A 576,716-nucleotide genomic window follows, 5' to 3' on the forward strand; every position below is an offset into this window, starting at 1 on the left:
AGGCGTTCAGCATGCGCTGGAGTCTTTTCTGTAGTTTGTCTGTGGTCCCAGTGTAGAAGGTGTTCCCGTTGTCCAGGCGGCTGGTGACGAGGGCCTGGGTGACCGTTTTCCTGGTATCCGTGGGGATCCAGCAAAAGATCTTACGGAGCATGCGGAGGGTGTTGAAGCAGGAGGAAGTGACGGCGTTAACTTGCCTGGCCATCGTGAGGGAGGAGTCGAGGATGAAGCCCAGGTTGCGTGCATGGTCCGTGGGCTTGGGTGGGGGGCCCAGAGCAGGGGGCCACCAGGAGTCGTCCCAGGCGGAGGTGGATGGGCCGAGGATGAGGACTTCCGTCTTGTCTGAGTTCAGTTTCAGGCGCTGAGCTTAAACCAGTCTGTGATGTCTTTCATTCCATCCTGGAAGCTGGCTGTGGTGATGGGTTGAGGGAGCCGTTAGTCTCAAGGAAGGCTGTCAACTGTTTGTTAACGGTTTTCTCGATGACTTTTGTGGGGAAGGGGAGGAGCGAGATGGGGCGGAAGTTCTTGAGGTCTGAGGCGTCTGCGGTGGGTTTCTTCAGGAGGGTGCTGATCTCTGCATGCTTCCAACTCTCCAGGAAGGTGGTGGATGCAAAGGAGTTGTTGATGATGTCCCGAAGTTTGGGTGGGAAGATGGAGTTGGCTTTGTTGAAGATGTGGTGTGGGCAGGGATTGGTTGGGGAGCCCGAGTGGATGGTGTTCATCGTGTGGGGGTTGTCTTCTGTGCTGACCGGGGTCCAGGCACACAGGGTGGTGGTGAAAGGCGACGGTTCGGTGGCAGGGTCCAAGTTCTGAGCGCCGAAGCTGTTGTGTATGTCGACGATCTTGCGGTGAAAGAAGGCGGCGAGAGAGATGCAGAGGTCTTGAGAGGGCATGATGTCGTTGTTGCTGGCGTTGGGGTTGGAGAGCTCTTTCACGATGTTGAAGAGTTCCTTGCTGTTATGGGTGTTGTTGTCCAGTCGTTCTTTGAATGATGACCTATTGGTGGTGCAAATCAGCTGGTGGTGTTTTACGAATGGCGTTCTTGAGGGTTGTCCTGTTCTCCGTTGACTGGTTGTGGCTCCAGGCTTTCTCGAGGTCACGGCAGGATTTCTTGGAGATCGTTGGTGAACCATGCGGCTTTCTTGCTGTTGGGGTTGCTGGGAGGGTTTTTCAGTGGAGCAAGGGCATCGGCGTAGTCGGTGATCCATTGTGTGAAGTTGCGGGCTCCTTCCCTGGGGTCGGTGGTGTTGGTGGGAGGGTTTTTGCCTCAGGGAGGTGGTGAGTCGGACGGTGGTGATCTTGCTCCAGCATCTTCGGGGGGTTAGGCGCGGGCGGTGGTGGTCGGTTGTTTTCCTGAAGTTGAAGTGTACGCACGCTGTGGTCTGTCCAGTGGATGTCGGTGGTGTGGCTGAAGGAGATGTGGTTGCTGGAGGAGAAGACAGGGTTGAGCGTGTGGCCGGCGTAGTGGGTGGGGGTGTTGACCAGTTGCTTGAAACCGAGATTGGCAAGGTTGTCTAGTAGGGTGGTGGTGTTGTTGTCCTTGTTGTTCTCCAGGTGGAAGTTGAGGTCTCCTAGGAGGATGTAGTCGGGGGAGGGGAGGGGAGGGGAGGGGGAGTGGGCTGATGAAGTCTCGATTGCTTTGCTGAATTGTGTGCGCGGTCCCGGGGGTCTGTAGATGAGGGTCCCTCTGAGGGTGGTCATGGGATCGGTGTGGATCTGTGCAAGTGAAGGTGCTCTGCGGCGGCGAGGGTGTCGTCGGTGTTGGTTGTGACGTGGATGGTGTTTCTATGGGCTATGGCGATGCCTCCACCGGTCTGGTTGACGCGGTCCCTCCAGATGATCTTGTAGCCGTCCGGGATGGCTATGGCGATGTCAGGGGCTGAGGTGGCGTTCATCCAGGTTTCCGTGAGGAAGGCGACGTCTAGTGCGGTTTTGTCCAGGAGGTCCCAGAGTTGGATGGCGTGCCTGTGGACGGAGAGGGTGTTGAGCAGGATGCATTTGAGGTGGTTGTTGTTGGCGGCTGTTTTGGCTGGCGTGGTGCAGGAGCGGGTGGAGGTGAAGTTGCAGGTGAAGGGTCCGTGGGTGCGTTTCGGGGTAGCTTGGTAGCAGGCTGGCTGTCGGCCGGTGTTGAGTGCGTGGAGGGCTGCAGCGTCGTAGCTCAGACGGGTTGGCTGGCTCCGGCGAGGACCAGGGGTTCTGGTGCTGGGCATGGTCCCGGCGTGGCTGGGCTCAGATGGGCTTGCCTTTGGCGTGCCTTCGGCACGCAATCGGCGCGCCTGCTGCGCGTGGCCGCTGCGCATACGCACGGCCCCCGCCATTTATGGCCAAGTGGGAGGGAGGAGCAGCTGGGAGGCGGGGGCAAATGGGGAGCGGCAGATAAGGAGGAGGGGGCAGGCCGCAGGGGAGCAGCGGCGGGGAGCGGAGGGGGTGGAAAATGAGCAGGAAAGAGCGAGGAGAGCGAGGGCGACCCTGGAGGGCAGGGGCCCAGGGGGAGGCGGCATGGGGAGAGGCCAAGCAGGCCAAGGAGGAGGCAGCAGGACGAGGGGCCATGCAGGCCCAGGAGGAGGCAGCAGGAAGAGAGGCAGATGCGGCAGCAGCGGCGGATAAGGGCACATGGGGTCCATGCGGTGAGTAAAACGACCGGGAAGGCGGAATGTTCTAATAGCCTTATAGCTATCTGTAGCGGACTATACCGGACATTAAATTCCTGTTGCCTTGTTAAAGCCCTCGATTAGGGTTTTTAATGCTGGAGTAGACCTTTAATGCACGGGTGTAGCCTGCTACAGTGAGCAATAAGGCTTTAGCCAGACCAGTAAAGAGTCAATGACACAGACTGCGTGAGTAATGTAGAGGAGGGTACAAGGGAATGAGTAAGTAGAGTTGATTATTAGGGTAGGTGGAACAAGCAGGAAATGTGGTAGAGATATTATAACTAGTGGAAGTGAGGTGTCTAATGGTAGATAAAGAGGGCAGCAAGCATGATTTTTAATATTTTTTTAATCTATTAAAATTCCAGAGAGAATATATATATTGACTATGATTACTCTGACTAAAGAAGCACACATCATTTAGAAGCCTTTGATTTATTCATGGCTAAAGACAGATTAATAGACTAGAGAAACAACATTTGCTTAACAAGGTTTTCTTTGTGCTAAAGGTGAATCGAAAAGGTAAATTTCTGAACACAGCAGACATTTACAGTTGCTTGCATATTACAATAACAGATGTATTTCGAAGAGAATCTTGAGTGACTGTTATTTCTTTTTTTGATGTGGTCCATGGATATATCACTAGTACCCTCCATTTCCGCATAGGCTATAACAAAAAAGAACAGAGAAAGATGGTTGAATAATGTAGAAAGACAAACATGGGACCATATTTTTCAAGGTGTGGTAAAAATAAGACCTCAGTTTAAAATGTACCTCATTTAAATAACTAATATTATTAAGATTATTATATATTCTTACCTTTTTGAAAAATGTTTTAAATGCATCGTGTCCCAAAGGTCAATATGAACAATAGACTACGTTCAGTAAATTATCTGAACCCTGTGAGATCCTTATGTATTTATTTTATTTTATTTATTTATTGCTATTTTTAAAGCGCGCAAATACCCATACGGGTGTCTCGGCGCTAAAACATCTGCAAACATCTGCAGAAGCAATAATTTAGAAGCTAGGGAACAGCAACCAAAAGGAAATGTATTGCTCAACCTTCAGTCTGTTGCTTCCAATAAAAAGCCAAAACCCTGCATTGTACAATATGGCTGATAGGGATAAAATAAGGAGATAACGTTTATGAGATGCTCCCTGTATGTTTTTGAAGTGAATACCATTTCTGGCAAACTGGCTTTTGTGAATAGAGAATCCTCATCTATTTGCATATTTAAACTGTGATTATGAACTAGTGAGAGTTATTATACTTTGAGAAATTGGCTTCATGATTGTGTAAAACTCTACCATGCTTATCTATGAAAAGTGAGCAAATTAGTCATCTCTTCAACTGTTATCTATAGACAGAATGGGGTCTCGCCCCTTCCTACCTGCTTTGTCAGATATAAAAAAAGCTGCAAAGAAGTTGTGATACTCCACTCAAGTGATAGAGGCATCTTCTGAATTAATTTTCTTCTACGTTTAAATTTTGCTATTTGAACCATCCCCAAAGCATATTATAAAGTGGAACACACCTCTAATCCAAACGAGCACAGAATTAGAGAGAAAAGATGAAATATGCAGACATGTGTTACATGCATTGTAATTAACCTTAGCGCAGGGTGGTTCATTTACTTGCAATGTTGAAATACTCACCATAGGCAGATGATTAGGGGCCAAACTAATAATAAGTCCATATGGACTGTTAAATATATTGAGGCTACTCTCAAAGTTAGTTTAACTTTTTTATTTTAATATTTCTTCAATTCTGCAAAACATTTCATATGTGGCTCTGGAGGAGGAACCTTAAGAAATGAAATTATAGAGGAACTTTAGTTGTTAGGTTTACTGCTGTTATCACACACCAAGGACCTTATTTATCATAGTATTGCATCATTTTTGCACTATGCAACTGCAACTGCAAAAGCAATGCAACCTGTAAGAAGCAATTTATCAAGCGATGCGAGACCACCTTGCATGTCCCTGAGTGATTCGATAAATTCAGAGTAAGGCAGTGCAGTACAAAACACTGCGTTGCATTACTCAGCCCCAGGGAGTTGTTCCATCGGTGGTGTGTGAAAGTTCCCACACACAATCCATGGATTTTGACACAATTCCAGATTTACCATAAGTGGTAGACGTGGGATTTTGCCAAAACTGCTACCCCTCAACAGGTGAGGCATAATGAGGAGAAACATGGAAGTCTCTTGCTAAATCCTTTTGTAGCTGCTGCCTGAGCTTACCTTGCCTCGCCGGACCAGTCCTTGGGGACTGAAACTTTGCCCTTGCTGCCACGCACCTCCCGCAATCAAGCTAGTGCAGACACGAGTGCCGGGGACTACAATTATTAGCTACCCACTGTCCGTGCCTGTCAGAGGCCGGAAGAGGCTGGGCTGGGCCACCCCTCCAACATCGACATCTGAACTCTACGTAAGCTTGTGTTACTGGACTTGGGTAGAAGGGGGTGCTTATGTCTGTTCAAGGGATTGTGTTTGATTACTAAATTGATCACTTCCATTCCTAATTGTTTAGAATCTATTCCTTTTGGGCATTAGTAAGGTCATGCGTAAAGGGAGGGCAGGGCGGGAGTGGTAGGGACCTTCGATGCCTTTCTTACTCGGGCTGAATCCGTGTTAATACACGAGATACAGCTAACCGAACGGAGGCTTTCATTGGACCCTTTATGTTTATCAACAGGGCAATTCCCTGTACTAGAGCGAACTGCTACCCCAATCCCATGTCCCCAACCATCATCAGTGACAGTAGGTAGCCCAATAGCTAGGCTCTTCTAATTTACCCCTTGTGGATAGCTTATACTCTTCACCTTCAGCTACACCTACCAATATGCTTAATAGGCAGCAAAAATCAACACTTGCCCCACGAGGAAATGCTCAAGTAAAGAAAAGGAATAGTGTGCAGTGCCTCCAAAACCAGCCTTCAGGTCTCAAAGCAGGCTAAGAACAAGAGCATGGAATTAAGGAGGGAAGGGATCCCAGCTCCAGCCGCCGAGGCTGACAACATCAAGGCGGGTGCAGCTAGTATAGATCCTACCCCACTGGGGCTCCAACAATTAAACTCCGTTGAGGCTCAATCTTTTTTAAAAGGATGGAAGCTAAGTTGCTAGCCCTGATTTATCCCCTTCTGTCCAGATTAGCTGCAATAGACCAGAGATTAACCAAAATAGAGCAGCATATAACTAAAGTTCCACCCCCTCATTCTGGGAGCAGCCAGCCCGAAGTTATAGGTGCCAGTCAGGCATAAAACACATCTTGGTCACTACAACACGTTGCGGCTTGACCCCTCCATTCCATAGCGATCCCTCCGAAACCCCTGGCATTACTTATACGACCGCTTAACGGTCCATTGACATGAAAGGAAGGGCCAAAGGGCCCGGTGGGGAGACTACAGGGTCAGGGTGGATATATGTTGACAAATGTTTTTCTCCATCTTCCACCCTATACTATAGTACTGGCCAACATCCGAGACTTCAAGCCCGAGAAGAGGAACATTGGTCCTCACTTAAGAATAAGGCCCCTCACTTCTTGAATTCTAGGACTGGGCTTGGGAACCATCTTTTCTTAGAGTTCAAGATGGTTAGAAGGGTCGCTTGGGTTGGTCAATCTGAAAAAGGCCTGGTCGGGGTCTGTGTCGTCTTGAGCTTCGGGTCTCTGAGCATGGTCCGGTGTAGTTTAGAACAGGCAGCCTCTTTTAAGGTATATAACAAGGCTATTAATGTCCTTCCGCTGGGTCACTGCTACCAATTGAGCACAAAATTCAGAGGGGTAACACAGAGGATACCGGCGCATTCGCTAGGCCCCTATAATTTTGCAATCCCGACCTCCAACAGATATGAGGCACTTAGTTCGCTGGAGGAAAACGATTGACTGGGTCCCAAATTTGACTCTGTGGATCCCGCCACCAGGGACACGGAAGACCATGTGTTTAAATTGAATATTTAGAGCCAAGGGGGTCCTCCTTCAGCAATAAACAATGTTTCAGAGGGTGTAAATACTCGGGAAGACAGATTTGGGGAAGATGATAGCTCTACTGAGACGCACCCAAATGAAGTGAGCCTACTGGCGGGTGTAACTGATCCCTGTGTAGTGTCCTGTGACAATTGGTTACACCCATGCATTAAATCCAGCACTAGTTTTAAAAAATTTGCTGTGGTTTCCTCGAATATTGCCGGGCTAAAGAATAAATTACTATCACTAGGCTGGCTATCCTTTATCGAAACCAACGAAGTTCTGGTATTTCAAGAAACATGGTCAGTGGAACCCGAGTTAAGATAATGCTTCTTACATTTTTTTTAATGCTGCTAGTGCTGGCCAAAGGGGGAGACCGATGGGGGGACTAACTATTTGGGTGAGACAGAATGATAGGTACAAAGTCCAGCAGCTGGATACCATTAGTAACAATATTTTATTAATCAAACATAAAATTCCTGATGTTGAGGACCTCTTACTTTTAATGTCTATGCCAGAGGGATTCCTGGAGGGAAAGCCTCTGGCATTGTTTCCCTTCTTGATTCCTATCTCGATCAGTATAAAGGAGGGGGAAACATCCTAGTTGCTGGGGATTTCAAGTGTTCTTTTGAACCACTAGACACCAACAATGTAGACCTTGGCCTTGAGGAGAACCTTCAATGGGATATTCCACAACTAACATTAACCCCCATTAAAAAAAGGACAGAAGCTGCTTTTCAGCTAAAAGTATTATGTCTCGAGCATAGGTTACGGGCTGTAAATGGATGGGCAAAATCTGATAAGCAGGGCTCTCCTACTTATAGCAACAGGTTGCGAAGTAGTCATATAGACGACATACTCAATAAGGAACATTGGTCCTTCCTCTCCTTCCCACTCTGCAACTCTGGGCAATAGCTTGCTTAATCTCCACAACGGCACCAACAGCGCTAGGATGCCTGGCTTCACCTTGGGGGTGCCCAGGAGTGGGCACTTCACAGGGAACGGCCAGGAAGGGTTCCACAGCGGTATGTATACAGCGCCTTGTGACCCCTTCAAGGGTGATTCGTGCGCTATATAAGCACTACATTTACTTTTTTTTCCATGGTTGTTGTGGAAAGGGTGGAATCTTTTCTTCATAATGAGTGGCTTGAGCTTGTTTAATTGCAGCCTTATATTTTCCAATGGCTATCCTATATTCCTGCTTCTTAGCTACAGAGAAATCTTTCCTCCATATCCTCTCTAGACGTTTGCATTTTTGTTTTAGCGCCCGCAGCTCAGGAGAGGAGATTACTTTTTATTTAATATTCTTTATTTAATTATGTAAATTGTGCATTTAATGTTTTTTTATGTCAATTTTCTGGGCAGGTTGTGGGATTATAGGGGTAAAGGGTGATAGTAATTTACTTTTAATGAACTAATAATTTGTTAATTGTAATTTTATATTCATAAATTATTTGATAATTAATGATGTTAATTTTGAAATTAATTTTGTAGGTGTGGGTTGTGGGGCTTAGAGGGGTAAATGGTAGGTGGAAGTAAATTAAGTTTAAGTTTTTTAATGATTAGAGGCCAATTCATAGGTATAAGGCCTCCAGATGGTGGCCGAGGGAGCACCTATGTTGCACCCCTGTTGATCCATGCACCCGGTGGCAAGCAACATGAGGTGCCTGCCAAAGAGTGCAGGGATGAAGTACACCTCAGTTCTTTACAATGACAGCATGCATTCCGATCAGAATGCATGCCCCCATTGTAAAGAATGGGTGTGGTTGCATCCTAATTTCAGGTTTGGGACCTCCAACAAGATGTTGGTCGGTTCAAATTCCAGATCGATGTACGGATGGACGTAGGTCCGTCCGACATTGAAATCGGCCCCTAAGTTGTTAAATACTTTTCATTATTTAATTGACAATTAATAAATGTAATGGTGTCATTTAAAAAAAAAAGTTTTTAGCTGTGGGTTGTGGGTTTTGTAGGGTTACGGGGTGGAAGTAAATACATTTTAAGTAATCAATAATTATTTTTTTAAATTAATAATAAATATTGATTTGATAATTATATTAATTAAAATAATTATCTGTTCAAAGTACATCAATTACTGAAAGTACATGAATTATAGATAATTCATAATTATTATTTAATGAATGATAATTAGTCTGTTGATACATATTTATATTAATAGTGTAAAAATGTTTTTTTTAAGTTACGTTTTAGGTGCAGGTTGTGAGTGTTTGGGGGTTATAAGGTGGGAAGTAACTAAATGCATATAATAAATATTTGTGGGGTAACAAATAATTTCAAAATGAAAATATTTATTGGTATGAAAAGTATTTATGTATTTTATTAAATATAATATTTGAAGGTATTTATGATATGTATTTAACATTGTAATATGTTTTTATTTTAAAAAAATCGAATAATAAATATATTTGTATTTTTAGCAACATATTTATATTTTTCTTAATTTACTTTGTTTTTAAAATAATATTACTTGTTCAAGATATTTTGCTTGATAGTTGTTGGATTTGATACTTGTTTGCCTACTGTTGTACTGACTGGAATGGGAATAGTACATTTTTCCCCTGACTGGCTGAAATGAGTATATTAATATTACCTATTCACAGTCAAACACTTTCACTACTGTTGTATTACTGGAGGGGAAGTGCTCAATAATAACCGGGCAGCAGCAAGAAATGTAAGCAGACAAATTGACAGCTTTGACAAGCACATGCCAAAATGTTGCCTGGTTCTTATTCCGAATAGCATACAGGACATCCCCTATATTGAAGATGTCTTGGTATCAAGACATCTAAATTGTTTACATTTCCCCCCTTTGCTGGCTGCTGCTTCACAGCCTCAAGTGCGCATGAGTCAACAAACGCACAGGCTGAGTGCACGCAAGTCCCCAGGAATCTTGTCAAGGACTGGGGCCTTGCCAGCTTTGAGCTCCTGAATAACTTGCCATATTTTGGCGAGGGTGAATGACACTGTGACATTAGTTAGCTCTTGTGGTAGCCCGGGAGAGTCATCTGCTTGGATATTTAAATCAGAAGACAACATAACTCGTCGGCCACATCTAGGTTGACATATTTAGTATTGTCTGTACTATAGAGGGATTGAAAATGGGTAACCCAGTGCTTAGGTAAGGTTTTAGTTTCAGGTCTAATCATAGTGGTTTTCTGTCACGACTAAGCACATGCCAAAATGTTGCCGGGTTCTTATTCCGAATAGCATATAGGACATCCCCCTATATTGAAGATGTCTTGGCATCTTTAAGGGGCCCTCTATATCTACCCTATCTGCCTGAATTTGGATTGAGGGCCACTTTTAATACTTTCGAACTGAAGGGTTTATGCTTCTCTACACTCTTTATTAAACCAATAATGCTTGTGGGATTATGTCTCAATGTTGTTTTGGTAAAGCAGGTGTTCCTCAGTATCTCAAATCAATCATCATGGAATTTCAAAACATCAAGAATCTGGCCTCTTTTTGATCTAACCAGGTGGGGCCTCGGCACAAGAGCCAAAGTGTTAAAGAAATACGAAAGTGGCAGAAGATGGGTTGATTTTGGTTGGGGTAGGGCCCTGTTAGCCTAGGACAGCAACCCACCCACTTGTTGGGGACTCCAGAAATTCACTACAACACAGTCCCCCTTAAACATTTTTGTGTGGCCCCACCCGCCCATTCCCTTGAACAGTTAAGATAAAATGAACAGGTCAATCAGGGCGTACTGGCAAAAATTAAGCTTGTTATTCAGACAGTGAGCAATCTTATTTCTCATTTCAGCGGTTGTCTCACCAGTCCTCAAAGGTAACACAGGAACATTAGCCAAAACTACCACATAGGGACATGAAGCAGGCGGGAGGTGTAATGTAGAGGGCCTGTCGCTAAAAGGTAGTCCACCAGGCACCGACCCTCAATTGCTGTTCACTGCCGAAGTGTAGCGCCCCTTCTCTTGCCATCCTTGGTGACCTAAAGTCGATCACTGGGACTAGGCCTTCTGATTGGGGAAGGACGGTCACCCAGACCAGAGGTAGAAAGAGTGCTAATGCTACTGGAAACTGCGTTAGTGGAATGGAGCGTAGCATTTTCAGACTTTCGCTGCTCCGAAGTGGCACCCACTCCTATCCCTTTGATGTAAAAATCTTTTGAGTCCACAAGGAGCCTCAAGTTTAGCCCAATAGAGGACAGTTGGGAGATAACCAGTTCCAGTTTACCTTTCAAAATAGCCTAAAATGTAATCTTCAGTGAGATACTTAAATCCCCCACATCATTCAAACCATGTTTGGATGGAATCCAAGCACTAGGTCATAGTCTGTCTGGCTTGGTTTCCCTGTAGCGTCAGCGGACCTCCTCCTATTTTTTATCGCTGGGCTGGAGCTTGGAAATCCACCAGGCGCCCGTATTAGCAGGATTGTGTTTGAAGGGAGTTCGGAGGACAAGTAGGGCCTCAAAGGGCTAGACTGGTCAGCTGACTCTGACAACTCGCTCCTAGTCAGTAGCTTAAAATTCTTTCTGGACAGTAGGGGACCATCCCCCGACAGAGAAAATATGAGCTCATACAGCTCTATCTTTTTTAGAGACTACCACTACCGCCCAGGCCAGAAAATCATTGATAGTAGAGACTTGAGTAAGCACTGGGAAGGTAACAGTTTGGCTGGGGCAGCCTTTCCTATCCCCTTGAATCAAGCAATAACTTGTGGAGTAGCAAAATGTTCCCAAATGTTAGTTTAGTGAATCTAGAACAGCAAATTACCTGCCTTTGCCCGGAGCCCGGAAACAAACCAAGGGGTTGGCCCAGCCCAGCCTCTTCAAGTCGATAACTGGCAGAAGATGAGCCTGCCATTGGTCTGGGCGAGGCCCACGCTGCAGGAAGTAATCTGGGCTTTTGAAGCTGTACTGACTCCTTTTCCTGCCACACACTAGTGCCTTTCGGTGCGCCGGAATCTGCGGCAGATAGCCTCCTTAGTGCTGCATAGGCATTGCGTGCCCTGCCGATAATCGTCAATGCTCATCAAGTGCTGCAGGTTACTCCCCCTCTCAAACACAAGGGCCTTCTGGTGGGCTGGTATCTGGATCAGAGAGACCCTTTAATGCTGCATACGTGCCCTCTAATTCAAAGACCTATATCTGACTCTTGGGAGCTCTTCTACAGCCTAAGGTACTGCAGTCGGCATTATTAAAACTCTAACTGCAGCCTTTCAAAAAAGAGAGGACATGTGAATGCCACATTTGGAGGAGGATCTTTGTGCACTTTCTGTTTATTTACATTGCATGTCTTTGGTGGGTGCAGAATATGAAAACAGTAATTATTAGGGCTAAGTGTGCAACATGAAAAAAATATTCCAAAGCCCATATGTCTAGCTTGTATTTTCAGTTACAAGCCAAACCTACTGACCTTGTCAAGTCCTGTCAGTGCTTGTTTTTAAGTAAGACATATTGCCATTGCCAATGGGTGTTTTATTTAAAGTTATTTTTAAGCACTAATCCTTATTGCATCACTTTATGTCTTGGTTGCACTGCAAAGTGTATTGTTGTTGATATCTAATCAAAAAAATAAAGTAGGACAAACAAAAGGGGTAAAACTGAGACCTATGGCAAGACGAAAACTTGGAGTTTGGTGGATGGAATACTCTGTCACAAATATGACAGATATCCTGTCTTCAGTAATAGAAGTGCATTATATCCTAAGGCACTGTAATACGGCTCATAGGACATCCATTGTGCTTGTAATGGAGTATCTAAGCCACACAACTCTAAATAAGGCATTATCATTTGAAGATGAAGTATAGGAACATCTGCTGCAGGCTCACTCAAACTGTTGGTGGTTTAGAAATGGCTTCCTCCTCCACCATCAACTGATGGATCTGCACTATTTACATCACCACAAACTGATGTAACAAGCTTATCAGTGGTGCTCCTAATGATTACAGAATCTAAACCTCTGTGGCAAAGGGTATACTCTAACCTATTTAAACCTCACATGATATCAAATAATAATCCCTAAAGGAAACAGTAATCACAAAAGATTAATCGTGTAATTTAAACTGTGCCATAAAAACACGATAAATAAAGAGATTACTATTAAAATGTAAAATGTTTCAATGTAATGAAAATCCTAATCATTATAAGGTTGCGCATTTTTTTCCAGACAATTTTAGAAATTAGGAAAGCCTTACCGATTGCCCAGATTATATTTGCAGACAAAAGGAAATACATATAGAGTCAGACGGTAATCATTCCAGGTCACATGTCCTATTGAAAGGAAAAATGTATGTTATTGAAATTGTAACCAAAAGCATGAAAAGGTCTGCATGGATACTTGCATTCAATTACAGAATTGTTCTGAACATGCTATATATTTTTGTGTAAACAAATGTACTATTTTTTTTAATGGCTTCACCTTTGTTCTGTGCTGGTATAGAGATTGTTGTTGTTCAATGTAGACATGAACGAGAAGTTGTTACTTTCATGTCTGCTTTTGTATAATGCTTGTGCGGATGGCTTATGATCAGCAGGTTTGGGTAGGCATCTTTTGAAACACGGGTTGTGTATATATGTTGGAGATGGGTAAGGGGAGTTTGGGGGCAGCCGAGCCCCGTGAGGTCTCCTCCCTGGCAGTCTGGAAGGGGGAGGGGTGGCCGACAACAGCCATTTTTGTAAGGTTTTTGGGCTATGTTGGGAATAGCCCAAATGTGGCCCAACTCATTTTGATAGCCCAAAGGCTATAAGGGGTTATCCCTCCATCTCCCAGCCACCATTTTATGTTTTGGTGACCTGGTGGCTAGGAGTGTAGCAGGGATTAGCTTTTTGTCCCTCCCGCCCCCCCCCCTTTATTTAGGGGTTTATGGTAGGCATGGTTCGGAGAGGTATGTTTTAGGGTCTGGCCATTTTGTTGGGGAAAGGTGCATAGGGTTCTGGTGAAATTCGTATATGCTGTCGCTTGAAACAGGTGCTGTGGGGTTGTTCAAAAGTTGGCCAGATTGGCACAAGTTTTTAGTTAAATGTTGGAAGTTTTGTGGGCAGGGCCAGGGAAAGGTTAGGCAGGTAGGATAAGTTTAGAATAGAGGTTAGGTAGTTACAGTTGCAGAAGGACAGATAGGGTTGTAGGTTTTTATTAGATGGCAGGAGTTTGGAACTGCAATGCTGAGGGATGGGATTGTTATGGAATGTTATGTAATGTTATGTTATCGGCAGAGTGGGGGATTTTATGTGGGGATCATAGGGGTGGGGGTGGGGTAAATGGAGGATCAGTTATTTTATGTATAGTGAGGTTTTAGTTTGTAAGGCAACGGCCTAGGTCGGACATTGTGATATTCACGTGTTTTCAATAAAGCGTGCTTTTTGTCAAGAGGGCATTCCTCAGGAGTTAGCGACCGATAACGGACCTCAATTTTTGAGTAGACAAATGGAGAGTTATTTGAATATGTGTGGAGTTGTTCACAAAAGGATAGCTGTGTTGAATCCTGAAGCAAATGGACGGATTAAGAGATTTAACCGAGTGGTAAGGAAGCTATTCAGTTTCCTGTCGAAGGGGGTTTGGATGCATTGCAGTCCATACTTTTAGCCTATAGGACTTCCCCTAATCCCATTACGTTGGTGAGCCCGTTTGAGTTATTGAGAAGTCAAAACCTGGCACCAAGCTTGTCACGTGGTGGGGAAAGGACAACATTCTGACACAAGGCCATGTTGCTGAACTAGATTTCAAGGACATTCAAATCAAATTGTAAGCTTATAAGGACAAGATGAAAGAAGATGTGCAAAAAAAGGAAGAGTTGGAGGAATGCATGAGGTGCAAGTGGGTGACCTGGTACATCATAAGGAGGGTACTATTTTTATTTATTTATTTAAAAGGTTTTATATATCACGAACATGACCTCACAGGGTATCAGAGAGCTTCACAATTTAGCAATCACTGAAAGGTACGAAAATGTAAAAGTAAATCAGCAAAACAACATACAATCTTAACAGTCTCATAGAACTGGCGACTCTTTGAGAGCATTGGAAGCTATGATTCCATGGCAAAACTTTCTTCATCAATATCGTTTTAACTTCCTTTTGAAAAAGGAAATAGAGGGATTCAGTCTATATCACGAACATGACCAAGGGGGGTGTAAGGGGCTTGCTAACTGGTCTGACCTGGTGCGGATCATTGAGGTATTCTAGAACGCTGTGCGTGTGGATGGTGGTGGGGTATGGAATCGTAGCAGAGTGTCATTATTCAAGGGTAGGCTGTTACCAGCTGACAATCATACCACAAATGTATTTTTAGATGTTCACAGAGATGATCTCTCTAAAGTCCCTTACGCAGGTGAATCTTCGGCTAGCAATAGTAGGGTTCTGTTTAGTGATCGCACCACAAGTGTGAGAGAGCGTACATTTCCTACGAGGTTCAAAGGTTTTGATTTGATGTAAAGGAAAAAAAAAGGAAAGGGGTGTGTTGTATATGAGAGCGGAGTTTGTAATGTTGCTTGTGTGGGTGCTCACATGCGAGAGCTGCGCTTCTTCTGAGGTCGTGTAGGGATTGTTGCTGTTCAATGTAGACATGAGTGAGAGGTTGTTACGCTTGTTTCTGCTTTGGTGTAATGCTTGTGCTGGTGGCTTATGATCCGCGAATCGGGGGAGAGATCTTTTGAAACACGGGCTGTGTATATATGTTGGAGATGGGTAACAGTCAGGCATTTGGGACTTGCAAGTTGTACTGCCTACGTATGGAATTAACCATGTGTACTTTAACCTTACTGTGTGCTCCCGTTTTCACTTGACTGGATTTAGTAAGAGCTGGATCTTTGACCACCAAAACTACTCTGATTCACAAATTAGAGTTAATAAAACACATGACCTAAAGTAAATTGCACCCTTGCCATGCAGTGTTGTTATCAATTATGTCATTACAGATGTTAATGTTATAAATGATGTGATATAACCTGTCATTAGTGATGTAATAAGTGAGATGATAAGCACTGCATGGTGAGTGTGTGAGGTATAGATACTATATCACCCAGGACACTGACTTGTTCCCTCCCTGTGACTGCACAGGCAGGGAGCCAAAATCCACCTCCTTGTGTGCACTCTCGCTGGCTCGGAATACAGGTTTACTCCCTCCTGGTGGGAGGCTAAAGAAAAACAAATATTGCCCACTCCCACCACACACGGGATGGGTGCAGGCATGGGAGCCGACTGGGCAGCGGAGACCTGTGCAGATCCATGGCCCCTAATTCTGTGGGTTGGGATGGAGCACCCACAGGAAATTTAACTAGTTTAGACTACAGGGGATGGGGTCACCTAGGCCTCTTAATGGCTTGGGGGGGGCACAGGTCATGCTATGATGAGGCTCATGGGTGCCCAGGGTCTTGTACTGCTCGGGAAAGGAGGTTGCATGCCCCTTCTCTTTAATATTATGATGCAGCCCCAAAGGATGGGGTTCCTGGGTTCTCATACCAGCTCATTGAGAGTGGCCAAACTAGATAGATAGATTTACATTTGGAAAGCCAAAGTCTTGAGTGAGTCATATTGCCCCCCTCCCTCAATAATTGTAATAAATTACATATTACACTTGTAAAATTACATTGAAGAGATCCTGTGACTAAAGTGAAGTTGTTTCCAAGGCTTAAGTTATTGCTACCTGCAATCTGTAGGCAGTAATTAGTGATCTTTTTGTGTCAGTTTGCTGTACTATGGAAAATAAGTCGAATTTGTTTTTTGCAGTGCAATAAAAACAACTGACTGCACATTTATTAGTGCAGGTTCCCCAAATACCATGTTGCAAATGCTGTATTGATTTATACCACCATCACTTAAATATATACACCTTGGTGCTTTAACTGCATAAAATGCACTGATATAAAACTAATATTTAGCAGATAACTGTGAAACATTTCACAGTTGCCTGTAAAATACATATTTCATCATTATAACAACAGCACTCTGCAGAGCTTTAACATTGTCATGGCTAGTAGGATTATGCGGCATGGGTGACCAAATTATATAGCAGGGATATCTACATTTTGGGATAAAAAATGCAAATTGAAATGTTGCTTCAGTTTGAATTCCCTTAAAAACTGAAGACAAGAGGTGTTTGGCAAAACAAGAACAGTTTGTTTAATTAAACATTAAGGGGGCCATTTGGATAGCTGGCGGATCACCACCACCCGTATGGTGGTGGATATCTGCCCGCTTAAAACCACTGAACACTTAGGATTTCCTCCCACCACATTACCATGGTCGGGGGAACCCCGGTGGAGGGAAAGACTACGCCGGCTAACATGGAGGCGATGTCTGGGAGACACCACATCCATATTAGCAAAAATGTGGGGTTCCGCCTTTCCGTTGCGGCATTGCCCCCATGGAAAGGCAGGTGGTGATTGCCATTTGGGACCCTTAGCGGGCCACCAGGGAATCTGGGGGGAGAGGGGCGCACATTGGGGGTACCTATGGTGCCCCCTGCAGTTCCATGCACAACATGGCAGGCACCGCACGGTGCCTGCCATGTTGTGCATAGAAGTGCATGACATGCCTTCCTGGCATTGCAGCGGGCGGTGCTGAGAGCACCGCACGCCGAATGTCAGGAATGCAGGATGCGTCCGCCAGTGTGTCAGGCACATCCTAAGGTCAGCAACGGGACCCCTGTACCAAAGGCGGGTGGTCCCAATACACGATAGGATGGCGGGCGGCCATCCTAATGACCCTCTAAGTCCGGGAGAACTGTAACAGGCACGGGGTCTAAGGACTGTCTCAATTTACATTTGGTCTATGTCCTTCTTTTATACAAAATGTGAACAGTTGGAAAAGTTTCCGGTATGCCATATAAGGTGAGGAATGTTGGTTTCTGCTTTTGAAGTCATAAATTAATTATCTAATGTTTACCAGAGGTGGGTCTCTACCTCACATGGACACAATATGGCCTGGGGTGAAGGAGTCGAGATGTCCAGCATGGAAGCGATTGATCACTACATGTGCTAGGTCCTGATTAGCTATGTGCTTCTAACTCATGTGTCGTCTGACTTTTACAGTGTTTTTAGGAATGCGTGTACCCCTTCCAGCCATGTGTGCTTTATTGGGGCATTCACCCTTGGCGCTTTGTAATGTTACTGCGTCTATCTGTGGGATTGATCAAGAGTTTCCTGTCTGAGCGTTACCCAGCTACGCATCCTCCCACCTGTGACCTATCAATCAGCAATCCTGGGCCTTTATCTGATGGCCTGCTTGACTACATATTTGCGAGTCAGGGTTGATGTAGAGTTCACAATGGGCAAAGCTGGTAATAAGGACGAGATTTCATTTTCATGGATAAATGGATCCATTTCCAGATTAACAGAACTGCACATTGTCAGTCAGTATTATTTTTATTCATTTGAGGTACATACAACCTCTCCTGTGAAATCTGCAAGTTATGTGGTAAATTATGTGGTTAATGTAGTTAATCCATAAATGCTCCAGCAAACAGGTCGACTAAATTCACCCACCTTTACCATTGTCCACTGCTACTAAAATTGTATTCAAGAAAGGTACACAAAACCTAAACATTCTAAATCCAATCAGTTCTCATTATTAACTGTGTGGTCTGTCCATGGAGAATCTAGTGTGACCTACACAGTGAAAACAGCTTTGGATATTCAGAAACTGTGAGAGCAAATTATTTGCAATTCACCATCTCCAACACCAGGCCACCATCACCAAGCGTCACAGCTCCCCCACTGCATCTGGGGCAAGGTAAAAGAGACCCAGTGGACACAGGCCCTCAGCACCACCCAACCCAGCCCAAAGCATCATCAGACAACAACCAGACCAATCTCTGCACGGACCACAAATTGTGCTGACAGAGTCACCCCGATGAAACCAGCAAAAATCAACAAAACAAGCCAGCTGGTACACTCAAAAGCTCAGAATCACTAAGCGCAATGCTTCCAAAATGTTGGCACACCACAAGGGATCCCTCCAACAGAGCAGCTCACAGGGCAGCCCTCAACAACTGCCATCTGCACATCAAAGAAGCCATGAGAGCAGCACACACAGCCTGCATTGATACAGCAGTCAACCACATGAAAAAACTCAAAGAACCCCATCCAATCCTCCCAAGAACTCTGCAGTACCATCTAGGACTACTTCCTCAGCAAGATTGTCACCATCTACAACTTCGTCCCGCAGGCCATCATTCTCAACCTCAACAGCCTCAACCCACCAGTGCACAATAGCTGAATGACCACCACCCAGACAACCACAACCATCATGTCATCCATCCACTCCTGAGCACCTACCTACCCTGGCCCCCACTGTATCTTCAGCCTCAGAACCAACCACATCAGTGCTGAATTCACCTGCAGCATCAACACCTCCAACTTCACAGCAGCCTTCCCAGACAGATGTAAACACACAGACGTCAGACCCCTCCTAAAGAACCCCTCCACTAATCCCAGAGACATCAAACATTATAGACCAATCTCCCTGCTTCCTAACTAGGCCAAAGTACTCGAGAAAACCAACAGCTCACTGAATACCTGGAACAAAACTACCTACTGGTCATCTGCCAGTCCAGGTTTCGGATCAACCACAGCACCGAAACAGCGCAGATTGCTACCACAGATGACATCAGAACCCGCAAGACTGTGGTCCTGATCCTCGTTGACCTCTCTGCTGCATTTGACACCATCTTCCATCACACCCTCATCAACAGGCTCTACAACATCGGCATACAGCAAAATGCCTTCAAGTGGAATGCCTATTTTTTTACAGGACACACGCAGAGCATCCGGCTGCCTCTCCTCACCTCCAAACCCAAGTAAATGTTATGCGGCATACCCCAAGGATCATCCCTCAGCCCCACTTTGTTCAACACCTACATGACCCCCCTTGCAGATACCATCAGATCCGATGAATTCAACATAATTTCCTTCACAGACAGCACTAAACTTATCCTCTCACTCACCAAAGACCCCTCCAACTTCTGCAACGCCATGACCAACGTAGCCAGCTGGATCAGAGACACTGCCTTAAACTCCACTTCGTCAATATAGAAGTACTGATATTCAGAAACAACACCTCAATTTAGAAACACAGCTGATGGCCAGCAAAACTCGGACCAACACACACCAACCAACCAGGCTCACAATCTAGGCATCATCCTTGATGGCAAATTGACCATGAAATGACCAGTCAACGCAGTCGCCTCCTCCTGCTTCCACATCCTTCCCATGCTCCACAGAATCTTCATCTGGATCTCAGTCAACACAAGAGAGAACGTCACTCAACCCCTTATCACCTGTAACCTTGAGTACTGCAATGCTCTCTATGCCGACATCTCCACCCAGCTCCTCACAAGACCCCAGACAATACAAAATGCCACAGACAGACTTAAACTGGACCTCGCCAAATGGATGCACATCACCCCCCACCTCAGAAGCCACCATTGGCTCCCATTTCAGAAGAGATGCCAGTTCAAGATCCTCACATGCACGTGCCTACAAGGTTTTAAATGATCAAGGACAGTCTTATATCAACTATCGACTGAACTTCTATATACCTGGAAGACACCTGAAATCCCCCTCACTTGCCCGTGCATACACATTGGCAGAGCTGAAGCAGAGACCTCTCCTTCTCCTACATTGTTGCTCAGACCTGGAACAACCTGCCCTCTGAACAGCAGAAAGAAACTCAAGACCTGGCTTTTTGACTGAGATATCACACCCACAGTGCTAATTGATTGACTGATGATTTTCTGTGGATAGTTGAGAGGACCGAAAAGCCAGCCTTTACCAGTGCTTTAAGACAAATGAAATGTGCGTGAGTGATGAGGTATGCAGAGATCAGGGGCACTTTTGCCGGATTGTACTGAGGGAATCCGAGGAGAAGGTCATGCAGGGGGCGGCAAAAAAGACTGTTGCTCCATCCGCCACCAACACTAAGCTAGCCCTAGGTGTGGCGATGAATTTAACCTAGTGTTAGTTGATGGAGCGAGGTGAAGAAACAACATTTTGTATACCCATCGTGAAGTCATTTCCTCATAACTGTAACCTTTATTAATTGTGTGCTTTGGTATACTAATCAACGTAGTATAGAATGCACACATAAATACACATGGGAATATGAATCCGCTTGCATGGAAAACTATAACTGACTAGTTTAGTAATGTTGTCATGGTGTTTACTAATGCAAAGCTTTAATTTAATCAAAATTGGCATAAATGTGCTTTCTGTTTATGTATGTCGTAGCAAAAATATGGATATAGGTGAGTATATCCTGCATATGTGTTGCTTATTTGCTAGGTAACAACCAACAGGGAAAACCTTAGTATGGGGGGAGATAAACAGAAGGGTTATATTTCAAAAATAACATTTATTTTTGTTTGTTTCTATGATAGTTCCCATTCTGGCTCATGAGGCCTACTTAAAAATGGAGGTTTTTGATTACTGTGACAGTTAAAGATACTGCGCATGTGTGGCTAGAGCCGAGGCTGAATGTGAGCTGCCTGTGCCTGAGCGAGAGCGATTCAAGGACAGCTTGCCCTGAAAGTCCAGGTGACTGCCAACACAATGTGAACATCTGAATTTCAAAACGTGGGAAAGGAACCTCATATAAAAAGTTGAGGATGTGACTAGGCTGGACATTCTTTAAACAATGAACTCTTTATTTTGAGCTGATGCTCATCAAATTGTCCAATCAGGACTTGAGTTTGTACTGACAGTTACTTTTGTAGATAGATAAAGTTAGTGAAATAGGGTATAAAAGGACGTGACTTTTCTTAAGAAAAAACTCTCTTTTCGATTTCCTCCTGAGATGCTGTCGGAATGTTGATTTTCCTGAGATGTAAGACTTTAAAAACATTTTCTTATTTCTTTGAATGAGAAATTAGTTTTAGATGAGGTTGTTAGTTAGGGAGCTAGGAGAAAATGAACGTTGGGAACTATTTGTCATTTGCTTATACTTATGTCCTGAAACCTAAATACTAATGTCTATTTCTGAATCCTTGAAATAAATGAATAAAACTGTTTGAGATAAAACTTTTACTCTTTTAAGGTTATTTTTTTAATAAAGAAATAAATAAAGCGAATAAACTGTTAGACATGCTCAACTTTGCTTGTAAAACAAATTAGATAAATGGAGAATTAAGCTGGTCTTGTATTTTCCTTAGCCTAATTTTTACTAGCAGATCCATTGACCATAATGGTGGTGTGTCTAAATAAAATGTCTCATTAATAAAAACCATGGTACAGTTCCTTTAAACTGCAGGTGTATAAAGGATAAATATTTAGTTTGGATTTAGACACTCTGCTATGATCCAGCAGCTCTCCTTTGAATCACACCGATCCATGAAGTAGGATGAAAAGTGTTTGTGAGCAACTCGCAGTGTTATGGGCCCCACTGATGAGTAATGTATGATTTGGTACTTCAGGGAAATGTGATATGGTTTTAGAAAACATTTCTGGAGTAGCGCTGCATCAGATAAACAGGCCTTACAGCAGTGAAAAACATGTCCTCCTTTATATATGAAATGTCCCCTGCCCTATGAGCCTTTAGCACCTACCTTAGGTGTGCCTTATAGGTATTAAAAAGAGAAGGGTTAGGCCTCGCAAAAGGTTTATTTTGCTAGGTTGATATGACAGTTTCATAACTTCACAACAGGCTGCAGTATTAAAGTGCTTTGCTAATGGCTGGCACAATACATACTGCGGTCAACTAGTAGTATTTAGTTTACAGGCCCTGGTACATGTAGTACCATACATGTAAATTAAATGTACCAATTCGGTATCTGCCAATTGGACTAAGATTTGAGTGGCACTGGTTAGGAGTGTTAAAGTGGACAGACTTCTGAAAGCCCTAAAAAAGGGGTTCAGCAAAGTAACGGAGTGAAGGCAAAAACTTTGGAGTGAGCCTTGAGAGAGGGCCAGGCCCAAGATAGCTAAATAAATACTTGATGTTATTATTTGTAGGCTGGTGTAAATGTTCTGATTTGAAGTTGACCACTATGCTGATTAGGTATTTTTAAGTCATGCAAGCAATATTGCAAATTAAATCAGATCAGCATGTTATCATGAATAATTTGTTGCCTCTATTAATATTTCACTTAATAAAACATCTTGGATCATAAAATTTGATTTTTGAGAAGGCTTAGGCAACAGATGAACTCAATTTACAGTTTTAAATTTCTGCATCAGAATCAGCCTGATGTCCCTTTCTCTAACCCAAATTGTATTTAAACTAATAACACTAAAGGGTTAGTTGATTGAATTATCTTTTAGAGCATTCAAATCTTAAATCCAGGCTGAGTCTACTTATGAATTTGAAAATATAATAGGAACCTGCTTACCATCCTCTATGTACCAGGAGCCGATGTAGTCTTCGTTGACATGATTGTCAGGTTGGCCTTTGCCAAATGGCAGCATTGTAATTTTAGATCCGTCGGAATTCATATACTGTCCCTCCTTCATGGAACAAAAAAACTCACAGTGGTAAATCAAAATATTGTAGCTAAAGACGTATAATAGTCAACTGCACAAGTTAACACTAGCTTGTTTGTAAGGTATTCAAGTAAACTCAACAAGTTGAGTAAGTACCTTAGACAGAGAAGTTTCATATATATATATTAGCCTGTTTATGCCATAAATAAGTTTAATATGTTTATTTGCATTGTGTTTCATGATAAGCCTGGTTCTTACGTTCACTATCTGCCTTAACAAAGCCTCTGGGCAAAGACTAAGGGCCTCATTTATTAGAAGTGACGCATCGCTGCGTGAAAGCAGCGATGCGTCACTTCTCAGTGCACCCTCCTTGCGACATGATGGATGCGTCATTTTTACTGTATGACGCATCTTGTTGCAAGGAGTTACAGATTCGTCAGTATTTCTGACGTATCTGCAGGCGCAAAAGTGACGCCTTGCTGGAGTGTGTCACAAAAGTGACGCAACTCCAGCAATGTGTCTGCGTCAGTCTTGCGCCTGCTGTGAAGCAGACGTCATTTTTTGACGCATTTGCACCTTAGAAGTGACGCAGTGAAATCTCATAGATTTTACTGCGTCACTTCTACGGGGCTTACTTATGTGGGAACCCCCCTGCATACATTATACCTGTGGCAGGTATAATGTAGCACAGGGAATTACAAAGTGACGCATCTGCTTAGATGCCTCACTTAGTAAATAGGGTGCATCAGGTGGCATGTTTTATGCCGCTAATGCATCACAAAAAGTGACGCTACGAAAGCCCAAAACTGTCTCAAGGCCTCATAAATAAGGCCCCCTGATTTAAACATTTAATCCTTACAGAAGAGGTTACCAGATTAAGAGGCTAAGAGTCCACTCTGTGTGTTAACGGTCCGAAGACAGAGGAATTATTACCAACGGCCTTATCGCTGCTTCAGCAGCACTTTTTGCCGCTAAAGCGATGATTTTTTTTATTGCCCTATCAGCAAGCTGTCGCTAACAGGCGTTAGCGACAGCTTTCTTGCGATAGAGGCGGTTTTCCTGTCGCCTTGCATGTCAGCGATAATTATTGCAAATGACATGCAAGGTAGGCATTCCCAACTAAAAGCGGCTGAAAACAGTCGCTAACACAACTTCCCCCTATTAGCAACGCAGGCGAAGCGATGAAAAAAGTTGCGCTAAGCGCGATTATTGCTAGAATTTAACACCTGCGGAAAACATGACTTACCTGTTTCTTCAATGGGAGGTGGATTGTCAGGCTAAGTCCACCATGGCGTTAATGCGTAAATATCGCTGGATTGCCAGAGGTATTCACACATTTAGCTGCTATCACTGCATATTTTATGTCATTAGAGATAAACGTTGCTAATAGCGTGTTATCTGCGCGATAATATCTGGCGATCAACAAAAAAAACACGCTAATTGCGTTTTGCGATAATTATCGCAAGTTGTTGCTACTATCACCCTAAGTGCCAGAGAGATGGTGCTTGGTATGGAAAGGAGTCCTGCTAAGTTGAGCTCTGACAGAAATCTACCAGAATATTGAGATGTAAAAATGTGCATGCCAAACTGTCCACTCCAGAATATCATAAAGGTCAGTAGAGGATAACTATACTTAACAATATATATATTAACCTTGACAACATATACTTACTTTACCTTCACAATAATCTGTTAGTCAACACTTTGGCATGTCTGTCCTCAATATGATGACATGCCAGCTTAGAACCTAGGTCAGGTTCCTGAAAACTACTCCTCGATTTGGAGAGGTTCATGATGAGGTTCATGATGAGGTTCATGATGAAGTTCATGATGCCTGAACCAGTTGCAGAGAAGAGCGGTTCTGCCCCACAGAATAAAGGCTGGAACAGTGGAAAGTTTGTGGCTGACATATACCTATTTAATTTATGCAATTCCAGAGGCACTCTGTTAGGAATTATGAATACAACTATGAAAACTATGTCGAGTTTAATATTAAGGAATGATAGTGTATGTTTGAATTATTATGTGAGAGACCAGCACTTCTACAAGCTTTTTTTTATTTTAAAGGCGATTGGTCTGGCTAAAGGTTTTTCAAACTGAGAGAACAAGAAATAAAAAATCCTCACAAAGAGCATGGATTATGGAACACTCTTTTCCATGTAGGTTCCCTGTGGACAATAACCTGCTGATACTGGTGTGATCACAAAGATTTATCCATGGTATTTCTGAACCAAGGCCTTTTTGAGGGCCTGATTGCACATTGCTTGACCTGCTGAATTTGTCCACAACGTTACCCACAGTTATTTTTCGACATAATGTAAAACCGAGTATCTCATCATACAGCTTTTTGGGCAGAAACTCCTGTTACCTGCCAAATAGGTATTAAGAAGGCACTCATATTAGGAACAACAGGGAAATGGGTTACTGTCCTGATTTCTGGGCTACTCACTAAACGTAATGTCATTAAGAGTCTGCTGCCTGGATAGCCAGAGCATTCAGCCACGCAATGCCACCCGTCTCAGGTGGACTTGATTCCACATCACAGTCAGAGAACTACAGGTGAATCATTTGGAATCGCTAATCTCTGCACCCCCTGACATTTTCGCAGTACATAAGATAACATCAGAAAAACATGCATGTGTCTCACATAATGATTCTGCTGCATTCGGGAATGATGAAATAAGCAGACACAGAGGGCACAGAAAGAGGCAGGCTGCACAGAAACGCTACTGATATAGTATGTTTGCATACCTGTGTGTGTCTGTGTGGGTGGGGGTAGTAGGTCAGCAGAGCTTGTTTTCTAAATATTTGTTTTGTGTGTACTTTATTTAGATAATTAAGTCCATTAAAGTGCCGACAAAATTATTTCAAAAGATGTACAGAATTGACACATTAAAATGGGCAAACAGATAAACAATGTCTCTGTGTACATTCCTGGGCTTTTTATTTTTAAAACGGGAGCTAGCAAAGGAAAACAATCTAAGATTCAGTGTAGGTACCAGTTTCAAGTGCAGATGGCTTTCAGCATGACCATATAGATCATTGAACGATAGTCTTCAAAAGATTTTTTACCAGTTCTTCCATTTCGGTCCTAGGTTTCTGGGAATAAAAGGATTGGTGCTAGTGGACCCGAGACTTTACTTTGGTGCAATATTATATTAGGGGCTAGATGTACGACCATTGAATTTTGCGACTCGCATATTGCGAGTCGCAAATTGCGAGTCGCAAAATTCAATGTACAACAGAGTCTCAGACACTGTTTGCGATTCCCAATGGGGTCACAAATTGCATGCCTCATGAATATTAATGAGACTGACGAAATTTGCCACCACATTGGGAATGGCTAGCACTTCTAGGGATGGTGGCCTGCTGGGCTCAGCAGACCACCATGACTGGGTCTGCTTTTTCAATAAAGCAGTTTCTTTTTAAATGCAGCCTGTTTTCCTTAAAGTAAAACGGGATGCATTTTAAAAAGAAAAATTTAACTTTTAAGCTTCTTTTTTTGAGGATTGTCAGTGGTCCCAGGGACCCCTGCCGAATCTTAAAAGATATTTGCACACCCATTCACAAAGGGGAAGCGGTCCCCTGGGGACCCCTTCCTGTTTGTCAATGGTTTAACACCTACTTGAAGTAGGTGGTAAACTGCAAGTTTTTTGCGACTGCTAGTGCGGTCACAAAACACTCATACATGGCATTTGCACTCGTATTAGGAAGGGACACCCTTGGCATGCCCCTTTCTAATAGCGAGCCGCTAACCATATTTGGCAACTCGCTAATGGGTTAGCTACTTGCAAAATAGGGTTAGTACATTGTGGTCGCAAATGGGCAGAATACCCCTTTGTGACCGCATTTACAGTGGCCGTTTCTGTTCATGGGCGTCGGGGCTCTGCCCCTGTTACATTCAGCAATAATACCAATGCTGAATGCTCATTTTTTGTTTTAATTTAAAGAAATCCCCCTTTTTGTAATTTTGTATGTTGTTTAATATGGGTACTGTCTGCCCTACTCACTGACACCAGCGTTGACCCAAAACCATATGGACACCGTCATCATGTGACTCAGTCACTGCCTCTACTGCTTGCTTACCCGGGCCGGCCGAAAGAAGCCCAAGTGTTTTGCCGGGCTGACAATCTCACGGCCCTGAAGACTGTGGGGTCATCAGCTTGGCAAAGACCTAGGTTGAAACCCCAGGCTCCACACCCTGCTGACAATCTCACGGCCCTGAAGACTGTGGGGTCATCAGCTCGGTAAAGACCTAGGTTCAAGCCCCAGGCTCCACCCCCTGATGGCGTGGAGGTGAAGTTAGCCCCGGGCGTTTTAAATACAAGCCCGGGATCACATGCCCTCCATGTCAATCAGGGAGCACAGAGTTTTTCACCCCGCCCTTTCCCAACTCGTACTTGGTGAGACCCCTCCCTTTGACGAGTTGGGAAAGGGTGTGGCAGGCGGGAAGCAGGAATCGAGTCTGCGAAGTCTCTTCTGCACGTCGTGTGAGGCAAACTCAGACAGTCCACCAGCGGTAAGGCTCAGGCCCATTTTTTTTTTTACTTGTATTCTGAGGTGCAAGGCTTTGTCACAGGGATGGATGTCGAGGAGGGATGCAGTCAGGGCAGACACAGTCACTCATTTCCTATAGCGCCAAGCAGAAAATATATTTTATGTTGCGCTATAATTCCTATAGTGCAACATAAAATGTATTGGCGCTTTGCACCAGAGCAGATGAGATGAGGCCAGAGGCTTATATTCAAACACAAAGTTTCAGAGCTCTGCTGCCAGGAACTCTTACCCATTTTTGTAAACAAGGAGAAGCGTTTACTAATAGGGGGAAGGCGGAGTTGCTGGGGGCCGAGCTCAGTTACGTGCTGCGCATACATAACAGCAGCCCCGATTTTGACAGTTACCCGCCTGAAATTGTCTGTTTCAGTACAGCTTCTGTTGGAGAAGGGGTTGGAGCCCAAGTCTGGCATGTGGCATATGCCATGACATATGCCACAGTATGCCACATTTTGTGTCTATGTTGTTTGAGGTATAATTGTGTTATAAACCCCCTTAAGTGCTAGTGGAATATTTTTAAGATATATCTTCCATCTGGATTAAATAAAAAAAAACATAATTTAAAAATCAATTTTCCCCAGATGGGGTTTGAACCCTTGTCAAAAACACTCATAGACCCTGTGAACTGCCCCTGTACCAACTGTTCTGCATAGTTTTTCTCAGCCCAAAGCCTTTGTGTCTTTCAAAAAGGGTGATGTCCCTTTTCTCTTTCCATGCTGGTTTTCTTAGAGCATGCCACAAATGTACACTTGATTTCCGTTATTTATAAACAAAGAGCCCTTCCTTCCTCCCATTCTGGCACTTGGCCCATGCATTTAGTTTTCTTACACAACCATTCCCAAAGTCTCATTCTACAAATTAAGGGATTTATTTCATAGCAAACCTGCCTCCCCTTCCAGGTGCCAGTGCATGTCACAAATCTCTGACATGCACTGGCTTGACTTAAAAGGACACAAATCTCACAGACACTGCTAGGGGTGATTTACAAAAGGTAATCTTTCATTTGTGGAATTTAGAAAATAAATTAGAAAAATAAAAATAAAAAACGATTTTCCCCAGCCGGGGATTGAACCCTGGTCTAAAAACACTGACAGCTGGTGTGAACTGCCAGTGAGCCATCAACTTTACTGGAATTCACCCCAGCCAAAAGCCTAATTGTCATGAACAAATGATGTCAGTCCCTTCTCTATTTCTATGGTGTTTTGTTTAGATGCTGGAAATGCACTATGACTAAGGAGGCCATAGTTCTCCCTGATACTGCTAGCGGGTGAGTTACAAAGCCACAGCTTTCATTTGTGGAATTTAGAAAATAAATAAATAAATAAATAAATAACGATTTTCCCCAGCTGGGGATTGAACCCTGGTCTAAAAAAACTGACAGCTGGTGTGAACAGCCAGTGAGCCATCGACTTTACTCGAATTTTACTCAGCCAAAAGCCTAATTGTCATGAAAAAATGATGTTTCCCTTCTCTATTTCTATGGTGTCTTGTTCAGCTGCTGTAAATGCACTATGACTAAGGAGGCCATAGTTCTCCCAGATACTGCTAGGGGGTGATTTACAAAGCCACAGCTTTCATTTGTGGAATTTAGAAAATAAATAAAAATAAAAATCAAAAAACGATTTTTCCCAGCTGGGGATTTAACCCTGGTCTAAAAGCAATCACAGCTGCTGTGAACTGCCAGCGAGCCATCGGTGTTACTGGAATTTCTATCAGCCAAAGGCCTATTCATCATGTAAAAATTATGGTGGTCCCTCCTCTTGAGTTCAATGCTTTATAAACAAATAACCCTCCTTCTGTTTCACTCTGATACCAGCCCATAAAGATATGCTTCTCACAAACTCTTTCTTTATAAATTCTGCCAAAATTTTACTTGTATGTTTTTTTTTTGGTGTTCAAACTGCTTTACTGAATAAAATAGACAGTACACTGCTTCGTGTGCCTACAACCAGGAGGCTGGCAGCGTGATGAGCAAGCAATATGATGAAGTTATAACAGGTATGACACAGCTGTGGAACCGGCATCCCGGGGGCCCGGTAGCGTAACAGAGCAGCATACAGTGAGTGTCTAACATCCAGTGCAACGAGACATGAGTCTGAGAATGTGGTGCAGCAGAACAAGGTTTTTTTCCCTTTTCTAACAGTTTCCAACTTTAAACAACAATGTGAGGTCTCACGGACACACTCTGGAGTGGAATTCTGGAACAGCAAGGTAGCATTACATATCAAAAAGTCTTTCAATGCTATGCCTTGACACATTAATAATTACGGTGGAGTATAGTCATCTGGAGAAAAAGGGTGAAGTGTGGTGCCATTGTGTAATGACGAGTCTGATGTTAGGGGTGAGTGGATTTTTCAGAGCAGTAGGACGTACAGGACAAACGAGGGTCTGGCAGCAACATCTGCCTATGTAGTGTCAGTGGATAATATGCGAGGGAGGTGCCACGCAGGTATATGGCCGACAGGGCAACGTGTAGGGCAGCGTGGTAGAGCAATAAGTGGGGAGTGGTGTAAGCGTTAGCGGGCAGTGGTCTGTGGGAGTAAGTGCTCTAAATGAAGCTAGTCACTAGTAGTTCCCTCCTCTGGAGGTTCGTCGTCATCCGACTGGGCAAGCAAATAGCCTACCAATGGACTCCATATATCATTGGGTCGGCTAGGGATCGGTAACAGTTCAGCAAAAGTGGTGTGTTGTTCCTGACAATAAGTAATGTCTGCCAACCAATCCTTGAATTTAGGGGCTCTGCCTCTACCCCAGCGATAGGCTACCCGTCGTTTCGCCAAAAGCAGTGCAATATCTACGTAGTTCCTGCAGGATTTAAGAATATGAGGCGTGTGCCCGAGTAGTGCAAGAAGCGGCTCTGCAGTGATGGTTTCCCCAGTAATGGCTGTAAGACCGTCTGTTACCTGCTGCCAGTATAAATGAACAGGGGGGCATTCCCATGCCAGGTATAGAAAACCCGCACGTTCGACGTGGCAGCGCTCACACCTGTCGTTGTCGGCTAGCCGAAATCTGTGTTTTTTTACTGGGGTGTAATACAGTTGGTGCAAGAATTTGTAGTGCATTATTTTGAATCTACTACTGGCTGATATTCAAGCCGTTAAGGCGCAGCAGTATTGCCACTGGTCGTCCGTAAGGTCCGCGGCCAGATCAGCTTTCCAACACGCCTGAGCTCTCGCATCCGGCAATGTGGCGACAGATCGGAGCCGGCGATAAAGGCCAGCAAGTAGGTGAGCCCCGTCCTGTGAGCATAGCAGAAAGTGGAGTGGAAGAAAAATCTCGGGCTCCTCAGGGAACATTGGTAGGATGTCCCTCATCCCCTGGCGGTGGTGTAAGTAGTAAAAAGCATCCATCGGGGTGCGATCCTGGGAGGCGAAGAACGTCTCTGCAGGTTTAAATACTCCGTTCGCAAATAGATCACCCCACGAGGTGATCCATACTCGCTCACAGAGCATTCGGAACCCTCGCTCCTGTAGTAGCGCGAGTGAAGGGTGAAACGTCAACAGCATTCTGGGAGAGTATGGTAGGCAGCAGGACATCCTCTGGGCTATGCGGCGCCATGCATCCAGCGTGCAGGAGACCGAAGTGTTCGGTGTCTGTATTGGTGACTCCGGGCAAACGAGCAGGCCATTAGGTGGAATGGGGTGCACGATCCAGTCCTCTACCGCCAGCTGCGGCATGAAGGGGGTCGGGACTAGCCAGTGATATGCATAATGCGCCTGTGCGCAGAGATAATAATCTTCGAAGTCAGGGACATCGAAGCCGCCGATCTCGTAAGGCTGGATTAGCGTGGACCACTTCAACCGCGGGCTTTTTCCTTCCCAGAACAATCGGCAAAGTGCTGATTTCAAGGTTTTGAAGAAGAACGCACCCGGGTAGTATGGGATGTTGAGAAAGAGATATAAAAACCAGGGCAGAACCACCATTTTGATGAGGGACACCCTGCCCGCCATGGAGAGCGGTAGTGTGATCCAGCGATCTACGATGGCTGTAAGCTTCCTGATTGCCACTCCATAATTGGAGCGGAGAGTTTCATCCCTGTCACGCGAGACTTGTATACCGAGGTATCGGAGATCCGTCCGACACCACTCAAGCGGATAGTCAAGGGGAAAGTCAGGCACTGCATCAGTAAGGGGAAAGAATTGCGACTTGGACCAATTTATGTGTATCCCCGACATCCTGCTGAATACTACAAATTCTCTTAATGAGGGATTAAGGTGGAGGTCAGGGTGTTTGACATAAAGGGTAATGTCATCGGCGTATAGAGAAACGTCGATTTGGCGCTGAAGGCACTGTACCGCTCCCTCTCGATATAGTTGACGTAGTCTACAGGCCAAAGGTTCGACCGCAATTGCAAAAAGGAGGGGAGATGGGGGCACCCCTGACGCGTACCCCTGGTAATGGCGATGGTGTGTGAAAGGCGGCCGTTGATGAGGACCCTGGCGGTGGGTTTTGTATAAAGTAATTGGACCCAGGAAATAAAGAGTTTCGGGAAGCCCATATTCGCTAGGACCGAGAATAGGTAGGGCCATTCGACAGAGTCGAAGGCCTTGGTGGCATCTAGGAAGACGGCAGCGACTGGTAGGTCAGGGTGAATAGTGGGGAGCAGGGAGAACAAGGTGCGTAGGTTATGAGAGGTAGACCGACCCGGAACAAATCCAGCCTGATCAGGCAAAACAATCCTGGTCATAAGGAGGGATAGCCGAGCGGACTAAGGGGGTGAAGTCGGGATATATGGAGAAAGCCACACCTTTATATTGCAAGGTCTGTTGAGTCCGGGCTGCCCGCAGCGCGACATCACGTCGCGATAGTTCAGCAATTTGGCAATGATCGGTCTAGGCGGCAATACGGGCTTGGGAGCAGGCGCCAATGATCGGTGCGCCCTCTCAACTATAAACTGCGACGAGAAGGCTTCTTCCCCTATCGAGCTTTTGAGGAGCTTTTCGATATATATTTCCATCCTGCCCTTGTCTGTGGACTCTGGAATGCCCGTGACGCGTATGTTGTTGCGTCGGCTACGGGTTTCCAAGTCCTCGTTCTTGGCCGCTATAAGTCGGAGCAAGTTGTCCATACGGGCTAATTGTGTGGTATGGGACGAGGTGATATCATCGTTGTCTGAAATCCGCTGTTCCGTGGCCGTAATTCGTTCTTCGTGCAGATCAACCTTATGGACTAGGGCATCCAATCTAGAAGTCACGCCGTTCACCTTCTCCACCACCGTGGCGAACCCCTGTCTCATCTCCTGGAACAGGCGGGGCAGATCAATGTCTTTGGCGGGGGAGGCATTAGTCGATGAAGTAGCGTCACTGAGCCCTGATTCAGAGGGTGCTGACTTTGTACCATTCTTGGCGCCATCAAAGCTGATTTTGGTTTGGCGATTTTCAGGGCGTACCATTTTGGCCACTGATCGTGTCCTCGCCGCCACCCCGTGTATCACCGCACCCGCCTCCTGTAAGCCTGAGGCCACGGAGTGAGTCGTCAACCAGAGGAAGGTAGTCTCAGGAGCAGGTCTCCTAGCGCCAACTCACCCAGCACCGGCAGGGGGCTATGCCAAATGGGGTATGATCCCCCAGCTCCGTTCTGCGCCGCCGAGGCAAAGAAAGAGTCGTGCAGAGGCAAGGCACTGGTGTCCCACGGTGGAGGACGTGGTCCGCAATCGCTCCGTGTGTGGGTAGGCTTATGGTCAGCAGGAAATCGCGCTGTTGCAAATCATCGATCCAGGAATATGGCCGCCACAGGTATCAGAGAGAGCCTCCCAACTTATGTGACGGCCAATTAACCTATCAAAATGCTGTAGCAGCGGGCCTCCGTATGCGCGCCAGCGTCTCGATGTCCGTATTATCACCTGTGTTGCAGGGCGATCGCCAACGTGCAGGAGCAGTATGTGTCTAGGCTCAGGGCCCCTGTAATGCGCTCTGCTATCTGACCCAAACGTTGCCCCCAGCAGCATGCCTATCAGTGGAGTGTGCACAGCCAGTTCAATTATAGAGGCTCCTCACCCGGCATGTGGTGACGGTGGGTGCGATGGCCGTCTGGCACCCCCCGGAGCTTACGGGAGCCACAGCAGCAGCCACAGCGTACCTCCGCAGGCCATTTTGGCTCATGGGCCGCAGAGAGGGAGCGGCAGTGCCCGCCAGCCGCAGCGACCGCGAGCGGGAGAGCAGGCACTCGGGGTCAAGCCGGTGGGGCAGGCAGTTCACAGCTGGCAGTATCCGCTAATCTAAGTGTCCCCGCAGGCCAGGATTAGTCGCATCTCAGGCGCCCACCCGAGAGCACCGATCAGGCCTGCCGCCTCGTGGCAGGCCCCGGCCTTGCGTAGTCTCCTACGCCCGGCCACCTCGAGGAGTATGCTCCGAGGGCTCCACCGGCTAATTTTCTGACGCCGATCACGGCGGTCCCGCTACCTCAAGAGGGCTGAGCTACGGGTCGAGTGCTAGGGACTGTCCACTGCATCGGATGGTAGCTTGTTTCGCGAGTTTACTCGCCTTTGGCAGCAAATAATTTCAGGATAATAAACCAAGGAACGGGAGCTACTTAGCTAGGCAGCCATTCCGTTTGCGCGCCCTCTAGCGCCCCCCTTGTATGTTAAATGCCTAAAGGACAATTGCCTTTCCTGTCCTTCTTTTCACTGTGCCACCAGTCCCCACCTTTTCAGTCTTAATATGTTTTTGTTTTTACTTTTCAAGTCTCTTAACTCCAAAATTGTTCTCTATGCATTGTATACAATATGGTTTCTAAACATTTTCAATTATGTAAGAAAATCTCCCTTATCAACCATCCATTTCTACCAGCTTAGCCATTGAAATTTGCAGTTTTTGTCACTCATCCTGGGAGAACTGCTGACAGAAACAGGATTTTGACAAAGCCACTCCAGAAGCATGGGCCTTGATCTGGGGCTGTGTGGGTCTTAAAGATTACTGTCCAAAACCTTCCAAATCATCAAGTACTTTCTGAGTAATATGTAATGTCCTAAATGTGATCCTATCATACACAGGTTGTAAAACTGAAACTGAAAATGAAATGTACAGGTCAGTGCTTCATTTAACTTTATGGCATGAGGTGGGGCATAAAGCCACTTTCTTTTTGGTTAAAGGAAAACTATTTTTAATTGGGCTTTGACCAAGGAAGGAATCTGAAAATTCAAGGAAGGAATAGAAACACAGGAAATAGTGGGAAAGAGAGCAAGCAAAAATCAAATTGTTGTTCAGTTCAGCTGTATTGTCATGATACATGGTGATGTATAGAAAATCATGAGGAGAGCACTAGTAGCAGTGCATCATTTGTAAAATACTGAGAGCTGGTAACTGCTACTTTTATGAGAAGCCCATGTGACATCCAATTAAAAGTTTGTGCGTCAAATACTAAATCTGATGGTCTTAATACTCATGATACATCTTTATTTCACTGACAGATATATCTGCCCATTTATTTTACTCTTGCCTCTCCTGCGTTTCCCCTTTGTGATTTTCTCATCTTTCTCTATCTCCATCTTTCCCCTTTTTTCCCTCTTTTCCCACTTGAAATGATAGATGTGGAAAAATAAGTGCTGGTCCCCAAAAATAAGTGCTAGTAGCTCACACCGGCAACCACCATATCAATTGAAGCACTAACTGGTAAGAGGCTAGTCTTCCTTGAGGTATCACACAACTATCATGAGGCAATAAATGATTTATGAAAAGCAGCTTGCCAAAACCAAGCGGTCTATAATATACTGCCCATACATATAACTTTATGGAATCTTACATTTTAAGGATGACATACAACAGAAGTTAGGCAGGTTTATTATCTTATGTTGACACACTTTGTACTGCTGTACACGGATTTGCTAATCATTCACATTCATGATAAAGTGTGCAAATAACACACAATATAGGAATGATTGTACACATTGGCAATTTACTAGCATTTGTATTCTACTTCCTATTTGACTCATTAAATCTAGTTTGGCTGATTATTTATACCATGAGTTACAATTCTTGTCAACATATTAATTTAATTGTTTACATGTTTACAAGCTACATTCATATTGGAGTTTGTAATACTAAAGCAGCTCATAAAAATTCACCCAAATCCTGTCATACATTTCACAGATTGTTGTGTTCTTTGTTTAGAGTTGAAATACTATCAATATAAAAAATACATTGAATTTGAGCTGAAATTCACAGGGGACAGGGGTATTAAGAAAGTGTTGGAAATTGGGTATCTAGTATGCAGTGGTTTGCACCTGTCCAAGTACAGACCATCACTCTAGTCAGGGAAGGGGGATTACACTGCTAACATAACCCCTGCCCACCTCCTTGGTAGTTTGGTGCGAGCAGTCAGACTTATATAAGAGGTAATGTGTAATGCATTTGTACATACAAACACAGTTACACAGTGAAAACACTACGTAAGGACACCACACCAGTTGACAAAAATAACCAATATTTATCTGAATAAAGCACCAGAAATCCTGCATATAAAGTAAAGATATTAATTTTAAAAGGTTATAAATTGTTCAGTCCATAGGAATCATGAACTTTAAGCACAAAGTACCTGTCATGGGCTACAATCAATGGCGAAAACAGGCTCAGCTGAGGTGGAGCACAGTAAAAGCAAAGGATTGCATTGCTTCCTTACTACCAGGCAGGGTAATGCCTAAGTTCCTTACTGCCAGGGGATGTTATGTGTTAGTTTCTAACTGCAGTGCAGGGGAGATAATGCATTTGTTCCTCACCGTCAGGGAAGGTGATGTGTCTAATACTTACTGTCAGGGGAGGTCATGTGTCGAATACTTGGCTGTGATAAGGGGAGCTGCGATTGGTCGGTTGGTGGGGGCTAGGCAAGAACTACAGGACAAACTGCGGAGTAGAGAACCGTCTGAAGGAGCTTGAGACCGAGGCAGATATAGACCCTGAGCGCAAAGGCGACTTACAATTGTGTAACATTGAGCACGCAGAACTCCTGGAAACCTTGAGGATTATGGACTATAGGGAATATCTGAGACGCCAGCAGGCGGAGGCGGATAGATCCGGTGCACTGCTGGCTCGTTTGATCCGAGATTCCCCTAAGATCCCAATAATTATGAGTATCCGAGATGAAACAGGCAGGCAGGTAAACACACAACTAGAAATTAACACTGTGTTTAAGACCCACCTAGAGAGACTCTATGCTCCTCCCCCCGCAGATGTTAGGGATGACATACTAGACTTCCTGGGAGAACTGACGATTCCAGCCCTGACCCAAGAGGTTCAGACGGCCCTGGCCAGACCCATAACGCAGCAGGAAATAAAAGTAGCTACACACACACTTAACCGGGGTAAGACTCCGGGTATGGATGGACTGCCTGGGGAGTTTTACCAAACTTACTCTGAAATACTGGCACCCGTCTTGGAGAAAATATACAAAACTGCTTATGAGACCGGCCACCTACCAGTCATGACTATGCAGGCCTTGGTAATTTCAATTCCGAAACCTGGCAGAGACACCCGTGATGTGACCAACTATAGACCCCTCTCCATGCTTTCCACGGAGTATAAAATCCTTAGCAATGCTATCGCCTTACGAATACAAACCCATCTCCCTGGCCTGATTTATACTGACCAATGTGGCTTTCTCCCAGGGAGGAGCACTTCCCAAAACACGAGGCGACTCCACGCCCTCATGTCGACCACCCCGCAAGATCTGTCGCATGCTGGCTGTATAGCCCTGGATCTCCGACAAGCGTTTGATTCCCTGAGGTGGGACTTCATGTTTGAAGCCCTAAAACGCTTCGGCTTCCCGGATGCCCTGATAAAATGGATTTGTTTGCTGTACACAAATCCAACGGCTAGAGCACGCACAGGCAGGCACACCTCGGACAGTTATGACGTCCATAGGGGCACCCGTCAGGGCTGCCCACTGTCGCCATTGCTGTTTTTACTTACACTGGAACCCCTAGCGATTGCATTTCGAGCTAGGGCAGCGGAGGCGGGCATACCAGTTGGAGAAATCCATAATTTGGTCTCCATATATGCCGAATATATATTTGTGTTCCTCCGGAATCTGCAGGTTGATCATTCCCATCTAGCGACCATCTTTGAACGATTTGAGAACATCTCTGGCCTAGCCATAAACCCGGGAAAATCCCTAGGCTTCTTTTTCCGGGAAGGACAGCAGCCTACCCACATACAGTTTGGTACCTATGAGATCCAGGTAGCACCGACCACATTCAAGTACCTTGGCATCAACGTGTACCGGGATCCAGAAGACCAGATCGAGGATAATGTACGGCGGGCAATCAATGGCCTCCGGAGTAGTGTGAACTTCTGGATGTCCCTGCCCCTATCTGTAATGGGCCGGGTGGCGATCTCAAAGATGGTCCTACTTCCCTGGATACTGTACTACTTCGTAAACTTGCCAGTGCTACTCCCACAGCAAATTTTTACCACACTAAATACATTATTAATCACCCTTATATGGGGATCGGGAAGAAGGCGAATAAGCCTCAAGAAACTACAGCTGAACACCCGACAGGGAGGCCTAGGCGTGCCAGACCTACGAAGCTACTATTATGCAAGCCAACTCCAATGGCTAACACGTTGGGGGGCGGGTAAAAACCTACATGAGATTGCTTTTACAGCAGACAAACTGGCACGCGGAGACCTGCACTCCCTTCTACTGCCCGCTGCCAAGATCCCCAGAGACTGCCACCCCCTATTACATGTAGCTTTGAGATGTTGGAAAAAGGCACTGACGTACACAGCAGGGACTACTCCCTACGCAGACAACATCCCCCTCCTGGGACTCCCAACACCACAAGTGAACCTGAAACGACGCAGATTACAACCCTGGACAGATGCTGGGGTGGACAGAGTGGGGGACCTGTTCGGGGACGACACCCTACTGGATCACGCCTCCTTTGCACAATCCACAGGTGCCCTGCCACGAATGTACCTTCTGCACGCCTCGGTGACCCACCATATACAACATACATGGGCTCCACAACACACCAAGCCAGACCAACACGAGCTGATTCATCTCCTCCACTATATGGGGACGGGTGGACACCTAGTAAAGTGGCTATATGTAGACATTAGAGAACATGCAGCTTTGCCCCTCACCACACTTAGGGAGGCTTGGGCTGCGGACACGGGGGAGGCCATAACAGACGGGAAAAGGAAGATCATTCTGGGTCACCATAGGAGGGTGTCCAGAAACGTTAAATTCAAATTCATACAGGCAATAATTTTACATAGGGCATATCTCACCCCCCAGAGGCTCCACAGGATGTTCCCTGCCACCCCCCACAACTGCCCTAGATGTCAGGAGGATGAGGCAAGTATCCTTCACATGTTGTGGACATGCCTGAGGATATGCAATTACTGGGTGACGATCAGGAACATATTGCACACTGTAACAGCCCTGCAGATCCCTGAAGGGGCACTACCCTGCCTCATAGGACACAGGAAGAGATCCAAGACCTGTAAGGCACAACTGTAATTTATAGACTTAGCCCTCTTGTTGGCACTCAGGGTTCTCACTGTGAGCGACCTGACCTGACCTGGTCAGAGCCGGTCGCTCCTCCCGCCATGTGGCCCACCCCGAAGGTCCCGGTATCCGCCACCACTGCCGCTGCCAGTTCGTCCTCTGTGCCCCTGCTAAGTATCGTTCTGCCTGATTAGTCTTGTGCCGTGATTGTATTCTTGTCTCCTGTACTCCTGAGTAGTATTGTGCCTGAATAGTTTTTGCCGTGATTGTTTGCTTGTCTCCTGTACCCCTGAGTATTATTGTGCCGTGATTGTGCCCTGATTGCTTTTCCCGTAATTGTTCGCCTGCCCTCTGCCTCCACCGCCGACCCACCACGCTCCCTGTCGCTGCTCCCCCGCGGCCCCACCCCTGCTCCCTCCAGCATCACCGCTCCCCTCCTTTTGCCACCCCGCTCCCGCCTCCCAGCTGCTCCTCCCTCGCCCCTCCCCTCCCCACTCTTCACTTATGGCAGAGTGCATGCCTACGCGCAACGTTGACTCGCGGAGGGCTCGCCGATTGTGCACCGAAGGCGCGCCAAAGGCAAGCCCGGCTGCGCCCGTCCGCACCTGGCCCGCGCCCTGTGCCAGGACCCCTGGCCCCAACCGATGCAAGGCAACCTGACAGACCTACGCCGCCGCCACCCTCAACGCACTCAATGCCGGCCAAAACCCCGCCTGCTACCTGGCCGCCTCGAAACGCATCCACGGACCCTTCACCTGCAAAACCTGCAAATTCACCTGCCTCCGAACCTGAACCGCACCCGCCAAGCCAAGCACCAGCTGCAACCACCTCAAGTGCATCCTGCTCAACACCCGCTCCGTCCACAGACACGCCGTCGAACTCTGGAACCTGCTCGACACAACATCACCAGACGTCGCCTTCCTGACGGAAACCTGGATGACCGCCTCCTCAGTGCCTGACATCGCCATCGCAATCGCGGACGGGTACAAGATCATCATGAGGGACCGCATCAACCAGACCGGAGGAGGCATCGCCATCGTCCACAACACCATCCGCATCACGACCGACTCCAACGACACCTTCGCCGCCACAGAGTACCTCCACTTCCAGATTCACACCGACCCAAAGACGACCCTCAGAGAAGACATCACGGACTTCATCAGCCCACACGCCCTCCGCTCCGCAGACTACATCCTCCTAGGGGACCTCAACTTCCACCTGGAGTACAACAAGGACCGCAACACCGCCGCCCTGCTGGACAACCTCGCCAACCTCGGACTCAAGCAACTGGTCAACACCCCCACCCACTACGCCCGCCACACGCTTGATCCCGTCTTCTCATTTAGCAAGCACATCACCTTCGGCCACTCCACTGGACTCCACTGGACCGACCACAGCTGAGGCCACTTCAGCTTCAGAAGAACCACAACCCACCACCACCCGTAACAGGTTCCTCACAGGAGTTGGAGCAAGATCACCACCGACCAGCTCACCACCTCCCTCAGCCAGAACCCACCCGCCAGCACAACAGACCCCAACGAAGCAGCCCGCAACTTCACAAAGTGGCTGACCACCTGCGCCGATGACCTCGCACCACTGAAAAACCCTCCCAGCAGACCCAGAAGCAAGAATGCCTCCTGGTTCACCGACGAACTCAAGGACTCCAAGAAGACCTCGGATATCACCGAGTATCGCGGCTACCGACGGATATCACCGAGTATCGCGGCTACCGCCACCCGATTGTGGGCGGTTGCTAATAACCGGCCTCTACCCTCTGAGGCACTTTGGCATTTAGAGGCTAAGGGCCAGATGTAGGTAGGCATTTACCGTTCGGTAACGGCCGAATTCGGCCGTTACCGACCGGTAAATGCAATTTGAGATGTAGGGCCCTGTATTTTACAGAATCGGTAAATTTACCGATCGGTAAATTTACCGATTCTGTAAAATACCGAATCGGTATTTTTTCCGATTCGGTAAAATTGATATGTAGGTGGGACTCTTCTGAGTCCCACAAGCATTACAGAATCGGTATTTTACCATCAAATACTATTTGATGGTAAAATACCGATTCTGGTGTGCATGCACATGTGTGCATGCACACCTGTGCCATATGACAGGCAGACCTGCCCTTAGGGCAGGTATGCCTGCCACATGGCCCCCGAACCTTTTTTGGGGGTGCTAGAGGGTGTCAAAGTGACACCCCCTGCACCCTTGTCAGAATCGGTATTTACCGATTCGGTAAATACCGACCGGTAATGCCCCATTCATGCCTATGGGCTTCAAAGCCCATAGGAATTAATGGGGCATTACCGGTAGGTATTTACCGAATCGGTAAATACAGATATTTACCTATTCGGTAAAAGGAACATCTGGATGTTCCTACATATCCACCCCTCAGATTTACCGATTTTTAATTACCGAATCGGTAAAATTCGGTAATTAAAAATCGTTAAATCTCATTTACCTACATCTGGCCCTAAATCATTTTTAAGGTTTTTCATTGAAATTGTCCTGATGATGGACCCTGTGATTTAGTAGGGGTCCGAAACGGCGTCGACCTTTTAAGCACCAAAACTTTAACGTGATTACTATGTGTTCTAAGGTGCTCAGTTGTGATACTCTGTACAATTGCATTTATGTCAGAGAAACTTGCTTTGCCTTATAAAGCCCTTCTTTGCTTTCTACATCCACCCTTTGTACCCGTTCTGTAAGTGCTGGGCACAGGCTTGTGTTCCACACTGGCTGACTTGTGGAAGGTACTCTGTGTGATTTAACTACATGAAATTTGAGTAAAAACTCTGAAAGACCACTGTCTGGCTGGACATGTCTCTCTAAATATAGATTGACTCTGTCTATATTTTATTTGTTCTCAACTCTCTTGTATGCATGGGACCAATGTTGTTTGAAAAAAAGTATGTTCCCCGAGGTCCCTGCTGACTGAATTGGGGTCCCTTGTTGTTGTAAAATTAATTTTGTGAAGTTAAGGCTTCTCCTAAAACACCTATGCACCAGCTCAACATGTATTTGATGTCTGGCGAGGAAGCTTCGCTAGCGGTTGGAAAAATCTGCATATCTGTATCTGCGTCCAAGCTGTCTTCTAGGTCATCGTGTCTGCCAGATTCCTGCTGCTTAGCCACTTTGCAACCCTCTGTAATTGTGCAGCTAAATAATACAGTTCCAGATGAGGAACCACCAAGCCTCCACTTTCCGGGGATGCATATAGTTTCTGCAGCGCTATCCTGGGCCGGCCTGCATTCCAAATCATGACATGTATCAACCCTCCAATTCTCTAAAGAACCTCATTGGGACATACACCAGAAGATTCTCAAAACAGTACATTAACCTTGGCAGCACTATCAATTTTGTCATGGTGACACGGCCCATCACATTGGGCGGTAAGGCCCTCCAGAACTGCATCTGTGCTCTTAATGAGGAGATGGCGCGAACCAGATTGCCTTTCAGTATATCTGTTGAGACCTGTAAATATATATTCCTAGGTACCTAAACGTGGTTGGATACCAGTCAAGTGCTATTACATTGATGCTTATATCAGTTGCAACTACATCTTTGCAAAAAGAGTAAGCACCTGACTTAGCCCAGTTTACCCTGAGTCCTAATATTGCCTCGAATCTACAGAACAGTGGCAATATCTCTGGCGGCACGGCACGAAGGTCACGTACGTATAATAACAGGGCGTCCGCATATAGGGATACTGTATGTAGACCATTGCTCAAGGGGATGCCCCAGTCTGCTCCCCCCTCACGGAGGAGAGCCGCCAGTGGCTCCATAGCTAAGGAGAAGAGTAACGGGGACAAGGGGCAACCCTGTCTAGTTCCTTGTCTCACCCTGATTTCGTCAGATAAGAGCTTGCCCGTACGAGCCCGAACTGTGGAACGCTGATACAGGTTTAACACTAGACAGCCATATCTGTGCCATTTTTCCATTGCGTACTGTTGGATTCTAAACAGCCTTTGAATATTGATTGAGGTGCTTCTAGTGGACACAAATCCGTTCTAGTCGGCATGGATCAGAGTCGGCACAAATAGGTCAATGCGTTTGACCAGGACTGAGGCGAGTATTTTATAGTCTGTGTTCTACAGGGCCAGTGGACGGTAAGAGCCTAGGAGTTCAGGGTTCCTACCCGGCTTAAAAGAGAGACCAGCGTTGACTCGTGTTGTGTTGGGGTGAGTGTTGAATACTCCAGTGTTGCCTCATTTACTCACAGCAGTTCCGACACTAGAACCTCTGAGTATGCCTTGTAAAATTCAGCCGGTAATCCATCAGGACCCGTTGTCTTTCCATTTGACAGAGAGTAGATACCATCCCTTATGTCTTCTGGTAACAGAGGAGCACCCACTTCCCCTTGCTGGTAGTCTGTTAGCAGCGTTAGTGTGGAGAGGAAGTCCTGTATTTCTGTGACCGTGGCTATTAAATAAGATCTGTATATTGTAGAGTAATGTTCCACAAAAGCAAGATGTATATCGCTTTGGGTATGCATTGTGACAGCCTGCGTATTCTCTATTGCTGTTACTGGCACAATATCCATGTCTTGCTGTATCAGCGACGACAACAATCTACCTGGCTTGTATCTCATATGATTGGTGCGCGCTGAGTGTGCGGCGTAGTTTAGATTATGGAGTCGGTCTAATAATCTAGAGTGTTCCTCCCCCGAGCGTTCCAAATCCCCAGTATCTCCCTCCAGCGCTTCTCCCTCCCCTTGGAGCAGCTCAGTTTCAAGGTGTGTAAGATCTGCCTCCAACTGTCACCGCATGCCCGCCTGGGACCCGAGGCAGGCACCCCTCTTCACAACCTTGAACATGTCACACTCCAACTGAGGCGTCGTGGCCGTCCGGACATTATCGTTAAAACACTGAGTGGCATTTGCAGCTAGTAGGGTACGGAAGGGTATGTCCAATAGGAGATACAGCTGTAGCCGCCATGTTGGGCATTGTCTGACAGGGGCGCGCCCACAACATTTCCAAGACATGCGGGTTGTGGTCAGAGTGCGTCCGACCTAAATAATGAATCGCCGCTATGTAGGGGAGCAGTGCGTCTTAGAGCACATAGCGATCTAACCACACATTCAGGTCATGAGCCCCTGAATAATAATAATATACTCTATCATTGGGATGACGGTGTCTCCAGGCATCCTTCAAATGCCATTCTGTTTCCCAATTCGTCAACGCCTTTATAACATGGTGTGTGTTTGTATCCAGAAGTGTTGGAAAGGACCCGTCCAATGACACGTTAAGGACGCTGTTGTAATCACCCCCTAATGACATGGGTATGTCGAGCCATGGTGCAAGAATGTTTGATATCTTGTCGACAAATGCAGCCTGCTCTCTGTTAGGAGCGTATATCTATGCAAGTACGGTTTGTCGGCCATCCAGCGTGCCACTAGCTATCACATACCTCCCCTCTGTGTCTACTAGCGACTCTGTAATTGTCAATGGAACACCTGCCCTCACCCATATCAGCACACCCCGTGCAAAAGCAGAATACCCTGTGGCAAACAATTGGCTGCGCCAGCGGCGTTGTGAACCTTGTATTTCTATTTTGGTTACGTGGTTCTCTTGCAGTAGGGCGATTTCTATATGATGTTGCTTGAGGTATGAGTAGATCTGATACCTACGTGACGGCGAATGTATACCCCTGACATTCCATGTACCAATCTTAACTGAAGACATTAACCCTCCAACGCATCGGGTAAAAATGTGTACGTGGCAGCCCAACAACCATGTGCATTAAACACAGCTCATCATTACATACTCCACCTAGCTCGCTGATTCGCAGTGTGGGACGCTGTATGAATCTACTCGTAACAGATGACGCCTCCCAAAAAAACGCAGAAAACGATATATGCATGAATAATACTAAAAGGGTGATAATGCTACCAGCAATCGTCCAAACTCCCAATCCTAGATAACAGTCAAAACAATCCTGGGGGTTGCGCTGCAAACTGCTATACTTTAGAGTACAGTCCTCGTGTCTAGCGTCACAGGGGCTCCCCATGCGCAGGCAACATACAATATAGTTGGAGCAAACTGCATATGTCAACTCAGGAACATTCCACATATCTGCAATAAAATATACGTTTGAGTCCTACCGCCTCCCTCGTGTATTTCAGTATTGAACACAGTAGGGAGCAAATACTTTAGAGTCATAACAGCGTACATCCCAGGTGTCCAGCAACAGCATGCCCCCACACATACACTCCAATACCTCAATTCGTAGTCCATACAAATACAGGAGCTTGCAGCGTTTATGCAATCAAGTCCGCCGTCTGCGGGGTGACATCCTGTTGTCCTTTTGAGTCCTGCAAATTCTGTAGGCCATATATCTGTTCGTCATCACTCGACATGTCTCGTTGGCTGGAGTTAGATGTATTTTCGTCCTCGGGGAACCGCTAATCTCTGCCACTGCCTGTATGGTGTCTTGCTGTCCTCTCAGGATCAGCTCCGAGCGTGGACCCACAAGTGGCAAAGGCGGTGTCCCTATTCTCGTAGACTTGTGCTCTCTCTGCTGGTGTCGAAAGGGCCTTTCAGTTTCGGTAGCCTTGCGGTTGCGGCCCGGTCCCGAGGCCCCACATTGGTGAAGGTGTCCAGCCAGTCCTCCGCCTCTGCCGATGTGTTAAAGAAGTGTGTTTTTTTGCTGGCAACCACACACAGCCACGCAGGTAACAACAGAGAATATTTCAGGTTATTTTGTCAAAGACGTTTCTTCACTGCCATGAACGAAAGCCTCTGGAGCTGTACCAGGATGGTATAGTCCAGGAAAAACATTATCTTGGTATTATCAATGTCGATATCCTGGAGCTACCTGGTTTTCTTCAAGATGGAGTCTTGATCTCTGGAGTTAAGGATCCGAAGCAGCCAGGGCCGCGGATTCAATCCCATAGTAGGTGGCCTCGTCGGGACCCGATGGGCATGCTCTATTATGAAGTGTGGTGATAGGGGCCCTTCTGGCAGTACATCTCTTAAAAAAATTCTCCATGTTCAATGCATGCTGTGCCCCTTCCCACCATTCCGGTACACCTACTATGTGGACATTGTTTCGTCGTTCCCTCCCGCTCTGTCTTCCAGGAATTCTACACGGTTTAGCAAGTATTGTACATGTTTATCCGTTTGCGTCACCTGTGGTTTGGTGTCAGCAAGCGTGGATTCCAATGCAGTGGTGCGGTCCGTTAATTTCTGATGGTCTGCGTGTAGATCAGTGAGGTTGATGGCCACCTTGTGTATTTTGTATTCCAGGGAAATGTGGGTTTGATTGATGGTTTCCTCCAGACGGTCCATTGCAGCAAGTACCAAATCCAACTTGCTAGCCTTACTATCCCCCCCACCCCCGAAATCAGGTGCAGGACCTATTCACCTAAATTGCCTTTTCGCTCAGGGAGAACTCAGCACGGCGCCACCAGGTCTCCGTTATCGCTATCGTCCCCGCCTCGTCGAAACCAGCAGACACTCCACGTCTCCCAGCAAAGACGTTCACTACTTCCTCGTATTCTTTCCGCAGCTCCGTCGTCAACCATTTGCTCCCAGCCACTCACGTCTATTCGTGTAGAGGCGCCATTGTGTGCTCCCTGGCTAGAGACCACGCCAGGCTAAGATTGGTGACGCATGCTGGGCGTGCAAACGTGCCCTGGCTGGGCAGCAGTGTGTACGCTTTGACTTTGTAGTGGATGCCAGGACAACGGCAGAGAACTTGTAGTGTAGTTCCTATATTCCCAATAGGCTCTGCGCATTGTAATAATATATACTATAGTTTAGACGTAGGGCTGAGGTCGACTAGGTCTCTATCGAATATATTAAACTTAATTGTGAGTGCTAGTTAGCTCAGAGGTCACTAGAAACGTTCTTGAATTCACAAGAAGGGATTAGTTTCTGACAACCGCATAAACATGACAACTTTGTTTCCCAAGAATAGGAAATCAATCTCTAGAGTTGCGGAAACAATACATAGCTATTTTACTCAGTCAATCGTGCATGCTTCATTTCACCAGAGGTTCTGAGAAAATAGAGAGACAGGAGTTTTCAATAAAAGGTATTTTATTGAACAGTCTTCTTTCTCAAGCATAAGAAATGTACTGCTACAATTGTAATACTGGTTATAAACTAATATCCATAAAGTACAAAGAGTATTATGAAATTATACTGTAAAAGCATGGTATGGTTTGTAAGCCATATAAAATAACATGTAATACATACATTAATAAATAATGACTAAAAGTACTCAACTGGTGCTTCTAATATACGCCGAACCAGTGTACCTAACCTAGGTCTAGTACAAGGGAGGAAGTAAGTGAGGTGTACCTTAAGTTTACTATTCTTTTGCCAAGAATAGATTCTAAGAATTCTCTAAGGGTCTAATCAGCTCCTTGGTTTTAGAATGAAGGGGGTCTTTTATCTCTCTCTCAGGACACGATTTCCCAGCAACCCTCAAGGGTAGCGTGGAAACACTGGAGCTGGATTTCTCTGCAGGAGAAAAGACAGCGTCTCTCAGTGCGTCAGCTGGAGGGTCTGCTTCCTTCGGCACTTGCTACTACAGGGCGTGTCGGGCAAGTAGATAGTCAAACTTCTCCAAACCACTGTGTGTTTGTCTGGGCAAGTGTGGGCATATTTATACCTTGAAGGTGCCGAGTTTGACTTAAAGTTGGACATAATAACATCATCAATGACTCAGTTCTTTGAAAACTCCAGGATTTTTTGTATAAATCTATATTCAAGCAGGGGGAAGTCCATGACTGCTGAAGGCGGGTTTCTCCAAGAAATCGTTGTGGATTCTCGGAACTAGTGGAAGTAGCCTTGCCCAATTTGGACTGCATAGGCTAAATCTAAATATTGGTTACGATTTCTATGCCTATATAAGGATAGGGTGATTTGTACCTAAATATGGGCATGAATCGAGAAAATTACACTAGGGTCCTGAAATACTAAACAACAAACTTACTGCTGCTCCAGGGTGCATCAGACTCGGCTTCAATATTGTGCCTTGGCTCCTGCACGATAACAGCTCCGTACGGTCATCAGCCTCGTAGTCTTCCTGTGGCAGGTGCAACAAGGTCGGATGGGTCCAGGATGGCAACTCGTTGGCTCCCGGGGGGCAACAGCAGGGCATCTCACCGGGGGCGATCGCAGCTGGGGCTCATTACATCAGCATACCCGCCAGTGCCGCCCACACACTCAATATGTTGATGTCCCCTGGTGGGGGCGCGGGGCAATGTCGTGCAGCAGGCAGTTTCTTGGGAGTGGAGCCCTCGCCACCTAGCCATGCCACAGATGCAATGACAGTCGTTATGAGCATGCAGCGCCGCCTCGTAATACCTCTCCGCTTTTACCAAGATGCGTGTGTGGCAGGCTGCTGGTATCACAGAACTCCACAGGCCATGATTAATATCACAGGGACCTCAGCTGCAATGCACTCCTCACCTCAAGGGCATACAGGTATGGCAGGGAGCGGCCAGCCGTGACTCCTGATCCGTCAGCGGGGGCCAACCACTTCAACCACGTTTCCGTGGCCGGAACGTTTAGGCAGTGCCGGCAGCCAGGGGACCGGGTCAGTCGACTGACCCGGTCCCCTGACTGCCGACGGATATCACTGAGTATCGCGGCTACCGCCGCCCGATTGTGGGCGGTCGCTAATAACCGGCCTCTACCCTCTGAGGCACTTTGGCATTTAGAGGCTAAATCATTTTTAAGGCTTTTCATTGAAATTCTCCTGATGATGGACCCTGTGATTTACTAGGAGTCCGAAATGCCGTCGACCTTTTAAGCACCAAAACTATAACGTGATTACTATGTGCTCTAAGGTGCTCAGTTGTGATACTCTGTACAATTGCATTTATGTCAGAGAAACTTGCTTTGCCTTATAAAGCCCTTCTTTGCTTTCTACATCCACCCTTTGTACCCGTTCTGTAAGTGCTGGGCACAGGCTTGTGTTCCACACTGGCTGACTTGTGGAAGGTACTCTGTGTGATTTAACTACATGAAATTTGAGTAAAAACTCTGAAAGACCACTGTCCGGCTGGACATGTCTCTCTAAATATAGATTGACTCTGTCTATATTTTATTTGTTCTCAACTCTCTTGTATGCATGGGACCAATGTTGTTTGAAAAAAAATATGTTCCCCGAGGTCCCTGCTGACTGAATTGGGGTCCCTTGTTGTTGTAAAATTAATTTTGTGAAGATAAGGCTTCTCCTAAAACACCTATGCACCAGCTCAACATGTATTTGATGTCTGGCGAGGAAGCTTCGCTAGCGGTTGGAACAATCTGCATATCTGTATCTGCGTCTAAGCTGTCTTCTAGGTCACCGAGTCTGCCAGATTCCTGCTGCTTAGCCACTTTGCAACCCTCTGTAATTGTGCAGCTAAATAATACAGTTCCAGATGAGGAACCACCAAGCCTCCACTTTCCGGAGATGCATATAGTTTCTGCAGCAATATCCTGGGCCGGCCTGCATTCCAAATCATGACACATATCAACCCTCCAATTCTCTAAAGAACCTCATTGGGACATACACCGGAAGATTCTCAAAACAGTACATTAACCTTGGCAGCACTATCAATTTTGTCATGGTGACACGGCCCATCACATTGAGCGGTAAGGCCCTCCCGAACTGCATCTGTGCTCTTAATGAGGAGATGGCGCGAACCAGATTGCCTTTCAGTATATCTGTTGAGACTTGTAAATATATATTCCTAGGTACCTAAACGTGGTTGGATACCAGTCAAGTGCTATTACATTGATGCTTATATCGGTTGCAACTACATCTTTGCAAAAAGAGTAAGCACCTGACTTAGCCCAGTTTACCCTGAGTCCTAATATTGCCTCGAATCTACAGAACAGTGGCGATATCTCTGGCGGCACGGCACGAAGGTCACGTACGTATAATAACAGGGCGTTCGCATATAGGGATACTGTATGTAGACCATTGCTAAAAGGGATGCCCCAGTCTGCTCCCCCCTCACGGAGGAGAGCTGCCAGTGGCTCCATAGCTAAGGAGAAGAGTAACGGGGACAAGGAGCAACCCTGTCTAGTTCCTTGTCTCACCCTGATTTCGTCAGATAAGAGCTTGCCCGTACGAGCCCGAACTGTGGAACGCTGATACAGCAACTGCACCATTTTTAGATAGTCATAACCCAGCTCAAATTTACATAAGACCGCCGCAAGATAGGGCCAGTGAATCAAAGGCCTTCTCCAGGTTTAACACTAGACAGCCATATCTGTGCCATTTTTCCATTGTAAACTGTTGAATTCTAAACAGCCTTTGAATATTGATTGAGGTGCTTCTAGTGGACACAAATCCGTTCTAGTCGGCATGGACCAGAGTCGGCACAAATGGGTCAACGCGTTTGGCCAGGACTGAGGCGAGTATTTTATAGTCTGTGTTCTACAGGGCCAGTGGACGGTAGGAGCCTAGGAGTTCAGGGTTCCTACCTGGCTTAAAAGAGAGACCAGCGTTGACTCGTGTTGTGTTGGGGTGAGTGTTGAATACTCCAGTGTTGCCTCATTTACTCACAGCAGTTCCGACACTAGAACCTCTGAGTATGCCTTGTAAAATTCAGCCGGTAATCCATCAGGACCCGTTGTCTTTCCATTTGACAGAGAGTAGATACCATCCCTTATGTCTTCTGGTAACAGAGGAGCACCCACTTCCCCTTGCTGGTAGTCTGTTATCAGCGTTAGTGTGGAGAGGAAGTCTTGTATTTCTGTGACCGTGGCTATTAAATAAGATCTGTATATTGTAGAGTAATGTTCCACAAAAGCAAGATGTATATCGCTTTGGGTATGCATTGTGACAGCCTGCGTATTCTCTATTGCTGTTACTGGCACAATATCCATGTCTTGCCGTATCAGCGACGACAACAATCTACCTGGCTTGTATCCCATATGATTGGTGCGCGCTGAGTGTGCGGCGTAGTTGAGATTATGGAGTCGGTCTAATAATTTAGAGTGTTCCTCCCCCGAGTGTACCAAATCCCCAGTATCTCCCTCCAGCGCCTCTCCCTCCCCTTGGAGCAGCTCAGTTTCAAGGTGTGTAAGATCTGCCTCCAACTGTCACCGCATGCCCGCCTTGTCACCGAGGCAGGCACCCCTCATCACAACCTTGAACATGTCACACTCCACCTGAGGCGTCGTGGCCGTCCCGACATTATCGTTAAAACAATGAGTGACATTTGCAGCTAGTAGGGTACGGAAGGGTGTGTCCAATAGGAGATCCGGCTGTAGCCGCCATGTTGGGCATTGTCTGACAGGGGCGCGCCCACAACATTTCCAAGACATGCGGGTTGTGGTCAGAGTGCGTCCGACCTAAATAATGAACCGCCGCTATGTGGGGGAGCAGTGCGTCTTAGAGTACATAGCGATCTAACCACACATTCAGGTCATGAGCCCCTGAATAATAAGAGTGTACTCTATCATTGGGATGACGGTGTCTCCAGGCATCCTTCAAATGCCATTCTGTTTCCCAATTCGTCAACGCCTTCATAACATAGTGTGTGTTTGTATCCAGAAGTGTTGGAAAGGACCCGTCCAATGACACGTTAAGGACGCTGTTGTAATCACCCCCTAATGACATGGGTATGTCGAGCAATGGTGCAAGAATGTGTGATATCTTGTCAACAAATGCAGCCTGCTCTCTGTTAGGAGCATATATCTATGCAAGTACGGTTTGTCGGCCATCCAGCGTGCCCCTAGCTATCACATACCTCCCCTCTGTGTCTTCTAGCGACTCTGTAATTGTCAACGGAACACCTGCCCTCACCCATATCAGCACACCCCGTGCAAAAGCAGAATACCCTGTGGCAAACAATTGGCTGCGCCAGCGGCGTTGTAAACCTTGTATCTCTATTTTGGTTACGTGGTTCTCTTGCAGTAGGGCGATTTCTATATGATGTTGCTTGAGGTATGAGTAGATCTGATACCTACGTGACGGCGAATGTATACCCCTCACATTCCATGTACCAATCTTAACTGAAGACATTAACCCTCCAACGCATCGGGTAAAAATGTGTTCGTGGCAGCCCAACAACCATGTGCATTAAACACAGCTCATCATTACAAACTCCACCTAGTTCGCTGATTCGCAGTGTGGGACGCTGTATGAATCTACTCGTAACAGATGACGCCTCCCAAAAAAACGCAGAAAACGATATATGCATGAATAATACCAAAAGGGTGATAATGCTACCAGCAATCGTTCAAACTCCTAATCCTAGATAACAGTCAAAACAATCCTGGGGGTTGCTCTGCAAACTGCTATACTTTAGAGTACAGTCCTCGTGTCTAGCGTCACAGGGGCTCCGCATGCGCAGGCAACATACAATATAGTTGGAGCAAACTGCATATGTTAACTCAGGAACATTCCACCAATCAGCAATAAAATATACGTTTGAGTCCTACCGCCTGCTTCGTGTATTTCAGTATTGAACACAGTAGGGAGCAAATACTTTAGAGTCATAACAGCGTACATCCCAGGTGTCTACGCATCCAGCAACAGCATGCCCCCACACATACACCCCAATACCTCAATTCGTAGTCCATACAAATACAGGAGCTTGCAGCGTTTATGCAATCAAGTCCGCCGTCTGCGGGGTGACATCCTGTTGTCCTTTTGAGTCCTGCAAATTCTGTAGGCCATATATCTGTTCGTCATCACTCGACATGTCTCGTTGGCTGGAGTTAGATGTATTTTCGTCCTCGGGGAACCGCTAATCTCTGCCACTGCCTGTATGGTGTCTTGCTGTCCTCTCAGGATCAGCTCCGAGCGTGGACCCACAAGTGGCAAAGGCGGTGTCCCTATTCTCGTAGACTTGCGCTCTCTCTGCTGGTGTCGAAAAGGGCCTTTCAGTTTCGGTAGCCTTGCGGTTGCGGCCCGGTCCCGAGGCCCCACATTGGTGAAGGTGTCCAGCAAGTCCTCCGCCTCTGCCGATGTGTTAAAGAAGTGTGTTTTTTTGCTGGCAACCACACACAGCCACGCAGGTAACCACAGAGAATATTTCAGGTTATTTTGTCATAGACGTTTCTTCACTGCCATGAACGCAAGCCTCTGGAGCTGTACCAGGATGGTATAATCCAGGAAAAACATTATCTTGTTATTATCAATGTCGATATCCTGGAGCTTCCTGGTTTTCTTCAAGATGGAGTCTTGATCTCTGGAGTTAAGGATCCAAAGCAGCCAGGGCCGCGGATTCAATCCCATAGTAGGTGGCCTCGTCGGGACCCGATGGGCATGCTCTATTATGAAGTGTGGTGATAGGGACCCTTCTGGCAGTACATCTCTTAAAAAAATTCTCCATGTTCAATGCATGCTGTGCCCCTTCCCACCATTCCGGTACACCTACTATGTGGACATTGTTTCGTCGTTCCCTCCCGCTCTGTCTTCCAGGAATTCTACACGGTTTAGCAAGTCTTGTACATGTTTATCCGTTTGCGTCACCTGTGGTTTGGTGTCAGCAAGCGTGGATTCCAATGCAGTGGTGCGGTCCGTTAATTTCTGATGGTCTTCGTGTAGATCAGTGAGGTTGATAGCCACCTTGTGTATTTTGCATTCCAGGGAAATGTGGGTTTGATTGATGGTTTCCTCCAGACGGTCCATTGCAGCAAGTACCACATCCAACTTGCTTGCCTTACTATGCCCTCCCTCCCCCGAAATCAGGTGCAGGACCTATTCACCTATATTGCCTTTTCGCTCAGGGAGAACTCAGCACGGCGCCACCAGGTCTCCGTTATCGCTATCGTCCCCTCCTCAGCTACGACCGGTCGCAACCAGCAGACACTCCACGTCTCCCAGCAAAGACGTTCACTACTTCCTCGTATTCTTTCCGCAGCTCCGTCGTCAACCATTTTCTCCCAGCCACTCACGTCTATTCGTGTAGAGGCGCCATTGTGTGCTCCCTGGCTAGAGACCACGCCAGGCTAAGATTGGTGACGCATGCTGGGCGTGCAGACGTGCCCTGGCTGGGCAGCAGTGTGTACGCTTTGACTTTGTAGTGGATGCCAGGACAACGGCAGAGAACTTGTAGTGTAGTTCCTATATTCCCAATAGGCTCTGCGCATTGTAATAATATATACTATAGTTTAGACGTAGGACTGAGGTCGACTAGGTCTCTATCGAATATATTAAACTTAATTGTGAGTGCTAGTTAGCTCAGAGGTCACTAGAAACGTTCTTGAAATCACAAGAAGGGATTAGTTTCTGACAACCGGATACACATGACAACTTTGTTTCCCAAGAATAAGAAATCAATCTCTAGAGTTGCGGAAACAATACATAGCTATTTTACTCAGTCAATCGTGCATGCTTCGTTTCACCAGAGGTTCTGAGAAAATAGAGAGACGGGAGTTTTCAATAAAAGGTATTTTATTGAACAGTCTTCTTTCTCAAGCATAAGAAATGTACTGCTACAATCGTAATACTGGTTATAAACTACAATCCATAAAGTACAAAGAGTATTATGGAATAATACTGTAAAAGCATGGTATGGTTTGTAAGCCATATAAAATAACATGTAATACATACATTAATAAATAATGACTAAAAGTACTCAACTGGTGCTTTTAATATACGCCAAACCAGTGTACCTCACCTAGGTCTAGTACAAGGGAAGAAGTAAGTGAGGTGTACCTTAAGTTTACTATTCTTTTGCCAAGAATCTATTCCAAGAATTCTCTCAGGGTCTAATCATCTCCTTGGTTTTAGAATGAAGGAGGTCTTGTATCTCTCTCTCAGGACACCATTTCCCAGCAACCCTCAAGGGTAGCGTGGAAACACTGGAGCTGGATTTCTCTGCAGGAGAAAAGACAGCGTCTCTCAGTGCGTCAGCTGGAGGGTCTGCTTCCTTCGGCACTTGCTACTACAGGGCGTGTCGGGCATGTAGATAGTCAAACTTCTCCAAACCACTGTGTGTTTGTCTGGGAAAGTGTGGGCAAATTTATACCTTGAAGGTGCCGAGTTTGACTTAAGGTTGGACATAATAACATCATCAATGACTCAGTTCTTTGAAAACTCCAGGATTTCTTGTATAAATCAATATTCAAGCAGGGGGAAGTCCAAGACTGCTGAAGGCGGGTATCTCCAAGAAATCGTTGTGGATTCTCGGAACTAGTGGAAGTAGCCTTGCCCAATTTGGACTGCATAGGCTAAATCTAAATATTGGTTATGATTTCTATGCCTATATAAGGATAGGGTGATTTATACCTAAATATGGGCATGAATCGAGAAAATTACACTAGGGTCCTAAAACCCTACACAACAAACTTACTGCTGCTCCAGGGTGCAGCAGACTCGGCTTCAATATTGTGCCTTGGCTCCTGCACGATAACAGCTCCGTACGGTCATCAGCCTCGTAGTCTTCCTGTGGCAGGTGCAACAAGGTCAGATGGGTCCAGGATGGCAACTCGTTGGCTCCAGGGGGGCAACAGCAGGGCATCTCACCTGGGGCGATCGCAGCTGGGACTCACTACATCAGCATACCCGCCAGTGCCGCCCACACACTCAATATGTTGATGTCCCCTGGTGCACGCGCGGGGCAATGTCGTGCAGCAGGCAGTTTCTTGGGAGTGGAGCCATCGCCACCTAGCCATGCCACAGATGCAATGACAGTCGTTATGAGCATGCAGCGCCGCCTCGTAATACCTCTCCGCCTTTACCACGATGCGTGTGTGGCAGGCTGCTGGTATCACAGAACTCCAAAGGCCATCATTAATATCACAGGGACCTCAGCTGCAATGCACTTCTCACCTCAAGGGCATACAGGTATGGCAGGGAGGGGCCAGCCGTGACTCCTGATCCGTCAGCGGGGGCCAACCACTTCAACCACGTTTCCGTGGCCGGAACGTTTAGGCAGTGTCGGCAGCCAGGGGACCGGGTCAGTCAACTGACCCGGTCCCCTGGCTGCCGACGGATATCACCGAGTATCGCGGCTACCGCCGCCCGATTCTGGGCGGTCGCTAATAACCGGCCTCTACCCTCTGAGGCACTTTGGCATTTAGAGGCTAAATCATTTTTAAGGCTTTTCATTGAAATTGTCCTGATGATGGACCCTGTGATTTACTAGGGGTCCGAAACGCCGCCGACCTTTTAGGCACCAAAACTATAACGTGATTACTATGTGTTCTAAGGTGCTCAGTTGTGATACTCTGTACAATTGCATTTATGTCAGAGAAACTTGCTTTGCCTTATAAAGCCCTTCTTTGCTTTCTACATCCACCCTTTGTACCCGTTCTGTAAGTGCTGGGCACAGGCTTGTGTTCCACACTGGCTGACTTGTGGAAGGTACTCTGTGTGATTTAACTACATGAAATTTGAGTAAAAACTCTGAAAGACCAGTGTCGGGCTGGACATGTCTCTCTAAATATAGATTGACTCTGTCTATATTTTATTTGTTCTCAACTCTCTTGTATGCATGGGACCAATGTTGTTTGAAAAAAAGTATGTTCCCCGAGGTCCCTGCTGACTGAATTGGGGTCCCTTGTTGTTGTAAAATTAATTTTGTGAAGTTAAGGCTTCTCCTAAAACACCTATGCACCAGCTCAACATGTATTTGATGTCTGGCGAGGAAGCTTCGCTAGCGGTTGGAACAATCTGCATATTTGTATCTGCGTCCAAGCTGTCTTCTAGGTCACCGTGTCTGCCAGATTCCTGCTGCTTAGCCACTTTGCAACCCTCTGTAATTGTGCAGCTAAATAATACAGTTCCAGATGAGGAACCACCAAGCCTCCACTTTCCGGGGATGCATATAGTTTCTGCAGAGCTATCCTGGGCCGGCCTGCATTCCAAATCATGACACGTATCAACCCTCCAATTCTCTAAAGAACCTCATTGGGACATACACCGGAAGATTCTCAAAACAGTACATTAACCTTGGCAGCACTATCAATTTTGTCATGGTGACACGGCCCATCACATTGAGCGGTAAGGCCCTCCAGAACAGCATCGGTGCTCTTAATGAGGAGATGGCGCGAACCAGATTGCCTTTCAGTATATCTGTTGAGACCTGTAAATATATATTCCTAGGTACCTAAACGTGGTTGGATACCAGTCAAGTGCTATTACATTGATGCTTATATCGGTTGCAACTACATCTTTGCGAAAAGAGTAAGCACCTGACTTAGCCCAGTTTACCCTGAGTCCTAATATTGCCTCGAATCTACAGAACAGTGGCGATATCTCTGGCGGCACGGCACGAAGGTCACGTACGTATAATAACAGGGTGTCCGCATATAGGGATACTGTATGTAGACCATTGCTCAAGGGGATGCCCCAGTCTGCTCCCCCCTCACGGAGGAGAGCTGCCAGTGGCTCCATAGCTAAGGAGAAGAGTAACGGGGACAAGGGGCAACCCTGTCTAGTTCCTTATCTCACCCTGATTTCGTCAGATAAGAGCTTGCCCGTACGAGCCCGAACTGTGGAACCCTGATACAGCAACTGCACCATTTTTCGATAGTCATAACCCAGCTCATATTTACATAAGACCGCCGCAAGATAGGGCCACTCCAGTGAATCAAAGGCCTTCTCCAGGTTTAACACTAGACAGCCATATCTGTGCCATTTTTCCATTGCAAACTGTTGAATTCTAAACAGCCTTTGAATATTGATTGAGGTGCTTCTAGTGGACACAAATCCGTTCTAGTCGGCATGGACCAGAGTCGGCACAAATGGGTCAATGCGTTTGGCCAGGGCTGAGGCGAGTATTTTGTAGTCTGTGTTCTACAGGGCCAGTGGACGGTGGAGCCTAGGAGTTCAGGGTTCCTACCTGGCTTAAAAGAGAGACCAGCGTTGACTCGTGTTGTGTTGGGGTGAGTGTTGAATACTCCAGTGTTGCCTCATTTACTCACAGCAGTTCCGACACTAGAACCTCTGAGTATGCCTTGTAAAATTCAGCCGGTAATCCATCAGGACCCGTTGTCTTTCCATTTGACAGAGAGTAGATACCATCCCTTATGTCTTCTGGTAACAGAGGAGCACCCACTTCCCCTTGCTGGTAGTCTGTTATCAGCGTTAGTGTGGAGAGGAAGTCTTGTATTTCTGTGACCGTGGCTATTAAATAAGATCTGTATATTGTAGAGTAATGTTCCACAAAAGCAAGATGTATATCGCTTTGGGTATGCATTGTGACAGCCTGCGTATTCTCTATTGCTGTTACTGGCACAATATCCATGTCTTGCCGTATCAGCGACGACAACAATCTACCTGGCTCGTATCCCATATGATTGGTGCGCGCTGAGTGTGCGGCGTAGTTGAGATTATGGAGTCGGTCTAATAATCTAGAGTGTTCCTCCCCCGAGTGTACAAAATCCCCAGTATCTCCCTCCAGCGCCTCTCCCTCCCCTTGGAGCAGTTCAGTTTCAAGGTGTGTAAGATCTGCCTCCAACTGTCACCGCATGCCCGCCTTGTCACCGAGGCAGGCACCCCTCATCACAACCTTGAACATGTCACACTCCACCTGAGGCGTCGTGGCCGTCCCGACATTATCGTTAAAACAATGAGTGACATTTGCAGCTAGTAGGGTACGGAAGGGTGTGTCCAATAGGAGATCCGGCTGTAGCCGCCATGTTGGGCATTGTCTGACAGGGGCGCGCCCACAACATTTCCAAGACATGCGGGTTGTGGTCAGAGTGCGTCCGACCTAAATAATGAACCGCCGCTATGTGGGGGAGCAGTGCGTCTTAGAGTACATAGCGATCTAACCACACATTCAGGTCATGAGCCCCTGAATAATAAGAGTGTACTCTATCATTGGGATGACGGTGTCTCCAGGCATCCTTCAAATGCCATTCTGTTTCCCAATTCGTCAACGCCTTCATAACATGGTGTGTGTTTGTATCCAGAAGTGTTGGAAAGGACCCGTCCAATGACACGTTAAGGACGCTGTTGTAATCACCCCCTAATGACATGGGTATGTCGAGCAATGGTGCAAGAATGTGTGATATCTTGTCAACAAATGCAGCCTGCTCTCTGTTAGGAGCATATATCTATGCAAGTACGGTTTGTCGGCCATCCAGCGTGCCCCTAGCTATCACATACCTCCCCTCTGTGTCTACTAGCGACTCTGTAATTGTCAACGGAACACCTGCCCTCACCCATATCAGCACACCCCGTGCAAAAGCAGAATACCCTGTGGCAAACAATTGGCTGCGCCAGCGGCGTTGTAAACCTTGTATCTCTATTTTGGTTACGTGGTTCTCTTGCAGTAGGGCGATTTCTATATGATGTTGCTTGAGGTATGAGTAGATCTGATACCTACGTGACGGCGAATGTATACCCCTCACATTCCATGTACCAATCTTAACTGAAGACATTAACCCTCCAACGCATCGGGTAAAAATGTGTACGTGGCAGACCAACAACCATGTGCATTAAACACAGCTCATCATTACAAACTCCACCTAGCTCGCTGATTCGCAGTGAGGGACGCTGTATGAATCTACTCGTAACAGATGACGCCTCCCAAAAAACACAGAAAACGATATATGCATGAATAATACCAAAAGGGTGATAATGCTACCAGCAATCGTTCAAACTCCTAATCCTAGATAACAGTCAAAACAATCCTGGGGGTTGCGCTGCAAACTGCTATACTTTAGAGTACAGTCCTCGTGTCTAGCGTCACAGGGGCTCCCCATGCGCAGGCAACATACAATATAGTTGGAGCAAACTGCATATGTTAACTCAGGAACATTCCACCAATCAGCAATAAAATATACGTTTGAGTCCTACCGCCTGCTTCGTGTATTTCAGTATTGAACACAGTAGGGAGCAAATACTTTAGAGTCATAACAGCGTACATCCCAGGTGTCTACGCGTCCAGCAACAGCATGCCCCCACACATACACCCCAATACCTCAATTCATAGTCCATACAAATACAGGAGCTTGCAGTGTTTATGCAATCAAGTCCGCCATCTGCGGGGTGACATCCTGTTGTCCTTTAGAGTCCTGCAAATTCTGTAGGCCATATATCTGTTCGTCATCACTCGACATGTCTCGTTGGCTGGAGTTAGATGCATTTTCGTCCTCGAAGAACCGCTGATCTCTGCCACTGCCTGTATGGTGTCTTGCTGTCCTCTCAGGATCAGCTCCGAGCGTGGACCCACAAGTGGCAAAGGCGGTGTCCCTATTCTCGTAGACTTGCGCTCTCTCTGCTGGTGTCGAAAAGGGCCTTTCAGTTTCGGTAGCCTTGCGGTTGCGGCCCGGTCCCGAGGCCCCACATTGGTGAAGGTGTCCAGCAAGTCCTCCGCCTCTGCCGATGTGTTAAAGAAGTGTGTTTTTTTGCTGGCAACCACACACAGCCACGCAGGTAACCACAGAGAATATTTCAGGTTATTTTGTCATAGACGTTTCTTCACTGCCATGAACGCAAGCCTCTGGAGCTGTACCAGGATGGTATAATCCAGGAAAAACATTATCTTGTTATTATCAATGTCGATATCCTGGAGCTTCCTGGTTTTCTTCAAGATGGAGTCTTGATCTCTGGAGTTAAGGATCCAAAGCAGCCAGGGCCGCGGATTCAATCCGTTAGTAGGTGGCCTCGTCGGGACCCGATGGGCATGCTCTATTATGAAGTGTGGTGATAGGGACCCTTCTGGCAGTACATCTCTTAAAAAAATTCTCCATGTTCGATGCATGCTGTGCCCCTTCCCACCATTCCGGTACACCTACTATGTGGACATTGTTTCGTTGTTCCCTCCCGCTCTGTCTTCCAGGAATTCTACACGGTTTAGCAAGTCTTGTACATGTTTATCCGTTTGCGTCACCTGTGGTTTGGTGTCAGCAAGCGTGGATTCCAATGCAGTGGTGCGGTCCGTTAATTTCTGATGGTCTGCGTGTAGATCAGTGAGGTTGATGGCCACCTTGTGTATTTTGCATTCCAGGGAAATGTGGGTTTGATTGATGGTTTCCTCCAGACGGTCCATTGCAGCAAGTACCACATCCAACTTGCTTGCCTTACTATCCCCCTCCTCCCCCGAAATCAGGTGCAGGACCTATTCACCTATATTGCCTTTTTGCTCAGGGAGAACTCAGCACGGCACCACCAGGTCTCCGTTATCGCTATCGTCCCCTCCTCAGCTACGACCGGTCGCAACCAGCAGACACTCCACGTCTCCCAGTAAAGACGTTCACTACTTCCTCGTATTCTTTCCGCAGCTCCGTCGTCAACCATTTTCTCCCAGCCACTCACGTCTATTCGTGTAGAGGCGCCATTGTGTGCTCCCTGGCTAGAGACCACGCCAGGCTAAGATTGGTGACGCATGCTGGGCGTGCAGACGTGCCCTGGCTGGGCAGCAGTGTGTACGCTTTGACTTTGTAGTGGATGCCAGGACAACGGCAGTGAACTTGTAGTGTAGTTCCTATATTCCCAATAGGCTCTGCGCATTGTAATAATATATACTATAGTTTAGACGTAGGACTGAGGTCGACTAGGTCTCTATCGAATATATTAAACTTAATTGTGAGTGCTAGTTAGCTCAGAGGTCACTAGAAACGTTCTTAAAATCACAAGAAGGGATTAGTTTCTGACAACCGGATACACATGACAACTTTGTTTCCCAAGAATAAGAAATCAATCTCTAGAGTTGCGGAAACAATACATAGCTATTTTACTCAGTCAATCGTGCATGCTTCGTTTCACCAGAGGTTCTGAGAAAATAGAGAGACGGGAGTTTTCAATAAAAGGTATTTTATTGAACAGTCTTCTTTCTCAAGCATAAGAAATGTACTGCTACAATCGTAATACTGGTTATAAACTACAATCCATAAAGTACAAAGAGTATTATGAAATAATACTGTAAAAGCATGGTATGGTTTGTAAGCCATATAAAATAACATGTAATACATACATTAATAAATAATGACTAAAAGTACTCAACTGGTGCTTCTAATATACGCCAACCCAGTGTACCTCACCTAGGTCTAGTACAAGGGAAGAAGTAAGTGAGGTGTACCTTAAGTTTGCTATTCTTTTGCCAAGAATCTATTCCAAGAATTCTCTCAGGGTCTAATCATCTCGTTGGTTTTAGAATGAAGGAGGTCTTGTATCTCTCTCTCAGGACACGATTTCCCAGCAACCCTCAAGGGTAGCGTGGAAACACTGGAGCTGGATTTCTCTGCAGGAGAAAAGACAGCGTCTCTCAGTGCGTCAGCTGGAGGGTCTGCTTCCTTCGGCACTTGCTACTACAGGGCGTGTCGGGCAAGTAGATAGTCAAACTTCTCCAAACCACTGTGTGTTTGTCTGGGAAAGTGTGGGCAAATTTATACCTTGAAGGTGCCGAGTTTGACTTAAGGTTTGACATAATAACATCATCAATGACTCAGTTCTTTGAAAACTCCAGGATTTCTTGTATAAATCAATATTCAAGCAGGGGGAAGTCCCTGACTGCTGAAGGCGGGTTTCTCCAAGAAATCGTTGTGGATTCTCGGAACTAGTGGAAGTAGCCTTGCCCAATTTGGACTGCATAGGCTAAATCTAAATATTGGTTATGATTTCTATGCCTATATAAGGATAGGGTGATTTATACCTAAATATGGGCATGAATCGAGAAAATTACACTAGGGTCCTAAAACCCTACACAACAAACTTACTGCTGCTCCAGGGTGCAGCAGACTCGGCTTCAATATTGTGCCTTGGCTCCTGCACGATAACAGCTCAGTACGGTCATCAGCCTCATAGTCTTCCTGTGGCAGGTGCAACAAGGTCAGATGGGTCCAGGATGGCAACTCGTTGGCTCCCGGGGGGCAACAGCAGGGCATCTCACCTGGGGCGATCGCAGCTGGGACTCACTACATCAGCATACCCGCCAGTGCCGCCCACACACTCAATATGTTGACGTCCCCTGGTGCGCGCGCGGGGCAATGTCGTGCAGCAGGCAGTTTCTTGGGAGTGGAGCCCTCGCCACCTAGCCATGCCACAGATGCAATGATAGTCGTTATGAGCATGCAGCGCCGCCTCGTAATACCTCTCCGCCTTTACCACGATGCGTGTGTGGCAGGCTGCTGGTATCACAGAACTCCACAGGCCATCATTAATATCACAGGGACCTCAGCTGCAATGCACTTCTCACCTCAAGGGCATACAGGTATGGCAGGGAGCGGCCAGCCGTGACTCCTGATCCGTCAGCGGGGGCCAACCACTTCAACCACGTTTCCGTGGCCGGAACGTTTAGGCAGTGTCGGCAGCCAGGGGACCGGGTCAGTCGACTGACCCGGTCCCCTGGCTGCCGACGGATATCACCGAGTATCGCGGCTACCGCCGCCCGATTCTGGGCGGTTGCTAATAACCGGCCTCTACCCTCTGAGGCACTTTGGCATTTAGAGGCTAAATCATTTTTAAGGCTTTTCATTGAAATTGTCCTGATGATGGACCCTGTGATTTACTAGGGGTCCGAAACGCCGCCGACCTTTTAGGCACCAAAACTATAACGTGATTACTATGTGTTCTAAGGTGCTCAGTTGTGATACTCTGTACAATTGCATTTATGTCAGAGAAACTTGCTTTGCCTTATAAAGCCCTTCTTTGCTTTCTACATCCACCCTTTGTACCCGTTCTGTAAGTGCTGGGCACAGGCTTGTGTTCCACACTGGCTGACTTGTGGAAGGTACTCTGTGTGATTTAACTACATGAAATTTGAGTAAAAACTCTGAAAGACCACTGTCCGGCTGGACATGTCTCTCTAAATATAGATTGACTCTGTCTATATTTTATTTGTTCTCAACTCTCTTGTATGCATGGGACCAATGTTGTTTGAAAAAAAGTATGTTCCCCGAGGTCCCTGCTGACTGAATTGGGGTCCCTTGTTGTTGTAAAATTAATTTTGTGATTAAGGCTTCTCCTAAAACACCTATGCACCAGCTCAACATGTATTTGATGTCTGGCGAGGAAGCTTCGCTAGCGGTTGGAACAATCTGCATATCTGTATCTGCGTCCAAGCTGTCTTCTAGGTCACCGTGTCTGCCAGATTCCTGCTGCTTAGCCACTTTGCAACCCTCTGTAATTGTGCAGCTAAATAATACAGTTCCAGATGAGGAACCACCAAGCCTCCACTTTCCGGGGATGCATATAGTTTCTGCAGAGCTATCCTGGGCCGGCCTGCATTCCAAATCATGACACGTATCAACCCTCCAATTCTCTAAAGAACCTCATTGGGACATACACCGGAAGATTCTCAAAACAGTACATTAACCTTGGCAGCACTATCAATTTTGTCATGGTGACACGGCCCATCACATTGAGCGGTAAGGCCCTCCAGAACAGCATCGGTGCTCTTAATGAGGAGATGGCGCGAACCAGATTGCCTTTCAGTATATCTGTTGAGACCTGTAAATATATATTCCTAGGTACCTAAACGTGGTTGGATACCAGTCAAGGGCTATTACATTCATGCTTATATCGGTTGCAACTACATCTTTGAGAAAAGAGTAAGCACCTGACTTAGCCCAGTTTACCCTGAGTCCTAATATTTCCTTGAATCTACAGAACAGTGGCGATATCTCTGGCGGCACGGCACGAAGGTCACGTACGTATAATAACAGGGCGTCCGCATATAGGGATACTGTATGTAGACCATTGCTCAAGGGGATGCCCCAGTCTGCTCCCCCCTCACGGAGGAGAGCTGCCAGTGGCTCCATAGCTAAGGAGAAGAGTAACGGGGACAAGGGGCAACCCTGTCTAGTTCCTTATCTCACCCTGATTTCGTCAGATAAGAGCTTGCCCGTACGAGCCCGAACTGTGGAGCGCTGATACAGCAACTGCACCATTTTTCGATAGTCATAACCCAGCTCATATTTACATAAGACCGCCGCAAGATAGGGCCACTCCAGTGAATCAAAGGCCTTCTCCAGGTTTAACACTAGACAGCCATATCTGTGCCATTTTTCCATTGCATACTGTTGGATTCTAAACAGCCTTTGAATATTGATTGAGGTGCTTCTAGTGGACACAAATCCATTCTAGTCGGCATGGACCAGAGTCGGCACAAATGGGTCAATGCGTTTGGCCAGGACTGAGGCGAGTATTTTATAGTCTGTGTTCTACAGGACCAGTGGACGGTAAGAGCCTAGGAGTTCAGGGTTCCCACCCGGCTTAAAAGAGAGACCAGCGTTGACTCGTGTTGTGTTGGGGTGAGTGTTGAATACTCCAGTGTTGCCTCATTTACTCACAGCAGTTCCGACACTAGAACCTCTGAGTATGCCTTGTAAAATTGAGCCGGTAATCCATCAGGACCCGTCGTCTTTCCATTTGACAGAGAGTAGATACCATCCCTTATGTCTTCTGGTAACAGAGGAGCACCCACTTCCCCTTGCTGGTAGTCTGTTAGCAGCGTTAGTGTGGAGAGGAAGTCCTGTATTTCTGTGACCGTGGCTATTAAATAAGATCTGTATATTGTAGAGTAATGTTCCACAAAAGCAAGATGTATATCGCTTTGGGTATGCATTGTGACAGCCTGCGTATTCTCTATTGCTGTTACTGGCACAATATCCATGTCTTGCCGTATCAGCGACGACAACAATCTACCTGGCTTGTATCCCATATGATTGGTGCGTGCTGAGTGTGCGGCGTAGTTTAGATTATGGAGTCGGTCTAATAATCTAGAGTGTTCCTCCCCCGAGCGTTCCAAATCCCCAGTATCTCCCTCCAGCGCCTCTCCCTCCCCTTGGAGCAGCTCAGTTTCAAGGTGTGTAAGATCTGCCTCCAACTGTCACCGCATGCCCGCCTGGGCACCGAGGCAGGCACCCCACATCACAACCTTGAAAATGTCACACTCCACCTGAGGCGTCGTGGCTGTCCCAACATTATCGTTAAAACACTGAGTGACATTTGCAGCTAGTAGGGTACGGAAGGGTGTGTCCAATAGGAGATCCGGCTGTAGCCGCCATGTTGGGCATTGTCTGACAGGGGCGCGCCCACAACATTTCCCAGACATGCGGGTTGTGGTCAGAGTGCGTCCGACCTAAATAATGAACCGCCGCTATGTGGGGGAGCAGCGCGTCTTAGAGCACATAGTGATCTAACCACACATTCAGGTTATGAGCCCCTGAATAATAAGAGTGTACTCTATCATTGGGATGACAGTGTCTCCAGGCATCCTTCAAATGCCATTCTGTTTCCCAATTTGTCAACGCCTTCATAACATGGTGTGTGTTTGTATCCAGAAGTGTTGGAAAGGACCCGTCCAATGACACGTTAAGGACGCTGTTGTAATCACCCCCTAATGACATGGGTATGTCGAGCCATGGCACAAGAATATGTGATATCTTGTCGACAAATGCAGCCTGCTCTCTGTTAGGAGCGTATATCTATGCAAGTACGGTTTGTCGGCCATCCAGCGTGCCCCTAGCTATCACATACCTCCCCTCTGTGTCTACTAGCGACTCTGTAATTGTCAACGGAACACCTGCCCTCACCCATATCAGCACACCCCGTGCAAAAGCAGAATACCCTGTGGCAAACAATTGGCTGCGCCCGTGGCGTTGTAAACCTTGTATCTCTATTTTGGTTACGTGGTTCTCTTGCAGTAGGGCGATTTCTATATGATGTTGCTTGAGGTATGAGTAGATCTGATACCAATGTGACGGCGAATGTATACACCTCACATTCCATGTACCAATCTTAACTGAAGACATTAACCCTCCAATGCATCGGGTAAAAATGTATACGTGGCAGCCCAACAACCATGTGCATTAAACACAGCTCATCATTACATACTCCACCTAGCTCGCTGATTCGCAGTGTGGGACGCTGTATGAATCTACTCGTAACAGATGACGCCTCCCAAAAAAACGCAGAAAACGATATATGCATGAATAATACCAAAAGGGTGATAATGCTACCAGCAATCGTTCAAACTCCCAATCCTAGATAACAGTCAAAACAATCCTGGGGGTTGCGCTTCAAACTGCTATACTTTAGAGTACAGTCCTCGTGTCTAGCGTCACAGGGGCTCCCCATGCGCAGGCAACATACAATATAGTTGGAGCAAACTGCATATGTCAACTCAGGAACATTCCACAGTCCTACCGCCTCCCTCGTGTATTTCAGTATTGAACACAGTAGGGAGCAAATACTTTAGAGTCATAACAGCGTAAATCCCAGGTGTCCAGCAACAGCATGCCCCCACACATACACCCCAATACCTCAATTCGTAGTCCATACAAATACAGGAGCTTGCAGCGTTTATGCAATCAAGTCCGCCGTCTGCGGGGTGACATCCTGTTGTCCTTTTGAGTCCTGCAAATTCTGTAGGCCATATATCTGTTCGTCATCACTCGACATGTCTCGTTGGCTGGAGTTAGATGCATTTTCGTCCTCGGGGAACCGCTAATCTCTGCCACTGTCTGTATGGTGTCTTGCTGTCCGCTCAGGATCAGCTCCGAGTGTGGACCCACAAGTGGCAAAGGCGGTTTATACCTTGAAGGTCCCGAGTTTGACTTAAGGTTGGACATAATAACATCATCAATGACTCAGTTCTTTGAAAACTCCAGGATTTCTTGTATAAATCAATATTCAAGCAGGGGGAAGTCCCTGACTGCTGAAGGCGGGTTTCTCCAAGAAATCGTTGTGGATTCTCGGAACTAGTGGAAGTAGCCTTGCCCAATTTGGACTGCATAGGCTAAATCTAAATATTGGTTATGATTTCTATGCCTATATAAGGATAGGGTGATTTATACCTAAATATGGGCATGAATCGAGAAAATTAGACTAGGGTCCTGAAATCCTAAACAACAAACTTACTGCTGCTCCAGGGTGCAGCAGACTCGGCTTCAATATTGTGCCTTGGCTCCTGCACGATAACAGCTCCGTACGGTCATCAGCCTCGTAGTCTTCCTGTGGCAGGTGCAACAAGGTCGGATGGGTCCAGGATGGCAACTCGTTAGCTCCCAGGGGGTAACAGCAGGGCATCTCACCTGGGGCGATCGCAGCTGGGGCTCACTACATCAGCATACCCGACAGTACCGCCCACACACTCAATATGTTGATGTCCCCTGGTGCGGGCGCGGGGAAATGTCGTGCCGCAGGCAGTTTCTTGGGAGTGGAGCCCTCGCCACCTAGCCATGCCACAGATTCAATGACAGTCGTTATGAGCATGCAGCGCCGCCTCGTAATACCTCTCCGCCTTTACCACGATGCGTGTGTGGCAGGCTGCTGGTATCACAGAACTCCACAGGCCATCATTAATATCACAGGGACCTCAGCTGCAATGCACTCCTCACCTCAAGGGCATACAGGTATGGCAGGGAGCGGCCAGCCGTGACTCCTGATCCGTCAGCGGGGGCCAACCATTTCAACCACGTTTCCGTGGCCGGAACGTTTAGGAAGTGTCCATCACCAGTCTGCCGGCGAGGGGGGGCACTATCCCCGATCACACTGCATGGACAACTGCAGCTCGTGTTGGCCAAGCAGGGTCTGCTCATGTCTCGCCTCTTCGGCCACCCTTTCAGTTGGTCACTGTGTTGTGCAATATCAGAGCCCGGATGTTCTTGGGCAGCACCGCGGGGGCCCCAGCCATTCTCGGGCCACTGGCGTCAAGTAATCAGAAGAGCGTCCTGTAGGGGGGTGAGTGTCCGCAGCACCGCTTCAGTGGTCGAGAACCGCCTACCATAGCTCCACCACAGGGTGAATGGCCACACAAACGAGCCGGCATCTGCCACCGCACACAGCCCTCCTTTCTTGTGGCGCAGCTGAACAGCAGGCAGATCAGGTTTGCAGAAGGAGGGGCGGGCGGGTAGCACGGTGGGGGCCTCATCCAACTCTCACCATCCATTGGCGGGCACCGAGACATCAGCCGCAGTCCAAGCCAGCCGCCGTCTGTTCACTGCAGCTGTGCAATTTCTCGCGGCCTTTAGGGTGGGGCCAGACCCCGGGCTCACGTAGTTCATGTCGGCCTCACCAGGGTCATGCAGTAGGCAGCGTCTCCGGTCGGGAGTTTCACACTAGAGCCTGGGCGATCTCAAATTTACGTTGCTGCATGTGGATAGTGTCCTGCATTTGATCCTCTAGGTTGGTATCCCCAATAATGGCTACTTCCGGAGGTATTAGCCTGTCCAGGGGAGCCTTCCGCAGAGCTCTATCCAAATATGTCTGCCTCCATTTTGGCCGCAGCCACGCCCCCACCACAGTCATTTGTTATACAGTGCGCTGGATTCGGATTTGCGGTGTTCCTTTAGTAGCACAGTAGGCACTGCATCAATTCTTTGGCCACACATCAGTGATACACTGCTTTTTCAACAGGGGTGCTGCTGTGGAAAAACAGCTGTTGAGGGTCGATGTATGGAAATTCTAGTTTCTTAGCAGCCAAACCACCTCCAAATGGCCCAAAACGAGAATTGGCACCCCTTGTCAGCTCCGAACTCCCAGCAGAGGAGCTCAGGGGCTACAAATGAAGTCTTTTATGACCCTTAGACTTCTTAAGAGGAGGCAAGCATGCATAAGCGTTTGGAGAACCTTGGGAAGTAGGATGTAGAAAGAAAATGTCCTTTTAGTCAAGAAGTGTTTTGAAGTTATGGTGTAACAGCTCCAGTTCTTATGCCAGTTTCTACCTTCGAAGTAGGCAAACTTCAACGGAAAGTCTTTGTTGAGCACAGGACCCTACCTTACTCTGACCTGGCTCCAGACACACTACAGGGAATTGGAGACAGCTTTGTATGAGAACATTTACAGTCCTATTCAGGTGTCATTGACATCTCCTTCCACCACTATAGCTCAGGAAGACCTATCAGGCTGGTGATTGGCCATCAACATATGCATATGCAGGGCACACCTCAACTCCCTTTTTTGTGACTGTCTAGAGTGAATGGGCAAACAGTCCCACTGTCACCCTTCCTCAGACGTGGATTCCACCCACAGGAAGAGCCACACAATGTTAAAGCAAGAAAATATCCAGGTTCTAAAAGAGGCATTTTCAAACACACAATTTAAAACCAAGTTCACTAAAAGATGTGTTTTTAACTTGACCCCAAACTCCTAAACATGATCTACTTCCAATGGGAAGTTACACTTGTACGTGGGCAGAAGGCATCTTCAATAGTAACTTCTTTCACATACAGTCCTTGCAATAGTGAAAAAAGAAATAAGCAGTATTCACTATTGCGACAAGTAAAAAACTCAAATACATTTCCTACCTTTCATCTACACTGCACCCTGCTCATTGGGCTTCCTCTGCCCTACCTTAGGGGTATGTTACATGTAGTAAAAGCAAAGGTTTGGCCCTGGCAAGTGGGTAATTGCCAGGTTGACATGGCAGTTCTAAATGGCACACACAGACACTGCAGTGAGAGATCTGAGACATGGCTGAAGGCCTACACAGATTGGTGGCACTATCATTGTTGCAGGCCCACTGGTAGCATTTAATTTACAGGTCCTGGACACACAAAGTGTACTTTACTACAGAGGCCAGGTGTTTGACATCCGAGGCAACATATCCCCGCGGATTTGCTGGATCTTCCCCCCCATAAATAGCACCTTCAAGCCTATATAATCAAAACCCCAGAAAAGCCAAATTTGACCTAAATGTGCATAAACAAGAAAAGAAAAAAGATAAAAGCTAAACAAATAAAAAAAAAATTGCAACATTGTTAAGAACTACTTTCTGCGCAAATGCAACTGCATGGCTTTCCCTAAAGACAGGATAGATGTCCTTAGTGTTTTTAAGAGCATCCTATTACTGCTACCATTATTTATTACCAGAGACTTCCTCTAAGTAATTTTCAGCCATTATCTCCGAAACAAAGCTACGAGTGAACCCTTTATATACAATTTTAATTCTGGCAGGAATCTGAAGTTATACATCGGCTCTCAGCTTTTGAAAAGGAGCAAAGAGCTGCCTGAGCCTCCATCTGCGTTTCACTGTGGCATGCGCAAAGTCCGGTCTAGTGAAAAAAGTTATTCCATCACAGGATCTTGGATTCTTGGGACTTGCCAGATCATAAAGAGCTTGACGGAGGAGAAATTTGACAAAAAACAGTAGCATGGCACGAGGATGTTTCTGCGCTGATGGGGTACGCTTGCCAAGCGAAAGAGGAAATCTGTGCACTCTCTTAACTTCTTTGTCCCAATCCCAGGAATGTAGCTCTTGAAAACCACCTTTAAGGAATGAGATCATGAAGCTTCTGGGGTACTCTTTTTCCACTGCTTCAGGGATCCCTAGGAAGTCGAGATAGTTGCACCGCTGCCTATTTTCCTGCTCCTCCATCTTCCACATGAGATCTTTGACCACACTCTCATGTTCTTCTCTTTGGGTTTTAAGGGTGGCTACATCTTTCTCTAAATGCTCTGTCTTTTCCTCCACAGAAGCCATCCGATCTGCAATTTCAGCGCAGGTTTTGCCAACCCTTCTGACAGCACCTTTTAGTTTCTTGGCGGCCAGGCGTGATCTACGGCTGTCATCCTTGGCTTCCTCCTGGAAGCTTTTGATAGATTGAAGAACAACCTCCAGCGCAGGGTCGCGCTTTGGTCCTCCACTATCTCCATTTAGGCTACCTGTTATAGTTCTATTACCACCTGAGGTGACCATAGAGTCAGATAATACTGTAAGCTGAGTATCAGAATGATCCTACCTCAGATCTGTACCTCTTTCTTTGTCTAGGATATCATGTATCTTTTTTCGGCCATCCTTGTAAGAGCTGCTGTACCATTTGGGACCGTTCTCTCTACTTGACACAGAGATGTTTGTGTCTGACAGCTCTGATTCATCTGTTAATGAATAGTATTTGTCTTTATTCTCCGGTGTTTTTAATGAGTGGATTAGAAGAGAGTTGCTTGCAGCTTGTGGAGTTACTGCGGGTTCTACAATTCCACCAGTGATATTTGCACAATCATTTGAGCTACTTCTTTTACTGCCAGATCTTTCTACTTTGACCTCCAAGCAACCCTCATCTGGCTGTCTCACAGGTGTAGAATCGACCTCCGGGACTTTTTTCTCACCCTGATCTATAGGGAGGGGAGTACCTGGTGGCCCTATTACATATAACGCAGCTGGCAAATTTGAGTCAGTCAGTACTCCTTCAATCTGCCCCAGGTTTTCTGTTGTCAAGTTTGGATCTTCTTCTACAGACTATTGCAAAGTTCCAGCCCCCCCGTTGTACCAAAAGTGCTTGTAATCAGCATTTGAGAATAGCTGGTCCCTCTGTGTGGTTTAGCAGTCTCGATATTTTCGGGCATGCTTTCAAATGTGCTGTTTTTATCCACGCACTCACCCTTCTCCCCTTTCCCTCCCCTTGCTTATCTTCTCACACCCCTTGTTTCCAACCTTTTTTGCCTGGTAGCTGACAGCGCTGTAATGGTATGTGAGGCTGCTTGTGACTGAGCACTGGGCGCAAAAACATTTTTCCCTTTGAAGTTTTTACTCCCCCTGCCAGCCATCCTTACTTGTCTGTGGTGGTTTTAGACAATGCAACAAAGTACCACTGTTTCGATTTCAGTTCTCAGAAGATTGTAGACCTGTCCCAAGCACTGTGTAATCTTTGTGGCTTCACGTTTAGCAGACAACGCGCTGAATGTCCTCTCTGAGCTCCTGCATTCCGATCGCACCGATGGGAGATCACGCAGGTCAGGAGTAATACGAGAATCCCAACCCGTGAAGGCATCCTCGAGGTTTGGAGGAGGTTAGAGCGTGAGTCTCAGCATGAAAACGATGGAAAATGTTACCATCCTTCGTTTATTTTTCAGGTGCATTATATTTGCTTTCCATGATACTGCATAGTTATCTGAGGAGCGTAGAAGGTATTCAAGACTGGTTTAGCAGTGATAGGGGTTTGCAATCAGGTGAGCATCGCTGCGAGGATGTTTCTTGAGCACCATTTTGCCTCCAACTTGTGATATTTCAAGTCCACCCTCAAAACACTGTATGTTTAGTTCCAAATGAGCTGTGCCCAGGTCGTCCTCATCCTGCCATTTTGTGGCCAATCCTAGATCACCTAATCCCTCTAATCTGTGTTTATCTGGGAGGAATAAACAAAATCCAGCTGCCAACAACACCCATTCACATGGCCCAAGAGCAGGCAGCAGGCATCAAATGCTGCAGAAAAATGTGTTTATTCTAAAAGTTAAAGACACAGAGATGACAGACGGAATGCAGAGCGATTCAAACATTCTACCCCATTAAATAGATCTATTGTGCCACCACAGTTTGGACACATCCAAAAGCAAATCAGTCTTCACCCTGTGCTTCATGTGAACAGTCCAACATGAACTGCCAAGGCAGGTCCTCCCTGGAACATGAACAAGCCTCCTGGGACTAGTTTCGTGATTTCACCCCTCATCAGCTAGGCTAGCTTGAAGCCAGTGGCCCAGTGAGCCCAGGACCCATGTCTGGGTATAGCCGGTGCACTTAGGGCAAGGCAAAAGACACACAGATAATGGTGAACTGACGGTAAATTGGCACGGGTAGGAGTCCACGACCTAGAAACCAGTCGGATTTGGGCGGCACGTCCGTGGCCAAAGTGCTCTGCTTTGGTGTAGTCCTGACAACTGCGCAAAGGGAGGCACTCCGTTCTCGGATGTGGGTTGATGCTGTCACATGGCAAGGGCACAGTCTTGAGGCGATCCACAGCGCACTAGGCCCTGTGTGCCTGGACAGCACTGAAGTTGACATCGCGTGCAAGACTGGCAAGGCTATTTGTGTTCCGAAGCCCAGAATGGTTAACAAGGGCAGTTGACAAGCCCGAAGAAGTCACTCTGGAGGCAATCCTTTGTGCCTTGCTTGCAGGGCAGATGTCCGCTGGCATGAGGGCGGCTCCACAAAGCAGGACAACAGTTCCAGTGAATAGTCAGACACAGCAAAGAGGCAATCCTTCCCACTCAGCAGCCTTTAGTGTAGCAGGGTTTCATGCAGGTCCAGTTTTTTTCACACAGATGTGGGTTTTGGGCCCTATTATTATACCCTGGTGCCCAGGTACTAGAAGAGACCAGAAGCTATTGGAGAGGGCTTTGAGGTTTTGGGGCTCCCCTGTCTCACCTGACTTGTCTGCCCTGACAAAGCAAAGTAGTAAAGCCTATTGTGTGGTGGCCGGCTTAGGCTATTCAGATGTGAGTGTGAATCATTACTCCCTCCTCTCAGCCCAAGAAGGCCATCAGATTATTGATGTGGCAGCCCTTCCTGTGTTTGGGAGAGTGTAGGTAGTATGCAAGTATAGGACTGCTACCCTGGGCCAGATGTGTATTGGGGCAGGCAGCAGGTACACAGAGTTTATGGAAGGACAGAGAAATGTCCACTTTCTGAAAGTGTCATTTTTGCCAGTAAGGGTAAAACCCAATACACCAACAGGGAGGATTTCTCATGATGATTCTAACCATACCAAACATGATATATCTACACCTTACTATGCAGGATTTATCACTTTAAGGGATATAAGGGCATTTCTAAGGCTGGACTATAGAGGGGTCCGCCCCACTGCAATGGCAGAGGCCTGATGCAGGATGCAGGTTTGCCAATATCACCATATTTTAGGGTAGAGTTGTAAGGTGCCCAGAGTCCTAAGTCCAACAAAACGGTATAGTCTGAAGTTGGAAGTGGGCAAAAGTTCTTGGGAGACCAGCCAAAGGCTGATAGGTGAAACACATTTCTCAGACACAAAACATGAAAAGTATTATTCTTCCCATTTAAAAATTAGCATTTATTACATGTAATAAGGCAACCCTATGTTATCCTTTACAGGAGGTATGCCTCACAGTAATGAAAATTGATTTTAGGAGTTTTTGACGACAAGGACATGTAAAATGTAAAAGCACATGCCCAAACTATCAATTTTAATGAACCCTTACCTATGTGCTAGCTAGGGTCTAATTTATGGGTTACTTATATACAGTGAAAGTGGAGTTTAGGGTAGACACAGCTTATAAAACTGCAATAAGGCTGCAATGGAAGGCCTGGGACAGGTTTAAGGAGGCTACTTAACTGACTGGCACACTAAGAGCTGCATGGCCTTGTAGCTAGAATGTGTATTTAACATAAAAAATAAAACACAAGAGGCATTTTGCAAAACTAGAACAGTTGTTTTAATTAATCGCATCAACAAGAGAACAGCAGCAGATTTGCGGTCTGAAGCAGTATCAAAGTAAATTGGTGTTGGCTCTTATTTTATACATTTTACAACTTGTTACGAAGCAATTTGTACATTAATTTTTAACAGGAATTGCGGGAATATTCACAGGACTGTATATTTGATCTCCTGATAAGGAGTCTAGCTGGGTCTCAACCTTGCATGCACACAATGCGGGACAATGGGTAACATTACCAGATGTCCGTTACGGTGAGCGCCTGTTTTCTGTGTGCAGTGTAAATATGGTGTTCTGATTGGCTGAGTGTTCCTAAATATATGTGGCATTTATCTTTATGGTTGTTTTGGGAATGTGCATCCCTCTGGCCACACAAATGTTGTTGGGGCCAATCTTCTTGGACCTTTGCAGTGTTGCTACCTTCTGGCAGACTGATCTAGATTGTCCCTGTTCAATCATTTGTCTATGGGCTTCGTGTCACACCACTTGTGATCTGTTTTTCAGTTGCTCCAGACCTTGGTATTTCTGACTCAGGGTTGATGGGTAGGTCATATTGGGTAGATTTGACTACAGCAATGTGACTTTGTTGTGATACGTAAATATATCCTGGCATACATTGGCATTATATTTTTCTTTATTAACAACATCCTAGTAGATGGGGGCGTGGCTGACTGCAAAGCATGGCTGCCGCAATTTGAGCAAGCTCCGCGCCCAGATTTGAAGAATCCTGGATAATCCTGGTGGTATTGGCTTCTGACTGATTCCAACTCTAAATACAAGAGAGCCTCCTTGGACCGGGCTGGCACTTACACAGTGAAATCGCCGCTGCGTGCTGCCGGTCCTGCCTGGACAATGAGGTGGGCTTGGCTTCTGGGTGCGGGCTGCTGAGCCAGAGGCCTGTCTCCGGGATCGAGAAGGACTGCCGGAGGCCAGGATTAGAGCTACTGTGACAACCTGCGCTCCCGCTGTTGCAGTGAACCCCCCCGGAATGAGGAAGAGGGGGCGACCGGGGAGGAGTGGACGGCGCTGAGGACAGGACGGGCCTGCATTCTGCTGATGCCTGCGCAATAGGCTACCCTACTAAGCCTCCTCTCGGAGGACCCCCTGGCTGCCTGGAGAGCGTCTGCAGCCCTGGGCTGTGGTGTGTACTGCCACTGGCAGCCGTGCTGTGGATCCCGTTGCTGGTCTGGGAGGAGCAGTGCTGTGAATATAGCCGCGGGCATCTGCCAAAGAAACTATGCTACCCTGTGCTGCCGGGTGAGTGTGGCGATACCGGCAGATTCTCGCCACGCTTGGGTCCTGCTTCCCTGTCTCCCTTCCGGTCCGGCGGCCCTGTGAACTTTAGCGGCCTGGGATGCGTAGCCGGTGCCTGTCCTTAACGTGTCTCACTGGCATACTCTGCTGAAGCGCGGCAGCCGCACGGTAGACATCGACTGTGGGAGCGATGACTGTGGCCCTTTAGTTCTCCTGATCCAACTGACTAGTGATTGCTGATGGTCTGGTGTGCCCCCCGATTCCCACAATATCTTAGAGAGCACAAGGATCAGCATTGGACGCTCTTGCTGGCGGAAGGTCGCCATGCGCCTGGTCTGGTTTGGGGGGCAGGGCGCATGCAGGTCTGGATATACCGGGCCACCCTAGTGAAGTGGACAACACCCTACCCGGGGCTGGAGGTCCCGCACCTGCATTGGTAAGACCCGCTGATCATGTCCCAGACGCACGCATTGCCTGTCTGCCTCCACCCCCCCCCACACAATGCAGCAGGTACCGCCGTGATCTACTGTAGGGCTGAGTGTGCGGAAGGCTCTGTGCACACTTGTCCTTCCTGAGAGGGGACCTTTTGGGGCCAACTGGGTCGGGGTCGCGTGCCACCCCCCCACCTGAACCTCTCTCTCTCTCTCTTTGGCTGCCGCTCGGGAGGAGACACTGTAAGAATTGGAACTGTTGGTGTGGGCGAGATAGTATATTGTACCTGTGGTTGTACACAAAATAAAAGCACACACAAACCTTTACTCACTGTGTCTTGCTAGGATACTCCCAACGGCAATTGCGACTATATCGTCTAGTGTCTCAAAAATACATTACCTGGTGGCTGTTGAGTCCTCGCCTACCACTAGGCGAGAACTCACCAGCCCCCTGGTAATGTATTTTTGAGACACTAGACGGTATAGTCGCAATCAGGTACAATATACGGAGAATCCAGACGTGCAGGGATCACGCTGACCCATAACCCTGATGAAATTGCCGGTAAATAAAACTAGGCAATGAAACATGTTTTTAATCAGAGTAGGCACACAGCATGGAATAAGATTAGACGAGCCAGTGTAGCCTAGCTCTTTTTAACAGGTGGTGTGACCAGGTCTCAACGTATGAGTTTGGCATACCACATTGGGCCACTTACACATAACACATACAGGTTTTCTTTCTCTGCACTGTTTTGTCCCCTTTATGTGGTCATTTGGCAGATGCTGATGATGAGAACGTGAGGACACAGGCGAGTACCAGCCTGTGTATTCCTCCCTGGGTGTTGCTCCCGTGAGCCTCTGCCAACTTCCCTCCCCCCTTTTTTGAATTATACACTTATTCAGAAAGGCACAGTGAGGTGAGGGCTTAGATACACGTTTGTCATGCACACCATTTTATTCTTGAAATCTGTGACTTTATTGAGCACATGTAGACAGGAGGTTGTAGTATACGCTCTGTTGAATAGGTATAGTATAGAAAGCAGGGATCATTGATTCCATGTTGAATTAGGGCAGGCCATTTGTTGTTTAAGATTAACCTTAAGGACCCTGGTACACATTGTACCACATACTTTTGACTTATAGGTATGTTTTAAGTTCTAATTAAGAGTACACCAATTCCATATATTTTAGAGGTAATTGCACATTCACAGATGCCTGCTTAGCAGAGTCTCCATCAACAGAACAAAATAAAATAGTGCTGGACCGGTTCCTTTCTGCATTGTCATATATTTTTGCTTTCCGCTGCCTTCCTTTGCTCAACATTTCTTTTTTTTGTTTTTCTGACTATTTGCAGTTTTTAAGTTTTAAACAGTGGGAACGTGTTTGTGCTCTCCACTTACAACATTGTAAACTTTCAAACACCATATTGGTACATAAAATTTACTTGTACACCCCTAGTATATGGTTCTATATGTACCTGTACCTTTAAGTTTAATTCTACTGTTCGGTTGCAGCACTCATTGTAGCCCCCAATAAATTATAGCCTTCTTTAAACATGGCTCAGGCTTGGCACTGCAGCCTGTACTGCAATGTTGAAGTAAAATTTCTCCCTAGCAAAATAAACTTGTGCCAGTCCTAAACCTTCCTTTTTAATACTTACATGATGTCACCTAATTTAGGTCCTAAATGCTGATACAGTAGGTGAAGTGCTATTTAAAAAGTATGGCATGTGTGGTCAAGGTTTATATGTCCATCCATTTAAAAAAGCCTAACGTTATATTTCAACGGTGAAAGGCCTATCACTTCCATAGACTACCATTTGATAAACTAAATATAAGTGCTAACTTCAGAATGGTGACTGATTGATATACTGTTTTACTAAATTGAAATGTAATTTACAAACCTGTTTTTAAGTTTCAATTTTGCAATTTTCACGGATAGAAAGTTGGCATTTTCATGCAAAAATTAACTGTGCCTTTTTGCAAGTGTTATGTGTCACATTACTGTGAATGGATCTGCTGTTGTGGTTTGTGTATTTCTTCCAGACCTGAGAACAAAGTGGCCTTTGTATCAAGAGTGTGTCCTTCTAACAGGATGGCTGGTGAGGAATGGATCATGCAATGAATAATTTGAAAAGGGCTCAGTTTGCAACACACACAAATGAACCTGACACAAAGCCTACCAGGCATTCTGCCACCTAGACAGTTTAGGATCAAACCCTAGTTAAGTTTAATAATATACCAGAACCAGTGTTGAGTGTCAGTGTCAGGGAAATGCCCAACAAAAGTGTTGGAACTAGGTATGAAAATATGACATTCATGACATCTCATCAGAAACTTCATGCACCTGTTTGAAGATTCAGAAAAAGGACTGCTCTGCTTTTTGAGGAATAACTACTGCCCCACTGACTGAACTTGGAAGATTGATCTTGCTTGCCTTTAAACCAAGCTACCCAGAATGACTACAAGGGTTTGATAGGTGACCGTGTATTTGACCTACATAAACATAAAATGTTTTCAGAGGCCTTCTTACACCCACCGAGATGACAAACTCCAAATAGACCTCCCTGAGCCCTGTTGCTAGCACCTGCAGGAGTCAGTCAAGATCCTCAAGAGGTTCCTTCCAGGTTCTGGAGCATTTGCTAGCATTAGAGAGGGATCTTCCCTGTCTAAACAAAAGATTTATCAATGTCGTCCGTCTGAACCACCATAAATTGAGAACTGAAATTAATATAGTGAACATGAAGCAAATATATAAGCTTGTGTGGGCAGGCTACAGGGGTGAAGAAATAAACGAGGGACTGCCATTAAAAGGAAAGAGATTCGAAGTGTGAAAGACATCAATAATTTCCGTGCCCTCTGTCTTATAACTTTTTACTGGGGGATCCCCTATTTAATTATAAGTAGTAGCATGAGTGTAATCATTATAACATTTTCCCTTGATTTCTAAATATATTTAAATTAAAATCCACCGCTCTAATTATTGCTGCTCCAAGACACATGGTCTTCCATCTGTCTATATTAATAAAAAAAAAATGTATATAACATTTTGTTGACGCTTCCATACATAGTTAGATTGACAATTATAGTAATAAAATGTGGGAAATGTTCCCTAATATACCACATGTATCCAAAAAGACAGCTTTGAAATCAATTTACCACTATTGTATTGTGTAATAGTAATATGGATAGCTGCAGATATGTAAATAGAAAAAGTAGGTGCTGGGGGACCATGTTTAAATGTCAATGTATCCGGTGAGTCGGTTTTATTGTAGCCATTCAAGGCCTGAGATTTTGTGCTACAAGTTTATTGCAAACATAAAATATACCAGTTTATTTAGAAGGCAATTGTAGTAGGTTGTTGAGAAAATCTCCTTCAATTCAATGCTTTGTAGGAGATTAAGGGATATGATAGTTGGCCAGGTACATCTAATAATTGATATATGTTATTAGTAGTGTTGTTTGAGGTGATCGCCAAAAATGTTTAGGAGACACGGTCAATTTATTATGAAAACCTATGTAAAATAATGTTGAATGTCTATGGTATGGGAAAAGTTTGAGTGTCTTATTGTTCCAATCGATGCAGCAGGGGTCTAACTTAACCCCTTCCATGCTGATGACGAACCCCAGCCGTCATGCACTACGGTGCTCGTGTGCTGATGACGGCTGGGGTTCGTCACGGCCCGCCCCTGTTCTTGTTGTTTACAGCACACCAGGGGAATCACGGCCGCATGCAAGGGGTTAAAGAACTTGGTCTGTGTACAGTATTCATAAGAATGTATGGATATTTTTTTACTGTATTTTTACAGCACATCTCTGCCATAAGTATGACCGTTTGTGATTAATGGCATTTTTTTGGTATTATGTTTGCAATGGCATAATAAAGTTTAATACTGCTTAAATAAGGCATCCAAAAAGTAATAATTGGATAATGGCAGCTTTAAATGCCACATTGTTAGTAATCATGGTATATTTATGTCAATTTCTATCATTATTCTGGCTATTCTTGGAAAAATAATGTCTATGACTGACATGTTGTGAAAGATCTTAGCATTAGGATGGGCATCCATGCATAAAGTAGTCATCTTTACCATTATGGGATAAAAATCTGGCATATGAAAAACTAAACCTGTTCAGGCAAAGCCAAATCTTTCATTGAGAGTCATTGGCATTAAGAGAATCACAAGCGGGCATATAGGGGTTATTCTTGAAAAGAAATGTGAATTAAAAATTGATTTTCATTTTCAGACAAACCATTACTTAATTTGAGTGTGTTTACACATTATAAGATGTTCATATTAAAAGAAAAAAGACATGCATTCTTATTGAAAGGGCTAAAACTATGGGTTGGTGTTTAGCCATCTGTGATCAAGTGGCCAGATTGAAAAATTGGCCATATGGTGCATGAAAATGTGGTTATACACTTACGAGGGTATTGTGAAACTTTTCATAAAAATAAATGGACACAAATTAGTAAGTCCTTCTCTTTACAACAAATACCTTAGAATTTGACATTATTCTGAAAACTGCCAATAATTCATTACATGTCACCTAAATAACATTTCAACTAAAACATCTATCATTACTTAAAAAACTATAAATTAAAATTTGAAATTTAAAAGTGTATGCACATAAACCTGAAAGTATGTAGGGTTTGATTATTCAGCCATAGACTGTAAAACATTGAAATTGTAAGTAACCAGGCATTTTCCAAGCATTTTCCAAGCACAAACACAATAGGCAAACGGATATCCTTGTATGTTTAAATTGGGTGTAACCAGACAACGTGTAACATGTTCACAAATGTAGTTAGCAAGTGTAATACTAAATATAAAAATGATGAAAGACAACAAAAGATAAGCCATACTTAAAATCTGAAATAGTTGTCCATTTAACTGTGTCTTTTAGTAGAACATGAAATAAAAATGTTTGCATGGAAAGACTAAAACGTAGGCAGCTTATCATATTGGAAAATGCTAATTTAAAACATCGATTTTGAATCAAAGTTTTGAAAATATAAAATAAGTGTACACACTTCACACCTGACAATAAATCCATCTTATTAATGTACATTACTGAAAAAGGAAATAACAGAGGACTGTAATTCTTAATTTTCTTATTGCAGATGACAATCAAAATTCTCCAAAAACATGAAGAGTTAAATAGATATGAAGCAGAACTTGTACTGATGAGAGGGTTATTCCTAGACTCCAATGATGATGAAGTAGATGAAGTACAAACATTGAAAAAAGTGAAAATGGGCGCACGGAAATAACTTTTTGAAAGATTGTCTTGTTCATTACATTGAAAAATTTAATTGTATGTTTATGTCAAATGGTGTTTAGTATTACATGTAACTTTACTAAAAGAATTGTTGTGAAAACTATTTATTAACTAAAATATAATAAGAAATAACTGTTTACTGTGGTTGAATTAAATAAAAGCTAAATAAATGGAGATATTTTTAGTAATGAGATAAAAATACAATGAAGATATTCGTTGTCATGCCTATTTTGATTATGCTTCATTTCAACATAGAATATTATCAAACAATTCACACAAAAAAATTGTATTCAGAAACATTAAGAATAGTAATTTTTGGTTAGATGAACATAGAAATCAAACTGACTACCATATAGTGCAATTTTAACATTCGGATTCTACATCAACTACAATTTCATGTTATTACTAATTGAAAATGGTATTAATATAGAATGCCCTTAATTGCTGTGTAGATTTTTTCAAAAGGCTGGAAAATAAACCTAATGTCTGTCAAAATTAAAAAGTACAAAAAATGTAGTGGACTTTATGGAAAGAAACAGTTCAGTTTAAGAAAAAGAACTTGAATTTATCTTCAGGAAATGAACATCTTTTGCATTACATATACCCAAAATCTTACCATATCAGTTATTGCTGGGTGTACTACTCTCTATACGTTAAACCTGCCTCCCAGTTATGATGGGCCTGTGCTCCTCCTTTTAATATGATGAAATTAGTTGATTGTAATTTGGCATATTTAATCTTAGGTCTAAGCCCCTAGTCTTGTGCACAAAGTGTACCTAAGGCCTCCAAGTTAAATGTCACTGTTGGACAGTAGCACCGAGTGTCCCATCCACTAACCTTATGGTGTAAAACAAAGCTTTGAGACTACCTGTAGAAAAGTGCAATAGAAAATATTGTGGCTGGGGAGCCTTACCTTGTAATGTTATATTTATACACCAAAGATGATCCTTGAATTTACAGTAATACTTCTTTTTTTCGGTTCTAGTAAGTAGAGTGGCTAAAATAAATCAGGCTTAACTAGAGGAACATGTAATTAACACAATTTGTAAGAAATCCAACATCAATCTATATAAAGTAAGGGTAATATTATCTAAATGTAGAGACAGAAAATAACAGACTAGCATACCTATAATAAGAGTTATAGATTTTTAAAGCAATGGCAAATCAGTGCTGGAAAATACATAGACAAACTAACATTGAAGTAAATTGCAAAATCCTCTAGTGACAATAGGTCACTTGCAGGTCGAGTCTGCAGCGGCTCCTCAAGCAAAGTGGAACAGAGTCACCCCACTGCTGTTTGAGCAGCGCAAAAAAAAAAAATAGTCATAACTCAATGTTATTATCAGTAATTTTTCAGTGTGAACTCAGAGCTAGGTTAGGGTGGGGCGGGGCTGGGCTATCTGAGCCAGTGGGAGGAGAAAATATGTCTTACATTAGTGCACATGTCAGTTTGGCCTGCCAGCCAGGTGAATAACTGTCCTAGGCTTCCAGGTACTGCCTGAGCAGACAAACAGGAAGCTCAGACTAATCTCGGTACTGCTGTGTTGCTGGTGACAGCAGAGTTGTGATTGGCGTAGGGGAGTGTGGAAGCCTGAGTGTTTCGGTTCCATGAAGCCAAGAAGACAAGAAGAGAAGAGGATGGAGGAGAGGCAATAGCCGTACACAGGTAAGTATTTTTTTCATCCCACAAAACCCCAGTTCTGTAGCAGCCGCCACTGGGTCTAATTCCTTGGAACAAAGTAAAATGTAAGAAGTATCAGGCCCCAGGACTGGGACCAGGCTATAACAGTCAAGTACTTTTTACATAGCCCCAGGTGCATAGTTGTCCTGGCGCTTTCTGGATGCAGAACAGGACACACTGTATTAGCGCTGATTTTACCGCTCAAGCAGAGCGGCAAGAAGGAAAATGCGAAAGCACAACAGGCACACACAGCTGATGTTGGATGTTGGTTGCTCACCATTCTCTGTAGATACAGCGTAAGCTTTGTGCGTTGATTTGCAGATTGGTGACTAACATGTGTCCGCTGCAGTAAACACAATGAAAAGCCTCAGGAACCTCATTGGGTCAGTAACATAGTGGTGTGAAACTTTGGGGCAGGTGAGACTACATATCCCACTATGCACTGGACCACCTTGATTTGGGCAATCCCTCAGAAGGCCCAATAGCAAAGAATTATTTGGATTCAGTGATTGTTTTTAAATGCAGTTTGTAGGGGAGTAGTTTTTCTAATCCAGGGTAGACTGAGGGTGTGTCTGGCTTCACCAGGGGCATCCATTTTGAGGGGTGTTGCGTTCTAGCCAAGGACGGGGGTCTTCCAATAAGTTCCAAGTTTGTTGCCATTTGATTTTGGCTGGTGGGCAGAGTTCTGTTATTGGCAACACAGGTCTCCTCTTGGACCCTTTTAAAAGAAATGTGTACAGATCCAAGATTCTGGTGTCATGGGAGTCCCTGAAATCCTAAATTTAGGGAATGTAGGGATGTGGGAGCTAGGAGCCAATGCGTTGCTAGCCTCTGCAGCAAGTCTGCCCTTGAAGTGACCTCATCTGGTTGTGGAGGCTACCTTTTCTACCCAGAAAACACTATTTCTGCCCACCTAAAGATAAAATAATTTAATTTTAGGGGGACAGAACAGCTTTCCCAAATTAGAGGTATGGCCAGCTTTCCTCTGTGTGAGTGACTCCTGCATAGCTAATTTCCAAGCTTTCCCCATTGCAAGTGCGCCTGGGGCATGGGGAGTGTTCTTTCCTCCCAGCTCCATATCAGAGGAGGGGCATCCTTTGAAGCTCACAGTTCTGATGTGCCAATTCCCTAGGATGCTGGGGATTGGCTACATCAGGCAGGGTAAGCCAAGCACAGTAGATCTATGGGTAAACTGTAAGGTGCAAAATAGGTGCTTGCCACATCACCCAGGGCACAAGAATTGTGTCCGCAGTGAGAAGGCACTTTGTTTGCTACCAAACATTACTTATTCTATTGGCACAAATAATGGAACAGCCAATCTCGATAGTGTCCGGTTGGCAGCCCATGTTATGCTATTGACCGCTAACATATATACTAATTTACAATGGGGAATGCTACTATAGGGACATGTAGGCTTGCCCTTCTTTATTCACACCTTTAATGCAATGAACCCTGACGCCTGGCCTGAGGGCCCTACATTAAGGAGTGTCTGTGAAAAAGTAAAGGCTGTGTAGGTGTCTGTGCCACACATTGTGAGGGCACAGATGAATTTGTGTACTTTGTACTGCTTCTACAATAACAGGCCTGCTGTCTTTAGTTTACATGGGTCACCCAGGGTGGCATAAAATGTGCTGAAGCCCTGGTGACTCCTCTACTACCATTGCCGTGGGTACTCTGGGTACCATATGCTTCAAAGTCATAAGGTGGTAAAATGTTTTCCAATTTTGGATTACCAAGTGGAAGATAGCAGTTGTAGGAGAGAGGACATGCACTGGTGTATAGGCACCAGACTTATGTTCATTTGTCATAGCCATCAGCCCTTAGAGCAATGAGGTTGGGGTGACTATACAGAACGCAACACTTCCCTACACTAGGATTATAGCATGAGTATGGCAGTTTAAATATTACAATTCAAACTATCAAAGTAACCCCTTTTCAATGGTCAGAACTTTCTTTCTAAATATTAACACATCACGCCTATGAAAGGCCATTCTACCCATAAAGAAGAATACAATGTTTTTAAAAGTAGGACATTTCAAAGTATATTGGCAGATTTTCATAAAAAATGCACACAACATAATGCAGCAAGAGAAGTTGTTGTGCTGTGATACAAGAATGGAAAAGAACAGAACAGTGCCACCTTACAAACATATGGCGCATTTCAGCTCTCTAACTACGCAGGTGAAGTTGCACCAAGTCATGCAGACTTGCACCATGATGCAAAGGTGAATATAATATGGGCAGTTATTGTTTTTCTATCGGAAGACATACACCCAGCAGAAAAAAAATACTTAGAGGCAGATTCCTTGTAATATGTGTGCTACAGAATAAAGCACATATTCAAAAAGGAAGTAACAAAGCAACATTAAGCTTTTTCTCACTATTACTGCTCTACCTGGCAGGTGCACGATTGTCACATTAAAACAAGTTCACTACCTTCAATAATTTAGGAATGCATTAAAATACAAGGGTGGGTGTATGGGAATGCTCATGGTCCACCCATTGTAAGGTCAACCCTTCACAGTGTACCCAATGTTATTTTTTTGTGTAAATATACAGAGTCACACAAGGTGAGGCAAATTGAGCCTCAAGTGGCTTTCCAATCCTAAATTGGATTTTGAAGTCTGAACCTAAACTTCTAAATGCTGTCCGCGAGATCATGAGACACTTGGATGAATTCTACTGCTATCTCTGAAAAGTGTGTACAGAAAATGGCTTTGAACTTCCTGCCATAGGAGAACTAAGACCATTCCATCCGAGCCAATCCCACAATATTGCGTCTTGACTGGGCTGAAGAAAAAGGTTTCTTGTGCAAGGAGCTTCTCTGCAGCAGCAAATCTGTTTCAGCTGGTCCTCTGTGAGAAGTTATGCACACCCCATGTTTCCAGACTCATCATCAGATAGAATCTTTAGCCTTGTCAGATTGTGACCTCTGAGAAAAAAAAGACTTATGGATGGTTTTGAGATTAGCACCACCGTGGCAATGCCAAAGGACCACCTGCCAGATACACAATAACTATTAATCTTGCGTGTGGCCGGCTGTAAGGTATGGCAGTGTGGGAGGGGGAGGTGGTGTAGTGTCGTGCTCTCACACCATCAAACTCATAATCAGGCACTAAGTACAAACTTATAAATCTTGAACCGCCTAACAAAATTACTTTCTTGCATGCAAAATTCGAACAGCTCCTACCTGGGCTGTTTCCCTCCAAAACCAAGAGCTTCAGCAGGATGGCGTACTAAAAACAATCAGGCTTCAGGAAAACTTTATCAGGTATGGTCTGCAACCTTAGCACAGACAAGGATCTCCACTTTCATTTCTAAGTCGTGAGGTAAAACCTTCACCCTGACTTAACCTGTTGATATATCTGACTGCATTTTATCTCAGTAAACCTTAAATTACACCTAGGTCCAGGTCCTCCAAGAACAGTGAATTATTCTTGACACACTTTCTTAAAATATAATATCTCAGGTTCCCCTTATTGGTATTTCATTATATTGAAGTAAATCTATTTATTCAATTTTAAATTATTTTCTCAAATTGAAGTTAGATTATTAGTGTGTTGTGTTTTAAATGGGCATATTGCATTCCGAACTCCTCCATCAAAATGAGGCGATCGGAAAGAAATTGAACTGACCCATTATGATGCGGCTCCCCTTCCGAGCCATATCGTAATGTGCCCCTTAGTGTCATGACTATGGTGTTGTTGACCCTCAGACTATATGCTAGTGAATAAAGTGACACATATTACATTGTGGAACTTGACACAAACTTGTGCACCCAAAACATTTTGATAGCAGTGTCACCTAACTGGTGATGCATGTGATAGATGGGTGTGGGTGTCAATAAAGCCACTAAGGAACAGTAGCTAAATTCTGTGTTCAGCAGAACACTACAATAACAAAGATACTAATATGTGATTTATCCTGTTTCATTGGATAACCTACATTTCCAAGTCTACCATAGATGTTGTGAACCTTGTTGCAGTGATTCTCACCCATAGACAGCCATGACAGGAGAGTTTGCAGTGGCTGAGGTGGTGAGCGGCATCGGAGGCCTAGTGGGCAAGATGCTTGTGGAGCCTTCTGGACGGCAGCCAGAGCAGAGAACGACGGGCGCGGCACCGCCACTGTGCTCCGAGGGCGGAAGCGCTGGCCGAGTGCAGAACTGACTCCTGGTCGATGGCCTGGTGTGCGTGTTGTGGCAGCAACGGTGTATATGTGACCGGGAGGTCCCCAGTGGTGACCCGATGATTGTTGTTGATCATCTCCCCTCCACCCAGCTTCTACATTGATTCTAGAGATCAGATCAGGACGCAAGGATGTGGTGTACCGCAGACTAACCGGGGGTCGGAATCAAGTGAATTGCCTGCTGGGGTCCGAACAGCCTGTGGGGGGCCATTGGGACTGCGCCGGGCCCAATTGTAGGGCTGTGGGCCAGCTCACGTTACTCTGCTTACCCGCGGATGTAGCATTGGGGCCTGTAGCATAGGGACTGGCACAGGAGGTGTTGGGATCCACAAGGCATATATATATATATACTCAGTGGAGGGACACTGTGACCCTTTTTATGTACAATAGTGTTACAGCTTGAGCCCTGGTATGTATTGCCCATGACTGCAGGGGAAGAGTGCCATTGGAAGCTCTGGGGAGCGGAGCCGAGCACAGGGCCCTTAGCTGATGTGAGGTCAAAAGAGCCCTGTGCAGCAGTGAACAGCCCTACATGGACATTTGTGGTTCTTGTGGCAGTGGCAAATAGTGGACCTACGGCATGAAGGCCGGCTTGTGATTGCTGGACACCATATATGCTACTGACTTTTACCAAGCAAGGAGCCAGGCCTAGGCTTCATGCGCAATGTGGAATCCAATGCGGGGTGTGAGATATACTGCCCAGGTCGGCTGGAGGCAGTGCTTGAGTTTGCAGGGTGAAACAGAGTAGGGGGGACACAACTATCTGCGGAAGCAGGCGGGTTAGCACTCACTGCGTGGGCTCCAATGTCATGCTTCTAAGACAGGATCTGTGGAATGCGGTGGAGCGCATTACTGAGACCGAGATCAGGGTCCAGAGAGTAGAGGATTTGATCGCTACCTTGCAGAAAAAAGTTGCGTCACGATCACCAGGGTTCTGCCCTCGTGGGTGAAAGCCAGAATGGGAGGAAGGAAGGGCTCTTTGTTTATAAATAACGAAAATCAAGTGTACATTTGTGGCATGCTATAAGTAAAAAAGCATTGAAAGAGAAAAGGGACAGCACCCTTTGTGAAAGACACAAAGGCTTTGGGCTGAGAAATACTATGCAGAACAGTTGGTACAGGGGCGGTTCACAGCCTCCATGAGTGCTTTTAGACCAGGGTTCAATCCCCAGCTGGGGAATATAATTTTTTATTTATTTTTTTAATTTATTTTCTAAATTCCACAAATGAAATATTACCTTTTGTAAATCACCCCTAGCAGTGTCTGTGAGATTTGTGTGCATTTAAGTCAAGCCAGTGCATGTCAGAGATTTGTGACATGCACTGGCACCTGGAAGGGGGGCAGGTTTGCTATGAAATAAATCCCTTAATTTGTGGAATGAGACTTTGGGAATGGTTGTGTAAGAAAACTAAATGCATGGGCCAAGTGCCAGAATGGGAGGAAGGAAGGGCTCTTTGTTTATAAATAACAAAAATCAAGTGTACATTTGTGGCATGCTGTAAGAAAACCAGCATGGAAACAGAAAAGGGACATCACCCTTTCTGAAAGACACAAAGGCTTTGGGCTGAGATAATGTATGCAGAACAGATGGTACAGGGGCAGTTCACAGGGTCTGTGAGTACTTTGTGACAAGGGTTCAAACCCCACCTGGGGAAAGTCTATTTTTATAATGTTTTCCTTTTTTAAAGAATTTATTTATTTTAGCAGAGTGAAAGATAGTCATTTGGAAATCCTCAAATGATAATCATAAAAGACCATGTAAAAATCTTCGGCATATGTCACATCAGCTGTGGCATATGCCACATGACAGAGTGACACCTGTCACATGCCAGGAATGGGTTCCAACCCTTACTGTTCTGTTGTGAAGTCATTCGCAGGCGGGAGACAATCAAAACCAGGACTGTTGGTATGCATACATACCGGAGCTCTCCCCCCAGGAAGTCCGTCTGTTGTACAAGAAAGGGCACATGCAAATGCCACCAGCCGACTCTTACCTTGTCCCACTGGCTATGTGACCACTGTTTTATTGATCAATTGTCATTCTGTGACAGAGTGCCCCTGGCCGGTCTACTTCTTTCTTTGAGTCTGCCTGTCTCGTGTGTCCCTGTGCAAAAGATTCCCGGTTTGAGAAGAGGAGGAGCGTTTAAAAATCGGTGAAAGGCAGAGTTCCTGGAAGCAGAACCCCGATATATACGCATACAAAAAGTCCTGATTTTGCCAGACAATTTTAAACTTCGAGGTCCTCCTCTCAAAATGTGGCACTGAGAGAATGCGCTTTGACATTCCCAGTGGTGAGGGCCTCGTGCTGGGTGCAGAGATGAGAGCAGCCGGCAATGTAATGTACCTGAGTTGTTTGCATAAAAATAGGAGTAGCAGGCACTTTATCATTTCAATGTACTTAAAATTAATACCGTTTAGCCAATTAATTTTCAGTCAGTGCTCTGTCATTTAATGTTTTAGCTCATATCTTACTATGATTGCTTTACCCAGCTACTTGGATGGAGAAATATATTCATAGGTACCCTGGGACACCTATGTCTAGTAGAGTGTACACCGACAGTGCTGGACACTGGCAGATGTAACTCCCCATTGTCCAACCCCCCCACACTACACCAAGCCCAGCCTCACCACTCACAGGCCTCACCAGCCGCCACTGGACCGCAATAAACTGTTGTACATCCGGCCCAAAGTGCTGTGCTCTAAAACGGTAAAATGATGATTCTAATACAGGCCTAACAATAAAAAGTATGCGTTTTGCCATTTATTAAGTACTTTGCTGTTTAAAATGTTCTGCTATCATAACAATGCTAAGGGACTGTGAAATGACAAAACTATCACAGGGACCGTAGACCTCTACTGGTCGCTGTGTTCAGGTTATTCAAATATAGTTTGACCTTTAAAAATTCTACCAGCATGATTAAACTTTGAGAACTGATGATATAAACAAGCAAACCAGGCCACAGAACAATTTCACTCTAAACCTTGCCTACTCTGGGAACAGAAACTAAGCGCATTGATTGTAGTGAACAGTTGCTGGACATTGTATTTCTACTGGTGGCGCAGTAGGATAAGTTGTCACTTTAAAATAATCATCCAGTGATGTTTTGGAAAAAGTCATGAAGAAGATGACAACCTTCCACTAGAGGCCTGGCCGCTTTGTTCACACATGGTCCTTGTTCTGCAAGTAGCAACCACACTAAGGAGGGCTAGGTAACTGGAGAAGTGATTAGTGCGGACAAGTACCTTAATGCTTTGTCCTCTCTACTCAAGTATTTTAAATCGTTGGCTATTACTTCCAGAGGGGCTTCATACAGGAGAAATTCAACAACTGTCTCAATCAACAGTAGCCCTTCATTGATCAGGGGGTGTCAAATAAACCTTCTTCATTCATTGGTTAAATAAGGGCGGATGCAAAGAAGGTGTGACATGTTCTCCTAGGTCGTGCCGCATAAACAACACTTGTCAAGAGATGGTTGGAGCGCTCAGGGTTGCAAGAAATCTAATGATTAAAAACACCCCATGTGTAGCTGGCAAAACCTGGTTGTAAGAGTCACAGAATGGTTGAGTGATGTACTTTTGCATCGCACTTTGGTCATAGTGGTTGATTACCAGGTGAGAATACTTTCTTCTCGTGAAACTCTGATGATACCTCATAAAGGAATCTAGGTGAACCTCCTCATTTAGAACTGCCCCAAACTGCTGATGTGACAGGTGTAGATTCCACAGAGTGGCAGCTCCTTTCAGTTCCAGGGCTTCGGTGAGGGCAATTGACCAAAGATCAAGGGTCTGCGGCCAATTTAAGGACATTACTTCCAGCCAGATTAAATTCTTTGGAGTTCCAGTTTTGGCTGCTCGTGTTCAGTGCATGTACTTCAGGAGGCTGGCTTTCTGGAAAAAGTGTTGGTCATTCGGTTTTAATTGCATCCTGGTTTGAGCTGGTGAGGTGTTGTGTAGCAGTTTAACAAGGATCTAAAGATAGTGCTCTGTGCTTTTTTCAAGAAGGCACCTAATCCTCCTCGGAATGCCTCTGAGCCGCATGTCAATGTAGGAATAAGTTTGACGTTAATTATATTCATCATGGGTTCCAGAGTGGGCTGTTTTGTAGTTTTAAACATTATTTGGAAAGCAAATTGCGAAGATGCAGTTCATGGCCTCAGTGAGTTGAGATATTTAGGTGACCTCCTTTATCATTCAGCCAGCACCCAAGATATGTAAATCTGTTTGAGTTGGCCAAGTGATGATTATTCAGAAACCAGGCACCTAGCTTTTTCCTTTTTCTGCCAAATATTATGATGTTTGTTTTTTCGAAGTTTGTCATCACATTTAAAGTACTGTGCTTGTGTAGTGTGTTGATCGATCTTTGTAGCCCCATCGCCATTTCATGTAAAAGGACTACATGTTCTGCATAGAGGAGTGTAGTTATTGACTGATTTGCTAGTTTTGGTGCATGACTGACAACGGAGTCCAGTGCTGGTACCTGGTCACACACATGCAGATTCAAGAGTGCAAAGGTTGGTATGTACTCTTGTTTGATGCTGGGTTCAGTTTATATTGTAATTCGGATTGAAGTAGTATTCCCTAGTTTTACTCTGGCCCACATATCAGAGTACAACAATTGAACGTCACTTAAAAGTGGTGCTGGTATTGGCCAGGCTGTGAATTTGGGCCAAAGCAACTGGCAGTTTCTGTGATCAAAGGCCATGCTATAATCTATAAAATAGCATTAAAGAAGCTTGCCTTTCCTTATTTGTTTTACATCTAGCATCATGATGGCTGCTAGGTTATCAGATGCTCCGAGAAAGCTCTAAAGCCGGTTTGGTTGAAGGTTATCCAATTCCTAGAATTTGCCCACAGGTCAAGGTCTTCCAAGAGGAGCGAGGCAAAATATTTGGCATCGACATTCAGAAGGATAGGCCTTTTTAGGTCGAACATAGCGGAGCGAGCATGCGCTGCTCTAAGAGATGACCTTTAGGAATTGGTCTCCTCTTTTCCACACACTCGTGCATGTGGTGAGATCCACCTTGAAGGAGCGAGCAGCGGCGAGTGCAGGGTCCATCTGTATGTAATCTGGGACATGTGTGCGTTTGTTTACATTAGCCTGCTCGCGGTCGCTTTGTCGGCTTGACATCCTGGCGCTTTCACTTTCGTTTGCGGCTGCGCGGCCCCGCTTGTTTTATTAGTTGGTATCCACTGCTCCTCTTAACACAATTCACATGGTCATTCTGTATGACATGCAAACTGTCCCTAATGTAAGCCAGATAGCTGCTTCAAAAAAAGCTACTTTTCATCATGCAACATTCTGTATAATTAGCCTTTGTTTCCCATCCACACGAGACGCAGCTTTTAGGGAATGCAGAATTGCGCATAGAAGGTCATTGTGCCATTCGAATGCGGTGACATGCTTTCCTTTGTCATCTTCTACTACCGTCTCTAAACCTTTCCAAGTGTCCGAGTGTACGCAGGTGGCATGTTGCTGGTGTACAGACATTATGCTTTGAAATAAGCACACTGCACCCAAAATTAGGCCCTCTTTGACCACAGGCCATCGGGCATCCTTCAAAGGACTGTTGCTTCGTGTGTGTTCCTCCGCGTCATTCCTCTGAGATATCAATGTCCCTCCTTCCGGTTTCCTGGGTAACTCGGATAAAGCAAGCATGCCGAAGAAGAGCCTTTAGCATTGAAGCATAAAATAATGAGAAAATGATGGATTGTGAGGATTGTAAGCGGGCAGCATCTCATAAATGTATCCTGCATTAGGTTTTCATTTGTCAGCGTTTTTGTTGATCTGAGCAGTTCATAGCAACATCGCAAACTGAACGTGTTATTTGTGTTCCTCCCATCTGTCATTTTGAAAGGACAGCATTCCTTCATCCCTCGTCATACATATTTTATTTTCCTCTATCATTCTTGTCAGACTTATCCCTGCTGTCTCGCGCGGGATCTCAGTTCCAGTTGAGTTTTTATCATGCCCCAGACGCTTTTGGCTGATTTATACACCCCTGTGGCACTTTTATTCCCACCACGTCTCTCCGCCCTCGCGAGGCATGGCTGTGGCCTCTGGCTCCTGAAGTGCACTCAGTACATACTGTTAACATGCTGTTGGGTTTCCGTGCAGTCGCGATGGCGGGCTTGTTTCATGGATGGGGACCTGCTCCGTAAAGATGGCTTTGTTGGACCAGAAGCATGGCCCAAAGATAGAAGCAGCCATAGGTGGAGTGGGCCTTCCCATGGCTGCTTTATATGGTCAGATCTGCTTGTACAGTCGTAATAAAAGACATCGCACTGACGGGATCAATGCGCAGCATTGTTATTAATGTGGTTCTTCACTCAATTGAGAATGAATAAACTCATGCACATCTGACTTCTAACCTGGTGTTTTTCTCTTGCTCACCTGTTCACTGATAAACCTTTAGTTCTCTGATTGCTAACAGTTCCTTAACAGTAGATGTGTATCCCTCCATACCAAAATAATATGCAGCTCACATGCTGCTTAATAACAGTAGTATATTTCACCTGCCTCTCATCAAATATAGTGACAATCGTTGCAGTGCCCCATGACATAGTTGTAATCAGTAACAATAACACAAACTTTAGGCAAGTTCTGCAACTCCTGGTTTTAGATTTACCATATATACCCCCCCACACCGTGCTTAATTTGTCTTTGTTTTCACTTACAAGAATATGATAATCTTCTGCTCCCGGTGACCCACAGGTTTATCCTTGTGGATCTCTAAATTGCTTCTACATCTCAGTCAGTCAAGTCAAATACACTTTATTCGATTTGTTAAAAATCATAAAAGGAATAAAACATTACATACAAAGAATTTAAAATTCATTATCTGAGTTCACTACAATTTTCCAATATCATAAAATACATATAAAATGTAATTCATCAAAAACAGTCTGTGCAATAATGTGCATAGAAAAAAAGTGCTTTATGGTACAGTCATAATCGCATTAAGTGTCTTAATTCTGGATGCCGCCACCAGAAAATTGGCCACACTAAATATAATGTAGGGGCTGCTCAAGGACTGAAGATAGACTAAAGCTGGCCTCACGTGAATAAAGCCAGCTTCCCTTAAAATAGGCAACAGATATGTTTTCCTTATTTCTGCGAAGTGGCTGCAAAACATGATAAAGTGCATGGTATCTTGGGGTGAATAATTATCATAGTTACAAGGTGGGCCCCCCTCTGGTTTTGCCCATGATTGATAATTACCCAAATAGAAATGGATCAGATTGAATCTGAACTTGGTCAGCAAAAATCTGTGTAATGGCCTGGAAACAATCTTAAGGTATGGCTCAATTGCAGGGGAATACAATAACATGTAATGCGATCTAACTGTGAGTTTCAGCAATTCCCATTCCTCCCGTGCCAGTCCGGCACTGTCCATGAAGTGCGTTTTGGTCCAGTTGACATCCTCTCTCCTGATACTGAATGGTGACAAAAAGAGCTCAGGCCATCCCAGCTGGCCAAAAGTCTATCTCAAAAATTCCAGCCAGGGGACTTTTTTAGCATGATCTAATGACAAGACGTCAGACAGGATTGCATGATTCAACGTTAATTCCTCGTTGAGCCATGTCTTCAACCAAAATAATAAAGGGGCCAGACTAAGTCTGTCGGTAACATGGTCCAAACCCACCTCCGCATGGATGGAAAAGGTCGGAGTGGATTGGGGGACAGACAAAAGTGATTGCAAAAAACAGTTTTCTGCCCTCTGGATCAAATCATGATGTGTGTAACCCCACAAGGAGAAACCATACATAGCAATTGAGATACACTTAGAGTTATACATTTTTAGGAGAGACTCCATAGGCCTAGCCCCCAGCCTTTTTACGAACCACTGTAAGGCATAAGAAGATCTAGCCACAGACAAGCTTTTTGCCATAATTTGCGGGCCCCACGAGCCTTTCTCATCAAACAGGACCCCCAAGTAAGGGAAAGTAGCTACCCTGGAGATCACCACACCCTTGCACGAAAAGATTTTAGATTTATTCTTGTTTTTATGGCGACCAACCACCATCGTGTGAGATTTTTTTGCGTTTATTTTCAAATCCAACCTGTCGATAAATATCCCAAAAGCATCCAGCAATCGCTGGAGGGCCACACCAGTGCGAGCTATTAGGACTGCATCGTCCGCCTATAGGAGAGCCGGTATCCTTGCTTCTCCTACACGCGGAACGTCCCCATTCACTGCCTCCAGATGGCTTCCAAGGCCATTTATATAAATTGTAAATAGGAGAGGGGCCAAAATGCAGCCCTGGCGCACTCCTCGCTCAGATCTGAAGCGGCTCGTGCACCTTTCCTCTTTAGTAACTCTAACTGTAGCAAATAGCTCCTGGTGAAGGGATGCCATGAAGTTTACCAATGCCACGTCAATCCCGATTTCCAATAACATGGCCCATAGTTTGGCCCTGTTCACCAGGTCGAAGGCAGAGGAGAGGTCCATAAAGGCCAAAAATAACGACCCCTCCTTGGCTACAGTATATTTCGCAATCAGCAAATGCAAGTTGGAGCTGTTAGAACTGGCTATTTCTGGTTGGCTAAGGCTGACGCCAAAGCTAGGCAGAAACCACCATTCTAGTCAGGGCAAGGGAGTCACACGCCAAGATAACCCCTGCCCTCCCCTTGGTAGCTTGGCACGAGCAGACAGGCCTATCCCGGAGGCAATGTGTAAAGCATTTGCGCACGCACACAACAGCAACAACATCCTAGGTACACCACAAAAGGAACTCCACACAAGGTTATATAAAAATAACTTTTGTATTGTCAAAACACATCAGATAGTATCACACAATATACATTGTGTCAACAGGCACGGGCAATATTCACAAGGGATTATTTACAGGACAGGGCCACATGGGCCACTGTCAGAATCAGCACTTAGTAGAAATAGCACTTCTAGAACATAGAATATAGGATATAAAATCACTGTAGTACAAATTAGCAAGTATAGCACACAACCAGTAACTACTGGTAACAGGTAAGTACCACCTACGCAACCCTAACCACCTTAGGAGAATGTCACGTAGGGAACCAGGACCTCACTAGGACCTCCTGTACTAGAAAGAACAACAACCTAAGTATCACAATACAATTAAGGGTATAAGCAAGAACACATTACACATGATGCATCACAACATTCAGAGGTGTAGGGAAGGAAAACACATGATGCATAAAACATACATTCAGCGGTGTAAGAACAAGGCACATGATGCATCAAAAACACATTCAGAGGTGCAGGGAAGGAAGACACATGATGCATAAACCAACACATTCAGAGGTGTAAGAACAAGGAAGACACATGACGCATAAAAACATTCAGAGGTGCCAGAACACAACTCAATGGCGCAAAAACACATGATGCCTAAAAACATTCAGAGGTGCAGGAAAAACCACACAATTGCGCCAAACTTACATACGCCACCACCTGTGGCAGTCCCTAGGCCAACTGGCCTTGTTGGGGCTAGGATGCCCTGTGTCCAAAAGTCAGGGGCCTAAACGTGGCAGCTGCCCACGAAGTGCTGGGCAGCTGTGAAAAACTGATAGGGCCAACGTGGGAGCCTCACAGGCTCTGAAGAAATAAAATGTCCCCCGGAGCCTCTCAGGGCTCTAAACAAATGCCTGGCCTCTTAAAGCCTCGCTGGGCTCTTTGCACAACAAAATGCCCCCTCTGAGCCTCTGTGGCTCTAAACACAAAATGGCTCCCACCGTTGGAGTCCCCCTCCTGGGGACTCGAAATATCATCGATGCCTCAAAACCTCTCGGGGCTCAAATGAAACCAATCTGCCCCCACGAGCCTCTCTTGGGCTCGAATCACCAAGCATACCCCTGAAGTCCTCGTGGGCTTCACACCAACAATGCGCCCGAAAATCAGGAGAGGCACATGGTAGGAGGGGGCGGGCACCAGCAATGTGCCCTGATGCCCCCTCTAACAGTATTGGCCCCTTCGCTGGAGTCCCCTTGTCTGGGGACTCACTAAGCCACAACTGCTCCCCTCTCCCGAAGCGGCCCGCACTCACCAGTCTGCTTCCTGGAGGCAGCTCTCTTATCTGGCTGCGGGGCTCTCCCTCCGCTCTGGGAGCCTCGCGGTCAGACTTCTCCGGTTGCTCCGGTGCAGAGCGGACCACGCGCTGGGTCAGGTGGAGGCGGGGTGGGCTCTCGTCCTCCCCCTTGATGGTGATGCACCCTCGGTCGTCGGCAGGGCTCTCCCAGGGCACGGGAGCCCCGCAAGAGGGTCCAAGCACTTCCGGGTCGTCCTGTTGTCCCGCCGCAGCTTGCCTGACTTCCGAGTCGCGGCTGCGGCCAATCGCAGCGCGGCCCTGGGGTAGGGAGGCGTGACAGCACCTCCCAATCGCTCTCCGGGCCGACGGCTTCCTCGATCACCAGCGGCGCTTCGGGCAAATGCCGGGTGGGCACCGGCTTGTTAAGAATCAACAATAAATCGAGGTGGGCACTCGATTTGATCAGCGATCAGGGGCAAATGCCGGGTGGGCACCAGCTTTGACAATTACAGCGCCCCCAAGCCCTATGGCAGAGGCAAGCGCCCCTAAGCGCTAGGGGGGCTCAGGAGGACCAAGAGAAAGCGCTCCCCAGCGCTAGTGGATAAATAAAGCGCTTCCAGGCACTATAAAGACAAATAAAGCGCTCCCAAGCGCTAGCAGGCAAAAGAAGGTCTCTGTTAAAAATAAAGTGCTCCCCCAGCGCTACAAGCAAGGTCCAGCAACAAAGTGAAGCAAAGGGGGACCCAGCAAAAGGTCTCCAGAGTCCAGGACATCAGTCCATCAGGTATCCAGGGGCTGGGCAGGGCCCAGGGAGGCAAGCCTTCCCCTGTGCCCAAGCAGCAGCACGCCCCTGGCAGGATTCAAGATGGAAACAAGAACATTTTGTAAGGGGACACAGCCCCTTTTTATACAGAGAAATCCTTTGTCTAGCAGGGTGCAGGCGATGTGAGAACCAGCTAGAACTGGCTATAGGGAATTCCTTTCACTGGCCAGGCTAGGGACATCAGACGCACCCCTGGGGGTGGAGCCAGCATTGTCCGGGGAAAACCCAGCCCCATTCAGGACCCTCAAACCAGACAGTCAATCCACAAGCAGGCCCAGGCTCACTCCTGGAGCCAGGCTCCAGCCAATCACACGCCAGGCACAAATTTCACAAATATGCCAACTTCTAGAAGTGGCACTTCTACTCTAGACACAATTATGCCGCATATATCATTGCGCAGCATTCAATCTCACGATTTCGCACATACCAAACTCAACCCTGCACTCCCCACACATCAGGAACTACCATGGGCATACATATTCCCCATGCATTCCTATGGGAGGGCAGGTCACTCACCACACATGCACAGAGAGCTCACGCACTTTACACTGTACCACAGTGAAAAAGTGCGCAGAGGCCTAAAATCACCAACACCAGGTCACAGAAACAGGCTAGGAAAAAGCAAAACGTTTCCAGGTGAACCTGCCAAAAAGGGCCAGGTCCAACACAACCCCCTTCCAGCCAAAACGCAGGGTAGACCAATCACTCCACTGATGGGCTTCCCTGCTTTGGGTGACAAAACACGGACACGGGCCCGCACGGCAGGGACACCCTCAGGTTTTTCGCCTCTCTGAACCCACATGTATTTCTCTCAACAAGAGCTCTCTGGCACAACTAGGATACCCCACTGGTACTCTCTAGTCATCCACGGCCAGGACCAGGCCCTAGGCCATCCAAATATCACAGGTCCTGACCAATCCACAGAGTGGGGGGTAGTAACCCCTGTCACACAATCGCCATTCTCCACTCTCCCTCGCAGTGTAGCTACAACTACCACTGATCCTTCAACCTAGGGACCATACCCTTAGGCTGACCAGAGGTCACAGGCAAGAATGCCCCACCCTACCTCTACTTCTGGGGTTCCACACCCTCACGGGAAAGCACTCACCAGAACACAATTCTCCTACCAGATCAGGACCTCACTCCATCACTGGTCTACCAACTGGAAACTATTTCACTCTGAGGTACAAAGCACACAGCGCAGTTCCTCTTCAAGCAGGTGGGGGGACACAGCACACAGCAAAGTCCCCTTTCCTCTACCTTAGTGGAAACAACAAACTGCAGGTGAGCCCCAGATCACACAGCAAGGGCAGCCCCCTCAGTCTCTTCAGCTGATCCACTTTGGTAGAGATTCCTCTAGACCTGGAAGCTTCCTAATCTCCCAACCTAGGATCTAAACCCTCAGGTTGCACCTGGGTCAGAAGTACATCGTCCCTCTGCACCCCCTTCCAGAGTTCTGCACCCTCCCACCTTGGAGCGGTACCCCTAGAAGCCAAAACCGGTCAGGACACTGAGTACAGATGCCCTTCCCTCCAGGTCAGGCTGAACCTGAACCTGGCCTCCCCCCTCCTTGGGGAACGACCTCCAGAGGCCCCACAAATGGTCAAGCACTCTAGACGGTCAAATGCCCAGCGAATCAGGACTTCTGCTCCCTCCACTTAGGGGCGGTACTGCCCAATACCAAGACCGCTGGAGTTCTGGTTACAGACACTCCCCGTCCTCTAGACACAGGAAGATCCTCCTCAAATGACCTGTACGTACAGCCTAGGCCCCTGACCTGTCGCTCCCTTAGGAAACCCTCCAGGCCCTGAGATAGGGTTTCGGGCCAACGTGGGACACACCGTCCCACACTCACTCCGCCTCCACTGAGACAGGACGTGAGCCCCTACACCCCTACCATCCTACTGGGACCTAACTGGGCTACACTTGAACCTCTTCACCTACACAGGATCATCAGATACACAAGCCACTACTTTTAGAATCACTCCCTAATGCCTCTGCAAGACATCTAGCACACCACCAGAGGTACACCTCCTATGCAAGCTCCTAAAAAAAAACTCACACCAACTCCTCCAATTTAACAAACCACTCATCCACACACTCCCCTCCCAGACTGGTGAGACAGTTCCTCACTGCATCTGGCTCTCAACCTGTACCCCTCTTACTGAGCACTAGGCACCATACTCTGGGAACTGGGATTGGGACTTCGCGCACTGGACACATTTTAGCTGCCACCACTGGATCCTACCATACTGGGGAATCCAGACACACACACTACACTCAGGCGATAACCACCCTCCTGAGCTAGCCATTCCTCCTCCACACTCCCTCTCTTCCATCTACCCACACAGGGACAGGAACAGGGATTGGGCACTGGACCCAGCAAGGGATTCATGATCTATGGGAACCTCCCCCCTCTACTGGCGTCCCGCCCTGTCATTTTCTCTCATCTGCCACTAAACATAAGCGCAGGAACACCATCTGAAAATGACACTCTCGAGGGAAAACAAAATCAAAAACAATAATCCCAAACATGTGACTATCTAAAAAATGCAGTTTTGTAATGTAGCCAGCTGTCGCTGTGGCACTGCGCAAACACAAGTCCTAATCCTCACCGCTGTCCAACAATGTTAGAACTGGCTATTTCTGGTTGGCTAAGGCTGACGCCAAAGCTAGGCAGAAACCACCATTCTAGTCAGGGCAAGGGAGTCACACGCCAAGATAACCCCTGCTCACCCCTTGGCAGCTTGGCACGAGCAGACAGACCTATCCCGGAGGCAATGTGTAAAGCATTTGCGCACGCACACAACAGCAACAACATCCTAGGCACAACACTAAAGCAACTTCACACAAGGTTATATAAAAATAACTTTTGTATTGTCAAAACACATCAGATAGTATCACACAATATACACTGTGCCAACTGGCACGGGCAATATTCACAAGGGATTATTTACAGGACAAGGCCACATGGGCCACTGTCAGAATCAGCACTTAGTAGAAATAGCACTTCTAGAACATAGAATATAGGATATAAAATCACTGTAGTACAAATTAGCAAGTATAGCACACAACCAGTAACTACTGGTAACAGGTAAGTACCACCTACGCAACCCTAACCACCTTAGGAGAATGTCACGCAGGGAACCAGGACCTCACTAGGACCTCCAGTACTAGAAAGAACAACCACCTAAGTATCACAATACAATAAGGGGTATAAGCAAGAACACATTACACATGATGCATCACAACATTCAGAGGTGTAGGGAAGGAAAACACATGATGCATAAAACATACATTCAGCAGTGTAAGAACAAGGCACATGATGCATCAAAAACACATTCAGAGGTGCAGGGAAGGAAGACACATGATGCATAAACCAACACATTCATAGGTGTAAGAACAAGGAAGTCACATGATGCATAAATCATTCAAAGGTGCCAGAACACAACTCAATAGCGCAAAAACACATGATGCCTAAAAACATTCAGAGGTGCAGGAAAAACCACACAATTGCGCCAAACTTACATAAGCCACCACCTATGGCAGTCCCAAGGCAAACTGGAATTGTTGGGGCTAGGACGCCCTGTGTCCAAAAGTAAGGGGCCTTAACGTGGCAGCTGCCCCCGAAGTGCTGGGCAGCTGTGAAAAATGCTGGGGCCAACGTGGGAGCCTCACAGGCTCTGAAGAAATAAAATGTCCCCCGGAGCCTCTCAGGGCTCTAAACAAATGCCTGACCCCTTTGAGCTTTGCTGGGCTCTTTGCACAACAAAATGCCCCCTCTGAGCCTCTGTGGCTCTAAACACAAAATGGCCCCCACCGTTGGAGTCCCCCTCCTGGGGACTCGAAATCTCATTGATGCCTCTGAACCTCTCGGGGCTCAAATGAAACCAATCTGCCCCCACGAGCCTCTCTTAGGCTCGAATCACCAAGCATACCCCTGAAGCCCTCGTAGGCTTCACACCAACAATGCGCCCGAAAATCAGGAGGGGCACTTGGTAGGAGGGGGCGGGCACCAGCAATGTGCCCGACACCCCCTCTAACAGTATTGGCCCCTTCGTTGGAGTCCCCCCGTCTGGGGACTCACTAAGCCACAACTGCTCCCCTCTGCCGAAGCGGCCCCGCACTCACCGGTCTGCTTCCTGGAGGCAGCTCTCTTCTCTGGCTGCGGGGCTCTCCCTTCGCTCTGGGAGCCTCGCGGTCAGACTTCTCCGGTTGCTCCGGTGCATAGGGGGCCACGCGCTGGGTCAGGTGGAGGCGGGGTGGGCTCTCGTCCTCCCCCTTGATGGTGATGCACCCTCGGCGGGGATCTCCCAGGACACGGGAGCCCTGCGAGAGGGTCCAAGCACTTCCGGGTCGTCTTGTTGTCCCGCAGCAGCTTCACTGACTTCCGGGTCGAGCTGCGGCCAATCGCAGAGCGGCCCTGGGGTAGGGAGGTGGGACAGCGCCTCCCGACCGCTCACCGGGCCGGCGGCTTCCTCGATCACCAGCGGCGCTTCGGGCAAATGCCGGGTGGGCACCGGCTTGTTAAGAATAAACAATAAATCGAGGTGGGCACTCGATTTGATCAGCAATCCGGGGCAAATGCCGGGTGGGCACCGGCTTGGACAATTACAGCGCCCCCAAGCGCTATGGCAGAGGCAAGCGCCCCTAGGCGCTAAGGGGGGTCAGGAGGACCAAGAGAAAGCGCTCCCCACGCTAGTGGATAAATAAAGCGCTTCCAGGTGCTATAAAGACAAATAAAGCGCTCCCCCAGCGCTACAAGCAAGGTCCAGCAGCAAAGTGAAGCAAAGGGGGACCCAGCAAAAGGTCTCCAGAGTCCAGGACATCAGTCCATCAGATATCCAGGGGCTGGGCAGGGCCCAGGGAGGCAAGCCTTCCCCTGGGCCCAAGCAGCAGCATGCCCCTGGCAGGAATCAAGTTTTAAACAAGAACATTTTGTAAGGGGACACAGCCCCTTTTTATACAGACATCAGACGCACCCCAGGGGGTGGAGCCAGCATTGTGTGGGGAAAACCCAGCCCCATTCAGGACCCTCAAACCAGACAGTCAATCCACAAGCAGGCCCAGGCTCACTCCTGGAGCCAGGCTCCAGCCATTCACACGCCAGGCACAAATTACACAAATATGCCAACTTCTAGAAGTGGCACTTCTACTCTAGACACAATCATGCTGCATATATCATTGCGCAGCATTCAATCTCACGAGTTCGCACATATCGACCCTGCACTCCCCACACATCAGGAACTACCATGGGCATACATATTCCCCATTCATTCCTATGGGAGGGCAGGTCACTCGCCACAAATACACAGAGAGTTCACGCACTTTACACTGTACCACATTGAAAAAGTGCGCCGAGGCCTAAAATCACCAACTCCAGGTCACAGTAACAGGCTAGGAAAAAGCAAAAAGTTTCGGGTTGAACCTGCCAAAAAGGGCCAGGTCCTACAGGAGCATTGCTCCAAAGTTCCTCTCCTTGCTCTGAACCCATACTGGATATTTGCTAGCCCCCGCTTCTCTCAATGCTGTCCCTTAGTTTCACCAACAAAACTCTACCTAGTATCTTGACCTTCGAGTCTAGGAGCGAAATGGGTCTGTAACACCCTGGGTCTTCTCGCTGGCCTTTTTTGAAAATGGGCACAATAATTGAAGTAGCCCAGGAAGAGGGAAAATGTTTACCATTGGCAGCAGAGAAAACATTTGTTAGTATCCTAGCCCAAAACTTTGGTAGATGTCTATAGAGATCGGCAGGGACACCGTCCGGCCCAGGAGCCTTGTTCTTTGAGGTCTCCAGAACGGCTCTCTCTACTTCTGTTTGATCAAATAGTAGGGGGGCAGACTCCGTTGCTACAAAAGGAGAGTCTTGGGGATCCAAGTCCGTATCTCCATACACCTCTCTAAAGTGACACAACCATTTTTCGTCAGGTATAACACAGTCCATGACCGTGTTATCTACCTCTGAGAAGAAAGGCTGATTAATTATAGCCCAGAATTGACTACTGTCACGTAAAACGTCAGTAGACAGTAGGTTATCACAGGCAGTCTTCTTTATGTCATTTTTCCGACCCTTAATAATTAGCTTATACTCCTTCCTAACGGAGGCAATGTCAACCTTGTCTCTTGGGGACTGTTTTAGGGCTTGAATAAGCGCTCTATGGGCTTTCGAGCAGTTTGAGTCAAACCATCTATGCTGCTTTTTACCTCCCTTCCCAATTGTAGTCATTAGGTCTTTAGAGATTTGTGTGCATACGGATTCAAAAGCCCCCATGATTTCATGGGTAGAGGCATTTGAATCTTGGCAAACCATCATATTCTCCCTAATTTTAGGAAATAATTCTTCCATAAAGTTCTCTGGGACTACATTTGACCATTTCAGCCTTCTCCCTTGATCCACAGGGCGTAAGGCTGGCCTTGTTTTAGAGAGGCAGAGTTTATGAACCACAAAATCGCCCCATGACACCTTAAGCAGCACGGGATTGTGATCACTGTATACGGAAACAATTGCTCTATAAGAAACAGCCCTATATAAAATGCCTGGGGACAGAAAGATATAATCTATTATTGATCATGGGTCAGAGCCCTTATAGGTAACTGTTCTGCCCCCCCTACCCCCTCAGACTGAGTTGGTTTAAATAAATTAAAATTCACCAACAGCGATTCCAGGGCCCCCCAGACTTAGCATGCTCGAAATGGGGAACCTCCGCGCCACATGGGGCCTCATGCTCTTCAATGCGGCACGAATCGCTGCAGGGATGAATATTAAAATCACCCAATAGGATAAACTCAGGATTAGTGGAATTATTTTGACTCGCAGTAGATAAATAATTTTCCAAGGTAGCAATGTGATCATAACCATTGTCCCTTGTCGAAGAATTATAAAAGTTAATAAAAATTCTTTTACGGGTAGGAGATACCACCCATTCCACAACTAAGAGATTAGGCGAAGCAACTTTGACCAGTTTAAAAGCCCCGTTAAGTTTTAGGGAGAAGAGAAAGATAAGGCCTCCTTTTGCTCTGCCGGCAGAACTGGGGATAGCCGGGATACAAAAGCTAGTGTAGCCGTCCATCCAGTAACTGGGCGAGATATCCCAAGATTTCTGGAATGCTATAATGTCATGGCTGCTAACAAATTTAACCCATACACCATCTGACCTTTTAGCTCTAATCCAGCTATGTTCCAGCTAATGATTTTGCAAGCAGCTGCCCTGTTTGTGATGGGTGCCCTAGCTAAGGGGGATGGCATAGGGACTGATAGTCAATCAATATCCTCAATGTCTGACAGAGGGGAGAAACGGTTACTCAGGGCCAGCCCGCCACCCTCCTCAAGTCTGTGCACTAGTTGAGAGTAGGGTGCAACCTGAGCTGCTGGCTCCCTCCTTAGAGATTCCAAGCGTGGGTTCCTACCTAATCTTTCCCCTCTTGTAGCTGGTCTTGTCCCTTGCCTTATCATAGGTAAATGGTGATCACCTTGATTCTTAAAAGGGGGTGGGTAGGAAAAGCCCAAAGGGACCGGTCTCATTTGGGATGTTTCCAATAATTCCGAGCCATCCCAGAACAATCTCTGGGCCAAATCATGACTGTCGAAGTTTATTATCACACAATCCCCTGTACAGTCTTCACTTGCTTGCCAATCCAGCCCACCCGCCTAGCCATAATGATCCTGTTGGAAATATTTGCCCCGCCACTGCTGGCATCAGCACACCAGGATTTAGCCTTTACTATTAGGTCTGAGGTGGATTCGCGCACTCCCTCTTTGAGTGAGGGAATGCCTGTGAAAATTGCTACTAAAGGGGCAGCTTCTGAAGGTAAATCTATTTTTATTCGACAACCCACCGCCCCTTTGTTAGAAGCTAAGCCGAGTGATTCGGCCGGCCTACCGGTCCTACCGTATTTGGGGCGGTTTGTCTCCGAACTAGTGGGGGCTGTGTGTAGGGCCCCCAGCCTGACATTTGCAACCTCCGCCCCACCGCTTGGTAACACGGTAACAGATGACATAGCGTCCTTTTGGGTACTGTTCCCTGGCATAACTGTACATACTCCTTGATGTTGTGGGGAAACAGTGTGTTCATTAACAAGTCTGTCAATAAGGGCGCATTTTTTTAATAGGCCCGCAAGGCAAGTGTTCATGGTGTCCACAATCTCTTTTGCTATTCCCAATAGCAATGGCTCAATTCTTGCGACGAATAGGGCCTCTAACTGTTCACCCAGCAAATCGTTATCCCTCGGGGTTGCAGCTGCAATGTCCTTCGCTTTTTCCCGATTTTCCCTGTTCTTTTTTGTGGGGTGACCATTCAACTGGGCCTTCATTGGCAGGTATTAAACTTGGGTAGATCCCAGAAGAGGAGCAGTATTAGATTGTGCCACCGGTGTTGGTTTTACAATAGTCACCACGGGCTCCAGTGGGATATGAGCCGCAGGGACAATGTCCTGGAAATCCTGGGAGTTGGAAGTGATTATAGGGGTAGAGGATACCAATCCCAACTCTTGCTCAGCAGTTTCGATTTCCTTAGTAAGGACCCCACAGCTGATGAGAGGTAAGAAATAATGGACTCTGAATGTCTGGGAACCTTTGCCTTCTTCCCGCTCCTCTATATTAGTTGGTTTCTTGCGCTTACCCATGAATCGGCCAATGTCAGAGGGTTGGCCCAGCCCTGCCTCCTCCTGCCCCGGACGGCCACAGACGGCCCGCCCTTTGCCCGGGCGTCTGTCCTTTATGCGCCTCCGGGCGCGGTGTCCGGCTGAAATGGGTGTTGCGGGCAAAGGAGCCTGGGAGCTGTAGTTTTCCCCCACTGGGGCCGCGTGATGGTGCTTGCTGCGGCGGCAGGGGAGACCAGCAGCGTCAGGGCCCCAGGAGCGTCTGGCGAACAAGGTAGGTGTAGCAGGTCCGCAAGTGTGTTCGCCCCTGTGCGGCATTTGTGTCCCCCTTCTACACCAAATTTGACTATGAACTTGATTGCCTCTCCACCCTCCTAGGGACTCGAAGTCACTTAAAGCAAGTTCCCCAACATAGCTTAAACACATGGGAAAAGCTAATAGCTCTGGTTAAACACTTAGATGATCCAAAGGCACGATCTTTTGGCTATGCCAATGCTTGTTTATAGATGGGATGCAAAACCGGGATGGATTTGGTAACCATACATGTTATAAAGAGATTTTCCTGTGATGTGGAACAAAACTCTGCATCCTGTTTCTAGACTGACGCAGGAATACCGTTGGGGTCAGGGGCTCCGTCAGCTCTGCTTTTATGGATCAGTTTACACAAGAAATTTCCGATCCCGTGCGCAGGCGGTTGATGATGATCCAAAACTCTTTTGGGCTTTTGGTATGAGAGGCCAGGTAAAGTTCAATCAGAAGCGAATATTAATAGTTTTCTTTTGCTTGCCAAATTTCTTTGTTGATGTGTGCGTGCATATGCGTGTGTGTGTGTGTGCATGTGTATGGTGTGTGTGTGTGTGGTGTGTGGTGTGTGTGTGGTGTGTGTGTGTTGTGTATGTGTGTGGTGTGTGTGGGGGTTGTGTGTGGTGTGTGTGAGGTTGTATGTGTTTGTGGTGTGTGTGTGGGGTTGGGCGTAGGGTTGTGTGTGGTGTGGGAGTGTGTGTGTGGGTGTGTGTGTGGGTGTGGGTGTGGTGTGTGTGTGTGTGTGTGTGGTTGTGTGTTTGGGGTTGTGTGTGTGGGGTTGTGTGTGTGGCGTTGTGTGTGTATGGTTGTGTGTGGGATTGTGTGGTTGTGTATGTGGGGTTGTGTGGTTGTGTCTGTGGGGTTGTGTGTGTGTGGGGTTGTATGTGTGGAGTTGTGTATGTGGGGTTGTGTGTGTGGGGGGTTGTGTGTATGTGGGGTTGTGTGTGTGGGGTTGTGTGTGTGGTGTTGTGTGTGGGTGGGTGTGGCTGTGTGGGGTTGTGTGTGTGTGTGGGGTTGTGTGTGTGGGGGTTGTGTGTGTTGGGGGGTTGTGTCGTGTTCTATCTAGGACCCCGATCAATATTGTCACCTTATGCCCCTATACGGCTATATTCAATCTATATCCCTATACTGGCATAAACGATCAGAGCCATATTTCAGCCATATTTCAGAAACTCGTCTCTGCAGCTCATTAAAAGAACATGACACAGCAGAAGCCACTATCTTAGATTCCTAGACTACACTCCGAGTTCTTTCAACAGATAAAACCCCCAGCAACCTGGGAAAGCCCCGCTTGCTTTGTTTCTATTAGTAATAGAACTCTAATGAGCACTGTAAGAACGACCAGTTCTTAGTGACATCTTTATTGACGTCTTATGTCAAAAAACGTACGTCAAACAAGGCACCTTTCAGGTATAAATAATACCAACGTTGCCTTAAGCAAACACAGCGGTGGTGGTGAATAGAGGAGCTGAACAGCTGCCCCTTGCAGAGCCCAGCAGATGCGAGAAGCCCACGGACGCTGCCCCTCCTCCTTCTTGACGCGCTGAGAAAGACGCTGTCTTTTCTCCTGCCGATAAAATCCAGCCCCGGCGTTTCCAGCCTACCCTTGCGGGTGACTGGGATATCGAGTCCTGAGAGGAGATACAAGACCTCCAACATTCTATTCCAGAGGTACAGTGTACACTAAACCCTTAGAGAGAATTCTTGAAGCAAACCCTTGGCAAAACCAACTTAACTTAAGCTACTTACTTACTCCCTCCCAAGTATTAGGCCTAGGTCAGGTACACTGGGGTAAGCGTAGTTAGAAGCGCCAGTTGAGTACGTTAGCCAAATGTATATATGAATGTATATATTTTATTCATTTTAACTATCATATGGCTAAGAAACCATATCAATGCTTTTACAGTATTATTTCGCAATCCTCCTTATACTGTACGCACTTTTTATAATAACAAGTCTTGCAATTGTGGCAATTAATTTCTCTTGCATGAGAAAAAAGACTGTTCAATAAATAATACCTTTTATTGAAAACGCCCGTCTCTCTATTCTCTGCATCCTGGTGAAAGTAATTCTTGCACAACTGACTGAGTGAAATAGCTGTCTATTGTTTCACACGACTCTAGAGATTGACTCTTATTCTAAGGAGCAAAGTTGTCATGTTTATGCGGTTGTTGGAAAACTGAATCCCTTCTTGTCTGTGCCTGGGAAGCTGATCACTTCCTATTCAGTCAAGAATGTTTCCAGTGACCTCTGAGCTGGTTGGTACAAACCCAATTAAGTTTAACGTAGTCAGTAGAGACCTGGAAGACCGCACTTCTACGTCTACACTGCTGTTTATGTTATTCCAATGCGCAGGGCCTATAGGGAAAATAGGAACTACACTACATGGCGCCTAACGTTTGGTAAGGCGATAAAACTAACGCAAGACGTTAGAGTAACTCAGTCGTGCTTTTTCACACAGACCCTTTCTCCCGTAAATACTCCAATAGACGTCTAGAGTGGGTAAAAGGTTAAAATCCGCCCGAACTTAGTAGTAAGAGATTCCTATGTAAAGCTCTGGTTTATTCAACGTTAAAGGATACAGTGTTCCAAAATATTGTGCACCTAATCTTTGTCTCCTTGGAGACCTGCTCTGCAAAACTTTCATTTATACAATGTCAGTACTAGACAACGGGACCGCTGAAGCCGCAGTAGATGCGAATCAACGGGACGCCGGTGTTAATGAACTGGGTGCGATAATCATCCCGGTCAACATAAGAAAAACTATAACATTAAATCTTATAGAAAACGGACTGACCACACAAGGTGGCACAGTCGTATTCGTGATAGAGGCAATTGAATATCGGCAGACAGAGGTATTCTCTTCTTGGATGAAATTTCCAGCGGCAAACGCTGCAACACATGAGTTCCACTATTACAAAATAGAGGAACCTCCGGAAGAGTACGCTCCTTTCGAGGAGATTGAAATCCTATTAAAATACCAAGAGCACCTGCTCTGGTTTAAAGGCGCCCTAAAACACAACGATCATATTACCAGGCTCGGTCCACTAGGTAGACCAGGAGCAACGTGGCCGGTTTTAGCCAGCTACACACCACATCCCGACATTGAAAAAATTTCTAAAGAAGAGCTGTTAGTACAGCTAAAAACATTAATTAAAATACATAGACAGTTAGTCCAATATGTAATGCGGAATGCAACAGTCCAAACAGCTGTTAATGTTCCACAGCTGACCCCTCATCAGGGGAACACAAATAAAATTACACCACAGAACATACAATCATGTCTTGGTAAAACACCCATAAAACGGGAACAAATTCCTTTCTGGTTAGTGCAGAAAATTACTCAAATAGAGGCAGTATTTCCGAATACTACCCCTATTGAGAAACACAGAATTCTGACCATCTGCCTTCCAATGGGGGTCGCACCACACGTGGAGGACTTTGACACTTGGGGTACAGTCTTTGCTTCCATTTACACAAAAACACATGGTGTTCCGTCAATGGCGGTAATACCAGATGTGCTAAAACAGATTCAGAATGAATACGGTCCAGAACCTGCTTTAACTCTTGGTATGAAATTACTGAAAGACTTCAAGCAGGTCTCGGCTATATTACTAGCCAATATAAAAGGAGAAGCAGCATCTGTGGCGATCCGCCAGAAGTTGAAGGAAACAGATATAACAGATCAACCAATTGAGCTTGCCAGAAATATAGAAAAATGCTATGAAGAATTAGGTAGAGAAAGCTTGGGTGGGAAACCAGTAAAACCCTAACTACTCAAAAATCCTGAAAAATTATTTATTAAAAATAATTCAGACACTCCTAAAAAGAGCTGGGATGGAAATAAACAATCCACTCCCAAGGAAAAAGTTTTCCAGTCCAGAGGAAGGTCTCCTCGATGGAGGGAAAGAACTCCGACTCGAGAACACCAGTCTCCCCAGAGGGAGCCCTCTGAGAAAAGATATAACCTTAGAAATAGGGATAACTTGAAAAAGCCTGATAGATATCAAAGTATTGATACATGTCCCTCTCGATCTTTTTCGCAGAAATCGGAAAGGAGAGGAGTGTCAGACCCAGGAGAGCACACCAAGTCCAAAGACAAGGAATCTGCTCAAAGTAAAAAGTTACAATTTCCAAGAAAGAAGGTAGCAAGTATTAGAGTAATCGAACATGCCGAGAATGAATCACTGACAGAATTTCGACTTCAAAAATATCGACCTACAAGAATATCGAGTCAACAATATCGAGGGCGAGGGGAGGAGCCAAGATGGCGACCGGAGCGGACGCGTAAGCTCCCGGCTCCGCCGGTCCTTTAGCCCCGCAGTACTATCCTGCTCTATATCCTGCTCAATTCAACGCCTGTTCGGCTGGAGACAGCGCGCTGACATCGCCCATGTTCCTCCGGAGTCTCAGCTCGTCCGGAAGGCGGAGATAGCCTGGTACCCGTCCCGACGCCCTGTCCCCAGCGTACATCGCCACCGGATGCCGGACCTCGACGGAGCAAAGACGACCGGCCTGCCCGCAAGATGCCCACAGCCCGTGAGGAGCTGCCCCTTTCCTGATCGCGGACCGCGGCGCACTGGTTGCTGTTGAGTGTTAAATACCGCGACCACCTCGCGCTCAGTGAGTGGACCGCACTATATGGCCGGCTCCTCTGCTACGAGCCGGGTGAGGGCTGCTTAGACTACGCTACGGGACTTGCTCGGACACTGTGGTTCGCCCGCCCGCCCTGCCGCCCTGTTCTGGCCAGGGGGGTCCCCTCACTGGCGACTTGGGACTACAGCTGGCTGTAATGTGAGACGAGGCAACTGGGGATTTTTGTCTGACCCCCCCAAGATTACGAGATCGGCTTGTGGGCGATATGGCTGTACCCGCCGACTCTCGGAGTGAAGAAGATCGCCCACCCTCGCTCCGTGCCTGCGGCAGCATGGCTGGGCCGGGGACTGACTGGACTATACCCGCTTGTGTCCCGGGCACAGGGGGACCGCAGCCTATCCTGCTCTATGTTGATATCCTGTCTGCCCTCAGCGACTTCAGATCGGTGCTGTTTCATGACTCCCACAGGCTGTGTGAGAAACTCGATGGCATAGCCCTCGACTCGGAGCTGACTCGGAGAGACTATTCCCAGCTACAATTGTACACTTCCCTGTTGGTGCCTGGGGTTGCAACAGTGTTACCAAATGATTCTAGCGGTGGTGAGACCCGGGACGACTTGACTGGCGCCTGCGGACGACGGCCTACCGATTCTGCCTGTGATACATTGTTTACACATTTGGGGACTGCTTCTTTGTTTCCACCACCATCATCGGCAATGGGACTGCTAGCTGAGCGATTTTTGGCCCCCTTGAAGACTCTATCGTCGAAGCTTGCGCTTTTTCCCCTGTTGTGTTTGTGCTATCAGGGAAAATTTGAGATTCTTTTGTTTGGGATCAATACATTGATGGGTATTTTGCGCCGTCCATTTTGTAACCGTGAGTCTCCCCCTTCTTCTTTGCTTACATCTGGTCTCTTTGTTGTGGAGGGGGTTGGCGCTCGACGAGGGGTGTGTCCTGAGGGATATCCGAGATCGGGCCAGGGTTAGGCGGTTTCTTTGTTCTTTTGCTTTCTCCCTTCTCCTATGGTTGTGGCTTCTTGCGGGGGGTGGATACACGGGGTCTCCCAAGATCGGGCCAGGGCTAGGCGACTTCTTTAGTGTTATGTACGTGTTGACGGGCTGGGACCGGGATGGGACTGCTTTTTGATTGATTTATTCGCATGTTTGGAAATGTCTTTCCCCACCTCCAGTTTTGATTGCCACCACTGTCGTGCTGATGATAATTGTGGTTGGGGATGTTTACGGGGCCGGTGGGGGCCGGGAGTATACTAAATTTGCCTCCTCCCACCTCTTCTGAGAGTTGGAGAGTGGGACGGTTTTCTCTCACTCTCTTTATTGTCTTTCCCACTTGGGGGTTCTCTTGGGGCGACAGGCATGCCTATTGGGGGGGGGTGGGCCGTGGCCTTCCGCTGGTATGCAGGGTGGGGGGATGGGATGTGTTGTATGTTTTCTCTTTGTTTCTATGGCCCTCTTTCCTTTTCTTCTTTCTTCTGTTTCTTTTGCTTCTACACCTCTTTGCTTCCTTGGGGTTGGGGTTCAGTGTTGTCAAGGGGTTTATTGCTTCGTAACATTATGCGACATAGCGGTTGGCCCTCGCTCTTTGAGGACGGTGAAATTGCCTTCTGACACATGCCTTCCTCTATTACGCCTCCTTCCGGGTGCTCCTTGAATGATGATAGCTATCCTGGTCAGTTATTAGCTTCTACTCTCTTTGTAGTTTTAGAAATTGTACTCCACAAAATCATAAAATGAAACCTTTTTCTATCCTTGTACTATGGTTCTAGGCTCCATACGATATTATGTGCTCAGAGACTGTTTTAAAGGCGTTCTGTCCGATTGGTTTTATTATATCCTTCTCCTATATGTCATAGCAGCCGGCCCTGAGGGGTTGTAGGCAGACGCTGTGTGCTGTGCTTTTTATCAATAAAGGTTTTCAAAAAAAAAAAAAAAAAAAAAAAACAATATCGAGGGCAAAAATATCGACATCCTATCTACAACATGGGAAGTACAAAAATATCGAGAAAAAAAATATCGATGTTAAAAATATCGATGTTAAATATATCGTTTTTTTTTTTAATATATAAATGTAAAATTAAGTCTATAAGAATAATAAATAAAAGAAACATATTTAAAAGTATCTAATAATATTTAAAAGTAATAAATAATACATATATTAAGAATACATTAATTAAATATATACAGTAAATATGTAATATATATACACTGAACAATAAGTATTAATAATTATTTTACGAATTTATAAATTAATGAAATATATTCTAATTTACTAACACATTTACAAACATAAAAAAGTAACATAAATAAAATGTAAGTAATATAAAAAATAAAATAAATATTTGATATATTAACAATTAATTAAATAAAACGTTGCATAGCGTAAGGGTAAAAATTTCTATTCCTACTCCACAGAGTACAACAGTAGGGAAAACTGACCCTGAACTCAAAAAACACCCCTTTACCCAAGAACTGAAACTGACCCTGAACCCTAAAAATACACCTTTACCCAAAAACTGAAAACTGACCCTGAACCCAAAAAATAACCCTTTACCCAAGAACTGAAAACTGACCCTGAACCCAAAAAATACCCCCTTACCCAAAAACTGAAAACTGACCCTGAACCCTAAAAATACCCAGTTACCCAAGAACTGAAAACTGACCCTGAACCCTAAAAATACCCCTTTACCCAAGAACTGAAAACTGACCCTGAACCCAAAAAATACCCCTTTACCCAAGAACTGAAAACTGACACTGAACCAAAAAATACCCCCTTACCCAAAAACTGAAAACTGACCCTGAACCCTAAAAATACCCCTTTACCCAAGAACTGAAAACTGACCCTGAACCCAAAAAATACCCCTTTACCCACGAACTGAAAACTGACACTGAACCAAAAAAGACCCCCTTAACCATAAACTGAAAACTGACCCTGAACCCTAAAAATACCCCTTTACCCATAAACTGAAAACTGACCCTGAACCCTAAAAATACCCCTTTACCCATAAACTGAAAACTAACCCTGAAACCAAAAAATACCCCTTTACCCAAGAACTGAAAACTGACCCTGAACCAAAAAATACCCCCTTACCCAAAAACTGAAAACTGACCCTAAACACTAAAAAGACTCCTTTACCCAAAATTAATTATTATTATTTAATTAGCAATTAATTAATAATAAACAATGACAAATAAAGTAAATATATTATCACATTAGCTGTAATTATTATAATGTAATAATTAATATTATTTTTTCCCAATTAATTAATTAACAGTAATAAAAAATTATATATCAATAAATAACTCTAATTAATGTAACTTATTAATATTATTTAATTACCAATTAATTAATAATGTAAAATATGTACAAAATAATAATAATTAATTAACTAATTAATATTAATTATTTTCCAATAAATTAAATATAAATTTATAAAAACATATATTAATTAATTAATTATTATTAATATACTCCCCACCCTTTTCCCCTATAAACCCACATCCCGCTACAGAAAATATATATCAATTAATCAATTAATTTTTTTCGCAATTAATCAATATTAATTAGCAATTAATTATAATTAATTAATTAATCCTACTAATCATTAATTAACTTACCATAATTAAATTACTTCCCACCCTATTCCCCTATAAACCCACAACCCACTACAGAACATATATATCAATTAATAAATTAATTAAAATTATTTTCCTATTATTTTCACATAATTACCAATTAATTATAATTTATTAATAAATCCTACTAATTAATAAACAATTTACCATAATTAAATTACTTCCCACCCTATTCCCCTATAAACCCACAACCCGCTCCGGTACAAAAACATAGAATTTACTTATAAAATTATTTATTATTAAATAAAATGTATACACATATAATAGTAATTATTTTAAATAGTTAAATTAAACATATAACACATACATAATAAAAAATTTATACAATAATACAAATATCGATATTAGTGTCATCGAAATTAGTAACATCGATATATATGCTATCGATATTAGTTACTTCGATATTACTTACATCGATATTAAGTATTTCGATATTACTTACCTTGGGTCGATATTCTGTCCTACGATATTCTTGCCTTCGATATTATGCACCTTCGATATTTCAGACTCGATATTATGGTAGGTCGATATTTACAACTCGATATTTTGACTGTGTACCTCGAGAATACTGAGGACACAGCTGAAAAACGGGGAGTGGGCACAGACAATGCTAGACAGTGCAGCAGAAATCAGCATAGCTCGCAAGATCCTGATGAGTCATCTGGAGACAGTGGGCACAAATGAATACATTCAGGTAGAAACTGCAGATACCAGAGTTAGCGAACCTCATAAGATATACGAAATAACACTGCGTATAGAGGGAGATAAAACTAGAAAAATAAGGGGTCTATTTTGGGATAACCTCTCAAAAGGCTATGACATCCTGTTACGGAAAAAGACTGGCCCCCAGAGTTTGTCAGGGAGTGCCCTCGTGGCAAAGAAATGATTATGCCTGCCTTCTCGAATCACTTTCCGATTCTCACTATATATATATATGCAAGGAAATGGGCAGTAGCCCAGGCACCGGCATTATATAAAAATCATGTAGGATGGGATGAGGACTCTCCTCCTCACAAAATCCAGTTAAAAAGTCAACCGGCTGCACAAAGGCAGTACCCAGTTAAGCAAGAAGCTAAAAAACAGGTCAGGGAGATTTTAGATCAACTTGAATACCAGGGGGTGACTGAAACATGCACCTCTCAATTGAACAATCCTTTGTTTCCTGTCTCCAAACCAGACAATTCATATCATCTAGTTTTGGACTACAGACACCTTAACTCATGTTGCAAAACATTTGCAGTACAAAATTTGCATAGTGCTGCACTAATGAATAACATAGTTCGAAAAAAATATACAACGACATTAGACATATCTAATGGGTTCTTTTGTCAAAATATTGCACCAGAAAGCAGGTGCTTGACCGCTTTCTCAATAATGGGGTCACAGAAAAATTTCTGTAGGCTCCCACAGGGATTCAAGAACAGCCCAGGACTATTCTCAGCCAGAGTAACAGAGTTACTACAAATATATGATGATGAGGCATTATCTTACATCGATGACATCTATCTAACAGATGACGACTTGGAAACTCACTTGAAAAGGGTGAACACCATATTATTTGGGTTCGCTGCAGAGGGTTACAAATTCAACTTTAAAAAGTCTCGAATCTGACAGTCTTATTTTTAGGATACAAATTATCAAGTGAAGGAAAAAGCCTAGCGGACAACTTCTTAGAGAAGTGCGCTGTACTCCAAGCACCAAAAACGCTGAAGAACTTACAATCAATTCTAGGCTTCCTGAATTTCGGAAGAACTTACATTCTAAATTATGCGGAGAGGGTTAAACCTCTCTACGAACTAATTAAACCTGATTTTAAACCAATCAACTGGACTCAAAAACACAGAAATTTTGAGATCATTGCAAACAGACATGTTAGCAAAAACAAAATTAGAAACATGTGACATTATAATCGACCTTGTAATCCGAGTCATCCCAGGGAGATGCGGATTCACGTACCTGACCTCTAATGAGGGAGAAATGGTACCAATAGCTTACAAATCTCAATTGTACACACAAGCGGAAAAAACATTCAGTCTCACAGAAAATACTGTGAAAGCAGTACAAACTGCAATAGCGAATGAACGAGAACTAGCAAACGGCAAAAGGATCACTGTTCTAACAGCAGAATCTGCCTTCGAGGCACTATTCAGCCCGGTAAACCTGCCTACAGTGTCACTGGATCCGAAATGGATACAGTGGGAAAATTCTCTTGCTGCGGAAGATGTGAAATACTATTTTGCCCCGCACATGAAAAAACTGAATGATTTAGATTATGAAAAAGAATACCTTCTGCCAATCGAAATTCTGCCTCTCCAACAGTACTCCTGTATAATCTATACAGACAGATTTGTACAACATTACAACGTAGAAAGTAAATCCTACGATGCAGCCTGTGCGATTGTTAAAGGTCGCTGGCTGTGCGGTAAATTCAGACCGAAAATAACAAAAACTGACTCACTGAGAAAATGTTCGGCTCAGCGAGCTGAAATCAGATCTTTAAAGATGGCGCTTGAAAATGCCGAACGTGAATTCCTGACACTAATCGTGTGCGATTCGCATTTTTGCGTCCATTCTTACAATAATGAGTTGCAGAGCTGGGTTCAAAATGATTACAAAGATGACACAGGTGCCACAATCAAGCATAAAATACTTTGGAAACAGGTAGTTCTTTTACAGAAAGAGCTACAAAAGACTCACGTGATACACACTCTGAGTCATCAACGTGATGGCGTTCACGTTGCAGGGAATTCATTGGCTAATACAGCCATAGCGGAAGCAGCTAAACCGGCTTCCGTAGCCACAAAAAAGCGTTCAGAAAAATACATAGATGGGGAAACCATGCTGGCAGTAAAAACGTCCTTAAAAGGCGACTGTGCAGCACTACCCGTGAACTATCCACTCAATTATGCATACGTAATTGATGCGAACTCCGTTCCTTTTGCTCGAATCCCTGGAGTGGGGGATAGGGTAATTCCAAACACGAACCGGAGGAAGTTATTAATAGCAGACGCACACATGGGTGAAGGTCCAAGGCACAAACAGATAAAAGAATCTCTGACTGAATTACAAGCAGTATACTGGTGACCGGGGATGAGCCTGCACCACTATAAATATGTAAAGAACTGTCCCGACTGCGACAGAGATCGCAGCAGCGAATCAAGCGGAGTAATGCCATGGCCTGGTATGTGGGTAGCGTAATGCTGTCTATATGCAATCCAGCATCCTAATAATTGTTTAAGACTACATTCACTTTAAAAATGTGGCCCCAGCGCTCGGCTGACGCCAAAACTGTTATAAAAGATCTGCGAGTCTTTATCGGCACATACGCAATTGCCATGTTCCATTCAGACCAGGGTCCTGCTTTCAGCTCTCGAGCTTATAAGGAGGCCATGGCCAGTATGGGCGTTGGGTTGCGATTCTCTTGTCCATCACACCCTGAGGGGAACAGCGTAGTGGAAAGAAAAAACCGAGACATAAAGCAATCTTTAACCGCGAAGGTATTAGGTTCGGGTGATGGGTGGGTCAAACATTTAATAAGTGTCCAACTTAGTCTAAATAATTTGCCAAGAAATTCTCTAAAAGGATTCAGCCCGTACGAACTATTGTTCGGAACTAGAATGCATGTTCAGGACCTCTATAGTCAGGCTTCAGTGGTAAAAGATAAAAATAAAAACTTTGACATCAAAGATCGTTTGGCTGTTTTACAGGGCTTGAATGAAACAAGAAAATCCTTAAGCAACATAAAAATAAAGCAACAGCCGACTACCACTGAAGACACACCACCTGTCCCAGCAAGACCTGTCTGGATTCCAAAGATTGGGGATCTGGTCAGAGAGAAAATAGCGGTGACGAAGGAATATGGGCCTTCTTACAGAAAAGCAGTACCTGTCTTGGCAAACAACGGAACAAGATCAGTTGTACTACCGCCTCTTGCTGGTAAAAAGGAGAACCGAGTTGTATCAATCGACCTGGTAAAACCACAAGCATGTGGCCTATAATCAACAGTAGGCCCAGTGGACTCCCGAGAAACAACAGAATACCCAAATTTGCAACAATCCAAGAGGTTCAACCTGAAAGACTAATCACATTTGATAAACCTACAGTGCACAGAGAGGGACTATGCAATAATGCCATGGAACTCGTGCCTCTTGAAACACAGATTGAAACAGTTCATCATGAAACACTAGTCTACAATGATGTGGCATCAGAATGTGCTAATGAAAAGCAATTGGAGAAAACAATTCCAACTATTGACAGAACTGCCTCTGGCTACTTCATCAACTTCGATAACTTTTCGGAAGATCAAAACGACCCTGAAGTAACGCCAGAAACAAAGACCTTTAAAGAAAAGGCAACAGAACTCTTTCATCAAATCATAGAAGTATATCTGGATGCACCATTGATTGAGCATTGGATTTTTTCAGGGATACTTATACTCCTACTATGCCTGATTCTAGTTTTAATTTTAGAAAAATTTACTACAGTTCAATGGACACAGCAAGTCAGAACATCAACTTAGTCCTCAAACCACACAAATCATCCCACGTGAAAAAAGAGGACTATCATCAGTAAATGTCACAGCCATTCCAATACCCGGCGGGGTAGTATGGGACAAGACTGATTATGAAGTATATGGCCCGGTCGAGATCGTGAAATATCCTCACCAGTTCAAGGTTTCCTTAAGTGACTTTGTAAAACCAAGTACATTTACTGATGATTGGGATTTTGAAAGTATAAATAATATGATGTCAGATATAGTGCTGTCAGCTGGATTTACAGAACATGAATATTTACAAGGTTCGTCTAATTATGAACAGATTTACTGCTTCTCACATTACGGAGACAATTATTTACATAAATCTGCACAACCTAGAAACGTTTTTAAATATAACCAATGGGAACATTGTGCTACTCCACCTAAAAGTAGTTCAAAAACATTCTATGAGAAATTCCAGTACTTCTCAGGGTTTAATACAAGTGATGCAGAAACGTTTTATTATAAACTGTTGGATAAAACAGGGACAAAAACCATGTTGACAAATACTAAATTGTTATATTCAGAAGCATTTTATGAAAATATGATGACATTTGGTTTTGATTTCTGGAAAAACAACATTGAAACAAAAACCATCTGGGGTACAAAAGATTGGCAGGTACAAGGCCTAGAAGCATTATTTCGAGCCTGCATGATCCCAGAACAAATAATGTTCTTAAATGAAACAATTCACCAAACAACCTGTCTTGGCCTAGCTAAGATTAAAGACCTGAACAAACCGTCTATTCCAAAGCCAATAACAGACAATACAACAACAGATATTGAAATAGACGTATCTAAAATTTTACATCTAAACAGAACACATCCTGATTGGAAAAAGTGGTTAATCTGGCCTACTGACACGAAAAACTGTCAAGATAGATTCCTGAATAAAACACAGGGGTTAAAAATGACCAGACCAGACGCTAGATACTCCCAGAGACAACATCCAGGGATAGTAACAACATACAGTGTAGGGAAGCTGTGCCTTGAATGGCTAGAATCATCCACACTGGCAGAAATTAAGCAACACTTATCTTTACTTAAAGATGGTGCTGATTTCCGCGATTTCATTCTGGGACCACGCAAACAGCGTCAAAAACTTTCATAGCGGCAAGTGTATATGCGGCTTACAACGAGGCTTGGAAAGTAACACAAATTGTAACAGCTGAAAAAATACGAGAAATTGATCGTATTAATTTGGAAAAATCACTTTCTGTTGTGGACAATGGGTTAATGACTCTGTCCTCCAGAATATATTCTCTGGACAGTATTGCATCATCTGCCATCGATATAATAGATAAAGACTTGCTAATGATACAACATGACCAGTTGCAATTGCGTTCTATTGTACAGCTAGGCTGGACGCTGCAAAATCTTTGTCAGGCTATGTGCCATGGCGTTTAATCAACACAACGTCATTGTTTTCCATCTTTAACCTTACTGATAAACAAATCAGCTTGGCACAGAAAGGAGCAGACTATACAATCCTGAGCATTGAAAAACCTGAGAGATTGCCATTGACAATATCAGAAAGACCTGTCATTGAATGGATAATACATGGGATTATCACAATTCCGATAACAACTTTCTGATTAAAAAATTGCCTTGAGTATTTACCGACTGGCCAGTATGAACAATTGGGTAAAGGGTACATTAAGTCAGCATGGAAATTACCATATACACACAGATGCTATAGTGACAGCAACAAAAATTTATTTCTTAGTGGTTAAAATTGCAAACATTCACTAAGCGGTATACTTTTGTGCCAGGGTATTAATTTACACGGGGCCTGTGAAGGAACTTCAAACAACCTTTCATGCCACCAACATGTCACACCTGCAACGCAGATAGAGCCTTTCTTCAAGCAGCTCTCTAACGGGAGTTACATTCTAATAATGGATCACAGCTGTTGTGGCCTGATGCCAGGGAAAGCATATCTCGTAAGCGTAACTTCCATGGTCACTTGCTGTATGCAAGCATTGTTTCCAAATGGCCCTGGAGATTCCGAGACGCCGATTTGGCCTCCTTTGAATGTCTCTTCTATACGAATTGATACTTTAAGCAGAATGAAGTCTGTGCTTTTACAGACAATAGTGCCCATAACGTCATCAAAAGAGACGTATGATCTCCAAGTTGCAAGGACAGCTTCGGAGATACATGACCTTTTATCAACAAATTGCCCCGTGCATTTCACAGAAATGCTTAGCCAAATTTTAAATATGTCGGATGCCGTAGGTATCTCAAACATATTTAATACGATTTTTTCGGGACTGTTAACACCATTCAAAGCAATCCTGGGAATTATTCCAAATTTTGTCCATTCAGTCTTTGGCGGCATACCCCTGATTTTACGACTTGTAGCAGGCATTTTATTTTTGACCCTCCTGCTCCGATACGGCAAGCCAAAACACAGACATAACTCCAGCAAGGATGGAAGAAACGATCCTAGCAGTACGCTACCGGGACCGCATAACTAGAGTCCTTGGATTGGCAAGGCTGAGAGATCTGAACATGACCTGGTTTCTTTCATTCAGACCTATATGGCAGACCTGCATCTTACCTGTGCTTCGATGTATGCTATGCAGAGAAGAATGCGTGTTAGACACCTGTCTTGCATTACCATCAGCAGTACCAATGGATATCAATACTTTGCTAAGTCCTGTAACGGCTCACGCATCGTGTTGTCCCCAGCGGCTACCAATCCTGATGATGGCATTCGTTGAGACTCCTGCGCTACGACTAGGTGGCGGCAGTGAAGCGGTACATAAAAGCAACATCACCCAGGTACGGCCTTCTGTGAGCATTGCTGATCCAGAAATCGGTGATAGCAATCATTCTCACACCTGCCAAGTTACAGCATTATCGAACTTGGTCAAACTGTCACCTGAATATGTATACCTATTCTTTGAAAGCTTGTCTGATATGATGTTCTCCCCTGAACAGAAACAATGAATTTTGAAAAACATTCCGGCGCACAGCGTTCCCATGAACTCTGAATTCGGCCTTCAGTTTTGATCAACAAAAACTACTGAAAAGCGTTGGAACTCTATTCCCCCGTTCACCATGAAATCTTTTTTTTTAAATTGAACATTTTTACAAAATATTTACCTTTTTCCTGGCACAAATGCTTTTTGCTTAAAGTAGAACTATTCATAAAGAACAGAACTTCTATTTTTAGTAGATCTAGAGACATAATAACTTTACCTCAGCCTCTAGACAGCAAATGCATTTATATGTGATGAAATAGTCTTGCCCTTCTTTTCTGTATTAAGAGACATTTCATGTGTTATTTTTTTGCAAAATCGTTCAACTGATTACATATGCTATAATTTTTGAATGATTTCTATGCTTAATAACGTACAGTACCTATACTTTCATGTATTCCATATACGCCATTTCAAATGCAATGTATTTTGGGGTGGGAAGTATTACATGCGCATCTTATTGCTTTAGTTTTAGTAATTTGATGGACATAAATTCGTGGAGTGGGTGTCGTGTTCTATCTAGGACCCTGATCAATATTGTGACCTTATGCCCCTATACGGCTATAATCAATCCATACCCCTATACTGGCATAAACGATCAGAGCCATATTTCAGCCATATTTCAGAAACTCGTCTCTGCAGCTCATTAAAAGTACATGACACAGCAGAAGCCACTATCTTAGATTCCTAGATTACACTCCGAGTTCTTTCAACAGATAAAACCCCCAGCAACCTGGGAAAGCCCCGCTTGCTTTGTTTTTATTAGTAATAGAACTCTAATGAGCACTGTAAGAATGACCAGTTCTTAGTGAAATCTTTATTGACGTTTTATGTCCAAAAACTTACGTCAAACAAGGCACCTTTCAGGAATAAATAATACCAACGTTGCCTTAAGCAAACACAGCGGTGGTGGTGAATAGAGGAGCAGAGCCCAGCAGATGCGAGAAGCCCACGGACGCTGCCCCTCCTCCTTCTTGACGCGCTGAGAAAGACGCTGTCTTTTCTCCTGCTGAGAAAATCCAGCCCCGGCGTTTCCAGCCTACCCTTGCGGGTGACTGGGAGTCCTGAGAGGAGATACAAGACCTCCAACATTCTATTCCAGAGGTACAGTGTTGACTAAACCCTTAGAGAGAATTCTTGAAGCAAACCCTTGGCAAAACCAACTTAACTTAAGCTACTTACTTACTCCCTCCCAAGTATTAGGCTTAGGTCAGGTACACTGGGGTAAGCGTAGTTAAAAGCACCAGTTGAGTACGTTAGCCAAATGTATATATGAATGTATATATTTTATTCATTTTAACTATCATATGGCTAAGAAACCATATCAATGCTTTTACAGTATTATTTCGCAATCCTCCTTCTACTGTAAGCACTTTTTATAATAACAAGTCTTGCAATTGTGGCAATTCATTTCTCTTGCATGAGAAAAAAGACTGTTCAATAAATAATACCTTTTATTGAAAACGCCCGTCTCTCTATTCTCTGCATCCTGGTGAAAGTAATTCTTGCACAACTGACTGAGTGAAATAGCTGTCTATTGTTTCACACGACTCTAGAGATTGACTCTTATTCTAAGGAGCAAAGTTGTCATATTTATGCGGTTGTTGGAAAACTGAATCCCTTCTTGTCTGTGCCTGGGAAGCTGATCACTTCCATTTTCAGTCAAGAAAGTTTCCAGTGACCTCTGAGCTTGTTGGTACAAACCCAATTAAGTTTAACATAGTCAGTAGAGACCTGGAAGACCGCACTTCTGCGTCTACACTGCTGTTTATGTTATTCCAATCTGCAGGGCCTATAGGGAAAATAGGAACTACACTACAGTTGTGTGCGTGGAGTTGTGTGTGGTGTGTGTGTGTGGTTGTGTGGCTGGTTGTGTGTGTTGGGTTGTGTGTGGGGGTGTGGGGGGTTGTGTGTGCATTGTTTTGTGTGTTTTATGTGGTTGTGTGTGGGTTTGGGTGTGTGTATGGGATTGTGTGTGGGTGTGTGGGATTATGTGTGTGGGGTTGTGTGTGTATGGGTGGTTGTGTGTTGTGTGTGTTGGGTTGTGTGTGTCTAGTGGGTTGTGTGTGTGTTTTGTGTGTTTTATGTGGTTGTGTGTGGGGTTGGGTGTGTGTATGGGGTTGTGTGTGGGGGAGTTGTGTGTGTGTGGGGTTGTGTGTGTGGGGTTGTGTATGTGTGGGGGGTTGTGTGTGTCTGTGCGGTTGAGTGTGTGAGTGTGGTTGTGTGTGTGTGGGGGGGGTTGTGTGTATGGGGTTCTGCGGTTGTGTGTGTGGGGGGGGTTGTGTGTGTGGGTGGTTGTGTGTGGTGTGTGTTGGGTTGTGTTTGTTTGTAGTGTGGGTGTGGGGTTGTGTTTGGGGTTGTGTGTGTCATGTGGGTGTGTATGTGGTTGTGTGCGTGTGGGGGGGTTGTGTGTGTGTTGTTTTGTGTGTTTTATGTGGTTGTGTGATGGGTTTGTGTGTATGTATGGGGTTGTGTGTGGGTGTGTGTGTTTGTGTGTGGGGTTGTGTGTGTGTATCTGTGTGTGTGGGGTGGTTGTGTGTGTTTGGTTGTGTGTGTTTGTAGTGGGTTGTGTGTGTGTTTTATGTGGTTGTGTGTGGGGGAGTTGTGTGTGTGTGGGGTTGTTTTTGTGGGGTTGTGTGTGGGGTTGTTTGTGGGGGTTTTGTGAAATAGAATAAGAGTAAAAGCATGAAAGGGGGATTGGGAAAACAATGCAGGGCAAGCAATTGAGAGAGTCATAGGGGCTGATTCACAGAACTAATCTGAGATAAATTCCTAAACTTACTACCGATAGTCATAACGTTAGGATTTTGTCTCAGTTTAGTAGGAGTAAAGTTAGGAGTCCTAACTTTACTATGCCTTCCGTGAATACCAAAAGTAGTAAGTTTAGAATTTTATCTCAGATTAGTTCTGTGATTCAGCCCCATAGTAACTGGGCGTACTTAAGTATCATATATCGCCAATAAATTATTATACTGCTGAAAGTAGTTAATTTTTGGTGGACCTGTGTTCAGTATACTATACATGAATTTCCTACAGTAAAATGTATGGTAAACTTTGTGTCCTTTCAGAGCATTATTTAACCTCTCTGGAAAACCTCACACTTTCAATCTAAAGTGATGACATACGATAAAGGTAAGGTACGGGAGAAGATATTTGGCTCATGTTGCTTTATTTTGTTGCAACCCCTCCTCGGTGTCTTCACCCACCCCCTGTAGCCATTTTCACAAACCCCTTTGCCACCACACATCCCCAGTGTTTTGCATCACTCACTCGAGGTCCGGCGACTCCAAACCAATGGCTAAGCTTGGAGCTTCATCTAGGAGCCACAATTAGTTATGAAGGCTACTTTCTTTTGTTTCAAACCGGCTTTTCTACAGGACCCTGGATCTACGTGACCAGTTGCTTATTGTCAAGCTTGGAGCTCCATCTTGTGGACACACTTTGAATCTGAAAGGCATCTTGTAAATCTGACTTCTGATGCAGGAACATTGATCCACAATACATGTGTGTCTATGATTTTCTTTTATGTACGCTTCTCCAACATCCTTTTTACGCCTTGAGTATGTATAGGCTATCTTGTAAGACTGACTTTTGCTGCAGGTACTTGAACCTACATTATATGAGTGTCTTTAGTTTTAATGCACTTTCTACAATATTGTGCTTCCTCCTTGTGAAAGTGACTTACTGACTGGGTTTAATTTACACTACCCACCTCACTAGGGCCCCTCACGCTTCGTTACGCTGCTCACCTCGCCAGTCTCTGTCTGTGGTAGCACTCCTGTGTCTTGTGCCCTCAACTGGAAACCAACCAAGATCATGCTGATTACAATGCTCCCCCATAAACCTCTCGACACTGCACAGGTCAGATATGGGCCCAACTTCTGGACTACCGATTATCCTATAAATGTCTCAAAAAATGTGAAGAAGAATCTCAAACACAAACTTCTAATACAACACCCTGAAACTCTAATTGCGGATACCTACAACAATGTGGCCAATGGCTACATGAAATCAAATTTTGGATTCTATTCTAAACAGCCATCAAAATGGAGAAACAGCTCCGTCTCCTCCTGCAAGTTACCAAGACCATCAAGATACCTTATGGAACTAAACTGACGGCATCCCCCTCCTCTTCTTTTAAAGGTGAAATGGATATATCCATTTTCAATAAAGGTAACATCCTTATAAAAGCGACCAACCCTCTCCTCTCCTTATTTGACTATCACTTTCTGTCACTTTTGAAACTGCTAGCTCCGCAGGGAGATCTGATTCAGTTGCCTTCTCTCCACGGCCTCCTTCTTCCGCAACCAACTGGACCATGCTAAAAACAGACCTAGGGAGCTCTTTAACATTTTTAAACAACCAACTACATCAGCACCCCCTCCTGCTATAATCGACACAAAAGAACGTTGTGAAAAAATCGCTAGCTTTTTCGCTGACAAAGTCACAAAAATTGAGCAAACCTTCTTGCAAGTCTCCTCTACTCCCTCCATCTTTCCAACCTTCGCCATCCCACCTCCCCAAACAGCTGATCTAGCTCCAGAGCTAGTTTTGGACCAAACAACCACGATAATAGCCAACGCTACATGAATCTCGCCAAATTGATAAACAGCGCCAACTGGTCGGACTTCAAACCCTTGACTAAAAAGGAAGTCGTCAATATAATCATGAAGGTAAAGCCAACAACCCATGCCAATGATCCCCTCCCATCCATGATGGTGAAAAGTCTCAACCACATCATCGCCCCGTTCTGCACTCTCATCATGAACACATCTCTCACCATGGGTTGTGTGACGATTTTGCTCCAACTAGGACAAATCACACCTATCCCCAAAAATACCAGGGCTGATCTCAACGATCTCCACAACCTCAGACCTATCTCCAACTTCCGGTTCCTTGCCCAGACTTTGGAAAAATGTGTCTTATAGCAACTTAATCATCATATACAAAACTTCTCCTTCCTTGACAAAGGCTGTAGTACTGAAACCGCCATGCTGAACCTATCGGATGACATCTACAGAGACTAAGATGAGAGTGACATCTGCCTACTTATTCTACTTGACCTATCAGCAGCATTCGATTCGGTCATTCACTCAGCCCTACGTGGCGTTTCAGTTTGAATGACACTGTACTGAAATGGTTCTCTTACTTCCTTCAACACCGCTCGCAACAAATCAAAATCAACTCTTGCCTGTCTAAACCCACTCGGATCAATGTTTACATGCCTCCAGGCTCAATTCTATCCACCTCCCTTTCAAATCTCTTTATGGAAACAGTCAACTTTACTACAAAATAAAATCATGCAGTGACATTCAACATCTTAATGACACATGGAACAAATTACAATCCTGATTTCACACAAATCACTTAAAGCTGAGACACATCAAGACAGAAGGTATTCTTTTCTTCCCTTAAAGTAACCTCCTTTCAATACACGAATGGCTCATCAACCTAAATGTTTTAAAGTGCTATCTTACTTTATCAAACTCTGCACAATCCCTTGGCTTTGTCCTGGACAACAAAATGTCAATGAAAGAGCACATCAAGAATACAGCAAAAGAAGCACTGTACACACTCAAAAACCTCAAGAAACTTAAACCATTTATTCCTGCAGATGATTTAAAAAATGTGGTGCAATCTCTGGTCCTTTCCAAACTAGACTATGGTAATCCCACTCTCATTGGGATGCCTAAAACTCACCTCGCCCCTGAGATCTGTTCTTAACATGGCAGCCCGACTCATCTCAGACGTTAAACGGTTTGAGCAAATCACTCCTATATTCAAGAGCCTCAACTAACTTCCTATTGAAGGAAGGTATACTTACAAGACTGCATGTATCATCCACAAAGCCCTTCACTCTCATACACCTAACTACTTCAAAAACAAGCTGACGAAAGCAGGAACCACAAGATCATTGAGAAGCTCCAATACTCTTCTGCCCCTACCTCCCATTCTAAAAAAGACAGCAACCAAGTTGCGCTCTTTTTCTGGAAATGCTCCAAGAATATGGAACTTCCTACCATGTGACCTTCGATGCAAGCCTTCCCTTGCTTCAAGAGAAACCTGAAACTCCTACTCCTTTAGCTCCTAGTCTACGAATCTCAGTAAAATATCGCTTTATCAGACCTAGACACTCTGTCTGATGCTCGGTTCACTTTTTCTTTATTGTGCTTCTCTGACTTTTAGTTCCTCTCTAATGCTGTCTCTATAGTTGGTCACTCAACTTGCACCTTTGATGGGAAACATTTGTCTGTTGAACTACTGTCTCATATGTTCATTGCGTGCCTGCATTTACTGTTTCTTATCATGACCTTGTAAAGCATTCTGACACCTACGCGGCTAGCTAGCGCTATATAAAACTTATATAAATAAAACAAATAAATAGGGAAATATCTGTCTTAAGTAAAATACACTTTAGGTCAGATGTACACCATTCTGGTTGCAAATAAAGACCCAGGGCCTCATTTATGAGAAATGACGCATCGCTGCGTGAAAGCAGCGATGCATCACTTCTCAGTGCGCACTCCTTGCGACATTCCTGATGCGTCATATTTAATGTATGACGCATCATGTCGCAAGGAGTTACCGATACGTCAGTATTTCTGATGTATCTGTAAGCGCAAAAGTGACGCATTGCTGGAGTGTGTCACAAAAGTGACGCAACTCCAGCAATGCGTCATTTCACATGGGGCAAGCCCCATGTGAAAGGGCCTGCGTCAGTCTTACGCCTGCTGTGAGGCAAGCGCAAGATTTTGACGCAACGGTGTCCTGAAAGTGACGCAGTGAAATCTCATAGATTTCACTGCGTCACTTCTACGACCCTTCCTTGCGTCAATACGCCCCCCTTGCATACATTATACCTGGCGCAGGTATAATGTGGCGCAGGGGTTTACAAAGTGACACATCTACCTAGATGCGTCACTTTGTAAATATGGCGCAACAAGGTGCATTTTTTTACGCTACTGGCGCGGCACAAAAAGTGACCCACCGGCGGGGTAAAAGTGACGCGCTGCCTCATAAATGAGGCCCCCAATTTGCACCCATTGTTGCGACCAGAAACTTAATTTGCAAACTGGCCTATCTACTATTAAGCAGGATCACAAAATAAGGAACTGGAGTAAGTTGCAGATGGATCTACCTCTTTAACATTTTGTAAGGTGGGTTTCAAATGTCAGCTTCCTGCCATTGGTGATCTGTAAGGGCCAGCAGATCATCAAGCAGCCCAATTGCCATAATGGAAAGATGGATGCTTTAATATGAGAGTCAGTAACTTTTCACTGGCTTGTGACCAGAAATGCAGTTGCACACCATTGATACATATGGTATGGATTCATAATTTGGAAGGGACGTGCACAGTATGCCTCTTTCAAATGGCGAACGGGTATCCATGCACAACCCATTAAAGGAGTTGATAAGACTGAGTCCTAAAATCGATCAAGTATTTAAGAAATACCCTTGTGTTATCCAATTAAATGGATTCAACTGTTTGAGACCGCAACATAGCTTAGTACATCTGGCCTTTTTTCATAACTGCCACTGCAAGAGCGGTCATGCCTTTCTGCATGAGAAATAAGCCCGGGCGGTTAGCTCTGCTCCGCCAGCATGGTTTACGTAGTTTTGCCTACTCTGTGTTCTGTTGTGAACACGGAGTTTAGGCAAATCTACAACTCCATGGCGGTGTGTAGTTATTCGCCCCCTCCACACTCCCACAGTAATTATAAAGTAATTTAAAAGGCACTTAACCTGCAGCGGCAGCTTCCTCCTTGCCATGGACGCTCCCCTTCCTCCTCCTCGCCGTCCTTTTTCACTGATAACCCCTACGTTGTACGTCCTGTGAGTGCGCATGTGGACGTGCAAGACTTACAACTTAGCGTTTATCTAAGAAGAAGGACGGTGGGAACCAGGAAGGAGAGCAGCCATGGCGAGGAGGAGGCAGCCATGGCAGGTAAGTGCCTTTTTTATTACTTTATAATTACTTTGGGAGGGGTAAGGCACGTAGTGGAGCAGAGAGAAGTTCTACTGAGTTGTTTTCCAACTCCGTAGATCTTCCCATAGAGGCCCTCCACCTGCTCCGCCCAAGGTTAATAAGAACCTTGATCAACGAGGTCATTGAACATCGCTTGTATATTTGCATTCTAATGGATGGATACCATACACTCTGGCTAAGGCGAGAGTGAGCTTATAGACAAAGAGACTAAATTACCAATATGGATGAAGTATCAAGCATGACATAGAAAACTATATATGTTAGACATTTGAAATGTGCATAAAGATTGGCACACACCAAACTAATATTCATATCAAGGAGAATGAAAGCCACTCACCTGGAAGCTGTCATGAACTCCTATCCAGTAGGCGCCTTTGTTGAAAGGATCGGCTGGTTTTCCCATCAGAACAAATACAAAATCATTTTCTTCTTGGCTGTGAATGGAGGCCAGGTGAGAATTGTAGGAGAGACAGGTTGCCTTGAAAAGACAAACAAAATGTACATCAGATTAGACACAGGGAATGGCGCCTGATTCTATAATGTAGTGTTATTGTTATAATACAATGATAATTCTTGACTTTCATATTCAGCCAGAAAGACAGATGTGCTGCGTTGAGAGGAGAAGCAGCACCAGATTGATGAAGGTGCTCTCTTCCAAAAGCTCTGATGAACTTGTAGGCAGCCAAGCACCTCATATACACTTTTGCATTATAATGCTCTGTGTGAGATGATGTCTAACATAGATTTTGTACTGCAAGGGTACTCTCACAGTGCAAAATGCTACACTTTGACATACTTTGCATAAGTGCTATATAGTACAGCACAAACAGACATTTTGAAAAGTGTTGAGGTAAAAATTGTTTCTACTACTTTGTATCAAAAACCATGATTGGTTGTGTGGGAATGCTGATGCGGCAGCCATTGGATGCCTTCTTGATGCAAAGTAACGCAAAGTAGTGCAAAGCTTTGCTTCATGTTTCTTAAAGGCAAATTTCCAGGACAAAATAAGTTTTGCACTGAAAAGTAAATACCTCAACACGTTGCCCTCATGTGCTTCACTGTTGGATACTTTGCACTGGTACACAATTACGTATTAAAAGCCATCACAACACCTTTCAGGACAAAGTCTTTGCAGTAAAGATATGGAAGCGGTTAACCACATGTAGACATATCATAATAATACAAGAGGCCTGGGGTTTCTTCTTAAAAATAGGGAGATGGCATGTGAATTAGCAGACAGTCTGGTAAAATACTTCCAATACTTAACACTGATTGTATATGGCTTCCTTGATTTTCAATATCTTACAAATCACAAACAGTGGAGCTTGCAGAGTACAAAATGCACTACCACTGTGTAGCAATACTGATAACTACTGGATTTTGTTGGTAAGAGATTACAAAATGCAAGATTCCTATTCATCTTAAGTCATGTCACTAAAATGCTAGTTCAAGAGGACTGGAATATGCTTTGCAAACCTTACCATGAAGAAAGTGGCAGGGCTTTTTATTAACATTATGTCTCCCAAAAGGCTGACACCAGCATGAGGCTAGGTTGCGCAGATATGTCCTGCCCACACTGAAGTTGGTGTTGGAAAGAATAAACAATCAACAAATAAAGAAAGACTGAAATGTAGGCTATGAATCCTTCTTTCTCCTCAAATGTTCCTCTTTGGAAGAGTGTGTTCTGCACCAGCTTCCAAGATCTAAGCAGTGGGTGTTGTTATCAAACGTGCAGCAGGTGTCTTGCACCGGGGCCCAGCGGTGGCTGTATTTGACTACCCAACTGAGGCACAGTTTCCATTTTCCTTCCTTTAAGTGGGGTTTATGACTCTCTTGCTATGCCTCTGTTCATGGATAGAGACAATCGCTCTATCCATGATGCTGACCCTGGCAATGCACATTTTAGGCTGGAGCACAGTCTTAGCTTAGCAGCGAAGCATGTGAGGCATCGCGTCTTGGTAGGTATCATGCCTGAATACATGGCATCTCAACAAGGAATGCATTCAGCTGCAGTGCAAAGCGCACATCTTGGCCGAGATTGAGAGCTCTTCAGTAGGTCTTCATCAGATGTGAGCACAGAACAGCAGCAGGAAGCCACCTATTGCTATTGGCACACAAATACATTTGTTGTGCTGAGGAGTGTGCGTGTTTGTGGCAGGAAACCCCTAAGATTGCCTGGCTGTGTGACTCTTGCATCCATGAGCAAAGTCAGTCCAGGCAATGAGATACCTGGACACTGTGAGTTGGTTCCACGAAAGGGGGAATTACACCGGAACATACTAGTCGGAGTGATATGAGCATTGGTCCCCACTGTATTCAGTGTGTGTGAGTTCTTACAGCTTTTAAAACAAAACTCCCGCAAGGTATATACTTTGAATGTCCTTATGTATTGTACTTATGTAGGGACATTGCATGAGTGACTATAGGGGTGCTTCTGTGAGCGGTGAATGCAGAGACATCCCCAGCACAGTCTATATGAATTGAGCAATATGAGATATGTGATTGGAGAAGCCTTGTTCTTCCACATGCCTACAGGAACAGTGCCAGCAGGTCAGATGATAGGCCTGTTTATTGAGGCTACTGAGGTACAAGTACTGCTGTAGGTCTGCACGTTTCTAGATGAATGTGTTACTAGTCCCCCAGTGTTTTGGGATTAGGATGTGACATGGAAGAGTACACTAATCCAGTGCTCATGGGTTGTGGGAAGGGTCTCTCATTCTCTTGTGCATTAATGATGAATCTGTTGTGTAATTTGTAATTTGGAGATATTTAGAAAAATGTTTAGATAGGAGGCTGGATAGGGTCCCTGAAAGTGGATACTAGCAGTCAACCGAGAGTGCAATGCTGGGTGCCCCTTTGGGGGGGGGGGATACAGGCAGTGTGAAAAAGCACTGGGGAGGCAGAATAGTATGGGAGATAGAGGTTCATTTGTAGATATTGTGAGCATCATATGTATCTACTCAGCTGCTCCAACAGGAGAGTGCTGCATAGTCAGTGTGGAGGAAGTTCAGAGCTCGGCACTTCTTATTATCCATGTGGGGGAGGGAGGGCTGTAATTCTTTCCTTTTATTCCTTCATTTATTCAGGCTTTGTCCCACAGAAATGTGTGTTGCAAACTGATAATTTGCTCTCTGTGAGTAGGTCCTTTTGTTTTGTAGAGAGCCAAGTTTTGTTAGATCACTATCTGGGAGCCACATTTCCAGAAGTATGGGGTAAGGCAGTGAATGTTACTAGTATCCCCCATGTTTCTGTGACATGAAAACCTATTTAATGGGTTCATTGACTCATTGCGCAAGGCATAGGTAATTTTCAAAAAATTATTTTTTCCTTATCTTTATTAAAATATTTACTTCACCATTGAATTGGGTTTTTAATAACTATAACTATGATTGTATAATTATTTTTGTGGCTGGTCCCTTTCCTAAAATATAGTATTAAGATTTTATTTTGAACTCAGGTTTTCTAAATAGGACAGCTATTCCTGGCATGGTAAAAAAAGGGAAAAATTGTGTTTGGGTGATAGTGACTGTAATTACATATTAGCCTTACATTTCTACATGTTCTACTTTTAAATACCACAAACCCCACCTTGTGGGCACCAAAGCCTACCTATAACCCATTCATATTTAAAAGAGGATTTTTTACCTGTCAAGAGTTTATGTTGACAGGTTGAAATGCAGTTTTTACAGTTTCTACAGTCAGGTTACACTGAAGCCATGTTTGCACTGCCACTGTAGTGGGCAACACAATTGGTGCTGCAGCCCACTAGTGGCATTTAACTTCCAGACCTGGGTACACTGTGTACCATATATTGTGGACTTATATAGTCAAGTTAAATATGCCTAGTGACCACGCAGTAAATGTGGATTTCCTACAAATATTTATAACATAACATTCCATGTGTATCAATAAAACATTCATTCACCGGGAAGCGTATCTTGGTGCTGAACACCAGATGATTATTATTCCCCAGTTCAATTGTACTAATTTTATCAACCTCAGAAAAGGAAAGGTTAACTTGACCTGCCAAGATTTGTACTTATAGCCCTGAGCTCAACTATAAATCTCTGGTGTGGATGCATTAGTCCATGGTGCCACTATGACCTCTTCTATGTGCTGAGTAAATGTTTCATTTTGGACAACCCTTAACGTGTTTATCATGCTCAGTACTCTACATTCCAGCAGTAGATCAACATATATATTGACAGGGAGATCTTTTAATAATAAAATTCCTAATTCTTTTATTTACTAATTCAAGTGGCATCTACAATCTTGGATCTGTAAGTAAAAAAGGAAAGCAAATGTCTCCCTCATCATTCCACTAGTGCTTGCGGATGGGATTACACGTAAGCGTGCAGTAGAAGCGATGCTATCATCAGTAGCGGTTGCATCATTGTATCTTTTATTGTTGCTACTGTACAGCATCAGTATTTTGCTCGCTCCCGGTGCTGTGCGGCATCATAAAAAGGCATTAGCAAAGCCACTAGGCAAGCCCGCCAAACGCAAGCACGTCTGCGCCCGACCGCGCCCGGCAGGGACCAGAAGCCAGAACCCCTGCTTCTCCACTGACCTATGCAACAGAAACACTACGGTCCCTTAATCTGGGTAACTATTTGCTGGAGGAGAGTGTGCAGGCAAGACTGTTAGTCGAAAACCTACTGAGGGCTAACAGTATAGAGACTGATGGGTCTTTGAGGACTCAGGGTCAGACTTATGCCCTTACAGCATTTGGTCTGAAGGTAGCAGTGCTTAATACGTGCTCCTAGCAGTAGCACCTTCTTGAAGTTTTCTCCCTGCTTCAAGATGGAGATATAGACATTTTGGCACTTACGGAAACATGGTTGGGGGATTCATCAGCCCCTGATATTGCTGCAGCCCTTTCAATGGAATTTGATGCTCTGTTGCATAATAGATCAGGGGACTCCGGGGGGGTGGTTGCTTTCCTTTTTAACAATAGCCTTATGGTTACTAAAATAATGGCAGAAAGCTGTGACAAGGTGGATGTTTGGGGGATAAACATTTCCTTGAAGTCCTCCTGCATTGTACTTATGGTAGTTTATCGGCCCCCTAGGACTACCCTGGTTTCAATGAGTGTTTCTTGGAGCTCACTTCTGACTTATGTTCCAGATATAAACGTCTCCTAGTAGTGGGGGATTTTATTTATCACTGGGACAAGGTGCAGAGAGAGCCTGTACTGGGACTATTTGAGACCACTATGCTCTCGATGGACTTGCAGCAACTGGTTAATAGTCCTACTCACGTAAATGGCCACACCTTAGATCTAATATGGTCTTCACAGCCTCAGGCACTGATAACTGATATCAGCCCCTGTGCCTGGTCGGATCATTCATTGTTGAGATGTTGGGTCCCAAGTGATAGTCAACTACCACAGCCCCTGCCTTTGTGGAGGAAGGTCAGAATCTGGAAAAATATTGAGGCAGATCACCTAATAGCCACGCTACACTCAATCCCTTCCTCTGATGTGGGAGAGGATAATCTAGACCATAAAAGTGAAGCTTTATTTACTCACTTACAGCAGGCCATTGATATAGTGGCACCAGAACAAAACGAAAGGGTCAGAGTTAAAGGAAAGGGGGCCCCATGGTTTGATGATACACTAAGGAAAAATGAACAACTTTTTTGACAAGCTGAGAGGCGGTGGAGACACAGTTATGAGCCAGCAGAGTTAAAAACCTATAAAGTCCTTTTTGCTACTAGAAATCGGCTATCCTAGTCAGGAAAGCAGAACACTATGAAGGAAGGATTGCTCAGGCAGGAAACAAACAAAAAGAGATCTTTGGCTTCTTGAAGGAGTTGAGTCAAAAGTTGAGAAGAAGTCCACAATCGCATCCCCAGATTGTGATACCTTTCAGGAGTTCTCCCTTCAGAAAGTCACGGACATCATCTTGGAAATCACGAGAACTCCTATTGACTCCAGTTCTCTTGATCAGACTAGCCCCCCCTGTCCTAGCAGTCAGTTATCTAAATTTCCTAGTCGTGATTCAGCTACTCTGGTAGCACTAGTAAAGCATATTAAATCAGGCTCTCGAGCGGACCCTTGTCCTCCGAGGGTTTTTCAAATGACTCTGCCAGGGTTGGAAAAGCAGGTGTTGGGATTACTCAATGATTGTTTAGATTTGGGTTTTTTACCAATTAATCTAACTAATCTAAAGGAAGCCAGGGTCACCCCCCTGTTAAAAAAGCCTGGTGCGGATACCCTGACCTTAAAAAACTATAGGCCTATCTCGCAGCTCCCCTTTCTAGCAAAAATCCTGGAGCAGTATGTATTGAAAATACTTGCAAGGTATTTGGAAGATCCTCAACTGCTCCATACCAGACAAGCAGGCTTTAGAGCTCATCACAGCACAGAGCTAGTGATGGTGTCCATCCTGGACGAGCTCAGAGTTAGGGCCAATAGTAAACAGCTGAGTGCCCTGATTTTATTAGACCTGTCAGCGGCATTCAATACGGTCAGCCACAACATACTGCTGAACCGTCTTATGAACCTGGGTATAAATGGCCAAGTACCTAATTGGCTTAGGTCTTTTCTGTCAGACCGCACTCAGGGAGTTCAGTTGGGTGAGCAGCTGTTGTATCTGGGCTCCCTAACCTGTGGAGTACCTCAGGGCTCTGCATTATCTCTTCTTTTCAACATCTATCTGCAACCCTTGATGGAGGCCTTGACCTATATGGATTGTCAGGTTGTTAATTATGCCGATGACACTCAACTTCTTGTCCGGCTTAGTAACTCCTGTCAGGCTCAGGAGTCAGAAATCTGCACAGGTTCACTGTAAATTGGATGGCAGCCAATTCTTTGAAAATAAATCCGGATAAAACCAAAGTGCTCATTATCCCAACAAATAATAGCCCATGGTGTGATCTTTTTTGGCCCCTCAGAATTGGGAGTGGTCCCAGTACCAGTCCCGGCGGTAAAAAGCTTGGGGCTGAAAATTGATTTGGAATTGTCTATGTCTTGTCAGGTCTCCTCTGTTGTGGGAATCGGTATGGGTGTACTTAGGCAGTTACGGAAACGTGTTCCCCTCCTATCCATATCCGCACTCCAGTCAATTGTCTACGCCACTGGCATCTCTCGGCTAGACTATGGTAATGCTCTTTAAGGAGGAGGAAGGTCCTTCTCCTACCTGGCCGCCAAGACCTGGAACTCCCTCCCGACCGACCTGCGCCTGACCCAAGACCACCTCTCCTTCAGGAAGAAGCTGAAGACCTGGCTGTTCGAGCAGTAACGGCACCCCCATCCCCCCAGCGCCTTGAGACCCTACGGGTAAGTAGTGCGCTCTACAAATGTCTTTGATTGATTGATTGATTGATTTATCTTGGCCTTCCCCTGAAGCTCCTTAGGAGACTGTACGTTGTACAAAATGATGCGGCTAGGCTCATTCTTTGACTCCCTAGGAGGACACAAGCCACCCCTCTGTTAGATAAATTGCACTGGTTGCCTATCAAACAGCAAGTGCAGTTTAAGGGTCTCTGTATTGCCCACGTAGCAATGTATGGTGAGGCACCAAAATATGTAAAAGATCGCTTGATGAAGTATGTTCCTAGTCGGGTTCTACGGTCATCTGAGGCTGTTAGGCTAGTTCCACCCAGGTATAGCTCTAAATCCAAAGGGGGTAGAGCGTTTTCTGTCCTCCTCCCGCAGGCCTGGAATGATCTGCTGGAGTTCTTGCAAAAGGAACCAGTTTTGCTCATCTTTAGGAACCTCTTAAAGACCTTCCTTTTCAGAGAGGCACTAACAACTGCGTAATCTCTGCATCCGCTGCGGCCAGTTCTTTCAGCTCTAGTGACTTGCTCACTTTCTCTAGAAGTGCTTAGAGTTTGGTTGGTGAATAGCGCTATATAAAAATCATATAACATAACATAACATAACTAGGCCACAAACTTTAGACCCATTGGCTTTGCCATAACTTGTTTCTTGTATATGTCTATTTATTGCTTTCCTGCTGCTCTTTTTTTTAAATTTTAGTAGCCCCTCTGATAGTCCTGCAGGGCCGTCTGATTTCCACTCTTTACATGTGCGGTGTGTTGAATCCACTGTGGCCGCTATTTCTAAGCTGTACAGCCTTCATGTAATGACATTGAGCCCGATTCACAGAATGAACTTAAGACTCAATCCTAAACTTACTACTATTTTGGTATTCACAGAATGCACTCACTACTTTTGGCATTCACAGAATGAACTTACTACTTTTGGTATTCAAAGAAGTTAGGATTTTTGTCTTAAGTTTGTCTCAAGACAAACTTAAGACAGACTTAAGACAGACTTAAGACAGACTTAAGACAAAATCCTAACTTCTGTGAATACCAAAAGTAGTAAGTTCATTCTGTGAATGCCAAAAGTAGTAAGTGCATTCTGTGAATACCAAAATAGTAGTACGTTTAGGATTGAGTCTTAAGATCATTCTGTGAATCAGGCCCAGTGTGATGTTTTGGGATCTACTGTTAAGCCTGTCACCCTTTAGGTGGTCTTCCCCCAAAGTTTTTGGCTTCACACCTCCCATTTTTGCTGAATTTGTTTTTGTTGGCCTTAGGAACTAGAGCACTTTTCCACTGCCAACCAGTTCTAACGTGCTTGTCCTCCGTCCCCTCAACATGATAAAATTAGTTTATAACCAATTGGCACTTTAAATTTACTTATACATCCTTTGTAACGTGGCCTGTGAATTAAAGGCTACTAGTGAGAGTGCAGTGCGTATTGTGCCACCCACTTAAGTAGTTCTTTAAAGCATGTCTCAAGTCTGATACTGCAACCTGTATGGACAGTTTTTACCTGCCAATTCAACCTGGCAAATTAGACATTTGGCCAGGCCTAAATCGTCCTATTTAATGCATATACGTCACCTCTAGGGAAGGCCCTAAACTGTTTTTTCAATACTGCAAGACCTGCTTCTCGCGTAGGATAACGTTTGCTTAATTTATTACATTTCATAAGTGATAAGTTTCAATTGCGATCAGGTAGCGTGGTTGAGTTTGTTATCTTAAGAATTGTAATCCAAAACACTTTTTAATGGTAAAGTCAGACTTCAAGTCTCAAATCAGAAAATGCCACTTTTAGAAAGTTGGCAGTTTCTTGTTCTTAACATTTGGTCCCTGCAGCCTGTATCCTGGATCACATGACTACGTGTTGCTGGCCGCTAGTCTTTGTTTTTTGCTCCCAAGCAGTGAGAGAAAGGAGGAATAGATGTTAGCAGGATTGGTCATTACTGTCAGGATGAGGGGAGGAGCAGTCAACTACCACACTTGCACATCACAAAGGTTCTGCCCAGATTCAACTCTTCAGTAAACATCTGGACCTATAGAAGACTCAGAAGAGGAACTGCTGTGCTACTCTGCTGCAAGCAGGACTGCTACTCTGATGCCGAGTTACTCTGCTGCCCTGCTGCCTGAGTGAGAAGGACTCGAACTGCATCTTGAATACCAAGACCATCAGAGTCACTCCAATGGCTAGTTGGCTGGCATCCTGATCAGAGCCTCAAGGACGGAAAAGGCTCCAACCACCTTGAACCCTGCACCTGGAATCTGCCTGCTGTAAGTCATGCCCTTCAAGTGGTGCCATCCCAGTCCTGGACCCTCTGCCAGCCCAACAGAACAAACACAGCATGATGCATTTCCTCGGAGACCCACATTGGATACAGCTGTGGGACGTATCCCCAAATCAGGATCTCAGCCGCTTCTCGGAAACGCTGCTTCATGACGTATTCTTGGCTTCACATTTTATCCCTGCAGCACCTCAACAATGTCGCTGCAAGTCACCTCCTAAACGCAGGACTGTGCATCCCAGCCCACAGCTCCTTGGAGCTGGTGCTTCACAACATATGCTCAATGCCTTATCTTGCACCAGCTCGCTTCCAGGATTTAAAGTACTTTGTTAACAGGCCTAGCTTGGTCAAGTATGTGGCCCGCACTTCACCGTGGTTGACCTGAACTTGTGACTTTGTCCTGGTCTGGCGTGACCAGAAGACCACGGTTGGTGCTTTGTGCTTTTTGGCACTGTGTTCACTTAAATCATTCAAACTGCATATCTCTGAGACTACTGATTTAATTTTTGTCATAAATTATTTATACATTTTTTCTCAATTTTTCTAAATTGGTGTGGGATTTTTGTTCACTTGATTATTGTTTGAAGTCCTGCATAAACACTTTTTACACATTGCCTCTAAGTTAAGCCTGCCTGGTTGTCTACTTAGCTAATAGACGATTAAGCACCAGATAATTTGGTTTTGCTTAAGGCTTCACCCTGACAAGGATGTTGGTTGCTGTATGAGTAGGTTTTCACGCCACTGAACCAGTAACCCAATTTCCTACAGCGGTTATCTTGCAATTGTATAGTGCATAGTGTATATTTTTGTATTGCTCCAAGTAGGCCAATGCATGCTTCGAAAGGTGGTAGCTATGTTAGAACTTTAAAATAATAATGCATTTTGTGTTATGTTATACAGATTTTTAGAGCGCACTGTCACTGTCAGCGAGACAGATTCTGGTTTGTGAGTTCTGAATGGTCGGCAATCTTTAAGTGAATTTTCGGTTGATCCCTGCATACAGATTGTTCCCGTTTGCTTGTGAGAAGGGCATGTTTGAAAGTTTTCCAGGTGCTGATTGGAAGCCATTTAAAAATTATCCTTAGCATCTTCAGGGCATGGAAGCATTATGCGGTGATGGCATTGACTTAGGTGATCATGTTGAGATTGCTGTTGATGATGATCCTAAGGTTCTTGGTGTGAGTGGTAGGCTTAGGGGTTGGGTGTAGGTCCTAGTTCTGTTGGTTAACAGGCGGATTCCCAAAGTGTAGTGCTTTTCCCAATGATCATGATTTAGGTCTTGTCAGTGTTCCGCTTCAGACTGTTGCTTTCCATCCAGTGGGTGATTTCAGTCTGTGTACTGGGCATCTTGTCCATGAGGGAGAGAATGAGTTGAGTGTCATTGGCATAGGAGAGGACATTGATGTTGTGAGAGAAGATGATACCGGCTAGAGGGATCATGTGTGGTGAAGGGCTCAGTGGGGATCTTTCCGGAACAATACAGATGATGTCACAGGCATCCAAGGTATATGGTGCCAGGTTAACTGACAAGTTCCTTTCAGTTGGGAAGGAGCAGATCCATCAGATTGCATTTAATTTGATTCCGATTTCGGTTCCACATTGCATAAGAATGGGGTGGGAGACTAGGCCAAAAGCTGTGGTGAGGTCCTGGAGGACGAGTGCTGCAATGTCACCTCCTTCCAGAGTCATGTGGATGCCATCTATGGTGGCGATGAGGGTAGTTTCAATGCTGTGGTTGGGTCTGAAAGCAGACTGAGTGGTGTTGAGGAGTTGTTGGTTGTTGAGGTATTTAGTTAAGCGTCTATTAATGATTTTCTGTAAGTCCTTGTCCATTGAGAGATGGCCGCTGACTACTTTTTTTTTTTCAACTATATAATTAAAATCTGTCTTCTATGTGCTTTTGGGAGTTTGTGAGTATGTTTTACTGTGCATGAGTAAATTGGTGAATGAAGCATGAGTCAATCAGTGGATGAATGAATGTATCTTGGCAAGGGAGAGTGACAGGGTGCATGTGATCTTATCCACTGGTTGCTGGTAATTAAAGGTAGAGGATGGCATGCATCCATCGATCTACATGCACACTCACACCCACATGCATTCACAAGTGTGTACACATACACACACCATTTACAAGCACACATGCACACACATATCACCGCACACACTCACAAATCCACATACTTTCGTACATGCACATATGCAGGCACACATCAAACATTAAAATAAAATGAACTTACCAGATGCAGCATAGATCTTGGCCTCGAGCCTTCTGCAGGAGTGGTACTGCAGTCGTCACTTATTGGATGGAGAAATCGGCAGTCCCTATCTGTCATAGAGTGGCAAAGGGTCAGTGAAGCTTGCTAGCCCCGACCCATTTTGTGACAATGTGACAATGAAAGGTGCTCTGCCTTCGGCACTTCAGGGCTTAAAACCCTAAGGTTCCAGGCTATCAGTAATGCTACCCCTGATCATGAGTCCTCCCAGTGCTTTGCCAGGCTGAAAAGGTCACACCTACAGAGCTGTGACATCTTCAGCATGCAAAAATCAGCTCAGGCAACTAGGGGCCTGCGCATTTAGAGCGGCATTAAAGGCTCTCTGCTCTTAAGAATGGACCACTCCTGATCTTATCATTGATTTAGGATGCAATTCCTGTGCTAATTGAAAGCTATTGTTGTTGCCAATGCTTGTTTACCAAAAGTTGTAACTGGAGCAGCATATTTTGGAACCACCCGTTCATGTTCTAATCATGCCATATATATACACACATGGTCTATGTAATTGTGTGTTTTTTATCATTAACGTAAAGTCGTGCACTCATACTGTGGTATTCCATGACTTGATGTCATTTGGAATTAGTTTATGTCACTTAGAATGTTTATCCTTGATTACCGAGTCAGTTGCTCAGAGGTCTTTTTTCTACCTTACTTGATCTGATTATGGTATTCCCATTTCTTGTTGTCTAGGTTGGATTTACTTTAAACTATCTAGATGTCTGCATGCATAATTGGCAAGGTGACCTCATATCGTATCCTGACCATCAAATTATTTTCCTTATCTTCTGAAATGCTAATGCTATTACTGAATTTCTTGTATTCTTCATGCTATTGAGACTGAACTTTGTTATACAAGTTGGTCTGCTGGTGTGTTTTTGTAGCTTTACAATATATTTCTGAGGTTTGTGTATGTTAGTCTGGCTTTGGATTTGTAATAAACCCACATTTAATCTCATCTATCAACTTAGGTTTTCAGTGTGTAGCCAAATGGGTTACCCTGTAAATTGAACTTGCAGATGTTGTCAATTCCTCTTTATTCCTCGGGTGCCTAAAAAGTTTAATTGCAGGGAATTTAGAGATAAGCCCAAAGGTGCTGAAACACTATTGTCTTCATGACAGTAGCTTGGGAACCTGTATAAACATTACACCTACACACACTACATATTGAATTAGTCTCATAAATCTTACCATACTAATGGCAGTGGTGGGCATCACTAACATGCATACTTGGAATGCAGATAGAACATTCATAAATGGTCATCATTATTAATAAAACATATTTATAGCATTGTAATAGGTTACAAGGCATTATATAAAGGACTAGGGGCACGATTCACAGAATGAGCTTAAGACTCAATCCTACACTGACTACTATTTTGGTATTCACAGAATGCACTTACTACTTTTGGTATTCACAGAAGTTAGGATTTTGTCAAGACAGATTTAAGACAAAATCCTAACTTCTGTGAATACCAAAAGTAGTAAGTGCATTCTGTGAATACCAAATTAGTAGTAAGTTTAGGATTGAGTCTTAAGTTCATTATGTGAATTGGGCCCATGGAGATGTGATCAGCATCGATCATTATCCTCAATAGATTGTGGCCCATTTTTACTAAAGGTTGCACCTTTAGGTGATTTAGCACTGCATATGTGGGCCTTTAAATTGGTTAGTAAATTCATCTAGCAAGAATCCATGTAAAACCTTAGTAAATAAGAGCCTTCATATGTATTAGAGCATGCATGGAACTCTTACCTCTGCTTCCAGCCAAGACACTATGTCATTGAATCGCTTGTAGCAAGCATTCTTATACTGCACCCATCCCTGATCACAGGAGCCTTGAACACAGAGACACCTTTCATTGGCATTTATTGTTGAAGTTGGTGTTGCGGTAGTGTTCTGACAGTTACCTACTAATATTCAAAATACAAAGCAGAGAGGGAGGGTCTTACGTTATAGAACCACACTCTTCAACAGTAAAAATTTTAAATCAGTAATGGGAAAATATAAAATACCAACCGAAGCCTCTTCCTTAAATCCACATTATTGTTGCATCATATCCATTTAAAAACACATTAATCAGCAGTCATCCACACGTCATAATATAAATAAGTTACATTTAATTCAATCTGTTAAGATCCGATGGAACGTTCGCTATCTCCCAAGCATTTCTCCTGGCATTACAGAATTGGCCATTTGCTCAACAAAGATTTGATGTATTTTTTTAATAAAGACTTCTCTCTCCACAAACAGCAAACATTGACAAGAACCCTTCATAATTGAACGAGGTTATCATTGAATTTATTGCCAGACAGAATGCAATCCCTATTCTGTCCTTGCTTTAATGCTTGGGTTGAGTTGCATTGTGTTAGCAGCAAGATTATTTCATGTGGTGGAAATGCATCCAACCCAAGTAACAATCCACTTTCTTTCTGACAGGCAAATGGTACATTGATGGTGTGAGATTTAGCAATATGTATCTGCTGTCCCAGTTTGCTCATGTAGGAGACAAATCTGTTTAACAAGACTTGTAAGCTCACCCTTGTCCTGAACATCAGGGGCAGTATTATATAGAGTGCCTCAGGGGCCCAATGGGCATTTGTGCCCACTCTGTGTGCCCACGGGGCACTCTGGTATTACAAAAGGGGCCACAGATGCTTATGCATCCCCTTCTGTACCACAGCATATAAATTGCCAGCGCTATCTGCAGGGGCATTGCCTCATTTGCTTAGGGGCATGCCCTGCCTCCGTGTCTATGCCGTAATACCGACGTGGGTGCTGAGGCAAAAAAGCCTTCAGGAGGCACACTAACAGTGCGCCATCTTAAAGGTGAAGCATTGTCACTCTGCCCCCTGATGACACCCCTCTGGTGGGTGAAGAGGGGTCTCATAGACTCCCCAGACATCTCCTTGCAGGAGGGTGAAACCACTGACTGCACCCACGTGCAAAAGGATCACTAATCCCCTTGGAAGGTGCAGGCAGGTGCCGCCTGCACAGTGAAAACATGGTGAGGTTGTAAAGCAGCCGCTCCGTGTTTCGCGTGAAAGTGCTTCCTCAGGGCAGCACGAGTTAACACCTGCCCTGGGGGCAGCACATTCACCATAATGCAGTAACTTCACTTCATTGCGTTGGGCGCACCTTTTTAAGGTTGCATCTGGTGCAATGAACGAAAATGTGCTGTTTGCATAATATGGGCCCAGGACACAATCATCATATACCAGAGCAGGGAGTCTACTCGAGCCCACCCTGAGAGTGTCTGTCTCGCCCAGATTCAGCGAGGTCTCCATATTATTTAGCTATAAACAAAAAGGAAAAGGGCCAGCACACACCATTTAACCTCGCTTCATTTTGACGGGGTTGGAACATCCCCATAAGTGGCATACCTAATACAGCCTGCTGGAGAAGTGTGGCTCAGGGGTTAGAGGCAACAGACCCGGAAGCTGAGATCAGCCCTAGACCAGGGTTCAATACCCCGCCTCGGCGGGTCTTGGGCCTAAATATTCCACGGACTCGATAATTCTTGCTCCGGTGCCTTCTCGACTCACGGGTTCACATTCTGCGACTCAGGGCAATAGCTTGCTTAATCTCCACAAAGGCCCCTCGTGGCGGGATGCCTGGCTTTCACCTTGTGGATACCCTGCCGGGGTTATCTCACAGGGGAATACCAGGACGGGTTCCCTAAGCAAGCACCGGGAAACCCACTGCGGGTAGCTGTGCGCTATACAAGCTCAAACACATTTACATTTACACACACACATCCTTGTGCATTTGTGCTACAAGTGAACTACAACCTAATTCATTACATTGCCAAGCATTTTGTGCAGGCCGATGGATGGCAAAAGAAAAATCTATATGGCTCAGTGTTGCTCAGCTATGTTACTCTGCTATGGTCCATAGGTCTGGGGTGTGGGATTATTGTGACACAGCCACTCTTCAGGCGAATGAAAACATGTTCAGTGCTTTGTGGGACAAGAATATGCCACACTATGGAGGAAGCTGAAATGCTTTTGGGTGGCACCCTGCACCTCATTTGACAAGGGTGCCCCCTGCTTGTAGCTCCAGATCATTGAATAAATATGTGAGAGCTGCATAGACACTTGGCTTTGCTGCCTGAATCTACAAGGAGAAGAAGGACTGCCCTGCTGGAACCCTGGTCTCTACCCCAAAGGATTGCAGCCTGAAGGACTGCTTCTGCTGATTAAGGAGTTGACTCCCTGAAAGCAACAGATTATCAGAGCTCCCCTGCACCATCTCCATCAAGAAGTCCCCAGCCTGGGGTTTAGTCCAGTGGATTTAAGGATTTGGCCAGATGCATTGTGGGAACTGTAGCACCACACTTCCAAGACCATCTCAGAGTTTCTAGGCCTTTGGATTTGTGTTTTGAACCCTTTGAACCCTCAGGAGGAACTACAGGCAGATGTTCCAGATGTTTGAACCAACTTTTGTAAAAAGCTCTATAAGTGGACCAACCCGACGTGGGGTCAAGCCATGGTACGAATCCAGCTTGATGAAGTGCCTTGCTCACCGTCGAGAGAAAATCATTCTGAAAAGTTTGTAAGTGTGAAGGTAAAATTTTGACCAGGGCCTCCTGCTTAGTATATCCAACCAGGGTTCCATTGCAGTTGGATTCATACTTTGACTTTGTCCCAGTCAAGTGCGACCAGATGTCCCAGGTTGACACTGTATGTTTTTAAGACTTAGAATGTGTTTGATCTTTAAAAATGTATATATCCGGTTCCCTATATTGGATTTTTGTCGTTTGGTTTCATTTTGAAGATAAAAACATTTCCTATATTTATAAATTGGTGTGGGATTTTTATTGTGATGTGGCATACTTATTTACTTTATCTGTTTTTTAAAATTATCTACATACCTGACTCCTGGATTAAGTCTACCTGCTTGCAGCCAGCTACCAAGGGTTGAGCCAGAGGCTAATGTATTAAAATCTTTACTGGACCTTATACTGTATTGGCAGCCTTATTGCTAGTGATACATGCATACTCACCCTTACTTAAATACAACTCCCACTACACTTCATTTCTTTTTCTTTCACAAGTTATATGTTATTCCTAGGAAAAGGTTTTCACTCCCACTCTTGAGGGTCCAAAATGTTAGGTTATGACAGCCCGCTGTGCACCAACTACTGCTGATCATCCCAATACACCTGTTTAATGGTGTATAAATTCATCTCTGCGGCTGCTAGACTGAGAAAAATGGTGGGGAAATAACTGCATATCATACTCTGGTGATAGAAGTGTGTGGGGGCAACCTTGATGGCTTACCAGAGAAACGTAATTAAATTGTACCTTTTTGCATATTGTAGTATTTCCAACATTTTTATAAGCATGTTTTAGTGGAAATTTATTTTAAGTGGTATATTGACACATCTTTGATATTTTAAACATGATACATGGCTTTGTTATGTCTGAAATGAAATGAATGGAATGAAATGAAAAAGGAATTTATAAAGCGCGAATTGCTGCCCAGGGGCGTCCAAGCGCTATTGTAGGCTAGTAGTAACAGAACATTTAGAAGGAATCAGCCAAAAGATTTAACAGGGGGTAGTGAACAGGAAGGTTTTTAATTGTTTCCGGAATGACAGCAGATTGGGATTGGATCGAAGTTGAAGAGGGAGAGAATTCCACAACTTGGCAGCGTTTAGTGCAAACATCCTGCCACCAGCTCTTGCTCTTTTTACTTTGGGTATTGAGGCTAGAAAGGCCTGAGAGGAGCGGAGATTTCTGGTCGGGTGGTAGTGAGCTATTAGATTGCGGCTGATTGCTGGTCCCGTCTGCCAGAAAGCCTGATGAGAGATGCACATTGCCTTAAAGGCAACTCTCTGTCGAACCGGTAGCCAATGCAGCTTGCTAAGTCCGGGTTTGACTGATTGTCTATATGGATTTCTATCAACTGAATAATCATGACTGACTGATGCACCGATGGAATGGAACATTGAAAGGGTCTATGGTAAAAAGATTACAATGACTGACAGTACAGAGGATTGAAGGGTGAAAGAAACTCTTCTAGGATGTGTCGAGCAGCACTCACATAAGCTCATGGGAGATATGATTCAAAGTGGGACGAGGGGTTTTCATTCTTTCAGAATGAGTCTCATGGAGCAGCTGATTTGTAAAATATAGAAAACATTTCTACAGAGCACCTAAGGCTTCCGGAGCACAAGAGGGGCCGGGGGTGGGTGGGGGGGAGGATCTGCGTGAGGTGTTCAGGACAGGATCATGAGTGACAGGTCTCATGACTGGTTTGGTTTAGGAGTGGGCGAAGTTGTGAAATGTTTTCCCTTTTTTTGAACTTTTGAAGCTTTTGAGGGTAGGAGCGATCCGGTTCCGAGTGCTTAGAGAGGCTCCAAGGTCTCTTCACTTCCAGCTGAGACCCTGGAAGGGAACAAGGCAGCAGTAGGCACTACAGAAATCTGTCAGGATTGACAACATTATATTATCTGGTCTTGGTGCCTGCCTCCTCTGTTCATGTCTGAGGCTGGTAGGTCGATTCGGGCAGTGCTTAATTTGAGCCGGTGGTTGCCGGTGTGAGGAGCCAGCATTCATTTTTGAGTACAGGCACTTATTATCCCACATCACATAACTGCCTGAGAGCAAGGAAGATAAAAATACCCAAATCGGAAAGGCAGAAGGAAGAGTAGACAAACAAAAGTTATTAAGGGCGAAAGCAGGAACCTGCAATGGTGGAATGAAGGGGTAGGGAGTGTCTGGTAGTGCATTAAAAAGGGATGAGCTGAATTGAAGACCATGCAGCCTTGATATTCAGTGCACCAATGCTTAATTAGACTGGCTGCGGGCTTCTGGGCAGAGATTTTTTTTTACTAATTAAACAATCAGGCATTAAGCAGTTGAGGGAGTACTTGGCTGTGCAAGCGTAAGAGCAGAACTCCGTACTTTTCATGTGTAATGCCGCCATCTTTCTCCATTACATTCACACTGCATGCGGAAGGACAGTGATTGCCCAGCCTCCCTCCAACGACATGACATGTGCATGCCTGTGATTGGCCAAGATGAGAGCCTAATTTCCAGCCTGACTGCATGAGCAAACATTGCGTCACTAACCGTCTTCTCCTTGAACAGCGTCTGCATGTAGACACAAAATCCTACGCACTCAAATTTAATATAACAAGTAGAATACTACTAAATGTAATTTGAAAAAGAAAAATGTCCAACGTTGATTCCTGGAGTGTGATGTATAGCTCCTTTATTAGATCATCACATCAATGGTAATTTGACCCGTGTCCGTGGACACGGAAGTGTCACTTCCGGGTCCGGGACGCCAGTGCAGGGAGGGTGATTAGACCCCATGAAACAAAATACCACACGTATCCATGTGGTCACTTTCGGAGTAACGCTTACGCTTTATGGCATTGAACTTTTGAAGGCGCGTGGAAATTACTGGCGTCTACCACATTGTGAATAGAAAATATCGGATAGACTTTACCCTATCACCTTCTCATTATATGGTTACCCTGCCGGGTTGGAATCATCACCGGATGTGGGCCCTAATAAATAAGGATCCAGCTATCGAGCCCTGAAGAGTTATAGCATCTGTGATTGTACAGACCTATAACGAAACACGTGTCGGCTGGCTGTAAAATTACCATTGATGTGATGATCTAATAAAAGAGATATACACCACACTCCAGGAATCAACGTTGGACATTTGTCTATTTCAAATTACATTTAGTAGTATTCTATTTGTTATATTAAATTTGAGTGCGCAGGATTTTGTGTTTAAGTCTTAGGTGTGAATCTTTTCACATTTAAATTGAGGGGTTTGTTGGGTCCCCCCTCCCTGCCAGCACCAGTAACTTTGACAACTGTAATATTTACGCTAATACTGTCTGAGCGCCCATACTTCCTGTATACTTAATACCCTCTCTCTGTTGTAAGCGTCTGCATGTAGCTCCACCAATCAAAAGTTAGAAGGGATGAAGAGGTGAGTTAATAAAAATGGGCAGATAAATCCTGGGGCCTGTAAAAAGAGATTAAAGATGTCCCGCATAGATGACTTTCCAGACCCTTTGTTGTAAGATGAATATGTTTGACCACCAACAATCCCACTCTGGAGTTCTTTTCAGTGGTGAGCCAGAACTTGGAATCACTGGTTTGGCAGACGCAGGACTAGCCCTTAATACCTAAACCTAAGCTCCAAGCACAGTATACTCCTGCAACAGATAAGACTGGTCAGTTGTATAATGCGAAATGAAAGGGCCCCCTCGAGAACGTGATGTGTGGCCCCTCAGGTTTTCATACCTCACAGATATAGGTTTTAGGCTGCATGGGGCCCCTCTGAAGGCAGATATGCTCCATCACTGACACCCCACCCCCTCCCACTCCCAATGACACAGTAGAAACACTCCTTCCGGGGCACTAGCAACATCAGACTTCATAGATCACTAGAAGAGACACTCAACCCAAGGGTGGAGAGACACCTTTCCTTTCATCAGCGCCCCACAGTCTAACAGATATTAACTGCTTAAATATTGCTGTACCTGAATGATGCAAATAGTTCATTTAACAAATCACTTGATAGAAAATAAGCTACATTTTAAAAATTGTAACAAACCTCCCACTGCCAACAAACTAAGTAGCAGGATAAATGTCATCATGGTTTCTGAAAAGGAAAAATAAAGGAAAGAAATTAGTTATTTGTTATGGTTTTGCTGTACAGCGCAATAAAAACCTAGGGGCTTATTTACAGGACTCTTGCACCACTTTTGCATTATTTTTGACATAGGAAAAGTGACGTTCTGGTGGTGCAAGGGGCTTGTAAAGAAGCCCCTAGCACTTAAAAGGTAATGTCATGTTCTGAGCTATTAGAAAGGCGCCCAGTTCAAAATTGTTTTGCATTGTAGGGTAGTTTTGGGAAGGACAAGGACAGGAAACTAGAGTGAGGCCTTTTAGAACCCTGTTCACTATCTTTTTGTGCCTCTGATTTTTAATGACCGTGAGAACAGGGGTAGCTGATACAGTGTCATGGATAGCTAAGGGCAAGGCAGGTGTAGTTTGTGCTACCCTTGGCTCCAAATGACAACCATGTTTCTGTGGTGTAAACCTGGGTGCTTAGAGAACAAAAAATATCTTTTAAATGTTGGCACTGCCTCAGCATACGTCTGTGCATGGTCATTTATTACCTCATCAGCAGAATCAGCCCTTAGGGAAGAAAAGGCCTATACGTGTGAGCTATTATATTTGGAGCAGGAAAGGTTCAGTTGGTCTTTTTTGGGCTGAAGAAAATTCTGAGGGGAAAGCTCATTTTAGCCAGCTTCCAGCAAACCGTTCATAAAAGAAACAGCCCCTTTAAGGCTGGGATCAGTGTGAAGAAAACTATAACACATGAGAGGTGTGGAGAGTGACTGCAGGCTAAGCGCTGACCGAAAATATGGATCGAAAGAACAATTGTCAGAGGTGGTTGAAGAGGGGGTATGGTAGCTTGAATGGTAGTAGAAGAGATGTGGTAACTTCAAGTGGTGGTAGAAAAGGTGTGGTAACTTGACGTCGTGATAGAAGAGGAGGTCACTTTGTAGGAGAGTACGATCTGCTTCTTATAGTTACCCCCACTTTTTGCTGATGTTTTACTGTTTTCAACTTAGACTGACTGCGATCCTGCTATCCAGGAGGACCCCAGTCAAGCTGCTTTTACTCTAAATTGATTGCATGTACTTTAGATACACTCCAGTTTGGATACTGGGGTACCCTTATCAGTCCCTAGTATATGGTACACTTTGTACCTAGGGCATAGGTACCCCAGAGGCCTCCCTGGGACTGTAGCATGTATTGTGCCACCCCTGAGAGACCATTCAAACTGCCACCATAGGTTTGCTACTGCAGTCTGCGTAAGGTGGTGCATGCACCCCTTACTTATATTTAGGTTCACTGTATCTATCCTATATTACTGCACATATAAACCTATCAGTCACCCCTATGGCAGGCCTTATCAATCCTGAAGGCAGGGTGCTGGGTTTTATGTAAGAGGGTGGTCCTGCACGAGCAGGGCTCCTTTGCAGCCTTCGGAACCTATTTTCCGGGGTTGTTTGTGATGCTGCCAACCATATATATTTAAGTGCATTATAACCTTGCGGTAAATGCTAACGTTAAAACGGCTGCTTGGAAACATGTTATGTGTCAAACACCTTGGAATCATACCTCCTTGCCAGTAACCGGCAGGGGAGGTATGATTCCACCCTCCTAAAGGGAAATATGCGACACACAGGTACACCTGGCACCAGCATTCTCAATCTCGGCATCACAAAATGCATGCTGCCAGCCACAGACACGAGTCTGCCCTCCTGCTGCTGAGCCAAGCTCGAGTAGGCGAAGGCTTGACAATAGGTTTCCTGTCACAGGGAGGTGTGACCACCTCCCAGACAGGATTTAGTGTAATGGGGCTGGGTGGGTGCACTCTGAGACTGTTTGAAGTCTGCACTAGGGGCATATTTGGTGTCCCTGTGCATAAACCGTGGGAAAATGACATACTCATGTTCTCCCATTTTGTTTTTGTTTTTCTCTGTGGATCCTATGCTGTGATGCGGTGCGATAACAGTACTTGGTTGAGCACACAACCTGGCCTTTGCAGGTGATATCTTTTAATAATTACTTTTCACTAAAAGCAGTAGTCTTGAAATATCTGGTCCTGAGGAATGCATGAAAAATCTTTTTCACCTAATGCAGAAACATGTCGACCACTACTGAGTGCGGATATTATTTCTAAAACCGCATTTGCACTTGTCTTTTAACCTTAGGGACTGGGAGACACTAATAAATCCTTCGTTTTCTACCCAGTTCACCTAATTTTACAATCACTCACTTTTCACCCTTTCCACTTTCCACTGCTTTTTTCAGTCGCCACTAAATCATGTGATACTCTCCTCTCACATATCCATCTCGGCAACGGTAACATCTGACCGGCCGTTTTGTTTTGTCTCCTGGGCAAGGAGATCCCAAATGATGCAAAAGAGGGCAGTACAGTATGGCTTCTGATGGGAATTTTTCCAAATGTGCTTGAGCCCTAACGTGGCCAATTCTATATTTGAAAAACGTGCATGGTGTGCTCCTTTGGGTGTTATTTGTACTGCACTTACATTGTGATTCCAGACGATTAACTCACTCCCTTGACTACTAGGTACCACTGGGTGTTTAGTCCCTGTGCATAGCCCAGTTCAAACCCTTTGCAGGAGCCATTTGCTCCTGCTCTGGTGCGTAACTGGACAAAGGACATGGCTGTAAACACTCCTTTGACCTGACCCTCCCATAGGTGGGTCCCCAGAGTTTGTCCTTTCCTTGGGTATAAAGAAGGAACCCTGACTACAGGACTTTAGATTTTACCTGGACTAAACGCTGCAAGCAGAAACCAAGTACTTTGACGATTAGCACTGTGCTGGATGACTGTAGAATCTCCCTTGGAGTAAAGGAGTTACTCCCCTGCGCTACAGGCACCTTAATGCATCTGAGCGATTTGCATCTAACAGAGCTCCTGAGGACTCCAAAGATTCCTGCAACACAGGAGTTAGGATCCTGAGTATCCCTGAGGTTGATCTGCCCTCTCAGCAATTCTGAGACCAGTATCCCTCGTGGGGACCGTGCAACCCAAACCCCTGTGCACAGTGTACTTTTGCTGCAGTATATGCTTTTTGGCAATCCCTGAGGCTGGTCTTTGAGCTACGTTAGGCCCTTACCCTGAGCAGTAATTGCACTGAAGATTTCTGGCCTACACTCCACGAGTGTTCCGTGGGCTGGTATTTTGTGATTCAGCCCGGTGAACCTTTGCGATCCCTGGTCCGTTGGCCTGTGGGTCTCTGTGAAGGTAACTTTGACTTCTCCTGGGCTTTCCTGGTTGCTCCAGATGTGCCCTGACTCCCCAGAGCTTGAAGAGTCCCCTGGACCTTGCTGGTCCACACCAGGCCAGCTTTCATCTGCCTGCATTGGTTGCATTTGCCAAGGTTTGTTGGTGTTCAATCTGGACAGTGACCCCTCAGCACTCAACATCCTTCATGGGACAGCTCACCTATGGACTTTGGTTGTCTTCAACGTCTCCTGGTCCCCGTGGCTGCAGAGTCACGCTCCCAGTCATCTCACCTGAAGCACCCGATACTCACAAGGGTGTGGGCCTTAGAACCTTCTATATTTCAAAGGGTTTGCTTGAAGTCCTCTCCGAAGTATCCTTAATCTTTAATTTTCCAACCACGACTTTCCCATAGAGTTGTACAGAGCTCGCGCCTGTGTTCTCACACTGCACCGGCCCGTGGGTTCCCTGTGTCACTACTTTGGGTGGTTCCTTGGGGTCCCAGCAATTCAACATGCTCTAGGCACTCTGTCTAGTTAAGTCATGGTTTTTATTCCACTTTCTTAGTATATGGTTTGGTCTCCCCCTGGAGCACACTTGTATTGTGCTATTTACTGTTGTGCTAGTGATTTCATATTGTGTGATTTGTGCTCTAATCTCATAAAGATGTTAGTAGAGAGTGCTTAGTAATAAATACATATACCTTATATATCTCTTGTGTGGTTCTCCTTTCATTTGGTTATTCAGGAGGTTCTAATCTGGTAAAACAAGCTGCTTTACATTCCTTTGAGACTTAGCCTGAAAGCTGCACTCCACAGCTACCACTAGGATAGCTTTCTTTAAAGGTTGTCTTTGACCTAATCATCAATAAGGGTCGTTTGGACTCGTGCAAGGGTCCCACTTTAATTAGTGGGCAGCATATACCAGGTCAACTTCTCACAAGGTAGCTTTGTGATTCCAGTTACACCAGACTTGTAGGTCGAATCTCTTCCCAATCGGAAATCACACTTAAAAAATGGCGAAAAATGACTTTGGGGGGTTTCACTACCAAGACATGTAAAACCTAAAAGTACATGCCCTGCCTTTAAATACATGCATCCTGCCATTTGTGGTTTCCAGGGCCGACCCCTGAGGTGACTTATATGTATAAAAAGGGATGGCTAGGTCCTGGCAAAAGGGTTGTTTTGCCAGGTCGACATATCAGTGTAAAATGCATATACAGGGTCTGCAATGGCAGGCCTAAGTCGTGGTGAAAGGGATACTTACGTGGGTGGCACCATCAGCTGTAGGCCCACTATTAGCATTCAATTTACTGGCCCTGTGTACAACAGGTACCAAATTACTAGAGCCTTATAGGTATATTAAATATGCCAATTGGGGATGAACCAATATTACTACGTTTAGTGGAGCGAGCACAAGCACTTTAACATTGGTTAGCCGTGGTAAAGTGGTCGGAGTCCTAATACCAGCAAAAACAAGATCAGAAAAATGGACGGAGGCAGGGAAAATGTTGGTTGGGGACAAACCCTAAGGGGGTCTGGTCTAACAGAATCTATGCATGATGGGGCACTCAGTGAGTGAGTAATGCCAATGCTACATCTTCTTATAGGGGTCCTTGGAGCATTTACATTCTGTGTACATATACAACGTAGACCGCCCTTCAAAAGGCTGCTAATCCATCCACCACGACTGCATAACCAATAAGGCTATCCAGAAGAATCCCTATATTAAACATAAATACAACATTTCTCTAGAAAATGCCTGTAATAGGCTCACACATCACACACATTAAAGATAAATTCAAGGGAAACAGTATTTGAAACAATCTGTTTAAGAGGTATTCAAGGTCACCAGGGCAAGACTCTCTGCAGAACAGAGCTGGCTCTATCAGGGGACCCCATGAGAGGCTGGTACCCTGGGCCCTTCTTAACATGCCTCTGTCTGGTTTTATATTTTATAAGAAAGTGCATACATTAGCTAAATGCATCACATCGACTTTGCATGAGCTGGGCTGCCAGAACTTGCTTTGCCTAAGTGATGTCCATGAAGCGTGAGGATTGCTAATTCTGTATCTGGGCTACTAGGAGAATGCTTCAGAAGGGAGTTTTAAACCTTAGAACTCAAGTGCAATGTCTTGCCATGTGACACAAACAGAGCTTAATTTGAGCTGGTGGGTGAGGGTGAGTGCACTTATGTTTGGGGATGAGCACTTATTTCATTGCATCAGATTTTTACTGATTTCAAGAAGGAAACACATATTGAAGAAAGGAGGAGATAGAAAAAGACGGACAAAGCATCACAAATGGAGAAAGCAGGAAAGAACAAGAGTGGGATAAATGGGCAGGAAGTGTCCGGACCTGGATTTAAGAGGCCGGAGTTGAGTTAAAGACTACGGGGCATATCAACAAGGCGGCTTTAAAAAATTATTGCTGCTTTTGCAGCTGTTTTTGACCGAAAAGCGGCGATAATTTTACCGCCCTATTAGCAAGGGCACGCTAACGCGTGAATCCATGCTTCTTCACACTTTTCCTCAACGCCCAGATTTGCATCTCTAATAGGATAACGGGAGAAATGTTGCTAAGCGTCATTTCTCCTATTATCAAGCATCACGCAAAGCAGCATAGTGACAGGAGAAGTAGCGATAACCTCTGTTATCGCTACTTTCCTTACGCCTGCTTTGACACTGACTTAGCCATAATATCCTGTAGAAGGTGGATATCATGGCTAAGTATGTGTGGCCGTATCAGCAAGCTATCTTCTAAAGTTGTGTGATTATTGCTGGATTTCCAGTGATAATCACGCAGTTAGGCAGCTTGCGCTCTGAATTTTATCGGTGTGGAGATAAGCGTTGCTGATAGCATGCTATCTCCGCGATAAAATTCAGAGTTGGGTGGCAATAATTATCCTAGCACTAAGTGCGCTTAGCGATAATTATCGCCCACTCTTGATGATATGCCCCTACACAGCTTTGAATTTCGGCGTGCTAACATCTAATTACATCAGCTGCGGTCTTCTGAGCTCAGCTTTGGGCACCGGCAAATGTCATTTACAAATTAAGCACTGGACAAAAAGCAAAGCAAAGTCATGGAAGGGCATTTACTTTCCAGTACAAAAGGTATTTTGCAATTGAAACGTGCCTTTTTCTCAGCACAAACAGCAATTTGCACCTCTTTTCAGCCTAATGGATTTTTTTGGGCAGAACTTGGGTGGATATGACAAGTCCCTGTACCTTTTTACAGAACCTTGTTCTGCAAAGTTAGGCAGCTCAGGTGTTTGTGCCATAAACTAATGCCTTCTTGAAGCAGGAGCTAACCAGGAGAAATGTTGTCATTTTGTGAAATATTCCACACATTGCAGTTGTGCTACACTGCACAGCACTCTCAAAATGTGTGGAATGTTTCAGAATTTGTCTCTGCATAGGATGTTGTACTGGAAGGGTAAGCTGCCTCTACAGATCCTATGCAGGAGATCAAATATACACCTCTGCACCATGATTGAAAGGGTGTGCATGGCACAAGGCCGCCTTTAAAGTCGCCACCACTGGATATAATAGCAGCAGGTAATGTTCTTAATAAAGATGGCTCTGCGCTGCTCCACCCTCGTGCACCACGCATAGCACCAACGTTGGTTACCGTGCTGCATTGTAATAAACAATAACGATTCTTGCCCTCAGTGTTGGTTAGGGCTTAGCTGGTTGGACCTATGGAGATGGTGGGTAGGTTGGGATTTTAATGTTAGGAGCATGAAAAGTGGCCCCCCAAAGACTGAGGATATTACAGTGTATGCACACGCTGAGATATGCATCTAGCACACCATATGATGGATGCTCTGAGTGGAAGGTGGGCTCACATCTAGGAAACAGGGCTTCAGCGTAGAAATCAAGACTCTGCTTGTTCTTTGACAAAAATCTGAAAAAGACTCCTCTAGGCTTGAGCTTGTCTTCGAGTACATTATGATTTTTTAGAATTCAAATAGAAATTCAAGAATAATCCTATAAAGCTATGAGTGTTGCTGATTTCCATCCTAAATTCTAATCTACCACCTTGGAAAAGAGATTGAAATGTATAACTGTGAGAAGTGTAAAACGAGCAGGACTACTTTACTAAGGTATATTTAGGCTCTAAAACCTTTATCTTTCTTATTTGGTGGTATCCTTGTTCTTGTTGTATCATTCTCCAAATACCTAATGTTGTCCTTCAAATAATGGATGATGGTAACTTGTGTTTTCTTATTCTGCTTAATCTCTCATCGGCTTTTGATACCTCAACTGAACATCTCACCCTGAAAGATCTAATGGGATTCATAGGAACTGTAATTCATTGGTTTGTAACCCACCTGGTAAACCAAAAGCTAGTGAAGGTGGACCACGCGCTGCAGCTGACCCTCAAAGGACTTAGGTTATGGCGGGCAGGCTCTTTCAATTAAAATAGCTATTCAGGGCCGGCATCTATGTTGATGAGGCTTCCTAAACCAATCCTGAGTTGATTCAATGGTGATGAGCTTGGAGAGAGTGGTGTACAATGCGCTGTCGTAGAGTCTGACACGCATCCATTTTAAATCATCAACATTATCATCAGTCACTCCTCTTTCCTCACCCCCCATTCCTAACTGCTCATCCATCATTTCTCATCCCTGACTCCTGAAGCATCATTCATCGTGCCACATTCCCCAGCCCTGAGCCCTCACTCATCATTCCTAATGCATCATCCCCCAGCACGGATCTCTCATTCATCATTGCTAAGTCCTTATACCACCTGAGCCCTCGCTCATCTCTCCTCTTCCATCTCTCCTCGTCCCTTCGGTTCACATCTATTTATTTCCAAATAATCCTTTTTGCAATAAATCATTACAGTCTTTTTTGTCTTCCAAAGGAGGCCATTCCTGAAACACTGGTGAACATTTGCTAAGGTTTGCGTAGATACATGACAATTTCAACGTCCCGTTCTTTTCAATGAAGGAGCCTCCTTAATGAAGCACAGTTTAAGGCCTGGACAAAAACACATCCCAAAATGCACCTCGACAAGACACAACAAGCAGTTTTGTGGGACCCTGAGTAGTAAAAGAATGGGTTTTGTGAAATGGTTGTTAGTGCTGAGTCTGTTTACAAGTCATACATGCAGACAGACACACAGCCTGATGCCCCCACTCCCACAAAGATGACAGACTTACCTCACAGAGCTGCCTGTGTAGGGCTGACTTCAGAAGAGCTCAGCAACGTTTTGGCCTTAGAGCTCTCACTGCCCTCTTATATTTGCAGTCCTGGGCACTAACTAGAATGACTTCCTCCTTCTTGACTGTTGTTTTGCATTTCCTGGATTATATAATGCCTTCCATTCTATAGAACGTAAACTGTAACCGTTCAAATTCCCCTTGTCCTTACTTCCTCTTCTGAAGTCTGTAAGCTGTCTCCATGTTGAAGAGAATTTTCAATTAAGGTTTTCCCAAATTGACATTTCCTTGATGTATCTCACGATAAAACTGTTATGTAGGCATTTGCGTATGTAAAAAAAAAAAAACATTGGCTTGTGTGAGAATGGAAGTTAGAGCCACTCTAAGTTAGAGCAAGGTTTTTATAGACAGCCATCATTAAATGTCTTTTCTTTTAGAAGTGACATTTCCTGGCATTTGACTACTGGTATACTGTGCCACTACCCACTGTTTAAAAAGGTCACACTCTTGCCCAAGCCCTGGCACCTGCTTCAGCTAAACACCTTCAAGGTCACTAGTTTCATTTCCTTATGTCAAACAAAACACTTGGCCTGCTGCGGCTAATGCGAAGAAATCTCCCAGCTGTGTTTAACCTCAGAGCCTGGTTTTCCTGTAGTGGGTATTTGAAACGTTTTATAATGTGCCAACATGACCCGTACGGGTATCAGAGTGCTGTACGAAGGAAAGGAAACGAGGGGATGTAAAAAACATGAGTACAACACCAGGGAACTTAAAAAAACAAGCAACAACCTACAAAGGTAACAACCCATCTTGTGGGACACGTAAAGAACCAGGGGCCTCATTTATGAAAATTGACGCATCGCTACGTGAAAACAGCGATGCGTCACTTTTCACTGCGCACTCCTTACGACATTCCTGATGCGTCATATTTAATGTATGACGCATCATGTCGCAAGGACTTACAGATACGTCAGTATTTCTGACGTATCTGTAAGCGCAAAAGTTACGCAACTCCAGCAACGCGTCCTTTCACATGGGGAAAGCCCCATGTGAAAGGGCTTGCGTCAGTCTTATGCCTGCAGTGAGGCAGGCGCAAGACTTTGACGCAACAGCGTCCTAAAAGTGACGCAGTGAAATCTCATAGATTTCACTGCGTCACTATTACGAGGCTTTTTGCGGGGGAACGCCCCCTCTGCATACATTATACCTGACGCAGGTATAATGTGGCGCAGGGGTTTAAAAAGTGACGCATCTACCTAGATGCGTCACTTTTTAAATATGGCGCAACGAGGCGCATATTTTACACCACTGGTGCGTCACAAAAAGTGACGCACCGGCGGCGCAAAACTGGCGCAAGGCCTTCATAAATAAGGCCCCAGGAGAGCAGCAAGTCTAAAAGGCACATGGAAACACAAAAATGAAAACTTATTTGCAGAGGTATAAAATAATGTCAGCGGGAAATAAAAGTTAGTGAAGCTGGCTTCAAGCCTATTGCTGTAAATGGTCATTCGTGATTAACCCTTTGACTTGTTTCTTAAATGAGGAGGTAGAGGGGTTAGATCTGATCTCTGGAGGATGAGCATCCAAATTCTTGAAACAAAACCAAAAAATGTACGATTGTAGGTTCTTTTCTTTTTGAATTTTGGGGTTTCAGCAGTAGGGAGTTAGAGCTCTTAGGCTCCGATTCGAACCTGATAGTTTAATTTTTTTTGCCAGGTGGACGGGGGTATTGTAGTGAATAGCTTTGTGCATCAAGCTTACAATCTTGAAACTGATCCTTGCTTTGAAAAACAATCAGTTTAGTTGAATTAGGTCAGGTGTCATATGGTCATGTTTCCTGGAACCAGTGATGAGTCTGGCCACAAAGTTCAGAGTGGCTATTAGAGGTGCCAAACTAGATTTAGTAACCCAGCCATGGTCACCATTCCATTCTCCATGCGTGATATAACTAGCAATTGGACTGCAGACTGAATGTCATCAGAGGGCAAGAATGGCTTGACTTTCCCTAATATGCTGAGCAGATGATTGGCTCCCCTTGTAGTTGCATTGAAGTGATCTTGCATATTCAGGTATTTGTCCAGAGTTATGCCTAAGGATGTTGCAGGGTCAACAACATGAGGGATGCAGTCGAAGGCTGTAGGTTTTTAGCAAAAGATGATTATGAGTCCACCATTGTTGAATTATTTGTAGCGCACACTTTAGAGTTTTTATTTCATCTGGCGAGGAAATTTTCTAATACAGTTGAGTGTAATCGGCATGCAAATGGTGTTGAATGTTAGAGTGGTTCAGAATTTCAGATAGTGGTTCCATGGAAAAGTTGAAAAGCGTGGGGGAGAGTGTGGAGCCTTGAGGCTCTCCAATAGATACCGGGGTTCTGGTTGCAAGGGAGTGGTTACGTTTGATTCTTTGCATTCTGTTTCGAAGGAAAGAGGCAAACTAATTTAAGACAGGGCCAGATAGCCCCATTCTTTTTAGAAGCAGATCAACCAGGTTTTCATGGTTGATTGTGTCAAACGCTGAAGACAGATCAAGAAGGATCAGTAGACAGGGAACATTCTGGTCAAGAGATCTCAAGGCATCATCAACAATGTGTGTTAAGACAGTTTCAGTACTGTGACCTGCTCTGAAACCTGACTGGTAAAGATCAGGGCGCTGAAACCTTTCAATGTGGTATCAGAGCTGTGTGTGAACTCATTTCTCAAGCAATTTGGCCAATGTCATGATACTGGTAATTGAACGGATATTGTTAGGGTCCGCTAAGTCTGCATGTGGCTTTTTAGGGATGGGAGTAACTTGACCCATCTTGAGGCAATCAGGAATCTTACCTTGCACAAGAGATTCATGGATGATCCTAGACCAGAGTGGAGAATCAGCCGATTTGAGTTTTTTGAAAAACGTGGCCAGTAGCGGGTCGTTGAAGTGATTGAAAGGTTTTAAAGAAGCCATAGATTGGAGGAGCTCTGCATCATCTGGTATTAGAAAGGAATTCCAGGATTCATTGTTTTATGGGAGGTAAACTTTGGGGTAGGAAGTAGGTGCTCTCACTACCATTGGCCAAGATGATGGTGAGATGGGGGTCAGAAGCAGCAGATTAGGTGAAGCAAGTTCAAGTTCAACTTTTCTAGCCTTATCGGTGAAGTGTGCTGAGAAATCCCCCCGATTGGGGAAAGAGATCTTGGGTGCAGAGAGTTGGTTGTTTTTTCATTATTCCAAATAGTGTTTTTGGTCTGGTTTTGGTGCTGTCAAGCTGTGCCCTGAGGTGATCAGTTTTGGCAATATAGATATTCTTGTTATATGTACTTCTAGACATCAACTGTTTGAGGTTTGTGATGGAGGGTGAGTTTCTCCAAAGTCTCTCCTTAAACCTTAGTTTGTGACTTTCCTCATTCAGTGAACCATTAAACCAGGGTTTGGACTGTTTGATCAGCGTCCTTCTGAGTTGCTTCAGTGCTACTGAGTCGAAGATATTTGTCTTGGTGGGAATGTAATGATCCGTAAGATAATCTAGGTTTGTCATGTCAGGGGGTGGTGGATGTAGAATATTTCTAATGGACATTTGTTCTTTGGTGTTACTGTCTCTCAGATTTCGAGACAGCTGTTTAGTTTTGAGCAGGTAACCATGTCTGACCATAACCTTTACTAGGATGGGAAAAGAGATTTGGTAGTGCTCCGACCAGTCGCAGGGTGAAATGCCATACAGTTGTATGATGTTATCTTTAGCTATGATTAGCTCAAGGGTGAAGCCCTTGTTGCGGATGATGAAGAAAGTGGCCCGTTTAGTGTCACACAGGTCACTAATGACCACCTCTCAGCCTTCTGTACCAAAGAAAGAGTTGGTCAGACAGTCGAAAATACAAACCAAAACCAAAGGGGATGATGGACAGAGTGTTGAAAATTGCAAGCACTAACCCCCTGTCAACTGATCTTGGTTTAATCCATCATCATTCTTTAGCTCACTCCGCCACCCCAGTTCAGACATTGCCATATGCAAATCAGTGTAACCCTGTGCCTCATGGGAACAGTCCAGCCCGAACTGCCAAGCCATGTCTTCCCTGGACCGGAAACAAGCATCCTGGGACTGGTTTCTGGCTAATCAGCCGTCATCAGCCAGTCGAAAATACAAACCAATAACTGTTTATTGATCTACACTCAGAGCGTGGCCCGGTCTGCCCAGCTCTAGGAGTGCTGCAGAGAGGACTGAAATCGGCAAGCATGAAGATACATTATGTACGTTTCATAACTGGGCAAGAAAACGCCCAGAATGATATTTTCCGGGCTGGTGCAGCTAAACAGTGAATTACACAAAAAAGGTTTTGCACAGACTGTCTACAATCCAAGGTCGTTCCATCTGGGCATGCCACTAGACAAGTGGGACGGGGCCTCTATCCAGTGAGAAAGGTATGCGCTAATAGGAACAGTGTATTCATTACTGAAACACAACAGAAATGAAGAAAACAAAACTCTAAGGGGAGCATTTCTTGGAATTTAAACAAGATCAGTTTCAAGTAGCTTAAAATGGCGCCAAGAAAATGGCGCAGCAAATGCTAACTTACATAGGGAATATGCAAACATGAACATTTCAATTCTAACAGTGGGTCCCTTGCAAACCTGGGTGAAGTTAAGGTCAGAAAGGAAAGCTTTGAAGGAGCAAAATAAGGGATCATTTGTGTTGTTGCAATGTAGGTTAAAGTCCCCAATGAAGTGGGGTGTTCATCAAAGTATGAGGCAATTGTCTCCATGATTTGCTCGATGAAGAGCAAATAGTCACCTAGTGAATGATAAATTATGTGGAGCAAACAGATTATTTTGCCATTGCATCTGATTTCAATGTCTACGTGTTCACTGGAGGAAATAATAAGGGTTTGAACCTGTCTCAAAGTGAAGATGGATCGATAGATGCAAGCCATGCCATGCCCACCCCAACTTTAACAGGTCTATCAAATCTGAAAATGTCATATTCGGGAGGGACTAAGATGTCCAGAATTGGAGAGTTAGGGCTAGATGTAGGTAGGAAAGATTTACCGATTTTAAATTACCGAATTTTACCGATTCGGTAATTTAAAATCGATAAATCAATGGGTCCGACATGTAGGTATTCCAGATGTGTTGGAATACCGAATCGGATGAATTCGGTATTTACCGATTCGGTAAATACCGAATCGGTAATGCCCATTCATTCCTATGGGCTTTGAAGCCCATAGGAATGAATGGGCATTACCGATTCGGTATTTACCGAATCGGTAAATACCGAAATTCACAAGGGTGCAGGGGGTGTCACTTTGACTCCCTCTGACACCCCCAAAACAGGCACGGGTGCCATGTGGCAGGCAGACCTGCCCTCAGGGCAGGTCTGCCTGTCACATGGCATAGGTGTGCATGCACACATGTGCATGCACACCGGAATCGGTATTTTACCATCAAATTGGATTTGATGGTAAAATACCGATTCGTTAAGGCTCCTGGGACTCTGAAGAGTCCCACCTACATATGGGTGGCTCCTAATCAGTAAATTTACCGTTTTTTTATTTTACCAAATCGGTAAAATTACCGAATCGGTAATTTTACCGATTCGGTAAAATAATGCCCCCTACATGCCAAATCTTGTATACCGGTCGGTAACAGACGAAAATACCGATTTTCGGCCGTTACCGACCGACCTACATCTGGGCCTTGGTGTCTTTAGGTCAGGTTTCAGTTAGGATGAAGAGATCCAATTCTTGTGTGAGGATGAGGTCAGAAATTTCCGCTGCAATCTTCACTGCTGACCTGCAATTGTGCAACATAGATTTGATGTGAGAGTTAGTTGCTAACACTCGTAGGTGAGAGGTAGCGACCAGTAGTAAGTTATTCTTGTTCATAGACCTCTGATTAAAACTTGTCTTTCTAAACGGGTCGGATGATATTATTTGGATGTTGAATGGAGAGTGTGAGGAGACATTGGAAGAGCTGTTGTAAGATAAAAGTAGAGAGAAACTGTCCTCATCAGACAAATGGTGAGTAGGCTTATGGGGTCTGGAGTGGTGGTTCAGAAGAGGCTGTGTTTTCCAATCTAGGCTGAAAGGGTTATTGGAGGAGGAAAACCAACCCCTGCAGTGTTAATCCGTTACTGGAGGTCTGGGTTGATTAGTCTCAAGGGTAGGATATAGTTTCCAACCCGTTTTCATCCTCAAAGAGAAATGTATGAGGGTCTGCAGTCTTTCCTTAACAGTTTGAAGATTCTGCTTGAGGTCAGCCAACTTATCCTCATATAGGGCAGGCTATTACTGTCTCTGGTCATTCTGGGCTAAGATGGCAGATGGGACCCCTCATGGAGAGGGGTGTTGGAAGGCAGGATAGACTCCTTTAAGGTGTGAGCGAAAGCATTGAAGGAGGGGATGGAATCCAGGTTGAGTCTGCCATAATAGCCTCAATGGGGGAGGGATGGCACTGTGGAAGGCAGGTTTAGGGGTGACTAGTTGAAGAGACAGCCCTTGCAGAGGAGTTGTGGGGGGAAAAATAGCTTTATCTTGTGTGAGGAGGAAAGAATTTGGGGAGGAGACGGGATGATGAGGGTTTGAAGAAGAGGTACTAGAGTGTGAGGCTGAGAGCGGTGTAGGCAGGCCTCTCATTTCAAAATTCAGGCACACTTGATATCTACGGGTTAGGTTTGTTGTTATTGCGTTCACCATCAGTGTCAGATGATTTGTCAGACTGAGTCATATGGCATGATCGGGAAGCAGAGTGGGTGGAGACGGAGGAGGACAAAACAGAAGATTGAAACAGAAGACAAAACAATAGCTACCAAATTTCATGGTTTAAACTCATTACCGTTTGAACCACATTATTTATATATTTGGATAAGGATCACAGTATACAGATCATAGTATTAATAGGTGTACAGCTGAATCCGAGACCACTGCCTTCATACAGTGACATAGAGGTTTAGCACTGACACTAACCACCATATTGGGGACCACCATCTCTCTTATTCCCCTAATCCTCCCACAACAACTCTTGCAAACATGTGCCCATCCATCATTCTGACGCTCAGCATTTCAGTCTTGTGTCACAAGGATGCAACATAAAGTACACTGGAATCTACTAGAGCTGTGTGACCAGCTAACTGAGTGATGAAGAGGATTGACTGACTATAAATATAGTTTATTTGATTCAGTTCTCTTGCGATAACAACACATTTTTAGCATTAAAAATTACAATTTTGGTTTTAAGATTATCAGTCTAATACAATTTTAAAAATTATTTAAAAAGTTATACACGTTAATACACACAAATTCATTGGGTGGAGCATTGCAAAGGGTAATCAAATTCTGAACAGAATTTATATTACATTTAATTTTGATCGGTGTTATGTATCTGTTCCTGGCAGCAACAATGGACGGATTTGAACAGGTAAAGAGGACGTGTTCCAGATCTTGCACCCCACCTTTACATAAGTCACAGAGGGTAGACCCTCCTCCTTTTGGCAACCATTTAATTGTGTATAATTCCAGGGGTAGTATCCCAAGTCGTAGTATAATAATACTTCGCCTAACTCCATGATTTAAATAAAAAAAATATATATTGTTGCGTTTTCTTAAAAACGATTGTATCCGCGTACTGTTTGTACATTGAGAGATCAGAGCAATGTTGCTTGTTGAGGGTCATACTTAACCTGGGGGTAAGATGCTTTAGGCATAGTTTCAGTGGGGCTGGTGACCAAGATTTTAACATATCCAAAGTCACAGATGATAATTTGAAAGCTCTGCATAGGTTTTTAAAAAACACATACTTCGGAGAGTCTGGGTCAAGTGTTTCGATTTTTAACAGAGCTCGTAAAGTTCCTTGATCAGCATGGACCAGGTTATATGCCCATCTAATTATATTTGTGATCCCTCTGGCAAAAGAGCTGACTAACGATAGTTCTAGCCGGAGAGCTTGAACCGGCACAGCTTGCGGCATCCTGGTTAGTTTCCGTAGGATTTTCCCTTCTTTGATATTAATTTGTTTCCATTCGTTGATTGGAATATGTTCTATTGCACATGATAGGACGGCAGGGATTTTAGAGCTATAGACCTGTAACAAAGAAGAGAGTTGTCTTTGACGGGTGGAGAAATATAATCTTTGGAGGGCCCCTAGGTGGTCGTCTGCTTTTCGACCCATTTTTTGCAAGTGAGGCAGGTTGTGCAGGGACTGAGTGAAAATTCTCCCGAGATATATATATTCTTTTACAATTTCCAATGGTTTTCCCCCTAGTGTCAAGTTATATTTGACATGATTCCCCTTTCATGTAAATGGTCCTTTTTTTGGTTTGGTGACATTTGGGATTAAATGATTTTCTCCAGTATATTTAGTAAGTGCCAGCAGATTTCTTTGGAGCCCAAATGGGGTCAGGTCTAGAATTACTACATCATCTGCGTACATCAAACAATGGATTTTAAAATTTGCAATCTTAGGTGGAAAGATATTTACCCGATTGAGGTATTCCGGTAGGTCGCTCAGATATAAAGAAAACAACAAGGGAGCTAAAAGGCATCCTTGACGCAGACCGTTTAGAGTTGGTATTGGACAAGTAAGGCCCCTCTCTTTCCCCATTTGGACTTGGCACCATGTCCCAGAGTACAGTGAAGTTATTAGGTGAAGAAGATTTTGAGGGATTCCCAATTGCTGCAGTTTTTTCAAAAGTTTTTCTCGGTCAACCCTATCAAAAGCAGTCGTAAAATCTACGAAGACTGCGTACACTGCCTGCGACTTTCTGATCACATATTTTTCTAGTAGTGTTTGGAGTACTGCGATGTTATCTATCACCGAGTGTTTGGATCTAAACCCGGCTTGGTTAAGTGGAATGGAGCCGGAATAGAAAGCCCACTCTTTTAGATGGTCTAGATTAGCAGCAGCAAAAATCTTCCCGGTTGCGTCCAGAAGAGCAATCTGGCGGTAATTACTTGGGAGCAGCCTGGAGCCTTTCTTGTGTATTGGAATTACAATGCTTCCTTTCCAGGACTTTGGGGTTTTTCCTGTTCTGTATATGTGTTTTTTAAAAGGCATGCTAAAAGCTGACTCCATTCCTTTGGATCGTTTTTTAGGACCATAATTGGAATTTGGTCTGGTCCAATTGCAGCCGATGGTCTTGCCTTTTTTATGTAGTATTCTATTAGAGATGGTAATGGAGCCACAATGTGTAAACTTTTTTCCTGTCCTCTATTAGTTTGCAATGGTAAATTGCAATTGGAGATTTGATTTGTTTTGTATAGGTTGGTTAAGTATATTTCCCATTCTGAGGGTGGTACAGGGTTTGCTTTTAGCTGTTTTTTTGTTCCCGTTTCTAGCGCTATTATGGTCCAATAGGAACGTTTGTCCTTTTGTGTAGCTGCTATCTGTAAATCTATCCATTTTTTATCTTGGATCTTTTGTTTTTCTTTTGTTTTTTTTCTTCTACAAAAGTTTTTTAGCTTGTTAATTTTCAGTTTTCTTGCCTCAGAGAAATGAAGGAATTGTTCCCTGATTAATTTATTTAGTTCCTTTGTCCTGGGTTCAGTATTCCATCTTTTATTACTTTGTTTTTTTGTTGATCGTTGTTTTACGCTTTCCTGTAGCATATGGACCTTGGAGTTTCTTAAGCACTGCTTAAAAGTTTATTATTGGGTCTGTAGAGTGGATTGTTGTTAGTAGATTTAGCTTCTCGGTTAGTTGAATGGTTTTATCAAAGGATCTAGAGTTCCACGTTACCCGACCTTGAGCAGGATTTACCAGTGCCGTACTCTGCAATTCCATTATGTGTACTGGAGAAGTTTGTTTCAATATTAAACTGGTTGTTAGTTGTAGAATTGCATGATCGCTTCCTTTCTCGAACTTTATGTTAAGTTGGTGGGCAGATCCAAAGAGGCCTAAGCTACAGATCATGTAGTCAAGAATTGATGCTTTCAGGCCGCCTTTTCTTGTGTAGGAAGCCGGGATATCTCCTTCGACGTTACCGTTTAGCATTACTCCATTCAATTTTGCGAGTATTGATAGAATGATTTTCCCTATCCGATTTGATTTATTTCCTGAGGGAAATTGTGGTATAGGTATTGCCAGTGCTTCTTCCTTTCCTCCCGATTCCTGTTTTTCCAAAAGATCGTTAGAGATTTGCCCGTTTAAGTCGCCTGTTAGGAATATTAACTGCTAATCCTGTTCTTCTACCACCTTTTCTATGGCCTCTAGAATGTTTAACCCTAGTATGTCCATTTTGGCTCCCGGGGGTATATAGACGTTAAAAATAAGCATTTTGTTTGAGCTTTTGGTCTTATCTGCCCCAATTTTGATCTTTAAACATTGGAAGTTCTTAGAGAATGTGGGTATGATTTCCTGGGCCCAATAGTATTTTTCGGATAGAAGAATTGCTAATTCTCCTTTTGCATGCCCGTGGGTAACTGGGTCAGCTGGAATATCATAAACAAAATAATCAGGATGATCGAAATTTATAGTAGCCCAAGTTTCTTGTAATGCCACTATCCCTGTACGTTCTTGCATGATTGTTGCTAATTTCTCTTGGGTTTTCCCTGCGATGTTCCAGGAATAGATGGATAGACCATTGCTAAAAGGGGCGCTTAATTACATGACCCTGTTTTTTGCAGTTGAGATTCTCTGCAATCCATGCCCATGTGTTATCGTTGAGTAATTTATCCTGCTCTGGAAGAATCTTGGTCCAGCTTCGCCTAATTCCGTTGGTTATTGATACTGAGATGGCTTCTTTATGCAGATTTGTCAAGTTGTTATTGCCTTGTTGGATTGCTACTACTTGGTGGTATCTATTTGATAGACTTTCCGTTGTTTCCCGTTTGTTTCCTTTTTCTGGGGCCATATCGAATCCGCATTTGTGGAGACTCTCTATTTCTTTGAGTATGATTGCAGGGATGATTGATGACCAGAATTCGACTATCGCTGTTGTTGTTTTGGTCTTATCTGGAAAACGTACTAGTTTGATGTCATTGCTTACTATTGCTTGTAATGGTTGTATTCTTTGCAGCAGGTTTATTATTCTGACTCGGTTTAGGGGGTCTTCACCTGAAAGGAAATAGATCAGAGTATTCCAGTCTGCATGTGGATTTTTTCTGCTCTTGAATAGACATCTTCCTAATCGGTATAGCTTGTTGTCGGGTTTTCTTTTGTATGCATGAGTCACTTTCTGAGGATCTAGGAACAAAATGTGGGGTGGTAGGACTTAGGGTTGATAGATTTACCAATTGGGTCTTTGAGGTTTAAGGCTGATCACTTTCATAGTATTATTAGTTACTTTTCTTTCCTTCTTTTCTGAGGTCATTTGAATAGGTGGAGGTGTTCCTGGAAATCTTGTTTTTCGGGCCTTCTGCTTTGTAATCCTTCTGTTTTCTCTTTTCTTTGTCCGCTTCCGGCTATTAATATTTGTTCTCTTCTCAATTGTTTGACGAGGAGAAGAGCCCAGTGACATGTTTATTGAGGTTTCTTTTGTTTTTTGTTTGGTCATGTTTAACACCTTTGATGGGCTTTTTGACTTTAATTTATTGAAGATTGGATAGTATGATATGGTCTGTATTTTTGTATTGGACTCTTTTGAGTCCTTGAAAAGTTTCCTTAATGAGTAGATTTGATTACTTGTATTCTTTTCGCTTTTCCCTTTTTGTTTGCAGTGACCAATTTGAGTGGCCATATCGACCTTTGTCGGTAGATCTACTGTTGGTGGTGGTAGTTGCGTTGCGGCATATTTGCCCTCAAATGGTCTTTCTTCGGGTTCTCCGGGTTGCGGAAATTTTAAATGCTGTTTTCTCCTTTTTTTCTCGACCATATGTTTTAACATTCCTATTTGTGTGTCCAGCATCTGGTCAGAGTTTTCCAAGATGTTCTCTAATTGAGAAAGAACAGATTCCAAAATTCTTTCCAATGTTACTAGGGCTTTGGACACCGGCGTTTTTTCATGGGAAGGATCAATGGATGTTAAGAATAGGAAATCTGGGGTTTGTGAGAAAGAATCTTTTGGGTCAAATTGTTTTAGTAGAGTGCTGTTCTGGATTTTATATGGCTCCTTTTGTTGAGGTATATTAAAAACCAGATCTTTCAGGTTTATGTCGGGGCAAGTGATATCGTATTCCGAGTTTTCCTTCCTCTGTTGTTCTTCTTCTTTTTCAGATGCTGTTGTTACGATTTTGATATCAGCATCTTTTGACTTTTGTTGTTTAATAATTCTTCTTGCCCTCTGCTGTTGGTGACCTCTGGTATTTCTTTGTTTTTTTCTTCTTTTGTTTGATTTCGTGGAGATTGCTCCGGGCCTTGGTTTTTTGTTTTAAAAAATATTTTGTTATTCCAGTCGGTGATGTAGAATTTTGAGGGGAATCATCTTTCCGGCACTCCTTCTTATCGCTTGCTCGGTCCCTAGTCTTTTCATATATATTAAAGCTCCGCAAGTTGCCCCTGCTTGAACAGCACACTGCACCGATGTTAGGTTCATGCCTTTATTCGAGGTATGGAAAGCGTCCTGTCTGCCTTCTAATGTTGTGTGACAGCTGCTCCATCCCTTTATACCGACGCGTTTCGAAGGCAGTTCCTTCTTCTTCAAAGGTAAGGTGACGGCAGTTTCGGTCTCTGTTCCACATTGATTGATGCTGATTCCTCACTCCCTGATGGGCTCCTCCTATGAGCATGGGGCGTTCTTGGAACAGAGGTTTCTGAAAATTTCTGGCTCATAATAGCGGCATATCTTTCGCTTCGATACGAAAGGCTCTCAGATGAGCCTCGGCAAGCAGGGCTCCTCCTAAATCCTTTCTCTGTGCTCCACCGTGAGCGGCTCGGTTGGATACCTGCCAGGTGACCCCCTATCTTCTTGGGGTGGTGCGCGTTCGACGGTAAGGCTCCCGTCATAATTTCAATGCTCCGTAAGTTGCCCCTGCTTGAACAGCACACTGCACAGATTTTAGGTTCATGCCTTTATTCGAGGTATGGAAAGCATCCTGTCTGCCTTCTAATGTCGTGTGACAGCTGCTCCATCCCTTTATACCGACGCGTTTCGAAGGCAGTTCCTTTTTCTTCAAAGGTAAGGTGACAGCAGTTTCGGTCTCTGTTCCACATTGATTGATGCTGATTCCCCGCCCCCTGATGGGCTCCTCCAATGAGCATGGGGCATTCTGGGAACAGAGGTTTCCAAAAATTTCTGGCTCATAATAGCGCATATCTTTTTGTCTGATACGAAAGGCTCTCAGATGAGCCTCGGCAAGCAGGGCTCCTCCTAAATCCTTTCTCTGTGCTCCACTGTGAGCGGCTCGGTTGGATACCTGCCTATCTGCTCAGGGTGGTGCGCGTTCGACTGTAAAGCTCCCGTCATAATATCAAAGCTCCGCAAGTTGCCCCTGCTTAAACAGCACACTGCACAGATTTTAGGTTCATGCCTTTATTCGAGGTATGGAAAGCGTCATGTCTGCCTTCTAATGTCGTGTAACAGCTGCTCCATCCCTTTATACTGACGCGTTTCGAAGGCAGTTCCTTCTTCTTCAAAGGTAAGGTGACGGCAGTTTCGGTCTCCGTTCCACATTGATTGATGCTGATTCCCCGCCCCCTGATGGGCTCCTCCTATGAGCATGGGGCATTCTGGGAACATAGGTTTCCGAAATTTCTGGCTCATAATAGCGGAATATCTTTCTCTCTGATACGAAAGGCTCTCAGATGAGCCTCAGCAAGAAGGGCTCCTCCTAAATCCTTTCTCTGTGCTCCACTGTGAGCGGCTCGGTTGGATACCTGCCTATCTACTCAGGGTGGTGCGCGTTCGACTGTAAAGCTCCCGTCATAATATCAAAGCTCCGCAAGTTGCCCCTGCTTAAACAGCACACTGCACAGATTTTAGGTTCATGCCTTTATTCGAGGTATGGAAAGCGTCATGTCTGCCTTCTAATGTCGTGTAACAGCTGCTCCATCCCTTTATACCGACGCGTTTCGAAGGCAGTTCCTTCTTCTTCAAAGGTAAGGTGACGGCAGTTTCGGTCTCCGTTCCACATTGATTGATGCTGATTCCCCGCCCCCTGATGGGCTCCTCCTATGAGCATGGGGCATTCTGGGAACATAGGTTTCCGAAATTTCTGGCTCATAATAGCGGAATATCTTTCTGTCTGATACGAAAGGCTCTCAGATGAGCCTCAGCAAGAAGGGCTCCTCCTAAATCCTTTCTCTGTGCTCCACCGTGAGCAGCTCGGTTGGATACCTGCCAGGTGCCCCCTATCTTCTTGGGGTGGTGCGTGTTCGACGGAAAGGCTCCCGTCATAATATCAAAGCTCCGCAAGTTGCCCCTGCTTGAACAGCACACTGCGCAGATTTATATATTGTGCGTGTTCTCAATTTTTTGTATACCATACACCATACTGCGAGAGATGGACTTATTATGACTCTCTTGCACAATGCTGGAGATAGATGGCGTTTAGTGTGGGAGCGGATCTTGGTCTGCTTTCAAAGCTCTCACTCCTTTACTTGACCTCTCACAGTCTTAGGCTAACGATCTCTGGATTTACAATATTTCGATCTGTTGGAAAAGAATCGCACTGTCCAAGAATAGAAGGCTGTAGTGACCAGCATGTACCTTGAGTTAGGGCAAGTTGGCTGTTTGTACTGTTATACAGCTTTGAAAAGCGGTCCTGGCTGCTCCAGCCGCAGCGTGCTACTGTGCGGCACCAGCCTCACCAGGCGGAGAGATAGAAGACGACTCCGGCCTCAAAATAGGCTCCCCCAAAGACTCCAGTCGCAGGAGGGTGCTCCGTGGCACCAGCCCAGCCGGGTGGAAAGGGAGAGGGCGGCTCCGGTTGCACCAGAGGCTCCCCAACGGCACTAGCCACGGGAGTCTGTTCCACAGTACCCGCACTGCCGGGCGGAGAGGCAGAGGCGGTTCTGTCCGCACCGGAGGCTACTCAGCGGCTCTAGCTGGACAGGGTGCTCCGCTACACCAGCCCTACCGGGTGTCAAGGTAAAGGCGGCTCTGGCTGCTCCGGCTTCACCACTGAGTGGAAAGGAGGGGGCGGCTCCGGCCGCAGCGAAGGCTCTCCAATGGTTCTAGCCGCGGCAGGCTGTTCCACGGTACCCACCCCACCGGGCGGTAAAGAAGAGTCGGCTGCGGCCGCACCGCAGGCTCCCCAGCGGCTCCAGCCGCTGCAAGGTGCTCGGCAGAGCGAGAGGGTATAGGCGGTTCTGGTAGCACCTCCAGGTGGAGAGGTAGAGGCGGCCGCGGCCACACCGCAAGCTCCCCGGCACCTCCAGTCGCACCATGGTGCTCCACCGGGCGAAAGGGGAGAGGCGGCTCTGGCTGCACCCCCGGGCGGAAAGGTAGGGGGTGGCTCCGGCAGCAGGGAAGGCTCCCTGGCGGCTCCAGCCGCTGCAGGCTGCTCCACGGAAAGATAACTCTGGCCGCGCCAAAGGCTCCCGAGGCTCCAGCCGCAACGGACAGCTCGGCAGCTCCGGCCTCGGTGGCGTGTGCGGCGGAGAGCGGGACACAGAGAGCGGCGGAATGCACACTCTCTGTGTTTTCTCGGCGTTCTCAACCTGCTCGCATCTTTGTGTATAGGTCTCTGTGCATCAAATGTGTCACTCTTGGTGGTTCGGAGCAGGGAGCCTGTAAACCATAGCACGATTGGCCAAAGACCAGATTACGCAACAGAGATTGACTGGAAAGAACACGTTTCTAGACTACTGACCCACAGTAGTAAACATCACAGATAAGCATTGAACATGTTGGGGGTCCAAGAAAAATTGTTTGAAGAATTTAGCACTTCACCAAAGATCTACCTCTGTGCGTTATTAAAGGTCACGAGTTTAAATCGCAACAAGTTACTACAATTTTAAATTTTTTATAAATTTGGTAAAAGGAGTATCACTGAAGAGATAAAAATCTACTTTTTACTTTGTTGCAAAACAAGCCTGATACCTGCTTTAGACAAGTATCTAAGGCCCTAAAACATAAATAGTTACAAATCATGTTCATGAAAATCCAAAAGAATTTTCCAGAATATTTCCTAGAACGCCCCAAAGCCAATCTATCTTTAAAAACTGTACTTGTTACCTCAGGACAGAAATAGCCATTTCACCTCTGCAGGCTCCCTCTAAAGTCATGCAGAACAAGGACACTATGCAGTCCTTAAACGCACGCTCAACTCAGCTTTTGGGCCCTATCACCAGTGAACCATGATTTCCACCACTTCAATAGACCAACGGTACCCAGATCCTCATCAAGGCCCCATTGATGAAATTTACATTTTTTAGTGAACAGGTTTTATGGCTGTTCTATGCGTCCCTGTCACAGCATTAAAATGTGGTTTTTTTGTCTGACCTTCATGAGTAACCATCAAGTCCATACACGTGAACATATACCTCTACAGCTAACTCATAGTCTCTAACCTGTGCCTTTCATGCATGATGGAATTTATCAAAGAACCAGTAGTTGCCCACATTTTGTACTTCCCAACATATTCCTGCTGGGAAAAGGCAATTGAACAGCATGGCTTAGCATGCCTGCTGGTAGTCTTTGGTCCTCATTATGAATAGACCGGTTTTATGTGCTATAATTCTGGCACACAATAAAGACCAACACTGTGATACACATAATTTATTGCGTGTGATAGTTATTCCTTATTCCGAGGGCTGTCCTTGAAATGGGGCACAATATGCCTATTGCAGAGCTTACCATACAAAAATCTGAATTGGCCGGCATTTAACACCCCAATAAAAGTTGGCAAGTTTGAACTGCCAAAATGTATCTTGGAATGTGTTTTTTCATACTCATTATTTATTGGGTGCAATAAATACCTCACAATTGATGAGTCTATTATGTACAGTTATTGAATTTAATATAATATCAGAATTTATCATGCCATTTATAAAGAGGGCCATAGTTCCAGTTTGTGAGGAGTCAACATTCTCTCCTTAAGGGGACAATTTATAGGGTGAAGATTAAATATCCCTCAAAGAGCTCCCTGTCTTTATCTGCTCCAGAGGGTATTCAACTGTTACAACAAAGTTTTTACAACGCACTACCATTACAACGCAGGCATTACCACGCATACCATTACAACGCATTGCGCTGGGGGGCGCTCTAGGATAGGGAATAAGTATAATTTTATATCCAACACCTTCCCTAGTGTCCACGGGGACTGGAGTTGGAATATAAAATTATACTTACCACTATCCAGCACCTCTAAGCGCTATGCGTTGTAACAGTATTCGTTGTAAATACCGCGTTGTAATGGTATGCGTGGTAAAAGTATGCGTTGTAACGTCATACTTCCGCTCCAGAGCACAGTTTCATCATCAATTGCAGATAAATGCCCATTTGCGAACTTGAGAAACCTACCTCACTATTGCTTACACAGCTCAACTTCATCATATTTAGTAAAACACAAGACTACATCACATTGTAGCCATTTTGTTTGAATTTAGAGCCCATCCAACTCTAACACTACAAGGAAAAAAATAATTGCATCACCCAGCAAAACATTGTTAGTTACAGAGAATAATGCTTTCATCTATGCATCTATTACTACCTGAAATCCCATAATTTGTTAAAGACTAGATTCACATCATGGATTGCAGAGTCCACATAAACTCATGCACCATGCCTATCGTCAGGAATCAGCAAGGTATTCACAAATTGAAGACAGCTACAAGAAGACCTTTGAGGAGTTCCTTTAAGACTTGGGTGCACTGACGTTTGGTGGCTGGGTTGCTGTGAGAATAAAGCCAGTGGGACGTCCAACTCATGACAGGCAGAGGAACTATTTACACAACCTGTAAGCTTAAGGAAGCTACCAGGCAACTATCAGTATTGCATTGGTATTCTGCTTGCTGTATTGTTCATTCACAGTTTCACCTCGACCCTATGGTAATGTTCCCTCTGCTGTGGTTACAGCTTATAGCTACCATAGAGCCTCAGTTCATAACCATGCTGTTCCGAGAAATGTAACACCTGAGAGAATGGTCCTACAGAATACCAGAGCATTCAGTATGCCACTCTCTCAATCCCATTCCCCTTGCTCTCTGGTATTTGGTTGTGTCTGGTACGTCTTCCTCTGTATGTGAAGGAGCGAGGTGGTAAACGCAAAATGTTGTGTACCCCTCGTGAAGTTAATGTTCCATAACGTTAACATTTACTAATGATGTGACATGTTTAAATAACCAACCTTAGAGTAATATGCATTCATAAACATGTGGGAAGTACTAATCTTGCTTGCATGGAGTAAAATAAATAATTAATATATGTTGTCATTTTGATGTGAATTAATGCGCAGCTTAATTATAAACAAAATGCAAGTTAAATGTGCTTATTGTAAACTTTTTTCGCTAAAAGGTCGATGGTTAAGTAAGTATAAACCGCATTTATGTGGCTTATTGCTAGGTAACAACTAATCGCGGAAATATTAGAATGGTGGGAGTTAAACAGAAGGGTTTCATTACTATAATTAACATGAATTTGTGTTTGTTTCTATGATAGTTCCAAATGTGGCCCGTGAGGCCTAGTAAGAAAATGGCCGTTCTGAGCCACTGCGAGCGAGTACTGGTCTACGCATGCGCCTCAAAGATGCCTGCCAGCGCGAGTGAGCTGACTGTGCTTGATGGGGAGTTCAAGGCCACCTTGCCCCAGAACCTAGGATGGGTGCCAAGCATGAACGATGTAATGCCCAAAGCCTGGGAAAGCTGATGTATGTTACGAATGCAGAATGCGCCTAGGCCACAAACTGTCTTAAACAAAGAACCTTTATTTTTCTGCTGATTCATTGGGAAAAACAATACTGTAATGATGAGGATGCGCTCATCTACCCCAAATTTGACCAATCAGGTCTCGAATCGGTGATGTTAGTTACTTTTTAGATAGATTAAGTTAGGAATTTAGTGTATAAAAACCCCTGGTTTTGCTTAGAAGGGGTGGCTTTTTCGATTTCCTCTGGAGATGCTGCCGCACTGAAGATCGATTACTTGGAATGTTAGGACTTTAACTTCTGACTGATTATTTTCTTTGCAGGTCTGTTAGGATAAGATGATGGTGTTAGCTAGGGATGTTAGGAGAGAATGAACTTGGAACTATCTGTTCTTTGATAAACTTTTGCTAAACTTCTAAATAAATGTCTATTTCTGAGCTTTTAAAATAAATGATCATTTTTGAAAATAAAGTTAAAGATTCTTATTGAATAAAGAAATAAATAAATGCCTAAATGTCGGACATACTAAAGTTTGCTATGAATAAAGATTAGATAAATGAAGAATATAAAAGTGGGTCTTTGATTCTTCCTACGCCTAATTTTCGTTCTAGCAGATCCATTGCCATTATGGTGGTGTGTCTGAATAAAAGGGTGTTTAAAATAAAACCATGGTAAACTGTGTTATATTGCAGGTGTAAAATAAAATAATTAAATAGGTTTAGACACTCCGCCAAATGTTATAGTGAGACTCCTGAGTTGATGGTCAAATCTCTGAGCTAAATTAAATGAACAGAGTAAGTATGCAGTGCAATGGGCAAATGGCCATTGGTGATTTAGAATTTATTTCTGGAGTCCCGCTGTAGCAGTTATTACTTAGTAGCAGAGTAGTGGTTGCTAAGGAAATTAGCTAGGATTATGTATAAAGCATTATATAGAGTTTAAAATGTAAAGATTTATGAACTAACATCTGTTGAGTTTGTATTACGTTATAAGTAGTTTAGAAAAGCTTCCAAGTGTTGCGGGAAGCTAGTGCCTCTGTCTGCAGGCAGAGGAAGTGTGGCAAATAAAGTCGCACAGTGCATTAGTCTGTTTCAAAGACGTAGTATTGTCACATACTGCAGTGGTATCGTCGTATATCACTGTTTAGGGACATTAGGTGTGAAAGGATAAATGTATAATGAGGACAGTCTATGAAATCTTGGCTTTCAAGTATAGGGTTCATTGCGTATCATGACTAAAACTTATTGCTGAGGAAAGTAGTAGCACTCAATCCGAGCTTGTTAGAAGGGTAAAGGAGTGGCGTCTACTTTATTAACGATAGAGGAATTCTGTGGTGGGTTAGTTGGAAGCGCTGCTTACTGGCGATACAGAGTTGATGTATATATGATTGGTTAAGCACTTAGAAAAACGTATTGTGTTCTAACTGGTGCGTTAGTGTAAACCGCGCTGTGATAGGTTGGTGTACGGAACAGCAAACAGGGAAGTGCATGATCTTTTGTAAGACAGAGAATTATCGGAGAAATGTCTTATTATTATGAAGAAGAAAAGAAGAAACCTTCATGGTTTAAGAAATTAAAGAATGCTTTTTCAAAAGACAAAGAAATTGTGACTAGAGAGGGAAAATTACTTCCTCCACCGAAAATGCCAGCTTCTTATATGTTATCAAAATATGGTTACCATACATGTGTTTGGTTAGAGAACTGGGCAAGGTATACTCAGGATGATGGTGTGTTAGCTTTTCCTGAAGAAGGATCGGCAGTTTTGAGAAATTTGAGAGACAAAATGATGACGCTTGGGCCGAGACCTAGACCGACACAATTTGAGGCTTTAGTTGAATGGGAGGATGAGATGCATGAGCAAGAGAGTGAGAGACTATGCAGACATATTAGACCAAAAGGGAGAGGTCGAAATTTATGGGGTGAAACTCATGAAAGCAGTATGTGCAGATGGAGAGACAGAGATATGTTTGATGGTATGCATCCAGTTAGAGTGGTGGATGAATATGAGGGTCGGAAATGTACAGAAAAGAAAAGGAATACAGAGACTGCGAATCAAATTCCTGGTGACAGTGAATCAGAATAAGTTGTTTTAGAAGAAATATTAAATAGGAGACTGCCACCATATCAGCCAAGTTCTTTATGGACTACTCCGAATGCTCCAGCAATGAATGAAAGTAATGATGAAACCCCAAGACCATATTCGAGTCTAAAAGATGTGCCAGACAGAGTAGAGGTTAGATATGTTCCAAATACACCTGTTGTGGAAGCCAGAATTACAGGTACTCCTGTATCAAGGAATGATTCACACAGAAGTGTGCAAAGTAGTGAAAATAGAAATGATGTGCAACCAAATATCTCTGATTATGAACGTTCTACACATGAATTAATTCAGAATCTTACTAAAAACATGGAAGCAGTAACTGTACCTGTAATAACAGGACCAGTAATACCAGTATTTGAAAATCAGAAAATAAAAGAACCAAGTTTGACAATTCCGTTGCAACAAATTTGCAAAAAGCAAGAGAGAATATTTATCCTGATTTGTCAGAAATAAAGCGAATTGTTAATGTGAATCCACCCGAATTGACTTTTAACCAGAGTTCATTGTACAGATACCCAATGGGTGCAGAATCTGACTCTGCAACCCCAGAGAAAGGTCTAGATAAAATAGATTTAATACAAACTCCTGTAGGACTGTCAGATAGGGAGTTGAGTGACTGGATTAAAACTTTGAAATTAAAAGATAGTGAGCCGAAAATATTGGATGTGGCAAAACTAAAAGTCGATATGGAAGAATGAATAATTGGAACAATTGGTACAGAGAGACTGAAAACGTATCAGGATGATGAACGTATGTTTATGTGTAAAAGCATTACATGGAGAGCTAAATCAGTGAATGATCAATTGGAGAAATTAGCGAATTAATTGGGAGTGGAATTTTCAAAATTCAAATCATTACAGAAATCATACAGAGTGGATTTTGCAGAAAGAGACATTGAAAACATGAATACTGCTGGGAGGTTGTTGCAGATAAAAGAGCTAATTGTATTATTGCGAAGTAGGGGAGATGTAAGTAAATGGAGACATAAGTGGGCAAAGAAGAAGGAAGAAAATAGTGACAAATCTACATTAGCTTTTCCAGTCAGGGAAAAAGAGGCAGTAGCAGCTGAGTTTCCTATGAGAGAGATACCTGGAGGAGGATATGTACATGTTCCTTGGAGCAGACAGGATATATTGTCATTTACTAATGATTTCCCAAGATTGAGAGAGAAACCAGTAGAATTGTATCGTCAAGTAGACAGATTTGTAAAAGTGTCAAAAGTGTTGTGGATTGATCTAGATGGATTGTTTGACATAGTGGTGCCAGCAGATTTATGGTCGAAATGCAAAATAGCTATAGACTGGCCAAGGTAAGAATTTGCCAGAGACAAAGTTATGGGAGCTCCATCACCCGACGTGATGCAAAAATATGAGCAGGTAATAGTATGGCTGAAAAATAAAATACCTCCAAAAGAAACTGATTGGGTAAAAATAGACAGGACCACACAGGAACCAAAAGAATCAGTACATTCATTTTATGAAAGATTGTTGTCAGTCTTTAAACAGTATAGTGGTTATGAGGAATTAAATGAGAAAAATATGAGCCATTTCATATACAGATTTGTGTATGGACTAAGACCAGAGATTGGATATATGATTCGACACAACATGATAGGATGGCAGTCAGGTACTGTGGATGATGTTTTGAGAAAAGCAAAATATTGCAGTGAAGAGATTGATGCAAAACAGAAAAAGCCAAAAGAGAAAGCCATGTGGGCACGAGTAAAGGTAGCGGAACAGCAAGTAGCACAAATGGAAAATGAGAATGCAGGGAATCAAGGAAACTTTAAGGGTAAACCAAAGTTAGAGGGAAACATAGATGAATTAAAGAAGAAGCATCCTTGTTTTAATTGCGGCAAGGAAGAAAGAGCACTGGATGAAAGAGTGTAAATGTCCGCCAAGAGTTAATGCTGAAAATAATTCATTGAATTTGCAGGTGAAGTTTGAGGTAAATCCACAACAGCAACAACAGCAGATAGCAAATCAGCAAAGTCAGATGCCGCAACCGCCACTGCCAAACAGTGTAAACCAGCAGAGATACAGTGCAGAGAAAGGATTCAGCGGAGGTGAACAGGTAAAAAGACTGCAAAAAGTGAAGGCGTGTCCTCAGTATTGGTTACAAGAAGAGGGTGGCAGTGAGTTGGATGAAAGTTTATGACGGTGCCTGAGAGAGGGAGAAGAGTGTGTGCTTGGAGCCACTCTTGAGGTAGATCAGTCTGGTCCATTTGTGAACGGAATGGTGAATGATGTAGAAATAACTTTCCTAGTTGACACTGGTGCTACCCGTTCTACTGTAAGATCAGTGAAAATTCAAAATCTTCCTCTCTCTGGAGAGTCCATCCAAGTTGTAGATGTAGCAAATAGACAGATACAAACCCCTTTGACAGAACCAGTTGAAGTAGAAATTGGAAGTTACAAAGATAGGCATCGATTTGTGGTGTGTGACAGTAGCCCTGTTAATATGCTAGGTAGGGATACACTGTGTAAAATGAACTGTGCCATATATTGCTCACCAGATGGCATAGCATTGCAAACTCCAGATGAAGACAGTTTGTATAAAATGACGATGCTCATAATTGAGGCAGAGCAGAGCAAGTTATTTCCTGTTTTTGCTCGAGAAAAGATTCCTGTTGAATCGAAAGAAGTAGTGAAAGAAGAAGTATGGGATTTTATTGGAAAAGATATAGGATTGATGAAAGGTGTGGATCCTGTAAATGTTACGGTAAAAGAAGTTGCAAGTTACCCAAATATACCTCAGTATAAGATTACTGCAGAAATAATTGAGGGAATCACTTCAGTGATTGACAAAATAATTGAGCAAGAAATTCTTAGAGAAATAGAAAGCAGCCCATGTAATTCACCAATCATGGGATTGAAAAAGCCAAACGGAACATTTAGAACTGTTCAGGACCTTAGAAAGGTTAATAACATTTTTGTCCCATGTTGCCCGATTGTTCCAAATCCAGCAGTGATTTTGTACCTAATTCCTCATGATGCAGAGTGGTATACAGTGAATGACCTATGCAATGCGTTCTTTGCTGTCCCATTACATACAGAAAGTCAGCCAATTTTTGTGTTCCGGTTCCAAAATTGTATTCTAGCATGGTGTAGAATTCCACAAGGGTACACTGAGAGTCCATCGATTTTTAACCAGTTGCTAACGTAATCATTAGAAAGTCTAAGCATGCCTGGAGAGTCTGTATTAGTACAGTACATAGATGATCTTTTGGTTGCATCTAAAAAAAAAGATGCATGTATAAGTGACACAGTAGCATTGTTGAATCATTTGTCAGAGGAAGGACATAAAGTGTCTCCGTCAAAATTGCAGTTTTGTCAGAAAGAAGTACAATATTTAGGCAATAAGATTGCAAAATTATTATTTAGAAATACCCTTCCAAATATCCAAATATCCAAAAAGTATTCAGACACGTCACAATAGAAATAATCAGAATGATACAAGGAATGCAACCGCCCAGAACTCAAAGACAAGTAAGAATGTTCCTAGGAATGGTACGTTATTATAGACAGTGGATTAGTGGATTTTCATTGATTGCAAAACCATTGCAGAGACTGACAAAAGCAGACATCAGAGATCCAATAGTTTTGACCTAAACTGAAATGGAAGCATTTGAACAATTGAAAACAAAACTGTGTGAAGCACCAGCTTTGGGAATGCCTGATTATGAAAAAGAGTTTGAACTGTACTGCAGTGAGCGAGAAGGATGTGCATTGTCAGTATTAATTCAGAGACATGGAAAAATGAGAAAACCAATTGCATATTTCTCAGTTGTTTTGGACCCTGTTGCAAAGGCTTTGCCAGGGTGTCTGAAAGCAGTAGCAGCAACCACTGTAAGCCTGGAGCAGAGTGAAGGATTTGCGATGGGATTTCCTGTGAGGGTGTATGTACCTCATTCAGTGGAGATTCTCCTCACAAGAGCAAAGACACAATACATGACTAACAGCAGAATGACTCATTTTGAAAAGGTAATTTTGGGAGCCGAAAATGTGACTATTGTCAGATGTGTGAATGTTAATCCTTCTACATTGTTACCTTACACTATTGAAGCAGAAGAGAGAGGTGAACTTGATCATAAATGTCTGGATGTTCTTGAGTATTGCACAAAACCCAGGTCGGGCATTAAGGACGAACCATTACCTGAATCAGATTATGTGATGTTTGTAGATGGATCATGTTTGAGAACAGAAAGTGGCATTTTGAGTGCTGCTTATGCCATTTGCACAGTAGCAGAAGTGTTGTAAGCATCTTGTTTGAAAGGAATTCATTCTGCTCAAGTAGCGGAGTTGATTGCTTTGATATGAGCATGTGAAGTGGGAAAAGAGGTGAAAGTAACCATAGTGACTGATAGTCAAGATGGTTATGGAGTTGTTCATAATTAAGAACAGCTTTGGTCTCAAAGAGGTTATTTAACTTCGGTGGGAAAACCCATTCGGAATGCTGAGTTTGTGAAGACACTGAGTGATGTAATTGAGCTTCCTGCAAGAATACCTGTGGTAAAGTGTACAGCACATAAAAAGAATGAGGATTATATTTCCAAAGGAAATAATTATGTGGATGCCATTGCTAAGCATTGTGCGAAAAATCAAATTTCAATTAATCGAGACAAATCAAAAGAACATGTTCTGAGTCCTTTGATGCTAACCACTGTAGATGAGACAGGGCAGGAAGTGAAGCAGATACAGGAGGAGGCAGAATAAGAAGAAAAGGATATTTGGCTAAAGGCAGGATGTAGACAGCGAGAAGAAGATGAAATTTGGGTTTACAAAGATGACCAGAAATGCCCGATAGCATGATTTCAGACATGGCCCGAATGTCCCATGGTCAAGCCCATATTGGAAGAGATGCCATGATTTGTCTTTTCAGACAAACTTGGTATAATCCCAAATTTAGGATGATTGCTGAGAGTTTGTGCCAAAGATGTCTAGTGTGCCAGCAATTCAACCTAAACAGAAGAACTGTTGTGAGTTTGGGAACCATAAGACGGGAGGGTGGTCCATTCACGAGAGTTCCGATGGATTTTGTGGAATTGCCTCTATGCAACAGACTTAGATATGTTCTTATGATAATCGGTTTGTTCTCCCGATTGGTTGAAGCATTCAGTACAAGAAGGAATGATGGAATAACTGATGCTAAATTGTTTTTAAGAGAAATATTACCGCGGTTCGGTTTACCAGTGTCCATTGAATCGGACCGCGGACCACATTTCCAGAATGAGTTGATGCAAATGATCTGTGAAGCTCTGGACATTCGCCAGAAGCTGCATTGTGCCTACAGAACAGAGGCTTCAGGGGTAGTAGAGCAGGTAATTGGAACCATTAAAAATAGAATTGCAAAGATGTGTTTGGCAACAGGACTTAAGTGGCCAGATGCTTTGCCACTTGTTTTGATGACATTAAGAAGTATTCCTGACAGGAAAACTGGATTAAGTCCACATGAAACGTTGATGGGCAGGGTTATGAGACAAGCCTATTTACCTGTTAATAAATTGCTAATCATAAATGATGATATAATATTGGACTACTACAAAAATCTGTCTGATGTGGTAACTTCTGTGCTCCACCAGGTGGGAACTGAGTCAAATTCTAAAGAGAAAAATCCAGCTCATGATCTAGTCCCCGGAGACTGGGTTCGAGTGAAAGTACATCGCAGAAGAAACTGTTTGCTACCTCGGTGGCAGAAGCCACAACAGGTAAACCTGGTCAGTACTACTGCAGTCAATTGTGCTGGATTGAAGAGGTGGGTACATGACAGCCACACCTTCCGTGTGCCTGCACCTGAATACCCAAACGACGGTGAAAGTACATCTGACTCTGATTCTGAAGCTGAATCAGAAGAGAATCCAGATACTGAAGATCAACAGGAACCTTGACATCTGGAAGTTTCAGAAGCCAGTTCTGCGTCTGAAGGTGAAGGTGAAAGGAAGATTGTGGAGATACCAGATTCCGAAGATCAACTTGAAGGTCGAGAATCGGTAAAGACAGACACCAGAAAAGACGCAAAAGCAAGTGAAGATAGAGTCATTGAAGAGGAAAAAGCTGAAGAGAAATCTGAAAACGCTGAAGGCAGGAGTGGAAATCTTGAAACTGTAGAAGAGGAAGTGACTCATGAAAAGGTTGAGATTCCGAGTACCAGTTATGAAGGTGTTCCTAACAGATTAACAGAAAAGAAAGCTGAATCTGATGAAGATAAAGACATTGTGAAAATCATAATCAATGACACAGTAGAAGATACAGAAAGTGAAACTGATGATAGTTCAGATGAAATTGTGTTAATAAAAAGTCCAAGGAAAAGAGCTTGGAGAGTGGAGCATAACACAATAGAGCCAAAGGCCAAGAGAATCCGTAAGGGAGATAATTGGCCTAGAGAAACTGGTGGACTGAGATTTAAGCTTGTAAACAAAGCAAAAGAGACAGAAGACAGAATGAGATGAGGTAGTGCAAAGGCCAAAAAGAGTAAGACTATCAAATCAGAAATACAAATCGCCTGAGTGGACTTATATAGTCCTACCACCTATAGCTGAAGTAAATAGCATTCAGGAAAATGTGTACTGCCCAAAAGAAATTGAGAAAAGTGAGTAAAGAAGTCAATTTAAGAGAAAAATGATTGGTAATCAAAGTATATGATATTAAGTAAAAGTCTGTAGTCTTGTGAGACGAATAATGTAAATATAGAAGAGGTCGGAGTTGACATAAGGTCGAAGAAAACTTGTTAGAGAAATATTTTATAATATAGATTAGAATAGAATTGACAAAAGGTCGAAGAAACACTGTTAGTGAACTGATATTGTATAAACTATAGGTGACATATGGTCGAAGAAACACTGTTAGAGAAAATGCCGACATATAATCATAAAACGAAGTGTTCCATTTTTAAAAAATGGTGTAGATGTTGTTCCATTTGTATGGGATTATTGATATTATTATGGACAATTTTAGCTATTGTTATTCCTTTCCAGGATAATTTTAACGAAATTAAAATCAAATGTGAGTTTGAATAAGCCAAGTGAGAAAGTGGAGGTCCATGAGACTCATGCATATAAATCAGAGTTGCATCAAGATAGATCCATCAGTGACTATTCGCAAAATACATTTTCAAAGCTATTACTTGAATATATCAACACCATGAATTATGATGACTGTTATGTTTGTGTAACATTGCCTGCATCAGTGTCAAAAGGTGTGACATATCATCATTTTCCTCTTACATATGGAGTAACTTGTAGTGTAATTGCAAGTTTGTTTTATCAGCTTGGAAGATTGGAATACCATTATTTCAACACAGATGACATTTTTGCTAAATTAAGGATTGATAATTCATTGAACAAAAAGAGACCTGGAAAAGTTATGGAAGAATATTTTTTGCAAATGGAAGAGTTATCTCATGAGTTTGCTTTAAAACATAATTTGACATGTAAATTAAGATCGGAGGAAATGACTTTTCTAGACATGGTTGAAGAGAGAAGAATTGCTTATAAAAGAAGTGAGAAAGTTAAACATGAAAAATCAAAATATTGGACATTTAATGATGAAAATCTGGATGATAAAAATGTGAATGTAGCTATAAACATAGATACACCAATGTTAGGGAAATTGTGTATAAGAATAGACAATACTGTGTATGACAATTACTTTGTGGGTGCAAGTCAATGTAAGGACAAGTATAGAATTATAGGGGGCTGGGGATTTAATAGAGGAAAAAATCCTGTTTTCCCGGGTGTTTATTTTATTTGTGGGAATAGAGCTTATTATAAGCTACCAGACCATTGGTATGGTACTTGTCATGTGGGTTTGGTCTTTCCTAAAATTTTCCATGTAGATAGAGGTGGTAAACATGAGATAGGCAAAGTTCTTAGTAGAAAGACAGGAGAAAGTGTATTAGAAACAATAGGTGAGGTTTTTTGAGCACTGATACCAGCAGTGGGAATTTCATTCAATGCAAACAGAATCCGAAAATTGTCCATAATAGTTGATCGATTGTCAACAGATACTGCAGGAGGTTTCCTGATGGTTGATACTGAAATGGTTGCCATGAGAGCCATGGTAATGCAAAATCAACTTGCCCTTGATATACTCTTAGCAAAAGAGGGAGGAGTCTGTGGGATATTGAAAGTGCAACATTTTTGTACTTATATTCCAGATAAAAGTCAAAATTTAGAAAGGTATGTTACAAATATTACATAAAGAGATTGAACCACTGGAGGTTGAAGGTGTTCTTGAGAAATTAGGTAGAAGTCTTACAGCAATTAAGCATTGGTTTCAAGAAATAGGTAGTTCTATAGTAGGTAAGATACTATTACCGATAACAATAATAGTAATAGTGATCTTTCTGATAAGACTATGTTGTATATGCAAAAGTAGAAGAGATTTTAGAAAGTCAGTAAAGAAGACAATTCAAGAGAGAAAAGCAAGAGAAAGAGAAAGGAATGAAATGGAGATGGAAGAAGTCAGAGAGAAAATTTTTAAAGAAATAAAGGAGAAGGATACTAGAGTATAGATTACACTAATGTGAAGAACTTGAAACATGTTCTGTTAAATTTTTCCAAATTTTGAGAGAATATTTGGTGATGGGATTACCAGATGAGGGAATTGATGGAGCGAGGTGGTAAACGCGAAGTTTTGTGTACCCCTCGTGAAGTTAATGTTCCATAATGTTAACATTTACTAATGGTGTGACGTGTTTAAATACCCAACCTTAGAGTAATATGCATTCATAAACACGTGGGAAGTACTAATCTTGCTTGCATGGAGTGAAATAAATAATGAATGTATGTTGTCATTGTGATGTGAATTAATGCGCAGCATAATTATAAACAAAATGCAATTTAAATGTGCTTATTGTGAACGTTTTGTGCTAAAAGGTCGATGGTTATGTAAGTATAAACTGCATTTATGTGGCTTATTGTTAGGTAACAACTAATAGGGAAATATTAGAATGGTTGTAGGTAAACAGAAGGGTTTCATTACTTTAATTAACATGAATTTGTGTTTGTTTCTATGATAGTTCCAAATGTGGCCCGTGAGGCCTAGTAAGAAAATGGCCTTTCTGAGCCACTGCGAGCGAGTCTAGGCATGCGCCTCACAGATGCCTGCCAGCGCGAGTGAGCTGACTGTGCTTGATGGGGAGTTCAAGGCCACCTTGCCCCGGAACCTTGGATGAGTGCCAAGCATGAACGATGTAATGCCCAAAGAATGGGAAAGCTGATGTATGTTACAAATGCAGAATGTGCCTAGGCCACGAACTGTCTTAAACAAAGAACCTTTATTTTTCTGCGGATTCATTGGGAAAAACATTGCTGTAATGATGAGGAAGTGCTCATCTACCCCAAATTTGCCCAATCAGGTCTCGAATTGGTGATGTTAGTTACTTTTTAGATAGATTAAGTTAGGGATTTAGTGTATAAAAACCCTTGGTTTTGCTTAGAAGGGGTGGCTTTTTCGATTTCCTCTGGAGATGCTGCCGGACTGAAGATCGATTACTTGGAAAGTAAGGACTTTAACTTCTGACTGATTATTTTCTTTGCAGGTCTGTTAGGCTAGGATGAGGGTGTTAGCTAGGGATGTTAGTAGAGAATGAACTTGGAACTATCTGTTCTTTGATACACTTTTGCTTAACTTCTAAATAAATATCTATTTCTGAGCTTTTAAAATAAATGATCATTTTTGAAAATTGAGTTAAAGATTCTTATTGAATATAGAAATAAATAAATGCCTAAATGTCGGACATACTAAAGTTTGCTTTGAATACAAATTAGATAAATGAAGAATATAAAAGCGGGTCTTTGATTCTTCCTACGCCTAATTTTCGTTCTAGCAGATCCATTGCCATTATGGTGGTGTGTCTGAATAAAATGGTGTTTAAATTGAGACCATGGTAAACTGTGTTATATTGCAGGTGTCAAATAAAATAGTTAAATAGGTTTAGACACTCCGCCAAATGTTATAGTGAGCTAAATTAAATGAACAGAGTAAGTTTGCAGTGCAATGGGCCCCACTGTTGAATGTTATGTGTGTTTCTGAGGTTCTGGAGAAATGGCCATTGGTGATTTAGAATTTATTTCTGGAGTCCCGCTGTAGCATATGCATAGAGTTCCATTCTGGCAGGTGGAGCTGATTGTAATCAGAACTTTAGGGAAACACTCATACATTTTGACACATAAGCATCAAGACTTCCATAACTAAGAGTACAAATGTTATTTAGTTTTCACTATTTACAGCATTTTACAGTATAGATCCAGCAGTAACATGACAACAGTTCTTTCAGGCAGGACAAACGCAGATACCTCCATTGGACCACAGGGCATGATGTTTGTCACAAAATAAGGCAACCAAGTAGCATAGCAAGACTGCATTTCCTTATGTAATCTGAATGAAAGTGTTCTTGTGCTGCCCAAAAAATGTGGGTTAGTTATAGCGTGGGACCTCAGTTCTGTACAGCTGAGGGAGAAAGCCCTGTGAATGGGCTAAACACCAATGCAAGTAATTAACAGTGGTTGAGACACGACTCTCACTGACAGGCTTGTCCCCTGTTCTGAAAGTAGTAAGAATGACATGTCTGCATCAAGAGCATTACTTCATTTGGTTCCTTAAGACCAGTTTTCTGGATAGTCAGCTTGTGATGGAAATATGCACCTCCAAAGCCTACTTCACTCTTCGTGATAATGTTGCATGTTAACCTAGTTTAAAGGAGATGATTTAAATTACATGAGGTCAACTGCATTAAGATACTGCTCACAAAATGTGGTCATAAACGTCAACCTGACTTTTTGTAACCAGTATCTAATTTTCTGATCCAACCTATGTAATAATCGGGTAGTTTGCAAAGTAGAGAACTATAAATGTTGGAAAGTGAGATATTAGTAGTGGCAAATATGCATCTGCCACTGACAATAGGGCCACTGAGCGGGAGTCTAAGGCTCAGATAGGTCTCAAAAAGTTATTCCCATGCTCAACCCTTGGCAGCTTGACTGCGAGCAGGCAGGCTTAACTTCAGAGACATGTATGGAACACATTTTAAAATGCCAATTCAGTAAATAAGACAAAAAACAATAAAAATTCAACACCAATTTATAGAAATAGGAAATATTTCTATCTTTAACATGACACCAAAAATAAAAAAATCTAATGTAGGGAACCGTAGATATTCATTTTTAAATACCTAGCATGGAAGTCAGACCTCCGGAGCTTTCCAGTGAGACAAACCCGAGATTTAGGCCAGCTTTCTCTAGAAGGTTGGCACTTTGACTCTCACCGTTGTTTCCAGTCGTCTTTTTCACATTCAGACTTAGCAACAAGCTTTTCCTCCTGGGGTTCCTTGATGCTCTTTGCCAGGCCGGATTCAGTGAGCGTTTACCGGCTTGGGTTTCCACCACCTCCCGGTCAAACTCTGAAAGTCGGTCCTCCGGAGATTTTCAGTGGGACTCTGAGGGTCACTAGATTAGCTGGCCAGGTTTTGTTGGACCACTTATGGAGCTTTTTTTCAAAGCTCTTCAAACTCTGGAACTTTTTCCTGAAGCTCATTTGAGAGTCCCAAACTGTCCAAAGCTTACTCCAAGAGTCTGGAACCTCTAGGATGGTCCTTGATAGTTTGGGACCTCAATTCCCACAACCCACTTGGACAAAACCCTTACAAATCCACTGGTTGTACTCCAGGCTGGGGGTTCTTGGTGATGATGGTCCAGGTGAGCTCTGTTAACCTGTAGCTTGCAAGAAGTCCACTCTTTAGACCTTTTGAAGCAGGTGTGATCCATAGGGCTGTTGTTCCACATTGTACAGCAGGCACAGTCATTCAGAGTGCAGGGCCTGGGTGGTGCAAATCATGCTTCCATCATGGACCCTTCTTCTGCCTTTAGTTTCAAGCAGCAGATCTGAGAGGCACTGCTGCTCTCACATACGTATTCAGTGTTCTCTGGGGTAAAACAGGAGGGCAGTCCTGTCGCGTGAGGTGCAGGATGACACCTCAGACAATGATCATTACCTCCAAAGTGTGGCTCAATGGTCTACCAGAAAGCACTATTTGTCCAAAATTCAATCTAACTGAAGTCCCAGCAGAGAGGTGAGAGCTAACTAAGCAAACCTCCAGGATGACTAATCTCCATATCCTCCCTTCCCCTGACATCTACACATTCCTTCCTTAGCCTGCCTTATGGCTGGGTTCAAAGAGTAGGGTTGTAAATGAAACTGATTTCACCTGCCTCTCTTCTCCTTCTGTTGAAGATTATTGTTTACAACACCTCCCCCTGGCTCTGACAATTCTCTGTAGTAGAACTCTCTCCTCCCAGAATGGCTCCTTAACCCCAGGGGCTACTTATCACCTATTCAAAGCAGCCAGGCTAATCCCACTTAACTCTGGCCAATCAGGACAGAGCCCTGGAAGGCTAATAGCATGTTGTTGGATTCATCAATACAATTCTAGTAGTTCCTTTAATGATATTTTAGTGATTCTCCTGTCGGGTATTATTAGTTAATAAAGTATTGCCATGTTAACCTTAGTGACTTTGGTTCTGCAATGGGGTAAATGAACTGGGCAATTTCTCCAACACCAGGGCTTATAAAACATATTTTATAAGGACCCTGCCTGTATCTACAGGACCCTTCACCACGGAACACCTAGGGGAGACCTAAGAGGTTCTGAATGTGCAAAATTATTGAAGATCCTCACTCAACAGTGCTCCAAGGACAACATTCGATTTTGGGAAGCACTTTACTACAATGTAGGGAGTGAAAGGTGCAATTTCACTAAACAAAGGTATATAAAACATGTTTTCTAAGGGTCCTCTGTATACATACCGGACCATTCCACCACTGGGACACCTAGGGCAGATGATGGGGGTAACTAATATGCCAAAACATTGTAGTTTATTAATTCTTAAGTGTCCCAAACATCAAAGTAGAATTTGACACAATTTGTATTTTAAAAGCAGTCCAGCAAAACTAGACTACTTTTAAACTGACCTCTGCCCTCAGCAGTACACTCATGCAAGTGCAGAAAGGGCTGCTGGTCTCTAAACTGCCAGACCCTATTACATACTAGGGACTTAAAGGTAGTTTTGATCCCCTTCCCTATTATGTACTAGGGCCATATAGGGGAGGTCATGCCAATCATCAGAGTACCCTAACCCATAGTGTACCCTAGTGTATGTAGGAGTTTCACTGTATTCTAGGTGTATTTTCAGCATAGCCCTGGCCCTGGTCAGGCAGATCCCAGGGACAGTCATAGTCAGTTTCCACCAGTACCAGTCAGCAAGAAATGGGGTGCCAAGGTTTGACTTTGAAACAGTAAGGTATAGTAGAGCGACCTGTGTAAGCTTATTATTTGGGCCGGTCACAAGGTTGCAACATTTTATTATTTACTACAATCAAACAGATGTTGGCCAGCAGGGAACAGGGCTGCTTTTTTTAAGGAAAGTTTTTGATTTTAAAAAAACTTCAGTGAGAGTTAGCAGTAATTCTCTGGACTATTGCTTACACCTTCTCTCCAAAGTTGACACCCTCACTACCATGTTCCTGTTGCTAATCAGTTACCATGCAACTTGGCAGTCAGTAACTGTGCAATGATTTTCTACCTGAATTACAGTTGTAACTATTGATATGTACGGTACAGATTAGTCATTTGAAAGAAACACCCAAAACACTCCACTTACAAACTGAATTGGTAACTGTTTCTGAACCCATTTTATTAGCTGGTAAAACTTTATCTGCTAGTTATGTTGAATAAACTACAACTCGAGCTTAGCTCTGTAAGGTTTGCTTTTACACCCTGAAGCTGAACTCGGACAAGACGGAGGTACTCATCCTCGGACCCACCCCCTCAGCATGGGACGACTCCTGGTGGCAGACGACACAAGGAACAGCACCAACACCCTCTGACCATGCACGCAACCTAGGATTTATCCTTGACTCCTCTCTCTCTATGGCCAAGCAGGTCAGCGCCGTCTCCTCCTCTTGCTACAACACCCTCTGCATGCTCCGCAGGATCTACAAGTGGATCCCGACCGAAACAAGGAGAACAGTGACACAGGCCCTCGTCAGCAGCCACATCCCCCCCACCTGAAAGACTGGCTCCCTGTCAACAAGAGGATCACCTTCAAGCTCCTCACCCACGCACACAAAGCACTCCACAACACCGGACCAGCCTACCTTAACAGCAGACACAGCTTCTACACCCACACGTGCCAGCTCCGCTCCGCCAGCCTCGCCCTCGCCGCTGTCCCCCGCATTCAACGAATGACCTCTGGCAGCAGATCCTTCTCCTACCTCACCACCAAGACCTGGAACACCCTTCCTACCCACATACGGCAGACCCAAGACCTGCTCGCCTTCAGAAGACTCATCAAGACCTGTCTCTTGGAGAAGTAGCAGCACCCCCTCCCCTCAGCGCCTTGAGACCCTCACGGGTAAGTAGCACGCTCTACAAGTATTCTGATTGATTGATTGATTGATTGATTGATTGATTGACACCCACAGATGCCTGAACTTAGTTTAGTACATCAGCACTTGAAAGCAAAAAAAAATAGGTAAATGCAGTCCCACATAAACTAACTCAGTACATAGTTGAGGTCATGTCCATGCTTTCTGGGATTACTATCAGTCCCTTACAAAGGTTTCATGGATGCAGGGGTATTTCAAACTCAATGTTGTGTTTTGCAATATCTCACAAAAGCACTTCAAGATGCTTTACACTAAAAAAAGGTTTTATTGCCACACCCTCATCCTGTTGTTTTGCACATGTACAATAATCCCACAGAAAATTATTAAAATAGCTCTAATGCATGCTGGTGAAAGTGAAAATAAGATGAACATTTCTTCCATAGTGAAATATCATCAGGCAACATAACACCCTAAACCTACTTGTATAGGCTATACTGGGAGAGCATGCAGCAGTTTAACTTGCATCTAGAGTCTCGTAGGAGGATTCAGTGCTCTACATGCCTGTGTACAGCAAGCAGCTATAATTATAAGTAGCCAGGAGTGAGTGTTTAGCTCATCTCATACCGGACTTGACTTGGTTTCAGCTCTCTGCTTAAGACGGGATGCTGCAACAGTACAGCAGTCTGGCAGTCTTTGTCAGGCTATTCTGGCAGTATTCTGTGCAATAATCTGGGGTGAAGGACCTCTATCTCAGCGATCAATCGATTAGCCTTTTAAACCGTTGATCACTGACCTCATCTGATTTGGGAAATTCTTGAGAAATATTGAAATGATCTATGTGCATGATTATACTAGTCCTACCCGCATTTGTAAAATCACATGTGGCAAATACACGTCAATTCAGACTACATTTTTAATGTTATCACTGTTATTTCTGTTGGCTGAACCTGCAGCACAGATAATAAGACGTTTGTCCGAGACTGATTTTGTATTAACTTTTGTTTTAGGTATCTTATCAATGTCACTTAACACCTTCCCATTTTCATGGAAATATGTGGACAGACAGCATTTACGTCGAAGGTAAACACGCTGATGACTAAGTAGAAAGGATGAAAATGGAGTCTCAGCCTGCTCGGAGTGGGGTCTTGCCTTATGATCTTTACATCATCCTTGAATTCTACTTCTGAATCTGACTATTTGGACATATATATGCCTAAGGATTACATTTGATTTTGCAGAACAATCCATGCCCTCGGAAACAAATATATAACATTCTATTCCTTGAACAATTTGAAAGAATTCAAAATAAATACAAAGTGTTGCACAAATACACTTGTTTGAATATTTGGAAAGCTTCATAAGAGATATGATAACATAAAATAGCAAGAAACAATGCAGTGAGCTTCGAGTGAATAGTTTTTCTCAAACCTTCATATTTCAAGCATTTAGGAAGAAATATTTAAAACCTTACTTTATGTTAAAGAGAGCATACATTATTTTTAATATAAAAGCAAATTAAACAATGGTGACAGTTCCTCATTCAGGAGGTCAAATGACAACAGTGATGTGTGCGAGCCTGTCCTCAGGAAGCTCGTCAAAGAGTGGCACTGGTGATAGTGATTCATCTTAACCTGCATCTTGCAGTAGTGACAAATGCACTGTCTGGAATTGTCTCTAGTGGAATTGGAATTATTGCAGGAGCACTTCCACATCTAGGGAAAGGACTAGTGGTTGATTTAAATATAGATCCAAGACGATTTCAGCTGGAAAGTTAAAAAAAATCTTTTTATTAGAATCCAGTAACAAAAACAAAGTGCAGTAACAGTACAGGTTTACATACGACACTTCACAAATGTCAAAGGAAGATGCATCGAGTGTTACAGTCTATAGCACTGCCAGTGCTAACCGACACCACATAGTACAGATTTTACAATATTTACATCTATTACAAATCATTACGCACATATGGCCGGGATGCCTGTCACCCCCTCCCAACACAATCCCCAAGGAAGGGAAGACGGACACAGTTCTGAACTTTTGGAAGGCGGGAGGGAGTGACCCTCCCGGCCGTATTTATTAAAATATGATACAAAATTAAAACATTAAAATAACAGTTTCATATCATGTACAATTTTCATTTATTACATTTTGATGAAGACATGTTCTTTGGCTAACCTTAACAAATCTCTAGTACATAGGTTTTCCTAGCCGAGTCTAACATCCTGCAAATGCATACTTTCTAAATTAAAATTGTACATCCTAGCATTACGGGCCAACGGCAAGGTCGCAACCGGTGTCAGATCCCTACTACCAGAACTCTCCCCCTCACGGTGTGAGGGCGGCCGCGCATTTTAACTCGACGCCATCTTAAAGGTCGTCAGAGGACCCGTGTGGGGTGTCTATAAGAAGGCAGCGTGGACCCCTCCCACCCCACACTGTCTATCACATCCGCCGTCGCGGATATCCGGGCCCCGGGAAATTCGTAGGAGGGGCATCTAGCCGCCTCCTCCCCTGGAAGGGGCCTATGGTGGCAGTCTTCCCTTAGGCGACCCATACTTAGTGGGTGCCGCCTCCCCGTGGGAAGGGCCAATGGCCGCCTCCCCCCAGGCACTCCCATCCATAGTGGGTGGCGCCCCCCCCTCTAGGGACCTTGAAATTACTGATCACCGATCATGACCTTACCGCCACAGGCCGGATAGTTGACCGGCTATCCGGCCCCCCCACAAACTCCTACCAAAGGTCATGCTTTTACAAACCCCTTAACCATGCTATGAAGTCTCCTATGAGTAAGACATTCCCATCCCGGGACAAATGGACCCCATCATCGAGATACATGTGATCCCCCCGAATACATCCATGCGGAATACAGTGCAACTGCGCCGAGCGAAGCAACCTACCCAGTTTGTTATTGACCTTTTTTACTGAATGGTTCAGTGCTGACACCGAGAGGCCCCCCCGCCACACCTTTCTGGGAATCATGTGGGACCATGCTATCGTGCACCCCAGGATCCTTCTCGCCAGCCAGCTAACAGTAGATAAAACTCGCTCGAGTAGTACTCGCCGACCGAGTGTCACCAAGTCATTGCCCCCCAGGTGTACTATGATTACAGATGGCGGTGACCTCTGCCGCCCTAACAGTTCCTCAACAAAACATTGAAACTGGTCAATACAGAGCCCGCCCCTTCCGTGGAAGGTCACTCTGTACCCGTATTCCCCAGCTGCGTGAGTCACGTCACCTGCTTTGAATACGTCCCCGGCCCGTCTCACGTATGAGTGGCCCACGACCCACACCACTCTCTCCTCAGCCGGTGATCCCTGACCGCTGGTCCCCAGGTGCCGGGTCGACTGCACAGTCCGCCCCGCATAGTATGCTCGCAAAACTGAAAACCAAACAGAAGACAAGAAGCGTGAGTGCATGACATTGACTTCACAACATGTGCACCCGCACATACCTTTTATAACAGTTCGAGGACCATCGTCCCAGTTGTTTCACCTTCTCAACACTCTGACCCCTGGCTGTAGCCTCTGTAGCAGCCCCTATCCTAAAGGAATGGGTCCCGAAATCGCCGGGGTCCAAGCCCGCCGCTGCGATTGCCATTGTTAGCACCCTCTGAAACTGAAACCTCGTCAGTGGGGTGGCGTCGATGTGTCTCAGCAGGCTTCCCCCCCATGTATCCGCCCTTTGCGCCAAATATTCCTCAACGCACTTCACCGGGCACATGGGGGACCCGCGCATGCGCTGGACAACAATACTGTGTCCCCTAGCACTCTGATCAGTCTTGGACTTGGCTATTGTGACTACCATAGAATCACCCTTAACCAGAATGCGATCCCGACACAGACCTCCCTCCACATCTTTCTTATTTCTTGCCACCAGCTTGCTCACCCGCATAGCCCCATGGAACGCTAATGCGAAAGCGGCCCGGAACAGCACTGCCTCGAACTGGGAGGAACATGTTGTGGGGAGTATCGACATCAGCAGGGACAACCTGTCTAACCCAATCGGGCGCCTCTCGTCTACTCTACGACCTTCAAGGCGTTGCCAACCACGAAGGGCTTTCTTTACCAAAAAGGACGATGTCGGGTCCTTGATGCCATGCGCCTGCGCCATGAAAGAAATGGCGGCCCGGTGCCTATTGGCTGTTGCCGCTGATCGGCCTTCCCTGTGCAGTGCTACTAGAAACTTCAGCACATAATCCTCCTGACCCCAATTGTCCTCCCCTGTCGGACCGAAAAATGCACAATAGGAACAAAACACTCCTTCGTATGCCTTCCTTGTCCTGGGGGCTAAGCTTGCTGCCACGAGGTCCTGTAATCCGGGGCACCGAGTAGCCAGAGTGCTTCGGGAAATGGTGCCGCCACTAGGTCCGCGGAAGGTAGATAACCCCCTGAAAGCCTGCATGTGTGAACGAGAGAGTGCATCAGCCGCCCTGAATTGCACGTTCAGTCTCATGCAAAGTAGTACAATTTCCTTCAGTAATCTTAATATCCACTTGCAGCGTGCTGCCTGACTATTTATACATTCACCACAGTCATATTATCGGACCAAAACACCACAGATCGATCTCTGAACTCATCCGGCCATGCCTTCAGAGCCACAAAAATGGGGAACAACTCGAGAAACCCAATGTTACCTGTGAGGCCGCTGGTGTGCCACCACATCGGCCATGTCTGCGCCGACCATCTATTACCGAAGATGGCGCCAAATCCCACGCTCCCCGCCGAGTCGGTCCACAAACCCAGCTCGTCCGAAGACGCTGGCGGTTTGTTCCACACCACTCGACCGTTGAAGTCCGCCAGAAATGCCAACCATATGCGCATGTCCTGGCGAACCTCTGCCGACAGTCTCGTGCAGTGGTGCCCTTCCTTTAGACCAACCATGGCTTGTGCAATGGAGCGGGAAAAGGGGCGGGCCATTGGTATCACTCTTAGGGCAAAGTTAAGCTGGCCTACTGCTTGTTGTAACTGGTGGAGAGTCACTTTCTCTTTGCTAATGCACAGTTCCAGGGAAGCCCTGAATTTCGCTACTTTCCCCACTGGCAAACGGAAACATACCTCCACAGAATCGAGCTCAATTCCCAGAAACTCAAGTGAAGTAGATGGTCCAACCGTCTTACCTGGTGCCAATGGCACCCCGAATTCCTTCATGAGAGTGCAAAATTCATGCAAGGCCTGCGCACATTTTGTGTCGCTGGCTGCCCCCAAGAACAAAAAATCATCCAGGTAATGCATAACATGGCTATGGCCAGTGGCTTTGGTGAATGCCCATTCCAGGAAACAGCTGAATTTCTCAAAATAAGCACAAGAGATGGAGCAACCCATTGGCATACATCTATCCATGTAGTAATGGCCCTGGAACACAAAGCCTAACAGACGCTGATCCCTTGGGTATACCGGGAGCAACCGGAACGCTGACTCGATATCTGACTTCGCCATCAGTGCTCCGGGCCCCAGGCGATTCAACATGGTGACGGCATCATCGAAGGATGCGTACCGCACCGAACAAACTCCTGGGTCAATTGCATCGTTCACCGAGAGACCCCTCGGAGCTGACAAGTTATGGATCAGCCTAAATTCCCCAGGGTCCTTCTTGGGAACCACCCCCAACGGGGAACAGATGAAATTAGGTACTGGAGGGTGCCTATATGGGCCAGCAACCCGGCCAAGGGCAACCTCTTTTGCAATCTTCCTCTCAACCACCGCTGGATTATGCTGAGCCGAGAGTTGGTTACTACAAAGTGGTTCCCCACGAAAATCCCCCGCCGGGATGTGGAAACCATATAAGAAGCTGTTCCTCAACACCCCAGCTGAGACATGATCTGGGTATTCGTTTAGCCAGGGGATCATTACCATGATATCGACGGGGGTAGGTATCGGTACACAATGGTCCCCCTCAGACCTGTTTGGCCCCTCCTCTACCCCCCGTATCACTATTCCTGGATCTGCACGAACTCTCGGGGTGTGAAGAATTTCCGCAACCTACACACACATGTCTGAACTTACATGTCCCTTGTGGCCTTGTGCAATTGCCCCTGTTAAAATTCCAACAGACCCCTTTCTTACCCCCATTCCCACCATTCCTTGGTTGGTGGTCACCAGCGGGGCCCGCTCGAAAGGGCGTCACGGGCTGTTGGCGGGAAGGCCCCGACCCACTCCCGCCTAGCGAGGATGACTTCGTCGCGCCCGGCAGGAGCTGCTTCTGCCAAGAAATCGAGTTGACACAATCCCACGTCAGAGATGAATCGTACTCCTTGGCCTTACGAAACTTCATATCGTAACCCATCCACTCATCGCCCTCATACGTTTCATAAAAATCCATTATTCGTGCCTGATAGCAGGACAATTCGGTCAAAACCTCGGGCTTACGTTCCCCAATAATTGCAGTAAACATCGCAAAGGCCTTGGCCCAATTTGAGATTGTCTCATCAACCCTGAATCCCGCCATTTTGGCTCGCCACACACTCGGGTGCCACTAATCCTTCTGAGTCTTAACATACTCCATCTCGCGATGGTCAGTTAGCAGAGAAAACATATTCACATACTTATCAGCCCAAATCAATTCTTTCGTGGCCAGCGGTATATGTTGGACCACCTTTTCCCGTCTTGAGGGCAAAGACCCCTCCCTTGCCATTGGCAATGCCTGCTTACCCGGCTCCATTGCTGATCCCGCTGTTTTTTCGACGCCAGCTGCCGGTCCTTCCGAGGTCACCTGTGGGGAGACAAGAGGGAGATTCGCCTTCGCGGCATCTCGCGACTGCCGCAACTGCTGCATTAGTAACTTGATTCAGAAAAGGGGGTGTTGTAAATATTTTTGTCCACCCTAAGCGTGGAAGGGTATACTCAGACATGTGTCCCTTGCTCATTGCACCATCAGGATTCAAGCAAGCCGGGCCGAAGACGGCTGTAATGCCAGAAACCGGTCCCCGGTAGCTTGTTTCCTTCCCAGTGTAAGAATTGACTTTTGTAGTTTGGTTTGCCCTGTTCCCATCATGCACTGGGACAGGAACAGACTAATTTGCATACAGCCAGGTTCTGAAACTGGGATGGTGCAGTGAGCTAAAAAACGGTGTTGAATCTAGCCCTGATCTCTTGACTGGGTGAGAGTATTCTGCTTAATTCAGAGACTCTGTCCCTCACCACCCCTTGTTGTAAATATTTTTGTCCACCCTAAGCGTGGAAGGGTATACTCAGACATGAGTCCCTTGCTCATTGCACCATCAGGATTCAAGCAAGCCGGGCCGAAGACGGCTGTAATGCCAGAAACCGGTCCCCGGTAGCTTGTTTCCTTCCCAGTGTAAGAATTGGCTTTTGTAGTTTGGTTTGCCCTGTTCCCATCATGCACTGGGACAGGAACAGACTAATTTGCATACAGCCAGGTTCTGAAACTGGGATGGTGCAGTGAGATAAAAAACGGTGTTGGATCTAGCCCTGATCTCTTGACTGGGTGAGAGTATTCTCCTTAATTCAGAGACTCTGTCTCTCACCACCCCTTGTTGTAAATATTTTTGTCCACCCTAAGCGTGGAAGGGTATACTCAGACATGAGTCCCTTGCTCATTGCACCATCAGGATTCAAGCAAGCCGGGCCGAAGACGGCTGTAATGCCAGAAACCGGTCCCCGGTAGCTTGTTTCCTTCCCAGTGTAAGAATTGGCTTTTGTAGTTTGGTTTGCCCTGTTCCCATCATGCACTGGGACAGGAACAGACTAATTTGCATACAGCCAGGTTCTGAAACTGGGATGGTGCAGTGAGCTAAAAAACGGTGTTGGATCTAGCCCTGATCTCTTGACTGGGTGAGAGTATTCTGCTTAATTCAGAGACTCTGTTCCTCACCACCCCTTGTTGTAATTATGCATTAGTAACTTGGCCTCTTCGGCCGTGTCTCCCGGTGCCGTAGCACCCCCTGTTTTTCTGCCGAGCCATGCGGCCAACTGGGCGGCTAATTCCAGAGGCATGTCCTCCTCGCTGGCGGGCGTAACAACAACCGGAATCGGTTGGCCCGCGTTCGGGATCGGTACCGGGGCCTCGACTGGAATGACCGGGCTTGCCGGGGGTAACTCGGGAACCGGGACCTCCCCCCCTGCCGTCCTATTCCTGACCCTTATATCCCTCCCTGCGGGGACGACTCCCGGCAATGCCGGGCCTATAACCTTCTTCGGTTTACCCGTATTGTTCATCGCTGCCATCTGTTTCTTCATGCTCGCCATATCTTTTATCAGCATGCGAAGCATCTGGTCAGTTCCTGACTTCTTTCCCGCCTTCTTGCCAGGCATTGTTATCGGATGTTCGATCCTCGTTGCTCAACACGGTCCTGGATCCGTAGGCTCAAAGTCGCTGAAAGAGAAACCCAAAAATTACAAGTTCTCAAAATTGCTCCTTGTTTCGTCGAGGGCTCACGTGCAACGAGTGGGTGCAGCTTCCAAGCACAGGAACAAGAGGATGCTTCTTCGGATTCCTGCTCTCTTTATTCCTCTTTGGGAGGGCGTGTACCCTCCTCCGGTACGCCTACTGGGCGTGGCCAACGGTGTAGGTGTCTAGGACAACCCCTCTTGGGCAGGAAAAAGGCGCGCCACTGCTACGCCGCTTCGGGCATACCAGCCGTGACACGCCCCCCGCCCAAAATGGTTTCCCGGGGGGATCCGGGCCCCCTACCATACGTTCGGGGGGACCGAGTGGTCGCCGCTTTCCAGTAGTTGCTGTTTCTGAATTGGAATGTGTTTGTAAGTAGTCTGTTAGAGTTACCCAATAGTCTCTTGGCCTAGATCTGGTGGGGAGTTCCTCCTCATACATCTTAAGAGTGTCTCTGCAATATGCCATATCATGAAGCCATTGTCTGCCACTTGGATAGTGCTTACCTCCCCAACATATTGAAACCCTTCTCTTCGCCATTAACAATGCTATTGCACAACATTTACGTTTGAGAGATCGCAACCCTGTTACTTGTCCTAGCAAGCATACCCAAGGTGTGCATTCTATTCTCGTTCCCAGCATATCTCTTAACATCTTTGTTATATCTTCTCAGTATGCTCTAATGTTAGGGCATGTCCACGCCAAATGCATGAAGTCGGCATTATCTGTATTACATCTTTGGCTTCTTGCGTCGGATTGGAGCCCTCATTTATGCAATTTTAATGGTGTGTGATAAGTTTGGTGTACATATTTATAGTATATAATGCGTAGGTTATCGTTTGGGGTGAGCATAACGGTTAGTGCGCAGCTGGTATTCCATTCTTCATCCGAAAGCTGTAGGTCTGGTGTTTTGTTCCACCTCTCTAATGCTTTAACTCGTGGTGCTGTTTATATCTTCGTGCAGGAAAGCATATAGTTTTGTGACAAGATGTATATTATGGGGAGTCGTCATAATCATATGCAAAGCTTGTAACACAGGTGGTTCAGCAAGGAATGTGGAGTATAGGACTTTTATCGCACTTTGTAATCGGTGATTCGTAAATTTGAATAGGAGGGTTTGATTACAGATATATTGAAGCTCCTCAGTATCTATAAAGGTACCATCTTTATAAAGATCATCCATTCAGACTATTCCCACACGTTGTAATACCTCCATTCCAACTTTTTCCTGGGTCACTGACAGAGCTGGGTGGTGTTGTAGTGGCAATACTGCCGCATATAATGGAAGTTTATGTGCTCATTTCCCCATTCGCTGCCACGCTGATTTCGTAGTGCCAATTGTATTAATTTCCTGTTTGGCCACATGGTCGCGCTGGTGTGGCAGTATGTTGTGTAATGTGATTGGATGTGCGTCACCATCCTCAACTACCAGATGTGGCATATACCGAGTAGGGTGATACTAGTGATGCGCATATTGCGCTTGTGCACATAAATAGTATAGGAGAAAGTCTGGTACTTTAAATCCACCTCTTGAGTAAGGTAGTGTATGGGCTCGCATTTCAATCCGGGCTTGCTTACCGGCCCAGATAAGTCTAGTTACTGCTGATGTTAATCTACTAAAAACCGCTGCTGGTGGTATTATGGGGATAGTATTAAAGAGGTAGAGGAATTTGGGCAATGTGACCATTTTAACTATTGCTGCTCTGTCTGCCAATGATAGTGGCAGTTGGATCCATCTGGTCACTTTTTCGTCCAATGTGCACATAGCTGTGCCATTGTTTGCTCGTATGACTACTTCAGGGTACCTATGACACCAGATCCCTATGTATGTAATCAGGTCATCCTGCCATTTTAATGGAAATTCTATTGAGCATGGTTTAGTTATTTCAGTTAAGGGAATGATGGCTGACTTGTTCCAATTTATTTGAAGGCCTGATTGCCAACCAAATTAATATATTCTCGTACTAGGGTACGTTAGCACTGGGGTCCCGAACTTATAGAACCATTTCAACAGCATATAATGATATACTCAAGGGACGTTGGGGAAATCACAGGGCTGTATGTTTATGACATTGTCTAATTTTGCACGCCAGTGGTTCTAATGCAATGGCGAATAGAAGGGGCAATAGGGGACATCCCAGCCTTGTTCCATGTGTTATTGGTTTCGTGTTTCAGACATATAGGTTCACCTTTATTCTTGCAGCTGGTGCCTTATATAAGATTTTGATCCACGTAAGAAAGATTGGAGACAAACACATTTTTTGTAGCACTGTGAACATTTATATCCATTTGACAGAGTCGAATGCTTTGGCTGCATCTAATAAAACTGCAGCTGCCTGCAATTCTGGGTTCAATTGATGCAATAGTGCAAATTGGGTTGGCTTGGCCTGAAATTGAATGCCAAGAAAAGCTTTGTGATGTCATGTGGGGCATTGAAAAACAAGACAAGAAGATTTCTGGCGGGGGGGGATGTGGAAACTATCCACTCATTTAGCTACTTTGACGAGCTTTTTGATAGGTCAGGTTCCTGGGCACCGGCTGTAAAGGCTAGGTCTTTTATGAAGTCTATAGCACCTCTTTTTAACTTTTCCCAAAAACTAGGGTAAAGGTCCCTAGAAATTTTGCTAAAGATATATCACGCAAAATGCGTGAGTATAGCTGTTTACAGGGTGAGAATCTGGGGATTCCAAGACTGCACTCTAATTCAGCGTACGGAAAACGCTTTTTTGAAGTCCCTCCTAAGTGTCCCAACCAGTGCACCAGTTTTTAACTGTCATTCTGAGCTGGGGTTCACATACATTTTCGACCAGATTGAGGCCCAGCCAGTTTTGTTATGGCACAGAAATTGGACCACAGAGAGTGCTGGCCTAAACAGGGATATAATGAGGGATGCAATGAACTTAGACAACACCTGCAACATTTTATGGCTGAAATATGTTGAGAATTTTATGCAGGACATTGGCCATCCTGAATATTTTAGCCTGCCCCATAGCATGAATGCTATTAAACGTAAAGAGTTTAAAAGAGTTGTTATGACACATTTAGAAGAAAACAGGTTAACTCTCGAACTGAATAAACCCATGGTGATCCATCATCAACTGATTACAATCATGTGTAATATTCAACCATACTTGCAACAGGTCCTGAGTAGATACGACAGATATCTTCTGACCAGATTTAGGTTTGGGACCTTCCACCATCTAATCATGTACCCTACTATCAACAACTGGTCTAGGGAATTATTTTGAGGCCCTTGAGATAATGTTTCACAAAAAAGTACAATACACGCGGTTTCATACTGCAAGTTTTACACTATCGAGAAGTTAAGATGGTTGAAGCCATTATTAAAACAGGGAGGCTGGAGGCAATGTCACCCTGCCTTTATATATTTGCAGATGTTGGATAGCTTTTATTGTATTGATTCTATGGTGGGCTACCTAAAAAATGTATTTAGGGTAAGGAAAACGATCAATTAGTGAATTCTGGGAGGATTGTATTCAAAAATGTACCCATTGGACCTATAATATGTTTATAAGTACATAATGAATTTATCAGTATTACCCACTCACCTGCTGCATATAAATGTATTTTAATGTGATATTTGATGATGATTTTTTTTCTTCTGTATGTATGCTTTTATGATTTTAACACTTAAAATCAAATAAAGCTATTTTTGGGTATGAATATTATGGGCTGTAGAGCGATGAGGTATAAACCCTGATTGGTTCGGTAATATAATATTAGATTCCAATGGTTGCAGATGTATGGCTATTAATTTAGCAAGAATGTTTGTGTCTGTGTTTAATAATGAAAGCGGTCTGTATGATCACAGAGTTCCGGGTCTTTCTCTGGTTTCAATAGCGCTATTATCATCGCTTCTCTCAATGTAGGTGGCAGTATTTGTTTCTTGTGCGCATCACCATACATTTCCACCAGATGGGGGGAAAACAGGTCAACATATTCCTTAAAATTTTTTACCGTAAAGCCGTCCGGGCCAGGCGCTTTCCCATTGGGCAGTGTTTTAATCACTTCTGTTATTTCTTCTACTGCTATCACCTGCGATACATATTCCCTTTGGATAGCTGATAACCACGCTATTGCGATATCTTCCAGATATTTTAGAATTTCTTGTGTGTCTGTTGTGTTTCGTGTTGTATATAAGTCACCATATGTATCAATGAAGGCCTTCAATATTCCATCTGTGTTATAGTATAAAGTAATGGGTCGATCTCTGATTTTAATTACTGCATGTGTTTCACGGTCTTTACATATTTTGTCTGCTAATGTACGTCCCGGTCTACCCCCTTCTCCATACGTTCTAGCAATACTTCTTTTTGAAATATATCTAAGTTCATCGTCAACAAAATTTTGGTATACAGATATTATATTTCTAATGTCCCCTATTATGGCTGTATTGTGAGTCCGTTCATATTCCTGTTCAAGGGCTCTCAGTTTGGCTTTATGTTGGGTGAGTTGTTGCCTAATATCTTTCAGTATACCTGCGTATGGTTTGTTTAGTAGGAAGTATTCCTCACTTGCCTGTCTTATGGAGGTATTGTACAAGGGATCTAGCAATGCCTTTGCATTAAATCTCCATACATATAGTGGTGGTACATAATCGAGTGGTTTAATGACCAATAGAACCGGTTTGTGGTCTGATGTTTTCGGCAAGTGTTGTACATTCTTTGTCCACATGGTCACCTTCTCAGTCGCAGGCCAGTAGTCGATTCGTGACCAGCTATTAAGTATGGTGGAGTTGTGTGTTTCTGCCATATGTTGTAGGTTTCTCAGGCACCAAACATCTAGCATTTTAAATTCCAACATCCCATCGACAACACTTTGCAGAGCCCTTTTATGAGGCTCTTTGGTACTGCCAGATCTATCTAACTCCTCATTGAGTGCCAAGTTTAGATCCGCACCCCACAGCAATTCCATGTCCGGTAGCTCTCTAAGTTGCCGCCATATAGTTTCAAAGAACACAAAGTCGTCTATGTTTGGGCCATATGTGTTGATCAGACCTACACAATGTCCCTGAATTTGTCCTGTGACAATATTATATAGACCCATATCATCCATTACGCCTTTCCTCACCCTCATGAGGACCCCTCTGGCATAGCTGGAATACGAGGACTTTGTCACCGTCTCGTCCCATTTCTTACCAAGTGAGTTTTTACTAGTTTTTGCAAGGTGTGTCTCCTGGTATGTGTTTGCCTACTGTACATTATTGTGGCGAGATCTCGCTTCCAAATCTTCATTTTTCTGTTTGATCACCTCCAGTATCTTTTATATCTCCACACTTTTGCGTGTTGTTGTGTGAGATTCATCTTCGACTGCTGATATGCGCACTTCTGCTTCATTTAGTCTCTCTCCCTGCTTATGGAGTGTCAAGACTTAGTACCTGAAATTCCTGAATCCGAAGGAGCACCCGGCTGATTGGTGTGAGCTTAGTTCCAAACTCCCCTACGACGCTGACCCAGATCACTCTGGATTCAGAGATGAGGGGGAAAGGGGAAATGGAAGAAAAAAACAGAGAGACTGTCACACAGGTGTCTTCAACTGGTTCCTCAGAGATGAGTTGATTCACCTGCAACAGTAAACACACAATTACTAAGTCCTTGCTAACCTAGCTTGGATAATATTAAATGTATCTACTCTAAACTTTACCTGACTTAGTGTGTGCAATTGCCTCTCTTTATAGAAAATGGCCCCAGGAGCTTTGTGAACAATGAGTAGTCATTTTAGTAGGCTTGCAGCTGGTGTCTCCTTGAAACTATCTCCCCAGCAGCAGGAACATCTATATCAACTCTACCCACCAACATATTGGGATGTCTGCCTGAATTTAGAAAGAAAGGGAAGAAACTAGTAGCGGAGTGGACTGAATTATTGTATGCCAACTCAGCATTACTAAGTAAAGAAGGCCACTCTCCTTCTTGTTCCATTAAATACAAGCGTAGATACTGCTCAAGATCTTGATTCACTCTCTCCGTCTTTCCATCCGTCTCTGGGTGATACCTGGTGGACAGACGAGAGTCAACACCCTGCCCTTTCAAAAAAGATCTCCAAAAGCGAGACACAAATTGTGGGTCTCGATCGGAAATTACCACCTTGGGTATACCATGCAATTTCACCATATGTTGGACAATTAAGTAGCATTAGGGGGACAAAGTGACTCATCTTAGTGAATTGGTCGACCACCACCTAAATGACAGAATACCCTTGACTAGAGGGTAAATCCACAATGAAATCCATGGATACAGTATGCCAAGGATATGGGGGAACAGGGAAGGGCATGAGAAGACCATGTGGAGATTGTCTAATACTTTTCCCTTAAAACATTGTTCACAAGTGGCAACATACTGTCTAACCTGAGCGTCCATGCCGGGCCAATCAAAAATTTGCTTCAAGAGCTCCAAGGTCTTAGTTACTCCCTTGTGTCCAGCCAATTGTTGGTCATGAAACAAAGAAATTGTCTCTTCTTGTAACTTCTCTCCTGGGACAAATAGCTTTCCTTGAAAAAACGGTTTTCCTTCCTTAACAGATCGATCTGGACTTTCAGATTCCCAATTCAAGTAGTCCCCTTTCTAAAATTCTTCCTTGATCTTTTCTTCCAACTCATCAACCGCAGAAACAGCCACAATCTTTTCTTTTGGAATGATAAACTCTTCATGCTTAACTTCTGGATCTGCCTCCAAACTCAGACGGGAAAGAGCATCCGCTTTCCCATTTTCAACTCCGGGCTTGTAGGTCAAAACAAAATCAAAATCTGCGAGGAAAAGCGACCACCTGAGTTGCCGGGGGGGCAAGGTCCGAGCAGATTTTAAAAACTGCAAATTCCAATGATCTGTGAATACAGTGACCACATGTCGAGCTCCTAATAAATAATGTCTCGACTCCTGGAATGCTTCCTTTACCGCTAATAATTCCTTGTCAGCGATGGAATAATTAATCTCAGCAGCTGATAGTTTTCAAGAACGATAAGCTACTGGGTGGAGCTGCCCGTATTCTTGTGACGCTGTGACAAAACTCCTCCAATGGCCCAATTAGATGCATCTGCTTCAACAAAGAATGGTTCCTTTGGGTCTGGATGTCGCAAAATCGGTGTAGAAACAAAAGATCCTTTAAGAAATTGAAAGGCTTCCTCAGTTTCTGGCCTCACACACATTTTTCGTTTTTTCTGAGCAAACGTGTAATGGGACTGACTTTTCGGAGAAGTTTTGAATGAAACGTCTGTAAAAATTTGCAAAGCCCAAAAAACTTTGTATTTCTTTTACTGATCTTGGAGTGGGCCAGTCCTTGATTGCCTTGAGTTTTGAATCATCCATAGACACCCCCTTAGGAGAGAGAATAAAGCCAAGAAATTCAACTCTGGACGCATGAAAGACACATTTCTCCAACTTGACATATAGTTGATTCTCCATTAAACATTCCAGGATGGATCGTACATGAATAACATGTTCTTCTAAATTTTTGGAAAAAATTAAAATGTCGTCTATGTAGCCTACGGCAAACCGATCCAAAAACTCTTGCAGAATGTCATTCACAAAATGCTGGAATGCTGCTGGAGCATTGCATAACCCAAAGGGCATAACCTGGTACTCAAATAGTCCAAATCTAGTTCGAAACACCGTTTTCCACTCATCTCCTTCCGCCATCCGCACCAGGTGGTAAGCCCCTCTTAAATCTAATTTGGTGTAGATGTGGGCATCCTTAACCTGATCCAGAAGCTCAGAAATTAGAGGCAATGGGTACCGATTTTTCTTTGTCACCAGATGTAATGCCCTATAGTCAATGCAAGTCCTCTGACTCCAGTCCTTCTTGGGAATGAAAAAAAAGTGGAGAGGAGACCGGGGACTGGGATGGCCTAATAAAGCCATTGGCCAGATTCTGATTGAGATATTCTCTCAAATGCTGATTCTCAGATTCAGAAAGGGCATATATCCGGCTACAGGGCAAAGATGCTCCGGGCTCTAACTTGATCTTACAGTCATATTCCCGATGGGGAGGAAGTTTTTGCGCTTCTCTTTCATCAAAGACCGACTTTAAGTCTTGATATTCTTTTGGAATTTCAGGAATTTCCACTGTACAAATCCTCTGTGGTAAATTGGCCAAACACAAGGACTGGGATGATTCTCTTGCCTTTTGCAGTGGATGAAAGCAATGTTCCAAACAATAATCCGAACTTAACTCCACTGTTCGCTTGGCCCAGTCAATCTTGGGATTGTGTTCTGTGAGCCAAGGCAGCCCCAAGATTAATTGGAATTGCGGGGCATCTATTAAATTAAAGTTGATGAAACTGCGATGTTCTCCAGGCCCCAAAACCAAATGATATGGGACCTGAGCATAGAGGAGTACCGTCCACCGCTCGCACCGGTTCAGGTTTGGATTTCTTTTCAAACTGAATGCCCAAACTTCTAGCAAACTGGATGTCACAGAAATTCCCAGTGGCTCCTGAATCTATCATGATTGCTACAGTTGCAAATCCAGCATTCCCAAACGAAATTTGACTTGAGAGGATGAGGTGTGGTGCGGATGACTGCAAGGTATTAGCCAAAGATTGCGGGTTCGGAGTTGCCTTCGAATCCGCTTCCACCAGAGCAACTTCGTCTACTGGTGGAGCTTGTCTTTTACCCATGACGCTGTCTTTGGCCGTCTTGGGCACTCTTTTACAAAATGGCCCGAACCACCGCAATACATACACAACTTCCCGACTCGTCTTTTTTCTCTTTCTTCTTTGCTGAGCGGACCCCGAACTGTGCCAATTTGCATGGGTTCTTCGGCAGAAACTTCTTCTTTGGTTTTCACCACTTCACTGCGCATTCGATCGAATCTTGGAGGAATAAGTCGAGTCTCTTTCCGACGTTCCGAGCGTCTTTCCGATTGTCTCTGATCAATTTGGAGAACTAAATCAATTAAATTGGACACATCTGTGGGCCTCTTGGGAATCTGAGCCAAACCATCCGTTAGTTCGTCTTTCAGACCTCGATAAAAAATGGCTGCTCTTTTAGACTCTAGCCATTTTGTTTCCACGATAAGTTTGTTGAACTGAGCAAGATATGCCACTAACTCTCTATTACCTTGTTTCAAATCCAGAAGCTCATTGTCAGTTGACTGGGAAATCGTTCCCCGATCAAAACTTCGCAAAAATTCAGTTTTAAAATTTTCAAAATTATATAGCACCGGATTATTGGTGGATACCAAAGGCATGGACCACGCCGCAGCATCTCCACTCAGGTAAGACAGCTTGAACGCCACTTTAGATTGGTCTTCCTTAAAAATAATTGGCTTACACAAGAAATGCAACGAGCATTGAGTGACAAAATCTTGTGCCTTGTTTGGGTCTCCCAGGAATCTCTCTGAAGGGGCTAACGGAATGGTGGGAGACATAGCATGCACTACCTGAGTAGTAAGCTCGGTAGAAGATGGCGAAGGACTAAAAGTTTGAGACTTCTGACCCCCAAAATTGGGACTGGGACTAATGGTGAGTTCATTGAGGCGTTGGCGTAGGTAACTAGTTTCCTGGTTGGATTTTCTAACCTCCTCTCTAGTCTCAGTCAACTGTTTCTGAAGTCCCTCTAAGATGGAACTCAAAACTTTGACATCTAAACCTTCAGCCATGATGCCCAGACGGAAGGTAACTGCCGGCACTTCAATCTGTCAAGACTTAGTACCTGAAATTCCTGAATCCGTAGGAGCGCCCGGCTGATTGGTGTGAAGCTTAGTTCCAAACTCCTCTACACCGCTGACCCAGATCACTCTGGATTCAGAGACGAGGGGGAAAGAGGAAGTGGAAGAAAAAAACAGAGAGACTGCCAACCCAGGGGTCTTCAACGTATCCTTAGAGATGGGTTGATTCACCTGCAACAGTAAACACACAATTACTAAGTCCTTGCTAACTTAGCTTGGATAATATTACATGTATCTACTCTAAACTTTACCTGACTTAGTGTGTGCAATTGCCTCTCTCTATAGTAAATGGACCCAGGAGCTTTGTGAACAATGAGTAGTCATTTTAGTAGGCTTGTAGCTGGTGTCTCCTTGGAACTTCTCTGACACAATTCTCTAAAGGTGGTAAGCAAAAAAAAAAAAAAAAAATGCCCTGGACTCTCAGTATTCTTATAGTCTTTTAGAAATCTAGAGTTCTCATAGGGATGGCTTGAGTAGGCTTTCAATACAACAGTTCATATTGCTGGATAGCGACTAGCACTTGAAATCAAAAGAGATGTGCTGACAAGTCGCAGTCTTCAGGTAAGAAAAGGAAAGTTCTTACCAGCATGTAACGTAGCCGGGCTTACTCTGGAAGGACTCAGTAATATCCTGCAACCTGCCACTGAAAAGACGAGCCTCAAAGGAGAATGCAGGAAAACGAACTCTGTGAATTAAACTTGCCACAGCAGCGCTGCCCAAAAACGGAAGACACTGGATTAAGCTTCCGATGGAGATGGCAGGAAACTACGAGGCAAATTTAGGAACGAACCGCCAGAATAAGCGGTCCTGACAAGAGAGAGCACGATAGCGTGACCGCCTCTCCGAAATTACCGTTGAAGTGCGCAGCGGCTAAATCGCTAATGCATCAACTAGCACCTGTAGCGAGAACGGTCGAAAACGCTAGAGCGCTAACCAATAGAGCGCTGAAGGCACAAAGGAAGGTTAACACCTTTTGGACCTGCCCCTTGCTACCAACGATCTCCAGCTGGCTGAAGGGCAAGAATTCTTTGGACTCCTGAACAGTCTATATAGAGGGGCTGAAAGCAGGTTAGCGGCTAGAATCTGCTCATTCCTGACATGGAGTTTGCCTGATATATTACCCACTCTCTGTGTAAGAGCATCAAAATTACCATTGATTGCTCGTAGACTTGCTTGTATTGCTTGCAAAGCGGCATCCATATTCGATTGACGTGTTTTGAGTAAGGGTTGAAACCCATTCCTGGCATGTGACACGTGTCACTCTGTCATGTGGCATATGCCACAGCTGATGTGACATATGCCGAAGATTTTTACATGTTTTTTTATGATTATCATTTGAGGATTTCCAAATGACTATCTTTCACTCTGCTAAAATAAATAAATTCTTTAAAAAAAGAAAAACAATTTAAAAATAGACTTTCCCCAGGTGGGGTTTGAACCCTTGTCAAAAGTACTCACAGACCATGTGAACTGCCCCTTTACCATCTGTTCTGCATACATTATCTCAGCCCAAAGCCTTTGTGCCTTTCAAAAAGGGTGATGTCCTTTTTCTCTTTCAACGCTGGTTTACTTGGAGCATGCCATAAATGTACACTTGATTTTCGTTATTTATAAACAAAGAGCCCTTCCTTCCTCCCATTCTGGCACTTGGCCCATGCATTTAGTTTCCTTACACAACCATTCCCAAAGTCTCATTCCACAAATCAAGGGATTTATTTCATAGCAAACCTGCCTCCCATTCCACGTGCCAGTGCATGTCACAAATCTATGACATGCACTGGCTTGAGTAAAAAGGACACACATCTCACAGACACTGCTAGGGGTAATTTACAAAAGGTAATATTTCATTTATGGAATTTAGAAAATAAATTAAAAAAACAAATAAAAAACGATTTTCCCCAGCTGGGAATTGAACCCTGGTCTAAAACGCTTGTAGAGGCTGTGAATTGCCCCTGTACCAACTGTTCTGCATAGTTGTTCTCAGCCCAAAGCCTTTGTGTCTTTCAAAAAGGATGATGTCCTTTTTCTCTTTCAACGCTGGTTTACTTGGAGCATGCCACAAATGTACACTTGATTTTTGTTATTTATAAACAAAGAGTCCTTCCTTCCTCCCATTCTGGCACTTGGCCCATGCATTTAGTTTCCTTACACAACCATTCCCAAAGTCTCATTCCACAAATTAAGGGATTTATTTCATAGCAAACCTGCCTCCCATTCCACGTGCCAGTGCATGTCACAAATCTCTGACATGCACTGGCTTGACTAAAAGGGACACAAATCTCACAGACACTGCTAGGGGTGATTTACAAAAGGTAATCTTTCATTTGTGGAATTTAGAAAATAAATTAAAAAAACAAATAAAAAACGATTTTCCCCAGCTGGGAATTGAACCCTGGTCTAAAATGCTCATAGAGGCTGTGAATTGCCCCTCTACCAACTGTTCTGCATAGTTTTTCTCAGCCCAAAACCTTTGTGTCTTTCAAAAAGAGTGATGTCCTTTTTCTCTTTCAACGCTGGTTTACTTGGAGCATGCCACAAATGTACACTTGATTTTCGTTATTTATGAACAAAGAGCCCTTCCTTCCTCCCATTCTGGCACTTGGCCCATGCATTTAGTTTCCTTACACAACCATTCCCAAACTCTCATTCCACAAATTAAGGGATTTATTTCATAGAAAACCTGCCTCCCCTTCCACGTGCCAGTGCATGTCACAAATCTCTGACATGCACTGGCTTGACTTAAAAGGACAAAAATCTCACAGACACTGCTAGGGGTGATTTACAAAAGGTAATCTTTCATTTGTGGAATTTAGAAAATAAATAAAAAAAGATTTTCCCCAGCTGGGGATTGAACTCTGGTCTTAAGGCACTCTTAGCTACTGTAGAGTTCCAGTGAGCCATCTATCAAGCTGGAATTTTCCCCAGTTAAAAGCTTAATTGTCATTGGAAAATGATGTCAGTCCCTCCTCTAGTTCTATGGTGTTAGGTTTAGATGCTGGAAATGCACTAAGACTACGGGGGCCATAGTTCTCCCAAACACTGATAGGGGGTGATTTACAAAGCCACAACTTTCATTTGTGGAATTTAGAAAATAAATAAAAATAAAAATATTTTTTTTTTTTACCCAGCTTGGGATTGAACCCTGGTCGAAAAGCTGTCACAGCTGCTGTGAACTGTCAGTGAGCCATCTGTGTTACTGGAATTTCTGTGAGCCAAAGGCCTATTCATCATTGAAAAATCATGGTGATCCCTCCTCTTGAGTTCAATGCTTTATAAACAGATAACCCTCCCTCTGTTTCACTCTGATACCAGCCCATAAATGTATGCTTCTCACTAACTCTTTCTTTATAAATTCTGCCAAAATTTTACTTGTATGTTTTTTTTTTGTTTTTTTTGGTGTTCAAACTGCTTTATTGAACAAAATAGACAGTACACTGCTTCGTGTGCCTACAACCCGGAGGCTGGCAGCGTGATGAGCAAGCACTATGATGAAGTTATAACAGGTATGACACAGCAGTGGAACCGGCATCCCGGGGGCCCGGTAGCGTAACAGAGCAGCATACAGTGAGTGTCTAACATCCAGTGCAACGAGACATGAGTCTGAGAATGTGGTGCAGCAGAACAAGGTTTTTTTTCCCTTTTCTAACAGTTTCCAACTTTAAACAACAATGTGAGGTCTCATGGACACACTCTGGAGTGGAATTCTGGAACAGCAGGGTAGCATTACATATCAAAAAGTCTTTCAATGCTATGCCTTGACACATTAATAATTACGGTGGAGTATAGTCATCTGGAGGAAAAGGGTGAAGTGGGGTGCCATTGTGTAATGACGAGTCTGATGTTAGGGGTGAGTGGATTTGTCAGAGCAGTAGGACGTACAGGACAAACGAGGGTCCGGCAGCCCCATCTTCGTATGTAGTGTCAGTGGATAATATGCGAGGGAGGTGCCACGCAGGTATATGGCCGACAGGGCAACGTGTAGGGCAGCGTGGTAGAGCGATAAGTGGGGAGTGGTGTAAGCGTTAGTGGGCAGTGGTCTGTGGGAGTAAGTGCTCTAAATGAAGCTCCAAGAAGCTCCAAAAAGGTCCAAGATGGCTGCTGAAGGGGAGCTCTAGTGAGGAGCGCTGGGGCTAGGGATCTCCAAATTCGGACTAAATCCCTGTATAACCCCAGAACAACCCTCAATACAACCCTGGACGAAGCGGAACCAACGCTGCATGTTTCGGAGTGTAAGAAAGCCAAAGAAACACTTGAATAGCAAGACGCTGGAAAGAATAAGATACCTGCTCAATGGTCAAGGCTGCCTCCTCTCCTCGGACAATGGACATCGCGTGATGCGAACCGCCTGTCGTGGAGCGGGTGGGGAGGACTCATAGCGGACCTTAAGTAAAGGAAGGAGCCACCGATTATCACCCCGGGATCTCAGGGGAGTCTCTGGCAGCAGCGCCGGTGCCGGTAGACACAAACTGACCATCACGGAAGGCGGAGACGAAGCTGAGAGTCTTTGGGGACATCGGGAAAGGTATGGTCATCCTCTCTCCCTGCGCAGCACCTCCAGCGCTCAATTCGCCTAGAACAAGAAAAAGGGAAAACGCGGGATTTTGAAGCGAAGGGGAATGAGAAGCGGCGTGCCTGACCCTAAAATGGCGGCCGCGTAAGACATCTGATGTATCTGAATGAGAAACGAATCGGCTGATCAGCAACTCAGAGACATAGACGTGGGAAAGAGGACCGGCGACCTGAAGAAAGGAAGTAAGACACCCCGACCCCCCCTAACAGACAAAGAACAGCGACAAGGGACCAACCAATTTGGTCTGAAAAGAGAGAAAGGACCAACCAACTTGGACTGAACAGAGAGAAGGGACGAAGAAAGTGATAAGGGACCAAACAACTTCAAGAGTGAAAGAGAGAAAGTCCTTTTCCCTTCAAGAAATAATATGCAGATTCAGCTAACATCCTGCATTGTCTATCTTATCACCAGACAACCCTTCACATAAATAGGGATAGTCACTTAATGAATTCAATTACTGTGGATGAGACTATAATTACAAAGGATCGATCAGAAGAAGTTAACACAACTACAAAGGACCAAATACAAAAGATTAATTAGAGTCTCCTTAGACAAATCTCTTTCACAAATAGGGATAGTCAATGGATTAATTAACTACTGGAGATGGCACCATAATTACAAAGTATGGATTAAAATAAGGATAATAAATTAATAATAAATAATTAAATTACAAAGGAAGAACCAGAGGATACCCTTTACAGAGAAACTAAACTTACTTTTTACGAAACTGTAGCTCGGACGTAACTCCAACCTCTATATCTTACATGATTACTAAGGTATAATAAGAACTAACCAAACTACAAAGAAACTATATCTACCACCATGAAACAGTAGTACTGGTGTTACCCAGATTCCGATATCCTTCACGAGATACCAGCAGGGAACTACACAGTATAAACACCAGCAGGGAACTACACAATACAGAATAGTCAAAAGGCTTCTGAAGACCCACAACGTGAAGGCGAAGCGGAAATGGAGGGAAGATACCGAGGGTCGTCCGGGTCTCATGCAAGGAATATAGAATATCCTTCCACTCTATCCAAAAATGCTGCTAAAAAATTCAAACATACTACATTGAGAAAAAATCCGGACACTCTGCTCGCTGACCCATATTTTGATAGAGTTAAAGGTATCATGATGAATGACCTGATATTCTACACAGACAAAACAGCTAAATGGCGTAATGCCATTACAAAAATGCTGTTCACAAAAACTGTAAAAAATATACCACATGGCACAAAAATAACGACCTCAATAACTAAAAGATGTAATACAGAAGTATGCATTACTATGTATAAAACGGGAATAGTGCTGATACAAGCAACTAACAAAGAACTCAAGAAATTTGAGATAACTTTCCACACTTTAAAGGAATCCATAGTAGGACCAAATCACCAACAAAATATAGTAAGACCAAATCACCAACAAAACATGACCCCACCAGATATCACACCTGACAACAACTACCCTGTCACTAGAGATGTCAATCTAACTGACCGCCGGAACAATCAAATATCTAACTCCGGAGATTTATCTGAAACGGCGATGGCAATACCGGAGAATGAGACTGAAAGGATAGCGGTGTATAATAACATTGGAAACGAAGAGAAGAACCAGACCGTAATGGAAGAGCCGTTGCCGCCATCACACGTGGCCACTCCAATTGAAGAGGGTAGCTCAGCTCAGAGTGAGCCCCCCTATGAAGAGAACTACGAAAGGAACAAGGTAGAGGCTATCCACCTTCCCCAACCTCCTTCGAATACGAGTCTAGAGTCCCACAGATCTTTACCCACAAAAACACCCCCTACACCTAACAATATAGGAAACAATGGTGACACCCTTAATAGAGTCAGGAATCACAACCAAATTAAGGATACAACGATAAGATGTGTGGCAATGAGAACAGACCATACACGGAGGAGAGCAAAATGCAGAACGCAAACTGCCAGATCTATCTCACTTAAGAAATCATCCCGAACACAGAAAGAAATCAAGGAGCTCAAGAAACTAATAAGCAACATGGCACAAGACTCGATGAAAGTTTCACAGACAATTGGGAAAATCTGGGAGATGACGATAAATACGAACTCTAAGATCACACACATCCAGAATCTAGTACTCCGACCCAACCGACCAAACAGGACCAATCCCATACCAAACGAAGAAGCTCATGCCCTACTTCGATCTTATGAACAACCGGCCCGAGAAAGGAAGAGATTATCGAAATTGTACCTATTGACCCTAATAGAACGTCCAGAAAGAATGATAGGAAAGCAATCCACCACAACTTACAACATATCCAGGTAAATGCAACCGAAACCGAAAATGGAAACAGCGTCAACTCACAGAAAACACTGAACTGCCTACTACTTAACTGTCGTTCGGCAAATAAACATGCATCAGACATAGCTGCCCTAATCATCAACAAGGAAATCGACCTGGCCATCCTCACGGAAACATGGCTCAATGAATCATCCTCTCCTCCCATGGATCTTCTAGTACCACCACAATATAACATTGTCAGGTTAGACAGACCAAGGAATGTGGGAGGAGGTATAGCGTGCATTCACCGCTCAGAGATCGAGGTCAACCAATTCCAATCCGACCCTATAGAATCCTGTGAATACCTTGGTCTTAACATAAGATCACCAAATAATCAAAGCTACAACCTACATGCGTTCTACCACCCACCTGGAGATAACGCAAAGTTCACAGAGCATCTTATAGAGATCATAACTGCCAACTCTAACCCGGATGCCAACAACATATTCCTAGGTGACTTTAACCTCCACTATGACAAAATGGTTAAATCGATCAAAGACTTCCTCAATGAGCTAAACCTCACTCAAGTATGCACCCAGCCCACTCACTCACAAGGAGCGACTTTAGACTGGATAATTTCTAGAAACAAAGAGACTTCAATCACCGCTATAGACCCGTGTGATTGGTCAGACCATCACGCTATAACATTCGCGATACCTACAATGAAAAAGGGCAGGAACATGCAACCCCGCAAGGTCAAAAAACTGATACGAGATACAAAAGAAGCTAATATTGAACTATTGGTTGAAAGATGTGAGAAAGACCTGAAACCTCGTAACAACAGGCAGAATGTCAATGAGCTGACTGATCACTACATAACCTTGATCGGTAATATAGTCAATGACACCTTGCCTCAAAAATTGAAAAGAGTCTCGGAAAAGCCTAAAAATCCTTGGTTTAATGAGGCACTGAACAAGGACAGGCGAAAACTGAGAATGGCTGAAAGGAAATGGAGACAACATCCCTCCTCCCCCGAACTGAAGGCCCTCAGAAAAACCAGAAAACAATATAACTTAAAGATAACCAACGCCAAAAAAGAATTTATAAGGGCTGAACTGGACAATGCCATAAACAGACCTAGAAAACTCTTCGAGATCCTAAAACAACAGTCAAATAAACTAACCAAAACGGCTCAAGAGAACCCAAAAAATCCCATAAGTTGCGAGGAATTCTCCTCATTTTTCACGGAAAAAACTAAACTGCTAGAAGTTGAGCTCACAAATGCAGCGGCTAACCTCACGACCCTTCCCTCATCTAAAAATGTGGCGAATGCGACAACGGAAGATCTTCTAACAAAAAATAAGGCAAATTGGGACACATTTGAACTATATAACCAGGGAAAGATCGCCAACACGCTAGCGGAACTTAGACCTAACAACCACTACCAAGACCCGCTACCGGCAAAATGTGTAAGAGAAATCAGCCACACTCTAGTTCCGATCTGGACTGAGATAATAAATGCCTCACTTGCACAAGGCACCCTCCCTGACTGCCTAAAAACGGGGCAGGTAGTTCCCATCATCAAAAACCGACAGCGGATGCAACAGACCCGAATAACTATGGACCAGTGACCAACATCCCTTTACTGGCCAAACTTATTGAGAAATGCGTGCAAGGCCAACTGAGTCAACACATCGCTAAGTTCTCATTACTAGATGACTGCCAATCAGGTTTCAGAACAGGGCACAGTACTGAAACTGCGATCTTACATATTGTTGGTGACGCCTTACAAGCCCTTGACCAAAATCATGCGTGCCTACTGATCCTCCTAGACTTGTCATCAGCATTTGACACGGTAAATCATGAGATACTGATGACCAGACTACAAGACAGGATGGGTTTATCAGGAAACGTACTGAATTGGTTTAACTCCTTCCTGCAGAACAGGACTCAGCTATTCCTAGTCAACCAAGCAATCTCTTCTCCGTGCCCTAACGCAATAGGGGTCCCTCAAGGTTCAACGCTATCCCCAGATCTATTCAACTTGTATGTAGAACCTCTCACGGAGATTCTTCGAAAATCACAGATCTCCTACCACATGTACGCAGACGACACGCAAATATATATGAAGATTGCCTGCAGTGATGACATTGACCTTATGAATGAAACTCTAAAGAGAGCGTTGCAATGGCTAACAGCCAATCACCTGAAACTTAATGCCAATAAAACAGAATTCCTGTTAATCTCACCGACAAGGAGTCACACAGAGGCAAAGGAATGGGCGAAATTGGTGACTGCGCTTAACTGCACTCCGACCCTAGTTAATTCAGCCAAATCACTAGGAATTACATTAGACGAGAACCTCGACATGAAAGAACACACCAACTTAATGGCCAAGAGCGCCCGTTTCCACTTGAACTATCTAAGAAAACTGAAACCCTTTATCTCAGAAGCATATCTAAAACTTGCTATCCAATCGCTAGTTATCTCGAAGATCGAATATGGTTGCACCACGTTAGCTGGCCTACCGAAAACATCCACTGCACCACTAAAAGCCTGTCTCAACGCAGCGGCAAGACTCATCACAGGAACGAGGAAATTCAATCACATATCTCCTCACCTGAAGGCACTAAACTGGTTACCCTACGATGCTAGAATTAAAATGAAGATGGCCTGTATCACACACAAAGCGGTCCACTACAACACGCTGAGATATCTAGCCAAGAAAATTAAGCTATCGGGAGGTAACAGATCAACTAGAAGCGCTAAAGAGTTGCTACTGCGGCCGGCCTTCTTCCGGAAAAAAAAGACCTATGACCGAGCTTTTTCGGGAGCCGCCCCCAGAGTCTGGAATTCACTCCCTCCTTACATCAGGAAGATTCAAAATATTGCAGCATTTAAAAGGGAACTGAAAAGCCACATGATGAGTAAATACCCTACATAGAGATGCCCACAGACATATTGGTGTGAACATTTACGCCAAAGAGGATTGGAATCATCATGAATAATCGGAAGACCAATAAGACAAATGACTGATTACCGCTCAAGCCTCGGCTTTACACTCTATTGCTACCTCATATTTAGGTGATATCTGCACTATGTCTAACACCCAAAAGATATTACCTCTACCTTAACCTGTCAATATTTTTGATCGTTGCTACTAGCTATATCCATTCAACTTTTATTGCTAATTACTCTGATATTTGGACTGATAATAATATGTAACCCTACCTCATCGAACTTGACTGTATGACTATGACACAAGCTAAACCATAATTGCACAGGCGTTAGGAATATATTTATCTAATCACCCTAGATAGCATATCGCCTTCTACCTCCATATCTGTTTTGCTGCTATAATTGCTACTATAATTGCTGCTCTAATTGCTGCTATAATTGCTACTATAATGTCAATCTGTAATCTTCTATGTTAATCTGTAATCCTCTATCTAATCACCCTAGATAGCATACCGCCTTCTACCTCCATATCTGTTTTGCTGCTATAATTGCTACTACAATGTCAATCTGTAATCTTATATGTTAAGCGCTCTGATACCCACGGGTCTTGTTCGCGCTATATAAAACACTATAAATAAATAAATAAATAAAAGCTAGTCACTAGTATTTCCCTCCTCTGGAGGTTTGTCGTCATCCGACTGGGCAAGCAAATAACCTACCAATGGACTCCATATATCATTGGGTCGGCTAGGGATCGGTAACAGTTCAGCAAAAGTGGTGTGTTGTTCCCGACAATAAGTAATGTCTGCCAACCAATCCTTGAATTTAGGGGCTCTGCCTCAGCGACAAGCTACCCGTTGTTTCGCCAAAAGCAGTGCAATATCTACGAATTTCCTGCAGGATTTAGGAATATGAGGCGTGTGCCCGAGTAGTGCAAGAAGCGGCTCCGCAGCGATGGTTTCCCCAGTCATGGCTTTAAGAGCGTCTGTTACCTGCTGCCAGTATAAATGAACAGGGGGGCATTCCCATGCCAGGTGTAGAAAACCTGCGCGTTCGACGTGGCAGGGCTCACACCTGTCGTTGTCGGCTAGGCGAAATCTGTGTTTTTTTACTGGGGTGTAATACAATTGGTGCAAGAATTTGTAGTGTATTATTTTGAATCTACTACTGGCTGATATTCGAGCCGTTAAGGCGCAGCAGTATTGCCACTGGTCGTCGGTAAGGTCCGCGGCCAGATCAGCATTCCAACACACCTGAGCTCTCGCATCCGGCAATGTGGCGACAGATCGGAACTGGCGATAAAAGCCAGCAACTAGTTGAGCCCCGTCCTTTGAGAATAGAAGAAAGTGGAGTGGAAGAAAAATCTCGGGCTCCTCAGGGAACATAGGTAGGATGTCCCTCATCCCCTGGCGGAGGCGTAAGTAGTAAAAAGCATCCAGCGGGGTGCGATCCTGGGAGGCGAAGAACGTCTCTGCAGGTTTGAATTCTCCGTTCACAAATAGATTGCCCCACGAGGTGAACCGTAGTCGCTCACAGAGCATTCGGAACCCTCGCTCCTGTAGTAGCGCGAGGGAAGGGTGAAACGTCAACGGCATTCTGGGGGAGTATGGTAGGCAGCAGGACATCCTCTTGGCTATGCGGCGCCATGCATCCAGCGTGCAGGAGACAGAAGTGTTCGGTGTCTGTGTTAGTGGGCAAAAGAGCAGGCCATTAAATTGAATGGGGTGCACAATCCAGTCCTCTACCGCCAGCTGCGGCATGAAGGGGGTCCGTACTAGCCAGTGATATGCATAATGCGCCTGTGCGCAGAGATAATAAGCTTCGAAGACAGGGACATCGAAGCCACCGATCTCGTAAGGCTGGATTAGTGTGGACCACTTCAACCGCGGGCTTTTACCTCCCCAGAACAATCGGCAAAGTTCCGATTTCAAGGTTTTGAAGAAGAATTCACCCGGGTAGTATGGGATGTTGAGAAAGAGATATAAAAACCGGGGCAGAACCACCATTTTGATGAGGGACGCCCTGCCCGCCATGGAGAGCGGCAGTGTGATCCAGTGATCTACGGTGGCTGTAAGCTTCGTGATTGCCACTCCATAATTGGAGCGGAGAGTTTCATCCCTGTCACGCGAGACTTGCATACCGAGGTATCGGAGATCCGTCCGACACCACTCAAGCGGATAGTCAAGGGGAAAGCCAGGCACTGCATCAGTAAGGGGAAAGAATTGCGACATACAATTTATGTGTATCCCCGACATCCTGCCGAATACTACAAATTCTCTTAATAAGGGATTAAGGTGGAGGTCAGGGTGTTTGACATAAAGGGTAATGTCATCGGAGTATAGAGAAACGTCGATTTGGCGCTGAAGGCACTGTACCGTGCCCTCTTGATGTAGTTGACGTAGTCTACAGGCCAAAGGTTCGACCGCAATTGCAAAAAGGAGGGGAGATAGGGGGCACCCCTGACGCGTACCCCTGGTAATGGCGATGGTGTGTGAAAGGCGGCCGTTGATGAGGACCCTGGCGGTGGGTTGTGTATAAAGTAATTGGACCCAGGAAATAAAGAGTTTCGGGAAGCCCATATTCGCTAGGACCGAGAATGGCGTCTAGGAAGACGGCAGTGACTGGTAGGTCAGGGTGAATAGTGCGGAGCAGGGAGAACAAGGTGCGTAGGTTATGAGAGGTAGACTGATCCGGAACAAATCCAGCCTGATCAGGCAAAACAATCCTGGTCATAAGGAGGGATAGCCGAGTGGCCAAGATTTTTGCGAGAATCTTGACGTCGCAGTTCAATAGGGACGAACTGCATGAGCCGGGGTCTTTGCCAGGTTTCAAGAGCGAGGTAATGACTACCTCTCGCATGGAGCAAGGGAGGATGCCATCAGCCAGCGACTCCTCATAGACCTCACGGAGGACAGGGGCCATAATGTCTATATAAGCTTTATAGAACTCAGCGGGAATGCCATCCAGGCCAGGTGCCTTACCATTCTGCAATGACATGATGGCTTCGCGGATCTCGTCTAGTTCGAAGGGGGCGGCCAGGAAGGCCCTGTCTCCATCACTAAGCCAACATAGCGCCACATCTCCCAGGAAGTCAGCATATGGTGCATCAGCTGTCGCATCAGTGGTGTAAAGTGTGAGGTAGTGAGACGTAAAGGCATCGAGCAATGCATCAGAGTCCCTAATTGTTTGGTCTTGTTTGTCAGTGAGTTCCAGGATAATGTTATGGTCCCGGGGGGCTCGCGTAAGCACTGCCAGTGCCCTCCCCAGTCTGCCCCCCTCGCAGTATGTTCTGGCCTGCCAATGTTTCCCCCGGAATTTTGCTTCCCTATTGGCCTCCTCCTCATATTTTGACAGCTTGTCCCTGAACTCTGCATGAATGTCGGGACTGTTGTCGTCTACCATGCGGAGTTCCAACTCTCTGAGGTCCCTGTGTAATGAATGAATAGTGTTCTGTATATCTCGCAGGACCCCAAAGCTTTTAGATATGCAGAACCCCCTTATAGTGACCTTGAATGCCTCCCAGATGCATTCGACTAAGTAGCGCCATTGGTTGCAATCTCCATCGTGGCCTAGGGTTGTCCCACCCAGGGATGCGTGTGTGTAGTAGGACAGGGCTGTGGTCAGAATATGTCCTTGGCAAGTGTGTAACCCCCAGGACCTCCGGCGTAACCTCTTTGGTGACAAGAAAATAGTCTAACCGTGCCCACGTGCCCATGTGTGATGTGAAGTGTGTGCCCTCCCTGCGAAGCGGATGTAGATGTCGCCATGTGTCTACGAGGTTGCCCTCGACGATGACACCCTCCAGAGCCTCCCTGGCCCTTGGTTTGTCATGGTGTGCTCCGTCTGATCTACCCAAATGTGGTATCAGTGCTAGATTAAAGTCCCCTCCCCAGATAACGTGGCGGGATCCCACATTCATGACCTTGCCCCAGAGCGTGGTAAATAAGGAGGGCGCGACAAAGTTGGGAGCAGAGCAATTAGCGAATGTAATTTTGTCGTGACCCATTCGCCCCCACAATGATGCATAGCTCCCCTCGCTGTCTAGTAAGTCTCCATATTTGCGGAAGGGCACTGTGCGTTTAAGAAGGATAGTCACGCCTCTAGCGTATGTGGAGTAAGAGGAGAATATACGGAGACCAGACAACTTGCCTGCAAAGGTAGCCCTGACCAATGGCGACAAATGAGTTTCCTGCAATATGGCAATATGAACATTATGTCTTTTAAGATAAGCGATCACATTACGACATTTCCTAGCATTGTTGAGCCCCCTAACATTCCATGACATGCAATTTAATTGTGTGTCAGACCCTAAAGTCGCCATAGGTGGCCGTGCATCAGTTCACACCACCCTAGGAGTGGTAAGACAGCTGGTAGTGTTCCATCCAGATGAGACATTTGACCATAGCATTTTGCAACTCGATTATCCATCCCATGTGTGATCCGTGGCTCCCTGAACCAGCCCACCCCTCCTCCCACTACTGCATCCCAATCATGCCAGCAGCCACCTCCCGCCCCCTCCCACTACTGCATCCCAATCATGCCAGCAGCCACCTGTCCCCACCCTCTTCCCCCCATCCGCCCCCCCCTTCCCGCAACTTTAGCATCCCAACATCCTGCATGGGGAACACCCAAAAGGGAAACAACTACAAGGGCGCACAGCCACTTCTCCCACCTAACAACCTCCCAATCTGTACCGCCCTCGGTGGAGGTCGGGGCAGGGAGAGTGGTCCTTGGAATACATTACCATTGGTGAGTTTAAGTAGTCCAGTTCAGTAGTGCAGGGTCTACGTCTCCCACCCTCCCGAAGCAAGGGTCGACGGTGCTGCTCAGTTCAATAAACAGTCAGGGCACATCGTGATCGTACATTCATTGCTCCTCCGCTGCTGAGGATGGGTCGCCTACCTCCGGATCTGCCTCATCGTCACGGCCACTCCGCCGAGCTTTGCTGATTGATTTCAGAAAGTCCTCAACTTTCTGAGGGTTTGTAAAGAAGCAATGTTTCCCTCGGTGGGTGACTCGCAGTCTCGCTGGGTAGAGGAGGGCGTATTCCAGCTGAGCCTCACGCAATTTCTTTTTGACAGGAAGGAACTTTCGTCTCTCCTCTTGGACTAAGGGGGTGAAGTCGGGATATATGGAGAAAGCCACACCTTTATATTGCAAGGTCTGTTGAGTCCGGGCGGCCCGCAGCGCGACATCACGGTCGCGATAGTTCAGCAATTTGGCAATGATCGGCCTAGGCGGCAATTCGGGCTTGGGAGCAGGCGCCAATGATCGGTGCGCCCTCTCAACTATAAACTGCGGTGAGAAGGCTTCTTCCCCTATGGAGCTTTTGAGGATCTTTTCGATATATATTTCCATCCTGCCCGTGTCTGTGGACTCCGGAATGCCCGTGACGCATATGTTGTTGCGTCGGCTACGGGCTTCCAAGTCCTCGTTCTTGGCCGCTATAAGTCGGAGAAAGTAGTCCATACGGGCTAATTGTGTGGTATGGGACGAGGTGATATCGTCGTTGTCTAAAATCCGCTGTTCTTGTAGTATCGGGTTCCCAAGGCCTACATGCTCCGAAGATAACCCACTTACATTCAAGAACTGTTGGCACGGAAACTGTAAAATTCAAAGAACAAGTTTATTAAGACCCCATGGGGTGGTGGTACATTCCTACAGCACCCTTCGGTAATGCAAGAAGTATCACACCGAACATCGGTGTGACCCGTTCTTTTATACAATTTGCAGGTAATAAAAGATAGGCGGTACAAAGTTACAGAGCGTTATGTACATATATGGTCATTTTTGGAACACAGCCAGCTCATTGGAGGGGTTACAACTCCGCTGGTCAGTTTGGCGGCACATTCCTGAGGGGTGACTGGTCAGTGGGGACTGCGCATGTACAGGCTTGACCAGTACTAAAAATAGCCTGTTGCTGGGCAAACTCGAGTGGTCAGTGGCACGGACAACGGACTAAAGGGCACGCTGGCCACGAGGCCGCTTATGATCTAAGATGGCCGCCGTAACATACAAAATGGCGTTTCCAAGTATAGCCAATTTAAGCGGGAAAACGTGTAGCACAGCTAAGCGCTAACTCAGCCATTGTCAAATTACGACAGATGACCCTTTTAGCGTTTAGCTGAAGCTACCTCATAGTGAACATAATCAGGGTGTTCATCTTCAATATCTATTAACATTATTTTGTCATGGGCAAGAGCTCGTCTTGATGGTACGCAAGCCGATAAGCACATAGAACATAAAGCTGGGCCACATTGAATACATAAGCATACAAAGAACAGTATCCCCACAATGATACATAGAATCGTTAGCAGTTTTCAACCCCAAGCGGTAAGCATTGACCAGAACCACCCTGAAAGAGTCCAAGTTCCATTGTCCGGGTGTATTTCAGCAGCTATCTTATGCAATTTCGAAGTAGCATCATACACAGATGGTGAATTGTCAGGTACGTATACACAGAAGCTGCTTCCGATAATTCTACATGCCCCCCCACGGTCAGCTAGAACTACGTCTAACACCATTCTATTTTGGAGCGTAACAATCCTAGAAATCTGGAGTTCTTCCGTAATATTTCCAAGTGCAATGGCAGTATCATTGGCTACAGCCTCAACAACACGGGTCAATCGTCGTATTTTCCGACTATTCAGAGCGGCCCCCACAAAGGAAAACAGTCCCAAATTAAAGTCCACATATTGCTGTAAGGCAGTATCGGTCTGGTCGATATCGTCCAGAACAACAGTCCGTTTGACACGATTCAAAACAAAGTCGTGATACAAAATATAATCATTATGATACATTGGCGGGGCGATGAATACAGGGGGTAGTACAAAAGATACATAACAAGTGCCTAACCATCCCAACGGAAGCTGATGATAACCTTTCGTTCCACAAATGAAATAAGTATTGCGAGATGCTACAAACGATATGCCATTCGGGCTGTCAAAGGTAAGTGTGGTGTTGCATTCACTTTTCCCCACCGGAATTGTACCTTTATTGCGTATACACAGATCAGCTTTAGTAGCAATGACATTAATGACATGTGAGCTGGATACATTGATGTTCCGTTGATTGCTGTACACACGCGGAGCAGACACATTATCGGGGCGGTACTCCTCCCATTCAAATCGAGTACCCTCAGCCTGTGGAAACCCATCCCTGTTGTGATAACAAATTTTATTCAAACGGAAAAGCACCCCCCCTTTTGTTGGCCATCTCAGAGTGAAGAGAAGAGTGTACCAGGCATTACAGGATCCATTATGTGAAAACGGGAGAGGAATGAGTGGAGTGCCCCCTTTCTTCTGGTGCCCAGGCAACATCCCACACACCCAGCAATTGGACGTATTTGTCATGTTATGTGTATGATGCAGAATCTGGATAAAACTATTATTCAAATAAGTCTGTCGGTGCTGTTCTTCATGATAGGGCAAGGTGAAGTGAAAATGTTCAGATGGAGCCGGGGTAGTCAGCAGCAAATGTTCACGTGCAGGTACCACAAGTTCAACTACCCAGGCTATCACAGCTATTACCACAATGGTCAAGACAAAAAGGATGGCACCAAGTATTCTTTTGTCTCGTGATGCAGAAGACGCCATAGTTCAAAAAGTTCTTAATGTCTCAGATAGTTCAAATTGTTCACAAAGTCTCAGATATACATGTGTATATACCTAAAAAAGAAAAATACGGTGCTGAGCTCCGAGGTAGCCGTTGTTTTCTTCTCCGCGGTCAAGATAAGTGTCGCTACTCTTGGCAGAACTGATCCCCCCCCTTGAGATTCCCGGTTTCCGTTTCACAAACCCAGAGCGGTAACCAACCAGTCTCGAAAACCAAAAAATATTCTTATCGTGGCCGCAGATTATAGCGCTCTCATCCAGCAACAGTGTGGTCCGGGAAGGCTCCCTCAACTTCGGCCGACGTCACAGCTGGGCTCTTTTCTTTCTCCAAAATCTCTTTGTAATCAGTCAACACAGCAAGATTCACCAAATCAGGAGAGACACGACGGCAGTATGTTGAATGCACCCACCGCTTCCTATTGGTCACTCGTACAGCTGTCCGAGTCGCCAGGAGGACCTGCTCGGGGCCCCGCCACCTCGGTTCCAAGCTGTTCGCCCTCCCAAACGATTTGATCATAACGTGAGTAGAGTTGTCAGGGAGCGCTTCTCGAACCTGTTGATGAATAGAAAGCAAATCATTTGTTAATCGTGCCAAATAATCGTTCATCATTATACAAGGCACATCATGTATTAATCGCGGCTTGGGCACCCCCCAAATATTCATAGGCCTTCCAAACACCACCTCATATGGTGTGAGGCCAGTTCGCGAGTGGGGCACTGATCTGAGAGAGAGTAATGCTAGCGGCAAAGCATCCGGCCACTTCAACGACGTAGATGCCACAATCTTAGCCAGTTTGAGCTTCAACGTGGCATTGTACCGCTCAACAAGACCTGCCGACTGAGGGTGGAACACAGCATGAAACTTCTGCTGAATCCCTAGCCCCTTCAGCACATACTCCACAATTTTCCCGACAAAATGAGGCCCATTATCGCTCCACAAAAATTTGCAAACTCCAAATCGAGGGAAAAACTCCTTAAGCAACACCTTAGCTGTTGTCAGAGCTGTATTGTCTTTCGTGGGGAAAGCCTCTACCCATTTGCTAAAAGCACATACCACCACTAAGACATACTTCAGATTGTTGCAACGCTCAAGCTGGATATAATCCATTTGGAGTACCTCGAATGGTGCGGAAGGTGGAACGAACCCTCCTTTCGGAGTATGGGTCCCCTTTGCAGGATTGTGCTGCAAACATACCAGGCAGGTCTGCACTACTCTCTTGGCGGTATTAGCAATCTCGGGATGTTCCTAAACTCGTGTTAACAGTCGAGTGATTGCAAGAGCTCCCACATGCGCCAACCCATGTGTCATCTGGACCATCGCTTGCAAGTAAGCTGCAGGCAATTTCCATTTCTCCATGTCCTTGCTTCTCCAACAACCTTCATCATCTAGCACCCCATCTGCTGCCCATGCCGCAAGTTCTGATTCAGTAGCTGATTTCTGAATATCTAATATCTCTGCTCTAGCATCATTCCATCGCTCAGCCTGTGATTGTGTCACATACATGGGGGAGTCAGTTCGGGACATAGCCGTTTGTCTCGCTATGCTGTCCGCAAAGGCATTTCCCTGACCCACCTTATCAGTGATCTTTTTATGGGCACTACATTTTATTATCGCTACTTTCTTTGGACAAAGCAACGCGTTTAGGAGATCACGCACTAGTTCTCCGTGCATAATGTGTACTCCGTGAGAAGTCAAAAACCCACGTTCTCTCCAGAGTAGCCCGAAGTCATGTGCTACTCCGAAGGCGTACCGGCTGTCTGTGTATATGTTCACACATAGGCCAGCACTCAATTCGCAGGCTCTTGTCAAAGCTATCAGCTCTGCTGCTTGGGCCGATTTCTGTGGTATTCTAGCTGTTTTCACCACTGTCTTAAGTGTCGTGATCGCATAGGCTGCGGAAGTCGTGCCATCTGGCAGCCTCAAACACGATCCATCAACCCACAGTTCCCCATCCACATCTGGAAGTGGCATATCCTGTAAGTCGACACGACCCTTTGTCTGTTCCTCGGTCAGAAAAACACAGTCGTGTTGTTTGTCTTCCTGACCCTCCTCGACCGGATAGGGCAATAAAGTGGCAGGGTTCAGGGTAGCACATCTTTTCAGTGTGATATGTGGCGCCAACAGTGTAAGCTCATATCCTGTTAACCGTGCACTCGTGAGATATTGGGTCTTTGTTTGATTTAGCAGGGCATCTACTGCGTGGGGAACTAGCACCAACAATTTGTGCGATAACACTATTCCCTCACTCTGCCTTATAGCTACTGCTGTTGCTGCCACTGTTCGAAAACACCCAGGTAATCCTCGTGCTACAGGATCAAGAATGGCAGAGAAATACGCACATGGCCTCTGCTTATCCCCGTGTGCTTGCACTAACACTGATAACGCGCACCCATCTTTCTCGTGCACGTACAATGTGAAAATCTTCGTGTAATCTGGTGTGCCTAATACAGGGGCGGAGCAAAGGGCCTGTCTCAATTGTTCAAAAGCATTCTGACATTCATCTGTCCATTCAAGGGGCATTGGTGTAGCTTTAGACAGTAACGCTAGCAAGGGTTTTATAATGTGCGAAAACCCCATGATCCACTGCCTACAAAAGGACGTTAACCCTATGAAGGCACGTACATCTCTCTGTGTGCGGGGGACTGGTGTGTCTAAAATCGCCTGAATTCGATCTGATGTTAATGCACGCCCCTCCTTAGACAAAAGATGACCGAGGTAGGTCACCTTGGGTCTACAGTATTGAAGTTTTTTCTTAGAAACCTTGTGATTATTCTGTGCCAGGAAAGAAAGCAACGCAATCGTACTCTCCTCACATTGTGCATAAGAATCTGCAGCAAGCAGAAGGTCATCCACGTATTGGATAAGGACAACCCCCGACTGTAACTCAAAGGAATCAAGCTGTCTTTTCAAAGCCTGGCTGTAGATGCTCGGGCTCTCAGTGTAACCTTGAGGAACACGACAAAATCTATACGATTTATTATTTAACGTGAAGCCAAACAAATATCTGCTATCAGGATGGACAGGGATGGAAAAGAACGCATTTTTCAAGTCAATTACACTAAAGGTCGTTGCCGTTGGTGGTACCAGTGTAAGCAAGGTCGTAATGTCGGACACCACCGGGTATTGGGGAATGACAATTTTGTTAATTTCTCTCAAGTCAATAATAAACCGATAGACTTTGTCGTCAGTATCTCTCTTAAGGATCGGAAGAATAGGGCTATTACAAACATTATAAGGAACCTCCTCCACCACTCCTGCAGTTATCAAATCTTGAACAATATGTGTCAGGGCAATTTCACCTTCCCTCGAAATCTTATACTGTGGCACCCGTGGCAGAGAGGCCCCCTCCTTAACAGTAATGTGAATAGGTGGAATACGCATCTCTCCCACATCCGTGTCTGAGGTCGCCCATAACGTGTGCGGGAGAGAGGCCAAAGCTGGAATGTCTAGTATAGTGCAAAACCTATCTGAGTCAGGATAATTGTCGTTCAGGATAACCCGCACTCCCTCAGGAGCGCACCGTATCGTTGCTCGAAAATATTTAAGCAAGTCAATGCCCAGGATATTGTCTGGTGTATGGGGCGATAGCAAAAATTTACCAAAACTAAAAAATTTGTCAAGACAACGTGCAAGGGGTTTTGACAGTGGGCTAGGGGAGGGTGTGCCATCGAACCCTACACATGTTATCATTTCGCCAGACAGGGGAGCCCTCGGAACCAAGTTTTTTGACAAAGCGCTACGAGTAGCTCCTGTGTCGACTAGGAATTGATCAGTAGAACCCAAAATGCCCGCTGTTACATATGGACCCTTCTGATCTACCGGCACTTCAATTGATTCCGTACCCCATCCTACGCAGTCCTATGCATGCACATAATCCTGGTGCTCCACATTCTCACCCTCCGATATCTGATATTGGTTTCGTCTATCAAAAGTATTTCGTTCATCCTGGCCACGGCCCCTTTCCTCAGCCCTTCCGCGATCACCTCCACCACCTCTCGCCCCGTATAACTGCCCCTTGACCTACCGCCTCCTCGACCACGCTGGCTACGCTGTTCACGAAGTACCGGACAATCTTCAGCCCAATGCCCAAACTCTTTACAATAAGCACATTGATCCTCCGCTATATCCGTACGACCGTACGACGTATTGCCTCCACCTCGTCTACCTCTATCATTCCCTCTACCCTGTGTTCCCCGAACCTGCGCCAACATCACCTTTGTTTTCAATTCTTTTGCTTTTTTATCAACACTTTCTTTAGCCTCCAACTCCTGCCGCTCATAATACTGAGCCATAGTTAACAAAGACGCAGGGGTCGCCGTGGCCCAGGAACTTTCACTCGATTTCAATCACTTTGCAATCTCCGGTAGGAGATTAGCCACATACTTATCTACAAACAAATGCCGACCCGTATCATCTGTTAAAGATTGACCACTGTAATCATGAAACGCCTCTTCAAAGCGTGTAAAGAAATCTGAAACCGTTTCATCTGGCTTTTGTTTGCACGAAGCTAACATGGTCCAATCGATCTTTTTAGAAGGTACGAGCGTTTTTAATTTATTCAAAATAGCCGCCGGGAGGTCTAAAATCAACTGGCAAGGCTTACATGCCGGTTCCCTATCTAAATCAGCTGCATTTATTTCTTTCCATGTCCCCCCAAGTATTGTTTCATCATTATTTTTACGAATTTGTCTCCACATATCAGGCGGAAGAATTAACCCAAAAAACAGATCTATGTCGACAAGAGTCATCACACAAGACGAAATAGCCCCTTCCACCCCTTCATAGAATGCTGCCGGATTTTTACGAAGGTCAGGTAAAGAATTTTTCAATGCCATAACATCTGCTCTATTCCAAGGCGTATACACCCAGTTATATATAAAATACCCCTTCGCATCCTTTGACAATTTATCATCATCTGTACCTTCCCCTTTAGGTGGAACATACAAAGGCGCGGCTTCACGCATAGGCATAACATGCATTGCAGAACTCTTATCTGAACCGCGGAGAGAACACTCCTTAGACTGCCCATTAGACTCCGGCCCGGACTCCTTATTCTTTTTCCGCTCGTCCCGCAATCTGGTAGTCTCATCTCGTAGCTGGATCAGTTGCTTGTAAAGGGCATCGACATCTGCAAGATCAAATATACCTTTATCCAAATTCTCACCGTGAACTGACACAGCCTTAGGTTCTAGCGTATCTGACAGTTGGCGATATGCGATAACAACTTCATCTGCCAAAGTAGCCAAAAAATACAGTAATTCTTGTTCTGTCCAATTACCCCTTTCAGTAACAACTTCAGACTGAGAAACAAAATTCGTATTCACTTTACGAGCCCAACTACGTACATGTGCGGATCTCTCCGCAGAAAACCTGACACCAGATGTACCCCTTTTTCCTGGCTTATCCTGTCCTTCATCATCCGATTCTGCAGTTGGAGCCGTAGGCGAAACGTACGGAGGCGGTGATCGATCTAACAATGAAAAATCATCAATTTCATTATTAAGGACAGGATAAAGCGGTCGGCGAATAGGGAATTGACCAGTCGTTTGCAATTTACGTGCCTGTTCCTCCCTCTCTTTCTTCTCCTGAGCCTCCTTTTCCTCAAGCTGTAAAGCCTTATCACGAGCAGCCTTGCGCTGCTCTTTGTCCGCCAAGGCAACTTCACGTTTCATTCGCTCACGCACCGCTTTCTCCCACATTCGTACACAATCAAACATATTTTGTCTAGACCTTCGTTGAAACAAACATTGCTCCACAAACTGTACTTTACGTAAATCGAACGACCCATGTAGAGGCCATTGCAATTCAGGATCCGATTTAGTATACTTATTCCATATTTACTGTACATTATAGGGGGAAGGCCAAATTTGATATACATTTCACGATTTGGTGTTCCTTCTGGGGGAGCCGGCTGTGCTTCCGCTAACCTAATTGTGGTACCATTTCCAAGACAGCACATCCCTCGGAGTGTGCTTAAAACAGGCATGTTCAAAAAGTATCACGAAAGCGTGATACCGTATAAAATGGCACTTACAGTACTTCACACAAACGTGCCGCTCAGAGGAAAAAAAACAAAATTAGAGAAACATCTCTACATGCCTGCCTATGTGAAGTGAACTACACATATAGATTCAAAGTTCACAAATTCACAAATGTTAGCTAACTCAAATCAAAATCGTAGGTCATAGAACTTCGGCAAGCGTCCGAGGACTACCTTACCGATCACAAATCATAGAACTGCAGTAAGCGTCCGCAGACTGCCTTACCGATCACAAATCTTACCCAAAATCTCAAAAGTCCAGATTCCAACTGCCAAGGTCTTTTAATCGAATCAGCCAAACGGCACTTTTCCAGCAACGCAGACGATCGAGAACCCAGTCGGAGACCGGCGCCACCTGGAAGGTCAGATCAGAAGGAAAGGAAGAAACACCGCGGGTGCCAAGACTCGGGTCACTCGGTGGCAGCGTACGCGTCCATGGCGAGTTTCCAAACCTTCGTCACAACCTCTCCTTCGGGCATCCGAGTCGCCGATGAGTCCCTTCGTGGTCGCCAATTTGTAGTATCGGGTTCCCAAGGCCTACATTCTCCGAAGATAGCCCACTTACATTCAAGAACTGTTGGCACGGAAACTGTAAAATTCAAAGAACAAGTTTATTAAGACCCCATGGGGTGGTGGTACATTCCTACAGCACCCTTCGGTAATGCAAGAAGTATCACACCGAACATCGGTGTGACCCGTTCTTTTATACAATTTGCAGGTAATAAAAGATAGGCGGTACAAAGTTACAGAGCGTTATGTACATATATGGTCATTTTTGGAACACAGCCAGCTCATTGGAGGGGTTACAACTCCGCTGGTCAGTTTGGCGGCACATTCCTGAGGGGTGACTGGTCAGTGGGGACTGCGCATGTACAGGCTTGACCAGTACTAAAAATAGCCTGTTGCTGGGCAAACTCGAGTGGTCAGTGGCACGGACAACGGACTAAAGGGCACGCTGGCCACGAGGCCGCTTATGATCTAAGATGGCCACCGTAACATACAAAATGGCGTTTCCAAGTATAGCCAATTTAAGCGGGAAAACGTGTAGCACAGCTAAGCGCTAACTCGGCCATTGTCAAATTACGACATTCTGTGGCCGTAATTCGTTCTTCGTGTCGATCAACCTTATGGACTAGGGCATCCAGTCTAGAAGTCACGCCGTCCACCTTCTCCACCACCGTGGCGAACCCCTGTCTCATCTCCTGGACAGGCGGGGCAGATCAATGTCTTTGGCGGGGGAGGCATTAGTCGATGAAGTAGCGTCACTGAGCCCTGATTCAGAGGGTGCTGACTTTGTACCCTTCTTGGCGCCATCAAAGCTGATTTTGGTTTGGCGATTTTTAGGGCGTACCATTTTGGCCACTGATCGTGTCCTCGCCGCCACCCCGGGTATCACCGCACCCGCCTCCTGTAAGCCTGAGGCCACGGAGTGAGTCGTCAACCAGAGGCAGGTAGTCTCAGGAGCAGGTCTCCTAGCGCCAACTCACCCAGCACCGGCAGGGGGCTATGCCAAATGGGGTATGATCCCCCAGCTTAGATCTGTGCCGCCGAGGCAAAGAAAGAGTCGTGCAGAGGCAAGGCACTGGTTTCCCGCGGTGGAGGACGTGGTCCGCAATCGCTCCGTGTGTGGGTAGGCTTATGGTCGGCAGGAAATCGCGCTGTTGCAAATCATCGATCCAGGAATATGGCCGCCACAGGTATCATTGATCAAAAGATGGCAAGGCTGTTCCTCGGGGATGAACGGGAAGTGAGGTGCACTGGTCAAGGGAAAGGTGATGGTTTAAACAATGTTAACCTCCCACTGGGTATCCATTGTGTTGGATATGTTTGCAGGTGTCATGCTTCATCATAGGCGTTGCTACTCGTCGGGTAGGCGTTGCAATTCCCAACAGGCTCACCTCAGAGAGGGGCTCTTTAGCGGAGATTTTTTGAATCTAACTGCCTATGGGTGAAGTGTGGGTATGGGGCCAAGGGGTTTGCGGACCTGGGTGTGAGTTAAAATGTAGCGCAGGGTATCTAAGACTATTTTATTCGGGTGGTCCCTCGTTACAATTAAAATGTGGAGCTAGACTAGACTTAACCGGAAAATAATGTTTCCATATTCTAGACTAGGCTAGGGAGTAAAAAAACGGTCGACATGTTTCTCGCTGTGTAACAATGACTTGCGATTCGTCAGGACCTATATGGTATGGTCTACAAAAAGTAAGAAACCTTATGTCAAAAAATGTTGCTTATTTTAAATAATTGGGAAATTTGTTTTACCTCAATTATGTTGTTCCTTGCCTAAAGGTCAGTATTTATTTGCCCCATCAATACTCGGCGGGTTGTACATCAAAAGAGAAGCTCCTGGTTAGTAGGCTACTGATCTCCGTGTAGTAGGCATTAGTCCTACCCCTTCTTCCACCGAGCACGCCACAGGTATCAGACAGAGCCTCCCAACTTATGTGATGTCCAATTAACCTATCAAAATGCTGTAGCAGTGGGCCTCCGTATGTGCGCCAGCTTCGCGATGTCCGTAGTATCACCTGTGTTGCAGGGCGATTGCCAACGTGCAGGAGCAGTATGTGTCTAGGCTCAGGGCCCCTGTAATGCACTCTGCTATCTGACCCAAACGTTGCCCCCAGCAGCACGCCTATCAGTGGAGTGCACAGCCAGTTCAATTATAGAGGCTCCTCACCCGGCATGTGGTGACAATGGGTGCGATGGCCGTCCGGCACCCCCCGGCGCTCGCGGGAGCCGGAGCAGCGGCCACGGCGTACCTCCGCAGGCCTCCTTGGCTCACGGGCTGCACAGAGAGAGCGGCAGTGCCCGTCAGCCGCAGCGACCGCGAGCGGCAGAGCAGGCACTCGCGGTCAAGCCGGTGGGGCGGGCAGTTCACAGCTGGCAGTATCCACTAATCTAAGTGTCCCCGCAGGCCAGGATTAGTCGCATCTCAGGTGCCCATCCAAGAGCACCGATCAGGCCCGCCGCCTCGTGGCAGGCACCGGCCTTGCGTAGTCTCCTGCGGCCGGCCACCTCGAGGTGTACGCTCCGAGGGCTCCACCGGCTAATTTTCTGACGCCGATCACGGCGGTCCCGCTACCTCAAAAGGGCTGAGCTTCGAGTCGAGTGCCAGGGACTGTCCACTGCATCGGATGGTAGCTTGTTTCGCGAGTTTACTCGCCTTTGGCAGCAAATAATTTCAGGATAATAAACCAAGGAACGGGAGCTGCTTAGCTAGGCAGCCATTCCGTTTGCGCGCCCTCTAGCGCCCCCCTTGTATGTTAAATGCCTAAAGGACAATTACCTTTCCTGTCCTACTTTTCACTGTGCCACCAGTCCCCACCTTTTCAGTCTTAATATGTTTTTGTTTTTACTTTTCAAGTCTCTTAACTCCAAAATTGTTCTCTATGCATTGTATACAATATGGTTTCTAAACATTTTCAATTATCAAGAAAATCTCCCTTATCAACCATCCATTTCTACCAGCTTAACCATTGAAATTTGCAGTTTTTGTCACTCATCCTGAGAGAACTGCTGACAGAAACAGGATTTTGACAAAGCCACTCCAGAAGCATGGGCCTTGATCTGGGGCTGGGGCTGCGTGGGTCTTAAAGATTACTGTCCAAAACCTTCCAAATCATCAAATACTTTCTGTGTAATATGTAATGTTCTAAATGTGATCCTATCATACACAGGTTGTAAAACTGAAACTGAAAATGAAATGTACAGGTCATGCTTCATTTAACTTTATGGCATGAGGTGGGGCATAAAGCCACTTTCTTTCTGGTTAAAGAGAAACTATTTTTAATTGGGCTTTGACCAAGGAAGGAATCTGAAAATCCAAGGAAGGAATAGAAACACAGGAAATAGTGGGAAAGAGAGAAAGCAAAAATCAAATTGTTGTTCAGTTCAGCTGTATTGTCATGATACATGGTGATGTATAGAAAATCAAGAGGAGAGCACTAGTAGCAGTGCATAATTTGTAAAATACTGAGAGCTGGTAACCGCTACTTTTATGAGAAGCCCATGTGACATCCAATTAAAAGTTTGTGCGTCGAATACTAAATCTGATAGTCTTAATACTCATGATACATCTTTATTTCACTGACAGATATATCTGCCCATTTATTTTACTCTTGCCTCTCCTGCGTTTCCCCTTTGTGATTTTCTCATCTTTCTCTATCTCCATCTTTCCCCTTTTTTCCCTCTTTTCCCACTTGAAATGATAGATGTGGAAAAATAAGTGCTGGTCCCCAAAAATAAGTGCTAGTAGCTCACACCGGCAACCACCATATCAATTGAAGCACTAACTGGTAGGAGGCTAGTCTTCCTTTAGGTATCACACAACTATCATGGGGAAATGAATGATTTATGAAAAGCAGCTTGCCAAAACCAAGCGGTCTATAATATACTGCCCATACATATAACTTTATGGCATCTTACATTTTAAGGATGACATACAACAGAAGTTAGGCAGGTTTAGTATCTTATGTTGACACACTTTGTACTGCTGTACACGGATTTGCTAATCATTCACATTCATGATAAAGTGTGCAAATAACACACAATATAGGAATGATTGCACACATTGGCATTTTACTAGCATTTGTATTCTACTTCCTATTTGACTCATTAAATCTAGTTTGGCTGATTATTTATACCATGAGTTACGATTCTTGTCAACATATTAATTTAATTGTTTACATGTTTACAAGCTACATTCATATTGGAGCTTGTAATACTAAAGCAGCGCATAAAAATTCACTCAAATCCTGTCATACATTTCACAGATTGTTGTTTTCTTTGTTTAGAGTTGAAATACTATCAATATAAAAAATGCATTGAATTTGAGCTGAAATTCACAGGGGACAGGTATTAAGAAAGTGTTGGAAATTGGATATCTAGTGTGCAGTGGTTTGCACCTGTCCAAGTACAGACCATCACTCTAGTCAGGGAAGGGGGATTACACTGCTAACATAACCCCTGCCCATTTCCTTGGTAGTTTGGTGCGAGCAGTCAGACTTATATAAGAGGTAATGTGTAATGCATTTGTACATACAAACACAGTAACACAGTGAAAACACTACGAAAGGACACCACACCAGTTGACAAAAATAACCAATATTTATCTGAATAAAGCACCAAAAATCCTGCATATAAAGTAAAGATATTACTTTTAAAAGGTTCTAAATTGTTCAGTCCATAGGAATCATGAACTTTAAGCACAAAGTACCTGTCATGGGCTACAATCAATGGCCAAAACAGGCTCAGCTGAGGTGGAGCACAGTAAAAGCAAAGGATTGCATTGCTTCCTTACTACCAGGCAAGGTACTGCCTCAGTTCCTTACTGCCAGGGGATGTTATGTGTTAGTTTCTAACTGCAGTGCAGGGGAGATAATGCATTTGTTCCTCACCGTCAGGGAAGGTGATGTGTCTATTACTTACTGTCAGGGGAGGTCATGTGTCGAACACTTGGCTGTGATAAGGGGAGCTGCGATTGGTCGGTTGGTGGGGGCCAGGCAAGAACTACAGGACAAACTCTGCGGAGTAGAGAATCGTCTGAAGGAGCTTGAGACCGAGGCAGGAATAGACCCTGAGCGCAAAGGCAACTTACAATTGTGTAACATTGAGCACGCAGAACTCCTGGAAACCTTGAGGATTATGGACTATAGGGAATATCTGAGACGCCAGCAGGCGGAGGCGGATAGATCCGGTGCACTGCTGGCTCGTTTGATCCGAGATTCCCCTGAGATCCCAATAAATATGAGTATCCGAGATGAAACAGGCAGGCAGGTAAACACACAACTAGAAATTAACACTGTGTTTAAGACCCACCTAGAGAGACTCTAAGCTCCTCCCCTGCAGATGTTAGGGATGACATACTAGACTTCCTGGGAGAACTGACGATTCCAGCCCTGACCCAAGAGGTTCAGACGGCCCTGGCCAGACCCATAACGCAGCAGGAAATAAAAGTAGCTAACACACACTTAACCGGGGTAAGACTCCGGGTATAGATGGACTGCCTGGGGAGTTTTAACAAACTTACTCTGAAACACTGGCACCCGTCTTGGAGAAAATATACAAAACTGCTTATGAGACCGGCCACCTACCAGTCACGACTATGCAGGCCTTGGTAATATCCATTCCGAAACCTGGCATAGACACCCTTGATGTGACCAACTATAGACCCCTCTCCATGCTTTCCACGGAGTATAAAATCCTTAGCAAAGCTATCGCCTTACTAATACAAACCCATCTCCCTGGCCTGATTCATACTGACCAATGTGGCTTTCTCCCAGGGAGGAGCACTTCCCAAAACACGAGGCGACTCCACGCCCTCATGGCGACCACCCCGCAAGATCTGTCGCATGCTGGCTGTATAGCCCTGGATCTCCGACAAGTGTTTGATTCCCTGAGGTGGGACTTCATGTTTGAAGCCCTAAAACGCTTCGGCTTCCCGGATGCCCTGATAAAATGGATTTGTTTGCTGTACACAAATCCAACGGCTAGAGCACGCACAGGCATTCACACCTCGGACAGTTATGACGTCCATAGGGGCACCCGTCAGGGCTGCCCACTGTCGCCATTGCTGTTTGTACTTACACTGGAACCCCTAGCGATTGCACTCCAAGCTAGGGTAGCGGAGGCGGGCATACCAGTTGGAGAAATCCATAATTTGGTCTCCATATATGCCGACGATGTATTGGTGTTCCTCCGGAATCTGCAGGTTGATCATTCCCATCTAGCGACCATCTTTGAACGATTTGAGAACATAGCTGGCCTGGCCATAAACCCGGGAAAATCCCTAGGCTTCTTTTTCCGGGAAGGACAGCGGCCTACCCACATACAGTTTGGTACCTATGAGATCCAGGTAGCACCAACCACATTCAAGTACCTTGGCATCAACGTGTACCGGGATCCGGAATACCAGATCGAGGGTAATGTACGGCGGGGCCATCAATGGCCTCTGGAGTAGCGTGAACTTCTGGACGTCCCTGCTCCTATCTGTAATGGGCCGGGTGGCGATCTCAAAGATGGCCCTACTTCCCTGGATACTGTACTAATTTGTAAACTTGCCAGTGCTACTCCCACAGCAAATTTTTACCACACTAAATACATTATTAATCACCCTTATATGGGGATCAGTAAGAAGGCGAATAAGCCTCAAGAAACTACAGCTGAACACCGGACAGGGAGGCCTAGGCGTGCCAGACCTACGAAGCTATTATTATGCAAGTCAACTCCAATGGCTAACACGTTGGGGGGAGGGTAGAAACCTACATGAGATTGCTTTTGCAGCAGACAAACTGGCACTCGGAGACCTGCACTCCCTTCTACTGCCCGCTGCCAAGATCCCCAGGACTGCCACCCCCTATTACATGTAGCTTTGAGATGTTGGAAAAAGGCACTGACGTACACAGCAGGGACTACTCCCTACGCAGACAACATCCCCCTCCTGGGACTCCCAACGCCACAAGGGAACCTGACATGACGCAGATTACAACCCTGGACAGATGCTGGGGTGGACAGAGTGGGGGACCTGTTCGGAGACGACACCCTACTGGATCACGCCTCCTTTGCACAATCCACAGGTGCCCCGCCACGATTGTACCTTCTGCACGCCTCGGTGACCCACTATATACGACATACATGGGCTCCACAACGCACCAAGCCAGAACAACACGAGCAGATTCATCTCCTCCACTATATGGGGACGGGTGGACACCTACTAAAGTGGCTATATGTAGGCAATAGAGAACATGCAGCTTTGCCCCTCACCACACTTAGGGAGGCTTGGGCTGCGGACACGGGGGAGGCCATAACAGACGGGGAAGGGAAGATCATTCTGGGTCACCATAGGAGGGTGTCCAGAAACGTTAAATTCAAATTCATGCAGGCAATGATTTTACATAGGGCATATCTCACCCCCCCGAGGCTCCACAGGATGTTCCCTGCCACCCCTCACAACTGCCCTAGATGTCAGGAGGATGAGGCAAGTATCCTGCACATGCTGTGGACATGCCTGAGAATATGCAATTACTGGGTGACGATCAGGAACATATTGCACACTGTAACAGCCCTGCAGATCCCTGAAGGGGCACTACCCTGCCTGATAGGACACAGGAAGAGATCCAAGACCTGTAAGGCACAACTGAAATTTATAGACTTAGCCCTCTTGTTGGCACTCAGGGTTCTCACTATCAGCGACCTGATCTGACCTGGTCAGAGCCGGTCGCTCCTCCCGCCGCGTGGCGCACCCCGAAGGTCCCGCTATCCGCCGCCACTGCCGCTGTCAGTTCGTCCTCAGTGCCCCTGCTAAGTATCGTTCTGCCTGATTAGTCTTGTGCCGTGATTGTATTCTTGTCTCCTGTACCCCTGAGTAGTATTGTGCCTAAATAGTTTTTGCCGTGATTGTTTGCTTGTCTCCTGTACCCCTGAGTATTATTGTGCCGTGATTGTGCCCTGATTGTTTTTCCCGTAATTGTTCGCCTGCCCTCTGCCTCCACCGCCGACCCACCCCGCTCCCTGCCGTTGCTCCCCGCGGCCCCACCACATTCCCTCCAGGATCACCGCTCCCCCCCTCTCGCCACCCCGCTCCCGCCTCCCAGCTGCTCCTCCCTCGCCCCTCCCCTCCCCACTCTCCACTTATGGCAGAGTGCATGCCTATGCGCAGCGTTGACGCGCAGCCGGCGCGCCGATTGTGCACCAAAGGCGCGCCAAAGGCAAGCCCGTCTGCGCCTGTCCGTGCCTGGACTGCGCCCAGTGCCAGGACCCCTGGCCCCCACCGATGCAAGACGACCCGACAGACCTACGACGCCGCTGCCCTCAACGCACTCAATGCCGGACGGAACCCCGCCTGCTACCAGGCCGCCCCGAAACGCATCCATGGACCCTTCACCTGCAAAACCTGCAAATTCACCTGCCTCCGAACCTGCACCGCACCCGCCAAGCCAAGCATCAGCAGTAACCACCTCAAGTGCATCCTGCTCAACATCCGCTCCGTTCACAGACACGCCGTCGAACTCTGGAACCTGCTCGACACAACATCACCAGACGTCGCCTTCCTGACGGAAACCTGGATGACCACCTCCTCAGCGCCCGACATGGCCATCGCCATCCCGGACGGGTACAAGATCATCAGGAGGGACCGCGTCAACCAGACCGTAGGAGGCATCGCCATCGTACACAAGAACACCATCCGCATCACGACCGACTCCAACGACACCTTCGGTGCCGCAGAGTACCTCCACTTCCAGATTCACACCGACCCAAAGACGACCCTCAGAGGCACCCTCATCTACAGACCCCCGGGACCACGCACACAATTCAGCGAAGACATCACGGACTTCATCAGCCCACACGCCCTCCGCTCCACAGGGGACCTCAACTTCCACCTGGAGAACAACAAGGACCGCAACACAGCCGCCCTGCTGGACAACCGCGCCAACCTCGGACTCAAGCAACTGATCAACACTCCCACCCACTACGCCGGTCACACGCTTGATCCCATCTTTTCATCCAGCAAGCACATCACCTTCGGCCACTCCACTGGACCGACCACAGCTGCGTCCACTTCAGCTTCAGTAGAACCACAACCCACCACCACCCACAACAGGTTCCTCACAGGAGCTGGAGCAAGATCACCACCAACCAGCTCACCACCTCCCTCAGCCAGAACCCACCTGCTAGCACAACGCAGCCCGCAACTTTACAAAAAGGCTGACCACCTGCGCCGACGACCTCGCACCACTGAAAAACCCTCCCAGCAGACCCAGAAGCAGAAGCAAGAAGGCCTCCTGGTTCGCCGACGAACTCAAGAACTCCAAGAACACCTGCCGCACCCTCGAGAAAGCCTGGCTCCTCGACCAAACCACTGACAGCATGACCGCCCTCAAACACGCCACCCGCAAGCACCACCAGCTAATCCGCACCACCAAGAAGAAATCACTGAAGGAACGACTGGACAACAACGCCCACGACAGCAAGGAACTCTTCAGCATCGTCAAGGAGTTCTCCAACCCCAGCACTGGCAACAACGACATCACTCCCTCACAAGATCTCTGCGACTCTCTCGCCTCGTTCTTCCACGGCAAGATCGCTGACATCCACAACAGCTTCGGCGCACCATCCACGCACCCAACAATTGAACCAACGCCCCCCACCGCCACCCTCTGCACCTGGACCATGGTGACCATCGAAGACACAGCCCGCACGATGAACACCATCCACTCCGGATCTCCAACCGACCCCTGCCCCCACCACGTCTTCAACAAGGCCGACTTCACCATCGCATCCCAACTCAGGAACATCATCAACACCTCCTTCAACACCGCCACCTTCCCGGAGAGCTGGAAGTATGCCGAGCTCAGCGCCCTACTGAAGAAACCAACAGCAGACCGCACCGACCTCAAAAACTTCTGCCCCATCTCGCTCCTCCCTTTTCCTGCCAAAGTCATCGAGAAGATCGTCAACAGACAGCTTGCCGCCTTCCTCGAGACGAACGGATCCCTCGACCCCCCGCAGTCCGGTTTCAGAGCCAACCACAGCACGAGACCGCCCTCATCGCAGCCACCGACGACATCCGAGTCCTGCTCGACAACGGGGAAACAGCGGCACTCATCCTCCTGGACCTCTCTGCAGCGTTCGACACTGTCTGCCATCGCACCCTAGTTCAACGCCTCAGCAACATCGGCATCCAAGAGAAGGCACTGGAGTGGATCATCTCATTCCTCGCCGGAAGAACACAGAGAGTCCGCCTCCCCCCATTTCGATCCGAGGCCACCGAAGTCATCTGCGGCGTACCGCAAGGATCAGCCTCTTCAACGTCTACATGAGACCTCTCGCAGCCATCGCACGCCAACACAACCTCAACATCATCTCCTACGCCGACGACACCCAGCTGATCCTCTCCCTCACCAGAGACCCCGACACCGCCAGAGCCAGCCTACACGAAGGGATGACAGACGTAGCCAAGTGGATGATGAACAGCCACCTGAAACTGAATTCGGACAAGACGGAAGTCCTCATCCTGGTATCTTCACCCTCTGCCTGGGACGACTCCTGGTGGCCCCCCGCCCTGGGCAGCGCACCCAAACCAACAGACCACGCACGCAATCTGGGCTTCATCCTGGACTCCTCCCTCTCCATGACCAGACAAGTCAACGCCGTCTCCTCGTCGTGCTTCAACATCCTGCGCATGCTACGTAAGATCTTCCGGTGGATCCCCACCGAGACCAGGAAGACGGTCACCCAAGACCTCGTCACCAGCCGTCTGGACTACGGCAACTCCCTCTACGCTGGAACCACCGCCAAACTCCAGAAGAGACTCCAGCGGATTCAGAACGCCTCAGCACGACTCATCCAGGACATCCCCCGACGCAGCCACATCTCAGGACACCTGAGAGATCTGCACTGGCTCCCGGTCAACAAGAGAATCACCTTCCGTCTCCTCACCCACGCACACAAAGCCTTACACAACCAAGGCCCAGGACACCTAAACAGCCGCCTCAACTTCTACGCTCCCACACGCCAACTTCATCGACCGACCAAGCCTTCGCCTCTGTCCCCCGCATCCGATGAGCCACCACAGGAGGAAAGTCCTTCTCCTACCTGGCCGCCAAGACTTGGAACTTCCTCCCGACCCACCTCCGCCTGACCCAGGACCACCTTGACTTCAGGAAGCAGCTCAAGACCTGGCTGTTCGAGCAGTAGCGGACCCCCCCTCCCCTAGCGCCTTGAGACCCTCCGGGTGAGTAGTGCGCTATATAAATGCTTTGATTGATTGATTGATTAATTGATAGATTGAAGAACAACCTCCAGCGCAGGGTCGCGCTTTGGTCCTCCACTATCTCCATTTAGGCTACCTGTTATAGTTATATTACCACCTGAGGTGACCATAGAGTCAGATAATACTGTAAGCTGAGTATCAGAATGATGCTACCTCAGATCTGTACCTCTTTCTTTGTCTAGGATATCATGTATCTTTTTCGGCCATCCTTGTAAGAGCTGCTGTACCATTTGGGACCGTTCTGTCTGCTTGACACAGACATGTTTGTGTCTGACAGCTCTGATTCATCTGTTAATGAATAGTATTTGTCTTTATTCTCCGGTGTTTTTAATGAGTGGATTAGAAGAGAGTTGCTTGCAGCTTGTGGAGTTACTGCGGGTTCTACAATTCCACCAGTGATATTTGCACAATCATTTGAGCTACTTCTTTTACTGCCAGATCTTTCTACTTTGACCTCCATGTAACCCTCATCTGGCTGTCTCACAGGTGTAGAATCGGTCTCCGGGACTTTTTTCTCACCCTGATCTTTAGGGAGGGGAGTACCTGGTGGCCCTATTACATATAACGCAGCTGGAAAATTTGAGTCAGTCAGTGCTCCTTCAATCTGCCCCAGCTTTTCTGTTGTCAAGTTTGGATCTTCTTCTACAGACTCTTGCAAAGTTCCAGCCCCCCCGTTGTACCAAAAGTGCTTGTAATCAGCATTTGAGAATAGCTGGTCCCTCTGTGTGGTTTAGCAGTCTCGATATTTTCGGGCATGTTTTCAAATGTGCTGTTTTTATCCACGCACTCACCCTTCTCCCCTTTCCCTCCCCTTGCTTATCTTCTCGCACCCCTTGTTTCCAACCTTTTTTGCCTGGTATCTGACAGCGCTGTAATGGTATGTGAGGCTGCTTGCGACTGAGCACTGGGGGCAAAAACATTTTTCACTTTGAAGTTTTTACTTCCCCTGCCAGCCATCCTTACTTGGCTGTGGTGGTTTTAGACAATGCAACAAAGTACCACTGTTTCGATTTCAGTTCTCAGAAGATTGTAAACCTGTCCCAAGCACTGTGTAATCTTTGTGGCTTCACGTTCAGCGCTGAATGTCCTCTCTGAGCTCCTGCATTCCGATCGCACCGATGGGAGATCACGCAGGTCAGGAGTAATCCGAGAATCCCAACCCGTGTAGGCGTCCTCGGGGTTTGGAGGAGGTTAGAGCGTGAGTCTCTGCATGAAAACGATGGAAAGTTTTACCATCCTTCGTTTATTTTTCAGGTGCATTATATTTGCTTTCCATGATACTGCATAGTTATCTGAGGAGCGTAGAAGGTATTCAAGACTGGTTTAGCAGTGATAGGGGTTTGCAATCAGGTGAGCATCGCTGCGAGGATGTTTCTTGAGCACCATCTTGCCTCCAACTTGTGATATTTCAAGTCCACCCTCAAAACACTGTATGTTTAGTTCCAAATGAGTCTGTGCCCAGGTCGTCCCCATCCTGCCATTTTGTGGCCAATCCTGGTTCACCTAATCCCTCTAATCTGTGTTTATCTGGGAGGAATAAACAAAATCCAGCTGCCAACAACACCCATTCACATGGCCCAAGAGCAGGCAGCAGGCATCAAATGCTGCAAAATGTGTTTATTCTAAAAGTTAAAGACACAGAGATGATAGACGGAATGCAGAGTGATTCAAACATTCTACCCCATTCAATAGATCTATTGTGCCACCACAGTTTGAACACATCCAAATGCAAATCAATCTTCACCCTGGGCTTCATGTGAACAGTCCAACATGAACTGCCAAGGCAGGTCCTCCCTGGAACATGAACAAGCCTCCTGGGACTAGTTTCGTGATTTCACCCCTCATCAGCTAGGCTAGCTTGAAGCCAGTGGCCCAGTGAGCCCAGGACCCATGTCTGGGCATAGCTGGTGCACTTAGGGCGAGGCAAAAGATACACAGATCATGGCGAACTGACGGTAAATTGGCACGGGTAGGAGCCCACGACCTCGAAACCTGTCGGATTTGGGCGGCACGTCCGTGGCCAAAGTGCTCTGCTTTGGTGTAGTCCTGACAACTGCGCAAAGGGAGGCACTCCGTTCTCGGATGCGGGTTGATGCTGTCACATGGCAAGGGCACAGTCTTGAGGCGATCCACAGCGCACTAAGCCCCGTGTGCCTGGACAGCACTGAAGTTGACATCGCGTGCAAGACTGGCAAGGCTATTTGTGTTCCGAAGCCCAGTATGGTTAACAAGGGCAGTTGACAAGCCCCAAGAAGTCACTCTGGAGGACATCCTTTGTGCCTTGCTTGCAGGGCAGATGTCCGCTGGCATGAGGGCGGCTCCACAAAGCAGGACAACAGTTCCAGTGAATAGTCAGACACAGCAAAGAGGCAATCCTTCCCACTCAGAAGCCTTTAGTGTAGCAGAGTTTCATGCAGGTCCAGTTTTTTTCACACAGATGTGGGTTTTTGGGCCCTATTATTATACCCTGGTGCCCAGGTACTAGAAGAGACCAGAAGCTATTGGAGAGGGCTTTGAGGTTTTGGGGCTCCCCTGTCTCACCTGACTTGTCTGCCCTGACAAAGCAAAGTAGTAAAGCCTATTGTGCGGTGGCCGGCTCAGGCTATTTAGATGTGAGTGTGAATCATTACTCCCTCCTCTCAGCCCAAGAAGGCCATCAGATTGTTGATATGGCAGCCCTTCCTGTGTTTGGGAGAGTGTAGGTAGTATGCAAGTATAGGACTGCTACCCTGGGCCAGACGTGTATTGGGGCAGGCAGCAGGTACACAGAGTTTATGGAAGGACAGAGAAATGTCCACTTTCTGAAAGTGTCATTTTTGCCAGTAAGGGTAAAACCCAATACACCAACAGGGAGGATTTCTCATGATGATTCTAACCATACCAAACATGATATATCTACACCTTACTATGCAGGATTTATCACTTTAAGGGATGTAAGAGCATTTCTAAGGCTGAACTATGGAGGGGTCCGCCCCACCGCAATGGCATAGGCCTGATGCAGAATGCAGGTTTGCCAATATCACCATATTTTAGGGTAGAGTAACATAACCTTAGCAGTTGTAAGGTGCCCAGAGTCCTAAGTCTAACAAACGGTATAGTATGACATTGGAAGTGGGCAAAAGTTAGTGGGAGACCAGCCTAAGGCTGATAGGTGAAACATATTTCTCAGACACAAAACATGAAAAGTATTATTCTTCCCATTTAAAAGTTAGCATTTATTACATGTAATAAGGCAACCCTATGTTATCCTTTACAAGAGGTATGCCTCACAGTAATGAAAATTGATTTTAGGAGTTTTTGACGACAAGGACATGTAAAATGTAAAAGCACATGTCCAAACTATCAATTATAATTAACCCTTACCTATGTGCTAGCTAGGGTCTAATTTATGGGTTACTTATATACAATGATAGTGGAGTTTAAGGGTAGACACAGCTTATAAAACTGCAATCAGGCTGCAATGGAAGGCCTGGGACAGGTTTAAGGAGGCTACTTAACTGACTGGCACACTAAGAGCTGCATGTCCTTGTAGCTAGAATGTGTATTTAACATAAAAAATAAAACACAAGAGGCATTTTGCAAAACTAGAACAGTTGTTTTAATTAATCGCATCAACAAGAGAACAGCAGCAGATTTGCGGTCTGAAGCAGTCTCAAAGTAAATTGGTGTTGGCTCTTATTTTATACATTTTACAACTTGTTACGAAGCAATTTGTACATTAATTTTGAACAGGAATTGCGGGAATATTCACAGGACTGTATATTCGATCTCCTGATAAGGAGTCCAGCTGGGTCTCAACCTTGCGTGCACACAATGCGGTACAATGGGTAACATGACCAGATGTCCGTCACGGTGAGCGCCTGTTTTCTGTGTGCAGTGTAAATATGGTGTTCTGATTGGCTGAGTGTTCCTAAATATATGTGGCATTTATCTTTATGGTTGTTTTGGGAATGTGCATCCCTCTGGCCACACAAATGTTGTTGGGGCCAATCTTCTAGGACCTTTGCAGTGTTGCTACCTTCTGGCAGACTGATCTAGATTGTCCCTGTTCAATCATTTGTCTATGGGCTACGTGTCACACCACTTGTGATCTGTTATTCAGTTGCTCCAGACCTTGGTATTTCTGACTCAGGGTTGATGGGTAGGTCATATTGGGTAGATTTGACTACAGCAATGTGACTTTGTTGTTATACGTAAATATATCCTGGCGTACATTGGCATCATATTTTTCTTTATTAACAACATCCTAGTAGATGGAGGCGTGGCTGACTGCAAAGCATGGCTGCCGCAATTTGAGCAAGCTCCACGCCCAGATTTGAAGAATCCTGTATAATCCTGGTGGTATTGGCTTCTGACTGATTCCAACTCTAAATACAAGAGAGCCTCCTTAGACCGGGCTGGCACTTACAAAGTGAAATCGCCGCTGCGTGCTGCTGGTCCCGCCTGGACAATGAGGTGGGCTTGGCTTCTGCGTGCGGCTGCTGAGCCAGAGGCCTGTCTCCGGGATCGAGAAGGAGTGCCAGAGGCCAGGATTAGAGCTACTGTGACAACCTGCACTCCCGCTGTTGCTGTGAACCCCCCGGAATGAGGAAGAGGGGGCGACCGGGGAGGAGTGGACGGCGCTGAGGACAGGACGGGCCTGCATTCTGCTGATGCCTGTGCAATAGGCTACCCTGCCGAGCCTCCTCTCGGAGGACACCCTGGCTGCCTGGAGAGCGTGTGCAGGCCTGTGCTGTGGTGTGTACTGCCACTGGCAGCCGTGCTGTGGATCCCGTTGCTGGTCTGGGAGGAGCGGTGCTGTGAATGTAGCCGCGGGCATCTGCCAAAGAAACTATGCTACCCTGTGCTACCGGGTGAGTGTGGCGATACCAGCAGATTCTCGCCACGCTTGGGTCCCACTTCCCTGTCTCCCTTCCGGTCCGGCGGCCCTGTGTACTTTAGCGGCCTGGGATGCGTAGCCGGTGCCTGTCCTTAACGTGTCTCACTGGCATACTCTGCTGAAGCGCGGCAGCCGCACGGTAGACATCGCCTGTGGGAGCGATGCCTGTGGCCCTTTAGTTCTCCTGATCCAACTGACTAGTGATTGCTGATGGTCTGGTGCGCCCCCCCCATTCCCACAATATCTTAGAGAGCACAAGGATCAGCATTGGACGCTCTTGCTGGCGGAAGGTCGCCTTGCGCCTGGTCTGGTTTGGGGGGCAGGGCGCATGCAGGTCTGGATATACCGGGCCACCCTAGTGAAGTGGACAACACCCTACTTGGGGCTGGAGGTCCCGCACCTGCATTGGTAAGACCCGCTGATCGTGTCCCGGACGCACGCATTGCCTGTCTGCCTCCGCCCCCCCCCACACAAAGCAGCAGGTACCGCCGGGATCTACTGTAGGGCTGAGTGTGCGGAAGGCTCTGTGCACACTTGTCCTTCCTGAGAGGGGACCTTTTGGGGCCAACTGGGTCGGGGTCACGTGCCACCCCCCCACCTGAACCTCTCTCTTTGGCTGCCGCTCGGGAGGAGACACTGTAAGAATTGGAACTGTTGGTGTTGGCGAGATAGTATATTGTACCTGTGGTTGTACACAAAATAAAAGCACACACAAACCTTTACTCACTGTGTCTTGCTAGGATACTCCCAACGGCAATTGCGACTATATCGTCTAGTGTCTCAAAAATACATTACAAGGTGGCTGTTGAGTCCTCGCCTACCAGTAGGCAAGAACTCACCAGCCACCTGATAATGTATTTTTGAGACACTAGACGGTATAGTCGCAATCAGGTACAATATACGGAGAATCCAGACATGCAGGGATCACGCTGACCCATAACTCTGATGAAATTGCCGGTAATTAAAACTAGGCAATGAAACATGTTTTTAATCAGAGTAGGCACACAGCAACATTAAGCTTTTTCTCGCTATTACTGCTCTACCTGGCAGGTGCACGATTGTCACATTAAAACAAGTTCACTACCTTCAATAATTTAGGAATGCATTAAAATACAAGGGTGGGTGTATGGGAATGCTCATGGTCCACCCATTGTAAGGTCAACCCTTCACAGTGTACCCAATGTTATTTTTTTTGTGTTAATATACAGAGTCACACAAGGTGAGGCAAATTGGTCCTCAAGTGGCTTTCCAATCCTAAATTGGATTTTGAAGTCTGAACCTGAACTTCTAAATGCTGTCCGCGAGATCATGAGACACTTGGATGAATTCTACTGCAATCTCTGAAAAGTGTGTACAGAAAATGGCTTTGAACTTCCTGCCATAGGAGAACTAAGACCATTCCATCCGAGCCAATCCCACAATATTGTGTCTTGACTGGGCTGAAGAAAAAGGTTTCTTGTGCAAGGAGCTTCTCTGCAGCAGCAAATCTGTTTCAGCTGGTCCTCTGTGATAAGTTATGCACGCCCCATGTTTCCAGGCTCATCATCAGATAGAACCTTTAGCCTTGTCAGATGGATGATTGTGACCTCTGAGAAAAAAAAGACTTATGGATGGTTTTGAGATTGGCACCACCGTGGCAATGCCAAAGGACCACCTGCCAGATACACAATTACTATTAATCTTGCGTGTGGCCGGCTGTAAGGTATGGCAGTGTGGGAGGGGGAGGTGGTGTGGTGTCGTGCTCTCACACCATCAAACTCATAATCAGGCATTACGTACAAACTTATAAATCTTGAACCGACTAACAAAATTACTTTCTTGCACGCAAAATTCGAACAGCTCCTACCTGGGCCGTTTCCCTCCAAAACCAAGAGCTTCAGCAGGATGGTGTACTAAAAACAATCAGGCTTCAGGAAAACTTTATCAGGTATGGTCTGCAACCTTAGCACAGACAAGGATCTCCACTTTCATTTCCAAGTCATGAGTTAAAACCTTCAACCTGACTTAACCTATTGATATATCTGACTGCATTTTATCTCAGTAAACCTCAAATTACTCCTAGGTCCAGGTCCTCCAAGAACAGTGAATTATTCTTGACACACTTTCTTTTGAAAATATAATATCTCAAGTTCCCCTTATTGGTATTTCATTATTTTGAAGTAAATCTATTTATTCAATTTTAAATTATTTTTTCAAATTGAAGTTAGATTATTAGTGTGTTGTGTTTTAAACGGGCATATTGCATTCCGAACTCCTCCATCAAAATGAGGCGATCAGAAAGAAATCGAACCGACCTATTATGATGCTGCTCGCCTTCCGAGCCATATCGTAATGTGCCCCGTAGTGTGATGACTATGGTGTTGTTGACCCTCAGACTATATGCTAGTGAATAAAGTGACACATATTACATTGTGGAACTTGACACAAACTTGTGCACCCAAAACGTTTTGATAGCAGTGTCACCTAACTGGTGATGCATGTGATAGATGGGTGTGGGTGTCAAAAAAGCCACTAAGGAACGGTAGCTAAATTCTGTGTTCAGCAGAACACTACAATAACAAAGATACTAATATGTGATTTATCCTGTTTCATTGGATAACCTACATTTCCAAGTCTACCATAGATGTTGTGAACCTTGTTGCAGTGTTTCTCACCCATAGACAGCCATGACAAGAGAGTTTGCAGTGGCTGAGGTGGTGTGCGGCATCGGAGGCCTAGTGGGCAAGATGCTAGTGGAGCCTTCTGGACGGCAGCCGGAGCAGAGAACGACGGGCGCGGCACCGCCACTGTGCTCCGAGGGTGGAAGCGCTGGTCGAGTGCAGAACTGACTCCTGGTCGATGGCCTGGCGTGCGTGTTGTGGCAGCAACGGTGTATATGTGACCAGGAGGTCCCCAGTGGTGACCTGATGATTGTTGTTGACCACCCAGCTTCTACATTGATTCTAGAGGTCAGATCAGGACGCAGACTAACCGGGGGGTCGGAGTCAAGTGAATTGCCTGCTGGGGTCCGAACAGCCTGTGGGGGGCCATTGGGACTGCACCGCGCCCAATTGTAGGGCTGTGGGCCGGCTCACGTTACTCTGCTTACCGGCGGATGTAGCATTGGGGCCTGTAGCATAGGGACTGGCACGGGAGGTGTTGGGCTCCACAAGGCACATATATATACTCAGTGGAGGGACACTGTGACCCTTTTTATGTACAATAGTGTTACGGCTTGAGCCCGGGTATGTATTGACCATGACTGCAGGGGAAGAGTGCCATTAGAAGCACTGGGGAGCGGAGCCGAGCACAGGGCCCTTAGCTGATGTGAGGTAAAAAGAGCCCTGTGCAGCAGTGAACAGCCCTACATGGACATTTGTGGTTCTTGTGGCAGTGGCAAATAGTGGACCTACGGCATGAAGGCCGGCTTGTGATTGCTGGACACCATATATGCTACTGACTTTTACCAAGCAAGGAGCCAGGCCTAGGCTTCATGCGCAATGTGGAATCCAATGCGGGGTGTGAGATATACTGCCCAGGTCGGCTGGAGGCAGCGCTTGAGTTTGCAGGGTGAAACAGAGTAGAGGGACACAACTATCTGCGGAAGCAGGCGGGTTAGCACTCACTGCGTGGGCTCCAATGTCATGCTTCTAAGACAGGATCTGTGGAATGCGGTGGAGCGCATTACTGAAACCGAGATCAGGGTCCAGAGAGTGGAGGATTTGATCGCTACCTTACAGAAAAAGTTGCGTCACGATCACCAGGGTTCTGCCCTCGTGGGTGAAAGACACAGAGGGCAGGACTAGGAGTAAAAACCAACGCTTTGTGGGATTCCACGAAGAATGTGAATGGGGGACTCACCAAGCCAGGTCGCCGCTGCCGTGAGGGAAACGGCTTCTTTCATTGCACCCGGCCCTGCTCGCCGGAGCCCCGCTGTTGCCATCATCGAAAAGGGAGCCGGCCGTCACCAGGACTACTGCTCACAGGGTGCCCTGCTGGAAGCTGTTTGAGCGCGTCAGCAGAGGGCGCCGAAGGGGCGGGCCTGTCTGCACCCATTCGAGCTAGGAAGAGGCAGGGCTGGGCCTGGTCCCTTTCATCTTTCGTTTGCCTTGGAGCACAACCCACGAGGTAATGTCTGTTTCAATCTAGTGACTGATATAAGTTCCTTGGTTGCCATCTATATTTGATTCGAAATGCTACCTTGCGCTTGTGCCACAGTGCTCTTTGACTTTTATTCTTAGTACATTGTGTGATAAAAAAAACCTATAAGGTCTACCCAAACCAAAAATGGGCAAAAGGAAAGCAATGGAGGGAGCTGGGGGGTGTAATGGGATGCCAATAGAACAAAGGAAGAAAAAGAGACAGAAGAAACTCCTAATAAATGCTGGTGCTAACTGTGTGATGAATAGGATAGACAACTTAATACGAGAATGTGAAAAAATCCTAGTTAATGAGCCTAGTACTCCTGTCAATAAACACCCCCATTAAGAGCCCTGTAGTTCCCCCCCAAAAGCGGTATTTCCATCAATTTTTAATACATCAAATCGGGGGGGGGGGAAAGGGAGGCTTTGAGTCTGTCCCAGCCTGAAGCGAATCCCCCTGAGCATGAGTCTTTGATCGCCCAAGAAGAAGTAGGCTGCCAAATCAGGTGGGCTTTATTTGCCAATGTTCCAACAGATTTGCCTCCCTTGATACGATAAGTGTACACTCTCACTCGATATTAACACCATTATTGCCTGATACACCCGAGAAGGTGCAAAGTTTCACATGTAATAAATATATTGGGGACCCAGTAGCAGTTATAAAGGCACTTGGAGGGGAGATCGAACAGATAAAAAGCATGTTCACCGAGCTCTGTGTAACAGTCAACTCTACACTTAACCTTAAAACAAATATAAGTCAAGTCGGATTGGTCCCCCATGCAGCTCAGGAAAGCACACACAGCTAAGTGGGCCCAAGCTCAAACATTACAGACGCTGCGAGGTTTATGTTCGAATCACTCAGGGGGAAAGGAGGCTCACTACAGCACATACTTAATAGACACGTTTATATCAAAGACAGTGCAGATAGATCCTATCTCCTAGTAAACAAACAAGTACCACCGGGCATACACAATAGAACTCATACTCTGTCAGTTCCTCTAACAAACTCAGGCCGTAGAAATTGTGAGAACCAAAACACACCTACAAATATATTTTTCATAGTTAATGTCCCCAAAGTCACTGAGACTAGAAGCCCTAAAAATGGTGAATCACTGATTAATAAATCAATCCACTAGATTTGTCATGTACGAGGGTGTCGTTCCATCATTAGGGAGGACATAACTAAAGGAAGTGGATGTATAATCCCCAATACGACATTATATAGTATTGAATTAACACTGGTAGATGCTAGTCTGGCTGAAAACATGGTAGCATTAGAGTATAGAACGTCCTCCCCTGATTCATCCCGTATACAATCAAGGCACCGTCCCATTCTAACTGCAACTGTAAGTGGTGGGGTAAAGGAACATGCTGTAGGAATTGAAGGTCCGAGGTCAAACTTGGACGCTAATGATTGACTCTATCAGAATCCACCTGAAGAAGGGGAGAGGAGTCGCAAATCCTTCTGTCGCAGCACCCCTTCTCTGACCAACCAAGGGCTACCTTTGGCGCCTCCCATTCTTATTCCACAAGAAAATGTTACACATAAGGAAACCTCAAGGCTCACTTCTGTTGATCAAACCCACTTAAACATCCTCTCCTGGAACATAGCTGGGTTGAAGAAAAATATGACAGTTCCCTTGTGGAACAAGTTTGTAGAAACTCATGGTATATGTTTATTCCAGGAGACCTGGAGTGTAACTGCACTGTATAAATGCGGCTACAGTACCTTCCATATCCCGGCAGTGTCTACGGGAAAGGGCAGGCCTTCCGGAGGACTAACAGCTTGGCTCAGATTAGATCTGGGCTGCTCAGCCCTCCTACATGACACCGGAAGTTCCGACATTATGTGGCTTACAAGGAGATCTATTGGAGCTCTTTAATGTCTATATAAGAGGGACAGTAAATGGCAAGTCCTCGACCATCTTAACACAGCTAGAAAATCAAATAAACAAGTGCCCCTCGTCTGCGAAAATCATTGTGGCCAGCAAGTTTAACTGCACATTCGAGCCACTTAGCATTGAAGATCTACTGCATTTTACCACCAGTAAAAAGATGGTCTGAGATTGTTATCCAAGTTAGTGCTATAATACTAGAATATGGCATAAAAGCAAAAAAATGGCAGAACCCTATCCGACATCAGGGGGAAAAATACTTACAATAAAATTGCATGCCCTTACCGCAATGATTATATCTTGGTCGACTTGCGCCTCTGGGCCGATGTCATTGACATGGAAGTGGGCCTAACTATTCACAGTGACCACAACACTCTAATGTTAAAATTAAAGAATAAATGGGCCCCTCACAACCAAAAATATAATACCATCGGGAATTACCTCATCTCCACAAAGGAGTTAATTCTCTCTAATTGTGGTAGGCATCGAAGATGGGCCAAGGTCGCAGAAGAGGACCAAAAACTAAAGAACATCTCCTCAATATTATTGTCAAAGACAGCCGAAATCGAGGCAGCTTCAGATAACGTCCTTGCATGTGGCTTTGAAAAATATAAGCACGCAATTGGCCAAAGGTGGGTGCATGCATGTCCTACATTTTATGTAAATGTTCACTCCCACGGCATCCATCTGTCAGGAGCAAGCAGCGGCACGCAGGGTACCAGCTGTGAGAAATTGGCCTGATATGCAGTGCTCACTATTCTAGTGATCACTATGTATCAGTCCAAATGACCCTTATTGATGATTGGTTGTAAGTCAACCTTAGACCAGCTATCCTAGTAGCATGGACAAGAGCAGTCTTTAGGCTAAACTCTAGAGGGCGTGTTAAGCCAGCTGTTATACCATCACATATACCCCTTGAACACCAAGTGAAAGGACACCACACAAGTTGTTATGAAAATAAAAGGATATTTATTATAACACAACAGCCCTGGAATCTTTATGAAGACAGGGCGCTAAGCACAATTCAAAGCCCTTAAAGAAATACTGAAAGTCGCACAATTTACACAAATGCCCGAGGGGCACGAAAAACCATATACTCTAAAAGTGGAATGCGAAATACCAGCAGGTAAGTAACTAGTCTCAAAGGCTTTAGGATCGCTAGGACTGGACTACTGAACCTTCAGATTACGAGAAGGAGGCCTAGGGAGATCGGGTGCAGAGTGTGCACTCTCACGCGGGATGCGGGACAAAGTCTATGGATGCTAGATTTCGTAAAGTTAGTGTTATCGGACAAATCCGACTAGGTAGAGCTGAAACGAAAAAGGATCTGGACACTTGGATAGTTAAGCTATGCTGGAGCACCGAAATGCTCAGGTTGCCTAGCCCAGGGGATGCAGCTGCATAGGGCTGAAAAGACGTCGGGAATCTTCGTTGCAGTCTATGGAGCCTGAAAGAAGAAGTTGCTGGTAGGCGACCAGTGATGAAGTTCGATGTGATCCAAGCCTGGATCGGTGATGGAGGATACCTGTAAGCAGAGGGGACCAAGTTCTGAATCACTAGCCAGTGATTAGATGGGCACCAGGATGGCACCGGACGAAGTCACCTCGACCAGGTGAGTGGGCGATGCTGGGCTCTGCAGTCTCTCGGACCAGGAGGCGTTGTCGGTGACCAGGATGGAGGTGCGAGCTGTCCCACAAAGGTATCTGCTGTCGACGTCGCTGGACCCAGGATTGGGGCAAAAACTCTTGGCAAATGCAAGCCCACGCGATGGACTCAAAATGGCGTCTGGAGTGGACCAGGAGGGTCCGGAGTGCTCCTCTGTTGGAGGGGAGCAAGGGCCAGTCTGGAGCAACCAGACCAGCGATGAAAGTGTCGTCGTTCGTCGTCAAGAGGGCCACAAGCCAGTTGGCAAGTAGCCGGACAAAGCAATGAGCAGCAAAGAGCAGAAGGTCCCCACGCAGATCTGGTGGATGCTGGGGGGCTGGACTTCGGTGCTAGAGCTGCTCAGGGTTAGGGCTTCTCGAACCCCAAAGCACTCACTCGAGGATCCCTCAGCGGTCGTGCTGGATAAGTGTAGTGCAGTTCTGAAGATGGCCGGTCCCTCGAGGTCACACCCACGAATCTCAGCTGGGCTGATGATGTAGGTAGAGGTCAGAGGTGCCAGGGAAGCCAGGTCTCGTCGTGCTGGTCGGTCGGATTCCGGAGGAAGGACGTGCAGCAAACCGCAGGTTACTTAGTTGGTGCCCGCAGATGCAGGGTGACTACTCCTTAGTCACAAGGGAGAAATCTTGAGAAGAAGTCTTGAGTTCCTTTTGTAGAAAGTAGTTTCAGGATTCAAAGATGATCTAATTTGGAAGGGTCCCCGCTCCCACCTTTATACTAAAGAAAGGGGCTGGTACGGGACTAGGTCCTGCCCATGGGTGGGACCAGGAAGGGGGGTGGTTACACCCCTCTCCCATGCCAGACTTTCCCCAGCTCAGGGGCTGGTGTGCCCCTGGAACTGGTTCTTGCCGGCCTATGCATAGTGAGCACCGGGGTGCCACTTACAGTCACCTTCCTCTAAAGCCCTGCCTACCCAGGATACACAAAACCCTGTCTGGGATGGTGCTAGCACCGCCCCTGACAGGAAACCCTTTGTCCAAGCTCTCCTCGCTGGAAGGACTCCCAGCAGCAGGAGGTCAGACTTGTGTCTGTGGTGGCAGCACCCATTTTGTGATGCTGAGGCTCGAGTTAACTTTAACCGGGGTTCACAGTTGCACACATGTCGGGTCCCTCTAGAAGGGTGGAATGCTAACCCCGTCACCAGAATTGGCGAGGGGTTAGTATTCCAATTCGTATGACACCTTACTCGACATGTTTTGATAAAGCGATACCAGAGTTGGCATATAACCGCGAGGATTATAATGCACTTAAAAGTATATGGTATGCATTATCATGGAACAGCTATTAGGACTTGGTTCCGCAAGCTGCAAATGGGCTCAGCTCATGCCAGAGCACCATCTCACATAATTCCAAGCACTCTGCCTTCAGGATTGTTAAGGCCTGCCATAGGAGTGACTGATAGGAATCTATGTGTCCATTTTAGGGTTAGATATAGGTATACTATATCTAAAGCAAAGGGTGATTACACCACCTTGCCCCAGCTGTCGTGCAGCCAGTTGTGTCAGATTTAGATGGCCAGCCAGGGGTGGCATAATACATGCTGCAGCCCCTGGTAGGCCCTGGGTACACCTATGCCCTGAGTTACAGGGTCTGATAAGGTGGCCCAGTACCAATTGGTAAATGCACCTAAGGTACACGTGTCAATTTAGTGAGAGAACAGCTAGGCTGTGGGTCTGATTAGCAGGCCCACAGCCAGGGAAGTCGTAAACCAGTGAAGCAAAAAGCAAAAATCTGGGGTGATCATAGGATTGCAGACCCTACTCTCCTACACCAGCTGAATTCCTCTTCATTGGTCATTAACCATAGAACGGTCGAGTTCACTTTCGCAACGTGGCTTGTCTTGCATTGCTTCAAAAGCAGAACCAACCCCCAACAAAGCATCGAGCAGCGCTCATGATGCATCTTCATTTATTTATTATCAGGAACCACATGTTTTTTATACACAGCATTGAGCAGTGCTTGCTGTGCGCTTTTATTCATTGATTGCGGTCATGGATGTGTGCGTGCAACAAATGCCTCCCCGTTCGCTTTGTGTGCTCTCCACTGTAAGCCACTATCATGATGTTTATTAAAAGCAAGGTGGCTGAACGCACTACCAGCACCTGGATGGAGCTCAATCCTCCAAAAACACAGGACAAGCTCTGTCTGAGCTCCAGCATCATTGTTTTTAACTGCTCTTTGGCTCAAAAGCAGACCCCTCCTACCTAATACACAACATCGAGCAGCGCAATTGTGCACCGTTATTTTATTAATGACGCCTGTATGTTAAATTTTTTTCATGACTTGCCTCCAAATCACACCTCTCCCACCTCCAACAGAGCATGGGCATGCACAGCTGCATTTTCACTTTGAATTTGACTACTTGCAATCAATCAATCAATCAGGGGTTTGTTAAAGTGCGACTACTCACCCGTAAGGGTCTCAAGGCGCTAGGGGTGGGAGGGGTGCAGGTTCCATTCCATCAAGGAGAGGGTCTGTTGAAGAGCCAGGTTTTGAGGTTTCTTGTGAAGATGGGGAGCAATGTTGTCTGTCTGAGGTGCAGCGGAAGTGCGTTCCATGCTTTGGCAGTGAGGAAGGAATCTCTGCGCACAGGCGCATTATGCACATCACTGGCTAGTCCCGACCCCCTTCATGCCGCAGCTGGCAGTGGAGGACTGGATCGTGCACCCCATTCCACTTAATGGCCTGCTCTTTTGCCCGGAGTCACTAACACAGACACCAAACACTTCGGTCTCCTGCACGCTGGATGCATGGCGCCGCATAGCCAAGAGGATGTCCTGCTGCCTACCATACTCCCCCAGAATGCCGTTGACGTTTCACCCTTCCCTCGCGCTACTACAGGAGCGAGGGTTCCGAATGCTCTGTGAGCGACTACGGTTCACCTCGTGGGGCGATCTATTTGCGAACGGAGAATTCAAATCTGCAGAGACGTTCTTCGCCTCCCAGGATCGCACCCCGCTGGATGCTATTTACTACTTACGCCTCCACCAGGGGATGAGGGACATCCTACCTATGTTCCCTGAGGAGCCCGAGATTTTTCTTCCACTCCACTTTCTGCTATTCTCACCACATTGCCGGATGCGAGAGCTCAGGCGTGTTGGAATGCTGATCTGGCCGCGGACCTTACCGACGACCAGTGGCAATACTGCTGCGCCTTAACGGCTCGAATATCAGACAGTAGTAGATTCAAAATAATACACTACAAATTCTTGCACCAATTGTATTACACCCCAGTAAAAAAACACAGATTTCGCCTAGCCGACAACGACAGGTGTGAGCGCTGCCACGTCGAACGCGCAGGTTTTCTACACCTGGCATGGGAATGCCCCCCTGTTCATTTATACTGGCAGCAGGTAACAGACGCTCTTACAGCCATGACTGGGGAAACCATCGCTGCGTAGCCGCTTCTTGCACTACTCGGGCACACGCCTCATATTCCTAAATCCTGCAGGAAATTCATAGATATTGCACTGCTTTTGGCGAAACGACGGGTAGCTTGTCGCTGGGGTAGAGGCAGAGCCCCTAAATTCAAGGATTGGTTGGCAGACATTACTTATTGTCAGGAACAACACACCACTTTTGCTGAACTGTTACCGATCCCTAGCCGACCCAATGATATATGGAGTCCATTGGTAGGCTATTTGCTTGCCCAGTCGGATGACGACAAAGCTCCAGAGGAGGGAACTACTAGTGACTAGCTTCATTTAGAGCACTTACTCCCACAGACCACTGCCCACTAACGCTTACACCACTCCCCACTTATCGCTCTACCACGCTGCCCTACACGTTGCCCTGACGGCCATATACCTGCCTGGCACCTCCCTCGCATATTATCCACTGACACTACATACGCAGATGGGGCTGCCGGACCCTCGTTTGTCCTGTACGTCCTACTGCTCTGACAAATCCACTCACCCCTAACATCAGACTCGTCATTACACAATGGCACCACACTTCACCCTTTTTCTCCAGATGACTATACTCCACCGTAATTATTACTGTGTCAAGGCATAGCATTGAAAGACTTTTTGATATGTAATGCTACCCTGCTGTTCCAGAATTCCACTCCAGAGTGTGTCCATGAGACCTCACATTGTTGTTTAAAGTTGGAAACTGTTAGAAAAGGGAAAAAAACCTTGTTCTGCTGCACCACATTCTCAGACTCATGTCTCGTTGCACTGGATGTTAGACACTCACTGTATGCTGCTCTGTTATGCTACCGGGCCCCCGGGATGCCGGTTCCACAGCGGTGTCATACCTGTTATAACTTCATCATAGTGCTTGCTCTTCACGCTGCCAGCCTCCGGGTTGTAGGCACACGAAGCAGTGGACTGTCTATTTTATTCAATAAAGCTGTATGAACACCAAAAAAAAAACAAAAAAAAAACATACAAGTAAAATTTTGGCAGAATTTATAAAGAAAGAGTTTGTGAGAAGCATACATTTATGGGCTGGTATCAGAGTGAAACAGAGGGAGGGTTATCTGTTTATAAAGCATTGAACTCAAGAGGAGGGATCACCATGATTTTTAAATGATGAATAGGCCTTTGGCACACAAAAATTCCAGTAACACAGATGGCTCACTGGCAGTTCACAGCAGCTGTGACAGCTATTCGACCAGGGTTCAATCCCCAGCTGGGTAAAATTGTTTTTTTATTTTTATTTATTATCTAAATTCCACAAATGAAAGCTGTGGCTTTGTAAATCACCCCCTAGCAGTTTTTTGGAGAACTATGGCCCCCGTTGTCCTAGTGCATTTCCAGCATCTAAACCAAACACCATAGAAATAGAGAAGGGACTGACATCATTTTCCAATGACAATAAAGCTTTTCACTGGAGAAAATTCCAGCTTGATGGATGGCTCACTGGAACTTTACAGTAGCTAAGAGTGCCTTAAGACCAGGGTTCAATCCTCAGCTGTGGAAATTAGTTTTTTTTTTTTTTCTAAATTCCACGAATGAAAGCTGTGGCTTTTCACCCCCTAGCAGTTTTTGGGAGAACTATGGCCCCCGTAGTCCTAATGCATTTCCAGCATCTAAACCTAACACCATAGAAATAGAGGAGGGACTGACATTCTTTTCCAATGACAATTAAGCTTTTAACTGTTGAAAATTCCAGCTTGATAGATTGCTCACTGGAACTCTACAGTAGCTATGAGTGCCTTAAGACCAGAGTTCAATCCCCAGCTGGGGAAAATAATTTTTTTTAAAATTTATTTTCTAAATTCCACAAATGAAAGATTACCTTTTGTAAATCATTCCTAGCAGTGTCTGTGAGATTTGTGTCCTTTTAAGTCAAGCCGGTACATGTCAGAGATTTGTGACATGCACTGGCACGTGGAAGGGGAGGCAGGTTTGCTATGAAATAAATCCCTTAATTTGTGGAATGAGACTTTGGGAATGGTTGTGTAAGGAAACTAAATGCATGGGCCAAGTGCCAGAATGGGAGGAAGGAAGGGCTCTTTGTTTATAAATAACGAAAATCAAGTGTACATTTGTGGCATGCTCCAAGTAAACCAGCGTTGAAACAGAAAAAGGACATCACCCTTTTTGAAACACACAAAGGCTTTGGGCTGAGAAAAACTATGCAGAACAGTTGGTACTGGGGCAATTCACAGCCTCTATGAGCATTTTAGACCAGGGTTCAATTCCCAGCTGGGGAAAATCGTTTTTAATTAATTTTTTTAATTTATTTTCTAAATTCCACAAATGAAAGATTCCCTTTTGTAAATCACCCCTAGCAGTGTCTGTGAGATTTGTGTCCTTTTTAGTCAAGCCAGTGCATGTCAGAGATTTGTGGCATGCACTGGCACGTGGAATGGAAGGCAAGTTTGCTATGAAATAAATCCCTTAATTTGTGTGAATGAGACTTTGGGAATGGTTGTGTAAGGAAACTAAATGCATGGGCCAAGTGCCAGAATGGGAGGAAGGAAGGGCTCTTTGTTTATAAATAACGAAAATCAAGTGTACATTTGTGGCATGCTCCAAGTAAACCAGCGTTGAAAGAGAAAAAGGACATCACCCTTTTTGAAACACACAAAGGCTTTGGGCTGAGAAAACCTATGCAGAACAGTTGGTACAGGGGCATTTCACAGCCCTGATGAGTGCTTTAGACCAGGGTTCAATTCCCAGCTGGGGAAAATCATTTTTTATTTATTTTTTTTAATTTATTTTCTAAATTCCACAAATGAAAGATTACCTTTTGTAAATCAACCCTAGCAGTGTCTGTGAGATTTGTGTCCTTTTTAGTCAAGCCAGTGCATGTCAGAGATTTGTGACATGCACTGGCACGTGGGAGGCAGGTTTGCTATGAAATAAATCCCCTAATTTGTGGAATGAGACTTTGGGAATGGTTGTGTAAGGAAACTAAATGCATGGGCCAAGTGCCAGAATGGGAGGAAGGAGGGGCTCTTTGTTTATAAATAACGAAAATCAAGTGTACATTTGTGGCATGCTCCAAGTAAACCAGCGTTGAAAGAGAAAAAGGACATCACCCTTTTTGAAAGACACAAAGGCTTTGGGTTGAGAAAAACGATGCAGAACCGTTTGTACAGGGGCAATTCACAGCCTCTATGCGTGTTTTAGACCAGGGTTCGATTCCCAGATGGAGAAAATCGTTTTTTATTTTTTTTTTAATTTATTTTCTAAATTCCACAAATGAAAGATTCCCTTTTGTAAATCGCCCCTAGCAGTGTCTGTGAGATTTGTGTCCTTTTTAGTCAAGCCAGTGCATGTCAGAGATTTGTGACATGCACTGGCACGTGGAATGGGAGGCAGGTTTGCAATGAAATAAATCACATAATTTGTGGAATGAGACTTTGGGAATGGTTGTGTAAGGAAACTAAATGCATGGGCCAAGTGCCAGAATGGGAGGAAGGAAGGGCTCTTTGTTTATAAATAACGAAAATTAAGTGTACATTTGTGGCATGCTGTAAGAAAACCAGCCTGGAAAGAGAAAAAGGACATCACCCTTTGTGAAAGACACAAAGACTTTGGGCTGAGAAAAACTATGCAAAACAGTTGGTACAGGGGCAGTTCACAGCCTCTATGAGTGCTTTTTAGACCAGGGTTTAATTCCCAGCTGCGGAAAATCGTTTTTTAAATTAGGTTTATTTTTATTTAATCCAGATGGAAGATATATCTTGAAAATATTCCACTAGCCCTTAAGGGGGTTTATAACACAATTATACCACAAACAACATAGACACAAAATGTAGCATACTGTGGCATATGTCATGGCATATGCCACATGCCAGACTTGGGCTCCAACCCCTTCTCGTGTTTTGTCCACGTCTAATTCAGTGTCCGGGTGTGCCAGTGCTGGTTTTGGCTTGCGACAGGTGTCCTAGCAGAGTTTTTATTGCTGTTTGCCAGGTTTGCCCATGTCCCTGGTGTCTCTTTGGTATTGGGTGCACTTGAGGCACTCTTGGGGTGTGCAGTTCTTGTGAGATATTTGGTTTTATAATTCACTCTTATTTTGCCAGTAGTAGGGCGTTGTCTAAATATTGCCCATTTATCTGTGGAACAGTTGAAGTGACTTCTTTATTCTGGATATCAGCACTCTGGAAGGTCTGCTTATGGCGATGTTTGCTGGTCTCCTGGTATGTGTTTGCCTACTGGAGCGTGGAATGCTTTGAATACATGTGTGGCATTTCCTCTCAGATTCCCGCAGTGTGAAGGATTCTGACGTGCAGCGAACGTTTGCGCGTTCTTCTGCTGACGTTTTCGTTTCTTGGTGCACCGCAAAGCTGTGTTTGGGAACACAAACTGCTGGGAGTGACAGACACCTTCTGAGATGGTTTACGAGAACTGAGGTTTACAGGAGCGCAGTTTACTACTCTTCATCCATCAAGTGATGTACACTGGGTTTTTTTTAAGGTTTCGGCGTGTGAATTGTTTACTTTTCACATCTGTTGTTTGGAACTATCTGTGTAGGCTTTTTGGATTTTCTTTCATTTTTGTGCATTTTTTTACAGTGTAATTCTGGTGCTCGCTTCATTTTTTATCTTGGTGGTTATTGCTTAGTACTGTTACGCTTTGTGTTATTGATCATTTAATGAACTGTATTATTAAAGATGCAGAGTGTCCAAGCTCCTCCTCCTTTTTTACAGCTTCCAGGAGACCCCCTGTGCTGGAAGGTTTGGTTTAGAGCATTCACTAAGTATTTAAGAGCTATTGGGGGCATTAGTTTCGGGGCGGTACAGAGGAGATTTATTCTAGAACACAACCTATGTCTAGAGGGACAAGCTGTTTTAGAACACCTACCCCCTTTGAAAGTTCCAGAAGGTGAGGAACCCCTTAATGAGTTTGATCAAGCGGTAGCCATGTTGGAAAAATATTTTGATGTAGAAGGTAGTCTTGTTGTAGCGAGACATACATTTTTTACTAGGCACCAGTATAATGTATTCTATGTTGCTGCGTTACGTATTCGCGCAGCTGAATGTGAGTTTGACCAGTTTACTTCGCAACTGATAAGGGATCAGATAGTTGTTTATTGCAGTGACAAAAAAGTGCGAGAAAAGTTGCTCACGTTAAAAAATCCAACTCTGCAAGAGACTACTTCTATTGTTAAAAGTATAGAATTGTCTCAGTTGGCTTCTAAAGAATTAAAACCTGATAAAACAAGTGTTGGTGGGGTAAAAGAAAACAAAGAGCTATCAGAAAAACAAGTTAATGTAATGCCTGGTGACAAGAACATTTCTAACAGACCTGAGAAAAGGTTTAATCTACAAAAGAACGTGTGTCTGAGGTGTGGTTTTCATTCACATTTTCCAAATTCTCGTGATTGTCCAGCTAACAGTGCTTTGTGTTGCAAATGTGGAAAGTTTGGGCATTTTGCTAAGATGTGCATGTCTAAGGGTAATCCGGTCAATTCTGTTCACGATAATGAAGAGAAAGGTGAACAAGTGGGTGAAATGGTAAGTTCCTTGAGGGACCTTATTGTTGTTGTTAAAGATGATGCTGATGAGTGTTGATCCTGCTGTTGAGGTGATTGTTGATGGTAAGTCCATTCAACTCTTGGTTGATTCAGGGTTGTGCATGACCTGCACTATTTCTTTCGCAAGCTGGACACAATGCATAGGGAGTGCATCTGGCACAAGAGCCCTAGATGGGTGTTGATTTTGACCCTCAAACTCCCAATCGAAATAGGAGGTTTGGGACAGATTTTGAACAATATTATTTAGCAGTACAGCTTCAATAGCCAGCTCGTTGGCCAGCAGGTCACTCAGGATAGGCCTCCTCATGGAGAGATCCTTTGGCTAATTACACTCTGTTATATTAACTTTGGCGGCTCCCCTTCTCAGAATACCTCCATCTACTCAATATGTAGCCTGTGATGTTCATGACCGATCCTTAAACACAGATCCCTCCATGCACCTGCAATATCTCACATAAGACTGGCCGCTTTCAACAACCACATCCCTCTGCCCCATCTTGAAGCTTGGACTGACCAGGGCATTATTACTATTACTGACTTATTTTAAGCCGGCAAATAATTGTCTTTTGATACACTATGAATGATTTTTGCTGACCATTGCCTTCCAGGTCCATAACACTGAACAAGCCACCCAATGCGCTTATACAGGTGTTGCACACATTAGGAGATAGCACACACCTGGTCTGATGGCTTTACCAAGCACATTAACGGCGTTGGGATCAATCTTTGGGGTCCTGCTGAGGTAACTGCGAAGGGGTGCATAGGCTGCTCACTACATGACTCGGAATGGTGCTGTATTGTCATTCCTGTATAGGATATCCTGCAATTCACACTCTTAATACCATAACATAACATGTGTATTTGTAATGCGCACCTTCACCCCCAAAGGGCATCTTGGCGCTGAATAACATGCAATTCAATATATAAAAAGGGCATATCGTACTCCTCTTCAATCAGTCCATTGGGGCATCAGGTGGCTTGTCTTCCAGGTGTCCATGGTATTTCAGCTGTTGCAGTCCAAACTCAAAGTCTTGCTCCCCTTCATCTTCTGGGGTGTCACTTTTATTCACAGTCCAGCCTTTGGGTTTGGGGAAACTCCTCTGCTTGAACCTAAAACAGGTTCAGGTCAGTTCTCTACTCTACCCTGAGTTTGACTCTGGCATGGCTAGTGAAACAAAAGGATGGTGCGAGGTCTATTTGTGTGTGCTGGGGAAAGCTCCTTTGAAGTGTAACCAAGGCATGGCCCAACTCCTCCCCAACCATCCAGTAAGGATGACCCATTAGCTTTTACACTACACTAGCCTTTTTCTACACTGTCTGGATCCAATATGCATTTCCCCGTGCGAGAGCCATCACCAGTTTAAAACTGCCACAGTCAGGTTACTTGTGTGCAGCTACCAGGTTGTTCACGCCTGCAGCCTGTACTGTGTCTGCACACATGCACATGTGTTCACATGTAAGCATCCAAGTAGCTCTTACACTTACTGCACTGCAGCATCCTTTTATCCTTAAAGGCGGACACTGGCATAAACCGTGTGATGACCAATTTAGCATGAACTACTGGGAGTGAGACTCGGTACTGAGATTCACCCACCGTATTGGTGTAAAATTCGGTTGACAATAAAAAGAATAAAATAAATCCATAAACAGCAACCAAAATACATCAATCTTAACGTTTTTCATGTGCAAAGGCATGGGACAATATATATACATGGGCGGTTCTATAGATGCAAGAAATTATGGAAGAACATAGAGAAAGTTTTAACTCATACTTAGGTAAATCCTATGTGGTCCAGCATGCCTAAAAATAAAACTAATGCTAAAAATGCAATCAAACTAATTTTGCGTGTATACAACGGGACCATCCCAGCCAGCCCATTCAACACACAACCAGTGTGTGAGTAATATAATAAATGTTAAACCTGTTTGGATATTCAATAATAGGTAATTACATATTGGGACAAGATCATATTTTAAAATCACTCATTCCCGAACTAGCACTAGAAAGCCATTTCAAAATGTATCAGACCATCTTTGGTCTCTTTCATTAGCTAATGAAATTGCAGTCTTGGAGCAAATATTGCTCATAGCCATACGTATCGTATATGCAGAACTTAATACATTTGATTTTAAATTCCTTATCGCCAAATCTAGAACATAGAAGAAATCTGCAAGTATCAAAAACATGTTGTTCCAAGGTATCCCACCTCAGCAGCATAGCAGCCTCCAGTAATGTAGGGGCAATCCAACGCTTCCTTGCTAACAAGTAACCTGGGCAAACCTACCCCATGAAAATGTATACGTTTTTAAAGGACGACAGCCAGATCTGTACCTAATGTACAGGTTTCTAGTGTAACTCAGACATATCCTATCAAGGAAGACTGTCTTTCTTTTGCTCATTCCATAGTTTAACTAACTTACACTCCCAGAAGCTCTCCTTCACTCTAGTAGCCATATCACATCAAATAAGCTTTATTCGGTGAACACAATGACACCATAAAAGCATTCTAATCATAAAAAGCTCTTTAAAATTACAGTTTACAGAGCCTAATTGTACAATCTAATTGCAAGACGTCTGTTTAAAATTGAGGTATAACAGTCCATTTAATAATGTTCAATCAAAAATATGCAATCAACAATTCATAGGCATAAGGTACGGTGTGCTTAAATATATAAGTAAGACTTTCTAAGCAGCATTCATTCTGATCAATTATAAAGTGTAGATGATACTAAATGCTAATCTAAGGTTACTTTCAATCATTCTTTTGCTCATATGACAAGATGTCCAAGTGTGCATAGGTCTTTCGTCTCCGTATAGCGAGGAGTATATACATAATGACTGCATTTATAATTTCCAGGTTTTTCAGACTACATACTAAATTAAAAGCATGTTTGTAATGGAAAAGTGAATTTCATAAAAACAATGGTTTCAAAATCCTTTTCCGGATATCTATATAAAATCTAGAGAAAAGTGAAAGATGCAGCATGGATTGGGGAGATTTCCATCACACGGGTATTTAGACAATTTATGACACCACATTTCTTGTTTTGGAAAAGCTGTTAAATAGTGCAGGGTACCAAGCCTTAATCTGGTCAGATAAAATCTATATTGCGTGTTTCTCACCTGTATTAAATAGTATTGCAGGCCCCTTACTGATGGAATTTCACAGTATGTTTTTCCCACTAGATTCATGCTCCATAGCCCTCAGATATCGCATCTTCAAATCGCTTTAAGTAAATTTTAAAATTCATGAGGGATTCATCCCAAAAAAAGAGGGCAGGGTAGGAATGCCCTGAACCCCCAGATACGATTGGGAGAGGGTCCTACGGGGACCCCAACTGGGATAAAAGGCATTTTTTTTAATTTGCCATGGATCTGTCAAATTTTTTTTTTTAAAGTAAGTGCAGGCTCCCACACTTGCTTTAAAACAACCCCCAGGTGGGCCATGTCCCGGGGCATATACTAATTATAGGAGGGGGCACATGGGGCCTCCTCATAGCGCTTATCAAAGGCCCGGGGACCGCAACCTCCCTAGGGTTCATTAAATCAATATGGAATGGCCTCGTGGACCCTCCCCGTGCGCCGTGGACTGCCACCTCCCAGGGGCTAATTAAGATTATGTGGGCTGGGCCTCACAGAATCCCCAGCCCCGGGGGCCACAACCTCCCAGGGCAAATGTGATCAAAGGAGGGGGGACAATGTGGCCCCACTCCAGGAGCCCTAGATGGCCCTGGGGACCATGACCCAAAAGGGCCGGCACCTGCAATGTCCCAGGGTGCCAACCCCCAGACATTTTTTTTAAAAGGTTTGACGACAGCTTCAGGGCTGCTGCCAAACCTTAGCAAACTGTGCTCGCTTTCAACAAGCAAGAGCATACAAAATGCAAAATATTAGCATTTCCCTCTGCATCAAAGCAATGCTGGCTCCAAAAGGAGAGGGGAGCCAGCCCGGACCGTGGGAGGCTCAGGTGCAAATGCGAGTGCCTTGTGTGGCTCCAGCGCACTCAGAAAGGAGGCCGGGCTCCGAGCCGAAATCGTCCCAAGGAGAGGAGCCGTACACCACCTCCTGTTTACTTTTTTTTTTTTAAAAGAAGAAAAGTGAGCAGGCTCCAGGGGGTGGGGTCGTCCCGGCCAAAAAGGGCCCAATAGTGGGGCGGCTTGACCCCCCTCACCATAAACAATGCTTAAAAAAAAAAAGAAAATGGGGCAGGCCCAGGGGTTGGGGATCCTGAGGCAGAAAATAGCCCGGGGAGAGGAGCCTCATGGTCCCCCTTCCTTTATTTATAAAAAATAAAAGGCCGGGCCATGGGGGATGGGGTCCCCAGGGTCAAAATTGGCTGAGAGGGGAGCCACATGTTTCCCTGTTTTCTTTTAAAAGAAGAAAAGTGGGCAGGCACCAGGGGGTGGGGTCCCCGGGGCCAAAAAGTGCACAAGAGTGGGGCCACTCGGCCCCCCTCACCATAAACAATGTTTTTTTTTCTCCAGTACGCTGTAAACACAACTCCTGGCACACTCCTGATTGGGGAATAAAGTACCTTTGGCTACTGTGGGCCTTAGTGGCCAACAAGACCTCTTTTTACCTCCAGTAAGGCCCTCACCACTGAATTTCTGAGAGGTGGTCAGAGGCCATGTCCCCTTTCTCCAGCACTCTGCAAACATGCCTCTCGGTTACACTCCTGGTGGGGGGGATGAAGTCCCTTTGCCTCCTGAGGGCCTCAGGACTAAAGTGGATTTCTTCCCCAAAGCAGCAGTGTGCCAGGACACGCGTGCAGAGTGGGGGAGAAAGGGGGCATGGCCTCTTGCAACCTCTCAGCAATCCAGCTGTGTGGCCCTTACTGGACGTAACAGGAGGGCTAGTTGCCCCCCAAGGACCCTCAAGAGCCAAGGAGGCTTCAGCCCCCAACTAGTAGTGTTCCAGGAGGTGCTTTTGCAGAGTGGGGGAGAAAGGGCACATGACCACTAAAAACCTCTCAGCAAACCCACGGTGTGGGACTTGCTGAAGGTAACAGGAGGGGTATTTGGCCCCCAAGGACCCCCAGTAGACAAGGGGAATTCATGCCCCTACTAGTGGTGCACCAGGAGGCGCATTTGCAGAGTGGTAAAGATAGGGGACATAGCCTGCTATCAGGTCTCAACAATCCTGCTGTATGGGTCTTACTGGATGTAATAGGAGGAGTAGTCAGCCCCCAAGGACGTCCTTGGGGGCCAACTACCCCTCTTGTTATCTCCAATAAGTCCCACACAGGGGGATTGTTCGGAGGTCTTCGGAGGCTACGCCCCCTTACTCCACCACTCCGCAAATGTGGCTTGTGGTACACTACTGGTTGGGGGATGAACTCCACCTTACTTTTGAGGGAACTTGAAGGGCAAGAAGTACCCCTGGTACCTCCTACACAGTGGGATTCCTGAGAGCTGGTCGGAGGCCCAGCCGCCTTTCCTCACCACTCTGAAAACAAGTCTACTGATTAAACAAGCATTTAAAATGCAATAGGTCTCGCATTTGCAAGTTAGAGCTATTGGCGCTGTAAATGTAATTGATTATTATTTATGTGTTTTGGAGTTGAGTGGATATATTTGATTTGTAATGGAATTATGTGTTATGTTGTGAAGTTGAATTATGTGGATAGAAATGTGGTGGCATTTATTGTATATGAATTATGTGGAGTCTGATTATGTGTTATGGAGAGTAATTATGTGGTATGGTATTTTGTGTTGTGGAGTGTTATATATTGGAGTTTTATTATGTGGTGTGAGATTGAATTTTGTGGTGTGGAATGTATATCTGTGGTGTTTTATGTAATTGTGTTGTTGATTTGTATTATGTGGTTTCTTGTTGAATTATGTTGTATGTAACGAAAATATGTTGAGTTTATTTGTGTGGTGTGGAACTGTACAATTGTGTATGTAAAAATAGATAATGTTTGTAAAGCTTATAAATGTACTAATGACCTCCCACACACAAATTGTAGCATACATTTTAAATGTTGTTTTTTTGTGCCCTGTGCCCTGTTTATTTAAACCTTTAAAATGTTTTCCAAATACCATAATATAATAAGTTTAGAAAAACTAACAGATAAGGCCTACAAAGTGACCCGTAAACAGGATTTAGTGCATGATTTGTAATTGATATAGACATCCTAAGGCAAATGCATGTGCTTTAGAAAATAAAGTAGACTGAGAGTTAGAGCTATTGGTGTTGTAATGTGTTTTACCTATATGTTATGGAGTGTAGTGGACGTACGTGGTGTGTAGTGGGAGAATGTTTGTTGGTTTGAAATGGTTAGGTGTGGCATTGTGTGGCATGGCTTTGTGTAGTATGGAGTGGATTTGTGTTGTGGAATTATGTGGTATGGTGTTCTGTAGAATTATGTGGTATTGATTGTATTGCAATTATGTGGAACGGGATTGTGTATCATGGAGTGTAAATATGTGGAAAGATATTTTGTGTTGTGTTGTGTATTGTTATGTAGTGGAGCTTAATTATGTGGTGTGCTGTTGAATTTTGTGGTATGATGTTGAATTATGTGGTGTGGCTAGAATGTATGTGAAGTATTATGTAACTGTGTTGTTGAGTACAATTTTGTGGTTTGTTCTGTAATTATGTCTGCACAAAAACACAAGGTTTGGTTGGGGATGTTATCACTACTGTCTCGAAAACTGCCTTTGAGCTAGTAATTGAACATATAGATTAAGAATTTGGTAGGAATTATGTAGGTGCACACATATGACAGCTAGCTTCAAAGAATGGAAAAGTTGCTTTTAGTAAACCACACGGGTGATGAATTGTGAAAGATCTGCTAATGTGTCCCACACCGAAGCCTGTTTCTTTTTTTGTTTGCAGCATGTTGTATCTAATATGCATGCTTGACCAAATTGCACGATGTATACACACGCCCACAGAGAGACTGCACACTCAGAAGAATGGCATGACATGAGTCGGTCTTTCATTTTGGCTTAGGCCTGGCATTGAGAGCTCAGCTTCTCTAATCAAAATGGAAAAGTGAGGTTTAAAACAGGTTGCCAGATGTATTAACCTCTATCAGAGTTCATATAGGTCTCGGCAAAGGTACACTGCATGAAGACCATAGATAGTGAGCTGTGTGCTTTAAACTGAAAGCAATCTCTGTCAAGTTTGAATGTCTGACTGCTGCCACATCTCGGGTATGTCTCTACTTGTACTGTAGTCTGGCAGGTATACTACAGCTGAGGACTCTAACTTAAAAACTATATAGCCTATCATTCCTCTGCACATATCTTGTCAGAGCTACCTCAGCATTCAGTCCCAGAAGCACAGATCTCTGAGCTAGACAGACCTCATGGAAGCACTTGAACACATAGCTTCATACCCAGCTGCCCTGTGTAATGAGCAGAAAGTGGCCAACGCAGTTTCTTCTGCACACATTTAGAGAGCATGTGTTGTGAACAGAGGTAGTCTAGTACCCATAGAATTCTTTACATGTTTCATGTTGCACCTAAAAAGACACTGACACACTTATTGAGGTCTTTAGAAAGATGATGACACTCATAAGAATGGCATGACAGAAGTCAGCATTATGTTTTGGCTTAGGACTGGCATTGCAAGCTCTGCCTCTCTAATGAAACTGTTAGAGAAAAGTGAGGTTTAAAACATGCTGCCAGATGTATTAACTTCTATCCGAGTCCATATATGTCTCTGCAAAGGTACATTGCAAGAAGACCATAGATACTGAGGTGTGTGCTTTAACTGAATGTGTACTGTGTCAAGTTTGTATGTCTGACTGCTACCATGTCTCGGGTATGTCTCCACATGTACGTGTGCTGCAGCTGATGGCGCTAACTTAAAAACTATACGTTCTGTCATACCCCTGCACAAATCTTGTCAGAGCTACTTTAGCATTCAGTGCCAGAAGTACAGATCAGTTTGCTAGGCATACCTCGTGGAAGCCCTCGAACACATAGCGTAATGCCTGGCTGCCCTGTATAATGAGCAGAAAGTGACCCATTCAGTTTCTTCTACACACCTTGAGAGAACATGTAGTTTAAATAGAGATAGTGCACTACCTGTAAGCTTCTTCACATGTGTCATTTTGCCCCTAAAAAGGCACTGTCACACCCATTGAACTCTCTAGAAAGATGATGGCACTCAGAAGAGTGACATGACAGAAGTCGGCCTTATATTTTGGCTTAGGACTGGCATTGCAAGCTCTGCCTCTCTAATGAAACTGGTAGAGAAAAGTCAGGTTTAAAACATGCTGCCAAATGTACTAACTCTATCCAAGAACATATATGTCTCTGCAAACGTACTCTGCAATAAGACCATACATAGCAAGGTGAGTGCTTTTATGAAGGTGTACTCTGGGTAGTTGAATGTCTGACTGCTACCATGTCTCAGATATGTCTTTACTTGTACTTGTTTTCTGATGCTTGTGCTGCAGCTGATGACGCTAACCTAAAAACAATACATTCTATCATACCTGTGCTCAAATATTGTCAGAGCTACTTCAGCATTCAGTCCCAGAAGCACAGATCTGTTTTCTAGGCAGCCCTCATGAAAGCACTTGAACACACAGCTTCATAACCGGCTGACCAGTATAATAAACAACTTCTTCTACAACATTTAGAGGGCATACAGTGTGAAACAGAGGTAGTCTAGTACCTACAGACTTCTCTACATGTGTTATCTTACACCTAAAAAGGTTCTGACACAATGAGGTCTGTAGAAAGATGCTGCCACTCAGAAGAGTGGCATGACGAGAGTCAGTCTTTCATTATGGCTTAGGCCTAGATTTGAGAGCTCTTTTTCTCTGATGAAACTGGTAGAGAGAAGTGAGCTTCAAAACATGCAGACAGATGTAGTAACCTCTATCCGAGTCCATATAAGCCTCTGCAAAGGTACACTGCAAGAAGGCTGTAGATAACGTGATTTGTGATTTAACCTGAAGCGTTCTCTGTCAAGTTTGAATGTCTACCTGCTACCATATCTCGGGTATGATTTTACTTGTACGTGTAGTTTGACAAGTGTGCTGCACTGATGACCCTAACCTAAAAACAATACAGTCTATCAGTCTCCTGGACATATATTGTTAGAGCTAATTCACCTTTCACTCCCAGAAGCACAGATCTGGTTGCTAGGAAGACATCATTGAAGCACTTGAACACAGTTTCATACCAGACTCCCTGCATAATGAGCAGAAAGTGACCAATGCAGCTTCTTCTACACACATTTAGAGAGCTTGCAGTGTGACACTGATGTCGTCTAGTACTAATAGGCTTCTTTACATGTGTCATCTTGCCCGTAAAAAGGCTCTGTCATACTGAATGAGATCTCTAGAAAGATACTGACACTCAGAAGAGTGATATGACTACAGTCAGCCTTTCATTTTGGCTTAAGCCTGGCATTAAGAGCTCAGTCTCTCTGATGATACTGGTAGAGAAACGTGAGGTTTAAAACATGTTGCCAGATGTATTAACATCAATCCAAGTCCATTAAATAATTTCAAGTGAACACTGCAAAAAGGCCAAGAGTGTGGGGTATGTGCTTTAAACTGAAAGCATACTCTGTCAAGATTGAATGTCTGACGGCTACCATGTCTCAGGTATGTCTCTCCTTGTATGTGTAGTCTGACACAAGTGCTGCAGCTGATAACCCCATCTTAAACATGATATAGTCTATCATTCCTCAGAACAAATATTGTCAGAGCTTTTTCAGCATTCAGTCCCAGAAGCACAGAGCTGTTTCCTAGGCAGACATCATGGAAGCACTTGAACACACACCGTCATTCTCAGCCGCCCAGTATAATGTGCAGAAAGTGACCCATGCAGTTTCTTCTACGCACATTTAGAGAGAATGCGGTGTGAAACAGAGATAGTCTAGTACCAATAGGCTTATTTACATGTGTCATCTTGTCCCTAAAAGTGCACTGCCACACTCATTGAATTCTCGAGAATGATGCTGACAGAAGAGTGGCATGAAGGGCATGAAGGGAGTCGTCTTTCATTTTGGCATAGGCCTGGTATTGTGAGCTGTGCCTCTCTAATGAAAGTGGTAGAGAAAATTAAGGTTTAAAACATGTTGTCAGAAGTATTAACCTCTATTGGAGTCTTTGCAAAGGTACACTGCAAGAACGCTATAGGTAGTGAGGAGTGTGCTTTAAACTTGAAGCGTACTGTGTCGTTAGAAAGTGTGACTCCTATCATGTCCTAGGTATGTCTGCATTTCTACGTTTAATCTGACACTTTTGGTGTAGCTGATCACTCTAACTTAAATAGTATACAGTCTATCATACCCTTGCACAAATCTTGATAGATCTACTTCAGCATTCAGTTCCAGAAGTTACAGATCTCTTGACTAGACAGGAGTAAAGGAGGCACTTGAACACACAGATTTATACGTGGCTGCCAAGGATAAAGCGCAAGTGATGCATGCAGCTTCTACTACACACATTTAGACAGCATGCGGTGTGAAATAGAGGATATCTAGTATCTACAGTCTTCCTTACATATGTCACATTGTGCCTAAAAAGGCACCAACACACTCATTGAGGTCTCTAGAAAGACGCTGACACTCAGAAGAAAGACATGATGAGAGTCAGCCTTTAATTATGGCTTAGACCTGGCATTAAGGGCTGTGCCACTCGGATGAAACTGGTAGAGAAAGTGAGGTTTGGAACATGTTGCCAGATGTATTAACCTCTGTCCGAGTTCATATAAGTCTCTGCAAAGGTATACTGCAAGAAAGCCATAGATAGTGAGGTGCATGCTTTAACTTGAAAGCGTACTCTGTCAAGTTTGAATGTCTGACTGCTACCATATGCCGGGTATGTTTCTACTTGTACATGAAGTCTGACACGTGTGCTGCAGCTGATGACCATAACTTAAAAACTATACAGTGTATCATTCCCCAGGACACATAGTGTCAGAGCTACTTCACCTATCAGTCCCAGAAGCACAGATCTGTTTGCCAGGAAGACCTCCTGGAAGCACTTGAACACACAGATTCATACCCATCTGCCCTGTATAATGAGCAGAAAGTGATCCATGTAGAGTCCTCTACACACATTTAGAGAGCAGAAACAGAGGTAGTTTAGCATGACAGGGCATGACAGGAGTCTGCCTTTCATTATGGCTTAAGCCTGGAATTGAGAGCTCTGTTCTCTAATTAAAATTGTATACAGAATTTGGGTTTAAAACATGTTGCCAGTTGTATTAACCTCTGTCCGAGTCCATATAAGTCTCTGAAAATGTACACTGTAAGATCGCTGTGGACAGTGAGGTGTGTGCTTTAAACTGAAAGCGTACTCTGTCAAGTTTGAATGTCTGACTGCTGATATGTCTCGGGTACTTCTCATGTTCCTGAAGTCTGATATGTGTGGTGCAGCTGATGGCCCTCACTTAAAAACTATACAGTCTATCATATCACTGCACCCAGCTTGCTAGAATTACTTCAGCATTCATTCCCAAAAGCACAGATCCCTTACCTAGGCAGACCTCATGGAAGCACTTGAACACACTGCTTCATTTTGGCTGACCTGTACTATGAGCAGAAAGTGATCAATGCAGTTTCTTCACATTTAGAGAGCATGCAGTGTCAAACAGAGGTAGTCTAGTACCTATAGGCATATTTACAAGTGTCACCTTGCACCTTAAAAGGTGCTGAGACACCCATGGAGATCGCTAGAAAGATGCTGACACTCAGAAGAGTGGCCTGACTAGAGTCAGCCTTTAATTTTGCTTAGGCCTAGAATTGAAAGCTCTGCCTCTATAATGAAACTGGTAGAAAATATAAGGATTAAAACATGTTTCTAGATGTATTAACCTCTGTCTGAGTCCATATTACTCTAAGCAAAGTTACTCTGCAAGTAGGCCATTGATAGTGATGTGCATGCTTCAAACTGAAAACGGAATATATCATATTTGAGTATGTGACTACGACCTTGTTTCAGCTATGTCTCTATTTCTATGTGAAGTGTGACATGTGTGGGACAGCTGATGGCCTTAACTTAAAAATGATATGGTCCATCATACTCCCGGACAAATATTGTCATAGCTCCTTTGCCTTTCAGTCCCACAAGCACAGATCTGTTTGTTAGGCAGGCCTCATGGAAGCACTCGAACTGGAGGCTTCATACCCAGCCTCCCTGTCTAATAATTAGAAACGTATCCATGCATGTATTTCTACACACATTTATATGTGGTGTTAAACAAAGGTAGTGTAGTACTTATACTATTCTTTACATTTATCATCCTACCCTTAAAATGCACAGACACTGTTAATGAACCTCTAGGAAGATGCAGGCAGTAATATGACAGACATGACAGGACTTGCACTTTCAGTTTACGTTAGGCCTGGCACAGCGACATCTCTCTTTAAAGAAAGAGGTAGAGAAATGTGAGATTTAACATATGGTGCCAAGTGTATTAACCTCTATCCTAGTCCATATTAGTCTCTGCAAATGTACACTGCAAATAGGCCGTAGATTGTGATGTATGTGCTTGAAACTGAAAGTGTATGCTGTCAAATTTGAATATCTGACTGCTACCATATATGAGGTATATCTGTAGTTTTACATGTAGTCTGGCATGTGTGGTGCAGCTAATGACCCTAACTTAAAAACTATATGTTCTATCATACCCTTGAACAAATATTGTTAGAGCTATTTCATCTTTTAGTTCCAGAATCACAGATCTGTTTGCTACTCAGTCCTCATGGAAGCACTTGAACTCACAGTTTCATATCCTGCTGCCCTGTATAATAATCAGAAAGTGATCAATGCAGCTCTTATACACACATTCACACAGCATATGGTCTGAAACAGAGATAGTCTACTACCTAGAGGCTACTTTAATTGGACCATCGTATCTCTGCGTTTCCCTTTGCCCGGTCGTACATTTTACTGCGTAGCGAGAATACAGACACCTATGCAACAAAATACAAGGGTGCCTGCGTTGCTGATAATGATTGTTCATGTCCAGGAAAGAATAGCATCCTGCACATGAACAATCACTAATGGCAATTTGCTGTTTCATTCTATATTGCAAAATGCAGGACACAGAAACACCAAAAACAAGAAGAAATTAATAATTTCTGCTCGTTGCACCTATTTAATACCAAAAGTTTCATTTATGAGATTTTGATATAGGGTAGAGCAGAAAGGAATCTTGCTATGCTGCCCTACGTCAAAACAAAAGGGCAGGAATACACTATATCTATATTGTTTTCTCTTGCACTTGCGCACAATGGTCTGCAATGTGCAAACACAGACATCCTGGCACCATAGAGCAAGAGTGACTGTGTTGCAGGGCTGATGGATTTTATGCAGGAAAGCACATCTTCCTGCACAAAATCAATCAGTTCAGGCGATTTTCTTTTTCCATGTGTACTGCACAAAGCAGTACACATAGTAAAAGGAGAAAACCAGGAGAAATGAAAAACATTTTTCCTGGTTGTGCCTCCTTAATGCCACCCCTGACACATTCCCAGAATTTAATTTCTTGTAAATCTGCGAATACTTCAGATACCATGGGTGTTAAACGCAAGAAAAAAAACAAAAGAACTTCCAAAATGGTTGCTTTCTTTACAAATGATAATGTTCAGTACCACACACAAATGAAAAATAAACTTTCTAGGATTTCTGGGCCAGATGTAGCAAAATCAGAAATACCGACTCTTAATTACCGAATTTTACCGATTCGGTAATTAAGAGTAGGTATTTCTAATGTAGGTACCAATTCGGTAAATTTTACCGAATCGGTAAAAATCGGTATTTACCGATTCGGTAAATACCGAATCGGTATTTGCTATTGAATCCTATGGGCCTTGAAGCCCAAAGGATTCAATATCAAATACCGATTCGGTATTTACCGAATCGGTAAATACCGAATTTTGCAGGGGTGCAGGGGGTGTCACTTTGACACCCTCTGTCACCCCTGTTTTAGGCTTGTGTGCCATGTGGCACACATACATGCCCTTAGGGCATGTATGTGTGCCACATGGCACAGGTGTACATGCACAGATGTGCATGTACACCTGAATCGGTATTTTACCATGCAATTGTATTGCATGGTAAAATACCGATTTTCAAAGCCCTGTGTCAATGTTAAAATTGGCACCTACATACCAAACATGCATTTTCGGTAATTTTACCGACCGGTATATTTACAGATTCGGAAATATATACAGAATCGGTAATTTTACCGATTCTGTCATTTTACCGAATCGGTAAAATTACCGATTCGGTAAAATTACCGAAAATGCATGTTTTTTATCCCCCTACATCTCCATGGCCATTTACCGGTCGGTAACGGCCGAATTTGGCCGTTACCGGACGGTAAATGGCCAAAATCTCCCACCTACATCTGGCCCTAAATCTCTGTATGATAGAAAGCTCTTTAACCATTGAAATCCTTTTAATTTTATGTCACATGGGATGCACGACCCCTATGTGACCTACTCGCGCCTCCAATGCAAATGCATAAAAAAGTATTACATTTTAATTTGTATGTACTTTTCTTTAAAAAAATAAATCTAAATTCTTATAAATATATCTCCTAGTTTAATGTAATCTCATTAAATATACATTTTAATACTTTTGAAGAATAGCTAGAGTCGGGAACCCTAAGCGACATTGAAAATAAATGACGCTCCTCCGTTAAGGCCAAATAGGGGCTCATTTTGGCAATTGGAGCCCACACCAAGAATCACCAGGCAATTATCAGGGATAGTGGACAGAAAGGACGTTAGCTCAAGCATCCTTGACTCTTGCCTGCGGCTAACCAGTCTAGAATAAACATTTATTAGAGCAATTGTAATCCTCGATGGAAAATAAATAAGAATACATAAAATGTCATTTGAATGTGTCTCCATCTGTTTTACTATACAGCCCAAATGTCTCCAACCTAAGTGCAAAGCCCCCCTGAGGGCCTTCCCTTTCCCCCCCGGTGTTGCAGCCGTGCTGCACAATGCATAGCCTGATTTAGAAGGATTCCCCCTAACCCATGTTTTCTTGGAACATACAGACCTCATGTTGTTCAATGAATACCCCCATTCAGGATCATCCATCTTAGAAACTAGTCCAGCTACGTTCCAAGATAAAACCTGCAGCCTTGATGGGTCCAAACAGCTATCTGTGATGGTGGTTTTAGGGGATGGTGGGTATGAAATCTCGACTGTTCTCAAATCTGGCATCTGAGCAATTTTGTTGGATATATTTAAAGGTGGTGTATTTTTTATGGCCTTGTTATGACTGTCAATTTCTTTCATTTTATTGCCACACAACTTTCTGCAGGTCTCACCCCACCTTGATGGCATACTCTGTTTGGGGACCTCCCCTAGTTGAAGAAGTTTCCCCTGTTGCTCTCTCTGAAGATAGGATTCCTCTAACCAATATCTTTCAGGTGCGAGTCAATCTACTCCCTCTAGGATACCATATCTATTTGTTGTTGGTATATTAAAAAGCAGCTGCCTGGGTAGTTCATGGTCTAGATTATTGAGTTGATAGGTCTGGTTCAACATTCCCCCTCTCAACCATTCTGCCATCTAGTTTGTGGGGTTCTCCTTGGAGGGTAAAAATAGCCCAACGGAAGGGCCCTTATGACCCCCTCCTGTCCGAAATCATCCCTGCTTAGAATTGATCGGGCAGCCAGTGGATTTCTAAAGTTGATCACAATACAGTCCCCCTGCGCATCTTTTGGTCTCCAGCTCACCCAGCCAACTCTGCGTGTTCAGAGGATCTCACCTGCATTCTTGTAAGAAAATTGGCTCTGTTTGGCTAGCCAGAACATGCATTTGTTTTTTTAATTCCTGATGTGATTCACCATGCCCCCTCACAAGCTCTGGTACACCCGTCAGAAGAACAACACATGTGGTTGAGGCGGGTAGTAAATTATTACATGGCAGGGCTAACCTTTCCTTATTGACTTCTATGCGTCTAGCGGATCCTTCCTCCTCCGGTTGTCTGTGCTCCTGCCACTGTCCATTATCATGTACTTGTGAGGGGATTAAGTTAGTTGTGGATTACTGGTTAGCTTGATTTAGGGCAATAACAGTAGTTCCATTCTGTATAAATGGGGAGTCAACCCTATTAGTGCTGGATGCGGCCTGTCCTTCCGGACCACTAACGTTCTCATTCCCCCCAGTTAGTACCACTCGATTGCCTACCCGAGTCTCAAACAGCACTGCCAATTTATCAACCCGTTCTATCAGCAATTGTAGCTCATCATTCACAATATCCCTAACTTAGGCTTGTACGTCGGCCACTAAATTTGTAACCCATGTTGGGTGTTCGTTGTCCATCATTAGGCAACTAGGTGTTCCTCCCTCTCCAGTGTCACTGGTGATCATTATGGCTTCAGCACCCTTCTTCCATTTTACCCCTGATCTCACAGGTGCCTTAGGTTTTCCTTTTTACACGGGGCATGTTGGGGCAACCCCCATATGCAAATCAGCGTTGGATAGTTCATCTGAGGTTGTCTGCACCTTGGGGGAATCACTAGCCTGGGTTAATAAAGCGTATGTGGCATCCACATCTGTCAGGGGAAAGTCTAAATTCGGGGATAACGATAACTGCCTTTCAGTCAGTTCAATTTCAGTGGTGACCACTCCTATTGCTCTCTGTAGCATCCTGTCAATAGAAGTGGGATGGGCTTTGGGCGTTGGTTGCGGAAGTGTCACTTGCTTCTTATCAGCATAGGTGCGCGTACCCATTATTCTACTTACTTGGGATGTTCTGCTTGTTTGGTGTGCGTAGGATATGTGGGGTCACCGCTTATATTCCAAAGTGTCAATAGGGGACCAACAATTAGGTGGGCCTTATACTGAACCACACAGTTCAAGAAGGGAGAAAATAAAAGGGGCTCAATGGCACAAATGTGTGTGATACAAAGGATTAAAGCAATTACCTCAAACCATACGATGTCCATTTACCAGGTCTGTTAGTTACAAGGGCAAAAACTAAGGAGGGTGGCCAAAGACAGGTGCAGACCGGCCCGCCTTTGCCCCAGGCACACCTGCGCGTGTCTCGTGCTGCGGCCCGCACCATGATGAACAGCGCCTCCCAGCACGAAACCATGACGCTGGTGGCTGCGTGTCGCAATGAGGGCAGGCAAGAGTGTTATGATAAATAAACCAAGTAGATCTGGTAATATTTCCAAGTGGATTTATTCTTCAAAGGAAGACCTGAACATCTTCATGCCAGACACAGCTGGACCAACTGCTCACTGATGCCACAGGCATGACATCATCTTAGAACCATCTAAGGCATCATAAGAAAGAAACATTCTAATGAGTGAAAGATGTGAGTAATGATAAAGTGATGAACCACATAACATATAAATATAACAAAGAGTTGTTGGTTCCTGGTTCCTCCTGGGTCTCCAGATCAGCGGGGTTGTGGCAGCCAGGTGAGAGCAGGACCTGTGCTGTGGGAGCCCGCAGCAGGTTTAATAGCTCCTCCCAGCGCAGAACGATGGCGCTGGTGGCTGGGTGCCCCAATGAGCCCAGGCGAGAGTCGTTGGTTCCCCCCTAGCCTCCGGACCAGCAGGGGTGTGGCAGCAAGGTAAGAGCTACTCACATAGCTACTCACTCATCCATACAGTCAATCACACAGCCACTTACTCACCCATATAGTTGTTCACACACTCACTCACTTATTCATACAGATACTAACATGTACTCACCTATCTATACAGTCAATGGCATAAGCACACACTCAGCCAAAAAACCACCCTCACATTCACTCACTCATCCGTACAGTCACTCATATGCCCTTTTACTCACATATACTGCCATTCACATACCCAGTTAATCACCCATATACCACTAATACATGCACTCCACTCACTCATAGCCCACCCACACAGACACTCATACACCCCCAGGTATACTCAGACAACCAATTTCTCACCCATAAAGAACCTCACATACCCAATCACAGAGCCATACAGCCACTTAGACACAAACAGACAGATACAGACATTCACACAACCAGTCACTCACTCATACATTCACTGATACACCTAATCACTCACTTAGTCACGCACCCACTGAATAATCCAATCAAATACTGATACACCCAATGATTCACCTATACACCTTGGTAATTAATTTAACACTCAAACTTTTTTAAAACACTTACAGTCACCATATGATGCCATCAGTGATATTGTTTGAAATGTCATCAGTGATGTCATTGGTGATGTCACTGACCATGCCATGAGCGATGTAATATGTGAGGTCATAAGCAGTGCACTGCGGGGGCATGAGGTATAGTTAGCTCACTAACATTTTGGCTGAATTTACTGTGATGAGTCTATTCTTGGCATAGCCAAAAAAACAACTAATTTTGACATGTCAAATGCCTCACTCATGGGTACGAAAGTGATGGTCGTGCCCAACAGTATCATTTCATTCTGAGGTCTTGATGAGAGGACTACTGATTCCCTTTTTAAACCTATTGTATATTAATGTGCTTTTATGATTTTTATGCTAAAATCGAATAGATACTTATCTATCTATATATATACACACACACACATACACACACGCATACCCACAAACACTCACACACACATATATACATTTATATATATCTTCCAGAGGCAGATGCCAATGGGTAATTATTCTGTTCTATATTGGAGTCTTTCCACAACAGATTTGGTACCCCCCTGATATAGAGTTTCCATAATCTAGTGATACTAGACCTTGCACAACAACTCTATGTGTGGTTTCTGGCAGCCATTGCAACAGTTTTCTCAGTACCCTGAGCAGGCAGAAACAGTTTGATGCTAATTTCCTGGCCTGAACCTCTACTGAAAGCTTCCTGTTAATCCAAAAGCCCATTCCCTTGACCTCTGATTAAGGTTGGTCTAAGTGCAGAGGTAATCCGGTCAGCTCAATTCAATCCAACGAGCAGGACAATTTCCAACCACTGGCATTTCCGTTTTTCTCCATTTCATTTTAGACTGATCGCAGATATCCAGTCTGCTACATGGTTTAAGCGATCTTTAAGTTGGTTGGACTTCACAATTTCTGCCAGCATGAGAACATACATGTTAAACAGAATGGTGCTTAGTGATGAACCCTGAGGCACTCCACATTTTAGGAGGCGGGAGTCGGACAACATAGTTTCTTCGCACACTTGAAATTTTCTATTTAAAAAAAGAAAAAGATGGAAAGCCATTTTAGCCCATCCCAGAGATGCCAGCCTCCTCCAACCTGTGAATCAGGTCAGGATGAGGGACGGTATCAAAGGCTGCACTCAGATCTAGTAGAATTAAAGCCACTGAACCACCTTGATCTAGAATTGATCTAGGATTGCTCTTAGTTCTTCCTTAGCTGAAAGCAATGCGGTTTCTAGACTCTTATAGTTAGGTGAGCTTTTCCATAGGAAAGGCGTTTTTGGGTTTCTAATAACTTTGGCATCATCTGACAAACCTTTCCCAAAAAAGAGCAAATTCACCTCTGCTCCCTCTTGGTGAGTTTCAGGTTGAACTCAAAACTTCCCAGGCACAAATCAGTCAAAAAGTAGCATTTTTATTAAGGATACCCGGAGATGTGTCAAAAGGTGCCAAAGTTAATGGAAACAAAAAAAAGCCATTTCCAGTTTGATGCTAATTTCTTGGCCTGAACTTCTACAGGAAGCTTCCGGTCAATCCAAAGCTGTATTATGCACAGAGCACACCGGCCCTGTTTGCGCCACGGCACACCATTCAAAAGGTGCATCAGGTGCAAACAGAGAAAGTGTACCTTATTATGCTACCCTTAGGGCAGCTGTGAACATGCGCTACCCTGGGTGCAGTGCATTCAACTGAAATACGGAGCAGCTGTTCAAAAATTGCTCAGTGTTTCACAGTGCAGGCGGCAACCTGTCTGTGTATTCAAGACAGGAGCGAGCTCCCCTTCCAGGTGGATGCAGCGGATGCAGTGAGTGATGACGTTCCCTCAAGTGGAGGTCTGGGATACATGGGACCTCCTTTCTCTCCTTCGGAGGGTTGCTATCATTTTTTGTAGTGCACTTTCAGTGCTCCTCCTGACTGCTTCTTTGTCCTCATGCATGCAAAGAGGACAAAGCCTCAACAGATAGTTTTTGCGCTGGAAAGTCTCCCTTCCTGCACAAAAACAATAGTACCTCCAACAAAGGCACCCTTGCACCATGGTGCATGGTTGCCTACACTGGTGCTAAGGCTAGTGCTAGGCACTGCATTGAGAGAGCAGTAATGTGCCATGTGTTGATATATATGGTGCCTTCCGTCCTCTCCCTTTAGCACAGCGCAGAAAGGTGTATTGCTGGTTTGCGTGAAAAAATGATAAATATGGCCCTTCGTTGCGCTACGTGTGTCACAGGGACAGATAGTAGGGTCCGTAAGGCAATGAAATCGGGACAAGTATTTAAAGGGCTCAGTGCTTTGACCTTTGTTTACAAGCAATTAATATTTTAATTTGCCAGTCAGTGTCCCTGAGAAATTGCTGTAAGCCTGCAGATCTACATTGAATCTTTGCAAGTTACTTGTGAGTAACATAGCTCTGATTTCCTCAGTTTCTGTTTGTTTTCATGTGCTAAGAAGGAATCAAACCATTCCATTAATTATAAGCATTATAAGCATGGACATTTCCTGCTCAGTGTTGTCATTGTATAAACTTTTCGTAATCTGTTTGGGCAGTTAGGCCATACACGGCTGGTTTGTCTTTCTACTAGCAAACTGTGCACTATATTATATTAACCCCTTCTCTGCGGCCGCGATTTTACCGCTGTGTGGTAAACAAAAGAACAGGGCGGGCCGTGACAAACCCCAGCCGTCATCAGCACACGCCCACCGCGGGGCGTGACGGCTGGGGTTCGTCACCAGCATGGGATGGGTTAATAACTGCTTCTCCTTAATGTGCCTCTGAAAGACTGATAGGGCTGGGGAGCAGTCAGTCAGTGTTCAGTGGCACAATGTCAGGTACTGTACCTTCAACTGGGCCTGGTATATTGAGAAACTACATTTCACATCTATAAAGCAAAAAAAACACATCTTTACCGATGCTAGAAAGAAGGCATTGTGCTGCTGGCAAAAACGACCTTTCTGGCTGACGTTGCATCACATGACCCAGCGTTACCATTTCACATGATGAAGATCAAAGAACCATAAAAACGCATACAGGAGTGTTTATAAAGCGCAGCATGGTGCTAAGATGTCTCTGGGAGCTTTTATTGTTTGTTGTTACCGCAACTCAATTGTAAACATTCTGTCCATCTTGGAGGGATGAAAGGCTGAGCAGACCTGTCAGGATCGGAACAAAAACATGAGTTGATATCCCAGAGATCTGTGGTGGTTATATTAGGAAACGGAGACACCAAGGGACATATTTACAAGGAGTTAACACCACCAGAACTTCACTTTTTGCGACCTTCTGGTGTCGTTACGTCTTTCGCATTATCTACAAGGTACACATTAAGTGGTTTAATGCCACCTTGTAATTAATGCCTCTGTTCACGCGCTCTTGGAGTGAAAGGGGCGAGCGATGGGTGTTGCAGTGGGCGTTCCACCACAACACCCATTGCTGTTTGATGCTTCCCCATATTTACAAGCTATGGGGCAGCGCCAAAAATAAGACCAGGAAATACCAGCCTTAAACAGGCGAAACGAGGAGAAATGTTGTATTTCTCCTTGTATATTGCTCTTTGCATTCTGCAGCATACATGGATAGAGCAAATTACAAGTTAAGACTGTTCATGTGCAGGAAGGCGCCTCTTCATGCATCTAAACAATCACCTTGTGGCGCAGGCACCCTAGCAAAATAACGCTAGGCTGCCTGCGCTGGTGCTAGGTACCTTATTTAGCACCAGCGCTAGGGGTAATGCAGGAGTGCGCCGAATTTTTGTAAATAGGGCTTATCCCTGCATTTTGAAACTGATGGAGCGCGGCATGACTAATTTTGGCGTAACACCACGCTCTGCAAGTTTCTTGTACATATCCCTAAACTATTGTTAAGGTAATAATTTTGACAAATTAAAAAACCTACACCTAAATATACAACACTGCTTTTTTTACCAAACAGGGTCGAATTGAAACTTGGCGTACAGTAATTTAACTTTAGTAACACACATTATAACTTTATTTAGACAATTGACTAGTCTAGTAGCAATTGGTTTCCAGGCGATGCTATAGATTTTGAAGTGAAAATACTAATTGATCCAGACTAGAATCAATGACTTACTGAAGGCAGAGGTGAATTGTGAGGGTAGAAGGATAGAGGTAACACCCCCGGCGAAAAATAAAATCTTAACTCTGTAGGAGCACCACCATTCACTGTCTTTGATGTAACTTCAAAGAGACTGGTTATAGTTCTTTCACAGTCTCATCATTTTAGATCTGAAGCATTTTCAGTATTATATACAACGAAGCCATAGCTGTTGCTTTTTTATCTTGTGCAACTAACAGCCATTGGCAAACCAAAGAGTCCCGGCTTGTTGTAGGTGTAATGTTACTTGTAGATATCTGGATGCACTGATAGAAGCAGCAAAATACCAGTCAGGCGTCACACTATACTAAACACAGACTTTTAGCTTAGTGTTTTCAAGCCACGCCCTAAATTGCACCAGCCACGCCCTTTTGAGGGACCCCTCCCAGTTTTTTCATCCAACTTAAAGCCCTGAGGCCTCCTGAGTTTGAAGTCATTCCTGCCATCGCGGTTACTTCTTTTTCTGAGGTATTTGCACGTTTTCCAGCTCCTACACACTCACCCCATGGACAAATCAACCATCCCCATTGCTCGTCGTGCTATACTCACTGTGATGGTGTGGGGTTGCTAAAGTGTCTCAAAGTCCTCTCAGTTCGAGTATTCCAAGGATATGTGTTGTGGAGCAGCCTCGTCTCTCTGCAGTCCTCTGCTCACTGCTTGCAGTGATAAAGCCAGCCGAGCTTTCAGACTCTTGAAGAGATTATATTAAAAAGAACAATTTCCATATATTTACTAAAGGTCAATCTTCACTTTCCATCTAATGCTTACCCTCAGATTCCCATGAGACTTCTTAGTGCATCGCGTCCAATCAGAGGCGGTCGCTGTGCAGGGTGCGGCTTCTCCTAGCCCATGGGTACTCACAAACTGTCTCTCGGGGGCCACATTTACAGTGTGGTTTGTGGCTGAGGGCTGCACCGTTGGGGCGGGGTCAGAAGGGGAGGGGGCGGGGCTGAAGCACAAAAAAAATGTGACCATGAGGTTGAACACAGGTCCCTGCAGCAGACTCCTTCGTCCACTGAGCCACCAGACCCGGCATACACACCTCTCTCTCTCTCTCCCTTCCCCTCTCTCTCTCCCTCTGTTTCACTCCATCTGTCTCCCTCCATCTGTCTCCCTCTGTCTGTCTCCCTCTGTCTGTCATCCTCCATCTGTCACCCTCTGTCTGTCTCCCTCCGTCTGTCTATCTCCGTCTGTCTCCCTCTGTCTGTCTCCCTCTGTCTGTCTCCCTCCATCTGTCCCCCTCTATCCCCCTCCCTCTGTCGCCCTCCCTCTGTGGCCCTCCCTCTGTCGCCCTCCTCTCTCTGTCTCCCTCCGTGTCCATCTCCCTCTCTCTCTTTGTCTCCCTCCCTCTGTCTCACTCCCTGTCTCCCTCTCCTTACCTCTCCCTTCCTCTGTCTCCCTCCCTCTCTGCCTCCCTCTCTCTGTCTCTCTTTGTCTCCCTTCCTTTCCCTCCCTCTGTCACCCTCTATCTCCCTCCCTCCCTCTGTCACCCTGTCTCCCTCCCTGTGTCTCCCCTGACTGTCTCTCTCTATCTCCCTCTCTGTCTTCCTCTCTCTGTCACCCTCTGTCTCCCTCCCTCTCCCTCCCTCCCTCTGTCTCCCTCCCTGTCTCCCTGTCTCTCTCCCTCTGTCTCCCTCCCTGTCTCCCTCTCTCTCCCTCTCTCTCCTTCCCTCTGTCTCCCTCCCTCTCTGTCTCCCTCCCTCTCTGTCTCTCTCTGTCTCCCTTCCTCTCCCTCCCTCTGTCACCCTCTATATCCCTCCCTCCCTCTTTCTCCCTCCCTCTTTCTCCCTCCCTCCCTCTGTAACCCTCTGTCTCCCTCCCTCTGTCTCCCCCTGACTGCCTCTCTCTGTCTCCCTCTCTGTCTCCCTCCTTCTGTCACCCTCAGTCTTCCTCCCTCCCTCTGTCACCCTCTCTCCCTCTACCCTCTGTCTCCCTCTCTCTCCTTCCCTCTGTCTCTCTCCCTCTCTGCCTCCCTCCCTCTCTGTCTCCCTTCCTCTCCCTCTCTCTGTCACCCTCTATGTCCCTCCCTCCCTCAGTTACCCTCCCTCCCTCTGTCACCCTCTGTCTCCCTCCCACCCTCTGTCACCCTCTGTCTCCCTCCCTCCCTCCCTCTGTCACCCTCTGTCTCCCTCCCTCCCTCTGTCACCCTCTGTCTCCCTCTCTCCCTCAGTCTCCCTCCCTCCCTCTGTCACCCTCTGTCTCTCTCCCTCTCCCTCTCTCTGTCTCCCTCCCACTGTCTCCCCTGACTGCCTCTCTCTCTCCCTCTTAGTCTCCCTCCCTCTGTCACCCTCTGTCTTCCTCCCTCCCTCAGTTACCCTCTGTATCCCTCCCTCCCTCTGTCACCCTCTGTCCCCCTCCCTCTCCCTCTCCCTCCCTCTGTCTCTCCCTGATGGCCTCTCTCTGTCTCCCTCTCTGTTTCACTCCCTCTGTCAACCTCTGTCTCCCTCCCTCTCCCTCCCTCTCTCTCCCTCCCTCTCTCTCCTTCCCTCCCTCTCCCTCCCTCTGTCATCTCACCCCGTGTGTGTGTCAGCCCTCAGCCCGGGCTGACACAGCTTCCCCGGCTCACACACACAGGTGTGTGAGCTTGGGACCATTTAAAAGACCATTTACATGTTAATTAAGCTTTGTTTTTATTTCACCTCTTAGCGCCCCTGCATCTCCACTCTGACAATCACTGGAATCCCCGGACCCCCATAGAGCAGAGTCTCTCCAAGTCCAGGGGTTTGCTGACACAATTACATTTTTTTAACTCAGGTACGATGTCTGAAAGGTCCATGGGCCACTAAGGAATGCTTGCCGGGCCGCTGGTGGCCCGCGGGCCGTACTATGAGTACCGGTGTCCTAGCCTCTCTGCACAGTGAACGTGAAGTGAACAGTGTCTCTTTTTTCTTCCTTTGATTTTCTTTCAGTGCACTACCTTGTTAATTATTTTGATTCACGCTACCCCAAGATAGTATCCGGCCACGTCAAGGGATATAGCATTTTACTGTCATGTAGCCCCTTGTTTTCGGATCATCTTATTCAGGGGCTTGTTCTTAAATGTGTGAGCTACACAACAGTAAAATGCTACTATCTTGGGGTAGCGTGAAGCAAAATAATTAACAAGGAAGTACACTGAAAGAAAAACAAAGGAAGAAGAAAGAGACAAGAAGAGAAGTGTGAGAAAAAACAAAAAAGGTCAGAAAGAGAAACAAATGAAAAAGGAGGGGCTGAAGAGAAGAAAGGAGACCGCAGCCATATATTCAGGGTGACAAGATGGTGAAAATGTAAGAAGAGAGAGGAACAACATTTAGAAAGAACTGGAGTAGGGATAAGGGTGGGCAAAGAAATCATATGAGAAGAAAGAAATTAAAATAAATAGGAAGAGAGATTATTATGAATTAGCATTTCTAGTGCGCATAGCTAGCCAGAATCATCCCAGCGCCAGACAAGAGGCGAAGTCATTTAATTTCTTTGTGACTGTCAATTGTAGATTATTAAATGGGGTGAGAGGAATGTTGAACTTCCATGAAGTCAGACCCCCAGGGCCTTGTAAAGCAAATACAGTTTCAATGAGAAATCCTGGGCTTACACCTGGTAGCAATGTCACAAAAGCAAAGGTACGGTATTTGATTAGCATTAAAATAGCATTACGTTCAAGAAGTCATTTAGTACAATTTCCAATACAATTTAGTAAAAAGAAGCAAAAAGTAATGAATAGCTCAATAACAAAATGCCAACAACTGAACAATGGAAATGGGGATAAGGTATTTTGAAGGTAATGTTTAAAAGCCCATAGGATGCAATGGAGATATTGAAGGTATCGTATTTGCATTTATATATCTCTTACTACACCTGACGAGGTGTCGAAATGCTTTTTCAGCAAGTAGCACGCTACTCTGGAACCCATGAAGGATTATTAGAACATTGGAATGTTGGGAGCTCAATTGAAGACAATGAAGTGCTCTGGGCTTCTAATATAGCCTTATAGCCCTCCGTAGTGGGTTATACCAGCTAACAAAGGCCTCCTGCAGCCTGAGCTGAAGGCAAGGGACTTTAGCAAGGCAGCGGAACTTTAGTCGCCAGTATAGCCCTGCTACGAAGGGCTATACTGCCACTAGAGGGAAGAATGTTCTAACAAATTAAACAAAAGCTTCAGGGAGCGCAAAGGGATTGAAATCCCCTCAGGCTCCCTGAAGCCTTTGTTCACAGCCACAAAGAAGCATTGGGATGTTGGAGCTCCAGGCTTATACCATCCATTATAAGCCCAGAGCTACTCCATTGTTTTTAATGGAGCTTCAAATGTCCTAATGGCTGGTAAAAGCTCTTAGCGCCAACTTTCCAATATTTGTCATGCACAGGTGTTGCTGTGAACAAAGTCCTCATGGACCCCGCGTAGATTTAAAGCCCCTCAGGCTCATTGAGACCTTTGGTTTATTTGTTAGAACATTCAATCAATCAATCAATCAATCATGAACATTTGTAGAGCGCGCTACTCACCTGTTAGGGTCTCAAGGCGCTGGGGGGAGTCGGGGCTGCTACTGCTCGAACACCAGGTCTTGAGTTGCTTCCTGAAGGAAAGGTGGTCTTTGGTGAGGCGTAGGTGGGTGGGGAGGGTGTTCCAGGTCTTGGCGGCCAAGTAGGTGAAGGATCTTCCTCATGCATGGGCGGAGTTCGCGGATCCGCAAAATCCGCGAACTTGCGGATTTGCGGATTTTGCAGATTTTTTAAATGTGGGGGGGTCTTCTGTGCGAGTTCCATGTGTGTGTAACTTTGCCATCACACTAAAGAGCGCCGGGGTCCCTCGAGTGAGCTATCCATCAAGTGGGTAAAGGGCGCAAAGACGGTGCACACCACTAGTGTGTGGGGAGGGGCCAAATGGACGGGGCATATATGCGATTGCACATGCCTCTTGTGTGTATAAAAGGACAGGCACGGATCAGAGAAGCTCGTGGTCACAGGAACTGCACAGGGATTGAGCTCGTGAAAGTCAATTATGCAATGGCCTCCATCAAGCATCATAGCTAATTTTCGACAATAGATATGGGGTGAACGCACACCTGCCCAGCCTCGACAAAACACACATTTTTGGGGGGCTGATTAACTTTGCCATCACACCAAAGAGCACCGTGGTCCCTCGAGTGAGCTGTCCATCAAGTGGGTAAAGGGCGCGAAGACGGTGCACACCACTAGTGTGTGGGGAGGGGCCAAACGGACGGGGCTTATATGCAAGTTCACATGCCTCTTGTGTGTATAAAAGGACAGGCACGGATCAGAGAGGCTCGTGGTCACAGGAACTGCACAGGGATTGAGCTTGTGAAAGTCAATTATGCAAAGGCCTCCATCAAGCATCATAGCTAATTTTCGACGATAGATATGGGGTGAACGCACACCTGCCCAGCCTCGGCAAAACACTCATTTTTTGGGGGGCTGATTAACTTTGCCATCACACCGAAGAGCGCAGGGGTCCCTTGAGTAAGCTGCCCAGTGCCCATCATCCTGTAACTATTTTAGGATGGCGCCGGCAAGCTGCCAGCGCCATCCTAAAATAGTTACTAAATTAGCTTCATCAGGAAGCACTAATAGATAAAATAAAGCAGGTGCTCGAGCACCTGCTTTATTTTATCTATTAGTGCTTCCTTTTGAAGCTAACTTAGTAACTATTTTAGGATGGCGCTGGTAGCTTGCCGGCGCCATCCTAAAATATTTACAACTTCAAGCTTGAAGGCTTGAACTTTTGCCCCCCAAATCCGCCGCTCGCGGATTCGCGGATTTTCGGTAAATTTGCGGGAGTTCGTGGATTGCGGATTTACCGAAAATCCGCGAAATCCGCGAGTGGAACTGATTTTGTGCTCACGCTTAATCTTCCTCCTGTGGTGGTTCTGTGGATCCGTGGGACGGTGGCGAGGGCAAGGTTAGCGGAGCGGACTGGCGGGTTGGCGTGTAGAACGTGAGGCGGTTGTTGAGGTATTTGGGCCCAAGTCGTAGAGAGCCTTGTGTGCGTGGGTGAGGAGTCTGAACGTGATCCTCTTGCTGACGGGGAGCCAGTGCAGGTCCCTCAGGTGGTCGGAGATGTGGCTGTGTCAGGGGATGTCCAGGACGAGTCATGCTGAGGCGTTCTGGATGCGCTGGAGTCTTTTCTGTAGTTTGGCTGTGGTCCCAGCGTAGAAGGCGTTCCCGTAGTCCAGGCGGCTGGTGACGAGGCCTGGGTGAACGTTTTCCTGGTATCCGTGGGGATCCAGCAGAAGATCTTACGGAGCATGCGGAGGGTGTTGAAGCAGGAAGAAGTGACGGCGTTAACTTGCCTGGCCATCGTGAGGGAGGAGTCAAGGATGAAGCCCAGGTTGCGTGCGTGGTCCGTGGGCTTGGGTGGGGGGCCCAGAGCAGGGGGCCACCAGGAGTCGTCCCAGGCGGAGGTGGATGGGCCAAGGATGAGGACTTCCGTCTTGTCTGAGTTCAGTTTCAGGCGGCTGAGCTTCATCCAGTCTGTGATGTCTTTCATTCCGTCCTGGAAGCTGGCTCTGACAGAGGTGGGGTCGTTGGTGAGGAAGAGGATCAGTTGGGTATCGTCGGTGTAGGAGATGATGTTGAGATTGTGCTTGCGTGCGATGGCTGCGAGGGGGCTCATGTAGACATTGAAGAGGGTGGGGCTGAGCGAGCCTTCGGGTACGCCGCAGATGATCTTGGTGGCTTCTTTGAGGAAGGGCGGGAGACGGACTCTTTGGGTTCTGTCGGAGAGGAAGGAGGTGATCCATTCCAGGGCCTTTCCTTGGATCCCGGCGTGGTGGAGGCAGGTTGTCAGGGTGAGGTGGCAGACCGTGTCGAATGCGGCCGAGAGGTCGAGCAGCATGAGGGCGGCGGTTTCTCCGTTGTCAAGCATGGTCCGGATGTCATCGGTGGCTGCGATGAGGGCGGTCTCGGTGCTGTGGTTCGCTCGGAATCTGGACTGCGATGGGTCGAGGGAGCCGTTCATCTCGAGGAAGGCTGCCAGCGGTTTGTTGACGGTTTTCTCGATGACTTTTGAGGGGAAGGGGAGGAGCGAGATGGGGCGGACGTTCTTGAGGTCTGAGGCGTCTGCGGTGGGTTTCATCAGGAGGGCGCTGATCTCTGCGTGCTTCCAACTCTCCAGGAAGTTGGCAGGTGCGAAGGAGTTGTTGATGATGTCCCGAAGTTTGGGTGCGAAGATGGAGTCGGCTTTGTTGAAGATGTGGTGTGGGCAGGGATCGGTTGGGGAGCCCGAGTGGATGGTGCTCATCGTGTGGGTGGTGTCTTCTGTGCTGACCGGGGTCCAGGCGCACAGGGTGGTGGTGGGGGGCGATGGTTCAGTGGCAGTGTCCGAGTTCTGAGCGCCGAAGCTATCGTGTATGTCGGCGATCTTGCGGTGAAAGGAGGTGGCGAGAGAGTTGCAGAGGTCTTGAGAGGGTGTGATGTCGTTGTTGCTGGCGTTGGGGTTGGAGAGCTCTTTCACGATGTTGAAGAGTTCCTTGCTGTTATGGGTGATGTTGTCCAGTCGTTCTTTGAAGGATGACCTATTGGTGGTGCGAATCAGCTGGTGGTGTTTACGAATGGCGTTCTTGAGGGCTGTCCTGCTCTCCGTTGACTGGTTGTGGCGCCAGGATTTCTCGAGGTCATGGCAGGATTTCTTGGAGTCTTTGAGATCGGTGGTAAACCATGCAGCTTTCTTGCTGTTGGGGTTGCTGGGAGGGTTTTTCAGTGGAGCAAGGGCATCGGCGCAGTCGGTGATCCATTGTGTGAAGTTGCGGGCTCCTTCGCTGGGGTCCGTGGTGTTGGTGGGAGGGTTTTGGCTCAGGGAGGTGGTGAGTCGGACAGTGGTGATCTTTCTCCAGCATCTTCGGGGGGTTAGGCGCGGGCGGTGGTGGTCCGTTGTTTTCCTGAAGTTGAAGTGTACGCAGCTGTGGTCTGTCCAGTGGAGCTCGGTGGTGTGGCTGAAGGAGATGTGGTTGCTGGAGGAGAAGACGGGGTCGAGCGCGTGGCCGGCGTAGTGGGTGGGGGTGTTGACCAGTTGCTTGAAACCGAGGTTGGCGAGGTTGTCTAGTAGGATGGTGATGTTGTTGTCCTTGTTGTTCTCCCGGTGGAAGTTGAGGTCTCCTAGGAGGATGTAGTCGGGGGAGGGGAGGGCGAACGGGCTGATGAAGTCTGCGATGGCTTCGCTGAATTGTGTGCGCGGTCCCGGGGGTCTGTAGATGAGGGTCCCTCTGAGGGTGGTCTTGGGGTCGGTGTGGATCTGGAAGTGAAGGTGCTCTGCGGCGGCGAGGGTGTCGTCGGTGTTGGTTGTGACGCGGATGGTGTTTCTATGGGCGATGGCGATGCCTCCTCCGGTCTGGTTGACGCGGTCCCTCCAGATGATCTTGTAGCCGTCCGGGATGGCTATGGCGATGTCGGGGGCTGAGATGGCGTTCATCCAGGTTTCCGTGGCGACGTCTAGTGCGGTTTTGTCCAGGAGGTCCCAGAGTTCGATGACGTGCCTGTGGACGGAGCGGGTGTTGAGCAGGATGCATTTGAGGTGGGTATTGTTGGCGGCTGTTTTGGCTGGTGCGGTGCAGGAGCGGGTGGAGGTGAAGTTGCAGGCGAAGGCTCCGTGGGTGCATTTCGGGGTGGCTTGGTAGCAGGCTGGCTGTCGGCCAGTGTTGAGTGCGTTGAGGGTGGCGGCGTCGTAGCTCAGATGGGTTGGCTGGCTCCGGCGAGGACCAGGGGTGCTGGCGCTGGGCGCAGTCCAGGCGTGGCTTGGCGCAGACGGGCTTGCCTTTGGCGCGCCTTCGGCGCGCAATCGGCACGCCCGCTGCGCGTACGCGCGCTCCCCGCCATTTATGGCCAAGTGGGAGGGAGGAGCAGCTGGGAGGCGGGAGCGGGGGGCGAATGGGGAGCGGGAGATAAGGAGGAGGGGGCGGGCCGCAGGGGAGCAGCAGCGGGGAGCGGAGGGGGGTGGAAAAAGGGCGGGAAAGAGCGAGTAGACCGAGGGCGAGCCTGGGGGGCAGGGGCCCAGGGGGAGGCGGCATGGGGAGAGGCCAAGCAGGCCAAGGAGGAGGCAGCAGGACGAGGGGCCAAGCAGGCCCAGGAGGAGGCAGCAGGACGAGGGGCCAAGCAGGCCCAGGAGGAGGCAGCAGGAAGAGAGGCAGATGCGGGAGCAGCGGCGGATCTGGGCACACGGGGGCCGTGCGGTGAGTGAAGTGACCGGGAAGGCGGAATGTTCTAATAGCCTTATAGCTATCTGTAGCGGACTATACCGGCCATTAAAGTCCTGTTCCCTTGTTAAAGCCCTCGATTAGGGTCTTTAATGCTGGAGTAGGCCTTTAATGCACAGGTGTAGCCTGCTACAGTGAGCAATAAGCCACTCGAAACTGCTTAGCCGAGCGGACCGGTTTGACTCCCATCTGAGGAATGCAAACAGTGCGTGGAAGAAACCCCGTAATGAATATGAGGCGTCATGAGTGAGGTAGACAGCAACATCGCCTCTTCCTAAGGACTTAGTTGTTACACGCATAGACGAATGAAGGTTGATAGAATAGCGACTGTTGCAATTAAAGAAAAAGCAAGCAACAAATAAGAATAACCCTGATTAAGTACAAGATCTTCACTATAGATTCAAGATCACAGAGGACACCCCTAAAAAGTAGAATATTGGGATGCCCGTGTGAAGAAGACCTGGCGCAATAATCCCTTCCCAGTCCCCGTCCTGAAGAAGACCCGCTAGAGACCCACAAATAAGGTGTCCATAGGGTCGAAACGTCGACAGAATCATCACAAGGACCTATTTACCATGCCCAATACACCAAAGCTAATTAAAATAGCGTGTTGGACTCTAGTATCCAAAACAGGAATTGGCCTTGAATAATTGTTCTTTTTCCATACCTATTTATTCACTTGTATATAGAACTTCACTTATATATCACAATGTCACAATATTTTACGTTATGTCACATTGCACACTGATCAGAATTGTTGCGCCGTGTTTTGTACCGTGTGAAAAAGTATTTTATACTTATATCTAAGGTGTCAGTCAAAAAAACAAAAAAGGAAAAATAACTGAATAATTAAAAATATCCTGACCCTTTTTCTTGGTTTGGGTTTGCATTCTAAAAGTAATTAATGTGCATAATAATGAACAAAGTTATGTTTTGACCAATATGGTAGATGCTTGCATGACCTAAAGCAATTGTTGGTAAACCCGAAGGAACCATTGTTGAAACTACTATTGGATCGCCCAGGTTCTCAGGGATACTGGGTTACCCCGTAAGAATTATTCTCACACAGTGAGCAATAAGGCTATAGCCAGACCAGTAAAGAGTCAATGACACAGACTGCGTGAGTAATGTAGTGGAGGGTACAAGGGAATGAGTAAGTAGAGTTGAATATTAGGGTAGGTGGAACAAGCAGGGAATGTGGTAGAGAAATTATAACTAGTGGAAGTGAGGTGTCTAATGGTAGATAAAGAAGGCAGCAAGCAGGATTTTTAATATTTTATTAATCTATTAAAATTCCAGAGAGAATATATATATTGACTATGATTACTCTGACTAAAGAAGCACACATCATTTAGAAGCCTTTGATTTATTCATGGTTAAAGACAGATTAATAGACTAGAGAAACAACATTTGCTGAACAAGGTTTTCTTTGTGCTAAAGGTGAATCGAAAAGGTAACATGAAATTTCTGAACACAGCAGACATTTCATTTACAGTTGCATGCATTACAATAGTAGATGTATTTCGAAGAGAATCTTGAGTGACTGTTACTTCTTTTTTTGATGTGGTCCATGGATATATCACTAGTACCCTTCATTTCCGCATAGGCTATAACAGAAAAGAACATAGAAAGATGGTTGAATAATGTAGAAAGACAAACATGGGACCATATTTTTCAAGGTGTGGTAAAAATAAGACCTGTTACCCTCAACTAACATGACTCAGTTTATAATGTATCTCATTTAAATAACTAATATTATTAAGATTATTATATATTCTTACCTTTTTGCAAAATGTTTTAAATGCATCGTGTCCCAAAGGTCAATATGAACAATGGACTACGTTCAGTAAATTATCTGAACCCTGTGAGATCCTTATGTAAACATCTGCAGAAGCAACAAGTTAGAAGCTAGGGAACATCAACCAAAAGGAAATGTATTGCTCAACTTTCAGTCTGTTGCTTCCAATAAAAAGCCAAAACCCTGCATTGTAAAATATGGGTGATAGGGATGAAATAAGGAGATAATTATTATGAGATCCCCCCTGTATGTTTTTCAAGTGAATAACATATCTGGAAAGCTGGCTTTAGCGAATCGAGAATCCTCATCTATTTGCATATTTAAACTGTGATTATGAACTAGTCAGAGTTATTAGACTTTGAGAAATTGGCTTCATGATTGTGTAAAACTCTACCATGCTTATATATGAAAAGTGAGCAAATTAGTCATCTCTTCAACTGTTATCTAAAGACAGAATGGGGTCTCGCCCCTCCCTACCTGCTTTGTCAGATATAAAAAAAGCTACAAAGAAGGTGTGATGCTCCACTCAAGTGATAGAGGCATCTTCTGAATTAATTTTCTTCTACGTTTAAATCTTGCTATTTGAACCATCCCCAAAGCATATTATAAAGTGGAACAAACCTCTCATCCAAACGAGCACAGAATTAGAGAGAAAAGATGAAATATGCTGACATGTGTTACATGCATTGTAATTAACCTTAGCGCAGGGTGGTCCATTTACTTGCAATGTTGAAATACTCACCATAGACAGATGATTAGGGGCCAAACTAATAATACGTCCATATGGATTGTTAAATATATTGAGGCTACTCTCAAAGTTAGTTTAGCTTTTTTATTTTAATATTTCTTCAATTCTGCAAGACATTTCATAGGTGGCTCTGGAGGTGGAACCTTAAGAAATGAAATTATAGAGGAACTTTAGTTGTTAGGATTATAAATATATATAATTTTTTACTGCTGTTATCACACACCAAGGACCTTATTTATCATAGTATTGCATCACTTTTGCACTATGCAACTGGGTGCAAAAGCAATGCAACCTGTAAAAGCAATTTATCAAGCGATGCGAGACCACCTTGCATGTCCTTGAGTGATTCGATAAATCCAGAGTAAGGCAATGCAGTACAAAACACTCCGTTGCATTACTCTCCCCCAGGGAGGTGTTCCATGGGTGGTGTGTGGAAGTTCATGGAGGTCTCTTGCTAAATCCTTTTGTAGCTGCTGCCTGAGCTTACCTTGCCTCGCCGGACCAGTCCTTGGGGACTGCAACTTTGCCCTTGCTGTCACGCACCTCCCGCAACCAAGCTAGTGCAGACGCGGGTGCCGGGGACTACAATTCCCAGTGTCCCACTGTCAGCGCCTGTCAGAGGCCGGAAGAGGCTGGGCTGGGCCACCCCTCCAACATCGACATCTGAACTCTACGTAAGCTTGTGTTAATGGACTTGGGTAGAAGGGGGTGCTTATGTTTGTTCAAGGGATTGTGTTTGATTACTAAATTGATCACTTCCATTCCTAATTGTTTAGAATCTATTCCTCCTGGGCATTAGTAAGGTCACGCGTAAAGGGAGGGCGGGGCGGGAGTGGTAGGGACCTTCATTGCCTTTCTTACTCGGGCTAAATCCGTGTTAATACACAAGATACAGCTAACCGAACGGAGGCTTTCATTGGACCCTTTATGTTTATCAACAAGGCAATTCCCTGTTCTAGAGCCAACTGCTACCCCAATCCCATGTCCCCAACCATCATCAGTGACAGTAGGTAGCCCCACAGCTAGGCTCTCCTAATTTACCCCTTGTGGATAGCTTATCCTCTTCACCTTCAGCTACACCTACCAATATGCTTACTAGGTAGCAAAAATCAACACTTGCCCCACGAGGAAATGCTCAAGTAAAGAAAAGGAATAGTGTGCAGTGCCTCCAAAACCAGCCTTCAGGCCTCAAAGTAGGCTAAGAACAAGAGCATGGAATTAAGGAGGGAAGGGATCCCAGCTCCAGCCGCCGAGGCTGACAACATCAAGGCGGGTGCAGCTAGTGTAGATCCTACCCCACCGGGGCTCCAACAATTAAACTCCGTTGAGGCTCTATCTTTCTTAAAAGGATGGAAGCTAAGTTGCTAGCCCTGATTTATCCCCTTCTGTCCAGATTAGCTGCAATAGACCAGAGATTAACCAACAGAGAGCAGCATATAACTAAAGTTCCACCCCCTCACTCTGGGAGCAGCCAGCCCGAAGTTATAGGTGACAGTCAGGCAGAAAACACATCTTCGTCACTACGACACGTCGCGGCTTGACCCCTCCCTTCCATAGCGATCCCCCCCGAAACCACCTTCATTACTTATACGACCGCATAACGGTCCATTGACATGAAAGGAAGGGCCAAAGGGCCCCGTAGGGAGACTACAGGGTCAGGGTGGGGACATGTTGACAAATGTTTTTCTCCATCTTCCACCCAAGGCTACACCCTAATTATAGTACTGGCCAACATCCCGAGACTTCAATCCCGAGAAGAGGAACATTGGTCCTCACTTAAGAATAAGGCCCCTCACTTCTTGCATTCCAGGACTGGGCTTGGGAACCATCTTTTCTTAGAGTTCAAGACGGTTAGAAGGGTCGCTTGGGTTGGTCAATATGAAAAAGGCCTGGTCGGGGACTGTGTAGTCTTGAGCTTCGGGTCTCCGAGCTTGGTCCGGTGGGATGTATGACGTTACAACGCATGCTTTTACCACGCATGCCTTTACAACGCGGTTTTTACAACGCATGCCTTTACAACGCATAGTGCTTTGGGGTGCTGGATAGTGAATAGTTTAATTTACTATTCCAACTCCAGTCCCCGTGGATAGTAGGGAAGGTGTTGGATAGTAAATTAAACCTATTCCCTATCCTAGAGCGCCCCCCAGCGCAATGCGTTGTAATGGTTTGCGTTGTAAAAGTTGCGTCGTAAAGGCACTGCGTGGTAAAAGTTGCGTTGTAAAGGATGTTTACCGGTCCGGTGTATCTTAGAACAGGCAGCCTCTTTTAAGGTATGTAAAGAGGCTATTAATGTCCTTCCGCTGGGTCACTTCTACCAATTGAGCACAAACTTCAGAGGGGTGACACAGAGGATACCTATAATTGTGCAGTCCTGACCTCCAACAGATATGAGGCACTTAGTTCGCTGGAGGAAAACGATTGACTGGGTTCCAAATTTGACTCCCCTACTCCTGTGGATCCCGCCACCAGGGACACGGAAGACCATGTGTTTAAATTGAATATTTAGAGCCAAGGGGGTCCTCCTTCAGCAATAAACAATATCTCAGAGGGTTTAAATACTCGGGAAGACAGATTTGGGGAAGATGATAGCTCTACTGAGACACACCGAAATGAAGTGAGCCTACTGGCGAGTGTAACTGATCCCTATGTAGTGTCCTGTGACAATTGGTTACACCCATGCATTAAATCCAGCACTAGGTTTTAAAAATGTGCTATTGTTTCCTCGAATATTGCCGGGCTAAAGAATAAATTACTATCACTAGACTGGCTATCCTTTATCGAAACAAATGAAGTTCTGGTGTTTCAAGAAACATGCTCAGTGGAACCCGAGTTTAGACAATGCTACTTACATTTTTTTTAAAGCTGCTAGTGCTGGTCAAAGGGGGAGACCGATGGGGGGACTAACTATTTGGGTGAGACAGAATGATAGGTACAAAGTCCAGCAGCTGGACACCATTAGTAACAATATTTTATTAATCAAAATTAAAATTCCTGATGTTGAGGACCTCTTACTTTTAATGTCTATGCCAGAGGGAATCCTGGAGGGAAAGCCTTTGGCATTGTTTCCCTTCTTGATTCCTATCTCAATCAGTATAAAGGAGGGGGAAACATCCTAGTTGCTGGGGATTTCAAGTGTTCTTTTGAACCACTAGACACCAACAATGTAGACCTTGGCCTTGAGGAGAACCTTCAATGGGATATTCCACAACTAACATTAACCCCCATTAAAAAAAGGACAGAAGCTGCTTTTCAGCTAAAAGTATTATGTCTGGAGCATGGGTTACGGGCTGTAAATGGATGGGCAAAATCTGATAAGCAGGGCTCTCCTACTTACAGCAACAGGTTGCGAAGTAGTCATATAGACTACATACTCAATAAGGAACATTGGGGCATATAATCAAGGGGGTTTATCTCCGCTTTTTTGGCTTTAAAAGCCAAGAAAGCGGAGATAAAATGATCTCCCTATTACCTAGCTGTCGCTAACACCAGTTAGCGACAGCTAGTAGGAGATAGCGACCATCTTGGGCCCCGCTTTGCATGTCAGTGATATTTATCACTAATGACATGCAAAGTGGGCGTGCCAAGATGTTAGAGACTGAAAACAGTCGCTAACATCGCTATCTCCTATTACCAACTTTTGGAGATATTCGCGCTAAGCGCGAATATCTCCAAAAGCTAACACCTGCCCTGAGCAGTTCTTAGCCATGTTATCCAATGGGAGGTGGATAACATGGCTAAGAGCATTAGCTCGGTAATGCATGAATATCGCTGACTTTTCAGCGCTATTCATGCTTTGCGGCGATTTTTATTGCATTTGCGAGAAACCTTGGTAATACCAAGGTTTATTTGCGGTACAAATTGCCGCAGCTCAGCGGTAAATTTTTGTCTCTAACCAAGCAATAGCGATAATTATCGATATTGCTTCGCAATATGCCCCATTGGTCCTTCCTCTACTTCCCACTCTGCAACTCTGGTCAATAGCTTGCTTAATCTCCACAACCGCACCAACAGCGCTAGGATGCCTGGCTTCACCTTGGGGGTGCCCAGGAGTGGGCACTTCACAGAGAACGGCCAGGAAGGGTTCCACAGCGGTATATGTACAGCGCCTTGAGACCCCTTCAGGGGTGATTTGTGAGCTATATAAGCACTACATTTACTTTTTCTTTTTTACATGGTTGTTGTGGAAAGGGTGGAATCTTTTCTTCATAATGAGTGGCATGAGCTTGTTTAATTGCAGCCTTATATTTTCCAATGGCTATCCTATATTCCTCTTTCTTAGCTACAGAGAAATCTTTCCTCCATATCCTCGTTAGACGTTTGCATTTTTGTTGTACCGCCCGCAGCTCAGGAGAGGAGATTACTTTTTATTTAATATTCTTTATTTAATTATGTAAATTGTGCTTTTAATGGTTTTTATGTCAATTTTATGGGCAGGTTGTGGGATTATAGGGGTAAAGGGTGATAAGTAATTTACTTTTACTTAACTAATAGTTTGTTGTTAATTGTAATTTTATATTCATAAATTATTTGATAATTAATTATGTAAATTTTGAAATTAATTTTGTAGGTGTGGGTTGTGGAGCTTAGAGAGGTAAAAGGTAGGTGGATGTAAATTAAGTTACATTTTTTAAGAATTAGAGGCCAATTCATAGGTGTAAGGCCTCCAGATGGTGGCCGAGGGAGCACCTATGTTGCACCCCTGTTGATCCATGCACCCGGTGGCAAGCAACATAAGGTGCCTGCCACAGAGTGCAGGGATGAAGTACACCTCAGTTCTTTACAATGAGAGCATGCATTCCGATCAGAAAGAATGCCCCCATTGTAAAGAATAGGTGTGGTTGAATCCTAATTTCAGGTTTGGGACCTCCAACAGGAAGTTGGTCGGTTCAAGTTCCAGATCAATGTACGGATGGACGTAGGTCCGTCCTACATTGAAATCGGCCCTTAAGTTGTTAAATACTTTTCATTATTTAATTGACAATTAATAAATGTAATAGTGTCATTTAAAAAGAAAAGTTTTTAGCTGTGGGTTGTGGGTTTTGTAGGGTTATGGGGTGGAAGTAAATACATTTTAAGTAATCAATAATAATTTTTTTTAATTAATAATAAATATTGATTTGATAATTATGTTAATTAAAAGAATTATCTATTAAATTGTATGAGTGTGTTGTGTGTGTTGTGGGGGTATATTGTTCAAAATACATCAATTACTGAAAGTACATGAATTATAATTAATTCATAATTATTATTTAATTAAAGTATGTTGATACATATTTATATTAATAGTGTAAAAACATTTTTTTAAGGTTATGTTTTAGGTGCAGGTAGTGAGTGTTTGGGGGTTATAAGGTGGGAAGTAACTAAATGTATATAATAAATATTTGTGGGGTAACAAATAATTTCAAAATGAAAATATTTATTGGTATGAAAATTATTTATGTATTTTATGAATTATAATATTTGAAGGTATTTATGTTATGTATTTAACATTGTAATATGTTTTTATTTAAAAAAAATGTATTAATAAATATATTTGTATTTTTAGCAACATATTTATATTTTTCTTAATTTACTTTGTTTTTAAAATAATATTACTTGTTCAAGATATTTTGCTTGATAGTTGTTGGATTTGATACTTGTTTGCCTACTGTTGTACTGACTGAAATGAGAATAGTAAATATTTCCCCTGACTGGCTGAAATTAGTATATTAATATTACCTATTCACAATGAAACACTTTCACTACTGTTGTAATTACTGGACAGGGAGTGCTCAATAATAACCGGGCAGCAGCAAGAAATGTAAGCAGACGAATTGACAGCGTTGACAATTTGTCTGTTTACATTTCCGCCCTTTGCTGGCTGCTGCTTCACAGCCTCAAGTGCGCATGAGTCAACAAACACACAGGCTGAGTGCACGCAAGTCCCCAGGAATCTTGTCAAGGACTGGGGCCTTGCCAGGTTTGAGCTCCTGAATAACTTGCCATATCTTGGCGAGGGTGAACGACACTGTGACATTAGTCAGCTCTTATGGTAGCCCGGGAGAGTCATCTGCTTGGATATTTAAATCAGAAGACAACATAACTCGGTCGGCCACATCCAGGTCGAGATAATTAGTATTGTCTGTACTATAGAGGGATTGAAAATGGGTAACCCAGTGCTTAGGTAAGGTTTTAGTTTCAGGTCTAATCATAGAGGTTTTCTGTCACGACTAAGCACATGCCAAAATGTTGCCTGGTTCTTATTCCGAATAGCATATAGGACATCCCCCTATATTGAAGATGTCTTGGCATCTTTAAGGGGCCCTTTATATCTACCCTATCTGCCTGAATTTTGATTGAGGGCCACTTTTAATACTTTGGAACTGAAGGGTTTATGCTTCTCTACACTCTTTATTAAACCAATAATGCTTGTGGGATTATGTCTCAATGTTGTTTTGGTAAAGCAGGTGTTCCTCAGTATCTCAAATCAATCATCATGGAATTTCAAAACATCAAGAATCTGGTCCCCTTTTGATCTAACCAGGTGGGGCCTCGGCACAAGAGCCAAAGTGTTATAGAAATACGAAAGTGGCAGAAGATGGGTTGATTTTGGTTGGGGTTGGGCCCTGTTAGCCTTGGACAGCAACCCACCCACTTGTTGAGGACTCCAGAAATTCACTACAACACAGTCCCCCTGAAACATTTTTGTGTGGCCCCACCCGCCCATTCCCTCGAACAGTTAAGATAAAACTAACAGGTCAATCAGGGCGTACTGGCAAAAATTAAGCTTGTTATTCAGACAATGCGCAGCTTATTTCTCATTTCAGCGGTTGTCTCACCAGTCCTCAAAGGTAACACAGGAACATTAGCCAAAACGACCACATAGGGACATGAAATAGGCGGGAGATGTAATGTAGAGCGCCTGTCACTAAAAGGTAGTCCAACAGGCACCGACCCCCAATTGCTGTTCACTGCCGAAGTGTAGCGTCCCTTCTCTTCCCATCCTTGGTGACCTAAAGTCAATCACTGGGACTAGGCCTTCTGATTGGGGAAGGACGGTCACCCAGACCAGAGGTAGAAAGAGTGCTAATGCTACTGGAAACTGCGTCAGTGGAATGGAGGGTAGCATTTTCAGACTTTCACTGCTCCGAAGTGGCACCCACTCCTATCCCTTTGATGTAAAAAACGTTTTGACTCCACAAGGCGTCTCAAGTTTAGCCCAATAGAGTACAGTTGGGAGATAACCAGTTCAAGTTTACCTTTCAAAATAGCCTAAAATGTAATCTTCAGTGAGATACTTAAATCCCCCACATCATTCAAACCATGTTTGGATGGAATCCAAACACCAAGTCATAGTCTGTCTGGCTCGGTTTCCCTGTAGCGTCAGCGGACCTCCTCCTATGTGTTATCACCGGGCTGGAGCTTAGAAATCCACCAGGCGCCTGTATTAGCAGGATTGTGTTTGAGGGGAGTTCGGAGGACAAGTAGGGCCTCACAGGGCTAGACTGGTCAGCTGACTCTGCCAACTCGCTCCTAGTCAGTAGCTTAAGATTCTTTCTGCACAGTAGGGGACCATCCCCCGACAGAGAAAATATGAGCTCATACAGCTCTATCTTTTTTAGAGACTACCACTACCGACCAGGCCAGAAAATCATTGATAGTAGAGACTTGAGTAAGCACCGGGGAAGGTAACAGTTTGGCTGGGGCAGCCTTTCTTATCCCCTTGAATCAAGCAATAACTTGTGGAGTAGCAAAATGTTCCCAAATGTTAGTTTAGTGAATCTAGAACAGCAAATTACCTGCCTTTGCCCGGAGCCCGGAAACAAACCAAGGGGTTGGCCTAGCCCGCCTCTTCAAGTCGATAACTGGCAGAAGATGAGCTTGTCATTGGTCTGGGTGAGGCCCACGCTGCAGGAAGTAATCTGGGCTTTTGAAGCAGTACTGACTCCTTTTCCTGCCACACACTAGTGCCTTTTGGTGCGCCGGAATCTGCGGCGGGTAGCCTCCTTAGTCCTGCGGTTAATCGTCAATGCTTATCAAGTGCTGCAGGTTACTCCCCCTCTCAAAAACAAGCACCTTCTGGTGGGCTGGTATCTGGATCAGAGAGTCCCTTTAGTGCTGCATAGGTGCCCTCTAATTCAAAGACCTATATCTGACTCTTGGGAGCTCTTCTACAGCCTAAGGTACTGCAGTCGGCATTATTAAAACTCTAACTGCAGCCTTTCAAAAAAGAGAGGACATGTGAATGCCACATTTGGAGGAGGATCTTTGTGCACTTTCTGTTTATTTACATCGCATGTCTTTGGTGGGTGCAGAATATGAAAACAGTAATTATTAGGGCTAAGTGTGCAACATGAAAAAAATATTCCAAAGCCCATATGTCTAGCTTGTATTTTCAGTGGTAGACAGTCAAAATATCGAGTTGGAAATATCGACCTACCATAATATCGAGTCTGAAATATCGAAGGAGCATAATATCGAAGGCAAGAATATCGTAGGACAGAATATCGACCCAAGGTAAGTAATATCGAAATACTTAATATCGATGTAAGTAATATCGAAGTTAGTAATATCGATAGCATATATATCGATGTTAATAATTTCGATGACACTAATATCGATATTTGTATTATTTTATAGTTTTTTATTATGTATGTGTTATATGTTTAATTTAAGTATTTAAAATAATTACTATTTTATGTGTATACATTTTCTATAATAATATAGAAATTTATAAGGAAATTTGATGTTTTAGTACCGGAGCGGGTTGTGGGTTTATAGGGGAATAGGGTGGGAAGTAATTTAATTATGGTAAGTTGATTAATAATTAGTAGGATTAATTAATTAATTATAATTATTTGCTAATTAATATTGATTAATTGGGAAATAATTAATTGATTAATTGATATATATTTTCTGTAGCGGGATGTGGGTTTATAGGGGAATAGGGTGGGGAGTAATTTAATAATAATTAATTAATTAATATATGTTTTTAAATATTTATAACTAATTAATTGGCAAATAATTAATATTAATTAGTTAATTAATTAATATAATTTTGTACATATTTTAAATTAGTAATTAATTGGTAATTAAATAATATTAGTTAGTTAATTACATTATTAGAGTAATTTATTTATATATATAATTTTTAGTTACTGTTAATTAATTAATTGGGGAAAAATGATAATAATTATTAAATTATATTAATTACAGCTTATGTGCTAATATATTTACTTTATTGTTATTGTTAATTAATTATTAATTGCTAATTAAATAATATTATTTAACTTTGGGTTAAGGAGTATTTTTAGGGTTCAGGGTCATTTTTGGGTTTTTGGGTAAAGGGGTATTTTGAGTGTTTAGGGTCAGTTTTCAGTTTTTGGGTAAAGGGGTATTTTTAGGGTTCAGGGTCAGTTTTCAGTTTTTGGGTAAAGGGGTATTTTTAGGGTTCAGGGTCAGTTTTCAGTTCATGGGTAAAGGGGTATTTTTAGTGTTCAGGGTCAGTTTTCAGTTCATGGGTAAAGGGGTATTTTTAGGGTTCAGGGTCAGTTTTCAGTTTTGGGGTAAAGGGGTATTTTTAGGGTTCAGGGTCAGTTTTCAGTTCATGGGTAAAGGGGTATTTCTTGGGTTCAGGGTCAGTTTTCAGTTTTTGGGTAAAGGGGTATTTTTAGGGTTCAGGGTCAGTTTTCAGTTCATGGGTAAAGGGGTATTTTTAGGGTTCAGGGTCAGTTTTCAGTTCATGGGTAAAGGGGTATTTTTAGGGTTCAGGGTCAGTTTTCAGTTCATGGGTAAAGGGGTATTTTTAGGGTTCAGGGTCAGTTTTCAGTTCATGGGTAAAGGGGTATTTTTAGGGTTCAGGGTCAGTTTTCAGTTCATGGGTAAAGGGGTATTTTTAGGGTTCAGGGTCAGTTTTCAGTTCATGGGTAAAGGGGTATTTTTAGGGTTCAGGGTCAGTTTTCAGTTTTTGGGTAAAGGGGTATTTTTAGGGTTCAGGGTCAGTTTTCAGTTCTTGGGTAAAGGGGTATTTTTAGGGTTCAGGGTCAGTTTTCAGTTTTTGGGTAAAGGGGTATTTTTAGGGTTCAGGGTCAGTTTTCAGTTTTTGGGTAAAGGGGTATTTTTAGGGTTCAGGGTCAGTTTTCAGTTCTTGGGTAAAGGGGTATTTTTAGGGTTCAGGGTCAGTTTTCAGTTTTTGGGTAAAGGGGTATTTTTAGGGTTCAGGGTCAGTTTACAGTTTTTGGGTAAAGGGGTATTTTTAGGGTTCAGGGTCAGTTTTCAGTTCGTGGGTAAAGGGGTGGTTTTTGGGTTCAGGGTCAGTTTTCTCGACTGTTCCACTCTCTGGAGTAGGAAAAGTAATGTTTACCCTTACGCTATCCAACGTTTTATATAATTAATTGTTAAAATATAACATGTTTATTTTATTTTTTATATTACTTACATTTTATGTATGTTATTGTTTTATGTTTGTACATGTATTAGTAAATTAGAATATATTTCATTAATTTAGAAATTAGTAAATTAATTATTAATACTTATTGTTCAGTACATATATATTATATCTTTACTGTATATATTTAATTAATGTATTATTAATATATATGTTTTATTTATTAATTTTAAACATTATTAGATAATTTTAAATATGTATATTTTATTTATTAGTGTTATATACTTACTTTTACATTTATATATATTAAAAAAAAATCGATATTTTTAACATCGATATTTTTTACAACAATATTATTTTTTCGATATTTTTGTACTTACCATGTTGTAGATAGGATGTCGATATTTTTGCCCTCGATATTGTTGACTCGATATTCTTGTAGGTCGATATTTTTGTAGTCGAAATTCTGTCATAGATCCATTTTCAGTTACAAGCCAAACCTACTGACCTTGTCAAGTCCTGTCAGTGCTTGTTTTTAAGTAAGACATATTGCCATTGCCAATGGGTGTTTTATTTAAAGTTATTTTTAAGCACTAATCCTTATTGCATCACTTTATGTCTTGGTTGCACTGCAAAGTGTATTTTTCCAAAAAGTTAATTGTTGTTGATATCTAATCAAAAAAATAAAGTAGGACAAACAAAAGGGGTAAAACTGAGACCTATGGCAAGACGAAAACTTGGAGTTTGGTGGATGGAATACTCTGTCACAAATATGACAGATATCCTGTCTTCAGTAATAGAAGTGCATTATATCCTAAGGCACTGTAATACGGCTGATAGGACATCCATTGTGCTTGTAATGGAGTATCTAAGCCACACAACTCTAAATAAGGCATTATCATTTGAAGATGAAGTATAGGAACATCTGCTGCAGGCTCACTCAAACTGTTGGTGGTTTAGAAATGGCTTCCTCCTACACCATCAGTTGATGGATCTGCACTATTTACATCACTACAAACTGATGTAACAAGCTTATCAGTGGTGCTCCTTATGATTACAGAATCTAAACCTCTCTGGCAAAGGGTATACTCTAACCTATTTAAACCTCACATGATATCAAATAATAATCCCTAAAGGAAACATTAATCACAATAGATGATTTGTGTAATTTGAACTATGCCATAAAAACACGATAAATAACGAGATTACTATTGAAATGTAAAATGTTTCAATGTAATGAAAATCCTGATCATTATAAGATTGTGAATTTTTTCCATAACATTTTAGAAATTAGGAAAGCCTTACCGATTGCCCAGATAATATTTGCAGACAAAAGGAAATACATAAGGAGTCAGAGGGTAATCATTCCAGGTCACGTGTCCTTTTGGAAAGGAAAAATATATGTTATTGAAATTGCAACCAAAAGCATTAAAAGGTCTGCATGGATACTTGCATTCATTTGCAGAATTATTCTGAACATGCTATATATTTTTGTGTAAACAAATGTACTATTTTTTTAATGGCTTCACCTTTGTTTTGTGCTGGTATAGAAATTGTTGTTGTTCAATGTAGACACGAACAAGAGGTTGTTACTTTCATGTCTGCTTTTGTATAATGCTTGTGCGGATGTCTTACCATTATCGGGTTTGGGTAGGCATCTTTTAAAACATGGGTTGTGTATATATGTCGGAGATGTGTAAGGGGAGTTTGGGGGCAGCCGAGCCCCGTGAGGTCTGCTCCCTGGCAGTTTGGAAGGGGGAGGGGTGGCCGGCAGCAGCCATTTTTGTAAGGTTATTGGGCTAAGTTGGGAATAGCCCAAACGTACCCCAACTCATTTTGATAGCCCAAAGGCTATAAGGGGTTATCCCTCCATCTCCCAGCCACCATTTTATGTTTTGGTGACCTGGGGCCAGATGTAGGTCACCAAATACCGGTCGGTAACGGACGATTTCGGCCGTTACTGACCGGTATTTGGTGATTGAGATGTAGGGGGCCAAAATTTTACAGAATCAGTAAATTTACCGAGTCTGTAAATTTACCGATTCTGTAAAATACCGATTCGGTAAATTTACCGCATCGGTAAATCAATATGTAGGTGGCACTGCAAACAGTGCCACAGGCCCCTAAGAATTCGTTATTTACCATGTAATACTATTGCATGGTAAATAACAAATTCCTGTGTACATGCACATCTGTGCATGTACACCTGCGCCATGTGGCACACAGACATGCCCTAAGGGCATGTATATGTGTCACATGGCACACAAGCCTGAATCAGGGGTGCAACAGGGTGTCAAAGTGACACCCTGTCCCCCTTGTCAATTCGGTAACTTTACCGAATCGGTATTTACCGATTCGGTAATTGCCATTGATTCCTATAGGGCTTTAGGCCCATAGGAACCAATGGCAATTACCGAATCGGTAAATACCGATTCGGTGATTACCGAATTCTACAGATTCTGTAAATTAATCGGTAAAAATACCTACATAGCATTTACCGATTTGGAAATACCAAATCGGTAAAATTCGGTATTTACGAATCGGTAAATGCCAATTACCTACATCTGGCCTCTGGTGGCTAGTAGTGTAGCAGGGATTCGCTTTTTGTCCCTCCGGCCCCCCCTCCCTTTTATAGGCGTGGTTCGGAGAAGTATGTTTTAGGGTCTGCCCATTTTGTTGGGGAAAGGTGCATAGGGTTCTGGTGAAATTTGTATATGCTGTCGCTTGAAACAGGTGCTGTGGGGTTGTTCAAAAGTTGGTTAAATGTTGGAAGTTTTGTGGGCAGGGCCAGGGAAAGGTTAGGCAGGTAGGATACATTTAGAATAGAGGTTAGGTAGTTACAGTTACAGAAGGACAGATAGGGTTGTAGGTTTTTATTAGATGGCAGGAGTTTGGAACTGCAATACTGAGGGATGGGATTGTTATGGAATGTTATGTAATGTTATGTTATCGGCAGGGTGGGGATTTTATGTGGGGATCGTAGGGGTGGAGGTGGGGGAAATGGAGGATCAGTTATTTTATGTATAGTGAGGTTTTAGTTTGTAAGGCAATGGCCTAGGTTGGACATTGTTATATGCACGAGTTTTCACTAAAGCGTGCTTTTTATCGAGAGGGCATTCCTCAGGAGTTAGCAACAGATAACGGACCTCAATTTTTGAGTGGACAAATGGAGAGTAATTTGAATATGTGTGGTGTTGTTCACAAAAGGAAAGCTGTGTTCCATCCTGAAGCAAATGGGCGGATTAAGAGATTTAACTGAGTGGTAAGGAAGCTGTTCAGTTGCCTGTCGAAGGGGGATCGGATGCATTGCAGTCCATGCTTTTAGCCTATAGTTCTTCTCCTAATCCCATTACGTTGGTGAGCCCATTTGAGTTATTGAGATGTCAAAACCTGGCACCAAGCTTGTCACGTGGTGGGGAAAGGACAACATTCTTACACAAGGCAATGTTGCTGAACTAGATTTCAAGGACATTCAAACCAAATTGTAAGCTTATAAGGACAAGATAAAAGAAGGTTTGCAAAAAAAGGAAGAGTTGGAGGAATGCATGAGGTGCAAGTGGGTGACATGGTGCATCTTAAGGAGCGTACTATTTTTATTTATTTATTTAAAAGGTTTTATATACCACGAACATGACCAGACAGGGTATCATAGAGCACTTGGTACTACTTAACCATTGGTTAAGTTGGGACACTCTCATAAACGCGGTGTTGTTCGTGCGGTGTATCTCTTTCTTCCGCCCCTCACTCGCGTTGTGGCATTTATCATTGAGTGTTCCAACAACGTGCTGTATGCCAAGCCTCAACCCGAGGCAACCTCTGGCGCAAGTAGCAGTGTCCAGAGATAAAAATGCATGAAAAAGGGCACCCAAAAGAAAGGTTTGTAAAAAACATATACTTCACCCGTGGTACTGGGACCCCCGCCAAGCCGTTTTAACATCACCACCTTGACACTCCTCACTGCACACTCAGCAACATACCTGCTCCGCTGTAATCAGACGTTGATGCACACCCGGGACATGCTAGGTGTTACTGGGTCGGCCCGATGATGAAGCATGCCACCAACTAGGTTGGTGGGTGAGGGCTTCATGAACACACCTTGACGAAACATACCCGAGTCCTTTACTTTCGGTAATTTTGTAATAGATGAGCTAGTCTCCTTTTGAGTAATCATAGAACTGTAAACCCCATATGAAGATAGTTTGTATAAAATGAGAAAAATAAGTTGTTTCCTGTGTTTGATCGAGAAAAGATACCTGATGAATTGAAAAAGGTAGTGAAAGAGAAGGTGTGGGATTTCACAGGAGAGGATATTGGATTAATGAAAGAAGTAGATCTTGTAAAAGTCTCTATAAAAGAAGGTGGGAGTTACCCAAACATTCCTCAATATAAAATGGCAGCGGAAATAATTGAAAGAATAACTCCAGTAATAAACAAAATGATTGATCAAGGCAGTCTGAAAGAGATAGAAAGTAGTCCTTGTAATTCTCCGATGATGGGATTGAAAAAGCCAAATGGAACCTTTTTGAATGGTACAGGATTTGAGAAAAATCAATAAGATCGTTGTGCCATTTTGCCCAATTGTACCAAATCCAGCAGTGATTTTATATCAAATACCCCATGATGCAGAATGGTACACTGTGATTGATCTGTGTAATGCGTTCTTTACTGTTCCATTGCACCCAGAAAGACAGACAATATTTGCGTTCCGGTTCGGAGATCGTATTTTGGCATGGTGCAGAATTCCTCAGGGGTATACTGAGAGTCCATCTATCTTTAATCAGTTGCTAAAGAAATCACTAGAAAGTTTAAGCATACCTGGAGAGTCTGTATTGATTCCGTACATTGATGATCTCCTAGTGGCATCAAGGACAAAAGATGCATGTATAACAGATACTATTGCATTATTGAATCATTTGGAAGAGGAGGGACATAAAGTGTCTCCATCAAAATTACAATTTTGTCAGAAAGAAGTGCAATACTTAGGTCATAAGATTGCCAAAGGAATCAGACACGTCACTGCAGAAAGAATCAAAATGGTACAAGGAATGCAGCCACCAAAAACTCAAAGACAAGTAAGAATGTTTCTGGGAATGGTAGCTTACTGTAGAAAATGGATTAGTGGATTTTCACTGATAGCAAAACCATTACAGAGATTAACCAGAGCAGATATCAGAGACCCTTTAGTATTGACCAAGACTGAGATGGAAGCATTTGAACAGCTAAAAACTAGCTTATGCGAAGCACCAGCTTTAGGGATGCCTGACTATGAAAAAGAATGTGAACTGTATTGCAGTGAACGAGAAGGATGTGCATTGTCAGCACTAATTCAAAGACATGGAAAACTGAGAAAGCCAATTGCATATTTCTCAGCTGTTTTGGACCCAGTTGCAGAGGCGTTGCCAGGTTGTCTGAAAGCAGTAGCAGCTACAAGCGTAAGTCTACAACAAAGTGAAGGAATAGTGAGGGGATTTCCTGTGAGGGTGTATGTACCACATTCTGTGGAGATTCTCCTCACTAGGACAAAGACCCAGTATCTCACCAACAATAGGATGACCAAATACGAGAAGGTAATTCTGGGAGCAGAAAATGTGACAATCTCTAGATGTGTCAACATAAATCCTTCTACGTTGTTGACTGATACCATGGAATCGGAAGTAAGAAATGAGGTTGATTATAAATGCTTAGATGTTCTTGAATACTGTACCAAACCAAGACCAGACATCAGAGATGAGCCATTGCCTGAATCAGATTATGTAATGTTTGTTGATGGTTCATGTCTGAGAACAAATGATTGTGTTTTGAGTCCTGCTTATGCAGTTTGCACAGTGGCAGATGTACTGGAAGCATCTTGTCTGAAAGGAATTCGTTCTTCTCAAATAGCAGAATTGATTGCTCTGATTTGAGCATGCGAACTGGGAAAGGAAATCAAGGTTACCATAGTGACTGACAGTCAGTATGGATTTGGGGTTGTCCATGACTATGGACAACTGTGATCCTATAGAGGTTATTTAACTTCTGCAGGATCCCCCCATCCATAATGCCGAATTTGTGAAAATGTTGCTTAATGCCATACAATTGACTGATAAAATAGCAGTTGTTAAATGCGCTGCCCACAAGAAGGGGGATGATTATATCACCGAGGTAACAGGTATGTAGAATAAATTGCAAAATATTGTGCCAAAAATCTTGCATCCATAAATCTGGACAGAAAAGAAGAACATGTTTCAAGTCCTTTAATTCTAACAACAGTAGTTGAGACATGGCAGGAAGTAAGACAAATGCAGGAAAAAGCTGACGAGGAAGAGAGAAACATCTGGTTAAAAGCAGGATGTAAGCAAAGAGAAGATGAAATGTGGGTTTACAAACATGAAAGACCAGTAATGCCTGATAGCATGATCTCAAATATGGCCCGAATGTATCATGGTCAAGCTCATGTTGGAAGGGATGCCATGCTTCGCCTATTTAAACAGACATGGTACAACCCTAAGTTCAGGATGATTGCTGAAGGTCTATGTCAAAGATGCCTCATGGGTCAGCAGTTTAATCCAAACAGAAAAGCAATTGTGAGTCTGGGAACCATAGGGCGGGAGGGAGGTCCATTCACACGAATGCAGTTGGATTTCATAGAGCTTCCACCTTGTAATTAACTCAGATATGTTTTGGTGATCATTTGTCTGTTCTCTCGGTGGGTAGAGACTTTCCCCACTAGGAGAAATGATGGACTAACTGTTGCAAAATTGCTTTTGCGTGAAATTATACCTAGTTACGGATTTCCAGTGACGATCAAAACTGATCGAGGAACACACTTTCAAAACAAAGTACTGCAGATGATATGTAAAGCACTGGACATTCGTCAGAAATTGCATTGTGCTTACAGACCTGAGGCTTCAGGGGTAGTTGAACAAGTGAATGGGACAATAAAAAACAGAATTGCAAAAATGTGTTTGGCAACAGGACTAAAGAGGCCAGATGCCTTACCAATTGTTTTGATTACCCTAAGGAGTATCCCTGACAGAAAGACTGGAGTCCACATGAGATTTTAATGGGGAGAGTGATGAGACAAGCATTTGTGCCAGTTGATAAACTGTTAACTATTAATGATGACATCATACTGGATTACTGCAAAAACCTGTCTGACATGTTGAATTCTGTGTTCCATCAGGTGGGAACTGAATCAAACACGAAAGAGAAACATCCAGCTCATGATCTAGTTCCTGGAGATTGGATTTGGATAAAGGTACACCGCAAAAGAAACTGTTTAGTGCCTCGCTGGCAGAGACCAAGACAAGTTATACTGGTCAGCACCACTGCAGTTAAATGTGCTGGAGTAAAGAGATGGGTGCATGTAAGTCACACCATCTGTGTGCCTGAACCTGAGAATCCAAATGAGGAAGGTGAAAGCACAACTGATTCTGACTCTGAAGGTGAACCAGAGAAAAATCCCGATACTGAAGCTCGACAAGAACGTCGACATCTGGAAGTATCAGATGCTATCTCTACTTCTGAAGGAGAAGGCGAAATTTTTGAAATACCAAATTCTGAAGATCAATCTGAAAATCGATATTTAGTAGAGACCGACACCAGTAAGGACACTGAGCAATGTGGAGATAATACTGGTGATCAAGAGAATACTAAAGAACATTCTGAAAGCTCTGAATGCAGGAACCGAAATCCTGAAACTGGAAAAGAGGAAAAAAACTCACGACAAGGATGAGATTCCAAGTAACAGCTATGGAGATGTTCCTAACAGAGTGAAAGATCTGTCAAAGGAGAAACACATTATAAAGTTTGTCATAAATGAAACTGTCGAAGAGACTGAAAGTGAAACTGATAGCAGTGCAGATGAAACTCCAGTTCCAGAAAAAGGCCTTGGAGAGTGGAACATAACTCCACGGAGCCTAAAACAAAAAGAGTTTGTAATGGAGATAATTGGCCTAAAAGAAGTGATGGACTGAACTTCAAACTGGTTAACAAAGCAAGAAAACCAGATGATCAAGTAAATGAAATAACCAGTCAAAAGGAGTTGTTGGGAAAAAGAATAGAAGTTGTTCTAAGGCTAAAAAGAGTAAGAAGACCAAACCAAAAATACAAATCACCTGAATGGTCGTACATTGTTTTACCTCCTATTGAAAAAGTAAACACTAGCCAAGAGAACTTGTACTGCCCAAAGTCAACTGGGAAAAGTGAGTAAAGAACTGAATCACAGAGAAAAAAGTGATAATTGATCAAAGGTACAAGGTAAAGACAAAACCTGAAATCCTGACATAAAGAGAACATTGTAAGTGAAAGGTGAAAGCCCACAGATGACAAAGGTCTAAGAGAATCCTAAGGCAGATAGCTGTGTAAATTATTTTTGTTTTAAATGGCTAATAATGGGCGTAAAACGAAATGTTCTATTTTTAGAAAATGCTTTAGAATGTGTTTAATATGTACTGGATTATTAATTTTGATGTGGATAAGTTTAGCTATTGTCATTACTTTTCCTGACAATATGGCAAAGTTGAAACCAAATGTAAGTTTGAATGAACAGAATGTTGTCTCAAAAGCTGATAAGTCACCTGTATATAAACCAGAAATTCACCAAGATAGATCCATAAGTGAATACACCAGGGGATCCTCACTGAGCGGTTCCTGGAACACAAACCTGTCCGGACAATTGAACCCTTCCTTGATTTCACCCAAACTTCTAGGGACAGGGTGCTCTATATGAAGTTGAGAATTAGAACCCTCTGTTAAATGAAACGACAGCAGCCTGGAATCGATGCAATCCATCATCTACTTCTTGCCCAGGCTGAGTAGCTCTCAATGAGTCTATCGCACATTTCCTCTTTGCATGCCCAGCATACAGGATGGCTAAAACTAAATGGCTTAAACACGTTTGTAAAAAGCTTGGTTCCAAGAACTATCGGGTGGCACTACATATTTTAAAAACCGACACCTCCTCCCTCACCTTGGTCTGTGGCGTAGCAAAATATTTGTGCTGCGCATGGCTAATAAGATCAAAGCTTTTAGTGAAAAGTAGCAGCTAGGTTGTGCCTATGCTTGTCTTTTGATGTATTGCTTTTATGGCCAACTAATAGACTTTTCATGATCATCTCCTACGTTTTTAATATAGCTGTATAATGTTCAGCTGCACTCATTTATCATGTTGTACTGTATAATGATTCTTTTAAAAATATGAATTTAGGATGTACATGTTTTTTTATCGAATAAAGTACATACTACTAAAAAAAAGATTACACCAGAAACACATTTTCAACACTGTTATCTGAGTATGTTAGGACCATGGATGCCAGTGATTGCTATGTGTGTGTGAAGTTGCTAGCATCAGTCTCAGAAGGGGAGACCTATCATCACCTTCCACTTAGATATGGTGTTACATGTAGTGTGATTGCAAGCTTGTTTTATCAAACAGGGAAATTAGAACATTACTATTCAAATTCTGATTATATATTTGCAAAATTGAAAGTCATTAATGAAATGAACAAAGTAAAGCCTGCTAAAGTAATGGGAGAATTTTTCTTAGAAGTGGATGAATTGAGTCATGAATATTCATTCAGAAATAATTTGACTTGTAAAATGAGAAATGAGGAAAAAGCATTTTTAGATATGGTTGAAGAGAGAAGAAATGCTTATAAAAGCTGTGAAAAAATGAACCATGCTAAATCCAAATATTGGACATTTGAAGATGAAAATCTTGATGATAGAAATGTGAATGTGGCCATAAGTATAGACACTCCATTATTAGGGAAATTTTATATAAGAAGAGACAATACTGTGTATGACAATTATTTTGTGGGAGCTAGTCAATGTAAAGAGACTTATCGAATAATACGGGGTTGGGGATTTAAAGGAGGTAAAGATTCAGTTCTCCCTGGCATATACTTCATATGTGGGAACAAAGCTTATTATAAATTACGGGACCATTGGTATGGAACATGTTATGTAGGTCTGGTCTTTCCTAAAATCTTTCATGTAGATAGAGGTACTAATGGAATACATGAGATAGGTAAACTTTTAAGTCGTAGAAAAAGAGAGAGTGTGATTGAAATAATAGGTGATATTTTTGGGAGCACTGATACCAGCAGTGGGAATATCTTTCAATGCAAACCGAATTCGAAAATTATTAACGATAGTAGGTCGTTTGTCAACAGACACAGCAGGTGGATTTTTAATAGTAAATACTGAAATGGTTGCTATGAGAGCTATGGTGATGCAAAATCGTCTTGCTCTTGATATAATTTTGGAAAAAGTAGGAGGAGTTTGTGGAATTTTGAAGGTACAGCACTGTTGTACCTACATTCCAGATAAAAGTCAAAACATTGAAAAGTACATTACAAACATTACAGAATTGCATAAGGAAATTGAACCACTGGAGGTTCTTGAACGACTTGGTAAAAGTTTTTCAGCAGTTAAACATTGGTCTCTTTAAAAAGGTAGTTCAATTAAAGGTAAGATACTAATCCCAGTAACAATATTAGTATTAATGATTTTGATGTTAAGATGATGTTGTATATATAGAAAAATAAGTTATGTTAGAAAATCAATAAAGAAAGCAATTCAAGAAAATTGAGAAAGGGAAAGAGAAAACTGTGATATAGAAATGGAGGAATTTCAAGAAAAGTTCTTTAAAGAAACCGGAGAAGAAGATACTAGAGTATAAACCATACTAATCTGAAGAACTTGAAACATGTTTGGATAAAAATGTTCAACATTTTGGGAGTTATTTGGTGATAAGATCACCAAAGGAGGGAGTTGATGGAGCGAGGTGAAGAACCAAAATTTTGTATACCCCTTGGGAAGTAATTTCCTCATAACTGTAACCTTTATTAATTGTGTGGTTTGGTATACTAATCAACGTAGTGTAGAATGCACACATAACTACACGTGGGAATATTAATCTGCTTGCATGGAAAACTATAACTGACTAATTTAGTAATGCTGTCATGGTGTTTACTATTGCAAAGCTTTAATTTAATCAAAAGTGGCATAAATGTGTTTCTGTTTAGGTATGTTGTGGCAAAAATATGGAGATAGGTGAGTATATCCTGCATATGTGTTGCTTATTTGCTAGGTAACAACTAACAGGGAAAACCTTAGTATGGGGGAGGTAAACAGAAGGGTTATATTTCAATAATTAATATTTATTTGTGTTTGTTTTCAATTACTGTGACAGTGAAAGATACTGCGCATGTGTGGCTAGAGCCGAGTCTGAATGTGAGCTGCCTGTCCCTGAGCGAGAGCGGCTCAAGGACAGCTTGCCCTGAAAGTCCAGATGACTGCCAACAAAATGTGAACATCTGAATTTCAAAACGTGGGAAAGGAATCTCATATAAAAAAGTTGAGGATGTGACTAGGCTGGACATTCTTTAAACAATTAACTCTTTAATTTCAGCTGATCCTACAGAAAATTAATATTAGAATGATGAGGTGATGCTCATCCACCCTCAAATTGTCCAATCAGGACTTGAGTTTGTACTGACAGTTACTTTTGTTGATAGATAAAGTTAGTGAAATAAGGTATAAAAAGATGTGATTTTTCTTAAGAAAAAACACTCTCTTTTCGATTTTCTCCTGAGATGCTGTCGGAATGCTGATTTTCCTGAGATGTAAGACTTTGAATACATTTTCTATTTTCTTTGAATGAGAAATTAGTTAGTTAGGGAGCTAGGAAGAAATGAACTTTGGGAACGATTTGTCTTTTGCTAATACTCATGTCCTGAAACCTAAATACTAATGTCTATTTCTGAATCCTTGAGATAAATGAATATAACTGTTTGAGATAAAACCTTTACACTTTTAAGGTTATTTTTTTAATAAAGAAATAAATAAAGTGAATAAACTGTTAGACATGCTAAACTTTGCTTTCAATAAAAATTAGATAAATGGAGAATTAAGCATTAACCATAATGGTGGTGTGTCTGAATAAAATGTCTCATTAATAAAAACCATGGTAAAGTTCCTTTAAACTGCAGGCGTATATTGTATAAATATTTAGTTTTGATTTATACACTCCGGTATGATCCAGCAGCTCTCCTTTGAATCACACTGATCCATGAAGTCGGATGAAAAGTGTTTGTGAGCAACTCGCAGTGTTATGGGCCCCACTGATGAGTAATGTCTGATTTGGTACTTCAGGAAAAAGTGATATGGTTTTAGAAAACATTTCCAGAGTAGCACTGCATCGGATAAACAGGCCTTGCAGCAGTGAAAAACATGTTTTCCTTTATAAATTCATTGCCCCTTGCCTTATGAGCCTTCAGCACCTACCTTAGGTGTGCCTTATAAGTATTAAAAAGAGAAGGTTTTAGATCTAGCAAAAGGTTTATTTTGCTAGGTCGATATGACAGTTTCATAACTTCACAACAGGCTGCAGTATTAAGGTGCTTTGTTAATGGCTGGCACAACACGAACTGCGGTCCACTAGTAGTATTTAGTTTACAGGCCCTGGTACATGTAGTACCATATACAAGTAAATTAAATGTACCAATTAGGTATCTGCCAATTGGACTAAGTTTTATGTGGCACTGGTTAGGAGTGTTAAAATGTACAGAGTTCTGAAAGCCCTAAAAAAGGGACTCAGCAAAGGAAGGCAGTGAAGGCAAAAACTTTGGAGTGAGCCTTGAGAGAGGGCCAGGTCCAAGATAGCTAAATAAATACTTGATGTGATTATTTGTAGGCTGGTGTAAATGTTCTGATTTGAAGTTGACCACTATGCCGATTAGGTATTTTGATGTCATGCAAGCAATATTGCAAATTAAATCAGATCAGCAGGTTATCATGAATCATTTGTTGCCTCTATTAATATTTCACTTAAAAAAAACATCTTGGATCATAAAACTTGATTTTTGAGAAGGCTTAGGCAAAAGATGAACTCAATTTACAGTTTTAAATTTCTTCATAAAAATCAGCCTGATGTCCCTTTATCTAACCCAAATTGTATTTAAACTTATAACACTAAATGGTTAGTTGATTTAATTATCTTTTAGAGCATTCAAATCTTAAATCCAGGCCTTGTCTACTTATGAATTTGAAAATATAATAGGAATCTTCTTACCATCCTCTATGTACCAGGAGCCGATGAAGTTTTCAATGCCAAGATTGTCAGGTTGGCCTTTGCCAAATGGCAGTATTGTAATTTTAGATCCATCGGAATTCATATACTGTCCCTCCTTCATGGAACAAAAAAACTCACAGTGGTAAATCAAATTATTGTAGCAAAAGACGTAAAATAGTCAACTGCACAAGTTAACACTAGCTTGTTTGTAAGGTATTCAAGTAAACTCAACAAGTTGAGTAAGTACCTTAGACAGAGAAGTTTCAAATATACATATAAGCCTGTTTATGCCATAAATAAGTTTAATATGTTTAATTGCATTGTGTTTCATGATAAGCCTGGTTCTTAAGTTCACTATCTGCGTTAACAAAGCCCCTGGGCAAAGACCAAGGGCCTCATTTATTAGAAGTGATGCATCGCTGCGTGAAAGCAGCGATGCGTCACTTCTCAGTGCACCCTCCTTGCGACATGATGGATGCGTCATTTTTACTGTATGACGCATCTTGTTTCAAGGAGTTACAGATTCGTCAGTATTTCTGACGTATCTGCAGGCGCAAAAGTGACGCCTTGCTGGAGTGTGTGACAAAAGTGACGCAACTCCAGCAATGTGTCCTTTCACATGGGGCAAGCCCCATGTGAAAGGGCCTGCGTCAGTCTTACGCCTGCTATGAAGCAGACGTCATTTCTTGATGCATTTGCACCATAGAATTGACGCAGTGAAATCTCATAGATTTTACTGCGTCACGTCTTCGGGGCTTACTTATGTGGGAATCCCCCCCTGCATACATTATACCTGATGCAGGTATAATGTAGCGCAGGGAATTACAAAGTGACGCATCTGCTTAGATGCCTCACTTTGTAAATAGGGCGCACCAGGAGGCATGTTTTATGTCGCTTATGCGTCACAAAAAGGGACGCAACGGAAGCTCAAAACTGTCTCAAGGCCTCATAAATAAGGCCCCCTGATTTTAACATTTCATCCTTACAGAGAGGTTAGAAGATTAAGAGGCTAAGGGTCCACTCTGTCATACATCCCTGTGGGGAAACATCCTTTACAACGCAACGTTTACCACGCAGTGCCTTTACGACGCAACTATTACAACGCAAACCATTACAACCCATTGCGCTGGAGGGCGCTCTAGGATAGGGAATAGATTTAATTTACTATCCAACACCTTCCCTACTTTCCACCGGGACTGGAGTTGGAATAGTAAATTAAACTATTCACTATCCAGCACCCCTCAGCACTATGCGTTGTAATGGCTTGCTTTGTAAAAGTTGCGATGTAAAGGCATGGTTGGTAAAAGCATGCGTTGTAATGTCCTACATCCACTCTGAGTGTTAACGGTCTGAAGACAGAGGAATTATTACCAAGGGCCTTATCGCCGCTTCAGTGGCACTTTTTGCCGCTAAAGGGATGATTTTTTTATTGCCCTATCAGCAAGCTGTAGCTAACAGGCGTTAGCGACAGCTTTCTTGTGATAGAGGCGGTTTTCCTGTTGCCTTGCATGTCAGCGATAATTATTGCTAATGACATGCAAGATAGGCGTTCCCAACTAAAAGCGACTGAAAACAGTCGCTAACACAACTTCCCCCTATTAGCAACGCAGGCGAAGCAATGAAAAAAGTTGCGCTAAGCGCGATTATTGCTAGAATTTAACACCTGCGGAAAACATGACTTACCTGTTTATTCACTGGGAGGTGGATTGTCAGGCTAAGTCCACCATGGCGTTAATGCGTAAAAATTGCTGGATTTTCAGAGATATTTAGACAATTAGCCGCTATCGCTGGATATTTTATGGCATTAGAGATAAACGTTGCTAATAGCGTGTTATCTCCGCGATAATATCTGGCGATCAAAAAAAACCAAGATAAGCGTGTTTTGCGATAATTATCGCAAGTTGTTGCTAATATCACCCTAAGTGCCAGAGAGATGGTGCTTGGTATGGAAAGGAGTCCTGCTGAGTTGAGCTCTGACAGAAATCTACCAGAATATTGAGATGTAAAAATGTGCGTGCCAAACTGTCCACTCCAGAATATCGTAAAGGTCAGTATAGGATAACTATACTTAACAATATATATATTAACCTTGACAACATATACTTACTTTACCTTCACAATAATCTGTTAGTCAACACTTTGGCATGTCTGTCCTCAGTATGCTGACATGCCAGCTTAGAACCTAGGTCGGGTTCCTGAAAACTACTCCTCGATTTTGGAGAGGTTCATGATGAGGTTCATGATGCCTGAACCTGTTGCAGAGAAGAGCGGTGCTGCCCAGCATAATAAAGGCTGGGACTGTGGAAAGTTTGTGGCTGATTTAACTATTTATCCTATGCAGTGTCAGAGGCTCTCTGTTAGGAATTATGAATACAACTATGAAAACTTTGTCGAGTTTAATATTAAGGAATGATAGTGTATGTTTGAATTATTATGTGAGAGACCAGCACTTCTACAAGCTTTTTTTATTTTAAAGCCGATTGGTCTGGCTAAAGGTTTTTCAAACTGAGAGAACAAGAAATAAAAAATCCTCACGAAGAGCACAGATTATGGAACACTCTTTTCCATGTAGGTTCCCTGTGGACAATAACCTGCTCATATTGGCGTGATCACAAAGATTTCTCCATGGTATTTCTGAACCAAGGCCTTTTTGAGGGCCTGATTGCACATTGCTTGACCTGCTGGATTTGTCCACAACGTTACCCACAGTAATTTTTCGGCGTAATGTAAAACCGAGTATCGCACTGTACAGCTTTTTGGGCAGAAACTCCTGTTACCTGCCAAAGAAGTATTAAGAAGGCACTCATATTAGGAACAACAAGGAAATGGGCTACTGTCCTAATTTCTGGGCTACTCACTAGAGGAGTCTGCTGCCTGGATAGCCAGAGCATTCAGCCACGCAATGTCACCCGTCTCAGGTGGACTTGATTCCACATCACAGTCAGAGAACTACAGGTGAATCAATTGGAATCGCTAATCTCTGCACCCCCTGACATTTTCGCAGTACATAAAATAACATAAGAAAAGCATGCATCTGTCTCACATAATGATTCTGCTGCATTCGGGAATGATGAAATAAGCAGACACAGAGGGCACAGAAAGAGGCAGGTTGCACAGAAACGCTACTGATATACTATGTTTGCATACGTGTGTGTGTGTGTGTGTCTGTGTGGGTGGGGGTAGTAGGCTAACAGCTTGTTTTCTAAATATTTGTTTTGTGTGTACTTTATTTAGATAATAAAGTCAAAAATTATTTTAAAAGATGTAGAGAATTGACACATTAAAATGGGCAAACAGATAAACAATATCTCTGTGTACATTCCTGGGCTTTTTATTTTTATAACGGGAGCTAGCAAAAGAAAACAATCTAAGATTCAGTGTGCGTACCAGTTTGTTCAGATGGCTTTCAGCATGATCATATATGTCGTTGAACGATAGTCGTCAAAAGATTTTTTACCAGTTTGTCCATTTCGGTCCTAGGTTTCTGGGGCTCAATAAAAACGTTCAACCCCTTGCATGCTGGTGACGGCTCCTGTCCGTCATGGCACACAGTGCTCGTGTGCTGATGACGGCCGGGAGCCGTCACGATCACGCCAGCGATCGGAATGTGCCGCACAGGAGCAGAATTCTGAGCGCAGGCAAGGGGTTAACTGCATTCAGCAGCATTTCCAGAATAAAAGGATCGGTGCTAGTGGACCCGAGACTTTACTTTGGTGCAATATTATATTAGGGGCTAGATGTACGACCATTGAATTTTGCGACTCGCAAATTGCAACTCACAATTTGCGAGTCGCAAAATTCAATGTACAACAGTGTCTCAGACACTGTTTGCGATTCCCAATGGGGTCACAAATTCCAAGCCTCATGAATATTAATGAGACTGACGCAATTTGCCACCACAGCAGACCACCATGACTGGGACTGCATTTTCAATAAAGCAGTTCCTTTTGGAATGCAGCTTGTTTTCCTTAAAGTAAAACAGGCTGCATTTAAAAGGTGACTCGCTAATGGGTTAGCTACTTGCAAAATAGGGTTAGTGCATTGGCCAGACCTTTTTTGTGGTTGCAAATGGGCAGAATACCCCTTTGCCACTGCAATAAACGGTTGTACATCCGACCCAAAGTGCTGTGCTTTAAAACGGTAAAATGCTTATTCTAATACAGGCCTAACAATAAAGAGTATGCGTTTCGCCATTTATTAAGTAATTTGCTGTTAAAAATATTCTGCAATCACAACAATCCTAAAGGACTATGAAATGTCAAAACTATCACCGGAACCGAAGACCTCTACTGGCCGCTGTGTTCAGGTTATTCAAATATATTTTGACCTTTAAAAATTCTACCAGCATGATTAAACTTTGAGAACTGATGACATAAACCAGCAAGAACAGGCCACAGAACAATGACACTCTAAACCTTGCCCACTCTGGGAACAGAAACTAAGCGCATTGATTGTAGTGAACAGTTGCTGGACATTGTGGGGCATATTATCAAAAAAGGGAGTTACATTATCGCTGCTTTTATTGGCAGGAAACTGCTGATAAAGCGGCGATAATGGGCTTGATAATATGCTCTATGAATTCCAATCGAAGCCCATGTTAGATGTCAAGACATTTAACATGGGCTTCGATACAAATTCTATAGAGCATATTATCAAGCCCATTATCGCTGCTTTATCGGCAGTTTCCTGCCGATAAAAGCGGCAATAATGTAACGCTGTGTTTCTGCTGGCGGCGCAGCAGGACAAGTTGTCACTTTAAAATAATCATATTAGGCAACAAATCTCTACACAGCTCCATCTCCGTATGGCCTTCAGCCATGGGCCCTCCCCCTGTGCCCAAACCAGAAATTAAGAGCCTGGGCATTTGGTTAGACGAAGAGCTCAACTTCTCAGCCCAAGCGCGGAAAACCGCTGGAACCTGTCACGGCCTGCTTAGATCAGCAAGGAAAATCCTACCCTTGCTTCCGGCACAATCCCGCAAATACCTTATCCACGGCCTTCTACTATCCCGTTTGGACTATGGCAACGCCCTGTATCTGGGGGCCCCAAAAAGATCTGACAAAACTTCAAACGGCTCAAAATGCGGCAGCCCGCATCCTCACAGGAACCCACCGTCGCTGCTCAGCCAAACCCTCCTTGAAGGCCCTACAATGGCTCCCCATTCAAGAGAGAATTCAATTTAAGGCTCTCTGCACGACCCACAAGATTCTGCATGGCAAGGCCCCTCCTATACTCCAAAACCTCATCTCACCTCACTCCACCCTAAGAACGCTCCATTCTTCTAACTGCAGCTTAGCCTCGGTACCTAGGATCAGAAAAGCCGGCTCTGGCGGCCGACTGTTTTCATATAACGCGGCTAAACTTTGGAACTCGCTCCCCTCAAACCTCAGAGCCCAACCTAACCTTCTCTCATTCCGCAGAGCACTCAAAACATGGCTTTTCCCATAAGGCACGTCACACCAGGTTCCTGTTTATCAGCGCTGGGACGCCCATGGGCAGCCATGCGCTCTACAAATCTGAAAAATGAAAAAATCCAGTAATGTTTTAGAACAAGTCATGATGAAGATGACAGCCTTCCACTAGAGGCCTGACCGCTTTGTTCACACATGGTCCTTGTTCTGCAAGTAGCAACCACACTAAGGAGGGCCAGATAACTTGAGAAGTGATTAGTGCGGAAATGTTCCTTCATGCTTTGTCCTCTCTACTCAAGTTTTTAAATGGTTGGCTATTACTTCCAGATGGGCTTCATACAGGAGAAATTTATCAACTGTCACAATCAACAGTAGCCCTTCATTGATCAGGGGGTGTCAAATAAACCTTCTTCGTTCATTGGTTAAATAAGGGCGGATGCAAAGAAGGTGTGACAGGTTCTCCTAGGTCGTGCCGCATAAACAACACTTGTCAAGAGATGGTTGGAGTGCCCAGGGTTGCAGGAAATCTAATGATTAAAATCATCCCATTTGTAGCTGGCAAAACCTGGTTTTGGAAGAGGCAGAGAATGGTTGAGTGATGTACATTTGAATCCCACTTTGGTCATAGTGGTTGATTACCAGGTGAGGATACTTTCTTCTCATGAAACTCTGATGATCCCTCATGAAGGAATCCATGTGAACCTCCTCATTTAGAACTGCCCCAAACTGCTGGTGTGACAGGTGTAGATTCCACAGAGTGGCAGCGCCTTTCAGTTCCAGGGCTTTGGTGAGGCAATTGACCAAAGATTAAGGGTCTGCGGCCAATTTAAGGACATTACTTCCAGCCAGATTAAATTCTTTGGAGTGCCAGTTTTGGCTGCTCGTGTTCAGTGCATGTACTTCAGGAGGCTAGCTTTCTGGAAAAAGTGTTGGACATTCGGTTTTAATTCCATCCTGATTTGAGCTGGTTAGGTGTTGTGTAGCTGTTTAACAAGCATCTAAAGAAAGTGCTCTGTGCTTTGTTCAAGAAGGCACCTAATCCTCCTCGAAATGCTTCTGAGCCGCATGTCAATGTAGGAATAAGTTTGACATTAATTATCTTCATCATGGGTTCCAGAGTGGGCTGTTTTGTGGTTTTAAACATTATTTGGAAAGCAAATTGCAAAGATGCAGCTCATGGCCTCAGTGAGTTGAGATATTTAGGTGACCTCCTTTATCATTCAGCCAGCACCCAAGATATGTAAATCTGTTTGATTTGGCCAAGTGATGATTATTCAGAAACCAGGCACCTAGCTTTTTCCTTTTTCTGCCAAATATTATGATGCTTGTTTTTACGGAGTTTGTCATCACATTTAAAGTACTGTGCTTGTGTAGTGTGATGATCGATCTTTGTAGCCCCATCGCCATTTCACGTAAAAGGACTACATGTTCTGCATAGAGGAGTGTAGTTATTGGCTTATTCGCTAGCTTTGGTGCATGACTGACAATGGAGTCCCGTGCTGGTACCAGGTCACACACATGCAGATTCAAGAGTGCGAAGGCTGGTATGCACCCTTGTTTGATGCTGGGTTCAGTTTTTATTGTAAATGAGATTGAAGTAGTATTCCCTAGTTTTATTCTGGCCCACATATCAGAGTACAACAATTGAGCGTCACTTAAAAGTGGTGCTGGTAATGGCCAGGCTCTGAATTTGGGCCAAAGCAACTGGCAGTTTCTGTGATCAAAGGCCATGCTATAATCTATAAAATAGTATTAAAGAAGCTTGCCTTTCCTTATTTGTTTTACAACCAGCATCATGATGGCTTCTAGGTTATCAGATGCGCCAAGTAAGCTCTAAAGCCGGTTTGGTTGAAGGGTATCCGATTCCTAGAATTTGCCCACGGGTCATGATCTTTCAAGAGGAGCGAGTCAAAATATTTGGCATCGACATCCAGAAGGATAGGCCTTTTTTTAGGTTGAACTTAGCGGAGCGAGCATGCGCTGCTCTAAGAGATGACCTTTAGAAATTGGTCACCGCTTTTCCACACACTCGTGCATGTGGCGAGATCCACCTTGAAGGAGCGAGCAGGGGTGAGTGCAGGGTCCATCTGTATGTAATCTGGGACACATGTGTGTTTGTTTACATTAGCCTGCTCGCGGTCGCTTTGTCGGCTTGACATCCTGACGATTTCACTTTTGTTTGCGGCTGCGCGGTCCCGCGGCCACGCTTGCTTTAATAGTTGGTATCCACTGCTCCTCTCAACACAATTCACATGGGCATTCTGTAGGACATGCAAACTGTCCCTAATGTGAGCCAGATAGCCGCTTCAAAAAAGCTACTTTTCATCAAGCAAAATTCTGTATCATTAGCCTTTGTTTCCCATCCACACGAGACGCAGCTTTTAGGGAGTGCAGAATTGCGCTTAGAAGGTAATTGTGCCACTCGAATGCGGTGACATGCTTTCCTTTGTCATCTTCTACTACCGTCTCTAAACCTTTCCATGTGTCCGAGTGTACGCAGGTGGCATGTTGCTGGCATGTTGCTGGAATAAGCACACTGCACCCCAAATGAGGCCTCCTTTGACCACAGGCAATCAGGCATCCTTCAAAGGACTGTTCCTTTGTGTGTGTTCCTCTGCGTCATTCCTCTGAGATATCAATGTCCTTCCTTCCGGTTTCCTGGGTAACTCTGATAAAGCATACATTCCGAAGCAAAGCCTTTAGCATTGGGGCATAAAATAATGAGAAAATGATGGATTGTGAGGATAGTAAGCGGGCAGCATCTCATAATTGTGTCCTGCATTAGGTTTTCATTTGTCAGCGTTTTTGTTGATCTGAGCAGTTCATAGCAACATCGCAAACTGAACGTGTTATTTGTGCTCCTCCCATCTGTCAGTTTGAAAGGACAGCATTCCTTCATCCCTCGTCATACATATTTCATTTTCCTCTATCATTCTTGTCAGACGTATCCCTGCTGTCTCGCGCGGGATCTCAGCTCCAGTTTGTGAGAAGTTGGCCTGGTATATAATGCTCACTAATTCTAGTGATCACTTTGTACCATGCCAAGCAACCCTTATGATGATCGGTTGTAAGTCAACCTTATAGACCAGTTATCCTAGTGGTAACGTGGACAAAGCAGTCTTAGGCTAAACTCTGAAAGGCATGTGAAGCCAGCTGTATTACCATACACAACCCCCTTGAATACCAAATGAAAGGACACCACACAGATATATATTGAAAATATATATAGATTTATTAACTAAAAGTATCCCCTGGACTCTTTATGAGCACAGAAGCACAAGCGTTAAACACAAGACAGTTTAAAATACACAAAAGTTGCACAATATGGATGAGCCCTAGGGGCCACCTAAACCATATACTAAGAAAGTGGTATAAGAGATACCAATCTGAAAGGAAACAGGCCTAGGGCCTTGGGAATCGCTGGAGCTGATCGGGACTAGCAGTGACTAAGTCGGGAAAGGCCCGCGGGACTTGGGTGCAGTGTTTAAAGTGCACGCACTCACCAATGCAAAGTCTATGGTGTGTAAAAAGTACAAAGTTAGTTAGTTCAGAACCTTCTGAGTAACCTAGAAAGCTATAACTTGAGACACAGGCCCTAGAGATGTGTACCAGTGTAGGAACACTGGTGGAGCTGAGTTACCTCACCCACAGGAAGCGGGTGCATAGGGTCGAAGTAGTGTCGGGTTTTGTCACGCTGGTCGATGGTGCTTGGAGCTGAAGATGCTGCAGGCGGCTCGATGTGAAGAGTTCCGGTGGATCCAAGGGTGGATCTGAAGTTGTGAAGACCTGAAAGCAGAGGGGACAATGTTCAAAGTCACTAGCCAGTGACTACCATGGAACCAGATTGGAACCAGGCGATGTCGGGTGCAAACAGGCGTTGAGGTGTAGCTTCTCTCTGCAGCCACATGGACACCGGGGGTTGAGGACATCCAGGAGTCGATCACGAGCTGTCCCACGTAGGCTTCTCGCTGTTGGCGGTGTTGGCAACTTGATCGGAGCAAACAGGCCTTGGCTAATGCAAGCCACGCAGAAGTCGAAAAAGGCTTATCACTCGGACCAGCAAGGTAAGAGCGGGTGCTCCTTTTCACAGGAGCTAGGGCAAGTCTGGAGCAACCAGAACCGCAGTGTAGTTCTTAGGTTTCGTAGCCAAGATGGCCGCTGACCACGTGGCTAGTGGCGGGCTTGGCGCGTCGAGTGGCACAATGCAAAAGGGCCCCACGCAGATCGTCGAGATGCTGGGGGGCTGATCTTCGGTGCAAGGGCTGCTAGGTGGTGGGGGTTCTCAGTCCCCAAAGCACAACGTTGAGGATGCCTCTGATGCTGCGCAGTCAGCTCTTCGGGTGTCTTCCAAGATGTCCGGTCCCACGTCTCTCGGTGCCTCCACGGGTCCCTTCTTTGCAGGGACTGTGGATTGGGCTGTGAGTAGTCTGGGAGTCTGGGTCTTGTCAGGCTCTGGGCTCGGGCTCCAGCAGGAGGCGGCGGCAAAGCAATGGCACTGCTCCCACTCTTATTCCCAATCTGAGGGGCGGATCACCTACTAGGTCCCTCCTCTGGGTGGAACTAGGAAGGGGGGCGGTTACACCCCCTTTACTTTGTCCAGCTCCTCGCCAGGCCTGGGTCTGGAAAGTCCCAGGACCGGTTTGGACTGGCTTATGCACAGGGACACCTTGTGTGCCCCGGGCATGTCTCAATCTATTCAGCCCTGTCCTACCCAATACACAAAAACCTGTCTGGGGTGGTGCTCGCACCTCCCAAGGCAGGAAACCCTTTGTCCAAGCCTCCCTCGCTGGAAGGACTCCCAGCAGCAGGAGGTCAGACTTGTGTCTGTGGTGGCAGCATCCATTTTGTGATGCTGAGGCTCTGGTTAACTTTAACCGGGGTTAAGGCTACACACATGTCGTGTCCCTCTAGAAGGGTGGAATGCTGTCCCCGTCGACAGAACTGTCGAGGGGATAGTATTCCAATTCGTATGACCCCTTACTCAACATGTTTTGATAAAGCCAAACCAAAGATAGCAAATAACTGCGAGGATTATAATGCACTTAGGAGTATATGGTATGGCAATATCCCGGAACAGCTAAGGGAGTGGTTCCCGACAGCTGCAGACAGGATCAGCTCATGCTAGAGCACCATCTCACATATTTCCAAGCACTCTGCCTCCAGGATTGATGAGGCCTTCCATAGGAGTGGCTGATAGGAACATATGTGTCCAGTTTAAGGTTAGATATAGGGATACTATATCTAAGTAAGAGGTGATTACACCAACTTACCCCAGCTGAGTGATCAGCCAGTTGTGTCAAATATGGAGGCCAGGCCAGGGGTGGCACAATACATGCTGCAGCCCCTGGTAGGCCTTGGAAACACCTATGCCCTGGGTACCTAGGGTACACTGTTACAGGGGCCTATAAGGTGAACCAGTTCCAATTATGTTATGCACCTAGGGTACATGGAGTCCATTTTAAGGAGAGAGCAATCAGCCTGGGGCCCTGAATAGCAGGATCCCAGGCCAACTATGTCAAAAACCAGCTAAACACCAGGCAAAAAGTGTGGGGGTAACCATAGTCAGATATCCACCTTCCTACATAATCCCCCCCCCAAATGAAAGGAGATAAGGCTGTCCTTGACCAGGTAAGCCTATATTGCCTAAGTGGCCATATAAGGAAGTACCAGCTCTGGCTTGGTAACCCCCTGTCTCATGGTCCACTAAGCAATCCCTCACCCTAAGGGTATCTGAGGGTCTCCACCATAGGGAATCTCTACCTGTGGTGTGTCTTTGCAAAGTCAAAGGCTGGTGTTGAGATGGAGTACTGAAGTGAGTTTCCTCTGTAGGGCTCAGCTTCCTCCAATCACTCTCCACCATGTGTGCCTTTCTTTCTTTGACTGAGTTGCACTGTGCTCTCAGGGTCAACCTCTGGCTACCTAAAGCTGGAGGCTGAGTCCCTTTGTTTGGCTTACTGGAGGGACAGGTCAGGTTTGGGCCCTTGGGGTCCCAGGTTTGGCTGTGCCCAACAATATCCATCTGGGGGATGTCCCTAACTACTTTTAAGGGGGATCCCTCAGGAGTTTTTAAAGTTTTCACCTCACCAGGGCTACTAGTTTCGGTGCCCCTAATCTGTTGATGGGGGTGCTTTATTTGACAGGGGGCCCTTTGGGGCTCACTGTCCTTCTTGACCTCTGCAGCCCTGGGCTTACTAAGGCAAGGTAGAGAGGGGCAGGTTACCTGCTCCAGACTGGGTCCCACCTGAGAAGGGTCCACTGCCATCAGAGGCTCTGTCAGGCCTAACAACCTCTGGGACAGTTCCTTCATCAGGGGTAAGATCAGTTCCCTGAGGAGGCTGATCCTTTCCTAAAGTCTGGTGGGAGGGAGATTTCTCTTCCTCCTCAATGCTCTCAGTTTGGGTGGAGTGATCCATCCTTTCAGGCTTCACTACCCATGTATCAGTTTGAGTTTGGGCTGTGGCCATCACAGCCCCACCAACCTTTTCAGGAGGAGACTCAGTTTGGGTATGGGCTGTTACCATCACAGCCCTGCTACTCTTTTCAGGAGGGAAGTTAGCTAAAGATGGGGCTGAGGTTTGCTCAGCCCTCCCAACCTTTTCAGGAAGGACATCTTGGATTGGGGCTGTAGCCATCACAGCCCCACTAACCTTTCCATGGAGATTTTTCATTCTGGAATGGGTTTGCTGTTCAACCTCAGCCCAGGCTGAGATTTCCAAATCATTACCCAGTAGGCAATCTACAGGCAAGTTTGCTGACACTGCCATTCTCTTTGGGCCAGTGACACCTCCCCAGCTAAGATTGACTACTGCCATGGGATGATTGGTTTCTATGCCATCAATGTTTGTCGCCTGATATTTGGCATCAGGTAAAAGTTGCCTTGAGGGGACTAGACATTCAGCCACCATGGTGATGCTAGCCCCTGTGTCTCTGAAGGCCTCAACTTTCAAACCATTGATGAGGGGCTCCTGTCTATACTTGCTCAAAGTGTTTGGGCAAGCAGTGAAATTGGCAAACCCCATGCCAGTCTCATAGACAAGAGAATCTGAGTTAGGGGACCTGGATAGGCCAGAGTCCACCTGTCCTCCAAAAGTAAACCCACCCAAATTCTTGGGGGTGCTTCCACCACCTGGGGGACCACTGCTAACAGTGACAGGAGGTGTTGGAGCCTTACCTGGAGGTATATTCTCTTTATTGCCATTCTTGGGACAACAGCTGTCTGTTTTGTAATGCCCAACCTGTTTACAGGTATGACAATAAGGCTTTTTCTGGGTTGTAGAAGTGTCTTGGGACCCACCCCTATTCTTGGAGTTTTGGGGCCCTGGGGAAGTCTTTTCCTTACTTTTATCCCCACCCTTCTCTTGAGGCTTGGTAGTCTCTTTCTTTTGGTCACCACCCTAGTTCCTAGGCCTGATCCTGGTTCTGACCCATTTGTCTGCCCTCCTACCCAATTCTTGTGGGGAGGTCAGATCAGAGTCAACCAGGTGCTGATGTAGAAGCTGATTTTGACAATTACTTAAGATTTGCTCTCTCATAATTAAATTATACAATCCTGCATAGTCAGTAACCTTACTTCCCAGTAACCAGCCCTCCAGAGCCTTAGTGGCACATTCAACAAATTCAGACCAGTCCTGAGTCTGTGTCCTCTGGGTATCTCTGAACATTAACCTGTACTGTTCAGTGGTTAAGCCTAACCCATCAATCAGAGCACTCTTCAGGACCATGTAGTTTCTAGAATCCCCATCACTACCTGTGAGGAGTCTGTCTCTGCCTCTACCTTCAAAGGAGAGCCACAAGATTGCTGCCCACTGCTCCTGAGGGATCTGCTGTACCTTGCAGGCTCTCTCAAGTGCAGTCATCCATTTGTGGATATCATCCCCAGCTTTGTAGGGGGGCACAATCTTACTCAGGTTTCTTGTATCAAAAGACCTAGGGCCTTCGGAATCACTGGAGCTGATCGGGACTAGCAGTGACCAAGTCGGGAAAGGCCCGCGGGACTCGGGTGCAGTGTTTAAAGTGCACGCACTCACCAATGCAAAGTCTATGGTGCGTAAAAAGTACAAAATTAGTTAGTTCGGAACCTTCCGAGTGACCTACAAAGCTGAAACTTGAGACACAGGCCCTAGAGATGTGTACCAGTGTAGGAACACCGGCGGAGCTGAGTTACCTCACCCACAGGAAGCGGGTGCATAGAGTCAAAGTAGTGTCGGGTTTCGTCACGCTGGTCGATGGTGCTTGGAGCTGAAGATGCTGCAGGCGGCTCGATGTGAAGAGTTCCGGTGGATCCAAGGGTGGATCTGAAGTTGTGAAGACCTGAAAGCAGAGGGGACAATGTTCAAAGTCACTAGCCAGTGACTATCGTGGAACCAGATTGGATCCAGGCGATGTCGGGTGCAAACAGGCATTGAGGTGTAGCTTCTCTCTGCAGCCACGTGGACACCGGGAGCCGAGGACGTCCAGGAGTCAGTCAGGAGCTGTCCTACGTAAGCTTCTTGCTGTTGGCGGTGTCGGCAACTTGATCGGAGCAAACAGGCCTTGGCTAATGCAAGCCACGCAGGAGTCAAAAAAGGCTTATCACTCGGACCAGCAAGGTCAGAGCGGGTGCTCCTTTTCACAGGAGCTAGGGCAAGTCTGGAGCAACCAGACCCGCAGTGCAGTTCTTCGGTTTCGTCGCCAAGATGGCCGCTGACCACGTGGCTAGTGGCCGGGATGGCGCGTCGAGTGGCACAATGCAAAAGGACCCCACGCAGATCGTGGAGATGCTGGGGGGCTGATCTTCAGTGCAAGGGCTGCTCGGTGGTGGGGGTTCTTAGTCCCCAAAGCATAACGTTGAGGAGGCCTCTGATGCTGCGCAGTCAGCTCTTCGGTTGTCTTCCAAGATGTCCGGTCCCATGTCTCTCGGTGCCTCCACGGGTCCCTTCTTTGCAGGGACTGTGGATTGGGCTGTGAGAAGTCTGGGTCTTGTCAGGCTCTGGGCTCGGGCTCCGGCGGGAGGCGGCGGCAAAGCAGACGTCGATTCGCTGGTTGGTACCTGTGTTCACAGGGTGGCCACTCCTAGGCCACAAGGGAGATTCTCTTCAGTCTTCTGTGCAGCAGAATGTCGAAGTCCAGTCTTCTTCTTTGTTTAAAGTTGATTTCAGGATGATCTGCTGTGCAATGGCACTGCTCCAACTCTTATTCCCAATCTGAGGGGCGGATCAGCTACTAGGTCCCTCCTCTGGATGGAACCAGGAAGGGGGGCGGTTACACCCCCTTTCCTTTGTCCAGCTCCTCGCCAGGCCTGGGTCTGGAAAGTCCCAGGACCGTTTTGGACTGGCTTATGCACGGGGACACCTTGTGTGCCCCGGGCATGTCTCAATCTATTCAGCCCTGTCCTACCCAATACACAAAACCCTGTCTGGGGTGGTGCTCGCACCTCCCAAGGCAGGAAACCCTTTGTCCAAGCCTCCCTCGCTGGAAGGACTCCCAGCAGCAGGAGGTCAGACTTGTGTCTGTGGTGGCAGCATGCATTTTGTGATGCTGAGGCTCTGGTTGACTTTAACCGGGGTTAAGGCTTACACACATGTCGTGTCTCTCTAGAAGGGTGGAATGCTATCCCCGTCAACAGAACTGTCAAGGGGATAGTATTCCAATTCGTATCACACCTTACTCAACATGTTTTGATAAAGCCAAACCAAAGATAGCAAATAACCGCGAGGATTATAATGCACTTAAGAGTATATGGTATGGCAATATCCCGGAACAGCTAAGGGAGTGGTTTCCGACAGCTGCAGACAGGCTCAGCTCATGCTAGAGCACCATCTCACATATTTCCAAGCACTCTGCCTCCAGGATTGATGAGGCCTTCCATAGGAGTGGCTGATAGGAACATATGTGTCCAGTTTAAGGTTAGATATAGGGATACTATATCTAAGTAAGAGGTGATTACACCAACTTACCCCACCTGAGAGATCAGCCAGTTGTGTCAAATATGGAGGCCAGGCCAGGGGTGGCACAATACATGCTGCAGCCCCTGGTAGGCCTTGGAAACACCTATGCCCTGGGTACCTAGGGTACACTGTTACAGGGGCCTATAAGGTGAACCAGTTCCAATTATGTTATGCACCTAGGGTACATGGAGTCCATTTTAAGGAGAGAGCAATCAGCCTGGGGCCCTGAATAGCAGGATCCCAGGCCAACCATGTCAAAAACCAGCTAAACACCAGGTAAAAAGTGTGGGGGTAACCATAGTCAGATATCCACCTTCCTACACAGTTGATTTTTCATCATGCCCCAGCCGCTTCCTGCTGGTTTATACACCCCTGTGGCAATTTTATTCCTGCCACCTCGCGAGGCATGGCTGTGGCCTCTGGCTCCTGAAGTGCACTCAGTACATACTGTTAACATGCCGTTGGGTTTCTGTGCAGTCACAATGGCGGGCTTGTTTCATGGATGGGGACCTGCTCCGTAAAGATGGTTTTGTTGGACCAAAAGCACGTCCCAAAGATAGAAGCAGCCATAGGTGGAGTGGGCCTTCCCATGGCTGCTTTATATGATCAGATCTGCTTGTACAGTGATAAAAAAAGACATCGCACTGATGGGATCAATGCGCAGCATTGTTATTAATGTGGTTCTTCACTCAATTGAGAATGAATAAACTCATGCAAATCTGACTTCTAACCTGGTGTTTTTCTCTTGCTCACCTGTTCACTGATTGCTAACAGTTCCTTAACAGTAGATGTGTATCCATCCATACCAAAAGAATATGCTGCTCACATTCTGCTTAATAACAGTAGTATATTTTACCTGCCTCTCATCAAATATAGTGACAATCGTTGCGGTGCCCAATGAGATAGTTGTAATCAGTAACAATAACTCAAACTTTAGGCACGTTCTGCAACTCCTGGTTTTAGATCTACCATATATACCCTCCACACCGTGCTTAATTTGTCTTTGTTTTCACTTACAAGACTATGATATTCTTCATCTCCCGGTGACCCACAGGTTTATCCTTGTGGTTCTCTAAATTGCCTCTACATCTCATTTGACTATGAACTTGATTGCCTCTCCACCCTCCTACGTACTCGAGGTCCTTTGAAGCAAGTCCCCCAAATTAGCTTACACACATGGGCAAAGCTAATAGCTCTGGTTAAACACTTAGATGATCCCAATGGCGAGATCTATTGGCTATGCTAATGCTTGTTTATAGATGGGATGGAAAACTGGGATGGATTTGGTAACCATACATGTTATAAAGAGATTTTCCTGTGATGTGGAACAAAACTCTGCATCCTGTTTCTAGACTGACGCTGGAATACCGTTGGGGCCAGAGGCTCCGTCAGCTCTGCTTTTATGGATCAGTTTACACAAGAAATGTCTGATCCTGTGCGCAGGCAGTGGATGATGATCCAAAACTCTTTTGGGCTTTTGGTATGACAGGCCAGGAAAATTTCAATCAGAAGCGAATAATAATAGTTTTCTTTTGCTTGCCAAATTTTTTTGTTGATGTGTGCGTGCGTATGCATGTGTGTGTGTGTGTGTGTGCATGTGTGTGTATGTGGTGTGTGTGTGTGGTGAGTGTGTGTTGTGTATGTGTGTGGTGTGTGTAGGATTGTGTGTGGTGTGTAAGGGGTTGTGTGTGTTTGTGGTGTGTGTGGGGTTGGGTGTGAGGTTGTGTGTGGTGTGAGTGTGGTGTGTTTGGGTGTGGGTGTGGTTGTGTGTGTGGGTGTGGTTGTGTGTGTGGGTGTGGTGTGTGTGTATGTGTGCGGTTGTGTGTGGGGGGTTGTGTGTGTGGCATTGTGTGTGTGTGGATGTGTGTGGGATTCTGTAGTTGTGTGTGTGGGGTTGTGTGGTTGTGTGTGTGGGGTTGTGTGTGTGTGTGGGGTTGTATGTATGGAGTTGTGTGTGTGTGGTTGTGTGTGTGGGGGGGTTGTGTGTGTGGAGTTGTGTGTGTGTGGTGTTGTGTGTGGGTGTGTGTGGCTGTGTGGGGTTGTATGTGTGGGGGGGTTGTGTGTGTTGGGGGAGTTGTGTGTGGGGTTGTGTGTGTGTAGTTGTGTGGCTGGTTGTGTGTTTTGGGTTGTGTGTGGGTGTGTATGGGGGATTGTGTGTTTGGGGGGTTGTGTGTGGGAGGGTTGTGTGTAGGGGGATTGTGTGTGTGTTGTTTTGTGTGTTTATGTGGTTGGGTGTGGGGTTTCGGTGTGTTTATGGGGTTGTGCGTGGGTGTGTGGGGTTGGGTGTGTGGAGTTGTGTGTGTGTGTGGGTGGTTGTGTCTGGTGTGTGCTGGGTTGTATGTGTATGTAGTGGGTTGTGTGTGTGTGTTTTGTGTGTTTTATGTGGTTGTGTTTGGGGTTGGGTGTGTGTATGGGGTTGTGTGTGTGAGGGTTTTGAATGTGTGGGGTTGTGTGTGTGGGTTGTGTGTGTGTTTGCGGTTGTGTGGGTGAGTGTGGGGTGATGTGTGTGTGGGGGGGTGGTGTGTGGGGGGTTGTGAGTGTGTGTGGGGTTGTGTGTGGAGTTGGTGGTTGTGTGTGTGTGTGGGGGGGGTTTGTGTGTGGGTGGTTGTGTGTGGTGTGTGTTGGGTTGTGTGTGTTTGTAGTGTGGGTATGGGGTTGTGTGTGGTGTGTGGGTGTGGGTGTGTGTGTGTGTGTGTGTGTGTGTGTGTGCATGTGTGGGTGCATGTATGTGTATGTGTGCATGTGCATGTGTGTGTGTGCATATGTGTGTGCATGCGTGTTTGGGTGTGGGTGAAAATAAAACATAGATAGAGATAGAGAGACTGAGAGACATGTAAATAATTTGTGTACATGTTTATGAGAGAGAAAGAAAGAGAATAAGAGTAAAACCATAAAAGGGGAATTGGGAAAACAGTGCAGGGCAAGCAATTGAGAGAGTCATAGGGGCTGATTCATAGAACTAATCTGAGATAAGATCCTAAACTTACTACTGAAAGTCTTAAAGTTGGGATTTTGTCTCAGTTTAGTAGTAGTAAAGTTAGGAGTCCTAACTTTACTATGCCTTCCGTGAATACCAAAAGTAGTAAGTTTAGGATTTTATCTCAGATAACTGGATGTACTTTAGTATCATATATCGCCACTAAATTATTATACTGCTGAATGTCGTTCATTTTTGGTGGACCTGTGTTCAGTATACTATACATGAATTTCCTACAGTAAAATGTATGGTAAACTTTGTGTCCTTTCAGAGCATTATTTAACCTCTCTTGAAAAACTCATACTTTCAATCTAAAGTGATGACATACGATAAAGGTAAGGTACGGGAGAAGATGGTTGGCTCATGTTGCTTTATTTTGCTGCAACCCATCCTCGGTGTCTTCACCCACCCAGTGTAGCCATTTTCACATCCCCTTTGCCACCACACATCCCCAGTGTTTTACATCACTCACTCGAGGTCTGGCGACTCCAAACGAATGGCTAAGCTTGGAGCTCCATCTAGGAGCCACAATTAGTTATGAAGGCTACTTTCTTTTGTTTCAAACCGGATTTTCTACAGGACCTTGGATCTACATGACCGGTTGCTTATTGTCAACCTTGGAGCTCCATCTTGTGGACACAATTTGAATCTGAAAGGTATCTTGTAAATCTGACTTCTGATGCAGGAACGTTGATCTACATTACATGTGTGTCTATGATTTTCTTTTAGGTACGCTTCTCCAACATCCTATTTACGCCTTGAGTATCTATAGGCTATCTTGTAAGACTGACTTTTGCTGCAGGTACTTGAAACTACATTATATGAGTGTTTTTAGTTGTTATGCACTTTCTACAACATCGTACTTCCTCCTTGTGAAAGTGACTTACTGCCTGGGTTTAATTTACTCTACCCACCTCACTAGGGCCCCTCACGCTTTGTTACGCTGCTCACCTCGCCAGCCTCTGACTGTGGTAGCACTCCTGTGTCTTGTACCCTCAACTGGAAACCAACCACGATCATGCTGATTACAATGCCCCCACATAAACCTCTCGACACAGCACAGGTCAGATATGGGCCCAACTTCTGGACTACTGATTATCCTATAAATGTCTCAAAAAATGTGAAGAAGAATCTCAAACACAAACTTCTAATACAATACCCTGAAACTCTAATTGCGAATACCTACAACAATTTGGCCAATGGCTCCATGAAATCAAATTTTGGATTCTATTCTAAACGGCCATCAAAATGGAGAAACAGCTCCGTCTCCTCCTGCAAGTAACCAAGATCATCAAGATACCTTACGCAACTGAACTTACGACATCGCCCTCCTCTTCTTTTAAAGGTGAAATGGATATATCCATTTTCAATACAGGTAACATCCTTATAAAAGCGACCAACCCTCACCTCTCCTTATTTGACCATCACTTTCCGTCACTTTTCAAACCGCTAGCTCCGCAGGGAGATCTGATTCAGTTGCCTTCTTCCCCACGACCTCCTTCTTCCGCAACCAACGGGACCATGCTAAAAACAGACCTAGGGACCTCTTTAACATTGTTAAACAACAAACTCCATCAGCGACCAACCCGCAACCTCTCCTTATTTGACCATCACTTTCTGTCACTTTTCAAACCCTAGCTCCGCAGGGAGATCTGATTCAGTTGCCTTCTCCCCACGGCCTCCTTCTTCCGCAACCAACTGGACCATGCTAAAAACAGACCTAGGGAGCTCTTTAACATTGTTAAACAACAAACTACATCAGCACCCCCTCCTGCTATAATCGACACAAAAGAACGTTGTGAAGAAATCGCTAGCTTTTTCGCTGACAAAGTCGCAAAAATTGAGCAAACCTTCTTGCAAGTCTCCTCTACTCCCTACATCTTTCCCACCTTCGCCATCCCACCTCCCCAAACAGCTGATCTAGCGCCAGAGCCTGTTTTGGACCAAACAACCACGATAATAGGCAACGACGACATGAATCTCGCCAAATTGATAAACAACGGCAACTGGTCGGACTTCAAACCTTTGACTCAAAAGGAAGTCTTCAATATAATCATGAAGCTAAAGCCAACGACCCATGCCAATAATCCCCTCCCATCCACGATGGTGAAAAGTCTCAACCACATCATCGCCGCGTTATGCACTCTCATCATGAACACATCTCTCACCATTGGTTGCGTGACAATTTTGCTCCAACTAGGACAAATCACACCCATCCCAAAAAATACCAGGGCTGGTCTCAACAATCTCAACAACCTCAGACCTATCTCCAACGTCCGGTTCCTTGCCCAGACTTTGTAAAAATGTGTCTTATAGTAACTTAATCATCATATACGAAAATTCTCCTTCCTTGACAAAGGCTGTAGTACTGAAACCGCCATGCTGAACCTATCGGATGACATCCACGGAGCCTTAGATAAGAGTGACATCTGCCTACTTATTCAACTTGACCTATCAGCAGCAGTCGATACAGTCAATCACCCAGCCCTACATGGTCTTTCAGTTTGAATGACACTGTACTAAAATGGTTCTCTTCCTTCCTTCAACACCGCTAGCAACAAATCAAAATCAACTCTTGCCTGTCTAAACCCACTCGGATCAATGTTTGCATGCCTACAGGCTCAATTCTATCCCCTACCTTTTCAATCTCTTTATGGAACCACCCAACTTTACTACAAAATAAAATCACGCAGTGACATTCAACATCTTAACGACACATTGATCAAATTACAATCCTGATTTCACACAAATCCCTTAAAGCTGAGCACATCAAGACAGAAGGTATTATTTTCTTCCCTTAAAGTAACCACCTTTGGCTCATCGACCTAAACGCTTCAAATTGCTGTCTTACTTTATCAAACTCCTGGACAACAAAATGTCAATGAAAGAGGACATCAAGAATACAGCAAAAGGAGCACGGTACACACTCAAAAACCTCAAGAAACCTAAACCATTTATTCCTGCAGATGATTTAAAAAATGTGGCGCAATCTCTGGTTCTCTCCAAACTAGACTATGGTAATCCCACTCTCATTGGGCTGCCTAAAACTCACCTCGCCCCTGAGATCTGTTCTTAACATGGCAGCCCAACTCATCTCTCTTAAACGGTTTGAGCAATCACTCCTGTATTCAAGAGCATCAACTAGCTTCCTATTGAATGAAGGTGTACTTACAAGACTGCATGTATCATCCACAAAGCCCTTCACTCTCACACACCTAACTACTTCAAAAACAAGCTGACAAAAGCAGGAACCACAAGATCATTGAGAAGCTCCAATGCTTTTCTGCTCCTACCTCCCATTCTAAAAAAGACAGCAACCAATTTGCGCTCTTTTTCTGGAAATGCTCCAAGAATATGGAACTCCCTACCATGTGACCTTCGATGCAAGCCTTCCCTTGCTTCAAGAGAAACCTGAAACTCCTACTGCTTTAACTCCTATTCTACGAATCTCAGTAAAATATCGCTTTATCAGACCTAGACTTTCCGTCTGATGCTCGGTTCGCTCTTTCTTTATTGTGCTTCTCTGACTTTTAGTACCTCTCGAATTGTGTCTCTATTGTTGGTCACTAAACTTGCACCTTTGATGGGAAAAATTTGTCTGTTGAACTATTGTCTCATATGTTCATTGCATGCCTGCATTTACTGTTTCTTATCATGACCTTGTAAAGCATTCTGACACCTACGGGGCTAGCTAGCACTATATAAAACGTATATAAATAAAACAAATAAATATGGAAACATCTGTCTTAAGTAAAATACACTTCAGGTCAGATGTACACCATTCTGGTTGCAAAAAAAGACCCAATTTGCAACCATTGTTGCGACCAGAAACTTAATTTGCACACTGACATATCTACTATTAAGTAGGATCACAAAATAAGGAACTGGAGTAAGTTGCAAATGGATCTACCTCTTTAATATTTGTAAGGTGGGTTTCAAATGTCAGCTCCCTGCCATTGGTGATCTGTAAGGGTCAGCAGATCATCAAGTAGCCCAATTGCCATAAAGGAAATATGGATGCCTTAATATGAGAGTCAGTAACTTTTCACTGGCTTGTAGCCAGAAATGCAGTTGCAAACCATTGATACATATGGTATGAATTCATAATTTGGAAGGGATGTGCACAGTATGCCTCTTTCAAATGGTGAACGGGTATCCATGCACAACCCATTAAAAATGTTGATAAGTCTGAGTCCTAAAATCGATCAAGTATTTAAGAAATACCCTTTTGTTGTCCAATTAAATGGATTCAACTGTTTGAGACGGCAACATAGCTTCGTACTTCTAGCCTTTGTTTCATAACTGCCACTGCAAGAGCGGTCATGCCTTTCTGCATGACAAATAAGCCCGGGCGGTTAACTATGCTCCGCCAGCATAGTTTAGGCAAATCTACAACTCCATGGCGGTGTGTAGTTATTCTTCCCTCCACCCTCCCAAAGTAATTATAAAGTAATTAAAAATGCACTTAACCTGCCGCGGCTGCTTCCTCCTTGCCATGGACGCTCTCCTTCCTCCTCCTCGCCGTCCTTTTTCACTGATAACCCCTACGTTGTACGTCCTGTGAGTGTGCATGTGCACGTGCAAGACGTACAACTAAGCATTTATCTAAGAAGAAGGACGGTGGGAACGAGGAAGGAGAGCAGCCATGGCGAGGAGGAGGCAGCCATGGCAGGTAAGTGCCTTTTTTATTACTTTATAATTACTTTGGGAGGGGTAAGGCACGTAGTGGAACAGAGAGAAGTTCTACTGAGTCGTTTTCCAACTCCGTAGATCTTCCCATAGAGGCGCTCCGCCTGCTCCGCCCAAGGTTAATGAGAACCTTGATCAAAGAGGTCATTGAACATCGCTGGTAATGTTTGCATTCTAATGGATGGATACCATACACTCTGGCTAAGGCGAGAGTGAGCTTATAGACAAAGAGACTACATTACCAATAGGGATGAAGTATCAAGCATAACATAGAAAACTATATTTGATAGACATTTGAAATGTGCATAAAGATTGGCACACGCCAAACTAATATTCATATCAAGGAGAATGAAAGACACTCACCTGGAAGCTGTCATGAACTCCTATCCAGTAGGAGCCTTTGTTGTAAGGATCGACTGGTTTTCCCATCAGAACAAATACAAAATCATTTTCTTCTTGGCTGTGAATGGAGGCCAGGTGAGAATTGTAGGAGAGACAGGTTGACTTGAAAAGACAAACAAAATGTACATCAGATTAGACACAGGGAATGGCGCCTGATTCTATAATGTAGTGTTATTGTTATAATACAATGATAATTCTTGACTTTCATATTCAGCCAGAAAGACAGATGTGCTGCGTTGAGAGGAGAAGCAGCACCATATTGATGAAGACTTGGTGCTCTCTTCCAAAAGCTCTGATGAACTTGTAGGCAGCCAAGCACCTCATATACACTTTTGCATCATAATGCAAAGCTCTGTGTGAGATGTCTAACATAGATTTTGTACTGCAAGGGTACTCTCACAGTACAAAATGCTACACTTTGACATACTTTGCATAAGTGCTATATAGTACAACACAAACAGACATTTTGAAAAGTGTAAAGGTAATAATTGTTTCTACTACTTTGTATCAAAAACCATGAACGGTTGTGTGGAAATGCTCATGCGGCAGCCATTGGATGCCTTCTTGATGCAAAGTAATGCAAAGTAGTGCAAAGCTTTGCTTCATGATTCTTTTAGGAAAATTTCCAGGACAAAATAAGTTTTGCACTGAAAAGTAAATACCTCAACACTTTGCCCTCATGTGCTTCACTGTTGGATACTTTGCACTGGTACACAATTACGCATTAAAAGCCATCACAACACCTTTCAGGACAAAGTCTTTGCAGTAAAGGTATGGAAGCGGTTAACCACATGTAGACATATCATAATAATACAAGAGGCCTGGGGTTTCTTCTTAAACATAGGGAGATGGTATGTGAATTAGCAGACAGTCTGGTAAAATACTTCCAATACTTAACACTGATTGTATATGGCTTCCTTGATTTTCAATATCTTACAAATCACAAACAGTGGAGCTTGCAGAGTACAAAATGCACTACCACTGTGTAGCAATACTGATAACTACTGGATTTTGTTGGTAAGAGATTACAAAATGCAAGATTCCTATTCATCTTAAGTCATGTCACTAAAATGCTAGTTCAAGAGGACTGGAATATGCTTTGCAAACCTTACCATGAAGAAAGTGGCAGGGCTTTTTATTAACATTATGTCTCCCAAAAGGCTGACACCAGCATGAGGCTAGGTTGCGCAGATATGTCCTGCCCACACTGAAGTTGGTGCTGGAAAGAATAAACAATCAACAAATAAAGAAAGACTGAAATGTAGGCTATGAATCCTTCTTTCTCCTCAAATGTTCCTCTTTGGAAGAGTGTGTTCAGCACCAGCTTTCAAGATCTAAGCAGTGGGTGTTGTTATCAAACGTGCAGCAGGTGTCTTGCACCGGGGCCCAGCGGTGGTTGTATTTGACTACCCAACTAAGGCACAGTTTCCATTTTCCTTCCTTTAAGTAGGGTTTATGACTCTCTTGCTATGCCTCTGTTCATGGATAGAGACAATCGCTCTATCCATGATGCTGACCCTGGCAATGCACATTTTAGGCTGGAGCACAGTCTTAGCTTAGCAGCGAAGCATGTGAGGCATCGCGTCTTGGTAGGTATCATGCCTGAATACATGGCATCTCAACAAGGAATGCATTCAGCTGCAGTGCAAAGCGCACATCTTGGCCGAGATTGAGAGCTCTTCAGTAGGTCTTCATCAGATGTGAGCACAGAACAGCAGCAGGAAGCCACCTATTGCTATTGGCACACAAATACATTTGTTGTGCTGAGGAGTGTGCGTGTTTGTGGCAGGAAACCCCTAAGATTGCCTGGCTGTGTGACTCTTGCATCCATGAGCAAAGTCAGTCCAGGCAATGAGATACCTGGACACTGTGAGTTGGTTCCACGAAAGGGGGAATTACACCGGAACATACTAGTCGGAGTGACATGAGCATTGGTCCCCACTGTATTCAGTGTGTGTGGGTTCTTACAGCTTTTAAAACAAAACTCCCGCAAGGTATATACTTTGAATGTCCTTATGTATTGTACTTATGTAGGGACATTGCATGAGTGACTATAGGGGTGCTTCTGTGAGCGGTGAGTGCAGAGACATCCCCAGCACAGTCTATATGAATTGAGCAATATGAGATATGTGATTGGAGAAGCCTTGTTCTTCCACATGCCTACAGGAACAGTGTCAGCAGGTCAGATGATAGGCCTGTTTATTGAGGCTACTGAGGTACAAGTACTGCTGTAGGTCTGCACGTTTCTAGATGAATGTGTTACTAGTCCCCCAGTGTTTTGGGATTAGGATGTGACATGGAAGAGTACACTAATCCAGTGCTCATGGGTTGTGGGAAGGGTCTCTCATTCTCTTGTGCATTAATGATGAATCTGTTGTGTAATTTGTAATTTGTAGATATTTAGAAAAATGTTTAGATAGGAGGCTGGATAGGGTCCCTGAAAGTGGATACTAGCAGTCAACCGAGAGTGCAATGCTGGGTGCCCCTTTTGGGGGGGGGGATACAGGCAGTGTGAAAAAGCACTTGGGAGGCAGAATAGTATGGGAGATAGAGGTTCATTTGTAGATATTGTGAGCATCATATGTATCTACTCAGCTGCTACAACAGGAGAGTGCTGCATAGTCAGTGTGGAGGAAGTTCAAAGCTCTGCACTTCTTATTATCCATGTGGGGGGAGGGAGGGCTGTAATTGTTTCCTTGTATTCCTTCATTTATTCAGGCTTTGTCCCACAGAAATGTGTGTTGCAAACTGATAATTTGCCTTGTGTGAGTAGGTCCTTTTGTTTTGTAGAGAGCCAAGTTTTGTTAGATCACTATCTGGGAGCCACATTTCCAGAAGTATGGGGTAAGGCAGTGAATGTTACTAGTATCCCCCATGTTTCTGTGACATGAAAACCTATTTAATGGGTTCATTGACTCATTGCGCAAGGCATAGGTAATTTTCAAAAAATTATTTTTTCCTTATCTTTATTAAAAAATTTACTTCACCATTGAATTGGGTTTTTAATAACTATAACTATGATTGTATAATTATTTTTGTGGCTGGTCCCTTTCCTAAAATATAGTATTAAGATTTTATTTTGAACTCAGGTTTTCTAAATAGGACAGCTATTCCTGGCATGGTAAAAAAGGGAAAAATTGTGTTTGGGTGATAGTGACTGTAATTACATATTAGCCTTACATTTCTACATGTTCTACTTTTAAATACCAAAAACCGCACCTTGTGGGCACCAAAGCCTACCTATAACCCATTCATATTTAAAAGAGGATTTTTTACCTGTCAAGAGTTTATGTTGACAGGTTGAAAAGCAGTTTTTACAGTTTCTACAGTCAGGTTACACTGAAGCCATGTTTACACTGCCACTGTAGTGGGCAACACAATTGGTGCTGCAGTCCACTAGTGGCATTTAACTTCCAGATCCTGGGTACACTGTGTACCATATATTGTGAACTTATATAGTCAAGTTAAATATGCCTAGTGACCACGCAGTAAATGTGGATTTCCTACAAATATTTATAACATAACATTCCATGTGTATTAATAAAACATTCATTCACCGGGAAGCGTATCTTGGTGCTGAACACTAGATGATTATTATTCCCCAGTTCAATTGTACTAATTTTATCAACCTCAGAAAAGGAAAGGTTAACTTGACCTGCCAAGATTTGTACTTATAGCCCTGAGGTCAACTATAAATCTCTGATGTGGATGCATTAGTCCATGGTGTCACTATGACCTCTTCTATGTGCTGAGTAAATGTTTCATTTTGGACAACCCTTAACGTGTTTATCATGCTCAGTACTCTACATTCCAGCAGTAGATCAACATATATATTGACAGGGAGATCTTTTAATAATAAAATTCCTAATTCTTTTATTTACTAATTCAAGTGGCATATACCATCTTGGATCTGTAAGTAAAAAAGGAAAGCAAATGTCTCCCTCATCATTCTACTAGTGCTTGCGGATGGGATTACACGTAAGCGTGCAGTAGAAGCGATGCTATCATCAGTAGCGGTTGCATCATTGTATCTTTTATTGTTGCTACTGTACAGCATCAGTATTTTGCTCGCACCTGGTGCTGTGCGGCATCATAAAAAGGCAATAGCAAAGCCACTAGGCAAGCCCGCCAAACGCAAGCACGTCTGCGCCCGACCGCGCCCGGCCGGGACCAGGGGCCAGAACCCCTGCTTCTCCACTGACCTATGCAACAGAAACACTACGGTCCCTTAATCTGGGTAACTATTTGCTGGAGGAGAGTGTGCAGGCAAGACTGTTGGTCGAAAACCTACTGAGGGCTAACAGTATAGAGGCTGATGGGTCTTTGAGGACTCAGGGTCAGACTTATGCCCTTACTGCATTTGGTCTGAAGGTAGCAGTGCTTAATACGTGCTCCTTGCAGTAGCACCATCTTGAAGTTTTCTCGCTGCTTCAAGATGGAGATATAGACATTATGGCACTTACGGAAACATGGTTGGGGGATTCATCAGCCCCTGATATTGTTGCAGCCCTTTCAATGGAATTTGATGCTCTGTTGCATAATAGATCAGGGGACTCCGGGGGGTGGTTGCTTTCCTTTTTAACAATAGCCTTATGGTTACTAAAATAATGGCAGAAAGCTGTGACAAGGTGGATGTTTGGGGGATAAACATTTCCTTGAAGTCCTCCTGCATTGTACTTATGGTAGTTTATTGGCCCCCTAGGACTACCCTGGTTTCAATGAGTGTTTCTTGGAGCTCACTTCTGACTTATGTTCTAGATATAAACGTCTCCTAGTAGTGGGGGATTTTATTTATCACTGGGACAAGGTGCAGAGAGAGCCTGTACTGGGACTATTTGAGACCACTATGCTCTCGATGGACTTGCAGCAACTGGTTAATAGTCCTACTCACGTAAATGGCCACACCTTAGATCTAATATGGTCTTCACAGCCTCAGGCACTGATAACTGATATCAGCCCCTGTGCCTGGTCGGATCATTCATTGTTGAGATGTTGGGTCCCAAGAGATAGTCAACTACCACAGCCCCTGCCTTTGTGGAGGAAGGTCAGAATCTGGAAAAATATTGAGGCAGATCACCTAATAGCCACACTACACTCAATCCCTTCCTCTGATGTGGGAGAGGATAATCTAGACCATAAAAGTGAAGCTTTATTTACTCACTTACAGCAGGCCATTGATATAGTGGCACCAGAACAAAACGAAAGGGTCAGAGATAAAGGAAAGGGGGCCCCATGGTTTGATGATACACTAAGGAAAAATGAACAACTTCTTTGACAATCTGAGAGGCGGTGGAGACACAGTTATGAGCCAGCAGAGTTAAAAACCTATAAAGTCCTTTTTGCTACTAGAAATCGGCTATCCTAGTCAGGAAAGCAGAACACTATGAAGGAAGGATTGCTCAGGCAGGAAACAAACAAAAAGAGATCTTTGCCATCTTGAAGGAGTTGAGTCAAAAGTTGAGAAGAAGTCCACAATCGCATCCCCAGATTGTGATACCTTTCAGGAGTTCTCCCTTCAGAAAGTCACGGACATCATCTTGGAAATCACGAGAACTCCTATTGACTCCAGTTCTCTTGATCAGACTAGCCCCCCCTGTCCTAGCAGTCAGTTATCTAAATTTCCTAGTCGTGATTCAGCTACTCTGGTAGCACTAGTAAAGCATATTAAATCAGGCTCCCGAGCGGACCCTTGTCCTCCGAGGGTTTTTCAAATGACTCTGCCAGGGTTGGAAAAGCAGGTGTTGGGATTACTCAATGATTGTTTAGATTTGGGTTATTTACCAATTAATCTAACTAATCTGAAGGAAGCCAGGGTCACCCCCCTGTTTAAAAAGCCTGGTGCGGATACCCTGACCTTAAAAAACTATAGGCCTATCTCGCAGCTCCCCTTTCTAGCAAAAATCCTGGAGCAGTATGTATTGAAAATACTTGCAAGGTATTTGGAAGATCCTCAACTGCTCCATACTAGACAAGCAGGCTTTAGAGCTCATCACAGCACAGAGCTAGTGATGGTGTCCATCCTGGACGAGCTCAGAGTTAGCTCCAATAGTAAACAGCTGAGTGCCCTGATTTTATTAGACCTGTCAGCTGCATTCGATACGGTCAGCCACAACATACTGCTGAACCGTCTTATGAACCTGGGTATAAATGGCCAAGTACATAATTGGCATAGGTCTTTTCTGTCAGACCGCACTCAGGGAGTTCAGTTGGGTGAGCAGCTGTCGTATCTGGGCTCCCTATCCTGTGGAGTACCTCAGGGCTCTGCATTATCTCTTCTTTTCAACATCTATCTGCAACCCTTGATGGAGGCCTTGACCTATATGGATTGTCAGGTCGTTAATTATGCCGATGACACTCAACTTCTTGTCCGGCTTAGTAACTCCTGTCAGGCTCAGGAGTCAGAAATCTGCACAGGTTCACTGTAAATTGGATGGCAGCCAATTATTTGAAAATAAATCCGGATAAAACCAAAGTGCTCATTATCCCAACAAATAATAGCCCATGGTGTGATCTTTTTTGGGCCCTCAGAATTGGGAGTGGTCCCAGTACCAGTCCCGGCGGTAAAAAGCTTGGGGCTGAAAATTGATTTGGAATTGTCTATGTCTTGTCAGGCATCCTCTGTTGTGGGAATCGGTATGGGTGTACTTAGGCAGTTACGGAAACGTGTTCCCCTCCTATCCATATCCGCACTGCAGTCAATTGTCTACGCCACTGGCATCTCTCGGCTAGACTATGGTAATGCTCTTTATCTTGGCCTTCCCCTGAAGCTCCTTAGGAGACTGTACGTTGTACAAAATGATGCGGCTAGGCTCATTTTTTGACTCCCTAGAGGACACAAGCCACCCCTCTGTTAGATAAATTGCACTGGTTGCCTATCAAACAGCAAGTGCAGTTTAAGGGTCTCTGTATTGCCCACGTAGCAATGTATGGTGAGGCACCAAAATATATAAAAGATCGCTTGATGAAGTATGTTCCTAGTCGGGTTCTACGGTCATCTGAGGCTTTTAGGCTAGTTCCACCCAGGTATAGCTCTAAATCCAAATGGGGTAGAGCGTTTTCTGTCCTCCTCCCGCAGGCCTGGAATGATCTGCCGGAGTACTTGCGAAAGTAACCAGTTTTGCTCATCTTTAGGAAGCTCTTAAAGACCTTCCTTTTCAGAGAGGCACTAACAACTGTGTAATCTCTGCATCCGCTGCGGCCAGTTCTTTCAGCTCTAGTGACTTGCTCACTTTCTCTAGAAGTGCTTAGAGACCGGTTGGTGATTAGCGCTATATAAAAATCATATAACATAACATAACATAACATAACTAGGCCACAAACTTTAGACCCATTGGCTTTGCCATAGCTTGTTTCTTGTATATGTCTATTTATTGCTTTCCTGCTAATCTTTTTTTAAATTTTAGTAGCCCCTCTGATAGTCCTGCAGGGCCGTCTGATTTCCACTCTTTACATGTGCGGTGTGTTGAATCCACTGTGGCCGCTATTTCTAAGCTGTACAGCCTTCATGTAATGACATTGAGCCCGATTCACAGAATGAACTTAAGACTCAATCCTAAATTTACTACTATTGTGGTATTCACAGAATGCACTTACTACTTTTGGCATTCACAGAATGAACTTACTACTTTTGGTATTCAAAGAAGTTAGGATTTTTGTCTTAAGTTTGTCTTAAGACAAACTTAAGACAGACTTAAGACAGACTTAAGACAGACTTAAGACAAAATCTTAACTTCTGTGAATACCAAAAGTATTAAGTTCATTCTGTGAATGCCAAAAGTAGTAAGTGCATTCTGTGAATACCAAAATAGTAGTACGTTTAGGATTGAGTCTTAAGATCATTCTGTGAATCAGGCCCAGTGTGATGTTTAGGGAGCTACTGTTAAGCCTGTCAGCCTTTAGGTGGTCTTCCCCCAAAGTTTTTGGCTTCACACCTCACATTTTTGCTGAATTTGTTTTTGTTGGCCTTAGGAACTAGAGCACTTTTCCACTGCCAACCAGTTCTAACGTGCTTGTCCTCCGTCCCCTCAACATGATAAAATTAGTTTATAACCAATTGGCACTTTAAATTTACTTATACATCTTTTGTAACGTGGCCTGTGAATTAAAGGCTACTAGTGAGAGTGCAGTGCGTATTGTGCCACCCACTTAAGTAGTTATTTAAAGCATGTCTCAAGTCTGCTACTGCAACCTGTATGGACAGTTTTTACCTGCCAATTCAACCTGGCAAATTAGACATTTGGCCAGGCCTAAATCGTCCTATTTAACGCATATACGTCACCTCTAGGGAAGGCCCTAAACTGTTTTTTCAATACTGCAAGACCTGCTTCTCGCGTAGGATAACGTTTGCTTAATTTATTACATTTAATAAGTGATAAGTTTCAATTGCGATCAGGTAGCGTGGTTGAGTTTGTTATCTTAAGAATTGTAATCCAAAACACTTTTTATTGGTAAAGTAAGACTTCAAGTCTCAAATCCGAAAATGCCACTTTTAGAAAGTTGGCAGTTTCTTGTTCTTAACATTTGGTCCCTGCAGCCTGTATCCTGGATCACATGACTACGTGTTGCTGGCCGCTAGTCTTTGTTTTTTGCTCCCAAGCAGTGAGAGAAAGGAGGAATAGATGTTAGCAGGATTGGTCATTACTGTCAGGATGAGGGGAGGAGCAGTCAACTACCACACTTGCACATCACAAAGGTTCTGCCCAGATTCAACTCTTTAGTAAACATCTGGACCTATAGAAGACTCAGAAGAGGAACTGCTGTGCTACTCTGCTGCAAGAAGGACTGCTACTCTGATGCCGAGTTACTCTGCTGCCCTGCTGCCTGAGTGAGAAGGACTGGAACTGCATCTTGACTACCAAGACCATCACAGTCACTCCAATGGCTAATTGGCTGGCATCCTGATCAGAGCCTCAAGGACGGAAAAGGCTCCAACCACCTTGAACCCTGCACCTGGAGTCTGCCTGCTGTAAGTCATGCCCTTCAAGTGGTGCCATCCCAGTCCTGGACCCTCTGCCAGCCCAACAGAACAAACACAGCATGATGCATTTCCTCGGAGACCCACATTGGATACAGCTGTGGGACGTATCCCCAAAGCAGGATCTCAGCCGCTTCTCGGAACCGCTGCTTCATGACGTATTCTTGGCTTCACATTTTATCCCTGCAGCACCTCAACAATGTCACTGCAAGTCGCCTCCTAAACGCAGGACTGTGCATCGCAGCCCACAGCTCCTTGGAGCTGGTGCTTCACAACATATGCTCAATGCCATATCTTGCACCAGCTCGCTTCCAGGATTTAAAGTACTTTGTTAACAGGCCTAGCTTGGTCAAGTATGTGGCCCGCACTTCATCGTGGTTGATCTGAACTTCGTCCTGGTCTGGCGTGACCAGAAGACCACGGTTGGTGCTTTGTGCTTTTTGGCACTGTGTTCACTTAAATCATTCAAACTGCATATCTCTGAGACTACTGATTTAATTTTTGTCATAAATTATTTATACATTTTTTCTCAATTTTTCTAAATTGGTGTGGGATTTTTGTTCACTTGATTATTGTTTGAAGTCCTGCATAAACACTTTTTACACATTGCCTCTAAGTTGAGCCTGCCTGGTTGTCTACTTAGCTAATAGACGATTAAACACCAGATAATTTGGTTTTGCTTAAAGCTTCACCCTGACAAGGATGTTGGTTGCTGTATGAGTAGGTTTTCACCCCACTGAACCAGTAACCCAATTTCCTACAGCGGTTATCTTGCAATAGTATAGTGCATAGTGTATATTTTTGTATTGCTCCAAGTAGGCCAATGCATGCTTCGAAAGGTGGTAGCTATGTTAGAACTTTAAAATGATAATGCATTTTGTGTTATGTTATACAGATTTTTAGAGCGCACAGTCACTGTCAGCGAGACAGATTCTGGTTTCTGAGTTCTGAATGGTCGGCAATCTTTAAGTGAATTTTCGGTTGATCCCTGCATACAGATTGTTCCCGTTTGCTTGTGAGAAGGGCATGTTTGAAAGTTTTCCAGGTGCTGATTGGAAGCCATTTAAAAATTATCCTTAGCATCTTCAGGGCATGGAAGCATTATGCGGTGATGGCATTGACTTAGGTGATCATGTTGAGATTGCTGTTGATGATGATCCTAAGGTTCTTGGTGTGAGTGGTAGGCTTAGGGGTTGGGTGTAGGTCCTAGTTCTGTTTGTTAACAGGCGGATTCCCAAAGTGTAGTGCTTTTCCCAATGATCATGATTTAGGTCTTGTCAGTGTTCCGCTTCAGACTGTTGCTTTCCATCCAGTGGGCGAATTCAGTCTGGTACTGGGCATCTTGTCCATGAGGGAGAGAATGAGTTGAGTGTCATTGGCATAGGAGAGGACATTGATGTTGTGAGAGAAGATGATACCGGCTAGAGGGATCATGTGTGGTGAAGGGCTCAGTGAGGATCTTTCCGGAACAATACAGATGATGTCACAGGCATCCAAGGTATATGGTGCCAGGCTAACTGACAAGTTCCTTTCAGTTGGGAAGGAGCAGATCCATCAGATTTCATTTAATTTGATTCCGATTTCGGAACCACATTGCATAAGAATGGGGTGGGAGACTAGGCCAAAAGCTGTGGTGAGGTCCTGGAGGACGCGTGCTGCAATGTCACCTCCATCCAGAGTCATGTGTATGCCATCTATGGTGGCGATGAGGGTTGTTTCAATGCTGTGGTTGGGTCTGAAAGCAGACTGAGTGGTGTTGAGGAGTTGTTGGTTGTTGAGGTATTTAGTTAAGCGTCTATTAATGATTTTCTGTAAGTCCTTGTCCATTGAGATGTCGTAAATATATAATTTACTCTCTTAATTTCTATGCAGGTAAGTACTTAATCAATAATAACTCAAATCGGAAAGAAAGAACCAGAGTCCGTGGTGTTAGAGTTCTTAGGGGTTTTATTCCTCAAAAAGGAATGGTCAGGACCATAATATCATGTTCTTCCCACCGCAGGGGTGGAAGAAGGGATAGAGCGCGCTACATTTTATTGACAGTACATAGCTTATATACTTAATTCATGTCATAAGAAACAGTATAGTAGGCGTAACAGCTGAGAGAAGACAAGATAACAGTATACACGTGTTACTAGTACGTAATCAGAAGGCGTGGACTAGGCGTGAACTGGAGGTGTGTGCTAGAAACGTCACGGATGGGTGTCACAAAGGGGTGGCACTAACAGAAATGTTGCAATGTCAGCAGAAATCGGAAGCTTGGATGCGCGCGCAGCTGCATGACGTGTGATAGACGTGAAACTGGAGGGGTGCAGGGGACTTGACATTTACACTGACGGAAAGAGACAGAAGTCTGGCATGTCAGATCAACTTGTACTTCTATCATATCTGATATCTGATGTTTAGGAACCATATTATCTGGACGGAAAGGTCTCTAGGGTAGAAGCCATTCTATACTAACTGTGGATGCGTGTATAAGCGCCTAAGTGTCTGCATGAGAAGCGTGGGGGCAAGGGGCCTTCCATGGAAGCATGGCAACAGGAGCTATGAATTACTTGCACTGAGACAGGTCGGCCCTTTGGCTCTGCAGCTGGGGAGGATGTTTACTGAAGCTAGTAGGCAGGAATGCATTTTCGAAGAGCGGAACAGATAACTCGAAGGTTATAGTCAGACTTGGCAGAAAGCAGGCTGAGCTGAGCGCGATGGGCCGCGCTGGAAGTAAGTCAGAGTTCACGGGTACAGAAGCAGCCTGGGCTGAGGCTGTCAGAGTCAGAAGCCAGAAAAGAGGCTCGATGGCAGAAATTCAGGGCCTACTTTGCCAGAGCAGGAAAACATGTAAAGTACACTACAAAAAGACGTTGGCATAGCATACTTAGGAACGGGCTATTTAATCCATTCTGGGTGGATCTGAAAGAGGACAGGTTAACGTTGGACGCAAATGCATTTGCGTCTTCATAACTGACACAGGAGGGAAGTTACATGCACTTTAAGCTGGTACATGGAGTCGGTGGGGTACGCGCTAGGGAACACAACTTGACCATAAAATTTATATTTCCTCATTCCCTCCTTGTTCCCTACGGACCCTTCATGAAATCTCGATCCTCATGAATCGATCAGTTTGTTCTTGTAACATCATTTGCTCATCTTTCTTTCTTTGACGGCTTGAAAGGAAACTGGAATGTTCAATACAAGAAGTGGCACACAGTCCACAAATCGCTGGCCCGCACTGCAGGCACAGGCAGCAACTGAATACTAGGACTAGGCCAATGCCCAAACCCAACCCCCGTCGAAAACAGCAATATCAGGATCTAAGGAATTCATTATTTTAAACCATGCACCACAGGAGCCATTGTGAGTGAACGGGTACGGAAAGAGGGGCAGAGCTCCCTTGTAATTCTGGTAGGGAGGGAGTCGGCCACATATCCAGCAGTCTGTAGCATTGTTAGTTTGATGGGAATGATGTAGCATACTAATGAAAGTGTTGTTGCGCAGCGCAAGTCTGTAGGAGAGTTCATGAGGAGGCAACTCGCTAAAAGTGTGTTCAGCAGAGACATTGTAAACAGATTGTTCACGCCTGAAAATAGGGTAGTAGATAGGGAGAAGTATACTGGCAACTATGATCAGAAGACTTAGAAAAAACATTATTAACAATGTCACTATACAGTGACTACGCAGTGATTTACAATATGTTCGTTTCTTGAACTCTCTCTCTCTATCTCGATCTAGGGGATACATGTCAGAAACTATTTAACCGATTCACCTAGGGGAGGACTTAAACAATTAAACTGTCTGACTTGCTAGATCGGAGTTTCGTTCTGTACTCCTCTTGGGGAGTTTTTTCTCGTTCGGGTGCTGTAAAGTCTTTTGGCTCAACACAGTCTTTGGTGGGGGTGGACGAGTCTCGGTCTGGTTTCAGTTCATGGAATTTTTTCACATGACTCGAATGAACCCACCCCTTTCTCCCTTCGATCTTCACGGCGGTCCTCGTGGTGAGAAGAACGGTCTTCGGTGACTTCCAGCGGGGCTCCAACGGACTCTTCCTATCAAAATTTCGCACCAATACTAGGTCCCCAGGACGGACATCATGTGGCTTTACATCAGTGTTGTCAGGGAAGGCTGCGGCAACCTGTGAACGACATGATTGGAGTGCAGACATCAAGGAGGCAAGGTAATCTGTCAACATATTGCAATCAACATCAGTGATTCTTTTCGGAATGGGCGTCCCCCACATATTCGGTGGTCTGCCAAAAACCACTTCGTACGGGGATAGCCCTGATCTCGAATGGGCAACCATTCTCATATAGAATAGTGCCACTGGCAGGGCGACTATCCAGTCGACCCCTTTCTCTTTACATATTTTAGCAAGTCGTATTTTCAATGTCTGATTATGCCTCTCTACAAGGCCTGCGGCTTCGGGGTGTCGGACACAATGGAATTTCCACTGGTATCCTAGTAATAAAGAAACTTCTTTCATTAGTGCGGATGAGAATGGCTGACCGTTATCTGAGTACACGACACGAGGCAAGCCGTACCGTGGGAAAAATTCACGAACCAACTGCCTGGCAGTGGTCGGAGCAGTGTAATCTGGGACTGGGTATGCTTCGGTCCAGCGGGACAGAGCACAAACAACTACGAGAACATATTTAAATCCTCGACAACGGTCCATCTGGATATAATCCATCTGGAGGACTTCAAAAGGGTGATCGGGAGGATGAAATCCACCTTGCTCTACAGGGACGCTTTTACCTGGATTGAACTGACAACAGATCATGCAAGTACGCAGTTTCTGTTTCGCTGCTGCTCGTAAGTGTTTATTGTTCCAAAGATTTTGTAAACTGTCTAACATCGCTTTCTCTCCTAGATGTGCTGGACTATGTGCTGTATTAATCATGACTTGAACCATAGAGTCAGGGAGAAACCATGTAGATTTTCCCTTCGTCATCCAACCTTGATCTGTCTGGATCCCTCCTAGTTCAATCCATTTCTTTATTTCTTCTGGGGTAGCATGTGTCTGAATATCGATAACATCTAGTGTGGGATCTCTGACTGTCATACAATGTGTCGGTCCGGTTGTCTTTGTCATGTCAGTTGTCTGAGTGTGAGTCAATGCTGTATGTCTTGCTGTCTGATCTGCCAGGTCGTTACCCTGGGAAACAGAATCTGTGACTTTAGTATGTGCTTTACACTTCATAACGGATATGCCTGAAGGCAGATGTATTGCTTCTAACAGTGCTTGAATGAGGGGACCATGTTGGATCTTGGCACCGTGAGAGGTCAGAAAACCTCGTTCTTGCCATAACATGCCGAAGTCGTGTACAACTCCGAACGCATAACGGGAATCAGTGTATATGTTGACATTTCTGTTCTTGGCTAGTATACAGGCTCGAGTCAGAGCAATAAGCTCTGCCGCTTGAGCAGACAGTGTATCGATACGATGTGTTTCTTTAACTTCGGTTTCAGTGGTCACGGCATATGCGGCCACTAATTCTCCTGTACTTGTTCGCATGCATGAACCATCCACATAAAGTGTCAGGTCTGGATTTGTCAATGGAACATCTGTTAAGTCTCGTCTGGGCTTTGTTACTGCATTAATGATCTCTATGCAATCATGCGGGGCTGGATCTGTCATAATTGTAGGTAGCAGTGTTGCGGGGTTCAGAATGCTGCAGCATCTTATCTCTATGTGTGGCTGGAATAGCGTTAATTCATAACCTGTCAGTCGTGCTATAGTCAAGTGTTGAGTCTGAGTTCTATTTAAAAGAACCTCTACAGAGTGTGGGACTTGTACTGTTAACTGATGGCCTAAAACGATTGTATCGCTCTGTCTTATTGCTAACGCTGTTGCTGCTACTGACTTTAAGCATGCAGGGAGTGCCTGGGCTACTGAATCCAATGTACTTGAGAAATAAGCACAAGGCTTATGTGAACCTGCTTGATCTTGAGTGAGGACAGACAATGCTGTACCATCACGTTCTGTAACAAAAAGTGTAAACGGTTTGCTGTAACATGGTGTCGCTAAAACTGGTGCTTGGCATAATGCTTTCTTTAATTCCTCAAAGGCTTGTGTATGTTCCTGAGTCCAAGGGAGGACAGTCGAGGTTGCTGCCTCCTGCGTCGTTAACTGGATGAGTGATTTAGCTAGAAATGCATATTGAGGAATCCATTGTCTGCAGTACGAGGTGAGGCCTATGAAGGCCCGCACTTCCTTTTGTGTCTGGGGTCGTGGCATGTTTACGATTAACTGAATGCGATCGGGAGTGAGCTGTCTCCCCACTTTGGACAGCAAGTGACCCAAGTACACAACTTGCTGAACACAGAATTGCAGCTTCGAAGGAGACACCTTGTGTCCCTTGTCTGCCAGAAAATGTAGAACTGTCAGTGATGCTCGTTCACATTCGGGCTCACTTCGTGCGGTGATCAACAGATCATCGACGTATTGCAGTAAGGCTGTGTTAACTGGCATTTGAATACAATCTAGTTGCCTTTTTAGTGCTTGACTATAGATGCTGGGGCTTTCTGTGAATCCTTGAGGTGCGCGGGAAAATTTGAAACTTCGTCCATTTAAACTGAATCCGAAGAGATATTGGCTCTCCGGATCAATAGGTACACTGAAGAAAGCGTTCTTGAGATCAATTACAGTAAAGAACGTTGCTTCTGAATCAATAGCAGTCAATAGGGAAGAGATATCGGGGACCACAGGGTACTGTGGTACAATACATTTGTTCAGTTCTCGAAGATCAATCACCAGCCGATATACTGGCGGTGCATTGGGGTCAGTACGCTTAAGAATTGGAATGATAGGTGAATTACAGATATTGGAGTCAGTCTCTACGACCACTCCTTGTGCTATAAGCTCTTCAATGATTTCCAGTAAAGCCACTACAGCATCGGGTGGTAACTTGTATTGTCTGATTCGTGGTAGAACAATTCCTGTCTTGAGTGTAACACGGTATGGTGTGATATGCATACAACCTACATCAGTTGGGCCCTTTGCCCATAGGTGATCTGGTACATTTATCAATCTGACATCGAATTCTCGCAACACATAGTGACCCTTGAAATCCCGTAGAAAGAGTCTAACTCCCTCCGGGGAACAGCAGATTATAGCTCCTAGAGCCTTCAATGTTTTAATTCCTAACAGATTTTCTGGGCATGAGTTTGTAAGTAGCAAATCTGTAACTCGTGATAATGGACCCACAGCCAAGGGTACTGGTTCCGATACTTCATTTACAATAGGCTGTCCTGAAAAACCAAGGGAAACATTCTGTGAGCCTGAGAGGGGTGCCCCTGGAACTTCATTATGGCTGATTGTGGTGCGACTTGCCCCCGTATCAATTAAAAACTTTCTGTCTTTTCCCAATACGTGACTGTGTACATAAGGACCTTCTTGATCTACAGGAATTTCTATAAGAGGCAAGCCACCGTCCCTCTCTAGGCTGTTTCATGTATATCGGGGGTAATCTGGATATGCAGATTGGGCATACTGGTACATCTGTTGTGAAACTTGCTGAGTCGCGGCAATGGGCTGTGGTACGGCTACTGTCTGTGCTGTATGAGATGGAGCATGCATAGGCTGTGTGTTCTGCATGGGCTGTACATTCTGTGAGGTCTGATGCTGAACCTGATCTTGTCTAGGTGGATGCGGTCTCTCTTTAGTTTTACCTGTTGCTATGTTATGTTTCAGGACGGGGCATTCATGTACGTAATGACCTGGCTGCTTGCAGTAATTGCATGTCCCTTTACCGGGAGCTGTAGTGTGACTTGTCTGGGTCCCACCCTTCCTTTGACCGTCGGCTGGGACCGTCTGAGCTACTAACATTTTCATTTTCGTGTCTTTCATACGTTTCTGTTCTTGATCCTGTTCTTCTCTAATTCTATTCTGATGGTATTGTAACATTTGTAACATCTGGGATGGCGTATTTGCCTGCCAAGTACTTTCAACCTTGTACACTCGGTTTTTAACTAATGGTAGGGAGTTCTCGACTAGTTTTGATACAAAAAGGTGTGGATATGACTCGCTACTTGGTTTTAGGCCACTATTAATAATGAAACATTTCTCGAATCTTGAATAGAAGTCACTAGTATCTTCATCATGTTTCTGTTTACAGGACGAGATGGCGTCCCAGTCTTCCTTTCTAGTTGTCAATAATCTTGGCAGGACCTGTACTATCAAACCGGGTAATGCTTTAGTCTTATCCCCAAGGCCTACCCCTGGGACTCGTTTGCTTTCTTCGTCTTCTATTTCTGCCCATACAATCTTTGTGTCCCCCACCTCCCATTCTTTTTCCTTTAATTTTTCGTAGATGCCCGTAGGCAACAGCACCTTCAACATTTTCATGATATCCTCATACGTGTAATCCACCATTAGTAACATGTCTTTAAGCTCTCTGTGAAAACCTGCAGGATCTTTATCATGACACGGGACTAGTTTCTTCATTTCTAACAGTTCTAACTTAGTCAGTGGCGTGTGTACATATACACGTTTCAAGAGGTGATCCGCACCCATAACTGGGTGTACTTCTCGTAAGGGGTTCTGGCTTTCAATGCCACTGCCGCATTGCATGTGGTACATTTTCCTTTCTGAAGGCGGGGCAGGAACATATTCAGGGCTTACGAAAGTGTTATATTTATGTCGTTGTTCTAGAATTATTTGTATTAACTTGGTACTGAAACCTCTCCATCTATCCATGAGTAATGCTTCTAATGTTTCGTGTAAGGGACCTGGATCGGAATGTTGGTTTCTGTATTTCGTGAGGAGGTGCTGAATCATGTACACACCTGCTAATTTCTGTTCGTCTGGGGAAAGGTTCAGAAATGTCTGTGCTAAGGTATCATCATTATATATGTCTGGATTTTCAGCCCATAATATGGCTGACCGGGCTAGTTCTTGTTCATCCATTGAATTGAGTACATGGTACCCCATTCTTTCTCGTAGTCTTTTATCAGTCTCCTGGAACTGATGTTCAGAAGAATTCGGGTTTGTTAAAGCAGAGAGAAAAACTCTCTTGTTTTCCGGACGGATGCCCTTCCTAAGGTAAGTTCCCTTACCTACATACGCTATAGTATCTGTAGTCCTTTCTTGTTCTTCAAGTTCTTCTTCCTCCTCGGAGGAATCTTTTTCTTTCTCTTTTTGGTGTACTGCTATCACTGCTTTTCTAATTTTCTTGTACATACTGGCTATGCAAGTCCCCTTGTCATGTTTTCCTTCAGCTATATTTTGACCCCACTTGTTCAGTGCATCTAATTCACTCTGATCTGTTCCAGGCCTGTCTCGTTCTCTTATTAGACAATTTATGAAAAATCGTAGTAGCTGTGCTTGAACATCAACTTTCTGTTTCTCCATGGCATCCTTGATACTGTCAGGGTCTTTCCCTGTCTGAACAAACTCATATATTCTATCTAGACGGTCCTTCATTCCTACGTAGCATAGCAAGATATCAGTAGCAGATCTTAACCGTAGAGATGCCAATATCATTAGATCGTCTTTTCCGGGTACTGGATCATATCTGCAAACTGAGAGGTTTTCTTTTAATGCGTCAAGTCGGGGTGACCTGAACGTGAGAGGACTCTGCACATCCCTGAGATTGAATCTGTGTGTTAATGGCGGGGTCCGTAGACCCGCGGTCGCACCTCCTGAAGCGGAGGCTTGGGCATTATCTCCCTGTGGAGTCTGTATCTGAACTTGAATTTGTCGTTTAGTAGAATCAGGTAGACGTGGTTTCGGTAGGTCAATTTTGGCGGGAAGTGGTGGGGCCGGCGGAACGGGGGAGGTCTGTCGCGGTACCGGCGGAACATGATCTGGGGGCGTGTTACCACCCCCGTCTCTGTCGGTAGACAAGGTACGAACAGGCAGATTGGTGTAAGCCGGTGCTACGTCCTCTAGATAAGAATTTAGGAATATGTCTTTAGTAGTCTTATGCATTACTTTAGTTGGAATTAATGGCGGCGGTAAGTTTTTCGGTATTTCTGATAGGGCCTTAGGGGTACCCTCGGCCGCGAGATACATACCGTTCACGAGATTGTTTCGGGCACGATCTATTTGTTCTGTTTTTACTCGGATCCCTTCAGTAACTAATTCGTTTTCTTGTGCTTTTTCTGATTCTTTAAGTCTGTCTTCTCTACGGAGTGCTTTCTCAGCACGCTTGTGTGATTCCTTACGCCAAAATTCTATGGCGTCTTTCTGAGATTGTCTAGCTTTCTTCTTCCATAGCACTTCCTCTACCTTCATGATGCACTCGGCATCCCATGTTCCGGTAACAGGCCATCTGTGTCTTTCGTCTAGATGCTTGGTATAGTCGGCCCATAACTCTAGATACAATATGGCGTCTATGCCATGTTTGTGATACATAAAGTTACCTGGAGTGTCCCTAGGGGGAATAGGAATTTCTTCCTCCAGTATCCCTTTCCTAGTTCCTATCTGCTTTAGCTTGTTGAAAAACGGCATCTTGTTTACTTATTACTGAATGCTCAATCCTTACTACTTAATACTGGATACAGCTAGTTTACACAAGAAACACAATAATGCACAAAAAAACGGTCACATTCATATCACGACATTAATCACATGAAAAAGACATTTGAGACATAGACGACTACCCCCTATGCTGGATGTACTGCTAAACAGTACAGATACACTGATGTAACAGTGCAGACCGGACTTGTGTACCCAAACCCGTCTAGATACGTCCCAGCAATGGTACTCACCGGGAAGCACGGAAACAGAAGGCCTCGGAAAACTCGACTGGACTCGACTCGACTCGGCTCGACTTCGAAAAACTTCGGAAAACTTCGGAAACCTGGTGGGCCTCTTGACACCTCGGACCTTGCTTCTTTCGGCTAGGCTCTGGTCGGGATCCTCCGCACTCCTCACCGCCTCGTCTGGGCACTGATCGCAGTCTTCGTCACCTCCGTGGGTCAGAGGGAGATGCAGGAAATCCTGCCGGTACGCGTAGTTTCCATCTAACTGATGGCAGGGGACATTGCTTGCAACGCACCAACCGGCGCGTGAGGTGGGGGAGGGGTCCCTGTTCGGGCGCCAAAATGTCGTAAATATATAATTTACTCTCTTAATTTCTATGCAGGTAAGTACTTAATCAATAATAACTCAAATCGGAAAGAAAGAACCAGAGTCCGTGGTGTTAGAGTTCTTAGGGGTTTTATTCCTCAAAAAGGAATGGTCAGGACCATAATATCATGTTCTTCCCACCGCAGGGGTGGAAGAAGGGATAGAGCGCGCTACATTTTATTGACAGTACATAGCTTATATACTTAATTCATGTCATAAGAAACAGTATAGTAGGCGTAACAGCTGAGAGAAGACAAGATAACAGTATACACGTGTTACTAGTACGTAATCAGAAGGCGTGGACTAGGCGTGAACTGGAGGTGTGTGCTAGAAACGTCACGGATGGGTGTCACAAAGGGGTGGCACTAACAGAAATGTTGCAATGTCAGCAGAAATCGGAAGCTTGGAAGCGCGCGCAGCTGCATGACGTGTGATAGACGTGAAACTGGAGGGGTGCAGGGGACTTGACATTTACACTGACGGAAAGAGACAGAAGTCTGGCATGTCAGATCAACTTGTACTTCTATCATATCTGATATCTGATGTTTAGGAACCATATTATCTGGACGGAAAGGTCTCTAGGGTAGAAGCCATTCTATACTAACTGTGGATGCGTGTATAAGCGCCTAAGTGTCTGCATGAGAAGCGTGGGGGCAAGGGGCCTTCCATGGAAGCATGGCAACAGGAGCTATGAATTACTTGCACTGAGACAGGTCGGCCCTTTGGCTCTGCAGCTGGGGAGGATGTTTACTGAAGCTAGTAGGCAGGAATGCATTTTCGAAGAGCGGAACAGATAACTCGAAGGTTATAGTCAGACTTGGCAGAAAGCAGGCTGAGCTGAGCGGGATGGGCCGCGCTGGAAGTAAGTCAGAGTTCACGGGTACAGAAGCAGCCTGGGCTGAGGCTGTCAGAGTCAGAAGCCAGAAAAGAGGCTCGATGGCAGAAATTCAGGGCCTACTTTGCCAGAGCAGGAAAACATGTAAAGTACACTACAAAAAGACGTTGGCATAGCATACTTAGGAACGGGCTATTTAATCCTTTCTGGGTGGATCTGAAAGAGGACAGGTTAACGTTGGACGCAAATGCATTTGCGTCTTCATAACTGACACAGGAGAGAAGTTACATGCACTTTAAGCTGGTACATGGAGTCGGTGGGGTACGCGCTAGGGAACACAACTTGACCATAAAATTTATATTTCCTCAGAGAGATGGCCGCTGACTACTTTTTTTTTTCAACTATATAATTTAAATTTGTCTTCTATGTGCTTTTGGGAGTTTTTGAGTATGTTTTACTGTGCATGAGTAAATTGGTGAATGAAGCATGAGTCAATCAGTGGATGAATGAATGTATCTTGGCAAGGGAGAGTGACAGGGTGCATGTGATCTTATCCACTGGTTGCTGGTAATTAAAGGTAGAGGAGGGCATGCATCCATCGATCTACATGCACACTCACACCCACATGCATTCACAAGTGTTTACACATACACACACCATTTACAAGCACACATGCACACACATATCACCGCACACACTCACAAATCCACATACTTTTGTACATGCACATATGCAGGCACACATCAAACATTAAAATAAAATGAACTTACCAGATGCAGCATAGATCTTGGCCTCGAGCCTTCTGCAGGAGTGGTTCTGCAGTCGTCACTTATTGGATGGAGAAATCGGCAGTCCCTATCTGTCATAGAGTGGCATAGGGTCAGTGAAGCTTGCTAGCCCCGACCCATTTTGTGACAATGTGACAATGAAAGGTGCTCTGCCTTCGGCACTTCAGGGCTTAAAACCCTAAGGTTCCAGGCTATCAGTAATGCTACCCCTGATCATGAGTCCTCCCAGTGCTTTGCCAGGCTGAAAAGGTCACACCCACAGAGCTGTGACATCTTCAGCATGCAAAAATCAGCTCAGGCAACTAGGGGCCTGCGCATTTAGAGCGGCATTAAAGGCTCTCTGCTCTTAAGAATGGACCACTCCTGATCTTATTGACTCAGGATGCAATTCCTGTGCTAATTGAAAGCTATTGTTGTTGCCAATGCTTGTTTACCGAAAGTTGTACTGGAGCAGCATCTTTTGGAACCACCCGTTCATGTTCTAACCATGCCATATATATACACACATGGTCTATGTAATTGTGTGTTTTTTATCATTAACGTAAAGTCGTGCACGTGACCGAGATACTTGCTGTATAATCTAGACACTTCCATGAGTGTGTATACTAATGTTTTCTTCATATTAATACCTATTTGCTGTTCTTGTTTATATCTGCATTTGTGTAGATTAAGTGACTCTTTGGCTCAAATACATTCACATATTCAGTTAAATAGTACCCTGCATTTGTTTTATGACTATATATCGCGCATTCAGTTGTGCATTGAAGTATTTTGCAATGCTAGCTTGACCAAAGGCCTGAAGCATTTGGATTTAACGTTTAACCTTCAAAGCGAAAGTTGTTTGCTTTGCATGTCCTCTCCCCTGCAGGTGCAGTCTCAAGGCATTCATTACTTAGTGAAAGGAAGATTGTGTATGGAAGATTGTGAGGCTCAGAGAAGAACACTGGCAAGGACGAGTGGCACTAACAAACAAAGGGAGTAGCAGCATTCACATGATATCTGGAGACTGGAATAATCCAACAGCATTTCTGATGCAAGGACCAGGAGATTGGAGTAGGAATAGAGGGTGAAAAGTTTCACAGTGAGAAGGTTAAAAGTAGAGGGACTCATGAATTAAGACTATCAAATGTTCTGTGGAGTTTAACAGATGGTAATATTTTCAGTTTAGGCAGATTCCCCTTAGACTTGGAGAGGTACAGACCTCCCTGCGATATCTCTGTTGTGTGGCTTTATGCTATATCAAATTATTTATTTTGGAGAACTTCTCCAGAAGTTCTACAATGCTCATACTGTGGTATTCCATGACTTGATGTCATTTGAAATTAGTTTATGTCACTTAGAATGTTTATCCTTGATTACCGAGTCAGTTGCTCAGAGGCCTTTTTCCTACCTTACTTGATCTGATTATGGTATTCCCATTTATTGTTGTCTAGGTTGGATTACTTTAAACTATCTAGAGGTCTGCATGCATAATTGGCAAGGTGACCTCATATCGTATCCTGACCATCAAATTATTTTCCTTATCTTCTGAAATGCTGATGCTATTACTGAATTTCTTGTATTCTTCATGCTATTGAGACTGAACTTTGTTATACAAGTTGGTCTGCTGGTGTGTTTTTGTAGCTTTACAATATATTTCTGAGGTATGTGTATGTTAGTCTGGCTTTGGATTTGTAATAAACCCACATTTAATCTCATCTATCAACTTAGGTTTTCAGTGTGTAGCCAAATGGGTTACCCTGTAAATTGAACTTGCGGATGTTGTCAATTCCTCTTTATTCCTCGGGCGCCTACAAAGTTTAATTGCAGGGAATTTAGAGATAAGCCCAAAGGTGCTGAAACACTATTGTCTTCATGACAGTAGCTTGGGAACCTGTATAAAAATTACACCTACACACACTACATATTGAATTAGTCTCATAAATCTTACCATACTAATGGGAGTGGTGGGCATCACTAATATGCATACTTGGAATGCAGATAGAACATTCATAAACGGTCATCATTATTGATAAAACATATTTATAGCATTGTAATAGGTTACAAGGCATTATATAAAGGACTAGGGGCCCGATTCACAGAATGAGCTTAAGACTCAATCCTACACTTACTACTATTTTGGTATTCACAGAATGCACTTACTACTTTTGGCATTCACAGAATGCACTTACTACTTTTGGTATTCACAGAAGTTAGGATTTTGTCAAGACAGAATTAAGACAAAATCCTAACTTTTGGGAATACCAAAAGTAGTAAGTGCATTCTGTGAATACCAAATTAGTAGTAAGTTTAGGATTGAGTCTTAAGTTCATTATCTGAATTGGGCCCATGGAGATGTGATCAGCATCGATCATTATCCTCAATAGATTGTGGCCCATTTTTACTAAAGGTTGCACCTTTAGGTAGTTTAGCACTGCATCTGCGCGCCTTTAAATTGGTTAGTAAATTCATCTAGCAAGAATCTATGGAAAACCTTAGTAAATAAGAGCCTTTGTATTTATTAGAGCATGCATGGAACTCTTACCTCTGCTTCCGGCCAAGACACTATGTCATTGAATCGCTTGTAGCAAGCATTCTTATACTGCACCCATCCCTGATCACAGGAGCCTTGAACACAGAGACACCTTTCATTGGCATTTATTGTTGAAGTTGGTGTCTGCGTGGTGTTGTTCTGACAGTTACCTAGTAATATTCAAAATACAAAGCAGAGAGGGAAGGTCTTACTTAATAGTAAACATACATTTTAATTCAGTAATAGGAAAATATAAAATACCAACGGAAGCCTCTTCCTTAAATCCAAATTATTGTTGCATCATATCCATTTAAAAACAAATTAATCAGCACTCATCCACACATCATAATACAAAAAGAAGTTACATTTAATTAAATCTGTTAAAATCCGATGGAACGTTCGCTATCTCCCAAGCATTTCTCCTGGCATTACAGAATTGGCCATGTGTTCAACAAAGATTTGATGTAATATTCTATTAACGACTTCTCTCTCCACAAGCAGCAAACATTGACAAGAACCCTTCATAATGAACAAGTTTATCATTGAAGGAATTGCTAGACAGAATGTAATCTCTATTCTTTCCTTGCTTTAATGCTTGGGTTGAGTTGCATTGTGTTAGCAGCAAGATTATTTCATGTGGTGGAAAAGCATCCAACCCAAGTAATAATCCACTTTCTTTCTGACAGGCAAATGGTACATTGATGGTGTGAGATTTAGCAATATGTATCTGCTGTCCCAGTTTGCTCATGCAGGAGACGAATCTGTTTAACAAGACTTGTAAGTTCACCCTTGTCCTGAACATCAGGGGCAGTATTATACAGAGTGCCTCGGGGGCCCAATGGGCATTTGTGCCCACTTTGTGTGCCCACAGGTCACTCTGGCATTACTGAAGGGGCCACAGTTGCTTGTGCATCCCCTTCTGTAACACAGATAGCGTTGGCGCACATAAAGTGGCAGCGCTATCTGCAGGGGCCTTCCCTCATTTGCATAGGGGCATGCCTTGCCTCCGTGTCTATGCAGTAATACCGACGTGGGCGCCGGGGCAAAAAAGCCTTCAGGAGGCACACTGACAGTGCGCCACCTTAAAGGTGAAGCACTGTCACTCTGCCCCCTGATGGCACCCTTCTAGTGGGTGAAGAGGGGTCTCATAGACCCCCCCAGACATCCCCTTGAAGGAGGGTGAAACCACTGACTGCACCCACCTGCAAAAGGATCACTAATCCCCTTGGAAGGTGCAGGCAGGTGCCGCCTGCACAGTGAAAACATGGTGAGGCTGTAAAGCAGCCGCTCCGTGTTTAGCGTGAAAGTGCTTCCTCAGGGCAGCACGAGTTAATACCTGCCCTGGGGGCAGCACATTCACCAATATGCAGCGCACTTCCCTTCATTGCGCTGGGCGCACCTTTAAAAAGTTGCATCCGGTGCAATGAACGTAAATGTGCTGTTTGCATAATAAGGGCCCAGGACACAATCATCATATACCAGAGCAGGGAGTCTAATAATTATGACTGACTGATGCACCGATGGAATGGAACGTTGAAAGGGTCTATGGATGGTTAAATGTGAATGAGTACAATGACTGACAGTACAGAGGATTAAAGGGTGAAAGAAACTCCTCTAGGGTGTGTCGAGCAGCACTCACATAAGCTCATGGGAGATATGATTCAAAGTGGGACAAGGGGTTTTCATTCTTTCAGAATGATTCTCATGGAGCAGCTGATTTGTAAAATAGAGAAAACATTTCTACAGAGCACCTGAGGCTTCAGGAGCACAAGAGGGGCTGGGTGGGGGGGGGGGGGGAGGGTGGATCTGGGTGAGGTGTTCAGGACAGGATCATGACTGGCTGGTCTCAGGACTGGCTTGGTTTAGGGGTGGGCGAAGTTGTGAAATGTTTTCCCTTTTTTTGAACTATTAGAGATTTAGAGGGTAGGAACGATCCGGTAGTTTAAAAATGTGAGGGCCAGGGTTAACCTCCCTCTGCTTCAACTGGAAACGGTTTCCAGTGCTTAGAGAGGTTCTCAAGAATCTTCACTTCCAGCTCAGACCCTGGAAGGGAACCAGGCAGCAGTAGGGACTATCAAAATCTGTCAGGATTGACAAAATATGATTATCTGGTCTTGGTGCCTGCCTCCTCTGTTTGTGTCCGAGGCTGATAGGTCGATTCAGGGTGTGCTTAATTTGAGCTGGTGGTTGCCGGTGTGAGGAACCAGCATTCATTTTGGGTACTGGCACTGATTTTCCCACATCACATAACTGTCTGAGAGCAGGGAAGATAAAAATACCCAAATCGGAAAGGCAGAAAGAAAAGCAAGACACAAAAAGTTATTAAGGTAGAAATCAGGAACCTGCAATGGTGGAATGAAGGGCCAGGGAGTGTCTGTTAGTGCATTAAAAAGGGATGAGGTGAATTGAAGACCATTCAGCCTTGAAATTCAGTGCATCAACGCTTAATTGCACTGGCTGCGGGATCCTGGGTAGAGCTTTTGGCACCGGCACTCAATCTTTTAAAAATAAAGCACTGGTCTCAGGCATTAGGTAGTTGAGGGAGTACTTGACTGTGCAAGTGTGAGAGCAGAACTCCGCACTGTTCACAGGTAATCCCGCCATCTTTCTCTATTACATTCACACTGCATGCGGAAGTATAGTGATTGCTCAGCCTCCCTCCAACGACATGACGTACATGTCTGTGATTGGCCAAGATGAGAGCCTCATTTCCGGCCTGACTGCATGAACAAATATTTGCGTGACTGACAGTCTTCCTTGAAAAGAAAGGCAACGTCTGCATGTAGCTTCACCAAACAAAAGTTAGAAGGGATGAAGAGGTGAGTTAATAAAAATGGGCAGATAAATCCGGAGGCGTGTAAAAAGAAATTAAAGATGTCCTGCATGGATGACTTTCCAGACCCTCGAAGACGAGTATGTTTGACCACCAACAACCCCACTCTGGAGTTCTTTTCTGTGGTGAGCCAGAACTTGGAATCACTGGTTTGGCAGACGCAGGACTAGCCCTTAATACCTAAACCTAGGCTCCTAGCGCAGTATACTCCTGCTACAGATAAGACTGGTCAGTTGTATAATGCGAAATGATAGGGCCCCCTACAGAACGTGATGTGTGGCCCCTCGGGTTTTCATACCTCACAGATATAGGTTTTAGGCTGAATGGGGCCCCTCTGAAGGCAGATATGCTCCATCATTGACACCCCCACCCCCTCTCCACCACACTCCCAATGACACCATAGAAACACTCCTTCCAGGGCACTAGCAACATCAGACTTCATAGATCACTAGAAGAGACACTCAACCCAAGGGTGGAGAAATGAGACACCTTCCCTTTCATCAGCGCCCCACCGTCTAACAGATATTAACTGCTTAAATATTGCTGTACCTGAATGATGCAAATAGTTCATTTAACAAATCACTTGATAGAAAATAAGCTACATTTAAAAAATTGTAACAAACCTCCCACTGCCAACAAACTAAGTAGCAGGATAAATGTCATCATGGTTTCTGGAAAGGAAAAATATAGGAAAGAAATTAGTTATTTGTTAAGGTTTTGCTGTACAGCGCAATAAAAACTAAGGGGCTTATTTACAAGCCTCTTGTACCACCTTTGCGTCATTTGAATAGTGGCGTTCTGGTGGTGCACGGGTCTTGTAAATAAGCCCCTAGCACTTAAAAGGCAATGTAATGTTCTGAGATATTCAGAAAGGCGCCCAGTTCAACATCTTTTGGATTATAGAGTAGTTTTGGGAAGGACAAGGACAGGAAACTAGAGGTAGGCCTTTCAGAGTCCTGTTCACTGATTTGCTAATGCAGTGCAATGGATAGCAAAAGGGCAAGGCAGGGGTATAGGGTGTGCTACCCTGGGCTCTAAATGACAACCATGTTTCTCTGGCGTACACCTGGGCGCTTAGAGAACAAAAAAAATATCTTTTAAATGTCTGCACTGCCTCAACATACGTCTGTGCATGGCCATTTGTTACCTGATCAGCAGAATCAGCCCTTAGGGAAGAAAAGGCCTATAAGTGTGAGCTGTGATATTTGGAGCAGGACAGGTTCACTTGGCCTTTTTGGGCTGAATCCAATTCTGTGATTCTGTAGGTAAAGCTCATTTTAACCCGCTTCCAGCAAATGGTTCATAAAAGAAACAGCCCCTTTGAGGATGGGAGCAGTCTGAATATAACTATGAGAAAGATGACAGACAAAAAAATCAAGGCATGAGAGGTGTAGAGAGTGACTGCAGCTATGCGCTGAACAAAAATATGGATGGAAAGAACAAATGTCAGAGGTGGTAGAAGAGGAGGCATGGTAGCTTGAATGGTAGTAGAAGAGGTGTGGCAACTTGAAGTGGTGGTAGAAGAGCAGGTAATAGAGCTTTGTGATTCCAGAGACACCAGACTTGGGGGTCGTATCTCTTCCCAATTGGAAATCACACTTATAAAATGGTGAAAAATTACTTAGGGGGTTTTTCGCTACCAAGACATGTAAAACTTAAAAGTACATGTCCTGCCTTTAAATACATTGCATCCTGTCATTTTTGGTGTGCAGGGCCTACCGCCAGGGTGGCTTATATTTATAAAAAGGGGTGGCTTGGGCCTGGCAAAAGGGTTGTTTTGCCAGGATGACATGCAGTGTTAACTGCACACAATGGCTCCACAATGGCAGGACTGAGGCGTGGTTAAAGGGATACTTACGTGGGTGGCACCATTAATGCTGTAGGCCCACTAATAGCATTCAATTTACAGGCCCTGGGCACAACAGGTACCAAATTACTAGAGCCTTATAGGTAAATTAAATATGCCAATTGGGGATGAACCAATACTACTATGTTTAGGGGAGAGAGAACAAGCACTTTAACACTGTTAGTCGTGGTAAAGTGCGCAGAGTCCTAATTCCAGCAAAAACAAGATCAGAAAAATGGAGGAGGCAGGCACTACATTGGATGCATGGGGGGACCACACTAAGGCTGTCAGGTCGGACAGAATCTATGCATGATGGGGCACTCACTGAGTGAGGAATACCAAGGTAACATCTTATAGGCGTCCCTGAAGCATTTACATGCTGTGTACATATACAACCTAGACAGCCCTTCAAAAGGCAGCTAATCCACCCGCCCAATAAGGCTATCAAGAAGAACCCCTGTGGCCCCTCCTGTATGAAAAATAAACACAACATTTCTCCGGAAAATGCCTGTAATAGACTCACATATCACACACATTAAAGATACAATAAAGGCAAACAGTATTTGAAACAATCTGTTTAAGAATTATTCAAGGTCACCAGGGCAAGACTCTCTGCAGAACAGAGCTGGCTCTATCAGGGGACCCCATGAGAGGCTGGTACCCTGGGCCCTTCTTAAAACGGCTCCCGCTGGTTTTAGACGTTATTAGAAAGCACTTGCATTAGCTAAATGGATCACATACACTTTTGCATGAGCTGGGCTGCCAGTACTTGCAATGCCTGCTATTGAACTTTACATGTTTCCCAAGTGATGTCCATGAAGTGTGCGGATCGTTAATTCTGGATCTGGCTTACTAGGAGAATGCTTCAGAAGGGAGTTTAAAACCCTAGAACTCAAGTGCAAAGTCTTGCAAAGTGACACAAACAGTGCTTAATTTGAGCTGGTGGGTGACGGTGGGTGCCAAGGGCTCATATGTTTGGGAATGGGCACCTTTTTTACTGCTTTAGATTCTTACAGATAGCAATAAGGAAAACAGACATAGCACAATGGAGGAGGTGGAGAAAGACGGAAAAAGCATCACAAATGGAGAAAGCAGGTAATTGCAAGAGTGGGATAAATGGCCAGGGAGTGTCCGGTACTGGATTAAAGAGGCCGGAGGTGAATTAAAGACTACACAGCTTTGAATCTGTGCGTGCGACATCTAATTACATCAGCTGCGGTCTTCTGAGTGGAGCTTTGAGCACCCGCACTCTGTCATTTACAAATTAAGCACTAGACAAAAGGCAATGCAAAGTCATGCAAGGGCATTTACTTTCCAGTGCAAAAGATACTCTTCAATTGAAAGGTCCCTTTTCTCAGCACAAACTGCACTTTGCACCTCTTTTCAGTTTGATGGATTTTTTGCGCAGTACTTGAATGGATATGACAAGTCCTCATGCCTTTGTACAGAATCTTGATCTGCAAAGTTAGGCTGACCAGGTGTTTGTGCCATAAACTAATGCCTTCTTGAAGCAGGAGCTAACCAGGAGAAATGTTGTCATTTTGTGAAATATTCCACACGTTGCAGTTGTGTTGCACTGCACAGAACACATAGAATGATGCTGTACTGGAAGGGTAAGCTGCCTCTACGGATCCTATGCTGCAGAGGAAACATACGCCTCTACTCCATGCCTCAAAGGGTGTGCAGGGCACAAGGCAGCCTTTATAGTCACCACCACAGGTTTTATGACTGATGATGTCCTTCGAATAATGGACTTGTGTATTCTCATTCTGCTTAATCTCTCAGTGGCATTTGATACCGTCAACTGAACATCCTCACCCTGAAAGATCACCTGGGATTCAGAAGAACTGCAATTCATTGGTTTGTAACCCACCTGGTAAACTGGAAGCTAGTCAAGGTGGACCATGCTCAATTGAAACCTGCAGCTGTCCCTCATGGGACCTAGGTTACGGTGGGCAGGTTCCCCGTCGCATTTGCAACAGAGTGGTTATCCATTATTACAGATATTCAGGGTTGACACCTATGTTAATGATACTTTTTAAACCAATCCTGAGTTGATTCAATGGTGATGAGCTTGGGGAGAGTGATGTACAATGTGCTGTCGTAGAGTCTGACAAGCACCCATTTGAAATCCTCCTCATCGATCATCAGTCATGCCTCTTTCCTCCGCCCTCATTCATCATTCCTTATCCCTAATTTCTCAGCTGTCACTCATCACCCCCCATTCCGAACTGCTCATCCATCATTTCTCATCCCTGACTCCTAAAGCATCATTCCTCGTGCCACATTCCACAGCCCTGAACCCTCTCTCACCACTCCTTGTCCATCATTGCTAAATCCTTATGCCTCATCCCCCGGCACGGATCTCGCTCATCACTCCTCATTCCTCATCCCTGACTCCTTATGCCTCTTTCCTTGTGCCACATTCCACAGCCCGGAACCCTCGCTCATCACTCCTCATTCTTCATCCCTCACTCCTCATTTCTCACGCCTCAACCCTCAGCACCGATCCCTCTGTCATCTCTCCTCTTCCATCTCTCCTCGTCCCTTCAGTTGACATCTATTTATTTCCAAATAATCCTTTTCGCAATCAAACATTACAGTCTTTTTTGTCTTCCAAAGGAGGCCATTCCTGAAACACTGGTGAGCATTTGCTAAGGTTTGCGTAGAACCATGACAATTTCAACGTCCCGTTCTTTTCAAGGATGGAGCCTCCCTACTGAAGCAGAGTGGAAGGCCTGGACAAAAACACATCCCAAAATGCACCTCGACAAGACACAACAAGCAGTTTTTTGGGACCCTGAGTAGAAAAAGAATGGGTTTTTTGAAATGGTTGTAAGCGCTGAGTCTGTTTACAAGTCATACATGCAGACACACACAGCCTGATGCCCCCACTCCCACAAAGACGACAGACTTACCTCACAGAGCTGCCTGTGTAGTGCAGACTTCAGAAGAGCTCAGCGACCTTTTGGCCTCAGAGCTCCCACTGCCCTTTTATATTTGCAGTCCTGGGCACTACCTAGAATGACTTCCTCCTTCGTGACTGTTGTTTTGCATTTCCTGGATTATATAATGCCTTACATTCTATAGAACGTAAACTGTAACCGTTCAAATTCCCCTTGTCCTTACTTCCTCTTCTGAAGACTGTAAGCTGTCTCCATGTTGAAGAGAATTTTCAATTAGGATTTTCCCAAATTGACATTTCCTTGATGTATCTCACGATAAAACTGTTATGTAGGCATTTGCGTATGTAAAAAAAAAACATTGGCTTGTGTGAGAATGGAAGTTAGAGCCACTCTAAGTTAGAGCAAGGTTTTTATAGACAGCCATCATTAAATGTCTTTTCTTTTAGAAGTGAAATTTCCTGGCATTTGACTACTGGTATACTGTGCCACTACCCACTGTTTAAAAAGGTCACACTCTTGCCCAAGCCCTGGCACCTGCTTCAGCTAAACACCTTCAAGGTCACTAGTTTCATTTCCTTATGTCAAACCAAACACTTGGCCTGCTGCGGCTAATGCGAAGAAATCTCCCAGCTGTGTTTAACCTCAGAGCCTGGTTTTCCTGTATTGGGTAAAAACCAATCTATTTATTTTATTCGAAACGTTTTATAATGTGCCAACATGACCCGTACGGGTATCAGAGTGCTGTACGAAGGAAAGGAAACGAGGAGATGTAAAAAACATGAGTACAACACCAGGGAACTTAAAAAAACAAGCAACAACCTACAAAGGTAACAACCCATCTTGTGGGACACGTAAAGAACCAGGGGCCTCATTTATGAAAAGTGACGCATCGCTGCGTGAAAACAGCGATGCGTCACTTTTCACTGCGCACTCCTTACGACATTCCTGATGCGTCATATTTAATGTATGACGCATCATGTCGCAAGGACTTACAGATACGTCAGTATTTCTGACGTATCTGTAAGCGCAAAAGTGACGCAACTCCAGCAACGCGTCCTTTCACATGGGGAAAGCCCCATGTGAAAGGGCTTGCGTCAGTCTTATGCCTGCTGTGAGGCAGGCGCAAGACTTTGACGCAACAGCATCCCAAAAGTGACGCAGTGAAATCTCATAGATTTCACTGCGTCACTATTACGAGGCTTTTTGCGGGGGAACGCCCCCTCTGCATACATTATACCTGACACAGGTATAATGTGGCGCAGGGGTTTAAAAAGTGACGCATCTACCTAGATGCGTCACTTTTTAAATATGGCGCAACGAGGCGCATATTTTACAACGCTGGTGCGTCACAAAAAGTGACGCACCGGCGGCGCAAAACTGGCGCAAGGCCTTCATAAATAAGGCCCCAGGAGAGCAGCAAGTCTAAAAGGCACATGGAAACACAAAAATGAAAACTTATTTGCAGAGGTATAAAATAATGTCAGCGGGAAATAAAAGTTAGTGAAGCTGGCTTCAGGCTATTGCTGTAGATGGTCATTCATGAGTAACCCTTTGACTTGTTTCTTGAATGAGGAGGTAGAGGGTTAGATCTGATCTCTGGAGGATGAGCATCCAAATTCTTGAAACAAAACCAAAAAATGTACTGTTAGAAATGGGATCCCTGGCTGGCCAGGGCTTTCGCCAAAGTCAGTCAGAGACCACCACTCCCAAGTCAGAGCAAGGGAGTTACACGCCAAGATAACCCCTACTCGCCCTCTAGGTAATGTGGCGCGAGCAGCAAGGCTAAACTTGGAGGCGATATGAGTTAAGTATTTGCGCACGCACGCCAGCAACAACACCCAAGGCCCACCACAAAGGAAACTCCACACAAGGTTATATATAAAAATAGCCTTTGTATTACACCAAAACACATTAGATAAAACACACACTTTACATTGTGCCAGGGGCACGGGCAGAATTTACAGGGGATATTTACAAGACAGGGCCACCTGGACCACTGTCAGGAATCAGCACTTTCAGAAGTAACACTTTCAGAAATAACACTTTTTAGATCATAGAATTATCACTGTAGCGCAAAAATAACATACAACCAGTCACTACTGGTACCAGGTGAGCACCACCAATGCAACCCTCACTATCTTAGGAGATTACACTAGGGAACCTGGGCTCTGCTAGCACCACCTGTACTAGCAAGAAGGAAAACCACCTAAGTATCGCTATACCTGTAGGGGTCTAAGGAAGGAAACACATGATGCAATGCATAACATTCATTCAGAGGTGTAAGGAGGAAAACACATGATGCATCAACAACACATTCAGAGGTGCAGCAAAGAACACTTCGCATAAATCACATTAGCATAGAACTTACATCAAAGTCCAGGGTCCAGGTTGCGCCACTGCGCCAAAACCTAAACGTAGCAGCTGCCCACTACTTGCTGGGCAGCTGAGGGACAGAACAGGGGGCCTAAACGCTGCAGCTGGCACTAAGTGCTGCGCAGCTAGGGAAAGGCCAGGGGTGAAGCAGGAGTGCACCTCACTCCTAAAATCCAAAGTACATGTCCCTAAAAGCAAAAATACCTAAACGGTGCAGCTGCCCACTAATTGCTGGGCAGCTGAAAACAGAACTGCGACAGGGCTCTTACTAGCCCTCTGGGACAAAGATGCGCCAAGACGTGGGAGCCCTCTAGGCTCTTGAAGAACTGGGCCCCTTGGAGCACTCTGGCTCCTCTACCACAAATGCTGCGCAAGCTGGGAGCCTCCTAGGCACAACCACTTGCCCATCGTGGGAGCCCTCTGGCTCTAGAATCAACTGGCTCCTAAATACTGATGCCCCAAAATGTGGGAGCAGCCCGCTGCCATCGGGGGCCGCTCAGTGCATGAGGGGGGGGGGGGAGGGCACTGTGCCTTGAAGGCACCAACAACATAGGGCCCCCTTCACTGGGGCTCTGCAGGGGACAACCGTCGGGGCAGCCCTCTATCGAGCGGGGCTGCCCTGGAAAGGAAGCACCGACCAGGTCTCCCGCACCCCCCGGGCAGCTCTACTCACCGGCGGAGGCGGCGGGGGACACCGTCTTCTTTCAGCAGTCTGCCGGGACTCTCCCTCACCTCATGGGAGCCCCGCCTGCTCTCTCGTTCGTCTTCACCTGGTCCCCCATCTCGGGACCGGTACTCAGCTCCAGGCTCAGTCTTTCTGACGGCGCTGGCCAATCCCAGCGCGGCGGCGGGCGGGACTTCCTCCGGCAAACCGGAAGCCCCGCCCCGCGTCCGGCACCGTAGCGCCTGACTTCCTGTTTTGCGGCGCTCGGGCCGCGGCGGTGAATCTCACGGGCATTTCAGAGGGGTGGCACCCTCGAGATGAAATAATACGGAATCAAGCGAGGTAGGCACTCGCTGGGGGTCAGGGACCCCTCACAGAACGGGCAAATGCCGGGTGGGCACCGGCTCGAATGAACAGCGCTCCCAAGCGCTGTGGGCAGAAATACAGCGCTTCCAGCGCTATATGCAGGATAAAGCGCTCCCAAGCGCTAGGAAAGAAATACAGCGCTCCCAGCGCTATGAAGGCACAAAAAGCAACAAGTCCTTCAGTATTCCAGCATCACAGCAGTCCAGGGGCTGGGCAGGGCTCAGGGAGGCAAGCCTTCCCCTGAGCCCCAGCAGCAGCACGCCCCTGGCAAGATTCAAGTTGGGAACAAGAACATTTTCATGGGGTCACAGCCCCTCTTTTATACACCTTTTCCCTTGTCTGTAGGTGCAGGGTGGGGGCAGAACCAGTCGCAGCTGGTCTGTGAGCACTGTTGATGGCTCAACCACCCCTTTCATTCATCAGGCAGGCTAGGGTCATCAGTCGCACCACAGGGGGCGGAGCCAGCATTGTGTGGGGGAAACCCAGCCTCATTCAGGACACAGGCGCAGCCCCTCCCTCACATCAGCATGCTAATCTCTCCATTCACCACCGGGGCAGACCCACACAGACTTCCTGGAGCCTGGCATCCCAGCCAGCTCCAGCCAATCACACGCCAGCACCTTCACAGCGCATACTCAGCCATGTCTAGAAGTGGCGCTTCCGCACAAGACACATACACACCGCACATACCATTGCGCAGCATTCACTCTCACGAGTTCGCACATACCAAACTTGACCATGCACGCCTCACGCATCAGGAACTACCAGGGACACAGACATTCCCCATGCATTCCTATGGGAGAGCAGGCCAATCTCACACACGCACTCAGGGAGAGCACGCACTTTACACTGCGCCACAGTGTCAAAGTGCGCAAAGACCAGAAATCACTAGGCAAAAAATTCAGGGGTGAACCTGCCAGAAGGGCCAAGTCCAACACAACCCCCTTCCAGCCAAAACGCAGGGGAGAACAATCACCACCGTGATGGACTTCCCTGCTTGGGGCGATAGAACACGGACACGGGCCCGCACTGCAGGGACACCCTCCGGTTCTACGCCACGTTGATCCATAAGACCAGCACATACTTAAAAAAAGACAGGCCCAACTAGGCTACCCCACTGGTACTCCTTAGTTGTCCACGGCTAGGACCAGGCCCTAGGCCATCCAGATATCACTGGTCCCTGCCAATACATAGAGTGGGGGGTAACCCCTGGCCTACATAGCCATTCTCCACTCCCTTTCTCTGTGTAGTTTCAAACTACCACTGATTCTTCAACCTAGGGTCTGCACCCTCAGGCTGACCAGAGGTCACGGGCAAGAATGCCCCACCCTACCTCTACTTCTGAAGCACCCTCCAGAACACAACTCTCCCACCAGTTCGGGACCTTTACTCCCTCAGCAGCAGTGACCACGGTCAGACCAGCACAAGATTGGTGTAGTGAGGCATTGCACTTTGCGGGTTGCCAGATGCGGCGCAGGCGGCTGCTCACGGACCGCGTCGAGACGGGGACGGCGAGCGGCATAGGCTGCGCGGCCGAAGGCAGACGCGGCTCAGGGCGGTGCCTACAGGACACCAGGCTGGTCATGACAGAGTCACAGCTCCCTTAACTGGTCTACCACCTTGGATTCGAATTCACTCCTCCTTCAGCAGCAAGGCAACCACTGCAGGTCAATCCCCCATACAGCTTACCCGCTTCCTTCTCTTCAGGCAGGAGTTCCTTCAGGACACTACCTACAGTTGCCCTTACGTCCAGATCCGGACACACCGGCTACTGGCTCCCCAACCGAGGGATGTACCCCTTTGGTCAGATGCCTGGCACACCAGGACTTCCTTGAGGGTGACACATAACTAATGGGTCGTGTACAAGTCTGCCTGACACTCAGGACAGAAGTGGCATCACCCTGGTCACTCCTTGGCGACACAACCCTTCTGGTTGGCCCCTGACCCACTGGTTACTCCACTGGGGAACCTATCCCCCTCGCACCCCTCCATCTGGACTTCTGCACCCTCCCAACTGGAGCGGTACTGCCAGATAACAGAACTACTAGAGCCCTGCTTACAGGCGCTCCACGTTCTCTCCACACTGGGAGATCTCCCTAGAAGGACGCTCCATACGGACATGCTAGGCTCCCTCACCTGGTGTTCCTAAGAAAAAAAAACACCCAGACTACGAAGACCAGGCTTGTGCTCCTCTGAGCCACTTCCACCATACTGGGCTGGAAGACCAGAACCTTTCCTTAGGGTCACTCCCCAACAATTAACACAATGGCACAGGGGCAGGGGAAACTCCCATGAGCTTCAGGCCCACCCATGAAATCATGTTCACTGATGTTCTACATTCTTCAAATACTCTGGGAGATCTTCCTCAAATGACCTATTGGTACAGCCTAGGCCCCCGACCTGACGTTCCCTTCAGAAACATTCTAGGCCCTGACACTGGGTTTCGGGCACCTGGAGACATGCAGTCCCACCCACTCCTTCTCCTCTTGAGACAGGACGTGAGCCCCTACACCGAGACCTAGCTGGGCTACACTTAACCTCTTCCACCACACTGGGCTGGAAGACACCTCAGCCACTCCTTTTGGAATCACTCCATCCTCTATGCCTCTCTCCTCCCAGAACATTACCAACTCCAAACATCTGTCTCTAAATAGACCACAGAAATCAAAAGCCAGCTCCACTGTCTGCAGACGTTCTTGGGAAAAGTTTAACACACAGAACTTTAGGTATCTGAGCAAAACAAGAGTACACAAGCATTCAGCAAGCTCCCCATCCAGAGAACTCACACACTTGCCCAGTGCAACACACAATTCATCCACACACACCCCTCCCCAGACTGGTAAGGCAGTTTCTACCACCCCTGATTTCTCAACCTGACCACACATGACACAGGTACCATAACTCCAGGGCAGGGACGGGGGACACATGCACTGAACACACTTATGCTGCCACCACTGGATCCCACCCTCCTGGTGAATCCAGAAAACACACTGCACTTAGGGGGATGATCTACCCTCCCGAGCTAGGGACACCTAACTCAAAGTGCACAAGAAACACATTTCCACAGAAATGACATTTTTAGCAAACTCCATACAATAATCCCCAAAATGTGATTTATCTAAAATGCAGAGTTTTGTAGTGTGGCCTGTCGCCACTGAGGTACAAAGCAAACACAAATCCTTATCCTCACCGCTGCGTCCAATGTTAGAAATGGGATCCCTGGCTGGCCAGGGCTTTCGCCAAAGTCAGTCAGAGACCACCACTCCCAAGTCAGAGCAAGGGAGTTACACGCCAAGATAACCCCTACTCGCCCTCTAGGTAACGTGGCGCGAGCAGCAAGGCTAAACTTGGAGGCGATATGAGTTAAGTATTTGCGCACGCACCCCAGCAACAACACCCAAGGCCCACCACAAAGGAAACTCCACACAAGGTTATATATAAAAATAGCCTTTGTATTACACCAAAACACATTAGATAAAACACACACTTTACATTGTGCCAGGGGCACGGGCAGAATTTACAGGGGATATTTACAAGACAGGGCCACCTGGATCACTGTCAGGAATCAGCACTTTCAGAAGTAACACTTTCAGAAATAGCACTTTTTAGATCATAGAATTATCACTGTAGCGCAAAAATAACATACAACCAGTCACTACTGGTACCAGGTGAGCACCACCTATGCAACCCTCACTATCTTAGGAGATTACACTAGGGAACCTGGGCTCTGCTAGCACCACCTGTACTAGCAAGAAGGAAAACCGCCTAAGTATCGCTATACCTGTAGGGGTCTAAGGAAGGAAACACATGATGCAATGCATAACATTCATTCAGAGGTGTAAGGAGGAAAACACATGATGCATCAACAACACATTCAGAGGTGCAGCAAAGAACACTTCGCATAAATCACATTAGCATAGAACTTACATCAAAGTCCAGGGTCCAGGTTGCGCCACTGCGCCAAAACCTAAACGTAGCAGCTGCCCACTACTTGCTGGGCAGCTGAGGGACAGAACAGGGGGCCTAAACGCTGCAGCTGGCACTAAGTGCTGCGCAGCTGGGGAAAGGCCAGGGGTGAAGCAGGAGTGCGCCTCACTCCTAAAATCCAAAGTACATGTCCCTAAAAGCAAAAATACCTAAACGGTGCAGCTGCCCACTAATTGCTGGGCAGCTGAAAACAGAACTGCGACAGGGCTCTTACTAGCCCTCTGGGACAAAGATGCGCCAAGACGTGGGAGCCCTCTAGGCTCTTGAAGAACTGGGCCCCTTGGAGCACTCTGGCTCCTCTACCACAAATGCTGCGCAAGCTGGGAGCCTCCTAGGCACAACCACTTGCCCATCGTGGGAGCCCTCTGGCTCTAGAATCAACTGGCTCCTAAATACTGATGCCCCAAAATGTGGGAGCGGCCCGCTGCCATCGGGGGCCGCTCAGTGCATGAGGGGGGGGGGGGCACTGTGCCTTGAAGGCACCAACAACATAGGGCCCCCTTCACTGGGGCTCTGCAGGGGACAACCGTCGGGGCAGCCCTCTATCGAGCGGGGCTGCCCTGGAAAGGAAGCACCGACCAGGTCTCCCGCACCCCCGGGCAGCTCTACTCACCGGCGGAGGCGGCGGGGGACACCGTCTTTTTTCAGCAGTCTGCCGGGACTCTCCCTCACCTCATGGGAGCCCCGCCTGCTCTCTCGTTCGTCTTCACCTGGTCCCCCATCTCGGGACCGGTACTCAGCTCCAGGCTCAGTCTTTCTGACGGCGCTGGCCAATCCCAGCGCGGCGGCGGGCGGGACTTCCTCTGGCAAACCGGAAGCCCCGCCCCGCGTCCGGCACCGTAGCGCCTGACTTCCTGTTTTGCGGCGCTCGGGCCGCGGCGGTGAATATCAGGGGCATTTCAGAGGGGTGGCACCCTCGAGATGAAATAATACGGAATCAAGCGAGGTAGGCACTCGCTGGGGGTCAGGGACCCCTCACAGAACGGGCAAATGCCGGGTGGGCACCGGCTCGAATGAACAGCGCTCCCAAGCGCTGTGGGCAGAAATACAGCGCTTCCAGCGCTATATGCAGGATAAAGCGCTCCCAAGCGCTAGGAAAGAAATACAGCGCTCCCAGCGCTATGAAGGCACAAAAAGCAACAAGTCCTTCAGTATTCCAGCATCACAGCAGTCCAGGGGCTGGGCAGGGCTCAGGGAGGCAAGCCTTCCCCTGAGCCCCAGCAGCAGCACGCCCCTGGCAAGATTCAAGTTGGGAACAAGAACATTTTCATGGGGTCACAGCCCCTCTTTTATACACCTTTTCCTTTGTCTGTAGGTGCAGGGTGGGGGCAGAACCAGTCGCAGCTGGTCTGTGAGCACTGTTGATGGCTCAACCACCCCTTCCATTCATCAGGCAGGCTAGGGTCATCAGTCGCACCACAGGGGGCGGAGCCAGCATTGTGTGGGGGAAACCCATTCTCATTCAGGACACAGGCGCAGCCCCTCCCTCACATCAGCATGCTAATCTCTCCATTCACCACCGGGGCAGACCCACACAGACTTCCTGGAGCCTGGCATCCCAGCCAGCTCCAGCCAATCACACGCCAGCACCTTCACAGCACATACTCAGCCATGTCTAGAAGTGGCGCTTCCGCACAAGACACATACACACCGCACATACCATTGCGCAGCATTCACTCTCACGAGTTTGCACATACCAAACTTGACCATGCACGCCTCACGCATCAGGAACTACCAGGGACACAGACATTCCCCATGCATTCCTATGGGAGAGCAGGCCAATCTCACACACGCACTCAGGGAGAGCACGCACTTTACACTGCGCCACAGTGTCAAAGTGCGCAAAGACCAGAAATCACTAGGCAAAAAGTTCAGGGGTGAACCTGCCAGAAGGGCCAAGTCCAACATGTACGATTGTAGGTTCTTTTCTTTTTGAATTTTGGGGTTTCAGCAGTAGGGAGTTAGAGCTCTTAGGCTCTGATTCGAACCTGATAGTTTAATTTTTTTTGCCAGGTGGACGGAGGTATTGTAGTGAATAGCTTTGTGCATCAAGCTTACAATCTTGAAACTGATCCTTGCTTTGAAAAACAATCAGTTTAGTTGAATTAGGTCAGGTGTCATATGGTCATGTTTCCTGGAACCAGTGATGAGTCTGGCCACAAAGTTCAGAGTGGCTATTAGAGGTGCCAAACTAGCTTTAGTAACCCAGCCATGGTCACCATTCCATTCTCCATGCGTGATATAACTAGCAATTGGACTGCAGACTGAATGTCATCAGAGGGCAAGAATGGCTTGACTTTCCCTAATATGCTGAGCAGATGATTGGCTTGCATTGAAGTGATCTTGCATATTCAGGTATTTGTCCAGAGTTATGCCTAAGGATGTTGCAGGGTCAACAACATGAGGGATGCAGTCGAAGGCTGTAGGTTTTTAGCAAAAGATGATTATGAGTCCACCATTGTTGAATTATTTGTAGCGCACAGTTTAGAGTTTTTATTTCATCTGGCGAGGAAATTTTCTAATACAGTTGAGTGTAATCGGCATGCAAATGGTGTTGAATGTTAGAGTGGTTCAGAATTTCAGATAGTGGTTCCATGGAAAAGTTGAAAAGCGTGGGGGAGAGTGTGGAGCCTTGAGCCACTTCAATAGATGCCGGGGTGCTGGTTGCAAGGGAGTGGTTACGTTTGATTCTTTGCATTCTGTTTCAAAGGAAAGAGGCAAACTAATTTAAGACAGGGCCAGATAGCCCCATTCTTTTTAGAAGCAGATCAACCAGGTTTTCATGGTTGATTGTGTCAAACGCTGAAGACAGATCAAGAAGGATCAGTAGACAGGGAACATTCTGGTCAAGAGATCTCAAGGCATCATCAACAATGTGTGTTAAGACAGTTTCAGTACTGTGACCTGCTCTGAAACCTGACTGGTAAAGATCAGGGCGCTGAAACCTTTCAATGTGGTATCAGAGCTGTGTGTGAACACATTTCTCAAGCAATTTGGCCAATGTCATGATACTGGTAATTGAACGGATATTGTTAGGGTCCGCTAAGTCTGCAAGTGGCTTTTTAGGGATGGGAGTAACTTGACCCATCTTGAGGCAATCAGGAATCTTGCCTTGCACAAGAGATTCATGGATGATCCTAGACCAGAGTGGAGAATCAGCCGATTTGAGTTTTTTGAAAAACGTGGCCGGTAGCAGGTCGTTGAAGTGATAGAAAGGTTTTAAAGAAGCCATAGATTGGAGGAGCTCTGCATCATCTGGTATTAGAAAGGAATTCCAGGATTCATTGTTTTATGGGAGGTAAACTTTGGGGTAGGAAGTAGGTGCTCTCACTACCATTGGCCAAGATGATGGTGAGATGGGAGTCAGAGGCAGCAGATTAGGTGAAGCAAGTTCAAGTTCAACTTTTCTAGCCTTATCGGTGAAGTGTGCTGAGAAATCCCCCCGATTGGGGAAAGAGATCTTGGGTGCAGAGAGTTGGTTGTTTTTTCATTATTCCAAATAGTGTTTTTGGTCTGGTTTTGGTGCTGTCAAGCTGTGCCCTGAGGCAATACGTATATTCGTGTTATATGTACTTCTAGACATCAACTGTTTGAGGTTTGTGATGGAGGGTGAGTTTCTCCAAAGTCTCTCCTTAAACCTTAGTTTGTGACGTTCCTCATTAAGTGAACCATTAAACCAGGGTTTGGACTGTTTGATCAGCGTCCTTCTGAGTTGCTTCAGTGCTACTGAGTCGAAGATATTTGTCTTGGTGGGAATGTAATGATCCGTAAGATAATCTAGGTTTGTCATGTCAGGGGGTGGTGGATGTAGAATATTTCTAATGGACATTTGTTCTTTGGTGTTACTGTCTCTCAGATTTCGAGACAGCTGTTTAGTTTTGAGCAGGTAACCATGTCTGACCATAACCTTTACTAGGATGTGAAAAGAGATTTGGTAGTGCTCCGACCAGTCGCAGGGTGAAATGCCATACAGTTGTATGATGTTATCTTTAGCTATGATTAGCTCAAGGGTGAAGCCCTTGTTGCGGATGATGAAGAAAGTGGCCCGTTTAGTGTCACACAGGTCACTAATGACCACCTCTCAGCCTTCTGTACCAAACAAAGAGTTGGTCAGACAGTCGAAAATACAAACCAAAACCAAAGGGGATGATGGACAGAGTGTTGAAAATTGCAAGCACTAACCCCCTGTCAACTGATCTTGGTTTAATCCATCATCATTCTTTAGCTCACTCCGCCACCCCAGTTCAGACATTGCCATATGCAAATCAGTGTAACCCTGTGCCTCATGGGAACAGTCCAGCCCGAACTGCCAAGCCATGTCTTCCCTGGACCGGAAACAAGCATCCTGGGACTGGTTTCTGGCTAATCAGCCGTCATCAGCCAGTCGAAAATACAAACCAATAACTGTTTATTGATCGACACTCAGAGCGTGGCCCGGTCTGCCCAGCTCTAGGAGTGCTGCAGAGAGGACTGAAATCGGCAAGCATGAAGATACATTATGTACGTTTCATAACTGGGCAAGAAAACGCCCAGAATGATATTTTCCGGGCTGGTGCAGCTAAACAGTGAATTACACAAAAAAGGTTTTGCACAGACTGTCTACAATCCAAGGTCATTCCATCTGGGCATGCCACTAGACAAGTGGGACGGGGCCTCTATCCAGTGAGAAAGGTATGCGCTAATAGGAACAGTGTATTCATTACTGAAACACAACAGAAATGAAGAAAACAAAACTCTAAGGGGAGCATTTCTTGGAATTTAAACAAGATCAGTTTCAAGTAGCTTAAAATGGTGCCAAGAAAATGGCGCAGCAAATGCTAACTTACATAGGGAATATGCAAACATGAACATTTCAATTCTAACAGTGGGTCCCTTGCAAACCTGGGTGAAGTTGAGGTCAGAAAGGAAAGCTTTGAAGGAGCAAAATAAGGGATCATTTGTGTTGTTGCAATGTAGGTTAAAGTCCCCAATGAAGTGGGGTGTTCATCAAAGTATGAGGCAATTGTCTCCATGATTTGCTCGATGAAGAGCAAATAGTCACCTAGTGAATGATAAATTATGTGGAGCAAACAGATTATTTTGCCATTGCATCTGATTTCAATGTCTACGTGTTCACTGGAGGAAATAATAAGGGTTTGAACCTGTCTCAAAGTGAAGATGGATCGATAGATGCAAGCCATGCCATGCCCACCCCAACTTTAACAGGTCTATCGAGTCTGAAAATGTCATATTCAGGAGGGACTAAGATGTCCAGAATTGGAGAGTTGGTGTCTTTAGGCCAGGTTTCAGTTAGGATGAAGAGATCCAATTCTTGTGTGAGGATGAGGTCAGAAATTTCCGCTGCAATCTTCACTGCTGACCTGCAATTGTGCAACATAGATTTGATGTGAGAGTTAGTTGCTAACACTCGTAGGTGAGAGGTAGCGACCAGTAGTAAGTTATTCTTGTTCATAGACCTCCGATTAAAACTTGTCTTTCTAAACGGGTCGGATGAAATTATTTGGATGTTGAATGGAGAGTGTGAGGAGACATTGGAAGAGCTGTTGTAAGATAAAAGTAGAGAGAAACTGTCCTCATCAGACAAATGGTGAGTAGGCTTATGGGGTCTGGAGTGGTGGTTCAGAAGAGGCTGTGTTTTCCAATCTAGGCTGAAAGGGTTATTGGAGGAGGAAAACCAACCCCTGCAGTGTTAATCCGTTACTGGAGGTCTGGGTTGATTAGTCTCAAGGGTAGGATATAGTTTCCAACCCGTTTTCATCCTCAAAGAGAAATGTATGAGGGTCTGCAGTCTTTCCTTAACAGTTTGAAGATTCTGCTTGAGGTCAGCCAACTTATCCTCATATAGGGCAGGCTATTACTGTCTCTGGTCATTCTGGGCTAAGATGGCAGATGGGACCCCTCATGGAGAGGGGTGTTGGAAGGCATGATAGACTCCTCTAAGGTGTGAGCGAAAGCATTGAAGGAGGGGATGGAATCCAGGTTGAGTCCGCCATAATATCCTCAGTGGGGGAGGGATGGCACTGTGGAAGGCAGGTTTAGGGGTGACTAGTTGAAGAGACAGCCCTTGCAGAGGAGTTGTGGGGGGAAAAATAGCTTTATCTTGTGTGAAGAAGAAAGAATTTGGGGAGGAGACGGGATGATGAGGGTTTGAGGAAGAGGTACTAGAGTGTGAGGCTGAGAGCGGTGTAGGCAGGCCTCTCATTTCAAAATTCAGGCACACTTGATATCTACGGGTTAGGCTTGTTGTTATTGCGTTCACCATCAGTGTCAGATGATTTGTCAGACTGACTCATATGGCATGATGGGGAAGCAGAGTGGGTGGAGACGGAGGAGGACAAAACAGAAGATTGAAACAGAAGACAAAACAATAGCTACCAAATTTCATGGTTTAAACTCATTACCGTTTGAACCACATTATTTATATATTTGGATAAGGATCCCAGTATACAAATCATAGTATTAATAGGTGTACAGCTGAATCTGAGACCACTGCCTTCATACAGTGACATAGAGGTTTAGCACTGACACTAACCACCATATTGGGGACCACCATCTCTCTTATTCCCCTAATCCTCCCACAACAACTCTTGCAAACATGTGCCCATCCATCATTCTGACGCTCAGCATTTCAGTCTTGTGTCACAAGGATGCAACATAAAGTACACTGGAATCTACTAGAGCTGTGTGACCAGCTAACAGAGTGATGGAGAGAATTGACTGACTATAAATATAGTTTATTTGATTCAGTTCTCTTGCGATAACAACACATTTTTAGCATTAAAAATTACAATTTTGGTTTTAAGATTATCAGTCTAATACAATTTTAAAAATTATTTAAAAAGTTATACACGTTAATACACACAAATTCATTGGGTGGAGCATTGCAAAGGGTAATCAAATTCTGAACAGAATTTATATTACATTTAATTTTGATCGGTGTTATGTATCTGTTCCTGGCAGCAACAATGGACGGATTTGAACAGGTAAAGAGGACGTGTTCCAGATCTTGCACCCCACCTTTACATAAGTCACAGAGGGTAGACCCTCCTCCTTTTGGCAACCATTTAATTGTGTATAATTCCAGGGGTAGTATCCCAAGTCGTAGTATAATAATACTTCGCCTAACTCCATGATTTAAATAAAAAAAATATATATTGTTGCGTTTTCTTAAAAACGATTGTATCCGCGTACTGTTTGTACATTGAGAGATCAGAGCAATGTTGCTTGTTGAGGGTCATGCTTAACCTGGGGGTAAGATGCTTTAGGCATAGTTTCAGTGGGGCTGGTGACCAAGATTTTAACATATCCAAAGTCACAGATGATAATTTGAAAGCTCTGCATAAGTTTTTAAAAAACACATACTTCGGTGAGTCTGGGTCAAACGTTTCAATTTTTAACAGAGCTCGTAAAGTTCCTTGATCAGCATGGACCAGGTTATATGCCCATCTAATTATATTTGTGAACCCTCTGGCAAAAGAGCTGACTAACGATAGTTCTAGCCGGAGAGCTTGAACCGGCACAGCTTGCGGCATCCTGGTTAGTTTCCGTAGGATTTTCCCTTCTTTGATATTAATTTGTTTCCATTCGTTGATTGGAATATGTTCTATTGCACATGATAGGACGGCAGGGATTTTAGAGCTATAGACCTGTAACAAAGAAGAGAGTTGTCTTTGACGGGTGGAGAAATATAATCTTTGGAGGGCCCCTAGGTGGTCGTCTGCTTTTCGACCCATTTTTTGCAAGTGAGGCAGGTTGTGCAGGGACTGAGTGAAAATTCTCCCGAGATATATATATTCTTTTACAATTTCCAATGGTTTTCCCCCTAGTGTCCAGTTATATTTGACATGATTCTTCTTTCCTGTAAATGGTCCTATTTTTGCTTTGGTGACATTTGGGATTAAATGATTTTCTACAATACACGAAAGATACCAAAGGTCTCTCATACATCCTATCGCAATGCAGAGCCTGTAAAGTGTTCTACAAAGATGGCTTGAGAAATAAAAAATGAAAAGATTACTAAAATACAAGAGAGATACACAGAGGGTTGAGTATTGAGGTACAGTCCAGAGTAGGAACCCATTGAAAAGTACCCATCAGCCCACTCAGTAGTGGAACTTCGTCATCTGGGATTTCAAGTATTGAAAAGTGGTGTCCAGAACAGCCCTTCCTCAAGGAGTACTCGAGGCTAGCTACGGAACCACTGGTTGAACCTACAACCAGATGAGATGACAGAGTTATAGGGTGATAGGGCTTAGTTGCAGTGCTAGAAAAAAGTGTTAAAGAATATATGAAACAGAAAGGAAATTGATCCGAGTGATTAAAAATACCTATCTTGATGTCAATAAGGAAACTTTATTAGGTCTGCCCATCAAGATGGTATAGTTAAAAGCAGAGTGATAATAGCAAAGAAAGAATGACTTGCTATTTACCATAGATGTTTTGTGGTCAACATGTTTCAGCCTGTATAGGCTTTCGTCAGGACCTTTAAATCACTACTGCAACACTTACTTTTTGTGCTCTGTGAGATAAACTACAGACATTTCAAACTGGTGTATCCTCTCCTGTAAAAAAATTAAGAATAACACAAGAAAACCATACAGCAACGAGTTATGGTTATTATAGTAATCCATAAACATATAAGCATGTCATGTATTTCTTTTGTGTAACTTACCCCAGTCTTTGGGATGAGAAACCTCGCCTCACCTGGCGACGGCTCAGGGTAAAGGAGGCCACGCACTAAGGGAATTTTAAAATGAAGTGTTTTAGTTCATCTTTAGAATTGGATATGCACATCCAAATTTGTTTCCAGTTTAGATACATGTAGGCAGGGGAGCTCTGTGAAGAATGACAATTCTCTAGGATTTCGATGGTTTCAGGCATTCACCCTTTGTTAATTAAAAAATGTAATGAGTCATTTCCTCTTAAAGAAACCGAAGAGAAATCGCTCTTACATCATGGAGTAAACAGGCAGTAAGACCTGTCAGTTACAGCGCTGTTTCTTCCTCTGCAGTGGAGGGAAGAAACACCACTCATTAAACCTTTAAGACAATGGGCAAAAGGACCTGTAAGTTAGAGCGCTGCCAAGAATGGTAATAGTGCGCTTTGTCCAGCTTTCTAATTCAAAGAAAAAGCGCTCCAAAATAGTGTCTTTACCGCCGCGTCGAGCACACCTACCTCTCCGTCGTTACCTCAGGCTATGCTGAGCCGAGGGGGAGGTGGTGACTCGATGCAATGCGGAAGTATAAGAAACCCGTATGCGGACCTGTATGGAAGCCGGCTATACTGCTTTGCTGATTGGCTCTTTGTCGAAGTTCAGCGCGGACCAATCCTCATTGTGGATAGAGAGGGCGCTGTTTGTAGGTTCAGCGAGGACCAATCATTGATCAAGAAAAAGGAAGGGCGTCGCGTAGTAACGCACAGGTCTATAAATATTCTCCTTCCCCTTGGGCCCTTCTCCACCCTTCTTGTTCTTTATTAAATGATTTTCTCCAGTATATTTAGTAAGTGCCAGCAGATTTCTTTGGAGCCCAAATGGGGTCAGGTCTAGAATTACTACATCATCTGCGTACATCAAACAATGGATTTTAAAATTTGCAATCTTAGGTGGAAAAATATTTACCTGATTGAGGTTTTCCGGTAGGTCGCTCAGATATAAAGAAAACAACAAGGGAGCTAAAAGGCATCCTTGACGCAGACCGTTTAGAGTTGGTATTGGACAAGTAAGGCCCTTCTCTCTCCCCATTTGGACTTGGCACCATGTCCCAGAGTACAGTGAAGTTATTAGGTGAAGAAGATTTTGAGGGATTCCCAATTGCTGCAGTTTTTTCAAAAGTTTTTCTCGGTCAACCCTATCAAAAGCAGTCGTAAAATCTACGAAGACTGCGTACACTGCCTGCGACTTTCTGATCACATATTTTTCTAGTAGTGTTTGGAGTACTGCGATGTTATCTATCACCGAGTGTTTGGATCTAAACCCGGCTTGGTTAAGTGGAATGGAGCCGGAATAGAAAGCCCACTCTTTTAGATGGTCTAGAATAGCAGCAGCAAAAATCTTCCCGGTTGCGTCCAGAAGAGCAATCTGGCGGTAATTACTTGGGAGCAGCCTGGAGCCTTTCTTGTGTATTGGAATTACAATGCTTCCTTTCCAGGACTTTGGGGTTTTTCCTGTTCTGTATATGTGTTTTCTAAAAGGCATGCTAAAAGCTGACTCCATTCCTTTGGATTGTTTTTTAGGACCATAATTGGAATTTGGTCTGGTCCAATTGCAGCCGATGGTCTTGCCTTTTTTATGTAGTATTCTATTAGAGATGGTAATGGAGCCACGATGTGTAAACTTTTTTCCTGTCCTCTATTAGTTTGCAATGGTAAATTGCAATTGGAGATTTGATTTGTTTTGTATAGGTTGGTTAAGTATATTTCCCATTCTGAGGGTGGTACAGGGTTTGCTTTTAGCTGTTTTTTTGTTCCCGTTTCTAGCGCTATTATGGTCCAATAGGAACGTTTGTCCTTTTGTGTAGCTGCTATCTGTAAATCTATCCATTTTTTGTCTTGGATCTTTTGTTTTTCTTTAGTTTTTTTTCTTCTACAAAAGTTTTTTAGCTTGTTAATTTTCAGTTTTCTTGCCTCAGAGAAATGAAGGAATTGTTCCCTGATTAATTTATTTAGTTCCTTTGTCCTGGGTTCAGTTTTTTTGTTGATCGTTGTTTTACGCTTTCCTGTAGCATATGGACCTTGGAGTTTCTTAAGCACTGCTTCAAAGTTTATTATTGGGTCTGTAGAGTGGATTGTTGTTAGTAGATTTAGCTTCTCGGTTAGTTGAATGGTTTTATCAAAGGATCTAGAGTTCCACGTTACCCGACCTTGAGCAGGATTTACCAGTGCCGTACTCTGCAATTCCATTATGTGCACTGGAGTAGTTTGTTTCAATATTAAACTGGTTGTTAGTTGTAGAATTGCATGATCGCTTCCTTTCTCGAACTTTATGTTAAGTTGGTGGGCAGATCCAAAGAGGCCTAAGCTACAGATCATGTAGTCAAGAATTGATGCTTTCAGGTCGCCTTTTCTTGTGTAGGAAGCCGGGATATCTCCTTCGACGTTACCGTTTAGCATTACTCCATTCAATTTTGCGAGTATTGATAGAATGATTTTCCCTATCCGATTTGATTTATTTCCTTTTTTTTTTTTTTAATTTTTTATTGATTCAGTTCAAAACCGATATCTTTTCATATTCATGATACAGTTATGATGTTATACACTTCCAAAAATACAACATTTAACCTATGTAGATAAATAAAAAACAGTACATTAAATAAATATTCCAAAATATAAGACAGTGTTAATGTTACGCTACAGTGGAGACCTTCCTTGGTCTAGCTTTATACAAACTTCACTCTTCGACCCCCATATGATCAATCATCGCCTGCCAAACCTTAATCCCCCTTTGCTTTTTCTTAATTGACTTAGTGCAATATAGGTTGTACTCCGGGTAAAACACATTATAGAATTTCGCTCTCCACATCTCATAAGCTGGAGCTTCCGGTTTCAACCACATTGAGGCAATACAGAGGCGAGCCACTGCCGTCACCATAAATAGCAGGTATCTATACTTGCGATACGATACAAACACATCCAAGTCACTAGATAGACCAAAGATAATCATTTCCTTGGAGATTATGACATCAGCTTTTAGCATACTTGAGAGAAATTGTACAATGGATGTGAAGAATGAATTTAACACATTGCAATCAACAAATATATGAACAATGTCAGCCATATTAGTTTGACATCTAAAACATTTCCCATTATAACTGTTACCCCACTTTGCCATTTTTGCAGGAGTATGGTAAAGATTAAATAAAGTTTTGTAGTGCTGAGCACGTAAATTCGCCGATAGCATAATATCGGCCGCGATGTTAATAGACTCTTGTAAGGGTACAAAACTAGTAACAAGCCTCGTCAACCATTTGGACTCCTGCAGTGCAAGGTCGTCCTGATGTAATTCGAGTAAATAATTATATATAATACCGATCCGTGTTGGTCTATTAAGTATTGTCAATAGACCGTTAGGCAGTATAGATATTGAATTTAGATGCTTAAAAATAAAATCTCGTAACTGTAAATACTTAAAAAAATCATTCTGTTGGATTGCATAGGTGTCTTTAAGCTCTTGAAAAGATAACACAACACCATCTTTAAACAGTGATCCAACCACTTTTAAGCCTTTTTCCCCCCAGATTTGCATTCTATAGTCCCAAAATATAGATGGTAATAGTGCCGGGGAGTCGCAAGGAGTGTGATAATTAATGCGATGTAGCTGCATGATTTTACTAATCATGCGCCAACCCTTAAAAGCAGTGTACACCAACTTAAATTTCGTTCTCTTGTAATAGCTAGGCTCGTGAAAACGAAGAAGCATCTGTCGTGCTCGTGGGCCAAGTAATAAATAAAAAATATCAGGGTCCTCAAATTGAGGTGGGTCATTTCCATTTACAGCAAACTTTATATTCTGTAACAAACAAGACAAATAATATAATATAAAGTTTGGGACAGCCCAGCCTCCCTTCAACATAGGAAGTGTCATGAATTTAGATGCCCGACGTGGGGATTTCCATCCCCAAATAAATCTTTCAACCGTTGCTTGAAGTTTCCGCATTTCCAAGGTTGGTACCTCAAGTGGAACTGACCTGAAGAAGTACAGCACTTTAGGAAGTATAGACATTTTAAGCACATTACCTCGTCCCACCATCGATAAATGTAAGCATTCAATTTTTTCTAGTTGTTGTTTTATAGCGCGTATAAGATCGGTCCAGTTGACCATGACCAGATCATGAAGGGATAGTCTAATTTTAATACCAAGGTACTTGGCTTCTGGGGTTACTCGATTATCATTAGGGCATAATCCTGACGTACATACAATTTGTGTTTTTGAAATGTTGAGTTTGTATCCTGCTACCCGACCAAACTCTTTAGTTATAGCTTCAATCTCGGAAATTGCGGTGTCCGGGTCTGATGTCACAACTGCAATATCGTCTGCATATGCTAGCACACGCATGTTCCCCCCCGGAAAGATCATGGATGGTATATGTGATGATATGGTTAACGCCTGCAGCAGTGGGTCGATGTAAATAGCGAATAAAAGTGGCGAACATGGACATCCCTGGCGTGTACCACGAGAAATATCTACATACCCTGACAACTGTCCTGACATAGAAATCTGTGCCCTTGGATGCCTATACATAACCTGGATGGCCTGCAGATAACAAGGTCCAAATCCGACTTTAGTCATAACAGCCCACAAATACGACCATGAGACGCGATCGAACGCCTTTTCTGCGTCTAAGAATACTAAACCTATATTCTTATGCGTCGTCTCGGCGTAATCCAGGGCTGCAATGTCTCGGGAAACATGATTAGTTGTATCCCGCCCAGGTAGGAATCCATGCTGTTGATTAGAAACCAATCCCGGGACCACACGGATCAGCCGGTTCGCAAGAATTTTAGAGTAGACTTTGACATCCACATTAATAAGCGATATAGGCCGATATGAGCCAGGCAGATATGAAGGCTTATCTTTTTTCTTAAAAACTGATATAGTGGCGTCGTCCCATGATGGGGGTGGATGCCCTGACTGGGCAGCTATGAATGTCTCCAGCATGTCTTTTTTAATGATTGGAAACAGTTTAAGATATAGCTCTAATGGCAGTTTATCAGGGCCCGAAGCTTTACCCAAAGCTAAACTTGTAATGGCTGTCTCAAGTTCTAGCATCGTGATTGGGGCTTCCAATTCCTCTCTTTGTGTACCCTCCACTGCATGTCCCGGATAACACCTGTTGACAAACTGCTCTATTAACTCTGGGGAGGCATTATCTTGAGTGTAAAGCTCGGTATAGAATTCTTGGAAAACTCTCATGATGCCTTCAGGTGTCTCTATCCTCAAACCTTGTCTATTTTCAATAGAGGATATATGTTGCATCACCTGTCTTTGTCGCATTCTTTGAGCAAGACACCTCCCTACCGTCTCACCGTACTCATACCTTTCAGCCTTATGCAATTTATATTGAGAAGCAATTTTCTGACTCCAGACTCCTATAATTTTAGCCTTACATTTTGCCACTTTATCTTGAGTATTACAACAGTCCTGTCCTCTCCTTATGTCACCTATCAACTCACATTCTGCATTAGCCAGATCTTGCAATAGCTGTTTCATTGTTTCCTTTTCGTTACGTTGCATTGCCCAGCCATAGCTGCATGTCTCACCACGCAACCCCGCTTTGAAACAATCCCATACCATTGCACTTGTTGAGGATCCTCTATTAATATCGAAAAACTGTTGGGACCATTCTAGCATTTGAGAGACGTACAGCGTATCTACCAAAAGTTTCTTATTAAATGTAAAGAGTCTTTGCGTGCGAGGTGGGCTATAAATTGTCATATCCAACACTACGGGTGCATGATCTGATGTGATACGTGGCATTAAGGACATCCGCGCACCTACTAACAGGTCTCGAGTTGAAAAAATATAATCGAGACAAACACATTTTTTATGGGGGGAAGAAAAAAAGGTATAGCCAGGATCTAGTGGATTTAAGAGTGGCCAGCAGTCTACCAAACCATGTTGGAGCAATAATTGTCTCAACCCCCTAAATACCTTCGGTTTTCGACCCCTATAATCTTTAAAGGTTGAGTCCCATGTATTTATATCCCCATGGATGTTGAAATCTCCCATTGCCAACACGGGGGTACCCCAGAGTGCTAATTCAACATTCAGAAATTCAAGTATAGAAGGGTCGTCACTATTTGGGCCATATACATGACATATAGTCATAGGGGTATTCCCTATCATACATTCACAAATTGCCCAGCGGCCCATATTATCCGCTTTAACTCTTGTAGATACAATACCTAATTGATGCCCCAAAATAGCAACACCCCGGTTCATAGTAGACTGTTGTGATAGAACTAGAACAGTATACCCTAATTCGTTCAACACTTTACGGTTTCCCCATGATATGTGTGTCTCTTGGAGACAGATAATGTCTGGTTGTATCAAACGTATTTCGTGCATCACTTTCCTACGTTTTACCACATTATTCAACCCACAAACGTTAAAGGAACATATTCGAAAATTAGTACTAGCCATTTTTTTTACTTAAAGTAATAAATAACAACCATCTCTTACATCCAGAGCATTTCATCTCAATATCTCTCACGTTTTGTCGGTCTTGAACTGAATTTTTCTCCTTTTTTACCCCCCACCACCGAGTGCCCGCCCCCCACCCATCATCCCCCAGAGCACCCCCTCCCCCACCCCAGTGACCCTCCCCCAACAATTAGGTAATAGGGCCTATTGCCCTTGATGTGTGTGAGAGTGCCTCCAATGGCTGTGGAGATCGTTATCGAAACTAGCAACAAAGAACCTTGAGATTTCAAAATATGAAGAAAAAAAAAAGTGTCACATGGTAATCGAGTCTATGTCATCTCAGGGTAATGAGTTCAAATATTCTTTGGCTGAGACTTCCGTTGTAAAAAATCTCTTTTGCCCTTTATAAATCGTTTTCAAAGTAGCAGGTTGCAAAAGGAACACTTGCACCTCTTTTGCTTGAAATGCGGGAATTAATTGGCGAAGTCGCCACCGGTTCTCCACTGTAGCGTGGCAGTAGTCGGGGCGGACAAAAAATTCCACCCCAAGACCTGATCTCTTTTTGTCTGGTCGTGCAAGATCATAAAGTAGCTGTCTAGCCAAAAAGTTATTTAAGGAAATCAAAATAGCCCGTGGATATCGAGTGCCTTGGTTTGCTCGTGTTGGTTGTGGCCGAAATGGGAAACGATGAGCCCGTTGAATTTCTTGCGCCCATTGCCATTCCTTGACTTCAGGAAATGTATCATTAAATAAGTCTATAACAAACTGACGCACATCTTGGCCTTCGCGGCCCTCGGGCACACCCAAAATGCGTAAATTATTACACCGTAGCCTATTTTCTAGGTCGGTCAACTTTGCGTTTACATCAAACTTTTGCGCCTTGATTTCCTTAATCTCGCTTTGGTTTTGGGTCATTTGATCTTCAAGTGCAGAGATGCGTCCTTCTGCTCCGGTCATTCTGTCCTTAAAGTCATTGCAGGTTTTTGCTAAACGGCGAACAGTATTCTGTAACTTTTTACAGGCATTATGAGTTTTTTGATGGTCCGCTTTGGCCTCTACACGTTGGTCAGAAATTGCCTTCAATACTACGTCCAATGCCTCCTGAGCCGTTGAGCCCATATTATATACTGCTCCGCCTAATTGATCAGCATTGGAATTGGGATTATTCTCGATTAATGCCCAGTCAGGAATTTCTGTAGGTCCAGGGTGGCCACCATTATCATTAACCTTATTGCCAGCAGTCAGGTCTGCCCAATTTAAATTCCCTTGCTCAACAGCAGTAAGATCGAGAGATAATCTCCCAGTGTTTTCTCCATCATCCTCCAAGTCGCCCTCGTCTTCCTCCTCCTCAACCTCTTCCTCTATCTCCTCTGAGGCATAGGAGTGCTCTGAATGTTCGGATAGTGAATAATATTCACTATCCTTGCTGCCAATAAGGTCCCCCTCTCCAGAATCAGCTTTATTTACTGTGATAGAGGTCGGTGTGGGGGTAGATATTAGAGTGTTGGTATGGTTATAAGCAGCTTGTATGGACCTGGGGGAGACTACCAAATCTGATAGTGCCTCCGTCAGGGTAGTATCTACCACATTGTCAATATTCTCCATATTTTCAATATCCCCTTTAGGTTCTATACCCTCGGTGTTCTCCTTTTGGGGGTTAATCTCAGTTCCTGTATCGCTTGTGGCCTTTTTTGATTCTGAATTAGCAAGGATTTCACTCTCAGGGGGGGCTGCTAGCTCAACACCAGGACTTGCAGAGGCCGATACTACGTTCATTATTGTTGATGTCACCATTTTGCCCTTGGATTGGAACATTTGTGTAATCTTTGGAGTTCCAGCCTGGAGCCCTTCAGTCTCAATAACATTACTGAGGTCCTGCTTGCTTTTAGCTGCTAGAGCTGCGCGTGTGCCAATCTGCATCTCCCCAGTCGCTCTAGTTTTCCCGCCACGTGCAGTTTTAGGTGCCATAATGAAGAGTCTATTTATTTCCTTTTAAAGTCAGTCTAGATATCTAATTAGTTTGAGCAAAGGAATGAAAACGTTGAAAATATGGGTAATAACACCAAAATACCTGGTAGATGTCTCTGACGCTGTATAAGCAGCTGCACGTCAGCAGAATTCGACACCAGTCCCCCTGTATTTAGGCGTGAGATTACAAGTCCACAGAGAGAGAGCAATATATCTGTAAACTCCACCAAGCACCAAGGCACAAAGATACTGCACGTGCTCAGCTCAGTAGTATTCAATGAGCCACTTGAAGCATCGCGTGATCCGCTGTTTGAGCCTTTACTCCATTATTGCATTTGCAGCATTTGCGTCATTCCCGCAGTATTCCGCAGTATTCCACCGCTCTGCAGCTCCGCGTGCCGTGTGCCGTGTGTCTAAGCCGCCGTGTCCCCACAGCCCGCTGCTTCCGTCTCCACCTACAGCGCCGGTTCAGCCGAATCCGCACCTGGGTCGGTGTGGCTCCTCCTATGCCTCGGCTCAGGCTCAGGCTCCAAGTCAGCCTGAGGTCTAACCCCGGTATCGGCGTAAAATGGTGAGTTTGTAATCCGTTTTTGAATCTCTTCTAGAGCGCCGCTGCTGCCGCCACTGCAATCACCGTTCTCTTGAGCATAAAACGGAGTCTCTCATAGCCAGAGCCAGCTCGATCTCCCAGCCGTTTTCGGAGCCCTCACACTCGCGTCTGACCGTCAGACGCCATCTTGCCTCTCATGACTGATGATTGTTGTTAGTAGATTTAGCTTCTCGGTTAGTTGAATGGTTTTATCAAAGGATCTAGAGTTCCACGTTACCCGACCTTGAGCAGGATTTACCAGTGCCGTACTCTGCAATTCCATTATGTGCACTGGAGAAGTTTGTTTCAATATTAAACTGGTTGTTAGTTGTAGAATTGCATGATCGCTTCCTTTCTCGAACTTTATGTTAAGTTGGTGGGCAGATCCAAAGAGGCCTAAGCTACAGATCATGTAGTCAAGAATTGATGCTTTCAGGCCGCCTTTTCTTGTGTAGAAAGCCGGGATATCTCCTTCGACGTTAACGTTTAGCCTTACTCCATTCAATTTTGCGAGTATTGATAGAATGATTTTCCCTATCCGATTTGATTTATTTCCTGAGGGAAATTGTGGTATAGGTATTGCCAGTGCTTGTTCCTTTTCTCCCGATTCCCGTTTTTCCAAAAGATCGTTAGAGATTTGCCCGTTTAAGTCGCCTGTTAGGAATATTAACTGCTAATCCTGTTCTTCTACCACCTTTTCTATGGCCTCTAGAATGTTTAATCCTAGTATGTCCATTTTGGCTCCCATGGGTATATAGACGTTAAAAATAAGCATTTTGTTTGAGCTTTTGGTCTTATCAGCCCCAATTTTGATCTTTAAACATTGGAAGTTCTTAGAGAATGTGGGTATGATTTCCTGGGCCCAATAGTATTTTTCGGATAGAAGAATTGCTAATTCTCCTTATGCATGCACGTGGGTAACTGGGTCAGCTGGAATATCATAAACAAAATAATCAGGATGATCGAAATTTATAGTAGCCCAAGTTTCTTGTAATGCCACTATCCCTGTACGTTCTTGCATGATTGTTGCTAATTTCTCTTGGGTTTTCCCTGCGATGTTCCAGGAATAGATGGATAGACCATTGCTAAAAGGGGCGCTTAATTACATGACCCTGTTTTTTGCAGTTGAGATTCTCTGCAATCCATGCCCATGTGTTATCGTTGAATAATTTATCCTGCTCTGAAAGAATCTTGGTCCAGCTTCGCCTAATTCCGTTGGTTATTGATACTGAGATGGCTTCTTTATGCAGATTTGTCAAGTTGTTATTGCCTTGTTGGATAGCTACTACTTGGTGGTATCTATTTGATAGACTTTCCGTTGTTTCCCGTTTGTTTCCTTTTTCTGGGGCCATATCGAATCCGCATTTGTGGAGACTCTCTATTTCTTTGAGTATGATTGCAAGGGATGATTGATGACCAGAATTCGACTATCGCTGTTGTTGTTTTGGTCTTATCTGGAAAACGTACTAGTTTGATGTCATTGCTTACTATTGCTTGTAATGGTTGTATTCTTTGCAGCAGGTTTATTATTCTGACTCGGTTTAGGGGGTCTTCGCCTGAAAGGAAATAGATCAGAGAATTCCAGTCTGCATGTGGATTTATTCTGCTCTTGAATAGACATCTTCCTAATCGGTATAGCTTGTTGTCGGGTTTTCTTTTGTATGCATGAGTCACTTTCTGAGGATCTAGGAACAAAATTTGGGGTGGTAGGACTTAGGGTTGATAGATTACCAATTGGGTCTTTGAGGTTTAAGGCTGATCACTTTCATAGTATTATTAGTTACTTTTCTTTCCTTCTTTACTGAGGTCATTTGAATAGGTGGAGGTGTTCCTGGAAATCTTGTTTTTCGGGCCTTCTGCTTTGTAATCCTTCTGTTTTCTCTTTTCTTTGTCCGCTTCCGGCTATTAATATTTGTTCTCTTCTCAACTGTTGTTTGACGAGGAGAAGAGCCCAGTGACATGTTTATTGAGGTTTCTTTTGTTTTTTGTTTGGTCATGTTTAACACCTTTGATGGGCTTTTTGACTTTAATTTATTGAAGATTGGATAGTATGATATGGTCTGTATTTTTGTATTGGACTCTTTTGGGTCCTTGAAAAGTTTCCTTAATGAGTAGATTTGATTACTTGTATTCTTTTCGTTTTTCCCTTTTTGTTTGCAGTGACCAATTTGAGTGGCCATATCGACCTTTGTCGGTAGATCTACTGTTGGTGGTGGTAGTTGCGTTGCCGCATATTTGCCCTCAAATGGTCTTTCTTCGGGTTCTCCGGGTTGCGGAAATTTTAAATGCTGTTTTCTCCTTTTTTTCTCGACCATATGTTTTAACATTCCTATTTGTGTGTCCAGCATCTGGTCAGAGTTTTCCAAGATGTTCTCTAATTGAGAAAGAACAGATTCCAAAATTCTTTCCAATGTTACTAGGGCTTTGGACACCGGCGTTTTTTCATGGGAAGGATCAATGGATGTTAAGAATAGGAAATCTGGGGTTTGTGAGAAAGAATCTTTTGGGTCAAATTGTTTTAGTAGAGTGCTGTTCTGGATTTTGTATGGCTCCTTTTGTTGAGGTATATTAAAAACCAGATCTTTCAGGTTTATGTCGGGGCAAGTGATATCGTATTCCGAGTTTTCCTTCCTCTGTTGTTCTTCTTCTTTTTCAGATGCTGTTGTTACGATTTTGATATTTGGATACTCCGAGCTTTTGTTGTTTAATAATTCTTCTTGCCCTCTGCTGTTGGTGACCTCTGGTATTTCTTTGTTTTTTTCTTCTTTTGTTTGATTTCGTGGAGATTGCTCCGGGCCTTGTTTTTTTGTTTTAAAAAATATTTTGTTATTCCAGTCGGTGATTCAGAATTTTGAGGGCGAATCATCTTTCCGGCACTCCTTCTTATCGCTTGCTCGGTCCCTAGTCTTTTCATATATATTAAAGCTCCGCAAGTTGCCCCTGCTTGAACAGCACACTGCACAGTTCCTTCTTCTTCAAAGGTAAGGTGACGGCAGTTTCGGTCTCTGTTCCACATTGATTGATGCTGATTCCTCACTCCCTGATGGGCTCCTCCTATGAGCATGGGGCGTTCTGGGAACAGAGGTTTCCGAAAATTTCTGGCTCATAATAGCGGCATATCTTTCGCTTCGATACGAAAGGCTCTCAGATGAGCCTCGGCAAGCAGGGCTCCTCCTAAATCCTTTCTCTGTGCTCCACCGTGAGCGGCTCGGTTGGATACCTGCCAGGTGACCCCCTATCTTCTTGGGGTGGTGCGCGTTCGACGGTAAGGCTCCCGTCATAATATCAATGCTCCGTAAGTTGCCCCTGCTTGAACAGCACACTGCACAGATTTTAGGTTCATGCCTTTATTCGAGGTATGGAAAGCATCCTGTCTGCCTTCTAATGTCGTGTGACAGCTGCTCCATCCCTTTATACCAACGCGTTTCGAAGGCAGTTCCTTTTTCTTCAAAGGTAAGGTGACAGCAGTTTCGGTCTCTGTTCCACATTGATTGATGCTGATTCCCCGACCCCTGATGGGCTCCTCCTATGAGCATGGGGCATTCTGGGAACATAGGTTTCCGAAATTTCTGGCTCATAATAGCGGAATATCTTTCTGTCTGATACGAAAGGCTCTCAGATGAGCCTCAGCAAGCAGGGCTCCTCCTAAATCCTTTCTCTGTGCTCCACCGTGAGCAGCTCGGTTGGATACCTGCCAGGTGCCCCCTATCTTCTTGGGGTGGTGCGTGTTCGACGGAAAGGCTCCCGTCATAATATCAAAGCTCCGCAAGTTGCCCCTGCTTGAACAGCACACAGCGCAGATTTATATATTGTGCGTGTTCTCAATTTTTTGTATACCATACACCATACTGCGAGAGATGGACTTATTATGACTCTCTTGCACAATTCTGTTGGAAAAGAATCGCACTGTGCAAGAATAGAAGGCTGTAGTGACCAGCATGTACCTTGAGTTAGGGCAAGTTGGCTGTTTGTACTGTTATACAGCTTTGAAAAGCGGTCCTGGCTGCTCCAGCCGCAGCGTGCTACTGTGCGGCACCAGCCTCACCAGGCGGAGAGATAGAAGACGACTCCGGCCTCACAATAGGCTCCCCCAAAGACTCCAGTCGCAGGAGGGTGCTCCGTGGCACAAGCCCCGCCGGGTGGAAAGGGAGAGGGCGGCTCCGGTTGCACCAGAGGCTCCCCAACGGCACTAGCCACGGGAGTCTGTTCCACAGTACCCGCACTGCCGGGCGGAGAGGCAGAGGCGGTTCTGTCCGCACCGGAGGCTACTCAGCGGCTCTAGCTGGACAGGGTGCTCCGCTACACCAGCCCTACCCGGTGTCAAGGTAAAGGCGGCTCTGGCTGCTCTGGCTTCACCACTGAGTGGAAAGGAGGGGGCGGCTCCGGCCGTAGCGAAGGCTCTCCAATGGTTCTAGCCACGGCAGGCTGTTCCACGGTACCCACCCCACCGGGCGGTAAAGAAGAGTCGGCTGCGGCCGCACCGCAGGCTCCCCAGCGGCTCCAGCCGCTGCAAGGTGCTCGGCAGAGCGAGAGGGTATAGGCGGTTCTGGTAGCACCTCCAGGTGGAGAGGTAGAGGCGGCCGCGGCCACACCGCAAGCTCCCCGGCACCTCCAGTCGCACCATGGTGCTCCACCGGGCGAAAGGGGAGAGGCGGCTCTGGCTGCACCCCCGGGCGGAAAGGTAGGGGGTGGCTCCGGCAGCAGGGAAGGCTCCCTGGTGGCTCCAGCCGCTGCAGGCTGCTCCACGGAAAGATAACTCTGGCCCCGCCAAAGGCTCCCGAGGCTCCAGCCGCAACGGACAGCTCGGCAGCTCCGGCCTCGGTGGCGTGTGCGGCGGAGAGCGGCACACAGAGAGTGGCGGAATGCACACTCTCTGTGTTCTCTCGGCGTTCTCAACCTGCTCGCATCTTTGTGTATAGGTCTCTGTGCATCAAATGTGTCACTCTTGGTGGTTCGGAGCAGGGAGCCTGTAAACCACAGCACGATTGGCCAAAGACCAGATTATGCAACAGAGATTGACTGGAAAGAACACGTTTCTAGACTACTGACCCACAGTACTAAACATCACAGATAAGCATTGAACATGTTGGGGGTCCAAGAAAAATTGTTTGAAGAATTTAGCACTTCACCAAAGATCTACCTCTGTGCGTTATTAAAGGTCACGAGTTTAAATCGCAACAAGTTACTACAATTTTAAATTTTTTATAAATTTGGTAAAAGGAGTATCACTGAAGAGATAAAAATCTACTTTTTACTTTGTTGCAAAACAAGCCTGATACCTGCTTTAGACAAGTATCTAAGGCCCTTAAACATAAATAGTTACAAATCATGTTCATGAAAATACAAAAGAATTTTCCAGAATATTTCCTAGCACGCCCCAAAGCCAATCTGACTTTAAAAACTGTACTTCTTTTTTTCTACCTTGGTACCTCAGGACAGAAATAGCCATTTCACCTCTGCAGGCTCCCTCTAAAGTCATGCGGAACAAGGACACTATGCAGTCCTTAAACGAAAGCTCAACTCAGCTTTTGGGCCCTATCACCTGTGAACCATGATTTCCACCACTTCAATAGACCAACGGTACCCACATCCTCATCAAGGCCCCATTGATGAAATTTACATTTTTAGTGAACAGGTTTTATGGCTGTTCTATGCGTCCCTGTCACAGCATTAAAATGTGTTTTTTTTGTCTGATCTTCATGAGCAACCATCAAGTCCATACACGTGAACATATACCTCTACAGCTAATTCATAGTCTCTAACCTGTGCCTTGCATGCATGATGGAATTTATCAAAGAACCAGTAGTTGCCCACATTTTGTACTTCCCAACATATTCCTGCTGGGAAAAGGCAATTGAACAGCATGTCTTAGCATGCCTGCTGGTAGTCTTTGGTCCTCATTATGAATAGACCGGTTTTATGTGCTATAATTCTGGCACACAATAAAGACCAACACTGTGATACACATAATTTATTGCGTGTGATAGTTATTCCTTATTCCGAGGGCTGTCCTTGAAATGGGGCACAATATGCCTATTGCAGAGCTTATCATACAAAAATTTGAATTGGCTGGCATTTAACACCCCAATAAAAGTTGGCAAGTTTGAACTGCCAAAATGTATCTTGGAATGTGTTTTTTCATACTCATTATTTATTGGGTGCAATAAATACCTCACAATTGATGAGTCTATTATGTACAGTTATTGAATTTAATATAATATCAGAATTTATCATGCCATTTATAAAGAGGGCCATAGTTCCAGTTTGTGAGGAGTCAACATTCTCTCCTTAAGGGGACAATTTATAGGGTGAAGATTAAATATCCCTCAAAGAGCTCCCTGTCTTCATCTGCTCCAGAGGGTATTCAACTGTTACAACGAAGTTTTTACAACGCACTACCATTACAACGCAGGCATTACCACGCATACCATTACAACGCATTGCGCTGGGGGGCGCTCTAGGATAGGGAATAAGTATAATTTTATATCCAACACCTTCCCTAGTGTCCACGGGGACTGGAGTTGGAATATAAAATTATACTTACCACTATCCAGCACCTCTAAGCGCTATGCGTTGTAACGGTATTCGTTGTAAATACCGCGTTGTAATGGTATGCGTGGTAAAAGTATGCGTTGTAACGTCATACTTCCGCTCCAGAGCACAGTTTCATCATCAATTGCAGATAAATGCCCATTTGCACACTTGAGAAACCTACCTCACTATTGCTTACACAGCTCAACTTCATCATATTTAGTAAAACACAAGACTACATCACATTGTAGCCATTTTGTTTGAATTTAGAGCCCATCCAACTCTAACACTACAAGAAAAAAAATGATTGCATCACCCAGCAAAACATTGTTAGTTACAGAGAATAATGCTTTCATCTATGCATCTATTACTACCTGAAATCCCATAATTTGTTAAAGACTAGATTCACAACATGGATTGCAGAGTCCACATAAACTCATGCACCATGCCTATCGTCATGAATCAGCAAGGTATTCACAAATTGAAGACAGCTACAAGAAGACCTTTGAGGAGTTCCTTTAAGACTTGGGTGCACTGACGTTTGGTGGCTGGGTTGCTGTGAGAATAAAGCCAGTGGGACGTCCAACTCATGACAGGTAGAGGCACTATTTACACAACCTGGAAGCTTAAGGAAGCTACCAGGCAACTATCAGTATTGCATTGGTATTCCGCTTGCTGTATAGTTCATTCACAGTTTCACCTCCACCCCATGGTAATGTTCCCTCTGCTGTGGTTACAGCTTATAGCTACCATGGAGCCTCAGTTCATAACCATGCTGTACCGAGAAATGTAACACCTGAGAGAATAGTCCTACAGAATACCAGAGCATTCAGTATGCCACTCTCTCAATCCCATTCCCCTTGCTCTCTGGTATTTGGTTGTGTCTGGTACGTCTTCCTCTGTATGTGAAGGAGCGAGGTGGTAAACGCAAAATGTTGTGTACCCCTCGTGAAGTTAATGTTCCATAACGTTAACATTTACTAAAGATGTGACATGTTTAAATAACCAACCTTAGAGTAATATGCATTCATAAACATGTGGGAAGTACTAATCTTGCTTGCATGGAGTGAAATAAATAATTAATATATGTTGTCATTTTGATGTGAATTAATGCGCAGCTTAATTATAAACAAAATGCAAGTTAAATGTGCTCATTGTAAACGTTTTTCGCTAAAAGGTTGATGGTTAAGTAAGTATAAACCGCATTTATGTGGCTTATTGCTAGGTAACAACTAATAGGGAAATATTAGAATGGTGGGAGTTAAACAGAAGGGTTTCATTACTATAATTAACATGAATTTGTGTTTGTTTCTATGATAGTTCCAAATGTGGCCCGTGAGGCCTAGTAAGAAAATGGCCGTTCTGAGCCACTGCGAGCGAGTACTGGTCTACTCATGCGCCTCAAAGATGCCTGCCAGCGCGAGTGAGCTGACTGTGCTTGATGGGGAGTTCAAGGCCACCTTGCCCCAGAACCTAGGATGGGTGCCGAGCATGAACGATGTAATGCCCAAAGCCTGGGAAAGCTGATGTATGTTACGAATGCAGAATGCGCCTAGGCCACAAACTGTCTTAAACAAAGAACCTTTATTTTTCTGCTGATTCATTGGGAAAAACAATACTGTAATGATGAGGAAGCGCTCATCTACCCCAAATTTGACCAATCAGGTCTCGAATCGGTGATGTTAGTTACTTTTTAGATAGATTAAGTTAGGAATTTAGTGTATAAAAACCCCTGGTTTTGCTTAGAAGGGGTGGCTTTTTCGATTTCCTCTGGAGATGCTGCCGGACTGAAGATCGATTACTTGGAATGTTAGGACTTTAACTTCTGACTGATTATTTTCTTTGCAGGTCTGTTAGGATAAGATGATGGTGTTAGCTAGGGATGTTTGGAGAGAATGAACTTGGAACTATCTGTTCTTTGATAAACTTTTGCTAAACTTCTAAATAAATGTCTATTTCTGAGCTTTTAAAATAAATGATCATTTGTGAAAATAAAGTTAAAGATTCTTATTGAATAAAGAAATAAATAAATGCCTAAATGTCGGACATACTAAAGTTTGCTATGAATAAAGATTAGATAAATGAAGAATATAAAAGTGGGTCTTTGATTCTTCCTACGCCTAATTTTCGTTCTAGCAGATCCATTGCCATTATGGTGGTGTGTCTGAATAAAATGGTGTTTAAATTAAAACCATGGTAAACTGTGTTATATTGCAGGTGTAAAATAAAATAATTAAATAGGTTTAGACACTCCGCCAAATGTTATAGTGAGACTCCTGAGTTGATGGTCAAATCTCTGAGCTAAATTAAATGAACAGAGTAAGTATGCAGTGCAATGGGCAAATGGCCATTGGTGATTTAGAATTTATTTCTGGAGTCCCGCTGTAGCAGTTATTACTTAGTAGCAGAGTAGTGGTTGCTAAGGAAATTAGCTAGGATTATGTATAAAGCATTATATAGAGTTTAAAATGTAAAGATTTATGAACTAACATCTGTTGAGTTTGTATTACGTTATATGTAGTTTAGAAAAGCTTCCAAGTGTTGCGGGAAGCTAGTGCCTCTGTCTGCAGGGAGAGGAAGTGTGGCAAATAAAGTTGCACAGTGCATTAGTCTGTTTCAAAGACGTAGTATTGTCACATACTGCAGTGGTATCGTCGTATATCACTGTTTAGGGACATTAGGTGTGAAAGGATAAATGTATAATGAGGACAGTCTATGAAATCTTGGCTTTCAAGTATAGGGATCATTGCGTATCATGACTAAAACTTATTGCTGAGGAAAGTAGTAGCACTCAATCCGAGCTTGTTAGAAGGGTAAAGGAGTGGCGTCTACTTTAATAACGATAGAGGAATTCTGTGGTGGGTTAGTTGGAAGTGCTGCTTACTGGCGATACAGAGTTGATGTATATATGAATAGGGTTTTATGTATGAACGTGTGTAAAAGTAATTGCAATACGCGTTCAAGTGAAACTCTGGGATTGTCTCTAAGGAGGTGAAAAAGATCTCTGTATGTGCTTTCCTAAAGAAACAAGTTCGGTATTGCCTGATAGAAGGGTAAGGCCAGTAGTGTTGCTTTATCGTCAGGTCTAATTCTGAGGAGATAAGCGTCATCTACTCTGGTTACAGAATACTTGTGTGATTGAAAATTCTATCACTTTATTAGCGAAACAGGCAAATGGTATTGTTTTCTGTAAGTTACTAACTGATTTTGTAAAATATCTTGTAAATACGGCTTCTTGAAAAAACCCTGTAAAGGAGGGGTCAGTCGGTGCTGCAGAAGCCGGAGCGCTGGTGACGTCAAAAGTGCCGCGCTGGGATTGGTTCACGTGACCAAGTCAGAGTAAGAGCTGATAGGTTCATCACGAACAAGCAGCAAAACGATTGGTTAAGCACTTAGAAAAACGTATTGTGTTCTAACTGGTGCGTTAGTGTAAACCGCGCTGTGATAGGTTGGTGTACGGAACAGCAAACAGGGAATTGCACGATCTTTTGTAAGACAGAGAATGGAAAGGGGCGACCACTCGGTCCCCCCGAACGTATGGCGGAGTGCCTCGATCCCCCCGGGAAGCCATTTTTTGGGCGGGAGGCGCGTCTCGGCTGGTATGCCCGAAGCGGCGTAGCCAGGGCGCGCTTTTTCCCGCCCTAGAGTGGGCTGGCCTAGACACCGACGTAGCCAGCCCCGCCCTAGGGGCAGGCAGGGGCGGGTTCTCGCCCGCCCTGAAGACGGATAAAGAGAGACGCAAGACCAGAAGACGTCCTCTTGTTCTTGTGCTCCGAAGCTGCACCTCCTCGCTACCCGTGAGCTCGGGACAGAACGAAGAGCCAATTTTGAGCGTTTTGATCTTTTTCTTTGTCTTCTAGATACCTCGTCGGAGAGATGCCCAAGAAAGGCGCAAAGAGAATGACGACCGACCAGATGGTGCGGGCCCTTTGCAAAGAGGTGTCCGACATAAAGAAACGGTTGGCGGAGCGAGACGGGGAGGAGGGTTCGGGCTCTGCGCCGGCTGGAGGGAGACCTAAGAGGCCGAGAAGGGTTCCAGCCGGTGGAGACGTCCCGGTTCCCTCTGCCCCGCTCGAGGCGCCGACACCAGTACCGATGGAGGGGAATCCAATCCCCGTTGTCGTCACCCCGACATCCAAGGAAGACATGCCCCCCGAGCTGGCAGCACAGCTAGCAGCTTGGTTGGGGGATAGTTGTGATGGCGCCACGGCTGCCGAGGCACAGGCGCTGATAAAAGGGCTTCGTGAGAAGAGAGATGCAGCTAAAGTGACTGCGCCGTTGGCGGGAATAGACAAGCCGCAAGCGGCAGAAGCTGCGTCCGGTACAGGTAAGCGGCCATTGCCGATTGCAAGGGACGAGTCAGCACCCTCTCGTAGAGAGAGATTGGGACAACATGTACCTTTAGCTATAAAGGAAAAGATCTGGGCTGGGGAGTACGTGAATATTTTCTCCTTGCTTGTTGATCATTATGAGGTGGAGCATGTTAGAAGTCAGAAGGACCTAATGCATCCGAGTGTTTGGCGCGCAAAAATGGCCGCCTTTAAGGTAAATGAGAATATTGGCAACTGGGGCAATGCGTGGGGTATTTTTACATCGATTTTGGGGGAACGTAGGCCCGAGTTGCTTCCTGAGTTTCCCATTTATCAATCACGAATTATGGGTTACTCGACAGCGTATCAAGGTAACCATTGGTTTTGTTATGACAATTTGTTCAGGAAAGAAAAGGAACATAACAAGAGTTTGACCTGGGATTGTTACGATTCTGTAACATGGGATAAAATGAAAGAATCGGGAATGTTAAAAATGCCATTGGTTGGGAGCAATGTTGTTGATTACTCCCGCCAAAATGTGGGGACGCCCTTTCGACCAAGTACGAGCACCGACGATCAGTCGAGGCCCGCAGGCAATACAGGGAGAAAGGGTTTCTGCTTTAATTTCAACAAAGGGAAATGTACCAGGCCTCCGGGATCGTGTAAATTCAAGCACGAGTGTAGTACGTGTGGGTCGTCCCATCCTGAGTCATCGTGCAGAGCCAGAACGGGTGAGAATGGGGGTAAGGGAGGCGCCAAACAGGTCTAAACTAGTCCGAGGGGCGCCTTTACCAACCCCGATTGATACCTTGGCAATGATTCCCTGGCTCAGTGAATACCCGGATCGTACTTCTGCTGGGGTGCTGCGGAACGGTTTTACACATGGTTTCCGCATCCCGGTGGGGGACTTTCAGGGTGTAGGGATTTGCAAAAATCAACTTTCCGTTTTACAACATACATCTGTAGTGCAAGAGAAAATTCAGAAAGAGGTTAGCCGGGGACGGGTCGCCGGCCCGTTTTGTGTACCCCCGGTACCGGATTTTGTTTGTTCTCCGTTAGGGGTGGTCCCCAAGAAGGACCCAGGTGAGTTTCGTTTGATCCATAATCTGTATGCTCCACATGGTCTTTCGGTGAACGACGCAATTGATCCAGAAGTTTGTTCGGTGCGATACGCATCGTTTGATGAGGCAGTAGCCATCTTGAATCGCCTGGGGCCCGGGACGTTGATGGCGAAATCAGATATCGAGTCAGCGTTCCGGTTGCTACCGGTACACCCAGACGATCAGCGTCTTCTGGGATTCGGGTTCCAGGGGTCATTTTACATGGATAGGTGTATGCCAATGGGATGCTCTGTATCATGTGCTTATTTTGAGCAATTCAGTACTTTCCTGCAATGGGTGTTTACTAAGAAAACGGGTTTCCGAAATGTAATGCACTACCTTGACGACTTTTTGTTCCTTGGCCCCGCCGGAAATCCCGAATGTGCCCAGGCCTTAGCTGAATTCTGTGTGTTGATGGGTCATTTTGGCGTGCCAGTGGCACCGGGTAAAACTATGGGTCCCACGACTTGCCTCGAGTTTTTGGGGATCGAGTTGGACTCAAGGGAGGGGTGTTTCCGTTTACCAGCTAGCAAAGTGTTGAAATTCAGGACAGCCCTCCAAGTATGTTTAAATACATCTAAGGTTACACTGCATCAGTTGCAACAATTAGTGGGAAAGTTGAACTTTGCCTTGAGGGTGATCCCAATGGCTCGCCCCTTTTCCCGCTCAATTGCCCAATCGATGGTCGGCCTAAAGGAGGGTCATCATCGCACGAGGTTATCGGCTGAGGTCCGCCAGGACATGCGGATTTGGTTAGCATTTCTGGCGGACTTCAATGGCCGAGTCGTCTGGAACAAGCCAGCCGTGTCCTCCGAAGAGCTTGGGCTATGGACGGATTCAGCAGGAAGCATAGGCTTTGGCGCCATCTTCGGCACAAAATGGTCTGCACAAAGGTGGCCCCTATGGTGGCACGAGAAGGGGCTGACGAGTAATATTGCTTTCCTTGAACTATTTCCCATTCTGGTGGCCCTGAGAACCTGGCCAGAAGGGTTCAGAGATCATTCTGTCGTGTTCTGGTCCGACAATATGACCGTGGTAGAATGCATCAATAGTCAGGCAGCCCGTTGTAAATTAATTTTGAGGCTGCTCAAAGAAATTGTCTTACTGTGTATGCAACTGAACGTGATATTCAGAGCACAACATGTCCCAGGGGTGATGAATCAGGCTGCTGATGCACTGTCTCGTTTTCACATGCAGGCTTTCTCGGGTTTCCTTCCTTCAGCGGACCCAGAGCCGGCACCCTTCCCCGAAGCTCTCTGGTCTCTCGGTGCCCCGAACTTCGTCACCTCGTGGGAGAGAGTCTAGCACCCAGGACAAGGAAGGCATATGAAGGGGCGTTTCAGGCCTATTTAGCCTTTTTGGGGGCAGAGAGAGGGGGACTTTGGGGTCAGGAAGAGTGGGTAGTACTTTTTCTGATGTCCTTACGTAGGGCTGGGAAATCGGTGGCTACGGCCCAAAGGCATCGTGCCGCCATTTCCTTTGTTGCCAGGGCCCATGGCATCCAAGACCCGACAGCGTCTTTTGCAGTACAAAAGGCGCTGCGTGGGTGGCAACGCCTAGAGGGTCGCAGAGTTGACGTAAGACGACCGATAGGTCTGGATAGGTTGTCCCAGTTACTGGCCTCACTCCCTAACACATGCTCGTCTCCTTTCGAGACCTGTTTGTTCCGGACTGCATTTACGCTAGCATTTCACGGGGCTATGAGAGTTAGTGAGCTGGTTGCAAGGAACAAACAGGATGTGGCGGGGGGCTTGTGCAGGGAACATGTTCAGATCAGGGGCGATGCGATGATTGTCTCCTTTCTCAGGTCCAAGACCGACCAAGATGGGAGGGGGGACTGCACGATCATTCGCAGGATCCCCGGGTCATCCATGTGTCCGGTACAGTGCTTAGAAGATTACCTAGCACGAAGGGTGGCATCATGGGGGGGGACATTGTTGAGGCATGCAGACGCCACCCCGCTGACGAGGTTTCAGTTTCAGCGGGTGCTTGCAATGGCCATTGCCGCAGCGGGCTTGGACCCGGGCGAATTTGGGACCCATTCCTTTCGAATAGGGGCTGCCACTGAAGCTACAGCCAGGGGTCTTAATGTAGAACAAGTGAAACGTGTGGGGCGCTGGTCCTCCAATTGTTATAAGAGGTACGTGCGATTGCACATGTTGTGAAGCTGTAATCATGTAGTCACGCTTCTTGTCTTTTGTTTGTTTTCAGTTGCGCAAGCCTACGCGGCAGGGCGGACTGTGCAGTCGACCCAACACCAGGCCAGCGGTCGCACGTCACCGGCTGTGAGGAAGGAGGTGTGGGTCGTGGGCCACTCATACGTGAGACGGGCCGCAGACGTATTCAAAGCAGGTGACATGATTCACGTACCTGGGGAATACGGGTACAGAGTGTCCTTCTACGGAAGGGGCGGTCTCTGTATTGACCAGTTTCAGGCATTCTTTGAGGGTCTGTTAGAGCGGATAAGGTCACCGCCGTCCATAGTCATAGTGCATTTGGGGGGCAATGATTTGGTCACCACCGGTAGACGACTTCTCCTGGAGGCTATGCTTTCCACGGTAAGTTGGTTAGCGAGGAGAGTTCCGGGGTGCATAATTGCGTGGTCTCATATGATCCCACGAAAAGTGTGGCGGGGGGCTATCTCGATCCCTGCTTTGAATCATTCTGTTAGAAAATTGAATAACAAAGTGAGTAGGTTGTTCCGTGCCAAGACATTGCATTCGATCTCGCATAGTTGTATTAATGATGACAGTATGTATCTGGGGGATGGTGTGCATTTGTCAAGGGTGGGGAATGAGTTACTCATAGGAGACTTCTTAGCTTGGTTAAAGTCGTTAAAACATGACCTTTAGGTAGGAGTTTTGTGGGGGGTCCGGATAGCCGGTCAACTATCCGGACCTGTGGCGGTAAGGTCATGATCGGTGAGCACTAATTGGTAGATCCCTATGAGTGGGCGTCACCCAACACGGATGGGAGCGCTCGGGAGAGGTGGCCATTGGCCCCTCAATGGGGAGGCGGTCCCGTCTAAGGGCGGGTCGCCGGAAGTAAAGGAAAGGCGGTCAAGGCCCCTTCCTTTGTAGGAGGGGTTACAGCCCCCTCCTGGGGAATTTCCCGGGGCCAGTGTCATCTGCGACGGCAGATGCGGTAAGTTGTGTGGGGTGGGGGGAGGTCCACGATACCTTCCAGATACCACACACAAGTCTTCGAACGACCTTTAAATGGCGTCGAGTCTTAAGTGCCCCCGTCAAGTCAAGGGAAATTGTTAGTAGTTGCACTTGAGGTAAGCCTCTGTGCTGTCGCCCCTCCCAAGTGGGAGGGGTAAGTCTGGTTAGGGATCTTGACACCGGTTATGACCTTGCCGTTGGCCCTTAAACGTTAGGATGTACAATTTCAGTGTTTCTAGAGAATGTTTTGTAGGATGCTAGTTCGGCTAGGAGAACCTCTGTATTAGAGAATATGTTAAGGTTAGCCAAACATCGCAATGTGATAATGAAATTGTACATAACATGAAACGTTTAATGTTTTAATTTTTTGTTTTAATAAATACGGCCGGGAGGGTCACTCCCTCCCACATCCAAAAACTTTAAGAACTGTTTCCGGTTTCCCTCCTTTTGGGGATTGTGTTGAGAGGGGGTGGCGGGTATCTCAGCCATATGGAAAGGGGCGACCACTCGGTCCCCCCGAACGTATGGCGGAGTGCCTCGATCCCCCCGGGAAGCCATTTTTTGGGCGGGAGGCGCGTCTCGGCTGGTATGCCCGAAGCGGCGTAGCCAGGGCGCGCTTTTTCCCGCCCTAGAGTGGGCTGGCCTAGACACCGACGTAGCCAGCCCCGCCCTAGGGGCAGGCAGGGGCGGGTTCTCGCCCGCCCTGAAGACGGATAAAGAGAGACGCAAGACCAGAAGACGTCCTCTTGTTCTTGTGCTCCGAAGCTGCACCTCCTCGCTACCCGTGAGCTCGGGACAGAACGAAGAGCCAATTTTGACCCACCCACCAGCCCCTGAGGACAGCAAGTCGTCGTGCAATAAAGTGAATGTTATAAGTATGTTTTCCGTTTCGTTTACAGGCTGTGAAAGTATCAGTTTGTTGTTGATCATAATAAAGTATGGTGAATATCGTGTAAGTTGTTACGATTAAAATGATTTGACGTAGTGTTGCATTTTAAGCATGTTCTTTCGGTCGTAGCGACCAATTTTTTCCTAGGTTTGAGTAAGAATTGTCGTATTTATTTTTGGTAGGCGGTAAGGTCATGATCGGTGAGCACTAATTGGTAGATCCCTATGAGTGGGCGTCACCCAACACGGATGGGAGCGCTCGGGAGAGGTGGCCATTGGCCCCTCAATGGGGAGGCGGTCCCGTCTAAGGGCGGGTCGCCGGAAGTAAAGGAAAGGCGGTCAAGGCCCCTTCCTTTGTAGGAGGGGTTACAGCCCCCTCCTGGGGAATTTCCCGGGGCCAGTGTCATCTGCGACGGCAGATGCGGTAAGTTGTGTGGGGTGGGGGGAGGTCCACGATACCTTCCAGATACCACACACAAGTCTTCGAACGACCTTTAAATGGCGTCGAGTCTTAAGTGCCCCCGTCAAGTCAAGGGAAATTGTTAGTAGTTGCACTTGAGGTAAGCCTCTGTGCTGTCGCCCCTCCCAAGTGGGAGGGGTAAGTCTGGTTAGGGATCTTGACACCGGTTATGACCTTGCCGTTGGCCCTTAAACGTTAGGATGTACAATTTCAGTGTTTCTAGAGAATGTTTTGTAGGATGCTAGTTCGGCTAGGAGAACCTCTGTATTAGAGAATATGTTAAGGTTAGCCAAACATCGCAATGTGATAATGAAATTGTACATAACATGAAACGTTTAATGTTTTAATTTTTTGTTTTAATAAATACGGCCGGGAGGGTCACTCCCTCCCACATCCAAAAACTTTAAGAACTGTTTCCGGTTTCCCTCCTTTTGGGGATTGTGTTGAGAGGGGGTGGCGGGTATCTCAGCCATATTATCGGAGAAATGTCTTATTATTACGAAGAAGAAAAGAAGAAACCTTCATGGTTTAAGAAATTGAAGAATGCTTTTTCAAAAGACAAAGAAATTGTGACTAGAGAGGGAAAATTACTTCCTCCACCGAAAACGCCAGCTTCTTATATGTTATCAAAATATGGTTACCATACATGTGTTTGGTTAGAGAACTGGGCAAGGTATACTCAGGATGATGGTGTGTTTGCTTTTCCTGAAAAAGGATCGGCAGTTTTGAGAAATTTGAGAGACAAAATGATGACGCTTGGGCCGAGACCTAGACCGACACAATTTGAGGCTTTAGTTGAATGGGAGGATGAGATGCATGAGCAAGAGAGTGAGAGACTATGCAGACATATTAGACCAAAAGGTAGAGGTCGAAATTTATGGGGTGAAACTCATGAAAGCAGTATGTGCAGATGGAGAGACAGAGATATGTTTGATGGTATGCATCCAGTTAGAGTGGTGGATGAATATGAGGGTCGGAAATGTACAGAAAAGAAAAGGAATACAGAGACTGCGAATCAAATTACTGGTGACAGTGAATCAGAAGAAGTTGTTTTAGAAGAAAAATTAAATAGGAGACTGCCACCATATCAGCCAAGTTCTTTATGGACTACTCCGAATGCTCCAGCAATGAATGAAAGTAATGATGAAACCCCAAGACCATATTCGAGTCTAAAAGATGTGCCAGGCAGAGTAGAGGTTAGATATGTTCCAAATACACCTGTTGTGGAAGCCAGAATTACAGGTACTCCTGTATCAAGGAACGATTCACACAGAAGTGTGCAAAGTAGTGAAAATAGAAATGATGTGCAACCAAATATCTCTGATTATGAACGTTCTACACATGAATTAATTCAGAATCTTACTAAAAACATGGAAGCTGTAACTGTACCTGTAATAACAGGACCAGTAATACCAGTATTTGAAAATCAGAAAATAAAAGAACCAAGTTTGACAATTCCGTTGCAACAAATTTGCAAAAAGCAAGAGAGAATATTTATCCTGATTTGTCAGAAATAAAGCGAATTGTTAATGTGAATCCACCCGAATTGACTTTTAACCAGAGTTCATTGTACAGATACCCAATGGGTGCAGAATCTGACTCTGCAACCCCAGAGAAAGGTCTAGATAAAATAGATTTAATACAAACTCCTGTAGGACTGTCAGATAGGGAGTTGAGTGACTGGATTAAAACTTTGAAATAAAAAGGTAGTGAGCCGAAAATATTGGATGTGGCAAAACTAAAAGTCGATATGGAAGAATGAATAATTGGAACAATTGGTACAGAGAGACTGAAAACGTTACAGGATGATGAACTTATGTTTATATGTAAAAGCATTACATGGAGAGCTAAATCAGTGAATGATCAATTGGAGGAATTAGCGAATTAATTGGGAGTGGAATTTTCAAAATTCAAATCATTACAGAAATCATACAGAGTGGATTTTGCAGAAAGAGACATTGAAAACATGAATACTGCAGGGAGGTTGTTGCAGATAAAAGAGCTAATTGTATTATTGCGAAGAAGGGGAGATGTAAGTAAATGGAGACATAAGTGAAGAAGGAAGAAAATAGTGACAAATCTACATTAGCTTTTCCAGTCAGGGAAAAAGAGGCAGTAGCAGCTGAGTTTCCTATGAGAGAGATACCTGGAGGAGGATATGTACATGTTCCCTGGAGCAGACAGGATATATTGTCATTTACTAATGATTTCCCAAGATTGAGAGAGAAACCAGTAGAATGGTATCGTCAAGTAGACAGATTTGTAAAAGTGTCAAAAGTGTTGTGGATTGATCTAGATGGATTGTTTGACATAGTGGTGCCAGCAGATTTATGGTCGGAATGCAAAATAGCTATAGACTGGCCAAGGTAAGAAATTGCCAGAGACAAAGTTATGGGAGCTCCATCACCCGACGTGATGCAAAAATATGAGCAGGTAATAGTATGGCTGAAAAATAAAATACCTCCAAAAGAAACTGATTGGGTAAAAATAGACAGGACCACACAGGAACCAAAAGAATCAGTACAATTATTTTATGAAAGATTGTTGTCAGTCTTTTAACAGTATAGTGGTTATGAGGAATTAAATGAGAAAAATATGAGCCATTTCATATACAGATTTGTGTATGGACTAAGACCAGAGATTGGATATATGATTCGACAGCATGATAGGATGGCAGTCAGGTACTGTGGATGATGTTTTGAGAAAAGCAAAATATTGCAGTGAAGAGATTGATGCAAAACAGAAAAAGCCAAAAGAGAAAGCCATGTGGGCACGAGTAAAGGTAGCGGAACAGCAAGTAGCACAAATGGAAAATAAGAATGCAGGGAATCAAGGAAACTTTAAGGGTAAACCAAAGTTAGAGGGAAACATAGATGAATTAAAGAAGAAGCATCCTTGTTTTAATTGCGGCAAGGAAGAAAGAGCACTGGATGAAAGAGTGTAAATGTCCACCAAGAGTTAATGCTGAAAATAATTCATTGAATTTGCAGGTGAAGTTTGAGGTAAATCCACAACAGCAACAACAGCAGATAGCAAATCAGCAAAGTCAGATGCCGCAACCGCCACTGCCAAACAGTGTAAACCAGCAGAGATACAGTGCAGAGAAAGGATTCAGCGGAGGTGAACAGGTAAAAAGACCGCAAAAAGTGAAGGCGTGTCCTCAGTATTGGTTACAAGAAGAGGGTGGCAGTGAGTCGGATGAAAGTTTATGACGGTGCCTGAGAGAGGGAGAAGAGTGTGTGCTTGGAGCCACTCTTGAGGTAGATCAGTCTGGTCCATTTGTGAACGGAATGGTGAATGATGTAGAAATAACTTTCCTAGTTGACACTGGTGCTACCCGTTCTACTGTAAGATCAGTGGAAATTCAAAATCTTCCTCTCTCTGGAGAGTCCATCCAAGTTGTAGATGTAGCAAATAGACAGATACAAACCCCTTTGACAGAACCAGTTGAAGTAGAAATTGGAAGTTACAAAGATATGCATCGATTTGTGGTGTGTGACAGTAGCCCTGTTAATATGCTAGGTAGGGATACACTGTGTAAAATGAACTGTGCCATATATTGCTCACCAGATGGCATAGCATTGCAAACGCCAGATGAAGACAGTTTGTATAAAATGACGATGCTCATGATTGAGGCAGAGCAGAGCAAGTTATTTCCTGTTTTTGATCGAGAAAAGATTCCTGTTGAATCGAAAGAAGTAGTGAAAGAAGAAGTATGGGATTTTATTGGAAAAGATATAGGATTGATGAAAGGTGTGGATCCTGTAAAAGTTACAGTAAAAGAAGTTGCAAGTTACCCAAATATACCTCAGTATAAGATTACTGCAGAAATAATTGAGGGAATCACTTCAGTGATTGACAAAATAATTGAGCAAGAAATTCTTAGAGAAATAGAAAGCAGCCCATGTAATTCACCAATCATGGGATTGAAAAAGCCAAACGGAACATTTAGAACTGTTCAGGACCTTAGAAAGGTTAATAACATTTTTGTCCCATGTTGCCCGATTGTTCCAAATCCAGCAGTGATTTTGTACCTAATTCCTCATGATGCAGAGTGGTATACAGTGAATGACCTATGCAATGCGTTCTTTGCTGTCCCATTACATACAGAAAGTCAGCCAATTTTTGCGTTCCGGTTCCAAAATTGTATTCTAGCATGGTGTAGAATTCCACAAGGGTACACTGAGAGTCCATCGATTTTTAACCAGTGGCTAAAGTAATCATTAGAAAGTCTAAGCATGCCTGGAGAGTCTGTATTAGTACAGTACATAGATGATCTTTTGATTGCATCTAAAATAAAAGATGCATGTATAAGTGACACAGTAGCATTGTTGAATCATTTGTCAGAAGAAGGACATAAAGTGTCTCCATCAAAATTGCAGTTTTGTCAGAAAGAAGTACAATATTTAGGCAATAAGATTGCAAAAGGATTCAGACACGTCACAATAGAAATAATCAGAATGATACAAGGAATGCAACCGCCCAGAACTCAAAGACAAGTAAGAATGTTCCTAGGAATGGTACGTTATTGTAGACAGTGGATTAGTGGATTTTCATTGATTGCAAAACCATTGCAGAGACTGACAAAAGCAGACATCAGAGATCCAATAGTTTTGACCTAAACTGAAATGGAAGCATTTGAACAATTGAAAACAAAACTGTGTAAAGCACCAGCTTTGGGAATGCCTGATTATGAAAAAGAGTTTGAACTGTACTGCAGTGAACGAGAAGGATGTGCATTGTCAGTATTAATTCAGAGACATGGAAAAATGAGAAAACCAATTGCATATTTCTCAGTTGTTTTGGACCCTGTTGCAAAGGCTTTGCCAGGATGTCTGAAAGCAGTAGCAGCAACCACTGTAAGCCTGGAGCAGAGTGAAGGAATTGCGATGGGATTTCCTGTGAGGGTGTATGTACCTCATTTAGTGGAGATTCTCCTCACAAGAGCAAAGACACAATACATGACTAACAGCAGAATGACTCGTTTTGAAAAGGTAATTTTGGGAGCCGAAAATGTGACTATTGTCAGATGTGTGAATGTTAATCCTTCTACATTGTTACCTTACACTATTGAAGCAGAAGAGAGAGGTGAACTTGATCATAAATGTCTGGATGTTCTTGAGTATTGCACAAAACCCAGGTCGGGCATTAAGGACGAACCATTACCTGAATCAGATTATGTGATGTTTGTAGATGGATCATATTTGAGAACAGAAAGTGGCATTTTGAGTGCTGCTTATGCCATTTGCACAGTAGCAGAAGTGTTGGAAGCATCTTGTTTGAAAGGAATTCATTCTGCTCAAGAAGCGGAGTTGATTGCTTTGATATGAGCATGTGAAGTAGGAAAAGAGGTGAAAGTAACCATAGTGACTGATAGTCAAGATGGTTATGGAGTTGTTCATGATTAAGAACAGCTTTGGTCTCAAAGAGGTTATTTAACTTCGGTGGGAAAACCCATTCGGAATGCTGAGTTTGTGAAGACACTGAGTGATGTAATTGAGCTTCCTGCAAGAATACCTGTGGTAAAGTGTACAGCACATAAAAAGAATGAGGATTATATTTCCAAAGGAAATAATTATGTGGATGCCATTTCTAAGCATTGTGCGAAAAATCAAATTTCAATCAATCGAGACAAATCAAAAGAACATGTTCCGAGTCCTTTGATGCTAACCACTGTAGTTGAGACAGGGCAGGAAGTGAAGCAGATACAGGAGGAGGCAGAATCAGAAGAAAAGGATATTTGGCTAAAGGCAGGATGTAGACAGCGAGAAGAAGATGAAATTTGGGTTTACAAAGATGACCAGAAATGCCCGATAGCATGATTTTAGACATGGCCCGAATGTACCATGGTCAAGCCCATATTGGAAGAAATGCCATGATTTGTCTTTTCAGACAAACTTGGTATAATACCAAATTTAGGATGATTGCTGAGAGTTTGCGCCAAAGATGTCTAGTGTGCCAGCAATTCAACCTAAACAGAAGAACTGTTGTGAGTTTGGGAACCATAAGACGGGAGGGTGGTCCATTCACAAGAGTTCAGATGGATTTTGTGGAATTGCCTCTATGCAACAGACTTAGATATGTTCTTATGATAATCTGTTTGTTCTCCCGATTGGTTGAAGCATTCCGTACAAGAAGGAATAATGGAATAACTGATGCTAAATTGTTTTTAAGAGAAATAATATCGCGGTTCGGTTTACCAGTGTCCATTGAATCGGACCGCGGACCACATTTCCAGAATGAGTTGATGCAAATGATCTGTGAAGCTCTGGACATTCGCCAGAAGCTGCATTGTGCCTACAGAACAGAGGCTTCAGGGGTAGTAGAGCAGGTAAATGGAACCATTAAAAATAGAATTGCAAAGATGTGTTTGGCAACAGGACTTAAGTGGCCAGATGCTTTGCCACTTGTTTTGATGACATTGAGAAGTATTCCTGACAGGAAAACTGGATTAAGTCCACATGAAACGTTGATGGGCAGGGTTATGAGACAAGCTTATTTACCTGTTAATAAATTGCTAATCATAAATGATGATATAATATTGGACTACTGCAAAAATCTGTCTGATGTGGTAACTTCTGTGCTCCACCAGGTGGGAACTGAGTCAAATTCTAAAGAGAAAAATCCAGCTCATGATCTAGTCCCTGGAGACTGGGTTCGAGTGAAAGTACATCGCAGAAGAAACTGTTTGGTACCTCGGTGGCAGAAGCCACAACAGGTAAACCTGGTCAGTACTACTGCAGTCAATTGTGCTGGATTGAAGAGGTGGGTACATGACAGCCACACCTTCCGTGTGCCTGCACCTGAATACCCATACGACGGTGAAAGTACATCTGACTCTGATTCTGAAGCTGAATCAGAAGAGAATCCAGATACTGAAGATCGACAGGAACCTTGACATCTGGAAGTATCAGAAGCCAGTTCTGCGTCTGAAGGTGAAGGTGAAAGGAAGATTGTGGAGATACCAGATTCCGAAGATCAACTTGAAGGTCGAGAATCGGTAAAGACAGACACCAGAAAAGACGCAAAAGCAAGTGAAGATAGAGTCATTGAAGAGGAAAAAGCTGAAGAGAAATCTGAAAACTCTGAAGGCAGGAGTGGAAATCTTGAAACTGTAGAAGAGGAAGTGACTCATGAAAAGGTTGAGATTCCGAGTACCAGTTATGAAGGTGTTCCTAACAGATTAACAGAAAAGAAAGCTGAATCTGATGAAGATAAAGACATTGTGAAAATCATAATCAATGACACAGTAGAAGATACAGAAAGTGAAACTGATGATAGTTCAGATGAAATTGTGTTAAGAAAAAGTCCAAGGAAAAGAGCTTGGAGAGTGGAGCATAACACAATAGAGCCAAAGACCAAGAGAATCCGTAAGGGAGATAATTGGCCTAGAGAAACTGGTGGACTGAGATTTAAGCTTGTAAACAAAGCAAAAGAGACAGAAGACAGAATGAGATGAGGTAGTGCAAAGGCCAAAAAGAGTAAGACTATCAAATCAGAAATACAAATCGCCTGAGTGGACTTATATAGTCCTACCACCTATAGCTGAAGTAAATAGCAGCCAGGAAAATGTGTACTGCCCAAAAGAAATTGAGAAAAGTGAGTAAAGAAGTCAATTTAAGAGAAAAATGATTGGTAATCAAAGTATATGATATTAAGTAAAAGTCTGTAGCCCTGTGAGACAAATAATGTAAATATAGAAGAGGTCGGAGTTGACATAAGGTCGAAGAAAACTTGTTAGAGAAATATTTTATAATATAGATTAGAATAGAATTGACACAAGGTCGAAGAAACACTGTTAGTGAACTGATATTGTATAAACTATAGGTGACATATGGTCGAAGAAACACTGTTAGAGAAAATGTCGACATATAATCATAAAACGAAGTGTTCCATTTTTAAAAAATGGTGTAGATGTTGTTCCATTTGTATGGGATTCTTGATATTATTATGGAAAATTTTAGCTATTGTTATTCCTTTCCAGGATAATTTAACGAAATTAAAATCAAATGTGAGTTTGAATAAGCCAAGTGAGAAAGTGGAGGTTCATGAGACTCATGCATATAAATCAGAGTTGCATCAAGATAGATCCATCAGTGACTATTCGCAAAATACATTTTCAAAGCTATTACTTGAATATATCAACACCATGAATTATGATGACTGTTATGTTTGTGTAACATTGCCAGCATCAGTGTCAAAAGGTGTGACATATCATCATTTTCCTCTTACATATGGAGTAACTTGTAGTGTAATTGCAAGTTTGTTTTATCAGCTTGGAAGATTGGAATACCATTATTTCAACACAGATGACATTTTTGCTAAATTAAGGATTGATAATTCATTGAACAAAAAGAGACCTGGAAAAGTTATGGAAGAATATTTTTTGCAAATGGAAGAGTTATCTCATGAGTTTGCTTTAAAACATAATTTGACATGTAAATTAAGATCGGAGGAAAGGACTTTTCTAGACATGGTTGAAGAGAGAAGAATTGCTAATAAAAGAAGTGAGAAAGTTAAACAAGAAAAATCAAAATATTGGACATTTAATGATGAAAATCTGGATGATAAAAATGTGAATGTAGCTATAAACATAAATACACCAATGTTAGGGAAATTGTGTATAAGAATAGACAATACTGTGTATGACAATTACTTTGTGGGTGCAAGTCAATGTAAGGACAAGTATAGAATTATAGGGGGCTGGGGATTTAAAGGAGGAAGAAATCCTGTTTTCCCGGGTGTTTATTTTATTTGTGGGAATAGAGCTTATTATAAGCTACCAGACCATTGGTATGGAACTTGTCATGTGGGTTTGGTCTTTCCTAAAATTTTCCATGTAGATAGAGGTGGTAAACATGAGATAGGCAAAGTTCTTAGTAGAAAGACAGGAGAAAGTGTATTAGAAACAATAGGTGAGGTTTTTTGAGCACTGATACCAGCAGTGGGAATTTCATTCAATGCAAACAGAATCCGAAAATTGTCCATAATAGTTGATCGATTGTCAACAGATACTGCAGGAGGTTTCCTGATGGTTGATACTGAAATGGTTGCCATGAGAGCAATGGTAATGCAAAATCAACTTGCACTTGATATACTCTTAGCAAAAGAGGGAGGAGTCTGTGGGATATTGAAAGTGCAACATTTTTGTACTGATATTTCAGATAAAAGTCAAAATTTAGAAAGGTATGTTACAAATATTACATAAAGAGATTGAACCACTGGAGGTTGAAGGTGTTCTTGAGAAATTAGGTAGAAGTCTTACAGCAATTAAGCATTGGTTTCAAGAAATAGGTAGTTCTATAGTAGGTAAGATACTAATACCGATAACAATAATAGTAATAGTGATCTTTCTGATAAGACTATGTTGTATATGCAAAAGTAGAAGAGAATTTAGAAAGTCAGTAAAGATGACAATTCAAGAGAGAAAAGCAAGAGAAAGAGAAAGGAATGAAATAGAGATGGAAGAAGTCAGAGAGAAAATTTTTAAAGAAATAAAGGAGAAGGATACTAGAGTATAGATTACACTAATGTGAAGAACTTGAAACATGTTCTGTTAAATTTTTCAAAATTTTGAGAGAATATTTGGTGATGGGATCACCAGATGAGGGAATTGATGGAGCGAGGTGGTAAACGCGAAGTTTTGTGTACCCCTCGTGAAGTTAATGTTCCATAATGTTAACATTTACAAATGGTGTGACGTGTTTAAATAACCAACCTTAGAGTAATATGCATTCATAAACACGTGGGAAGTACTAATCTTGCTTGCATGGAGTGAAATAAATAATGAATGTATGTTGTCATTGTGATGTGAATTAATGCGCAGCATAATTATAAACAAAATGCAATTTAAATGTGCTTATTGTAAACGTTTTGTGCTAAAAGGTCGATTAATTAATTAATTATGTGCTTATATAGCGCTGGAATCACTCCCGAAGGGGTACCTCCGCGCTTCGACCGCTTCGAAACCCTTCCTGGCTTCCCTGAGAGATGGTCCCTTTAATGGGTATCTCCAGGGTGAGACCAGGCATCCCCGGCGGTCTGGTGGGGCCGTTAGTGAAGATGAGGCAAGCTAGTGCCCAGAGTTGCCGAGTGTGATCGCTGATCAGAGTGGGCACCGAGGCGAGAGAATTATCGAGTCCGCTGACCCTGGTCCAGAAACCTGCCGCGTCGGGAATCGAACCCTGGTCCCGGGCCGTCCTCTGCTCTCGGGTCTGCCGCCTCTAACCAGTGAGCCACACTACTTCACCATGGTTATGTAAGTATAAACTGCATTTATGTGGCTTATTGCTAGGTAACAACTAATAGGGAAATATTAGAATGGTGGTAGGTAAACAGAAGGGTTTCATTACTATAATTAACATGAATTTGTGTTTGTTTCTGTGATAGTTCCAAATGTGGCCCGTGAGGCCTAGTAAGAAAATGGCCTTTCTGAGCCACTGCAAGCGAGTCTAGGCATGCGCCTCAAAGATGCCTGCCAGCTCGAGTGAGCTGACTGTGCTTGATGGGGAGTTCAAGGCCACCGTGCCCCGGAACCTTGGATGAGTGCCAAGCATGAACGATGTAATGCCCAAAGAATGGGAAAGCTGATCTATGTTACAAATGCAGAATGTGCCTAGGCCACGAACTGTCTTAAACAAAGAACCTTTATTTTTCTGCGGATTCATTGGGAAAAACATTGCTGTAATGATAAGGAAGCGCTCATTTACCCCAAATTTTCCCAATCAGGTCTCGAATTGGTGATGTTAGTTACTTTTTAGATAGATTAAGTTAGGGATTTAGTGTATAAAAACCCTTGGTTTTGCTTAGAAGGGGTGGCTTTTTCGATTTCCTCTGGAGATGCTGCCGGACTGAAGATCGATTACTTGGAAAGTAAGGACTTTAACTTCTGACTGATTATTTTCTTTGCAGGTCTGTTAGGCTAGGATGAGGGTGTTAGCTAGGGATGTTAGTAGAGAATGAACTTGGAACTATCTGTTCTTTGATAAACTTTTGCTTAACTTCTAAATAAATGTCTATTTCTGAGCTTTTAAAATAAATGATCATTTTTGAAAATTGAGTTAAAGATTCTTATTGAATATAGAAATAAATAAATGCCTAAATGTCGGACATACTAAAGTTTGCTTTGAATAAAAATTAGATAAATGAAGAATATAAAAGCGGGTCTTTGATTCTTCCTACGCCTAATTTTCGTTCTAGCAGATCCATTGCCGTTATGGTGGTGTGTCTGAATTAAATGGTGTTTAAATTGAGGCCATGGTAAACTGTGTTATATTGCAGGTGTCAAATAAAATAGTTAAATAGGTTTAGACACTCCGCCAAATGTTATAGGGCCCGATGTAGGTAAATCTATATTTACCACTTCATAAATACCGAATCATACCGATTCGGTATTTATGAAGTGGTAAATTAGAGGGGGGGGAGATGTAGGTATTTCAGATTCGGTAAATACAGAATCTGTAAGATTCGGTATTTACCGATTCTGTAAATACCGAATCGGTATCCCCCATTGATTCCTATGGGCCTTGAAGCCCATAGGAATCAATGGGCATTACCGATTCGGTATTTACCGAATCGGTAAATACCGATTCCAGCAAGGGTGCAGGGGGTGTCACTTTGACACCCTCTAGCACCCCCAATACTGGCTTGTGTGCCATGTGGCACACAGATATGCCCTAAGGGTATGTCTGTCTGTCACATGGCATAGGTGTGCATGCACACATGTGCATGCACACCTGGATTCGGTATTTTAACACCCAATTAGATTGGGTGTTAAAATACCGAATCTGAAAGGCCTGTGGGACTCAGAAGAGTCCCACCTACATCTGGAAGATACCGAATCGGTAAAAATACCGATTCGGTATTTTACAGATTCTGTAAATTTACCGATTCGGTAAATATACCGAATAGGTAAATACTGGCCCCCTACATCTCAAAGTGCCAAATACCGGTCGGAAACGGCCGATTTCGGCCGTTCCCGACCGGAATTTGCCACCTACATCGGGCCCTTAGTGAGCTCAATTAAATGAACAGAGTAAGTATGCAGTGCAATGGGCCCCACTGTTGAATGTTATGTGTGTTTCTGAGGTTCTGGAGAAATGGCCATTGGTGATTTAGAATTTATTTCTGGAGTCCCGCTGTAGCATATGCATAGAGTTCCATTCTGGCAGGTGGAGCTGATTGTAATCAGAACTTTAGGAAAACACTCATACATTTTGACACATAAGCATCAAGACTTCCATAACTAAGAGTACAAATGTTATTTAGTTTTCACTATTTACAGCATTTTACAGTAGAGATCCAGCAGTAACATGACAACAGTTCTTTCAGGCAGGACAAACGCAGATACCTCCATTGGACCACAGGGTATGATGTTTGTCACAAAATCAGGCAACCAAGTAGCATAGCAAGACTGCATTTCCTTATGTAATCTGAATGAAAGTGTTATTGTGCTGCCCAAAAAGGTACACAGTCAAAATATCGAGTAGGAAATATCGACCTACCATAATATCGAGTCTGAAATATCGAAGGAGCATAATATCGAAGGCAAGAATATCGTAGGACAGAATATCGACCCAAGGTAAGTAATATCGAAATACTTAATATCGATGTAAGTAATATCGAAGTTAGTAATATCGATAGCATATATATCGATGTTACTAATTTCGATGACACTAATATCAATATTTGTATTATTGTATAGTTTTTTATTATGTATGTGTTATATGTTTAGTTTAAGTATTTAAAATAATTACTATTATATGTGTATACATTTTATATAATAATAAATAAATTTATAAGTACATTTTATGTTTTTGTACCGGAGCGGGTTGTGGGTTTATAGGGGAATAGGGTGGGAAGTAAGTTAATTATGGTAAATTGATTAGTAATTAGCAGGATTTATTAATAAATTATAATTAATTGGGAATTATGTGAAAATAATAGGAAAATAATTTTATTTAATTTATTAATTGACATATATGTTCTGTAGCGGGTTGTGCGTTTATAGGGGAATAGGGTGGGAAGTAATTTAATTATGGTAAGTTGATTAATAATTAGTAGGATTAATTAATTAATTATAATTAATTGCTAATTAATATTGATTCATTGGGAAAAAAATTAATTGATTAATTGATATATATTTTCTGTAGCGGGATGTGGGTTTATAGGGGAATGGGGTGGGGAGTAATTTAATAATAATTAATTAATTAATATATGTTTTTAAAAATTTATAATTAATTAATTGGGAAATAATTAATAATAATTAGTTAATTAATTAATATAATTTTGTACATATTTTAACGTATTAATTAATTGGTAATTAAATAATATTAATTAGTTACATTAATTAGAGTAATTTATTTATATATAATTTTTAGTTACTGTTAATTAATTAATTGGGGAAAAATGATATTAATTATTAAATTATATTAATTACAGCTAATGTGCTAATATATTTACTTTATTTGTTATTGTTAATTAATCATTAATTGCTAATTAAATAATATTAATTACGTTTGGGTAAAGGAGTATTTTTAGGGTTCAGGGTGAGTTTTGGGTTTTTGGGTAAAGGGGTATTTTTAGTGTTCAGGGTCAGTTTTGAGTTTTTGGGTAAAGGGTTTTTTTTAGGGTTCAGGGTCAGTTTTCAGTTCTTGGGTAAAGGGGTATTTTTAGGGTTAATGGTCAGTTTTCAGTTCTTGTGTAAAGGGGTATTTTTTGGGTTCAGGGTCAGTTTTCCGTTTTTGGGGAAAGGGGTATTTTTAGGGTTCAGGGTCAGTTTTCAGTTTTTGGGTAAAGGGGTATTTTTAGGGTTCAGGGTCAGTTTTCAGTTTTTGGGTAAAGGGGTATTTTTAGGGTTCAGGGTCAGTTTTCAGTTCTTGGGTAAAGGGGTATTTTTAGGGTTCATGGTGAGTTTTCAGTTTTTGGGTAAAGGGGTATTTTTAGGGTTTAGGGTCAGTTTTCAGTTTTTGGGTAAAGGGGTATTTTTAGGGTTCAGGGTCAGTTTTCAGTTTTTGGGTAAAGGGGTATTTTTAGGGTTTAGGGTCAGTTTTCAGTTCTTGGGTAAAGGGGTATTTTTAGGGTTCAGGGTCAGTTTTCAGTTTTTGGGTAAAGGGGTATTTTTAGGGTTCAGGGTCAGTTTTCAGTTTTTGGGTAAAGGGGTATTTTTAGGGTTCAGGGTCAGTTTTCAGTTCTTGGGTAAAGGGGTATTTTTAGGGTTCAGGGTCAGTTTTCAGTTTTTGGGTAAAGGGGTATTTTTAGGGTTTAGGGTCAGTTTTCAGTTCTTGGGTAAAGGGGTATTTTTAGGGTTCAGGGTCAGTTTTCAGTTTTTGGGTAAAGGGGTATTTTTAGGGTTTAGGGTCAGTTTTCAGTTTTTGGGTAAAGGGTTATTTTTAGGGTTCAGGGTCAGTTTTCAGTTTTTGGGTAAAGGGGTATTTTTAGGGTTCAGGGTCAGTTTTCAGTTCTTGGGTAAAGGGGTGTTTTTTGAGTTCAGGGTCAGTTTTCCCTACTGTTGCACTCTCTGGAGTAGGAATAGTAATTTTTACCCTTACGCTATCCAACGTTTTATTTAATTAATTGTTAAAATATCAAATGTTTATTTCATTTTTTATATTACTTACATTTTATTTATGTTATTGTTTTATGTTTGTAAATGTGTTAGTAAATTAAAATATATTTCATTAATTTATAAATTAGTAAAATAATTATTATTACTTATTGTTCAGTGCATATATATTACATATTTACTGTATATATTTAATTAATGTATTTTTAATATATATGTATTATTTATTAATTTTAAGCATTATTAGATACTTTTAAATATGTATATTTTATTTATTAGTCTTATATACTTAATTTTACATTTATATATAAATAAAAAAAAATCGATATTTTTAACATCGATATTTTTTACATCTATATTATTTTTTCGATATTTTTGTACTTACCATGTTGTAGATAGGATGTCGATATTTTTGCCCTCGATATTGTTGACTCGATATTCTTGTAGGTCGATATTTCTGAGGTCGAAATTCTGTCAGTGATTCGCCCAAAAAATGTGGGTTAGTTATAGCGTGGGACCTCAGTTCTGTACAGCTGAGGGAGAAAGCCCTGTGAATGGGCTAAACACCAATGCAAGTAATTAACAGTGGTTGAGACACGACTCTCACTGACAGGCTTGTCCCCTGTTCTGAAAGTAGTAAGAATGACCTGTCTGCATCAAGAGCATTACTTCATTTGGTTCCTTAAGACCAGTTTTCTGGATAGTCAGCTTGCGATGGAAATATGCACCTCCAAAGCCTACTTCACTCTTCGTGATAATGTTGCATGTTAACCTAGTTTAAAGGAGATGATTTAAATTACATGAGGTCAACTGCATTAAGATACTGCTCACAAAATGTGGTCATAAACGTCAACCTGACTTTTTGTAACCAGTATCTAATTTTCTGATCCAACCTATGTAATAATCGGGTAGTTTGCAAAGTAGAGAACTATAAATGTTGGAAAGTGAGATATTAGTAGTGGCAAATATGCATCTGCCACTGACAAGAAGGTCACTGAGCGGGAGTCTAGGGCTCAGATAGGTCTCAAAAAGTTATTCCCATGCTCAACCCTAGGCAGCTTGGCTGCGAGCAGGCAGGCTTAACTTCAGAGACATGTATGGAAAGCATTTTAAAATGCCAATTCAGTAAATAAGACAAAAAACAATAAAAATTCAACACCAATTTATAGAAATAGGAAATATTTCTATCTTTAACATGACACCAAAAATAAAAAAATCTAATGTAGGGAACCGTAGATATTCATTTTTAAATACCTAGCATGGAAGTCAGACCTCCGGAGCTTTCCAGTGAGACAAACCAGAGATTTAGGCCAGCTTTCTCTAGAAGGTTGGCACTTTGACTCTCACCGTTGTTTCCAGTCGTCTTTTTCACATTCAGACTTAGCAACAAGCTTTTCCTCCTGGGGTTCCTTGATGCTCTTTGCCAGGCCGGATTCAGTGAGCGTTTACCGGCTTGGGTTTCCACCACCTCCCGGTCAAACTCTGAAAGTCGGACCTCCGGAGATTTTCAGTGGGACTCTGAGGGTCACTAGATTAGCTGGCCAGGTCTTGTTGGACCACTTATGGAGCTTTTTTTCAAAGCTCTTCAAACTCTGGAACTTTTTCCTGAAGCTCATTTGAGAGTCCCAAAGTGTCCAAAACTTACTCCAAGAGTCTGGAACCTCTATGATGGTCCTTGAAAGTTTGGGACCTCAATTCCCACAACCCACTTGAACAAAACCCTTACAAATCCACTGGTTGTACTCCAGGCTGGGGGTTCTTGGTGATGATGGTCCAGGTGAGCTCTGTTAACCTGTAGCTTGCAAGAAGTCCACTCTTTAGTCCTTTTGAAGCAGGTGTGATCCATAGGGCTGTTGTTCCACATTGTACAGCAGGCACAGTCAGTCAGAGTGCAGGGCCTGGGTGGTGTAAATCATGCTTCCATCATGGACCCTTCTTCTGCCTTTAGTTTCAAGCAGCAGATCTGAGAGGCACTGCTGCTCTCACATACGTATTCGGTGTTCTCTGGGGTAAAACAGGAGGGCAGTCCTGTCGCGTGAGGTGCAGGATGACACCTCAGACAATGATCATTACCTCCAAAGTGTGGCGCAATGGTCTCCCAGAAAGCACTATTTCTCCAAAATTCAATCTGACTGAAGTCCCAGCAGAGAGGTGAGAGCTAACTAAGCAAACCTCCAGGATGACTAATCTCCCCTGACATCTACACATTCCTTCCTTAGCCTGCCTTATGGCTGGGTTCAAAGAGTAGGGTTGTAAATGAAACTGATTTCACCTGCCTCTCTTCTCCTTCTGTTGAAGATTATTGTTTACAACACCTCCCCCTGGCTCTGACAATTCTCTGCAGTAGAACTCTCTCCTCCCAGAATGGCTCCTTAACCCCAGGGGCTACTTATCACCTATTCAAAGCAGCCAGGCTAATCCCACTTAACTCTGGCCAATCAGGACAGAGCCCTGGAAGGCTAATAGCATGTTGTTGGATTCATCAATACAATTCTAGTAGTTCCTTTAATGATATTTTAGTGATTCTCCTGTCGGGTATTATTAGTTAATAAATTATTGCCATGTTAACCTTAGTGACTTGGATTCTGCAATGGGGTAAATGAACTGGGCAATTTCTCCAACACCAGGGCTTATAAAACATATTTTATAAGGACCCTGCCTGTATCTACAGGACCCTTCACCACGGAACACCTAGGGGAGACCTAAGAGGTTCTGAATGTGCAAAATTATTGAAGATCCTCACTCAGCAGTGCTCCAAGGACAAAATTCGATTTTGGGAAGCACTTTACTACAATGTAGGGAGTGAAAGGTGCAATTTCACTAAACAAAGGTATATAAAACATGTTTTCTAAGGGTCCTCTGTATACATACCGGACCATTCCACCACTGGGACACCTAGGGCAGATGCTGGGGGTAACTAATATGCCAAAATATTGTAGTTTATTAATTCTTAAGTGTCCCAAACATCAAAGTAGAGTTTGACACAATTTGTATTTTAAAAGCAGTCCAGCAAAACTGGACTACTTTTAAACTGACCTCTGCCCTCAGCAGTGCACTCATGCAAGTGCAGAAAGGGCTGCTGGCCTCTAAACTGCCAGACCCTATTACATACTAGGGACTTAAAGGTAGTTTTGATCCCCTTCCCTATTATGTACTAGGGCCATATAGGGGAGGCCATGCCAATCATCAGAGTGCCCTAACCCATAGTGTACCCTAGTGTATGTAGGAGTTTCACTGTATTCTAGGTGTATTTTCAGCATAGCCCTGGCCCTGGTCAGGCAGAGCCCAGGGACAGTCATAGTCAGTTTCCACCAGTACCAGTCAGCAAGAAATGGGGGTGTCCAGGTTTGACTTTGAAACAGTAAGGTATAGTAGAGCGACCTGTGTAAGCTTATTATTTGGGCCGGTCACAAGGTTGCAACATTTTATTATTTACTACAATCAAACAGATGTTGGCCAGCAGGGAACAGGGCTGCTTTTTTTTAAGGAAAGTTTTTGATTTTAAAAAAACTTCAGTGAGAGTTAGCAGTAATTCTCTGGACTATTGCTTACACCTTCTCTCCAAAGTTGACACCCTCACTACCATGTTCCTGTTGCTAATCAGTTACCATGCAACTTGGCAGTCAGTAACTGTGCAATGACTTTCTACCTGAATTACAGTCGTAACTATTGATATATACGGTACAGATTAGTCATTTGAAAGAAACACCCAAAACACTCCACTTACAAACTGAATTGGTAACTGTTTCTGAACCCATTTTATTAGCTGGTAAAACTTTATCTGCTAGTTATGTTGAATAAACTACAACTTGAGCTTAGCTCTGTAAGGTTTGCTTTTACACCCTGAAGCTGAACTCGGACAAGACGGAGGTACTCATCCTCGGACCCACCCCCTCAGCCTGGGACAACTCCTGGTGGCCGACGACACTAGGAACCGCACCAACACCCTCCGACCATGCACGCAACCTAGGATTTATCCTTGACTCCTCCCTCTCCATGGCCAAGCAGGTCAGAGCCGTCTCCTCCTCTTGCTACAACACCCTCTGCATGCTCCGCAGGATCTACAAGTGGATCCCGACCGAAACAAGGAGAACAGTGACACAGGCCCTCGTCAGCAGCAGACTGGACTACGGCAACTCACTCTACACAGGAACCCCAGTCAAACACCTACAACGACTACAACACATCCAAAACGCCTCCGCCCGACTGATCGGCAACGTCCCCCGCCGCAGCCACATCCCCCCCACCTGAAAGACTGGCTCCCTGTCAACAAGAGGATCACCTTCAAGCTCCTCATCCACGCACACAAAGCACTCCACAACACCGGACCAGCCTACCTTAACAGCAGACACAGCTTCTACACCCCCACGTGCCAGCTCCGCTCCGCCAGCCTCGCCCTCGCCGCTGTCCCCCGCATCCAACGAATGACCACCGGCAGCAGATCCTTCTCCTACCTCACCACCAAGACCTGGAACACCCTCCCTACCCACATACGGCAGACACAAGACCTGCTCGCCTTCAGAAGACTCATCAAGACCTGTCTCTTCGAGAAGTAGCAGCACCCCCTCCCCTCAGCGCCTTGAGACCCTCACGGGTAAGTAGCACGCTCTACAAGTATTCTGATTGATTGATTGATTGATTGATTGATTGATTGATTGACACCCACAGATGCCTGAACTTAGTTTAGTACATCAGCACTTGAAAGCAAAAAAAAATAGGTAAATGCAGTCCCACATAAACTAACTCAGTACATAGTTGAGGTCATGTCCATGCTTTCTGGGTTACTATCAGTCCCTTACAAAGGTTTCATTGATGCAGGGGTATTTCAAACTCAATGTTGTGTTTTGCAATATCTCACACAAGCACTTCAAGATGCTTTACACGGAAAAAAAGGTTTTATTTCCATACCCTCATCCTGTTGTTTTGCACATGTACAATAATCCCACAGAAAATTATTAAAATAGCACTAATGCATGCTGGTGAAAGTGAAAATAAGATGAACATTTCTTCCATAGTGAAATATCATCAGGCAACATAACACCCTAAACCTACTTGTATAGGCTATACTGGGAGAGCATGCAGCAGTTTAACTTGCATCTAGAGTCTCTTAGGAGGATTCAGTGCTCTGCATGCCTGTGTACAGCAAGCAGCTATAATTATAAGTAGTCACAAGTCAGTGTTCAGCTCTTCACCTGTCGGACTTGACTAGGTTTCAGCTCTCTGCTTAAGACAGGATGCCACAATAGTACAGCAGTCTGGCAGTCTTTGTCAGGCTCTTCTGGCAGTATTCTGTGCAATAATCTGGGGTGAAGGATCTCTATCTCAGTGTTCAATCGATGAGCCTTTTAAACCGTTGATCACTGACCTTATCTGATATGCGAAATTCTTGAGAAATATTGAAATGATCTATGTGCATGAATAATCTAGTCCTACACGCATTTGTAAAATCAAATGTGGCAAATACACGTCAATTCAGACTACATTGTTTATGTTATCACTGTTATTTCTGTTGGCTGAACCTGAAGCACAGATAATAAGACGTTTGTCCAAGACTGCTTTTGTATTAACTTTTGTTTTAGGTATCTTATCAATGTCACTTAACACCTTCCCATGTTCATGGAAATATGTGGACAGACAGCATTTACGTCAAAGGTAAACACGCTGATGACTAAGTAGAAAAGATGAAAATGGAGTCTCAGCCTGCTCGGAGTGGAGTCTTGCCGTAGGATCTTTACATCATTCCTGACTTGTACTTTTGCATCTGACTACTTGGACATATATATTTATGCCTAAGGATTAGATTTGATTTTGCTGAACAATCCATGCCCTCGGAAAAAAAACTATAGAACATTCTATTCCTTGGACAATTTGAAATAATTCAAAATAAATACAAAGTGTTACACAAATACACTTATTTGAATATTTGGAAAGCTTCTTAAGAGATATGATAACATAAAATAGCAAGAAATAATGCAGTGAGCTTCGAGTGAATAGTTTTTCTCAAACCTTTATATTTCAAGCATTTAGGAAGAAATATTTAAAACCTTACTTTATGTTAAAGAGAGCATACATTATTTTTAATATAAAAGCATATTAAACAATGGTGACATTCAGAAGGTCAATGACAACAGTGATGTGTGCGAGCCCGTCCTCAGGAAGCTCGTCAAAAAGTGACACTGGTGATAGTGACTCATCTTAACCAGCATCTTGCAGTAGTGACAAATGCACTGTCTGGAATTGTCTCTAGTGGAATTGAAATTGTTGCAGGAGCACTTCCACGTCTGGGAGAGGACTGGTGGTTGATTAAATATCAATCCAAGACGATTTCAGCTGGACAGTTTAAAAAAAATCTTTTTATTAGAATCCAGTAACAAAAACAAAGTGCAGTACCAGTACAGGTTTACATACAACACTTCACAAATGTCAAAGGAAAATGCATCGAGTGTTACAGTCTATAGCCCTGCCAGTGCTAACCGACGCTACATAGTACAGATTTTACAATATTTACATCTATTACAAATCATTACGCACAGAAGTTGATGTTTCTGAATTGGAATTTGTTTGTAAATAGTCTGTTAGATTTACCCAATAGTCTCTTGCCCTAGATCTGGTGGGGAGTTCCTCCTCATACGTCTTATGCAATATGCCATATCATGAAGCCATTGTCCGCCACTTGGATAGTGCTTACCTCCCCAACATATTGAAACCCTTCTCTTCGCCGTTAACAATGCTATTGCACAAGATTGTAACCCTGTAAATAGTCCTAGCAAGCATACTCAAGGTGTGCATTCTATTCTCGTTCCCAGCATATCACTTAAGATCTTTGTTATATCTTCCCAGTATGCTATAATGTTAAGGCACGCCCACGCCAAATGTATGAAGTCGGCATTATCTGTATTACATCTTTGGCTTCTTGCGTCGGATCGGAGCCCACATTTATGCAATTGTAACTGTATGTACTGTAGATATTTATAGTGTATAATGCGCAGGTTCCCATTTGGGGTGAGCATAGTAGTTAGTGCGGAGCTGGTATTCCATTCTTCATCCGAAACTTCTAGTATTTTGTTCCACCAATCTGATGCTTTAGTCATGGTGCTGATATGGCTGAGATACCCGCCACCCCCTCTCAACACAATCCCCAAGGATGGGAAACCGGAAACAGTTCTGAAGTCTTTGGAAGACGGGAGGGAGTAACCCCCCCGGCCGTATTTATTAAAATATGAAACAAAATTAAAACATTAAATAAACAGTTTCATATTATGTACAATTTCATTACCATATTGCGATGTTTGGCTAACCTTAACAGAGTCTCTAATACAAAGGTTCTCCTAGCCGAACTAACATCCTGCAAAACCTTTACTTGAAATTTTGAAATTGTACATCCTAACGTTTAAGGGCCAACGGCAAGGTCGTAACCGGTGTCAAGATCCCTAACCCAGAAATATCGCCCTCACTTGTGAGGGGCGGCCCAGAGGCGTACCTCAAGTGCAATTACCAATTTCCCTTGACTTGACGGGGGCCCCAATAAAACTCGTCGCCACTTAGAGGTCGTACGAGGACTCGTGTGAGGTATCTAGAAGGTAGCGTAGACCTCCCCCCAAACCCCACACAACTTACCATATCTGCCGTTGCAGACGTCCTGGCCCCGGGAAATTCCCCAGGAGGGGGCTGTAACCCCTCCTACCCAGGAAGGGGCCTTGACCGCCTTTCCTCTTCTTTCGGCGACCCATCCTTAGAAGGGACCGCCTCCCCGTTGAGGGGCCAATGGCCACCTCCCCCGAGCGCTCCCATCCGTGCTGGGTGACGCCCACTCATAGGGATCTTCCAATTAGTGCTCACCGATCATGACCTTACCGCCCGACCAAAATAAATACGACAATGCTAACTAAATGATTAAACTAAAATACAGTAGCAACTATACTTTTATTAAAAGCATGCTTACCAATGAACACTAAAGTAGAATTTCTTTATTTGCAAAACACAAATCGACATTCTTTATTACATACTCCAAATCATCATGATAATACCACGACCTGTAAACGAAAATCAGAGTTGTCCATCAACTTTAATCAAAACCACTTGCTGTCATCAGGGGCTGGTGGGTGGGTCAAAATTGGCTCTTCGTTCCGTCTCGAGCTCACGTGCAGCGAGGAGGTGCAGCTTCAGAGCACAGGAACAAGAGGATGCCTTCGGATCTTGCTTCTCCTTTTATCCGTCTTCAGGGCGGGCGTAAACCCGCCCCTGCCTGCCCCTAGGGCGTGGCCAGCCGCGTCAGTGTCTAGGCCAACCCACTCTAGGGCGGGAAAAGGCGCGCCCCGGCTACGCCGCTTCGGGCATACCAGCCGAGACTCGCCTCCCGCCCAAGATGGCTTCCCGGGGGGATCGTGGTACTCTGCCATACGTTCGGGGGGACCGAGTGGTCGCCCCTTTCCATATGGCTGAGATACCCGCCACCCCCTCTCAACACAATCCCCAAGGATGGGAAACCGGAAACAGTTCTGAAGTCTTTGGAAGACGGGAGGGAGTAACCCCCCCGGCCGTATTTATTAAAATATGAAACAAAAGTAAAACATTAAATAAACAGTTTCATATTATGTACAATTTCATTACCATATTGCGATGTTTGGCTAACCTTAACAGAGTCTCTAATACAAAGGTTCTCCTAGCCGAACTAACATCCTGCAAAACATTTACTTGAAATTTTGAAATTGTACATCCTAACGTTTAAGGGCCAACGGCAAGGTCGTAACCGGTGTCAAGATCCCTAACCCAGAAATATCGCCCTCACTTGTGAGGGGCGGCCCAGAGGCGTACCTCAAGTGCAATTACCAATTTCCCTTGACTTGACGGGGGCCCCAATAAAACTCGTCGCCACTTAGAGGTCGTACGAGGACTCGTGTGAGGTATCTAGAAGGTAGCGTAGACCTCCCCCCAAACCCCACACAACTTACCATATCTGCCGTCGCAGACGTCCTGGCCCCGGGAAATTCCCCAGGAGGGGGCTGTAACCCCTCCTACCCAGGAAGGGGCCTTGACCGCCTTTCCTCTTCTTTCGGCGACCCATCCTTAGAAGGGACCGCCTCCCCGTTGAGGGGCCAATGGCCACCTCCCCCGAGCGCTCCCATCCGTGCTGGGTGACGCCCACTCATAGGGATCTTCCAATTAGTGCTCACCGATCATGACCTTACCGCCACAGGCCGGATAGTTGACCGGCTATCCGGACCCCCCACAACGCTCCTACCTAAAGGTCATGGTGTAACGTTTTTAGCCATGCTAAGAAGTCTCCTATGAGTAACTCATTCCCCACCCGAGACAAATGCACTCCATCCCCCAAATACATACTGTCATCATTAATACACCCATGGGAAATAGCATGCAGAGTCTTGGAACGGAACAACCTACTCACTTTGTTATTAAGCTTCCTAACAGAATGATTTAGAGCAGGCACCGAAATAGCCCCCCGCCGCACCTTTCGTGGGATCATATGGGACCATGCAATTGTGCACCCTGGAACTCTCCTCGCTAACCAACTTACAGTGGAAAGCATCGCCTCAAGAAGAAGTCGTCTACCAGTGGTGACCAAATCATTACCCCCAAGATGTACTATCACTACAGACGGCGGTGACCTCGTCCGCCCTAGCAAACCCTCAAAAAACGATTGAAACTGGTCAATACAGAGCCCGCCTCTTCCGTAGAAGGACACACTGTACCCGTATTCCCCAGCTACGTGAATCATATCACCTGCCTTGAATACGTCTGCGGCACGCCTCACGTATGAGTGGCCCACAACCCACACCTCCTTTTTCACAGCCGGTGACGTCTGACCGCTGGCCCGGTGTAGGGTCGACTGCAAAGTCCGCCCCGCCTCGTAGGCTTGCGCAACTGAAACCAAACAAAAACAAGAAGCGTGAGTACATTGCTACAGCTTCACAACATGTGCAATCGCACATACCTCTTATAACAATTGGAGGACCAACGCCCCACCCTTTTAACTTGTTCAACATCCAGACCCCTGGCTGTAGCTTCTGTAGCAGCCCCTATCCGAAAGGAATGGGTCCCAAACTCGCCCGGGTTCAAGCCCGCAGCGGCAATCGACATCGCAAGCACCCGCTGAAACTGAAACTTTGTCAGTGGGGTGGCGTCAGCGTGTCTCAACAAGGTCCCCCCCCATGATGCCACCCTTCGTGCTAAATAATCTTCAAGACACCTCACCGGGCACATGGAGGACCCGGGAATCCTGCGTATGATTACACAGTCACCCATCCCACTTTGATCGGTCTTAGACCTGACAAATGAGACCGTCATCGTCTCCCCTCTGATCTGGACGTGCTCCTGGCACAATCCTCCTGTCACATCCTGTTTGTTCCTCGCCACTAATTCGCTTACCCGCATAGCCCCATGGAATGCCAGCGTAAAAGTGGCTCGGAATAACACTGTCTCAAACTGAGATGAACACGTAGCAGGGAGACTGGCTAATAACTGAGCCAGCCTATCCAAACCTATCGGGCGCCTCTCATCTACTCTGCGACCCTCAAGGCGTTGCCACCCCCGTAGCGCTTTCTGTACAACGAAAGACGCTGTTGGGTCATGGATCCCGTGAGCCCTAGCAACAAAGGAAATGGCAGCCCGATGCCTCTGAGCCGTGGCCACCGATTTCCCGACCCGATGTAAGGACATCAGAAAATCCACCACCCACTCTTCCTGGCCCCAAAGCTCCTCCCTATCAGTCCCCAAAAAGGCCAAATAGGACCGGAACGCCCCTTCATATGCCTTCCTCGTCCTGGGTGCTAAACTCTCTCCCACGAGGTTACGAAGTTCGGGGCACCGAGAGACCAGAGAGCTTCGGGAAAGGGTGCCGGCTCCGGGTCCGCTGTGGGAAGGAAACCCCAGAAAGCCTGTATACGAAAACGAGACAGTGCATCAGCCGCCTGGTTCATTACCCCAGGGACATGTCTTGCTCTGAATAGCACATTCAATTGCATACAAATTAAAACAATTTCCTTGAGCAGTCTCAAAATCCATTTGCATCGTGCTGCCTGACTATTGATACACTCGACCACGGTCATATTGTCAGACCAAAATACCACCGAGTGATCTCTGAACCCTTCGGGCCAAGTTCTCAGGGCCACTAAAATGGGAAAAAGTTCCAGGAAAGCAATGTTACTTGTCAGTCCACTGTCATGCCACCATGTCGGCCACTTTTGTGCAGACCATCTCGTGCCGAATATGGCACCGAAACCTATGCTCCCTGCCGAATCTGTTCACAGCCCCAGCTCCTCAGAGGACACGGCTGGTTTGTTCCAGACGACTCGACCATTGAAATCCGCCAGAAATGCCAACCAAATGCGCATGTCCTGGCGGACCTCTGCCGAGAGCCTTGTGCGATGATGGCACTCCTTCAGGCCGACCATGGCTTGAGCGATCGAACGGGAAAAGGGGCGGGCCATTGGTATAACCCTCAGGGCAAAATTCAACTGGCCAACTAACTGCTGTAATTGATGCAGCCTAACCTTAGGTCCCCTTATACACATCTGCAGGGATGTCCTGAACTTTGACACTTTGTCAGCTGGTAAACGAAAACAACCTTCTGCGGAGTCTAACTCGATCCCCAGAAACTCGAGGCACGTGGAAGGCCCCACAGTCTTACCTGGTGCCAATGGCACGCCAAACTGATTCATCAAGTCACAAAACTGTGCCAAAGCCTGCCCACATTCCGGGTCCCCGGCTGCCCCCAGGAACAAAAAATCATCCAGGTAATGCATCACATTTTGGAAACCAGTCTTCCTTGTGAAGACCCATTGTAGAAAACTACTGAATTTTTCGAAATAGGCACAAGATATAGAGCACCCCATCGGCATACACCTATCCATGTAATACTGACCCTGAAACATGAAACCTAAGAGACGCTGATCGTCTGGATGTACCGGGAGCAACCGGGACGCTGACTCGATATCAGATTTAGCCATCAGCGCCCCGGGCCCCAGGCGATTCAAAATGGCTACGGCCTCATCGAATGATGCGTACCGCACCGAACACACTTCCGGGTCTATCGCTTCGTTGACGGAGAGACCACGTGGGGCTGATAAATTATGTATCAGCCGAAACTCACCCGGGTCCTTCTTTGGGACCACACCTAAAGGGGAACAAACAAACTTAGGAACCGGTGGTACACTAAACGGACCGGCGACTCGACCTCGAGTAACCTCCTTCCTAATCTTATCCTGTACCACAGTCGTATGCTGAAAGACCGATAGCTGATTTTTACATTTCGATGCACCCTGAAAGTCCCCCACTGGGATGCGGAAACCATAAGAAAACCCGTTCCGCAACACCCCAGCAGAAGCACGATCCGGGTATTCACTGAGCCAAGGAATCATTGCCAAGGTATCAATCGGGGTAGGTAAAGGCGCCCCTCGGACTATGTTAGACCTGTTTGGCGCCTCCTCTACCCCCGTTATCACCCGTTTTGGCTCTGCACGTGGACTCAGGATGGGATGATTGCCCACACCCACTACATTCGTGTCTAAATTTGCATGATCCCTGGGGCCTAGTACATTTACCCCTGTTGAAGTTCCAACAAACCCCCCTTTTTCCTGTGTTACCGGCAGGCTTCGAGTAATTGTCTGTACCCGCACCTGACCGAAAGGGCGTCCCCGCATACTGGCGGGAAGATTCGCCAACGATACTCCCCACTAATGGCAATTTTAACATACCAGTCTCCTTCATTTTGGACCATGACACAGAATCATAACAATCCCATGTTAAGTTTTTATCATGTTCTTTAGCTTTTCTAAACAGGTTATCATAGCAGAACCAATGATTACCCTCGTGTGATACCGAGTACCCCATGATTCGTGCTTGATAAATCGGCAATTCGGGTAACAGATCGGGCCTTCGCTCCCCCAAGATCGATGTAAAAACCCCCCACGCTTGGCCCCAATTGCCAATGTTTTCATTTACCTTAAAGGCGGCCATTTTTGCGCGCCAAACACTCGGATGCATGAGCTCCTTCTGGCCCTTGACATGCTCCATCTCATAGTGATCAGTAAGCAACGAGAATATGTTTACATACTCCCCTGCCCATATCTTTTCCTTAATAGCCAAAGGAACATGCTGACCCAACTTTTCCCTACGAGAGGGAGCCGACTCATCCCTCGCAATCGGCAATGGCCGCTTACCTGCACCGGACGTTGTCTCTGCTACTGAACCCGTCCCTTGCGGCTTCTCTACTGCTGCAGCCGGCGTGGAAACCTTCGCTGCTTCCCGTGACTCACGCAGTTGCTTCATTAGCTCCTGCGCGTCGACAGCCGTGGCGCCCTCGCTACCTTTTCCCAACCACGCTGCCAATTGTGCTGCCAGCTCGGGCGGCATATCTTCCTCGGACACGGGGGTGACAACAACGGGAATCGGATTCCCTTCCTTCGGCACGGGAGTTGGTGCCTCGAGCGGGGCACTGGGACCCGGGATGTCTTCTCCCGCTGCTCCCCTCCTGGGCCTCTTGTTTTTCCCTCCCGGGGCTGCTCCCGCCAAAGGACGTTTCGGTCCCCCTTCCTCGTTCTTATCCACTCGCCTTTTTAGTTCGGTCATCTCCTTCATGAGAACGCGCAGCATCTGTTCAGTAGTCATGCGCTTTCCCGCCTTCTTCGGCATTCTCCAACAGAGTATCTGCAAAACAAACAAGAACGATTACAACGCTCAAAATTGGCTCTTCGTTCCGTCTCGAGCTCACGTGCAGCGAGGAGGTGCAGCTTCAGAGCACAGGAACAAGAGGATGCCTTCGGATCTTGCTTCTCCTTTTATCCGTCTTCAGGGCGGGCGTAAACCCGCCCCTGCCTGCCCCTAGGGCGTGGCCAGCCGCGTCAGTGTCTAGGCCAACCCACTCTAGGGCGGGAAAAGGCGCGCCCCGGCTACGCCACTTCGGGCATACCAGCCGAGACTCGCCTCCCGCCCAAGATGGCTTCCCGGGGGGATCGTGGTACTCTGCCATACGTTCGGGGGGACCGAGTGGTCGCCCCTTTCCATTATATCTTCTTGCAGGAGAGCATATAGTTTTGTGACACGATGTATATTATGGAGAGTCGTAATAATCATCTGCAAAGCTTGTAACACAGGTGGTTCAGCAGGGAATGTGGAGTATAGGTCTTTTATCGCACTTGGTATCGGTGATACGTACATTTGAATAGGAGGGTTTGATTACAGATATATTGAAGCTCCTCAGTATCTATAAAGGTACCGTCTTTATAAAGATCTTCCATTCGGACTATTCCCACCCGTTGTAATAACTCCATTCCAACTTTTTCCTGGGTCACTGACAGAGCTGAGTGGTGTTGTAGTGGCAATGCTGGCGCATATAATGGAAGTTTATGTGCTCATTTCCCCATTCGCTGCCACGCTGAGTTTGTAGTGCGAATTATATTAATTTCCTGTTTGGCCACATGGTAGCGCTGGTGTGGCAGTATGTTGTGTAATGGGATTGGATGTGCGTCACCATCCTCAACTACCCGATGTGGCATATACCGAGTAGGGTGATACTAGTGATGCGCATATTGCGCTTGTGCACATAAATAGTATAGGAGAAAGACTGGTACTTTAATTCCGCCTCTTGAGTAAGGTAGTGTATGGGCTCGCATTTCAAACCGGGCTTGCTTACCGGCCCGATAAGTCTAGTTACTGCTGATGATAATGTACTAAAAACCGCGGCTGGTGGTATTATGGGGATAGTATTAAAGAGGTAGAGGAATTTGGGCAATGTGACCATTTTAACTATTGCTGCTCTGTCTGCCAATGATAGTGGGAGTTGGATCCATCTGTCCACTTTTTCGTCCAATTTGCACATAGCTGTGCCATAGTTTGCCCGTATGACTACTTCAGGGTCCCTATGATACCAGATACCTAGGCATTTAATCGGGTCATCCTGCCATTCTAATGGAAATTCTATCGAGCATGGTTTAGTTATTTCAGTTAAGGGAATGATGGCTGACTTGTTCCAATTTATTTGATGGCCTGAATGCCCACCAAATTAATATATTCTCGTATTAGGGTACGTTAGCACTGGGGTCCCGAACTTATAGAACCATTTCAACAGCATATGATATACTCAAAGGACGTTGGGGAAATTAAAGGGCTGTATGTTTATGACGTTGTCTAATTTTGCACGCCAGTGGTTCTAATGCAATGGCGAATAGAAGGGGTAATAGGGGACATCAATGCCTTGTACCATGTGTTATTTGTATCGTGTTTGAGACATATTGGTTCACCATTATTCTTGCAACTGGCGCCATATATAAGATTTTGATCCACGTAAGAAAGATTGGAAACAGACCCATTTTTGTAGCACTGTAAACATATATATCCATTTGACAGAGTTGAATGCTTTGACTGCATCTAATGAAACTGCAGCTGCCTGCAATTCTGGGTATATTATGAAATATTAACAATTAATGTAAAAAAAGAATGATTAATAAATATATAATACACAGTATATTTTTCATTAATAATAACTCTAAATTAATTATTTTAATAACTTATAAATATATAAAAATATAATAATATAAATATAAATGTATATACATACAATAGTAATATAAATTACAATTAGTAACAACATAAAATTACAAAAAAAATACATACATTAAATATATATAAATAATTTTATAAACATAATTTAATTTTATAAATAACAATTAATAACAACATAAAAGTAATAATAATAAAATTATAAACATAGATGGCGTATGAGTACAAATTACTATTCCAACTCCAGAGAGCGCAACAGTAGGGAAAGTGTTGGATAGCGTAGGGGTTAAAAATACTATTCCCACTCCAGAGAGTGCAACAGTAGAGAAAGTGTTGGATAGCGTAGGGGTAAAAATTACTATTCCCACTCCAGAGAGTGCAACAGTAGGGAAAGTGGTGGATAGCGTAGGGGTAAAAATTACTATTCCCACTCCAAAGAGTGCAACAGTAGGGAAAGTGTTGGATAGTGTAGGGGTAAAAATTACTATTCCCACTCCAGAGAGTGCAACACTATGGAAAGTGTTGGATAGCGTAGGGGTAAAAATTACTATTCCCACTCCAGAGAGTGCAACAGTAGGGAAAGTGTTGGATAGCGTAGGGGTTAAATTACTATTCCCACTCCAGAGAGTGCAACAGTAGGGAAAGTGTTGGATAGCGTAAGGGTAAAAATTACTATTCCAACTCCAGAGAGTGCAACAGTAGGGAAAGTGTTGGATAGTGTAAGGGTAAAAATTACTATTCCCACTCCAGAGAGTGCAACAGTAGGGAAAGTGTTGGATAGCGTAGGGGTAAAAATTACTATTCTGACTCCAGAGAGTGCAACAGTAGGGAAAGTGGTGGATAGCGTAGGGGTAAAAATTACTATTCCGACTCCAAAGGGTGCAACAGTAGGGAAAGTGTTGGATAGCGTAGGGGTAAAAATTACTATTCCCACTCCAGAGAGTGCAACAGTAGGGAAAGTGTTGGATAGCGTAGGGGTAAAAATTACTATTCCCAATCCAGAGAGTGCAACAGTAGGGAAAGTGTTGGATAGCGTAGGAGTAAAAATTACTATTCCCACTCCAGAGAGTGCAACAGTAGGGAAAGTGTTGGATAGCGTAGGGGTAAAAATTACTATTCCCACTCCAGAGAGTGCAACAGTAGGGAAAGTGTTGGATAGCTTTGGGGTAAAAATTACTATTCCCACTCCAAAGAGTGCAACAGTAGGGAAAGTGTTGGATAGCGTAGGGGTAAAAATTACTATTTCCACTCCAGAGAGTGCAACAGTAGGGAAAGTGTTTGATAGCGTAGGGGTAAAATTTACTATTCCCACTCCAGAGAGTGCAACAGTAGGGAAAGTGTTGGATAGCGTAGGGGTAAAAATTACTATTACCACTCCAGAGAGTGCAACAGTAGGGAAAGTGTTGGATAGCGTAGGAGTTAAAATAACATACTTATAAATAAATAATAACATTTATTAATCATAAAATAAACTATTACATAAATAATTACCAATTAATTAAAAATAATTACCAATTAATAAAAACTATTTAATATTTCCTACAAATTAATACTTAATTTAACATAATTAAATTACTTCCCACCCTATTCCCCTATAAACTCACAACCCACTACAGAACATATTTAAGAATTAATCAATATTTATTGATTAATCAATTAATTAAAATTAATTACCAATTAATTAAAATTATTCAATAACTCCTACTAATTAATACTTAATTTTACATAATTAAATTACTTCCCACCCTATTCCGCTATAAACCCACAACCCGCTACATAACATATCTATCAATTAATCTATTAATTAAAAATTATCACCAATTAATTAAAATTTATTACCAATTAATTAAATTTAATTATTCATTCCTACTAATTAATACTTATTTTAACATAATTAAATTACTTCCCACCCTATTCCCCTATAAACCCACAACCCGCTACATAACATATTTATTAATTAATCTATTAATTAAAAATGAATACCAATTAATTCAAATTAATTACCAATTAATTCAAATTAATTATTCATTCCTACTAATTAATACTTATTTTAACATAATTAAATTACTTCCCACCCTATTCCCCTATAAACCCACAACCCGCTACTGAACTAAAATGCTAAATTTAATTAAATTACATAAATAAATACTTAAAAACATATTATATACATTATAATATACAAAATAATTATTATAAAATCGATATTAGTAACATCGAAATTATTTACATCGATATTACTACACATTGATATATTTAACTTCGATATTACTGATATCGATATTAAATAGTGTCAATATTACTTACCTTCGATATTGTGTTACATCGATATTTAAACTTCGATATAATTGTATATCGATATTTAAATTTCGATATTATGTCTGTGTACCAATGTGAGTCCGTTCATATTCCTGTTCAAGGGCTCTCAGTTTGGCTTCATGTTGGGTGAGTTGTTGCCTAATATCTTTCAGTAACCTGCGTTAGTGCTTATGCACACTCACGTATGGTTGATTTAAAGGCCTCCCATAATAGGCTAGGATCATCTACTGAGGGTTTGTTTAGCAAGAAGTATTCCTCAATTGCTTGTCTTATGGAGGTATGCATTAAATCTCCATACATATAGGGGTGGTACATAATCGGGTGGTTCAATGACCAGTAGAACCGGTTTGTGGTCTGATAATTTTTTCGGCAAGTGTTGTACATCCTTTGTCCACATGGTCACCTTCTCAGTCGCAGGCCAGTAGTCGATTCGTGAGCAGCTATTATGTATGGTGGAGTGGTGTGTTGCTGCCATATGTTGTAGGTTTCTCAGGCGCCAACCATCTAGCATTTTAAATTCTAACATTCCATCAACAACACTTTGCACAGCCCTTTTATGAGGCTCTTTGGTACAGCCAGATCTATCTAACTCCTCATTGAGTGCCAAGTTTAGATTGCCACCCCACAGCAATTCCATGTCCGGTAGCTCTCTAAGTTGCCGCCATATAGTTTCAAAGAACACGGAATTGTCTATGTTTGGGCCATATATGTTGATCAGACCTACATGATGTCCCTGAATTTGTGCTGTGATGATAATACATCGACCCATATCATCCATTATGGTTAGGGCTACTTGAAATTGTACGCCTTTCCTCACCCTCATGAGGACCCCTCTGGCATAGCTTGAATACGAGGACATTATCACCATCGCGTTCCATTTCTTACCAAGTGAGTTTTTACTAGTTTTTGCATGGTGTGTCTCTTGTATCATCACTATGTTAATATTTTGTCTATACAGATATGCAAACATGTGTCTAATTTTTGGGGGGTTATTTAGACCTCTAAGATTCCGGGATAATCGAAGTATTTGCGTGGATTTCAATTTAGAGTCGATACTCTAACTCCAAGTATTCTGAGTAAGGTGTCATGTAAACACGATTTGCAACATAGTACAACAACATATGTGCAATCAAGTTTCTGCAACTTACAATCTTCAACCTGTTGTATACGCTTTTGTGTAAGCCTGTGAAAAACAAGATCTTTAACCCTAAACCCCCCACCCACTTCAGCATCCCAATCGTGCGGAAGACATACCCTTTTTAACAACAGTACCATTGCACTAACAGTTGCCGGGAGCATCCTCAGGGGGGTCGCTAAGTGTGCACATCTACACTCGTGCATAAGAGTGTGGTCGGGGAGTTCCTGATTAACTTGGTGAATGACTCCCATTTTCTCATTACCACTTTATAGCAACGTAGTGCGGGAATGTAGTCCCATGTATACATTTGCATTTCAAACCTGAAGCGTAGCATATTGAGTATCCTGCTCAGCCACAGAGATACATGCCCAAGTTATGCAAGCTTATACCTAATGACACTCACAATATGCTGTTACATTTCAAGAGGGAGATTGCACTGCTAATCAGGCAGGGCCTGTGTGTGTTACAACACAATAGGTCAGATTTAAAGTGTGCGTTTACTAAGCTGTGACATAGAGTTTACTACATAATGAATCAAAGTTCTAAATATACACTACCGTTCCTGAAGTAATAAGGCATATTATATACATTACCACCTGTAGTAAGCTTATCCGTCTGATTCGGGATCTGTGGCCCTAATGATTTGTATTTTACGTCTTGAAAGAGTTTTTTTTATGAAGGCCTGCGCTGCACGTGATGTAGGTACAATTTTTTCATAGGTGATGCATAACCGTGCTGGATATAGCATCGCATATTCAACTCCCATCTCTCTCAGTTTCTTTTTGGCGGGATTAAAGTCTTTCCATGCCGCCTGCACAGCAATTATAAAATCGGGATAAAAAGAGACCGTATTGCCTTAGTACGATATTTGTTGCGTTTTTCTCGCCATGTGTTTTATTGCATCTCTATCTCTGTAATTGAGAACAGGTGATATGATGGGCCTTGGTGGAGTGCCCGGTACTGGTGCAGTCGTCAAAGATCTATGGGCTCTTTCAACAATAAGCACTGAGGACAAGTTTTCTCCTCTGAAGATATCACGTAGCATATTATCTACATATGTTTCTAGTCATCCCATGTTGGTGCTCCAGGAATTCCCATAATGCGTACAATATTGTGGAGAGATCTCGCTTCCAAATCTTAATTTTTCTGTTTGATCACCTCCAGTATCTTTTCTATCTCCGCACTTTTGCGTGTTGTTGTGTGAGATTCATCTTCGACTGCTGACATGCGCACTTCTGCTTCATTTAGTCTCTCTCCCTGCTTATGGAGTTTGGCTGATATATTATCCACTCTCTGTGTAAGAGCATCAAAATTACCATTGATTGCTTGTAGATTTGCTTGTATTGCTTGCAAAGCGGCATCCATATTCGATTGACGTGTTTTGTCCATGTCTAATTCAATGTCCGGGTGTGCCGTTGCTGGTTTTGGCGTGCAACAGGTGTCATAGGGGACATTTTATTGCTGCCTGTCAGGTTTGCCCATGTCCCTGGTGTCTCATTGGTATTGGGTGAGCTTGAAGCACTCTTGGGGCTTGCAGTTCTTGTGAGATATTTGGTTTTATATTTCACTCTTATTTTGCCAGTAGTAGGGCGCGGTGTAAATATTGCCCATTTATCTGTGGAACAGTTGAAGTGACTTCTTTATTCAGGATATCATCTCTCTGGAAGGTCTGCTTGGGGCGATGCTTGCTGGTCTCCTGGTATGTGTTTGCCTACTGGAGCGTGGAATGCTTTGAATACGTCAGTGGCATTTCCTCCCAGCTTCCAAAAGTGTGAAGGATTCTGACGTGCGGCAAACTTTTGCGCGTTCTTCTGCTGACGTTTTCATTTCTTGGTGCACCAAAAAGCTGCGTGTGGGAACACAAACTTCTGGGAGTGACTGATACCTTCTGAGATGGTTTACGAGAACGGAGGTTTACAGGAGCAGCAGTTTACTACTCTTCGTCCATCAAGTGATGTACCATGGCTTTTTTTTAGGTTTCGGTGTGTGAATTGTTTATTTTTCAAATCTGTTGTTTGGAACTATCTGTACAAAGAGTTCACAAGAAATTTGAGAGGTGCACTCGGTGAAGTAAATAGTGAAAAAAGTTCATGAAGTTTGCGAATCTTCTTTTCTTTCTTTATTGAATTATTTTTTTCTCTTTTTAAGATACAAAGGCACAGCCAACGCGTTTCATTCCCTTTAGTGCCGTGGGAATTTCGTCAGGGCTGCAAAAGATTTCAGCATACATAACATTTTTTGCCTCATGTATATGTACAGACATTAACATATATTACAAACAGACTAAAAAATAGACTAAAAAGTACACCAATAGACATAACAATATAAAACCATGCCCTGTGGCGCATGAATAAATATTCCTAAAAGCAAGCACACCCTCCCCCGTGCATTGCTTCAACTTTTAGAAGAGTGTATACCACACTCGTGCACACTTGTGCGATATATCAGACACATTTTGATTCAACCATAAGGTGCCCAAAGGGGAGAGATAGCTCCCAAAGCCAAAAGCTGAGCAGAGTGACAGAGTATAGTACCAAAGAACTAGAAGGAGAACTAAGAAAAGAAGTCACGTACCAATTTCTCAGAACTCTGAAGGGGAAAAGAAAAATTCCACCCTAACTGTGACCCAGTGCAATGAGCAAATAAATACTGCAATTTTCTCACCTACAACTGTGATCATCTCAATCCGATGGTCCGAAATAATGTGCACATTCACCATAGGCGCAAGATAAAAGTATTGTCAACGATCTGAGCCTGAGATTCCTGACGCGTTTCCTCTCTGTGTGCTAAGATCTCTTGATGAATCATCTCCAGCAGGGACAGTTGTGTCTGTTCCAACAGAGGGCTGCCTTGAAGTGGTAGAGCCGAGGAGTGGTCCCAGGTTAGTTCTCGTCGCAAATGAGCTTGACCCCCTGCGGCATTTTGGAGTTTCAAAGCTGTAGTCGGCTTATCATTCTCGGGGTCGCTTTCTGATTCCACAAAAGAGCTACGTTCATCCTCGTCTTCAGACCACTCTGCCCCCCATCTGAAACAGAATAGAAGGCTTCTCTTGGGGTGCTCTCTTTCTCGATGCTGGTTCCGGTCGCCCCTTCTATAGCTTCATCCAGTACAGCTTCTGGGGGTACTAGTATGCCGGGGAGTTCACCACTGAGCCCCACACCAGCACTTTGCGCCGAGGATTGAGGGTCCCCAACTGGCTGCCCCATCCCAGGGGGGCACATAAGGGATTCCTGGCTCCCCTTACTAACGGTAACCAAATTTGCTGCCTCCAAGCCGCTTTCCAAGCTTGCAATCTCAGTTAAAGTCTCAGGAGCCAGATTCAAGTTGCCGGCTACATTGGAGACATTATCCGCTCCCAGCTCTTTAGAGCTTTTCTCCTTGCCCACTTTTGTAAATGAATCCGCAATTGTAGTAGCCTGCCGAGTCTTAGGAGCGCCTTGCTGCCTCTTCTGTAGCTGGGGCTGGGATTGGGGCTAACTATCCTCACATATGTCATCAGGGGCGGAGTTCTCATTTTCCCCCATTAATGCTCCCTTTTTCTTCAGACTACTAGCTTTTGATCCCGGATTCTGTTTTGGGGCCATACCTCTGACCAGCAACCGTCTCTGCAGCCTCCCAGATCGGCTGTGAGCACTACCAGCGCCCTCAGTCTCCGACAACCGCCTCTGCTGGATTTCAAAGCGGCTGTGTCCACTACAGGCTCCCGCGGTCTCCGCTCCCGTTTTTCCTTTGCTCCGCAAACTCCGCCAGCACCGCATCAGGCTCTGCCCTCCTGCTGCTCAGAAATGTCCTCGACCGGGATTGAGTCTCTCCAGCGTCCACACCACTGCCTGCAAAAGCAATCTTGTCGTGGCAGACCCGGTAAGAGCCGACAACATTACAGCGGTCGGTCACCAGGTTAGAGCACGGTTTTCTTTTTCGCCGCTCCTTGCTTTCTGCTTAGGTCGCCATCGGGCAGAAACCAAACAGCTTCCTCACCGCACCTCTGCACCGGCCACTAAGTGGCCGCCATCTTGCCTCCACACACTAGCAGTCATAAATCCCAGGCTGCTATGAGGAAAATGCAGGGAGTGGTTCAGAAACTCTATAGGGCTTGTGCTACCACGGGGGACAGAGTGTCAAATTTGGAGGAGAGGGTGGTGGCTACAGAAGCCGAGGTGGCAGGAGCAGTGGCTAAGGTGGACTCACAGAACTCCCAGGTCTCAGACATACAATGGAAGCTGGAGGAGATGGAAAATAGGCTTCGAAGGAACAATCTAAGAGTCCTGGGAATTCCGGAGGGGATTGAGGGATCCGACATCAGGTCTTACATCATTAAGCTCTTCCAGCAAGCCTTTCCCGAGCTGTCCGGTTGGGACTGGCCAAATGAACTACAAAGAGTCCATCGTACCCCTTTTAAAGTATGACGGAATGCTAAAGAAGGCGATAAACCCAGGGCGGTGCTGATATTCCTTGGCAATTTTATTTTACGACAGGCAATTGCAGAGAGGGCAAGACCTGATGCCAGAAGTTGTGATGGGGTGTCGTTTTTTGTCCGCCCTGATTTTTGCCACGTGACGGTGGAAAGGCGCTGGCGTCTTAGGGGGTTGATCAAACCCTTCCAGGACAGGAAACTCCAAGCCTACTTAATCAACCCGGCGCAGTTAAAAGTCAATAATGAGGGGAAAACAACACTGTACTTCTCTTCAGAAATCAAGGCCAAGGAGTACCTGGACAGTTTGGGCAAATAGGCTTTATATGGGGCATATCATAAGGGTAATAGTCGGTGCCTTTAGTTGAAGGATAGCTGCTCCTCGTGCCTTGCTTTAGTGTTTAGTTTAGTATTTTTTGGGCATAATTTAGGTTTAAGAGGTGTTTATTGCTGTCCTCACCGCAAACACTGCACTTTCATCACATGCACAGTTTAGTTCTGTGCGCCTCACTGGGTGGGGGGGATACAGTGGGGTTGGGTTGTAGAAGGGTTGGGTGGGGGGTTGGGAATGTGAGGGAAGTGGGTGGGTGTGGTAGGGTGAAAAAAGGTAATCCAAATTGGATTACCTCTTTATTTCCACCCCCAAAATTAATAGAGTTAATATATCCAGGCTACCAATGGTAATCTCTGACCATAATCCTTTAGTAAATATATACCAAAGAGAGAGGTGTGAAAGGGTAAGGTCCTCTTGGTCCTTTGAGAGGAGGCTATTGGAAGAGACTAGATATGTAGCCCATATCAAGAGCTGGATGGATAACTTTTTCGCTGCCAACAGATACAGCTCCTCTCGTAATGTAGTGTGGGAGTCCTTTAAAGCGGCATTCAGAGGCGAAACAATCAGCATCGCAGCCAAGTTGAGGAGAGAAGATAGGATTGAGGAAATGAATTTAGTGAAGAGGTTAGCAATAGTAGAAGAAGAGCACATCAAGGATATCACTTCGGGTTGTGATGGTAGTAGTAGCCATAATGTTCTATCGGCAATTAAGGCAGAATTACAGAGAATGGTCACTCAAAAGGCGATAGGGGAATATCAGGCCACCAGAACTAAGAGGTATGAAATGGGAGAACATGCAGGTAGAGCCCTGGCCCTTCGCTTACGGCAAGAGAAGTCAAAAAATGTCATTCTAAAAATAGTAGAAAGCGTTAGGGAATTCAAGGAGGTTAAAGAGATCCTAGCGGTGTTCAGAAAATTTTACCAGAAACTATGGTGGAGAAGTTATGGATAGGATACAAGTGGATGATGTTTTAGATAAAGGACGCCGACTGGACAAGTCATTTCAGGAGGAGCTGGATAGGGATATTACGGAAAAAGTAATTAAGGCTGCCTTACAGGAGCTAGCCTCTGGGAAGGCTGCTGGCCCAGACGGCATTCCATTAGAGGTGTACAAGCGTATTGAACCAGAAATCATGCCGCTATTAATAGATCTTTTTAATGAGGTTATATGCACCGGGCTAATTCCGGATTCGTGGAAAGAAACTAATATTGTTTTATTCCACAAAAAGGGGAAACCTAGTGAGAACCCTGGGTCTTATTGACCAATCTCACTGATCAATGCTGATACCAAGCTTTATTCAAAGATCTGGGCTTTGAGGTTGGGAAGGATTATTGGCGGTCACGTTTCCCCTTGGCAGCATGGGTTTTTCCCCGGGCGTGGTACTATGGATCATACTAGCAGGGCAATAGCCCTATTTGGCACCCATGCTGCCACGGGAGGTGAGATGGCCATGATCCTGCTCGACGCAGCGAAGGCTTTGGGACGTGTGGACTGGAGCTTTCTCTGGGGTATCTTGGAAGGCAGAGGGTTTGGGCAGAAAACCATCAGAGCACTCAGGGTAATGTACTTAGAGCCTAGGGCCAGAGTCATAGTTATGGGTGAGAAGTCTGACCTGTTCTCCATAGAGAGAGAAATGCACCAAGGGTGCCCGTGCTCCCCGATCCTTTTCTCTCTCTATATTGACCCCCTCATTCAAGCTATCTTTGGCTGCCCTAGGCTAAGACCAGTGTTTTTTAATGGTTTCCAAAATAAAATTCTAGCGTACGCAGATGATCTCGTGGTTTTTTCAACAAACCCCCAGCATGCAATGGTTGTTCTGTCCGAGCTCACCAAACAGTTTGGTGCTTCCTCAGGGTATTTATTGAACGAGGCAAAGACGCAGATTATTTGTACAAAAAATATAGTAAAGACTGATTCCAGATTTGTTGATGCAGCAATCTATTTAGGAGTGAAAATTAATGCCTCAGTAGGGAAAATAGTTGAAGAGAACTATATACCGCTTAGTAAATCTATAGAGACTGATCTGAGAAGAATGGCTGGGCTACATCTCTCATTGATAGGGAGGGTTAACGCGGTCAAGATGACAATGTTTCCTAAGATATTATATCTCTTTAGGGCTATACCGCTACTCCTAGAAGAGAAAATAATTAAAAATTTGGAATCTGTCTATATTAGATTCATTTGGCAATTTGGGAAAGTAAGGCGGTCAACAAATTTATTGTCACTTCCAAGAGAAAGGGGTGGATTGTCTCTGCCGAATCTAAGGCTGTACCATTGGACTTGTCTTTTATCACAAATGTCGGTACTTTTTCAGACAGAGGCACGCTCTAACGATGTAAACTTTGAAGATCAGCAACCCCCCTCTATATATGAGCTGCTGTTAGGTAGGAAGGCGATGGGCTTTATGCTATGTGAAGTGGACCGTAGATTTTATAAGAAAGCCAGGTATAAGGTCATGGATAGTGTCTGGCGGGTGTGGAAGGCCTGTCGAAAGCAGTGTAACATTCCAAAGGTTAACCCATTCCTACAGATTTATAATTCAAGCCTCTTTTCAGGGATAGGGGCCGATAGGACCTTTAAAATTTGGAGGGGGATGGGCATTAAGACCCTGGGAGAAGTAATGAATGGAGACGTAGTTGTAAGTTTTTAGGCTCAGCAAAATAGGTTCGGAATCCCCTCCAATCATTGGTTTGTTTATGGTCAACTTCTGCGATCTTTGAAGGCACTCAGACCAAAACCGCAACCTCAGGATAACTGCCCGCTTTTGGAGGCCCTGACCAAAGGATGTAAAAAAATTAAGATTTTGTATAATATACTTCTCTTGGAAGTTCAAGATGATGTTGATAAGGTGAAAGCAGCTTGGTCTAGGAAACTTGGGAACCCTGAGGTAGATCTCAACCTGGCTTTATTACTGAATAAAAAGATCCTTAGAGCCTCAAATTTACGGGCCCAGCATTACAAAACTGTCTTTAATTTGTACTTCACTCCCTCTAAATTGTTTTCCTGGGGTCAGAGGGATGACGATACCTGTCCTATGTGTGGGGCTGGACAAGCAGATATATTGCATATGTTTAGTAATTGTAATCTCTTGACCCCCGTGAAGAATGAGATTGAGAAGTTCTGGGAGGGGCTGCTAGGTAAAAAGATCGACCTATCCCCTACCCTAGCAATCATGGGCATTGATTTTAATCAAAAGCTGGGGAAAGAGGAAGAAGCCCTTGTTTTTATTTCTGTGGCTGTGCTCAGGATCTTAATCTCAGCAGGTTGGAAGGATGTGGTGGCCCCGTCCTTTCAAATGTGGCTTTCTAGGTTTCTGGGAATCCATAATATTGAATCGTGCTTGTACGAACAAAAAGGGGCGAAGCTAAGAGAGTTTGGAAAGAAGATATGGGCCCCAGTAACTAATTGGAGGCAGAATAAGTTGTAATTACCGAAGTTTTACTGGTTCCTTATTCTATTATCTGCTTTTATCACCCCGTTTTATATGATGAGTCAATTTGTATTGTAAGATAAGATGTATTCTGCTATTTATTATCTATGGATTGTATTTATGAACTGTTGTTGATACCCGATATATGATTATTTTTTATGACTGGATTAATTTATTAATGCCTGTTTTTTCCTATGATGCACTGTAAAATCCCAAATAAAAAAAATAAAATAAAAAAAGAGCCTGAGATTCCTGTAAATCAGAGTAATGCCATGATTTATGGGTCAAAAGAACATATCATGGGCCATTGTGCCTCACAAACTTAGTCGAACAAATGTGCGCAGGGGGTAGGTCACATTACCAAAATCTATTACCCATAAGTGTGTGGCAAGTATGCCCCTTCAAGGGGACCTATAGTTTTATACACCGCCCATTTTGAGCATTGTCCATGTTATATAGAGACACCTGGGTAACTCGAATGTTTGCCCTCGAAGAAAAACAGTCCCCATCACCATGATAGCTCGTTATTTCATAGAAGATGGGGAAATTACCTGTATTGAGTGCAATTCGCTGGAAAGGAATCCAAGTGCGTTCCTCTGTATGTAGCGGACAGTTGTATTCAGAAGAAAAACTGAAGATCGTCCTTATCCCCTGAGTAAAAAATATATACACACCATATTATGGTGAGCTATCTATAGCCAATCAATGAGAGATAACAAAATTGTCATACTATTCAAGGTAGAATCACCTGGAAAGATGAGTTTACAAGCAGCAAAATTATAACGTAGTAGTAAATAGTATGGGCGTTTCATTGTTATGTTATGTTACTATTTGTTTTGTAGAGCGCTCAGCTACTCCAAAGAGCGTCCCGGCGCTAAAGATCATCACACCAAATACCAGCAACTAACATAAAGCCATAACGGCACCGAAATTAACCATAACAGCAATTACAGGGCAAAAAGATGAGTTTTAAGTCCCTTCCTAAAAACAGAGAGATTGGTGCAAGTCCGCAACGTCAGGGGCAGTGTGTTCCAGAGACGGGGTGCAAGATAACTAAAGCAACGACCTCCACAGCGAGCACGCTTCACTGTTGGGACGATAGACTGGGCCTGGGCCGCAGATCTCAGAGGCCTAGATGGGAGATAGAAATTGACCCTTCTCTGCAGATATTCAGCGCCGAAATTGTGAAGCGCCCTAAAAGCTGTAGTTAAGGTCTTGAAAGAGATGCGCTTATGAATCGGCAGCCAATGCAGAGAGACAAGGAGATTGCTGGCCCTGGCTCTTCTAGTTAGACCAAAGATTGCCCTGGCTGCAGAATTTTGAACTATCTGCAGACGAGTCAGCAGATATTCAGTAGGCATGAGCGAATTTTGCGGATCTCGCGTTCGCGAATTTTGCGGATTTGCGGATTCGCAATCCGCAAAATCCGCGAATTCCCGCGAATTTGCGGATTTTTTTTTGTGTTCGCCCGTGTTTCTGCCAGTTCGCGAGGGTTTTGTATACTTTCGCAAATTGCGAACTTACCTGTCGGGTCGCAAGTTTCGCGAACTTGTTGTTTCTACGTGTCCAGCCTGTTTGGGACACTATTCTTCATCACTGCCACTCTCTGTCACCACTGCCACTCTCTGACTACTCATGCCACCCTCTGGCCCACCCATGCCACCCTCTGTTTTATCACCACACCCTCTGGTTGTCCAGTGTACATTATTTTCGGCACAGCAAAGCACACCTTCCCTGCCTCAAGTGACCTGAATTAATTTGGGGCTGATTAATGTGTCACAGAATATTTTTTTAGCTGGCACCTGCTTCCTTAGTGCGCCCTGATTAGTGATCTTTTGCACTTGCTAAGTGCTTTCATTGTTGCAAAATTAGTTACAACACCTGCCCTGCCCCAACTGACAATAATGAATTAGGGGCTGATTAATGGATTTTAACTTCCAGCCTGGCTCCTGCTTGTCTCCCTTAGCTGTAATTCAGGACCTTTGTGGCATATGTGTAACTATTCTGAGGTTCAGAGCAGGGTCACATAATAGTTTCAACTGGCAACTGAACTCTGGAGGGGCCCCTCAGGAAGCACTACAGGAAATGGCTACTAATGATGAGCCTGAACTTTTGAACCTGGTAAGTAGTTACTTTCAGTTTTGCTAGGATCGTATTTCTGCAATTTTGCACTTATTCGCGGGGCGCGAACTCACGCGAACTCACGCGAACAGTGCGAGCAGTGCGAGCAAAATCCGCTGCTCGCGGATTTGCGGATTTTGCGGGAGATTCGCAAATCTCGCGGATTGCGGATTTCCCGAAAATCCGCCAAATCCGCGAGCGGAACGGATTTTCCGCCCACCCCTAATATTCAGGCAGACCTAAGTAAAGGATGTTGGCGTAGTCTAGGCGCGAGCCTATTAGTGCTTGCACCGTGATCTTCTTATGCTCAAAAGATAGATAAGGCAAAAACTTACGCAACATCCTTAAGATGGCAAAGCACTTCCCAGTCAAGCCAGCAACCTGGGCTTTGAAGGAAAGAGTGTTATCAACCATCATACCCAGATTCTTAGCTGTAGCCGAATCGCTGGCAGGGGGAAACATGGCCAAAGGCCACCATTGCTTCCATCTTGGGTCTGCAGGACAACCAAAGAACAATATCTCGGATTTGTCGGAGTTGCACTTGAGGCCATTTTTCCCGAACCATTCAAACACAAACTCCAGACACTTCCGAATGGCTGCTCCATCGAAGTCACAGCCCCTGTCACAAGTGAACATGAGTTGTGTATCATCCGCATAGGATATGATCTGGGCCCCTAGCTCCTCCACCCGTGCCGCCAGAGGTGTAAGGAAGATATTAAAGAGGGAGGGACTAAGTATGGAGCCCTGCGGGACCCCTACCTCAAGCTGCGGCATCAGGGCGGAGAAAGGGGGAGCCCAGATCGTTTGTCTCCGGTCGGCCAAGAAAGACTGAAACCATGCGAGCACCGTTCCCCGCAGCCCAATCTCCCAGAGTCTAGTTAGGAGAAGGTCGTGGGGAACGGTGTCGAAGGCCGCCGACAAATCGAGCATGATAAGCAGGGCCTTTCCACCCCTGTCAAGGGTCTCCTTCACAGCCTCGGTTACCTCAAGTAGAGCGGTTTCGGTGCTCAGGTTAAATCTAAATCCAGACTGTGACTGGTGTAATAGGGAGTTACCCTCTAAAAAGTTGGTAAGGGTGGTGTGAACATATTTTTCAGTAACTTTGGCCAGGGCAGGAAGCAGCGAGATTGGCCTGTAGTTCGAATGCAGTTTGGCGCCTGCATTCGGTTTTTTGATGAGGGGAAGAACTAGGGCCTGTTTCCAGGAAGATGGGACTTTGCCCGAATTCAGAGATGCATTAATGAGAGGGTTGATGATCGGGTTAAGGGCAGGTGCCAGGGTCGCAAGACACTTGGCGGGACAAGGGTCCAGTGGAGAGCCAGATTCCAGGCTAGACAAAAGGTCAAGCGAGGCCTGAGGCTCTAAAGGGGGGAAACAGTGCAGGGTAGGGCCCAAAGAATCCGTATGCATTGCCGTTGGGCATAACCAGGGGTTGGAAGGGCCGTCGATCGCTGAGCCCGTACTCAAGATGTTCTGGGTTCCTTGCAAAGCTGACTGGATAGTGCGGATTTTATTAGTAAAAAATGCTGCAAGCTCCATGATCCAAGGTTCCGAGAAAGCAGACGCAGGAGTACAGCAGGAGGGTGATGTGAATTCTTTAACAATCTTAAAGATCTCTTTGCAGGAACTATCTGCTTCCTCGATCCTTTTAGCTAAAAAGGATTTTTTCTCTGAAACGATCTCCCTGTGATATTCTTTCACTGCTAATCTGTAGGACTGCTTAGCAGATGTATCATAGTGCCTCCTCCAAATTCTCTCCAGCCTCTTGCAATGCCTTCTCTTAGCCGCCAAGGCAGCAGAGAACCACGGGGCTGATGCTCTTGCCAGTTCAGATCTAACCTGGCGAGGTGGTGCCAAGGCTTCCAAACGTGCAGTGAGCCAGTTCTGAAAACACACCACATCGTCCTCCAAACTACCCGTGAAAACACAAGGATGGGTTTCTAAAGCCTGGGTGAGCATGGCCGGGGTGACTTTGTGGAAGGCTCTAGAGCTGCGAGCAGCAAGCCGCTGCGAAATGCGGGCGGCCACTGGCTGATGTACTAACGTGAAATCGGCTAGGAAATGGTCCGACCAGAGTACTGGGGCAAGGGAGGAAAGGGCCACCGGAACGGTCGAAAAAATTTGATCTAGAATATGCCCCTTCTCATGTGTAGGTGACTGCAGGTACATATGAAGTCCCACCGACGATGTCATATCCAAGAATGTTTGCACTTCAGGATCCTCACCCTTATCCATGTGGATATTAAAGTCCCCGAGTATTAGGCAATGTTTTGCCCTAAGACTCAGTGTGGAAATGATCGATAACAAATCCTCTGTGAAGGAGCCAAGAAGGCCGGGTGGTCTATAAAGCAAAAGCCCCAAACAGGATTGATGGGGGTATAGGGCCAGGGAGAAGGCAAGGGTTTCACAGCCAGGCAAATCATCCGTCGACAAGATGGTACAAGGAATGTGCCTCTTAATGATAAGTGCCACTCCGCCTCCCCTTCCCTTGCATCTATCTCGGCGGAAAATAGCATATGAAAGAGGGATGGCAATAGCCAGATCAGGTTCCGAACCCTCACCGAGCCATGTTTCTGTAGGAAAGAGACAATCTAAGTCATCTTGTGTTAAGAGATTATGGATGATGAGAGCGTGCTGAGGAAGGGACCTGGTGTTTAGCAAGGCGCATTTACTACCTAATGGAGGGAGCTTGCCCGAACAGGAATTAATAGGGACCGGCACCCACCCACACGTGGGGCACGTAGTAATATCCCCAACAGAGTAGGGGATAGCTCGCTGGCATGGAGCCGTGTGTACATTGTAAGACAGAAGGTCATCTCTAGTGTACATTAAGCCGAGAACTAAATGGAACAAACCGGACTCGCTCCCGAGCTCCTCCGGGACGCTGACGGGCGCAGACGGGCTGACTCAGGCGAGACTCCGGCGCAGGGACTGCGCCCCCGCAAACATGACCGCTAGCGCGGTACACCACTGTTTCCTTATATCTGGTACACTAGAGCGCTCCCACCACTCTAGCCCCCACTCAAGATGGCCGCCGAGTGCAGAAAAGCCTGACCCCGGTTTGAAGCTCTAACGGCAGCTAGCGCCGTGAAAAATGAGCGAAAATGCATGCAAGTAAGTTAGAAGTATGCTGAGTGCATTACAGAATGGAAATACAACAGTTTTAAAATTCGCTAAAATTCACCAAAAACGATCCGTTTTATTCACGGAGCGCAGGATAAAACACACGTGCTCTGTGCTACACCAATGTCAATTCTAACTGGTACAAAGGATAGATCTCGCAAGCGCAGCTTCAAGGCTCCTTATATCTGGTACACTAGAGCGCTCCCACCACTCTAGCCCCCACTCAAGATGGCCGCCGAGTGCAGAAAAGCCTGACCCCGGTTTGAAGCTCTAACGGCAGCTAGCGCCGTGAAAAATGAGCGAAAATGCGTGCAAGTAAGTTAGAAGTATGCTGAGTGCATTACAGAATGGAAATACAACAGTTTTAAAATTCGCTAAAATTCACCAAAAACGATCCGTTTTATTCACGGAGCGCAGGATAAAACACACGTGTTACGACATAATGGCAGGAGTCAAACATGAATGCCCCCGATAGTATACTCGTGTCAAAATAAATATAAATGTGCCAGGAAAAATATTTTAAGGCACTAGCTCTAATGTTCCGACTGAACAGTACTTCAGGTCGTTTTTTTCGAAATTTAATTGGCGGTACGTAATAGATAAAGTGCCAATTTCAAACCAAGGACCCAAAACACAGGGGGGAGAGAATTGGGCATCCAGAGAGCATTTCATCCCCCAATGCCCCTCCCTGTTTTTTCTCTTCTCCCCTCCAATGCCCCCTAATACTACTTGATAAAAATAAGTCATAGGTGATTACCGAGGGGGAAGTCCGTGTCACTGATGATTCTTTAGAGTAAAAATGGGCATCACAGTAATTGGCGTCCATACGGGTTGCCAGGAAATTATAAATCATGCGTTGTGGGATCTGTAATGAATACAAAACTCCAGCATCAACATCATGCAAGTTACGTCCCTGTGAGCATAAAATCTGCTCATTTCCTTTAATGTCGCATACCTTTGATAGGATCTCCGAGGACGCCTACTCCTCCGTGTGCGTGTTGGAAGCAGTGACCGCCAGCCGCCCGCCATTCCAAAAATAGTCCACCTGACCGATATTCCGATCATGTGAGCCCTCCACGTGATGGTGCCGTCCCCATCTGGGTCAGCGCGGGACTACACCACTGTGGCGGCCATGTTAGAATAGGTTTACTATATGCTAGTTGTACCATAGCATGTAAATAGTTCCTAGAAAACATGGGAAAAAGAAATACCAAACCCTCTAAAAAATAATTATCATCACCTAAGGTAAATTGAGCTCCACGATGATGGTTTAAAAAACGAGAATCGTATCCTAACTAAGTATAGTAAATCTGATGTATATAAGACACCTATAATACCCAAAATATCAATCACTTTGTAAGGTGATATAAAAAAGTCATATTCGCAAGGTTGGAAGCTAGTTATTAGTGAAATAAGAAAAGGTGTCAACACGGGCCTGTATCCCGGCGGCAGCCATGTAAGAATAGGTTTACTCCATGCCAATAGTATCGTAGCATATAAATAGTTCCTGAGAAACATACGAAAAGTGGGGGTACCAATTCCCCTAAGAGGAGACCATCCATGGTGTCAAAATGCACAAGGACACATGTGGCATCAGAGGAAAGTGAGAGGAAAACAAACAGATAAAGATTATGAAAGTACAAGAGAGATAGACGAGGAAAGAGGAGATCATTCATCTCTAGGTCTTTCCCCTATAACAATTGTTAAAAAGAACTATCATCGATTCATTACATTTTAAACACCCAAGTATTGGATACTCGGTCCATATATCGAAAAACATTCACAATGTGGACCAGTATGTGTCATAGTTATCACCCTCGAATGGTTTAGGGGCAAAACCCCCTGCTTTTTCTGTATGTTTTAAGATCATAATTAGCCAGGGGGTAGAGCCATATGAATGACACATGATATACATGATTGATACGGGTCATAGCAACTATTCGTAACAGGCCATTTGCAAGGCCCCCCTGTTTCTTTTGCATGTTACAAGCTCATAATTACTAAGGGGGCTTAAGGTATAACAAGATGGGTGGCATCCATAAATTATTCGAGGAAATAATGGAGATCCTTATTGGTATTGTGCCCCATCTGTGTTGCCCTCAGACGGCAAATCCACTTTTCCTCCCTCTCTCTGACCCCTAGTTCCCGGTCGCCCCCTCTTTTATCCTGGGGCACATGATCTATTCCGTGGAACCTGAAGGAGGTGTTCCCGGATGTGTGTCATTATAATGTATGCTCACTGGGTAGCTGTTATCTCTGCCAAGGATCGCCCTTCGATGTTCCTGTATTCGTGTTTTTAAAGGGTGCACAGTGCTTCCTACATAAATGATGTTGCAGCTACATCCCAATACGTACACCATATGTGTGATGTTGCAATTTATGAAGCTGTTAATCTTATAGGGCCCGATTCACAGAATGAACTTAAAACTCAATCCTAAATTTACTACTATTTTGGTATTCACAGAATGCACTTACTACTTTTGGCATTCACAGAATGAACTTACTACTTTTGGTATTCACAGAAGTTAGGATTTTGTCTTAAGTTTGTCTTAAGTCTGTCTTAAGTTTGTCTTAAGACAAACTTAAGACAAAATCCTAACTTCTGTGAATACCAAAAGTAGTAAGTTCATTCTGTGAATGCCAAAAGTAGTAAGTGCATTCTGTGAATACCAAAATAGTAGTAAGTTTAGGATTGAGTCTTAAGTTAATTCTGTGAATGGGGCCCTTAGTTCTTGAGTGTATCGTATGTGAAGTTGGTAATTGTGTTTCAACCTGATTCACAGATGATGCAGGACCCACATGTGTAGAAACCAAGTGGCTTGGATGGAAACCATGAGTCGCGTGGAGTGGTCACATTGCTCTGACATAAACTGTCCCTTAAAGATCTGCCTTTGCGGTAAGAGATAAGTGGCCTTGCTGATATAGACCCTCGCAGACCCGGGGAATTCTTGAGAATATCCCAATGTTTTCTGAGTACATTATAGACCTTATTGATGTTAGAATTATATAAGATAACGTACCAAGGGAAAACACTGCACAACGAAACATGGATGGAGAAAGGAATAACTCTACCAAACCAACTAGAAGCAAAACACTCGCCAATAACATTCCAAACTCAGCAACAACTACAAGCGCTCCCAGAAGGCGAACTATACACATTCCTGAAAATCAAAACTGCCATAACGAAAGCAAACCTAAGCAAAGAAGAACCTACCATCATCAAATACATGCAAAGCCTGAACACGACGGGCCACCAAACTGCAAAATTATACAAGCTCCTCAGCCCCACCACATCCGCATTGAACAAGAAAACAACGAGCACATGGGAACAACTCCTGGGCAGGAGGCTAAACGAGGACGAAAAGAGCAAACTGTGGCGCTTGTCGTCAACAAATAAGATAACCCCACAACTAGCACAGACAACATTCTGGCTCCTCCACAGAGCACTCTGGACCCCAGCAAAACTCCACAAAGCTGGCATAAGAGACACTGATAGCTGCTGGAACTGCGAAAAAGAGAAAGGCACCCTAGAACACCTGATCTTGGAGTGCCCCAAAGTTTAGAAGTTTTGGTCAAGGGTGAACAACTTCATCAATGACATCTTCAACAAAGACTTAACGATCAGCTTTGTGAGCCTTGCCACGGAATACATGATGGCAGACCTAAACAGCAAAGAGGAAAGAAACCTAATGGACATACTGCTAACAGCAGCTCTAAAAGTAATCCTGACAAACTGGAAATACACAGCCAAAGCGAATTTTAAAACTTGGATAAACTGGGTGACATTTCTCAGAGGAGCAGACAATATAACCGGCAAGTTCTCAAAGGAGCACAATGCCAAGGAGGTGATGTGGGAACGCCTCGACGCACACCTGAACACCCCAAACACTGGATAAGAGCCCCCCCTCTTTCTTCTTCCTTTTCTCCTTTTCTCCTCTGACGACAACGGCGCCACAGTTCTATTATGCTTACTATACTGTACTGTATATATAACCTCTGATATGCACATTTTATATTTTAATAAAAACATTTGGAATTAAAAAAAAAGATACACTATGACTGATTGCCTTCCAGGTCCATAACACTGAACAAGCCACCCAATGCGCTTATACAGACGTTGTATACATTAGGAGATAGCACACACCTGGTCTGATGGCTTTTTCAAGCACATTAAGGGCGTTGGGATCAATCTAGGGGGTACCTCTGAGGTAACTTCGAACAGGTGCATAGGCTGCTCACTACATGACTCAGATTGGTGCTGTATTGTCATTCCTGTATAAAATATCCTGCAATTCCCACTTTTAATAACATCATAAAATAACATGTGTATTTGTAAAGCGCAAGTTCACCCCCAAAGGGGCATCTTGGGGCTCAATAACATACAATTCTATTTATAAAAAGGACATATCTTACTCCTCATCAATCAGTCCATTGGGGCATCAGGTGGCTTGTCTTCCAGGTGTTCATGGTATTTCAGCTGTTGCAGTCCAAACTCAAAGTCTTGCTCCCCTTCATGTTCTGGGGTGTCACTTTTATTCACAGTCCAGCCTTTGGGTTTGGGGAAACTCCTCTGTTTGAACCTAATACAGGTTCAGTTCAGTTCTCTACTCTACCCTGAGTTTGACTCTGGCAGGGCTAGTGGAACAAAAGGAAGGTGCGAGGTCTACTTGTTTGTGCTGGGGAAAGCTCCTTTGAAGTGTAATCAAGGCATGGCCCAACTCCTCCCCAACCATCCAGTAAGGAAGTCCCACTACCTTTTACACCCAGGCCTTTTTAGGGCTCGCCTGCTGATGCGCTTGCGCATAGCTGGCGAGCTATATTGCAGCTTAAACAGAGTTTACCTAACTCGGCGATTTGTTGCAGTTCCCGAAGCGCGTGCACATCAAAGCCATCAGCCTCCTCAGGCATCTCAAGCTTCCCCCAGCCGGCATTTCTCCTCCCCTAATTATTCACTGCAAGGCCGGCCGGCCGGCACATCAAAGGCTGCTGCTCCCGGCCCCTATTCTTCCCTTCTTGCCTCTCCCCACCCCCCCTTCCCACCACAGCAATGTCGAGGTATTGTTTATATTGCAGCCTAACCATCTCGCACGCTGCTCTTGAAACAATAACCGTTGTTGGTCATGATATAATTAAATGCTCTAATTATTTTATCAGGGCCACATAGAATTTTATAAAGTCTTTTGCTGGCATTTTCGTTTTATGCTGCTTGCTATTTTACATCTTTCACATGCTGGCGATATGCTTCAAAGGAATACATTCATCCTGCATCCCGTTACTAGAGCTTTCTCCTCTTCTGCTATATATGGGTTTTCGTTGAATTTCATTGATCTCTTTTACTAATGATTTATAAAAAGTGCCACCCACCACACAGCTCCACCTACACAGCTCCACTGATGCACCAACCACACAGCTCCACCGATGCACCCACCACACAGCTCCACAGAGGCACCCACCACACAGCTCCACCGATGCACCCACCACACAGCTCCACAGATGCACCCACCACACAGCTCCAGCGATGCAGCCACCACACAGCTCCACCGACGCAGCTCCACCAATGCACCCACCACACAGCTCCACAGATGCCCCCACCACACAGCTCCACCGATGCACCCACCACACAGCTCCACCGATGCACCCACCACACAGATCCACCGATGCACCCACCACACAGATCCACCGAGGCACCCACCACACAGCCCCACCGATGCACCCACCACACAGCTACACCGATGCACCCACCACACAGCTCCACCGCTGCACCCACCACACAGCTCCACCGAGGCACCCACCACACAGCTCCACTGGGGCACCCATCACACAGCTCCACCGAGGCACCCCCCTACCCAGCTCCACCGATGCAGCCACCATACAGCTCCACCGACACAGCTCCACCAATGCACCCACTACACAGCTCCACTGATGCAACCACCACACAGCTCCACTGACACAGCTCCACCGATGCACCCACCACACAGCTCCACAGATGCCCCCACCACACAGCTCCACCGATGCACCCACCACACAGCTCCACCGATGCACCCACCACACAGCTCCAGAGAGGCACCCACCACACAACTCCATCGAGACATCCCCCACACAGCTCCACCGAGGCACCCACCACACAGCTCCACCAAGGCACCCACCACACAGCTCCACAGAGGCACCCACCACACAGCTCCACAGAGGCATCCACCACACAGCTCCACAGATGCACCCACCACACAGCTCCACCGAAGCACCCACCACACAGCTCCACCGATGCACCCACCACATAGCTCCACCGATGCACCCACCACACAGCTCCACTGAGGCATCCACCACACAGCTCCACCGATGCACCCACCACACAGCTCCACCCACCACACAGCTCCAGCGATGCAGCCACCACACAGCTCCACCGATACAGCTCCACCGATGCACCCACCACACAGCTCCACAGATGCCCCCACCACACAGCTACACCGATGCACCCACCACACAGCTCCAATGATGCACCCACCACACAGCTCCACTGATGCACCCACCACACAGCTCCACCGAGGCACCCACCACACAGCTCCACCGATGCACCCACCACACAGCTCCACTGACGCACCCACCACACAGCTCCACCGATGCACCCACAACACAGCTCCACTGAGGCACTCACCACACAGCTCCACCGATGCACCCACCACACAGCTCCACCAATGCACACACCACACAGCTCCACCGATGCACCCACCACACAGCTCCACCGAGGCACCCACCATACAACTCCACCATGGCACCCACCACACAGCTCCACCGATGCACCCACCACACAGCTCCACAGATACACCCACCACACAGCTCCACAGATACACCCACCACACAGCTCCACAGATGCACCCACCACACAGCTCCACAGAAGCACCCACCACACAGCTCTGCCGAGGCACCCACCACACAGCCCTGCCAAGGCACCCACCACACAGCTCCACCGAGGCACCCACCACACAGCTACACGGATGCACCCACCACACAGCTCCACCGATGCACCAACTAAGCTCCACCAATGCACGCACCACACAGCTCCACCAATGCACCCACCACTAACCTCCACTGATGCATTCACCACACAGCTCCATCGATGCACCCACCACACAGCTCCACTGATGCAGCCACCACCCAGCTCCACCAGTGCACCCACCACACAGCTCCACCTACACAGCTCCACCGAGGCACCCACCACCCAGCTCCACCGAGGCACCCACCACACAGCTCCACCGAGGCACCCACCACACAGCTCCACCAATGCAGCCACCACACAGCTCCACCGATGCAGCCACCACACAGCTCCACCGACACAGCTCCACCGATGCACCCACCACCCAGCTCCACCGATCCACCCACCACAAAGCACCACCGATGTACCCACCACACAGCTCCACCGATGCGCCCCCCAAACAGCTCCACCGAGGCACCCACCATACAGCTCCACCAAGGCACCCACCACACAGCTCCACCGATGCACCCACCACACAGCTCCACCGATGCGCCCACCACACAGTTCCACCGATGCACCCACCACACAGCTCCACCGATGCACCCACCACACAGCTCCAAAGATGCACCCACCACACATCTCCACAGATACACCCACCACACAGCTCCAGAGATGCACCCACCACACAGCTCCACAGATGCACCCACCAAACAGCTCCACAGAGGCTCCCACCACAAAGCTCCACAAATGCACCCACCACCCAGCTCCACCAATGCACCCACCACACAGCTCCACAGATGCACCCACAACACAGCTCCACCGATGCACCCACCACACAGCTCCATTGATGCAACCACCACACAGCTCCACTGACACAGCTCCACCGATGTGCCCACCGGAGAGCTTCACAGATGGCCCCACCACACAGCTCCCAGATGACCCCACCACACAGCTCCACTGATGCACCCACCACACAGCTCCACCAAGGCACCTACCACACAGCTCCACCGATGCACCCACCACACAGCCCCACTGACACGGCTCCACCGATGCACCCACCACACAGCTCCACCGATGCAACCACCACACAGCTCCATCGACACAGCTCCAACGATGCACCCACCACAATGCTCCACTGATGCACCCACCACCCAGCTCCACCGAGGCACCCACCACACAGCCCCACCGACACAGCTCCACAGATGCACCCACCACACAGCTCCACCGCTGCACCCACCACACAGCTCCACTGAGGCACCCACCACACAGCTCCACCAATGCACCCACCACACAGCTCCACCTACACAGCTCCACTGATGCACCGACCACACAGCTCCACCGAGGCACTCACCACACAGCTCCACTGATGCACCCACCACACAGCTCCACCGATGCACCCACCACACAGCTCCACCGATGCACCCACCACACAGCTCCACCTACACAGCTCCACCAAGGCACCCACCACACAGCTCCACCGATACACCCACCACACAGCTTCACAGATACACCCACCACACAGCTCCACAGATGCATCCACCACACAGCTCCACAGAAGCACCCACCACACCGCTCCACAGAAGCACCCACCACACAGCTCCACCGATGCACCCACCACACAGCTCTGCCGAGGCACCCACCACACAGCTCTGCCAAGGCACCCACCTAACAGCTCCGCTGAGGCACCCACCACACAGCTACACCGATGCACCCACCACACAGCTCCACCGATGCACCAACTAAGCTCCACAGATGCACCCACCACACAGCTCCACCAATGCACCCACCTCTAACCTCCACCGATGCATTCACCACACAGCTCCATCGATGCACCCACCACACAGCTCCACTGATGCACCCACCACTCAGCTCCACCAGTACACCCACCACACAGCTCCACCTACACAGCTCCACCGAGGCACCCACCACCCATCTCCACCGAGGCACCCACCACACAGCTCCACCGATGCACCCACCACACAGCTCCACCGATGCAGCCACCACACAGCTCCACCGACACAGCTCCACCGATGCACCCACCACCCAGCTCCACCAATGCACCCACCACACAGCTCCACTGAAGCACCCACCACAAAGCTCCACCGATGCACCCACTACACAGCTCCACCGATGCGCCCACCACACAGCTCCACAGAGGCACCCACCATACAGCTCCACCAAGGAACCCACCACACAGCTCCACCTACACAGCTCCGCTGATGCACCCACCACACAGCTCCACCGATGCACCCACCACACAGTTCCACCAATGCACCCACCACACAGCTCCACCTACACCGCTCCACTGATGCACCGACCACACAGCTCCACCGAGGCACTCACCACACAGCTCCACTGATGCACCCACCACACAGCTCCACCGAGTCACCCACCACCCATCTCCACCGAGGCACCCACCACACAGCTCCACCGATGCACCCACCACACAGCTCCACCGATGCAGCCACCACACAGCTCCACCGACACAGCTCCACCGATGCACCCACCACCCAGTTCCACCGATGCACCCACCACACAGCTCCACCTACACAGCTCCACCGATGCACCGACCACACAGCTCCACCGATGCACCCACCACACAGCTTCTCCGATGCAGCCACCACACAGCTCTACCAACACAGCTCCACCGATGCACCCACCACCCAGCTCCACCGATGCACCCACCACACAGCTCCACCGATATACCCACCACAAAGCTCCACCGATGCACCTACTACACAGCTCCACCGATGCGTCCAACATCAGCTCCACCGAGGCACCCACCATACAGCTCCACCAAGGCACCCACCACACAGCTCCACCTACACAGCTCCACCGATGCACCCACCACACAGCTCCACAGATGCACCCACAACCCACAGCTCCACCGAGGCTCCCCCTACCCATCTCCACCGAGGCATCCACCACACAGGTCCACCGATGCACCCACCACACAGCTCCACCGATGCAGCCACCACACAGCTCGACCGACACAGCTCCACCGATGCACCCACCACCCAGCTCCACCGATGCACCCACCACACAGCTCCACCAATGCACCCACCACAAAGCTCCCCCGATGCACCCACTACACAGCTCCACCGATGCGCCCACCACACAGCTCCACCAAGGCACCCACCATACAGCTCCACCAAGGCACCCACCACACAGCTCCACCTACACAGCTCCACCGATGCACCCACCACACAGCTCCACCGATGCACCCACCACACAGTTCCACTGATGCACCCACCACACAGCTCCACCTACACAGCTCCACCGATGCACCGACCACACAGCTCCACCGAGGCACTCACCACACAGCTCCACAGATGCACCCACCACACAGCTCCACCGATGCACCCACCACACAGCTCCACCGATGCACCCACCACACAGCTCCACCGAGGCACCCACCATACAGCTCCACCAAGGCACCCACCACACAGCTCCACCGATGCACCCACCACACAGCTCCACAGATACACCCACCACACAGCTCCACAGATACACCCACCACACAGCTCCACAGATGCATCCACCACACAGCTCCACAGAAGCACCCACCACACAGCTCCACAGAAGAACCCACCACACAGCTCCACCGAGGCACCCACCACACAGCTCTGCCAAGGCACCCACCACACAGCTCCGCCGAGGCACCCAGCACACAGCTACACCGATGGACCCACCACACAGCTCCACCGATGCACCAACTAAGCTCCACAGATGCACCCACCACTAACCTCCACCGATGCATTCACCACACAGCTCCATCGATGCACCCACCACACAGCTCCACCTACACAGCTCCACCAAGGCACCCACCACACAGCTCCACCGATACACCCACCACACAGCTTCACAGATACACCCACCACACAGCTCCACAGATGCATCCACCACACAGCTCCACAGAAGCACCCACCACACCGCTCCACAGAAGCACCCACCACACAGCTCCACCGATGCACCCACCACACAGCTTCACAGATACACCCACCACACAGCTCCACAGATGCATCCACCACACAGCTCCACAGAAGCACCCACCACACCGCTCCACAGAAGCACCCACCACACAGCTCCACCGATGCACCCACCACACAGCTCTGCCGAGGCACCCACCACATAGCTCTGCCAAGGCACCCACCACACAGCTCCGCCGAGGCACCCACCACACAGCTACACCGATGCACCCACCACACAGCTCCACCGATGCACCAACTAAGCTCCACAGATGCACCCACCACACAGCTCCACCAATGCACCCACCTCTAACCTCCACCGATGCATTCACCACACAGCTCCATCGATGCACCCACCACACAGCTCCACTGATGCACCCACCACTCAGCTCCACCAGTACACCTACCACACAGCTCCACCTACACAGCTCCACCAAGGCACCCACCACCCATCTCCACCGAGGCACCCACCACACAGCTCCACCGATGCACCCACCACACAGCTCCACCGATGCAGCCACCACACAGCTCCACCGACACAGCTCCACCGATGCACCCACCACCCAGCTCCACCAATGCACCCACCACACAGCTCCACTGAAGCACCCACCACAAAGCTCCACCGATGCACCCACTACACAGCTCCACCGATGCGCCCACCGCACAGCTCACAGAGGCACCCACCATACAGCTCCACCAAGGCACCCACCACACAGCTCCACCTACACAGCTCCGCTGATGCACCCACCACACAGCTCCACCGATGCACCCACCACACAGTTCCACCAATGCACCCACCACACAGCTCCACCTACACAGCTCCACTGATGCACCGACCACACAGCTCCACCGAGGCACTCACCACACAGCTCCACTGATGCAGCCACCACACAGCTCCACCGAGTCACCCACCACCCATCTCCACCGAGGCACCCACCACACAGCTCCACCGATGCACCCACCACACAGCTCCACCGATGCAGCCACCACACAGCTCCACCAACACAGCTCCACCGATGCACCCACCACCCAGTTCCACCGATGCACCCACCACACAGCTCCACCTACACAGCTCCACCGATGCACCGACCACACAGCTCCACCGATGCACCCACCACACAGCTTCTCCGATGCAGCCACCACACAGCTCCACCGACACAGCTCCACCGATGCACCCACCACCCAGCTCCACCGATGCACCCACCACACAGCTCCACCGATATACCCACCACAAAGCTCCACCGATGCACCTACTACACAGCTCCACCGATGCGCCCACCACACAGCTCCACCGAGGCACCCACCATACAGCTCCACCAAGGCACCCACCACACAGCTCCACCTACACAGCTCCACCGATGCACCCACCACACAGCTCCACCGATGCACCCACAACCCACAGCTCCACCGAGGCACCCACCACCCATCTCCACCGAGGCATCCACCACACAGGTCCACCGATGCACCCACCACACAGCTCCACCGATGCAGCCACCACACAGCTCCACCGACACAGCTCCACCGATGCACCCACCACCCAGCTCCACCGATGCACCCACCACACAGCTCCACCGATGCACCCACCACAAAGCTCCACCGATGCACCCACTACACAGCTCCACCGATGCGCCCACCACACAGCTCCACCAAGGCACCCACCATACAGCTCCACCAAGGCACCCACCACACAGCTCCACCTACACAGCTCCACTGATGCACCCACCACACAGCTCCACCGATGCACCCACCACACAGTTCCACCGATGCACCCACCACACAGCTCCACCTACACAGCTCCACCGATGCACCGACCACACAGCTCCACCGAGGCACTCACCACACAGCTCCACTGATGCACCCACCACACAGCTCCACCGATGCACCCACCACACAGCTCCACCGATGCACCCACCACACAGCTCCACCGAGGCACCCACCATACAGCTCCACCAAGGCACCCACCACACAGCTCCACCGATGCACCCACCACACAGCTCCACAGATACACCCACCACACAGCTCCACAGATACACCCACCACACAGCTCCACAGATGCATCCACCACACAGCTCCACAGAAGCACCCACCACACAGCTCCACCGAGGCACCCACCACACAGCTCTGCCAAGGCACCCACCACACAGCTCCACCTACACAGCTCCACCGATGCACCGACCACACAGCTCCACCGATGCACCCACCACACAGCTTCTCCGATGCAGCCACCACACAGCTCCACCGACACAGCTCCACCGATGCACCCACCACCCAGCTCCACCGATGCACCCACCACACAGCTCCACCGATATACCCACCACAGAGCTCCACCGATGCACCTACTACACAGCTCCACCGATGCGCCCACCACACAGCTCCACCGAGGCACCCACCATACAGCTCCACCAAGGCACCCACCACACAGCTCCACCTACACAGCTCCACCGATGCACCCACCACACAGCTCCACCGATGCACCCACAACCCACAGCTCCACCGAGGCACCCACCACCCATCTCCACCGAGGCATCCACCACACAGGTCCACCGATGCACCCACCACACAGCTCCACCGATGCAGCCACCACACAGCTCCACCGACACAGCTCCACCGATGCACCCACCACCCAGCTCCACCGATGCACCCACCACACAGCTCCACCGATGCACCCACCACAAAGCTCCACCGATGCACCCACTACACAGCTCCACCGATGCGCCCACCACACAGCTCCACCAAGGCACCCACCATACAGCTCCACCAAGGCACCCACCACACAGCTCCACCTACACAGCTCCACCGATGCACCCACCACACAGCTCCACCGATGAACCCACCACACAGTTCCACCGATGCACCCACCACACAGCTCCACCTACACAGCTCCACCGATGCACTGACCACACAGCTCCACCGAGGCACTCACCACACAGCTCCACTGATGCACCCACCACACAGCTCCACCGATGCACCCACCACACAGCTCCACCGATGCACCCACCACACAGCTCCACCGAGGCACCCACCATACAGCTCCACCAAGGCACCCACCACACAGCTCCACCGATGCACCCACCACACAGCTCCACAGATACACCCACCACACAGCTCCACAGATACACCCACCACACAGCTCCACAGATGCATCCACCACACAGCTCCACAGAAGCACCCACCACACAGCTCCACAGAAGCACCCACCACACAGCTCCACCGAGGCACCCACCACACAGCTCTGCCAAGGCACCCACCACACAGCTCCGCCGAGGCACCCAGCACACAGCTACACCGATGGACCCACCACACAGCTCCACCGATGCACCAACTAAGCTCCACAGATGCACCCACCACTAACCTCCACCGATGCATTCACCACACAGCTCCATCGATGCACCCACCACACAGCTCCACTGATGCACCCACCACTCAGCTCCACCAGTACACCCACCACACAGCTCCACCTACACAGCTCCACCGAGGCACCCACCACCCATCTCCACCGAGGCACCCACCACACAGCTCCACCGATGCACCCACCACACAGCTCCACCGACACAGCTCCACAGATGCACCCACCACCCAGCTCCACCAATGCACCCACCACACAGCTCAACGGATGCACCCACCACAAAGCTCCACCGATGCACCCACTAAACAGCTCCACCGATGCACCCACCACACAGCTCCACCAAGGCACCCACCATACAGCTCCACCAAGGCACCCACCACACAGCTCCACCTACACAGCTCCACCACTGCACCCACCACACAGCTCCACCGATGCACCCACCACACAGTTCCACCGATGCACCCACCACACAGCTCCACCGATGCACCCACCACACAGCTCCACAGATGCACCCACCACACAGCTCCACAGATGCACCCACCACACTGCTCCACAGAAGCACCCACCACACAGCTCCACAGATGCTCCCACCACACATCTCCACAAATGCACCCACCACCCAGCTCCACCGATGCACCCACCACACAGCTCCACAGATGCACCCACCACACAGCTCCACCGATGCACCCAACACACAGCTCCACTGATGCGCCCACCACCCAGCTCCACCGAGGCACCCACCTCAAAGCCCCACCAACACAGCTCCACCGATGCACCCACCACACAGCTCCACCGATGCAACCACCACACAGCTGCATCGACACAGCTCCACCGATGTACCCACCACAAAGCTCCACTGATGCAACCACCACACAGCTCCACAGACACAGCTCCACCGATGCACCCACCACAGACCTTCACAGATGACCCCACCACACAGCTCCACAGATGACCCCACCACACAGCTCCACTGATGCACCCACCACACAACTCCACCAAGGCACATACCACACAGCTCCACCGATGCACCCTCCACACAGCTCCACCTATGCACCCACCACACAGCTCCACCAAGGCACCTACCACACAGCTCCACCGATGCACCCTCCACACAGCTCCATCTAAGCACCCACCACACAGCTCCACCAAGGCACCCACCACACAGCTCCACAGAGGCACCCACCACACAGCTCCACAGAGGCACCCACCACACAGCTCCACCGATGCACCCACCACACAGCTCCACTGATGCACCCACCACACAGCTCCACCGATGCACCCACCACACAGCTCCACTGAGGCACCAACCACACAGCTCCACCGATGCACCCACCACACATCTTCACCGATGCACCCACCACACATCTTCACCGATGCACCCACCACACAGCTCCAGCGATGCAGCCACCACACAGCTCCACTGACACAGCTCCACCAATGCACCCACCACAAAGCTCCACCGATGCACCCACCACACAGCTCCACCGATGCACCCACCACACAGCCGCATCGAGGCCCCCACCATACAGCTCAACTGATGCACCCACCACACAGCTCCACCGATGCACCCACCATGCAGCTCCAACGATGCACCCACCACACAGCTCCACAGATGCACCCACCACACAGCTCCACAGATGCCCCCACCACACAGCTCCACCGAGGCACCCACCACACAGCTCCACCGAGGCACCCACAACACAGCTCCACCGAGGCACCCACCACCCAGCTCCACTGATGCACCCACCACACAGCTCCACCGATGCACCCACCACACAGCTCCACTGATGCAGCCACCACACAGCTCCACCGACACAGCTCCACCGATGCACCCACCACCCAGCTCCACCGATGCACCCACCACACAGCTCCACCGTTGCACCCACCACAAAGCTCCACCGATGCACCCCCCACACAGCTCAACCGATGCGCCCACCACACAGCTCCACCGAGGCACCCACCGTACAGCTCCACCAAGGCACCAACCACACAGCTCCACCTACACAGCTCCACCGATGCACCCACCACACAGCTCCACTGATGCACCCACCACACAGTTCCACCGATGCACCCACCACACAGCTCCACCCATGCACCCACCACACAGCTCCAAAGATGCACCCACCACACAGCTCCACAGATGCACCCACCACACAGCTCCACAGATGCACCCACCACCCAGCTCCACCGATGCACCCACCACACAGCTCCACAGATGCATCCACCGCACAGCTCCACCAATGCACCCAACACACAGCTCCACTGATGCACCCACCACCCAGCTCCACCTAGGCACCCACCACACAGCCCCACCGACACAGCTCCACCGATGCACCCACCACACAGCTCCACTGATGCAACCACCACACAGCTCCATCGACACAGCTCCACCGATGCACCCACCACAGAGCTTCACAGATGACCCCACCACACAGCTCCACAGATGACCCCACCACACAGCTCCACTTATGCACCCACCGTACAGCTCCACCAAGGCACCCACCACACAGCTCCACCTACACAGCTCCACCGATGCACCCATCACACAGTTCCACCGATGCACCCACCACACAGCTCCAAAGATGCACCCAACACACAGCTCCACAGATGCACCCACCACACAGCTTCACAGATGACCCTACCACACAGCTCCACAGATGACCCCACCACACAGCTCCACTGATGCACCCACCACACAGCTCCACCAAGGCACCTACCACACAGCTACACCGATGCACCCACCACAGAGCTCCACCTATGCACCCACCACACAGCTCCACTAAGGCACCCACCACACAGCTCCACAGAGGCACCCACCACACAGCTCCACAGAGGCACCCGCCACACAGCTCCACAGATGCACCCACCACACAGCTCCACCGATGCACCCACCACACAGCTCCACCGATGCAACCATCACACAGCTCCACCGACACAGCTCCACCGATGCACCCACCGCGGAGCTTCACAGATGACCCCACCACACAGCTCCACAGATGACCCCACCACACAGCTCCATCGACAAAGCTCCACCGATGCACCCACCACACAGCTCCACTGATGCAACCATCACACAGCTCCACCGACAGAGCTCCACCGATGCACCCACCGCGGAGCTTCACAGATGACCCCACCACACAGCTCCACAGATGACCCCACCACACAGCTCCACTTATGCACCCACCACACAGCTCCACCAAGGCACGTACCACCAGCTCCACCGATGCACCCACCACACAGCTCCACCTATGCACCCACCACACAGCTCCACCGATGCAGCCACCACACAGCTCCACCGACACAGCTCCACCGATGCACCCACCACCCAGTTCCACCGATGCACCCACCACACAGCTCCACCTACACAGCTCCACCGATGCACCCACCACACAGCTCCACCGATGCACCCACCACACAGCTTCTCTGATGCAGCCACCACACAGCTCCACCGACACAGCTCCATCGATGCACCCACCACACAGCTCCACCGATGCACCCACCACACAGTTCCACCGACGCACCCACCACACAGCTCCACCGATGCACCCACCACACAGCTCCAAAGATGCACCCACCACACAGCTCCACAGATGCACCCACCACACAGCTCCACAGATGCACCCACCACACAGCTCCACAGATGCACCCACCACCCAGCTCCACCGATGCACCCACCCCACAGCTCCACAGATGCATCCACTGCACAGCTCCACCAATGCACCCAACACACAGCTCCACTGATGCACCCACCACCCAGCTCCACCTAGGCACCCACCACACAGCCCCACCGACACAGCTCCACCGATGCACCCACCACACAGCTCCACTGATGCAGCCACCACACAGCTCCATCGACACAGCTCCACCGATGCACCCACCACACAGCTCCACTGATGCAACCACCACACAGCTCCACCGACACAGCTCCACTGATGCACCCACCACAGAGCTTCACAGATGACCCCACCACACAGCTCCAGAGATGACCCCACCACACAGCTCCACTTATGCACCCACCACACAGCTCCACCAAGGCACCTACCACACAGCTCCACTGATGCACCCACGACACAGCTCCACCTATGCACCCACCACACAGCTCCACAGATGCACCCACCACAAAGCTCCACCGATGCACCCACCACACAGCTCCACCGATGATCCCACCACACAGCTCCACCGAGGCACCCACCGTACAGCTCCACCAAGGCACCCACCACACAGCTCCACCTACACAGCTCCACCGATGCACCCACCACACAGTTCCACCGATGCACCCACCACACAGCTCCAAAGATTCACCCAACACACAGCTCCACAGATGCACCCACCACACAGCTTCACAGATGACCCCACCACACAGCTCCACAGATGACCCCACCACACAGCTCCACTGATGCACCCACCACACAGCTCCACCAAGGCACCTACCACACAGATCCACTGATGCACCCACCACACAGCTCCACCTATGCACCCACCACACAGCTCCACCGAGGCACCCACCACACAGCTCCACAGAGGCACCCACCACACAGCTCCACAGAGGCACCCGCCACACAGCTCCACAGATGCACCCACCACACAGCTCCACCGATGCACCCACCACACAGCTCCACCGATGCAACACCCACACAGCTCCATCGACAAAGCTCCACCGATGCACCCACCACACAGCTCCACTGATGCAACCATCACACAGCTCCACCGACACAGCTCCACCGATGCACCCACCACAGAGCTTCACAGATGACCCCACCACACAGCTCCACAGATGACCCCACCACACAGCTCCACTTATGCACACACCACACAGCTCCACCAAGGCACGTACCACACAGCTCCACCGATGCACCCACCACACAACTCCACCTATGCACCCACCACACAGCTCCACCGAGGCACCCACCACACAGCTCCACAGAGGCACCCACCGCACAGCTCCACAGAGGCACCCACCACACAGCTCCACAGATGTACCTACCACAAAGCTCCACCGATGCACCCACCACACAGCTCCACCGGTGCCCCCACCACACAGCTCCACTGAGGCACCCACCGTACAGCTCCACCAAGGCACCCACCACACATCTCCACCTACACAGCTCCACCGATGCACCCACCACACAGCTCCACCGATGCACCCACCACACAGTTCCACAGATGCACCCACCACACAGCTCCACCGATGCACCCACCACACAGTTCCAAAGATGCACCCAACACACAGCTCCACAGATACACCCACCACACAGCTCCACAGATGCACCCACCACACAGCTCCACAGATGCACCCACCACACAGCTTCACAGATGCTCCCACCACACAGCTCCACAAATGAACCCACCACCCAGCTGCACCGATGCACCCACCACACAGCTCCACAGATGCACCCACCACACAGCGCCACTGATGCACCCAACACACAGCTTCACTGATGCACCCACCACCCAGCTCCACCGAGGCACCCACCACACATCCCCACCGACACAGCTCCACCGATGCACCCACCACACAGCTCCACCGATGCAACCACCACACATCTCCATCGACACAGCTCCACCGATGCACCCTCCACACAGCTCCACTGATGCAACCACCACACAGCTCCACCGACACAGCTCCACCGATGCACCCACCACAGAGCTTCACAGATGACCCCACCACACAGCTCCACAGATGACCCCACCACACAGCTCCACTGATGCACACACCACACAGCTCCACCAAGGCACCTACCACACAGCACCACCGATGCACCCACCACACAGCTCCACCTATGCACCCACCACACAGCTCCACCGAGGCACCCACCACACAGCTCCACAGAGGCACCCACCACACAGCTCCACAGAGGCACCCACCACACAGCTTCACAGATGCACACACAACACAGCTCCACCGATGCACCCACCACACAGCTCCACCGATGCACCCCCACACAGCTCCACCGATGCAGCCACCACACAGCTCCACCGAGGCACCCACCACACAGCTCCGCCGATGCACCCACCACACATCTTCACCGATGCACCCACCACACATCTTCACCGATGCACCCACCACACAGCTCCAGCGATGCAGCCACCACACAGTTCCACCGACACAGCTCCACCAATGCACCCACCACACAGCTCCACCGATGCACCCACCACACAGCTCCACTGATGCACCCGCCTCACAGCTCCACCGAGGCACCCACCACACATCTTCACCGATGCACCAACCACACATCTTCACCGATGCACCCACCACACAGCTCCAGCGATGCAGCCACCACACAGTTCCACCGACACAGCTCCACCAATGCACCCACCACACAGCTCCACCGATGCACCCACCACACAGCTCCACCTATGCACCCACCACACAGCTCCACCGAGGCACCCACCACACAGCTCCACAGAGGCAGCCACCACACAGCTCCACAGATGTACCCACCACAAAGCTCCACCGATGCACCCACCACACAGCCCACCGGTGCCCCCACCACACAGCTCCACTGAGGCACCCACCGTACAGCTCCACCAAGGCACCCACCACACAGCTCCACCTACACAGCTCCACCGATGCACCCACCACACAGCTCCACCGATGCACCCACCACACAGTTCCACTGATGCACCCACCACACAGCTCCACCGATGCACCCACCACACAGCTCCAAAGATGCACCCAACACACAGCTCCACAGATACACCCACCACACTGCTCCACAGATGACCCACCACACAGCTCCACAGATGCACCCACCACACAGCTTCACAGATGCTCCCACCATACAGCTCCACAAATGAACCCACCACCCAGCTGCACCGATGCACCCACCACACAGCTCCACAGATGCACCCACCACACAGCTCCACTGATGCACCCAACACACAGCTCCACTGATGCACCCACCACCCAGCTCCACCGAGGCACCCACCACACATCCCCACCGACACAGCTCCACCGATGCACCCACCACACAGCTCCACCGATGCAACCACCACACATCTCCATCGACACAGCTCCACCGATGCACCCTCCACACAGCTCCACTGATGCAACCACCACACAGCTCCACCGACACAGCTCCACTGATGCACCCACCACACAGCTCCACCAAGACACCTACCACACAGCTCCACCGATGCACCCACCACACAGCTCCACCTATGCACCCACCACACAGCTCCACCGAGGCACCCACCACACAGCTCCACAGAGGCACCCACCACACAGCTCCACAGAGGCACCCGCCACACAGCTCCACAGATGCACCCACCACACAGCTCCACCGATGCACCCACCACACAGCTCCACCGATGCAACACCCACACAGCTCCATCGACAAAGCTCCACCGATGCACCCACCACACAGCTCCACTGATGCAACCATCACACAGCTCCACCGACACAGCTCCACCGATGCACCCACCACAGAGCTTCACAGATGACCCCACCACACAGCTCCACAGATGACCCCACCACACAGCTCCACTTATGCACACACCACACAGCTCCACCAAGGCACGTACCACACAGCTCCACCGATGCACCCACCACACAACTCCACCTATGCACCCACCACACAGCTCCACCGAGGCACCCACCACACAGCTCCACAGAGGCACCCACCGCACAGCTCCACAGAGGCACCCACCACACAGCTCCACAGATGTACCTACCACAAAGCTCCACCGATGCACCCACCACACAGCTCCACCGGTGCCCCCACCACACAGCTCCACTGAGGCACCCACCGTACAGCTCCACCAAGGCACCCACCACACATCTCCACCTACACAGCTCCACCGATGCACCCACCACACAGCTCCACCGATGCACCCACCACACAGTTCCACAGATGCACCCACCACACAGCTCCACCGATGCACCCACCACACAGTTCCAAAGATGCACCCACCACACAGCTCCACAGATGCACCCACCACACAGCTCCACAGATGCACCCACCACACAGCTTCACAGATGCTCCCACCACACAGCTCCACAAATGAACCCACCACCCAGCTGCACCGATGCACCCACCACACAGCTCCACAGATGCACCCACCACACAGCTCCACTGATGCACCCAACACACAGCTCCACTGATGCACCCACCACCCAGCTCCACCGAGGCACCCACCACACATCCCCACCGACACAGCTCCACCGATGCACCCACCACACAGCTCCACCGATGCAACCACCACACATCTCCATCGACACAGCTCCACCGATGCACCCTCCACACAGCTCCACTGATGCAACCACCACACAGCTCCACCGACACAGCTCCACCGATGCACCCACCACAGAGCTTCACAGATGACCCCACCACACAGCTCCACAGATGACCCCACCACACAGCTCCACTGATGCACCCACCACACAGCTCCACCAAGGCACCTACCACACAGCACCACCGATGCACCCACCACACAGCTCCACCTATGCACCCACCACACAGCTCCACCGAGGCACCCACCACATAGCTCCACAGAGGCACCCACCACACAGCTCCACAGAGGCACCCACCACACAGCTTCACAGATGCACACACAACACAGCTCCACCGATGCACCCACCACACAGCTCCACCGATGCACCCCCACACAGCTCCACCGATGCAGCCACCACACAGCTCCACCGAGGCACCCACCACACAGCTCCGCCGATGCACCCACCACACATCTTCACCGATGCACCCACCACACATCTTCAACGATGCACCCACCACACAGCTCCAGCGATGCAGCCACCACACAGTTCCACCGACACAGCTCCACCAATGCACCCACCACACAGCTCCACCGATGCACCCACCACACAGCTCCACTGATGCACCCGCCTCACAGCTCCACCGAGGCACCCACCACACATCTTCACCGATGCACCAACCACACATCTTCACCGATGCACCCACCACACAGCTCCAGCGATGCAGCCACCACACAGTTCCACCGACACAGCTCCACCAATGCACCCACCACACAGCTCCACCGATGCACCCACCACACAGCTCCACCTATGCACCCACCACACAGCTCCACCGAGGCACCCACCACACAGCTCCACAGAGGCACCCACCACACAGCTCCACAGAGGCACCCACCACACAGCTCCACAGATGTACCCACCACAAAGCTCCACCGATGCACCCACCACACAGCCCACCGGTGCCCCCACCACACAGCTCCACTGAGGCACCCACCGTACAGCTCCACCAAGGCACCCACCACACAGCTCCACCTACACAGCTCCACCGATGCACCCACCACACAGCTCCACCGATGCATCCACCACACAGTTCCACTGATGCACCCACCACACAGCTCCACCGATGCACCCACCACACAGCTCCAAAGATGCACCCAACACACAGCTCCACAGATACACCCACCACACAGCTCCACAGATGACCCACCACACAGCTCCACAGATGCACCCACCACACAGCTTCACAGATGCTCCCACCATACAGCTCCACAAATGAACCCACCAACCAGCTGCACCGATGCACCCACCACACAGCTCCACAGATGCACCCACCACACAGCTCCACTGATGCACCCAACACACAGCTCCACTGATGCACCCACCACCCAGCTCCACCTAGGCACCCACCACACATCCCCACCGACACAGCTCCACCGATGCACCCACCACACAGCTCCACCGATGCAACCACCACACATCTCCATCGACACAGCTCCACCGATGCACCCTCCACACAGCTCCACTGATGCAACCACCACACAGCTCCACCGACACAGCTCCACCGATGCACCCACCACAGAGCTTCACAGATGACCCCACCACACAGCTCCACAGATGACCCCACCACACAGCTCCACTGATGCACCCACCACACAGCTCCACCAAGGCACCTACCACACAGCTCCACCGATGCACCCACCACACAGCTCCACCTATGCACCCACCACACCGCTCCACTGAGGCACCCACCACACAGTTCCACAGAGGCACCCACCACACAGCTCCACAGAGGCACCCACCACACAGCTTCACAGATGCACACACAACACAGCTTCACCGATGCACCCACCACACAGCTCCACCGATGCACCCCCACACAGCTCCACCGATGCAGCCACCACACAGCTCCACGGAGGCACCCACCACACAGCTCCGCCGATGCACCCACCACACATCTTCACCGATGCACCCACCACACATCTTCACCGATGCACCCACCACACAGCTCCAGCGATGCAGCCACCACACAGTTCCACCGACACAGCTCCACCAATGCACCCACCACACAGCTCCACCGATGCACCCACCACACAGCTCCACCGATGCACCCGCCTCACAGCTCCACCGAGGCACCCACCACACAGCTCCACCGATGCACCCACCACACATCTTCACCGATGCACCCACCACACATCTTCACCGATGCACCCACCACACAGCTCCACCGATGCACCCACCACACAGCTCCACAGATGCCCCACCACACAGCTCCACCGAGGCACCCCCACACAGCTCCACTGAGGCACCACCACACAGCTTCCCCGAGGCACCCACCACCCAGCTCCACCGATGCACCCACCACACAGCTCCACAGATGCACCCACCACACAGCTCCTCCGATGCACCCAACACACAGCTCCACTGATGCACCCACCACCCAGCTCCACCGAGGCACCCACCACACAGCCCCACCGACACAGCTCCACCGATGCACCCACCACACAGCTCCACCGATGCAACCACCACACAGCTCCATCGGCACAGCTCCACCGATGCACCCACCACACAGCTCCACTGATGCAACCACCACACAGCTCCACCGACACAGCTCCACCGATGCACCCACCACAGAGCTTCACAGATGACCCCACCACACAGCTCCACATATGACCCCACCACACAGCTCCACTGATGCACCCACCACACAGCTCCACCAAGGCACCTAAAACACAGCTCCACAGATGCACCCACCACACAGCTCCACCTATGCACCCACCACACAGCTCCACCGAGGCACCCACCACACAGCTCCACAGAGGCACCCAACACACAGCTCCACAGAGGCACCCACCACACAGCTCGACAGATGCACCCACCACACAGCTCCACCGATGCACCCATCACACAGCTCCACCGATGCAGCCACCACACAGCTCCACCGATGCAGCCACCACACAGCTCCACCAAGGCACCCACCACACAGCTCCGCCGATGCACCCACCACACATCTTCACCGATGCACCCACCACACATCTTCACCGATGCACCCACCACACAGCTCCAGCGATGCAGCCACCAGACAGCTCCACCGACACAGCTCCACCAATGCACCCACCACACAGCTCCACCAATGCACCCACCACACAGCTCCACCGATGCACCCACCACACAGCTGCACCGAGGCCCTCACCATACAGCTCCACTGATGCACCCACCACACAGCTCCACCGATGCACCCACCACACAGCTCAACAGATGTACCCACCACACAGCTCCACAGATGCCCCACCACACAGCTCCACCGAGGCACCCACCACACAGCTCCACAGAGGCACCCACCACACAGCTCCACCGAGGCACCCACCACCCAGCTCCACCGATGCACCCACCACACAGCTTCACCGACACAGCTCCACCGATGCACCCACCACACAGCTCCACTGATGCAACCACCAAACAGCTCCACCGACACAGCTCCACCGATGCACCCACCACACAGCTCCACTGATGCAACCACCACACAGCTCCACGGACATAGCTTCACTGATGCACCCACCACAGAGCTCCACAGATGCCCCCACCACACAGCTCCACCGATGCACCCACCACACAGCTCCACGAGGCACCCACCACACAGCTCCACCGAGGCACCTACCACACAGCTCCACCGATGCTCCCACCACACAGCTCCACCTATGCACCCACACACAGCTCCACCAAGGCACCCACCACACCGCTCAACAGATGCACCCAGCACACAGCTCCACAGAGGCACCCACCACACAGCTCCACTGATGCACCCACCACACAGCTCCACCGATGCAGTCACCATACAGCTCCACCGACACAGCTCCACCCATGCACCCACCACCCAGCTTCACCGATGCACCCACCACACAGCTCCACCGACACAGCTCCACCGATGCACTGACCACACAGCTCCACCGATGCACCCACCACACAGCTCCACTGATGCACCCATCACACAGCTCCACCGAGGTACCCACCGCATAGCTCCACCAATGCACCCACCACTCAGCTCCACCGACACAGCTCCGCCGAGGCACCCACCACACAGCTCCACCGATGCACCCACCACACAGCTCCACCGATGCTCCCACTAAGCTCCACCAATGCACCCACCAAACAGCTCCACCAATGCACACACCACTCAGCGCAACCACAGCATCACTCAGCGCAACCACAGCATCACTGGTTCAAATATGTTCTTTAAATGTTTCAAGCTGTTTTCAAGCTTTCACGATTTATTACAAATCACAAAAAGATGTTAATATTTCACTTCTGTACTTGGATTTTCGTCACAATAAAAAACACTGAACATAATCTTCACAAATGTTATTTACAAAAGTTTAAGCTATTGCCATTACAAATTAAATTATTTAAGTATTAATTATTTAAAAAAATTAAAAGCCATTGTTATTTGTAATATCAATACATCTAAGTCACGTAAATGCAAAACATGTTGCATTACAAATGCTATAGGTGTCACATTTGCGAAAGTTATAACTATTGGCATTGTAAATGACAAAGCTATTAATTTAGCTATTTTAAAAAAAACACATAAATAAAAAAAATTCATTTATAACACCAATAGCTCAAACTTTCCTAATGCGAGCCGTATTGCATTTCCAATGCTTGTTCTACACTGTCTGGATCAGACATGCATTTCCCCGTGCGAGAGCCATCACCAGTTTAAAACTGCCACAGTCAGGTTACTTGTGTGCAGCTACCAGGTTGTTCACGCCTGCAGCCTGTACTGTGTCTGCACACATGCACATGTGTTCACATGTAAGCATCCAAGTAGCTCTTACACTTACTGCACTGCGGCATCCTTTTATCGTAAAAGGCGGACACTCGCTTAAAACATGCGATGACCAATTTAGCATGAACTACTGGGAGTGAGACTCGGGTACTGGTGCAAAAAACGGTTGACAATAAAAAGAATAAAACAAATCCGTAAACAGCAACCAAAATACATCAATCTTAAAGTTTTTCCTGTGCAAAGGCATGGGACAATATATATATATACATAGGCGGTTCTATAGATGCAAGAAAATGGAGAAAGTTTTAACTCAAACTATAGGTAAAACCTATGTGGTCCATCATGGCTAAAAATAAAACTAATGCTAAAAATGCAATCGATCTAATTTTGCGTGTATACAACGGGACCATCCCAGCCACCTCAGGCAACACACAACCAGTGTGCGAGTAATATAATACATTTAAAAACCTGTTTGGATATTCAGTATTAGCTAATTACATATTGGGTCAAGATTATATTTTAAAGTCACTCATTCCCGAACTAGCACTAACAAGCCATTTCAAAATGTATCAGACTACCTTTGGCCTCCTTCATTAGCTAATGAAATTGCAGTCTTAGAGCAAATATTGCTCATAGCGATACATATTGTATATGCAGAACTTAATACATATGATTTTAAATTCCTTATCGCCAAATCTAGCACATAGGAGAAATCTGCAAGTATCAAAAAAATGCTGTTCCGCGGTATCACACCTTAGCAGCATAGCAGTACTGTAGGGGCAATCCAACGCTTCCTTGCTAACAAGTAACCTGGGCAAACCTATCCCATTTAGATGCATACGTTTTTAAAGGACGACTGCAAGATCTGTACCTAATGTACAGGTTTCTAGCGTAATTCAGACATATCCTATCAAGGAAGACTGTCTTCCTTTTGCTCATTCCATAGTTTAACTAACTTACACTCCCAGAAGCTCTCCTTTATGGGAAGCCGTTCATGTCAAAATTACAGATCCCCATATAAGACATCTCCTGAAATGCATGGGGTGCTGCAAAATGTATTTGACACACATCAGAATGAATGTAACATGTGTTAAAGCAAATATGAAACATGGCAGAATGAATATACTATCTAGTAGACAAATGAAATAACACACACTCTGAACTGGATAAAATATATACTGAGATGTATAGTAACTATGTTGAAAGGAATATGGTGTTGCCGAAAAGAATACAACAAAAACTGCAGTGAATATAACCCTTATTGAAATGATATAGACTGGTGCTGAAATGAATATGACCCACATTGGAACGAATATGTCAAATATTACATTAAATCTGACACTCTTTAAAATGATTGTGACACTCATGAAATAAATGTTAGACATACACCAATGAATACAAGCCATGTTCAAATGAATATGACACATGTACAAATGAATATAAGATACGTTGAAATAAATATGACTGGTGTCAAAATGAATATGATTAACACTGAACTGAATATGAAACATGTTCATTTGAATATGATTGCAGTTTAAATTAATTTGATGTACATTAAAATTAATATGGCCTACACTTAAATGAATATGAAGTGCTTTGAACTGAATCAACATCCACTGGGATGAATATGATACATATTAAATTGAATGCAAAACTTTTTCAAATGACTGTGACACACATGAACTGAATGTCAGACAATCAGCAATGAATACAAGCCATGGTCTAATGATTATGGCACATGTTCAAACAAATATAAGATAAGTTGAAATAAATATGATTAGGGTCAAAATGGATATGACTAACGCTGTACTAAATAAAACATACGTTCATATGAAGATGATTATAGTTGAAATTAATTTGGCATGCCTTAAAAGATATATGGCACACTCATAAATGAATATGAGATGCTTTGAATTCAATACAACATCCAGTGAAATGGATATTGCATATCTTGAAACAATTCTGACACATGTTAAAACATACATGACATATGTTCACACAAGTAACATGTTCATTGAATTTGTACGTACACACTTTCAAAGGAATATGACAACTGTTTTAATAATAATTGATCTGTTGAAATAAACATTACTCATGTCATAATGGATAAGACAGGTATAGCAATGATTATAACAATTGTTAAAATTAATTTGCCCTATGTTAAAATGAATGTGATACACAATTGAATGAGTATGGCATGCACTGAAAGTAATATAACTAGTGTTAAAATGATAATAACCTACACTGAACTGAATCTGATATATGTTGATATGAATATGACCGCAGTTGAAATGATTTTGTTATGCCTTAAAACAAATATGGTCAACGTTTAAGTAATACGAGAAGCTTTGAACTGAATGTGCATCCATTGTAATGAATATGGCATGTTTGGAACTAAATCTGAAACATGATGAAAACCTAATTTTGATTGCAAGACAAACTCTTGTTTAAAATGATTAAGTGGGCATGAGTAATTGCTCATTTTTTACATGCTCAACCTCTTTTGTTTGCTGAATGTATTGCTGTTTTAGACTCTGAACACTATTTGATTTGAGCATTTATAGAGCGCACAACTGCCCGAAGGCGTCTAGGTGCTAATACCCTGAAACACAGCATGGCTGCCACTGTGACTAGGTGTGTGAGAGTTAGTTGACGAAGAGCCATGTTTTAGTGCTTTTCTAAAGGCCAGAAGTGTAGGGCTGTGTTTTATCCTGTCTGGAGGCATGTTCCAGGTTTTAACAGTCCCGATCAGGAAACTTCTTCCACCCCAGCGTGCTCTCTTGATCCTGGGTGTTTGTAGCGGTTTATGGTGGCCAGACCTTAGATTTCTCGGAGGTAAGTACCAGTTCAGTCGACTCTTCAGATAGTGAGGACCAGACCCATGGAGTGCCTTAAATATTAGGCATTGGGATTTGAAAGTAATCCTCTTGGACACTGGGAGCCACTGCAAAGTTCTCAATTTGGGCGAGACTGGCTGAAAGTTTGGTTTATCCAGCAGCATTCTGGCAGCCGCAGTCTGAAGACGCTGCAGCTTTTGAAGGTGCTGCGTTTGGATCCCTACGCACAGCGCATTTCCGTAGTCCAGCCTGGACAAGGCTAGTGCCGTCACCAGGGTTTTTAAGGATATCGGAGGAATGAAGGGGTGAATTTTCCTAATCATCTTTAAGATGAAGAAGATCGAAGAGGTGAGGGAGCACCGGGACAGGAAGGTCTCCCAGACAGGACGGCCACAATCTGGATGTCCAAATTGAGGTGTCCGAACCACACAGGAAAACCTCTATTTTTCCCCCATTCAATTTCAGACAGTTCTGACTCATCCACTGATGGACCTTACTCATACAGCAGTTGAAATGATCTGCTGTCTCTTCAATGTTGCTGTAAATTGATACGACTAGCTGTGTATCATCAGCATATGAGACCACTGAGAAGCCGAACTTCCTGATGATTTCAGCCAGAGGGGAGCATATAGATTGAACAGCGTAGGGCTTAAAGCCGAGCCCTGTGGTACCCGACACGGGAGCGTGAATTGTTCTGAGGGAAAGGTTCTGGCCTCTACCGATTGATCCCTATCCAAATGGAAAGAGGATAACAGTTTGAGGGCCGTGCCTCTGATTCCTATCTCTGAATGCCTGTTGACTATGATGGCATGGCTCACCATGGCACTGCTGTCAGCTACACAGTGTACGTGCTATGAACCCTAAAACCTTCAGTCATTGGCTAATCATTGATTGGCATGTTAAGGCCATTGTGTATGATGTAGAAACTGCATTCAAAGCATGGAAATGGAAAAGTCACCTGAGATCTACACTCCACTCAGTACGACAAGAAAACATGACATCAGGGCTACCATTGTAGCCTGACTGCTGCAATGTAAAGCCGGCCAAGCAAATGGTTAAACAAACCCTTTTTAATAGGTAAAAACCTCCCTTTTACATATTAGTCACTCCTATGTTGGCGTTGCAGTCAACAAGTTTTGGATTCTTTAAAAGTGTCACATGTTGAAAATAAACATGACATCGTCCCTAAAGCAATAAATCCCTAAAAGCTATTTTTGGTTTGGCAGGTCTTGCTGTCCGCGATATAAAACCATAGTGATTTCGAATTTGTATTAAATAGAAATAATAAATAGAAATTACCATTAATCTGCCTAAGCTGTCACCAGGCTAAACAGCATTCACTTTTGCCAACTCCCAGACTGTTCTCAAGCCTGGTAATAGGAGTGCAAAATGTGTGAACTGCATCCCAGAAGCAAGCAATAGGCTGACCTGAATGGGCAGAGATGACCCCTCGGAATTCCACAGAGTATTCACAGTGGAGGCTGTGAGCATTCTGTTGACATTGTAATGTCCATTCCTGCTTTACAGGTCTGTTGAGCCACATCTAACACTTGACAGAGAGAGAACAAGATGCCAAGACAATTCTTGTGTATTTAATGCCTTTTACTGAAAGACTGTGCTTTTTGTGACCTATCAGGCCTCAGTCTCTGGGTTTGTTGTGGGTACAGAGAGTGCTTCAAACTGCATTTTAGTGTTATATGTGTGACGCACTAGGATTACCATAGTACACTCCCCACTCATACCCACAGCCTCAGAGCCCAAGTTATGTGTGGCCAAAGACTTGTGCCATAGTGGATTTGTCCTGACACAATGCATTTTTGGCCTTATTAGAGTAACGCAAACCGGAACTACGGTAAAAATAGATTTGTCAGGACCTGGGATCCTTTACTCCATTGGTCATAGAGGAACTAGGAGTGTCATAGGGTGTCCCCCCCTCAGGCTGATGAATTGTACAAGTCTGGACCCTCATCATTAGTCATTGCTCAGAAAAATGCTGAACTTGCAAAAGGATGCCTGGCAGACTGAATCTGCTGCACTTGGCTTTTGTGAGCGGCAAGAAGGACCCGAGTAGTTTAGACCCCCTTCCTTTTGAAACAATAGTTAAGAAAGGTCTCCAAGGATGATGAGGCTGATCCTCTGGGCGGCTCCAGGAACCTAAAAAAGCTGAGAGGACATTCCTGTGCAGAATGCTAGTTGACCAGTGGCAACTGGGCCTGAACTGGACTTTGCTGTTTCCATCTGCCAGTCACCCTGAGGGGCAGATTTATCATTATTTCATGCAGAGCAGTGCAGCAAGCTACCTTGCTGGGTGAAAGAGAAAGGGCAGGATTGCACCATATTTAACATAATATAGCACATTTCTGTACTTGCTTGCACTGGCGCACAATGTGCTGCCAAACTTCAATGCAGGCATCCGTGCGCCATGGTGCATGCGTGCCTGCTTTGCAGACAGGCTGGTTTTGTGCAGGAACAGACACCTTCCTGCGCAAAAACAATCCTCTGAGGCATTTCCTCTTTCTATGTATGAACAAAAGAGGAGAAATAAAGATATGTATCCTCATTATGCCTGACCTGGGAAGGCATATCATTTTGCCCCATTCCCAGGTCTACCAGGAATGGTAAATCTGGGTATGTCCCAACATCCTTGGGTGGATGCATGGGAATACCCATGCTACAGCAATGAACTACCTTCCTAGGGCAGAGTAATGAAACACAGGCCATTTTGCTGCATTTTGTTAGTCTAGATTTATCAAGCCACACTAGGTGACCTTGCATAGCTTGATAAATTTGATTTAGTAGTTGTGTCGCCCTTGCGCCCCCTTGCATGGTGCAAAGGCACTGCAACCCATTGATCAATCTGCCCCTGAGAACCTAACACTACTCCACATGGGGTCCTGTGGACTTTATAATTGTCCTCCTGTAGTAGTTCAGGCACCAAAGAAGTTTGGGAACTTTGCTCCAAAGCTTCAAAGGGACCACGGCAAAAAGTATTTTATTGGCAGTTCCACAGTGTGAGATTAAAATTCCTCAGAAAACGAAATACCTTGGACTTGGAAATTGTTTCAAACTTCCCTACTTCCAGGCCTTAGCAGGGCCAATCCACTTGGTGTATCCAGCTTGGTGAGGCGGCCCTGATATTAAAATGTACAACATTTTTTTATCTGATGAAATGCCCCTGATTTTTAATGCAGTGCCCTCCTGTGAAGGCCTCTGATTGTCAATAGTTGGCTAGTCTCTTGCTCTCTGTGGGTCTACTGTTATGTACTTTAGGTAAGAGAGGGACAGAAAAGGCTTCTTTAGTAATCATAGTTCTGAATCTTTTCTTTTTGCATATAGAAATCAACACAGTCACATATTTCTTCCAATGCCCTGTATTACTTATGCAGTGAGTATGTAGCTAGCTAGGGGAAATTGTAATTCTTGTAAGGTCATAAGGGCATTGTTTGCACTGATGCTGACATTGTAAACGGGCCATGCTTTTCTTCCACAGGTGATTAAGCTAAAAGAGAGCAAAGGAAGGGAAGATGTCCTTTTCTCCTGCTTCAATTAGAACAGAAACAGAAATGAGACCAAATTCTTCCCACATATTTACATATAGAAAGAAGAAAATGCCTCTTTGATTAGTTTTTTTTGTAGGATCCTGCCCATAAATATTCCTGCCCGTAACACAGGCCCCCTTCTAGCATAATGCAAGGGTGCCTGAGTTGTTGCTAATCAGCAACAAGTGTGCAAGCACTTGAGAGCTGAAGTGTGCCATATAGTTTAAATATGGCCCTTCTCAGCTCTCTCTCATTCACAATACACAGCATAGAAACTTGCTTTGCTGCAGTGTGTTTCATAAATTGTTAGTAAATCTGCCCCTAGACCTGAGCCTGCTGATCTTGTGGCACAGTTGTCTCTTCCCCTTTTTAACCATGGATTGTGGGGTGGGATGATGACTGGAAGGTGCCTCCAACTACCTGTATCCATGTAGGTCATATGACATTTTTGTTTTCAATCTACTTGCAAGGGCAAACTGCCCACAGCTTTGCTAAAAACAATTCAGTTAATAGGCTTTGCAGACAATTTTGAGGGGAACCTATGGGAGTATCCTGTTCCTTCAGCCTCCGGCATTGAATTTAACATGTTGTTTCGTTTGTGCCAGCTTCCCTGGTGTTGTACAACCAAGATGGATCGCACACCACTAGCCGCTCCTCCGGGTCGCCCCTTGACACTCTGGTACATGTAGTGCATGTAGATGGACGAGTAAAAAGTAGTTCACCACAGGTGGTGCGAGTAGTTACTCATTATCCCCAAGTTCTCTGGACCCAAGACATGGCCCGGGTTTCGGGACAGTTTCCCTCGTCAGCAGAGCAGTGTTTGGGGTGGATGAGAAGGCCGCCAAGTAACCGTCACAGGCCCTGATGCCTCTCCGGCGCGCAGGTGCGTCTCCAAGAGCTCGTCAGCTCAAGGCTCACAGGAGCTGTTTAAGTACAACCAAGATGGATCGCACACCACTAGCCTCTTCTCCGGGTCGCCCCTTGGCACTCTGGTACATGTAGTGCATGTAGATGGACGAGTAAAAAGTAGTTCACCACAGTTGGTGCGAGTAGTTACTCATAATCCCCAAGTTCTCTGGACCTGAGACATGGCCCGGGTTTCGGGACAGTTTCCCTCGTCAGCAGAGCAGTTTTTGGGGTGGATGAGAAGGCCGCCAAGTAACCGTCATAGGCCCTGATGCCTCTCCGGCGCGCAGGTGCTTCTCCAAGAGCTGGTCAGCTCAGGGCTCATGGAAGCCGTTTAAGTACAACCAAGATGGATCGCACACCACTAGCCTCTCCTCCGGGTCGCCCCTTGGCACTCTGGTACATGTAGTGCATGTAGATGGACGAGTAAAAAGTAGTTCACCACAGTTGGTGAGAGTAGTTACTCATTATCCCCAAGTTCTCTGGACCCGAGACATGGCCCGGGTTTCGGGACAGTTTCCCTCGTCAGCAGAGCAGTGTTTGGGGTGGATGAGAAGGCCGCCAAGTAACCGTCACAGGCCCTGATGCCTCTCCGGCGCGCAGGTGCGTCTCCAAGAGCTCATCAGCTCAGGGTTCACGGGAGCCGTTTAAGTACAACCAAGATGGATCGCACACGACTAGCCTCTCCTCCGGGTCGCCCCTTGGCACTCTGGTACATGTAGTGCATGTAGATGGACGAGTAAAAAGTAGTTCACCACAGGTGGTGCAAGTAGTTACTCATTATCCCCAAGTTCTCTGGACCCAAGACATGGCCCGGGTTTCGGGACAGTTTCCCTCGTCAGCAGAGCAGTGTTTGGGGTGGATGAGAAGGCCGCCAAGTAACCGTCACAGGCCCTGATGCCTCTCCGGCGCGCAGGTGCGTCTCCAAGAGCTCGTCAGCTCAAGGCTCACAGGAGCTGTTTAAGTACAACCAAGATGGATCGCACACCACTAGCCTCTTCTCCGGGTCGCCCCTTGGCACTCTGGTACATGTAGTGCATGTAGATGGACGAGTAAAAAGTAGTTCACCACAGTTGGTGCGAGTAGTTACTCATAATCCCCAAGTTCTCTGGACCTGAGACATGGCCCGGGTTTCGGGACAGTTTCGCTCGTCAGCAGAGCAGTTTTTGGGGTGGATGAGAAGGCCGCCAAGTAACCGTCATAGGCCCTGATGCCTCTCCGGCGCGCAGGTGCTTCTCCAAGAGCTGGTCAGCTCAGGGCTCATGGAAGCCGTTTAAGTACAACCAAGATGGATCGCACACCACTAGCCTCTCCTCCGGGTCGCCCCTTGGCACTCTGGTACATGTAGTGCATGTAGATGGACGAGTAAAAAGTAGTTCACCACAGTTGGTGCGAGTAGTTACTCATTATCCCCAAGTTCTCTGGACCCGAGACATGGCCCGGGTTTCGGGACAGTTTCCCTCGTCAGCAGAGCAGTGTTTGGGGTGGATGAGAAGGCCGCCAAGTAACCGTCACAGGCCCTGATGCCTCTCCGGCGCGCAGGTGCGTCTCCAAGAGCTCATCAGCTCAGGGTTCACGGGAGCCGTTTAAGTACAACCAAGATGGATCGCACACGACTAGCCTCTCCTCCGGGTCGCCCCTTGGCACTCTGGTACATGTAGTGCATGTAGATGGACGAGTAAAAAGTAGTTCACCACAGTTGGTGCGAGTAGTTACTCATTATCCCCAAGTTCTCTGGACCCGAGGCATGGCCTGGGTTTCGGGACAGTTTCCCTCGTCAGCAGAGCAGTGTTTGGGGTGAATGAGAAGGCCGCCAAGTAACCGTCACAGGCCCTGATGTCTGTCCGGCACGCAAGTGCGTCTCCAAGAGCTCGTCAGCTCAGGGCTCACGGGACCCGTTTAAGTACAACCAAGATGGTTCGCACGCCACTAGCCTCTCCTCCGGGTCGCCCCTTGGCACTCTGGTACATGTAGTGCATGTAGATGGACGAGTAAAAAGTAGTTCACTACAGCTGGTGCGAGTAGTTACTCATTATCCCCAAGTTCTCTGGACCCGAGACATGGCCCGGGTTTCGGGACAGTTTCCCTCGTCAGCAGAGCAGTGTTTGGGGTGGATGAGAAGGCCGCCAAGTAACCGTCACAGGCCCTGATGCCTCTCCGGCGCGCAGGTGCGTCTCCAGGAGCTCGTCAGCTCAGGGCTCACGGGAGCCGTTTAAGTACAACCAAGATGGATCACACGCCACTAGCCTCTCCTCCGGGTCGCCCCTTGGCACTCTGGTACATGTAGTGCATGTAGATGGACGAGTAAAAAGTAGTTCACCACAGTTGGTGCGAGTAGTTACTCATTATCCCCAAGTTCTCTGGACCCGAGACATGGCCCGGGTTTCGGGCCAGTTTCCCTCGTCAGCAGAGCAGTGTTTGGGGTGGATGAGAAGGCCGCCAAGTAACCGTCACAGGCCCTGATGCCCCTCCGGCGCGCAGGTGCGTCTCCAAGAGCTCGTCAGCTCAGGGCTCACAGGAGCCGTTTAAGTACAACCAAGATGGATCGCACACCACTAGCCTCTCCTCCGGGTCGCCCCTTGGCACTCTGGTACATGTAGTACATGTAGATGGACGAGTAAAAAGTAGTTCACCACAGTTGGCGCGAGTAGTTACTCATTATCCCCAAGTTCTCTGGACCCGAGACGTGGCCCGGGTTTTGGGACAGTTTCCCTCCTCAGCAGAGCAGTGTTTGGAGTGGATGAGAAGGCCGCCAAGTAACTGTCACAGGCCCTGATGCCTCTCCGGCGCGCAGGTGCGTCTCCAAGAGCTCGTCAGCTCAGGGCTCACGGACCCGTTTAAGTACAACCAAGATGGATCGCACACCACTAGCCTCTCCTCCGGGTCGCCCCTTGGCACTCTGGTACATGTAGTGCATGTAGATGGACGAGTAAAAAGTAGTTCACCACAGTTGGTGCGAGTAGTTACTCATTATCCCCAAGTTCTCTGGACCCGAGACGTAGCCCGGGTTTTGGGACAGTTTCCCTCGTCAGCAGAGCAGTGTTTGGGGTGGATGAGAAGACCGCCAAGTAACCGTCACAGGCCCTGATGCCTCTCCATCTTGGTTGTACTTAAACGGCTCCAGTGAGCCCTGAGCTGGCGAGCTCTTGGAGACGCACCTGCGCACCGGAGAGGCATCAGGGCCTGTGACGGATACTTTGCGGCCTTCTCATCCACCCCATACACTGCTCTGCTGACGAGGTAAACTGTCCCGAAACCCGGGCTATGTCTCGGGTCCAGAGAGCTTGGGGATAATGAGTAACTACTCGCACCAACTGTGGTGAACTACTTTTTACTCATCCATCTACATGCACTACATGTACCAGAGTGCCAAGGGGCGACCCGGAGGAGAGGCTAGTGGTGTGCGATCCATCTTGGTTGTACTTAAACGGCTCCCGAGAGCCCTGAGCTGACGAGCTCTTGGAGACGCACATGCGCGCCGGAGAGGCATCAGGGCCTGTGACGGTTACTTGGCGGCCTTCTCATCCACCCCAAACACTGCTCTGCTGACAAGGGAAACTGTCCCGAAACCCGGGCCATGTCTCGGGTCCAGAGAACTTGGGGATAATGAGTAACTACTCGCACCAACTGTGGTGAACTACTTTTTACTCGTCCATCTACATGCACTACATGTACCAGAGTGCCAAGGGGCGACCCGGAGGAGAGGCTAGTGGTGTGCGATCCATCTTGGTTGTACTTAAATGGCTCCCGTGAGCCCTGAGCTGACGAGCTCTTGAAGACGCACCTGCGCGCCGGAGAGGCATCAGGGCCTGAGACGGTTACTTGGCGGCCTTCTCATCCACCCCAAACACTGCTCTGCTGATGAGGGAAACTGTCCCAAAACACGGGCCATGTCTTGGGTCCAGAGAACTTGGGGATAATGAGTAACTACTCGCACCAACTGTGGTGAACTACTTTTTACTCGTCCATCTACATGCACTACATGTACCAGAGTGCCAAGGGGCGACCCGGAGGAGAGGCTAGTGGTGTGCGATCCATCTTGGTTGTACTTAAACGGGTCCTGTGAGCCCTGAGCTGACGAGCTCTTGGAGACGCACCTGCGCGCCGGAGAGGCATCAGGGCCTGTGACGGTTACTTGGCGGCCTTCTCATCCACCCCAAACACTGCTCTGCTGAGGAGGGAAACTGTCCCGAAACCCAGGCCATGTCTCGGGTCCAGAGAACTTGGGGATAATGAGTAACTACTTGCACCAACTGTGGTGAACTACTTTTTACTCGTCCATCTACATGCACTACATGTACCAGAGTGCCAAGGGGCGACCCGGAGGAGAGGCTAATGGTGTGCGATCCATCTTGGTTGTTCTTAAACGGCTCCTGTGAGCCCTGAGCTGACGAGCTCTTGGAGACGCACCTGCGCGCCGGAGAGGCATCAGGGCCTGTGATGGTTACTTGGCGGCCTTCTCATCCACCTCAAACACTGCTCTGCTGACGAGGGAAACTGTCCCAAAACCCGGGCCATGTCTCGGGTCCGGAGAACTTGGGGATAGTGAGTAACTACTCGCACCAACTGTGGTGAACTACTTTTTACTCGTCCATCTACATGCACTACATGTACCAGATTGCCAAGGGGCGACCCGGAGGAGAGGCTAGTGGTGTGCGATCCCTCTTGGTTAAACTTAAACGGCTCCCGTGAGCCCTGAGCTGATGAGCTCTTGGAGACGCACCTGCGCGCCGGAGGGGCATCAGGGCCTGTGACGGTTACTTGGCGGCCTTCTCATCCACCCCAAACACTGCTCTGCTGACGAGGGAAACTGTCCCGAAACCTGGGCCATGTCTTGGGTCCAGAGAACTTGGGGATAATGAGTAACTACTCGCACCAACTGTGGTGAACTACTTTTTACTCGTCCATCTACATGCACTACATGTACCAGAGTGCCAAGGGGCGACCCGGAGGAGAGGCTAGTGGTGTGCGATCCATCTTGGTTGTACTTTAACGGCTCCCGTGAGCCCTGAGCTGACGAGCTCTTGGAGACGCACCTGCGCGCCAGAGAGGCATGAGGGCCTGTGACGGTTACTTGGCGGCCTTCTCATCCACCCCAAACACTGCTCTGCTGACGAGGGAAACTGGCCCGAAACCCGGGCCATGTCTCGGGTCCAGAGAACTTGGGGATAATGAGTAACTACTCGCACCAACTGTGGTGAACTACTTTTTACTCGTCCATCTACATGCACTACATGTACCAGAGTGCCAAGGGGTGACCCGGAGGAGAGGCTAGTGGCGTGCGATCCATCTTGGTTGTACTTAAACGGCTCCCGTGAGCCCTGAGCTGACGAGCTCTTGGAGACGCACCTGCGCGCCGGAGAGGCATCAGGGCCTGTGACGGTTATTTGGCGGCCTTCTCATCCACCCCAAACACTGCTCTGCTGACGAGGGAAACTGTCCCGAAACCCGGGCCATGTCTCGGGTCCAGAGAACTTGGGGATAATGAGTAACTACTCGCACCAACTGTAGTGAACTACTTTTTACTTGTCCATCTACATGCACTACATGTACCAGAGTGCCAAGGGGCGACCCGGAGGAGAGGCTAGTGGTGTGCGATCCATCTTGGTTGTACTTAAACAGCTTCCATGAGCCCTGAGCTGACGAGCTCTTGGAGACGCACCTGCGCGCCGGAGAGGCATCAGGGCCTGTGACGGTTACTTGGCGGCCTTCTCATCCACCCCAAAAACTGCTCTGCTGACGAGGGAAACTGTCCCGAAACCCGGGCCATGTCTCGGGTCCAGAGAACTTGGGGATAATGAGTAACTACTCACACCAACTGTGGTGAACTACTTTTTACTCGTCCATCTACATGCACTACATGTACCAGAGTGCCACGGGGCGACCCGGAGGAGAGGCTAGTGGTGTGCGATCCATCTTGGTTGTACTTAAACGGCTACTGTGAGCCTTGAGCTGACGAGCTCTTGGAGACGCACCTGCGCGCCGGAGAGGCATCAGGGCCTGTGACGGTTACTTGGCGGCCTTCTCATCCACCCTAAACACTGCTCTGCTGACGAGGGAAACTGTCCCGAAACCCGGGCCATGTCTCGGGTCCAGAGAACTTGGGGATAATAAGTAACTACTCGCACCAACTGTGGTGAACTACTTTTTACTCGTCCATCTACATGCACTACATGTACCAGAGTGTCAAGGGGCGACCCGGAGGAGAGGCTTGTGGTGTGCGATCCATCTTGGTTGTACAACACCAGGGAAGCTGGCACAAACGAAACAACATGTTAAATTCAATGCCGGAGGCTGAAGGAACAGGATACTCCCATAGGTTCCCCTCAAAATTGTCTGCAAAGCCTATTAACTGAATTGTCTTTAGCAAAGCTGTGGGCAGTTTGCCCTTGCAAGTAGATTGAAAACAAAAATGTCATATGACCTACATGGATACAGGTAGTAGGAGGCACCTTCCAGTCATCATCCCACCCCACAATCCATGGTTAAAAAGGGGAAGAGACAACTGTGCCACAAGATCAGCAGGCTCAGGTCTAGGGGCAGATTTACTAACAATTTATGAAACACACTGCAGCAAAGCAAGTTTCTATGCTGTGTATTGTGAATGAGAGAGAGCTGAGAAGGACCATATTTAAACTATATGGCACACTTCAGCTCTCAAGTGCTTGCACACTTGTTGCTGATTCGCAACAACGCAGGCACCCTTGCATTATGCTAGAAGGGGGCCTGTGTTACGGGCAGGAATATTTATGGGCAGGATCCTACAAAAAAACTAATCAAAGAGGCATTTTCTTCTTTCTATATGTAAATATGTGGGAAGAATTTGGTCTCATTTCTGTTTCTGTTCTCATTGAAGCAGGAGAAAAGGACATCTTCCCTTCCTTTGCTCTCTTTTAGCTTAATCACCTGTGGAAGAAAAGCATGGCCCGTTTACAATGTCAGCATCAGTGCAAACAATGCCCTTATGACCTTACAAGAATTGCACTTTCCCCTAGCTAGCTACATACTCACTGCCTAAGTAATACAGGGCATTGGAAGAAATATGTGACTGTGTTGATTTCTATATGCAAAAAGAAAAGATTCAGAACTATGATTACTAAAGAAGTCTTTTCTGTCCATCTCTTACCTAAAGTACATAACAGTAGCTGGACCTTCCTGGAAGCTTATTAAACTCCTCGCGGCCCCCGCTGGCGCGGGAGCCGCTCGTGTAGTGGGAAGAACTCTGGACTGTGCTTGTGGCCGTTTCAGGGGCATCATCTACAGCAGAGCCCTTTGCTAGACCTTCTTCGTGACCTGGGAGCATTTCGGCTCGGTCACCTCGGCTGGGGGAGTGTTTCAAACGCCACCTGCATAGGGAGCGGGACTGCGAGGTCCAGAAGTGCTTGCGCCGTCCACCGCGCGCACCTGGTTCCTCTTCCCCCCCCTTCTCCCTCCGACCTCCCTGGACCTTCCTGGAAGCTTATTAAACTCCTCGCGGCCCCCGCTGGCGCGGGAGCCGCTCGTGTAGCGGGAAGAACTCTGGACTGTGCTTGTGGCCGTTTCAGGGGCATCATCTACAGCGGAGCCCTTTGCTAGACCTTCTTCGTGACCTGGGAGCATTTCGGCTTGGTCACCTCGGCTGGGGGAGTGTTTCAAACGCCACCTGCATAGGGAGCAGGACTGCGAGGTCCAGAAGTGCTTGCGCCGTCCACCGCGCGCACCTGGTTCCTCTTCCCGCCCCCTTCTCTCCTCCTCTACTTTAACCCCGCCTTGAACGCGTACGCGGGACGCGCGCGGACGAGGAAGCGGGCGAAGACCGGGCAAAGAGCGGGCCGTTTTAGGCCGTTAGAGGCCGGCAGAGACCGGACCGCGCCCCCCCTCTAACATTGTCCCTGTCTCAAGGCTCTTCTCCTTACTCCATCAGCCTGCGGTTCTGACTGTTCCTCTCGCCATGGCTACTAGAGTATCCAGGAGCAAGGCTGCCCAACAGTGCTCTAGCACACTGGAAAAATTCTTTCCGAAGGCCAGTGCTGCGGCTAGCAAAGGTCACACAGTATCAGACACTCTCCTTGAGGTGAACTTAGAAAACGCGTCAGTGTCAGTGGACCCCTCGGACTCTTCTTCCATCGATGTTAGTACTCCAATACCCCTTGACGCCACCCATCTATCTCTCATGGATAGCATTGATCAGACAATCGAGTCAGTCCTCCAACAACTTAGGACCCCGTCTAATCTACTGAGGGATAGTGAGCCTTTGCGTCCCTCGGGGGTGGTGGAGACCACTCCATGTATGAACTGTGCGGAAATGTCTAAGGCGCAGGATGAAGGGCAAGTTGCAGCGCCAACAGATCCCGTAGGCAGTAGAGTGGACCATCCTCCGAAAAGGAAAAGGTCAAGGAAGCTTAGAGGGGCAAAAAGGGCCAAAGTGGATAAAACCAACCCAACATTAGATGTTAGCTCAGACATTTCGGCTTCTCCCGTGGTTACTTCCCCGGGAATTGGGTCTGATCAACCAGACTCGCCATTAGCCACAGTGGTACCTGGGTGTTCTGGGCCGTTCATATTTGGTGTGAATCCTCCTAATACGGCAGAGGCTCTAATTGGCACATTTAGGGATATACTTAGGAGCCTGTTGGAGTCCCTGTCTGCAAAACTGGACTCCATAGCTGCTAGACTCAGGGCTATAGAAAACGCACATAACAGGAATAGTCCTAGCAGGGGGTTGGGTCCAAGTGCACAGACGGCTCCCCGGGAATCTGTAGGGAACAGACCATCTACTGCTGGAACAAGCATACAGGCCCCGGCTGGGGCACAACACAGTGTTACAGGCAGTCATGCTCCCCCACTGCCCTCTTCACAAACGTCTAGGCCCCCTGTTCCTGCACCTAGAAGATCTAAGCAACCGACACTACCCCTTCCAACGAGTGGGGGGCGAGTTAACAATGAACATACTGGTCATCCCATTAGCCCCAACACTAGGTGCAGGGCGGTCAATCTGCCCCCTGAGGCTGTGCACTACACAGCGATTATGGTGGGAATTCCTGAGCTCGCTGGCGACACCAGAGAGCCACAGGACTCACTCCGTAATAAGGTAATTAGCTGGCTTAACATTAACAGGCCCCTCCCTTCTAATATCAAAGGTGATGTGTTGATGGTTAGAAGGATCCCATGGATCGGAGTCACCCCCAAAAACAGGGTAGGGGACTGTATCATAATTAGTTTTAAAAGCCCACTGGTTGCCCCTTACATTTGTAACTGGCTGGTAAGGCCGGATAAGTCCAACATAGAATTAGTGTCCCTCTCATACTTCTACCCAAATGTTTCCAATCTAGTAGTGGGGAGGGAACAGAGTTGGACCAGAGTGGGCTTCGCAGTAGATGGTTCACGGTACAGACCCAGGTACAACACACTGCCCGCCCATGGCAATTTTGTCCATCAGAATAGATTCTCCTGCCTGGACCAAGTAGATTGACCAAAAAGGGGAGACTCACCACAACACCTAGTAATTTCTGCCTATGGGTCTACACTCAGGGGGGAAGGCACATCTGTTCCCGTAATTGAAAAAAAGTCCCTGGCCCCTGTAAATGAGGGGGGGACCGCCCTGGGAAGCATTCAAGTTTTAGATGAGGATCCACCAAGCACACCAACTGCTCTTACAACGCAATTGGTGGAGCTTGTTGAATTACCCACCCCGTCGCCCATTACTACTGGTTTGGGTGACCTGGGTAATTCTGCACATGACATCCCGCCTGCACTAAGTGAAGCAGGTCCACAATCCCAAGGTCCAGGCCTGACTATCCTTTCCTGGAATGTAGCTGGCATCTCAAGTAAGGTGGGCACCCCGGAGTGGGAAACTCTGGTTAGTAAAATTGACATCCTCCTCTTCCAGGAGACATGGGCTAGGGCACCACAGCTTAGGAGGGGATATGACATTTTCGAAATCCCGGCAAAGTCGAATGGGAGGGGGAGACCCTCGGGAGGTTTGGCAATCTGGGTGGCGAGCCACATTGGGTGTCAGGTGGAAAGGATGGATACACTCTCACAGGACATTCAGTGTGTGCTCCTCAGATGGCCTGGTAAAAGTACATGGGCTATTGTTAACGTCTACTCACGACCATTCGCTGTGGGCAAGGAATCCCCAACCCTAGTTGATCTTTCATCTTTTCTAGGGCAACTGCCAGGTGACCTGAAAATAGTGATGGGAGGAGATTTCAACTGCCACTTTGAACCCCTGGAAGGTCTAATGGAGGGTGCCTTCACTGCCGAGGATGACCACTGGGGAGTTCCACCTTCCACCTCACCTCACCCCAAAGCTTGGTCTCCGTTGGCAGTACAACTTACCTCTCTCACTCTGAACTTTGCACTGAGGGCGTGTAACGGATGCACCCCTTCTGACACTCCTTCGGTGTGCACTTTTAACAAAAAGGGCCATGAGTCAAGGTTGGACTACATATTCATAGATATTTCCTTGTGGCCCAAAGTTCAAGATTTTAGAGTGATCCCGAGGACAGACAGTGACCACAATTCCCTTCTGCTGGAGATCCAGCACCCTGCCCCTGCTGTAGGGCTGCCAACTACCGATTCTGGAGTCGACCAGGGAGACATACTACTCACTACAAGCAGGCGCCGGGTGAAATGGGGGAAGCTAGTTGATAAAGAAGAAGCTATAAATAACCTTTATGGCATAGCACTCCCCAGGTTCCAGGAGGTGGATGCTCTCATCGATCAACCAAGACCCTCTGATTACAATGAGAGACTATTTGGCATTCACCAGGCCTTAGTGAGGGACCTTGCAGATGTCTTCAATCCGGCGCTGCCCACCAGAAGGAAAAAGACTCGCGCTCCGACATGGTACACTTCCACCTGTAGGAAAACTAAGTCTGAGCTACTTTCCGCAATTAAAGAGGGTAGCGATAAGGTGAAGATTGCAGCCCTTAGGAGGGGGTACAAGTTAGCACTGGCCAACGCAAGGGCAGAGTGGGATTGGAACCACTGGCATGAACTGACTGAAGCCCTCAAATCCAAAGGCTCTAGAAAATGTTGGGCTCTGGTAAATAATGGGACAGGGGATCTGCTATCCGCAGTAGAACCCAATATTGCCCCCTCTATTTGGGAGGCTCACTTTGGGACACTATATCAAGAAACCACTCTCTGGCCTGAAGGGATGGTGGTGGACTCCCCCTGCCCCTCAGATGTGGCCCTGGAATTTTCCTTGGGGAGGTGAAGTTAGCACTGGAGCGCCTAGCGCTGGGGAAGGCACCGGGGTTGGATAAGCTACCCGGTGATCTGTTCAGATACCACCCTGACATTTGGGCCCCGTACTTTCTTGTTCTCTTTAATGCTATATTGGGAGGTATGGGGGTCCCTTCCTCTTGGCTAGGGGCTGAAATAGTTCCGATTTACAAGAAAGGGTCCCCTTTGAGTCCGGCAAACTATAGGCCTATTAGCCTGATAGATGTTCCCCAAAAGCTTTTCGCGCGCCTCATTTTGAACCATCTATTAGACTGGGTGGAGGAAAATGACATCATGAGTCCCCTGCAGGCTGGCTTCAGGAAAAACACGTCGACCATGGACCAGATCTTCCGCCTCGTTCTCCTCTACTGGAAGACGGTGAGGATCGAGGGGGGGAGATTGTACATGGTCTTCGTGGATCTGAGGTCAGCCTTTGACCTAGTCCCGCGCAGGAAACTGTGGGAGGTGCTGGCAAAGTTAGGAATTCCCCCCCAGCTACTTAACATCTTAGCCAGGCTGCATGAGAACAACTATGTACAAGTCAGGTGTGGGAGAGATGGCAAACTTTCATCCAGGTTTCCTGTCCGTCGAGGTGTGAGGCAGGGTTGTGTCTTGGCACCGACCCTGTTTTGCTTATTCATCAATAACGTCATCTCACACCTGGAAAACGTCAAGGACAACGACGCCCCCTGTTTGGCAGTTAGGAAGGTACCGGCAATCATGTTTGCCGATGACACCCTCCTTCTTTCAAAATCCCCCATGGGGATCCAGAGGATCCTGGATGGATTTGGTCTTTTCTGTCATCAGCATGGGTTGGAGGTGAACACAGAAAAGACCAAGTTCATGATCTTCAACCCACCAACCAAAACTAGGTCCAATCCCACCCTGGGGACCACCAGCCTTGAGAGGGTGTCCACCTTCATATATCTGGGGGTAACACTGCAGGAAAATTTATCTTATGACCGCCAGATAGTACGATCTAGGGCCAAATTATCCCAACTGTCGGGTGCAATCCTGAAAGTGGCTAATACTTCTTCCTTTAAGCCCATAAGCCCGGCCCTTGAAACTTACAAGACCCAGGCCAAGGCTGCGGCAATGTATGGCAGTGAGCTATGGGGGTATAAAGCGGTGAAGGACTTATCAACAGTTGAAAATTGTTTTCTAAGGCGCCTTCTAGCCCTTCCACGTGCCACGCCACTTCAGCCTCTGAGAATGGACATGGGTCTCCCCCCTATTGCAGAGGAGCTTGTGTCAAAGCCAGTGAAGTTCTGGCACAGGCTCTGGTCTACGGACGAACTTCATCATTATAGGGAGGATCTCACCCATGTCATGAGTTTAAACTGCAGTGGCAAAATCCCTTGGCTCACCTTTGTGGAAAATGAACTGTCTGCCATCAATCTCCGCGACCTGTGGGAGGACCCCGCGCGAGGTTGCCAAACAATCTTGCGCAAAGCCCTGGCACAAATCTACAAAGCCAGGTCCCTTGCTCACTTGATGGACGCTCAAAATAGCGGCACCCTAACCTTGCGATTTTTAGAATCCAAAAATTCTTATGCTTTTGAACCTTTTATGGATTTTATCTTTCCCATCCTGGCGAGGAAACTGTATGTTCAATGGAGGCTTGGCACACTCCCCATTAACTCATACACATTGCAAGTGGTCAAATGGGGGCGATAAAACATGTCCCTGCTGCAACAACCATGTGGAAGATGACCCCCACATCTTGTTTGTGTGCCCTGCATACCAAAGGCCCAGAAAATACTGGATAGCGCCGCTATGTAAGAACCTGGGGTTCAGAGAGTATGCACAGGCATACAGGATTTTGAAAACCAGCACCCTGGGCCACATTGTGTTCGCTGTTTCCAAATTTCTTATGGCCATATGGTTGATCAGAAAGAAAAAATCCTCTGAAGCCCCCTGAACTTTCGAATGCAATTTTAAATCACTCCTCGCTGGGAGAGCGGACTCTATTTAAATGTATTTTAAAATAATGTATTTTAATGTTTGTAATGTTTGCATTGCATCTTTTATGGTCTATATGGCCGAAATAAAGAATTTTTGGAATTGGAATTGGAACATAACAGTAGACCCACAGAGAGCAAGAGGCTAGCCAACTATTGACAAACAGAGGCCTTCACAGGAGGGCACTGCATTAAAAATCAGGGGCATTTCATCAGATAAAAAAATGTTGTACATTTTAATATCAGGGCCGCCTCACCAAGCTGGATACACCAAGTGGATTGGCCCTGCTAAGGCCTGGAAGTAGGGAAGTTTGAAGCAATTTCCAAGTCCAAGGTATTTCGTTTTCTGAGGAATTTTAATCTCACACTGTGGAACTGCCAATAAAATACTTTTTGCCGTGGTCCCTTTGAAGCTTTGGTGCAAAGTTCCCAAACTTCTTTGGTGCCTGAACTACTACAGGAGGACAATTATAAAGTCCACAGGACCCCATGTGGAGAAGTGTTAGGTTCTCAGGGGCAGATTGATCAATGGGTTGCAGTGCCTTTGCACCATGCAAGGGGGCGCAAGGGCGACACAACTACTAAATCAAATTTATCAAGCTATGCAAGGTCACCTAGTGTGGCTTGATAAATCTAGACTAACAAAATGCAGCAAAATGGTCTGTGTTTCATTACTCTGCCCTAGGAAGGTGGTTCATTGCTGTAGCATGGGTATTCCCATGCATCCACCCAAGGATGTTGGGACATACCCAGATTTACCATTCCTGGTAGACCTGGGAATGGGGCAAAATGATATGCCTTCCCAGGTCAGGCATAGTGAGGATGCATATCTTTATTTCTCCTCTTTTGTTCATACATAGAAAGAGGAAATGCCTCAGAGGATTGTTTTTGCGCAGGAAGGTGTCTGTTCCTGCACAAAACCAGCCTGTCTGCAAAGCAGGCACGCATGCACCATGGCGCACGGATGCCTGCATTGAAGTTTGGCAGCACATTGTGCGCCAGTGCAAGCAAGTACAGAAATGTGCTATATTATGTTAAATATGGTGCAATCCTGCCCTTTCTCTTTCACCCAGCAAGGTAGCTTGCTGCACTGCTCTGCATGAAATAATGATAAATCTGCCCCTCAGGGTGACTGGCAGATGGAAACAGCAAAGTCCAGTTCAGGCCCAGTTGCCACTGGTCAACTAGCATTCTTCACAGGAATGTCCTCTTCAGCTTTTTTAGGTTCCTGGAGCCGCCCAGAGGATCAGCCTCATCATCCTTGGAGACCTTTCTTAACTATTGTTTCAAAAGGAAGGGGGTCTAAACTACTCGGTCCTTCTTGCCGCTCACAAAAGCCAAGTGCAGCAGATTCAGTCTGCCAGGCATCCTTTTGCAAGTTCAGCATTTTTCTGAGCAATGACTAATGATGAGGGTCCAGGCTTGTACAATTCATCAGCCTGAGGGGGGGACACCCTATGACACTCCTAGTTCCTCTATGACCAATGGAGTAAAGGATCCCAGGTCCTGACAAATCTATTTTTACCGTAGTTCCTGTTTGCGTTACTCTAATAAGGCCAAAAATGCATTGTGTCAGGACAAATCCACTATGGCAAAAGTCTTTGGCCACACAAAACTTGGGCTCTGAGGCTGTGGGTATGAGTGGGGAGTGTACCATGGTAATCCTAGTGCGTCACGCATCTAACACTAAAATGCAGTTTGAAGCACTCTCTGTACCCACAACAAACACAGAGACTGAGGCCTGATAGGTCACAAAAAGCACGGTCTTTCAGTAAAAGGCATTAAATACACAAGAATTGTCTTGGCATCTTGTTCTCTCTCTGTCAAGTGTTAGATGTGGCTCAACAGACCTGTAAAGCAGGAATGGACATTACAATGTCAACAGAATGCTCACAGCCTCCACTGTGAATACTCTGTGGAATTCCGAGGGGTCATCTCTGCCCATTCAGGTCAGCCTATTGCTTGCTTCTGGGATGCAGTTCACACATTTTGCACTCCTATTACCAGGCTTGAGAACAGTCTGGGAGTTGGCAAAAGTGAATGCTGTTTAGCCTGGTGACAGCTTAGGCAGATTAATGGTAATTTCTATTTATTATTTCTATTTAATAAAAATTCGAAATCACTATGGTTTTATATCGCGGACAGCAAGACCTGCCAAACCAAAAATAGCTTTTAGGCATTTATTGCTTTAGGGACGATGTCATGTTTATTTTCAACATGTGACACTTTTAAAGAATCCGAAACTTGTTGACTGCAACGCCAACATAGGAGTGACTAATATGTAAAAGGGAGGTTTTTACCTATTAAAAAGGGTTAGTTTAACCATTTGCTTGGCCCGCTTTACACTGCAGCAGTCAGGCTACAATGGTAGCCCTGATGTCATGTTTTCTTGTCGTACTGAGTGGAGTGTAGATCTCAGTTGACTTTTCCATTTCCATGCTTTGAATGCAGTTTCTACATCATACACAATGGCCTTAACATGCCAATCAATGATTAGCCAATGACTGAAGGTTTTAGGGTTCATAGCACGTACACTGTGGCGTGACAGCAGTGCCATGGTGAGCCATGCCATCTTAGTCAACAGGCTTTCAGAGATGGGAATCAGAGGCACGGCCCTCAAACTGTTATCCTCTTTCCATTTGGATAGGGATCAATCGGTAGAGGCCAGAACCTTTCCCTCAGAACAATTCACGCTCCCGTGTCGGGTACCACAGGGCTCGGCTTTAAGCCCTACGCTGTTCAATCTATATGTTCCCCTCTGGCTAAAATCATCAGGAAGTTCGGCTTCTCAGTGGTCTCATATGCTGATGATACACAGCTAGTAGTATCAATTTACAGCAACATTGAAGAGACAGCAGATCATTTCAACCGCTGTATGAGTAAGGTCCCTCAGTGGATGAGTCAGAACTGTCTGAAATTGAATGGGGAAAAAATAGAGGTTTTCCTGTGTGGTTCGGACACCTCAATTTGGACACCCAGATTGTGGCCATCCTGTCTGGGAGACCTTCCTGTCCCTGTGCTCCCTCACCTCTTCGATCTTCTTCATCTTAAAGATGATTAGGAAAATTCACCCCTTCATTCCTCCGATATCCTTAAAAACCCTGGTGACGGCACTAGCCTTGTCCAGGCTGGACTACGGAAATGCGCTGTGCGTAGGGATCCAAACGCAGCACCTTCAAAAGCTGCAGCGTCTTCAGACTGCGGCTGCCAGAATGCTGCTGGATAAACCAAACTTTCAGCCAGTCTCGCCCAAATTGAGAACTTTGCAGTGGCTCCCAGTGTCCAAGAGGATTACTTTAAAATCCCAATGCCTAATGTTTAAGGCACTCCATGGGTCTGGTCCTCACTATCTGAAGAGTCGACTGAACTGGTACTTACCTCCGAGAAATCTAAGGTCTGGCCACCATAAACCGCTACAAACACCCAGGATCAAGAGAGCTCGCTGGGGTGGAAGAAGTTTCCTGATCGGGACTGTTAAAACCTGGAACATGCCCCCAGACAGGATAAAACACAGCCCTACACTTCTGGCCTTTAGAAAAGCACTAAAACATGGCTCTTTGTCAACTAACTCTCACACACCTAGTCAAAGTGGCAGCCATGCTGTGTTTCAGGGTATTAGCACCTAGACGCCTTCGGGCAGTTGTGCGCTCTATAAATGCTCAAATCAAATAGTGTTCAGAGTCTAAAACAGCAATACATTCAGCAAACAAAAGAGGTTGAGCATGTAAAAAATTAGCAATTACTCATGCCCACTTCATTTTAAACAAGAGTTTGTCTTGCAATCAAAATTAGGTTTTCATCATGTTTCAGATTTAGTTCCAAACATGCCATATTCATTACAATGGATGCACATTCAGTTCAAAGCTTCTTGTATTACTTAAACGTTGACCATATTTGTTTTAAGGCATAACAAAATCATTTCAACTGCGGTCATATTCATATCAACATATATCAGATTCAGTTCAGTGTAGTTTATTATCATTTTAACACTAGTTAGATTACTTTCAGTGCATGCCATACTCATTCAATTGTGTATCACATTCATTTTAACATAGGGCAAATTAATTTTAACACTTGTTATAATCATTGCTATGCCTGTCTTATCCATTATGACATGAGTAATGTTTATTTCAACAGATCAATTATTATTATAACAGTTGTCATATTCCTTTGAAAGTGTGTACGTACAAATTCAATGAACATGTTACTTGTGTGAACATATGTCATGTATGTTTCAACATGTGTCAGAATTGTTTCAAGATATGCAATATCCATTTCACTGGATGTTGTATTGAATTCAAAGCATCTCATATTCATTTATGAGTGTGCCATATATCTTTTAAGGCATGCCAAATTAATTTCAACTATAATCATCTTCATATGAACGTATGTTTTATTTAGTACAGTGTTAGTCATATCCATTTTGACCCTAATCATATTTATTTCAACTTATCTTATATTTGTTTGAACATGTGCCATAATCATTAGACCATGGCTTGTATTCATTGCTGATTGTCTGACATTCAGTTCATGTGTGTCACAGTCATTTGAAAAAGTTTTGCATTCAATTTAATATGTATCATATTCATCCCAGTGGATGTTGATTCAGTTCAAAGCACTTCATATTCATTTAAGTGCAGGCCATATTAATTTTAATGTACATCAAATAATTTAAACTGCAATCATATTCAAATGAAAATGTTTCATATTCAGTTCAGTGTTAATCATATTCATTTTGACACCAGTCATATTTATTTCAACGTATCTTATATTCATTTGGACATGCGTCATATTCATTTGAACATGGCTTGTATTCATTGATGTATGTCTAACATTTATTTCATGAGTGTCACAATCATTTTAAAGAGTGTCAGACTTAATGTAATGTTTGACATATTCGTTCCAATGTGGGTCATATTCATTTCAGCACCAGTCTATATCATTTCAATAAGGGTTATATTCACTGCAGTTTTTGTTGTATTCTTTTCAGCAACACCATATTCCTTTCAACATAGTTACTATACATCTCAGTATATATTTTATTCAGTTCAGAGTGTGTGTTATTTCATTTGTCTACTAGATAGTATATTCATTCTGCCATGTTTCATATTTGCTTTAACACATGTTACATTCCTTCTGATGTGTGTCAAATACATTTTGCAGCACCCCATGCATTTCAGGAGATGTCTTATATGGGGATCGGTAATTTTGACATGAACGGCTTCCCATAAAGGAGAGCTTCTGGGATTGTAAGTTAGTTAAACTATGGAATGAGCAAAAGGAAGACAGTCTTCCTTGATAGGATATGTCTGAGTTACGCTAGAAACCTGTACATTAGGTACAGATCTGGCAGTCGTCCTTTAAAAACGTATGCATCTAAATAGGATAGGTTTGCCCAGGCTACTTGTTAGCAAGGAAGCGTTGGATTGCCCCTACAGTACTGCTATGCTGCTAAGGTGTGATACTGCGGAACAGCATTTTTTTGATACTTGCAGATTTCTCCTATGTGCTAGATTTGGCGATAAGGAATTTAAAATCATATGTATTAAGTTCTGCATATACAATATGTATCGCTATGAGCAATATTTGCTCTAAGACTGCAATTTCATTAGCTAATGAAGGAGGCCAAAGGTGGTCTGATACATTTTGAAATGGCTTGTTAGTGCTAGTTCAGGAATGAGTGATTTTAAAATATAATCTTGACCCAATATGTAATTAGCTAATACTGAATATCCAAACAGGTTTTTAAATGTATTATATTACTCGCACACTGGTTGTGTGTTGCATGAGGTGGCTGGGATGGTCCCGTTGTATACACGCAAAATTAGATCGATTGCATTTTTAGCATTAGTTTTATTTTTAGCCATGATGGACCACATAGGTTTTACCTATAGTTTGAGTTAAAACTTTCTCTATTTTCTTGCATCTATAGAACCGCCTATGTATATATATATATTATCCCATGCCTTTGCACGCGAAAAACTTTAAGATTGATGTATTTTGGTTGCTGTTTACGGATTTGTTTTATTCTTTTTATTGTCAACCGTTTTTTGCACCAGTACCCGAGTCTCACTCCCAGTAGTTCATGCTAAATTGGTCATCGCATGTTTTATGCCAGTGTCCGCCTTTTACGATAAAAGGATGCCGCAGTGCAGTAAGTGTAAGAGCTACTTGGATGCTTACATGTGAACACATGTGCATGTGTGCAGACTCAGTACAGGCTGCAGGCGTGAACAACCTGGTAGCTGCACACAACTAACCTGACTGTGGCAGTTTTAAACTGGTGATGGCTCTCGCACGGGTAAATGCATGTCTGATCCAGACAGTGTAGAACAAGCTGTGGAAATGCAATACGGCTCGCATTAGGAAAGTTTGAGCTATTGGTGTTATAAATGAATTTTTTTATTTATGTGTTTTTTTTAAATAGCTAAATTAATAGCTTTGTCATTTACAATGCCAATAGTTATAACTTTCGCAAATGTGACACCTATAGCATTTGTAATGCAACATGTTTTGCATTTACGTGACTTAGATGTATTGATATTACAAATAACAATGGCTTTTAATGTTTTAAAATAATTAATACCTAAATAATTTAATTTGTAATGGCAATAGCTTAAACTTTTGTAAATAACATTTGTGAAGATTATGTTAAGTGTTTTTTATTGTGACGAAAATCCAAGTACAGAAGTGAAATATTAACATCTTTTTGTGATTTGTAATAAATCGTGAAAGCTTGAAAACAGCTTGAAACATTGAAAGAACATATTTGAACCAGTGATGCTGTGGTTGCGCTGAGTGATGCTGTGGTTGCGCTGAGTGATGTGTGCATTGGTGGAGCTGTTTGGTGGGTGCATTGGTGGAGCTTAGTGGGAGCATTGGTCGAGCTGTGTGGTGGGTGCATCGGTGGAGCTGTGTGGTGGGTGCCTCGGCGGAGCTGTGTCGGTGGAGCTGAGTGGTGGGTGCATTGGTGGAGCTGTGCGGTGGGTGCCTCGGTGGAGCTGTGTGATGGGTGCATCAGTGGAGCTGTGTGGTGGGTGCATCGGTGGAGCTGTGTGGTCGGTGCATCAGTGGAGCTGTGTCGGTGGAGCTGTGTGGTGGGTGCATCGGTGGAGCTGGGTGGTGGGTGCATCGGTGGAGCTGTGTCGGTGGAGCTGTGTGGTGACTGCATCGGTGGAGCTGTGTGGTGGGTGCATCAGTGGAGCTGTGTGGTGGGTGCCTCTGTGGAGCTGTGTGGCGGGTGCATCTGTTGAGCGGTGTGGTGGGTGCCTTGGTGGAGCTGTGTGTGGGTGCATAGGTGGAGCTGTGTGGTGGGTGCATCGGTGGAGCTGTGTGGTAGGTGCCTCGGTGGAGCTGTGTGCTGGGTGCCTCGGTGGAGCTGTGTGGTGGGTGCATCGGTGGAGCTGTGTGGTGGGGGCATCTGTGGAGCTCTGTGGTGGGTGCATCAGTGAAGCTGTGTCGGTGGAGCTGTGTGGTGGTTGCATCAGTGGAGCTGTGTGGTGGGTGCATCGGTGGAGCTGTGTCGGTGGAGCTGTGTGGTGGTTGCATCAGTGGAGCTGTGTGGTGGGTGCATCGGTGGAGCTGTGTCGGTGGAGCTGTGTGGTGGGTGCATCAGTGGAGCTGGGTGGTGGGTGCCTCGGTGGAGCTGTGTGGTGGGTGCCTCTGTGGAGCTGTGTGGTGGGTGCCTCAGTGGAGCTGTGTGGTGGGGCATCTGTGGAGCTGTGTGGTGGGTGCATCGGTGGAGCTGTGTGGTGGGGGCATCTGTGGAGCTCTGTGGTGGGTGCATCAGTGAAGCTGTGTCGGTGGAGCTGTGTGGTGGTTGCATCAGTGGAGCTGTGTGGTGGGTGCATCGGTGGAGCTGTGTCGGTGGAGCTGTGTGGTGGTTGCATCAGTGGAGCTGTGTGGTGGGTGCATCGGTGGAGCTGTGTCGGTGGAGCTGTGTGGTGGGTGCATCAGTGGAGCTGGGTGGTGGGTGCCTCGGTGGAGCTGTGTGGTGGGTGCCTCTGTGGAGCTGTGTGGTGGGTGCCTCAGTGGAGCTGTGTGGTGGGGCATCGGTGGAGCTATGTGGTGGGTGCATCAGTGGAGCTGTATGGTGGGGGCCTCGGTGCAGCTGTGTGGTGGGTGCATCGGTGGAGCTGTGTGGTGGGTGCATTGGTGGAGCTGTGTGGTGGGTTCATTGGTGGAGCTGTGTCGGTGGAGCTGTGTGGGAGCTGTGTCGGTGGAGCTGTGTGGTGGCTGCATCGCTGGAGCTGTGTGGTGGATGCATCGGTGAAGATGTGTGGTGGGTGCATCGGTGAAGATGTGTGGTGGGTGCATCGGCGGAGCTGTGTGGTGGGTGCCTCGGTGGAGCTGTGTGGTGGCTGCATCGGTGGAGCTGTGTGGTGGCTGCATCGGTAGAGCTGTGTGATGGGTGCATCGGTGGAGCTGTGTGGTGGGTGCATCTGTGGAGCTGTGTGGTGGGTGCCTCTGTGGAGCTGTGTGTTGGGTGCCTCTGTGGGGCTGTGTGGTGGGTGCCTCGTGGAGCTGTGTAGTGGGTGCATAGGTGGAGCTGTGTGGTGGGTGCATCGGTGGAGCTGTGTGGTAGGTGCCTTGGTGGAGCTGTGTGGTGGGTGCATCAGTGGAGCTGTGTGGTAGGGTCATATGTGGAGCTGTGTGGTGGGGTCATCTGTGAAGCTCTGTGGTGGGTGCATCAGTGGAGCTGTGTCGGTGGAGCTGTGTGGTGGATGCATCAGTGGAGCTGTGTGGTGGGTGCATCGGTGGAGCTGTGTCGATGGAGCTGTGTGGTGGTTGCATCGGTGGAGCTGTGTGGTGGGTGCATCGGTGGAGCTGTGTCGGTGGGGCTGTGTGGTGGGTGCCTCGGTGGAGCTGGGTGGTGGGTGCATCAGTGGAGCTGTGTGTTGGGTGCATCGGAGGAGCTGTGTGGTGGGTGCATCTGTGGAGCTGTGTGGTGGGTGCATCGGTGTAGCTGGGTGGTGGGTGCCTCGGTGGAGCTGTGTGGTGGGTGCCTCGGTGGAGCTGTGTGGTGGGTGCCTCGGTGGAGCTGTGTGGTGGGGCATCTGTGGAGCTGTGTGGTGGGTGCATCTGTGGAGCTGTGTGGTGGGTGCATCTGTGGAGCTGTGTGGTGGGTGCATCGGTGGAGCTGTGTGGTGGGTGCATCGGTGAAGATGTGTGGTGGGTGCATCAGTGAAGATGTGTGATGGGTGCATCGGCAGAGCTGTGTGGTGGGTGCCTCGGTGGAGCTGTGAGGCGGGTGCATTGGTGGAGCTGTGTGGTGGGTGCATCGGTGGAGCTGTGTGGTGGGTGCATTGGTGGAGCTGTGTCGGTGGAGCTGTGTGGTGGCTGCATCGCTGGAGCTGTGTGGTGGGTGCATCGGTGAAGACGTGTGGTGGGTGCATCGGTGAAGATATGTGGTGGGTGCATCGGCGGAGCTGTGTGGTGGGTGCCTCGGTGGAGCTGTGTGGTGGCTGCATCGGTGGAGCTGTGTAGTGGGTGCATCGCTGGAGCTGTGTGGTGGGTGCATCGGTGGAGCTGTGTTGTGTGTGCATCTGTGAAGCTTTGTGGTGGGTGCATAGGTGGAGCTGTGTGATGGGTGCATCAGTGGAGCTCTGTGGTAGGTGCCTTGGTGGAGCTGTGTGCTGGGTGCATCAGTGGAGCTGTGTGGTGCGGTCATCTGTGGAGCTGTGTGGTGGGGTCATCTGTGAAGCTCTGTGGTGGGTGCATCGGTGGAGCTGTGTCAGTGGAGCTGTGTGGTGGTTGCATCAGTGGAGCTGTGTGGTGGGTGCATCGGTGGAGCTGTGTCGATGGAGATGTGTGGTGGTTGCATCGGTGGAGCTGTGTGGTGGGTGCATCGGTGGAGCTGTGTCGGTGGGGATGTGTGGTGGGTTACTCGGTGGAGCTGGGTGGTGGGTGCATCAGTGGAGCTGTGTGTTGGGTGCATCAGTGGAGCTGTGTGGTGGGTGCATCTGTGGAGCTGTGTGGTGGGTGCATCGGTGCAGCTGGGTGGTGGGTTCATTTGTGGAGCTGTGTGGTGGGAGCATCTGTGAAGCTGTGTGGTGGTTGCATCTGTGGAGCTGTGTGGTGGGTGCATCTGTGGAGCTGTGTAGTGGGTGCATCTTTGGAGCTGTGTGATGGGTGCATCGGTGGAGCTGTGTGGTGGGTGCATCGGTGGAACTGTGTGGTGGGTGCATCGGTGGAGCTGTGTGGTGGGTGCATCGGTGGAGCTGTGTAGGTGGAGCTGTGTGGTGGGTGCCTTGGTGGAGCTGTACGGTGGGTGCCTCGGTGGAGCTGTGTGGTGGGGGCATCGGTGGAGCTGTGTGGTGGGTGCATCGGTGGAGCTTTGTGGTGGGTACATCAGTGGAGCTGTGTGGTGGGTGCCTCTGTGGAGCTGTGTGGTGGGTGCCTCTGTGGAGCTGTGTGGTGGGTGCCTCGGTGGAGCTGTGTGGTGGGTGCATAGGTGGAGCTGTGTGGTGGGTGCATTGGTGGAGCTGTGTGGTACGTGCCTTGGTGGAGCTGTGTGGTGGGTGCATAAGTGGAGCTCTGTGGTGGGGTCATCTGTGGAGCTGTGTTGTGGGGTCATCTGTGAAGCTCTGTGGTGGGTGCATCGGTGGAGCTGTGTCGGTGGAGCTGTGTCGGTGGAGCTGTGTGGTGGTTGCATCAGTGGAGCTGTGTGGTGGGTGCATCGGTGGAGCTGTGTCGATGGAGCTGTGTGGTGGTTGCATCGGTGGAGCTGTGTGGTGGGTGCATCGGTGGAGCTGTGTGGTGGGTGCATCTGTGGAGCTGTGTGGTGGGTGCATAGGTGAAGCTGTGTGGTGGGTGCATCGGTGGAGCTGTGTGGTAGGTGCCTTGGTGGAGCTGTGTGGTGGGTGCATCAGTGGAGCTGTGTGGTGGGGTCATCTGTGGAGCTGTGTGGTGGGGTCATCTGTGAAGCTCTGTGGTGGGTGCATCGGTGGAGCTGTGTCGGTGGAGCTGTGTGGTGGTTGCATCAGTGGAGCTGTGTGGTGGGTGCCTCTGTGGAGCTGTGTGTTGGGTGCCTCTGTGGGGCTGTGTGGTGGGTGCCTCGGTGGAGCTGTGTAGTGGGTGCATAGGTGGAGCTGTGTGGTGGGTGCATCGGTGGAGCTGTGTGGTGGGTGCATCTGTGGGGCTGTGTGGTGGGTGCCTCTGTGGAGCTGTGTGTTGGGTGCCTCTGTGGGGCTGTGTGGTGGGTGCCTCGGTGGAGCTGTGTAGTGGGTGCATAGGTGGAGCTGTGTGGTGGGTGCATCGGTGGAGCTGTGTGGTAGGTGCCTTGGTGGAGCTGTGTGGTGGGTGCATCAGTGGAGCTGTGTGGTAGGGTCATATGTGGAGCTGTGTGGTGGGGTCATCTGTGAAGCTCTGTGGTGGGTGCATCAGTGGAGCTGTGTCGGTGGAGCTGTGTGGTGGATGCATCAGTGGAGCTGTGTGGTGGGTGCATCGGTGGAGCTGTGTCGATGGAGCTGTGTGGTGGTTGCATCGGTGGAGCTGTGTGGTGGGTGCATCGGTGGAGCTGTGTCGGTGGGGCTGTGTGGTGGGTGCCTCGGTGGAGCTGGGTGGTGGGTGCATCAGTGGAGCTGTGTGTTGGGTGCATCGGAGGAGCTGTGTGGTGGGTGCATCTGTGGAGCTGTGTGGTGGGTGCATCGGTGTAGCTGGGTGGTGGGTGCCTCGGTGGAGCTGTGTGGTGGGTGCCTCGGTGGAGCTGTGTGGTGGGGCATCTGTGGAGCTGTGTGGTGGGTGCATCTGTGGAGCTGTGTGGTGGGTGCATCTGTGGAGCTATGTGGTGGGTGCATCGGTGGAGCTGTGTGGTGGATGCATCGGTGAAGATGTGTGGTGGGTGCATCAGTGAAGATGTGTGATGGGTGCATCGGCAGAGCTGTGTGGTGGGTGCCTCGGTGGAGCTGTGAGGCGGGTGCATCGGTGGAGCTGTGTGGTGGGTGCATCGGTGGAGCTATGTGGTGGGTGCATTGGTGGAGCTGTGTCGGTGGAGCTGTGTGGTGGCTGCATCGCTGGAGCTGTGTGGTGGGTGCATCGGTGAAGATGTGTGGTGGGTGCATCGGTGAAGATATGTGGTGGGTGCATCGGCGGAGCTGTGTGGTGGGTGCTTTGGTGGAGCTGTGTGGTGGCTGCATCGGTGGAGCTGTGTGGTGGGTGCATCGGTGGAGCTGTGTGGTGGGTGCATCGGTGGAGCTGTGTTGTGTGTGCATCTGTGAAGCTGTGTGGTGGGTGCCTCTGTGGTGCTGTGTGGTGGGTGCGTCTGTGGAGCTGTGTGGTGGGTGCCTCGGTGGAGCTTTGTGGTGGGTGCATAGGTGGAGCTGTGTGATGGGTGCATCAGTGGAGCTGTGTGGTAGGTGCCTTGGTGGAGCTGTGTGCTGGGTGCATCAGTGGAGCTGTGTGGTGCGGTCATCTGTGGAGCTGTGTGGTGGGGTCATCTGTGAAGCTCTGTGGTGGGTGCATTGGTGGAGCTGTGTCGGTGGAGCTGTGTGGTGGTTGCATCAGTGGAGCTGTGTGGTGGGTGCATCGGTGGAGCTGTGTCGATGGAGATGTGTGGTGGTTGCATCGGTGGAGCTGTGTGGTGGGTGCATCGGTGGAGCTGTGTCGGTGGGGATGTGTGGTGGGTTACTCGGTGGAGCTGGGTGGTGGGTGCATCAGTGGAGCTGTGTGTTGGGTGCATCAGTGGAGCTGTGTGGTGGGTGCATCTGTGGAGCTGTGTGGTGGGTGCATCGGTGCAGCTGGGTGGTGGGTTCATTTGTGGAGCTGTGTAGTTGGAGCATCTGTGAAGCTGTGTGGTGGTTGCATCTGTGGAGCTGTGTGGTGGGTGCATCTGTGGAGCTGTGTAGTGGGTGCATCTGTGGAGCTGTGTGTTGGGTGCATCTTTGGAGCTGTGTGACGGGTGCATCGGTGGAGCTGTGTGGTGGGTGCATCGGTGGAACTGTGTGGTGGGTGCATCGGTGGAGCTGTGTGGTGGGTGCATCGGTGGAGCTGTGTAGGTGGAGCTGTGTGGTGGGTGCCTTGGTGGAGCTGTACGGTGGGTGCCTCGGTGGAGCTGTGTGGTGGGGGCATCGGTGGAGCTATGTGGTGGGTGCATCGGTGGAGCTTTGTGGTGGGTACATCTGTGGAGCTGTGTGGTGGGTGCCTCTGTGGAGCTGTGTGGTGGGTGCCTCTGTGGAGCTGTGTGGTGGGTGCCTCGGTGGAGCTGTGTGGTGGGTGCATAGGTGGAGCTGTGTGGTGGGTGCATCGGTGGAGCTGTGTGGTACGTGCCTTGGTGGAGCTGTGTGGTGGGTGCATAAGTGGAGCTGTGTGGTGGGGTCATCTGTGGAGCTGTGTTGTGGGGTCATCTGTGAAGCTCTGTGGTGGGTGCATCGGTGGAGCTGTGTCGGTGGAGCTGTGTCGGTGGAGCTGTGTGGTGGTTGCATCAGTGGAGCTGTGTGGTGGGTGCATCGGTGGAGCTGTGTCGATGGAGCTGTGTGGTGGTTGCATCGGTGGAGCTGTGTGGTGGGTGCATCGGTGGAGCTGTGTGGTGGGTGCATCTGTGGAGCTGTGTGGTGGGTGCATAGGTGAAGCTGTGTGGTGGGTGCATCGGTGGAGCTGTGTGGTAGGTGCCTTGGTGGAGCTGTGTGGTGGGGTCATCTGTGGAGCTGTGTGGTGGGGTCATCTGTGAAGCTGTGTGGTGGGTGCATCTGTGGAGCTGTGTGTTGGGTGCATCTCTGGAGCTATGTGGTGGGTGCATCGGTGGAACTGTGTGGTGGGTGCATCAGTGGAGCTGTACGGTGGGTGCCTCAGTGGAGCTGTGTGGTAGGTGCCTTGGTGGAGCTGTGTGGTGGGTGCATAAGTGGAGCTGTGTGGTGGGGTCATCTGTGGAGCTGTGTGGTGGGGTCATCTGTGAAGCTCTGTGGTGGGTGCATCGGTGGAGCTGTGTCGGTGGAGCTGTGTGGTGGTTGCATCAGTGGAGCTGTGTGGTGGGTGCATCAGTGGAGCTGTGTCGATGGAGCTGTGTGGTGGTTGCATCGGTGGAGCTGTGTGGTGGGTGCATCGGTGGAGCTGTGTCGGTGGGGCTGTGTGGTGGGTGCCTCGGTGGAGCTGGGTGGTGGGTGCATCAGTGGAGCTGTGTGTTGGGTGCATTGGTGGAGCTGTGCGGTGGGTGCATCTGTGGAGTTGTGTGGAGGGTGCATCGGTGGAGCTGGGTCGTGGGTGCATCTGTGGAGCTGTGTGGTGGGTGCATCTGTGGAGCTGTGTGGTGGGTGCATCTGTGGAGCTGTGTGGTGGGTGCATCTTTGGAGCTGTTTGTTGGGTGCATCGGTGGAGCTGTGTGGTGGGTGCATCGGTGGAACTGTGTGGTGGGTGCATCGGTGGAGCTGTGTGGTGGGTGCATCGGTGGAGCTGCGTAGGTGGAGCTGTGTGGTGGGTGCCTTGGTGGAGCTGTACTGTGGGTGCCTCGGTGGAGCTGTGTGGTGGGCGCATCAGTGGAGCTGTGTGGGGGGTGCATCGGTGGAGCTTTGTGGTGGGTGCAACGGTGGAGCTGTGTGGTGGGTGCATCGGTGGAGCTGGGTGGTGGGTGCATCGGTGGAGCTGTGTCAGTGGAGCTGTGTGGTGGCTGCATCAGTGGAGCTGTGTGGTGGGTGGAGCTGTGTGGTGGGTGCTTTGGTGGAGCTGTGTTGGTGGAGCTGTGTGGTGGGTGCATCGGTGGAGCTGGGTGGTGGGAGCCTCGGTGGAGTTGTGTGGTGGGTGCCTCGGTGGAGCTGTGTGGTGGGTGCCTCGGTGGAGCTGTGTGGTGGGGGCATCTGTGGAGCTGTGTGGTGGGTGCATCTGTGGAGCTGTGTGGTGGGTGCCTCGGTGGAGCTCTGTGGTGGGTGCAGTGGTGGAGCTGTGTAGGTGGAGCTGTGTGGTGGGTGCCTTGGTGGAGCTGTATGGTGGGTGCCTCGGTGGAGCTGTATGGTGGGCGCATCGGTGGTGCTGTGTAGTGGGTGCATCGGTGGAGCTTTGTGGTGGGTGCATCAGTGGAGCTGTGTGGTGGGTGCATCGGTGGAGCTGGGTGGTGGGTGCATCGGTGGAGCTGTGTCGGTGGAGCTGTGTGGTGGCTGCATCAGTGGAGCTGTGTGGTGGGTGCATCGGTGGAGCTGTGTGGTGGGTGCCTCGGTGGAGATGGGTGGTGGGTGCCTCGGTGGAGCTGTGTAGGTGGAGCTGTGTGGTGGGTGTACTGGTGGAGCTGAGTGGTGGGTGCATCAGTGGAGCTGTGTGTTGGGTGCATCGATGGAGCTGTGTGGTGAAAGCATCGGTGGAGGTTAGTGGTGGGTGCATCTGTGGAGCTTAGTTGGTGCATCGGTGGAGCTGTGTGGTGGGTCCATCGGTGTAGCTGTGTGGTGGGTGCCTCGGCGGAGCTGTGTGGTGGGTGCCTTGGCAGAGCTGTGTGGTGGGTGCCTCGGTGGAGCTGTGTGGTGGGTGCTTCTGTGGAGCTGTGTGGTGGGTGCTTCTGTGGAGCTGTGTGGTGGATGCATCTGTGGAGCTGTGTGGTGGGTGTATCTGTGGAGCTGTGTGGTGGGTGTATCTGTGAAGCTGTGTGGTGGGTGCATCGGTGGAGCTGTGTGGTGGGTGCCTTGGTGGAGCTGTATGGTGGGTGCCTCGGTGGAGCTGTGTGGTGGGTGCATCGGTGGAGCTGTGTGGTGGGTGCATCGGTGGAGCTGTGTGGTGGGTGCATCAGTGGAGCTGTGTGGTGAGTGCCTCGGTGGAGCTGTGTGGTGGGTGCATCGGTGGAGCTGTGTAGGTGGAGCTGTGTGGTGGGTGCATCGGTGGAACTGTGTGGTGGGTGCATCGGTGGAGCTGTGTGGTGGGTGCATCTGTGGAGCTGTGTAGGTGGAGCTGTGTGGTGGGTGCCTTGGTGGAGCTGTATGGTGGGTGCCTCGGTGGAGCTGTGTGGTGGCGCATCGGTGGAGCTGTGTAGTGGGTGCATCGGTGGAGCTTTGTGGTGGGTGCATCGGTGGAGCTGTGTGGTGGGTGCATCGGTGGAGCTGGGTGGTGGGTGCATCGGTGGAGCTGTGTCGGTGGAGCTGTGTGGTGGCTGCATCGGTGGAGCTGTGTGGTGGGTACCTCGGTGGAGATGGGTGGTGGGTGCCTCGGTGGAGCTGTGTGGTGGGTGCATCGGTGGAGCTGTGTGGTGGGTGCATCGGTGGAGCTGTGTAGGTGGAGCTGTGTGGTGGGTGCCTTGGTGGAGCTGTATGGTGGGTGCCTCGGTGGAGCTGTGTGGTGGGCGTATCGGTGGAGCTGTGTAGTGGGTGCATCGGTGGAGCTTTGTGGTGGGTGCATCGGTGGAGCTGTGTGGTGGGTGCATCAGTGGAGCTGGGTGGTGGGTGCATCGGTGGAGCTGTGTCGGTGGAGCTGTGTGGTGGCTGCATCGGTGGAGCTGTGTGGTGGGTGCATCGGTGGAGCTGTGTGGTCGGTGCATCGGTGGAGCTGTGTAGGTGGGTGCATCGGTGGAGCTGTGTCGGTGGAGCTGTGTGGTGGCTGCATCGGTGGAGCTGTGTGGTGGGTGCATCGGTGGAGCTGTGTGGTGGGTGCCTCGGTGGAGATGGGTGGTGGGTGCCTCGGTGGAGCTGTGTGGTGGCTGCATCAGTGGAGCTGTGTGGTGAGTGCCTCGATGGAGCTGTGTGGTCGGTGCATCGGTGGAGCTGTGTAGGTGGAGCTGTGTGGTGGGTGCACCGGTGGAACTGTGTGGTGGGTGCATCTGTGGAGCTGTGTGGTGGGTGCATCGGTGGAGCTGTGTAGGTGGAGCTGTGTGGTGGGTGCCTTGGTGGAGCTGTATGGTGGGTGCCTCTGTGGAGCTGTGTGGTGGGCGCATCGTTGGAGCTGTGTAGTGGGTGCATCGGTGGAGCTTTGTGGTGGGTGCATCAGTGGAGCTGTGTGGTGGGTGCATCGGTGGAGCTGGGTGGTGGGTGCATCGGTGGAGCTGTGTCGGTGGAGCTGTGTGGTGGCTGCAACGGTGGAGCTGTGTGGTGGGTGCATCGGTGGAGCTGTGTGGTGGGTGCCTCGGTGGAGATGGGTGGTGGGTGCCTCGGTGGAGCTGTGTAGGTGGAGCTGTGTGGTGGGTGTACTGGTGGAGCTGAGTGGTGGGTGCATCGGTGGAGCTGGGTGGTGGGTGCATCGGTGGAGCTGTGTCGGTGTAGCTGTGTGGTGGCTGCAACGGTGGAGCTGTGTGGTGGGTGCATCGGTGGAGCTGTGTGGTGGGTGCCTCGGTGGAGATGGGTGGTGGGTGCCTCGGTGGAGCTGTGTAGGTGGAGCTGTGTGGTGGGTGTACTGGTGGAGCTGAGTGGTGGGTGCATCAGTGGAGCTGTGTGGTTGGTGCATTGATGGAGCTGTGTGCTGAATGCATCGGTGGAGGTTAGTGGTGGGTGCATTGGTGAAGCTGTGTGGTGGGTGCATCTGTGGAGCTTAGTTGGTGCATCGGTGGAGCTGTGTGGTGGGTCCATCGGTGTAGCTGTGTGGTGGGTGCATCGGTGGAGCTGTGTGGTGGGTCCATCGGTGGAGCTGGGTGGTGGGTGCATCGGTGGAGCTGTGTCAGTGGAGCTGTGTGGTGGCTGCATCAGTGGAGCTGTGTGGTGGGTGGAGCTGTGTGGTGGGTGCTTTGGTGGAGCTGTGTTGGTGGAGCTGTGTGGTGGGTGCATCGGTGGAGCTGGGTGGTGGGAGCCTTGGTGGAGTTGTGTGGTGGGTGCCTCGGTGGAGCTGTGTGGTGGGTGCCTCGGTGGAGCTGTGTGGTGGGGGCATCTGTGGAGCTGTGTGGTGGGTGCATCTGTGGAGCTGTGTGGTGGGTGCCTCGGTGGAGCTCTGTGGTGGGTGCAGTGGTGGAGCTGTGTAGGTGGAGCTGTGTGGTGGGTGCCTTGGTGGAGCTGTATGGTGGGTGCCTCGGTGGAGCTGTATGGTGGGCGCATCGGTGGTGCTGTGTAGTGGGTGCATCGGTGGAGCTTTGTGGTGGGTGCATCAGTGGAGCTGTGTGGTGGGTGCATCGGTGGAGCTGGGTGGTGGGTGCATCGGTGGAGCTGTGTCGGTGGAGCTGTGTGGTGGCTGCATCAGTGGAGCTGTGTGGTGGGTGCATCGGTGGAGCTGTGTGGTGGGTGCCTCGGTGGAGATGGGTGGTGGGTGCCTCGGTGGAGCTGTGTAGGTGGAGCTGTGTGGTGGGTGTACTGGTGGAGCTGAGTGGTGGGTGCATCAGTGGAGCTGTGTGTTGGGTGCATCGATGGAGCTGTGTGGTGAAAGCATCGGTGGAGGTTAGTGGTGGGTGCATCTGTGGAGCTTAGTTGGTGCATCGGTGGAGCTGTGTGGTGGGTCCATCGGTGTAGCTGTGTGGTGGGTGCCTCGGCGGAGCTGTGTGGTGGGTGCCTTGGCAGAGCTGTGTGGTGGGTGCCTCGGTGGAGCTGTGTGGTGGGTGCTTCTGTGGAGCTGTGTGGTGGGTGCTTCTGTGGAGCTGTGTGGTGGATGCATCTGTGGAGCTGTGTGGTGGGTGTATCTGTGGAGCTGTGTGGTGGGTGTATCTGTGAAGCTGTGTGGTGGGTGCATCGGTGGAGCTGTGTGGTGGGTGCCTTGGTGGAGCTGTATGGTGGGTGCCTCGGTGGAGCTGTGTGGTGGGTGCATCGGTGGAGCTGTGTGGTGGGTGCATCGGTGGAGCTGTGTGGTGGGTGCATCAGTGGAGCTGTGTGGTGAGTGCCTCGGTGGAGCTGTGTGGTGGGTGCATCGGTGGAGCTGTGTAGGTGGAGCTGTGTGGTGGGTGCATCGGTGGAACTGTGTGGTGGGTGCATCGGTGGAGCTGTGTGGTGGGTGCATCTGTGGAGCTGTGTAGGTGGAGCTGTGTGGTGGGTGCCTTGGTGGAGCTGTATGGTGGGTGCCTCGGTGGAGCTGTGTGGTGGCGCATCGGTGGAGCTGTGTAGTGGGTGCATCGGTGGAGCTTTGTGGTGGGTGCATCGGTGGAGCTGTGTGGTGGGTGCATCGGTGGAGCTGGGTGGTGGGTGCATCGGTGGAGCTGTGTCGGTGGAGCTGTGTGGTGGCTGCATCGGTGGAGCTGTGTGGTGGGTACCTCGGTGGAGATGGGTGGTGGGTGCCTCGGTGGAGCTGTGTGGTGGGTGCATCGGTGGAGCTGTGTGGTGGGTGCATTGGTGGAGCTGTGTAGGTGGAGCTGTGTGGTGGGTGCCTTGGTGGAGCTGTATGGTGGGTGCCTCGGTGGAGCTGTGTGGTGGGCGTATCGGTGGAGCTGTGTAGTGGGTGCATCGGTGGAGCTTTGTGGTGGGTGCATCGGTGGAGCTGTGTCGGTGGAGCTGTGTGGTGGCTGCATCGGTGGAGCTGTGTGGTGGGTGCATCGGTGGAGCTGTGTGGTCGGTGCATCGGTGGAGCTGTGTAGGTGGGTGCATCGGTGGAGCTGTGTCGGTGGAGCTGTGTGGTGGCTGCATCGGTGGAGCTGTGTGGTGGGTGCATCGGTGGAGCTGTGTGGTGGGTGCCTCGGTGGAGATGGGTGGTGGGTGCCTCGGTGGAGCTGTGTGGTGGCTGCATCAGTGGAGCTGTGTGGTGAGTGCCTCGATGGAGCTGTGTGGTCGGTGCATCGGTGGAGCTGTGTAGGTGGAGCTGTGTGGTGGGTGCATCGGTGGAACTGTGTGGTGGGTGCATCTGTGGAGCTGTGTGGTGGGTGCATCGGTGGAGCTGTGTAGGTGGAGCTGTGTGGTGGGTGCCTTGGTGGAGCTGTATGGTGGGTGCCTCTGTGGAGCTGTGTGGTGGGCGCATCGTTGGAGCTGTGTAGTGGGTGCATCGGTGGAGCTTTGTAGTGGGTGCATCAGTGGAGCTGTGTGGTGGGTGCATCGGTGGAGCTGGGTGGTGGGTGCATCGGTGGAGCTGTGTTGGTGGAGCTGTGTGGTGGCTGCAACGGTGGAGCTGTGTGGTGGGTGCATCGGTGGAGCTGTGTGGTGGGTGCCTCGGTGGAGATGGGTGGTGGGTGCCTCGGTGGAGCTGTGTAGGTGGAGCTGTGTGGTGGGTGTACTGGTGGAGCTGAGTGGTGGGTGCATCGGTGGAGCTGGGTGGTGGGTGCATCGGTGGAGCTGTGTCGGTGTAGCTGTGTGGTGGCTGCAACGGTGGAGCTGTGTGGTGGGTGCATCGGTGGAGCTGTGTGGTGGGTGCCTCGGTGGAGATGGGTGGTGGGTGCCTCGGTGGAGCTGTGTAGGTGGAGCTGTGTGGTGGGTGTACTGGTGGAGCTGAGTGGTGGGTGCATCAGTGGAGCTGTGTGGTTGGTGCATTGATGGAGCTGTGTGCTGAATGCATCGGTGGAGGTTAGTGGTGGGTGCATTGGTGAAGCTGTGTGGTGGGTGCATCTGTGGAGCTTAGTTGGTGCATCGGTGGAGCTGTGTGGTGGGTCCATCGGTGTAGCTGTGTGGTGGGTGCCTCGGCGGAGCTGTGTGGTGGGTGCCTTGGCAGAGCTGTATGGTGGGTGCCTCGGCAGAGCTGTGTGGTGGGTGCTTCTGTGGAGCTGTGTGGTGGGTGCTTCTGTGGAGCTGTGTGGTGGATGCATCTGTGGAGCTGTGTGGTGGGTGTATCTGTGGAGCTGTGTGGTGGATGTATCTGTGGAGCTGTGTGGTGGGTGCATCGGTGGAGCTATGCGGTGGGTTCCTTGGTGGAGCTGTATGGTGGGTGCCTCGGTGGAGCTTTGTGGTGGGTGCATCGGTGGAGCTGTGTGGTGGGTGCATCGGTGGAGCTGTGTGGTGAGTGCATCAGTGGAGCTGTGTGGTGAGTGCCTCGGTGGAGCTGTGTGGACGGTGCATCAGTGGAGCTGTGTAGGTGGAGCTGTGTGGTGGGTGCATCGGTGGAGCTGTGTGGTGGGTGCATCTGTGGAGCTGTGTCGGTGGGGCTGTGTGGTGGGTGCCTCGGTGGAGCTGGGTGGTGGGTGCATCAGTGGAGCTGTGTGGTGGGTGCATCGTTGGAGCTGTGTCGATGGAGCTGTGTGGTGGTTGCATCGGTGGAGCTGTGTGGTGGGTGCCTCGGTGGAGCTGTGTGGTGGGTGCATCGGTGGAGCTGTGTGGTGGGTGCATCTGTGGATCTGTGTCAGTGGGGCTGTGTGGTGGGTGCCTCGGTGGAGCTGGGTGGTGGGTGAATCAGTGGAGCTGTGTGGTGGGTGCATCGTTGGAGCTGTGTCGATGGAGCTGTGTGGTGGTTGCATCGGTGGAGCTGTGTCAGTGGGGCTGTGTGGTGGGTGCATCGGTGGAGCTGTGTGGTAGGTGCCTTGGTGGAGCTGTGTGGTGGGTGCATCAGTGGAGCTGTGTGGTGGGGTCATCTGTGGAGCTGTGTGGTGGGGCCATCTGTGAAGCTCTCTGGTGGGTACATCGGTGGAGCTGTGTCAGTGGAGCTGTGTGGTGGTTGCATCAATGGAGCTGTGTGGTGGGTGCATCGGTGGAGCTGTGTGGTGGGTGCCTCTGTGGAGCTATGTGGTGGGTGTATCGGTGGAGCTGGGTGGTGGGTGCATTTGTGGAGCTTTGTGGTGGGTGCATTTGTGGAGCTTTGTGGTGGGAGCATCTGTGGAGCTGTGTGGTGGGTGCATTGGTGGAGCTGGGTGGTGGGTGCATTTGTGGAGCTTTGTGGTGGGTGCATTTGTGGAGCTTTGTGGTGGGAGCATCTGTGGAGCTGTGTTGTGGGTGCATCTGTGGAGCTGTGTGGTGGGTGCATCTGTGGAGCTGTGTGGTGGGTGCATCTGTGGAGCTCTGTGGTGGGTGCATCTTTGGAGCTGTGTGGTGGGTGCATCGGTGGAGCTGTGTGGTGGGTGCATCGGTGGAACTGTGTGGTGGGTGCATCGGTGGAGCTGTGTTGTGGGTGCATCGGTGGAGCTGTGTGGTGGGTGCATCGGTGGTGCTGTGAGGTGGGTGCATCGATGGAGCTGGGTGGTGGGTGCATCGGTGGAGCTGTGTCGGTGGAGCTGTGTGGTGGCTGCATCGGTGGAGCTGTGTGGTGGGTGCATTGGTGGAGCTGTGTGGTGGGTGCCTCGGTGGAGCTGGGTGGTGGGTGCCTCGGTGGAGCTGTGTAGGTGGAGCTGTGTGGTGGGTGCACTGGTGGAGGTGGGTGGTGGCTGCATCAGTGGAGCTGTGTGGTGGGTGCATCGATGGAGCTGTGTGGTGAATGCATCAGTGGAGGTTAGTAGAGGGTGCATTGGTGGAGCTGTGTGGTGGGTGCATCGGTGGAGCTTAGTTGGTGCATCGGTGGAGCTGTGTGGTGGGTGCATCCGTGTAGCTGTGTGGTGGGTGCCTCTGTGGAGCTGTGTGGTGGGTGCCTCGGCAGAGCTGTGTGGTGGGTGCCTCGGCAAGCTGTGTGGTGGGTTCCTCTGTGGAGCTGTGTGGTGGGTGCTTCTGTGGAGCTGTGTGGTGGGTGCATCTGTGGAGCTGTGTGGTGGGTGTATCTGTGGAGCTGTATGGTGGGTGTATCTGTGGAGCTGTGTGGTGGGTGCATCAGTGGAGCTGTGTGGTGGGTGCCGTGGTGGAGCTGTATGGAGGGTGCCTCGGTGGAGCTGTGTGGTGGGTGCATCGGTGGAGCTGTATGGTGGGTGCATCGGTGGAGCTGTGTGGTGCGTGCATCGGTGGAGCTGTGTGGTGAGTGCCTCAGTGGAGCTGTGTGGTGGGTGCATCGGTGGAGCTGTGTGGTGGGTGCGTCGGTGGAGCTGTGTGGTGGGTGCATCGGTGGAGCTGTGTAGGTGGAGCTGTGTGGTGGGTGCATCGGTGGAGCTGTGTGGTGTGTTAAAGCAAAAAAATGTATTAATAGGGACAAGAAGAAGGGCACATACAAGGTTTCAAAAGAAAGTGGCTTTATTGCCAATAAAGCTGCAGCTGAGACAATTTGCAGGAGTGCAAAGTGATCTGGTTTTTTCAGAAAGCAAGCCAGTTCTTATATACAATTTTCAGAACCTGGATGCATTAATCATTAATAAATTACATCATGGTGTGATCATGCTAGAATTAGGTCCACGTGTACATTACAGTATCAAGGTGCATTTCAAAAATGTGTCTACGTTCACAATTTACATTATTTGCGACACATCTGACCATGCAGCTACAGGTTAATCTTTAAACTACCACCTCCTGACTTTCAGCCTTTCCTTGGCCGGTTATCTTGAAATGTCAATGTGCAATGTTGATCTACTATCAGCAGAGGCCCGTGTTTTCTGCTTTCCAACACAAATGACGCACTTGCTATCTATGCTATCTGTGCTGAACAAACAATTCGCCTCTTCACTTAATGGGGCAAGGGCAGGCCAAACTTGTCACGTCCTAGGTCAGCGAACGATTCCTAGAAAGGGCTCGCTGAACTGACTGAACTGGCTCTGTACATAGGTGAACAGCTAGTGAATCATTAAACAACTTGGAGCTACAGCAGAATGGGCACGTTCATGTTCACTTGTCATTCTTTTCTGGTTTCAGCTGAATTTCAGACAACTTAATTTAACCCTCTGTGCACCAGCTGTGCACCATGGAGCAACATTTCATTATGACTGGTGGGCTCATTTTATTTGCAAGCAGGTTAACAGACAGAAATTAATATAAACTACGGTTCAATTTTAATATTTTCGTTCAACAAAGGGCAAATTAATTTTTTATCTTTTACAAATCGACCCTTTGAACCTCAGTTTAAAATAATTTCATCACGCAGCATTTAGCGCTGGGACGCTCAAGGGCAGCCATGCGCTCTATAAATCCAATTCCATTCCATTCCATTCCATTCCATTCCAGCATATCACAATTTAATAATTATATTGTTAATTCTTATCATTGTCAGGAATGTCTATGTTCAATAACTCAGTAGTGACTGTTTGCATCAGCATTCTTTCTTTTTCCTTTAATTTCCTCACTTGGCATTTTGTCAGCTGTCCCAATAGTTGACCTCACATTGGCAGGCAATTAACTAATAGACAACAGCCTATTATTAGTAGGAAAATTGTTATGAACACCATTCCTATCTTCCAACCCCATGCGCTCAACCAACTCCAAAGTGAACCTCCTATATCCCATGTACCAGAATCCTGATGTGCTTCTACACCTATATGATGCAATCTTTTTATTGCTTCCCTGACAGTAACAGAGGAGTCCGGGACATAGGTGCAACAGGACGCCCCTATAATTGCACAGACTCCTCCCATTTCTGCTAGCATCATGTCGAGAATCATTCTATTTTGTAACGAAACTAATCTCACAGCTTGAAGCTCTACTGTAATATTTTCAAGTATACTTGTTGTTTCATTTATTGTTGCTTCTAGTAGCCTGGATAATCTACGTATATCCCTGGAGTTGATAGCTGGACCAATCCATGGTATCACTCCTTTAAATATGTCACCCGCTATCTGTGATGCTGTATCTCTTTGATCCACATCCATACTTCTCCTGCCTCGCCGTGGTGCATGTCTTTGCATGTACCTTCGAACTTCTTTTGTGTCTTTTATTGCTATAGCAGGTAATACAAAACCTAGGTGACAACAACCACCCCAATTTGTTGGAAGCCATGTATAAGCCTTCTCTCCACAAATGAAATAAATTGAGTCACCTACGTAAAGTGGAATGCTAATATTTCCGGCCGTCATTTCAAATGTCATGTTACAATTTGTACTATTCCCCACCTGATAGGTCCCATTACTCTTAATACATATACTCCCTATTGCGTTGTGTTTTCTTAATTTTAACTTCAAAAATGGTATATTCTTATTTGCCTCTTTTGATAGGCCTGCTATCCTAATGCTTGTATTCTTATTTGGAAAGAGCGGAGTAAAGATGTCAGGCAGGGGAAATGTTGCATTTGGTTCTGTCACTTCCGTGCAGTTCCCTAGTGTCAGACTATCTGCCATATATTTGTTACATAATGTTCCTGCAGGTGGGGCCATAGTTGTCCCTGCACCAGCAGTACTTTTCTTTAAATTCTGCAAAACAGCTATCAGTTCTATTTTTACTATTGTTATGTAAATGGCATAACAGGATGCTGCAAACGGTAGTGGGACTTGAACCAGGGGCAAACTTTGGTCTACAGAAGCTGGGAATTGCAAACATATTCAGCAATCTCCCCTTGTTAATATCTTATTGGTATGATGCATCAAAGTCACAAAGGAATTGTGGTGCATATCTTCTCTGTGGGCTATTTCTTCAGGTGACAAAGTGTATGCAGGTATTGTAGCAGGTGTTGTTGGTGTTGGGATCAACTTTTCCATGGGATAGAACACATCTAATAGATATACAGTAATTAATGCTAATAATAACAGACAGAATATCACCCCAGATATGCACATTTTAGACTTGTACCATTTTTTCTTCATTTTTAGAACTGTATTTTCCTTATCCATACTTATCTATTCTTATACTTTCTTTAATTGGATGTAGTGCTATTGATGACACTATGTTGTGAGTTATCACTATGAATCTTTACTATAATATAAGCTAAACACACAAAAAGCATAAACACATATAAGGTGAGGCTGTAGTATAAAATATATTGCGAACAGCTATTCGTTAATATTTCAGATGGTCTCTGAGTATTTTTTGGTGCTTCTCTCCTCCCAAAGATATGCATGTAATTCCTATAAGACACGACCCTTTGATCATGAATATCAATTGTTAGTGCAGCCACATTTACATTTACAGGAGTGTCCACTATACCTCACCCCTAATGTATCTTTCTGAAGCTGGCTGTCCTGATGATCTAGAAAAAGTCCTTTGCTGGTTGCTGCAGCAGCACGGGTGCTCGCAGTGACAGAAGGACCCGCAAATTCCTTCTGGATCAGTTCATCTACTAATTACAGCAGTGGCACGAGCACTATGCAGTTACAGGAGGACTCGCAAATACCTCCTGGATCAGTTCATCTACTAATTACTGCAGTGGCACGGGCACTATGCAGTTACAGGAGGACTCGCAAATTCCTCCTGGATCACTTCATCTACTCAACGTTGTACTGGCCCACTTTTTACTAAGAACTTCCCTGATGAATTGTTGTAGTCTCTTCCTGTTATGCAGACAGGCTGTTATTCCTGGTGGTAGTGTGCAATATACCCTACTTTATTTTTCTCAGTCAGCAAGTACTCTATTCAAGGCTTCTTGTAATGCTATACTATTTAAATCTTGCATTAGTTGGTATTCTAGCTGACTAAATACTTCCTCAAGGTAACTGAGTGCGTCTTCGTTGTCTTCTTTACTGCTATTCTCAAAGTCAAAAATTGTTGTCAAAATATCTGTTAGGATAATATCTAATAGTAGTACTTCATCTATTTCCTGCAGAAGATCGGGTACCAGAATTACTGACATTTCATCTCCTTCTTCTTTGTAGACCTCAAATTGTACCTTTTTTCTTCTTTGATCAGTTCTGGTGTTGGCATGTGCTGCTGACCTGGGTCTTGGCTGGATGCAGTCTCAGGAGGTGCCAGTTTTATATGGCTGGCGTGGATCCAAGATTTGTTGTTGGTGCACTTCACCGCTGTCTTTGTTGCGAGCAGCACCTGCTGCGGTCCCTTCCAGCGAGCTTGGAGGCAGTTGGACCTCTGGAATGCTTTGATGAGCACCCAGTCACCGGGCTTGAACTTGTGCCCCTCGACCTGCAGCGGCTCTGGAAGGGCTCCCTTCACGTGCTGGTTGATAGAAGCAAGAGTACGTGTAAGTGACATGCAGTAATTATTCAACAGTTCATTCGTCGTCATAGGCAGAGCATTTTTGTCTGGAACTCCCCAAGCTACCATTGGCAACCCAGTGACAATTTCATGTGCACTGAGTTTGGTCTTGGCATCTGGTGTGCTCCTCATGCTCATTAGGGCAATAGGTAAGGCATCCATCCAGGTCAATTTTGTGTCAGCACATATTTTTGCTATTTTGGCTTTGAGCACGCTATTTTTTCTTTCTACTGCGCCAGCGGCCTCTGGATGGTAGGCGCAGTGTAGCTTCTGCTGTATTCCCAAGGCTTTGCATGTAACCTTTATTAGTTCATTACAGAAGTGACTGCCATTGTCTGAAAATATTGTTTTTGGGACCCCAAAAGGTGGGATCAGTTCCTTTATCAAGCACTTGGCTGTTGAGATGGCATCATTGTGTTTCACCGGATATGCCTCTATCCACTTTGAATACATGCACACCACCACCAGGATATACCTATACTTATTTGTAGGGGGCATCTCCACATAGTCTATTTGCAGGGCTTCAAATGGCATTGTTGGTTTCTGAAAGTGGCCTTTGGGTACTGGAGCAGTCTTACCCACATTATACTGTGCACATACCATACATGTTTGGCATATCTCCTGCGCTATTTTTCTTATGTTCTTGTTCACCCAGAATTTGTCCATGCAATTTACAATTGCATCCCTGCATATATGTGCTGGGCCATGCATGGCCAAACACATAGAGTAGACCATCCTGTCTGGTAACATATATTTATCCTTGGCACCATTCATCCAACATCCTTGAACAAATGACCCGTTCTTTGACCAACTCATCTGTTCTTCTGTGGTTGCTCCTTGTTGCATTAGTCTTATACCTTCACTTGTTAGATCTAGTGACTTCACTTCATCTGGTAATTCTTGGACAGTTAGTACTAGTGCTGAATTATTTCTTGCTGTCTGTTTTGCTGTTATGTCTTGGTGATAAGCACTCCGTGCTGTATCTTTGTGCCTTGTGAGGTAATGAAACCTATTTCCTTCCAGAGTCTTCCAAAGGAATGTGCCACATTAAAGGCATATTGGCTGTCTGTATATATGTTAACACACCTTCCTTCAGATAATTCACAAGCTCGTGTGAGTGCCACAAGTTCTGCTGCTTGTGCAGACAACTCAGGTATCTTACAGGACTCAACTACAGTTTTATTTGTTACAACTGCATAGGCTGCTGATGTATTTCCATCCTCTGTTCTAAGGCAGGAACCATCCACCCACAATTCTCCCTCTGCATCTGCATAGGCTATGTCCGTCATGTCTATTCTCCCTTTTGTTTGCTCTTCAGTTAACAAACTACAATCATGGTCTGAGTCCACTAGATCATCAGTGGGAATAGGTAACAGAGTGGCAGGGTTAAGCACATTGCATTTGTGAAGTGTCACATCTGCTGCAAATAAACAGATCTCATACTGCGTGAGCCTGGCATTTGTGAGGTGCTGCGTACGTGTCTTATTTAGTATCAGCTCTACGGCATGTGGAACATAGACATCAACTTCATGTCCCATTATTATGCTTTCTGCACGTTGTAGTGCTAAGGCGGTTGCTGTAACAGAACGTATACAGGAAGGTAAAGCCTTGGCTACAGTATCCAAGGTGGCAGAGAAATATGCGCATGGTCTTTTGTGGTCACCAAAATGCTGGCATAGAACCCCAAGAGCACTCCCGTCAGAATCATGAACATAGAGTTGGAAAGACTTAGAATAGTCTGGTAGGCCTAAAGCAGGAGCAGAGCAGAGAGCTTGCCGAATGGCAAGGAAGCTTTGGTCATGTTCTGGCAACCACTGAAGGGGTTCGGGCGTGTCCTTGTGGGTCAGGGCCAATAAGGGTTTTGAAATCAAGGAGAAGTTAGCAATCCAATGTCGACAATAACTGGCCATGCCTAAAAAGGCTCGCACCTGTTTTTGGGTGCGTGGCACTGGGGTCTGTAGAATCAATTTAATGCGCTTATCATCCAATCTTCTCTGCCCTTTCGACAGGATGTGTCCTAGGTAGGATACTTCCTGTTGAACAAATTGAATCTTTTCTGGTGAAACTTTGTGACCACGTTCAGCTAAGAAATTTAACAAATTAATGGTGTCAGTTGTACATTGTGCCTCAGAGATGCTACCAAGCAGCAGGTCATCAATATATTGTATTAGCACAGAGTTAGGTGATAAATTGAATGTGTCTAGTTCTCTCTTTAAGGCCTGGTTGTAAATGCTCGGGCTTTCTGTGAACCCTTGAGGGACCCTACAGAAGCAATAAGTTCTCCCGCCTATAGAGAATGAAAAGAGGTACATGCTACCTTCATCTACTGGAATTGAGAAGAAGGCATTCTTCAAATCCACCACAGAAAAATATGTCATTTCTGGTGACAGTGTTGACAATATTGATACTACATTTGGGACAACCGGGAACTGTGGCACCACTATTTTATTAATTTCTCTTAGATCAACTATGAATCTGTAACTTTTCCATTAGTATTTCCATCGCTCTTTTTTAAGACCGGAAGAATAGGGCTGTTACAAGGACTGCCTGATATTTCTTTAACAATCCCTTCTTTTAGTTAGTCAGCTATTATATCCTGCAATCCCTTTAGACCCTCTGGAGCAATTTTGTACTGTGGTATTCTTGGTAATTTTACATTCTGTTTGACTGTAATAGTGACAGGTGTGATGTTCATTTTTCCTGTGTCATTTTTGTGTTGTGCCCATATCCTTGAATCTATCTGATCCATTATTTGTGCGGCAATATTTTGTATTCCTATTGATAGGAAACAGTTGCCCATTTCCTCTGTCATTGGTCCATCTACTTCCAAGAAAACTCCATCTGCAGTGCACTTAATAGTGGCATTCATCTTTTTTAGCAAGTCTAATCCCAACAAATTAAATGCACATTTGTCTGATATAAGGAATGAATGCGTGTCCTGAATTGGGCCTATACTGTATTTCAAAGGTGCTGACATTGTGCTTGTTACAAGTATGTTGGTGAATCCCACTGACTTATTTATTTTTCCCAAGAGAGGAACATCTGGAAACTTTTTCTTGGTCAAGGAGGAATTGGTGGCCCCTGTATCTATTAGTAATTCCACAGGTGTACTTTCAATCTTACCCCTCACATATGGTCCAGTGGGATCTACAGGGATTACCATCCTCTGTATTAACTCTCTCGGGACCCCCTATTGTGCATAATAGTCCCATTCTCCTTGGGGCCCTTCCTGATATATTCCATCATAAGGGTGATGCACCAGCATTTTTGGTATTTGTTCATTATCAAAGAAATTTGTGTTGGGGGGATACTCTGTAGGGCCATGTTGTGAGTCACGTCCTTGCTGTTGATATCCACCTCTTCCCATGCTCCTTCCCCGGCCTCTTGATTTTCCCATCCCACCCCCTCTTTGTGACTGCTTGACGGGGTGTGGGCATTGAGCTCTCCAGTGATCCTGACCCCCACAATTAAAGCATCCTTGTGTGTGTGCTTGTTCATTTGTGGTGGTATGCTGTGTAGGGGGAGTAGAAAATGACCTTTGTGGGCCCCCACGGCCTCTTCCTCTACCCCTGCTTCTTTGTCCTCTGCCGCTATACTGATTTGCCTGCTGAATCAAAACTTTAGTTTTTAACTCTTTTAATTTGTTATTTTTACTTTCCAACTCCTTTTTACCTAGCATTTCGTAATACTGTGCCAATTGTAAAACTTCTGTTAGCGGTTTGCATGACCAAGTAGGGTTGTACTCTAGAATCCCTTTTTTAATTGATGGTTTTAAATTATTTACAAAACAAGAGACAAGTGCACTTTGTGTTGCTTCCTTTTCAGTATCTAAACCACTTGAAGCTGTGAAGACTTTCTGTAATCTAGCGAAAAACCCAGATACTGATTCTTCAGTGTCTTGAATGCATGCATTTAATTTTGACCAGTCTATTTGTTTTCTGGGTACCAGTGTATTTACTTTAGCCATTATTTTTGCTGGTAAGTCTTTAATATCATCTGATATATCATCTCCTCCTTTCCTTGTTACTGAAGTTATATCTTCCCATTTTATTTTTAAAAATTCATCATCCTCTCTCCTTATTTTTCCCCAAATGTCTGGTGGCAATATTATAGAAAACATTTGTTCTATGTCATCCAGTGTGAGAGTGCTAACTCTTAGTATTATTTCCGTCTGTCTGTACCATTCTTCTCTGTCTTGTCTAATGTCTGGAAACTGAAGTGCAAATCTATGTAATTCAACATTTGACCATGGTGTGTGTACTTTAATAGTGGGCTTCCCTTCCTGACTACCTGGTACTTCTCTTAATGGCATGGCAAGAGTAGGAGAATGAGTACTAGCTTCCTCATCTTTACTTTTTTTAAGTTTAGTACATTTTCGTTCTAGTATCAGAAGTGTATCTATCCATTCAGCTAATATCTGGACAGCATTTAATATTTCTGTGCTTGTTGCCCCTATATCCTCTATTGCTGCTGAGATTGTGCTGTTATGAGCACGGGACAATCTGTCAGGTTGGGGGTAGCTGTATTCCTCAGGCCAATGTTTGTCCCATTCTTTAAACCAGTTGTAACTTTTCTTGTCCGGCTTTTCCAAAGCACTGCGTTGTAGTGCAGGTGTGAAATCAGTAGGGAAGCGGCTTTTTGCACTACCCCATGTAGAAGTACCATTTTTCATAACCTCCATCACCCACTCGTGTATTATTTTCTGTTCTTTTTCTGATATTTTTGTTCGTAACCCTTGTCTACCAGAGGTAGAAAGAGGTGTATCTTGAAGTTGTACAGGTACTGTCTTACTAGTTGGTGATGTAGCTTGTGGTGTGCGTGTGTGTGGTGCTGATGAAGTTTGTGAAGTTTGCATTGTTTGCGGGCTGTATGGTGGTGGAGTTGTTAATAACGCTTCTATTACAGGATCCTCTGTATCCTCCTGTTCTAAGGGAGCATTAGGTAGAGTGGGGTACACATCTGGTATAGGCTTGTGAACTGTAAGGCATTTGTCCATTTCCATTTCTTTTTCCCTACAACTTGTTACACATCTTTCTTTTGCCTTCTCCCTGTCATGTGCCAAAGCTTTTCCTTTCGTTGTCTTAGTTTCCCCTGGCCATCTGTTAGCGGCGTATGACCGCCATGCATGAAATGCATCCCACTGTAATAAACGTACTTTCTTCCCTTTCTTTTCACGTTCCCTTAAACAATCTTCTAAATAAAGCATTTTAGCTCTGTCAAATGTCCCATATTCTGGCCACTGTAGATCAGGATTTTTCCTGGTATAATGAGTCCATTGATCTAGATGAATAGCTGTATGGTACCCTTTTTTCCGTGACACGTACCATGCTGGTGTGCCACGAGGTGGTGTGGGTTGAGTGACATCTAAGGCTGCCCTGTGGCCTTTAGCTGTGCTCAAAAATAGTTTGCTAAGCATAGTGAATTTTATTTAGTTACTAAATTTATTATTGTTTTTTATTTCCTTTTATTTTAAAGTGCACTTAAAATACACTATTGTACACTACTTTACACACTTTTTATACTATTTTTTTTTTAAATACTTTTGCAAGATACAATTGTATGACCTATTTCAACAATATGCATATGTACTTTTATTTTTTTAGACGTCTTTCAGAAGCATGCTCTGTCTAAAGGCGACCACCCATGGTCCCTCTCCTAAAAGCGACCACCCACGGTCCTTCTCCTGTCCTTGGGATCCTTAAGATCTTTCACAGGTTGGACAATCCTCCTCAGGCACCTATCTTAAAGGCACCCTCAGACCTCCCCTAGAGACGCCTAATGAATCTCTGTTTGTACTTTCTGATGTATTTTAGAAAAACACTATTCAATTTGTAAAATTGAGTTCAGTGCAATTAAGCACTGCCTACCTGATCATCAAACCAATTGTATGCCGTTGTATGCACCCTTCTTAGCTGTGGCAAAATCACCTGATGGCTCAAAGGAAGCTGGTGGTGTCTTTTGTCAAAGGCTTATCAACGGGAGCCTTGTCATCTGGGCGTGTCAGGAAACAAGTCCTCTCAGTAACTGCACAGAATACACCGAGACAGGAAGGCTCCTGAAGAATCCAAAGACAGCAGTTCATTATCCCCTGCAGAGACCATCAGTTCCTGTCGAGTCACGGCGCCATCTGTTAAAGCAAAAAAAATTATTAATAGGGACAAGAAGAAGGGCACATACAAGGTTTCAAAAGAAAGTGGCTTTATTGCCAATAAAGCTGCAGCTGAGCCAATTTGCAGGAGTGCAAAGTGATCTGGTTTTTTCAGAAAGCAAGCCAGTTCTTATATACAATTTTCAGAACCTGGATGCATTAATCATTAATAAATTACATCATGGTGTGATCATGCTAGAATTAGGTCCACGTGTACATTACAGTATCAAGGTGCATTTCAAAAATATGTCTACGTTCACAATTTACATTATTTGCGACACATCTGACCATGCAGCTACAGGTTAATCTTTAAACTACCACCTCCTGACTTTCAGCCTTGCCTTGGCCGGTTATCTTGAAATGTCAATGTGCAATGTTGATCTACTATCAGCAGAGGCCCGTGTTTTCTGCTTTCCAACACAAATGACGCACTTGCTATCTATGCTATCTGTGCTGAACAAACAATTCGCCTCTTCACTTAATGGGGCAAGGGCAGGCCAAACTTGTCACGTCCTAGGTCAGCGAACGATTCCTAGAAAGGGCTCGCTGAACTGACTGAACTGGCTCTGTACATAGGTGAACGGCTAGTGAATCATTAAACAACTTGGAGCTACAGCAGAATGGGCACGTTCATGTTCACTTGTCATTCTTTTCTGGTTTCAGCTGAATTTCAGACAACTTAATTTAACCCTCTGTGCACCAGCTGTGCACCATGGAGCAACATTTCATTATGACTGGTGGGCTCATTTTATTTGCAAGCAGGTTAACAGACAGAAATTAATATAAACTACGGTTCAATTTTAATATTTTCGTTCAACAAAGGGCAAATTAATTTTTCATCTTTTACAGGTGGGTGCCTCGGTGGAGTTGTGTGGTGGGTGCATCAGTGGAGCTGTGTGGTGGGTGCATCATTGGAGCTGTGTGGTGGGTGCATCGGTGGAGCTGTGTGGTAGGGGCATCTGTGGAGCTGTGTGGTGGGTGCATCGGTGGAGCTGTATCGGTGGAGCTGTGTGGTGGCTGCATCGCTGGAGCTGTGTGGTGGGTGGAGCTGTGTGGTGGGTGCATCGGTGGAGCTGTGTGGTGGGTGCCTCAGTGGAGCTGTGTGGTGGGTGCATCGGTGGAGCTATGTGGTGGGTGCATCGGTGGAGCTGTGTGGTGGGTGCTTCGGTGGAGCTGTGTGGTGGGTGCATCTGTGGAGCTGTGTGGTGGGTGCCTCTGTGGAGCTGTGTGGTGGGTACCTCTGTGGAGCTGTGTGGTGGGTGCCTCGGTGGAGCTGTGTGGTGGGTGCCTCGGTGGAGCTGTGTGGGGGATGTCTCGATGGAGTTGTGTGGTGGGTGCCTCTGTGGAGCTGTGTGGTGGGTGCATCTGTGGAGCTGTGTGGTGGGTGCATCGGTGGAGCTGTGTGGTGGGGGCATCTGTGGAGCTGTGTGGTGGTTGCATCGGTGGAGCTGTGTCAGTGGAGCTGTGTGGTGGTTGCATCAGTGGAGCTGTGTAGTGGGTGCATCGGTGGAGCTGTGTCGGTGGAGCTGTGTGGTGGGTGCATCGGTGGAGCTGGGTGGGGGTGCCTCGGTGGAGCTATGTGGTGGGTGCCTCAGTGGAGCTGTGTGGTGGGTGCCTTGGTGAAGCTGTGTGGTGGGTGCATCGGTGGAGCTGTGTGGTGGGTGCATCGGTGTAGCTGTGTGGTGGGTGCATCGGTGAGGCTGTGTGGTGGGTGCCTCGGTGGAGCTGTGTGGTGGGTGCATCGGTGGATCTGTGTGGTGGGTGCATCGGTGGAGCTGTGTGGTGGGTGCATCGGTGGAGCTGTGTGGTGGGGGCATCTGTGGAGCTGTGTGGTGGGTGCATTGGTGGAGCTGCGTCGGTGGAGCTGTGTGGTGGGTGCATTGGTGGAGCTGTGTGGTGGGTGCATCTGTGGAGCTGTGTGGTGGGTGCATCGGTGGAGCTGTGTGGTGGGTGCCTCTGTGGAGCTGTGTGGTGGGTGCATCGGTGGAGCTGTGTGGTTGGTGCATCGGTAGAGCTGTGTAGGTGGAGCTGTGTGGTGGGTGGCACTTTTTATAAATCATTAGTAAAAGAGATCAATGAAATTCAACGAAAACCCATATATAGCAGAAAAGGAGAAAGCTCTAGTAATGGGATGCAGGATGAATGTATTCCTTTGAAGCATATCGCCAGCATGTGAAAGGTGTGAAATAGCAAGCAGCATAAAACGAAAATGCCAGCAAAAGACTTTATAAAATTCTATGTGGCCCTGATAAAATAATTAGAGCGTTTAATTATATCATGACCAACAACGGTTATTGTTTCAAGAGCAGCGTGCGAGATGGTTAGGCTGCAATATAAACAATCCCTCGACATTGCTGTGGTGGGAAGGGGGGCGGGGAGAGGCAAGAAGGGAAGAATAGGGGCCGGGAGCAGCAGCCTTTGATGTGCCGGCCGGACGGCCTTGCAGTGAATAATTAGGGGAGGAGAAATGCCGGCTGGGGGAAGCTTGAGATGCCTGAGGAGGCTGGTGGTTTTGATGTGCACGCGCTTGAGGAACTGCAACAAATCGCCGAGTTAGGTAAACTCTGTTTAAGCTGCAATATAGCTCGCCAGCTATGCGCAAGCGCATCAGCAGGCGAGCCCTAAAAAGGCCTGGGTGTAAAAGGTAGTGGGACTTCCTTACTGGATGGTTGGGGAGGAGTTGGGCCATGCCTTGATTACACTTCAAAGGAGCTTTCCCCAGCACAAACAAGTAGACCTCGCACCTTCCTTTTGTTCCACTAGCCCTGCCAGAGTCAAACTCAGGGTAGAGTAGAGAACTGAACTGAACCTGTTTTAGGTTCAAACAGAGGAGTTTCCCCAAACCCAAAGGCTGGACTGTGAATAAAAGTGACACCCCAGAACATGAAGGGGAGCAAGACTTTGAGTTTGGACTGCAACAGCTGAAATACCATGAACACCTGGAAGACAAGCCACCTGATGCCCCAATGGACTGATTGATGAGGAGTAAGATATGCCCTTTTTATATATAGAATTGTATGTTATTGAGCCCCAAGATGCCCCTTTGGGGGTGAACTTGTGCTTTACAAATACACATGTTATTTTATGATGTTATTAAAAGTGGGAATTGCAGGATATTTTATACAGGAATGACAATACAGCACCAATCTGAGTCATGTAGTGAGCAGCCTATGCACCTGTTCGAAGTTACCTCAGAGGTACCCCCTAGATTGATCCCAACGCGTTAATGTGCTTGGTAAAGCCATCAGACCAGGTGTGTGCTATCTCCTAATGTATACAACGTCTGTATAAGCGCATTGGGTGGCTTGTTCAGTGTTATGGACCTGGAAGGCAATCAGTCATAGTGTATCTTTTTTTTTTTATTCCAAATGTTTTTATTAAAATATAAAATGTGCATATCAGAGGTTATATATACAGTACAGTATAGTAAGCATAATGGAACTGTGGCGCCGTTGTCGTCAGAGGAGAAAAGGAGAAAAGGAAGAAGAAAGAGGGGGGGGTTCTTATCCAGTGTTTGGGGTGTTCAGGTGTGCGTCGAGGCGTTCCCACATCACCTCCTCCTTGGCATTGTGCTCCTTTGAGAACTTGCCGGTTATATTGTCTGCTCCTCTGAGAAATGTCACCCAGTTTATCCAAGTTTTAAAATTCGCTTTGGCTGTGTTTTTCCAGTTTGTCAGGATTACTTTTAGAGCTGCTGTTAGCAGTATGTCCATTAGGTCTCTTTCCTCTTTGCTGTTTAGGTCTGCCATCATGTATTCCGTGGCAAGGCTCACAAAGCTGATCGTTAAGTCTTTGTTGAAGATGTCATTGATGAAGTTGTTCACCCTTGACCAAAACTTCTAAACTTTGGGGCACTCCAAGATCAGGTGTTCTAGGGTGCCTTTCTCTTTTTTGCAGTTCCAGCAGCTATCAGTGTCTCTTATGCCAGCTTTTTGGAGTTTTGCTGGGGTCCAGTATGCTCTGTGGAGGAGCCAGAATGTTGTCTGTGCTAGTTGTGGGGTTATCTTATTTGTTGACGACGAGCGCCACAGTTTGCTCTTTTCGTCCTCGTTTAGCCTCCTGCCCAGGAGTTGTTCCCATGTGCTCGTTGTTTTCTTGTTCAATGCGGATGTGGTGGGGCTGAGGAGCTTGTATATTTTTGCCGTTTGGTGGCCCGTCGTGTTCAGGCTTTGCATGTATTTGATGATGGTAGGTTCTTCTTTGCTTAGGTTTGCTTTCGTTATGGCAGTTTTGATTTTCAGGAATGTGTATAGTTCGCCTTCTGGGAGCGCTTGTAGTTGTTGCTGAGTTTGGAATGTTATTGGCAAGTGTTTTGCTTCTAGTTAGTTTGGTAGAGTTATTCCTTTCTCCATCCATGTTTCGTTGTGCAGTGTTTTCCCTTGGTACGTTATCTTATATAATTCTAACATCAATAAGGTCTATAATGCACAACATTGGGATATTCTCAAGAATTCCCCGGGTCTGCGAGGGTCTATATCAGCAAGGCCACTTATCTCTTACCGCAAGGGCAGATCTTTAAGGGACAGTTTATGTCAGAGCAATGTGACCACTCCACACGACTCATGGTTTCCATCCAAGCCACTTGGTTTCTACACATGTGGGTCCTGCATCATCTGTGAATCAGGTTGAAACACAATTACCAACTACACATACGATACACTCAAGTACTATAAAATTAACAGCTTCATAAATGGCAACATCACACATATGGTGTACGTATTGGGATGTAGCTGCAACATCATTTATGTAGGAAGCACTGTGTACCCTTTAAAAACACGAATACAGGAACATCGAAGGGCGATCCTTGGCAGAGATAACCGCTACCCAGTGAGCATACATTATAATGACACACATCCGGGAACACCTCCTTCAGGTTCCACGGGATAGATCATGTGCCCCAGGATAAAAGAGGGGGCGACCGGGAACTAGCGGTCAGAGAGAGGGAGGAAAAGTGGATTTGCCGTCTGAGGGCAACACAGATGGGGCACAATACCGATAAGGATCTCCATTATTTCCTCGAATAATTTATGGATGCCACCCATCTTGTTATACCTTAAGCCCCCTTAGAAATTATGAGCTTGTAACATGCAAAAGAAACAGGGGGGCCTTGCAAATGGCCTGTTACGAATAGTTGCTATGACCCGTATCAATCATGTATACCATGTGTCATTCATATGGCTCTACCCCCTGGCTAATTATGATCTTAAAACATACAGAAAAAGCAGGGGGTTATGCCCTTGAACCATTCGAGGTTGATAACTATGACACATACTGGTCCACATTGTGAATGTTTTTCGATATATGAACCGAGTATCCAATACTTGGGTGTTTAAAATGTAATGAATCGATGATAATTCTTTTTAACAATGGTTATAGGGGAAAGACCTAGAGATGAATTATCTCCTTTTTCCTCGTCTATCTCTCTTGTACTTTCGTAATCTTTATCTGTTTGTTTTCCTCTCACTTTCCTCTGATGCCACATGTGTCCTTGTGCATTTTGACACCATGGATGGTCTCCTCTTAGGGGAATTGGTACCCCCACTTTCGTATGTTTCTCAGGAACTATTTATATGCTACGATACTATTGGCATGGAGTAAACCTATTCTCACATGGCTGCCGCCGGGATACAGGCCCGTGTTGACACCTTTTCTTATTTCACTAATAACTAGCTTCCAACCTTGCGAATATGACTTTTTTCTATCACCTTACAAATTGATTGATATTTTGGGTATTATAGGTGTCTTATATACATCAGATTTACTATACTTAGTTAGGATACGATTCTCGTTTTTTAAGCCATTATCGTGGAGCTCAATTTACCTTAGGTGATGATAATTATTTTTTAGAGGGTTTGGTATTTCTTTTTCCCATGTTTTCTAGGAACTATTTACATGCTATGGTACAACTAGCATACAGTAAACCTATTCTAACATGGCCGCCACAGTGGTGTAGGCCCGCGCTGACCCAGATGGGGACGGCACCATCACGTGGAGGGCTCACGTGATCGGAATATCGGTCAGGTGGACTATTTTTGGAATGGCGGGCGGCTGGCGGTCACTGCTTCCAACACGCACACGGAGGAGTAGGCGTCCTTGGAGATCCTATCAAAGGTATGCAACATTAAAGGAAATGAGCAGATTTTATGCTCACAGGGACGTAACTTGCATGATGTTGATGCTGGACTTATGTATTCATTACAGATCCCGCAACGCATGATTTATAATTTCCTGGCAACCTGTATGGACGCCAATTACTGTGATGCCCATTTTTACTCTAAAGAATCATCAGTGGCATGGACTTCCCCCTCGGTAATCACCTATGACTTATTTGTATCAAGTTGTATTAGGGGGCATTGGAGGGGAGAAGAGAAAAAACATGGAGGGGCATTGGGGGATGAAATGCTCTCTGGATGCCCAATTCTCTCCCCCCTGTGTTTTGGGTCCTTGGTTTGAAATTGGCACTTTATCTATTATGTACCGCCAATTAAATTTCGAAAAAAACGACCTGAAGTACTGTTCAGTCGGAACATTAGAGTTAGTGCCTTAATATATTTTTCCTGGCACATTTATATTTATTTTGACACGAGTTTACTATCGGGGGCATTCATGTTTGACTCCTGCCATTATGTCGTAACACGTGTGTTTTATCCTGCGCTCCGTGAATAAAACGGATCGTTTTTGGTGAATTTTAGCGAATTTTAAAACTGTTGTATTTCCATTCTGTAATGCACTCAGCATACTTCTAACTTACTTGCACGCATTTTCGCTCATTTTTCACGGCGCTAGCTGCCGTTAGAACTTTAAACTGGGGTCAGGCTTTTCTGCACTCGGCGGCCATCTTGAGTGGGGGCTAGAGTGGTGGGAGCGCTCTAGTGTACCAGATATAAGGAAACAGTGGTGTACCGCGCTAGCGGTTGCGTTTGCGGGGGCGCCGTCCCTGCGCCAGAGTCTCGCCTGAGTCAGCCCGTCTGCGCCCGTCAGCGTCCCAGAGGAGCTCGGGAGCGAGTCCGGTTTGTTCCATTTAGTTCTCGGCTTAATGTACACTAGAGATGACCTTCTGTCTTACAATGTACACACGGCTCCATGCCAGCGAGCTATCCCCTACTCTGTTGGGGATATTACTACGTGCCCCACGTGTGGGTGGGTGCCGGTCCCTATTAATTCCTGTTCGGGCAAGCTCCCTCCATTAGGTAGTAAATGCGCCTTGCTAAGCACCAGGTCCCTTCCTCAGCACGCTCTCGACATCCATAATCTCTTAACACAAGATGACTTAGATTGTCTCTTTCTTACAGAAACATGGCTCGGTGAGGGTTCGGAACCTGATCTGGCTATTGCCATCCCTCTTTCATATGCTATTTTCCGTCGAGATAGATGCAAGGGAAGGGGATGCGGAGTGGCACTTATCATTAAGAGGCACATTCCTTGTACCATCTTGTCGACGGATGATTTGCCTGGCTGTGAAACCCTTGCCTTCTCCCTGGCCCTATCCCCCCATCAATCCTGTTTGGGGCTTTTGCTTTATAGACCACCCGGCCCTCTTGGCTCCTTCACGGAGGATTTGTTATCGATCATTTCCACACTGAGTCTTAGGGCAAAACATTGCCTAATACTCGGGGACTTTAGCATCCACATGGATAAGGGTGAGGATCCTGAAGTGCAAAAATTCTTGGATATGACATCGTCGGTGGGACTTCATATGTACCTGCAGTCACCTACACACGAGAAGGGGCATATTCTAGATCAAATTTTTTCGACCATTCCGGTGGCCCTTTCCTCCCTTGCCCCAGTACTCTGGTCGGACCATTTCCTAGCGGATTTCACGTTAGTACATCAGCCAGTGGCTGCCCGCATTTCGCAGCGGCTTGCTGCTCGCAGCTCTAGAGCCTTCCACAAAGTCACCCCGGCCATGCTCACCCAGGCTTTAGAAACCCATCCTTGTGTTTTCACGGGTAGTTTGGAGGACGATGTGGTGTGTTTTCAGAACTGGCTCACTGCACGTTTGGAAGCCTTGGCACCACCTCGCCAGGTTATATCTGAACTGGCAAGAGCATCAGCCCCGTGGTTCTCTGCTGCCTTGGCGGCTAAGAGAAGGCATTGCAAGAGGCTGGAGAGAATTTGGAGGAGGCACTATGATACATCTGCTAAGCAGTCCTACAGATTAGCAGTAAAAGAATATCACAGGGAGATCGTTTCAGAGAAAAAATCCTTTTTAGCTAAAAGGATCGTGGAAGCAGATAGTTCCTGCAAAGAGATCTTTAAGATTGTTAAAGAATTCACATCTCCCTCCTGCTGTACTTCTGCGTCTGCTTTCTCGGAACCTTGGATCATGGAGCTTGCAGCATTTTTTACTAATAAGATCTGCACTATCCATTCAGCTTTGCAAGGAACCCAGAACATCTTGAGCGCTCAGCGATCGACGGCCCTTCCAACCCCTGGTTATGCCCAACGGCAATGCATACGGATTCTTTGGGCCCTACCCTGCACTGTTTCCCCCCTTTAGAGCCTCAGGCCTCGCTTGACCTTTTGTCTAGCCTGAAATCTGGCTCTCCACTGGACCCTTGTCCCGCCAAGTGTCTTGCGACCCTGGCACCTGCCCTTAACCCGATCATCAACCCTCTCATTAATGCATCTCTGAATTCGGGCAAAGTCCCCTCTTCCTGGAAACAGGCCCTAGTTCTTCCCCTCATTAAAAAACCGAATGCAGGCGCCAAACTGCATTCGATCTACAGGCCAATCTCGCTGCTTCCTGCCCTGGCCAAAGTTACTGAAAAATATGTTCACACCACCCTTACCAACTTTTTAGAGGGTAACTCCCTATTACACCAGTCACAGTCTGGATTTAGATCTAACCTGAGCACCGAAACCGCTCTACTTGAGGTAACCGAGGCTGTGAAGGAGACCCTCGACAGGGGTGGAAAGGCCCTGCTTATCATGCTCGATTTGTCGGCGGCCTTTGACACCGTTCCCCACGACCTTCTCCTAACTAGACTCTGGGAGATTGGGCTGCGGGGAACGGTGCTCGCATGGTTTCAGTCTTTCTTGGCCGACCGGAGACAAACGATCTGGGCTCCCCCTTTCTCCGCCCTGATGCCGCAACTTGAGGTAGGGGTCCCGCAGGGCTCCATACTTAGTCCCTCCCTCTTTAATATCTTCCTTACACCTCTGGCGGCACGGGTGGAGAAGCTAGGGGCCCAGATCATATCCTATGCGGATGATACACAACTCCTGTTCACTTGTGACAGGGGCTGTGACTTCGATGGAGCAGCAATTCGGAAGTGTCTGGAGTTTGTGTTTGAATGGTTCGGGAAAAATGGCCTCAAGTGCAACTCCGACAAATCCGAGATATTGTTCTTTGGTTGTCCTGCAGACCCAAGATGGAAGCAATGGTGGCCTTCGGCCATGTTTCCCCCTGCCAGCGATTCGGCTACAGCTAAGAATCTGGGTATGATGGTTGATAACACTCTTTCCTTCAAAGCTCAGGTTGCTGGCTTGACTGGGAAGTGCTTTGCCATCTTAAGGATGTTGCGTAAGTTTTTGCCTTATCTATCTTTTGAGCATAAGAAGATCACGGTGCAAGCACTAATAGGCTCGCGCCTGGACTACGCCAACATCCTTTACTTAGGTCTGCCTGAATATCTGCTGACTCGTCTGCAGATAGTTCAAAATTCTGCAGCCAGGGCAATCTTTGGTCTAACTAGAAGAGCCAGGGCCAGCAATCTCCTTGTCTCTCTGCATTGGCTGCCGATTCGTAAGCGCATCTCTTTCAAGACCTTAACTACAGCTTTTAGGGTGCTTCACAATTTCGGCGCTGAATATCTGCAGAGAAGGGTCAATTTCTATCTCCCATCTAGACCTCTGAGATCTGCGGCCCAGGCCAAGGCTATCATCCCAACAGTGAAGCGTGCTCGCTGTGGAGGTCGTTCCTCTAGTTATCTTGCACCCCGTCTCTGGAACACACTGCCCCTGACGTTGCGGACGTGCACCAATCTCTCTGATTTAGGAAGGGACTTAAAACTCATCTTTTTACCCTGTAATTGCTGTTATGGTTAATTTCGGTGCCGTTATGGCTTTATGTTAGTTGCTGGTATTTGGTGTGATGATCTTTAGCGCCGGGACGCTCTTTGGAGCAGCTGAGCGCTCTACAAAACAAATAGTAACATAACATAACAATGAAACGCCCATACTATTTACTACTACGTTATAATTTCGCTACTTGTAAACTCATCTTTCCAGGTGATTCTACCTTTAATAGTATGACAATTTTGTTATCTCTCATTGATTGGCTATAGATAGCTCACCATAATATGGTGTGTATATATTTTTTACTCAGGGGGTAAGGACGATCTTCAGTTTTTCTTCTGAATACAACTGTCCGCTACATACGGAGGAACGCACTTGGATTCCTTTCCAGCGAATTGCACTCAATACAGGTAATTTCCCCATCTTCTATGAAATAACGAGCTATCATGGTGATGGGGACTGTTTTCCTTCGAGGGCAAACATTCGAGTTACCCAGGTGTCTCTATATAACATGGACAATGCTCAAAATGGGCGGTGTATAAAACTATAGGTCCCCTTGAAGGGGCATACTTGCCACGCACTTATGGGTAATAGATTTTGGTAATGTGACCTACCCCCTGGGCACATTTGTTCGACTAAGTTTGTGAGGCACAATGGCCCATGATATGTTCTTTTGACCCATAAATCATGGCATTACTCTGATTTACAGGAATCTCAGGCTCTTTTTTTTTTTTATTTTTTTTATTTGGGATTTTACAGTGCATCAGAGGAAAAAACAGGCATTAATAAATTAATCCAGTCATAAAAAATAATCATATATCGGGTATCAACAACAGTTCATAAATACAATCCATAGATAATAAATAGCAGAATACATCTTATCTTACAATACAAATCGACTCATCATATAAAACGGGGTGATAAAAGCAGATAATAGAATAAGGAACCAGTAAAACTTCGGTAATTACAACTTATTCTGCCTCCAATTAGTTACTGGGGCCCATATCTTCCTTCCAAACTCTCTTAGCTTCGCCCCTTTTTGTTCGTACAAGCACGATTCAATATTATGGATTCCCAGAAACCTAGAAAGCCACATTTGAAAGGACGGGGCCACACATCCTTCCAACCTGCTGAGATTAAGATCCTGAGCACAGCCACAGAAATAAAAACAAGGGCTTCTTCCTCTTTCCCCAGCTTTTGATTAAAATCAATGCCCATGATTGCTAGGGTAGGAGATAGGTCGATCTTTTTACCTAGCAGCCCCTCCCAGAACTTCTCAATCTCATTCTTCACGGGGGTCAAGAGATTACAATTACTAAACATATGCAATATATCTGCTTGTCCAGCCCCACACATAGGACAGGTATCGTCATCCCTCTGACCCCAGGAAAACAATTTAGAGGGAGTGAAGTACAAATTAAAGACAGTTTTGTAATGCTGGGCCCATAAATTTGAGGCTCTAAGGATCTTTTTATTCAGTAATAAAGCCAGGTTGAGATCTACCTCAGGGTTCCCAAGTTTCCTAGACCAAGCTGCTTTCACCTTATCAACATCATCTTGAACTTCCAAGAGAAGTATATTATACAAAATCTTAATTTTTTTACATCCTTTGGTCAGGGTCTCCAAAAGCGGGCAGTTATCCTGAGGTGGCGGTTTTGGTCTGAGTGCCTTCAAAGATCGCAGCAGTTGACCATAAACAAACCAATGATTGGAGGGGATTCCGAACCTATTTTGCAGAGCCTAAAAACTTACAACTACGTCTCCATTCATTACTTCTCCCAGGGTCTTAATGCCCATCCCTCTCCAAATTTTAAAGGTCCTATCGGCCCCTATCCCTGAAAAGAGGCTCGAATTATAAATCTGTAGGAATGGGTTAACCTTTGGAATGTTACACTGCTTTCGACAGGCCTTCCACACCCGCCAGACACTATCCATGACCTTATACCTGGCTTTCTTATAAAATCTACGGTCCACTTCACATAGCATAAAGCCCATCGCCTTCCTACCTAACAGCAGCTCATATATAGAGGGGGGTTGCTGATCTTCAAAGTTTACATCGTTAGAGCGTGCCTCTGTCTGAAAAAGTACCGACATTTGTGATAAAAGACAAGTCCAATGGTACAGCCTTAGATTCGGCAGAGACAACCCACCCCTTTCTCTTGGAAGTGTCAATAAATTTGTTGACTGCCTTACTTTCCCAAATTGCCAAATGAATCTAATATAGACAGATTCCAAATTTTTAATTATTTACTCTTCCAGGAGTAGCGGTATAGCCCTAAAGAGATATAATATCTTAGGAAACATTGTCATCTTGACCGCGTTAACCCTCCCTATCAATGAGAGATGTAGCCCAGCCATTCTTCTCAGATCAGTCTCTATAGATTTACTAAGTGGTATATAGTTCTCTTCAACTATTTTCCCTACTGAGGCATTAATTTTCACTCCTAAATAGATTGCTGCATCAACAAATCTGGAATCAGTCTTTACTATATTTTTTGTACAAATAATCTGCGTCTTTGCCTCGTTCAATAAATACCCTGAGGAAGCACCAAACTGTTTGGTGAGCTCGGACAGAACAACCATTGCATGCTGGGGGTTTGTTGAAAAAACCACGAGATCATCTGCGTACGCTAGAATTTTATTTTGGAAACCATTAAAAACCACTGGTCTTAGCCTAGGGCAGCCAAAGATAGCTTGAATGAGGGGGTCAATATAGAGAGAGAAAAGGATCGGGGAGCACGGGCACCCTTGGCGCATTTCTCTCTCTATGGAGAATAGGTCAGACTTCTCACCCATAACTATGACTCTGGCCCTAGGCTCTAAGTACATTACCCTGAGTGCTCTGATGGTTTTCTGCCCAAACCCTCTGCCTTCAAAGATACCCCAGAGAAAGCTCCAGTCCACACGGTCGAAAGCCTTTGCTGCGTCGAGTAGGATCATGGCCATCTCACCTCCCGTGGCAGCATGGGTGCCAAATAGGGCTATTGCCGTGCTAGTATGATCCATAGTGCCACGCCCGGGGACAAACCCATGCTGCCAAGGGGAAACGTGACCGCCAATAATCCTTCCCAACCTCAAAGCCCAGATCTTTGAATAAAGCTTGGTATCAGCATTGATCAGTGAGATTGGTCGATAAGACCCATGGTTCTCACTAGGTTTCCCCTTTTTGTGGAATAAAACAATATTAGTTTCTTTCCACGAATCCGGAATTAGCCCGGAGCATATAACCTCATTAAAAAGATCTATTAATAGCGGCATGATTTCTGGTTCAATACGCTTGTACACCTCTAATGGAATGCCGTCTGGGCCGGCAGCCTTCCCAGAGGCTAGCTCCTGTAAGGCAGCCTTAATCACTTTTTCCGTAATATCCCTATCCAGCTCCTCCTGAAATGACTTGTCCAGTCGGCGTCCTATATCTAAAACATCATCCACTTGTCTCCTATCCATAACTTCTCCACCATAGTTTCTGTTACAATTTTCTGAACACCGCTAGGATCTCTTTAGCCTCTGTGAATTCCCTACCGCTCTCTACTATTTTTAGAATGACATTTTTTGACTTCTCTTGCCGTAAGCGAAGGGCCAGGGCTCTACCTGCATGTTCTCCCGTTTCATACCTCTTAGTTCTGGTGGCCTGATATTCCCCTATCGCCTTTTGAGTGATCAATCTCTGTAATTCTGCCTTAATTGCCGATAGAGCATTATGGCTACTACTACCATCACCCCCCGAAGTGATATCCTTGATGTGCTCTTCTTCTACTATTGCTAACCTCTTCACTAAATTTATTTCCTCAATCCTATCTTCTCTCCTCAACCTGGCTGCGATGCTGATTGTTTCGCCTCTGAATGCCGCTTTAAAGGACTCCCACACTACATTACGAGAGGAGCTGTATCTGTTGGCAACGAAAAAGTTATCCGTCCAGCTCTTGATATGGGCTACATATCTAGTCTCTTCCAATAGCCTCCTCTCAAAGGACCAAGAGGACCTTACCCTTTCACACCTCTCTCTTTGGTATATAATTACTAAAGGATTATGGTCGGAGATTACCATTGGTAGCCTGGATATATTAACTCTATTAATTTTGGGGGTGGAAAAAAAGAGGTAATCCAATTTGGAATATATCTGAGCTGGGTTTGAGAAATAAGTAACTCCAGGATTTTGGGGCTCCTCAGTCCCACAGATATCCACTAATCCGAGCGAATCCATGAGGGCATTTATGGCCCTGAAAACCCTGGGTTCGCGCCCAGCATAATGCCCACCATTACCCAGTCTGCAGAGATATTTAAATCCCGGCATACTAAAAACGGTGCCGACCAACCAGCTAGTTCAATTTCCAAATGGTTAAAGATCTCTTATTCTATTCGAGCCATACACTGCACACAAAGTATAGCCCATTTCTGCTTCTGCTATAGCCCATCTACCACAACTATCCACCTTTGTCCTTTTCACACCTCCCAAAGATCTCCTAATCAATATAGCGACCCCCCTGATTGTAGAGGATTGGGATGAACAGGCGACCAACTCAAACCCATTGATAGCCAGCAAATTCCGCTTTGACCAAGGAATGTGGGTCTCCTGGAGGCATAGCACATCAATCTTATTAAATTTTACAAAATAGGCCAGTCTCTGCCTCTTGTGCTAGTCATTCAATCCACCCACATTCATTGTACAAATTCTGTCTGCCATCCTTACTTTTAATTAGGCGCTCCAATCGACCATAGATCTTAAACCTTCCAAGGTTCCTTAGATACCCTTTAAGTCCAAATAATACAACCACAAATACAATACCGATGATGCACCTTTTCCTCCCATTTTCTTTTTTCACCCTACCACACCCACCCACTTCCCTCACATTCCCAACCCCCCACCCAACCCTTCTACAACACAACCACCCTGTATTCCCCCCACTCAGTGAGGCGCACAGAACTAAACTGTGCATGTGATGAAAGTGCAGTGTTTGCGGTGAGGACAGGAATAAACACCTCTTAAACCTAAATTATGCCCAAAAAATACAAAACTAAACACTAAAGCAAGGCACAAGGAGCAGCTATCCTTCAACTAAAGGCACCGACTATTACCCTTATGATATGCCCCATATAAAGCCTATTTGCCCAAACTGTCCAGGTACTCCTTGGCCTTGATTTCTGAAGAGAAGTACAGTGTTTTCCCCTCATTATTGACTTTTAACTGCGCCGGGTTGATTAAGTAGGCTTGGAGTTTCCTGTCCTGGAAGGGTTTGATCAACCCCCTAAGACGCCAGCGCCTTTCCACCGTCACGTGGCAAAAATCAGGGCGGACAAAAAACGACACCCCATCACAACTTCTTCTGGCATCAGGTCTTGCCCTCTCTGCAATTGCCTGTCGTAAAATAAAATTGCCAAGGAATATCAGCACCGCCCTGGGTTTATCCCCTTCTTTAGCATTCCGTCGTACTTTAAAAGGGGTACTATGGACTCTTTGTAGTTCATTTGGCCAGTCCCAACCGGACAGCTCGGGAAAGGCTTGCTGGAAGAGCTTAATGGTGTAAGACCTGATGTCGGACACCTCAATCCCCTCCGGAATTCCCAGGACTCTTAGATTGTTCCTTCGAAGCCTATTTTCCATCTCCTCCAGCTTCCATTGTATGTCTGAGACCTGGGAGTTCTGTGAGTCCACCTTAGCCACTGCTCCTGCCACCTCGGCTTCTGTAGCCACCACCCTCTCCTCCAAATTTGACACTCTATCCCCCGTGGTAGCACAAGCCCTATAGAGTTTCCGAACCACTCCCTGCATGTTCCTCATAGCGGCCTGGGATTTATGACTGCTAGTGTGTGGAGGCAAGATGGCGGCCACTTAGTGGCCGGTGCAGAGGTGCGGTGAGGAAGCTGTTTGGTTTCTGCCCGATGGCGACCTAAGCAGAAAGCAAGGAGCGGCGAAAAAGAAAACCGTGCTCTAACCTGGTGACCGACCGCTGTAATGTTGTCGGCTCTTACCGGGTCTGCCCCAACAAGATTGCTTTTGCGGGCAGTGGTGTGGACGCTGGAGAGACTCAATCCCGGTCGAGGACATTTCTGAGCAGCAGGAGGGCAGAGCCTGATGCGGTGCTGGCGGAGTTTGCGGAGCAAAGGAAAAACGGGAGCGGAGACAGCGGGAGCCTGTAGTGGACACAGCCGCTTTGGAATCCAGCAGAGGCGGTTGTCGGAGACTGAGGGCGCTGGTAGTGCTCACAGCCGATCTGGGAGGCTGCAGAGACGGTTGCTGGTCAGAGGTATGGCCCCAAAACAGAATCCGGGATCAAAAGCTAGTAGTCTGAAGAACAAGGGAGCATTAATGGGGGAAAATGAGAACGCCGCCCCTGATGACATATGGGAGGATAGTCAGCCCCAATCCCAGCCCCAGCTACAGAAGAGGCAGCAAGGCGCTCCTAAGACTCGGCAGGCTACTACAATTGCGGATTTATTTACAAAAGTGGGCAAGGAGAAAAGCTCTAAAGAGCTGGGAGCGGATAATGTCTCCAATGTAGCCGGCAACTTGAATCTGGCTGCTGAGACTTTAACTGAGATTGCAAGCTTGGAAAGCGGCTTGGAGGCAGCAAATTTGGTTACCGTTAGTAAGGGGAGCCAGGAATCCCTTACGTGCCCCCCTGGGATGGGGCAGCCAGTTGGGGACCCTCAATCCTCGGCGCAAAGTGCTGGTGTGGGGCTCAGTGGTGAACTCCCCGGCATACTAGTACCCCCAGAAGCTGTACTGGATGAAGCTATAGAAGGGGTGACCGGAACCAGCATCGAGAAAGAGAGCGTCCCAAGAGAAGCCTTCTATTCTGTTTCAGATGGGGGGCAGAGTGGTCTGAAGACGAGGATGAACGTAGCTCTTTTGTGGAATCAGAAAGCGACCCCGAGAAAGATCAGCCGACTACAGCTTTGAAACTCCAAAATGCCGCAGGGGGTCAAGCTCATTTGCGACTAGAACTAACCTGGGACCACTCCTCGGCTCTACCACTGCAAGGCAGCCCTCTGTTGGAACAGACACAATTGTCTCTGCTGGAGACGATTCATAAAGAGATCTTAGCACACAGAGAGGAAACGCGTCAGGAATCTCAGGCTCAGATCGTTGACAATACTTTTATCTTGCGCCTATGGTGAATGCGCACATTATTTCGGACCATCGGATTGAGATGATCACAGTTGTAGGTGAGAAAATTGCAGTATTTATTTGCTCATGGCACTGGGTCACAGTTAGGGTGGAATTTTTCTTTTCCCCTTCAGAGTTCTGAGAAATTGGTACGTGACTTCTTTTCTTAGTTCTCTTTCTAGTTCTTTGGTACTATACTCTGTCACTCTGATCAGCTTTTGGCTTTGGGAGCTATCTCTCCCCTTTGGGCACCTTATGGTTTATTCAAAATGTGTCTGATATATCGCACAAGTGTGCACGAGTGTGGTATACACTCTTCTAAAAGTTGAAGCAATGCACGGGTGAGGGTGTGCTTGCTTTTAGGAATATTTATTCATGCGCCACAGGGCATGGTTTTATATTGTTATGTCTATTGGTGTACTTTTTAGTCTATTTTTTAGTCTGTTTGTAATATATGTTAATGTCTGTATATATATATACATGAGGCAAAAAATTTTATGTATGCTGAAATCTTTTGCAGCCCTGACGAAATTCCCACAGCACTAAAGGGAATGAAACGCAATGGCTGTGCCTTTGTATCTTAAAAAGAGAAAAAAATAATTCAATAAAGAAAGAAAAGAAGATTCGCAAACTTCATGAACTTTTTTCACTATTTACTTTACCGAGTGCACCTCTCAAATTTCTTGTGAACTCTTTGTACAGATAGTTCCAAACAACAGATGTGAAAAGTAAACAATTCACACACTGAAACCTAAAAAAAAGCCATGGTACATCACTTGATGGACGAAGAGTAGTAAACTGCTGCTCCTGTAAACCTCCGTTCTCGTAAACCATCTCAGAAGGTATCAGTCACTCCCAGAAGTTTGTGTTCCCAAACGCAGCTTTTTGGTGCACCAAGAAATGAAAACGTCAGCAGAAGAACGTGCAAACGTTTGCCGCACGTCAGAATCCTTCACACTTTTGGAAGCTGAGAGGAAATGCCACTGACGTATTCAAAGCATTCCACGCTCCAGTAGGCAAACACATACCAGGAGACCAGCAAGCATCGCCCCAAGCAGACCTTCCAGAGAGCTGATATCCTGAATAAAGAAGTCACTTCAACTGTTCCACAGATAAATGGGCAATATTTACACCGCACCCTACTACTGGCAAAATAAGAGTGAAATATAAAACCAAATATCTCACAAGAACTGCAAGCCCCAAGAGTGCTTCAAGCTCACCCAATACCAATGAGACACCAGGGACATGGGCAAACCTGACAGGCAGCAATAAAATCTCCCCTATGACACCTGTAGCACGCCAAAACCAGCTACGGCACACCCGGACATTGAATTAGACATGGACAAAACACGTCAATCGAATATGGATGCCGCTTTGCAAGCAATACAAGCAAATCTACAAGCAATCAATGGTAATTTTGATGCTCTTACACAGAGAGTGGATAATATATCAGCCAAACTCCATAAGCAGGGAGAGAGACTAAATGAAGCAGAAGTGCGCATGTCAGCAGTCGAAGATGAATCTCACACAACAACACGCAAAAGTGCGGAGATAGAAAAGATACTGGAGGTGATCAAACAGAAAAATTAAGACTTGGAAGCGAGATCTCTCCACAATATTGTACGCATTATGGGAATTCCTGGAGCACCAACATGGGATGACTAGAAACATATGTAGATAATATGCTACGTGATATCTTCAGAGGAGAAAACTTGTCCTCAGTGCTTATTGTTGAAAGAGCCCATAGATCTTTGACGACTGCACCAGCACCGGGCACTCCACCATGGCCCATCATATCACCTGTTCTCAATTACAGAGATAGAGATGCAATAAAACACATGGCGAGAAAAACGCAACAAATATCGTACCAAGGCAATACTGTCTCTTTTTATCCCGATTTTATAATTGCTGTGCAGGCGGCATGGAAAGACTTTAATCCCGCCAAAAAGAAACTGAGAGAGATGGGAGTTGAATATGCGATGCTATATCCAGCACGGTTATGCATCACCTATGAAAAAATTGTAACTACACCACGTGCAGCGCAGGCCTTCATAAAAAATAATCTGTCAAGACGTAAAATACAAATCATTAGGGCCACAGATCCCGAATCAGACGGATAAGCTTACTACAGGTGGTAATGTATATAATGTGCCTTATTACTTCAGGAACGGTAGTGTATATTTAGAACTTTGATTCATTATGTAGTAAACTCTATGTCACAGCGTAGTAAACACACACTTTAAATCAGACCTATTGTGTTGTAACACACACAGGCCCTGCCTGATTAGCAGTGCAATCTCCCTCTTGAAATGTAACAGCATATTGTGAGTGTCATTAGGTATAAGCTTGCATAACTTGGGCATGTATCTCTGTGGCTGAGCAGGATACTCAATATGCTACGCTTCAGGTTTGAAATGCAAATGTATACATGGGACTACATTCCCGCACTACGTTGCTATAAAGTGGTAATGAGAAAATGGGAGTCATTCACCAAGTTAATCAGGAACTCCCCGACCACACTCTTATGCACGAGTGTAGATGTGCACACTTAGCGACCCCCCTGAGGATGCTCCCGGCAACTGTTAATGCAATGGTACTGTTGTTAAAAAGGGTATGTCTTCCGCACGATTGGGATGCTGAAGTGGGTGGGGGGTTTAGGGTTAAAGATCTTGTTTTTCACAGGCTTACACAAAAGCGTATACAACAGGTTGAAGATTGTAAGTTGCAGAAACTTGATTGCACATATGTTGTTGTACTATGTTGCAAATCGTGTTTACATGACACCTTACTCAGAATACTTGGAGTTAGAGTATCGACTCTAAATTGAAATCCACACAAATACTTTGATTATCCCGGAATCTTAGAGGTCTAAATAACCCCCCAAAAATTAGACACATGTTTGCATATCTGTATAGACAAAATATTAACATAGTGATGATACACGAGACACACCATGCAAAAACTAGTAAAAACTCACTTGGTAAGAAATGGAACGCCATGGTGATAATGTCCTCGTATTCAAGCTATGCCAGAGGGGTCCTCATGAGGTTGAGGAAAGGCGTACAATTTCAAGTAGCCCAAACCATAATGGATGATATGGGTCGATGTATTATCATCACAGCACAAATTCAGGGACATCATGTAGGTCTGATCAACATACATGGCCCAAACATAGACAATTCCATGTTCTTTGAAACTATATGGCGGCAACTTAGAGAGCTACCGGACATGGAATTGCTGTGGGGTGGCAATCTAAACTTGGCACTCAATGAAGAGTTAGATAGATCTGGCTGTACCAAAGAGCCTCATAAAAGGGCTGTGCAAAGTGTTGTTGATGGAATGTTAGAATTTAAAATGCTAGATGGTTGGCGCCTGAGAAACCTACAACATATGGCAGCAACACACCACTCCACCATACATAATAGCTGCTCACGAATCGACTACTGGCCTGCGACTGAGAAGGTGACCATGTGGACAAAGGATGTACAACACTTGCCGAAAAAATTATCAGACCACAAACCGGTTCTACTGGTCATTGAAGCACCCGATTATGTACCACCCCTATATGTATGGAGATTTAATGCATACCTCCATAAGACAAGCAATTGAGGAATACTTCTTGCTAAACAAACCCTCAGTAGATGATCCTAGCCTATTATGGGAGGCCTTTAAATCAACCATACGTGAGTGTGCATAAGCACTAACGCAGGTTACTGAAAGATATTAGGCAACAACTCACCCAACATGAAGCCAAACTGAGAGCCCTTGAACAGGAATATGAACGGACTCACAATGGTACACAGACATAATATCGAAATTTAAATATCGATATACAATTATATCGTAGTTTAAATATCGATGTAACACAATATCGAAGGTAAGTAATATTGACACTATTTAATATCGATATCAGTAATATCGAAGTTAAATATATCAATGTTTAGTAATATTGATGTAAATAATTTCGATGTTACTAAAATCGATTTTATAATAATTTTTTTGTATATTATAATGTATATATGTTTTTAAGTATTTATTTATGTAATTTAATTAAATTTAGCATTTTAGTTCAGTAGCGGGTTGTGGGTTTATAGGGGAATAGGGTGGGAAGTAATTTAATTATGTTAAAATAAGTATTAATTAGTAGGAATGAATAATTCATTTGAATTAATTGGTAATTAATTTTAATTATTAGGTATTCATTTTTAATTAATAGATTAATTGATAAATATGTTATGTAGCGGGTTGTGGGTTTATAGGGGAATAGGGTGGGAAGTAATTTAATTATGTTAAAATAAGTATTAATTAGTAGGAATGAATAATTAAATTTAATTAATTGGTAATTAATTTTAATTAATTGGTAATAATTTTTAATCAATAGATTAATTGATAAATATGTTATGTAGCGGGTTGTGGGTTTATAGGGGAATAGGGTGGGAAGTAATTTAATTATGTAAAATTAAGTATTAATTAGGAGTTAATAAATAATTTTAATTAATTGGTAATTAATTTTAATTAATTGATTAATCAATAAATATTGATTAATTCTTAAATATGTTCTGTAGTGGGTTGTGAGTTTATAGGGGAATAGGGTGGGAAGTAATTTAATTATGTTAAATTAAGTATTAATTTGTAGGAAATATTAAATAGTTTTTATTAATTGGTAATTATTTTTAATTAATTGGTAATTATTTATGTAATAGTTTATTTTTTGATTAATATATGTTATTTTTTATTTATAAGTATGTTATTTTAACTCCTACGCTATCCAACACTTTCCCTACTGTTGCACTCTCTGGAGTGGTAATAGTAATTTTTACCCCTACGCTATCCAACACTTTCCCTACTGTTGCACTCTCTGGAGTGGGAATAGTAAATTTTACCCCTACGCTATCAAACACTTTCCCTACTGTTGCACTCTCTGGAGTGAGAATAGTAATTTTTACCCCTACGCTATCCGACACTTTCCCTACTGTTGCACTCTTTGGAGTGGGAATAGTAATTTTTACCCCAACGCTATCCAACACTTTCCCTACTGTTGCACTCTCAGGAGTGGGAATAGTAATTTTTACCCCTACGCTATCGAACACTTTCCCTACTGTTGCACTCTCTGGAGTGGGAATAGTAATTTTTACTCCTACGCTATCCAACACTTTCCCTACTGTTGCACTCTCTGGAGTGGGAATAGTAATTTTTACCCCTACGCTATCCAACACTTTCCCTACTGTTGCACTCTCTGGAGTGGGAATAGTAATTTTTACCCCTACACTATCCAACACTTTCCCTACTGTTGCACTCTTTGGAGTGGGAATAGAAATTTTTACCCCTACGCTATCCACCACTTTCCCTACTGTTGCACTCTCTGGAGTCAGAATAGTAATTTTTACCCCTACGCTATCCAACACTTTCCCTACTGTTGCACTCTCTGGAGTGGGAATAGTAGTTTCTACCCTTACGCTATCCAACACTTTCCCTACTGTTGCACTCTCTGGAGTGGGAATAGTAATTTTTACCCTTACGCTATCCAACACTTTCCCTACTGTTGCACTCTCTGGAGTGGGAATAGTAATTTAACCCCTACGCTGTCCAACACTTTCCCTACTGTTGCACTCTCTGGAGTGGGAATAGTAATTTTTACCCCTACGCTATCCAACACTTTCCATAGTGTTGCACTCTCTGGAGTGGGAATAGTAATTTTTACCCCTACACTATCCAACACTTTCCCTACTATTGCACTCTTTGGAGTGGGAATAGTAATTTTTACCCCTACGCTATCCACCACTTTCCCTACTGTTGCACTCTCTGGAGTGGGAATAGTAATTTCTACCCCTACGCTATCCAACACTTTCTCTACTGTTGCACTCTCTGGAGTGGGAATAGTATTTTTAACCCGTACGCTATCCAACACTTTCCCTACTGTGGCGCTCTCTGGAGTTTGAATAGTAATTTGTACTCATACGCTATCTATGTTTATAATTTTATTATTATTACTTTTATTTTGTTATTAATTGTTATTTATAAAATTAAATTATGTTTATAAAATTATTTATATATATTTAATGTATGTATTTTTTTGTAATTTTATGTTGTTATTAATTGTAATTTATATTACTATTGTATGTATATACATTTATATTTATATTATTATATTTTTATATATTTATAAGTTATTAAAATAATTAATTTAGAGTTATTATTAATGAAAAATATACTGTGTATTATATATTTATTAACCATTCTTTTTTTACATTAATTGTTAATATTTCATAATATATTATATTTTTAAACATGTTTATTACATTCATAATTATTATTTTGTTAATATAATATTTTTATTTAATTAAAATATAACGATATTGTACAAAAAACAATATTTTTTACATTCGATATTTTTTTTCTTCGATATTTTGGTACTTACCTATTTAAAGATAGCATCCCGATATTTTGTCCCTCGATATTTGTGTTGCGATATTTTTGTATATCGATATTCTGTCTGTCGATAATTAGTCAGACATTGCTCACAATACAGCCATATTGGGTGACATTATAAATATAATGTCTGTATACCAAAAGTTTGCTGACGATGAACTTAAATATATTTCATAAATAGATAGAACGTATGGAGAAGGGGGAAGACCGGGACGTACATTAGCAGACAAAATATGTAAAGGCCGTGAAACACATGCAGGAATTAAAATTAGAGATCGACCCATTACTTTATACTATAAAACAGATGGAATATTGAAGGTCTTCATTGATACATATGGTGACTTATATACTACACAAAACACTACAAACACACAAGAAATTCTAAAATATCTGGAAGATATCGCAATAGCATGGTTATCAGCTATCCAAAGCGAATATCTATCACAGGCGAAAGCAGTAGAAGAAATAACAGAAGTGATTAAAACACTGCCCAATGGGAAAGCTCCTGGCCCGGACTGATTTACTGGAGAAATTTACAAGGAATATGTTGACCTCTTGGTCCCCCATTGGTGGAAATGTATGGTGATGCGCACAAGAAACAAATACTGTCACCTACATTGAGAGAAGCGATGATAATAGCACTATTGAAACCAGAGAAAGACCCGGAACTCTGTGATCATTCAGACCGCTTTCATTAATAAACACAGACACAAGAATACTTGCTAAATTAATAGCCATACATCTGCAACCATTGATATCTAATATTAAATTACCGAACCAATCAGGGTTTATAACTCATTGCTCTTCAGCCCATAATATTCATACCCAAATCAAATCAAAAAGAGCTTTATTCGATTTTAAGTGTTAAAATCATAAAAGCATACATACGGAAAAAAGAAATTCATCAACAAATATCACATTAAAATACATTTATATGCAGCAGGTGAGAGGGTAATACTGATAAAATCATTATGTACTTATAAACACATTATAGGTCCCATGGGTAAATTTTCCAATACACTCCTCCCAGAATTCTCTAATTGATCGTTTTCCTTACCCTCAATACATTTTTTAGGTAGCCCACCATAGAACCAATACAAAAAAGCTATCCAACATCTGCAAATGTATAAAGGCAGGGCGACATTGCCTCCAGCCTCCCTGTTTTAATAATGGCATTAACCATCTTAACCTCTCGATAGTGTAAAACTTGCAGAATAAAACTGTGTACTTTTTTGTGAAACATTATCACAAGGGCATTGGCATATTTGGATAGTTTCCACATCGCTCCCACCCACTTGAAATCTTCTAGTCTTGTTTTTCGCTGTCCCACATGACATCACAAAGCTTTTCTTGGCATCCAATTTCAGGCCAAGCCAACCCAGTTTGCACTATCGCATCAATTAAACCCAGAATTGCAGGCAGCTGCAGTTTCATTAGATGCAGTCAAAGCATTCAACTCTGTCAAATGGATATATATGTTTACAGTGCTACAAAAATGGGTCTGTTTCCAATCTTTCTTACGTGGATCAAAATCTTATATATGGCGCCAGTTGCAAGAATAATGGTGAACCAATATGTCTCAAACACGATACAAATAACACATGGTACAAGGCAGGGATGTCCCCTATTACCCCTTCTATTCGCCA

The 576,716-nt window shown here is 45.7% G+C and overlaps 2 protein-coding genes across 4 annotated transcripts; both read right to left on the reverse strand.

Moving 5' to 3' along the window:
• Window positions 1-3,067: 3,067 nt before the first annotated feature.
• Window positions 3,068-382,548, reverse strand: LOC147734881 (alpha-N-acetylgalactosamine-specific lectin-like). Of its 3 annotated transcripts, none has more exons than XM_086953663.1 (7): window positions 382,508-382,548; window positions 151,725-151,772; window positions 144,891-145,045; window positions 131,645-131,785; window positions 22,914-23,028; window positions 12,790-12,865; window positions 3,068-3,312 (listed from the first exon to the last, which is right to left on the reverse strand). In XM_086953663.1, the coding sequence occupies exons 2-7, from the start codon at window positions 151,765-151,767 to the stop codon at window positions 3,288-3,290; spliced, it is 555 nt and encodes a 184-aa protein (XP_086809789.1). In that variant the 5' UTR covers window positions 151,768-151,772; window positions 382,508-382,548; the 3' UTR covers window positions 3,068-3,287. The 3 variants fall into 3 exon arrangements, with proteins under 3 accessions (XP_086809789.1, XP_086809787.1, XP_086809788.1); XM_086953661.1 differs by lacking the exon at window positions 382,508-382,548 and adding an exon at window positions 160,110-160,208 and having other exon boundaries at window positions 144,891-145,048; XM_086953662.1 differs by lacking the exon at window positions 382,508-382,548 and adding an exon at window positions 160,110-160,194.
• LOC147734882 (C-type lectin mannose-binding isoform-like) lies at window positions 302,717-382,641 on the reverse strand. The gene is made up of 7 exons (XM_086953659.1): window positions 382,508-382,641; window positions 378,367-378,414; window positions 374,923-375,080; window positions 350,698-350,838; window positions 327,332-327,446; window positions 315,580-315,655; window positions 302,717-302,969 (listed from the first exon to the last, which is right to left on the reverse strand). Exons 2-7 carry the CDS (start codon window positions 378,407-378,409, stop codon window positions 302,945-302,947), a joined length of 558 nt encoding a protein of 185 aa, XP_086809785.1. The 5' UTR covers window positions 378,410-378,414; window positions 382,508-382,641; the 3' UTR covers window positions 302,717-302,944.
• Window positions 382,642-576,716: the final 194,075 nt, after the last annotated feature.

This window comes from Lissotriton vulgaris, chromosome 1_2 (assembly GCF_964263255.1).
Source record: "Lissotriton vulgaris chromosome 1_2, aLisVul1.2, whole genome shotgun sequence".
Lineage (NCBI taxonomy): Eukaryota > Metazoa > Chordata > Amphibia > Caudata > Salamandridae > Lissotriton > Lissotriton vulgaris.

What these genes read in the sequence shown, in the direction of transcription:
- LOC147734881 (XM_086953661.1), bottom strand. Translation starts at nt 151,767, where the DNA reads ATGATGACATTTATCCTGCTACTTAGTTTGTTGGCAGTGGGAG. An exon ending in TGTCTTGGCTGGAAGCAGAG is followed by an intron (nt 131,786 to 144,890) that starts GTAAGAGTTCCA and finishes TGTCTTTTCAAG; the next exon opens with GCAACCTGTCTCTCCTACAA. An exon ending in AAATATAATCTGGGCAATCG is followed by an intron (nt 3,313 to 12,789) that starts GTAAGGCTTTCC and finishes TTTTTGTTATAG; the next exon opens with CCTATGCGGAAATGGAGGGT.
- LOC147734882 (XM_086953659.1), bottom strand. Translation starts at nt 378,409, where the DNA reads ATGATGACATTTATCCTGCTACTTAGTTTGTTGGCAGTGGGAG. An exon ending in TGTCTTGGCCGGAAGCAGAG is followed by an intron (nt 350,839 to 374,922) that starts GTAAGAGTTCCA and finishes TGTCTTTTCAAG; the next exon opens with TCAACCTGTCTCTCCTACAA. An exon ending in GAGTTCATGACAGCTTCCAG is followed by an intron (nt 327,447 to 350,697) that starts GTGAGTGTCTTT and finishes TGTTCCATGAAG; the next exon opens with GAGGGACAGTATATGAATTC.